The sequence below is a fragment of the Ranitomeya imitator genome, chromosome 6 (assembly GCF_032444005.1).
Source record: "Ranitomeya imitator isolate aRanImi1 chromosome 6, aRanImi1.pri, whole genome shotgun sequence".
NCBI classification, from domain to species: Eukaryota; Metazoa; Chordata; class Amphibia; order Anura; family Dendrobatidae; genus Ranitomeya; species Ranitomeya imitator.
In genome coordinates, this window is record NC_091287.1 from 446,811,849 (window position 1) to 447,230,632 (window position 418,784).

The following is a 418,784-nucleotide window of genomic DNA, read 5'->3' on the forward strand; positions in this document are numbered from 1 at the left end:
CCTCTTACCTAATATAAAACACCACTTTGTGACGAAGGATGTAAAAGGTCCACAGCAGCCTTATGTATTACAATATTAACAATAAATAACATAAAAATCCCAATAATAATAGTATAACCAAGCACCTAAAAGGGAGGCGGGGGGGAATAAAATTCCAACTTTCCCTATTGCAACAGCAGCTTCTCCACACCACCCTCGCTCGAGGGCACCCAGCTGCATGTTGCCCACACCGGATGTGTCGCTGAGACATAAGGCCAGTAAGGACCCACTTATAACTGTAGTAATGACATTGCAGCACATTGGGGTAACCTGTCCCTGTGCTCTGCTCTCCCCCCATCTTTTTGTGCAATCCACCACCTTACATGAACCTCCCTCCTTTTCCGCCACAGCAAGCAGGCTTAACTCCTTATGCATGCGAGTCTCACCACAGACCTCAACACCTTCCATTAGTGGGAAAGGCAAGACCCAGTTGTACCACCGGCCTCACATCGGCCTGAAGGGCACCCCAATAAACATAAGAATATTCTAACACCCAGATCAAAGGGGGGGTCCTGAAAATACAGAAACCAAAAACAGCAAGGGAGGGTGTGTAACTACATGAATCAAGCTCAAAGGACAGACATCATTCATGAATATCACAACTCACAACAAGCGAGACCTAACATAGGACTGATATCTAGTAGACTTCCAGCAACCAATCTTCAGCATGCACACCAAACCCTGTGCCGCCTATGAAGCAGCCCCAATCCAAAAAGAATGGGATCTAAAATGTTCACCATTTAAACCGCACCAATTCAGGCAATGCTGAAATATACTCACAAACTAATAAACCAACAGTGCAGATCCATCCTGATGCATTAACAAAAAAAAGGACCAGAACATCTTACTTCCAAAAATAATGAGACCCATCTAATCGGACACTCTTCCTTGCACTCCCCAGAGCTTAACAAAGTAACCCTTGCCAAAAAGATACATCTTTGAATGTAAGGCACCTTTCACACATCAGTTGTTTGCCATCAGTCACAATCCGTCAAATTTTGAAAAAAACTGATTAGTCGCAGATTGTGAAAAACTGATGCGACGGATCCATTTTTTTGCCGAATCCGAGTAGCTGATCCGGCTAATTGGATCCCAAAAAATCAGAGCATGCTCAGTTAAAAAAAAAAATGGAGTGTATTTTAATATATGAAGTACTATATAGAGTGTATTATACTATATGGAGGACTATAAGGAGTGTATTATACAATATGGAGGACTATGGGACACATTATTATTTGGAGGACTATAGGGAGTGTATTATACTATATGGAGGACTATGGGGAGTGTATTATTCTATATGGAGGACTATGGGGAGTGTATTATACTATATGGAGGACTATGGGGCACATTATAATATATGGAGGACTATGGGGTGCATTATACTAAACAAGCAAAATGATTCATATTCATCGAGTGATTGAATTGTTTATGGCGGAACAGAAATCATTGTTCTCAGCAGCACATCTCCCACTGTAAACTGCAGATATGCTGCTGATTAGAGTTAAGCGACTTTTAAATTTTTAGGATCGAGTCGGGTTTCGCGAAACCCGACTTTGTCAAAAGTCGGGTCGGGTGAAATCGGCCGATTATTGCGAAAAGTCGGGGGCCGACTGAAACACGAAACCCAATGCAAGTCAATGGGGAATCAAAGTCAGCAGTGAGTGGAGGACAGGAAAACACCTACAGTGCCCATTTTAGGGAGGTGTAAAAATGGCCTATGGTGGACATTCAGCAGCTGCAAATGGAGGAATTGGAGAAGTCAGTAAGAGGAGGCCAAAAGCAAGACATTTTTCCGGCAAGCTACGTGTCAGCAGGGAAAGGTGGGGCAAAATATTTTGACCTCCAGCCTTAGGTGCTAATGTGCTTTTGCCACTACCACCAGATGCACCACCACCACCATCAGTACCAGCTGGCAACCACCGCCCACGGGCTCTTCCACCAGACTTCCTAATTTTTTGGAAAATCTAACCAAAATAACAACTGTTATATGGTACTGTAAACCAAGGTAGAAGGTGTATATAAACTTGTTGAGAATTTAAATCTCCCGTTTTTTGGGGGGAGACTGAACCAAAACTCAGGCCCAGTGTATAAAACAACACAATGTAAGTGGCAGAAAGTGGCTGGCTGACATACGACAAACTAACAGGACTGCAGTATATCCACTTTGTGAGAATTTGAATCTCACTTTTTTTGGGGGGAGACTGAACCAAACCTCAGGCCGTGTGCATAAAACAACACAATGTAGGTGGCAGAAAGTGGCTGGAAGATATATGAAAAAATACAAGGGCTGTAGTACAATTTCAATCTCCCTACAATGATCTCAGGAAAAGTATGGCAGCAATAAAAAGGACTGCTGCACACAAAAGTGTGGACAAATAAACAAGATAACTGTGCAGAAAGGAGCAACAGGATTTTTGCTTTTAAAAAAGCAGTTGGTTTGCACAGCGGCGTACAAACAGCAATGCAGCTATCATGGAGCCTTATAAGGCAGCCTAATAAGCTACAGAGATGATGCACAAAAATATAGCCTCCACTGTCCCTGCAATAAAAATGGTGGTGTTGGACAGTGGAAATCGCTACAGCACAAGCAGTTTGGGGGTTAATCTTCTCTCCCTAACTATATCCCTTCTTCTGATGAAGCTGCAGCAACCTCTCCCTATGCTACGATCGGCAGAAGTAAGATGGCGGTCGGCGTGCACGCCCCTTTATAGCCCATGTGACGCTGCAGAAAGCATGCCAATCACTATCATGCCCTTCTCTAAGATGGTGGTGACCGAGACCTATGTCATCACGCTTCCCACACTCTGCGTCCTCCTTCATTGGCTGAAAAAACCAAACGTGACTTTTGCGCACAGATCGCCGACCTCATGGCTGATCCCACACTAGGATCGGGTCAGGTTTCATGAAACCCAACTTTGCCGAAATTCGGCGATCTTTGAATTTGTCCGATCTGTTTCGCTCAACCCTACTGCTGATAACATGATACTGTATGGGGACAGATTGATCTAATAGTGATTGTTCTGTTCCCATCATTCTTGCTCAGTTGGTGTAAAGAGGCCGGGAAACAAGTGTCGAATGACTTCAATATTGTCGATCACACTCGTTTAGCGGCCTGAACTCAGCGCATGTAAATGCAACAGAAATGCTTCTGTGTGATGTGCAATATGTTAGCATTTGGGGCCCCATTTTAAACTTTTGCCTAGGGCCTCACTTTGCCTAAAACCGGCCCTGTCTGTACACTAATATCAGCCAGAGTGTTTATTCAGGTTGCTGCAGCGAGAGGAGAAGAGACAGCATGAGGGTGCATCAGAGTACTGGAGATGGGTTCTACAGGTACCCATTCTTATTCAGAGGATATCTTTGGTTTTATTAGTCCAACCCAGCTCCCAGCACTGATAAGCAGCTTTCTGTCAATATATCCAGTATATATATCTACATTGTACTGAGCACCTGGGGCAAGAATTCAGTTTCGCACCCGCCCCCCCACAAGCACATATGAAATTTGCAAACTTAGCCACATGCTAAAGAGCTGCTCTCCATAATCCTCTCAATGTTCAGTTGCAACATGACCGTAAGTGTGAAAATTAAAACAAAAAAATCACATATGAGTGAAATGACCATGTGATGGCTGCTGAATCCTGACAGTGAGTACATTACGTGCTGTTAGGACTGGCATGCTACAGGGCTTCATTTTATAATTAAATGGCTTGTCCAGGTTTGAGATGAAAGTGTGCAGTCACAATAGGTGGCTGCAAGCTTCTGAATTCTCACAGCGCATGCACTGCACACTTTTAGGATTCTCCCTTGCCGTTGGCAAGAGTGGACATTCATATCAGCACAAGTATGCAATTTGCAAACTTCTGGCCACATTCCGACTAGACGTGTGTGGCCTCGCTCAATTCATTTTCAGTAAGTGAGCCCACGCATGTCTAGCCGACACATGACCGCGTCTATGCAAATCCCAGCACCAGAGAATTCTGACATCATACAGTGTGCACTGTGAAAATTCAGAAGTCTGCAATCATTCTATGTGACTCATCACAAACTTGGACAACCCATTTAATGCTCCTAACATAAAAATAATATAAGAATTAGTATCCCAAAAAACAACTCCAGGTGCCTGACAGATGATGTCTCTGATTGGAGTCGTTCTTGTTCTTATCTTTGTCTTGTCCAGACTCTATGATGACTTTTCTCATCCACAACTCGTCTCTCCAGACTTTCATCTTCTCCTGTCCTCTGCAGCACAGCCTCACGTGATGCCCTTAAAGATAGCAGTGCCACTATAATGCTCCACAGTAAAAATCTGCCCTACACTGAGCTTCTGAATAAATAATTTTCCCTCGCTATATTCCCTGCCCAAAATATGACCCCCACACTGACCCTCTTATGGTACATGCCCTTCTCACTGCCTCCTCTTTTCCATACTGGTCCCCCTTTTTACACTGTCCTCTCACATTGTGTCCCCCTATTGGGCCCAGTCTCTTTACTGTGCCTCCTCATCACACTCCCCCTCTTTGGGATACTGTCCCCTACTGGCTATGCCCTTACATAGTCCCGCCATGCTACACCCCCCACACTACTCAATCTCTATTCTGTGCCCACGCACACTTCTCCCCCAAAACATCTACTCACACTATTCACCTCACACGTTTCTCCTCCCTGCTCATGCTGTCTCCTCACATATTTACCCCATCACTCTTCATACTGTCTCCTCATATATTTACCCCTCACACATCCCCCCAGCTACCCACACTGTGTTTGCACACATCCCATCACCCTTGTTCCCCATACAGTGTCCACATACATTCCCCCTTTGATCTCCATCCTTCATTCACATCCATCCTGCTCATTCTTTGTCCCCCACTCACCGTACTGTGCTTGCACCCATCTATCCTCATACTTTCCACCTCACTTCTCATTCTGTGTCCACACCATCCCTTCACTCACTATAGTGTATTTTCACCCATCCCTCAGTCACCATACTGTGTCCGTACCCGTCCCCCTCTCACCATACTGTGTTTACACCCATCCCCCCACTCACTATACTGTATCTTCACCCATCCCCCCACTCACCATACTGTGTTCACACCCATACCCCACTCACCATAGTGAGTCCGCACCCATCTCCCACTCACCTGACATATTCTATTTAAAGATCATTAAGAATTAACATAGTATTCCTTTTATGGAAATTGTAACCCTAAAGTGTTTTTGTGCCACTGTAAAAATAAGTAACATCTTCTGTGTTAAAAATCGTCCTGTGCCTCCTTCTTCCACATTGTTTCTTTGAAGGGATCCTATCACCCCCTCAGGGCGTTTTTAAGTAAAAGAGCCACCTTCAGCAGCACTAAGGCTGCATTCTGTGAAGGTGGCTCTTATGTTTAGCATCCCTAGGAATGCTGAAATAATCAGTTTATAAATTTGGTGCCATACCTCTTTTGAGTCAGGGAGGTATAATTTCTACCTGAATCAAGTGCCTCACAGCCGTCCATCATCCTACCGGGCCCCGCCTCCTCTCTGTCGTGACGACACGGCGCCTCCGGGAGGCCCCAGATCCCGCCCTGCAGTGTGTTATATTGTATTCACACTGCGGGGCTGGGAATCTGGCGCCTGCGCAGTGGAGCGGGTCACCGTGCTCCATTGAAGATAGTGCCGAAGTTTCGCAAGACTTCACAAACCTTAAAACTCATCTTGGTTAGCTTATCACTGAAGAAAAAAATGAGATTTATCAGGCAGGATTTTGTTTTTTTTTGTGCTTTAGGTTTAGTGCAGGGCAGTCATAGGCTGCCAACTCCTAGGACACACAACCTGCTAACTGTTCTGGAAGGTCACATTATACAGCTACCATTCATTACCCTTTTGTTACAGCAAAGCTTTCATTGCTCCAATACCAAGAAAAAACTTCTGTACTCTGAATCAACATAGTTCTTTCATTGTTCTGATGCGTCCCAAAGAGTAACATGAAAATTACATACTGTAGATTGGATTATGGTCTTTTTACGCAGGCAGATAAACCATATATAATATACAGTAGCTAGTCAAATGGTGATTGTTACTAAACATTTTACATGCTGCAATTATTGGGAGGGTTTGGAACAAATGATCGTTCACGTCACCGTTGGCGTTGTGCCTCCCAGTTGTTCTGAAGCAGGACTTGGCAGGATGTTTCAAAAGGATTAATCCTGCTGTTTAGACCTTTTAATACGTGCATCTATCTCTGGTTTATCAATATACAGTGCTGTGAAAAAGTATGTGCCGCTATCCTATTGTCTTCAATTTTGGCATACAGTATTTGTGTTATTGCCAGACCTGTGAAATCTCAATGTCACTTATCTAGAACCTGTCTGACGTGAATCAGCTAGTAGGTCTGAAAAAGCTGCACGTGATTCCAGTCTGAAAAGTTTGTAATTCGATTTCCAAGTCTCTGGGACTTCAGGCAATCACAGTAAGAGCAATTATCCACAAAAAGAGAAAAACTGGAGCAGTGCTAAACCTTCCCATGAGTGTCTGGACTACCAAATTTTAATAAGAGCACATCACAAAAGAACTTCGGAGAATAACTTGCAGACCTTACTTGCCTTAGTTATAGTTAATGTGCACGATTACAAAATATTTACCCAGCATCTGTCAGCAGGATTTCACCACCCAAACTATTTACAGTGGCTCACAAAGCCACCTCCCCTCCTTGGCATTTTTCATGCTTTGCCACCTCTTTACCCAGAAGTTCACACATTTTTTTGAGGGTTTGCATCAGTTCATCTAAAGAACATGTCTACAACTGAATATTTAGCTTTTTGTTTTTTTGTGAAGCAAACAGCAAACAGTACAGAATAACTGAAAACTTCAGTGTGCATTACTATTCATCCCCCTAAAGTCAGTACTTTGTAGAGGCTCCTTTTGTAGCAATTACAGCTGCAGGTCACTTTGGATAAGTCTCTTTGAGCTTTTCACATCTTGTCACTGGTATTTTTGCCCATTCCTCAAGGCAAAAGTACTCCAGCTCTTTCAAGTTAGATGGTTTCCTCTGGTGAACAGTAATCTTCAAGTCTGAGCACAGATTCTCAATTGGATTAAGATCTGGGCTTTGATTAGGCCACTCCAAAACATTTACACGTTTCCCCTTATACCATCGAGTGTTGCTTTAGCAGTATGCTTTGTGGCATTGTCTTGTTGGAAGGGGAACCTCTATCCCACTCTCAGATCACTGACAGACTGGTCTCATCTGACCACAGCACCTTCCTTCATACATTTGGAGAGTCTTCCACATCTCTTTTGGCAAATTCAAAACGAGCCTTAGGGTACACTGAAACGACGCTGCAGCGATACGACAACGATGTCGATCGCTGCAGCGTCGCTGTTTGGTCGCTGGAGAGCTGTCACACAGACAGCTCTCCAGCGACCAACGATCCCGAAGTCCCCTGGTAACCAGGGTACACATCGGGTTACTAAGCGCAGGGCCGCGCTTAGTAAACCAATGTTTACCCTGGTTACCATCGTAAAAGTAAAAAAAACAAACACTACATACTTACCTACCGCTGTCTGTCCCCGGCGCTGTGCTTTCCTGCACTGACTGTGAGCACAGCAGCCGGAAAGCAGAGCGGTGACGTCACCGCTCTGCTTTCCGGCTGGCTGGCGCTGACACAGGATGCAGGAGGAGTGCAGAGAAGCAGAGCGCCGGGGACAGACAGCGGTAGGTAAGTATGTACTGTTTGTTTTTTTTACGTTTACGCTGGTAACCAGGGTAAACATCGGGTTACTAAGCGCGGCCCTGCGCTTAGTAACCCGATGTTTACCCTGGTTACTAGTGAACACATCGCTGAATCGGCGTCACACACGCCGATTCAGCGATGTCAGCGGGAGATCCAGCGACGAAAGAAAGTTTCAAACGATCTGCTACGACGTACGATTCTCAGCGGGGTCCCTGATCGCAGGAGCGTGTCAGACACAGCAAGATCGTAAGGATATCGCTGGAACGTCACGAATCGTACCGTCGTAGCGATCAAAATGCCACTGTGTGATGGTACTCTTACAATTTATGTGTGTACGTAAAGGCTTTTTTTCTGCCCACGCTTCTGCAGCACCCCAGAGTCCTGGTTCGTTGTAGTAATGTTATTCTTCCACCAGGGGGAGTAATGTTACGTCTGAAGGCAATGAAGGAGATCTTCTGTCCAGGTATCACAGCCACACACACACACTTCACCCACCAGTCCACCAGGGGGAGCAAAGGTTCTATCTATTAGGCCACTCCTCACAGTTAGGTAAAACTGGTGGGTTGGGGAGGAAGTTAGAGAGAGTTCCTGGCTGGGGACCGACGAGGAAAGGTCTCCAGGTCGAGCTGGCTGGAGTGATCTCCAGTCAGATCCAGACTGCGGTCTGAGGAGGACGAGGGTACGCGGAGCTGCGCCTGCATCCCATGCGGCAGCATTCTAGGAAAGGACACGAAAGGAAGTGTGTTGCAGTGAGTGAGAAAAGAAGTCATAGCAACAGGAGTGAAACATTAGTGGGAGACCAGCTAGAAGCAGGCTGCCTCCATCTGAAGCACAGATCCGGTAGCCAGAACACCGAGGGAGTAAAGAGCTCTATGCCGTTACTTCAGAGACTGGCAGGACAGTTAATTCCACGTTAGCTGCCCGACCTTAATACCTAAGAAGACACGGTGGCAACTTGTGGGGGCCGGGACGTCTCTAGGCTCCCTATAAAAAGCCTCAGGCCATCAGTCATACGGGTTTGTTCTATCCGACTACGGGGAACAGTGAGAGGAGTGACAAAAGTGAGGACCTTATTGGAGCTTATGCAAGTAGGGACCTACTGTGTTACTGTGCGCTAGGGGAAGGCTATTGACTTCCTCCTGGATAAGGGGACTCTGGATTTGCCTTCAGACCGGCCGGACTCTGCCTACCCTGTGGTCCCTACCCTGGACTGTGGATGCTGAAGCCTTCAGTAAAGGTAAAGAGACTGCACCCTTGTGTCCTCGTTATTCACTGCGCCTTGAACCATCCACCATCCACCATCTACACTCTGGGAAGCCCTGGGGACATACTTCACCTGTGGGAAGGTATACCATCTAGCTGCCATAACATCACCCCAGTGGACCCCTACGCAGCGTCGGTCACCCTGACCGAATACCACAGGTGGGGTCACGAACACTATACTATAAACTGTTGTCCTTTTATTGGACTCCCCTCAAAGGGCCACGGACCGAGTCTAGCCACCGTGACAACAGAAGGACCCGGATCTGAGTACCCCATTGCCCTAATGTGGGGGCGCTCCACTTCCACAAAGGCCACCTCTATGAAGTGTATGGCTTATTGTGGTCATACGGACAGATACTCCAGTCTCTGCTTGGGAACTCTGCAGCTCCTTCAGGGTTACTTTTGCTGTCTGTGCTGCCTTTCTGATTAATGCCCTTATTCCATGGGCAGAAAATTTTGATGGGCGGCCCTCTCTTCACAGGTTTGTTGTGGTACGATGTTCTTTCCATGTGAAGATAATGGAGCGGGGTATCTGTTGCGTCCAAAGCGCTGGCATTCCAGACCGTGGACACATACCTTAAGGGGTACACTGGAGCTACCTGAACCCTGGGTAATTACTCGCATCCTCTGACTTGTATATCCAGTATACTGTATGTAGTCGCGTGGAGCTAGTTAAGGTTACACAGTTTCCTCAATTTCTGTCTTCTTTTCCATGTTGGACATAAAAACTTGAGAGCTGCTGTTGATATAGGCTTGACCTTGGGTGAAAGATATCTTTTGTTTGGTAAATTATGAGAACATTTTAGTAAACATGCACCAAACGTGACCTTGTCAGTAAAAATCTGTCGAAACAACTTTATTATGGTGCCTTTGTTATTTACTGAATTTGCCTCAGAGGAGGAAATTGATAATCTTCTCCTATAATTGCAGATAAGTAAAATGCAGGTTTTCTTCTTACTATTTCCTTTAAAAGAAAATTGTATATACTTTTTACAGAGCACGGAGCCAGGAAATCAATGGCGTATGACCAGAAAATTATATATTTTCTATGTACTCTTCCAATTTACAGGAAATCGGATTCAAAGTACATTAACTTGCCCAGAGAGAAATGAACACAATCAAACTACTGTAAAATGCTTCTTGATGAGGCTGGCTATAGGCATATGTGGACTCGAGGGAACAGATGAGAGCCTCTGATAGAAATTTCAACAGAATATTGATGACCCCATTATAAGTCAACAGGGTCCAAGGGGCACCATTGGATACTATGACAGACTAGGAATAGCATCAGGACAAGCCATGGAGCCAATGTGAACAAGGCTGTTCTCAGGGTTATCACTGATAACCACAGATACCAAAATCCACGTTACACAGTGTTCCACTAAGACAGAGTTTTATTTCTCTTCTACATCCTTAAAGGGGATGTACTACATTACCTGCCTGTTCAGCACAGGGCCAATCTCTGCTGGCTCGGCCAACAATTCTACTGCTTCATTTCACTTCACGTCAACAGAGTAGACCTTACTCTTCCAGTCTGCTCTGCCAGTGGGGCATCACTGCTGACGTCATGCTGATTGACTGCAGGCTTCTCGCAGTTAGGCATCAAGGACCCAGCTGTCAATCAGCTTGACATTGGCAGAGTTGCTCCATCTATAGAGCAGAGCAAAAGAGAAGACAATGCTATATCAATGCTATATCAACATGATGTCAGGGGAAGCTGTAGAATCGCTGGCTAGAGAAGTCCATGACGGCTCCAAGCAGGCAGAGATAGGCAGCTTGGCTGAACAAGCAGGCAGTTAGCAACTATCTGCTTCCTATGTTTTACCCCATATGCAAAAGTAACAAAAGTCCTGGAAAACCCCTTTATATCTAATTCCTTGAAATAAATAAGCAGACTTTCTTTACACTCTGTAACCACTGATCAATTTGACAGTAGGAGGTCATTCAGAGCCTAACTGAACACTTAAATTTAAGGTTTTTTTGCATTTAAACTGGCCGATCATCGTGAATAAGCGTTTCTAAAAATGCTTGTTTTCTGATAACTTTGCCACTGTAAATGGGCATCCTACAAATGAGCAAAATTTGTTGGGTGATATGATTTTTAGTTTGCTTAAAATCAGTATTCTTTTGTAACATATCCTCCTGTATAAACATGGCTGGTGCTGCTGAGAACAAAGGCAGCCTATACGCACAGAATGATTTATTACAGATTTTTTTGGCTCAGTCGGACGGTCTAAATAGGCTATTAAACAGGTACTATTCTCACTCCATAGCTAGGCTGTGACTAGGCATACGCCGAGATTGGCGAAGAAATGATTCAATGACAATGAAGTAGAGGTGCTGGAATGTTCCCACAGTCCCCAGATCATAACCAATCAAACACTTGTGGGTAGAAAAAAATGTATACATATGGAGCGCCCCCAGACACAGGGCCGCGGATTACTTGATCCGGGGTTGTCACGGTGGCTAGACCCGGTCCGTGACCCTGCTAAGGGGCGTCCAATGAAAGGTGATGGTGCGTGGTGCAGGGTGTGAGGAATAACGAGGACACAGGGTTGCAGTCTCTTTACCTTTTTACTGAAGGCTTCGGGATCCACAATCCAGAGCACTGCTAACAGGGCTGGCTGAGTCCGGCCGGTCCGAAGGCACATCCAGAGCTCCCTTTTCAGGTGGGGATCAGTGTCTACCTTCTAGCACCTGTGTGTTGTAGTCCTCCCCTGCTGAGCACCACGGGATAGTCCACACAACTGTTGTATCTGTTCTTTCTCTCTCCGTCCCCCAGATAATATGGATAGGACGCACCCTTGTGACAGGTAGGCACCTGTCTGGGACCCTAGAGACGCCCCTCTCCCACGATTGCCTCCTATGTCCGTGTAGGTGATTTAAGGTAGACAGCCAACCTGTAATTAACTGTCCTGCCACTGTTTGTAGTAATGCTTGAAGTCTGTTACTTCCTCGGTGCTCCGGCCACCGGCTACGCGCCTCAGAAGGATGTTGCCACAGTCTTAGGGACACGACTCCTTCTGGTTCTATCTCCTACGTACTATGATCCCGCTTCTCACTTCTCCACGATATACTTTGCTTCGTGTCCTTCCTTGAGATGCCACCGCAAGATAGTGCAGGCGCAGCTCCGTACTTTCTGTCCTTTCTGCTAAGTACCTGCCGCGTCTCCGTGTCCTTGGTAACGTCGGGTACTCAGCCCCCGTACGTCCGGTCACGTGATGCGGGCGCCTGGACTTCCGGATCCTCCTGACCGCGCATGCGCCATATATGCTCGGGCCGCGGTGATAGGAGGTCAGTCTGTATAAAAAGACCCTTTTTTAAACAATAGTCACCCCTGATGAAGGACAAAGGTCCGAAACGCACGTCGGGGTGCGTTATATAGGACGTGGGTACCCTGGAAGGTAATACTCAGCATATATTTTCCTATTTATATTCCTCTTTTTTGATGGCACTTTGCACTTTATTTCAATCTCAGTAGGTAATTGATTCATTGTGAGGTGGCACTAGGCACTTTGGCCTATATATAAAGCACATATTTTTGTGTATTTGAGTTTTTTTATATATATATTTTATATTATTTTTTTGCACAGTTGCACTTTTTCTATTTGCACTTCTGAGGTATTTATCATGTAAACAGGGTTGCCATTACGTTGTATATCAGAGCATATATATAAGCTGGCTCACAGTCCTATTAAGCGCACGAATGCTTCATTAATGCTGTTGCCATTTGTACATAATAAAGGCATTTTATAATTTATTCCCTGTATGGTGTTCCTTTGTGGATCTATTGTCTGGTTGTTTGGGCTGCTCTCCAGAAGGATCCAGGCAGTGTTTAAATCCAAGGGTGGCTTTACAAAATACTAACAAAATAATAAAAATTAAAATGAGCAAAGTAATAACAATGCAGTGACATGGGAATAATCTGCATAATCAATCATATGCTAAATACTTGCAAGTCAAATTTAAGTATGAGATATTCAAGATGATTGTCTTTAAAATGATGGCAGCCTCAAGCTCAAAACAGAAGTGGACAATGAGATATGGATCCTGAAAGTCAAAAGTTCAAAACACTGTTATCCTTTTGCTCTTCATTGCAAGCCCCCGACCCCCCCCCCCCCCCAGTCACAACTCGGCCTCCAGAACTTATCTTGCATGATGGGGAGTTACCAGTGTGATGTGTAATGGCCGCTCCCTGCTCTCCTAATCTCACTGCAGAGCTGTGTGTGATTATACCTGACACATCTGCAGGTTCCTCTCAGCTTCAGCTTCCATCTCACAAGCAGACAGGGCTGCAATATTGTTGCAATACAGCAAAGCTCAAAGAGCTGCCAAAAATGTGTTTATAAGAAATTTAATTTCTTCTGTGTTAGTTACTAGTGATGAGCGAATATACTCATTACTCGAGATTTCCCGAGCACGCTCGGATGACCTCTGAGTATTTTTTAGTGCTCAGAGATTTAGTTTTCATGTCCGCAGCTGAATGATTTACATCTGTTAGCCAGCATAAGTACATGTGGGGGTTGCCTGGTTGCTAGGGAACCCCCACATGTACTTATGCTGGCTAACAGATGTAAATCATTCAGCTTCGGTGAGGAAAACTATATCTCCGAGCACTAAAAAATACTCGGAGGTCACCTGAGCGTGCTCGGGAAATCTCGAGTAACGAGTATATTCGCTCATCACTATTAGTTACATGTCTGACACTGGTAACTCCCCCTTTTATTTAAAATAAGCTCTAGAGGCAGAGTTATCTTCCAGGCAACATCCTCCCCATAGCCTCGAAGAGGTAATTTACATATAGGAAAAATGTCGATTTCTCAGGAATAAGACATTGGATAGCAGATATAAAGGTATAATGTTATTTGGCTTCCTTTGAGCTGTATGCCCATATAGACTGCTTAGGAGGGTTGATCCTACTGACAGATTCCCTTTAAGTGATGTTATTTTTCTTGGATCCTAATTTAGTTGAGGGGATTGGTTATAGAATAGCCGGGCTGGCGTGTCATCTGCCGAGCGCCACAGAGATGACACCACATCAGGCTACAGAATCAAACGTTGTGCTGGGAACCTACAAGCACGGAAAATTAGCACAGCTTCTGTCCATGGCCAGAAGTCACTGACCTGAACAGTGGACCACTGTTGATCAAAGCGATCCTCTCATCTCTATAATTTAGTGCTGTGTTTCCTTGCACAGCTGTGCCACCCACTTTGCAGGGCACTACATAATAAAGGGTTGGTCACATCTTATGAAGGGATGGTGTACAGTTAGAAATGTGAGAGTTATACAGCTGCATTTCCGTCACTGTTTTATCTCGCACAGATAACCCGGCCCAGCGCTGTGGAAGGACGACCAGAATCACCACTGTGCAGAGGAAACTAAAGCAGGGTTCATAAAGTGATGGCATGTATTAGCACTGCACCATTCCTGTACCATGGGATGCAATTAGCTTTTTCTTTTTCAATGTACCGTACTTCCATGTATATAAAAAAATATTATAGTATATAGAATTCTTTTCCACAGTTACTTTCTTTAGAGGAGCATGAATCTGCCCAGGTCCTATACCTTAGGCTACAATCCAATGATGAGCTTTTGGTGAGTTTTTGCTGTTGCAGATTTTCTGCCATATTTCTGCTCCCATTGGATTTTCTTTGGAAAAATTAGAACTACAATACTACATCATTAAAAAACCCAAAGGTATAAACTGGGATATAAACTAGTGTGCATGCAGTGTGTAAGTGCACGTTCACAATGGCCAATGGCCAGAAGAAAAGAAAGACAGAAACATAATGATTAAATACCCTGCAGTGTATAAATAAACAACATAGTGTATGAAAATAATATACGGTACTTAGGTAACATGTTTTTTTATATATAAAAAAATGCAAAACCCATCCCACCACATGACCGTAATTGGGACAATCCTAACTCTAATATTAAAAACCTAACTGTTTGTCAAGTGACATGCATGTGGATAAGGGCTGAGAAGGACTGGGCCCAGCTAGTGGACACACAGACATGAGAGACCACATTGATATAATGCCCAGCTCAAGGAAAGGCAGGCCACACCTTTATATGCACAAGATGCAAACAGATTGAAAAAGCCCAGAGGCATGAACTGGGATAAAACTGGTGTGCATGCAGCGTGTAAAGGTACCTTCATACATAACGATATCGTTAACGATATCGTTGCAACGTCACGCTTTTTGTGACGTAGCAACGATCCCGCTAACGATCTCGTTTTGTGTGACAGCGACCAACGATCAGGCCCCTGCTGGGAGATCGTTGGTCGTTGGGGAATGATCAGGACCTTTTTTTGGTCGCTGATCACCCGCTGTCATTGTTGGATCGGCGTGTGTGACGGCGATCCAGCGATGTGTTCACTTGTAACCAGGGTAAATATCGGTTTACTAAGCGCAGGGCCGCGCTTAGTAACCCGATATTTACCCTGGTTACACTTGTAAAAGTTAAAAAAAAAAAAAACACTACATACTCACATGCCGATGTCTGTCACGTCCCCCGCCGTCAGCTTCCCTGCACTGACTCAGCGCCGGCCGTAAAGCAGAGCACAGCGGTGACGTCACCGCTGTGCTCTGCTTTACGGCTGGCGCTGACACAGTCAGTGCGGGAAGCTGACGGCGGGGGACGTGACAGACATCGGAATGTTAGTATGTAGTGTTTTTTTTTTTTACTTTTACAATGGTAACCAGGATAAATATCGGGTTACTAAGCGCGGCCCTGCACTTAGTAACCCGATGTTTACCCTGGTTACCCGGGGACTTCGGCATCGTTGAAGACATTTTCAACGATGCGAAGTCTTTCCCCTGATCGTTGGTCGCTGGAGAGAGCTATCTGTGTGACAGCTCCCCAGCGACCACACAACGACTTACCAACGATCATGGCCAGGTCGTATCGCTGGTTGTGATCGTTGGTAAGTCATTTAGTGTAACGGTACCTTAAGCCAAAAAGTCTGTGTGGGTGTACTCATCAAAACAGCCTTTGTGTGGATACTCTGCAAAACCGCCTCTTGTTGTGTTTTCTTTTGTGTTTTTTTAATTTCAATTTGGTGAGATCCCAAAACATTGGGAATGTCAAATAGAAGGAACAAACTGTGGTAAAGTAGTTGTGCTAAATACACATTCTGACAGTACACTTGGCGCAGGACAGGCCAGCAATTCCAAGGCGTAAATGACAAGCTCAAGCCATGTGTCCAATTTGGAGACCCAGAAGTTAAATGGGACAGGCACATCATTCAATACATGGAGATGTTTGGACACCTACTTTTCCACCATGTTATTGAAATGCTGCCTCCTGCTAATATGGACCATATCAGATGGTGGTGCTGGATGTTGAGGCGTGCTGAGGAAGGTTTTTCACTTTTCAGCCAGGCTAAGCCTCCCTTCCAAGGTGGTGCCGGTGCCTCAGCTTCATTGGCAACTTCCTCCTCCTCCTCCTCTGTCTTGTTCTTCCACTGATCCCCTGCTGTCAGATAGGAACACTCTCGCTAGTGCAACTACCAGCATGCGTTTGTATTCCCCTATTTTCTGATCCCGCTTCAGTGATGCAAGGATGGTACATTGTCCTTGTAGCGGGGATACAGAAGGTTGGCCACCCAGTAATCAGCACTCGTAGTGCAGGCACACCAGCATGTATTGGCTCATATGTGCCTGGTTGCCCAGAGGCAAAGACAAGCTATCCTCGGTGGTATTGTTTGTGTCCTTTTTATCATCTGTATCCTCTGAAACCCCCCCCCAGCCACACCCAAGTGATGACCCTGATCTGCTTTGAGTGCCACCCTGCTGTGAACATGGTTCCTCCTCTTCCTCATCCAAAACTGTCCCCTGGCTGGACAGTTTTGTGCCTGGCCACTGTTGGTACAGGAGCCCACCCTCTGAGCCATGTGCGTCCGGTTTGTAAATATAGTGCGAATGGTCCCTGTTCTTCCTCCTCTTCCTCTTGTGCCACCACCTTATCCAACATCGCCTAAAGAGTTTTTTTAAGGAGGCATAGAAGTGAGTAGTAATGCACAGTCTCTCCAGCATAAGCAAGGTGGAGTTCTAGCTTGTTGACACATAGTATTTGAGGCGGTGAGCAGACAGACAGAAGTGATGTGCAGCACAGACAGGCAAGCAGCAGCAGAGTGAAAACACCGAAAATGCGAACAGACAGTCTGCACTTTCTGTAGCAGCTCTGACATCTCGGGTGATTTTTCAGGAAACTCTGTAGTGCCCAAGTTCAGCACATGCACCAGGCAAGGAATGTGCATCAAACTGGCTAGGCCCAGAGCCGCTACGAGATTTTGCACGTTATCACACTCCACCAGGCCGGGCTTGATGTTGACCAGCACCAACCACTCATCTGTCTGCTGTTTGTTCACAGTCCACAGCTCCTGCGCAGTGTAGAATTTGTCCTCCAAATGAGTTTCAGAGCAGCCTGCTGTCATTTCTCCCTGGCTGTCCTGAAGTTGGTGGTGCAGTTGTTATGCTGACCAGATGTGGATGCGATGGATCAACCAGAGTAGGAGGAGGCAACATGGACAGAGAAACATCCACAATCCTTGGTAGTGGCAGGACATGCGCCAAAACGCTTTCTGCCTAAGGCCCAGCTGCCAATACATTTACCCAGTCGTCAGTTAGGGAGATATAATATCCCTGCCCTTGCTTACTGGTCTACGTATCAGTGGTTACAGTATGTGGACCTTTACACTGATGGCATTGCGCAGTGCATACTTAATTTTGCCCGCAACATGTTTGTGCAGGGCAGGGATGGCCCAGCGGGAAAAGTAGTGGAGGCTGGTAACCATGTACTGTGATTCCCGTGATCTCAACTTTTAGTTACCCCTTTGTAAATCCCTTGTGAGGGGATGAAGAGGCCGAGACAGCCGCAGAAGCAGGAAATCTTTCCTAGTTTTTCTGATGTGTACTCCACTGCAGTCCATGCTTTGCATTTAGATGCAGGTGGTGCAAAGGTTAAGAACATTTATGCCTCACTTCTGTCTCTCATGGCACAGTGTGTAAACCACCCATTTCTTGTCAGGGAGCTCCTTTGAGTTTGATTTGGTGTGCTCAGTTTGTTGGAATGGTGGGCATTAGCAGCTGGGGCTGCCTGTTGTGTTTTTGCACCCTGCTCCCTATCATGCTGTGCAGCTGCGGCAGTGTGACCAGCACCTCTTCCTCTGAACTGCCCACCTCACTCGGATGGCCTTGACTCCATGTCTAGGACCTCATCATCTGCCATGGCATCATCACACCTCTCCACTCCAGTCTGCTCTTTACTCTGCTGCCCAACAAATCCTCCTCTCTCCTTGCTACTCCTTCACAAATCCTTACATTGGCTGCCAATTCCATAACGTATCCACTTCCATCTACTAACACTGACTTTCAAAGCCGTCCATAATCTGTCTCCGCCCTTTTAATATATCTCTGAACTAATCTACCGATATCTCCCACCACGTAATCTCTGGTTTTCCCCCCTCCTCAATTGTACGTTTCTCATCCAATCGCCTGCAACACTTCTCCCAATTATCCCTTATCCTCTTGAATTCTGTGCCCCAACATGTCTGATAATTATCAAACACACTAGTTTGACAATAAATGGCTTCACTCAACCACTAACCATAAGTGGAGAAAAAGTTTTGGTGTTATGATTCATATTCTCTGAAAAAAGGCCAAGAAAGTAAAAATTCTGCAGGGGTATGTAAACTTTTGAGCACAACTGTAACTTTATTTGTAATGACTCAATAAAATATACAAGTTTCACTTTTTGTATTGAAGAACTGAAATAATTTAACTTTTTGATGAAATTCTAATTTTGTGAGAAGCACCTGAAGTAGACTGGCACTTATACTGTGTTGCAGAGAAAATGAATTAAAATGGAATAACTGTGGTAAAAATATCCAAGTTTCATATAACACCTCCACTTTGCTTAAATTACTGTAAAACACCTAAAAAGTTACCAATTTTCCTATAACCCTTTTGAATTCTTTGAAGTTTGCCGTTTTTAGAATATGGTTAAATGCAATCTGTCAGCAGAATTTCACACCCCAAACTATATGTACATGTAGCTTGTTTAAAGACAAGTCCTATAAAAAGGCTGGATATCTGAAATCTCTGTTACTCCAGCTCTATTTCAAAACCAGCACCACTTCCTCCAGCATGACTTAGAGCCTCTACGCTGAGAGACTTCAGGGAATAATATTGCACTCCCCACTTTTCAGTTTTTGAATTTCCACAAAAATTTAAAATAACCAATACATTTCGTTCAACTTCACAATTGTGCTCCACTTGTTGTTGATTCTTCACCAAAAATTTACATTTGGTATCTTTATGTTTGAAACATGATATGTGGGAAAAGATTGAAAAGTTCCAGGGGGCTGAATACTTTCGCAAGGCACTGTAACTGGTCTGTAGGAGCCAGAACGCTTAATGGTTGGTAGGGGATCAAATACTTATTTCCCACTGCAAAATGCAAATAAATTTATATAATTTATACAATGTGATTTTCTGGATTTTATTTTTGATTATCTATCTCTCAATGTTAAAATTAACATACCCTTAAAATTATAGACTATTTATGTCTTTGTCAGTGGGCAAGCTTACAAAATCAGCAAGGGATCAAATACTTATTTCCCCTGCTGTAATTTTGTATTCATGGTTTAACAGACCATGATATTTTGCATTTTGTACACTTATCTATGACATTTCAATAAGTAACAATATCTGATAATCTAGCCAAATAAAAGCTTTTTCTGGTACTATTTAGCTATATATGGCAATATATTTCATGTTTGTTCACTAACTCCCCCTCTAAATAATGACGCGCGAATTAGTCATAAACAATCACAGTTGAAAAAAGAATGGCCAGATAGAAAGAACACATGACATTTATGTTACATGTGGAACAGCTATTACTGTTAACATTTAGATGGCTGTTGTGCTTTTTGTTTGATACTCTTTAAAAGGTCTGCAGATGAACAATTTTCAGCATATTGGGATTGTATGATTCAGACCTCCATTTATAAGGAGAAGTATAGTGCAGTATGTGGTAAGAATTGTTTAGCAGATCTCTTTAAATAGGTCAGAGGAGGAACAATGAGCTTACTTGCGTCATATGCTCAAGAAAAGAACGACAAATAACCAGACCGAAAATAAGATAAAATTAATTCTTGTCTATTTTTTTTGTATGTACGCCAATTTGGACAAGACAGAGTATTACCGATAAATGTTTAACTGTATAGAAACCATGGCTGTCAACAAAGTAGTAGAAACATTTTAAATAGTTCATCAGTTCGTGTTGACGTGCCTAAAATGAAGCAAACAGCTGTGCAATCGTCGCAAACATTGGTCACAGAATGTGCCACACTGCAGGGCTTTACGATGCAAACTCAAGAACATGGCTGTCCAAGGCTGAAAGCATTAACTTTAAAACATTTTTGGAATCAATTGGAATGACTTTTGTGAACCAAATCTACTCAAACAACATTAGTTCCTAACCTAACATAAATACTGTGACTAATTTTTATTCATACAGTCCCAATTTATTCCACAGCCCTTTACAATTTAGACAAAAATTTTCAAACAAAATCAGACATTAGAGTAATAAATTATTCAACAATTCAAACAAGATGAGTGAAGGCCTTCCTTCCTCTAGTGTTAGGGTCGTGACCGACCCGTTTTAGGTTTTAAATGCATACAAATTCTACATACATTTGTTTATTGCATCAAGACTTTTTGACTTTTTCAGGAACTTATTGTTAAACAAAATACAATAAAGTAAAACTATTTTACTAAGTTGAAAAATGCTATTATTAAAATTATAACATTTGTGTTGTTGGGGTCAATTTCGACCCAGGTCTAATATAAGAGTAAAAAAACAATAATAAGTCCCAAAACTGAACTCATAAACACAATATAAACCAACAGCCCACAGCCAGCACTACCTCCAACAACTTGAGTTAGGGACATGTCCAGGCATGTATGGCCAAATCAGCTTAGAGTTGGTACTTTGCAGAGTATACATCTCCAGTTTACACATGCAACAATGAGGAGAAGATTTGATGTAAGCCAAATTCTGGATTATATCTTAGATGATAATGAATCAGAGGACACACAGCAGCAAACTGATACAGATGAACAGGTTTCTGAGGAGGAAGATGACGTGGAGTATCAACCGGAAGACACAGACAGTTCTGATCAGTATGATGAGGAGGTCACTGGTGCTGAAGCTGCTCCCGCTGAAAGATTCAAATCCAAAAGTGGCAAGATCAGTTGGAGCTCAGTACCTCCAGATGTACATGGCAGGGCAGATCCTGCAAATGTCATAAAAATGACCCCTGTGATCACAAGGTTTGCTGTGACAAGAGTAAGTGACATCAAGACATGTTTTGATCTGTTTATGCCATTGTCAATAAAAGAAGTCATTATTGCTATGACAAACCTTGAAGGAAAAAAAGTCCACGGTAAGATGTGGAATGACCTTCATGATGATGTCCTGGATGCCTACATTGGTGTTCTTCTCCTTGCTGGAGTGTCCTGCAATGAGGCCACTGATAGTCTCTGGGACGCATCGACAGGCAGGAATATTTTCCGGGCAACAATATCACTTCAAAAGTTTCAAATGATATCAAGAGTCCTCAGATTTGACAACAGAGACACCAGAACAAAATCTGACAAACTTGCTCCCATCAGGGATGTTTGGGAGAAATGGGTGCAGCTCCTTCCACTGATGTTCAACCCAGGGCCAGAGGTGACAGTAGACGAACGTTTTCTCCCTTTCCGCGGAAAATGCCCCTTCCGGCAATACATGCCAAGTAAGCCAGGCAAATACGGCATAAAAATCTGGGCAGTCTGTGATGCAAAAACTATTGTGACGCCCAGGAGACCGGGATACCCAGCACCGGACCAATGGAGTCTGTCTCTTGAGGGAGATGTCACGGGTGGCTTGACCCGGTGCTGTGGCCTCAGGCAATGCACAGTGTAAGGGGTATCATGAGGGGACAGGCACTTACTTGATCAGCAGCAGGTTCTCCCAGCGGTGACGATCCCGATCCTGGATAGATGGCTATTGTCCAAATGAAAGACTGAGGCACTGAAACGTTTAACCAGTTTACTTTAACATAAAAGGATTTACAACCAGTCCTGTCACCGGAGTCTGTATGGGAACTCTGAGTTACTTTGACCCTGCCGGGGTCTTCGCCTCTTATTGTGCGCAATTTCTGTGTGGCCCTGCTGCTGTATGTGAACTGGCTGCCGGCCCAATCTGTCCCCTCCGGGTCCTGGTTCGACGGGCAACCCGAGTCCTTTTATCGGTTTACCCCCTCTGGGAGTACCGCTGAACTCTGTGTCTGTAGCTGCGTCCGGCCCTAGTGAAGCTGATATCACCTCACGTTTTTCCGGTTGCTGTATTATATATAATGAATACAGCCACGGATCCGGTATCCGTCTTTGCGCCTGTTCTGGGTAGTGATTAATGCTACCCGGTTCTCACAATGTCCTTTTTCTCTATCCCTCTTCTCCTCAGGCCGGTGATTTAGGCCTGGTAACAGTCACAGGGCTGTTAGAGATTCAACTGTATGACCTCTCACTATCAGCTCCTTAGCCCAACTGCCATTTCTTCTCTCAGACCAGAATGGATCAAGGGGAGTCTCTGGAGCTCCCCCTTCTGGCCGGAGGTGGTAGTGCAGTCTTGCTATTTTAGTATTTGTACTTACTGTCAGTAACTATTTTTGTGGCAAATACCCCTAGGGGTGCCACATTCCCCCTTAGTTAAGAACAGTACTCCGGGACTGTGGGACAATAACATTTTGAAATAACAATTAATATGTACAGAGTCTTAAAAATGAAAAGTTACAAAAACCACTCAAGGAAACAAAAATAGAGTTCTGTAAAAAGTCACTTCAAATAGCGTCCATTAATACAGTTCTATCCTTGAAGGTATTAGGAAAGGCACTGTACTTAGTGTCCAGGAATTTAGTTCCATTTTTCCAACGGAGTTTTCAATATAAAGTCTAAAGAAAGTTCAAAACGAGCAAAAAGCAAAGTTCAAAAAGCAGTCTTTCCGGAGCTTTGATTTAGTGCCTCCGGGCTGATAAAAAGTTCAAGAATATGCAATAAGTTCATACAGACAAGTCTCTGTAGGCACTGGGCTTAAACGTTGCAGACTGATAACAATGACTATACTACATTTTCTGTTTAACTATATATGGCATAACATATATACAATTCACATTATGAGCTTTATAGTTGGTAATCTGCATACCTGGCCGGTAATTGGCCCTGGGCACTACGCTGTGATCTACGTAATAGCGGTATCTCTTCATGTGGTGTACTACTGTCTACTGCGGATGTAGTATCTGCCCGCTCTGCTAAAGATAATTCCATGACTATGGAGTTGGCAAGTCCACCGTGAATGAGATTACTCTGATCAGGAATCTGTTCTTCCTGGCCTGGAACCTCCTGTAGTACGGGGTCAGCCTCTTCCTGTCTTGGGACTTCTGGTATTGGGTTCGGTGTTGGGTAAAAGGCCACCATGGGAACCACTACTGCACCATGGTATGTTAGTAGGGTTTTGGGAAAGTCTCCTATACAGGTGTGATACATTTCCTCTTCTTTTTCCTTTACTGGTTGAACCTGTATGGGTTGAATAACTTCTGGTTCTGGCTGGACAACTTCTGGCTCTTTCAATGCTTCCGGACACAATTTAAGATTGTCTCTTGACACTAGTACAGATGTTAAGCCTCCGTTTTTGCTAATGAGACACATTTTAGGATTATCCATTCTTGTTGGTAAAACTGTGTAGGGTACGGCTTCCCACTGATTGTCTAGTTTATTGGTTCGACGATTTCTCTTGAGCACTTGGTCACCCGGTCTTAATGGCGTCGCTAGAGCATTCTGGTTGAAAGTTCGCTCTTGTCTTTCTCTAGTTTGCTGAAGGCTTCTTTCCACACTCTCTTGCACTTGGCGATACTGCTTTTGCCGTATGATATCCCAATTGGAGTCTTGAACTTCTGCGTCTGGTTTCAGAATTCCCATTTCTAGATCGATTGGTAATTGGCCGGGTCTTGCACGCATAAGGTAAGCTGGGGTGCAGTTGGTGGAGCTCACCGGGACATGATTATACAGATCCACCAAGTCAGGCAATTTCTCTGGCCATTGATTCCTATCTGTCTCAGGTAAAGTCTTTAGTAGGTCTATTACAATATGGTTCATCTTCTCGCATAAGCCGTTTGTTTGTGGATGATAGGCCGTCGTCCGGATCTTTTTGCAACCATACATATTACAGAATTCTCTGAAGATCTCTGATTCAAAGGCTGTACCTTGGTCGGTGAGAACCTGTTCCGGATATCCATGGGGTCTACAAAAGTACGTTTGGAACGCTTTGGCTGCTGTTTTTGCTGTCAGATCTTTTACGGGTACTACTACCAAGAAACGTGAATAATGGTCCACGATGGTCAAGGCATAGACATAGCCGGACCGGCTTGGTGTCAACTTCACGTGGTCCATGGCTACAAGTTCAAGTGGTTGTTTGGTGATTATGGGCTGCAGTGGTGCTCTTTGGTTCTTTTGATCGTTTCTTCTGAGGTTGCACGGGCCACAATTCCTGCACCACTGTTCGATTGATTTTCTCATCCCGACCCAATAAAATCTTTCTCTTAGAAGTACTTCTAACTTTTTCCAACCGAAGTGACCAGCACCATTATGGTAAGCTTCGAGGACCATCTTCACATCTTGTTTAGGCACAATAATCTGCCAAACCAATTCATGTGTTTTCGGATTGGTGTATCTTCTACAGAGCTTCCCTTGATACAGGAACATTTTGCCTCTCTCTTTCCAGAGTTGATGCGTCTCTTCTGGGGCATCCTCATCGGGATATGCACTTTGCTCAGTCAACAGTTCCTTCACCAACTTCACAGCCGGATTGCTGTCTTGGGTGTCAGCCCATCTATGGTGTGCTAACGGATTAAAATTCACCTCTTGTTGTTTCTGATAGGTACTTGACTGATGATGTTTTGCCTTGGGACGATGGAAGGCTGGTAGTTCAATTTCTTCAAGCTCCCCCGTTTCCTCTTCTACATCTCTCAAGTGTGGCATCCGGGATAGGGCATCGGCATTTCCATTCTTGCAACCTGCTCGATACTTGATTATGAAGTTGTAATTAGATAACCGGGCTATCCATCGCTGTTCTAACGCACCTAATTTGGCTGTGTCCAGGTGGGTCAACGGATTGTTGTCAGTATAGACAATAAATTCTGCAGCGGCCAGATAGTGTTTGAAACGCTCCGTCACAGCCCAAACTACTGCCAGTAGTTCCAATTTGAAGGAGCTGTAATTTTCTGAATTTCTTTCAGTAGGCCGGAGCTTTCTACTTGCAAAGGCGATGACTTTCTCCCGACCTTCTTGCTTTTGTGACAGCACCGCTCCTAGTCCCACATTACTGGCATCGGTGTAGAGGATGAAAGGTTGATGGTAATCTGGGTATGCCAGAACCTCTTCTCCGGTTAGTGCCTTCTTTAGTCGTTCAAAGGAGTCTTCCCTTTCGTCGTTCCACTGAAAAGGAGGGTTTCGGTTTGAAGGTTTCTTTGTCTGCCCTACCAAGGTGTCTTGCAAGGGTGCTGCCAACTTGGTAAATCCTTTTATAAATCTGCGATAGTAACCCACCAATCCCAGGAATTGTCTCACTTCTTTTGCGCTGGTAGGTCTTGGCCAATCCCTTATGGCGCTTATTTTCTCGGGATCTGGTGCTACTCCCTCCGAACTCACGATGTGTCCCAGGTACTGTACCTTTGGCTTGAGAAGGTGACATTTGGATGGCTTGACTTTCATGCCATACCTGGATAAGGCTTCGAACACTTCTGCCAGGTCTATTAAGTGTTGTTCGTAAGTCTTCGAGTAGACGATCACATCATCTAGGTACAGGAGGACGGTCTCGAAGTTCTTGTGTCCGAGGCAGCATTCCATCAGCCGCTGGAAGGTACCGGATGCGTTGCAGAGTCCGAACGGCATGCGATTAAATTCACATAGACCCATTGGTGTGGTGAATGCCGTCTTTTCCTTATCTCTCTCAGCCACAGGGACTTGCCAATACCCGCTTGTTAAGTCTAAGGTGGAAAAATAATTAGCAGATTTCAAAGCAGTTAAGGACTCTTCTATCCTAGGCAAGGGGTAGGCGTCTTTATGGGTGATGTTATTAATCTTCCGGTAGTCTACGCACATTCTCATGGTTCCGTCCTTTTTTTTGACAATCACTAGAGGGGCCACCCAGGGGCTACAGCTGTCTCTTATTACCCCGGCCTGTTTCATTTCCCTCAGCATATCTTTTGCACATTGATAGTGAGCGGGCGGTATGGGTCTATATCTTTCTTTTATTGGGGGATGGTCACCTGTGGGGATTGTGTGTTCTACCCCTTCTATCCGTCCGAAGTCCAATGGGTGTTTACTGAAGACTTGTTCGTATTCCGTCACTAGCCTATACACCCCTTGTTTTTGATGGGTAGGTGTTGAATTTATGCCCACGTGTAGCTGTTGGCACCAATCCTCCATTTCTCCATCTGAGCCATTGCCTTCCACCTGACAGGTTGGTTCTAAGGGCTCAATGGTTGTGATGGCATTGTTGTCAACAGTATATAGCTTTGCCATTGTAGCATACCTTGGCAAAGTGACCTCTTCCTCTCCACAGTTCAAAAGTCGTACCGGCACTCGTCCCCGGTGTACCTCGACTATCCCTCGTGCGGTGAGTATAGTGGGCCTGCTGTCGGTGTACACTGGTTCTATTAAGGCTTGATAATCTCGTCCCTTAGTACCAATGGCTGCTCTACACCATACCAGCATTTCTGTTTTTGGTGGGATTACAATAGACGTTGGATCACTTACCCTCACACTGCCGATTTCTCCACCTGCAACTTCTACCTGTTGCCTTAACATCAATACTTTTATTTCCCTCCGGAGAACTCTCTGCTGGCAGGATTGGGCAGTTTCAGCAATTTGCTGTAAGACAGAAATGACTTCGGAAAAGCAGTTCTCTAACACATTCATTCCTATCAATACAGTTGGTTCACAGTTCCGCCGGTCAACATCAACAACAATTATACCCTGTTTCTTCAGTTCTACTTTACCAATCTTTATGGTCATCTCCCTGAATCCTAGTTTCGGTACCAACTTACCATTACTGGCCCATATATCTAGTTCAACATCAGAGGGCCCTTTATCAATATCTGCATCAGCCCAGTACCTCTTATAAAGGATATACGGTATAGATGAAATCTGGGAACCTGTGTCCAGCAAAGCGTTGAGGGGAATTCCGTCCAGCACGATAGGGATAATGGGTCGTCCTCCGATGTACCTGTCGTGCCAGGGTGTTGGGCCTTGAAAGTTCATTCCTGCGAAGCGGCCCGCATTCCCAGGGGATTCCCGTTTAAATCACAATCTCGTGCAAAGTGGCCCTGCTGCTGGCAACGGCGGCAAATGGGCTGTCCATCCGGTTGGTAGCGGTCGCGGGGTCGTCCTCTCCATGTCGGGTATCTCCGGGGTCTCATCCATGGAACATCCTCTCTACAGTTTGCCAACTCCATCTTGTGTCCTCTCATCTCCTGCATGGTTTTAGCCATTGAAGCAACAACATCAGCTAAAGAGTCAAGCTTTTGTTGAAGAGCCTCATTAGTACTGGGCCCCAGGGGCTTAGCAATGGCCCCAGACATAGCTGATGTCACTGGCACTCCCTGTTGTTGAGGTGCCTCTGCCATGGGTTGCGCAGGATCCTGATCCCGAGGTGCCTCTGCCAGCTGGAGACGTATAGCGCTCTCCTTTAATTGGGCAAATGTCAATTCAGGGTTCTTAAAAACAAGCATGCTCACATGCCCCCGGTGAGAAGGGGTGTAGAGTCCCTCAATAAATTGATCTCTTAGTAGTTTATCCGCTCCGGTGTTAAAAATGGGTTCAGCCAGTGTAAGTGATTTAAGGGCTTCCTGCAGGTTTAAGGCAAAGTCTCTCACGCCCTCATTAGCTTTTTGTTTGCAATTAAAGAATCGTATTTTAGCTTTGCTGCTGGCCGTGGTTTCAAATGTAGCTTTTAATCCAGCAAATATGCGTTCAACAGTGCCTTTTAGATCAGCTGCCCATGCTGTGACTTCTCGCTTAGCATGGCCACTTAACTGCATCATCAGGAGACTAACACGCTGAACTTCACCCACAGGGAACATGTCAAAATGGGCCAGCATCTTTTCTCTGAAATCGTCAAGGGTATTAGGCTCACCTTCATACATTGGAAGAAATGGGCCACCCGGGGTATATGGCATCAGCACCGGCATGATGGGCGCCACTCCTTGCACCGCTGCACTACCGGACTCTCTATTGACACTCTGTCTTTCAGCTGCATTAGCGTTGCCGGGTGCTGCGGCGTCTCCGTGCTGCGACATACTGTGCCCCCTTAGTTAATCCGGACCCTTCCGGTCCTCCGCTTCCGTCGGGATAGTGTAGATTCGTTCCGCTGTGCAGCAGGATCGATTTTCCCCTTGCTCTGATGTCAGAGCGCTCAGCTTGGTGCCGCCCACAATGACACGCCCCCTGCTGCTCCCGCCCGCCGCGCGCTCAGTAATGGCGGATTCTGAAGTTTTTCAGTTAGACTGGGGCTCAGGTAATGGCGTAGCTCAATTAACAGTCTCGTGCCTAACGGTTATGAAGTGATTACCTCAGGGGATGGCGGCCATCTTTACTCCATTATAACCAATGGGGAAAAGTCACTTTCAATAGTTTTCAATGGGGAATGGATTTTTCTTTAATAAAGTCAATTTTCAAGATTTTTCATCCCAGTTTTCACAGTTTTGGGCTCCAATCACGGCACACAATACCCGGTATACGGGCTGGTTAGATCCTGTTCGTGACGCCAATTGTGACGCCCAGGAGACCGGGATACCCAGCACCGGACCAATGGAGTCTGTCTCTTGAGGGAGATGTCACGGGTGGCTTGACCCGGTGCTGTGGCCTCAGGCAATGCACAGTGTAAGGGGTATCATGAGGGGACAGGCACTTACTTGATCAGCAGCAGGTTCTCCCAGCGGTGACGATCCCGATCCTGGATAGATGGCTATTGTCCAAATGAAAGACTGAGGCACTGAAACGTTTAACCAGTTTACTTTAACATAAAAGGATTTACAACCAGTCCTGTCACCGGAGTCTGTATGGGAACTCTGAGTTACTTTGACCCTGCCGGGGTCTTCGCCTCTTATTGTGCGCAATTTCTGTGTGGCCCTGCTGCTGTATGTGAACTGGCTGCCGGCCCAATCTGTCCCCTCCGGGTCCTGGTTCGACGGGCAACCCGAGTCCTTTTATCGGTTTACCCCCTCTGGGAGTACCGCTGAACTCTGTGTCTGTAGCTGCGTCCGGCCCTAGTGAAGCTGATATCACCTCACGTTTTTCCGGTTGCTGTATTATATATAATGAATACAGCCACGGATCCGGTATCCGTCTTTGCGCCTGTTCTGGGTAGTGATTAATGCTACCCGGTTCTCACAATGTCCTTTTTCTCTATCCCTCTTCTCTTCAGGCCGGTGATTTAGGCCTGGTAACAGTCACAGGGCTGTTAGAGATTCAACTGTATGACCTCTCACTATCAGCTCCTTAGCCCAACTGCCATTTCTTCTCTCAGACCAGAATGGATCAAGGGGAGTCTCTGGAGCTCCCCCTTCTGGCCGGAGGTGGTAGTGCAGTCTTGCTATTTTAGTATTTGTACTTACTGTCAGTAACTATTTTTGTGGCAAATACCCCTAGGGGTGCCACACTAGCTATGCATGGAATCTCCAGATTTACACAGGCAAGTCTGCAAGCGACATCCCTGAAAAAAAACAAGGAAAACGTGAAGTCCTCGATATGACTACTGGACTGCAGGGTCACAACATTACTTGTCACAATTTTTTTTACCAGCTATGACCTTGGACAAGAACTTCTCAGTAGGAAAATCACCATGGTGGGCACAGTGAAAAAAAACAAACCTGAGCTGCCCGCTGAATTGTTGCAGATGAAGGACAGGGCTCCACTTTCCTCAAAGTTTGTTTTTACAGACACCACCACTGCTGTTTCATACTGCCCCAAAAAACGACGAAATGTGGTACTGATGTCCACACTTCACAAAGATGCAGCTGTGTCATCAGGAAGTGACAAAAAGCCCAGAATCATCCTGGACTACAACAAAAACAAAGGAGGAGTGGACAACCTGGACAAGCTGACTGCCACCTACACTTGCCAGCGAATGACTAGGAGATGGCAAATGGTTGTATTTTACAACATCCTTGATGTGTCAGCATGCAATTCATTTGTGTTGTGGACCCACATTCACCAAGGATTGAATTCAAAGAAAAAAAACAAGCGGAGGATGTTTCTTGAGGAACTAGGAAGATCCCTTGTCAAGGCGCACATTGACCAAAGGGAACGAGTGCCGCGAGACCCAGCCGCTGCAGCCTTGGTCCGACAACTCAAGAGCTCAACAAGTGCTTCGTCCACACCCACCGCAACACAAAGAGCATCATCACCAGCATCCTCCTCAACCAGGCCTGCCTCAACATCAACCACAACAGCCACAACCCCAGTGAGACCACCTGATTCTAAAAGAAAGAGGTGTCAGGTCTGCCCTAGCAATAAGGACAGAAAGACAAACACATCGTGCTTCACCTGCAAAAAATACCTCTGCAAAGAACACACAAAAAGTGTAACTTTTTGCCACACATGCATCTAAATACTATTGCATCTAAAAACTAGTACTTGATTTCTGTTGATTTGATTTGCTTGATTGTTGTTTGTTTGTTTGACCTAGAAAAGCTACTTTTTATTATTATTGCTATTAATGTTAATATAATTTTCATCTTTTATTTGAATTAAAGTTCTATAAAAAAAAAATCTGTTTTTTGCCTTTTTCATAAAGTAGTTAGATATGGGTCAAAATTGACCCGTAACACCATAGATGTTACTAGAGTTAATAATATAAAATATATATATATGTATATATTTTTTTTACATTTAAGAAATGTGTTCTAAAACCCTTCGGTACTAGTCAGGTAATATAACAAACTTTTTTAAGTTTATATTATTCTCTTGAGGTTCATTTGACAATATTTTTATATTGAAAATGAAGGGTATGCTCTCAAATGAAAGGCCCAGAGGGCCACAACAAAAATATTAATATCAATCCTTCCATGGATGAGAAACCCTAACAAGGTAACTAAGAGGTAAGAAACAAATTGGATCATAAATAACTGTTTTTAGGGTATCCTAGGGGTGATTTAAGACCCGGGTCAAAACCGACCCGTTAACATAAGAAAGAGTAACAGAAAGCTAACACTAGAGGAAGGTTAATAGTTTACAATCTATGAAGAAATAGGTTTGGCGTAAAAAGTATTTCTGTTGTATGGTCCAGTCATGTTGTAAAATATGTACAGTAAGTGTATTCATGTGAAGCTGCATGAACCAATCACCAACCAATATATTTATATGTTCAGATACAAAGTATTACTGAGTGCATGAAGTGTGGAGGAAACTAAGGAAGAAGTGACCAGGTTTTGAGGAGAAATGTAAGAAGGGTAAAGCTGAGAATTTAGATTAGCGAAGTGGTGTGATAGTCTTGTCCAAAGAGATGTGTTTTTGTGACACATTTAAAGTTGAGGACACTGGGAAAAAACTTGATTGCCCAGTACAAGGTTGCACAACATTTTTTGGTCCCAAGGCCACATTTCCATTCTAAGCCAATCTCAAGAGCCACATGTTTTTTAAAGGGGTGGTTATATGAATACATCATCAAAACCGCCATCAGTACATTGATACATCACCAGGCCCAAATTTTGAGTAATCAATAAGGTTTTGGAGAGTCTCTGCTCAGTTTCTGTTAAAAAAAAATCAGTGTGATCATATGCTAACTTAAACTGAGTTTTTTGGAGCAGAAACTTGGTAAATCCTCCTAATAATCTCAATCTCTATGTTTTGACACTTTTAAAGTCTTAACATAGCCATAAAACATGGTATGTTTTGCTACATGTGAACAAGATCAGAACCACTGTCACCACATGAGTGCATCAGCACGACCATCAGTACATGAATGGTACATCAGAACACAATCATTACATGAATGCAGAACAAGAACCGCCATCAGTACATGAGTGCAGGGCCAGAACTGTCATCATTATACGAGTGCAGTGCCAGAACTGCCATCAGTACATGAATTCAGCACCTGAATCGCTGTCAGTACATGAGTGCAATGCCAGAAACGTCATCACTACATGAGTGCAGTGCCAGAACTGCCATCAGTATGTAAGTGAAGCGCCAGACCTGCTGTCAGTACATGAATACAGTGATAAAAACACCATCAGTACATAAATGCAGCTTTAAGCCTTGAACCGTGATCACTGGTTATGCCACACAATGTTGCAATGCCCGAAAGTAACACAATCCTTCTCTCCTCCCATCCACTTCATCTAAAATAACATGATATTTAATCTTCGTCTCCTCCATTGAATGCTTCCCAGTGCCCAACGTCTCCTCTGCCTGTGCAGCCCCGGTATAGTCAGTACTGTGATGATGTAAGCAGAGTGCTGGTCTTATCACGACGCTGCACATCGGTGTGTGATGTGATGAGTGTTCCTCTTCCCCAGGCTCGGTGCCACACTGTCCAAATGTATTCTCGTCTGAAAGACACACTATAGTTCAGCGGGTCATTTGTTGTGCAGGCCTGGCCTAATAGACTCCAGAGAACTGATGCAGCACAAGAAAAGTTTTATAGACAAGAGTGGGAGGTTTGGATATTGGAGGATGTTGGTCTTAGATTATTAATGGAAAAGAGAACAAGGGTAGGGTGATACACAGATGAGGGAGGATATTTAGCATGGTGCAGCATTGTAGAGAACTTTAAAGGTGAGAGTGAACAGTTTATATTATATTCTGAAACAGATGGGCAACCAGTGAAATGCTCGCACAGGGAGGAGGCATTTATGTAGCAGTTGGAAAGAAAAATGAGCGCAGCTGCTCAGGGCTGCCACCAGGAATTTCAGGGCCCCATACTGGCAACATTTTTAGGTCACACAAATGAAACTCCACCCAGGCTCCACCCCAGCTCCGCCTTCACCCTAGCTCTGCCTCCACCCCACGAATCGTCCACAGTCCCTCTTCCCACTCTTGAAAAACTCCACTTCTACACCATGTCCTCACCAATCACACAATAATCATTCCCATCGAACACCATATCACATAGTCAGCAGCTTTTCTTTTGGCAAAAGACATTTTAAGCTGCCACTACGACAAGGTAGACACTTTTGGCCGGGTGCCATTCTACTCCAACCTATTAAAAATTTATTAAAATATCCTATACTCTTTTTAGGTATATTTTTATCTATTTTTATTTAAGGGAATATGTCACACACATTTTTTTAAAATGACCAATAACGCCACATACAAGCAACAAATACCGTAACCATGGCTGGACCACATATTACCACCACATAGTGACTGAATAATACCACATACAAGGAACAAATACCACCACACGATGACCAGAACACATATTACCACAACATAGTGAATGAATACTACAATACTGATCATTAATAAAAAAAAACACAATACTAAGTGTCATTATTCACAGGGGCTCTGTATGTAGGGTCAATGTACAGGTTATACAGCGATCACTAGTGAAATTATACACAGGAGCTCTGTATATAGTGTAGAGGTAATATAGTGATCATCACTGACATTCTACACAGGAGTTCTGTATATAGTGTCGGTGTACAGGAAATACAGTGATCACCAGTGACATTATACACAGGAGCTCTGTATATAGTGTATAGTGTACAGGTAACACAGTGACTCACCAGTGACATTATATACAGTAGCTCTATACATAGTATACCATGTACAGTATCACTATACAAGTAACACATTGACTCACCAGTGAATTCTCTAGTTGATGTCCTTGATGCTTGCTTTTCTTTGTCATTCAGCACAGACCACATCACTTCTTTCAGCCAAGATTCGTCTCTGCATAAAATAACACAGTTATCTAGAGCACTGCTTCCAGAGCACATTCTCCACTTTTTCCCCAACTTCTACACTATACAACTGAATGCAAGCGTGCACCCACCATTAATATATAATTAGTTGTTATGCAACCCACCATTACAAATATAAATTGTAATCCACCACTGTGCCCCCACTAACTATAAATAGCCACTTTCCCCACCTAATAAATATATCAGTTAATTAGCACCTGTACAATTTTTTCCCCAATTCAATACCAGTCACTGCATCCTCAACACATCCCACTCTGTATCTCATGCTTCCCTGATTCATTATATTTACATACCCATATCCATTATGTCCTGTCTTCTCTCTCTCATTATTTACTCCCCCCACCCTCAAAAATCATCATTACTTGCTCTCCCAAAGTCCCCCAAGTCATCATTTGCTCTCCTTATCCCCATCTTCAATTCATCATTTGCTCTCCCCACCCCACACCTTCAATTCAATTGCTATTCATCTTCTCCTACTCTCACTTCATTATTTCCAGTCCTACTCCCCCACTTCATCATTTACAGTCCTCCCAACTTCAAAATTTGCACTCCCCCTTCCCTCCCTCACTTCATTATTTGCAGTCCCCAACCCACCTCACTTCATAGTTTGTAGTCTCCCGATCTCCATTTAATTTGCAGTCTCCCTTTACTTCATCATTTGCAGTTCACTATTCCCCCACTTCATCATTTACAGTCCCCATCCCATTAACTTCATCATTTCCAGTTCCCCTCCCCTTCACTTCATGATTTGCAGCCCCCCTCCCCCCACTTCATCATCTGCAGTCCCCCTCTCCCTCACTTCATCATTTGTGGTCTCTCGCCCCTCTCTCTTCATCAATTGCAGTCTCCCTCCTCCCACATCATCATTTGTAGTCTCCCTCCCCCACTTCATCATCTGCAGTCCCCAGCCCCACTTCATCATTTGCAATCCCCCCTCACCCATTTAATTAATTTTAATAAAAAATCATACTTACCTCACTGACAATCCTCATCAGGCGCAGCTCTGCTTCTGGTGTCCTGTCAACGGTGAGTGGTGTTTGTACATGTCGACGCGTCATCGCATACGCTCTGTCACCTGACCAGATGTCCAGAAAAGGCGGAGGGAGCTGTAACTGCAGAGCCATTCAGGTTTGACAGCCGTGGAGCTCTGGGAAAGCTCCCAGGGTCGACATGTGCACCGGTGGCACAGCACTTTATTACACTCTGGGACCCAGTGAGCAGAAGCATAAGAAAGGGGGGACCCAGACCCAGTCTGGGCCCCCCCATCTGTACTTCTGCTTACCGGGCTCCATACAGCAGTATAGGCAGTAATACGCTGATGGCTGCCCTGCAGATACCACATTCAGAATAGACTGGAAAGAGGACTATTTAGAGAAGAGGAAGACCGATTTTAGAGAATTGCATTATTCAAGGCAAGAATGAATCAGATCGAAAATAAAATTATTTTCAGTTTTAAACAAAAGAGAAGGGCCAATTCTCGAGATATTTTATGAGGTGCAAGTGACATGAGCAAGTGAGTATAAAAATAAGGATGAATGACCTCGGGGAGATCAAAACATCCAACACCGCGGAGACACCATCTTGTGTTTCTCAACGCAGTGATCCAGAACACTGCCCCCATCCCTTATAGGAAATATGCAAATGCATGTAGAAAAGCCGTGGAGACACCATCACGTGTTTCTCAACGCAAGCAATAAATTTCCAGGTCTTTCACCGGGAAGGAACAACCACGGGAAGGGCAGCATCCAAAAAGGAAAACCACCTATGCCAAAACATGGTATCCATCCACAGACAGCTGTTTCGGGGTATTTGCCCCTCATCATTGTGGAGTAGGAAACTGGCTATTAGGAGCAGTGCCTAGTAAAAGGACTATAAACATACGGATGAATGACCGCGGGGAGATCAAAACACCCAACACCGCAGAGACACCATCACGTGTTTCTCAACGCAGTGATCCAGAACACTGCCCCATCCCTTATGGGAAATATGCAAATGCATGTAGAAAACCCGCGGAGACACCATCACGTGTTTCTCAACGCAAGCAATAAATAGCCAGGTCTTTCATGAGGGGCAAATACCCCGAAACAGCTGTCTGTGGATGGATACCATGTTTTGGCATAGGTGATTTTTTTTTTTGGATGCTGCCCTTCCCGTGGTTGTTCCTTCCTGGTGAAAGACCTGGCTATTTATTGCTTGCGTGAGCGAGTGAGTGACTGGCTAAAAAGAATAAAGGAATGGTCTGAGTCAAATGTAAAAATGTAAACAAAAGACTGAGGGGATGGGGCCTGTGAATTATGTTAGTTCCACACACAGATATTGATATCAAATTTAGGAATGTTAATACAGGAATGAAACAAGAAGTTGAGTTTTGGAAACATTCTGTATCAGATAGAGAAAGGACAAGATTTTAGAAACAGCAGACAATTACTGACTTTTAGTAGTAGGGAGGAGGTGGTGTCAGAAAAAGATTACACAATTTTGTGCCATTAGCATAGAGATGGTACTGAAACCCAAATCTGCTGATAGAGCCACACATATCGTCAGAACGGGGATTTTGTATCCCCATACCAAAAGGAGGCAGCAGATTGAATGCCTGACAGGCAAGCCACTCACTCTCTGTGGGGTTGCTGGCAAAAGTAGAGTGCAGCGCATTGCTGCTCCATGGGGAATGGTTGAGTGTTGGTCGAAAACGAGTGCTACTCTTCCATTCTAGTGGGGATAGAAATGTCCCATTCTGCCGATTGATGCAGGTCCCAGCAGTTGGACCTCCAACTTTTCACTTATCCTGTGAATAGATGGTAACTTGTTTACACCAGACAACCCCTTTGGACAGAGTGGAGTATAGTGAGTTTGAGTTGATGATCAACGGTCTCAAACGCTGAAGAGAAATCCAAAACGATAAAAAGAGATGCCACTAGATTTAGCTGTTAGTAGATTGTTAGAGACTAAAGTACACCCGGCTTCAGAAAGGAACACTGCGCATGATTTGGAAGTCTCTGCACTTCCAATAATGCTCAGTGCTCCTCTCTCAAGCCTGGACACATGCTCCCGGCCTCAGGTGATCAATGATGAGCGGGGAAGAAGCTGTACGCCTGCGCGAGGTAAGTACAGATGTTGCGATGTTGCCAGCGCTTGTAAGTTATGGTATCATGCCCAAAGGGGCGTGTTAACTTGCTAAGTGGGTCGAGTAGCCTGGAGGCACCAACGCCCCCTTGACTAGTCAAAACCCTCATTTACATATCATAAACGGACTTTAGAAAAACTTTTTCTAAAGATCTGTTTATGTGCCAGATCTTTAGAAAAAGATCAGGTGCCTTCTGGGAAGAGCGAAGAGTCTCCCTAAGCTAAAAGATCGTTGGGTACAGCCGGGACCAGCTGCTTGGAAAGCATCACCAAACCAGGGATTCAAGCTTGAAGAGGCTAATTTGCATATTCCAGGTGCCTTCTGGGAAGAGCGAAGAGTCTCCCTAAGCTAGAAGATCGTTGGGTACAGCCGGGACCAGCTGCTTGGAAAGCATCACCAAATTTTTGCCTGTAGGACATTATTGCAAGAGAGCTTGGCTGAGTAGATTACACAAGAAGGATAACACACAGCAAGTCAGCAGGATCTAGGAGCAACATGGCAGATGTGACAACCTACATGGTGAGCTGCAGCATGTGCTACATGTTCACAGATCGACCAGAAGAAGAATGAAATTTCACCTGTCAGAAGTGTAGACTAGTGGCCCTTTTAGAAGAAAAGGTGCGGGGTCTGGAAGAAAGAATAGCAACTTTGAAACTCATCAAAGAGAATGAAGACTTTCTAGACAGAACAGAAGCATCTCTACTGGTCACAGAAGGTGAAAAAAGTGTCAGAGAACCTCCAAAAGCAGATGAGTGGAAGCATGTGACCAAAAGAAGCAAGAAGACCATGGAGAAATCACCAACCACACAACTGAAGAACCGATATCAAATCTTTGTAGAGGATGAAGATGGCACACCTAAGGATGAAGCAATACCAGCAAGCAAAAAAGAAAAGGGCACACAGCAACAAGTGACAGCAAAAAGTACAGCCAAGAAGCAACGAAGAGTGGTGGTGGTGGGAGACTCACTACTGAGAGGCACAGAAGCAGCCATCTGCAGACCGGACATAACTGCAAGAGAAGTATGCTGCCTTCCAGGTGCGATGATCAAGGATGTGACCGATAGGATACCAAAGCTCTTCAGCTCCAAGGACGTCCACCCATTTCTTCTGATACATGTTGGCACCAATGACACGGCAAGGAAGGACCTACCGACAATCTGCAAAGACTTTGATGAGTTGGGGAAGAAAGTAAAGGAAATGGATGCACAGGTAGTTTTTTCTTCTATCCTTCCAGTAGACGGGCATGGCACCAGGAGATGGAACAGGATCCTTGATGCAAACAACTGGCTAAGACGATGGTGCAGACAACAAGGATTCGGATTACTGGACCACGGTGTGAATTACTTGTACGATGGACTCCTCGCCAGAGACGGACTACACCTCAACAAACCTGGGAAACACACATTCGCCAGAAGACTCGCTACACTCATCAGGAGGGCGTTAAACTAGAAGAAGAGGGGACGGGAAGAAAAACATTAGACTTGAACAAAGAAGATCCAGGAAAACATACTCAGAAGGGAGGTAAGAACATTTCTAAAACAATCCACAGCGAGGAGATTGGAACAAAACAAAATCCTCTAAACTGCATGCTCGCAAATGCCAGAAGCCTGACAAACAAGATGGAAGAACTAGAAGCAGAAATATCTACAGGTAACTTTGACATAGTGGGAATAACCGAGACATGGTTAGATGAAAGCTATGACTGGGCAGTTAACTTACAGGGTTACAGTCTGTTTAGAAAGGATCGTAAAAATCGGAGAGGAGGAGGGGTTTGTCTCTATGTAAAGTCTTGTCTAAAGTCCACTTTAAGGGAGGATATTAGCGAAGGAAATGAGGATGTCGAGTCCATATGGGTCGAAATTCATGGAGGGAAAAATGGTAACAAAATTCTCATTGGGGTCTGTTACAAACCCCCAAATATAACAGAAACCATGGAAAGTCTACTTCTAAAGCAGATAGATGAAGCTGCAACCCATAATGAGGTCCTGGTTATGGGGGACTTTAACTACCCGGATATTAACTGGGAAACAGAAACCTGTGAAACCCATAAAGGCAACAGGTTTCTGCTAATAACCAAGAAAAATTATCTTTCACAATTGGTGCAGAATCCAACCAGAGGAGCAGCACTTTTAGACCTAATACTATCTAATAGACCTGACAGAATAACAAATCTGCAGGTGGTCGGGCATCTAGGAAATAGCGACCACAATATTGTACGGTTTCACCTGTCTTTCACTAGGGGGACTTGTCAGGGAGTCACAAAAACACTGAACTTTAGGAAGGCAAAGTTTGACCAGCTTAGAGATGCCCTTAATCTGGTAGACTGGGACAATATCCTCAGAAATAAGAATACAGATAATAATTGGGAAATGTTTAAGAACATCCTAAATAGGCAGTGTAAGCGGTTTATACCTTGTGGGAATAAAATGACTAGAAATAGGAAAAACCCAATGTGGCTAAACAAAGAAGTAAGACAGGCAATTAACAGTAAAAAGAAAGCATTTGCACTACTAAAGCAGGATGGCACCATTGAAGCTCTAAAAAACTATAGGGAGAAAAACACTTTATCTAAAAAACTAATTAAAGCTGCCAAAAAGGAAACAGAGAAGCACATTGCTAAGGAGAGTAAAACTAATCCCAAACTGTTCTTCAACTATATCAATAGTAAAAGAATAAAAACTGAAAATGTAGGCGCCTTAAAAAATAGTGAGGAAAGAATGGTTGTAGATGACGAGGAAAAAGCTAACATATTAAACACCTTCTTCTCCACGGTATTCACGGTGGAAAATGAAATGCTAGGTGAAATCCCAAGAAACAATGAAAACCCTATATTAAGGGTCACCAATCTAACCCAAGAAGAGGTGCGAAACCGGCTAAATAAGATTAAAATAGATAAATCTCCGGGTCCGGATGGCATACACACACGAGTACTAAGAGAACTAAGTAATGTAATAGATAAACCATTATTTCTTATTTTTAGGGACTCTATAGCGACAGGGTCTGTTCCGCAGGATTGGCGCATAGCAAATGTGGTGCCAATATTCAAAAAGGGCTCTAAAAGTGACCCTGGAAATTATAGGCCAGTAAGTCTAACCTCTATTGTTGGTAAAATATTTGAAGGGTTTCTGAGGGATGTTATTCTGGATTATCTCAATGAGAATAACTGTTTAACTCCATATCAGCATGGGTTTATGAGAAATCGCTCCTGTCAAACCAATCTAATCAGTTTTTATGAAGAGGTAAGCTATAGGCTGGACCACGGTGAGTCATTGGACGTGGTATATCTCGATTTTTCCAAAGCGTTTGATACCGTGCCGCACAAGAGGTTGGTACACAAAATGAGAATGCTTGGTCTGGGGGAAAATGTGTGTAAATGGGTTAGAAAAATATTTAGAATTGAGAGTCCTCAGTGGTTGATACCTTTTAATGGCTAACTGAAAAGATGGTAACAAATTGCAAGCTTTCGAGACTACACAGGTCTCTTCATCAGGCAAAGACTAAAACAAATTCTGAAGAATCACATATTTATGCACAACATAGTATAGGGAAAAAAAAAAAAAAAAGAGGGGAAAAAAAACAATGGGTTAGTAACTGGCTTAGTGATAGAAAGCAGAGGGTGGTTATAAATGGTATAGTCTCTAACTGGGTCGCTGTGACCAGTGGGGTACCGCAGGGGTCAGTATTGGGACCTGTTCTCTTCAACATATTCATTAATGATCTGGTAGAAGGTTTACACAGTAAAATATCGATATTTGCAGATGATACAAAACTATGTAAAGCAGTTAATACAAGAGAAGATAGTATTCTGCTACAGATGGATCTGGATAAGTTGGAAACTTGGGCTGAAAGGTGGCAGATGAGGTTTAACAATGATAAATGTAAGGTTATACACATGGGAAGAAAGAATCAATATCACCATTACACACTGAAAGGGAAACCACTGGGTAAATCTGACAGGGAGAAGGACTTGGGGATCCTAGTTAATGATAAACTTACCTGGAGCAGCCAGTGCCAGGCAGCAGCTGCCAAGGCAAACAGGATCATGGGGTGCATTAAAAGAGGTCTGGATACACATGATGAGAGCATTATACTGCCTCTGTACAAATCCCTAGTTAGACCGCACATGGAGTACTGTGTCCAGTTTTGGGCACCGGTGCTCAGGAAGGATATAATGGAACTAGAGAGAGTACAAAGGAGGGCAACAAAATTAATAAAGGGGATGGGAGAACTACAATACCCAGATAGATTAGCGAAATTAGGATTATTTAGTCTAGAAAAAAGACGACTGAGGGGCGATCTAATAACCATGTATAAGTATATAAGGGGACAATACAAATATCTCGCTGAGGATCTGTTTATACCAAGGAAGGTGACGGGCACAAGGGGGCATTCTTTGCGTCTGGAGGAGAGAAGGTTTTTCCACCAACATAGAAGAGGATTCTTTACTGTTAGGGCAGTGAGAATCTGGAATTGCTTGCCTGAGGAGGTGGTGATGGCGAACTCAGTCGAGGGGTTCAAGAGAGGCCTGGATGTCTTCCTGGAGCAGAACAATATTGTATCATACAATTATTAGGTTCTGTAGAAGGACGTAGATCTGGGGATTTATTATGATGGAATATAGGCTGAACTGGATGGACAAATGTCTTTTTTCGGCCGTACTAACTATGTTACTATGTTATGTAATATAACACAGGGGCTGTTAAGAAGTGTGTCTACATATGCAACTGCTGGTGGTTCTGGGAGCATGGGGGACCTGACAGGTTCACTTTAAGTATTTTAGTAAAGTAAGTGGTGACAGCAGGGAAAGGGACTGGAGGAGATGGGAGGGAATTCAGTTAGTAGAGCAGGTAGTAGGGTGAGAAAAAGAGAGTCGTTGGAAATGTACTCTTTTGTAAATGGGTTAAAGGTGTAAAGTGAACTTGATAAAGCTCTTGAGGGAAGAAGATTGATGCAATTATGGGTTTGAGAAATAATTTGTCCAATTTTATAAATATTTTCCTTGAAATAAGTGGCCAGATATTCAGTGATGAGATCAATTATTGGGCCCTGCATTTTGGGACTGAGGAGGGAGTGAAAAGTGTCCAAGAGTCATTTTAGATTATTGGATAATGTGGAGATAAGGTTGGTTTAGTAAAGGTACCTTCACACATAACGATATTGTTAACGATATCGTTGCATTTTGTGACGTAGCAACGATATCGTTAATAAAATCGTTATGTGTGACAGCGACCAACGATCAGGCCCCTGCTGGGAGATCGTTGGTCGCTGAACAAAGTCCAGAACTTTATTTCGTCGCTGGACTCCTGCTGACATCGCTGGATCGGCGTGTGTGACACCGATCCAGCGATGTCTTCACTGGTAACCAGGGTAAACATCGGGTAACTAAGCGCAGGGCAGCGCTTAGTAACCCGATGTTTACCCTGGTTACCATCCTAAAAGTAAAAAAACAAACACTACATACTTACCTACCGCTGTCTGTCCCCGGCGCTGTGCTCTGCACTCCTCCTGCACTGGCTGTGAGCGTCGGTCAGCCGGAAAGCAGAGCGGTGACGTCACCGCTCTGCTTTCCGGCCGCTGTGCTCACACAGACAGTACAGGAGGAGTGCAGAGCACAGCGCTGGAGGACAGACAGCGGTAGGTAAGTATGTAGTGTTTGTTTTTTTACTTTTAGGATGGTAACCAGGGTAAACATCGGGTTACTAAGTGCGGCCCTGCGCTTAGTAACCCGATGTTTACCCTGGTTACCGGCATCGTTGGTCGCTGGAGAGCGGTCTGTGTGAAAGCTCTCCAGCAACCAAATAGCGACGCTGCAGCGATCCGGATCGTTGTCGGTATCGCTGCAGCGTCGCTTAATGTGAAGGGGCCTTAAGTATGTTTGCAAAATGAAGGACAGTGTTGTAGGTTTTAAACATAAACTTGTGTGGACAAGTTAACACCTTCATCACCCAGAGCCTGTATTCACCTTCCTGATCAGGCCAAATTTTGCCATTCTGACCAGTGTCATTTTATCATTTTATGTGTTAATAACTCTCTTCAACATATCCCAGTGATTCTGAGATTGTTTTATCGTGACACATTTCACTTTATGTTGGTGGTAAATTAATATCTATATTTTTTGTGTCTATTTGTGAAAAGACCAAAGTTTTGGGAAAAATTTGGAAAATTTCACAAATTTTCACAAAATAGTCAATAAATAACATTTTCACCATATCTACTTTACATCAGCATAATTTGTGAAACATAATATTTTTTATAAAGAAGATAGAAGGCTTAAAAGTTTATAAGCAATTTCTATTTTTTCCAACAAAATTTACAAAATCTATTTTTTTAGGGACCAAATCACATTTCAAGTGACTTTGAAGGGCCGATATGACAAAAAATATCCAAAAGAGACACCATTTTACAAACTCCACGCCTCAAAGTTCTCAAAACCACATACAAGAAGTCTACTAACCCTTCAGGTGCTTCACAGGAATTAAAGCAATGTGGTAAAAAAATAAAATGTTACTTTTTCCCACAAAAATGTTGCTTCAGCCCCAAATTTTGCATTTTAACAAGGATAACAGGAGAAAATGGACAGTACAATTTGTTGTGTATTGTATCTTGAGTATGCCAATACCTATATGTGGTGGAAAACTATTGTTTGAGCGCACGGCAAGGCTCGGAAGGGAAGGAGCACGATTTGACTCTTGGAACACAAAATTGGTTGGAATAGACAGCGGACGCCATGTCGTGTTTGCAGAGCCCAAGATGTGCCTAAACAACGGAAACCCACCACAAGTGACCCCATTTTAGAAACTATAACCCTCAAGGAATTTATTTAGAGGTGTTGTGAACACCCTTAACACACAGCTGATTCATAGAAAGTTATAACGTTGAGCTGTGAAAATGAAAAAAATACATTTTTCCTGTAAAAATGTTGCCTCAGACAAAATTTTTTATTTTCACTAGAGTAACATAAGAAATTGGACTATATTGTCAGGAGTGGTGCAGGCCCCTCATGCTCCAGGGTGGGCTCTGGCTTTCCGGTGTCTCACCCGTCGCCGTTTACTGGCCATGAGCGGTGGGGTGACAGCTCTGGAGGTGAAGCTTGCAGAGGTGCTTGTTCAGTCAAGATACAGCATTATAAGAGATGCACTCGTAGGATTGCTGAGAGATGGGACGCCACTGCTCCCATCGATTACACTGTGCGGGGACCCTGGGTCCCCTGGTGTTAGCTGCTACCAGCGAGTGTGACGCCATACCTGCTGGGGCAGTCAGATGGAGGGAGGTTACCTGCAGTCTTCTCTCCACTCCTTTGGTGTTTCTGTGGTCTGGGGGTGGAGATTGGGCATTGCCCCAGCATTTTCAGGTGACTGCTGTGAGGCAGATTTAAACCAGCCATTTCCTAGGTTTATGCTATGGTGCCTGTACCAGGTTTATCATTGTTCACCGTAGTTCATGCACTTGCACTGCCGTTCCTTGATTCTGGTGTAATTGCTCTCTCTGCTGTTTGTGTGTCCAGTCACCAGCCACCATGCTGCTCGCCACCTGCGAAGGACTATACTAAAGATCCCCTTTGCCAGAACTGGGAGGCAGGTGAAGAGTATACCCGACCCTCAAGTGTGTGCGGCTGCGCGACGGCTAGCGCCAAGTGTGACCAACACACTCCTCTTGCTGGCTAGCAGTAGGTCACCATCACTTAGGAAACACATATAATTTGTTATGCAAATTCTCCTGAGTATGACACTACCTCATATATGGTGGAAAACTACTGTGTGGGTACACGGCAGGGACCATTTGACTTTTGAAGTGCAAAATTGGCTGGAATAGATAGTGGACTGAACACCACGTCTGTAGAGCCCAAGATGTAACTAAACACTGGAAATCCTCTAAATTCCCCATTTTGGAAACTACACTCATCAAGAAGCTAATCTAGTGGTGTGGTGAGCACCTTGAACCCACAAGGGCTTCACAGAATTTTATAACGTTGAGCCGTAAAAATTGAAAAAAATACATTTTTTCCCTCTAAAATGTTGCTGCGGCTCTAAATTTTTTTACCATAAAATTTTTTTTTCTGACCACACAATTTGTTGTGCAATTTCTTCTGAGTACACCGATACTCTGTATGTGGTGGAAAACTACTGTTTGGGCACACGGCAGGACTCGGAAGGGTCGAAGCGACAATTGAATTCTGGAGTGCAATCTTAGCTGGAATACAGTAGATTGTAGATGCTATGACATATTTGAAGAGACCCTTACATGCCAAAACAGTATAAACTGTTTTTTAATAAAATGGTAGTAAGTCTTATAGTCCGAATTTACAGTAGGGGGGGCAGCGGAGTTGTAGCAGGGACACAGGAGGCAGGGTCGCTGCTGCAGGAAGCAGTGATATGGAGGAAATTGCACAGTATTGTCCATCACTAGGATAAACTAGCTTCAATCTGCCCAATCTGTTTTTCCACCTCTCACTCCACTCTGATTCTCTGTCCTGTCTGTCTCACCTCGGTAAAAATAAAAGGGTTTTGCACTACTATTTTCCCCCTTTTTTATGTCCTAACTCTTCCTAATAATTGTTTTTCTAATATACTGTTACAAGAAGTTCAAAGGGATCACTGGGTGTGGTGGATCCTCTAACCAAAGGACCAGGTGGGAACATCGACCACGGCCGTCAGTGCAGCAGGTTGGTGAGTAGAGGGACTGGAAACCATAGGTAGACAGGTGGAGTGCAGGAAACTACAAGAAGGTGGAGGACATCAGGAAACCACAGGCAGGCAGGTGTAGTGCAGTAAAACCACAGGCAAGTAGCAGATAACTCTCTGAAGTAACAGGAAAGTAAACAATGAAGGAAGATTTGCACAGCCAGGAAGAAATTCTGAAAACTACAGGTGGATACAGAGAAGTGGTCCAGGAGATCTGGGGACAGGTAGCCGACAGAACTCTGGAGTCACTAGAAGCCACAGACAAGCCGCTGGTCTACAGGAGACTACCTGCAGCCCGCTTTCCAGAATGTTATGCACACACAAATTGCACGTTTAGTCGCAGATTCAATACCAAGGTCCAGGTGTGTGTCTTAGACTACCTTAAATAGGACCAGGAAGTTTATCACATTAAAGCACTCCAGGCCAACTGCAAAGCCAGACGTGGAGCACAAGAAAGTTTAACGAATTGGGGCAGATGGAGTAGAGCCCAGACCAGGGACAGGTGTGTAACAGTACCCCCTTAAAGGACCCCTCACAGAAAAGTCTGTAACTCTCTGCAATGATATTGTTACTGCTTTACCTTTGGGTTCCATGGCCTTGGTATTCTGTTGCGGGATATTCAAGGGGCTCACTGGGTGAGGCAGTTTGTCTAAGCTTAAGGTTCAGGTGGGCACATGGGCCAGGGGTATCAGTGCAGCAGGGTGGTGAAAAGAAGAACTGGAAACCATAGGTAGACAGGTGGAGTTAAAACCGCAGGCAGGTGGAGGTCATCAGGGAACCACAGGCAGGCAGGTGGAGTGCAGGAAACTGCAGGCAGGTAGCAGATAACACTCAAGAGTAATGGGAAAGTCAGCAACCAAGGGAACCGCGCACGACCAGGAATATGTCCTGAAAACCACAGGCGGACACAGAAAAGAGGTCCAGGAGACTTGGGGACAGGTGGCCAACAGAATTCTGGAGTCAATAGAAGCCACAGACAAGTAGGTAGTTCTGAACAACACGAGTCCTTTTCTGTCCATTTCAGTTTTGATGATGTTGTGTTTGCCTTGATTCGTACATTCCAAGTTCTAAACTTTATGATATCGCTTGTAAACACCAGTTCCAATACAAAAATAATCATATGTAATAAGAAGGAGACCCATCAAAATTAAAATATAATAAATCTGATTCTTTATTAAACAATTTCATAAAAATATATTTAAAAATCACAGAGTGCCAAGTCAAGGGGACCCTACTAAATCGAGGTGCAAATAAATGTAACATGCTAGAATAATTTGTAAAGCCTGCTACAAGTAACATATATAGTCAAAAGAGGGTAGAGCACTAATAAATTATTAGATGAACGTTAAAAATTATGGTGACCTATAGTCTGACCTAAAATAACCCTTCCTTCATATGTATAGTCTGCCTGGATTTTACCATAGTGTTAGTATTCTAAGAATAATGTGCAGTGCTAACAACAAAAACCAATGTAAACACCATGAAAGGCAGGAACAGAGAGCCTAGATAGAGCGAAGTCCCCCTCACCCCGTCACGCATTTCGCCTCTTGCTTTTTCCGGGGGCGTGTCAGAGTGAGGGGTGCCTGCTCTTTTAAGTGATGCTACCACCAATGAACATAGACGACCGAGAGGTATATGGTGACGTATATGGTATATGACGTATAAGGTATATGACGTATATCAGGGGTGTCAAACTGCATTCCTCGAGGGCTGCAACCAGGTCATGTTTTCAGGATTTCCTTGTACTGCACAGGTGATAATTTAATCACCTACACACAATGATTGCAGCACCTTGTGCAATGCTAAGGAAATCTTGAAAACACGCATGGTTTGCGGCCCTCGAGGAATGCAGTTTGACACCTCTGACGTATATGGTATATGACGTATATGACGTATAAGGTATATGACGTATATGGTGCATGCTGCGTCCGCCACTCCCCTTTATGTAAATGTGATTTTCTCTGTAGCGCATATTGACATGCATGTATGTGGAAAGCATGCGGTCAATGTCGCGCAGTTCCGGGACTTAACCAGGTTGTGGAGGCTGTGCATGCGCACCGTCTAAGGCATTGTAAATGAAGTAACAATCATGAAACTGTGCAGAATAAAGCGGAGAAATACCTGATCAGAAGAGAAATAGAAAAATTGATTCAAATCAATTTTTCTATTTTTATTCTGATCTGGTATTTCTCCATTTTATTTTGCACTGTATTTTAATTTATGGGCCTCTTCCTTATTCCATATGATTATTTTCATATTGAAACTGGTGTATACAATATTAGCTTGAAGTGCCATTAACTATTTGACTATGAATCAGTTTATGATATCTCTTCACTTTCGACCAAGCGATAGCACCAAGACATCTTTGCTTTGATCCTGGAGCGTCATGCGCATTGATCATACTCAGGCCGACCATTGGCTCTTCCCCAGTAGCTTGTTGAGTGCCTTATGACCTCAGGGCACATTTCAACAATTATTTTAGTTGTACTCTCCATCATTTTTTTTGGCATTTGACAGTAGATTCCTCCCAGGTCTTTCTTCCACTCAAGTAATGTGGCACTTACAAACTGGAGGCAGAGCAAGGGTTAACAAATTTAATTAACAATAAAGGTACTCATCGCAGGGAGATAAACTGGGAAAAATAAAGGTGAATAGCAAAAATAGCAACTGTTCATTCAGTAAACTTATCGTGTCTATGGTTTCTCAGCTGAAAATGTTCTGATGAGGGTGGTAGTCCTTGTAGCTGTCGATGAAATGTCCTCAAGGGGGTCCAAGGTTAGCGATCCGTTTTCTGGCGGCATCGGTCGGTCTCTGGTACCTTCCGCTGAGTCCCTAGTCCATAAGCTGGTGCAGCCAATGCAACAATAGCTGCAGCAATCCGGGGGTTAAGTGAGGGTTGTGGTACGCTGTCCAGCAGTACGTTCCGCAGGGTACTCTCCTGTAACCAGCCCTGGGCTCTCTGCACGTGCACCGACTTTACTGTCACTGGGTACCTGGTGGTTCCTACACTAGCTGTCTCTCTGGTGGCACTGGGAGCTGTCTGCTGCAGTCCATCACAGCGACAGCGGTTCGGGTGCTGAGCGTGCTGCCCACCTTGATGCTCACCCGCTGACAGCGGCAAAACCACTGCACCTTTGAGTGCTTTTCTCCCAGCTTCCGGCCTGGTTCCCTGTCTAAACACGTCCCCACTGCCTGGGTCATGGGGCCTGTCCGCACCCCTATTCCTTCCCCCGGGAAACATGGGACGCAGCCTCAACAGTTCTGGATCCGGCTCAGCACAGGTACCTGAAGCCCTGTCTTCCTCCTTACACTCCCCCTCTCCTTTAGCTCGCCATTCCACAGGCGATAGTTCTTGCAGTAGACATTGACACTCTTCCACTTTTCAAACAATCCGTTGCCAAATAAACTGACCCTGTTCATAACGAGTAGGAGTATCCCAGCGATTGTCCATTCAGTGCGGCGTAATTTAGGTTGAGTGGTAGAGTCAGGTTGGATGGGAGAAGGTGGAGACACGTCTGGTTCCAATGGAGCAGCCATCCCTGAATTTTGGGCCGACATACTTCCCCTGGACTGGTGGCCGGTGAACTCTCCAAGTCTAAGGATGATGCAAGTGGTTCTACTTCATCGTAATGAGGAGTCATGGGAATAGGTGCCTCTGTTGGGCTTGGCTCTCTCCTCTCCTCTTCAGGGTCCCATGACAGGCAAGGACGCAGCATGTTGCAGTGGACTATTCGAGTAGGCACCTCTTCCTCCCCTTCGGGTTGAACTTCATACACTAGACCAGCATTGTCAACTTGGCGTTTCACCCGATACGGAGTTTTCTCCCATCGATATTCCAACTTGCCTCATGGCCTCTTGTCTCGGACCAGAACTCGATCTCCTACTTTAAGAGCTGTCCCTCGGAGGGGCGGTGCTTCATGGTGCTCAAACTCTCAGAACTTAGTCTGTACCAGCCAGTGAAGAGTCTGCAATCGGTATCTATGTTCTCGGACCCAGGAAGACACCCCCGTCCGTGGGTAATCTTCTTCTGGGTCCAGCTCCAGCTCTGTGATTTCTCATCCGCTCCACCCAAATAGTAGAGTATACAGGGTGTATCCGGTTGTACGGTGCACCCGGTTGTTGTACACACATACCAATTCAGCCACATACTCAGGCCAACGGGCTTTCCGAGCTTCCTCCAAGGTTCTCAAAATATGGATCAGCATCAGGTTGAAGCATTCACAAGCTCCATTCTCTTGTGGATGATAGGGCGTCGTTGTTGACTTTTCAGTTCGATACAGAAGATGTAACTCCTCCATCACCCAGCCTTGGAAGAAAGTGCCTTGATCCGAATGAATTCACTTCAGGCATTTGTACACCCGGATGAAGTCCTGACAGATAGCCAACTCAGCTGACTCGGCCGTTTGAACCTGGGTCTGAGTGACCACAGCAAACTTGGTAAAGTGGTCGGTCATCACTAGACCATGTTCATATCCAAGAAGAGCTGGACCCACAGTCAAGTAATCAATCATCAACAACACTAAGGGGGCAGAGGTCACGATGGTCTGTGTGGGGGCCCTCTGCTACAGAGGTTTAGCCAATTAACAGCTTCAGCATCGCTGACAGGCTTCCTCTACTGCAGTCTTCAAGCAAGGGTGATAGACCAGCTTCTGTAGCCACTGGAAAATCTTTTCCAGACCAAAGTGAGCCCCTCTCTCATGGGCCTCCATAGCCACTATGCCTATCAGTTTCTCTGGGAGCACCACTTGCCAGGTGATTCCCAGTTCTCGCACCAACTGCACTTTTCAATACAGCAAGCCGTCTGTTAATTGAAGCCTCTCCCATTGTCGAAGAATCTGCAGAGCCCCAGTGGACAGAGCACTTCCTTCGGTCCGGCTGGGGAGCTGCTTCAATGCCACCCACTGTCTCAATTGGGCCAGTTCCTCATCTTCCTGCTGCAGCTGCACCCAGTCATCTCGAGGTCGTCCCAGCACCTGTTCTTCAGACGCCTCACCGATCTGTCCCTGCGTTGCCGCCAATGACCTGGCGAAGTCCCGGAAGCCAGGAATCTCTTCTGCCTCTAACTCTTCATCCTAGTCGCATCCTGGTCGCTCATGAGTTACTCGGGACAGAGCATCGGCGTGTGTATTTTCAGCTTCCTTCTGATAAGCAATCTTGTCCCGATACTTCCCCATATGGGCCACCCATCTTTGCTCCAGGGCTCCCATTTTGGCATTTACCAGGTGAGCCAAGGGGTTGTTATCAGTTCGCACCAAGACTTCGGACCTTGACAGGTATTCAGCAAACTTTTCAGTCATCACCTATACCAGCGCCAGTAACTCCAGCTAGAAGGAACTGTAGTTATCGGGGTTACGTTCGGTGTCATGGAAAGATCGGCTTGCATAGGCAATCACTTGTTCTTTCCCCTCTTGCATTTGAGATAGCATGGCGTCCAGCCCATGTAGGCTCCCATCGGTGTGCAGAATGAAGGGCTGGGAGAGGTCTGCGTAGTTCAGTATCAAAGCTTCTGTCAGGGCCATCTTCAAAGCCAGAAAGGCCTCCTCCTGGCTACTTCCCCACTGGATGGTCTGATTCTTCGCACCAGATGGCACTCCTTTGAGTAACTCTAACAATGGATAGGTGATGTGGGTGAAATTCTTCATGACCCTTTGGTAGTATCTAGTGAGCCCCAGAAAGGCCCAAACATCTTTCACAGTCTTCGGGGTGGGCCAGTCCTGAACTGCAGCTATTTTCTCCTTCAGCAGATACAACATGCCCCAGATATTCGACCTGCTTGTGGAAAAGGTGCCATTTTTGAGGCTTCACCTTCAGGCATTGCTTCTGCAGCCGACTCAACACCTGCTCCAGCCGTCAGAGATGCCCCTCAAAAGTAGCTGCATAAACAATGATGTCATCCAGATAAATGAGGGTAGCTCAAAGTTCAGGTCTCCTATAAACCGTTCCATCAGTTGCTGAAAGGTTCCAGGCGCGTTGGTAAGACCGAAGGGCATTCGGTTGAATTTGAACAACCCTATTGGCAGTATGAATGCTGTCTTCGACTGGTCCTGCTCAGCCATGGGCACTTTCCAATATCCACTGGCCAGATTTAATGATGAGAAATACTTAGCTTTTCCCAGGGCAGACAACAATTCTTGGTAGGGGGTACGAGTCCCGCACTGTACGGGCATTCAGTCGCCGGTAGTCAACACAAAAACTCACTAGCATGATGGGAGCTGCCCATGGGCTTTGACTCTCCCAAATGACTCGACTCTGCAGCATGTGTGACAACATATCTTTCACCTCTTGATACATCTGAGGCGGATTCTGGTGGTATCTCTCCCGGATCGGTTGCGGCACTTTCTCTTGGTATTTCGTGAGTTATGGCTGTTGTGTATCCGAAGTCATCCTCATTATGGGCGAAAACATCCTGGTAATTCTCTAGCACAGCTTCTACTTATTGTGCCTGTTGTGGGGAGAGTTCCGACAGTTCAGCCAGCATTTGTTCCAGGATTCGATGGCCCTCTTTCATGCATTCCAGGTAAGTGCTCTGGGGCCATGGTAATGGCAACAGTCCACGGATCTCCTTGTTTAACTGCTAACTGGATGGCCTCTGGTTGCATCAGTTCCTCGGGCATGCCCAGCACCTGTGTCACTTCACTCTTGGGCGAGAGGGTAAGACTGTCTTCCCCTAGGTTAACACACCGCACCACTACTTTGCCGTCATGAAAGATGGCTAAGGTTCGAGCAATAAGAGTCCTGGGGATATTTGGTCCATTACAGTTGGCTCGATCTGGACTTCCACTCTTTCAAGCGGCGTGCAAGCTCGTACAGGCAGCGTGAGTAAGGTCTGACCAGGCGATTAAATGAGTTTAGCAGTGGCGGGGACTATCACCTTCCCCAAGACCTTGCCTTCACTTGACGCTTCTTGAGCCTGGGCCATTCGTATCAGATGTTGAAACACTTTCCTCTGGGGAGATCGGGGGCTCCATTGGTCTAGAAAAGCATCTGGTGACTGGCTGATCAGGAGAGTTCCGAGTTCTTTTAGTGCATTCATCCCCAAAGTCACGGTGGGGCCATTGCCTGAGTCTCCAGCAGTTAATATAATTCTTTTTCGGCCTACATCCTTGCCACACATGGTAATCTGCATCCAGACCAGCCCTGCGACTGGGATGGGCAACTGGTTGGCCCCTGTTAACCTAATCACTGGGCCCCATTCGGGCTGCGTCGCCTCAGAAAAATTATGTCTGAAGTAAGTTTCTTGCATGGTGGTCACCTGTGAACTGGTATGAACAAGACAGCGGATGGCTCGGCCATCCATTTCGGCCCATATGAGAGGGCATAAAGAAACCAAACTTGTGGGACTGCCTTCTCTCCTCCTTGCCTGCTCAGGCTCCGAGTGTCATCCCCCGCCATGGAGCCCACTAGTTTAACTGCTGCCGGGTGAGCGGTCTTCCCTGCTTTGCGCACCATCGGGCATAATGTCCAATGTCTCCACATCTGAAACAGATTAGACGTCTCTCTGTCAGGGGTTGTCTCGTTTCCTGGTGAGGTATCGGGGGCAAGTGAGACTCTGTTCTGTTTCTGTCTTTGGATGGATTTCGAACCAGATGGGGGGCTTTTCTGAGGTCAGACTACTCTTCTCCCATTTCCTATATCTCCTTCCGGATCTCTCTGACCCATCCTGGTTCAGCTACGGGTGAAGCAGGTACCTCCCGCTCTGGACCTTCCCTGCCGAGGCAGCTGTCCCCTGCTCCTGCTTGTGCATGTGCGCTTCTGCCCCAATTTCTAAGAAAGACATACATGGATTAACAAGCGTTCCTGCAGGGCTTTCTTAATCAGCAGACTTCTGAGACCAGCTTCAAGTTGGTCTCTTAAAATCACATCAGGGGGCCCCACACCCACATCATCCCGCTTGGTGATTGCTGCGTGAATCTCTTGTAAGGCATTCATGTACTGGGTCACAGACTTCCCTCACTCTGTACGCTGCTAAACAGGCACATGCGCAATTCCCCGACATCCGTGGGGTCCGTGGGGTCCCCATGCATCTCCTCCAAAATTTGCTACACCTTGGTGAAGGTGCTCCGCTCATGCAGGGGCCGAAACATAACAGAACATCTGGCTTCTCTGTCTAGGGCCATCACAGCAATCTCTGCCTGCATAGCGGGAGTCATAGGGTGCATTCTCAGGATTCCGTTGACTCGCTTGGTCCAATCTCACAGCAGTGAATTACTTTCCGTAAATTTTGAGAGACTGCTGAGCATGGCCCCCAGGGGCAAGCTAGCCCTCGGGGCACTCATGGCCACTTAGTCTGCTGTCTCTACGCTTGTAGACTGCATCCTGCCAACTACGCCAAGTGTAAGCAGGTTGCAGGATGCAGTGGCAAACGGGAGGCAGAGCAAGGGTTAACAAATTTAAATAACAATAAAGGTACTCTTCGCATGAAGATAAACAGTTAAACTGGGAAAGAATAAAGGTGAATAGCAAAAATAGTAACAGTTCATTCAGTAAACTTATCGTGTCTATGGTTTCCTCAGACGCAAATGTTTCGATGAGGGTAGTAGTCCTTGTAGCTGTTGAAGAAATGTCCTCAAGGGGGTCCAAGGCTAGCGATCCATCTTCTGGTGTCAGCGGTCGGTCTCCGGTACCTTCCGCTGAGCCCCTAGTCCATAAGCTGGTGCAGCCAACGCAACAATAGCTGCAGCAATCCGGGGGATAAACTATGGGGGTTAAACGGTTCACAAGGTACTGTCCTGTAACCGGCCCTGGGTTCTCTGCACGTGCACTGACTTTACTGTCACTGGGTGCGCAGTGCCTCCTACACTAGCTGTCTCACTGGTGGCATCAGGAGCTATCTGCTGCAGTCTGTCACAGCGCCGGCGCTTCTGGTGCCGAGCGCACTGCCCACCTTGCTGCTCACTCGCTGATGGCGGCAAAACCACTGCACCTTCGCGTGCTTTTCTCCCAGCTTCCGGCCGGGTTCCCTGTCTAAACATGTCTTCATGGGCCTGTCCGGTTCCCTATTCCTTCCCCAAGGAAGCATGGGACGCAGCCTTGACAGTTCCGGACCCGGCTCAGTACAGGTACCCACAGCCTGGTCTTCTTTTTACATAATGTCCGGAGCCTAGGGCTCAGTACCGGTACTAGGGAGAGTGTCTGGTTTTCTGACATCTAGAGGACGGTAGACGTGTAATCATTTGAAGGGCAGGAGGTTGGTCCAGGGTGCACTGCTGAAGCAGACAGGAAATCCCTGAGGTTGACTGGTTTATCTAAAGATACGTTGTACTAAGGAAAAATAAACCGAAAGAGAGGAAGCTCCATGTCAAGAATGTTACAGCACATATGCGGCAGGGGAAGAAGTATTCAACTCACCTTTGGTCTGTGCATGCCAGGCACAATGCGGATGCTAAACGGTGAATGACAGCAGTCCTGGAGCTCTGCAGCACCTTCTGACATGGGCGGTTCCTTACTCAGAGTGTGGTGCCCTATGGATCTCCACTGCTCACCTTTCATCATTTTTCACTGTTGTACTAAGGAAGTAAGGAACATGAGATGCTGTACATTATCCCATTTGTTACACCCTCATGAACTTGATCTCAACAGTAAACGTTTGCTTGTTGCAATGAACGTTGTGTCCCCTGAATTTTGTGCTGCACCTCCAGAGGATGCAGGCCTAGAAACAGCGGAGGCTTGCAGCCTAAAAGTGAGTGTGATGCACCCCACATGTGACAGCTCTGTGGGACTGGCTAAAGGTCATATCAGACCATCCTCATCTCCATTACAGCGGGGTTCTTTTTTTTTAAAAGATGGGGGTTACGCCCATGCTTGAATTTCCACGAACTTAATCGTAGGGGCAAAGTGGTTCTCAAAGATGGACTTCAGGGGGCATGTAATCTCATTCGCATTAAAGAGGGGGATGAGTGGAAGACAGCGTTCAATACACCTGAAGGACACTGAGAACCTGGTCATGCCTTTTGGGTTAACGAACACACCCAAAGTCTTTCCGACGTCTTTAGTCACCTGGTAGGCAGGTTTGTGGTTATGGATGACATATTAATTTATTTACCTGACCTTGAGTCACATCAGGTACATGTCAGGCAGGTCTTACATATACTCAGATACTTTAACTTATATGTCAAACCTGAGAAGTGTATGTTTTTGGTTGAGGAGATCCCTTTCCTAGAATATGTGTTATCATCTACTGGTTTTCGCATGAATCCACCGAAAGTCCAAGCGGTATTGGGATCGTTCAGAGCATTTCAAGGTGTTACAAAGGTTTTTAGGCTTCGCCAACTACTACCGTAAGTTAATTAAAAACATTTCAGTAGTAGCCAAACCTCTTTCTTATATGACCATGAAGGGGACGGATTTCTCTAAGTGGTCCAGTCCTGTCAAGGAGGCATTTGATATGTTGAACAGGTGTTTTTCATCTGCGTCGATCCTTATTCACTCTAACGTCTCTCAGCCTTTTATCGTTGAGGTCGATGCGTCTGAGTTGGGAGTAGGGGCTGTATTGTCGCAGTGTGCGTCTCCTGGTAAATGGCAACCATGTGCTTATTTTTCGAAGAAACTATCACCTGCTGAGAAAAATTATGACATTTGTAACAGGGAAATCAAATGGGCTTTTGAAGAATGGCATCATTTTTTGGAGGGAGCGGTTCATCCGGTGATGGTTGTCACAGATTATAAGAATCTGGTATATTTGGAATTGGCGAAATGTCTAACGCCTCGACAGGCAAGGTGGGCAATGTTCTTTACCAGGTTTAACTTTTTTGTCACCCATTGGCCGGTGAAAAAAAACTTTAAAGGTACCGTCACACTCAGCGACGCTGCAGCGATGTAGACAACGAGCCGACCTAAACTAGATCGCTGGAGCGTCGCTGTTTAGGTCGCTGTAGAGACGTCAAACACAGCAACTCCAGAACGATGCAGGAGCGATCCAGTGACGTAACGGCGACTCACTTATTGTTCTCGCTGGTTGTTAGCTCCATGTAAAATGTTGCTGGCGTCGTTGCTTTTGATGTCAAACATGACGATACACGCCGACCTAGTGACGAAATAAAGTTCTGGACTTCTAGCTCAGACCAGCGATGGCACAGCGGGATCCAGATCGCTGCTGCGTGTCAAACACAACAAGATTGCTATCCAGGACGCTGGAACGTCAAGGATTGTTGTCGTTCTCGTTGCAAAGTTGCTGAGTGTGACGGTACCTTAAGGCCGATGTGTTATCTCATTGTTTTCCTGGGGGAGGGAATAAGTGTGAACCGGTACCTATTCTTCAAAAAGGGGTGGTTATGTCGTTATATGCTCGGATCTGGAAAGAGAGGTTGTTGACGCTCAGAGGGATGCCTCTTCTGCCTGTCCATTTGGTAAACTGTTTGTTCCTGTTAATCTTCGTTTTAGAGACCTTAGTGAACATCACGATTCGATGTTGGCTGGACATCCTAGTAATAAAGCCACAGCTGATCCTCGTACTCGGCGTTTTTGGTGGTCAGGTGCTCATCAGGATGTCCGAAAGTACTGTATGTAGCCGCCTGCAGTGTCTGTGTGCGTTCTAATACCTTTCAAACTCATCAGTCGGGGGCTCTCCACCATTGGAGATTCCCAGTAGACCTTGAACTCACTTGTGGGTCAATTTTAAGACGTATCTAACCATGGCGGCAAGGAAATACTGTAATTCTGGTGGTGGTAGATAGATTTAGTAAAATGTCTCATTATCGCTTTACCAGCTCTACCGAACCCCAAATCCTTCGTGGAAATTTTCGGCAGGGAAATAATTAAATTACATGAGATCACGACCGATATTGTTTCTGACTGGGGGGTGCAGTTTGTCTCCAAGTTTATGAGGGCATTTTGCACTTGTCTGGGGATTCCTTTGTCTTTTTTTTTGCATTTCACCTGCAGTCTAATGGGCAGACTGAACTGGTTAACCAGAATCTACAGACGTATCTCAGGTGTTTTGTATCTGAAAATCAGGAGGACTGGGATACCTATATCCCGTTAGCCAAATTCGCGGTAATTAATCGACTTGTAAGTCCCCGTTTTTCGTGGCACATGGGTTCCATCCTCAGTTTAGTTCATTTAATAGAAATCACCCTTCTAGATTACCAGAAGGGGAACGGTTTTCTTCTTCTATTACTACCATATGGCAGGAGGTTAGGAATAATTTGAGGAAGATCGGATGGGATGTTGCTGATAGGAGATGTTTGGTGGGTCCGGACCTGTGTGTTGGTGACTTGGTGTGGCTGTCCTCTAGGAACATTAAGCTGAAGGTTCCGTCTTGGAAACTTGGTCCCAGGTTTATTGCCCCTTACAAGATCATAGCCATTGTCAATCCTGTGGCATTTCACCTTGCTTTACCGCCTATCTTTAGGAGATTAATAATGTATTTCATCAATCCCTCCTCAAACAATATGTTGCATCTTCAGTACCATTACCACTACCACCATCTCTTGTCATTGTTGATGGAAAGTTGGAGTTTCAGATAGTGAGGATCTTGGAATTTCATATTGTTCATCCGTCGCTTCAGTATCTGGTACATTGGAGGGGGTACGGTCCTGAGGAGGGGATGTGGGTACCAGCATCTGATGTTCATGTGGCCAGACTGGTCTGTTCTTTTCATGTGGCACACCCCGATAAGCCTGGTCCTGAGGTTCCAGAGGTCCCTCATAGAAGAGGGGGTACTGTCACGAGACAGTGTGGAGCCAGAGGACTGCAGCGTCTGATTGCTTCTACTCTGGCTCTGAGAAGAAGCACTCCTACTTCATTTTAATGGTGTTTATTCCTTCTGACAGAACAGGGGTTAATTGGCCATGTTGGAAATCTCTGAGCTCACAGCGGAGCTCAGTCAGCCACTCCTTTCCTCTTTATAATCAGGGCTCTGATGCTAAACCTTGTCAGTGATAGAATTTACTGCATGGCTTGAGGAGGGAGAGGTGTTCATATGAGAAGGATTGTTGGAGGAGTTATCTGTGACTGTTGCATGGCTTGTAAGTGTGGTGAGATAGGGTGCCCCCTACCGTAGGGAAAGGGAAGGAGTCCCTGATCCCAGGTCACCTGACAGCTTTGTCGTGACAATAAATTTTTCTTGGTGTATCCGAGGACATTGTACTTCGGATCATGATGTTTCTTAAATTAAATTTTATATTGTTTTTAGCCGGTCATTCTTGTGTAGGATATGGTGAAGTTTTTTATCATTTTTTCTCAGTACCTCAAGTTGTGCTTTGTAAGTCATCATCAGAGGTACATGATTATTTTCTTCTTTTTCTCCATGTTGAAGTAATTGACTTCTAGGGCTCCTTGTGGCTTTAATGATTTGATCATCAATGGAGGTGAGGTGGTAGCTGTCATGCCCTCAGCTGCAGGTCTGGTCTCTGCTGCGAAAGGAGACCAGCACCTTTCACGCAGCTCCACTGGTACTACTCACCCTGTCCGTGGCTCCAGACGATCAGCGGCTCCTTTCTCTGCTAAGAACCTGCATCCTCTTGGCAGGTCTCCTGGAAATGCTCTTAGGAGGCGCGCCCAGCTTCCTGCACATACTTAAAACAGCAGAGCATCTGTTCTCTATTAAGGCTCTCTGTGCTATGATGCTCTGTGCATAAAAGGCATCCTCCCATTATGGGAGGTGCCTGGGCAATGTGTTCATTCTATTGTTTGTGGCCTTCTGCTCAAGCCACACTCTGCTGTGCTCTGCTCTGCAAAGTGTAGTTTATCACTTTTGGTTTGCTAATCCCTCTGTCTCCTCAGTATCCTCCGCTTGCAGTTCCCTATTCTGGATCCTTCAGGACTCTCTGGTTTCCACTCCAGGCTGACTACGCTGCTCCTCACAGAACCTTCCAGATATTGCTGCCGGCTGGATCAGCCTTTCCAAAACTACACAGAGCTTCCAGGATTCTCTTCACTGATAGAGCCTGAATACCACTGTCTTGTTATTACGGTCTGTATGGGTCGTCCCTCTGGTCACGGGTACTGCAGCATTTAGGCCATCTGGTGTTGTGACAGGGGAATCTCTGTATAGGGGTACACCTTGCCCAGTGCTCCACTACGTGGTTCAGTGTTGTGGCCCAGAGGGTTCTTCTCTCAGGCACCTCTTTCTGTTTGTTTAAGCTTCATTTAAATAAATACCATTGCTTTTTGGAAGCCATTCTCCTGTCTCTTGTGTACCGGGTATACAGCTACCACTGCTCCATCAGTGGTCTAGTGAGTCCACTATATTTCCCCACGCCCTGTGGGCGTAACAGTAGCCTTGATTTAAAAACAATTTTTTGGGATAGGTTAAGTATTCATACCTGTCCGTTGGGCTGGAACAAATCCGATTATATATAAGGCCTGGCTGTAGATGATAGACTTTTTAATATGTTTCTGGTGGAAACTGTCCCATCTGAGGTATGCGGGACGGTCAATTGGTTTCCGATACACCAATGTCTTTGATTGTTTTGAACTTTAATGATGGTAACCATGAAGTTAATTCCCATTTTTGAGTGGTCCATTGTCAAGTTTTTGGTGAAATGAAATGTATTGAAATTGTCTTGGAAGTTTAGAAGTACTTGTTCTAACTCAGTCCATATTATTAAGATGTCATCGATGTAACGGAAATATGAAAGAAAAAATACCAGAGCATATGGAATGCGCACATCTAATAAATAAAAAAACATTGCCGTATTTTCCGGCGTATAAGACGACCTTTAAACCCTGAAAATCTTCTTAAAAGTCAGGGGTCGTCTTATACGCCGGGTCTCGTCTTATAGGGTGGGTGCATATGGTGGGTGGGGGGAGTGGTCCCGATGACGAAGAAAGGGTGCATCTCACTGGGAAGGTGTAAATGGAGTATCCCCCATTACCTGATGGCAGCAAAGCAGCGATGCTCTCTGCGCTGGGGGGGGGGGGCAGCGTCGGCGTATCTCTGTGCAGCATCGGGGTTCCGCCGGCATTTCATCAAAGCCCCGAGGCACCGGCAGCTCCATTGCTGCGATGCGGTGGCCTCTGGGAAAATGGCCGCTGGGGTGGCGCATGCTCAGATTCAGATCTCATCCTGAGATCTCGGGAGGCGAGATCTGAATCTGAGCATGCGCCGCCCCTGGCGGCCATTTTCCCGGAGGCCACCACATCACAGCAATGGAGCTGCCGGTGCCTCCAGGCTTTGAGGAAATGCCGGAGGAGCCCTGATACTGCACAGAGATACGCCGCTGCCCCCCAGCATAGAGCCTCCACACTGCAAGAAAAGGAGCTGCCGCCGCCCCTAGCACAGAGACCCCACGCTGCACGTAGAGGAGCCGCTGACGCCGCCCCCCCTGCACAGAGAGCATTGCTGCTACAATGAGGTAATGGGGGATACTCCACTTACACCTTCCCTGTGAGACGCCCCCTCTCTTCATCATCAGGACCACTCCACCCCACCATATGCACATTGGTCACCCGCCCTATAAGCCGACACATGGCGTATAAGAAGACCCCCGACTTTTAAGAAGATTTTATATTTTAACTAGAAAAGTTGGGGGGTGTCTTATAAGCCCAGTCGTCTTATACGCCGGAAAATACGGTACTTATATATGACTTATATATTACTGAGCTTCTGTTAGGCTGGTTTCACACTTGCGTTTTTGAACGCATGCGTTTTAAAAAAAAAACGCATGGTACAAAAACGCATGTAAACGCGTGTAAACGCTGCGTTTTTTTGACGCACGCGTTTAACGCGTGCGTCAAAAAAACGCAGCGTTTACACGCGTTTACATGCGTTTTTGCATGCGTTTGCGTTTTTTTGGGGATTTTTAAAAAAATAAAAAAATAAAAAAAAAGGTTACCAGACACAACCAATGGGAACAGAGAGGGCGTACATGATTGGCAATCAATATATAGACCCTAGGGGAACAGAAATTTTCAGAGCTTGCTACTGTTTACGGTGTCATGATGGATCTTTCAATGGCGAACTTTTATTTCAAACTGGAGTTCAGTTTCAAGATTTTCCTTGCCTGTGTTTTTGCTTGGGAGCAAGACCGAAACCGCCAAAGATGGAGAAGGAGACAGCGTCGGCGTTTTTGGAGGCACCCCATCATTGAAGTGCGTGAGACCCGTGGAGCATATCACACGCTCTATGCGGAGCTGAATGCCAACCCGGAGAAATTCCAGGATTACACCAGAATGTCTCAGGATTCTTTCCGGGATTTACTGTCTCGTGTAGAAGGTTCCATACGGCGACAGGACACACGGCTCCGTAGAGCAATTCCACCCGAGGAACGTCTGTTAGTGACATTACGGTACGTTCCAAAACTAAACCAATGACACTCCAAATTTTTGGTTATGACATGTATTTTGGGTTTTTTTTTTTTTTACCTTTTTCTTATTTAAAAACACCATTAAGAGCAGATTTTAATTTTTGTTTTTGTTTCCTTTTCTTCTAGATTTCTGGCCACAGGAGAGAGTTTATCTTCCCTGCACTTCCAATACCGCCTTGGAATCTCAACCCTGTCCGGAATTGTTGTGGACACCTGTCGTGCGTTATGGAATGTACTCCGTGAGGAGTTTATACCCGTACCCACCCTGGACATGTGGCGGAAAATATCAAAAACATTTTTGAACGTGTGTGATTTTCCAAACTGTTTAGGGGCGGTGGACGGGAAGCACATCCGCATTGTTAAACCTGCCAGAACCGGATCTGAGTTTTTTAATTATAAAAAATATTTTTCGGTAGTGCTCATGGCAATAGCGGATGCGGAGTGTCGCTTCATCGCCGTGGACATTGGAGCTTTTGGCCGTGGCAATGATTCCCAGACATTCAAGAGCTCGGATATGGGCCGTCGGGTATATGGCAACAATTTTAATTTTCCCCCTCCACAGCCTCTCCCCAACACTCAAGGCCCACCGCTGCCATTTGTTATGGTTGGGGATGAGGCCTTCCAGATGTGTGAAAATCTCCTGAAGCCCTATTCTACTAGGGACTTGGACCACACACGCAGAATATACAACTACAGACTGACCAGGGCCAGAAGAACCGTAGAATGCAGCTTTGGCATTCTGGTTGCTAAATGGCGCATTCTTGCAACAGCCATCAATCTAAAAGTGGAAACTGTGGACGAGGTGGTCAAAGCCTGTGTGGTTCTACATAATTATATAATGGCTAAGGAGCGACCCCACATTGAACTTGATGAACCAGTTTCACACCCATTGCCAGATTTTCAGCATCACCCGATGCGGTCAACTGCAGCCGTTGGTCTTATGCGGGACCAATTTGCGGCCTATTTTGTGTCCGATATTGGACGGGTTTCATGGCAGGACAATGTTGTTTAAATGTCCTGTTGTATGTTAATGTTTACCAATTATTAAATACTGATACAAATTTTTCTAATTAATAAACTTTGTTGTGTTCACCAGGTCTCCTGTCTTTTTCCTCTCTAAAAAAAGGTTGAACAAAGATGGGCAGTAGATATGTATATCATAATTTGTAATCCAAAACCAGGAGTGGGTGATAGTTGATGAGGTAATAATTAGATTTTTTTTTAATCATAATTGACCTCTGTTGCACTCCCTATTTTGGTTTACAAAGAATGATATAAACGCGCATACTTATAATAATGTAACCAGATTTAAATTTATTTATTGGTAATCTTCTTGACGTCATTGCGTCAAGACTGGCACGCTCTCTATACCCGTCAAGTCAAGTGTAAGAAATAATGAATTCATGATGAACATATACATGATCATGAATTCAAAATTTCTTACACCTGCCCAGGTGAGGATAGATAGTTAGCGTGTGCCAACCATTGTCCTATCAGTTTGACAAAAATTGTCACATAATGTGCTATATAGAATAGGGTGAATATACAAGTCAGTAATCAACTAAACAGGTCAGGTGTCTATTTTGACATCTGACCGGTTCAGTTGAGTTCTGAACTTGATTGCCACCATTTTCTCTTTGGACAGTGACACTACACTAGTTAAAAATTAAAAATAAGAGTATGGAAATAACTGCTATTTTTTTGGCCAACTCATATCTGTATACTAAAGAAACACATATAGATGTTGTCTGGTATTTTATACTACTGGAGATATGTGTAGGCCAAAAGAATAAGTGTGTGACAAACTTTATTGGTGTGTATTGAGAGCGGTGAAAGACACAATAAACCAAACATAATTGTTGCAAATAATCTTTTTTTTTTATTGAGGAAAAACAACAATTTATTTCTTGGTACCGCGCCGTGTTGAACCACGCCGGCTTGGGGTTGAGTGACGTAACTGGGGGGTATTCAGAACTGAAGCCTGGCTCACTGTGGAGGAGGCAGAAGTGGCAGGAGAATGGGCAAGAAAACTTGAAGGGTCTGGAAGTTCGGGGATGGGGCTTAAAACATGAGGGGCTTGAGACACACTGGAAGGTTGAGACACATCGGTAGGTGATGGGGGAGGAATAATCAAAGTTTTTTGTTTTTTATGAGTTTTGCCAGTTTTACATTGGGTTTTCCGGGTTGGGGGAAGTCTTCTGGGGCTAGGTTGTAAAGTGTAGGCGGGAGACACGTCAGGACCCGGCTCCACAATTAAACAGTCAGTCTCCATTGTGGAGCGCTCGGCAATGTCTGAGTCCAATGGGGGAAAAGATAAAGTCCCGCCTGGGTCCTGGTGCCTCGTTGGGGGGGGGGAAACAAAAACCCTCCCAGGATCCTGGTGCCTCGTTGGGGGGGGAAACAAAAACCCTCCCAGGATCCTGGTGCCTCGTTGGGGGGGGGGAACATAACACCCTCCCATGTTCCTGGTGCATCGTTGGGGGGGGGAATGTAAAGCCATGGATGGGTCCTGCTGCATCGGGGTGGGCTGCATCGGGGTGGGTCCTGTCCGGAAAGGTATGGCTTGGTCGTGCTGCATCATGGGGGGCCCGGTGCGATACGCTATGGATGGGTCCTGCTGCATCGGGGGGTGTCCTGCCCGGAAAGCAACGCCTCGGTCCTGCTGCATCGGGGTGGGTCCGGTCCCATATGCCAGGCCTCGGTCCTGCTGCATCGGGGGTGGGCCGGTCTGATATTGCATGGATGGGTCCTGCTGCATCGGGAGGGTGCCGGGCCGATAAGCCACGCCAGGGTCCTGCGTCATCGTGGTGTGAGCGGAGGAGGTCCAAGCCGGAGCAGCGGTCGTCACGGTGGTGGCGGTGGGATATCCAACAGCACTCGTCATCGTGTTGGCGCTGTAGTGGAGTACACCTGTAGAGGGAATAGAGGTGGCCGTGCAGTGGTATGCAGCAGAGGTAGGAATAGTGTTTACTTGTGACAGTGACGGCACAGTTGGATATGCCGCCACATTACGACTCTGACTCTGCTGCATAGCCTGCACAAAAGCAACATTGCAGGCCTGCATCACACTCAGCTGGAGATCAGGGCTAAGGTGTTCCGACATGCCCTGTTCGATTTGATTAAAAAAATGATGAGCTGGCTTCTGGAGGTCGGCTTTCACTTGATCAACGCTTTTGGCGACATCCTGGATGCGGCACTCTAACAGGTTATGGGACACATCCATTCTGTCACCTAAAGCCTTGATAGCTTCGTGTAAAACCGAGCTCAAGTGCAAAAACTCGGGCATGAGGGACCTATCCGAAGCCCTCTGTCGCTGCCGGGATGAGCCCGCAAAAATGGGTGCAGCGAAAGAGGACTGCGAAAGGGGAAGACCTGATGGGCCAGCCCCCTGGTCTCCAGTGAGTGTGGAAGACCCACCTGGTGCTGCGCTGCTGGATGGCTGGGACGGGTCCGTGGCTGCCGGCTGAAGGACCGCTCCAGAACCTGTGGCGACAGTCGTGCAGTGTGTGCTGTGAAAAAAGAAAACAGAAAATTAATACCAAACTATAACAAGACGGTACATCCTGTGGAATTAAAAATGACAGATTATGTCTATGCAATACAACCGGAGGCATGTGAGAAATACTTACGTTCTCATGAGAAGGACCGGTCTCAGGAAGGCCAACACACGGTGGTATTTGTAGAGCCGGTGCCTTGCTCCGGAACCACTAGCTGCACTCTTCTCTGCACGCAGGTCCTTGTTGAAGCGGTCCTTCATGGAACGCCAACGTGTCCTTACTTTGTCCACTGTGAAATAACAATAAAATATAATGGTCAGAATAAGGACTTTTGGCCGTGCTCTCGTGACTGTGTGTGATGACAGAAACTACGAAAAGTTTCTTTCATCACACACAGTCAAGAGAGCATGGCCAAGGTCTGTTGCTTCACACTACCGTGCAATACTTACCAAATGCATTACGGACCCGTGGCGGGGAATTCTCCCAGCCATCCCACAACGCTTGGGCCACCTCACTCCACAAACGACGGAGAACACTATTGACGGAGTGCTGTTGATCCCGGCTGTCCCACAACGGGACTCGCTCCTGGACCAGACTGATCAGCAGGTCATTATCAATCCGGTCGTCCCCCCGTTGTGAAACCTAAAATTAAAAGAAAATCATTTAAGTTTGCTCAACCACATTTGGAAAAAATAAGACACGAAGATGAGAAAGGGCAGGAATATGAAAGACAACTTTCAGAAAAGGATGATACAAGAAAAATGTAAAGAAAAACAAGGGTACAGAAAAGTAAAGAATATTACAATAAGGACAGTCCGCCTGGTATACATACCCGCTGCCGTCTTCCACCTGGACCTTGACTCCGCTGCTCAGTCCCTCTCTGTCCTTCAGTTGAAGTGCTCTATAAAATAAAAAAAAAAAAATTGCCTCATGTGTCGATGTGACAGTCAATACTTACCAAGCTGACGGACAAAAAAATTACCTCGCTCACGTGATCCACTTCTGATTGCCGTGGCTGGAACTCCTCATCAGACGAAGAAACCGGAGAAGACATTCTGATGCGTGTTGAAAGAAAAAAATTGAAGAAATTAGGACATGTAGATCGAAAAAATTGAAAATGAATGCATTGGCTAGGATATACTCACATTGCTCTGTGTCTTGTCCAACAATGTGTCCGGGCAGGGTGCTGTCTTCTTTGGAGTCTGATGAGAAGTGACCAGAAACTTCCCCCAACCTTCCTTTTATAACCCTGCTGCTATGGGGGAGGCTTATCAGTGTCTAGACATCCTTATCTACAGTTAATTCAATGGTGCCAAAAAAAACCGCATGCGTCAAAAAAACGCATGCAAACGCATGTCCAAAAAAACTCATGCGTCCCCATTGACTCCAATGCATTTTTTGTCCAAAAAAAAAACGCATGTAAACGCATGCGTTTTTTTGGGGAAAAAAAACGCCCCTCAAAATACTACAAGTTGCATTTTAGAAAATGAACGCATGCAGTAAAAAAACGCATGCGTTCACAAACGCGTGCAAACGCGTACACCAAAAAACGCATGCGTTTTCAATGTTAAATATAGGGAAAAAAAACGCATGCGTTTTTTGGGTAAAAAACGCTGCAGACAAAAACGCAAGTGTGAAACCACCCTTATTTGTTTTACATATTTAGTGTATGTACATGACACCATTTCTTACCTTGCTCTTATTTTTCATGTTTACCTTGCCTATTATGGATTCAGGGGTGTTATTGTGGTTGTATGTTCTATTGGTGTGAAATAAAATTGTTTTCTATTATATATTAGGTGTACGAATTCCATTTGCATTGGTCTATATTGTCTCCTTTGATGCGGGTATTTACATGCATTATGTAGCACCCTCATCTCCTTCTTACATGTTTAATAGGCTTACACAGCAGTGCACCCTATTCCTTCTATCACGATGTAATGGAAATAGGCCAAGGGTTTGATGGAGCAGGATGCTAAAAAGTCATTTTACAGTTTAGCCATGAAAAGGTTGGTATACTGGGGTGCCATTTTGCTGCCCTTAGCAGTTCCGTTGCATTGTATATATATAGCTCCTTGCCGAAAGAGAAAAAAAATTATGTGTGAGAGGATAAATCTGGTGAGTCTCAACACAGGCTCAGAAGGAATCCCAATAGCTTTGAGAAACATTTTGCAGGCAGATATTCCATGTTCATGTGGGTTGTTAGAACATAATGATTCCACATCCATGGTGGCTAAGATGTACTCTTGGGGAGAGGACCTATTGTAGATAGCTTTTTTTAAAAGATCTGTGATGTCCTGTAAATAGCTGACTGTCTTCCTTACAAGCAGTTTAAGGACATTTTCTACCCACCCTAAGATTTTTTCAGTGAGTGCTCCCACCCCTGAAATTATAGGTCTTCCCTGGGTTACCTGGCTTATGAATCTTAGGAAGCATGTGGAAAATTCCTATCATTGCATTCTCAGATATAAAGTCCAGAAGGTTTGTGGAATCTGTACATAGACCTCTGATGACTTTTTTCAATTCCTTCATATATTTTGGAGTTAGGTCATCATCCAGTTTGGAGTGGTATTGCATGTCCATCAGCTGTCTGTGTGCTTCTTTAATGTAGTGAGTTGCATATTATATCTTTTTGTGTATATATTTGTGTTTCCTCAGATACTTTGTTATACCATGCCTGATGAAGAGACATAAGAAGTCTCAAAAGCTTGCTTTGTAACAGCGTTTAATTTATTTTTGTTAGCCATTAAAAAGTATCATATTCATAACTAAAAGATTTTTTTTCCACTGTAAACTTATCAAAGTGCTTACAATATAATATAAAGTCTGTGGGACATTTAACTGCTGCCTTCACTGATAAAGAAAAATAAAATAAAAAAGTGAGCTTTGTGGTTGAGAAACCTTCTGTCAGCTAGGCCTCCTAATAACATTATACTCCCTTATGGTTTGTTTCATCACATAATTAGATATTTAAACAGTATTTGACAGTTTAAGAAGCTTTGTGGTTCAACTGACAGGAAACGTTTTGTTTTTTTTAACCCAAGTGACGTCAATGTCTTCACTTTTAGTGTGCTTCCCTTTTAAAGAAAAGATTACTAGATACATGGAAGTAATGAAAACAATCATCACAGCTAACATAATTAATTATCCAGTTTCACTCAAAAATTATATTGTAAGCTAGGATCTACAGCTTTACATGTCCATGTACCTCCTTCCTTTGTTGACTGCACAAAGCTTGCTCTTTTGATATTGTTGGAATCCTTTATACTCATTGTTTCAATAAGGCTACGTTCACATTAGCGTTGCGCCGCCCTGCGTCGGCGACGCAACGCGCGACGCATGTTAAAACGCGCGCAAACGCGCGCAAAAACGCGCGCGTTTTGCGACGCGTGCGTCGTTTTTGACAAAAATCGGACGCACAGAAAATGCAACTTGTTGCATTTTCTTGCGTCCGACGCTAGCGTCGGAAACGACGCACGTGGCGAAAAACGCCACCCAAAAAACGCACGCGTCCCCTATGTTAAACATAGGGGCGCGTCGCCGCTGCGTCGCCGCTGCGTCGCCGACGCAACAGCGGCGCAACGCTAATGTGAACGTAGCCTAAAATGTAAAAAAAAAAACCCACATGTACTGTATAATATATGAAAAATATGAATAAGTTTCAACTATACTGAAAACTGACAAATGAAATGCAAAATTATTTTCTATAATTTTGGATTTAGATAATCTTGCCAATATGCTTGAAATAATAACAGGTTACACCAAACAATCACAACAATAAAACCACTGACAGGTGAAGTGTATAACAAAGACAATCTTTTGACAGTCAGCAAACTGAGATCTCAGTCTGTACATGCGCCACCTCCGGCGGCCATTTTTCTGAAGCTCCCCGCCGGGAAATCAATGGGAGGTACGGGGATTCCACTCACAGCTAACATTTTCTGAAAGCCCAGGGCCTGCAGCCTCGCACTGTCGGGACACCTCCTTCTCCCAGTCCAGGGCCCACAGCATTGCCCCACTCCTGCCCCACTGCTGTATCTGTCTGAGTGCTACTAAAGGTAAAAAGAGCAAGAATCCATCTTGCTATGTGTTTATTATATGGCAGACATCATGGATGCCAGTCTCTCCCCACCAGATTAAAGTCAGTTATAAATTAGAGATAGGGTCTGCATAGGGGAAAACTGGTAGGTTGCAAGTTATATAATGACAGTTTAATGTGGAAAGCCACTTGAAAATTCAGTTCCACTCTCACTGCAACTATATAGATTACCATAAGTGCAACTCATTGTTAGCAAATCAAATTGATGTCATGCACAGAACTATGAACAATAGACAAAACCAAAGATAAAAAAATGAGCAAATACCCTGCAGTATATAAATTGCAATAGTGCATGAAAATAACATATGGTACTTCGTCAACATTGTTTTGAAAAAAAAAAATACAAAAAAAGTAAAATCTTTAGAGCGTTAACTAAGTACCTTATGTTATTTTCCTGCACTAAATTTAGTTACTTGCTTCAGGACAATTCGCTCATTTCGTTTCAATCTTAGTTTTTGTCTGTTTAGAGGCTAGTGTGAACATGCACTTACACATTATATGTATAAATTATATTCCAGTTCATTTCTTTCGTTTTTTTGTTTTACTGCACAATTAAAACAGCAGCTCTTGATTTTAAGATATTTACCAAAGTGAACAAACAGCCAAATACAATAAGAAAATATATAAGCGGTCACAATCACAAAGCAAATATAATTGTCCAAAAAAGCAAATCTAAGGTTATGAATCCGGGAAAGAAGACATGCCTTTATAAAACAGAACAAAAGCCCAATTCTTATGCGCATAGCTGAATCAAGAACTTTCATGTACTCATTAGTTTCATTTCTTTCCAACTCAATCCTGTTTACTTGATACAATTAGAATTTTTCATTTTAGCTGGACCAAGAACACTTGAAGTTTTTAGACACTGCATCTTACCTTAGGCACTGAAATAATTTAATATACTTCTGATATATCCATAGAGAAGGCTATTTTTTTTAAGTAGTTTTTTTTAACAGTATTTTGAAACAGTAGTAATCAGCCCCCTGCTGTGGCCTATTAGATAGCACCACACCCTACTTAAACTCCCAGGAGGAGTTCCTAGTTACAATTTATTCTTATGATAGTTCACTCCAGTTTTCCAGTTCTTGTTCAGCCTGTTTAATTCCCATTCCTGACCTCAACCCATGTTTAGACTATCCTTTTGCCTGAAAATTCTGTTCCTGTCTCTTACCTTGACCACACTCTGCTAAAGGTACGTCAGGTCAAAAAAGCAAGGCATGTAATTACCATATATAGATGTGCATAAGTCAGATATGTTTGATTTCTAGAAATATGCCCATACGTAAATGTGGGCATCCCCACAAAAAGAAAACGACCATGAAATCTCTAATACAACCATAGAGGATGGAGATAATGGTAGCTTGGGGTTAAATCAAAACACCATAAAAGTTAATTGTGCGCAGCATGAAAGGAGTATAAGAATATAATTATAAACCTGTCGTAATCTAAGTAAGACTAATTCAGATAGTTGGAGTAGTCCATGCAAAAGGTATAGATGGCTACAACATGATTACTGCAAAGTCCTAGGTGAGAAACAAGGAAACGGTTACCGCACAGTGAGCCATCAAATAAGGCTCAGAATTCAAGCTGCCAGGAAAGTGCCTAGTGCGTTAAAAACAAACAGGGGGATAGGAGAGCCCCACACATAAGTCCAGATCCCTGTGCAGGGTTTAAAGGGTGAAAGCCAGGGCACCCCCTGGGATCTGCAAGACTGATGGCTAGAGCAACACCCATCCATGGAGGCCTCTTAAGAACTGCCAGCCTTCCACTGACAGTGCACCCCGACAAATGCAAGACCTAACATAGTTGGTCTAGAATCTTGCAGAGCTGATTCAGTATCATGACAAAGCTTAGGCCCAAATCCCTTCATTAACCATTCCTGAACTGAATTTCGGATCACTGCAATTTTTGTTACTTTAGAGAATGTTGTTTTCTGTTCTTCAGTCTCAACCCATATTTGTCTGGTTCTTGTCACGATTCCTTTGCTCAGAGTGTGTTTGATTCAGTGATGGACTGCTCTGTCATCCTATCCTGTGCTGGGGAGTGCTGAGCTGTCAGTGTTTTGATTGACAGCTTAGTTGACCTATCTGACTGGGAGGTGCAGAGATTTTGATAAGTGCTCCCTGCTCTTGGTAATTGCTCTTACTACCCATTTGTTGTTGCCCCTTTGCATCTGATATTCTGCTTCTGACCTTTGGCCTGTGTTCTGTGCTATTGCCCCTTTGCTTATCTGCTATTTCTCTGGTATTCTGACCCTGGCATGTGACCTGACTTATGACGTTGTATTTTCCCTTGGTTTACTACGTGCTCTTTTGGTATTGACCCCGGAATATCTGACTTTGCTGACTCACGGCCTGTCCATGGGTTGTGACTAGCGTCACAGTTGTGAGAGCGAGTGTGTGGGACTTATCATTTTTCTACTGCAGGGTCAACTCCAAAGCTTAGGCCTTCTCCCTACCTACTTGATGCTCCAGAACTCTCCACTGCTGACTCTTTCTTTGTGCTTCTTGGGCTCCTGAATGACGTCCAAGGGTGATGTATTGCTAAAGAATACGGCCTGGGTTTTGATGCTGAGCCATAGACTCACAGTAGAATGTCCATGCCCTTGGCCATTGCACTTCACTCTCATCATCAACAAGTGGTCTTAAGTGGACATAAGTTGGATTTTTGTATCTACTGTGGAGAGTCTGGACATCAGATGTGTGCCATCCCAAGACAGCTGCTTCAATAAAAGCATGAGTTAGTAGGTGGGTCTGAGAATACCCACTGGTATTTCCTTATGATTGTGCAAAATTATTGCTCCCAGTTTGTAAAAAAAACTTTTCAGAATATTTTCCCAGGCTCGAGTTCATATGAGGACATCCAGCAGAGGGCGCATCACCGCAACTCGAGGTAACTACAGGTCATTCACCTACATTCCATTCATTCGCCGGGTTTTTACAGACAGGGGCGGCTGCATTAGCAGGCTTCTGCTTGTAATATTAGTTAACCCTTTCAGATGGATTTACAGCGTGGGATGAGACTGATCATCAGAAGGTATGGAATATCGTTGTTTGGTTTTTTTTACATTTGTTACAGGTGACAAGGATCTTCAGGTGCATTACCAGTATAATAAAATTTTACAACAACCTGTGTGTTTATTTCATTAAAATACTTTGTAATAATGTGTGTGTGTTTTTTTTAACCATTTCATACTATTGGATTAATAATGGATAGGTGTCATAATTGACGCCTCTCTATTATTAATCTGGCTTAATGTCACCTTACAATAGCAAGGTGGCATTAACCCTTCATTACCTCAGAGTGGCCAAGTGCCAGAATAAGCGCATCTTCCAGATGTGGCTTTTCTGGGGTGGCTGGGGGCAGATGTTTTTAGCCAGAGGGGGGCCAATAACCATGAACCCTCTCCAGGCTATTAATATCTGCCCTCAATCACTGGCTTTACCATTCTGGCAGAGAAAATTGCCCACGCCAATTTTTTCCACGATTTAACCCTTTAATTTAATAGCTAGAGCGCCCAAATTTTGCACATACACACTACTAACATTAGTAGTGTGGAATATGCAAAAAAAAAGGGATGTGAGATGGTTTACTGTATGTAAACCATGTCTCATATCAATTGAATTACCAGCTTTTAAGCTATCTAGCGCTGTATGATATATTAATATATATATGTGTCTCGCTGACATATATATATATATATATTTATATATAGAGAGAGACAGTATACTGTATATGTTTTTACGATTATTTAAGCCCATGGATCCATTGTATGTCTGTATGTCGGTTTTGCAAACCTGCGAGAAAATCTCGCAGTACGGATGCCATATGGATTACATACGGAGGATGCCATGCGCAAAATACGCTGACACACCCTGCCTACGGATGACATACGGATCACTATTTTGGGGACTTTTCTGCGTATTACGGCCGTAAATAACGGACCAAATTTTTATACCCTGAGTGTGAGGCCGGCCTTAGACTCCATTTGCTTCTCTTTGACAGGCAGTGATATAAGAGTCAGAGGCCTTCTTAACAGGTGCATCCAGCATATGTTGCAGATATGGCTGTGAAATATGGATGCAGTCAATAATTTATATTCTGAATGGACTGTATTTCCAAAGCACCAAGCCACCCCAAATGCCTGCTAAAGAATTGGCTGGGAGCGTAAATGACATCCTTTTCCCTGGCCCAGTCCATCCCTGTCGCTAAAGCAGCTACATCAGTATCTGTGACATCATGGCCATGGTGTTGTTATACACTTTGGAGTCTTTAAGAAAAAGTGTTAAAGGGAGCATATCAACATGTTTTTTTCATATAGAAGTTTTGACATGGTTGCAAAGATGATTGTCCACCCCTTTAATAAAAATGACACCTTTTTGTTGAGATCTGATGAGTGAGCCATGAGAAATCAAGACTAGAAGCCATATGCAATCAGGTTGGAAGAGCACTGGGGGCTTGTAAATGTGGAGCGCCCCCATGGGGCTGTGGGGTACACGGTACCGGGCCCTGCGGTTCACAGGGGGATGTCATGGTGGCTGACCTGGTCCGTGGCCCTGGGATATCCGTGTAAAAGGGAAAGGTCTTTAAAGGAATAAAGTTTGTGTTCGTGACGCCACCTGTGGTATTCGGTCAGGGTGACCGACGCTGCTTTAAGGGGTCCGCTGGGGTGATGTTATGGCAGCTAGATGGTATACCTTCCCACAGGTGAAATATGTCCCCAGGGCTTCCCAGTGTGTAGATGGTGGATGGTGAGAGGCGCAGAGAAGAACGAGGACACAAGGTTGCAGTCTCTTTACCTTTACTGAAGACTTCAGCATCCACAGTCCAGGGCACCAGATCACAGGGCAGGCAGAGTCTGGCCAGTTTGGAGGCAAGTCCAGAGTCCCCTTGTCCAGATGGAAATCAGTAGCCTTCCTCTAGCGCTGCAGTGTTGTCGTCCCTTACTGCTAAGCATCTCATAAGGTCTTCACAATTGTTGTAGATGTTATCGATGTTATGTCTCTCTCTGTCCCACGGATAGGATAGTACAATCCCGTATGACCGGTGGCTTGAGGCGGTTTATAGGGACTCTATCATGCCCCAGCCTCTTAGCTGTCCGGCCGGTCTTTGGAGCAAGGCATAAAGGGTCGTTGCTCCCTCGGTGTTCTGGTTACCGGGATCCTGCGCCTCAGAAGGAGGCAGCCTGTGTAGGGCTGGTCCCCTTCCGATATCCACTCCTTTGCTATGACTTCATTTCGTGCTCGCTGCAATACAGTTCTGCCTTCATTGTCTCTTTCTAAGAGCTGCAGCTCTGGGGGCATGCACAGCTCTGTATCCTTCTCCCTCGATCTCTGACAGGATCCCACCCCTGCCAGGGACCAACTACCTGAGCGAAGCTCAGCCAGCAACTCACTTACTTTCCCTACAGATCACCAGTTTTACCTAAGTGTGGGGAGTGACCTAATAAATAGGAGCAAGCGCTCCCCCTGGTGGCTGTTGTGAATTCTGTGGCCAAGCTCCCTCCTGTGGTCGTGAGTGGTACTGCGGCTGGTTCTGTCTATAAGCTTCCTTTGGTGGATGAGAGTGGTACTGCGGCTTCTGAGTTTCCTTCCTCAGGTGATGAGGTTAAGTCGTTAGGTGCTGCTCTATTTAACTCCACCTGGTGCTTTGATCCTGGCCTCCAGTCAATGTTCTAGTATTGGTCTTGCTTCCTCCTGGATCGTTCCTGTGGCCTCTCTAGCCTGCATAAGCTAAGTTCTGCTTGTGTTATTTTTGTTTGCTATATTTTCTGTCCAGCTTGCTATATTGGTTTTTCTTGCTTGCTGGAAGCTCTGAGACGCAGAGGGAGCACCTCCGTACCGTTAGTCGGTGCGGAGGGTCTTTTTGCCCCTCTGCGTGGTTGTTTGTAGGTTTTTGTGTTGACCGCAAAGCTATCTTTCCTATCCTCGGTCTATTCAGTAAGTCGGGCCTCACTTTGCTAAATCTATTTAATCTCTGTGTTTGTATTTCATCTTTACTCACAGGCGTTATATGTGGGGGGCTGCCTTTTCCTTTGGGGAATTTCTCTGAGGCAAGGTATGCTTATTTTTCTATCTTCAGGGCTAGTTAGTTTCTCAGGCTGTGCCGAGTTGCATAGGGAGCGTTAGGCGCAATCCACGGCTACCTCTAGTGTGGTGTGTTAGGATTAGGGATTGCGGTCAGCAGAGTTTCCACGTCTCAGAGCTTGTCCTATGTTTTTGGTAAATGTCAGGTCACCTTGTGTGCTCTGAACTTCAAGGTCCATTGTGGTTCTGAATTACCTGTTCATAACAGTACTGGAGGCCCAAAGTACTAATGCTTCTCAATAGAGGGAAAAGAGAAGTTCTGAGACCATTTTTTTTTCTTTGCACTGTGTTCTGTCTTTCTTTTCCCCTTTACATCAGGGTGGTTCAGAACACAGGTGTGGACATGGACATTCAGGGTCTGTCCTCTTTGATGGATAATCTCACTATAAGAGTACAGAACATTCAAGATTTAGTGGTTCAGAATCCTATGTGAGAACCTAAAATTCCTATTCCTGAGTTATTTTCTGGAGATAGAGCTAAGTTTTTGAATTTTAAAAATAATTGTAAACTGTTTCTGGCTTTGAAGCCCCGCTCCTCTGGTGACCCAGTTCAACAAGTTAAAATCATTATTTCTTTATTACGTGGCGACCCTCAAGACTGGGCATTTTCCCTTGCGCCAGGAGATCCTGCATTATGTAATATTGATGCGTTTTTTCTGGCGCTCGGATTGCTGTACGACGAACCTAATTCAGTGGATCAGGCAGAGAAAAATTTGCTGGCTCTGTGTCAGGGTCAGGATGAGATAGAGATTTATTGTCAGAAGTTTAGAAAGTGGTCCGTGCTCACTCAATGGAATGAATGTGCGCTGGCAGCTATTTTCAGAAAGGGTCTCTCTGAAGCCCTTAAGGATGTCATGGTGGGATTTCATATGCCTGCTGGTCTGAATGAGTCCATGTCTTTGGCCATTCAGATCGGTCGACGCTTGCGCGAGCGTAAATCTGTGCACCATTTGGCGGTATTATCTGAGCATAAACCTGAGCCTATGCAGTGCGATAGGACTTTGACCAGAGCTGAAAGGCAAGAACACAGACGTCAGAATGGGCTGTGTTTCTACTGTGGTGATTCCACTCATGCTATCTCCGATTTTCCTAAGCGCACTAAGCGGTTCGCTAGGTCTGCCACCATTGGTACGGTACAGTCGAAATTTCTTTTGTCCGTTACTTTGATCTGCTCTTTGTTTTCCTATTCTGTCAAGGCATTTGTGGATTCAGGCGCTGCCCTGAATTTGATGGACTTGGAGTATGCTAGGCGCTGTGGGTTTGTCTTGGAGCCCTTGCAGTGTCCTATTCCATTGAGAGGAATTGATGCTACGCCTTTGGCCAAGAATAAGCCTCAGTATTGGACCCAGCTGACCATGTGCATGGCTCCTGCGCACCAGGAGGATATTCGCTTTCTGTTGTTGCATAACCTGCATGATGTGGTCGTGTTGGGGTTGCCATGGCTACAAGTCCATAACCCAGTATTAGATTGGAAATCAATGTCTGTGTCCAGCTGGGGTTGTCAGGGGGTACATGGTGATGTTCCATTTCTGTCTATCTCATCATCCACCCCTTCTGAGGTCCCAGAGTTCTTGTTTGATTACCGGGATGTATTCGATGAGCCCAAGTCCAATGCCCTACCTCCGCATAGGGATTGTGATTGTGCTATCGATTTGATTCCTGGTAGTAAGTTTCCTAAGGGTCGACTGTTTAATTTATCTGTACCTGAGCACGCCGCTATGCGGAGTTACGTGAAGGAGTCTTTGGAGAAGGGTCATATTCGCCCGTCATCGTCGCCATTGGGAGCGGGTTTCTTTTTTGTGGCCAAGAAGGATGGTTCGCTGAGACCTTGTATTGATTACCGCCTTCTAAATAAAATTACGGTCAAATTTCAGCACCCCTTGCCGCTGCTGTCTGATTTGTTTGCTCGGATTAAGGGGGCTAGTTGGTTCACCAAGATAGATCTTCGTGGTGCGTATAATCTTGTGCGTATCAAACGGGGCGATGAATGGAAAACAGCATTTAATACGCCCGAAGGCCATTTTGAGTACCAGGTTATGCCATTCGTACTTTCTAATGCTCCATCAGTGTTTCAGTCCTTTATGCATGACATCTTCCGAGAGTACCTGGATAAATTCCTGATTGTATACTTGGATGATATTTTGGTCTTCTCGGATGATTGGGAATCTCATGTGAAGCAGGTCAGAATGGTGTTCCAGGTCCTGCGTGCTAATTCTTTGTTTGTGAAGGGGTCAAAGTGTCTCTTTCGTGTTCAGAAGATTTCATTTTTGGGGTTCATTTTTTCTCCTTCTACTATCGAGATGGACCCTGTTAAAGTTCAGGCCATTTATGATTGGACTCAGCCAACATCTCTGAAGAGTCTGCAGAAGTTCCTGGGCTTTGCTAATTTTTATCGTCGCTTCATCGCTAATTTTTCTAGCATTGCTAAACCGTTGACTGATTTAACTAAGAAGGGTGCTGATGTGGTCAATTGGTCTTCTGCTGCTGTGGAAGCTTTTCAGGAGTTGAAGCGTCGTTTTTCTTCTGCCCCTGTGTTGTGCCAACCAGATGTTTCGCTTCCGTTCCAGGTCGAGGTTGATGCTTCCGAAATTGGAGCAGGGGCTGTTTTGTCGCAGAGAAGTTCTGATTGCTCGGTGATGAAACCATGCGCCTTCATTTCCAGGAAATTTTCGCCTGCTGAGCGAAATTATGATGTTGGCAATCGAGAGTTGCTAGCCATGAAGTGGGCATTCGAGGAGTGGCGTCATTGGCTTGAAGGAGCTAAGCATCGCGTGGTGGTCTTGACTGATCACAAAAACTTGACTTATCTCGAGTCTGCCAAACGGTTGAATCCTAGACAGGCTCGTTGGTCGCTGTTTTTCTCCCATTTTGACTTTGTGGTTTCGTACCTTCCTGGCTCTAAGAATGTGAAGGCGGATGCCCTGTCTAGGAGTTTTGTGCCCGATTCTCCGGGTTTGTCTGAGCCGGTGGGTATTCTCAAAGAGGGGGTAATTTTGTCTGCCATCTCCCCTGATTTGCGGCGGGTACTGCAAAAATTTCAGGCTAATAGACCTGACCGTTGCCCAGCGGAGAAACTGTTTGTCCCTGATAGGTGGACGAATAAAGTTATCTCTGAGGTTCATTGTTCGGTGTTGGCTGGTCATCCTGGAATCTTTGGTACCAGAGATTTGGTGGCTAGATCCTTTTGGTGGCCGTCTCTGTCGCGGGATGTGCATTCTTTTGTGCAGTCCTGTGGGATTTGTGCTCGGGCTAAGCCCTGCTGTTCTCGTGCCAGTGGGTTGCTTTTGCCCTTGCCGGTCCCGAAGAGGCCTTGGACACATATCTCTATGGATTTTATTTCGGATCTCCCCGTCTCTCAAAGAATGTCGGTCATTTGGGTGGTTTGTGATCGCTTCTCTAAGATGGTCCATTTGGTGCCCTTGTCTAAATTGCCTTCCTCCTCTGATTTGGTGCCATTGTTTTTTCAGCATGTGGTTCGTTTGCATGGCATTCCAGAGAACATCGTTTCTGACAGAGGTTCCCAGTTTGTTTCGAGGTTTTGGCGAGCCTTTTGTGCTAGGATGGGCATTGATTTGTCTTTTTCCTCGGCTTTCCATCCTCAGACAAATGGCCAGACTGAACAAACCAATCAGTCCTTGGAAACATATCTGAGATGTTTTGTTTCTGCTGATCAGGATGATTGGGTGTCCTTTTTGCCTTTGGCTGCGTTCGCCCTTAATAATCGGGCCAGCTCGGCTACTTTGGTTTCGCCGTTTTTCTGCAATTCTGGGTTCCACCCTCGTTTCTCTTCATGGCAGGTTGAGTCTTCGGACTGTCCTGGTGTGGATACTGTGGTGGATAGGTTGCAGCAGATTTGGACTCATGTAGTGGACAATTTGACTTTGTCCCAGGAGAAGGCTCAACGTTTCGCTAACCGCAGGCGCTGTGTGGGTCCCCGACTTCGTGTTGGGGATTTGGTTTGGTTGTCATCTCGTTATATTCCTATGAAGGTTTCCTCTCCTAAATTTAAGCCTCGTTTCATTGGTCCATATAGGATTTCTGAGGTTCTTAATCCTGTGTCTTTTCGTTTGACTCTTCCGGCTTCTTTTTCCATCCATAACGTGTTCCATAGGTCATTGTTGCGGAGATAGGTGGCACCCGTGGTTCCATCTATTGATCCTCCTGCTCCGGTTTTGGTTGAAGGGGAATTGGAGTATATTGTGGAGAAGATTTTGGATTCTCGTGTTTCGAGACGGAAACTCCAGTATCTGGTTAAGTGGAAAGGTTATGGTCAGGAAGATAATTCCTGGGTCTTTGCCTCTGATGTCCATGCTGCCGATCTGGTTCGTGCCTTTCATGTGGCTCATCCTGGTCGGCCTGGGGGCTCTGGTGAGGGTTCGGTGACCCCTCCTCAAGGGGGGGGTACTGTTGTGAATTCTGTGGCCAAGCTCCCTCCTGTGATCTTGAGTGGTACTGCGGCTGGTTCTGTCTATAAGCTTCCTTTGGTGGATGAGAGTGGTACTGCGGCTTCTGAGTTTCCTTCCTCAGGTGATGAGGTTAAGTCGTTAGGTGCTGCTCTATTTAACTCCACCTGGTGCTTTGATCCTGGCCTCCAGTCAATGTTCTAGTATTGGTCTTGCTTCCTCCTGGATCGTTCCTGTGGCCTCTCTAGCCTGCATAAGCTAAGTTCTGCTTGTGTTATTTTTGTTTGCTATATTTTCTGTCCAGCTTGCTATATTGGTTTTTCTTGCTTGCTGGAAGCTCTGAGACGCAGAGGGAGCACCTCCGTACCGTTAGTCGGTGCGGAGGGTCTTTTTGCCCCTCTGCGTGGTTGTTTGTAGGTTTTTGTGTTGACCGCAAAGCTATCTTTCCTATCCTCGGTCTATTCTGTAAGTCGGGCCTCACTTTGCTAAATCTATTTAATCTCTGTGTTTGTATTTAATCTTTACTCACAGTCATTATATGTGGGGGGCTGCCTTTTCCTTTGGGGAATTTCTCTGAGGCAAGGTAGGCTTATTTTTCTATCTTCAGGGCTAGTTAGTTTCTCAGGCTGTGCCGAGTTGCATAGGGAGCGTTAGGCACAATCCACGGCTACCTCTAGTGTGGTGTGTTAGGATTAGGGATTGCGGTCAGCAGAGTTTCCACGTCTCAGAGCTTGTCCTATGTTTTTGGCAAATGTCAGGTCACCTTGTGTGCTCTGAACTTCAAGGTCCATTGTGGTTCTGAATTACCTGTTCATAACAGGTGGCCTGGAGTGTGAAATGTGTTGCATGTTTGTGATACCTGGATGCAGTTGTCCTTCTTTGCCTCCAAATGTAACACCACTCTCCCCTAGAGGAGAACGACATCACTGCAATGACCAGAACCCTGGGGCACTGCACTCCCCCCCGTTAAATCCAGTACTCCCGGACTGGGAAAAGAAAACAACAATACATTAGCAAAAGACATACAAATTTTTAAATGCAATGAAACAAGTTAATATAACTGGTGCTTCCCTTTATGGGAGGTGAGGACACTAGAACGTTGCATAACAAAAACATGTATACATTGTGGATCCACTTCTAGGCAATACGGAATCATTAAGGAAACAACATAACTTAGGACTAACTATGAAATACAATTACCTTTACAGGTATACTATCTATTAAGTGCAAATCAAGCATTTTTCTTTTTTCAAGTGCAAATCACCATCTGATTATTTCTACTCTTCCCCAAGTGCAGGACAGTCTATCAACCCCCATGGGCTCACTGCATTTTCTCTTCAATTTATTCTCTCTTTATTTTATTCAAAAGTGCATCAAGATATCAGTACTCACTGTCGGCTATACTGAAACATTATTTTAACTAGATTCAAATGTTAACTTTCACTACTATATTAACTCTTTTAATATACCCTGTCAAGTGCAACAATTAAACATTCCCTTTAAGGGTTCCAATAATATTCAAGTCTCTTTTACTGAGGTAGTGCAAAGTATCAATTCACAAATCAATAATACTATAACAACAGGAACGATGCGAGGGACCCATTATTAACCCCCAACCCTGGCTTGGGCAGGCTACAAGGCATGTATCCCGACCTGGAATTCTGCCACACCAACGAGTTTTTCTTCAGGTCTCTGAAAAACAAAGCAGTTCTCACAAGATTAGCAGCAGTCTCTTTCAGAAGCAGCCTCTGTAAAAGCTTCCTTTGTAAAACCAGTAGGAAGCACCTTTAAGAAGGTGCAAACTTTTTACATGTAAGTTCCGTTCATGTACAGTTCATGATTCTGCAGTTCTTTCAAATAACTTGTGCAAACTGGTGCAAACATAGGATCCTCCTTTAACTGAGGACCCCTTTTAAGGAATAACCCTGGCCGGGTTCAATTAAACTTTAACAGCAGACAATTAACTATTTACAGTCTTGTCAGATTTCATTTATTGCAACTTTGGAGGTAGCACTGGTGGTGGTAGCCCTTTAGGGTACTGACGGCTACCAGGTGCTACAAATGGGGCTCCCTCACGCCAGATGGGGGTCTGAGTGCCAACTGAATTCTGTTCCACAATAACAGCTTTAGTGCAGGTAATTGTTGGTCCTGTAGCCACTGCAGTCTCTGTTGTGGTGATTGTGCACACTGTGGTCTTCATAAGAGTGCAGGCAGGAGTAACTGTAGAGGTGGTAGTATTGTCACTTTAGCAAAAAGTGGCGCTGTTGCTACATGAGAAGGCACGGCCGGTGTCCTGGAATTGGAGGCTGGTTCATAGAGTCTCCCTGGTTGTGAACTTTCAGAACAAACCAACCCTTTTCGCCAAAGTGTCTGGTGTAACTGACACGGTCTCCTGGATACAGGTCCCTGTCCAGGTGTCCTTCCCACAAGTGAGACTCCACGTCCCTCCTGTTCATGAAAATCTCCGCGTACAGTCCCTGTTCCTTTATAACAGTCCCTGTTCCATCCTCCTTGTAACTTAAAGGTGACCACTATGCCCTGCTTACGCGGGGCCTGGTTAACGGTGCGATACTTGCGGGCCTGGGCTTTGGCCTGCAAATCCCTCTTATCGAAGGCTCTGCGCTGGGCCTGGCGTTTCTCCTTTTTCCTCCCACTTATGGGTGAGCTGGCACTGGTAGTCCTACCAACTCAAGACCTCCACAATCTCTCCTGTCTGCTTCTCCGTCCCGCGGAACCCCATAAAGTCTGGCCCGGGATTCACCCAGCGGTACAAGACTCTCTCCGCATGGATTTCACTAGGCAGGCTAGCGGGTTGGATCGGGGCCTTTAAAAACTGCTCAATCCCCGTGGCCTGGTCCCAGGGCTCAAGATGTTGGAGCCGGCTGGACCCGCGGGGAGGTGGTGCTGCTACGGGACCTATTAGCAGTTTGTCAGTCCCTGGGGCAGGGTCAGCGTCCTTACCTGCTGCAGCGGTGTCTCCGGTGCCGGTCAGTCCCGTCGGTGGCGGAGTCTGCAGCGGTGCTGGCAGCGGCTCTGGAAGCGGCACCGCAGGCGATGCTGGAAGCGCTGCTGGGAGTGGTGCTGATTGGTTTTCCGCGGGCGCCGGCTGACACGTGGCCTTGGCGCCCAGCTGCACCCGCAGGAGCTGGTCCATGAGCTCCTCCACTCCGGCCTGCAGGAAGTCAAGGCCCATGGGTGATGCCTGGCCGCGGTGTCTTTCCAGGTGGCTGGGGGAGTCCTCTGCCTTCACCCCAGGCTCTGGTTCCGGGCGGCTGGACATGGCATCGTCCTCATGGGTTGCTCCTTCCTGGTCTCTTTCCCGCTCTCTCCTCCGGGGGCGGTATCTTTTTCTTTGTCTCCTCCCGCCATTTAGGATCAGGAGGCGGATATCGGCTGCTGACGGACACGTCCTCAAGGTACAGTAATATTTGGACTGGGCGGCCATTATCTTTTGCGCTCTCAGTTAGTTCACGCCCACGATGGCACTCCCTTCTTCTTCTCCGGCGCTCCTCGTGGCGCTGTAATGGCGGCGGTTTTGGCGGGAATTTTTGGCGGCAATGCGCAATACACTGTCTTTTAGCACAAATCACGGTTATGAACACATCTAACTAAAAACATATGTCAAGCATATAAAATATGGGAGCAGAAAAAGTGCAGAAACAACCGGTAGGTATGGCTGAAAAAGTGGCAAAAGATATATATAGGAGATGACCTTCCAAAAAACCACATAACATGGATGTACACACCTGCAGGAAAATCATGCAAGTATAGCCGACAGTACACTCACTACAGCGGCTGTCAATAATGGCGCACCATAAATATAAAAAGGTAAAAATTGTATATCCTGGACAAAGCTTTCCATAGCAAAACGCGTGTCGGGTGTCGTGGGTCCCTGGCTGGTGGTTTACACTTGGTAATTATGGTCCTTCCTTTGTATGTATTGTGAATGTTCTATGATTGTGGGGCGGTATTTCGCAATGCTGCGGCTGTCGGTGACTTTGCACCCTATGTTGTAATGCATTTATATCTTGTGATTTTGCACATTTATGGTCTGTATTAAAGTATGTTAGGATATACATTTTTTACATTTTTATATTTATGGCTTGACATATGTTTTTAGATGTGTTCATAATAAAGTTGGTATATTTTCAAATCTTTTGGCCTAGTGTTTATCTTTGGTGTTGGTTTTAGTCATCGCTTGGCATTACTTAGATTGGTTGTGATATTATAGGTGAAAACAAATCACGGTTAGGCACAGTTCTGGCACAGTCTTTTAGGCATATATGACCTGATTTTCAGGTTTTAGTAGATCCTGTTCGTGACGCCAAAGTTTGGAGCACCCCCATGGGGCCGTGGGGCACTCGGTACCGGGTCCTGCGGTTCACAGGGGGATGTCACGGTGGCTGACCCGGTCCGTGGGCCTGGGACGTCCGTGTAAAAGGGAAAGGTCTTTAAAGGGATAAAGTTTGTGTTCGTGATGCCACCTGTGGTATTCGGTCAGGGTGACTGACGCTGCTTTAACCCCTTCCCGACCTGTGACACAGCGTATGCGTCATGAAAGTCGGTGCCAATCCGACCTGTGACGCATATGCTGTGTCACAGAAAGATCGCGTCCCTGCAGATCGGGTGAAAGGGTTAACTCCCATTTCACCCGATCTGCAGGGACAGGGGGAGTGGTAGTTTAGCCCAGGGGGGGTGGCTTCACCCCCCCCCCCCCCGTGGCTACGATCGCTCTGATTGGCTGTTGAAAGTGAAACTGCCAATCAGAGCGATTTGTAATATTTCACCTAAAAAACTGGTGAGATATTACAATCCAGCCATGGCCGATGCTGCAATATCATCGGCCATGGCTGGAAACACTTATGTGCCCCCACCCCACCCCACCGATCTCCCCCCCAGCCCTCCGATCGGTGGTCCGCTCCCCTCCGTCCTGTGCTCTCCCCCGTCCTCCTGTCCGCTCCCCCCGTGCTCCAATCCCACCCCCGTGCTCCAATCCCACCCCACGCACTCCGATCCCCCCCGCACAGCGATCCTCCTGTGCTCCGATCCACCCCCCCGCACAGCGATCCCCCACCCCGTGTTCCGATCCACCCCCCGTGCTCCGATGCCCCCCCGTGCCCTGATCCCCCCCCCCCTTATACTATATACACTTGTGGGGGGTTTCTACTGTTTAGGCACACCAGGGGCTCTGCAAACGCAACGTGACGTCAGCAGACCATTCCATCAAAGTCTGCATTTCAAAAGTCACTACTTCCCTTCTGAGCCCCGACGTGTGCCCAAACAGTGGTTTACCCCCACACATGGGGTATCAGCGTACTCAGGAGAAACTGGACAACAACTTTTGGGGTCCAATTTCTCCTGTAACCCTTGGGAAAATAAAAAATTCTGGGCTAAAAAATTATTTTTGAGGAAAGAAAACGTATTTATTATTTTCACGGCTCTGCGTTATAAACTTCTGTAAAGCACTTGGGGGTTGAAAGTGCTCACCACATATCTAGATAAGTTCCTTTGGGGGTCTAGTTTCCAAAATGGGGTCACTTGTGGGGGGTTTCTACTGTTTAGGCACACCAGGGGCTCTGCAAACGCAACGTGACGCCCGCAGATCATTCCATCAAAGTCTGCATTTCAAAAGTCACTACTTCCCTTCTGAGCCCCGACGTGTGCCCAAACAGTGGTTTACCCCCACACATGGGGTATCAGCTTACTCAGAAGAAACTGGACAACAACTTTTGTGGTCCAATTTCTCCTGTAACCCTTGGGAAAATAAAAAATTCTGGGCTAAAAAATTATTTTTGAGGAAAGAAAACGTATTTATTATTTTCACGGCTCTGCGTTATAAACTTCTGTGAAGCACTTGGGGGTTGAAAGTGCTCACCACATATCTAGATAAGTTCATTTCGGGGTCTAGTTTCCAAAATGGGGTCACTTGTGGGGGGTTTCTAATGTTTAGCCACATCAGTGGCTCTGCAAACGCAACGTGATGCCCGTAGAGCATTCCATCAAAGTCTGCATTTCAAAACGTCACTACTTCACTTCCGAGCCCCGGCATGTGCCCAAACAGTAGTTTACCCCCACATATGGGGTATCACCGTACTCAGGAGAAACTGGACAACAAATATTGGGGTCAAATTTCTCCTGTTACCCTTGGGAAAATAAAAAATTGCGGGCTAAAAAATCATTTTTGAGAGAAGAATTTTTTATTTTATTTTCATGGCTCTGCGTTATAAACTTCTGTGAAGCACTTGAGGGTTCAAAGTGCTCACCACACATCTAGATTAGTTCCTTTGGGGGTCTAGTTTCCAAAATGGGGTCATTTGTGGGGGATCTCCAATGTTTAGGCACACAGGGGCTCTCCAAACGCGACATGGTGTCCGCTAATGATTGGAGCTAATTTTCCATTTAAAAAGCCAAATGGCGTGCCTTCCCTTCTGAGCCCTGCCGTGCGCCCAAACAGTGGTTTACCCCCACATATGGGGTATCTGTGTACTCAGGAAAAACTGGACAACAACATTTGTGGTCCAATTTCTCCTATTACCATTGGCAAAATAGGAAATTTCAGGCTAAAAAATCATTTTTGAGGAAAGAAAATTTTTTATTTTCATGGCTCTGCGTTATAAACTTCTGTGAAGCACCTGGGGGTTTAAAGTGCTCAGTATGCATCTAGATAAGTTCCTTGGGGGGTCTAGTTTCCAAAATGGGGTCACTTGTGGGGGAGCTAACTAACATGAAGCCCAATATGTCACTAAAAAACAATCTCAGAACCGCTAGGATCCATTGAAGCGTTCCTGAGTTATTACCTCATAAAGGGACACTGGTCAGAATTGCAAAAAACGGCAAGGTTTTTAAGGTCAAAATAGGCTGGGTCATGAAGGGGTTAAGGGGTCCGCTGGGGTGATGTTATGGCAGCTAGATGGTAGATGGTATACCTTCCCACAGGTGAAGTATGTCACCGGTGCTTCCCAGTGTTTAGATGGTGGATGGTGAGAGGCGCAGAGAAGAATGAGGACACAAGGTTGCAGTCTCTTTACCTTTACTGAAGACTTCAGCATCCACAGTCCAGGGCACCAGATCACAGGGCAGGCAGAGTCCGGCCGGTTTGGAGGCAAGTCCAGAGTCCCCTTGTCCAGGTGGAAATCAGTAGCCTTCCTCTAGCGCTGCAGTGTTGTAGTCCCTTACTGCTAAGCTTCTCATAAGGTCCTCACAACTGTTGTAGATGTTATCGATGTTATGTCTCTCTCTCTGTTCCCTGGATAGGATAGGACAAACCCGTATGATCGGTGGCTTGAGGCGGTTTATAGGGACCCTATCATGCACCAGCCTCTAAGGGGTGCCACCTTGCCTCCTGGGTGTAGGGTGGACAGGTAACGTGAAATTAGCTGTCCGGCCGGTCTCTGGAGCAATGGTTTGTAGAGAATTGGTCTGCACTCAGCTGAAAAATTGTTTGGGGTGCTGGTGTAATGGACCAGAGTCCTAACTATAATAATTTAGAAAATACACCGCACTCACGGGTGGAATATGATGCAAAAAAATCTTTACAATTTATTGCGTACACAAGCATATGGCAAACATGTAAAGTGAAAAGCGTTTCATAAATACATGACGTTTCGAACCCACCGGATTCTTAATCATATATCGCTGTGAAAAGAAAAAGCAGGTACACCAAACATAAATCACAGAACATAAATCACAGATACCATTATATTATTAACAAATTGTACACAATAGGCGTAAAGCCAAAGCTCAAAACCTGTTAAAGAAATGGAAACTGCACCAATGTAAACTCGTGTCCATAAACCAAATAATCACACATGAGAGAGGAAAGAGTAATACAAGTTTTACCTTTCACAAAATATAGCCAATCACGATATAATCCCAAACGGGAAACACACACTATGTTCAGATAGTATGCTGTAGGGAATAGTGTGATAATTAGAAAAATGTATCATGTCAGAGTCAGAGAATGATAGAAGAACCATCAAATTACCTAAGGTAACGGTATGTGGCGTCAGGGTAAATGCTGTATGTCACTGTATGGCTGAACCTGCAAAGATGTGCATAAGGTAAGGATATGGGATATGCGTAAGGTTTAGGGAAAAGCTCCTAGTGTAAGCCCATATGTATTACTTTAGTAGGTTGTCAGGAAGAGCGGCGCTCCCGCGCCCTGCTTATGCTGTGTGCGTCAGTGTCAGTGACCGCGGCGTTTAAGAGCCATCATGCCGGCACTTGGACCAGAAGTGGCTCCCACCGGAAGTGATGCGGCGCGATGTACTGCGCAAGCGCGGTGGTTGCTAGGGACACTCGTATAGCGTCATGATATGGGAGGTAACACGGCGCAATGTAATACACCTACCGCGCATGCGCGGTAGTTGCTAGTGTGGCGTTCGATTATCCAAGTCTATCAGCGCAGGTAATAGATGGTTTTAAACTATAGGGGCAGAGTGTTGGAAAGAATAATATTGTACACGGTAAAAGTGTACCTAATACTGGTCAGGGAAAAAGATATAACTGTACACACTTGTGGGATAAGTGCCAAAGGCAAATGGAACAATATTACATGAATGCTACAGAGTAGTTGTAATGTAGACAATATTAGAATAGACACACTGGTAACGGGCAGAATGGAAAAATAGGCCAAAAACATGACTAAAGGAAATAAAAATAGATATTGATAAATGAAAAAAATAATAATGAAGAAGAAAAATATAAAATAAAAATCAAAATAATAAAATGTCTCGGATCATATAGGAAAAATAATACAACATCTGAATAATAATAGTGTAAAACGGAAGATGAAAGCAAAAAATGTAAAAAAATAAAAATAAAAAAATAAAGCATAAAAATAGAGTCTGGGAAACTAAATATTGAAAAAATAGAAAAAAAGAAAACAGAAAAATAAAAATAATAAATGATAAAAAATAATAAAAATAAAATAAAAAATGAAAAAATAATAAACAATAAAAAATAAAAAAGAACAATAAAAGTAAAAACGAAAATAAAAGATGAGCCCAAGAATAATATAGGCTATAACCGATGCTATGCGTAACACGGACTCTCCCAGGGAGCGTCCAAGTCAGCGTGTCTGAAAAGGTGAAAAAGAAGGAGAAAAATTATTAGACAATCATATGGATTCATAGGTGCCAATCCATCTCCCTGTTGAGGCCCCTGGGTTGCAGGGTATCGAATGTATAGATCCAGTAAGCCTCCCCTTGTTTTAGAAGCCTAATGTGGTCCCCTGTTATGAACTGGTGGTTTAAGAGCAACATGGGACGAGCTCTGAAGGAGGTGGTACCTGTACTGACCGCAGTTCCTAAGCTTAACACAACACTAGCAGTAGCCGTGGGATGTTCCTGTCACTCCCTAGACATCTCGTCACAGCCGGAGAACTAACTACCCCTAAAGATAGAAACAGGAAAGCTATCTTGCCTCAGAGAAAATCCCCAAAGGATAGACAGCCCCCCACAAATAATGACTGTGAGTGGAGAGGGAAATGACATACGTAGATTGAAACCAGGATGTAGCAAAGGAGGCCAGTCTAGCTAGATAGATAGAACCGGACAGAATACTGTGTGGTCAGTATTAAAAAACTAGAAAAATCCACACAGAGTTTACAAAAATCTCCACACCTGACTAAAGGTGTGGAGGGTAAATCTGCTTCCCAGAGCTTCCAGCTTAACTGAATAAATCCATACTGACAAGCTGGATAAAAAACATAGAATGTACAGAACAATTACGTCCACTACATGTGGACAGAAAAGAGCAAAGCAAGGACTTATCTTTGCTGAACTGATCAGGATATCAGGGAAATCCAAGCAGAGATGTGAATCCAACCAGGAACCATTGACAAGTGACACTGGCTGAAGGAAAGAGCCAGGCATAAATAGCCGAGCAAAAAGACAATCAGTGGAAGCAGCTGCAGACTGCAAAATCCAAGGAGCAGCCATTCCACTTAAAACCACCGGAGGGAGCCCAAGAGCAGAACTCACAAAAGTGCCACTTACAACCACCGGATGGAGCCCAAGAGCGGAATTCACAACAGTCCCCACCCCTCCTGGGGCGGACCACCTGTTCTATAACCTGAAAGCGTAACTGTGCCACCGAATGGCTGAGTCTGGTGAAATGGTCAGGTAGTGGGAGCCAATTTTTGCCGCATCTGATCGTGAACTTATGGCTCACTATACGGTCTCGAACATGTTGTGTGGTCTCCCCAACATATAGGAGACCACACGGACATTTAACCACGTAAACTACAAAATTTGAATCACACGTAAAGTAGCCACGGATTGGGTAATTTTTACCACTTCTAGGGTGAGTGATGCTGTCTGCCTTTGTGACGTTAGAGCAAGCAGCACAACCTAGACAGGGAAATGTGCCAACATGTCTATTACCCAGGAATCTCTGGGTAGTGGTTGTTCGTGTGCTACCTACGTCTGCCCGTACCACTGAATCCCTTACGTTGGTGGACCTCCTGGTGCAAATTAGTGTAGGTACACTAAAGGATTCAATTGTGGGATATGCTTTGGAGAGGAGTGACCAATGTCTTTTGATAATTGAATATACCTTGGGCATACAGGAATGATATGTCTGAACAAATGGTATCTTATCAATCTGTCGGGATGACGGGGCAGGAGAAGGTGGGGTTATGGCTCGCATTTTTTCTCTTTCCAATAGTCTAGTGGGATATTGTCTTTCTCTAAACTTATTGAGCATCCCATCCAATCTGGTCTTACGTGTGTCAGGATTTGTGACTATCTGTGATACCCTGGTGAGTTGTGACCGTGGTAGACTGTCCCTAGTGGCTTTAGGATGGCAGCTAGAATAATGCAACAGACTGTTACAGTCTGTCGGTTTATTGTATAGGTCAAGTGTGAGTTGTCCCATATCATCCTTGAGTACCAATGTGTCTAAAAAGGGTATCTCCTTCATACTATGCTGAATGGTGTATTGAATTTCAGGTATGGTCGAGTTGAGATATTCATGGAAAGTCCTGAGTGATTCCAGAGTCCCTGTCCAGATACAGATTATTTCATCAATGTAACATTGATATAGTAAGGCATGTTGTTGAAACAAGGCATTATTAAAGACATGTTGTATATCAAATTCGTTAATGAACGCGTTTGCGTACGCTGGCGCCACGTGCGATCCCATGGCGGTCCCGCGTTTCTGGATATAGAAAGTGTCCTCATGGAGAAAGAAGTTCTCATATAGAACGAGTCGAAGCAATTCCATACAAAACTGGATTGAACCATCAGGTAGATTAGATGTGGATAAAAGGGACTTGGTGGCCTCCATACCCCTGTCGTGTGAGATGGATGTTTAAAGACTTCAAATGGACCAGCCAGCTAGTAGTGGGTATGTGTCCCAGATCTTTAATGATCCGTATGAAATGCTCTGTGTCCAGTAGGAAGGATCTCGTCGTTTTAATGAGTGGTGTTATTAATTTCTCAAGAAAGATGGAGAGCGGTGATAAGATAGAGTCGGTCGATGCTACGATCGGCCTGCCAGGTGGATTTATAAGCGATTTATGTATTTTGGGCAATACATAAAATACAGGCGTTATGGGATGGGGATTGGAGAGAAATGTGGCTGTCTTTTTATCAATAACACATCTGTCCAGGTAATGTGTGATCACTTTCTCTATTTTGGATCTGATCTCTGAAGTAGGATCTCTCTGGATGACCATATATGTGTCCTGATTAGAGAGTTGCGATGGATCTCTTGGGAATACGTTGTCCGGTCCATCACCACCACCGCACCCCCCTTATCGGCCGGTTTGATAATAATTTGTCTATTATCACGCAGGGATTTTAACCCCTTTCTGCCATTAGACGTACTATTGCGTCCATGTGGGGTGGGCTTTACTTCCCAAGGACGCAATAGTACGTCATATGCGATCGGCAGCGCTCACGGGGGGAGCGCCGCCGATCGCGGCCGGGTGTCAGCTCCCTATCGCAGCTGACATCCGGCACTATGTGCCAGGAGCGGTCAAAGACCGCCCCCGGCACATTAACCCCCGGCACACCGCGATCAAAGATGATCGCGATGTGCCGGCGGTGCAGGGAAGCACCGCGCAGGGAGAAGGCTCCTTGCGGGCTTCCCTGAGCCCCCCGCAGCAACGCGATGTGATCGCGTTGCTGCGAGGGTCTTACCTCCCTCCCTCCCTGCTCCAGGCCCGGATCCAAGATGGCCGCGGATCCGGGTCCTGCAGGGAGGGAGGTGGCTTCACAGAGCCTGCTCAGAGCAGGCACTGTGAAGCAGCCTGCACTCCTATCAGATCGGTGATCTGACAGAGTGCTGTGCAAACTGTCAGATCACCGATCTGTGATGTCCCCCCCTGGGACAAAGTAAAAAAGTAAAAAAAAAATTTTTCAAATGTGTAAAAAAAAATTAAAAAAAATATTCCAAAATAATGAAAAAAAATAAATAATATTATTCCCATAAATACATTTCTTTATCTAAATAAAAAAAACAAAACAATAAAAGTACACATATTTAGTATCGCTGCGTCCGTAACGGCCCAACCTATAAAACTGGCCCACTAGTTAACCCCTTCAGTAAACACCGTAAGAAAAAAAAAAAAAAAACGAGGCAAAAAACAACGCTTTATTATCATACCGCCGAACAAAAAGTGGAATAACACGCGATCAAAAAGATGGATATAAATAACCATGGTACCGCTGAAAGCGTCATCTTGTCCCGCAAAAAACGAGCCGCCATACAGCATCATCAGCAAAAACATAAAAAAGTTATAGTCCTGAGAATAAAGCGATGCAAAAATAATTATTTTTTCCGTAAAATAGTTTTTATCGTATAAAAGCGCCAAAACATAAAAAAATGATATAAATGAGGTGTCGCTGTAATCATACTGACCCGAAGAATAAAACTGCTTTATCAATTTTACCAAACGCGGAACGGTATAAACGCCTCCCCCAAAAGAAATTCATGAATAGCTGTTTTTTGGTCATTCTTCCTCACAAAAATCGGAATAAAAAGTGATCAAAAAATGTCACGTGCCTGAAAATGTTACCAATAAAATCGTCAACTCGTCCCGCAAAAAACAAGACCTCACATAACTCTGTGGACCAAAATATGGAAAAATTATAGCTCTCAAAATGTGGTAACGCAAAAAATATTTTTTGCAATAAAAAGCGTCTTTCAGTGTGTGACGGCTGCCAATCATAAAAATCCGCTAAAAAACCCGCTATAAAAGTAAATCAAACCCCCCTTCATCACCCCCTTAGTTAGGGAAAAATAAAAAAAATGTATTTATATCCATTTTCCCGTTAGGGCTAGGGTTAGGGCTAGGGTTAGGGCTAGGGCTAGGGTTAGGGTTGGGGCTAGGGTTAGGGCTAGGGTTAGGGTTAGGGCTAGGGTTAGGGTTAGGGCTAGGGTTAGGGTTAGGGTTAGGGTTGGGGCTACAGTTAGGGTTGGGGCTACAGTTAGGGTTGGGGCTAAAGTTAGGGTTAGGGTTTAGATTACATTTACAGTTGGGAATAGGGTTGGGATTAGGGGTGTGTCAGGGTTAGGGGTGTGGTTAGGGTTACCGTTGGAATTAGGGTTAGGGGTGTGTTTGGATTAGGGCTTCAGTTATAATTGGAGGGTTTCCACTGTTTAGGCACATCAGGGGCTCTCCAAACACGACATGGCGTCCGATCTCAATTCCAGCCAGTTCTGCGTTGAAAAAGTAAAACAGTGCTCCTTCCCTTCCGAGCTCTCCCGTGTGCCCAAACAGGGGTTTGCTCCAACATATGGGGTATCAGCGTACTCAGGACAAATAGGACAACAACTTTTGGGGTCCAATTTCTCCTGTTACCCTTGGGAAAAAACAAACTAGGGGCTAAAAAATAATTTTTGTGGGAAAAAAAAAAGATTTTTTATTTTCACGGCTCTGCGTTATAAACTGTAGTGAAACACTTGGGGGTTCAAAGGTCTCCCAACACATCTAGATGAGTTCCCTGGGGGGTCTAGTTTCCAATATGGGGTCACTTGTGGGGGGTTTCTACTGTTTAGGTACATTAGGGGCTCTGCAAACGCAATGTGACGCCTGCAGACTATTCCATCTAAGTCTGCATTCCAAATGGCACTCCTTCCCTTCCGAGCCCTCCCATGCGCCCAAACGGTGGTTCCCTCCACATATGGGGTATCAGCGTACTCAGGACAAATTGGACAACAACTTTTGGGGTCGAATTTCTCCTCTTACCTTCGGGAAAATACAAAACTGGGGGCTAAAATATAATTTTTGTGGGAAAAAATTTTTGTTTTATTTTTACGGCTCTGCATTATAAACTTCTGTGAAGCCCTTGGTGGGTCAAAGCGCTCTCCACACATCTAGATAAGTTCCTTAGGGGGTCTACTTTCCAAAATGGTGTCACTTGTGGGGGGTTTCTACTGTTTAGGTACATTAGGGGCTCTGCAAACGCAATGTGACACCTGCAGACCATTCCATCTAAGTCTGCATTCCAAATGGAGCTCCTTCCCTTCCGAGCCCTCCCATGCGCCCAAACAGTGGTTCCCCCCCACTTATGGGGTATCAGCGCACTCACGACAAATTGGACAACAAATTTTGGGGTCCAATTTCTCCTGTTGCCCTCGGGAAAATACAAAACTGGGGGCTAAAAAATAATTTTTGTGGGAAAAAATGTTTGTTTTATTTTTACGGCTCTGCATTATAAACTTCTGTGAAGCCCTTGGTGGGTCAAAGCGCTCACCACACATCTAGATAAGTTCCTTAGGGGGTCTACTTTCCAAAATGGTGTCACTTGTGGGGGGTTTCAATGTTTAGGCACATCAGTGGCTCTCCAAACGCAACATGGCGTCCCATCTCAATTCCTGTCAATTTTGCATTGAAAAGTCAAACGGCGCTCCTTCCCTTCCGAGCTCTCCCATGCGCCCAAACAGTGGTTTACCCCCACATATGGGGTATCAGCGTACTCAGGACAAATTGTACAACAACTATTAGGGTCCAATTTCTTCTCTTACCCTTGGGAAAATAAAAAATTGGGGGCGAAAAGATAATTTTTGTGAAAAAATATGATTTTTTATTTTTACGGTTCTCCATTATAAACTTCTGTGAAGCACTTGGTGGGTCAAAGTGCTCACCACATCTCTAGATAAGTTCCTTAGGGGGTCTACTTTCCAAAATGGTGTCACTTGTGGGGGGTTTCAATGTTTAGGCACATCAGTGGCTCTCCAAACGCAACATGGCGTCCCATCTCAATTCCTGTCAATTTTGCATTGAAAAGTCAAACGGCGCTCCTTCCCTTCCGAGCTCTCCCATGCGCCCAAACAGTGGTTTACCCCCACATATGGGGTATCAGCGTACTCAGGACAAATTGTACAACAACTTTTGGGGTCCAATTTCTTCTCTTACCCTTGGGAAAATAAAAAATTGGGGGCGAAAAGATAATTTTTGTGAAAAAATATGATTTTTTATTTTTACGGTTCTGCATTATAAAGTTCTGTGAAGCACTTGGTGGGTCAAAGTGCTCACCACACCTCTAGATAAGTTCCTTAGGGGGTCTACTTTCCAAAATGTTGTCACTTGTGGGGGGTTTCAATGTTTAGGCACATCAGGGGCTCTCCAAACGCAACATGGTGTCCCATCTCGATTCCAGTCAATTTTGCATTGAAAAGTCAAATGGCGCTCCTTCGCTTCCGAGCTCTGTCATGCGCCCAAACAGTGGTTTACCCCCACATATGGGGGATCGGTGTACTCAGGACAAATTGTACAACAACTTTTGCGGTCCATTTTCTCCTGTTACCCTTGGTAAAATAAAACAAATTGGAGCTGAATTAAATTTTTTGTGAAAAAAAGTTAAATGTTCATTTTTATTTAAACATTCCAAAAATTCCTGTGAAGCACCAGAAGGGTTAATAAACTTCTTGAATATGGTTTTGAGCACCATGAGGGGTGCAGTTTTTAAAATGGTGTCACACTTGGGTATTTTCTATCATATAGACCCCTCAAAATGACTTCAAATGAGATGTGGTCCCTAAAAAAAAATGGTGTTGTAAAAATGAGAAATTGCTGGTCAACTTTTAACCCTTATAACTCCCTAACAAAAAAAAATTTTGGTTCCAAAATTGTGCTGATGTAAAGTAAACATGTGGGAAATGTTACTTATTAAGTATTTTGTGGGACATATATCTGTGATTTAATTGCATAAAAATTCAAAGTTGGAAAATTGCGAAATTTTCATAATTTTCGCCAAATTTCCGTTTTTTTCACAAATAAACGCAAGTACTATCAAATAATTTTTACCATTGTCATGAAGTACAATGTGTCATGAGAAAACAATGTCAGAATCACTGGAATCCATTGAAGCGTTCCAGAGTTATAACCTCATAAAGGGACAGTGGTCAGAATTGTAAAAATTGGCCCGGTCATTAACGTGCAAACCACCCTTGGGGGTAAAGGGGTTAATGCTATCTTTTCACTTAGTGAAAGGTTGGAATGGGTGGGAAAGAAACCCAATTTTTGTTCATGTGAAAGCTGTTTGACCTCACAGTCCACCAGTTCGATGAACGTTTCTATAGCATGATGTGTGCGTGGTGGTTGGAAACGGCTTGGAGTACGTAGGCCGAGTGATGCAATAGAGAGTTCAGATTGGACAACCTCACCTGTTCGGGATGTTCCGTGCTCTATGGTACTGGGTAAGAGACCAAAGTGGGCTTTCAATCTAACTGAACGATAAAACATATGAAGGTCCCTCTCAAGCTGGAAAGCATTCCAGCTTGGAGTGGGGCAGAATGATGTCTTTTTCAAGCAAGGAAAGTTCCACAGGAGAGAGTAGATGGCTGGAAATATTGATCACCAGGTTGGACGGCCTACCTGGGAGAGTGTTGTCATTCTTTCTCCATGATCGTCTCGCGGGCCTCCCTGGTGTGAGCCTCCCCTGCGGCTTTTCGGTAAAAAACGTGGCCGGCTTGATCCTGCAGAAGAGTCCGCACTTGAACTGAAGGAACCGAATCTTCTCTGGGTGGAGGGTTGACGCCAAGTGGAGGATTCGTTCCATGTAAACTCTATTATTTGCGTAATCCTCGTTGTCTCTATGAAATTTCTGTCTCTTCCGATCTTGTAGAATTTTCTCGTGCTCAGCCAAGATTTTATCAGTCTTTATTTTAAGAGTAGTCCATTCAGTAGATGAAAGAGTAGCGCTAAGTTGTGTTTCAATGGCTTCAACTTTCAATTTAGTCTCAGCTATGCTTTTCTGCAAATATTCCACCGTGAATACAATGATATCAAGGGAGCATTTATTCAGAATTTTTTTATTCTTATCACAAAATTCCTCGTTATCAGCAAACAAAGTAGGGCGCAAAATACTTCTGAGACCCCTCGGGATTTTATTCTGGCGGTGATATTCCACCAGTATAGTGCAATGAAGGTCATGTGAAATTAGACGTCTTTTCTCTTTTTCATAATCTCTTGTCCTCAACTCCTGTGCTGGAGTTTTAAGGAAATCACTGGACCCAGTAACCTGTGAGAGTATACTGGAACTAGTAGCCGTATCGTAGGCAAAAGTGTCAGATGACATAGGGGAAAGCAGACGCAAAGACCAAGATAATAGCAATGATTTGTAGAGAATTGGTCTGCACTCAGTTGAAAAATTGTTTGGGGTGCTGGTTTAATGGACCAGAGTCCTAACTATAATAATTTAGAAAACACACCGCACTCACGGGTGGAATATGATGCAAAAATGTTTTAACAATTTATTGTGTACACAAGCATATGAATCAGTGTCAAACATGTAAAGTGAAAAGCGTTTCATAAATACATGACGTTTCGAACCCACCGGATTCTTAATTATATATCGCTGTGGAAAGAAAAAGCAGGTACACCAAACATAAATCACAGAACATAAATCACAGATACCATTGTATTATTAAAAAATTGTACACAATAGGTGTAAAGCCAAAGAAAATAGCACCAAAGCACAAAACCTGTTAAAGAAATGTAAACTGCACCAATGTAAACTCGTGTCCATAAACCAAATAATCACATATGAGAGAGGAAAGAGTAATACAAGTTTTACCTTTCACAAAATATAGCCAATCACGATATAATCCCAAACGGGAAACACACACACTATATTCAGATAATATGCTGTAGGGAATAGTGTGATAATTAGAAAAATGTATCATGTCAGAGTCAGAGAATGATAGAAGAACCATCAAATTACCTAAGGTAACGGTATGTGGCGTCAGGGTAAATGCTGTATGTCACTGTATGGCTGAACCTGCAAAGATGTGCATAAGGTAAGGATATGGGATATGCGTAAGGTTTAGGGAAAAGCTCCTAGTGTAAGCCCATATGTATTGCCTTAGTAGGTTGTCAGGAAGAGCGGCGCTCCCGCGCCCTGCTTGTGCTGTGTGCGTCAGTGTCAGTGACCGCGGCGTTTAAGAGCCATCATGCCAGCGTTTAGACCGGAAGTGGCGCGGCGCGATGTACTACGGATGCGCGGTGGTTGCTAGGGACGCTCGTATAGCGTCAGGATATGGGAGGTAACACGGCGCAATGTAATACACCTACCGCGCATGCGCGGTAGTTGTTAGTGTGGCGTCCGGTTATCCAAGTCTATCAGCGCAGGTAATAGATGGTTTTTAACTATAGGAGCAGAGTGTAGGAAAGAATAATATTGAACACGGTAAAAGTGTACCTAATACTGGTCAGGGAAAAAGATATAACTGTACACACTTGTGGGATAAGTGCCAAAGGCAAATGGAACAATATTATATGAATGCTACAGAATAGTTGTAATGTAGACAATATTAGAATAGACACACTGGTGACGGGCAGAATGGAAAAATAGGCCAAAAACATGATGTCTAAAGGAAATAAAAATAGATATTGATAAATGAAAAAATGAAAAAAATAATAATGAAGAAGAAAAATATGAAATAAAAATCAAAATAATAAAATGTCTCGGATTATATAGGAAAAATAATACAAAATATGAATTTTAGGGGTCGAGTTCCCACCTCTGCACAGGGGGAACCTCGGGCTATCTCCGCTGCGGTCTCCCATTCTTCTCCTGCCCCAGTGGAGTCTGCTCAGCGGAGACGTCGGTCCCAGCGTCTTGCTCAGTCCCACTCTGTACAAAGAGTTACTGCTGCTTTTCCTGCTTCTGCCATTGAAGTCAGTGCTGGGCAGCGGCGAGCAGATGCATCTGGGACTAAGTCCTGCTTTTCTCGTTCTGAACATGCCCTGAGTAAGATCTCTCAGTGGAGATCGAGGGTCACATGGTCAAAAACTGCAGCTAAGTCCATTGGTCCTTTCAGGAAGGTCCTTTAGGTGCTAGGACTAAGTCCTGCTTTGCACACACTGAGCATGCCCAGGGCAAGATCTCTCAGTGGAGATTTAGGGTCACATGCTCAGGTATGGCAGTCTCTCATTGGTCCTTCTAGGAAGGTCTTTTACTTGCTGCAGCTATATAAGGCTCGCATGGCCGCACGGCCATGCGCTAGTATCAAATGTGTTTTGGCTTATGCCAGTGGATACTATACCACTCCGTTCTTATGTGGTGTGAAGCTGTAGCATTGGGACTGTACACTCAGGCAGGCAGCTAGCGTCAGTGGGGGCAATTAGCCGTTGGCTTAGCATCTGGTTCCTTCATGTGTGCAGTTAGCACAGAAGAGTTCCAGAGCAAGCACAACCCTAGTTAGGGTATTAGTTTTGTGTTTTGTTGTTGTGAGGCAACAGAGTTCGCTACCAGTTCACACGGGGTGAAGCTTAACCCACGTGTGAGTTCAGAGTCCATCCACCATTACTTAGCAGCAGATATCTCTGCACGGTGGACCCCGGGCTGCGAACGCACCTTGTAGCTACCTACCTATTACTCGGTGCGTTCCGCTAGCCCTAACATAATACTAGCGCCAGGGTCTGGCTAGTAAATGGCGGACGATCAGCGTCTACAGGGGTACATTCAGCAGCTGGAGGGTAGGTTGGCGGCTCTAGAGCGTGCCACCTCAGCTGTGGACGTCACTGCTGTCGCTGTTCAGGCTGCAAGTGTAGCTGCAGCCAGTTTGTCCGCTGCCACCCTTGCTCCGACTTTATCCCGTCTCCCGCTTCCAGACAAGTTTGCTGGTGACAGTAAGCTATGTCGGGGATTCGTGAGCCAGTGCTCCATACATCTTGAGCTGCTGGCTGCACGTTTTCCTACGGAATGGGCGAAAGTGGGATTCATTTTATCTCTTTTGTTGGGCAGGGCGTTGGAGTGGGCAACGCCGCTTTGGGAGCGTGATGATCGTGTGGTACAGAGTGCTCCTCTCTTCTTGGATGCTCTGAGGCAGGTCTTTTTGGGACCACGTGTCACCCACGATACCGCGCTCCAATTGTTGGCAATTACTCAGGGTTCGTCCATGGTCAGCCAGTTCGCCATCCAATTCCGGACTCTAGCCTCTGAGCTAGAATGGCCGGATAAAGTCCTTATTCCGGTGCTCTGGAAAGGACTGGCTGATCATGTAAAGGACGCCTTGGCCACCAGGGAGATTCCCGCCACACTGGAGGAACTTATTACTATATCTACCCGCATCGATCTCCGTTTTAGCGAGCGGAGGTTGGAGCGGACCCAGTGTAGGCAGAGGTTTCAGTTGGCTCCCACCTTTGCCAATCCTCTATAATCTCCTGTTCTGGCGTCCGACTCCCATAAGGCTATGGAGGTCTCTCGAGTGGGTTCTTGGTCTCAGACCGCTCGAGTACCTGTGGTGTGTAAAAATTTCCAACAACTGGGACACTATGCCACGGCGGTTGGGAAATGATCGCGTCTAGTGACCATTGGAGGAGGTTCACTGGACACAGCGGCATTTTCCTCCAAGTTGTCCTTTAAGGGGACAATCCTGTTAGGCTCATCCACTCTTACAGTAGAGCTTTGTGTGGATTCAGGAGCAGAGGGAAATTTCATATCTTCTGCTTTTGCTCTGCACCACGCAATACCTCTGGTAATGCTTGCCAAACCAGTAACTGTTAGAGTGGTGAATGGGTCGACACTTCCATTACAAATCACACATCAGACTGTCCCTTTCACGTTAGCCATGTCACAATCCCACCAGGAGATAATTTCCCTTCTTGTCCTTCCCGAGGGAATGGATGAGATTCTGCTGGGAATACCCTGGCTCCGTTTCCACTCCCCACATATTGAGTGGACCTCTGGGAGGATATTGGGTTGGAGTGAATTCTGTAAGGGCAGATGTGTGAAAGAGTGCGTTCAGGTTTCCACCACCGAGATACCCGCAGATCTCTCTTCTCTACCCAAATACTATTGGTCCTATGCAGACGTCTTCTCCAAGAGGGCTGCGGAGACCCTTCCACCTCACCGTCCCTATGACTGTCCTATAGATCTCTTGCCTGGAGCAGAACGTCCTCGGGGACGTGTCTATCCTCTCTCTCCCGGAAACGGAGGCCATGTCCCGATACATCCAGTAGAATTTGGCAAGAGGGTTCATTAGGAAGTCAGTGTCACCAGCAGGGGCAGGGTTCTTCTTCGTGCAGAAGAAGAATGGAGAATTACGTCCTTGCATAGATTACAGGGGTCTTAACGCCATCACCGTTAAGAATAAGTACCCGCTGCCCCTGATTTCTGAGCTTTTTGATAGGCTACGGGGAGCAAAGGTATTTACCAAATTAGATCTGCGGGGTGCTTATAACCTGATTCGCATCCGTGAGGGGGACGAATGGAAGACGGCGTTTAACACCAGAGATGTGCACTATGAGTATCTGGTGATGCCCTTCGGGCTCTGTAATGCCCCAGCCGTTTTCCAAGACTTTGTCAACGACATCTTCCGGGATATGCTTTCCACCTCGGTCATAGGCTATCTGGATGATATTCTCATCTTTTCTCCAGATATTGACTCCCACTGGAGAGATGTTGGCAGAGTCTTCGACCTCCTACGGGCAAACTCTCTTTATGCAAAGTTGGAGAAGTGTATGTTTGAGCAGGAGTCTTTACCTTTCCAGGGCTATATCATCTCCGCCCAGGGATTGGCTATGGATCCTGCCAAACTACAGGCTGTGATGGACTGGCAAGAGCCCCATTCTCTCAAGGCGGTGCAGCACTTTATGGGGTTCATTAATTATTACCGCCAACTCATTCCCCACTTCTCAACTTTGATAACTCCCTTGGTAGCCCTCACCAAGAAGGGAGCAAATCCCAAATTGTGGTCTGAAGAGGTCTCCAGGGCCTTTTCTTCTATTAAGTCTCATTTTGCTCGCGGTCCCATTCTACATCGTCCCGATGTGGATAAGCCGTTTATAATGGAGGTGGATGCCTCTTCCGTTGGTGCAGGAGCAGTCCTCTTCCAAAAGGATGCTCAAGGTCGGAAGCACCCGTGCTTCTTCTTCTCCAAGACCTTCACACCAGCGGAGAGGAATTATTCCATCGGGGACAGGGCTAGCGATGAAGTTGGCCTTTTCGGAGTGGAGACATCTCTTGGAGGGGGCTCGTTTTCCCTTTCAAGTCTTCACTGATCACAAAAATTTGCTATACTTGCAAACAGCCCAGTGGCTAAATTCTCGCCAGGCCAGATGGTCCTTGTTCTTCTCTTGGTTTCATTTCACCCTCCATTATCTTGCTGGGGAGAAGAACATTCATGCTGATGCCCTTTCTCGCTCTGTTGTATCATCTGAGGAGGAGGAAGGAGAGCCTCTGCTTATTGTCCCTTCTGAGAGCCTGAGAACCGTAGCTCCGGTGTCGCTAGAGTCTGTGCCTCCAGGCAAGACTTTTGTGCCCATAAATTTGCGACCGGAGGTTCTCTCTTGGGCTCATTCGTCCAGGATGGGTGGACACTTTGGGACGAAGAGGACATCTGAGCTGCTGGCGAGGACGTACTGGTGGCCGCATATGCTCAGAGATGTCAGAGATTATGTTCTGGCCTGTGTCTCCTGCGCCAAAAATAAGTCTCCTCGACAACGGCCAGCTGGCTTGCTCCATCCCTTGCCGGTGGTGGACAGGCCCTGGGAGATGGTCGGGATGGACTTTGCAGTAGGTTTCCCCAAGTCTCGTGGCTGTACCATCATTTGGGTTATTACCGATCATTTCTCGAAAATGGTTCATTTGGTGCCGCTTCCACAGCTACCTTCTGCATGGGCCTTGGCAGCGTTGTTCATAAAACACATCTTCCGCCTACACAGCATGCCGGACAAAATTGTCAGTGACCGGGGTCCCCAGTTTGCGTCTCGGTTCTGGAGAGAGCTGTGTCGTCTTCTCAGCATTGAGTTAAATCTCTCTTCCGCATATCATCCCGAGACGAATGGGTTGGTAGAGAGGGCCAATCAGACTCTGGTCACATACTTACGACATTTTGTTTCTGCCAGGTAGGATGACTGGGCATCCTTATTACTGTGGGCAGAGTTTGCCCTTAACAACGCTGTAGCCGACTCCACCGGTCAGACTCCTTTCCTCCTTAATTACGGCCAGCATCCGCGGGTTCCTGTGCCTATGCCCGTGTAAGGATTTGGACTGTACATCTGTTCCTGTCTGCTGTTGCCCTCAGTTCGGTTACTTTTGCCCTTACCTAAGATGGAGTCACTGGCCTCACGGGGGCCATCTTGCTTCCTGTCAGACTTTCCTTGTTCCTGTCTGTGGTGTATATAAGGGAGCTCTGTATATTACTCATTGCTTGAGTATCTTGTTCCTGGACTTGTGATCAAGCTGGAAGAACTGCTATCTTGCTGGTTTCTTCATTACCTTGGGATACCCCATCTGTCTCCGGATCTACATCTCTTCATCATAAGACTTGTTTCCCTGGATCTGCTCTGCACTCATCTCTGCTGCTGGACTGTTCCCTGCTAGGAGGCTGGCCTGGTCTCCAGGTCTCTGGATCTCACATACTTGGACTTCCACGGTCTGTACACGTGCTTACTGCTTATCCAGCTCTGTCTGCTACTAACTTGCTGTGTCATAGCTGTTTACCTGCATACCATCATAAATATTATTGAACTCTTAACCTGTTGTCTCTCGGCCTCTTTTCTGACCCATGATACTGATCTCCACTGCACTTAGCACTAAGTTTATAACAGCCCGTGTCCTCTGCTGACTCCAGGGTGGCAGAATCGGCAGTGGAGGCATGGGACATTTGGGACCGCACTCAGGATGCCATCCAGGCCTCCAAGGAGAGAATGAGGTCCTCCGCCGATGCACATCGGCACCCTGCCCCGACCTTTGCTCCTGGCGATTTGGTGTGGCTCTCCGCCCGTAACATCAGGCTGCGTGTAGAGTCCACTAAGTTTGCACCTCGCTACTTGGGTCCTTTCAAGGTCCTCGAACAGGTTAATCCTGTGGTCTACCGTCTAGCCCTTCCTCCACGCCTAGGTATCACCGACACCTTTCATGTGTCCCTCCTTAAGCCCGTATACATGTCCCAGTTTTCCGAGTCATCTGCCAGGACATCGGGTTCGTCTACGGACGATTTTGAGGTGAACGCTATTTTGGGGTGCAAGGTGGTACGTGGCAAAATTTTTTATTTGGTGGACTGGAAGAGTTACGGTCCTGGGAGCCTGTGGAGCACATTCGGGCTCCACAGCTCATTGCCACCTTCGAGCGTAGCAAGGCCCAAGGAGGGGGGGGGTCCTAGGAGGGGGGTAATGTTAGGGGTTGAGCTCCTGCCTCTGCAGAGAGGGAATCTTGGGCCATCTCCGCTGCGGTCTCCCATTCTTCTCCTGCCGCAGTGGAGTCTGCTCAGCGGAGACGTCTGTCCCAGCATCTTGCTCAGTCCCACTCTGTACAAAGAGTTACTGCTGCTTTTCCTGCTTCTGCCATTGAAGTCAGTGCTGGGCAGCGGCGAGCAGATGCTTCTGGGACTAAGTCCTGCTTTTCTCATTCTGAGCATGCCCTGAGTAAGATCTCTCAGTGAAGATCGAGGGTCACATGGTCAGATACTGCAGCTAAGTCCATTGGTCCTTTCAGGAAGGTCCTTTAGGTGCTAGGACTAAGTCCTGCTTTGCACACACTGAGCATGCCCAGGGCAAGATCTCTCAGTGGAGATTTAGGGTCACATGCTCAGGTATGGCAGTCTCTCATTGGTCCTTCTAGGAAGGTCTTTTACTTGCTGCAGCTATATAAGGCACGGCCATGCGCCAGTATGAAATGTGTTTTGGCTTATGCCAGTGGATACTATACTGTTGTGAATTCTGTGGCTGAATTCACTTCTGTGGTCACAAGTGGTATTGCAGTCTCTGGGCTTCCTCCCTCAGGTGTTTTGGTGAGCTCGTTGGCTGCCTTGCTATTTAGCTCCACCTGAGTCTGTCTTCCTTGCTCCTTGTCAATGTTCCAGTGTTGGATCTGAGCTACTGCATCTTTCCTTGGGCCTGCTGCTCTGCTAGATAAGTGCTTCTAGTTTGTTTTCTGTTTTTTCTGTCCAGCTTGCTATTAACTTTTGCTGGAAGCTCTGAGAAGCAAAGGGGTGCACCGCCGTGCTGTTAGTTCGGCACGGTGGGTCTTTTTGCCCCTTTGCGTGGTTTTCGTTTTAGGGTTTTTTGTAGACTGCATAGTTCTCTTTGCTATCCTCGCTCTGTCTAGAATATCGGGCCTCACTTTGCTGAATCTATTTCATTCCTACGTTTGTCTTTTCATCTTGCTAACAGTCATTATATGTGGGGGGCTGCCTATTCCTTTGGGGTATTTCTCTGAGGTAAGTCAGGCTTGTATTTCTATCTGCAGGCTAGTCAGCTCCTCAGGCAGTGTCGAGTTGCATAGGTAGTTATAGGCGCAATCCACTGCTGCTTATAGTTGTGTAAGGATAGATCAGGTACTGCAGTCTACAGAGATTCCACGTCTCAGAGCTCGTCCTATTGTTTTTGGTTATTGCCAGATCTCTGTATGTGCGCTGATTACTGCACGCTGTGTTGCCTGATTGCCAGCCATAACAGTACAAGGAGCCTCTCCAATGATTTCCAATAGAGGGAAAAAAAAATTCCTGACATCATTTTTTTTTTCTTAGCTCTGTCTTCAGTCTTTTTTTTCCCCTAGACATTAGAGTGCTTCAGGACACAGCTGTGGACATGGATATTCAGGCTCTGTGCTCCTCAATGGATAATCTCGTTGTAAATGTACAAAAGATTCAAGATACTATTGATCAGAAATCGATGCTAGAACCAAGAATTCCGATTCCTGATTTGTTTTTGGGTGACAGAACTAAGTTCCTGAGCTTCAGAAATAATTGTAAGCTATTTTTGGCCTTGAAACCTCATTCTTCTGGTAATCCTATTCAACAGGTTTTGATTATTATTTCTTTTTTGCGCGGCGACCCACAGGACTGGGCGTTTTCTCTTGCACCAGGAGATTCTGCATTGAGTAATGTTGATGCATTTTTCCAGGCGCTGGGATTGCTTTACGATGAGCCTAATTCAGTGGATCAAGCTGAGAAAAATCTGCTGGCTTTATGCCAGGGTCAGGATGATGTAGAAGTATATTGTCAGAAATTTAGGAAATGGTCAGTACTCACTCTGTGGAATGAATCTGCACTAGCGGCTTTGTTCAGAAAGGGTCTCTCTGAAGCTCTTAAGGATGTAATGGTGGGATTTCCTATGCCTGCTGGTTTGAATGAGTCTATGTCCTTGGCCATTCGGATCGGTCGTCGCTTGCGCGAGCGTAAATCTGTGCACCATCTGGCGGTATTGTCTGAGAGTAAGCCTGAGCCTATGCAGTGCGACAGGACTATGACTAAAGTAGAACGGCACGAACACAGACGTCTGAACAGACTGTGTTTCTATTGTGGTGATTCTACTCATGCTATTTCTAATTGTCCTAAACGCACTAGGCGGTTCGATAGCTCTGCCGTTATTGGTACTGTACAGTCCAAATTCCTTTTGTCCATTACCTTAATGTGCTCTTTGTCATCATATTCTGTCATGGCGTTTGTGGATTCAGGCGCTGCCCTGAATCTGATGGATTTGGATTATGCTAAACGTTGTGGATTTTTCTTGGAGCCTTTGCGGTGTCCTATTCCGTTGAGAGGAATTGATGCTACACCTTTGGCCAAGAATAAGCCTCAGTACTGGGCCCAGCTGACCATGTGCATGGCTCCTGCACATCAGGAAGTTATTCGCTTTCTGGTACTGCATAATTTGCATGATGTGGTCGTGTTGGGGTTGCCATAGCTACAAACCCATAATCCAGTATTGGATTGGAACTCTATGTCGGTAACCAGCTGGGGTTGTCAGGGAGTACATGGTGATGTTCCATTTTTGTCTATTTCGTCATCCATTCCTTCTGACATCCCAGAGTTCTTGTCGGACTTTCAGGATGTATTTGAAGAGTCCAAGTCTGATGCCCTACCTCCGCATAGGAATTGTGATTGTGCTATCGATTTGATTCCTGGTAGTAAATTCCCTAAGGGTCGTTTATTTAATTTGTCCGTACCTGAACACACCGCTATGCGCAGTTATGTGAAGGAGTCCCTGGAGAAGGGACATATTCGCCCATCGTCGTCACCATTGGGAGCAGGGTTCTTTTTTGTAGCCAAGAAGGATGGTTCGCTAAGACCGTGTATTGATTACCGCCTTCTTAATAAGATCACTGTTAAGTTTCAGTATCCCTTGCCATTGATTTCTGACTTGTTTGCTCGGATTAAGGGGGCTAGTTGGTTTACTAAGATTGATCTTCGTGGTGCGTATAATCTGGTGAGAATCAGGCAGGGAGATGAATGGAAAACGGCATTTAATACGCCCGAGGGTCATTTTGAGTATCTGGTGATGCCGTTCGGACTTGCCAATGCTCCATCTGTTTTTCAGTCTTTTATGCATGACATTTTCCGTGAGTATCTGGATAAATTCTTGATTGTTTACTTGGATGACATTTTGATCTTCTCAGATGATTGGGAGTCTCATGTGAAGCAGGTCAGAATGGTTTTCCAGGTACTGCGTGCTAATTCCTTGTTCGTGAAGGGATCAAAGTGTCTCTTCGGTGTGCAGAAAGTTTCATTTTTGGGGTTCATCTTTTCCCCTTCTACTATCGAGATGGATCCGGTTAAGGTTCAGGCCATCCAGGATTGGACTCAGCCGACATCTCTGAAAAGTCTGCAGAAATTCCTGGGCTTTGCTAATTTTTATCGTCGCTTCATCTGTAATTTTTCTAGCATTGCCAGACCATTGACCGATTTGACCAAGAAGGGTGCTGATTTGGTTAATTGGTCTTCTGCTGCCGTGGAAGCTTTTCAGGAGTTGAAGCGTCGTCTTTGCTGTGCCCCTGTGTTGTGTCAACCTGATGTTTCTCTTCCGTTCCAGGTCGAGGTTGATGCTTCTGAGATTGGAGCAGGGGCTGTTTTGTCACAGAGAGGTTCTGGTTGCTCAGTGATGAAACCATGCGCTTTCTTTTCCAGGAAGTTTTCGCCTGCTGAGCGAAATTATGATGTGGGCAACCGAGAGTTGCTGGCCATGAAGTGGGCATTCGAGGAGTGGAGTCATTGGCTTGAAGGAGCTAAGCATCGCGTGGTGGTATTGACTGATCATAAGAACTTGACTTATCTTGAGTCTGCCAAGCGCTTGAATCCTAGACAGGCCCGTTGGTAGTTATTTTTTGCTCGTTTTGATTTTGTGATTTCATACCTTCCGGGCTCTAAAAATGTGAAGGCGGATGCTCTGTCTAGGAGTTTTGTGCCCGATTCTCCGGGGTTATCTGAGCCGGCGAGTATCCTCAAGGAAGGAGTCATTGTGTCTGCCATCTCCCCTGATTTGCGGAGAGTGTTGCAGAAATTTCAGGCTAATAAACCTGATCGTTGTCCGGCCGAGAAACTGTTCGTCCCTGATAGGTGGACTAGTAAAGTTATCTCTGAACTTCATTGTTCGGTGCTGGCCGGTCATCCAGGAATCTTTGGTACCAGGGAGTTGGTTGCTAGATCCTTCTGGTGGCCATCTCTGTCACGGGATGTGCGTGCTTTTGTGCAGTCCTGTGGAATTTGTGCTAGGGCTAAGCCCTGCTGTTCACGTGCCAGTGGGTTGCTTTTGCCCTTGCCGGTCCCGAAGAGGCCTTGGACACATATTTCGATGGATTTCATTTCTGACCTTCCCGTTTCTCAAAAAATGTCGGTCATTTGGGTGGTCTGTGATCGCTTTTCTAAAATGGTCCATCTGGTGCCCTTGGTTAAATTGCCTTCCTCCTCTGATTTGGTGCCTTTGTTCTTTCAGCATGTGGTTCGTTTACATGGCATTCCTGAGAATATTGTTTCTGACAGAGGTTCCCAGTTTGTCTCGAGGTTCTGGCGAGCCTTTTGTGGTAGGATGGGCATTGACCTATCTTTTTCCTCAGCCTTCCATCCTCAGACTAATGGCCAGACCGAACGAACCAATCAGACCTTGGAAACATATCTGAGATGTTTTGTTTCCGCTGACCAGGATGATTGGGTGTCATTTTTGCCGTTGGCTGAGTTCGCCCTTAATAATCGGGCCAGCTCGGCTACCTTGGTCTCTCCAGTTTTCTGCAATTCTGGGTTCCATCCTCGTTTCTCTTCAGGACAGGTTGAGTCTTCGGACTGTCCTGGTGTGGATTCTGTGGTGGACAGGTTGCAGCAGATCTGGACTCAGGTAGTGGACAATTTGACCTTGTCCCAGGAGAAGGCTCAGCTTTTCGCTAATCGCAGACGCCGTGTGGGACCCCGACTTCGTGTTGGGGATCTGGTTTGGTTATCTTCTCGTCATATTCCTATGAAGGTTTCCTCTCCTAAATTTAAACCTCGTTTTATTGGTCCGTATAGGATTTCTGAGATTCTCAATCCGGTGTCTTTTCGTCTGACCCTCCCAGACTCCTTTTCCATACATAATGTATTCCATAGGTCGTTGTTGAGGAGATACGTGGCACCTATGGTTCCATCTGTGGAGCCTCCTGCCCCTGTTTTGGTGGAGGGGGAATTGGAGTATATTGTGGAGAAGATTTTGGATTCTCGTGTCTCTAGACGGAAACTCCAGTATCTGGTTAAATGGAAGGGTTATGCTCAGGAAGATAATTCCTGGGTTTTTGCCTCTGATGTCCATGCCCCAGATCTTGTTCGTGCCTTTCATGTGGCTCATCCTGGTCGGCCTGGGGGTTCTGGTGAGGGTTCGGTGACCCCTCCTCAAGGGGGGGGTACTGTTGTGAATTCTGTGGCTGAATTCACTTCTGTGGTCACAAGTGGTATTGCAGTCTCTGGGCTTCCTCCCTCAGGTGTTTTGGTGAGCTCGTTGGCTGCCTTGCTATTTAGCTCCACCTGAGTCTGTCTTCCTTGCTCCTTGTCAATGTTCCAGTGTTGGATCTGAGGTACTGCATCTTACCTTGGGCCTGCTGCTCTGCTAGATAAGTGCTTCTAGTTTGTTTTCTGTTTTTTCTGTCCAGCTTGCTATTAACTTTTGCTGGAAGCTCTGAGAAGCAAAGGGGTGCACCGCCGTGCTGTTAGTTCGGCACGGTGGGTCTTTTTGCCCCTTTGCGTGGTTTTCGTTTTAGGGTTTTTTGTAGACTGCATAGTTCTCTTTGCTATCCTCGCTCTGTCTAGAATATCGGGCCTCACTTTGCTGAATCTATTTCATTCCTACGTTTGTCTTTTCATCTTGCTAACAGTCATTATATGTGGGGGGCTGCCTATTCCTTTGGGGTATTTCTCTGAGGTAAGTCAGGCTTGTATTTCTATCTGCAGGCTAGTCAGCTCCTCAGGCAGTGTCGAGTTGCATAGGTAGTTATAGGCGCAATCCACTGCTGCTTATAGTTGTGTGAGGATAGATCAGGTACTGCAGTCTACAGAGATTCCACGTCTCAGAGCTCGTCCTATTGTTTTTGGTTATTGCCAGATCTCTGTATGTGCGCTGATTACTGCACGCTGTGTTGCCTGATTGCCAGCCATAACACTATACCACTCCGTTCTTATGTGGTGTGAAGCTGTAGCATTGGGACTGTACACTCAGACAGGCAGCTAGCGTCAGTGGGGGCAATTAGCCGTTGGCTTAGGATCTGGTTCCTTCATGTGTGCGGTTAGCACAGAAGAGTTCCAGAGCAAGCACAACCCTAGTTAGGGTATTAGTTTTGTGTACAGCGCGACTCTGTGAGGCAACAGAGTTCGCTACCAGTTCACACGGGGTGAAGCTTAACCCACGTGCGAGTTCAGAGTCCATCCGCCATTACTTAGCAGCAGATATCTCTGCACGGTGGACCTCGGGCTGCGAACTCACCTTGTAGCTACCTACCTATTACTCGGTGCGTTCCGCTAGCCCTAACAATGAATAATAATAGTGTAAAACGGAAGATGACAAGCAAAAAATGAAAAATAATAAATAAAAAAATAAAGCATAAAAATAGAATCTGGGAAATTAAATATTGAAAAAATAGAAAAAAAGAAAACAGAAAAATAAAAATAATAAATGATACAAAATAATAAAAATAAAATAAAAAATGAAAACATAATAAACAATAAAAAATAAAAAAGAATAATAAAAGTAAAAACGAAAAGAAAAGATGAGCCCAAGAATAATATAGGCTATAACCGATGCTATGCGTTACACGGACTCACACAGGGAGCGTCCAAGTCAGCGTGTCTGAAAAGGTGAAAAAGAAGGAGAAAAATTATTAGACAATCATATGGATTCATAGGTGCCAATCCATCTCCCTGTTGAGGCCCCTGGGTTCCAGGGTATCGAATGTATAGATCCAGTAAGCCTCCCTTTGTTTTAGAAGCCTAATGTGGTCCCCACCCCTCCTGGGGCGGACCACCTGTTCTATAACCTGAAAGCGTAACTGTGCCACCGAATGTCTGAGTCTGGTGAAATGGTCAGGTAGTGGGAGCCAATTTTTGCCGCATCTGATCGTGGTCTTATGGCTCACTATACGGTCTCGAACATGTTGTGTGGTCTCCCCAACATATAGGAGACCACACGGACATTTAACCACGTAAACTATAAAATCTGAATCACACGTAAAGTAGCCACGGATTGGGTAATTTTTACCAGTTCTAAGGTGAGTGAGTGAGTGAGCCTTTGTGACGTTAGCGCAGGCAGCACAACCTAGACAGGGAAATGTGCCAACACGTTTATTACCCAGGAATCTCTGGGTAGTGGTTTACGTCTGCCCGTACCACTGAATCCCTTACGTTGGTGGACCTCCTGGTGCAAATTAGTGTAGGTACACTAAAGGACTCAATTGTGGGATATGCTTTGGAGAGGAGTGACCAATGTCTTTTGATAATTGAATATACCTTGGGCATACAGGGATGATATGTATGAACAAATGGTATCTTATCAATCTGTCGGGATGACGGGGCAGGAGAAGGTGGGGTTATGGCTCGCATTTTTTCTCTTTCCAATAGTCTAGTGGGATATTGCCTTTCTCTAAACTTTTTGAGCATCCCATCCAATCTGGTATTACGTGTGTCAGGATTCGTGACTATCCGTGATACCCTGGTGAGTTGTGACCGTGGTAGACTGTCCCTAGTGGCTTTAGGATGGCAGCTAGAATAATGCAACAGACTGTTACAGTCTGTCAGTTTATTGTATAGGTCAAGTGTGAGTTGTCCCATATCATCCTTGAGTACCAATGTGTCTAAAAAGGGTATCTCCTTCATACTATGCTGAATGGTGAATTGAAGTTCAGGTATGGTCGAGTTGAGATATTCATGGAAAGTCCTGAGTGAATCCAGAGTCCCTGTCCAGATACAGAATATGTCATCAATGTAACGTTGATATAGTAAGGCATGTTGTTGAAACAAGGCATTATTAAAGACATGTTGTATCTCAAATTCGTTCATGAACGCGTTTGCGTACGCTGGCGCCACGTGCGATCCCATGGCGGTCCCGCATTTCTGGATATAGAAAGTGTCCTCATCGAGAAATATGTTCTCATATAGAACGAGTCGAAGCAATTCCATATAAAACTGGATTGATCCATCAGGTAGATTAGATGTGGATAAAAGGGACTTGGTGGCCTCCATACCCCTGTCGTGTGAGATGGATGTATAAAGACTGTTGACGTCAAATGTGACCAGCCAGCTAGTAGTGGGTATGTGTCCCAGATCTTTAATGATCTGTATGAAATGCCCTGTGTCCAGTAGGAAGGATCTCGTCATTTTAATGAGTGGTGTTATTAATTTCTCAAGAAAGATGGAGAGCGTGATAAGATAGAGTCGGTCGTTGCTACGATCGGCCTGCAGGTGGATTTATAAGTGATTCATGTATTCTCTGGGTAGAGGGTTGACACCAAGTGGAGGATTCGTTCCATCTGTAAACTCTATTATTTGCGTAATCCTCGTTGTCTCTATGAAATTTCTGTCTCTTCCGATCTTGTAGAATTTTCTCGTGCTCGGCAAAGATTTTATCAGTCTTTATTTTAAGAGTAGTCCATTCAGTAGATGAAAGAGTAGTGCTAAGTTGTGTTTCAATGGCTTCAACTTTCAATTTAGTCTCAGCTATGCTTTTCTGCAAATATTCCACCGTGAGTACAATGATATCAAGGGAGCATTTATTCCGAATTTTTTTTATACTTATCACAAAATTCCTCGTTATCAGCAAGCAAAGTAGGGCACAAATTACTTCTGAGACCCCACGGGATTTTATTCTGGCGGTGATATTTCGCCAGTGTAGTGCAATGAAAGTCATGTGAAATTAGACGTCTTTTCTCTTTTTCATAATCTCTTGTCCTCAACTCCTGTGCTGGAGTTTTAAGGAAATCACTGGACCCAGTAACCTGTGAGAGTATACTGGAACTAGTAGCCGTATAGTAGGCAAAAGTGTCGGATGACATAGGGGAAAGCAGGTGCAAAGACCAAGATAATAGCAATGATTTGTAGAGAATTGGTCTGCACTCAGCTGTAAAATTGTATGGGGTGCTGGTGTAATGGACCAGATTCCTAACTATAATAATTTAGAAAATACACCGCTCTCACGGGTGGGATATTATGCAAGGCCTAAACGGTCGTTGCTCCCTTGGTGTTCTGGCTACCAGGATTCTGCGCCTCAGAAGGAGGCAGCCTGTGTAGGGCTGGTCCCCTTCCGATATCCACTCCTTTGCTACGACTTCTTTTCGCACTCGCTGCAATACAGATCTGCCTTCAATGTCTCTTTCTAAGAGCTGCAGCTCTGGGGGCATGCACAGCTCTGTATCCTTCTCCCTCGATCTCTGGCAGGATCACACCCCTCCCAGGGACCAATTATCTGAGCGAAGCTCAGCCAGCAACTCACTTACTTTCCCTACAGGTCAACAGTTTTACCTAAGTGTGGGGAGGTACCTAATAAATAGGAGCAAGAGCTCCCCCTGGTGGCCTGGAGTGTGAAATGTGTTGCATGTTTGTGATACCTGTATGCAGTTGTCCTTCTTTCCCTCCAAACGTAAGACCACTCTCCTCTAGAGGAAAACGACATCACTGCAACGACCAGGACCCTGGGGCGCTGCAAATGCATTTCAACCTCATCTCCAGCTTGATTTGCATTTGGCTTCTACACTAGATTTCACATGACTGGGACATCAGATCTCTACAAATAGGCTATCATTTTTGTCAAAGGACAAATACCTGTACAGCAACACAACTATCCATATGTAAAAATAAACATTTTTTTTTTTTTAGGCAGGCCACTCTTTGACCCAAGTACAGCCATCTGACACCACCAGTGATTTCACCTTCCCAGCAAATGTACTCATTTGTGTTGTCACCACTAGCTTTGAGCCCTAGACGTAATATGGCAGACATTTTCACTAAAATTGCTAATTATGACATCATAACCCATATCATTTCATCACTACTGTGATTTCGCTAGATCTGTGACATCATCTTCACATACATTTGTTCACTACAGCAGCACACCCTCTTAGACGTTTTCCTCTTCCCCTCTACAGCAGCACATACTTACCACCACCATCTACTATAGCAGTAAATGGGCTTTTCTGTTTCCTTTCTGTAGCTCTAATGTTCGGTCCTGTTACAAATTATATATATTCATTTTAGTTTTCTTTACCACACATAAATACGCTTCTTAGCCTGCAGAGCAGGGTTTCCAGTGATAGGGACCTAATATATTGGCAGGATCTCCAGCACCAATAATTATATCATCTGATAATGTGTACGTGTGTAATGGTGAAGCTACATTATATGTCAATCTTATGGCACATAAAATATTTAATATTTTGTATTTAAAGTAAGACAAACCCTATATCTTCAGTGCTTTCCACTTTTTCAGATACAGCAGTGCCCTCTTGTGGTAATACGTAAAAAACGGGATATTTGTTATTGTAAAATCCTTTTTTTTATGATTTTAGTGGGATATACAGAAGGTCAAGACATAGGCTGCTGCCATGAGGGGGTGGATACTTAGTCAAAAGTGTTAGCTCCTCATGCACAGGCTGTAATGCTGTACATATTGAGCTACTCAGTCTGTACACAAACAGTAGTACAAAACCTAGGACAACATTGCTGTTGGACTTAAACCAAGAGGAGAATATCTAAGAATCAGTAAAAAAAAATCAATCTGAATGTTAGCTGTTCTCACCCAAGGAGCACAAAGAAAAAATGATTTTGCAGCCGAGTAGCAAAAAATCCTCTTTTCATGCTCATGTCATTGGGGGATGAAGAAGACTGTAGGGTCACCTAAAGCAGCCATCTATGAGAAAAAAAATACACATCAGAAATGCTCATCCACTGATGCCTACAGAACTTTGCAAGGATGCTAAATTGTGCACACTTCATTACATAGTAACGTGTGGAGAAAAGAATAGACACAGCCAAGCAGATCCATAAAACAGGGTCCCATAGCCAAGCAAAAAGCCCCCCACAAGAGAGAAGAAAGATAATTACCTTTTTACATTATATATTTGAAATAACCATTCTGACTCCTTAAACCATAGTTGCCTTTGATGCCATGCAGAAAGATGTTAAGAATGTCAGATCATAGGAATGAGGCTGTTTGAGATAGATGTGATGCACTTTAATCTCATGTCAATGCTTGAAGGCATTGCCAAGGTTAAGAAGGTCCACCTTGCAGAAAGGAGTAAATCTAAGGATTGTCCTGTCTCGATAAAGCACCAGAAAGGGAGAAAGAAAGGAAGAGGAAAAAAAAGATCCGGGAGAGAGATGGCTGCAAGAACCAGTGATTCAGGCCATGATGCCCAAAGGAGAGCTGTATGGAAATTCCTTGGAAAAAAAGTCTGAACATGAGACAGAAGGGCCAAACACAAACAACTTTTCAAGGAAACTAAGGCAAAACATGAGATTGAATTCCTGCTGGATAAAGGAGAAAGCATTAAGACATTTTAAAAAACAAAGAGAAGAAAGGCATTGTGGAGCGCCCATGGGATACTCGGTACCGGGTCGGCACAGTTCTTAAAGGGGAAGTTATGGTGGCAGTGACCCGGTCTGTGGCCCTGGGCATCCAATTAAAGGGGATAAAGTGTAGGGGCAAATAAAGTCTAACGTAGTAATGTTCGTGACGCCACCTGTGGCACTCGACCAGGGATGGCCGACGCTGCTTAAAGGTATCCGCTGGGGCCAATTGTTATGCAGTTTAGATGGTTTCACTCCCCACAGGTGGAGCGGAGGCCCCAGGGCTACCAGGACAGTCTATGAGGGGTTGTGGATGTTGGGGTGCAGGAAATAATTGGAGAACACAGGATTTGCAGTCTCTTTACCTTTTACTGGTGAAATTGCAGTCTAGGGCACAGGTTACAGGTGATCTTTGAAATCCGGGCAGCCTGGAAGCGGTTCGTAATCCCCCTAGCCAGGTGGGGTTGGAAGCCGTCCTTTCTCAGCTGAATTCTACATTCTTGATGCCTTAGCTTTTCTCAAGTTCCTCTCTCAATCTGTCCCTCAGGTGGAACGCTACCCGCATGGCAGGCAGCTCGCGCCTTTTTACAGGTGTCCCTCTCTCGTGTTGACTCCGAGCTCTAATCTGCTGCTGTGCCTTCGGGTGTCAGTTGTGGCCAGGAGACCTGCAATCTCCTGCCCTCCTGTTTCTGCTGTGGGGCATACAGTTCCCACACAACCTCGGACCCCGGTGTCCGGTTTCTTGCGCTTAATCCTGGGAGTGAGCTCAATTGCAGCTCCACTCCTAGTTTCTCTCTCCTTACGTGCCTCCTCTCCCTTCACTGTCTCACACAGACTAACTCCACCTCCAGACCAGAACTTTTAGGGAAGCTACCCTGAAACTGGGTCTAGAGCTCTCCCTTCTGTCATGGAGTCAGGAAAGAGTTGTATGCTAGTGTTACCTACTAAGGGAACTCCTTCTCGCTTCCAGGCATGGCATCACCCTCCCTGGAAGGCAGACATTACCACTGTGATAACCAGATTCCTGGGGTGACACAGCTGCTACATACACCAGTGGACATAAGACTGATAGGTCTGTGGTAAAGATTTGCTGGTCTTCAACATGATTGTGATGACTCAGAATTTTGGTTTTGTAAGAGTGCGGTGGAAGGACCAATACCCCCTGAAGATGTTACAAGTACTGTGATATACTAAATTAATTGTGTTCTTTATATGTTGATGTTTAATGAAACTGTTTTAAATTTAATTAAGGGGGTTGCTACCTTTCAATGTTCTGCCCCTGGTGCAGTTTGGTAAAACAATACAAACAACGATATACTCATCTTCCCAAGGTCCATTGGCGAGTCTCCGCTACTGCTTCTGGCGTCTGACATTGGCTGCGGTGCTGTCATCATGTTAACATTGCGGCATTCAATCAGTGAACTCAGCAGCTCTTTCATTGTAGACGGGAAGGCCCCTTCAGAGATGTTAAGCTCACTGATTGGCTGCTGCTCTGTCAATGAACTGTCATGCCACAACCAATGTTAGACACTTGGAGCAACTGCAGAGGTTCACCGGATCCTGGCAAGATGAGTACAGCATGATTGATTGTGCTTTAAAAACAGAGCCATGACATTAGCTCTAACCTAAACTTTTTTTTTAAATATCCATTATGGATCCTATTACTGCTCTGACAAGGCAACTGCAGCAGAACAAACTGGAGTTGGCAGATCTATGCACAGTCATTTTGCAGCACCCTAAAACATCAGGTTTGTAGACCATGGTTCACAGGCTGCCGTTAATGGAGCCCAAGATCACTTTGCTTGACTGGTTCTCTGGGGAGTGTGACAAGTTTGTTGTTTTCAGGGAGGCCTGTAAACTATACTTCAGGTTACGTCCTTGTTTCCCTGGAACTGAGGAGCAACGGGTTGGGATAATAATCTTGCTCCCCAAGCATGGACACTGTCTCTCCCGTCTGACTCCCAGTTGCACCAGACAGTGGAGGAATATTTGCTGGTGCTGGGTCAATATACCTGACCGCGTCTCTGGCTGAGTGCACGCTACATCAACTTCAGAAGGGAAACTTAGTCTGAGTCATCTGAGGAACTCATGCAGTTGGGTGGGGTAAACTCGTTCTGGAATGCAGTCTTTTGTTCAAAGCAAAGGGGAATATGTTTTTACTGTGGTAGAAAGGGCCATTTTGTGAGCACGTGTCCTTCCATATCTCACTGTACACAGTCGCCGGAAAACTAAGGAGCCTGGGTTGTGGGGAGGTTAGCAACCCGGGTGTACATATCTCCTTCATGGGTAGGACCCAATTTTTTCTACCTGCTGAAATCCATCTGGGTAAAAATAAGGTGGTTATTTCTGCCTTTCTGGACAGTGGGGTGGTTTTTAACTTGATCAACTCTTGGTTCGTCCAGGTCCAGGGTCTCAAACCACATACACTGTCCTGACCTATAGCCATAATCACCATTGACTCTGCACCCTTGAGACAGGGGTATTTTACTCAAGCCATCCAGGGGTTACATCTACAGGTAGGGGCCAAGCACTCAGAAGTTATTGACTGCTATGTGCTTGAGGGTCTTCCCTCTTCTGTGGTTCTTGGCCTTTCTTGGCTCACTCTGCACAACCCTGTAGTAGATTGGCAGACAGGAGGTGGTAAAGTGGAGAGAATATTGTCAAGGACACTGCTCGGGCACTCAGCTTGCAAGAGTGGATACCCAGTCTGTGCCTAAACACCTGTCTGACTTTGGGGATATGTTCTCTGAGCAGGGATGCCAAGAATTTCCTCTCTATCGTCATTAAGACTGCACCGTTAATCATGTCCCTGAGGCCAAGCTGCCAAAGAGCAGACTATATAATATCTCTGGTCTAGAGAGGCAGGCCTTGAAGGACTATATCACGGAACGTTTGGCAAAGGGTCATATCAGTCCATCCTCATACCCCATTGCTGCAGTATTTTCCTCTGTAAGGAAGAAACACGGGGGTTATGCCCCTGCCTAGATTTCTGTGAACTCAATCAGATCATAGTAACATAGTAACATAGTAACATAGTTATTAAGGTTGAAGGAAGACTTTAAGTCCATCTAGTTCAACCCATAGCCTAACCTAACATGCCCTAACATGTTGATCCATGGTCCGGGATCTGTATTCGCTTCCTCTGATCCCGGAGCTCTTTAATCAGATTGTTGGGGCAAAATGATTTTCTAAACTGGATCTCAGGGGACAACCTGAAGTCACTCAGCATTTTATTGTAGAAGTTGATGAGTCTGAAGAGGGGGTGGGGGCTGTATTGTTGCAGTGTGCATCTACTGGTAAATGACATCCATGTGCAAACTTTTTTTTAAAAACTGTCATCTGCGGAGAGAAATTATGATATTGGTAACAGGGAACTCTTGAAAATCAATTGGGCTTTTGAAGAGTGGTGTCATTTTCAGGAGGGGGCATGTTATGATCTGGTGGTTTAGGAGCAACATGGGACGAGCTCTGAAGGAAGTGGTAACTGTACTGACCGCAGTCACTAAGCTCAACACAACACTAGAAGTAGCCGTGGGATGCTCCTGACACTCCCTAGGCACCTCGTCACAGCCTAAGATCTAACTACCCCTAAAGATAGAAACAGGAAAACTATCTTGCCTCAGAGAAAATCCCCAAAGGATAGATAGCCCCCCACAAGTAATGACTGTGAGTGGAGAGGGAAAAGACATACACAGAATGAAACCAGGATGAGCACAGGAGGCCAGTCTAGCTAGATAGATAGGACAGGATGGAATACTGTGTGGTCAGTATAAAACACTACAAAATATCCACACAGAGTTTACAAAAATCTCCACACCTGACTAAAGGTGTGGAGGGTAAATCTGCTTCCCAGAGCTTCCAGCTTAACTGAATTAATTCATACTGACAAGCTGGACAAACATAGAAAGCACAGAACGGATAAGTCCACAACCTGTGGACAGAAAAGAGCAAGCAAGGACTTAGCTTTGCTGAACTGGTCAGGATAACAGGGAAATCCAAAGAGATGTGAATCCAACCAGGAACCATTGACAAGTGGCACAAGCTGAAGGAAAGAGCCAGGCTAAATAGCCGAGCAGAATAGACAATCAATGGAAGCAGCTGCTGACTGCTAAATCCAAGGAGCAGCCATACCACTTAAAACCACCGGAGGGAGCCCAAGAACAGAACTCACAAAAGTGCCACTTACAACCACCGGAGGGAGCCCAAGAGCGGAATTCACAACAGTACTCCCCCCTTGAGGAGGGGTCACCGAACCCTCACCAGAGCCCCCAGGCCGATCAGGATGAGCCAAGTGAAAAGCACAAACCAAATCGGTGGCATGGACATCGGAGGCAAACACCCAAGAATTATCCTCCTGGCCATAACCCTTCCACTTGACAAGATACTGAAGCCTCCGCCTCGAAAAACGAGAATCCAAAATTTTTGAAGGCTCTTCACAGATGTGGGTTGAATCCAGTCATGAATAGCTTGGACCTTAACAGGATCCATTTCCATAGACGAGGGAGAAAAAATATAACCCAAAAAAGAGACCTTCTGAACTCCGAATAGGCACTTAGACCCCTTCACAAATAAAGCATTATTATCACGAAGGATCTGGAACACCATCCTGACCTGCTTCACATGAGATTCCCAATCATCGGAAAAAATCAAAATATCATCCAAATATTCAACCATGAATTTATCAAGATAATTGTGGAAAATATCATGCATGAAGGATTGGAACACAGATGGAGCATTAGAGAGCCCGAATGGCATCACAAGGTATTCAAAATGGCCTTCGGGCGTATTAAATGCAGTTTTCCATTCGTCACCCTGTTTAATACGAACAAGATTATATGCCCCTCGGAGGTCAATCTTAGTAAACCAACTAGCCCCTTTTATCTGAGCAAACAAATCAGAAAGCAAAGGCAAGGGGTATTGGAATTTGACCGTGATCTTATTAAGAAGACGATAATCTATACAGGGTCTCAAGGAGCCATCCTTCTTAGCAACAAAAAAGAAACCTGCTCCCAATGGTGACGAAGACGGCCGAATATGCCCCTTCTCCAAAGATTCCTTAACATAGCTCCGCATGGCGGCATGCTCTGGCACAGACAGATTGAAAAGTCGGCCCTTAGGGAACTTACAACCAGGAATCAAGTTAATAGCACAATCACAGTCCCTATGTGGAGGAAGGGAACTGGACTTGGGCTCATCAAATACATCCTGGAAATCCGACAAAAACTCAGGGACCTCCGAAGAGGGGGAAGAGGAAATTGACATCAAAGGAACGTCACTATGTACCCCTTGACAACCCCAACTAGTCACAGACATAGTTTTCCAATCCAGCACCGGATTATGTTCCTGTAACCATGGAACACCCAGTACAACAACATCATGCAGGTTATGCAACACCAGAAAACGGCAATCTTCCTGATGTGCAGGAGCCATGTACATGGTCATCTGCGTCCAGTACTGAGGTTTATCCTTGGCCAATGGTGTAGCATCAATGCCCCTCAAAGGAATAGGGCTCTGCAAAGGCTGCAAAGAAAAACCACAGCGACTGGCGAATTCTAAGTCCATTAAGTTCAGGGCAGCGCCTGAATCCACAAATGCCATGACAGAAAAGGACGACAATGAGCAAATCAGGGTCACAGATAAAAGAAATTTAGGCTGTACAGTACTAATGGTAACAGACCTAGCGACCCTCCTAGTACGTTTAGGGCAATCAGAAATAACATGAGTAGAATCACCACAGTAAAAACACAGCCTATTCTGACGTCTGAATTCCTGCCGTTCTGTTCTAGTCAAAATCCTATCACATTGCATAGGTACAGGACTCTGCTCAGAGGACACTGCCATATGGTGCATAGCTTTGCGCTCGCGCAGACGCCGATCAATCTGAATGGCTACAGACATAGATTTGCTCAAACCAGTAGGCGTAGGGAAGCCCACCATAACATCTTTAAGGGCTTCAGAAAGACCTTTTCTGAAAATAGCAGCCAGAGCATTCTCATTCCATTTAGTGAGCACAGAACATTTCCTAAATTTCTGGCAGTATAATTCTGCCGCTTCCTGACCTTGACACAGGGCCAACAGGGTTCTTTCTGCATGATCCACAGAATTAGGTTCGTCATACAAAAATCCGAGCGCTTGAAAAAATGCGTCTACATTCAGCAACGCCGGATCCCCTGATTCAAGGGAGAATGCCCAGTCCTGAGGGTCAACACGCAGCAAGGATATGATGATTTTAACTTGCTGAATGGGATCACCAGAAGAACGGGGTTTCAAAGCAAAAAACAATTTGAAGTTATTTTTAAAGTTCAAAAACTTGGATCTGTCCCCAAAAAACAAATCAGGAGTAGGAATTCTAGGCTCCAAAGCCGGAGTCTGGACAACATAATCTTGGATACTCTGTACTCTTGCAGCAAGTTGATCCACACGAGAAAACAAACCCTGAACATCCATGCCAGAGCATAAATCCTGAACCACCCAGAGGCAAAGAGGAAAAAAAAGACAAAACAAAGCACAGAAAAAAAATGGCTCAGAATTTTTTCCTTCTTTTGAGATGCATTTAATTCATTTTTGGCCACTTGTACTGTTATGATCTGGTGGTTTAGGAGCAACATGGGACGAGCTCTGAAGGAAGTGGTAACTGTACTGACCACAGTCCCTAAGCTCAACACAACACTAGAAGTAGCCGTGGGATGCTCCTGACACTCCCTAGGCACCTCATCACAGCCTAAGATCTAACTACCCCTAAAGATAGAAACAGGAAAACTATCTTGCCTCAGAGAAAATCCCCAAAGGATAGATAGCCCCCCACAAGTAATGACTGTGAGTGGAGAGGGAAAAGACATACACAGAATGAAACCAGGATGAGCACAGGAGGCCAGTCTAGCTAGATAGATAGGACAGGATGGAATACTGTGCGGTCAGTATAAAACACTACAAAATATCCACACAGAGTTTACAAAAATCTCCACACCTGACTAAAGGTGTGGAGGGTAAATCTGCTTCCCAGAGCTTCCAGCTTAACTGAATTAATTCATACTGACAAGCTGGACAAACATAGAAAGCACAGAACGGATAAGTCCACAACCTGTGGACAGAAAAGAGCAAGCAAGGACTTAGCTTTGCTGAACTGGTCAGGATAACAGGGAAATCCAAAGAGATGTGAATCCAACCAGGAACCATTGACAAGTGGCACAAGCTGAAGGAAAGAGCCAGGCTAAATAGCCGAGCAGAATAGACAATCAGTGGAAGCAGCTGCTGACTGCTAAATCCAAGGAGCAGCCATACCACTTAAAACCACCGGAGGGAGCCCAAGAGCAGAACTCACAAAAGTGCCACTTACAACCACCGGAGGGAGCCCAAGAGTGGAATTCACAACAGGGGCAGTTCAATCAGTTATGATAATCACGGTTCATAAGAATCTTGTATATCTACAGTCTGTGAAATGTCTAATGCGTCGACAGGCAAGATGGGTATTGTTCTTCACCAGGTATAACTTTTTTGTTACATATAGGCCCAGGAACAAGAACATTTAGGCAGATTCCTTATCTTGTTGTTTTCCTGGTGGTAAAGATAATTGTGAACCGGTTCCTATACTACAAAAGAGGTGTTTATTGAGTCTATATGCTCCGATCTTGAAAAAGAGGTTGTTAACGCTCAGGAGGACACCCCTGCTGTCTGTCTGTTAGGTAAACTGTTTTTGCCTGTGAATCTTCATCTGAGAATTCTTAATGAACATCATGATTCTGTCTTGGCTAGACATCCCGGGGATAAAGCCACCACAGATCTTCTTACTTGGCATAAATAGTGGTCAAGGGTACATAAGAATGTCTGGGAGTATATAATAGACTAGACCTATAGAGACTATATAATATCTCTGGTCTAGAGAGGCAGGCCTTGAAGGACTGTGAAGGAACAAATTATGAAAGATTCTCCATTTTGTGCTTTGACTCCATTTTGTTTTTGGTTAAAGATAAATTCTGTTATTTACTTAGGTAGAAGGTTACAGCTGCTATGAAATAACTGTCCTGTTTCTCACAAAGATAATATTTTGTTATTCAGCTAGTCTATGGTTCATAATTGGTATAAAGACCTTGAGTATTCTAACTCAAGTAAGCCAGATAAGAGACTCGTGGGGGTATCGCTATACAAGACTGAGGCATCTGTTAATATGTTTTTCTATGCCAAAAAGACATGACCATATCTGTAGTTCCCATTTTTCCTGTATCCTCATGGGTTAAGTTTTTCCTGTATTCTTATAGGTTAAGAACTGTGAACGTGTTCTTATGCTGATTGGTTGAAGTATAATTTCTATGACTATGAAAAGTCAGACAATAAAACGGGGGCCCAGAGATCTGCTCGATCCCCCACACAGAGGCACGAGTCTCCGTCTGGTCATTTTCAGTTGCCGGCAACGCCCTGTAAATTAATCTGGAAATCACTGAGTCAACCGTGAAGGATCACTTTAGATCCTCCCTCAACAGCTTGGCGCCCAACGTGGGGCCCCAGCCAGGAACGCCTCTGCCCCCCGGAGGACAACAAGACAAAGGACCCTCAGAGCGGACACAGGCACTGGAAAATTGGGACTGATCATCCCCCACAACAACCATGGTAAGTTGGCAGTTATACTGTCCAGACTGACCGTTTGGTGTGGTTTTCCTGTGTTTGTTGCTGCAAAGAGGATCTGAGGTTTGTCCCCGATGGTGGGTGATTTTTGGGTGGAATCATATAGAGGTGTATTTCCGTTGGGAGCCCAGTGCTCGAACCGTACCTCATAAGGGACGGACACCCCGGATTGACCAGTGATGTAATTCTCTTTATAGTCAAAATATCCTGAATTCCTGATCATTGTTAGAATCAGGCGCGGTGAGGTGATCGAAGATTGGGTAGGATACGTAACTCAGGAATATATAGAAGTATACAGTATATATATCCAGAGGTATTCGGAGGGATGTCTAAGACACCCTCCTCCTTTCACTGAGTACCGCGTTTTTGGGTTGTCCCAGTGGGGGACAGGTAAACCTAGTGGAATAGACTATATACGGCCGCTCTGGTACTATGCACAACAAAGTAAGGATATTTAGCTCTAAAGGAGAATCATGTTTCCATGGAAGTAAGCGAAGACCTTGAATTTGTGTGTTGAATCTGATATTGTTAGCCCAAAGATGGGGAAAATATTCTCAATCATTGGTTTTTCTAAGGTCGTCTGGTTTTTCATATGAATTGTGTAATGAAGGTTTTGTAGAAATTAATTAAGTCTGAGAACTGCTGTATTCTGTTTCTGTGTGAAATTTGGGATGGGAGGGGTTAAACATCTGCGCTATTGCTTTCTTTTGTGTTGAGGAATGCTGTGATGTTCTTATCTGTGTTTCTGGTATGGAGGGGGCGAGTCGCTGCGTCCTCTCGGAATTTTCTATCCTTGTGTTGTGTAGTATGTGCAATAGTACAATGTTGTATTGAATTAGAAAAAAATATCGTAAGTTCAAGTTGGAATTTGAAAGTGAAAGAATTGTGCCCATTTTAGAAGAAAACATGTAAGAGATTGTTTGGTTATCAGTGTAAGTGATTGAAAGATTGGTAAAAGATTCACCTGCTTCAAGTTGAGTGGTTGATATATAGCAAATTAAGGATTAACAGAGAAAGTGAATTCGGATCTGTTTTTGTTACGTTGAAAAAAAAAAAAAAAAAAGGAAAGTTGTCTATTACTATGACAAAAAAAAACAAAAAACTGGATGTTTGTGGTGCAGGAAGGAACTGAGAAAGTGACTGAGATTAATGTGTTGGGAAAGCAAACAATAAGAAATTTGGTACAGGGGGGCTCCCTGTTAGGTAATATGGTCCCTCCCCAGGAAATTAAGTCTCTTCTCCCGACTGTAAGCTCTGTGCCCCTTAACCCCAAGGCACCAATATATCCTAGACTGCCGAGAAGTTCTATGGGCGTCTTATGGTAGTGTATAAAGATCTGGGGTTTTCACTGTATAATAAAGCCCATTCACACGTTTTTGTGGAAGCTTTGATGTCCGAGTTTTAAATCTGAATTGAAAGAGGCAATAATGTCAGTCAGACCTGACATCGAGAATTCCACTCCGGACGATGCATTAAAAGTAGTACAAAGTTTCCAGAAGAACTTAACCCATTCTGTATCAGCAGCTGCAGCGATCTTTACTCGCTCTCTAGTCCCCCTCCCCCCGCCACAGCTGCAAGGACACAGCTCGCAGCTCGGTTCCTTATCAGTGGCCCAGGCAGAAGATTTCAGCTCCAGCCCCCCCCTCCCTTACACAAATCCAGTCTTACGCTCCAATATCTATTTTAACCCTGTGTCTGGAAATCTCCCTCGCCATGTTAATTCTCAGACAAAGACAATATGATGGATGTATAAGTGCACCTGAGCAGACCTAGAGAGTTGGTGAGCCAAGATGATGGTCAAATGGTATTTATGTTATATAACCCCTATGCAGATGAGTATAATGAGATGTGTATCTTACATGCCCTTCCCACGGTTATGATGGCCCTGATAGGCCCAGATTCACCCCAATAATACCTGTAAAACCAGTAAAAGTGTTTCTCAAACCTGGTGCCCCCTTTTCCCAAAGTCCATCAGTACCCTTTGAAACATGATCAGGAGCGGGGCCTCAAGGGCCAAATACAAACGTTATTCGATAATGGTGCCCTGGTACCTTGTGTTTCTCCATGTAACACGCCCTTGTTTCCCGTTAAGAAAAATACCCCACCCGGCCAACCCCCTGTGTACCGGCTGGTACAAGACCTACGGGCAGTTAATGCAGCTACTGTTCTAGAAACTCCAGTAGTGCCTAATCCATATACTCTTGTCCCAGATATCTCAGGATGCTGCTTGGTTCAGAGTTATCGACCTCGCCAATGCCTTCTTCAGCATTCCATTACACCCAGATTGCCAGTTTGTTTGCATTCACTTATCAGGGACGACAATTAATGTGGACAGTTATGCCACAAGGGGCCCAAAACAGTCCCAATCAGTTTGCAAAAAATATGGGCGAGTGTCTTTAACCCTGTCAGTTAGAATATCCCTATGTCACGCTGCTTCAGTATGTGGGTAATTTTTTTTGTTGTGTGCACAGACAGAGCAGGAAGCCATTGTTGCCACTGTTAGTTTTCACAAGTATCTGGCAGATCTGAACTGTTGGGTTTCGGCCTAGAAACTTCGGTTCTGCCTTGGTCAAGTGATATTTTTGGGTCACTGTCTCCTTCAGGGTGCCAGACACCTCACAGAAGAAAGAAAAATAGCCGTCAGCTACAAAGGATGAGACTGAGCTCCAGCGTTTCCTTGGACTATGTACTTATTGTTGTCAGTGGATACCGGACGCATCCCGCATAATGCTACCTCTCTACAAGGCCCTGAAAGACTGTTCAAGATATGCTGATGATTTTGGCAGATTCCACACCGGATAAGCTGTTACCACGGAAGATACTGTATTGCTCGGAGCTGCACTCCCTCCCTCCCTGTCAGGACAAGAAGCAGAACTTCAGGATCTGTCTACTGCATGTACTTTGGCCAAAGACAGGCGGGCTAATATATACACGGACTCACAGTATGCATTTGGTATTGCTCATGATTTCGGAGCTCTATGGACCAATCGATGATTTGTTACTACCGCTGGGACTTAGTGAAGAATGTTGAAGCTGTTAAAACCCTCATGGACTCAATCAAATTACCTACCCAGGTGGCCATTATCAAAGTTAAGGAGCACGGTACTATGGAACAGTCCACAGACTGTTGGTAACGCCTGTGCGGATATGCAAGCAAAAGCTGCTGCTCTCCTACCCGTTGAACTGACCATACCAGCTATGGTGACCACACGCTCTCAGCGTAAACAGTTACAAGAAACACTGACTCTACAGGAACCTGATAATCTATGCCAGACTGAGGTTTTCTGCCGGACCCCGCGAGACCGCTTAATGACGATGCAGAGAATGTCTCCAAAGGAAGAAGTGAAGCAGTGGAAAGCTGATGGAGCACGTATGGACAATGGTCGCTGGAAAAGGACCAACTTGTGTGTCTCCCTAAGCGGATGTACCCTGCTATTGCCACGTGGGCGCATGGGCCCACACATCGAGGTATCTGTCAGACCTGCAATCCCGGTCAACTTCAACGTGTAACCCCGAAGCACCTTGCTAAGCCCGACTATCCTTTCCAAAGGCTCCAGGTGGACCTCATCACGTTGCCTAAGTCTGAAGGTATGAATATTGTCTGGTGGTTGTCGATATGTTCTCCAATTGGCCAGAAGCATTCCCCGTTACCAACGTGACTGCAAAGACCACAGCAAAGAAACTGATGATAGAAGTTATATGCAGATATGGTGTTCCAGAAGTTGTTGAAAGTGACCAAGACCCGGACTTTCCTTCTCATATGTATCAGGAGGTTCTGACAATGCTTGGATCCACTGTAGCCCTCCATACTCCGTACCATCCACAATCTAGTGGGAAAGTTAAGAGGCTGAATGGCACACTGAAGGGACAATTGACCAAAATGATGCAGGAGACTACGGCTCCATGGCCAGGGCTCTTATATATTCGTACTACCCCTATTGCAAAACATGGCCTGTCCTCATGTGAGATATTGTTTGGTGCTAGGCCCCCAGTTGCAAATTTCAGTCTCAGTAGTTATCAGAAACTGACCGTGCTGTTCAATATGTTATTCAGCTTAGTAAAAATGTTGCTAACACCCATGTTTTAGTTTTTTCTTCCTTTCCAGATTCAGCAGAAACCGACACTAGAGTTGAGCGACCTTGACCTTTTTAGAGTCGAGCCGGGTTTTGCGAAACCCGACTATGTCCAAAGTCGGGTCGAGTGAAATCGGCCGATTATGACGTAAAGTCGGGATCGACCGAAACACGAAACCCAATGCAAGTCAATGGGGCAGCATAGTCGGCAGTGAGTGGGGGCCAGGAAAACACCTAGAGTGGCCATTTTAATGTCAAAACCATCCATTCTTCTTAATGAAGCTTGTCAAGCGTAATTTACCTTATAATAATTGGAAGGCATTTGAAATTGGGGGTCATTTGGCTAAAGTTGTGGGGGGTAGGGCTGGTTCAAGTAATTAGTGGGCCCAGGAAATCTGGACCACGTCACGGCAGTGGAGCAGGGAGAGGTAAGTATTTCAACTTTGCAAGTGCTGTGAACCTGAGCAAGCAGGGGGGGCCCACTCGTTGGCATTGGCACTGGCACAGGGCCCCTCAAAGTACAGCGGTGTGTTTGCACGGCGGGGGCGCCTCCCACCGGCAGCAACACTTTTGCGTACTATGAGAGGCCCTGTGCCAGTGACGTCGCCAACTAGTATTCCTCCCCCCACCTGATGAAGGAACCTGCACTTTCATCTGCACCTTCCTCTTTGTCCCCGTGTAAGGTGGTATGGTATGCGGGAAGAGCAACCTGACTTTCAGCAGGGTCACAATGTTGTTGTGTAGCGTGCACGGGGAATGTTGCGTTATGGGTCAATGTACCAGCAGACTCATCTATCACTGGCTGGGCAATGGGCACGATGAAGTGGAAACACAGATATAGGCCCAAAGAAGAAAGTGGGCTAAATGCAGTTCAAAATTGGTAACACAGGAATAACCAGGGGGCATTGCAGTGGAGGACAACTGGAATGAGAGGCTGACACAGAGAGTAGGGCCAAATCAGTAAGTAGTCGAAATGCAGTTCAAAATTGGCAACCGTAGTAAACAGGCGGCACAGCTTTGTTCAGTGGAGGAGAACAGCAAGGAGTGGCAGACACCGATAGTAGGCCCCAAACCAACTAGTACGCCAAATGCAGTTGTTCCATTTAACCACAATTTAATGAGAGCCTGAAGATAGAAGCTCAGGAAAGGCAACCTGGGGAACACCTTGGAGTGTAACACACCATCTCTCTCCACCCCATACCCATTTTGTATGGCCTAATGCAGTGTACTTTTCTACAACTACTAAACGAGAGTCGGAAGACCGAAGCAATGGCAAGGAAACCTGGGGAACACCTTAGAGTGTAACACACCCTCTCTCTACACCCCATACCCAATTTGAAGGCCTAATGCAGTGTAGTTTCCAAGAACTACTAAACGAGAGCCGGAAGATCGAAGCTCAGGAAAGGCAACCTGGGGAACACCTTGGAGTGTAACACACCCTCTCGCTACACCCCATACCCAATTTGAAGGCCTAATGCAGCGTAGTTTCCAACAACTACTAAACGAGAGCCGGAAGATCGAAGCTCAGGAAAGGCAACCTGGGGAACACCTTGGAGTGTAACACACCCTCTCTCTACACCCCATACCCAATTTGAAGGCCTAATGCAGTGTAGTTTCCAAGAACTACTAAACGAGAGCCGGAAGATCGAAGCTCAGGAAAGGCAACCTGGGGAACACCTTGGAGTGTAACACACCCTCTCGCTACACCCCATACCCAATTTGAAGGCCTAATGCAGCGTAGTTTCCAACAACTACTAAACGAGAGCCGGAAGATCGAAGCTCAGGAAAGGCAACCTGGGGAACACCTTGGAGTGGAACACACCATCTCTCTACACCCCATACCCAATTTGAAGGCCTAATGCAGAGTAGTTTCCAAGAACTACTAAACGAGAGCCGGAAGATCGAAGCTCAGGAAAGGCAACCTGGGGAACACCTTGGAGTGTAACACAACGTCTCTCTACACGACGGAAGGGCTGATTCTTAGGAAGGAAGGCTGTTGGAAATAAGCATTGCGCGTCCGAGGGTGATTATATTCTTATTAGGTATATACTCACCCTCGGACGCGCCCTGCTTCTTTATTTGGAATGAATGTTTATTTGCAATGTGGTGTTGACTTTCTCTATTATTTTGGTAATTAATGATTTTATTATTTTCATTATTTTGCATCTTCTCGGCAATAATATAAAGAAGACGCGACAGGACAACACTCGGTGGATGCCATATGTGTGTTTTCAATTTAAAAAAACTTTCAGTTAACTACTTGCAGGAGAAAGTAATTGTAGCTGGTGGCCATTTTTAGTACTGTACCAGATTAGAGTTGTGTGTTTGTTTTTAATGTTAAAATGTCTGCATTTGATATCTCACCAGTATTTTCTTTTTTATAAGCAAAATACTTATTTTTATATTTTCTGATGTTGGTTCCAGGGGTACACGGCCAGCAGTGCCCTGGTCAGTGTAGTAGTAGTTGAAAGAATGGACCGCAGACAGGCATCGAAGGCCTAAAATAATAACACATGGCTGTAGGCAATTTTAAATTGGTTCCAGGGGTACACGGACAGCAGTGGTGTGGTCAGTGGAGGCCTAGTGGAAGGAGTGACCGCAGACAGGCATCGAAGGCCTAAAATAATAACACATGGCTGTAGGCAATTTTAAATTGGTTCCAGGGGTACACGGACAGCAGTGGTGTGGTCAGTGGAGGCCTAGTGGAAGGAGTGACCGCAGACAGGCATCGAAGGCCTAAAATAATAACACATGGCTGTAGGCAATTTTAAATTGGTTCCAGGGGTACACGGGCAGCAGTGACCTGGTCAGTGTAGTAGTAGTTGAAAGAATGGACCGCAGACAGGCATCGAAGGCCTAAAATAAAAAAATTGGGCTGGCTGTAGGCAATTTTAAATTGGTTCCAGGGGTACACGGGCAGCAGTGACCTGGTCAGTGTAGTAGTAGTTGAAAGAATGGACCGCAGACAGGCATCGAAGGCCTAAAATAAAAAAATTGGGCTGGCTGTAGGCAATTTTAAATTGGTTCCAGGGGTACACGGGCAGCAGTGGTGTGGTCAGTGGAGGCCTAGTGGAAGGAGTGACCGCAGACAGGCATCGAAGGCCTAACATAACAAACTTGGGCTGGCTGTAGGCACTTTTAAATTGGTTCCAGGGGTACACGGGCAGCAGTGGTCTGGTCAGTGGAAGTCTAGTGGAAGGAGTGACCGCAGACAGGCATCGAAGGCCTAAAATAATAACACATGGCTGTAGGCAATTTTAAATTGGTTCCAGGGGTACACGGACAGCAGTGGTGTGGTCAGTGGAGGCCTAGTGGAAGGAGTGACCGCAGACAGGCATCGAAGGCCTAAAATAATAACACATGGCTGTAGGCAATTTTAAATTGGTTCCAGGGGTACACGGGCAGCAGTGGTGTGGTCAGTGGAGGCCTAGTGGAAGGAGTGACCGCAGACAGGCATCGAAGGCCTAAAATAAAAAAATTGGGCTGGCTGTAGGCAATTTTAAATTGGTTCCAGGGGTACACGGGCAGCAGTGGTGTGGTCAGTGGAGGCCTAGTGGAAGGAGTGACCGCAGACAGGCATCGAAGGCCTAAAATAATAACACATGGCTGTAGGCAATTTTAAATTGGTTCCAGGGGTACACGGGCAGCAGTGACCTGGTCAGTGTAGTAGTAGTTGAAAGAATGGACCGCAGACAGGCATCGAAGGCCTAAAATAAAAAAATTGGGCTGGCTGTAGGCAATTTTAAATTGGTTCCAGGGGTACACGGGCAGCAGTGGTGTGGTCAGTGGAGGCCTAGTGGAAGGAGTGACCGCAGACAGGCATCGAAGGCCTAAAATAAAAAAATTGGGCTGGCTGTAGGCAATTTTAAATTGGTTCCAGGGGTACACGGGCAGCAGTGGTCTGGTCAGTGGAAGTCTAGTGGAAGGAGTGACCGCAGACAGGCATCGAAGGCCTAAAATAATAACACATGGCTGTAGGCACTTTTAAATTGGTTCCAGGGGTACACGGGCAGCAGTGGTCTGGTCAGTGGAAGTCTAGTGGAAGGAGTGACCGCAGACAGGCTTCGAAGGCCTAACATAACAAAATTGGGCTGGCTGTAGGCACTTTAAATTGGTTCCAGGGGTACATGGGCAGCAGTGTATGGTCAGTGGAAGTCTAGTGGAAGGAGTGACGGCAGACAGTCTTCGAAGGCCTAACATAACAAAATTGGGCTGACTGTAGGCACTTTTAAATTGGTTCCAGGGTAACACGGCCAGCAGTGGCCTGGTCAGTGTAGTAGTTGTAGAAAGAAGGGACCGCAGACAGGCTTCGAAGGCCTAACATAACAAAAATGTCAAAACAATGGTATTGTCAGTGCCAGGCATTGAAGGATGTCAGCGGCTAGACTACACATTGGTGAAGCTGTGAGAGATAATTTTGCTAGTGGTAGAGCACTGTTTGAGCTGGGGGGGGGAACTGTCTTGTGGCCGGCGGTACAGGCACAGGGCCCCTCATATTACAACGGTGTGTCTGACGTTGGGTGCGCACCACCACCGCCAGAGACACTTTATTGTACTATGAGGGACCCAGTGGCAGTGCCGTCGACCAAAAGCGGCCACACCCACCTCTTCAGACAAACAGCACTCTCAAGGGTCCAAGCGCAAAGTGGCGATAGCACGGCCCCGTGTGGGGAGTTTGGCCATTTCGTGAGGTGGAAACATGTCGTATGCTGGACAATCAGGTGAAGAAAATTACGAGATTGGAAAAGTCATTCAGAATAGTCCACAGGCAAGACCTTTTCATAGGAAAGCTAGGTGTCAGCCGGGCAGGGTGGGGCAAAAGATTTTGAAATCCAGTTGTGGTTCATTTTAATGAAGGTTAGATCATCTACATTTTGGGTAGCCAGACGAGTCCTTTTTTCTGTTAGTATTGAACCTGCAGCACTGAATACTCTTTCTGATAGGACACTAGCTGCCGGGCAAGCAAGCTCCTGCAATGCATATTCTGCCAATTCTGGCCAGGTGTCTAATTTGGATGCCCAGTAATCAAATGGGAATGACGGTTGAGGGAGAACGTCGATAAGGGATGAAAAATAGTTTGTAACCATACTGGACAAATGTTGTCTCCTGTCACTTTGAATTGATGCTGCAGTACCTGTCCTGTCTGCGGTCATAGAAAAATCACTCCACAACCTGGTCAGAAAACCCCTCTGTCCAACGCCACTTCTGATTTCTGCCCCTCTAACACCTCTGGTCTGCTGGCCCCTGGAGCTCGTGTGAGAACGATCACGGGCGCTGTGTGCAGGGAATGCCAGAAGCAAACGGTCAACAAGAGTTGATTGTTTTGTTGCTAATATTAGTTCCAAGTTCTCATGTGGCATAATATTTTGCAATTTGCCTTTATAGCGAGGATCAAGGAGGCAGGCCAACCAGTAATCGTCATCGTTCATCATTTTTGTAATGCGTGTGTCCCTTTTGAGGATACGCAAGGCATAATCCGCCATGTGGGCCAAAGTTCCCGTTGTCAAATCTGCGGTTGTGCTTGGTTGAGGGGCAGTTGCAGGCAAATCTACGTCACTTGTGTCCCTCAAAAAACCAGAACCCGGCCTTGCCACGCCACCAATTTCCCGTGCCCCCGGGAAAGCTTCCTCATTAAAAATATACTCATCCCCATCATCCTCCTCATCCTCCACCTCCTCTTCGCCCGGTACCTCGTCATGTACACTGCCCTGACCAGACAATCGCTGACTGTCATCAAGGCTTTCCTCTTCCTCTGGTGCAGACGCCTGATCCTTTATGTGCGTCAAACTTTGCATCAGCAGACGCATTAGGGGGATGCTCATGCTTATTATGGCGTTGTCTGCACTAACCAGCCGTGTGCATTCCTCAAAACACTGAAGGACTTGACACATGTCTTGAATCTTCGACCACTGCACACCTGACAACTCCATGTCTGCCATCCTACTGCCTGCCCGTGTATGTGTATCCTCCCACAAAAACATAACAGCCCGCCTCTGTTCGCACAGTCTCTGAAGCATGTGCAGTGTTGAGTTCCACCTTGTTGCAACGTCTATGATTAGGCGATGCTGGGGAAGGTTCAAAGAACGCTGATAGGTCTGCATACGGCTGGAGTGTACAGGCGAACGGCGGATATGTGCGCAAAGTCCACGCACTTTGAGGAGCAGGTCGGATAACCCCGGATAACTTTTCAGGAAGCACTGCACCACCAGGTTTAAGGTGTGAGCCAGGCAAGGAATGTGTTTCAGTTGGGAAAGGGAGATGGCAGCCATGAAATTCCTTCCGTTATCACTCACTACCTTGCCTGCCTCAAGATCTACAGTGCCCAGCCACGACTGCGTTTCTTGCTGCAAGAACTCGGACAGAACTTCCGCGGTGTGTCTATTGTCGCCCAAACACTTCATAGCCAATACAGCCTGCTGACGTATGCCAGTAGCTGCCCCATAATGGGAGACCTGGTGTGCAACAGTGGCAGGTGCGGATGGAGTGTTTGTGCGACTGCGGTCTGTGGACGAGCTCTTGCTTCTGCAGGAGGACGAGGAGGAGGAGGAGGAGGGGGTGCGAACGGCTACAGACAACTGTTTACTAGACCGTGGGCTAGGCAGAACTGTCCCAAACTTGCTGTCCCCTGTGGACCCTGAATCCACCACATTTACCCAGTGTGCCGTGATGGACACGTAACGTCCCTGGCCATGCCTACTGGTCCATGCATCTGTTGTCAGGTGCACCTTTGTGCTCACAGATTGCCTGAGTGCATGGACGATGCGCTCTTTAACATGCTGGTGGAGGGCTGGGATGGCTTTTCTGGAAAAAAAGTGTCGACTGGGTAGCTCGTAGCGTGGTACAGCGTAGTCCATCAGGTCTTTGAAAGCTTCGCTTTCAACTAACCGGTAGGGCATCATCTCTAACGAGATTAGTCTAGCTATGTGGGCGTTCAAACCCTGTGTACGCGGATGCGAGGCTAAGTATTTCCTTTTTCTAACCATAGTCTCATGTAGGGTGAGCTGGACTGGAGAGCTGGAGATCGTGGAACTAGCGGGGGTGCCGGTGGACATGGCAGACTGAGAGACGGTGGGAGATGGTATTGTTGCCGCCGGTGCCCTAGATGCAGTGTTTCCTACTACGAAACTGGTGATTCCCTGACCCTGACTGCTTTGGCCTGGCAAAGATACCTGCACAGATACAGCAGGTGGTGCGCTAAATGGTGGTCCTACACTGCCGGAAGGGATGTTGCGTTGATGACTAGCTTCATTGGCCGAGGGTGCAACAACCTTAAGGGACGTTTGGTAGTTAGTCCAAGCTTTCAAATGCATGGTGGTTAAATGTCTATGCATGCAACTAGTATTGAGACTTTTCAGATTCTGACCTCTGCTTAAGGAAGTAGAACATTTTTGACAGATGACTTTGCGCTGATCAATTGGATGTTGTTTAAAAAAATGCCAGACTGCACTCTTTCTAGCATCGGATACCTTTTCAGGCATTGCAGACTGAGCTTTAACCGGATGGCCACGCTGTCCTCCACCAGGTTTTGGCTTTGCCACGCGTTTTGGGCAAGATACGGGCCCGGCAGATGGAACCTGTGGCGATGTTGATGCCTGCTGCGGCCCCTCCTCCTCCTCTGCTTCAGAACTGCTGCCGCCTGCACCCTGTTCCCCCAATGGCTGCCAATCGGGGTCAAGAACTGGGTCATCTAATAACTCTTCTTGTACCTCCTGCGCAACTTCGTCTGTGTCACCGTGTCGTTCGGTGGTATAGCGTTCGTGATGGGGCAACATAGTCTCATCAGGGTCTGATTCTTGATCAGCACCCTGCGAGGGCAATGTTGTGGTCTGAGTCAAAGGACCAGCATAGTAGTCTGGCTGTGGCTGTGCGTCAGTGCACTCCATGTCAGATTCAATTTGTAATGGGCATGGACTGTTAACTGCTTCACTTTCTAAGCCAGGGACGGTATGTGTAAAGAGCTCCATGGAGTAACCCGTTGTGTCGCCTGCTGCATTCTTCTCTGTTGTTGTTTTTGCTGAAGAGGACAAGGAAGTGACTTGTCCCTGACCGTGAACATCCACTAACGACGCGCTGCTTTTACTTTTACCAGTTTCACGAGATGAGGCAAAAGAGCTAGAGGCTGAGTCAGCAAGATAAGCCAAAACTTGCTCTTGCTGCTCCGGCTTTAAAAGCGGTTTTCCTAATCCCAGAAAAGGGAGCGTTCGAGGCCTTGTGTAGCCGGACGACGAACCTGGCTCCACAGCTCCAGACTTAGGTGCAATATTTTTTCCCCCACGACCACCTGATGCTCCACCACTACCACTACCCTCATTACCAGCTGACAATGAACGCCCCCGGCCACGACCTCTTCCACTAGACTTCCTCATTGTTTTAAAAACGTAACCAAACTAACGTTATTTGTTGCAGTCACACAACTTACACGGTGAGCTATAACTTCTGTATGATTTAGCTACCCCTTTACAGGTTGGTGAGACCACAGCGAAAATCAGGCCCAATGTTACACACTCTTTTTTTGGTGGCTGCAAATTAGAGAGATGCCCCACACGCAGGACTGTCACTGAAGCACAAATGTTAATATTAATGTCACACTATTATTTTTTTTTTATTTTTATTTTTTTCAGGAACACTTTAGAAACCCCCCAAAAAAAAAAAAATAGATTTTTGCAGGGAGAATTTAGAAAACAAATGTAACAAACTATATGCTTTCTATGGGCCACTGAGTGAGAGATGACGCACACAGGAATCAGGAGTGGCACACAAGCCCAGAGGCCAATATTTTTCTACCAATGATTGATGGAGTTATTTTCTCTGGTAGATTTTGGAACCCAAATCAAGGAAAAAAAATGTAGGCTTTCTATGGACCACAATTGGAGAGAGAGAGAGAGAGAGATGGCACACCCAGGAGTCAAGACTGGCACACAAGCAGAAAGGCCAATATTAATCTCCCACTGTTTTTTTTGGTTGTTTTTTTTTTTTTTTTTTTCAGGGAGACTTTAGAAAAAAAAATAATAAAAAAAATATGATTTTATCAGGAAGAATTTAGAAACCAAATAAAATAAAATGATTTTTTCAGGGAGAATTTATAAAACAAATAAAACCAAAAATAGGCGTTCTATGGCCCACTGACTGAGAGATGACGCACCCAGGAGTCAAGACTGGCACACAAGCAGAAAGGCCAATATTAATCTCCCACTGTTTTTTTTGGTTGTTTTTTTTTTTTTTTTTTTCAGGGAGACTTTAGAAAAAAAAATAATAAAAAAAATATGATTTTATCAGGAAGAATTTAGAAACCAAATAAAATAAAATAATTTTTTCAGGGAGAATTTAGAAAACAAATAAAACCAAAAATAGGCGTTCTATGGCCCACTGACTGAGAGATGACGCACACAGGAGTCAGGAGTGGCACACAAACCCAGAGGCCAATATTTTTCTACCAATGATTGATGTAGTTATTTTCTCTGGTAGATTTTAGAACCCAAATCAAGGAAAAAAAATATAGGCTTTCTATGGACCACAATTGGAGAGAGAGAGAGAGAGAGAGAGAGAGAGAGAGAGAGAGAGAGAGATGGCACACCCAGGAGTCAAGACTGGCACACAAGCAGAAAGGCCAATATTAATCTCCCACTGTTTTTTTGGTTGTTTTTTTTTTTTTTTTTTTTCAGGGAGACTTTAGAAATAAAAATAATAAAAAAAATATGATTTTATCAGGAAGAATTTAGAAACCAAATAAAATAAAATGATTTTTTCAGGGAGAATTTAGAAAACAAATAAAACCAAAAATATGCGTTCTATGGCCCACTGACTGAGAGAGAGAGAGAGATGGAACGCTTAGTACTGGCACACAAGCCCAAAGGGCAATATTAATCTCCCTTTTTTTTTCCAGGGAGAATTTCTGAAACCCAAAAAAAAAATAAAATAGGCTTTCTATGGCCCACTATTTGTGAGAGAGATGGGACGCTCAGGACTGGCACAGATGGCACGCTCAGGACTGGCACAGAAGCCCAGAGGCCAATATTAATCTCCCTTTTTTTCTGGGAGAATTTATAAAACCAAAAAAATATTTAAATAGGCTTTCTATGGCCCACTATTTGTGAGAGAGATGGCACGCTCAGGACTGGCACAGATGGCACGCTCACAACTGGCACAGAAGCCCAGAGGCCAATATTAATCTCCCTTTTTTTCTGGGAGAATTTATAAAACCAAAAAAATATTTAAATAGGCTTTCTATGGCCCACTATTTGTGAGAGAGATGGCACGCTCAGGACTGGCACAGATGGCACGCTCACAACTGGCACACAAGCCCAGAGGCCAATATTAATCTCCCTTTTTTCAGGGAAAATTTATAAAACCAAAAAAAAAATTAAATAGGCTTTCTATGGCCCACTATTTGTGAGAGAGATGGCACGCTCAGGACTGGCACAGATGGCACGCTCACAACTGGCACACAAGCCCAGAGGCCAATATTAATCTCCCTTTTTTCAGGGAAAATTTATAAAACCAAAAAAAAAATTAAATAGGCTTTCTATGGCCCACTATTTGTGAGAGAGATGGGACGCTCAGGACTGGCACAGATGGCACGCTCAGGACTGGCACAGAAGCCCAGAGGCCAATATTAATCTCCCTTTTTTTCAGGGAGAATTTATAAAACCCAAAAAAAAATAAAATAGGCTTTCTATGGCCCACTATTTGTGAGAGAGATGGCACACTCAGGACTGGCACACAAGCCCAAAGGCCAATATTAATCTCCCACTGTATTTTTATCAGGGAGAATTTATACACCCCACAAAAAAAAATACAGAAAAATGAAAAGGCTTTCTATGGCCCACTATGTGAGAGAGATGGCACACACAGGGATGGCACTCTAGCAGAAATGCCAAATTGCCAATCTTAATCTCCCACCAAAAAAAAAAAAAAAAAAAAAACAGGGAATGTCCTACAATTACTATCTCCCTGCCTGCAGTAATCTCAGCCAGGTATGGCAGGCAGCTACTATCTCCCTGCCTGCAGTAATCTCAGCCAGGTATGGCAGGCAGCAATAAGGAGTGGACTGATGCACAAATGAAATAAAAAGTGTGGACAAACAAAAAAGATAGCTGTGCAGAAAGGAAGGAACAAGAGGATTTGTGCTTTGAAAAAAGCAGTTGGTTTGCACAGCGGCGTACACACAGCAATGCAGCTATCAGGGAGCCTTCTAGGGCAGCCCAATGAGCTACAGCGCTGAGGGGAAAAAAAAAAAAAAAAAAAATTCCACTGTCCCTGCACACCGAGGGTGGTGTTGGACAGTGCAAATCGCTGCAGCACAAGCGGTTTTGTGGTTAATGGACCCTGCCTAACGCTATCCCTGCTTCTGACAAAGCGGCAGCAACCTCTCCCTAAGCTCAGATCAGCAGCAGTAAGATGGCGGTCGGCGGGAACGCCTCTTTATAGCCCCTGTGACGTCGCAGACAGCAAGCCAATCACTGCAATGCCCTTCTCTAAGATGGTGGGGACCAGGACCTATGTCATCACGCTGCCCACACTCTGCGTTTACCTTCATTGGCTGAGAAATGGCGCTTTTCGCGTCATTGAAACGCGACTTTGGCGCGAAAGTCGCGTACCGCATGGCCGACCCCGCACAGGGGTCGGATCGGGTTTCATGAAACCCCGACTTAGCCAAAAGTCGGCGACTTTTGAAAATGTTCGACCCGTTTCGCTCAACCCTAACCGACACTTGTCACAATTTGAAGCCTGGTGGTTTTATGGTCGTGAAAAGCTATGTCAGAAAACACGGACTAGAACCCTTGTATGACGGTCCCTACCAAGTCCTCATTACTCCTATGTCAGTAAAGCTGGAAGGAAGGCCGACATGGATCCACGTATCGCACTGCAAGCTGGACAAACAGACTAGTGGCAAATAAGGGGACATGATGTTTTAGTTTTTCGTATTTCCATATAATAATAATATTGGTAACCGCATGGGACAGCCTAAATTCTCCAACATCCTTGAATAATAAGTTTGTACAATATCATGAAAAATTAATAGTACAGATGGGTATAGCCAATAAAATTGTCAGTTCTATTTTCATTTACCCTATGATTACACAAATGTGGGATAAATTGGTTAGGGCCACAGATTATCCAGATGATCAAATTTGGGGATATATTGGATATACTTAATACCACTGCCTGTGTTATGAATCTGTTGAAGGGTTTAAAGCCCACTGATTGCTCAGATTATGTCCCACTAATTCATGAAGCACCTAAACTAAAGGTCCCAGGGGGGATAACCGTATTAGCTGACAATTATACTTGCTATAATTCCCACGACACTACAGGTACACCAGTAGGGGTCTTCGAGACAGGTTTCTGTAAAGAGAACAGTTCCCTGGATACTGACTTGCTAGCTAATCATACACAGTATATGTACAACATTTATTGGTTATGTGGAGATGGTAAGCTCCGTCCTAGGTTGCCTAATTCCTGGATAGGTCAATGCACCCTTGTTAAACTAGCTATGCAGTTCAAGATTTTACCTTGGGATCCGGAGACACCTGATGAATATACCAGAAAGAGGAGAAGTCTCGATCAGCTCCACATGAGTTATGAAGAAGATCCATTAGTGTATGTCGATGGCATTGGAGTGCCAAGGGGGGTGCCTGACCAATTTAAAGCCCAGAACCAGATCTATGCTGGTTTTGCTTCTGTAATCCCACAGGTGCAGATTAATAAAAATGTTGTTTGGATCAATTATATATATATTACAGTGAACAAAGGTTTGTCAATTTTACCTGTGATGCTTTCCAAGGTATAGTTGAGGAGTTGAGCCCTAACACTAGAATGACCCTCCAAAACCGACTAGCCCTTGATATGATCTTAGCTGAGAAAGGAGGAGTCTGTGGGATGGTGGGAGAGGAATGTTGTACCTATATCCCTCAGAACTCTGGGGTAAATGGAAAGACAATGATAGCTCTTAAGAAGATAAATGGGTTAGCAGCAGAATTAAAAACTAATGCAGGAGTAGACATATCTTTCTTTTCCGGCTGGTTGGGTGGGCTTAAAGGATTCCTTCAACAAGCTTGTCTGGTACTGATTGCTCTCCTTGTAGTTGGATCGATAATCCTCTGTTGTGTTATTCCCCTGTATAAAAAGGTTATTACTGAGGCAACTCCGACTGGCACCTTCCTCAACCAAGAAGTAGACACACCAGAGTACGATGGCACTGATCCAGGGGACATCCCCAAGTATGTCCCCCTCAAGAAGATAGACAAAACCCCCAATTCTCAGATGATGCTAAGAGATTTAGTTTAGGGACAGCGGGAGAACTCCATGTGAAGCTAGTGAAGGGTTCAGCTGCCTGGAGGCCTCTCACAAGGGGAGAGCTTCTGAGGTGTCTGGATGAAGAAATCCACCTCCCTTTTCCCCATCACATGGACAGTCTCGAAGGATCTTTCTTTTTAGGGAAAAACTTAGTGTTTAGGGGGGGGTTGTCAAGTTGAAAATATATATCTTTATACTCTTTTGTACTTTTATATATTCTTATGCTGTGAAACAATAAGTTTTCCCCCTTATGTTTGCTAATGCAAATTTAACTGTATTTAAGATGGCTGCCAGTATTCACATAAGTTAGAAGATATTCAAAGACTCAGAGATTAATATGATAAAGACAATGACCGTAATAAGGACAGTTGGTGGGCAGACACCTTCTCCTTTCTTAATCCAGCCAATTGGTTTGAGGGACTTGCGGCTGGATAGCTGGATTCTTGCAAAGTTTGTTACACATCGCTGCCTTTATCCTTGTCATATATGTAATACTAAAACTTGTTCTTTGGTGTATTTCTGTATGTATTAGGAAATTCTGCACTAAGACAACTAATGATGAAACCAAAAGCATTGCCACGCCTGCTTTTCTCTACACCAATTTCACAAAGTTACCTGATGAAGATGTTGAAGCCAAGCGCATGGCTATCTTCAAAAGATCCCAACTACTGTTATCAATAATTGTTATTCATAAATTCTAGTATACAGGGGGGACGGGTACGCCGCAACAGCCATGGCTGGTAACATGGCACCAGTCATGTGAAGACCAGTACCCCTCGAGCTTATAGCTTGGGATAGTACCTCTGATGCTGGACATTAATTAACAAAATTTATCTAGGGGGGAATGTGAAGGAACAAATTATGAAAGATTCTCCATTTTGTGCTTTGACTCCATTTTGTTTTTGGTTAAAGATAAATTCTGTTATTTACTTAGGTAGAAGGTTACAGCTGCTATGAAATAACTGTCCTGTTTCTCACAAAGATAATATTTTGTTATTCAGCTAGTCTATGGTTCATAATTGGTATAAAGACCTTGAGTATTCTAACTCAAGTGAGCCAGATAAGAGACTCGTGGGGGTATCGCTATACAAGACTGAGGCATCTGTTAATATGTTTTTCTATGCCAAAAAGACATGACCATATCTGTAGTTCCCATTTTTCCTGTATCCTCATGGGTTAAGTTTTTCCTGTATTCTTATAGGTTAAGAACTGTGAACGTGTTCTTATGCTGATTGGTTGAAGTATAATTTCTATGACTATGAAAAGTCAGACAATAAAACGGGGGCCCAGAGATCTGCTCGATCCCCCACACAGAGGCACGAGTCTCCGTCTGGTCATTTTCAGTTGCCGGCAACGCCCTGTAAATTAATCTGGAAATCACTGAGTCAACCGTGAAGGATCACTTTAGATCCTCCCTCAACAGGACTATATCACGGAACGTTTGGCAAAGGGTCATATCAGTCCATCCTCATACCCCATTGCTGAAGTATTTTCTTCTGTAAGGAAGAAACACGGGGGTTATGCCCCTGCCTAGATTTCTGTGAACTCAATCAGATCATAGTAACATAGTAACATAGTAACATAGTTATTAAGGTTGAAGGAAGACTTTAAGTCCATCTAGTTCAACCCATAGCCTAACCTAACATGCCCTAACATGTTGATCCATGGTCCGGGATCTGTATTCGCTTCCTCTGATCCCGGTGCTCTTTAATCAGATTGTTGGGGCAAAATGATTTTCTAAACTGGATTTCAGGGGACATGTAATCTTATTTAAATTAAAGGGGGGATGAGTGGAAAACAGCGTTCAATATGCCTGAGGGACACTATGAGAACCTTGTGATGCCATTTGGGCTGACGAATGCTCCTGCCAACTTTCAGCACTTTGTAAATGACAGATTTGTGGTTATTTATCTTGATGACATATTAATGTATTCACCTAACCTTGAGTCATATCAGGTACATGTCAGGGAGGTCTTAAAGATGCGCAGAGACAATAAAATATTTGTCAAACCAGAGAAATGTATGTTCTTGGTCGAGGAGATCCCTTTTCTAGGATATTTGTTATCGTCCACCGGTTTTCACATGGATCCGGATAAAGTCTAGGCGGTACTGGATTGGGATCTTCCTGGGGATTTTAAGGCGTTTTTGGATTTCGCCAACTACTATCGTAAGTTCTTCAAAACTTTTCAGTAGTGGCCAAACCTCCGACGGATATGACCAGGAAAGGGACAGACTTTTTCAAGTGCTCCAGTTCAGCCAGGGAGGCATTCGATACCTTGAAGGAGTGTTTTGCATCTGCGCAAATTTTCATACAACCTGAAGTCACTCAGCGTTTTATTGTAGAAGTTGATGAGTCGGAAGAGGGGGTGGGGGCTGTATTTTTGCAGTGTGCATCTACTGGTAAATGACAACCATGTGCATACTTTTTTTAAAAACTGTCATCTGCGGAGAGAAATAATTACATTGGTAACAGGGAACTCTTGAAAATCAATTGGGCTTTTGAAGAGTGGTGTCATTTTCAGGAGGGGGCAGTTCAATCAGTTATGATAATCACGGTTCATAAGAATGTTGTATATCTTCAGTCTGTGAAATGTCTAATGCCTCGACAGGCAAGATGGGTATTGTTCTTCACCAGGTTTAACTTTTTTGTTACATATAGGCCCAGGAACAAGAACATTTAGGCGGATTCCTTATCTTGTTGTTTTTCTGGTGGTAAAGATAATTGTGAACCAGTTCCTATACTACAAAAGAGGTGTTTATTGCGTCTATATGCTCCGATCTTGAAAAAGAGATTGTTGACGCTCAGGAGGACACCCCTGCTGTCTGTCTGTGTTTTGCCTGTGAATCTTCATCTGAGAGTTCTTAATGAACATCATGATTCCGTTTTGGCTAGACATCCCGGGGATAAAGCTACCACAGATCTTCTTACTTGGCATAAATAGTGGTCAAGGGTACATAAGAATGTCTGGGAGTATGTAGCCACCTGAAGTGTCTGTGTGCATTCTAAAGGTACCGTCACAATGAACGATATCGCTAGCGATCCGTGACGTTGCAGCGTCTTGGCTAGCGATATCGTTCAGTTTGACACGCAGCAGCGATCAGGATCCTGCTGTGATGTCGTTGGTCGCTGCAGAAAGTCCAGCACTTTATTTCGTCGCTGGACCTCCTGCAGACATCGCTGAATCGGCGTGTGTGATGCCGATTCAGCGATGTCTTCACTGGTAACCAGGGTAAACATCGGGTTACTAAGCGCAGGGTCGCGCTTAGTAACCCGATGTTTACCCTGGTTACCAGCGTAAAAGTAAAAAAAACAAACACTACATACTTACCTTCCGCTGTCTGTCCCCCGCTGTGCTTCTCTGCACTGCACTGTGAGCGCCGGCCAGCCGGAAAGCACAGCGGTGACATCACCGCTCTGCTTTCCAGCCGCTGTGCTCAGAGTCAGTGCAGGAAAGCACAGCGCCGAGGACAGACAGCGGAAAGTAAGTATGTAGTGTTTGTTTTTTTACTTTTACGATGGTAACCAGGGTAAACATCGGGTTACTAAGCGCGGCCCTGCGATTAGTAACCCGATGTTTACCCTGGAGCTGTCTGTGTGACAGCTCTCCAGCGACCAAACAGCGACGTTGCAGCGATCGACATCGTTGTCGGTATCGCTGCAGCGTCGCTTAGTGTGACGGTACCTTAAAACCTCTCATACTTGTCCGTTTGGGTCTCTCGAACCATTACAGATTCCCAGTAGGCTTAAGACTCATTTATCGGTCGATTTTATCGCTGATATACCCGTGTTGTCATGTAATACTGCAATTTGGGTGGTGGTGGACAGATTCAGTAAAATGTCATGTTTTATTGCACTACATGCTTTACCTAACGCCAATACCTTTGCGCAAATTTTAATCAGTGAGAGTGTAAAATTACATGGGATCCCTACCAATGTTGTGTCTGATCGAGGTTGTAGTTTGTTTCAAAATTTTCACGGCATTTTGCACTCGTTTGGTGTTTCACCTGTCATTCTCTTCAGCATTTCACCCCCAGTCTAATGGGCAAACTGAACAGGTTAACCAGAATCTTGAGAATTATCTTAGGTGTTTTGTGCCTGAGAATCAGGAGGATTGGGTTGCCTACTTACCGCTAGCTGAATTTGGGGTAAATAATCATTGTCATGACGAGTCTACTGGTAAGTCTTCATTTTTGGGGGCATACGGGTTTCATCCTCAGTTCAGCTAATTTAATAGGAATCATTCTTCTGGAATACCTGAAGAAGAATAATTTTCATTATCAATTACGTCTGTGTGGCAAGTGGTTATTGATAATTTGAGGAAGATGGGGTCCAAATATAAGATTGTAGCTGATCGGAGATGTTTGGTGGGTCTGGACCTGTGTGTTGGTGACTTGGTGTGGTTGTTGTCAAGGAACATTAAGTTGAAGGTTCCCTCTTGGAAACTGGGTGCCAGATTCATCGGTCTTTATAAGACTGTCGCCGTCGTCAATCCTGTAGCATTCCGCCTTGCTTTGCCGCTCACTTTTAGGATCCATAATGTGTTTCTTCGATCTCTACTCCAAAAATACATTGCTTTCTCTGTAGCATCATGAATACTATCATCTCCAATCATTGTGGATGGATATTTGGAATTTCAAATAGCAAAGATCGTTGATTCTTGATTAGTTCATCGGTTGCCTTAGTATCTAGTACACTGGAAGGGATTCGGTCCTGAAGAGAGAATGTGGGTTCCACCATCTGATGTCCATGCGACCAGGCTGATCCGTTCTTTTCAACATGGCACACCCTGATATACCCAGTTCTTAGGTTTCAGAGGTCCCTCGTAGAAGGGGGGTACTGTCACGGGTTTACTGTGACAAAGAGGAGCCAGAAGACCGCAGCGTCTGCTTTCTCCTACTCCTGCACTGATTAGAAGCACTTCACCTTCATATTAAACGGTGTAAATTTCTTTTAGCGGTGCAGGGGTTAATCTGCTCGGTTGACAACTCCTGGAGCATTAAGGCTATGTGCACACGTTCAGGATTTCTCGCAGAAAATTCCTGAGAAAAACCGCGTTTTTGCTGCGTTTTTGCCGCGTTTTTTTCCGGACACTTCCCAATGCATTTTGTAGTGGGAAATCCGCAAAAAAACGCAAAATTAATGAATATGCTGCGTTTTTTACCGCGATGCGTTTTTCGTGGAAAAAAACGCATCATGTGCACAAAACATGCAGAATTCATTCTAAATGATGGGATGCTTATTGTATGCGGTTTTGTTTGCGGTTTTATAGCGTTTTTATCGGGAAAAACCGCGAAAAAAACGCAACGTGTGCGCTGTTAAGATGTTTGGTAGATTTATCTGTGACTGTTGCTAGGTTTTGAGTGTGTGATAATTACCTTTCTTCTCCTACTTTAACCCCATCCTCCACTCCCAAGTGCATTTCTCTGTTGTCTGTGTGAGTATATTTGTATGTTTGTTACCCCTTTTTGTATTACCTTGTTAGTCTGGTTGGTGTACTGTAGTACACTGTACTGCTGTACACTACTACTTCCCTCTTCCCTGGGTGGGAGAAGGGTACAGACTGAGGGCAGATTCAGCAGCTAAGGCAAGGTACGTGTCCCCAGCATCTTCACTATCAGAAGTAATCCTGGAAGCAGGGTGAGCTATGGGGCCCCTAGCATTAGTAACAGAGAAGGAGCCCCTGGTCCCAGGACACCCAACAATAGAGCCGTGACAAAGGGCCTGGCTGCATCCTGCAAAAAAAAAAGAAAAAATGTGCAATAAAATGTGCTAAAAAGATGAAAGATGATGTATGAAATACATGAGGCATTGGTTGATATTTTGGCCAAAATAAGCTACCTCGCAACGCATATCAAGAGTCCTCATACTTGCAAGTCCCTTGTAGTGCAGCGGTGTCCACACTATGCAGTGATGAGGCAGTGACCCAGGAAAGTTCAAAGTAAACGTAGGTTTAATGACCAAAAACTTACAAACAAAAGAAACGGTATCCTCTTGATGACAGCCGGGAAACGAAAGTCCATAAATGCGTCCGGTTGGCGAGGGTTACCGCACCATCGTATTACGCTGCATGGTGCTAGGAGTTCGATCCACTGGACTCTGTGTTCCCTCACACAGGCAGAGCTTTTGCAGAGCTATCTGCTCTACACCATGCAAACTCCCCACTGACACACCCAACCCTCTGTTGCAAGGGTTTTTCTCTCAAACTGGAATCTGTGGCCGTAGGCCACTTGCAAGACCTGGCCTGGAGGAAACAGACCAGACCCACGTCCTTCCTGTAGGCTGTTTAAAAAATAAAAGCCCATACCGGCTTTTCCTGAAAAATACCCAGGCCAAATAGCTTGACCAGGTAAACGCTTACTTTTATTTTACCCTGTGACTCACAGGCGTCCTGCTGTGACCACAATGACTCTGACAGCATCCTGAGTGATACATATGGACCCTTACATATGACACTGGTCACTGGCTCACACCCTATACTAAATTCAAAAACGGCTCACGTACTGCATGAACTGAAGAAAAACAACAGAAAAAAATGCATGATAAAGGCAAGGGCAGCACAGGAGCAAAATACTGATGGACCAACCACACAAAAACATGTGTGACTGGTGCCCTATGCAAGCCTAATCTGTGCACATTTTTAATTCTAGGCAACGATCCACTCCATGTACTGTAAGTCCATGTGACTGTTATACCGTTTATATTTTCATGTTTGTCTTGTATCTTAACCTACATTACAAGGAAAAATGGCAGCTGGATTGCATATGTTTTATATTCTCAGGGCAGATCTTCAGGGTCCCTTTGGTTTGGAATATATGATCTTTTTACATGGGTTTCTTTAATATTTCTGGATGGATTTCTTTTTACCTTTTTAGTAAAATTCTGGATACAAGTTGATGAGAAGTATTCATAAATGGTCTTTCTCCAGAGAACACTTATAATTCAAATCTTGTGTTCATTATTATACCAGGACACCATTTTAGAATAAATCAGAAATTCCCATTGGATTTACTCATCTCATATAAGTTTAATATGATGCATTTATTAATATATTTAAATAAAAATTTGATTTTGCAATTAGCACAGGTATAACGTCAAAACATCAAATATCTAGAGCATAAGAGGCATGAATGTCAGCGATTGATTTCTGCACAAAAAAAGAAGGAAATGAGACCTCGTAGTGACCTGGAATATTAATTTTAAATCTACGCATATACAGTAATGCTCTATTGCATGGTCGACTCTTAGGAATAATATGCTGTTATTACATAAGAATTATTTTAAAAGTGAATAGGATTAGATCAGTCAGAGGAATTATACAATAGTATGTATAGAGAGTTTAAAGGGTTTTTCTAATCTTATTAAATAGTTAAAATCAAGCAGCGTTGCAGTTTACCTGTTTTAAATCTGTAGTACACAGCTTATTGCCAAAGTTACCAGTCACCTAAGAGGTGGACAGTAGTGATGAGCAAACGTGTTCCTATAACGTGTTAGTCGAGCATGCTCGGATGTTATCTGAGTATCTTGGGCGTGCTTGGATAATATATTTGAGTCTCTGCAGCTGCATGTTTTGCGGCGGTAGCTGCAACACATACGGGGATTGCCTGTTTGTTTGCCGAAGGACAGCTGCCAAAATACTCACTGCTCTGCATGCTGGGACTATGTGTGTGGAAGGCAGTGAGTGTTTATTGCTCGCTCTTCAGTAGTGTGCGCAGTGTCAGCCGCCGGCATTCCTGCAGCTGCCGAGCGGTCAGGTGTGCCCGCTTCTTAAGAGAAATTAATGGGCGTGGAATTCGGTGAATATTTATTCTCTTTAGTAGACTTCCTCATATACCTAAGCTGCGGCTTTACTTTTTGCTCAATCTTTACCTAACCCCAAATCAATACAGTAACACAAGAAGCAATCCCATTTTTGCTCCCAAAACTCCAACTGCATGGCTAACTAGCTATAACTCCTTCCATGCATTCAACTTCAGTACAACATATTTCTACTATAAAATTGCAGTGAATGCAAAGATATAGAAAACGGCAATACAGTGTATGACATATTTTAGCATTAGATCAATGACAGCCCTCTTCTACTCCTCTGCAAATACACTTGGCATGACTCTGGGGTGACCCTCAAACTAGGCTCAGGATCTCCACTTTGCAGGCTGATCGCCTCCATGCCACGCCGCATTGATGCAGTAATTGATGCAAAAGGAGCCCAGACCAAGTATTGAGTGCATTTACTGAACATATAATTAAGTAGGCCAACATTTCGGATTTTAAAATCATTTTTCAAGCTGGTGTGGTTTCACATTTGCGTTTTTTTTTGCGTTTGTGCGGTAAAAAACGCAATAAACGCATGCGATTTTCCCCCTATATTTAACATTAAAAACGCATGCGTTTTTTTGTATGCGTTTTGACACGTTTTTGCAACGCATGCGTTTTTTTCTGCATGCGTTGTGTTGCAGAAATGCAACATGTATTTTTAGCAGCTTTTTTTTGCCGCAAAAAAAGCATGCTTATTTTTTGCGGCAAAAAAAATGCATTGCTGTCTATGTAAACGCATGTGTTTTTAACCACATGCGTTTGCATGTGTTAAAAACGCATGCGTTTTAAAAAAAACAAACAAAAAAACACACTGATAAACCACCCCACACCATAAAATTGATAAAGGGATCCTAACCCTACCCCTAACCCTACCCCTAACCCTAACCCTAGCCCTAACCCTACCCCTAACCCTACCCCTAACCCTAATCCCTTTAACCGCTTCATGACCCAGCCTATTTTGACCTTAAAGACCTTGCCGTTTTTTGCAATTCTGACCAGTGTCCCTTTATGAGGTAATAACTCAGGAACACTTCAATGGATCCTAGCGGTTCTGAGATTGTTTTTTCGTGACATATTGGGCTTCATGTTAGTGGTAAATTTAGGTCAATAAATTCTGTGTTTATTTGTGATAAAAATGGAAATTTGGCGAAAATTTTGAAAATTTCGCAATTTTCACATTTTGAATTTTTATTCTGTTAAACCAGAGAGTTATGTGACACAAAATAGTTAATAAATAACATTTCCCACACGTCTACTTTACATCAGCACAATTTTGGAAACAACATTTTTTTTACTAGGAAGTTATAAGGGTTAAAATTTGACCAGCGATTTCTCATTTTTACAATGAAATTTACAAAACCATTTTTTTTAGGGACCACCTCACATTTGAAGTCAGTTTGAGGGGTCTATATGGCTGAAAATACCCAAAAGTGACACCATTCTAAAAACTGCACCCCTCAAGGTGCACAAAACCACATTCAAGAAGTTTATTAACCCTTCAGGTGCTTCACAGCAGCAGAAGCAACATGGAAGGAAAAAATGAACATTTAACTTTTTAGTCACAAAAATGATTTTTCAGCAACAATTTTTTTATTTTCCCAATGGTAAAAGGAGAAACTGAACCACGAAAGTTGTTGTCCAATTTGTCCTGAGTACGGTGATAACTCATATGTGGGGGTAAACCACTGTTTGGGCGCACGGCAGGGCTTGGAAGGGAAGGAGCGCCATTTGACTTTTTGAATGAAAAATTGGCTGCACTCTTTAGCGGACACCATGTCACGTTTGGAGAGCCCCCGTGTGCCTAAAAATTGGAGCTCCCCCACAAGTGACCCCATTTTGGAAACTAGACGCCCTAAGGAACTTATCTACATGCATAGTGAGCCCTTTAAACCCCCAGGTGCTTCACAAATTGATCCGTAAAAATGAAAAAGTACTTTTTTTTCACAAAAAAATTATTTTAGCCTCAATTTTTTCATTTTCACATGGACAACAGGATAAAATGGATCCTAAAATTTGTTGGGCAATTTCTCCTGAGTACACTGATACCTCACATGTGGAGGTAAACCACTGTTTGGGCACATGGCAAGGCTCGGGAGGGAAGGAGCGCCATTTGACTTTTTGAATGAAAAATTATCTCCATCGTTAGCGGACACCATGTCGCATTTGGAGAGACCCTGTGTGCCTAAACATTGGAGCTCCCCCACAAGTGACCCCATTTTGGAAACTGGACCCCCCAAGGAACTTATCTAGATGCCTAGTGAGCACTTTAAACCCTCAGGTGCTTCACAAATTGATCCGTAAAAATGGAAAAGTACTTTTTTTTCACAAAAAATTTCTTTTCGCCTCAATTTTTTCATTTTCACATGGGCAATAGGATAAAATGGATCCTAAAATTTGTTGAGTAATTTCTCTCGAGTACGCCGATACCTGTTATGATAGGCAATTCAGTAACACAATGTACATAGCGATCAGAGCACATACAGTGATCTGACAATAACCCAAAATAATAGAACGAGCTCTGAGACGTGGAAACTCTGTAGACCGCAATTCCTGATCCTCTACAAACACAACTAGAGGCAGTTGTGGATTGCGCCTAACGCTCCCTATGCAACTCGGCACAGCCTGAGAAACTAACTAGCCTGAAGATAGAAAAATAAGCCTACCTTGCCTCAGAGAAATACCCCAAAGGAAAAGGCAGCCCCCCACATATAATGACTGTGAGTAAGATGAAAAGACAAACGTAGGGATGAAATAGATTCAGCAAAGTGAGGCCCGATATTCTAGACAGAACGAGGATAGGAAAGATAACTTTGCGGTCTACACAAAACCCTAAAGAAAACCACGCAAAGGGGGCAAAAAGACCCTCCGTACCGAACTAACGGCACGGAGGTACACCCTTTGCGTCCCAGAGCTTCCAGCAAAACAAATAGACAAGCTGGACAGAAAAAATAGCAACAAATAGCAAAGAAGCACTTAGCTATGCAGAGCAGCAGGCCACAGGAATGATCCAGAGAAACACAAGTCCAACACTGGAACATTGACAGGAAGCATGGATCAAAGCATCAGGTGGAGTTAAGTAGAGAAGCAGCTAACGACCTCACCAGATCACCTGAGGGAGGAAACTCAGAAGCTGCAGTACCACTTTCCTCCACAAACGGAAGCTCCCAGAGAGAATCAGCCGAAGTACCACTTGTGACCACAGGAGTGAACTCTGCCACAGAATTCACAACAGATACCTCATATGTGGGGGTAAACCACTGTTTGGGCACACGGCAGGGCTCGGAAGGGAAGGCGCGCCTTTTGACTTTTTGAATGGAAAATTAGCTCCAATTGTTAGCGGACACCATGTCGCGTTTGGAGAGCCCCTGTGTGCCTATGCATTGGAGCTCCCCCACAAGTGACCCCATTTTGGAAACTAGACCCCCCAAGGAACTTATCTAGATGCATACTGAGCACTTTAAACCCCCAGGTGCTTCACAGAAGTTTATAATGCAGAGCCATGAAAATAAAAAATAATTTTTCTTTTCTCAAAAATGATTTTTTAGCCTGGAATTTCCTATTTTGCCAATGGTAATAGGAGAAATTGGACCACAAATGTTGTTGTCCAGTTTGTCCTGAGTACGCTGATACCCCATATGTGGGGGTAAACCACTGTTTGGGCGCACGGCAGGGCTCAGAAGGGAAGGCACGCCATTTGGCTTTTTAAATGGAAAATTAGCTCCAATCATTAGCGGACACCATGTCGCGTTTGGAGAGCCCCTGTGTGCCTAAACATTGGAGATCCCCCAGAAATGACCCCATTTTGGAAACTAGACCCCCAAAGGAACTAATCTAGATGTGTGGTGAGCACTTTGAACCCTCAAGTGCTTCACAGAAGTTTATAACGCAGAGCCATGAAAATTAAAAAATAAATTTCTTTTCTCAAAAATCATTTTTTTAGCCCGCAATTTTTTATTTTCCCAAGGGTATCAGGAGAAATTTGACCCCAAAAGTTGTTGTCCAGTTTCTCCTGAGTACGCTGATACCCCATATGTGGGGGTAAACCACTGTTTAGGCACATGCTGGGGCTCGGAAGTGAAGTAGTGACGTTTTGAAATGCAGACTTTGATGGAATGCTCTGCGGGCGTCACGTTGCGTTTGCAGAGCCCCTGATGTGGCTAAACAGTAGAAACCCCCCACAAGTGACCCCATTTTGAAAACTAGACCCCGAAAGGAACTTATCTAGATGTGAGGTGAGCACTTTGAACCCCCAAGTGCTTCACAGAAGTTCATAACACAGAGCAGTGAAAATAATAAATACGTTTTCTTTCCTCAAAAATAATTATTTAGCCCAGAATTTTTTATTTTCCCAAGGGTTACAGGAGAATTTGGACCCCAAAAGTTGTTGTCCAGTTTCTCCTGAGTACGCTGATACCCCATGTGTGGGGGTAAACCACTGTTTGGGCACACGTCGGGGCTCAGAAGGGAAGTAGTGACTTTTGAAATGCAGACTTTGATGGAATGGTCTGCGGACGTCACGTTGCGTTTGCAGAGCCCATGGTGTGCCTAAACAGTAGAAACCCCCCACAAGTGACCCCATTTTAGAAACTAGACCCCCCAAGGAACTTATCTAGATATGTGGTGAGCACTTTGAACCCCCAAGTGCTTCACAGACGTTTACAACGCAGAGCCGTGAAAATAAAAAATAATTTTTCTTTCCTCAAAAATGATGTTTTAGCAAGCATTTTTTTATTTTCACAAGGGTAACAGGAGAAATTGGACCCCAGTAATTGTTGCGCAGTTTGTTCTGAGTATGCTGGTACCCCATATGTGGGGGTAAACCACTGTTTGGGCACACGTCGGGGCTCGGAAGTGAGGGAGCACCATTTGACTTTATGAATACAAGATTGGCTGGAATCAATGGTGGCGCCATGTTGCGTTTGGAGACCCCTGATGTGCCTAAACAGTGGAAACCCCTCAATTCTAACCCCAACACACCCCTAACCCTAATCCCAACTGTAGCCATAACCCTAATCACAACCCTAACCGCAACACACCCCTAACCACAACCCTAACCTCAACACACCCCTAACCCTAACCACAACCCTAATTCCAACCCTAACCCTAAGGCTATGTGCCCACGTTGCGGATTCGTGTGAGATTTTTCAGCATCATTTTTGAAAAATCCGCGGGTAAAGGGCACTGCTTTTTACCTGCGGGTTGACCGTGGATTTCCAGTAGTTTTTGTGCGGATTTCACCTGTGGATTCCTATTGAGGAACAGGTGTAAAACGCTGCGGAATCCGCACAAAGAATTGACATGCTGCGGAAAATACAACGCAGCATTTCCGCGTGGTATTTTCCGCACCATGGGCACAGCGGATTTGGTTTTCCATATGTTTACATGGAACTGTAAACCTGATGGAACACTGCTGCGAATCCGCAGCCAAATCCGCACCGTGTGCACATAGCCTAATTCTAAAGGTATGTGCACACGCTGCGGAAAACGCTGCGGATCCGCAGCAGTTTCCCATGAGTTTACAGTTCAATGTAAACCTATGGGAAACAAAAATCGCTGTACAGATGCTGCAGAAAAACTGCACAGAAACGCAGCGGTTTACATTCCGCAGCATGTCACTTCTTTCTGCGGATTCCGCAGCGGTTTTACAACTGCTCCAATAGAAAATCGCAGTTGTAAAACCGCAGTGAAATGCGCAGAAAAACTGCGGTAAATCCGCGAGAAATCCACAGCGGTTTAGCACTGCGGATTTATCAAATCTGCAGCGGAAAAATCCGCAGAGGAACAGAATACGTGTGCACATACGGAAACCCTAACCCTACCCCTAACCCTACCCCTAATCCTAACCCTACCCCTAACCCTACCCCTACCCCTAACCCTACCCCTAACCCTACCCCTAACCCTACCCCTAACCCTAACCCTAGTTCTTACCCCAACCTTAGTGGAAAAAAAAATTATTATTTTTTTTTATTGTCCCTACCTATGGGGGTGACAAAGGGGGGGGGGGCATTTACAATTTTTTTTATTTTGATCACTGAGATAGGTTATATCTCTGTGATCAAAACTCACTTTGGAACGAACTGCCGGTTCGGTGGGCGCACTGCACATGCGCCCGCCATTTTGGAAGATGGCGGCGCCCAGGAAAGAAGACGGACGGATCCCGGGAGGCTCGGTAAGTATAAGGGGGGGGGGGAAGATCAGGGCACGGGGGGGCGTCGGAGCACGGGGGGTGGATCGGAGCATGGGGGGGTGAATCGGAACACAGGGGGGTGGATTGGAGCACGGGGTGGGGGATCGCTGTGCAGGGGGGTGGGTCAGAGCACGGGGGGGATCGCTGTGCGGGAGGGGGTGATCGGAGTGCGGGGGGTTTGATTGGAGCACGGGGGGTGTGATTGGAGCACAGGGGGAGCGGACAGGAGGACGGGGGAGCGGAGCACAGGACGGAGCGGAGCAGACCGCAGATCGGAGGGCTGGGGGGGCGATCGGTGGGGTGGGGTGGGTGCACATAAGTGTTTCCAGCCATGGCCGATGATATTGCAGCATCGGCCATGGCTGGATTGTAATATTTCACCAGTTTCTTAGGTGAAATATTACAAATCGCTCTGATTGGCAGTTTCACTTTCAACAGCCAATCAGAGCGATCGTAGCCACGGGGCTGCGCACCCCCCATGGGCTAAACTACCACTCCCCCTGTCCCTGCAGGCCGGGTGAAATGGGAGTTAACCCTTTCACCCGGCCTGCAGGGACGCGATCTTTCTGTGACACAGCATATGCGTCACAGGTCGGATTGGCACCGACTTTCATGACGCATACGCTGTGTCACAGGTCGGGAAGGGGTTAAGGGTTAGGGGTAGGGTTAGGGTTAGGGGTAGGGGTAGGGTTAGGGTTAGGATCCCTTTAGGGTTAGGGTTAGGGGTAGGGTTAGGGTTAGGGGTAGGGTTAGGATCCCTACCCCTAACCCTACCCCTAACCCTAACCCTAGCTCTTTCTGTTTATAGTGGGTTTTTTACTTTATTTTGATGATTGGCAGCTGTCACACATTTACCTGCATGCGTTTAAAAAACGCAAATGCATGAAAAAACGCATGTAAACGCGTCAAAACGCTGCGTTTTTTTCACCACATGCAAAAACGCATGCGTCAAAAAAACGCAGCGTTTGCACGCGTTTACATGCGTTTTTTCACCATGCTTTTTTTTAAAAAAACGCATTCGTTTTGAAACGCAAGTGTGAAACCAGCCTTACTGAGATAATGACTTTTGGGTTTTCATTGGCTGTAAGCCACAATCATCATTAACAGAAATAAACACTTGAAATAGATCACTCTGTTTGTAATGACTATAATATATGAGGTTCACTTTTTGTTTGGAAGAACTGAAATAAATAAACTTTTTGATGATTTTCTAATGTTGTGAGAAGCACCTGTGTCTTATTTTCAATATGGGGAAGCTTCAAGGGGATTTCCTTATTTTCAGAAATCTCATTTGTAATGGACAATAGATTATATTGTAGAGAGTTTGCTTTTCCATATCTGGTTAAAACGGATTTTTGTTTTTCACTTTTAGGTTTACTTTTGCCAAATCTAAGCATTCAGCTGATCCATTTCACATAAGACATTTAATTAAATATTCTGAAAGCTCTGGACTTGCGTTCTGCGGAGCATAGAATTTAAGCTTTATTACCACTAGGGGGGGCTATGCGCATGTAAAATATGTTGAGCACAACTCCATAAATACATGAAAGAATCTAATTCTTTCCATGTGATTGACTATGTAATGCAGTGCTGGAATACACCATAGTTGTATATGTGGTACATATAATATTTTTGTTAGGGGTTTCTAAATAGCGATGCCTGCTTCAATTTGTCTTATTATATAGTGTTGCAGAAACAACACAGGATCAGCCATTAGTTTGTTGACGTTTTTGTAGCCTCACTAGCCCTGTGTATAACTTTCTGTGTCTCATTATCCTTTATTATTGCTCCTCCATCACATCTTCACATACAGTTGCTCTAAATCTGCGTCATCCACCTATATATTGCTGTGGGGTCAAACCTGCCTCCAACATCCACTTGTGTCTCTGATATCACAGCAGCTACCTGAGTTCATTCATATTTGATCACTTCTTAGGTTTTCAGGAGAGCTGTCGGATACAATTTCAAAGTGACAATGAGTAATTTGACCCCATCGCTCCACCGAGACCCATCCTCTTACCTGGAGAGGAATAAAGGCAGGAGCATTGCAGCAGGTAAGAGAGTTTTACACTTATTTTCTTTCTTCTCGATATGACATTAAATAGGCCATATCTAAAAAAAATAAAGCGTTAGGTTATAAAACCTTGGGCGGTCTTGCTTACATTGTCATAGCCAGGTCAGGGTTTCCATCATTCATTACTGACTTCCACATCATTTACCGACACCTCGACTCATCTTAATATTACGACTCCTACTGTTCTACTATATTTTGCTCAGATACCTAGCACAGTCATGCATCTTCGCCAATGGCTTAGACATGTCTGTCTAGATGACAAGAATAATGTTTTATGTAGAAAGTCGGCTATTGGGGTATCTTGAAGCTCAATTACTTCTATCTCTTATTTAAAGAGAATCTTTCACCAGGTATTTGTTACCTCATCTGAGAAACCTGATGTAGGGGCAGAGACCCGGATTCCAACAATGTATCACCTACTAGGTCTTCTGCTGTAGCTGTAATAAAATCCACATTTTATATGCTGAAGATCTACCAGGTCTCTAAATGCTGTGCTCTTTATAACCTGCCCACACCACTGATTGGCAGCTTTTTGTGTACACTGTGTATAGGCAGAAAGCTGCCAATCAGTGGTGGGGGCGGGGTTATACAGAGCTCATGAATACGGAGGACTACTACTACTAGTCCTCTAGCAACAATCTCCTACAGATAAAACCCTGAATTTATCAAAACTACAGCAAGCAGCCCAGTAAGTGACACATTACTGGAATTAGTGTGTCTGTACATTATGCTGCTCTTAGATTAGTTGACCTTGTGATGGATTTCCTTTATGTACCTATTTCTCCACATACAGTACTTTACATCATTATTATATTACTACTGCCTATGTGGCTGGTTGGTTGTGTTGGGGTTGCAATCCCAAAGCCAGGTTGCCTTGCTGGTCCCTCAAACATTACAGTGATTACCGAATTCCATTTAATAGTAGTAAATGGACAGTGTCTCGCCTTAAAGACTTCCATGTATCATCTCCGGTCTGTGTGCTGATATAATATCTTATTTTTTGTTGTTTTTTTCATATATTTCTGCTGTATTAAAACCATTATCGCTATTTCAATCATAATGGAGTTCAGTTATGAAAAACCTTTTTGCAGATTATTTTTTTCTTTCTTTGCAAGTTTTCTTAGATCTAGGTTGGTGGAAGTGCTGGCCAAAAATGTTGGCAACAGTGAACAACTGATTGGATGATGATCCAGATAGAACTTACAGATGGTTGTCACCATTCCCATTGCATGCTCAGTTAACAGAATTTCCTTGTTAGCCACGAAGGAAGGAGAATAGGACTCCAACCTCTAGTGATCAATATTACAAATAACTGCGTGTATATGTCTTCTGGCTAGAGATGTGTGGATCTGACAAAATTAGAATTCCACAAAACGTGTGGGTTTTCCCTGGTAATTCCATTTGCAGTGAAGTTATTCCCTGTGAATTGAATGTTCCTTGTTATGCTCTGGGGTCCTTACAGACCCCAGCTCATAATAAGTATAAGATATATAAAAAATACAAAAAAACAAAACCTAAGCTCACTCACCACAAGTACGATGCATATTGACCTCCGCGGACTGGTCGTGGCCAAAGTTCTGACCACAAGTGAACAGGCTGGAGCTATGATGGCAGAAAGAGAAGTCTTGCTGACTGATTTCCAGTCCATTTGTTTCAGCCTGTTCCCTCCAGGCCACAACTTCCAACATTGGCCAGGCCTCAGAAGTTGCTGCGTGTCGCCAGTGACCTCTGGAGCCTGGTTGTGACCAGAAGTCCTGGCCTAGGGTGAGCAGTACAGTGTAAAGAGAACCCGGACAGCCAGCAGTAGAAGGGGCTGGACAGGTGAGTGGTAAGGTAAGTAGTAGAGCTTTTTTTTTTGCATTTTAAACTTTTTCCGCCATTTTACTGAATCTGTGCAAAGCGAATTTACCAATATCTGGATTCTCAATGCAGGTTTTTGTGTATTTGAGAAGAATCAAATTCCATTCAGATAAATTCACTCATTTGTGCTTCTGACAAATATTAAGGTTACAGGTTACAACATTTAAAAATCTCGTGTTGCTGCTGAGAATGCATACCTCCCAACTTTCGAGGAAGGGAAAGAGGGACAATGTCAGCTGCGCGCTACGCGCGCTGCGGCAAATTTTAGGCCACACCTCTGACCACACCCATTTCACAACTAGCCACGCCCCAACCATACCCATTTAGCACTTCTGATCACAATGTTTCGTAAACAATAATTATAAACAAAAAAATATGGCCACACACGACGCTCCATACTATACAATGGCCCCACACGACGCTCCATACTGTACAATGGCCACACACGATGCTCCATACTGTACAATGGCCCCACACGACGCTCCATACTGTACAATGGCCACACACGATGCTCCATACTGGACAATGGCCACACATGATGCTCCATACTGTACAATGGCCACACACGACGCTCCATACTGGACAATGGCCACACATGATGCTCCATACTGTACAATGGCCACACACACGACGCTCCATACTGTACAATGGCCACACACGACGCTCCATACTGTACAATGACCACACAACGCTCCATACTGTATAACGGCCACACACAACGCTCCATACTGTACAATGGCCACACACGACGCTCCATACTGGACAATGGCCACACACGATGCTCCATACTGGACAATGGCCACACATGACGCTCCATACTGGACAATGGCCACACACGATGCTCCATACTGGACAATGGCCACACACGACGCTCCATACTGGACAATGGCCCCACACGACGCTCCATACTGGACAATGGCCACACATGATGCTCCATACTGTACAATGGCCACACACGACGCTCCATACTGTACAATGGCCCCACACGACGCTCCATACTGTACAATGGCCACACACACGACGCTCCATACTGTACAATGGCCACACACGACGCTCCATACTGTACAATGATCACACAACGCTCCATACTGTATAACGGCCACACACAACGCTCTATACTGTACAATGGCCACACACGATGCTCCATACTGGACAATGGCCACACACGACGCTCCATACTGGACAATGGCCACACACGACGCTCCATACTGTACAATGGCCACACACGACGCTCCATAGTGTACAATGGCCCCACACGACGCTCCATACTGTATATTGGCCACACATGACGCTCCATACTGTGTAATGGCCACACATGACGCTCCATACTGTACAATGGCCATTGGCCACATTATGCTCCATACTGTATAACGGCCCCTGAAGAAAAGAAAAAATCGTTCCAGCTCCAAATAGTAAAATCCAAATTCCAACTTTATTAAGCCAATATAAAAACAACGGTGGACATATGCTCTACATGTGCATATCAGGACACGAGCGACGCGATTCGATCCTACACGGATCTTTATCAAAGCTACATATGAAATGGTCATCAACCAATATATAGACCCTATACACCAATGGCATTCAAATGAACGGTCACATGATCGTATGGGCGGTCCTTCGTGAATACACATAGTAATGAAAAAACAGAAGGAAAAAAAAGGAGAAAAAAAAAAAGAAAAAATTAAAATAAAAAAAAAAAATAAAAAAAAGGAAAAAAAAAAAATTTAAATTAAAAAAACAAAACACACTATGATAAAAACAAATCTGTGTTTATATATGTTGTTGCTATGTGGTTTATCACAGATTTGTTTTTATCATAGTGTGTTTTTTTTTTATTTTAATTTTTTTTTTCTCCTTTTTTTTCCTTCTGTTTTTTCATTACTATGTGTATTCATGAAGGACCGCCCATACGATCATGTGACCGTTCATTTGAATGCCATTGGTGTATAGGGTCTATATATTGGTTGATGACCATTTCATATGTAGCTTTGATAAAGATCCGTGTAGGATCGAAACGCGTCGCTCGTGTCCTGATATGCACATGTAGAGCATGGAAATTGGAATTTGGATTTTACTATTTGGAGCTGGAACGATTTTTTCTTTTCTTCATGAGATGACCGCGTGGATCAGCGTTGGGTTCCGTGCTCCTGCGGTGGCTACTTGGTGAGCTGGCTTTTTTTCTTCTTTGTATAACGGCCCCACATGATGCTGCGTACAGCATACTTGCCCCACGTGATATTCCATACAGTATTATGGCGCCACATTATGCTTTGTACAGTATAATGGCCCCTCACGATGCTGGGTATAGAATAATGGCCACACATAATGCTGGGTACAGTATACTGGCCACACATGGTTACCCCACCCCCATCATTGCCTTCTCCATCACTACATACAGACACCTTTCACCACGTTCCCTCGCAGCAGCCGGCAGCTTCCACACCCACGGCGCTGAATGGTGTCATCCAGCAGCGCCGCTGACTGCTCACGTCGCTGCAGCTGTGATATGCCACTGACAAAGACCTCCGTGTCTCCTGTGCCAGTCCGTGTCAGAGCGAGGAGCAATATCTGCTCCGATCTGACACAGCCAGCGTCCGCTCCGTACACATGCGACTCCGCTCCATACGCCTCGTACACACACGACTCCGCTCCATACACCTTGCACATGCGGCTCCACTCCGTACACACACGGCTCCGCTCCGTACACCTCATACATACGGCTCCTCCCCATACACCTTGTACACACACGGCTCCACTCCATACACTTCGTACACATACGGCTCCGCTCCATACACCTTATACACACACAGCTCCGCTCCGTACACCTCATACACACTGCTCCTCTCCATACATCTCGTACACACATGGCTCCGCTCAATACACCTTGCACATGCGGCTCTGCTCCGTACACCTCGTACACACATGACTGCGCTCCATTCACCTTGCACATGCGGCTCCGCTCCATACACCTCGTACACACACGGCTCCGCTCCATACACCTCATACACACACGGATCCACTCCATACACCTCGTACACACACGGCTCCGCTCCGTCCACATTGCACACGCTGCTCCGCTCAGTATACCTTGCACACACATGGCTCCACTCCGTTCACCTCATACACATACGGCTCCTCTCCATACATCTCGTACACACACGGCACCACTCCGTACACCTCATACACATGCGGCTCTGCTCCGTACACCTCGTACACACACGACTCCATTCCATACACCTTGCACATGTGGCTCCGCTCTGTACACCTCATACACACACGGCTCCACTCCGTAAACCTCGCACACACATGGCTCCACTCCGTACACCTCGCACACACACAGCTCCACTCCGTACACATTGCACACACACGGCTCAGCTCCATACACCTTATACACACACGGCTCCGCTCCATACACATTGCACACGCTGCTCCACTCCGTATACCTTGTACACACATGGCTCTGCTCCGCACACCTCATACACACGCTGCTCCGCACACCTCGCATACACACGGCTCCACTCCGTACACCTTGTACACTCGGCTCCGCTCCATACACATTGCACACACACGGCTCAGCTCCATACACCTTATATACACATGGCTCCGCTCCATACACATTGCACACGCTGCTCCACTCCGTATACCTTGTACACACATGGCTCTGCTCCGCACACCTCATACACACGCTGCTCCGCACACCTCGCATACACACGGCTCCACTCCGTACACCTTGTACACTCGGCTCCGCTCCGTACACATTGCACACACACGGCTCAGCTCCATACACCTTATATACACACGGCTCCGCTCCATACACATTGCACACGCTGCTCCACTCCGTATACCTTGTACACACATGGTTCTGCTCCGCACACCTCGTACACACGCTGCTCCGCTCCGTACACCTTGTACACATGGCTCCGTACACGTCTTACACACACGACTCCGCTCCATACACATTGCACACGCTGCTCCACTCCGTATACCTTGTACACATGGCTCCGTACACCTCATACACACACGGCTCCACTCCATACACATTGCACACGCTGCTCCGCTCCGTACACCTTGTACACATGGCTCCGTACACCTCATACACACACGGCTCCGCTCCATACACATTGCACACGCTGCTCCACTCCGTATACCTTGTACACACATGGCTCCGCTCCGTACACCTCGTACACATGGCTCCGTACACGTCTTACACACACGACTCTGCTCCATACACCTTTCACACGCTGCTCCGATCCATACACCTTGTACACACACGGCTCTGCTACATTACAGTGTCAGACTGTCACAGGGGCTTTGGTTTAGCCCTTTTTATGCGGGGGGGGAGGGGGGAATAGCAGCCACAATAGCGTTGTGCTGTCACCCTCTCCCAGGGAGCTGCAGCTGCTCCTCCTCAAATGCACTGACTGGAGACAGACATGTCAGTGAGTCACTGATCTCACTCACACTGATCTGCAGATAAGGCTACTTTCACACTAGCGTTAACTGCAATCCGTCACAATGCGTCGTTTTGCAGAAAAAAACGCATCCTGCAAAAGTGCTTAAAGGATGCGTTTTTTCCCCATAGACTTGTATTGACGACGCATTTGCGACGGATTGCCACACGTCGCATCCGTCGAGCGATGGATGCGTCGTGCTTTTGCGGACCGTTGGGAGCAAAAAACGCTACATGTAACGTTTTTTACTCCTGACGGACCGCTTTTTCTGACCGCGCATGCGCGGCCGGAACTCCGCCCCCACCTCCCCGCACCTTACAATGGGCAGCGGATGCACCGGAGAAATGCATCTGCTGCCTCCATTGTGCAATGCATTAAACGCTAGCGTCGGAATCTCTCCCCGACGCATTGCGACGGGGAGATTCCGACGCTAGTGTGAAAGTAGCCTTACACAGCAGTGAGCACTGAGCAGCCGAGGCAAACAGAGGGAGGCTGTGAGTGTGTCCGTTCCTCCCTGCTGAGCCCCACTCATTCCAAGCACGATTACACTAGCCAGGCATTATAATTAGCAGCTCCAGTCCACTCACACTGGTCTGCTTACATTGCTGCCGGCACCCAGGCTGTGTTCAGCTGTTACCTCAAACTAGATGTGTCCCCTCTCTCTCCCTCTCTGAACAGTGACGCTGGGAGACTCAGGAACATGGGGAAGGGGCGTGGCCTAACAAAAGGGGGTGTGACGGAGTTCTCCTGCTGTCTCCCGGGATGAGAGCGTCCTGCGCTGGACAGCGGGGCAAAGAATCAAATCCGGGAAAGTCCCGCACAATGAGGGACGGTTGGGAGGTATGCAGAATGGATGGATTGAAGAAACAAAATAGTGGAGAACCCTGAGGAGAGGCTTCTGAAATTTGCCTCCTTTAGTATTTTAGCGTTTTTTCTTTAAATCAACTAGCTTGCGTCAGTAATTTGTGAAATGTTTCAGTTGAAAAGGAGGCTTATATACGTAGTTCAACTACAAAAAGGACTTCCTATTATTGATAAATATATTGTATGAAGTTCAGGCTCTTAGGCTAGTTTCACATTTGCGTTTAAATCCGCAGCGTTTAAAACGCATCTGCAAGTGGTGGAAAAAACGCATATAAACGCGTACAAATGCAGCGTTTTTTAGACGCATGTGGTGTCGCATGCGGTTAAAAAAAGCCATGTTTGTACGCGTTTATATGCGTTTTTTCCTGCGTTTGCGTTTTTGGTATGCATGATGATAAATTTCACAAGAGAAAAATCAAGATAACCAGACACCGCCAATGGAACTACAGAGGGCGTGTATTATGACAAAACGCGGAACGGTATAAATGACCCCCCAAAAGAAATTCATGAATAGCTGTTTTTTGTTCATTCTGCTTCACAAAAATCGGAATAAAAAGCGATCAAAAATGTCACGTGTCCGAAAATGTTACCAATAAAAATGTCACCTCGTCCCGCAAAAAACAAGACCTCACATGACTCTGTGGACCAAAATATGGAAAAATTGTAGCTCTCAAAATGTGGTAACGCAAAAAATATTTTTTGCAATAAAAAGCGTCTTTTAGTGTGTGACAGCTGCCAATCATAAAAATCCACTAGAAAACCCCCTATAAATAGAAATCAAACCCCCTTCATCAACTCCTTAGTTAGGGGAAAAAAATGTATTTATTTCCATTTTCCCATTAGGGTTAGGGCTAGGGCTAGGGTTAGGGTTAGGGCTAGGGTTAGGGCTAGGGTTAGGGTTAGGGCTAGGGTTAGGGTTAGGGTTAGGGCTAGGGTGAGGGCTAGGGTGAGGGCTAGGGTTAGGGTTAGGGCTAGGGTTAGGGTTTGGATCCCTTTATCACCTTGATGGTTGGGGTGGCTTATCAGTGTCTAGACTTGTTTTTCTCTATTGAAACGCATGCGTTCAAAAATGCAACCAAACGCATGTGCTTAAAAACGCATGCGTTTACATACACAGCAATGCGTTTTTTTTACGCAAACCTTGCGCAATCAAACGCATGCGTTTCCTGGCGGCAAATAGACGCCTCTAGAAATTACTACATGTTGCATTTCTGCGCCAAGCCGCAAGCGACTAAACGACGCATGCGTCGTCAAACGCGGCAAAACGCGAACAAAAAAAAATGCATGCGTTTTTAATGTTAAATATAGGAAAACACGACGCATGCGTTTATATGCGGTACAAACGCTGCGGCAAAAAACGCAAATGTGAAACCAGCCTTAACCATTGCTCATGTTTAGGCTGTGTTCAGGCTTTGTGTCTTAGAACTGGTCAAAGTCACACAGACTGAGGCCCCTCTTGATAAAGGGTTATCTGGAGTAAGATGCGCCAAATGAGCAAGCCTCTTGGTGAATTTAAAGTGTTTTCAGCTGCTTTACACCAGCATTAGAACATTAATCCAGCTGGGGCGTAAATTATGATGAATTTGTGCTATGTCACGCCCAGTATTGCAATGCTCCACTCTTTTAAAAAGATAGTGGAGCTGGCATAAAAATGCCATAAATGACAGCATTTTTGTACAACTACAACTTACACAATTGTTTTTGTGACATTTTAAACACTACAGTGATTAATTAGGGTCTAAAACTATAAACATTAAATCTTAAACCACAGTACCTATAGAAAAATATGAAACGTTTATTTTTGTTTTTACATAACATTATTTTGAGCTAAAACGTATCTAGTCATCCAGTCTGTTTGCAGCAACTAGAAGTGAGTGGAATTGCAGAAACATATTGATTCCATAACTCTCATAAAAATGAATAGCAGCTACAGAAACTGCATGGTACAAAGACACAGGCTACATTCCCACGATGAATATTTGATGCACTTTTGATGTTTCAGATTTCTGCACCTATTAGGTAAATTAGGCAATTTGTTTTTTATGCTGTGGTTTTTGCTTCTGTTTGGTATGTCATGTCTTGTTTCACACTTAGAAGCTGTAGTGGTGGAAGCAGAATGCCAGCGCTGCACTCACCTTTCCCACAGCTTCTATCAGTGCTGTGGAACCAGGATATCTTCAGAGGGCAGCATATAAACTGTAGTAAATAACTGCAGTGCCCCCATGATGTCCTGTTCTACTAGGGGTCATAGACACTGTGGGAAAGTGACTGCAGCCTCAGCCTCATGTGATGTCCCATTTTAGACTCCTCGCCAACGAAATGTCACAGAGTATTTATAAAAAAAAGATATTTCAAAAGGACCTTTAAGAAACAGATGGAAATATCCCTTTTTAACCAAGGTACTGCAGGCACTGAGAGATTCAAATTATTGCTCATGTTAGCCGAAAGACATTGATTTTTTTTATATATATACAGTACAGACCAAAAGTTTGGACACACCTTCTCATTTAAAGATTTTTCTGTATTTTCATGACTATGAAAATTGTACATTCACACTGAAGGCATCAAAACTATGAATTAACATAGTTAATTATATACTTAACAAATAAGTGTGAAACAACTGAAATTATGTCTTATATTCTAGGTTCTTCAAAGTAGCCACCGTTTTGCTTTGATGACTGCTTTGCACACTCTTGGCATTCTCTTGATGAGCTTCAAGAGGTAGTCACCGGGAATGGTTTTCACTTCACAGGTGTGCCCTGTCAGGTTTAATAAGTGAGATTTCTTGCCTTATAAATGGGGTTGGGACCATCAGTTGTGGTGAGCAGAAGTCTGGTGGATACACAGTTGATAGTCCTACTAAATAGACTGTTAGAATTTGTATTATGGCAAGAAAAAAGCAGCTAAGTAAAGAAAAATGAGTGGCCAACATTACTTTAAGAAATGAAGGTCAGTCAGTCCGAAATATTGGGAAAACTTTGAAAGTGTCCCCAAGTGCAGTGACAAAAAACATCAAGCGCTACAAAGAAACTGGCTCACATGAGGACCGCCCCAGGAAAGGAAGACCAAGAGTCACCTCTGCTTCTGAGGATAAGTTTATCCGAGTGGCCAGCCTCAGAAATCGCAGGTTAACAGCAGCTCAGATTAGAGACCAGGTCACACAGAGTTCTAGCAGCAGACACATCTCTACAACAACTGTTAGGGCTCATCTCCACTTGTGGGAAAAACGGACGAGTGCAATCCGATAAAAAATCGGATTGCACTCGGACCAATGTTAATCAATAGGTGACATTCCATTAGCGATTTTTTCCTCAGCCGAAAACGGACTGAGAAAAATCTGTGTCGGCTGAGAAAAAAATCGCAGCATGCTGCGTATTGCTGAGATTCTCGGACGAGACTCGCCAATGCAAGTCAATGGGTGCGAGAAAAAAAACGCACAGCACTCGCACCATGCGAGTGCTGTCCGATTTTTACGCACCCGTGTCCTTAGAAAAGCCGGCAATTCAGCGCAGAGTACAGTAAAATCACACTGACAGGTTAGATGAGAGTAGATATATACACATAGAATAGCTATATATACATATATATATATGTCAGGGAGACACCTATCTAATATATAATTGCCTAGAATACTACTTCCTGCAATTTGTGCCAACTTCCGTGGCTTTGTCCGGAGCTAATGTCCGGAGCTAATGTCCGGAGCTAATGTGCGGAGATAATGTCCGGAGCTAATGTCCAGAGCTAATGTCCGGAGCTAATGTCCGGAGCTAATGTCCGGAGCTAATGTCCGGAGATAAGTGACGTCAACAGTGTCCAGTGTCTGATTGGTTGCCGCCTGCTGCGAGCGACCAATCAGAAACGTGCCGTACTGTGACACACTCCGCCCGCCATTTTGTTGTGATTTTTGAATTTTTACCTCACAGCAAGTTTCTACTGCGTTGAGGCGGGCCCAGTGACGTTGCTCTTCAAGCTCCTGCCGAATTTCAAGTATATATGGATTCTAGACTCCCGATTCTTTAGAATCGGGCTGCCATCTAGTATATATATATTTATATTTAATGCAGCGCTAGATAGCTTTAAAGCTGGTAATTCAATTACCGGCTTTTGCTATCTCCTTCCTAAACCCGACATGATATGAGACCTGGTTTACATACAGTAAACCATCTCATATCACCATTTTTTTGCATATTCCACACTACTAATGTTAGTACTGTGTATATGCAAAATTTGGGCGTTCTAGCTATTATATTTAAGGGTTAAATGGCGGAAAAAATTGGCGTGGGCTCCCGCGCAATTTTCTCCGCCAGAGTAGTAAAGCCAGTGACTGAGGGTAGATATTAATAGCCTGGAGAGGGTCCATGGTTATTGGCCCCCCCCTGGCTAAAAACATCTGCCCCCAGCCACCCCAGAAAAGGCACATCTGGAAGATGCGCCTATTCTGGCACTTGGCCACTCTCTTCCCATTCCCGTGTAGCAGTGGGATATGGGGTAATGAAGGGTTAATGCCACCTTGCTATTGTAAGGTGACATTAAGCCTAATTAATAATGGAGAGGCGTCAATTCTGACACCTATTAATAATTATTTTAATGAAATAAAAACAAAGGTTGTTGTAATATTTTATTTAACGCCCAATCCAATCACTGAAGACCCTCGTTCTGTAAAAGAAAAAACATAATAAACCAACAATATACTTACCTTCCGCAGATCTGTAAAGTCCAACGATGTAAATCCTTCTGAAGGGGTTAAAATATTTTGCAGCCAGGAGCTTTGCTAATGCAATGCTACTCCTCGCTGCAAAACCCCGGAGAATGAAGCTAAATATAGATCAATGACCTATATTTACCTGCATTTGCGGTGATGCGCCCTCTGCTGGCTGTTCATAGATCGTGGGAACTGTCATTGAAAGCTCCCAGGCTTTCTAGGAAAGTTCCCACGATCTATGAACAGCCAGCAGAGGGCGCCTCACGGCAAATGAAGCTAAATATAGCTCATTGATCTATATTTAGCTTCATTCTCCGGGGTTTTGCAGCGAGGAGTAGCATTGCATTAGCAAAGCTCCTGGCTGCAAAATACTTTAACCCCTTCAGAAGGTTTTACATCGTTGGACTTTACAGATCCTCGGAAGGTAAGTATATTGTTGGTTTATTATGTTTTTTCTTTTACAGAACGAGGGTCTTCAGTGATTGGATTGGGCGTTAAATAAAATATTACAACAACCTTTGTTTTTATTTCATTAAAATAATTTTTAATAATGTGTGTGTGTTTTTTTTAACCCTTTCATTCAATTGGATTAATAATGGAGAGGTGTCATAATTGACGCCTCTCCATTATTAATTAGGCTTAATGTCACCTTACAATAGCAAGGTGGCATTAACCCTTCATTACCCCATATCCCACTGCTACACGGGAATGGGAAGAGAGTGGCCAAGTGCCAGAATAGGCGCATCTTCCAGATGTGCCTTTTCTGGGGTGGCTGGGGGCAGGTATTTTTAGCCAGGGAAGGGGGCCAATAACCATGGACCCTCTCCAGGCTATTAATATTTGCCCCCAGTCACTGGCTTTACTACTCTGGCGGAGAAAATTGCGCGGGAGCCCATGCCAATTAATTTTTTCCGCCATTTAACCCTTAAATATAATAGCTAGAACGCCCAAATTTTGCATATACACAGTACTAACATTAGTAGTGTGGAATATGCAAAAAAATGGTGATATGAAATGGTTTACTGTATGTAAACCAGGTCTCATATCATGTCGGGTTTAGGAAGGAGAAAGCAAAAGCCGGTAATTGAATTACCAGCTTTAAAGCTATCTAGCGCTGCATTAAATATAAATATATATATAGGTGTCTCTCTGACATATATATATATGTATATATACCTATTCTATGTGTATATATCTACTCTAATCTAACCTGTCAGTGTGATTTTACTGTACTCTGCGCTGAATTACCGGCTTTTCAAAGGAGACCCGTGCGTAAAAATCGGACAGCAATACGGATGTCATACGGATGTTGCGATAAAAAAATCGCATGACACTCGCATGACACTCGCATGGCACTCGCATGGCACTCGCAGACGTTACATCAGTTTTTTCGGTCCGTAGATCGGACCGTTTTTTTCTCACACAAGTGGAGATGAGCCCTTAAGAGGAGACTTTGTGCAGCAGGCCTTCATGGCAAAATAGCTGCTAGGAAACCACTGCTAAGGACAGGCAACAAGCAGAAGAGACTTGTTTGGGCTAAAGAACACAAGGAATGGATATTAGACCAGTGGAAATTAGTGCTTTGGTCTGAGGAGTCCAAATATGAGATCTTTGGTTCCAACCACCGTGTCTTTGTGCAATGCAGAAAAGGCGAACGGATGGACTCTACATGCCTGGTTCCCAACGTGAAACATGGAGGAGGAGGTGTGATGGTGTGGGGGTGCTTTGCTGGTGACACTGTTGGGGATTTATTCAAAATTGAAGGCATACTGAACCAGCATGGCTACCACAGAATCTTGCAGCGGCATGCTATTCCATTCGGTTTGCGTTTAGTTGGACGTTCATTTATTTTTCAACAGGACAATGACCCCAAACACACCTCCAGGCTGTGTAAGGGCTATTTGATCAAGAAAGAGAGTGATGGGGTGCTACGCCAGATGACCTGGCCTCCACAGTCACCAGACCTGAACTCAATCGAGATGGTTTGGGGTGAGCTTGACTGCAGAGTGAAGGCAAAAGGGCGAACAAGTGCTAAGCATCTCTGGGAACTCCTTCAAGATTGTTGGAAGCTCATCAAGAGAATGCCAAGAGTGTGCAAAGCAGTCATCAAAGCAAAGGGTGGCTACTTTAAAGAACCTAGAATATAAGACATAATTTCAGTTGTTTCACAGTTTTTTGTTAAGTATATAATTCCACATGTGTTAATTCATAGTTTTGATGCCTTCAGTGTGAATTTACAATTTTCATAGTCATGAAAATACGGAAAAATCTTTAAATGAGAAGGTGTGTCCAAACTTTTGGCCTGTACTGTATGTGTCTCAATGATATATATATATATATATATATATATATATATATAAACGAAACCCCACTTTGGAGCGAAGATCGCAGACCTCCGACCCGATCCCACAGTGGGATCGGGTCGGGTTTCACGAAACCCGACTTTGCCAAAAGTCGGCGACTTTTGAAATTGGCCGATCCGTTTCGCTCAACCCTATTCGTGATGCCACCTGTGGCACTCGACCAGGGGTGGCCGACGCTGCTTAAAGGTATCCACTGGGGCCAATTGTCATGAAAATACAGAAAAATCTTTAAATGAGAAGTTGTGTCCAAACTTTTGGTCTGTACTGTATATAAAATTGAAAAACTAACATACTGAAAGCTAACATCTTCAAACCAAGAATGCAAATTTTCATTATTCATAGCCTTATAGGGCCAGTCAGAGAGAGCCAATGCTGAGCGGGGGCGTCAATTGTGTACTATGTAGGGTGCCAACTTGTGCAGCAAGGTAGGGACACTATAGTTGTTTAATAGGGTTATGTTTAAGTGATGTTTTATCAAGACTATCTGGACATGTTAAGTCGGTGAATCTGTTGTGGAGTCGCCTATGAACCAATCAATTTTCTTCTTTCACTTTTAATAATGCCTGTGAAAACTGAGATCTGAAATCTTTTGGTATACTGTTTATTTTACTCTATTTTTAATATATTTTCATACATGCAACGTAATAGTTTGAGATATGATCACACATACTCTCTTGAAAAACAGTCAAAATGCTTGGTCAAAGCTATTGCTGACCAAGTCTTCAGACTCTATCCCACTTAGTTCCTCGAGGACACCCAAGTTCCACACTTAAGTGTACTTAATTCTAAGGGTACCGTCACACAGTGCCATTTCGATCGCTACAATGGTACGATTCGTGACGTTCCAGCGATATCGTTACGATATCGCTGTGTCTGACACGCAGCAGCGATCAGGGATCCTACTGAGAATCGTACGTCGTAGCAGATCGTTTGGAACTTTCTTTCGTCGCTGGATCTCCCGCTGTCATCGCTAGATCGGTGTGTGTGACACCGATCTAGCGACGCGATCTAGCGATGCGTTCGCTTGTAACCAGGGTAAACATTGGGTTACTAAGCGCAGGGCCGCGCTTAGTAACCCGATGTTTACCCTGGTTACCAGCGTAAATGTAAAAAAAAAAAAAACAGTCCATACTTACATTCCGGTGTCCGTCAGGTCCCTTGCCGTCTGCTTCCCGCACTCACTGACTGCCGGCCGTAAAGTGAAAGCAGAGCACAGCGGTGACGTCACCGCTGTGCTGTTCTTTCACTTTACGGCCGGCAATCAGTGAGTGCGGGAAGCAGACGGCAAGGGACAGACACCGGAATGTAAGTATGTAGTGTTTTTTTTTACGCTGGTAACCAGGGTAAACATCGGGTTACTAAGCACGGCCCTGCGCTTAGTAACCCGATGTTTACCCTGGTTACCCGGGGACCTCGGCATCGTTGGTCGCTGGAGAGCTGTCTGTGTGACAGCTCCCCAGCGACCACACTACGATTTACCTACGATCACGGCCAGGTCGTATCGCTGGTCGTGATCGTAGGTAAATCGTATAGTGTGACGGTACCCTTAGTTTAAATGGACAACCGATGGTTCTTAAGGATTTTACATAATTGATTTTCTCTTTAACATCTCTAGATTTGTGTTATACTATCAGAACATTAACCTGCAGTCTATACTTACTGCCTCTACTGAAATATAACACTGAGTGATACAAACATTTTACTGTCAGGAAACTGATTATTACCTGCCTCGATGAATTATAAATGAACAGTGGATTTCGTTTCTTACAGCTGGAAACTTATTCTGACCGTTTCCAGAATTGAATACCAATTACTAGAAGTTCCAAAGCAAAAGGCATAGTTCACACAACGCAGTCTAATCGTAACGGGCCGGCGGCTTTGCAGGTGCAACAGTGGTTCCCCTGTCAGATATAGCAATTGTGCAGAGAAACAGTGGAAACACCGCAACGGCACATGACTGCTGGCGTTTTCAGCTTTGGTTAGCGATTTATATACTGCAACCTACAATTATTTTATTTTGAGATTTAATATTTCAATATGTTTTACATTATAAAAAAACTTTCAAGAGCAAAAAATAAATAAAAATCCAAGAACACTAGAATAACTTGAACAAGACATTTACTGGCCTCCTAAAAGAGAAAGTAGAAACAATAAGAATAAATTGAATTGATGCTAAATCGCTTAAGTGGTAAGCCAGTCAATAAAACATGAAACAGAAAGGAAATGAATAATGAACTTTATCACCTATAATTGCCATTAGATTTCCCCGAGGCTTCTAAGGTTTGGCTAGTGGAGTTAATTTACAGAACAGCAACATAATTCCTTAAGGTATCATACAAAACAAAATTGAAACCACTGTGCTCACAATTGAAAATCGAAGTTATTATACTTGTGTTATTTCAATACAGGCTACAGATTACAAAATGTTTTACTACTTTGGATGTTTCATTTTCTTACATGTAAACATTTTGTTTAGAGTTAAAGGGATTAAATGAGAATAAAAACCCTGGCTGGTCTCTTAGGATTAGTGCAGACGGCGTCTTAAAACTGTTTATGAAGCAGATAATGCTAGAGGAAAATGCTATTTTTTTTCCCGATGTGTCTTTTGAATCTTTTTTTATAAGCATTTTTCTGATGTTTTTTGCCAACTGCGATTTTTGGAGAGTTTTCCCTTGTTTTTTGTGATTTTTTTTCACTATAATTTTCAGTCTTTTTTCCCCACTCCCTTGAATAATGAAGAAACCGCTAACATTTTTTAACCCCTTCATGACATATGACGTATTTAGGTCATATGTCGTGTCGCTGCCTTTGATGCTGGCTCATGCGCAGAGCCCGCATCTTTCCCCGCATTTAATCAGTCATCATGTGCCTTTAATAGCCACAGGTGTAGCGGGATTTAAAACTCACTGGCTGGGAAGCGTGTCATTCATTCAGCCCATCGGTGGCCCTGTCATGTGATCGAAGGGCGTTGATGGATTGTCATGACAACCGTGGGTCTGCTGATGACTCCTGTGCCTGTCATTATGAGCCTCCTGTGAATGCCGGTCCACAGTTTTAAGTGTCCTTAGAGACTTATCAAAATAAAGTAAGAAATAAAAAAAGAAAATGTTTTCAAAAATTCATATCTCCTCCCTGTTGCCCCATTGAAAATAAAAAAAATAAAATAAAAAATACACATATTTGGTATCGCTGTGTTCAGAAATGTCTAATCTATCAAAATATAAATTAATCCCATCCCTAAACAGCATAATGAGAAAAAAATCAAAACGCCAGAATTACACTTTTTCGCCACAGCAACATTGCAATAAAATGCAATAAAAGGCGATCAAAACATTATATCTATCCCAAAATAGTATCAGTAAAAATATCAGCTCAGGGCACAAAAAAGAGCATTAACCCTGCCCTAGATCCTGAAAAATGAAAACTTGGGAGACAAAGGCAAAATTTTTTTTCATACAAATTTCCATTTTTTTTTCACCACTTAAAAAAAAACTATTCATGTTTGGCATCTGTGTAATCGTACTGACCTGGAGAATCATATTGCCAGGCCAGGTTTACCATATGGTCAATATTTATTAATTTTATTATTTAAAAAAAAATTGTGGAATTGCACTTGTTTTTGCAATTTCATCACACTTGTAATTTTTTTTCCCATTTTCCAGTACACTGTATGATAATATTAATGGTGTTGCGCAAAAGTACAACTCATCCTGCAAAAAACAAGCCCTCATATAGCTATGACTACGGTAAAATAAAAAAGTTAAACTCTTGGAAGAAGGGGAGGAAAAAATGAAAATGAAAAAAATGAAACATGGCCCGGGGGTGAAACGTTTAAGCAAAAATAATAATAAAATGCTCCAAGAGACATCTTGGTGTCTTCCAGGCATCTTTACAGCATTCCCATTAACTTGTATTGTTAAATATAGAGCATCTTCCGAGCTGAAAACGTCAGATGAATGGACAGGACATGTCACTTCTTTTAACTGCGTGCCGTTTTCAGATTTTTAAAAGCCTGAACATATGCACAGTACATCATTTGTACATAGAAATGCATATGTTCATTCTATTCAGTAAAAGACGTCATGTGGTTTTATAGAAAGCAGCACCACATTAGCTCATTTTTCTTTACATGTTTCTTGACATGTTTAAAAGAAGCAAAATTAGCCCTAGGTCAGGTGCACACAGACATCGATTGTCTAATCTGAGAGAATCGGATTGATCATGCAAATGACACTTTGATCAAACTCTGATCAAACTCAGAGTGTCATCATAGTGTGATACAATTCTCTTCGATGAGGAGAAGATGGAGGACAAAATTTCTCCACAAATGGCTGTAGTGCCAAGCCTCCAATTTCTCTGAAAAGAGGAGTGAATAATACTCTAAGATCTCTTTGGATCAAGGTGACTTCGCCAAAGAAATGGATGGTATTTAACAAAATTGAACCCACATATCAAAAATGATTTAATACAAAATGCTAACTACGTACCCATCCAAAAAGCAAACACTTGTAAAGGGAGCTTTATTGGTGTGGTGAGTATGAAAATAATTTTTTCTTGTAGAGCAGATGAACAAAAATGAAAATTATTTGTGACATGCACACTTTGTGAGGTGGACAGTTACACTAAAATATCTGACTTTTGGGGATTTTGTTTTGTATTTTAAAAAGACAATTACCATATTTTTTCGGATTATAAGACGCACTGGATTAAAAGACGCACCGCAAATTTTGAGGAGAAAAAGAGGAACAAAAACTTTTTTTTAAAAATTAAATAGTGGTGTTTCTTATAATCCATGAGTCTTACTGCTTACCGAGGGTGCTGGCTGCGGTGAAGTGGGGGTCCCAGGGTCGCTGCTGGAGGAGGCAAGAGTGGAACATTGTTGCAAGCCGCAGGCTTGGATCATGGGGTGTTCCGATGTGCACCGCTGTGGGTGTTCGGTGGTGTGAGGGCTCTGCTGACATTTTGTGAAAGTCCAGAGCCCCCGCAATTACATGATTCACTATACTGTGGACTCTGGGAAAATGGCTGCCGAGGGCGGTGCATGTGAAGATGGAGATCTCGGCACCGATATCTCGGGAGATGAGATCTCAGCACTGAGGTTTTTGTCCTGATGAAGAGGTCCTGTGTTGACCTCGAAACACATTGACTTTGTAAACCAGTTCAAATAAAGTTGTCAATGATATCATCTGTTCATCAAATTTATCAGCAAGCGCATCCAGTGACACTTCATCTTGATAATAATAATAATCTTTATTCATCTAGCGCCAACATATTCCACAGCGCTTAACAGTTTAACAGTTTCAAACACAACAGTCATAGGTAACAACGTTAACAATACAATAATTAAAGCAAAATAAGATAAGACGACCCTGCTCATGAGAGCTTACAATCTACAATGAGGTGAGGGAGATACAAGGTAGAGGTATGTATTTACAATGATGGTCCAGCCATCTTCAGGGAGTGGGGGATAGATGGAAGTAGTGAATGGGCTACTCACACACACTTACACATACAATGACTGATTAGGGAACGTGATAGGCATAGGCCGCTCTGAACAAATGTGTTTTGAGGGAGCGCCTAAAACTATGCAAATTGTGGATGGTCCTAATATCTTGGGGTAGAGCATTCCAGAGGATTGGCACAGCACGGGAGAAGTCTTGGAGTCGGGAGTGGGAGGTATAGATTAGTGCAGAGGTTAGTCGAAAGTCGTTTGCAGAGCGCAGTGGTTGGTTAGGCCGATAGACAGAAATGAGGGAGGAGATGTATGGGGGTGCCGCACTGTGGAGAGCTTTGTGGGTGAGAACAAGTACTTTGAATTGGATTATATAATTAAAGGGCAGCCAGTGTAACGACTGGTGAAGAGCGGACATGTCTGAATACCGATCAGCTAGATGGACATCCCTGGCTGCTGCATTAAGGACTGGAGAGGAGAAAGTCGAGTAATGGGGAGGCCAATTAATAGAGCATTGCAGTAGTCCAGGTGGGAGTGGATCAAGACAACAGTGAGGTTTTTTGTTGTTTCCATGGTGAGAAAAGGCTGGATTCTAGAGAGGTGTAAGCGGCAAGAGCGGGCAAGAGATTGTATATGGGATGTGAAGGAGAGATCGGAGTCAAACATAACACCCATACAGCGCGCCTGCTGCCGGGGTGTTATTGTGGTGTTACCCACAGAGAGGGAAATGTCAGATTTAGGGAGGTTAGTAGGTGGCGGGAGCAGAAGAAGTTCAGTTTTGGGGAAGTTAAGTTTCAGATAGAGAGTGGACATGATGATGGAGACTGCGGACAGTCACTGGTGTTCTGTAGTACTGCCGGGGTAATGTCAGGGGATGACACGTATAGTTGTTTGTCATCAGCGTAAAGATGGTACTGAAAGCCAAATCTGCTGATGGTCTGTCCAATTGGGACCATGTAGAGAGAAGAGAAGGGGGCCAAGGACTGAGCCCTGAGGTACCCCAACTGCGAGAGGAAGAGGAGATGAAGAGAAGCCAGCGAACAAAACACTGAAGGAGCGGTCAGAAAGATAGGAAGAGAACCAGGAGAGACAGTGTCATTAATGCCTAATGACTGAAGCCTAGAGAGTAGCAGACGGTGGTCAACAGTGTCGAAAGCTGCAGAAAGGTCGAGAAGAATGAGCAGAGAGTGGTCACATTTGGCTGTCAGAATGTCATTGGTCACTTTGATGAGTGCAGTTTCTGTCAAATATAGGGGGCGGAAGCCAGACTGTGAAGGGTCTAGGAGTGAGTGAGTGAAGAGGTAACAGGTAAGGTAGGAGTAGACCAGGCCCTCCAAGAGTTTAGAGATGAAGGGGAGATTGGAGATTGTGCTGTAGTTATTTGAGCAGGATGGGTCAAGCGTGGGTTTCTTTAATAATGGAGTAATGATAGAGTGTTTGAAAGAGGATGGGAAAATGCCTGAGGAGAGAGAGAGATTAAAGATTGTAGTTAGGTGAGTAGTGACGACTGGAGAGAGAGATTGGAGGAGATGAGATGGGAATGGGGTCAGTAGTGCATGTAGTCGGACGAGAAAAAGAGGAGCCTGGAGACTTCTTCTTCTGTGATGGGATCAAATGTGGAGAGTGAGCCAGGGAAAATGCAGGGAGGTAGACAATGTAAGGCACACCAGCGCTCCCAAAAAAAAGCAAAAAAAAAAAAAAAAGTAGAGTATAGGTAACAGCTGCAGGTGCCTAGACAGCTGCTGTGCTCAGTCTGTTAGTACCAAGGAAAGGCAAACAAAAATTACAACAAAAAGGACACCGCGCTACCCTATACAGAATGGGATAAGTGAGAGATTAAAAGAGACCGTTCCTATATTAACCAGGAAAAGGTGGCACAAAATGTCCCAATCTCAAAAAGTTGTTAGTGTGTAAAGAAGAGGACACTTACTGATGTGATGTGGTGGCAGTGCCGGTACTGCGTCTTGTTTGCAGCGAAGGAGATACTCAGCTGATTCCTAGTGCATGGCAGCGATAGTGGCTAGAGTCCAGCAGGTGTGTGCACTGCTGTGTGAAGAACACTGATACGCAGTGCCTCCGTAGATGTGGTCCAGAGTAGGGGGTTCAAGCGGCGAAGCAGGGTTGGTGTAAGTCCGGGGAGCGTCCTCCCTGGCTGGACAGGTACCACTGCGTACGCTAGAAAGGGGCTAGACGGCGTGCTTCAGCTGAGGCGCCGCTAGACTGTAGCGGTGTGTGGAAGGGGCATGGTCTTGGTGACGTCACCTAGAACTGGAAAATGGACTGGGGTCCTTTTTGTTTTAATTTTTGAAATGCAGGGAGGGATGGGAGTCACTGAACTTGGTGGTTGCGACCGGATTTCCTGGCCGATGTTATCTATTTTAAAGTGGGAGGCCAAGCCATCAGCACAAATGTCTGTGATGAGGGCTTATGCTTTTGGCCTGAGGAGGGAGGGAAAGGTGTCAAAAGTCAAAAAGTTTCTTGGGGTTATTGGATAGTGAAGAGATCAGGGTGATGTAGTAGGTCTGTTTGGCGAAGTGAAGGGCAGAGTTATAGGTTCTTAACATAAATTTGAAGTGGATGAAGTCTTCTAGTGTGCAAGTTTTCCTCCATAAGCGTTCAGCCATCCCAGAGCATCACTGAAGAAATCGAGTTTGCGATGTGAGCCAGGGCTGTTTTACTCTGTGTTTGGAGGTTCTGAGGGTGAGGGGCGCTACTTGGTCCAGGGTGCTTCTGAGCGCTTCATTGTAGTGGCTTGTAGATTTCTGAATGTATGGTAGGTAGGAGTGTGCTGGGGTGGGCAAGGCATTGTGAGCATGAAGGACAGAATGTTGTGGTCAGAGAGGGGAAGCGGTGAGTTATTTAGGTAGGAGATTGAACAGAGCCGGACAAAGACCAAGTCAAGAATGTTACCGTCCTTGTGTGTCTCAGAGGTTGAAAGCTGTGAGAGGCCGAGAGAAGTGGTTAGCGATAGAAGCTGGGATGCAGATGTGGAAGTGGGGCTGTTAATGGGGATGTTGAAGTCTCCCAGGATAAGGATTGGGAGTTCTGGGGACATAAAGTGCGGCAACCAGGTTGAGAAATGGCGCCGATATATGACCGCTACTTTGAGGGAGAGGGGACGAAAGAGCCTGATGGTGTGGACCTCAAAAGAAAAGAATGAGAGTGATGGAACTGGGGGGATGACCTGGAAAGTGCATTATGGGGACAAGAGTATGCCAACTCCACCACCATGTCTGCTTGTGGGTCTTGGGGAATGGGAGAATTGTAAGCCACCATGGGAAATGACAGCAGGGGAGACAGTGTCAGAATCCAGGATCCAGGTTTCAGTGAGGGCCAACAGATTCAGAGAGTTGTTCAGAAAGTAGTTGTGCAGGAAAGAAAGCTTGTTTTTTGTGAACTTCAAAGTGACAGTGGTCAGAATTGTAAAAATGAAGGTCAAAATTGGCTCGGTCTCGAAGGGGTTAGAGACTCAATATTTACAGTTGACCCTTATTTTTTAAGACTTCTTCAATTTTCTGGCAGCCGAATATCACCTTGTAGGTAAAATAGTTACTAATGACAGACCATTCTTGCCTAATCAATGCTTTGATTTGATCTCAATTTCTGTGTTTTAATTTGCACTCCTGCTTTGTGATAACTTATTTCATGAAGCCCCTTTCACACTGTTTGGGACACCTGGAAGAATAATTGTATTTAGAAAACACAATGAGCACTATCATGAGTCTTGTGTCATGCCAAGAGTAAAACATCCTGAGACCATTCATCTGTGCGGTTACTTTTTATCCAAGGGCCCAGAATTTTGCCTAAGAACACTGCCATGAGTAAGGAATTCTATCTAAACAACTCAATAAGCAATGTCTTACAAATGATCAAGGAGCAATTTGGTGATGAACAATGCTTTTTCCAGCATGATGGAGCACCATGTTCCAAAGCAGAAGTAATAATGAGTGGCTCTGTGAAGAAAACATTGAAATTTAGTTCCATATCGAAGAAACTCTCCATTGAAATCCTGTGGGCAAGTTTAAAAAAGTGGGAGGACAAACAAAATCACAGAAATTGTGATAAACTCCAAGCACTGATTAGGGAAGAATAAGTTGCCATTAGTGATGAGCGAATATACTCGTTGCTCGGGTTTTCCCGAGCATGCTCGGGTGAACTCCGAGTATTTATGACTGCTCGGAGATTTAGTTTTCATCGCGGCAGCTGAATGATTAATAGATACTAGCCTACTTGATTACATGTGGGGATTCCCTAGCAACCAGGCAACCCCCACATGTACTCAGGCTGGGTAGTAGCTGTAAATCATTCAGCTGCCGAGATGAAAACTAAATCTACGAACACTAACAAATACTCGGAGGTCACCCGAGCGTGCTCGGGAAAACCCGAGCAACGAGTACACTTGCTCATCACTAGTTGCCATCACTAGGATTTGTGCCAGAAGCTGATTTCCAAGTGCCAGGGTGAATTGCCAAAGTGTTAAAAAATGTATCAATGTAAATATTGTATGTTTGCATAAACTTCATGTATTTTTAATAAAAGTTTAAAAACTTCTGAAATGCTTATAATTGTAGTTTAGTAACAATAGAAACATCTGACTAAATAAAAAATCTAAAAAACCTGAAGCAACAAACTTTGTGAAAATCAAAATTTGTGTGTAAATGGGTTATCGCAACAGAGAAGGCCTAGAAGACCGAGGTGTCTGATTTCATGAACTTCTGCACTGGTTAGAAGTACTTTACCATTATATTAAACAGTGCAGTTTTTTTCCTTGCTAGCAGTGGAAGAGTTAATCTGTTCAGTTGAAGCTCCTAGAGCTTTCCTACTTGGATTGTCTCAGCTGTTTAGTGTTGGCCACTCCCCTCTACTATATAGGCTCGCCTCTGGCACTTAGAGATTGTCAGTGTTAGCTCTTACTACCTGGTTCTGGAGTTGGAGGTATAGTTTGTGTTTGGAGTTGGTGCTTGGAGATTGTCCAGGAAATTGTTGCTTGGAGTTTTTTCTGTGTGCACACCTTCATCCTTTCCTATTTGCTTTCTCATTCCTTTAACTCCCCTGTGTCCCACACTGCTGTTTGGTGTGTGTATTTGGTATGGTTGTCATTTTCATTTATCCCTGTTTGTCTTCCCTGGTTTGTTTTTAGTTAGTGTGTTCCTACAAACTTCAGTTTCCCACTGGCCTGGGTGGAGGAGGGGACAGATCAGGGTAGGTATAGGATCGTAGCGAGGCATGAGAACCTGGCATCTCAACCTTCAGGAGTAATCCGGGTGACTGGGATAGACTACCGTGCCCCTAGTTCTGGTTAACTGGGAACTGGTTAGTGCCCAAAGTCCCAACACTCTCATGATATTGTGTCCCTCTCAAATCATTAAGACATGACTCTACATTTAGTCAAAACATTTTCTTATAAAGAATATTAATGCTAATTATACCTCAATTATTCTAGGTGAAAATGTCTGAACAAAGGCAGCGTTCTTTGTCCACATCAGGAGAGGCCTTGTATCAAATTCTTGGATTGGAGAAAGGTGCAACGCATGATGAAATTAAGAAATCTTACAGGTAACTTCTCACTAGTATTTTCTTTAAATATGAAGATGGATAATTGTTTAGGAAAGTTAGGTTCTATGCATATGGGACTACAGAACAGGAGAAAGACTTGGGCATTCTGGTTACAAGTAATCTGGGCAGCAGCACTCAATGTCAAGCAGCAGCGGCAAAAGAAAACTAGATTTTAGGGTGAATAAAAAGAGAGATAAAATCCGGCAATCACAACGTATTTTTACCCCTTTATAAATCACTGGTGAAGTCACATCTAGAATATGAGATCCAGTTTTGGGCTCCACATTTAAAAAAGGATATTCAGAAATTGGAGTCAGTTCAAATGTGGGCAACTAGATTATTACAAGGGATCAAAGGCCTCTCGTATGATGAGAGGTTGGAAAAGTTGGTCTTGTTTAGCTTAGAAAAAAGATGCCTCAGATAGGAACTCATTTACATGTCTACTATATAATTGTCTAAGGGTCACTTCCATCTTTCTGTCTGTCCTTCTGTCTGTCTGTCACAGATATTCATTGGTCGCGGCCTCTGTCTGTCATGGAAATCCAAGTCGCTGATTGGTCGCGGCAAAACAGCCACGACCAATCAGCGACGGGCACAGTCCGGCAGGAAAATGGCCACTCCCCGCAGTCAGTGCCCGGCGCCCGCATACTCCCTTCCAGTCACCGCTCACACAGGGTTTATGCCGGCGCTAATGGACCGCATTATGCCATGGGTAACGCACTCTGTAATCACTGCTATTAACCTTGTGTGTCCCAACTTTTTACTATTGATGCCACTTTTGTGCTGATACATTCTTTTGATCGCCCGTTATTGTATTTTAATGCAGTGTCGCGGCGACCAAAAAAACATAATTTTGGCTATTTAATTTTTTTCTTGCTACGTCGTTTAGCGATCATGTAAATATTTTTTTATTGAAAACAGACGACATGTTGCGGCTTTGATGTGGGCTCACCGTCGAAGCCCACCTCAAAGCAGGGGATATTGCCAGCTGACGTTCTATTCCGTCAGCTGGCAGAAAGGGGTTAATGAACAATATGTTTCAGTTAAAAAAAATTTTTTTAAATGGCGTGGGCTCCCTCGCAATTTTCTGTGCCAGAGGGGGAAAGCCGATGGCTTGGGGCAAATATTTGTAGCCTGGGAAGGGGGTAATACCCATGGCCCCTCCCAGGCTATGAATATCAGCCCGCAGCTGTCTTGCTAATAAAATAGCTGTCTGGCTATTAAAATAAGGGGGCCCAAAAAAATACTGACGTGGGGGTCCCCCTATATTTTATAGCCAGAAAGGCTATGCAGACAGCTGCGGGCTGATATTCATAGCCTAGAGAGGGGCCATGGATATTGGCCCCCGGGCTACAAATACCAGTCTGCAGCCGCTCAGGAAATGGCGCATCTGTAAGATGCACCCATTCCGGCACTTAGTCCCTCTCTTCCCACTCCTGAGTAGCGGTGGGATATGAGGTAATAAGGGGTTAATGTCACCTTGCTATTGTAAGGTGACATTAAGCCGGGTTAATAATGGAGAGGCGTCAATAAGACACCTATCCATTATTAATCCTAGAGTAGTGAAAGAGGTAAAAAAAAAATAAAGACACAGCCAGAAAAAAGTATTTTAATATTCTTAATTTAACCATACTTACCATACTCGATCACCTGCAAAAAATTAAAAATAATAAACCGTATACTCACTTTCCGCCGTAGTGCAATTAATAACGAGTGTCCCACGACGATCTCCCCTATAGATGTCGGGTGATGTCACTGCTCTATATGACCTCCAGTGACACACTGACAGGAGACAATGGCTTCTGCAGTGCATCACTGAGAGGTTACTATAGTGCACTGGTCTCACTTTATGACAATTGCTGCATGGGAACTTTCTCACACAGCAATGCCAAAAGTGAGACTAGGGACTATTTTCTCACAGGGGCATAGGAATACATTGTGGGGAATACATTGTGGTAGGATACCTTCCATCGTTGTATTCCTGGAGCCCCTGGAGAGCGGTCGCATCAGCTGATGCTGCTGCTCTCCACGGGAGATCGTCGTGGGACACTCATTTTAATTGGATATCTGCGGATCAGGGAGTATATTGTTTGTTTATTATTTTAATATTTTTACAAGTGACACTGGCTTTGGGGATCAAAGTGACAAGTGATGGTGAGTATGTAATCTATGCTTAATGTACTGTATGCCTATATATATGCACTGTATGTATGTACTGTATGTTGCATGTTGCATGCTGCATGTAGCATGTTGGCCACATGTCGCATGTCGCATGCTGCATGTCACATGCTGTCGCATGCTGTTGCATGTTGTCACATGTTGCATGTCGCATGCTGCATATCACATGTCGCATGTTGCACGTCGCATGTTGTCGCATGTCGCATGCTGCATGTTGTCACATGTTCCATGGTTGCATGTCGCATGTCAGATATCGCATGTTGTCGCATGGTGTATGTTGCATGTCGCATAGTGTATGTTGTATGTCTGTATGTATGTATATTGTAAGTACTGTATATGTGTGTATGTGTTTTTTTTACATTCAACACATTAGCAGGATGATGGGACTACTACTGTCCCATCATTGGCTAATGTGTCACTCACTGCCACTGTAGCAGGCATAGCCCGATGGGACTTGTAGTCACATCGGACGATGCCTGCACACAGAGACACACACACCAATGACACCCCCCGCCCGAAGCAGACCCCAGCACGGCCAGCAGACCCACTGCACACACCCGCAGACCACAGCACCGCCCGGTGCCCGCACAGCCCCTAGCAACGACCACAGCCCAGTCACACTTGATGAGTGACCGCTGACTGTGGAGGCTGGGTCATGCCTGCTGCTGATGTCACGTCAATTTGCAGAGTCTGGAAATTGATGTGACGTCAGCAGAAATTAGCGGCGGCTGCAGCCTGGGGGTCACGTGACCCGGACTCAGCCGCCGGCATAGCGCCGCTCACAGGCGAAAACGGCAATGGAAGGTATTTACACAATTCATTAGGGGCCCCGGGGGGATACATTGGGGGGTTAATTGAAAGCAGTGGACAACCCCTTTAATAGTTCATGCAGTTTATATATCTATTATTGCACTATTGCACTAAGCACCTTCTTTCTTTTGGTTAATAATATAATTGTATGCAGTTACTTTTCTTGCCATATCACCCAATATCCTTTTATAAAGATGCATTTATTTCTAACATACTGTATATTAGGTTATTAATTTTTACATTAATTACAGCATTATGCACTTTATATTATGAATTAATGTATCTTTAATATTGATTAATGCTTGTACAGTAGCCCCCAAAATTTTGTCTATTATTATGGATGTATTATTGTTTTGATTTATTTTTTTGCCAATCTGGGTGACATATTCTGCTCTCTCATATATCATTGTTTTATGTTTCATTTTTTAACCTCGTAATTTATCGTGCAATTATTGTTATTTTCCTTATTGTTGTGTAATCATGTTTTAATATTTATCGATAAAAGTTTACATTTTATGCAATTTTTCTGTGAATACTTCTTTTTGATTTATGCTTTGCATTTTGGAACTCATGGTACAAATTAATTGATTCTTATTTATGGGATTTCTTTTCTATATAGGTTTTTGTTCCTAGTATATTTGGATATTTTGGTCTGACAGGATTGGTGTCAACACAAGGCCCTGGTCTTCTGGGCGACAGCCCTAAGATGGCAGATATGTGAGAGGGGACCTGAGTATTTAGGAGCCCCAGGAGACTGACCTGTATCGCTGGAACCTAAAGTTTGTTACCCACTTTCTTATGAGAGCAGCGATACCACACATGTAGTCAAAAAGATCTGTTTAGACAAACAGCAGGGCTCCGAAGGGAAGGGGCAATATTTGAATTTTGTAACACAAATTTGGCTCTATTTGAAATAGATTGTCCCATTTGCAGAGCCTATGTTTTCTGTAACTTATACCCTCTAATGTATTTATCTAAAATGTAGCCTACTGTGTGTTAAATCGGAGTTTGTTCCAAAGATGAAAGCACACCTGCAGGACTAGAATGAGAGGTTTATCTTTCAAAGAGTCCATCAATCCCTACATGAGGGATGAATGTGCCAACGTAGTATACCATAACAGGCTCTTGCCCATCAAGATAGGAACCGCTATGTGCACAAAACAACCAATCCCCTACAGAATTCTGAAAGTATTGCCTGGTATAGGAAGTTTGGCAAGAACCATGCAGTAAAGCCCATAGTGCATAAATACGGAACAACGTTATTATTAGAGATTCTCCAATAAAATGATCATGCATGTATCACCAATATAAATAGTACTAGTATACAGTGGTTTTAGTGCCAATGATGTCTGAACAGTTTTATATTAAATTTATGGTGCTGATTAAGAGTATTACTGATTTTGCCAGATTGGCTCTAGTTTCTGAAATATTTAATAGCTAATTAATTAATTACAGTAGAATTCTGGCTTCAAAAAGTAATTTTTATAGCATTGTAAGCCTATAAATTGAAATACAAAATAGTTATATGGGATATTTCATTACCTAAGACACTGTAAAGCGTCACGGATTTATCGCGACAGAGAGGAGCCAGAAGACCGCAGCATCTGATTTCTCTTACTCCTTACTCTTACTTACTGGTGTAAATTTCTTTTAGCAGTGCAGGGCTTAACCTGCTCAGTTAAGCGCTCCTGGAAGTTTTCCTGCATTAAGGCTCTCAGCTGTGCACTGTTAGCCACTTCCATCTCCTATATAATCTGGGCCCTGGCTAGCACTCATTGTCAGAGGTGGCTTATGCAGCATGTCTGGAGATTGTTGTTGATTGTTATTGGAGAAGGAATTTTGTGGATTTATCTGTGACTGTTGCTAGGTTTTGAGTGTGTGATAATTCCCTTTCTTCTCCAACTTTGTTTATCCCCATTCTCCACTCCCCGATGCATTCATCTGTTATATGTGTGTGTATATTTGTATGTTTGGTGTTTATTGTTACCCCTATTCGTATTACTTTGTTAGTCTGGTTGGTGTTTTACAGTACACTACTAGTAACATAGTTATTAATTAAGGTTGAAGGAAGACTTTAAGTCCATCTAGTTCAACCCATAGCCTAACCTAACATGCCCTAACATGTTGATCCCCCTCTTCCCTGGGTGGGGGAAGGGTACTGACTTTGGGCGGATTCAGGACCTAAGGCAAGGTATGTAGCCCCGGCGTCTTCAACATGAGAAGTAAACCAGGGAACAGGGCAAGCTAGGGCTCCCCTAGCGTTTAGGACAGGAAAGGAGCCCTTTGTCCTGGTGACTACCGACAGCAGAGTCTTGACAAAAATATATTGCATTTGTTATTACACACAATTCTCATTGGGGGAATGCATCATTTCTTGAATGAATTATCTAAAAAACTAGAGCCCATTCAGCAAAAATAATGGGCATTTTGTATTCAGCACCTTCAAAATAACCAAATCCATTCAAAAAACTTTGGCGCCTGAAATATTGTTTTCTGTTGACATATGTAATATATTTATCTGAATAAAAGTTTGGTATGTGAATGATCAAGTCCTGGAATTAATAGTCAATTACCTGAATTTTTTCAGAATATTTGTGGGGTTCACTTTCTGAAGTATACAGACATGGGCATGTGGATAAGAATTGTCTGGATAATAGCTTGGTATATAATGATTGTGGCCTGGAATTAATTGTGAAATGGTTTAAAATGTATTTTACAGATTAAAATAGTATGTTTTAAGGGACAATTAATAAATAGAATCTTTACTGTAGACCACTACTCAGAACATATAAATATAAATTATTTGAAGAAAAAATACCAGACAATTTGATGTAATTCATGGCAATTTGATTAAAGATGGGAAGTTGTGTGGCATTTCTCAAAACGAGGTGAAACAAAGGCCTGGTTGTGATGTGCACATGGGTTAATAATAGCTCGAATTGCTCCTTCATGTTTACTACAAATCCAACATCTTTTTGGAGATGGTTTTGGGTGGGAGTGGCAGAAACGAGGGGAAGGGACAAGGGGAATAAACTGTCGCTCTGAAAGTCTCCGGATAGCCTCAGACTCGAAGAGTGCCTCCTGTGCCCTTGAGTTAAATAGGAAACATTTGACATTTTTCTCATGGAACTGGAGGAAAATGAGCACTCCTTGAGACTTCTTATGGAGGACAAAGCTATTATAGGTAGCAATCTCGATGACATAGATTGATACCTTTTTATACCAGGCCCTGGTAACATAGTAACATAGTAACATAGTTAGTAAGGCCGAAAAAAGACATTTGTCCATCCAGTTCAGCCTATATTCCATCATAATAAATACCCAGATCTACGTCCTTCTACAGAACCTAATAATTGTATGATACAATATTGTTCTGCTCCAGGAAGACATCCAGGCCTCTCTTGAACCCCTCGACTGAGTTCGCCATCACCACCTCCTCAGGCAAGCGATTCCAGATTCTCACTGCCCTAACAGTAAAGAATCCTCTTCTATGTTGGTGGAAAAACCTTCTCTCCTCCAGACGCAAAGAATGCCCCCTTGTGCCCGTCACCTTCCTTGGTATAAACAGATCCTCAGCGAGATATTTGTATTGTCCCCTTATATACTTATACATGGTTATTAGATCGCCCCTCAGTCGTCTTTTTTCTAGACTAAATAATCCTAATTTCGCTAATCTATCTGGGTATTGTAGTTCTCCCATCCCCTTTATTAATTTTGTTGCCCTCCTTTGTACTCTCTCTAGTTCCATTATATCCTTCCTGAGCACCGGTGCCCAAAACTGGACACAGTACTCCATGTGCGGTCTAACTAGGGATTTGTACAGAGGCAGTATAATGCTCTCATCATGTGTATCCAGACCTCTTTTAATGCACCCCATGATCCTGTTTGCCTTGGCAGCTGCTGCCTGGCACTGGCTGCTCCAGGTAAGTTTATCATTAACTAGGATCCCCAAGTCCTTCTCCCTGTCAGATTTACCCAGTGGTTTCCCGTTCAGTGTGTAATGGTGATATTGATTCCTTCTTCCCATGTGTATAACCTTACATTTATCATTGTTAAACCTCATCTGCCACCTTTCAGCCCAAGTTTCCAACTTATCCAGATCCATCTGTAGCAGAATACTATCTTCTCTTGTATTAACTGCTTTACATAGTTTTGTATCATCTGCAAATATCGATATTTTACTGTGTAAACCTTCTACCAGATCATTAATGAATATGTTGAAGAGAACAGGTCCCAATACTGACCCCTGCGGTACCCCACTGGTCACAGCGACCCAGTTAGAGACTATACCATTTATAACCACCCTCTGCTTTCTATCACTAAGCCAGTTACTAACCCATTTACACACATTTTCCCCCAGACCAAGCATTCTCATTTTGTGTACCAACCTCTTGTGCGGCACGGTATCAAACGCTTTGGAAAAATCGAGATATACCACGTCCAATGACTCACCGTGGTCCAGCCTATAGCTTACCTCTTCATAAAAACTGATTAGATTGGTTTGACAGGAGCGATTTCTCATAAACCCATGCTGACATGGAGTTAAACAGTTATTCTCATTGAGATAATCCAGAATAACATCCCTCAGAAACCCTTCAAATATTTTACCAACAATAGAGGTTAGACTTACTGGCCTATAATTTCCAGGTTCACTTTTAGAGCCCTTTTTGAATATTGGCACCACATTTGCTATGCGCCAGTCCTGCGGAACAGACCCTGTCGCTATAGAGTCACTAAAAATAAGAAATAATGGTTTATCTATTACATTACTTAGTTCTCTTAGTACTCGTGGGTGTATGCCATCCGGACCCGGAGATTTATCTATTTTAATCTTATTTAGCCGGTTTCGCACCTCTTCTTGGGTTAGATTGGTGACCCTTAATATAGGGTTTTCATTGTTTCTTGGGATTTCACCTAGCATTTCATTTTCCACCGTGAATACCGTGGAGAAGAAGGTGTTTAATATGTTAGCTTTTTCCTCGTCATCTACAACCATTCTTTCCTCACTATTTTTTAAGGGGCCTACATTTTCAGTTTTTATTCTTTTACTATTGATATAGTTGAAGAACAGTTTGGGATTAGTTTTACTCTCCTTAGCAATGTGCTTCTCTGTTTCCTTTTTGGCAGCTTTAATTAGTTTTTTAGATAAAGTATTTTTCTCCCTATAGTTTTTTAGAGCTTCAATGGTGCCATCCTGCTTTAGTAGTGCAAATGCTTTCTTTTTACTGTTAATTGCCTGTCTTACTTCTTTGTTTAGCCACATTGGGTTTTTCCTATTTCTAGTCCTTTTATTCCCACAAGGTATAAACCGCTTACACTGCCTATTTAGGATGTTCTTAAACATTTCCCATTTATTATCTGTATTCTCATTTCTGAGGATATTGTCCCAGTCTACCAGATTAAGGGCATCTCTAAGCTGTTCAAACTTTGCCTTCCTAAAGTTCAATGTTTTTGTGACTCCCTGACAAGTCCCCCTAGTGAAAGACAGGTGAAACTGCACAATATTGTGGTCGCTATTTCCTAAATGCCCAACCACCTGCAGATTTGTTATTCTGTCAGGTCTATTAGATAGTATTAGGTCTAAAAGTGCTGCTCCTCTGGTTGGATTCTGCACCAATTGTGAAAGATAATTTTTCTTGGTTATTAGCAGAAACCTGTTGCCTTTATGGGTTTCACAGGTTTCTGTTTCCCAGTTAATATCCGGGTAGTTAAAGTCCCCCATAACCAGGACCTCATTATGGGTTGCAGCTTCATCTATCTGCTTTAGAAGTAGACTTTCCATGCTTTCTGTTATATTTGGGGGTTTGTAACAGACCCCAATGAGAATTTTGTTACCATTTTTCCCTCCATGAATTTCAACCCATATGGACTCGACATCCTCATTCCCTTCGCTAATATCCTCCCTTAAAGTGGACTTTAGACAAGACTTTACATAGAGACAAACCCCTCCTCCTCTCCGATTTTTACGATCCTTTCTAAACAGACTGTAACCCTGTAAGTTAACTGCCCAGTCATAGCTTTCATCTAACCATGTCTCGGTTATTCCCACTATGTCAAAGTTACCTGTAGATATTTCTGCTTCTAGTTCTTCCATCTTGTTTGTCAGGCTTCTGGCGTTTGCGAGCATGCAGTTTAGAGGATTTTGTTTTGTTCCAATCTCCTCACTGTGGATTGTTTTAGAAATGTTCTTACCTCCCTTCTGAGTAAGGTTTTCCTGGGTCGTCTTTGTTCGAGTCTAATGTTTTTCTTCCCGTCCCCTCTTCTTCTAGTTTAACGCCCTCCTGATGAGTGTAGCGAGTCTTCTGGCGAATGTGTGTTTCCCAGGTTTGTTGAGGTGTAGTCCGTCTCTGGCGAGGAGTCCATCATACCAGTAATTCACACCGTGGTCCAGGAATCCAAATCCTTGTTGTCTGCACCATCGTCTTAGCCAGTTGTTTGCATCAAGGATCCTGTTCCATCTCCTGGTGCCATGCCCGTCTACTGGAAGGATAGAAGAAAAAACTACCTGTGCATCCAGTTCCTTTACTTTCTTCCCCAACTCTTCAAAGTCCTTGCAGATTGTCGGTAGGTCCTTCCTTGCCGTGTCATTGGTGCCAACATGTATCAGAAGAAATGGGTGGACGTCCTTGGAGCTGAAGAGCTTTGGTATCCTATCGGTCACATCCTTGATCATCGCACCTGGAAGGCAGCATACTTCTCTTGCAGTTATGTCCGGTCTGCAGATGGCTGCTTCGGTGCCTCTCAGTAGTGAGTCTCCCACCACCACCACTCTTCGTTGCTTCTTGGCTGTACTTTTTGCTGTCACTTGTTGCTGTGTGCCCTTTTCTTTTTTGCTTGCTGGTATTGCTTCATTACATATGGTTGAAGCACCTGGTCTGACAGGTCAATGCCTCCCATAAATGTATTATAGTCTGCTACACAGACCGGTTTCTGTCCCTGGTGGCGCCCTTGTCTCTGACAATCACAGTGTTGTCCAAATGCAGTCTGGCCAGCATGTACATGTCTTTCCTGTCACTCCACTTCACTGCAAGAAGGTGTTCACTTGCGAATGAGAATGATGCCCCCTTCTCTAAAAGTCTCCAAAAACCTATTTGTTTTTTTCTGACTGTCCTACAGGTGCCTGTATTTGCAGCGTGGAGGGATTTATATCGTTGGTTACTGGTGTAATAATTATCATTGTACATGTGGTAACCTTGAAGTAGAAATGGTTTCCTTAGTCCCCAGACAATTTTATCCAAGGTGCCAATTGTCTGGGGGCAGTTTGGTGGGCTTATTTGGTGATCCCTACCTTCATAAATTAGAAATGTGCACGTGTACACAGTTGCGCTCTATCACATTTTGTATAATTTGACACCGTATTTGGCTCGCTTGGAGGGTATGAATTGGCAGATCAACAGATGGCCCTTGAAACTCAAAAGGGACTCATTAACTGCAAAATTTTGCTCAGGGCTCTAGGAATTTAAAAATAAATGCTTTAGGAGGGAAATTAGTTGTCTCAATTTATTAAGGTGATCATAGTTGGGGTCATTTCTTGGGGGGCCTTGGAATTATCACTAAAATGAAGGAATCTCACAAGGATTTCATAACAGGTTCTCAACAAGACTGCTGCAAAAACAGGGGTACTGTGGACAGATTTTGTTGCCCAGTAGAAGCAGAGAGTTTTTTTTTTTTTACTGAACCCATTTTGAAAGTAATGTCCCAAATGTTTTATTTTAAGGACACTTATGGGGATCCATGAAGGGGAATGGCTGGCATATAAATTTGTTTTGGTGGGCAATTAATTGGATTACAAAAACTTTGGAAAAAATCAAAAGGGGTAAAATTAGTGACATCTACTTTTATTCCAGTAGTTAGTATAAAGGGGTGAATTTGATGGGAAAAGGAATGGGTGAGATACTACAATGGAGGGGGGACTGTGGAACTTGGCCCTGCCTCTGACGTTTCAGCAGTGGCGACTCACTCCGCTAACATTTGACTGTTGGATCCCATGGAGGAAGAGGAGTCATCCCTGTTTGAAAACTGTTCTGCTTTAGAAGCATATTCTGTGTCACTCAATGGGGAGAATATTGGGGCTGATTAGGAGATTGGCAAAAGGATTTATTGAAATTAGTCTAGAAAATTGTTTTTTTTTATCTGACAAGAGAGCTTTTTGGATGTAGTGTATCTCTCTTCTCTCGCAGAACAACTACAAGGGAAGAAGAGAGAAGCACAGCCCAAGCGCTGTCCTGTTTCCAAATCATCATTTGGCCCCTGACATTGCTTTTCCCGCAAGAAGAAGAGGTGGGGGGTTGGGAGATGGCGACACTGATGCAAAGGAACCGAGGGGGACTTAAGGACACTATTTATCTCTCCTCAGACATATTAGATCATGATAGAGGAGAAGGAAATGATTTTTAATGCAGATCTTACTTTTGTAAAAAAAAAAAAAAAAAGAAAAATGTCCTGGTAGCTGAAACCCTGGATATTGTCTGACTCTGAGGGGTGCTATTACCATATTTCTCGCCACCATTTTTAAACAGCAATTAGAAATAAGGCCTTTTACTGGCTGCCGTTTTAATGCGTATTGGTGGATGTTAAGGGGTTAAGGGCTCGTTCGGACAAGCATATTGTAAGGACATATGCTGTCCAATTTAAAATTTTATAGTACACTGACAGCACACTGGCAAATGTTATTGAATAAGATGACTGTTTTTTCACACAGATTGAATGTCCATGAAAAATTGCAGCATGCACTATTCTCCTCCGTATTTTGGATGAAACTCACCCATTTTAATCTCTGGTTTTACCTTAAAATCATATCTCACACGGATCACCTTTTTATGGATAAATTGCATATATTAAACTGTATGTATAGATACAGATGTCACACAAATGTCACATGGATGAACATACTTTGAAAAGCCTGCTAGGGACTATACATCTTAGATCACTAGTCTGAAACATATTCCCAGTGGCTTCTGTGTGTCCCGCTCCCTCAGGCCATGTGCCCACGTTGAGTATTTGGTGAGTTTTTTACCTCAGTATTTTTAAGCCAAAACCAGCAGTGGAACAGTCAGAGGAAAGTATAATAGAAACATGTGCACCTCTTCCCCATTTGTTACTCACTCCTGTACCTCACCAAATACTCAACATGTGCAAGTTACCTTAGATTGTCAGGTTTCTCCATATGCCATTGTAAACAGTGAACTTTGCCAACAGTGACTATATGAATAAGACCCTATGAGGGTCGAAACGTTATGTTCTTGTCTTCTCATCATTTTCTTTATCCCTGCACCAATTCCTTATTCATGAATTGTGTTATTGCTGCATCTATATCTGTACAATAAAGTTCTCACATACATCTATCAAGAACATTACTCTATTATGGGGATTGCCATCCCACTTCACCAGCATCTCGGATCTCAGCAAGAGTGCTCACCACACTACCCGTCTAGTGTAAACAGAGAGGCAGAGCCAAGAAGCCACTAGGGACCTTCCTTCAACTAGTTATCCGAGACGTTTTGTCTCAGCTTTTTAAAAATGTAGACTCTGAAAGGCTGCAGCATTACAGTAAAACATACACGGCTGAAATAACACAGCCATTATCTGATTTATGCTGCCGGTAGTTCAGGGACCATGAGTCACCTGACAGGTTCCTTTTAAAAATATGTGCACATGCCATTTTTAACCCCGAAATCTGCATGAAAAATTGCCCCCCAAAATGAACATATTGCATGGCAATGTCAAAACGACATTGCTGCGCAAATATTATATCTTATGTCGTAATCTTTTAACCTCTTCACGGTTGTGAAGAATTAATAAATGTTAATTAATATGTACTCCAAAATGTTGCCTCTGATTAATACATCTCATACCAGAAAAAAACAAGCCCTCATACAGCTACATTAATGGAAAAAGTATTATGGTCCCTGGAAACACTGTTCTTAAGGCCCAAAATGGGCACATCCTTAAGGGAAATTCACAGCAAGAAAACACCATATATGAATAGAATAATATACCCAATAAAACTTAACATTTAATAATATACTTAATAATAAAAACACATACCACATACAACCTAAAACCAGTATCAGCCGTTTGACACAAAGATATAAGACCAAGATACAGGGTGCTCTCGAACCCTAGGGTCCTAACTATCTATCCCCTACCTTGCTGCGGAGGTTGGCACCCTATATATCCTGCGCAATGGCGCCCCCGCTCAACGTAGGCTATCCCTAAATCGCCCTAATAAGCCCTTACGTGCAAGAAAAATAAAAAAAGTCAAACAGCAGAACATACACTCAAGAACTAATAATTAATAAACTTATTGCACTTGCCCAGATACAAAAGTGCATAACATAACACACGTTTGATTGTTGCAATAGGAATGAGCAACAAACTAGGGAAACCTGCACCAGATCCCTACTATGACCCTACCTGCCAGTGGGGGTTGGCACCCTAGAATCCTGCGCCACGTAGTCTGCCCCTAGTAACACCCTAGGCTACTTGCAAGGGGATAACAAAAATACCATACAACATATATAGGTAGGGGCAAAAAAATAACACTTCTATCAAAAATAGAGATAATACACAATAAAGCCCAAAACAACACACCAAACAGTGTAAATAAATAGAAAAAATCTAAATGTTTAACTATCTCTTAAAGTATGAAAATCTCGACGCGTTTCCCTGAGATCAGTTCATCAGGAGACATACTTATGAAAATTAAGAGAACTTATCTGAGTGACGATTCAGGAGGATAAACATCACACTCTAAGTCATTACTGTGCGGTGGGGAACAATGTCCATCCGGTACCACATGTCTAAATCAGCCCTATGTTGCAGGCTTTGTGACCAGCTTATATAGAGCAAATACCTTCTTGTTAGTTCTAATTTCCCCGCTCGTTCCGGCATCAAAAGTCCTTCCGGGATCATAGGTCAACCTTACCATATCATGTGACTCATTCCCATACTAGTCACTAAAACGCCTACAAATATCCCAGCGCTTAATTATCCCAGATACACAAAGCGCTAATACGCTACAGTCATGACCATATTTTATTTAATTTGGGGAATATTAGACGACCGTCAGAGCGAGTGGGGGATTGGGATCGACTAATCTTCCAGAAAGAGACGAAATGGATTTATCGTATGAAGAGTACTAAACCAATAGGATTGAATGATCAATTGCAATTTGGATGTTTTGTATACAATTTGTCGGTACCCTGTTCCCTATTGAATCCCGGCCAGATGTAATTCCCATGATCCATTGCCCCTAATGGGGTTTGGTCGCTATTTATATATGATTAAGATTGTATCTGTAAATAAATATATTTTCTGATATAACCTTGGCTGGAAAGTCAGGAGGATTTCTTGATTTATACCTTTTTGTTCTATAACTCCTCAAATTACCTCTCTATATATATACAATAAAAAAAGTCCCCCTGTGAGTGCGCTTGCGCACTGGGTAGCGCTCTTTTTATTGTGCGATTCTGCACTTTGATTTGCATAGGTGTACCGCCTTTTATAGTATGTAATGCACTACTCTGTAAGTACTGTTTTTGTTGGTGCAACCAGTTTTCAATCTGAGTAGTTTTGCATTTTTAACGCATGCGTACTGGTTTTGACTGGTAGCGCTTCTTTCCTAATGGTGGGTGCGCTGTGTATTAAGATGCGCTTTACATCTTGTGCGCTTGCGCACTATGAGACGCAGTGGTGGACCGCACAGTGAGGAGTTTGTAATACCGGAAGTACTAACACCGGTTTACTGCCCGTTTAATATGTTCCAAATCAAATGAAGTATGGTCATGACTTTAATGTACTAGCGCTTTATACATTTGGCAGCGCGTTCTTGTTTCTTTTTTAATGGTGGGTACATTGTTTATTAAGATGCGCTTTACATCTTGTGCGATTGCGCACTATGAGACGCAGTGGCGGAACGCACAGTGAGTGGTTCATAATTCCGGAAGCACTAACACCGGTTCACTGCTCCGTGTTCGTCTAATATTCCCCAAATTAAATAAAATATGGTCATGACTGTAGCGTATTAGCGCTTTGCGTATCTGGGATAATTAAGCGCTGGGATATTTGTAGGCGTTTTAGTGACTAGTATGGGAATGAGTCACATGATATGGTAAGGTTGACCTATGATCCCGGAAGAACTTTTGATGCCGGAACGAGCGGGGAAATTAGAACTAACAAGAAGGTATTTGCTCTATATAAGCTGGTCACAAAGCCTGCAACATAGGGCTGATTTAGACATGTGGTACCGGATGGACATTGTTCCCCACCGCACAGTAATGACTTAGAGTGTGATGTTTATCCTCCTGAATCGTCACTCAGATAAGTTCTCTTAATTTTCATAAGTATGTCTCCTGATGAACTGATCTCAGGGAAACGCGTCGAGATTTTCATACTTTAAGAGATAGTTAAACATTTAGATTTTTTCTATTTATTTACACTGTTTGGTGTGTTGTTTTGGGCTTTATTGTGTATTATCTCTATTTTTGATAGAAGTGTTATTTTTTTGCCCCTACCTATATATGTTGTATGGTATTTTTGTTATCCCCTTGCAAGTAGCCTAGGGTGTTACTAGGGGGCAGACTACGTGGAGTGGGGGCGCCATCTGCGCAGGATTCTAGGGTGCCAACCCCCACTGGCAGGTAGGGTCATAGTAGGGATCTGGTGCAGGTTTCCCTAGTTTGTTGCTCATTCCTATTGCAACAATCAAACGTGTGTTATGTTATGCACTTTTGTATCTGGGCAAGTGCAATAAGTTTATTAATTATTAGTTCTTGAGTGCATGTTCTGCTGTTTGACTTTTTTTTATTTTTCTTGCACGTAAAGGCTTATTGGGGCGATTTAGGGATAGCCTACGTTGAGCGGGGGCGCCATTGCGCAGGATATATAGGGTGCCAACCTCCGCAGCAAGGTAGGGGATAGATAGTTAGGACCCTAGGGTTCGAGAGCACCCTGTATCTTGGTCTTATATCTTTGTGTCAAACGGCTGATACTGGTTTTAGGTTGTATGTGGTATGTGTTTTTATTATTAAGTATATTATTAAATGTTAAGTTTTATTGGGTATATTATTCTATTCATATATGGTGTTTTCTTGCTGTGAATTTCTGTTTTTTTGTACTAGCCACCTTAGGGAGAGACCCAAGTTGGGCTAATTGTAGCGGGACGAAAGAGACCGAAAAGCCCTCTACTTAAAGGAAGTACATAGTGGATGCTTTCCTGAAACGGAAAGTACTTGCAAGCAGCATAATACAAAGAATAGCAGGTTTACCCAGAATCCTTTGCAGTAGGCGGAGCTATGCAAATCATCTCTTTCCACCCCTGTCTAATCCACAGCGCTTGGAACCGCCAAGCGTGCAATGCTGCGGATTAGTTTCTAAATTTACACAGCCAACCAATTCCTACCTGTGGACACGTGTTTCGGGCTTTAGGCCCTCATCAGCACAGGGCTGGAATTGGTTGGCTGTATGGAGTGGGGCTCGGTGAGCAAGCGATACATACATGCTAGCCACCTTAGGGAGAGACCCAAGTTGGGCTAATTGTAGCGGGACGCTACAATTAGCCCAACTTGGGTCTCTCCCTAAGGTGGCTAGCATGTATGTATCGCTTGCTCACCGAGCCCCACTCCATACAGCCAACCAATTCCAGCCCTGTGCTGATGAGGGCCTAAAGCCCGAAACACGTGTCCACAGGTAGGAATTGGTTGGCTGTGTAAATTTAGAAACTAATCCGCAGCATTGCACGCTTGGCGGTTCCAAGCGCTGTGGATTAGACAGGGGTGGAAAGAGATGATTTGCATAGCTCCGCCTACTGCAAAGGATTCTGGGTAAACCTGCTATTCTTTGTATTATGCTGCTTGCAAGTACTTTCCGTTTCAGGAAAGCATCCACTATGTTTTTTTGTAGGCACCTTCATTATATGTTCTGTGATATAACACATCCTTAAGGGGTAAATATTCTACAGAAAGTAAGGAGGTGTATTTGACAAGTAATGAAGGAGACATTGTGCTCACTAGCAAGAAAAGTGAAGTCTGACACTCTTTTGTGGATTAAAAGTATAGGAACTTTATTTTTCATGGGATAAAATTCATAATAAGGAATTCTTCTAACGCGTTTCGAGCACAATGCGTGCCATTAATCACAGCCACCCTTCTATGTGATTGTGTTCACTAGACTACGGCCTCTGAAAACAGTTGATGTTGGGATGGAAAGTCAGCCCCCCACTGATCAAATATTTTTTGGCTTAACGTAATCGTAGGCCATCAAGTTTTAAAAACGACAGATAACCCATTTAAGGGTGTGTGCACATGTTGCGTTTTTTTTGTGTTTTCCGCTATAAAAATGCATACATTATGCATCCCGTCATTTAGAATGCATTCTGCAATTTTTGTGCACATGATGCATTTTTTTCCGCGAAAAAAACGCATCACGGTAAAAAATGCAGCATGTTCATTAATTTGGCAGATTTTTCGCGTTTTTCCCGCTATTTAATGCATTGGGAAGCTCCGGAAAAAAACGCGTCAAAAACGCGCAAAAAACGCAACGAAAACGTGAAAAAAACGCATGCGGATTTCTTGCAGAAAATGTCCGGTTTTGCTCAGGAAATTTATGCAAGAAATCCTGAACGTGTGCACATAGCCTAAAGGAAAATGAAATAATGAATGTTTGCTAAATGTTCTTTATTGGAGTATTTTCCACATTTGTATGAAGCATATAGACGAATCCTCATTACCATTAATAACGTTAGCAGTATATAAATATACACATATTACCACTGCTGATTAGTGTCTACATATGCTGAAACAGGTTTTCACATAAGTCTAATTGACAAATTCATATTCTTTAGCTGTTTAAACACAAAAAAACTTGTTCTGAAACCCAATGAGAGTAGAAATAACACAGGCAGACAGACCCTGCTTAGATTAAATATTGCCACATAACAACTCCTCGGAGTATATACACCACTCTCCCATAATTTGCTTTATTTTCCTTCTGTTATTTTACTGAGAACATAATTTAACTAATATTGGTCTTATTTTTACAATTATTCCTCCAGTCAGCAGATGGTAAAGAACTATCAATCTTGAGTTGAATTTGTGCTGTCAAGTACTGTTTGTGATAAAATTAGCACTAAATCAAAATTTCCTGATCAAGTAACCTGAAACGATGGTGCAACAAAGCGAACCTTATTATAGCAATATTTCACTTTTATGAAAGTTCAAAACGTCTTCACAGTATATTTCCTAATGCACCAATAAAATAAAAAAATGTACCGTACCTTGATGAGAGATTGGGAGATTGTAAGGTAAGGAATGTTATGAGATGATGGGTCCTAAAAGGGGTTTTTCATTTTCAGGAAAGTTGTTTCTGGTGCAGTTTGTTCGTAAAGAAAAAGAACTGTGGTCTACTAATAAGTTATAACCATCACTGGGTCCAGCACTACAAACACCGGAAGCAGTATCAGAAACTCAGTATTGGACCTAAGGAGGGTGTGTGAAGTTCTGTTTGTTTTTTTCACAACAATCTGTAGCCGGGGGACACAACTTTCCTGATAATTGAAAACCCCTGCAAAGGTTATCTCCAGTGGAGAAGCTGCTGTACATTTTCAGTACGGTACCTTTTTTCAGATAAATAAATGTGAATTCACACATTATGTGGGAGATACATAAAAAATCATGCGGATTTTGCTGCCATAATACAATGTATGAAAAAATAAATTAAAAAAGAATATACTAATCTCTGCAGTTGATTCATATTCATATCTTAGCATGACTGGTGCATTGCAATGCATTATACCAGAGATCAGACTAATAAAAGTTAAAGTGCCATAAAGAGAATGCGTAAAAAAAGTAAAAAAAAATTGTAAAAATATAACAAAATTATAAAAAATATATTTATGCATAAAAAGAACAAACCTCCCATATATTAGATATTGTCACGTCTGCAACGACGCGACCTATAAAAGTGTGACACTATTTAAGCCTTTCAATGAACTCTAACAAAAAAAACAACACAAAAAAGGTAATAAAACGCAATCAAAATGGCAAATATAAAGAAAAATTGTATTACTGAAAACGTCATCTTGTCCCGCAAAACACAAGCTGCCATACAGCACCGTCAGCAGAAAAAAAAGCGTAGAGCTCTCAGAATAAAGCAATGTGAAAGCAGCAAAACATAAAAAAATTATATATATGCTGTATTGCTGTAATCGTACTGACCTGAAAAATAAAGCAGTCTTATCATTTTTGCGATATGGTGAACAGCATAAAAAAAAAAAAATATCCCTAAATTGCTCATTTTGTTAATTTTGCTTTCCAAAATTCAGAATAGAAAGTGACCAAAAAAGTTATGTGCTCAAAATTGGTAACAATAAAACCATCAAATCGTCCTGCAGCAAACAAGCCTTCACATAACTCTGTCCCCAATAATATAGAAAAACAGTAGCTCTCAAAATATGGAATTGCAAAAATGTATTTAAAAAAATAAACATCTTTGAGTGTATGATAGTTGCCAAGCATAAAAAATATATAAATCTGATATCACTGTAAAGAATACATTTTTCTAATCACTTATACCGTATAAAAAATAAATAAAACAAATTCTTGACCTGCTGTTGATTTGTTCATTCTGTCTCTCAAAGATAGCAATAAGACTCGGTGCTCATTTATCCTGAGCTTTACACTGAGCGCTTATGTAGGAGAAAAGAGCACTGGAGATAAAACAATGCAATGCAGATTCCAGGCTAGAACAAAACCCTGAGGAACTGATCCGAAGGCGAAAAGTTTTCAGGAGAGACAGAAATAGGCAGTGCTTCCATTCAGGCGATGGTGATGAAGTCATCCTTCAATATTAAAGGCCATTGCTGCAAACGAGGAGGAGATTTGAAGCCTAGGAAGTAGCAGGTGCTCCTGCTGCAGCTCCAGTGGTCAAGACAAGTACAAGCAAAGCCCAGACTCAGATGATGACAGTCAAGCACCGAAGACCAGAGCTACACCAGTTAAGGTCCAGACTTCACCCATTGACGGTCAAGCAGCGAAGATCTATACAACGACGGTCAAGCTTCCTGACCCCGACAACACCGGTCAACAGCCAAGGACCAGTCCCCATCGATACAGACTAAGGAGACACCTGTCGGCATTCAAGTACCGAAGAGGTTGTGAGGATAGCTGGCCAGAGACTCCATCCTGGGTGAGACGGGCCATCACTTTCAGCATGGACTTAAACAGGGAGTCTCACATTCAGTCCCAGGTGACAGATTCAGCCTGGGGAAAATACCTCCACCAATGCACACAGTTAGCTTTGGTGGGGGGGACATGTGAACACTTCGCCCATTCAAAGGACTGATCCCAGGGAGGGAGAACAATAAGCCACATGTCATGGGTTTACCTTGACAGAGAGAAGCCAGAGGACTGCAGAAAATTATTTATCCTACTCCTGCACTGGTTAGAAGTAGGGTTAAGCGAAACGGGTCGAACATTTTCAAAAGTCGCCGACTTTTGGCGAAGTCGAGTTTCATGAAACCCGATCCGACCCCTGTGCGTGGTCGGCCATGCGGTACGCGACTTTCGCGCCAAAGTCGCGTTTCAATGACGCGAAAAGCGCCATTTCTCAGCCAATGAAGGTAAACGCAGAGTGTGGGCAGCGTGATGACATAGGTCCTGGTCCCCACCATCTTAGAGAAGGGCATTGCAGTGATTGGCTTGCTGTCTGCGGCGTCACAGGGGCTATAAAGGGGAGTTCCCGCCGACCGCCATGTTACTGCTGCTGATCTGAGCTTAGGGAGAGGTTGCTGCCGCTTCGTCAGAAGCAGGGATAGCGTTAGGCAGGGTCCATTAACCACAAAACCGCTTGTGCTGTAGCGATTTCCACTGCCCAACACCACCTTCGGTGTGCAGGGACAGTGGAAGCTCCTTTTTTTTTTTTTTTTCCTCAGCGCTGTAGCTCATTGGGCTGCCCTAGAAGGCTCCCTGATAGCTGCATTGCTGTGTGTACGCCGCTGTGCAAACCAACTGCTTTTTTCAAAGCACAAATCCTCTTGTTCCTTCCTTTCTGCACAGCTATCTTGTTTGTTTGTCCACACTCTTTATTTAATTTGTGCATCAGTCCACTCCTTATTGCTGCCTGCCATACCTGGCTGAGATTACTGCAGGGAGATAGTAATTGAAGGACAGTTCCTTTTTTTTTTTTTTTTTTTTTTGGTGGGAGATTAAGATTGACATTTCTGCTAGAGTGCCATCTCTGTCTGTGTCATCTCTCACTCAGTGGGCCATAGAAAGCCTATTTATTTTTTTGCTTGATTTGGGTTCCAAAATCTACCAGAAAAAATCACAACATCAATCAGTGGGAGAAAAATATTGGCCTCAGGGCTTGTGTGCACTCCTTACTCCTGTGTGTGCCATCTCTCACTCAGTGGGCCATAGAAAGCCTATTAATTTTTTTGCTTGATTTGGGTTCTAAATTCTACCTGAAAAAATCAATAAATCAATCAGTGGGAGATTAATATTGGCCTTTGGGCTTGTGTGCCAGTCCTAAGCGTGCCATCTCTCTCTCTCTCAGATAGTGGGCCATAGAAAGCCTATTTTTTTATTATTTTATTGGGTTTATAAATTTTCCCTGGAAAAAAAAAAAAGTGGGAGATTAATATTGGCCTCTGGGCTTGTGTGCCAGTCCTGAGCGTGCCATCTCTCTCACAAATAGTGGGCCATAGAAAGCCTATTTATTTTTTTGGTTGATTTGGGTTCATAATTCTACCTTAAAAAATCAATCAATCAATCAGTGGGAGATTAGTATTGGCCTTTGGGCTTGTGTGCCAGTCCTAAGCGTGCCATCTCTCTCTCTCAGATAGTGGGCCATAGAAAGCCTATTTGTTATTATTTTTTTTATTGGGTTTATAAATTTTCCCTGGAAAAAAAAAAAATGGGAGATTAATATTGGCCTCTGGGCTTGTGTGCCAGTCCTGAGCGTGCCATCTCTCTCACAAATAGTGGGCCATAGAAAGCCTATTAATTTTTTTGCTTGATTTGGGTTCCAAAATCTACCTGAAAAAAATCACTAAATCAATCAGTGGGAGATTAATATTGGCCTCTGGGGTTGTGTGCCACTCCTGACTCCTGTGTGCGTCATCTGTCACTCAGTGGGCCTTAGAAAGCCTATTTTTTGTTTTATTTGTTTTCTAAATTCTCCCTGAAACAATCATTTTATTTTCTTTGGTTTCTAAATTATTCCTGAAAAAAATCATTTTTTTTGTATTTTTTTTTCTCTCAAGTCTCCCTGAAAAAAAAAAAAAATCTGTGGGAGATTCATATTGCCCCTTCTGCTTGTGTGCCAGTCTTGACTCCTGGGTGTGCCATCTCTCTCTCTCTCTCCCCAATTGTGGGCCATAGAAAGCCTATTAATTTTTTTGCTTGATTTGTGTTCCAAAATCTACCGAAAAAAATCACTAAATCAATCAGTGGGAGATTAATATTGGCCTCTGGGCTTGTGTGCCACTCCTGACTCCTGTGTGCGTCATCTGTCACTCAGTGGGCCCTAGAAAGCCTATTTTTTGTTTTATTTGTTTTCTAAATTCTCCCTGAAACAATCATTTTATTTTCTTTGGTTTCTAAATTATTCCTGAAAAAAATCATTTTTTTTGTATTTTTTTTTCTCTCAAGTCTCCCTGAAAAAAAAAAAAAATCTGTGGGAGATTCATATTGCCCCTTCTGCTTGTGTGCCAGTCTTGACTCCTGAGTGTGCCATCTCTCTCTCTCTCCCCAATTGTGGGCCATAGAAAGCCTATTAATTTTTTTGCTTGATTTGTGTTCCAAAATCTACCGAAAAAAATCACTAAATCAATCAGTGGGAGATTAATATTGGCCTCTGGGCTTGTGTGCCACTCCTGACTCCTGTGTGCGTCATCTGTCACTCAGTGGGCCCTAGAAAGCCTATTTTTTGTCTTATTTGTTTTCTAAATTCTCCCTGAAACAATCATTTTATTTTCTTTGGTTTCTAAATTATTCCTGAAAAAAATCATTTTTTTTGTATTTTTTTCTCTCTCAAGTCTCCCTGAAAAAAAAAAAAAAAAAAAAAATCTGTGGGAGATTCATATTGCCCCTTCTGCTTGTGTGCCAGTCTTGACTCCTGGGTGTGCCATCTCTCTCTCTCTCCCCAATTGTGGGCCATAGAAAGCCTATTAATTTTTTTGCTTGATTTGGGTTCCAAAATCTACCAAAAAAAATCACTAAATCAATCAGTGGGAGATTAATATTGGCCTCTGGGCTTGTGTGCCACTCCTGACTCCTGTGTGCGTCATCTGTCACTCAGTGGGCCCTAGAAAGCCTATTTTTTGTTTTATTTGTTTTCTAAATTCTCCCTGAAACAATCATTTTATTTTCTTTGGTTTCTAAATTATTCCTGAAAAAAATCATTTTTTTTGTATTTTTTTTTCTCTCAAGTCTCCCTGAAAAAAAAAAAAAAAAAATCTGTGGGAGATTCATATTGCCCCTTCTGCTTGTGTGCCAGTCTTGACTCCTGGGTGTGCCATCTCTCTCTCTCTCCCCAATTGTGGGCCATAGAAAGCCTATTAATTTTTTTGCTTGATTTGGGTTCCAAAATCTACCTGAAAAAAATCACTAAATCAATCAGTGGGAGATTAATATTGGCCTCTGGGCTTGTGTGCCACTCCTGACTCCTGTGTGCGTCATCTGTCACTCAGTGGGCCCTAGAAAGCCTATTTTTTGTTTTATTTGTTTTCTAAATTCTCCCTGAAACAATCATTTTATTTTCTTTGGTTTCTAAATTATTCCTGAAAAAAATCATTTTTTTTGTATTTTTTTTTCTCTCAAGTCTCCCTGAAAAAAAAAAAAAAATCTGTGGGAGATTCATATTGCCCCTTCTGCTTGTGTGCCAGTCTTGACTCCTGGGTGTGCCATCTCTCTCTCTCCCCAATTGTGGGCCATAGAAAGCCTATTAATTTTTTTGCTTGATTTGGGTTCCAAAATCTACCTGAAAAAAATCACTAAATCAATCAGTGGGAGATTAATATTGGCCTCTGGGCTTGTGTGCCACTCCTGACTCCTGTGTGCGTCATCTGTCACTCAGTGGGCCCTAGAAAGCCTATTTTTTGTTTTATTTGTTTTCTAAATTCTCCCTGAAACAATCATTTTATTTTCTTTGGTTTCTAAATTATTCCTGAAAAAAAATCATTTTTTTTGTATTTTTTTTTCTCTCAAGTCTCCCTGAAAAAAAATAAAAAAAAAATCTGTGGGAGATTCATATTGCCCCTTCTGCTTGTGTGCCAGTCTTGACTCCTGGGTGTGCCATCTCTCTCTCTCTCCCCAATTGTGGGCCATAGAAAGCCTATTAATTTTTTTGCTTGATTTGGGTTCCAAAATCTACCAAAAAAAATCACTAAATCAATCAGTGGGAGATTAATATTGGCCTCTGGGCTTGTGTGCCACTCCTGACTCCTGTGTGCGTCATCTGTCACTCAGTGGGCCCTAGAAAGCCTATTTTTTGTTTTATTTGTTTTCTAAATTCTCCCTGAAACAATCATTTTATTTTCTTTGGTTTCTAAATTATTCCTGAAAAAAATCATTTTTTTTGTATTTTTTTTTCTCTCAAGTCTCCCTGAAAAAAAAAAAAAAAAAATCTGTGGGAGATTCATATTGCCCCTTCTGCTTGTGTGCCAGTCTTGACTCCTGGGTGTGCCATCTCTCTCTCTCTCCCCAATTGTGGGCCATAGAAAGCCTATTAATTTTTTTGCTTGATTTGGGTTCCAAAATCTACCTGAAAAAAATCACTAAATCAATCAGTGGGAGATTAATATTGGCCTCTGGGCTTGTGTGCCACTCCTGACTCCTGTGTGCGTCATCTGTCACTCAGTGGGCCCTAGAAAGCCTATTTTTTGTTTTATTTGTTTTCTAAATTCTCCCTGAAACAATCATTTTATTTTCTTTGGTTTCTAAATTATTCCTGAAAAAAATCATTTTTTTTGTATTTTTTTTTCTCTCAAGTCTCCCTGAAAAAAAAAAAAAAAAAAAAAATCTGTGGGAGATTCATATTGCCCCTTCTGCTTGTGTGCCAGTCTTGACTCCTGGGTGTGCCATCTCTCTCTCTCTCCCCAATTGTGGGCCATAGAAAGCCTATTAATTTTTTTGCTTGATTTGGGTTCCAAAATCTACCAAAAAAAATCACTAAATCAATCAGTGGGAGATTAATATTGGCCTCTGGGCTTGTGTGCCACTCCTGACTCCTGTGTGCGTCATCTGTCACTCAGTGGGCCCTAGAAAGCCTATTTTTTGTTTTATTTGTTTTCTAAATTCTCCCTGAAACAATCATTTTATTTTCTTTGGTTTCTAAATTATTCCTGAAAAAAATCATTTTTTTTGTATTTTTTTTTCTCTCAAGTCTCCCTGAAAAAAAAAAAAAAAAATCTGTGGGAGATTCATATTGCCCCTTCTGCTTGTGTGCCAGTCTTGACTCCTGGGTGTGCCATCTCTCTCTCTCTCCCCAATTGTGGGCCATAGAAAGCCTATTATTTTTTTTAGCTTGATTTGGGTTCCAAAATCTACCTGAAAAAATCAGTACATCAATCAGTGGGAGATAAATATTGGCCTCTGGGCTTGTGTGCCACTCCTGACTCCTGTGTGCGTCCTCTCTCACTCAGTGGGCCCTACAAAGCCTTTTTTTTTTTTTTTTTTCCTAAATTCTCCCTGAAACAATCATTTCATTTTATTTGTTTTATAAATTCTTCTGTAAAAAATAATTTTTTTTTTTTTTTTTTTCTGAAGTCTCCCTTTTAAAAAAAACAAACACAAATCAGTGGGAGATAAATATTTACATTTGCGCTTCAGTGACAGTCCTGCGTGTGTGCCATCTCATTTGTTGCCAACAACAACAGAGTGTGTAACATTGTGGCTGATTTTCGTTGTGGTCTCACCCACCTGTAAAGGGGTAGCTAAATCATACTGAAGTTATAGCTCACCGTGTAAGTTGTGTGACAGCAACAAATACCGTTCGTTTGTTAACGTTTTTAAAACAATGAGGAAGTCTGGTGGAAGAGGTCGTGGCCGGGGGCGTTCATTGTCAGCTGGTAATGAGGGTAGTGGTAATGGTGGAGCATCAGCTGGTCGTGGGGAAAAAAAATATTGCACCTAAGTCTGGAGCTGTGGAGCCAGGTTCGTCGTCTGGCTACACAAGGCCTCGAACGCTCCCTTTTCTGGGAGTAGGAAAACCGCTTTTAAAGCCGGAGCAGCAAGAGCAAGTTTTGGCTTATCTTGCTGACTCAGCCTCTAGCTCTTTTGCCTCCTCTCGTGAAACTGGTAAATGTCAAAGCAGCGCGTCGTTAGTGGATGTTCACGGTCAGGGACAAGTCGCTTCCTTGTCCTCTTCAGCAAAAACAACAACAGAGAAGAATGCAGCAGGCGACACAACGGGTTACTCCATGGAGCTCTTTACACATACCGTCCCTGGCTTAGAAAGTGAAGCAGTTAACAGTCCATGCCCATTACAAGTTGAATCTGACATGGAGTGCACTGATGCACAGCCACAGCCAGACTACTATCCTGGTCCTTTGACTCAGACCACAACATTGCCATCGCAGGGTGCTGATCAAGAATCAGACCCTGATGAGACTATGTTGCCCCATCACGAACGCTATACCACCGACCGCCACGGTGACACAGACGAAGTTGCACACGAGCTACAAGAAGAGGTAATAGATGACCCAGTTCTTGACCCCGATTGGCAGCCATTGAGGGAACAGGGTGCAGGCGGCAGCAGTTCTGAAGCGGAGGAGGAGGGGCCGCAGCAGGCATCAACATCGCAACAGGTTCCATCTGCCGGGCCCGTATCTTGCCCAAAACGCGTGGCAAAGCTAAAACCTGTTGGAGGACAGCGTGGCCATCCGGTTAAAGCTCAGTCTGCAATGCCTGAAAAGGTATCCGATGCTAGAAAGAGTGCAGTCTGGCATTTTTTTAAACAACATCCAATTGATCAGCGCAAAGTCATCTGTCAAAAATGTTCAACTACCTTAAGCAGAGGACAGAATCTGAAAAGTCTCAATACAAGTTGCATGCATAGACATTTAACCACCATGCATTTGCAAGCCTGGACTAACTACCAAACGTCCCTTAAGGTTGTAGCACCCTCGGCCAATGAAGCTAGTCAGCAACGCAACATCCCTTCCGGCAGTGTAGGGCCACCATTTTCCGCACCACCTGCAGTATCTGTGCAGGTTTCTTTGCCAGGCCAAAGCCTTCAGGGTCAGGGAATCACCAGTTTCGTAGTAGGAAACACTGCATCTAGGGCACCGGTGGCAACAATACCATCTCCCACCGTCTCTCAGTCTGCCATGTCCACCGGCACCCCCGCTAGTTCCACGATCTGCAGCTCTCCAGTCCAGCTCACCCTACATGAGACTATGGTTAGAAAAAGGAAGTACTTAGCCTCGCATCCGCGTACACAGGGTTTGAACGCACACATAGCTAGACTAATCTCGTTAGAGATGATGCCCTACCGGTTAGTTGAAAGCGAAGCTTTCAAAGCCCTGATGGACTACGCTGTACCACGCTACGAGCTACCCAGTCGACACTATTTTTCCAGAAAAGCCATCCCAGCCCTCCACCAGCATGTTAAAGAGCGCATCGTCCATGCACTCAGGCAATCTGTGAGCACAAAGGTGCACCTGACAACAGATGCATGGACCAGTAGGCATGGCCAGGGACGTTACGTGTCCATCACGGCACACTGGTTAAATGTGGTGGATGCAGGGTCCACAGGGGACAGCAAGTTTGGGACAGTTCTGCCTAGCCCACGGTCTAGGAAACAATTGGCTGTAGCCGTTCGCACCCCCTCCTCCTCCTCTTCGTCCTCCTGCAGAAGCGAGAGCTCGTCCACAGACCGCAGTCGCACAACCACTCCATCCGCAGCTGCCACTGTTGCACACCAGGTCTCCCATTATGGGGCAGCTACTGGCAAACGTCAGCAGGCTGTATTGGCTATGAAGTGTTTGGGCGACAACAGACACACCGCGGAAGTTCTGTCCGAGTTCTTGCAGAAAGAAACGCAGTCGTGGCTGGGCACTGTAGATCTTGAGGCAGGCAAGGTAGTGAGTGATAACGGAAGGAATTTCATGGCTGCCATCTCCCTTTCCCAACTGAAACACATTCCTTGCCTGGCTCACACCTTAAACCTGGTGGTGCAGTGCTTCCTGAAAAGTTATCCGGGGTTATCCGACCTGCTCCTCAAAGTGCGTGGACTTTGCTCACATATCCGCCGTTCGCCCGTACACTCCAGCCGTATGCAGACCTATCAGCGTTCTTTGAACCTTCCCCAGCATCGCCTAATCATAGACGTTGCAACAAGGTGGAACTCAACACTGCACATGCTTCAGAGACTGTGTGAACAGAGGCGGGCTGTTATGTTTTTGTGGGAGGATACACATACACGGGCAGGCAGTAGGATGGCAGACATGGAGTTGTCAGGTGTGCAGTGGTCGAAGATTCAAGACATGTGTCAAGTCCTTCAGTGTTTTGAGGAATGCACACGGCTGGTTAGTGCAGACAACGCCATAATAAGCATGAGCATCCCCCTAATGCGTCTGCTGATGCAAAGTTTGACGCACATAAAGGATCAGGCGTCTGCAGCTGAGGAAGAGGAAAGCCTTGATGACAGTCAGCCATTGTCTGGCCAGGGCAGTGTACAGGACGAGGTAGCGGGCGAAGAGGAGGAGGAGGACGAGGAGGATGATGGGGATGATTATATTTTTAATGAGGAAGCTTTTCCGGGGCCACTGGAAATTGGTGGTGCGGCAAGGCCGGGTTCTGCTTTTTTGAGGGACACAAGTGACGTGGATTTGCCTGAAACTGCCCCTCAACCAAGCACAACCGCAGATTTGAGAACTGGAACTTTGGCCCACATGGCGGATTATGCCTTACGTATCCTCAAAAGGGACACACGCATAACTAAAATGATGAATGATGACGATTACTGGTTGGCCTGCCTCCTTGATCCTCGCTATAAAGGCAAATTGCAAAATATAATGCCACATGAGAACTTGGAACTAATATTAGCAACCAAACAATCAACTCTTGTTGACCGTTTGCTTCTGGCATTCCCTGCACACAGCGCCCGTGATCGTTCTCACACGAGCTGCAGGGGCCAGCAGACCAGAGGAGTTAGAGGGGCAGAAATCAGAAGTGGCGTTGGCCAGAGGGGTTTTCTGACCAGGTTGTGGAGTGATTTTGCTATGACCGCAGACAGGACAGGTACTGCAGCATCAATTCAAAGTGACAGGAGACAACATTTGTCCAGTATGGTTACAAACTATTTTTCATCCCTTATCGATGTTCTCCCTCAACCGTCATTCCCATTTGATTACTGGGCATCAAAATTAGACACCTGGCCAGAATTGGCAGAATATGCATTGCAGGAGCTTGCTTGCCCGGCAGCTAGTGTCCTATCAGAAAGAGTATTCAGTGCTGCAGGTTCAATACTAACAGAAAAAAGGACTCGTCTGGCTACCCAAAATGTAGATGATCTAACCTTCATTAAAATGAACCACAACTGGATTTCGAAATCTTTTGCCCCACCTTGCCCGGCTGACACCTAGCTTTCCTATGAAAAGGTCTTGCCTGTGGACTATTCTGAATGCCTTTTCCAATCTCGTAATTTTCATCACCTGATTGTCCAGCATACGACATGTTTACACCTCACTAAATGGCCAAACTCCCCACACGGGGCCGTGGTATCGACACTTGGCGACAGCACCCGTGAGAGTGCAGTTTGTCTGAAGAGGTGGGTGAGACCGCTTTTGGTCGACGGCACTGCCACTGGGTCCCTCCTAGTACAATAAAGTGTCTCTGGCGGTGGTGGTGCGCACCCAACGTCAGACACACCGTTGTAATATGAGGGGCCCTGGGCCTGTACCGCCGGCCACAAGACAGTTTCCCCCCACCCCAGCTCAAACAGTGCTCTACCACTTGCAAAATTATCTCACAGCTCCACCAATGTTTAGTCTATGCGCTGACATCCTTCAATGCATGCCACTGACAATACCATTGTATTGACATTTTTGTTATGTTAGGCCTTCGATGCCTGTCTGTGGTCACTCCTTCCACTAGGCCTCCACTGACCACACCACTGCTGCCCGTGTACCCCTGGAACCAATTTAAAATTGCCTACAGCCATGTGTTATTATTTTAGGCCTTCGATGCCTGTCTGCGGTGACTCCTTCCACTAGGCCTCCACTGACCACACCACTGCTGCCCGTGTACCCCTGGAACCAATTTAAAATTGCCTACAGCCAGCCCAATTTTTTTATTTTAGGCCTTCGATGCCTGTCTGCGGTCCATTCTTTCAACTACTACTACACTGACCAGGGCACTGCTGCCCGTGTACCCTGGAACCAACATCAGAAAATATAAAAATAAGTATTTTGCTTACAAAAAAGAAAATACTGGAGAGATATCAAATGCAGACATTTTAACATTAAAAACAAACACACAACTAAAATCTGGTACAGTACTAAAAATGGCCACCAGCTACAATTACTTTCTCCTACAAGTAGTTAACTGAAAGGTTTTTTCAATTGAAAACACACATATGGCATCCACCGAGTGTTGTCCTGTCGCGTCTTCTTTATATTATTGCCGAGAAGATGCAAAACAATGAAAATAATAAAATCATTAATTACCAAAATAATAGAGAAAGTCAACACCACATTGCAAATAAACATTCATTCCAAATAAAGAAGCAGGGCGCGTCCGAGGGTGAGTATATACCTAATAAGAATATAATCACCCTCTGACGCGCAATGCTTATTTCCAACAGCCTTCCTTCCTAAGAATCAGCCCTTCCGTGGTGTAGAGAGACGTTGTGTTACACTCCAAGGTGTTCCCCAGGTTGCCTTTCCTGAGCTTCGATCTTCCGGCTCTCGTTTAGTAGTTCTTGGAAACTACACTGCATTAGGCCTTCAAATTGGGTATGGGGTGTAGAGAGAGGGTGTGTTCCACTCCAAGGTGTTCCCCAGGTTGCCTTTCCTGAGCTTCGATCTTCCGGCTCTCGTTTAGTAGTTGTTGGAAACTACGCTGCATTAGGCCTTCAAATTGGGTATGGGGTGTAGAGAGAGGGTGTGTTACACTCCAAGGTGTTCCCCAGGTTGCCTTTCCTGAGCTTCGATCTTCCGGCTCTCGTTTAGTAGTTCTTGGAAACTACACTGCATTAGGCCTACAAATTGGGTATGGGGTGGAGAGAGATGGTGTGTTACACTCCAAGGTGTTCCCCAGGTTTCCTTGCCATTGCTTCGGTCTTCCGACTCTCGTTTAGTAGTTGTAGAAAAGTACACTGCATTAGGCCTACAAAATGGGTATGGGGTGGAGAGAGATGGTGTGTTACACTCCAAGGTGTTCCCCAGGTTGCCTTTCCTGAGCTTCTATCTTCAGGCTCTCATTAAATTGTGGTTAAATGGAACAACTGCATTTGGCGTACTAGTTGGTTTGGGGCCTACTATCGGTGTCTGCCACTCCTTGCTGTTCTCCTGGTTTCCTGTCCTGAAATTCCATTTTCAGGCTCTCGTTAAGTAGTTGTTAATGTTAGACTGCATTTGGCCTACTAGTTGGGTTGGGGCCTACTATCGGTGTCTGCCACTCCTTGCTGTTCTCCTCCACTGAACAAAGCTGTGCCGCCTGTTTACTACGGTTGCCAATTTTGAACTGCATTTCGACTACTTACTGATTTGGCCCTACTCTCTGTGTCAGCCTCTCATTCCAGTTGTCCTCCACTGCAATGCCCCCTGGTTATTCCTGTGTTACCAATTTTGAACTGCATTTAGCCCACTTTATTCTTTGGGCCTATATCTGTGTTTCCACTTCATCGTGCCCATTGCCCAGCCAGTGATAGATGAGTCTGCTGGTACATTGACCCATAACGCAACATTCCCCGTGCATGCTACACAACAACATTGTGACCCTGCTGAAAGTCAGGTTGCTCTTCCCGCATACCATACCACCTTACACGGGGACAAAGAGGAAGGTGCAGATGAAAGTGCAGGTTCCTTCATCAGGTGGGGGGAGGAATACTAGTTGGCGACGTCACTGGCACAGGGCCTCTCATAGTACGCAAAAGTGTTGCTGCCGGTGGGAGGCGCCCCCGCCGTGCAAACACACCGCTGTACTTTGAGGGGCCCTGTGCCAGTGCCAATGCCAACAAGTGGGCCCCCCCTGCTTGCTCAGGATCACAGCACTTGCAAAGTTGAAATACTTACCTCTCCCTGCTCCACTGCCGTGACGTGGTCCAGATTTCCTGGGCCCACTAATTACTTGAACCAGCCCTACCCCACACAACTTTAGCCAAATGACCCCCAATTTCAAATGCCTTCCAATTATTATAAGGTAAATTACGCTTGACAAGCTTCATTAAGAAGAATGGATGGTTTTTACATTAAAATGGGCACTCTAGGTGTTTTCCTGGCCCCCACTCACTGCCGACTATGCTGCCCCATTGACTTGCATTGGGTTTCGTGTTTCGGTCGATCCCGACTTTACGTCATAATCGGCCGATTTCACTCGACCCGACTTTTGAGATAGTCGGGTTTCGCGAAACCCGGCTCGACTCTAAAAAGGTCAAGGTCGCTCAACTCTAGTTAGAAGCACTTCACCTTCATATTAAATGGTGTAAATGTCTCTTAGCAGTGCAGGGGTTAATCTGCTCAGTTGAGAGCTCCTGGAAGCTTATGCTGCATGGCTTTAGGTTGTTGGTGATTGTTATCGGAGAAGGAGTTTGGTGGATTTATCTGTGACTGTTCTAGGTTTTTAGTATGTAATAATTCCCTTTCTTCTCCTACTTTGGTTTAACCCCATCCTCCACTCCGCTGTGTTTACCTCTGTTGTTAATGTGTGTATATTTGTATGATTGGTATTTTCCTTTATCCCTGTCCATATTACCTTGTTAGTCTGGTTCGTGTATTACGGTACCCTACTACTCTTCTCTTCTCTGGGTGGGGAACAGTACAGACTGATGGCAGATTCAGGAGCTAAGGCAAGGTACATGTTCCCAGTGTCTTCACCATCAGAAGTAATCCGGGGAACAGGGCGAGCTAGGGTACCTCTAGCATTAGGGACAGGGAAGGAGTCATGACACCACATGTTTAGTGAGTGAATTTATGCAACGGCTATAAGGGGAGAGGATCTGTTGGTGAAGTCCTGCTGCCCCCGTATGGATGGCCTATGAAGATTGGAGATTGGTTGCTGACTGCAGCTGGATATACATGCTACAGTCGCGATATCTATCATCTGGACATGAGGAACTATGTTAAGGACTGTTGTTGCCAGTTGCAGTGAGGGACATGTGCTTCGGTCGTGGTACGGAGCATGAACTGTGACAACTGCATACTATACTGGCGGGAGATACAAACGTTATGGGCAAACCAAACATTGGCAGACAGTGGGAATTGCCTGGTATGGGGGCAGTTAAGGGGAACTTGTCACCCCCCAGGCGTTTGAAACTAAAAGAGCCACCTTGTGCAGCAGTAATGATGCATTCTGACAAGGTGGCTCTTTTAGTTATTGGTGCTGTAAATGCAGAAATAGGTCTTCAGTCCTGGAGGCAGGTCTTTCCCCCCTGCTGCAGACGCCACACAACCGTCACTCAAGTCTTCTTGTGTTGTGAATTCTGTTGTCGGGCTCCCTCCTGTGGTCATGAATGGTACTTCGGCTGGTTCTGTCCATGGACTTCCTCTGGTGGGTGTTTCTGAGTTTCCTTTCACAGGTGATGAGGTTAATTCGTTAGCTGCTGCTCTATTTAACTCCACTTAGATCTTTGCTCCAGGCCACCTGTCAATGTTCCAGTATTGGTCTAGTTCACTCCTGAATCGTTCTTGTGACCTGTCTTCCCTGCAGAAGCTAAGTTCCAACTTGTATTTCTTTGGTTTGCTATTTTTCTGTACAGCTTGCTATTTTTTGTTGTCTTGCTTGCTGGAAGCTCTGGGACGCAGAGGGAGCGCCTCTGCACCGTGAGTCGGTGCGGAGGGTCTTTTTGCGCCCTCTGCGTGGTCTTTTTGTAGGTTTTTGTGCTGTCCGCAAAGTAACCTTTCCTATCCTTGGTCTGTTCAGTTAGTCGGGCCTCACTTTGCTAAATCTATTTCATCTCTGTGTTTGTATTTTCATCTTACTTACAGTCATTATATGTGGGGGGCTGCCTTTTTCCTTTGGGGAATTTCTCTGAGGCAAGGTAGGCTTTATTTTTCTTTCTTCAGGGCTAGCTAGTTCCTTAGGCTGTGCCGAGTTGCATAGGGAGCGTTCTGCGCAATCCACGGCTATTTCTAGTGTGTTTGATAGGATTAGGGATTGCGGTTAGCAGAGTTCCCACGTCCCAAAGCTCGTCCTTAATTATCAGTAACTATCAGGTCATTCCGTGTGCTCTTAACCACCAGGTCCATGATTGTCCTGACCACCAGGTCATAACAGTACAAGGGGCCCAAAGTACTAATGCATCTCAATAGAGGGATAAGAGAAGTTCTGAGACCATTTTTTTTTCTTTGCAGTGTGTTTTGTCTCAATTTTCCCCTTTACCTCTGGGTGGTTCAGGACACTGGTGTAAACATGGACATTCAAGGTCTGTCCTCTTGGATGGATAATCTCACTACAAGGATACAAAACATTCAAGATTTTGTGGTTCAGAATCCGATGTCAGCGCCTAGGATTCCTATTCCTGATTTGTTTTTTGGTGATAGATCTAAGTTCTTGAATTTCAAAAATAATTGTAAATTGTTTCTTGCCTTGAAACCTCGCTTCTCAGGTGACCCTGTTCAACAAGTAAAGATCATTATTTCTTTGTTACGTGGTGACCCTCAAGACTGGGCATTTTCCCTTGCGCCAGGAGATCTGGCATTGCGTGATGTTGATGCGTTTTTCCTGGCGCTTGGATTGCTTTATGACGAACCTAATTCAGTGGATCAGGCAGAGAAAATCTTGCTGGCTCTGTGTCAGGGTCAGGATGAAGCGGAGATATATTGTCAGAAGTTTAGAAAGTGGTCTGTGCTCACTCAGTGGAATGAATGTGCCCTGGCAGCAATCTTCAGAAAGGGTCTCTCTGAAGCCCTTAAGGATGTCATGGTGGGGTTTCCCATGCCTGCTGGTCTGAATGAGTCTATGTCCTTGGCCATTCAGATCGATCGACGCTTGCGTGAGCGTAAAGCTGTGCACCATTTGGCGGTACTATCTGAGCATTGGCCTGAGCCTATGCAATGTGATAGGACTTTGACCAGAGCTGAACGGCAAGAACACAGACGTCGGAATGGGCTGTGTTTTTACTGTGGTGAATCCACTCATGCTATCTCCGATTGTCATAAGCGCACTAAGCGGTTCGCTAGGTCTGCCACCATTGGTACGGTACAGTCTAAATTTCTATTGTCTGCTACTCTGATTTGCTCTTTGTCATCCTATTCTGTTATGGCATTTGTGGATTCAGGCGCTGCCCTGAATTTGATGGACTTGGAGTATGCTAGGCGCTGTGGTTTTTTCTTGGAGCCCTTGCAGCATCCTATTCCATTGAGAGGAATTGATGCTACGCCTTTGGCCAAGAATAAGCCTCAGTATTGGACCCAATTGACCATGTGCATGGCTCCTGCACATCAGGAGGATATCCGCTTTCTGGTGTTGCATAATCTGCATGATGTGGTTGTTTTGGGGTTGCCATGGCTACAGGTTCATAATCCAGTATTGGACTGGAAATCTATGTCTGTGTCCAGCTGGGGTTGCCAGGGGGTACATGGTGATGTTCCATTTTTGTCTATTTCGTCTTTCACTCCTACTGAAGTTCCAGAGTTTTTGTCGGATTATCGGGATGTATTTGATGAGCCCAAAGCCAGTGCCCTACCTCCTCATAGGGATTGCGATTGTGAAATTAATTTGATTCCTGGTAGTAAGTTTCCTAAGGGCCGATTGTTCAATTTATCTGTGCCAGAACACGCCGCTATGCGGAGTTATATAAAGGAATCCTTGGAGAAAGGCCATATTCGCCCGTCGTCATCACCGTTAGGAGCAGCGTTCTTTTTTGTGGCCAAGAAGGATGGTTCTTTGAGACCTTGTATTGATTACCGCTTTCTTAATAAAATTACAGTCAAATTTCAGTATCCTTTGCCGTTGCTGTCTGATTTGTTTGCGCGTATTAAAGGGGCTAGTTGGTTCACCAAGATAGATCTTCGAGGGGCGTATAATCTTGTGCATATTAAACAAGGCGATGAATGGAAAACAGCATTTAATACGCCCGAGGGCCATTTTGAGTACCTGGTTATGCCATTCGGGCTTTCCAATGCTCCATCAGTATTTCAGTCCTTTATGCATGACATCTTCCGAGAGTACCTGGATAAATTCCTGATTGTGTATTTGGATGATATTTTGGTCTTTTCGGATGATTGGGAGTCTCATGTGAAGCAGGTCAGAATGGTGTTCCAGGTCCTTCGTGCGAATTCCTTGTTTGTAAAGGGGTCAAAGTGTCTCTTTGGAGTTCAGAAGGTTTCATTTTTGGGGTTCATTTTTTCCCCTTCTACTATCGAGATGGACCCTGTTAAAGTCCAGGCCATTTACGATTGGACTCAGCCGACATCTGTGAAGAGCCTGCAAAAGTTCCTGGGCTTTGCTAATTTTTATCGGCGCTTCATCGCTAATTTTTCTACTGTTGCTAAACCGTTGACTGATTTGACCAAGAAGGGTGCTGATGTGGTCAATTGGTCTTCTGTGGCTGTAGAGGCTTTTCAGGAGTTGAGGCGTCGTTTTTCTTCTGCCCCTGTGTTGTGCCAGCCAGATGTTTCGCTTCCATTTCAGGTTGAGGTTGATGCTTCTGAGATTGGAGCAGGGGCTGTTTTGTCGCAAAGAAGTTCTGATGGCTCGGTGATGAAGCCATGTGCTTTCTTTTCTAGAAAGTTTTCGCCTGCTGAGCGTAACTATGATGTTGGTAATCGTGAATTGTTGGCCATGAAGTGGGCATTCGAGGAGTGGCGTCATTGGCTGGAAGGAGCCAAGCATCGCGTGGTGGTCTTGACAGATCACAAGAATTTGACTTATCTTGAGTCTGCCAAACGGTTGAATCCTAGACAGGCTCGATGGTCGTTATTTTTCTCCCGTTTTGATTTTGTGGTTTCGTACCTTCCGGGCTCTAAGAATGTGAAGGCTGATGCCCTGTCAAGGAGTTTTGTGCCTGACTCTCCGGGTGTTCCTGAGCCGGCGGGTATTCTCAAAGAGGGGGTAATTTTGTCTGCCATCTCCCCTGATTTGCGGCGGGTGCTGCAAATATTTCAGGCTGATAGACCTGACCTTTGCCCAGCGGAGAAACTGTTTGTCCCTGATAGATGGACTAGTAGAGTTATCTCTGAGATTCATTGTTCAGTGTTGGCTGGGCATCCTGGAATCTTCGGTACCAGAGATTTGGTGGCTAGATCCTTCTGGTGGCCGTCTTTGTCGCGGGATGTGCGTTCTTTTGTGCAGTCCTGTGGGACTTGTGCTCGGGCTAAGCCCTGCTGTTCTCGTGCCAGTGGGTTGCTTTTGCCCTTGCCGGTCCCGAAGAGGCCCTGGACGCATATTTCTATGCATTTTATTTCGGATTTCCCCGTCTCTCAAAAGATGTCGGTCATTTGGGTGGTTTGTGATCGCTTTTCTAAGATGGTCCATTTGGTACCTTTGTCTAAATTGCCTTCCTCCTCTGATTTGGTGCCATTATTTTTCCAGCATGTGGTTCGTTAACATGGTATCCCGGAGAACATCGTTTCTGACAGAGGTTCCCAGTTTGTTTCAAGGTTTTGGCGATCCTTTTGTGCTAGGATGGGCATTGATTTGTCTTTTTCCTTGGCTTTCCATCCTCAGACAAATGGCCAAACCGAACAAACTAATCAAACTTTGGAAACATATCTGAGATGCTTTGTTTCTGCTGATCAGGATGATTGGGTGTCCTTTTTGCCGTTGGCTGAGTTCGCCCTTAATAATCGGGCCAGCTCGGCTACTTTGGTTTCACCGTTTTTCTGCAATTCTGGTTTCCATCCTCGTTTCTCTTCAGGGCAGGTTGAGTCTTCAGACTGTCCTGGTGTAGATACTGTGGTGGATAGGTTGCAGCAGATTTGGACTCATGTGGTGGACAATTTGACATTGTCCCAGGAGAAGGCTCAACGTTTCGCTAACCGCCGGCGCTGTGTGGGTCCCCGACTTTGTGTTGGGGATTTAGTTTGGTTGTCGTCTCGTTATGTTCCTATGAAGGTTTCCTCTCCTAAGTTTAAGCCTCGTTTCATTGGTCCGTGTAAAATTTCTGAGGTTATCAATCCTGTGTCATTTCGTTTGGCCCTTCCTGCTTCTTTTGCCATCCATAATGTGTTCCATAGGTCGTTATTGCGGAGATACGTGGCGCCTGTGGTTCCATCCGTTGATCCTCCTGCCCCGGTGTTAGTTGAGGGGGAGTTGGAGTATGTGGTGGAGAAGATTTTGGATTCTCGTGTTTCGAGACGGAAACTCCAGTACCTGGTCAAGTGGAAGGGTTATGGTCAGGAAGATAATTCCTGGGTTTTTGCCTCTGATGTTCATGCTGCCAATCTGGTTTGTGCCTTTCATTTGGCTCATCCTGGTCGGCCTGGGGGCTCTGGTGAGGGTTCGGTGACCCCTCCTCAAGGGGGGGGGGTACTGTTGTGAATTCTGTTGTCGGGCTCCCTCCTGTGGTCATGAATGGTACTTCGGCTGGTTCTGTCCATGGACTTCCTCTGGTGGGTGTTTCTGAGTTTCCTTTCACAGGTGATGAGGTTAATTCGTTAGCTGCTGCTCTATTTAACTCCACTTAGATCTTTGCTCCAGGCCACCTGTCAATGTTCCAGTATTGGTCTAGTTCACTCCTGGATCGTTCTTGTGACCTGTCTTCCCTGCAGAAGCTAAGTTCCAACTTGTATTTCTTTGGTTTGCTATTTTTCTGTACAGCTTGCTATTTTTTGTTGTCTTGCTTGCTGGAAGCTCTGGGACGCAGAGGGAGCGCCTCCGCACCGTGAGTCGGTGCGGAGGGTCTTTTTGCGCCCTCTGTGTGGTCTTTTTGTAGGTTTTTGTGCTGACCGCAAAGTAACCTTTCCTATCCTCGGTCTGTTCAGTTAGTCGGGCCTCACTTTGCTAAATCTATTTCATCTCTGTGTTTGTATTTTCATCTTACTCACAGTCATTATATGTGGGGGGCTGCCTTTTCCTTTGGGGAATTTCTCTGAGGCAAGGTAGGCTTTATTTTCCTTTCTTCAGGGCTAGCTAGTTCCTTAGGCTGTGCCGAGTTGCATAGGGAGCGTTAGGCGCAATCCACGGCTATTTCTAGTGTGTTTGATAGGATTAGAGATTGCGGTTAGCAGAGTTCCCACGTCCCAGAGCTCGTCCTTAATTATCAGTAACTATCAGGTCATTCCGTGTGCTCTTAACCACCAGGTCCATTATTGTCCTGACCACCAGGTCATAACATTCTTGGCGCTGGGCGCCACCTCCTCAGCGCTGTTTGTTTTGAAATCTGCTGGCGCCTGCGCTCTTTTGTCTTGCCTGGGGCAGGCGCAGTGAGCGCTGCCAGTCTGTCCTCATATGCAGTCTCGCTGACTGCGCCTGTGCGGCCGCCCTGCTTGTGAATCCCAGTTCCTCAGTGTCTTATGATTTATTCACACTGCGGGAATGGGATTCCTGGGTATGCGCACTGTGACCTGGGTGAGTGGCTACACTCGTTTAGTGGCCTGAGATCAGAGAATGTAAATACAACAGAAATGCTTCGCAGGGAGACCAGGCAAAGATGATGGCAGTTGTAGTTAGCACCCGACGCCTGGGAATAGCGCTAACTCTACTGCTTTTCCCAGCCGCCAAAGCATTTAATTCTGGTATGTGTAATGATTTTTCGGGTTGATGTCAGCTGCATAATGTCAGCTGCTATCAATCCCTGGTGCAAGTAATGGAGAGGTGTCTATCAGACATCCCCACTACTAGCCCAGACCTGGTGAGATCCAGCGATTCTGAAGAGCGGTGATGGTAGTAACAGTACCGCTCTTCACAGTCGCCAAGCTCAGCACAAGACCCGGAATATCTGAAGAGAGGTGACGTTACTGATGCCACCGCTCTTCAGAGTCACCGGGTCTCGTGCTGCGCAGCGGAACCAAAAGTGGCTGTAGGCAAAGTTTATGGAGCATCAGAATGGGGTTCCATAGCCTTTGGTCGTCTCATACCTTCATTATCTACGAGATCCAGCTATGTAGGTAAAGTAGTGGCTTTTCTTGGTACTGCAAATAAAAGCAACAAATAGGACTGAGCTGTAATGCTGGATACAGCTCTGATTATATGTTATATAGTCGTGTTACACTCCCCTCATTTCTTGTAACCTACAAGTGTACAAAGATATTATACAGTCACCATGTGACAAGTGGGCCTGTGTAACCTCAAATGCCAGGGCTGAATTTTAGTCCCAGTCTGGCCCTGCCTGTCAATGTTATTACTGATCATAAAATTCTGTTGTACCTTGAATCCAGTAAACATCTAAGGCTGCCGTCACACTAGCAGTATTTGGTCAGTATTTTACATTAGTATTTGTAAGCCAAAACCAGGAGTGGAACAATTAGAGGAAAAGTATAATAGAAACATGTGCACCACTTCTGCATTTGTCACCCACTGCTCGTTTTGGCTTACAAATACTGAGGTAAAATACTGACCAAATACTGCCAGTGTGACGGCAGCCTTAATCCTACACAAGCTAGGTAGTCATTGTTTTTCACAGGTTTAATTTTATTGTCACTTCCCATCCTGGGGTTAAGAGCGTCAAAGCTGATGCTTTGTCTCAAAGTTTTCCTGGAGTGATTGTTTGGATGACTATGTCCCTATTTTACAGAAAGGGATGGTCGTCTCTGCCATGTTCTGAGCTGGAGGGAGAAATATTGAAGGCTCAAGGACGTCCCTGCTTGTCCTTCAGTGAAATTATTTGTACCATTGCACATTATTTGTACCATCAGCTCTCGTTGGTCCAGGTAGTAAAGCAACCTTGGACCTTGTTTCTTGTCATTTTTAATGGCCACGGTTGAATTGGGATGTTGTCAACTTTGTGTCTCCTTGTAATGACTATGCACATTCTAAAACCCTGCAGACTCCTCTGTCTGGGGCTACCAATAACCATACCCTGCTCTCCCTAACGCTAAGTCTCAGGCTCAGGTGTCAGAGATAATGAAGCTTCACGGGGTTCCCTCCGATTTCGTGTCAGATCAGAGGACCCAATTTGTTTCTAAATTTTGAAGGGCATGTTGTTCTCGCCTAGGGATGCATCTATCCTTTTTTTCGATGTTTCATCCTCAAACTAATGGTCAGCCTGAACGCATAACCAAAGTCTGGAGACATACCTCAGGTGTTTTGTGTCAGATAACCAGGGGGATTGGTCATCTTTTCTACCATCAGCTGAGTTTGCCTTAAAAAAATCATTGCAGTGCGTCCACTGGTAAGTAACCATTTCTTGGTGCATATTGCTTCCAAGCTCAGTCCTGTACCTACAGAACGCAGGGATCTTCAGGGGTTCTTGGAAAGGAACGATTCTCTTCATCACTCTCATCTGCATTGTAAGGGCTTCCAAACAACTTAAATATCATGGGGGACATATACAAATGTAAGGCTGATAAGAAATGGTTGTCAGGTCCTGATCTGGGTGTGAATGATTTAGTATGGCTGTCTACCAGAAATATTAAACTGAAAATTCCTTCCTGGAAATTAGGCCCTAGGTTACTTGGTCCTTACAAGGTGATTGCTGTACTTAACCCTGTGGCCCTTCGTCTTGAGCTTCCTCTAACTTTTAAAATCCGCAACGTTTTCTATAGGCCATTGATCAAGAAATATGTAGCGCCTATGGAGCCATCACCCTTCCGCCACCACCGATTATTATTGATGGTAATTTGGAGTTTCAAGTGGCAAGTATTGTGGATTCTCATATGGTTTGGTGCTCTTTAACAATGCTTGATACATTGAAAGGGATATGGTCCTAAGGAGGAGATGTGGGTTCCATCATCTGAGGCTAATGCCAGTAAACGAATTTGGTCCTTCCATGTGGCCCATCCGGATAAACCTAGTCCCGAGAGTCTAGTGGCCCCATATAAAAGGGGGGATATTGTCATGAGGGTGTTGCATCCTCCTGGAAGTCCTGGAGTTAGACAGTCATGTCAGGTAATGAACCACAGGGCTTCTTAAGCTATAGGGTGATTTATGTCCCATGTTAAATGGATTTAGTTTCTTCTTCTGGTGCTGAAGTGGTTAACGACCCTTTCTATGATGGTCAGAAACATGCCTCTCCATTTCAGCTGCTTCTGATCTGGTAATTTCCTCTTCCTATGTAAACTGGTCAGAGCTTCTTATCCCTGCCAGTGAAAGATTTGTCTTCCTGTGCTGTGGGCTAAAATTAATTGGTTGGTATGGAGTTGTAGAAGTGTGACAGAGGATTAGTGTGTGAAGAAAAATAGTGAAGCCATATGTGTTTTTCAGGTCAACTAGAGGGTTTAAGGTACTTTTAATCCACAGCGGAACTAAACATCAGGCCACATGTTACTATTGATACTGTAAACAGCCTAAATGTGCTACCATTGCCTGCAAGATTTGTGGCCTTGTCTCCCATTGGGCACATCTAGGATATCATTGGTCAACAATTGCAAAAAGAGCTGTCTTCAGTGGATCTTGATGATTGCATTCACAAAGGCATTCAGCATAGCAGAACAGTCATGAGACAACTATTAATCACCTTATAGGTAACATTCTGAGGTCTGTTGGATAGCTAGAGAATGCCACATCCAGGGATTTTGGTGTGGGGTGGAAAATGTAACAGTAGTTCAACCCCACTAGCCTTCATTCTAGATACACTAACAGCTCAGCTTTACATGTATTCGTTTGTGTGACCAGTGGTAAGACCATTTCTTCAAAGTGTTTCAGGAGCCATGTTTCAATACATCATCAGGTGACATGTTGCTCATACTACTGTGAATAGTCTGTAATACCTGTAGGTGTCTCATTGGCTCCAAACTTGTTTTTTAGCAGGAAAAAGACCCCAAACATGGTGCCAATGCCAAGAATCGCAGTGTGTCAGAGTAAAGAAAAACAAGGAGTCCTGGAATAGAAGATATGGCACCTACAGAGCCCTGATCTCAACACCATCAAAGTTTTAGGCAGGTGTGGAAAAATACTGCAAATAAAGAATGATTTCAAAATAGGAATGTAAATGGTTTATTTTTAACAATTAGCAAAATATCAAGTGAATGAGCCAAATATGAAATCTAAAGCAAATGAATATTTGGTGTGTCCACACTCTGTCTTCAAAACAACATAATTTCTTCTAGGTACTGAGCTTTTGAGGGAACTCGCAGGGAAGTTGTTCCAAACATGTTGGAGAACTAATGATGGATACTCATGTGCGGGATTACATGAAAAGACAGAAGGTTTTGTGCAAGGCTACATCCATAGAAGATCCATCATAAGTTCTCCAACATGTTTATAACAACCTCCCTGCTGAGTTCCTTCAAAAACTCAGTACCTAGAAGAAATGATGTTGTTTTGAAGACAGAGTGTGGTCACACCAAATATTCATTTGCTTTAGATTTCATATTTGGTTCATTCACTTGACATTTTGCTAATTGTTAAAAATAAACTATTTACATTCCTGTTTTGAAATCATTCTTTATTTGCAGCATTTTTCCACACCTGCCTAAAACTTTTGCTCAGTGCTGTGTAAGTGTATGTGTTTATATATATTTTTTAAAAAAATCTGCCACAGCTTAACCTCTTAACGACGATACGCCTTTTAACGGCGGCCGCTAAGGGTACTTAAACCACAGTGCTATTAATTAACGGCACTGTGGAAAAGTAAATAGCGCCCTCCAGAGTCCGATTTTCTCCAGGGTCTCGGCTGCCGGGGGTAGCCGAGACCCCAGAGAACATGATTCGGGGGTTTTTTTACCGACCCCGCTTTTGCGATCGCTGGTAATTAACCGTTTACTGGCGTTCGCAAAAAACAAAACAAAATGCGATTTCTTTTTAATGTCTCTGTCCTCCGATATGATCGCACATCAGAGGGCAAAGAAAAGGGGTCCCAGATAGACCCCCGATACTCACCTGTCTCCCTCGGTGCTCCTCGCGGCTCCCGATGGGCGCCGCCATCTTTTTCTGGCAAAAAAATGGCGCCCGCCGGCCGGCACTGGGAGAGTCTTTGGGGTCTCAGCTGCCGGGGGTAGCCGAGACCCCAAAGAACATGATCGGGGTTGGTTTTACCGACCCCTGTTTTGCGATCGCCGGTAATTAACTGTTTACCGGCGACCGCAAAAAAAAAGTAATGTGATGTCATTGCACATCAGAGGACAGAGAAATAGGGGGATTCGGGGACCCTATTATACTTACCGGTGTCCCTGGGTCCTCCTGCGTCCTTCTCCTGCCCGCCGGCGTCTTCATGGGGAAAGAAAATGGCGGTCGCCATCTGCCGGCTGGCAGGAGAAGAGCAGTTGGGGCTAAAATTAGGGTTGGGGTAAGGGTTAGGGCTAGGGTTAGGGTTAAGGCTAGGGTTAGGGTTAGGGCTAGGGTTAGGGTTAGGGCTAGGGTTAAGGTTAGGGTTAGGGCTAGGGTTAGGGCTAGGGTTAGGGTTGGGGCTAAATTTAGGGTTACGGTTGGGGCTAAATTTAGGGTTAGGGTTGGGGCTAAATTTAGGGTTGGGGCTAAATTTAGGGTTAGGCTACTTTCACACTTACGTCGGTACGGGGCCGTCTCAATGCGTCGGCCCGACATACCGACGCATGTTGTGAAAATTGTGCACAACGTGGGCAGCGGATGTAGTTTTTCAACGCATCCGCTGCCCAATCTATGTCCTGGGGAGGAGGGGGCAGAGTTACGGCCACGCATGCGTGGTCAGAAATGGCGGACGCGACGTACAAAAAAAATGTTACATTGAACATTTTTTTGTGCCGACGGTCCACCAAAACACAACTGATCCAGTGCACGACGGACGCGACGTGTGGCCATCCGTCACGATCCGTCGGCAATACAAGTCTATGGGCAAAAAACACATCCTGCGGGCACATTTGCAGGATCCATTTTTGTCCAAAACGACGGATTGCGATGGATGCCAAACAACGCAAGTGTGAAAGTAGAAAGTAGAAAGTAGAATTTCAATATTTGCAGATGACACTAAACTCTGCAGGGTAATCAATACAAGGGAGGTCAATTTTATATTACAGGATGATTTATGTAAACTAGAAGCTTGGGCTGAAAATTAGCAAATGAGCTTTAATGGGGATAAATGTAAGGTCATGCACTTGGGTAGAAGTAATAAGATGTATAACTATGTGCTTAATTCTAAAACTCTGGGCAAAACCGTCAATGAAAAAGACCTGGGTGTATGGGTGGATGACAAACTCATATTCAGGGGCCAGTGTCAGGCAGCTGCTACTAAGGCAAATAAAATAATGGGATGCATTAAAAGAGGCATAGATGCTCATGAGGAGAACATAATTTTACCTCTATACAAGTCACTTGTTCGACCACACTTAGAATACTGTGCACAGTTCTGGTCTCCGGTGTATGAGAAAGACATAGCTGAACTGGAGCGGGTGCAGAGAAGAGTGACCAAGGTTATTAGAGGACTGGGGAATCTGCAATACCAAGATAGGTTATTACACTTGGGACTATTTACTTTGGAAAAACGAAGACTAAGGGGTGATCTTATTTTAATGTATGAGGGGACAGTACAAAGACCTTTCTGATGATCTTTTTAATCATAGACCTGAGACAGGGACAAGGGGGCTGTTATGATCTGGTGGCCTAGGAGCAGCATGTGACGTACTCTGGAGAAGGTGGTACCTGTACTGACCGCAGACCCTGAACTTAGCACCGCAACTAGACGTAGCCGTGGGATGTACCTAACACTCCCTAGACGCCTCGACACAGCCTAAGGACTAACTTCCCCTAAAGATAGAAACGGGAAAACTATCTTGCCTCAGAGAAAATCCCCAAAGGATAGACAGCCCCCCACAAATATTGACTGTGAGAGGAGAGGGAAATGACATACGCAGACTGAAATCAAGATTAGGTAAAGGAGGCCTTGCTAGCTAAAAAGAAAGAATAGGACAGAGAACTATGCGGTTAGTATTAAAACACTAGAAAATATCCACCACAGAAAATACAAAACTCCACCTCTGACTAAAGACATGGAGGGTATATCTGCATCTCCAGAGATACAGCTTGGCTGCAAAAATCCTAACACAGACAAAGCTGGACAAGACAAAACATGAAAATGCACAGAACTATAAGGCCCACAGCATGTGGACAGCAAAAACAAAGCCAGAACTTATCTTTGTTGAAAAGAACAGCAAACAGGAGAGACCAGTCTGGGATGTAAATCCTCCAAAAACAATGGACAACTGGCACTGACTAAAGGATCAAGCAAGACTAAATAGCCCAGTCCAAACTGCAATTTGTCCAAGTGGACACACCTGATAAATGCTGCGATCCAAAGACAGCAGCACTACCACTCATAACCACCGGAGGGAGCCCAAGAGCAGAATTCACAACAGGGGGCATCCTCTACGTCTGGAGGAAAGAAGGTTTAAGAATAATAACAGACGCGGGTTCTTTACTGTAAGAGCAGTGAGACTACAGAACTCTCTGCCGTATGATGTTGTAATGAGTGATTCGTTACTTAAATTTAAGAGGGGACTGTATACCTTTCTGGAAAAGTATAATGTTACAGGATATATACACTAGATTCCTTGATAGGGCGTTGATCCAGAGAATTAGTCTGATTGCCGTATGTGGAGTTGGGAAGGAATTTTTTTCCCCAATATGGAGCTTACTCTTTGCCACATGGGTTTTTTTTGCCTGCCTCTGGATCAACATGTTAGGTTAGGCTATGGGTTGAACTAGATAGACTTAAAGTCTTCCTTCAACCTTAATAACTATGTAACTATGTAACTATGTAAAGTAGCCTTAGGGCTAGGGTTAGGATTGGGGCTAAAGTTAGGGCTAGGGTTGGGGCTAAAGTTAGGGTTAGAGTTGAGATTTGGATTTGGATTAGGGTTGGTATTAGGGTTAGGGTTGGCATTAGGGTTACGCTTGGGATTAGGGTTAGGTTTGGGATTAGGGTTAAGGTTAGGGTTGTGATTAGGGGTATATTGGGATTAGGGTTAGGTTTGAGGTTAGGGTTGATATTAGGATTAGGGGTGTGTTGGATTTAGGGTTTTGATTAGGGTTATGGTTAGGGTTGACATTAGGGTTGTTTTGGGGTAAGGGTTGTGATTATCGTTAGGGTTAGTGATTAGGATTATGGATCGGGTTGGGATCAGGGTTAGGGGTGTGTTGGGGTTAGGGTTGGAGCTAGAATTGGGGGGTTTCCACTGTGTAGATACATCAGGGGGTCTCCAAACACGACAGCCAATTTTGCGCTCAAAAAGTCAAATGGTGCTCCCTCCCTTCTGAGCTCTGCCGTGCGCCCAAACAGTGGGTTACACACACATATCTTTTGTGGAAAAAAAAATATTTTTTATTTTCACGACTCTGCATTCTAAACTTCTGTGAAGCACTTGGACATTCAAAGTTCTCACCACACATCTAGATAAGTTGCATGGGGAGTCTAGTTTCCAAAATGGGGTCACTTGTGGTGGGTTTCTACTGTTTAGGCACATCAGGGGCTCTCCAAACGCGACATGGCGTCCGATCTCAATTCCAGCCAATTCTACATTGAAAAAGTAAAACGGTACTCCTTCTCTTTGAAGCTCTGCGGTGCGCCCAAACAGTGGTTTACCCCCACATATGGGGTATTGACGTACTCAGGAGAAATTGCACAACAACTTTTGTGGTCTAATTTCTCCTGTTACCCTTGTGAAAATAAAAATTTGGGGGCAAAAAGATAATTTTTGTAGAAAAAATGCAATTTTTTTATTTTCACGGCTCTGCGTTATAAACTTCTGTGAAGCACCTGGGGGTTTAAAGTGCTCACCACACATCTAAATAAGTTCCTTAAGGGGTCTAGTTTCTAAAATGGGGTCACTTGTGGGAGGTTTCTACTGTTCAGGCACATCAGGGGCTCTCCAAACGCGACATGGCGTCCGATCTCAATTCCAGCCAATTCTACATTGAAAAAGTAAAACGGCACTCCTTCTCTCCTCAGTTCCTGTGAAGCACTTAAAGGGTTAATAAACTTCTTGAATGTGGTTTTGAGAACCTTGAGGGGTGTAGTTTTTAGAATGGTGTCACACTTCGTTATTTTCTATCATATAGACCCCTCAAAATGACTTCAAATGTGATGTGGTCCCTAAAAGAAAATGGTGTTGTAAAAATGAGAAATTGCTGGTCAACTTTTAACCCTTATAACTCCCTAACAAAAAAAAATTTTGTTTCCAAAATTGTGCTGATGTAAAGTAGACATGTGGGAAATGTTATTTATTAACTATTTTTCATGACATATCTCTCTGATTTAAGAGCATAAAAATACAAAGTTTGAAAATTGCAAAATTTTAAAAATTTTCGCCATATTTCCATTTTTTTCATAAATAATCGCAAGTAATATCGAAGAAATGTTACCACTATCATTAAGTACAATATGTCACGAAAAAACATTCTCAGAATCAGTGGGATCCGTTGAAGCGTTCCAGAGTTAGAACCTCATAAATTGACAGTGGTCAGAATTGTAAAATTTGGCTCGGTCATTAAGTACCAAATTGGCTCTGTCACTAAGGGGTTAAAACTATTGCCAGGTGAGATGAATAACTTTGATTATGATTATAAGAAATATTCTTCTGCTGTGTACAGTTGTTGGGAGAGACAGTCGTGGAAGAAATCACGTCAGAGCTGAAAGAAACAGACGCACATACTTGTGATTGAAAATCAAATTGAATCCCCTTAGAAGGGATTTCTTATATAAATGCAAATTTCAATTACTATTATGGAATAATAAGTGGAAACTATTACAACACAGCAGTAATAAACAGAGTGCTGAAGTTTATTCATGTATAGTAAATAATTCAAGGTATTTTACAAAGACTTATTATCACTAAGCAGATATTTGAAGAGAGAAACTTTCTTCTAACTTAATCTATTTGGTGATGGGCTTGCAGATATTTTAACAAGTGTATAAGCTCCTTACAATAAGTTACACTCCTCCCTACATTTTGTAATAAAATATAATGGGTGGGAGATTTATTTAGTTAAATGCACAAAAATTCTGTAGCAATTTGCAGAAAAAAAACTTTTTTTCATGGCTTGTGCCATCTTTATTATTTTTTGGATACTATCTGCAACTTCATTCATCAATGTGTTCTCAACAGCATCCTGTCGTAAATCTACTTGAAATATCGCAATTTTTTTTGTGTAACTGGAAGTTACGGAAAAAATTTGTGACTTTTGGTATTTTATGTTAGTTTCAGTTAACTCAGCCAAAGTGTTAGAATCTGTTTAGTTTGTTACTATCCACCATTTTCTTGTGGAGTTCTGGCTGCTTGTCTTTTTCCTCTGGTGCTGGGTTTGTCTTAGGTCAGGTGATTGTATCACTCTTTATTAGCCAGCACCTGCCTCCCAGTCCTTGCTGGACAACAGTGTTAATCTGCTTGAGCTCTAGCTTGGTGCTTTCATTGTGTTCTGTGTGTGTTATTTGTGCAGTGCTGGTATCTCTGGTTCTGCTAGTCTTAGTTTCTGTTTTCTATTGGTTTCTGCAGCCTTCTCTGTGTTTTCTACTAGGAGGTGACCCATTTTTGTGCCCAGTCCTTAGTTCTTTTAGGGTACCCCTTCCCCTTATCTATAGGTCTTCATTTGAGATTAACCTAGGATCGTCGGTGGGTCTATTTGCAAGGAATGGGTCGCCCACTCCATCGTAGGGTTTCAACCTAGTCATAGTGCAGGGTCAGTTTTCCCCCTTCTACCTTAGTCCTGTGTTGCAGATCCATAACACAAAGTGGGTGGAGCTGCAGTAAATATTGTGTGGTGAAATCCCCTCATCAACTTCATCATAACTGGCGCCAAAAAAGTGGTATAGATTACACTAGAAATGTACGTCAGCAAAAGGCTGGAGAAGCATATCTGGTGTACAGTTGTAGGAGGTGCACGCACACCTCCAGTAATCCTTTATTAAGACTGGCATGGTCCTCGAAATCCCTAAATTTTGGAGGAGATTACTGATGAGACTAGGACAGCTTTCATCCTCAAGTAAGATTTCGATCTCTCATCCTACATAAGGCAAAGGCTTCCCTCTTCAAATGTCGTCGTTTTTAGTATTAACATCTTAATAAAAATTCACATACCATAGAAGAGAAGCAGGACAAAGGCACAGCTGTATGACCTCGGGTTCATGAAGCTGCACACACACCAGGGATTATGGGTGCCACTTCCAAAGAAAAAGAATCTGTATGTCCATAGAAAAGAAAGCGGATAGGCACATACTGTCCCGTGCAACAAAATCCTTTATTGTGGCCTCATCATACCAACAGCAGGCAGATGAAACAGTGGAGCAAATGCAGAGGACGATCGTTTCATGCTTACAATGCGCTTCAACAGGTTGAGGAAAAAGGGTTGGAGAAAGCCCTCCTGTTTCATATGAAAAGAAATGCTGGGTACAACAGAATGAAAAAGAAAAAAGATGAATTTTTAATTTTAGATTTGGTCCTATGGACAGTCAGATTAGATCTGCGATCAACAGGAAATGGCATTTGCTAGAGGGAGAAAAAGAAATTGCGGATATAGTGTCCAGGGGTCCACTTGTTACATGCCGGAGGACAAAAAATATAAAAGATATTCTAGTTCAGAATCGTGTTAAAATCGAATCCAATAATTGGCTGCAAAAAAATATGCCTGTTGGCAATCATAAAAGCGGAAATTCTTCTTTCTGTTCCTTCCATCTTACCACCAAATATTTAGAGATGGGAGGAATTTCACATAAAGTCCAAGATTTTATAACATGGCGCACAAATTACGGCGTATACGTTGTTTTCTGCCCATGCGGTTTTCATTATATTGGAAAGACTATTCATCCGTTATTCGTACGTTTCCATGAGCACTTTAATTCTATCACCTCAGGTAAAGGGTCACTAGACTAATTGAACATATAAGAAAAAAGCATGCACGCAATCCTGAAGTCTTGCGGTTTGCAGGGATTGAAACCGTTAAAATGCCTGTGCAACGAGGTGACCTCAATAAATTATTATTAAGAAAGGAGGCTATATGGATTATTTGGACTCGTGCTCAAGGTCCATTAGGCTTTAATGACAAACTCGACATGGCTGTGTTTTTGTGATTTGTTTTTATTTATCTGTTTTTAACAATATTTTTTGTACTGCATTTATCTGGTTTTCACTTGTTCACAATTAATGATATGCTTTCACCTGATGGTGGGTGGGACAAGGGCAATGGCTGATGATAAATATTCTGTGAACTATGACCTGTTGAAGCGCAATGTAAGCGTGAAACGATCGTCATCTGTATTGGTATTGGTATTGCTGTTGTTATGATGATGCCACAATAAAGGATTTTGTTGCACGGGACGGTATGTGCCAATCTGCTTTCTTTTCTATGGACATCTTAATAAGAATGGTAGGTCCATGGCTATAGGAGCTTGTAGCTCTGAAAACTCAAAGAGCTGACAGTAATGTCCCATCCATTTTTGACCTGTCACAAATGCATAGACACCTCCTCATGTCCACATCAGAGATAGCGTATGCATTATTCATTCTATTCCTCTCTATATTCAGTTGACTCAGTCAATCCTATGCTTCTATCTAGTGTTGCAAAGAGGGCGGTCGATAAAGTGAAATGGACTTTTTTTACTTGACTTTTTTGTGTGGTATTGGCCCAAAGGTGAATTTATTACATTGGATATCTGCCCTATTAGACCAGCTGCTTATGGTAAGGTGAATGGAGTTCTCTGTGCAGTTTTGGTATAAGTGTCATCTGTTCCTAATCTCCATTAATCTATATACTTCTGATGGAACCTTTTCCTTAAGATGGTCCACTCAAACCTTTACACTACAGGCCTTTACATCCATGGCATTCCTTATAAAGCCAACTATTTCCCTTGCTAATTTGATGTTCATATTCTGCTCACACAATAGCCTCCCTAATTTCCAAATTAATTAATTAATTGCTTAGAGATATGAGTCTGACTTGCTCACTTAACTTCCCTAAACAAATTAAGTCCATCCAAGATGATTGCTCCAGATGGCGAGGCTTCACCGGTTTGGACAATGTATTATTTTCAGAATGAATATCCTTCCAAAAAAATGTATGTCCTCCAAGCCCTCCCAGTTGGGTCCTATCATCCTTCTTTAAAAATCTGGCCTGTTTACACCAAGTTCATATGGTCTGGCATTGAGGTAAAGCAAAGCATCATAAAAATACCCCTTTCTGCAACTCCTTGGTTGGAACCTGAATCTCTAGAAGTATTCAGAAATCAGTTGGGTCTCATCTTGACAATTGTGCAGACCTAATGGTCTAATCAAACATTATACTATTGCTTTCACCTCTTTATCCGATCTTTGGGAATCAATAACTCCTTCTGGACAGGATGACCCAGTGTTCTACTAGCAGTTAACATCTGGCAGCCAGCCTAAAACTATCCCTTTTTGGAAAAGGGCCTGATTAACCCTCAGAGGCCTATTTCTGACCCACCTTCTTTGAAGAGTTGAAGAGTGCATCAACTCACTAATTTCTTTCAATCCCTGCCTGCTAAATCTTCATATATTAGAGATAACACACAACAGGAGATGTTGTGTTTTATTATATATTTACATCTTTTTTTATTCTTATTTTAGTCGCATTAGAGCAGGGGTCCCCAACTCCAGTCCTCAAGGCCCACCAACATGTCATGTTTTCAGGATTTCCTTAGTCTTGCCCAGGTAATAATTGCATCACCTGTGCAATGCAAAGGAAATCCTGAAAACATGACCTGTTGGTGGGCCTTGAGGACTGGAGTTGGGGACCCATGCATTAGAGGACTTGAACCTATGTTCACATTTGATCACTCATACTACATACTGCAGTGCTGTTGTATTGCAGTTTATAGTGTAACTGATGGTCTCCAATTACGCCAAACCCTGGACATAGATTAATACGAGGAATAAGATGGCAGCCAGTGGGGCCTTCAGCTCATTGTCTTCCCTGCGATTGCATTGTGTGGGGTTGATGTGAGCCATTGGATGAGCGCACTAGCAATCATTTAAATGCCGCTGTGAGTGATTGATTGTCATATTTACATGGTTAAGCAGCGATCTGGTTGCTGATGTTATAGGCAGAGGCTGGCTGTGTTACATGGCTAGCGTCTGCTTGGTATAAAGCTCAGCTCTTGAGCCCACTCTATTCTACTGCAAGCAAGTTGTGACGAGAATGTATGTCATAGTTCATAAAATTGTTAGATGCTTCCCCCAAAATTAAAAGTTGATTTACCTGTATATGCATGCATGGGACTTGGAGCTCCATATTAGAAAAAATGTCTGAATTTAAACCGCTATATGAATATTAAAAAATTAATCAGCACACAATTTTGAAGCAATTTTAGATTAAAAACAATGAATAAAAGGATAGTCATGGGTTTTAACTTACTTTGAAGCTACATGATCAGAGCGTTGTGATGTAATAATAAGTATTTGTTTTAATTACAGATAAGAAAGGTATGATACATATTAGTTTTTCCTATAGTCAAATGTTTGCTGTACCCTCAAAAAGAATATTTACAAGTTGGTAAAGCTTTTATTGGAAAAAATTTGTCTAAACAGATATTACAGTGAAATGCTGCAACAATGGGTAATGTGATGACAAAAGTATGTAAATGTAACAGCAGCTAACAGCGATACTACTAACAGTCTGGAGAATGAAAGTCATCACTGAGAATTTATACTTAGGTAGCGTTTTCATGTTACCTCATCACATCAGATGCATAAAAGAAGAGTGTAAGAGGGTGAAAAAGTGAGTTCTCTTTGTGTTTCATACCACATACTACATATTACATCAATTCAACTCTATGGGGCACTACAGGGTGTCAAGGGATTTGAAATGTACTGTTTCTGTTACCCTCCTACATAAAAGTTGTGTTCCCTTTAAGTTGTGTGTTTTCGGTCACCCAACTGGACTTCTGATTTCTGCACTTTTTATGTTTTCATGTTGATCTGACCACTTTGTGAGATGTTATTATTCAATTGTTGCATTTGGTGGCCACTGCATGTAAGCAGGTGTGGGGGTCTGGGAACGTAGCTCTTAGGTGTAATTCTCAAACTGTCCCAGGGTTTGTAGGGGCTACGCATGTCCTGATGACTGGGAGAAGAGTGTGTGTGTATGAGACTAGTATGAGGACACACCTTGAATGTGGCTCGGGTTATATTTACTGGCTGGTTTCCCATCCATCAGGTCAGTTATAGAGGGCATGTGGAGCAGGTGAGAGCCATTCTATTTGATGTAGAGTCTGGCTTATAAATGGGAAGAGGATACATTTTAATGTAGAATGCTGCCTCAGCTTATGGAATAGTGTTTGTGTATGAGGTCAGTGTGAGGATATGCCTTAATAATAATAATAATAATAATAATAATTTTATTTATATAGTGCCAACATATTCCGCAGCGCTTTACAATATAGAGGGGACTTGTAAAGACATAAGACATTAACCATAATCACAGATCAAAACAGAAACCAAGAGGAGTAAAGGCCCTGCGCGCAAGGTTACAAACTATGAGGAAAAAGGGGAGGCACGGAAGGTAGATGGTAACAATTGCTTTCGTTATTCGGACCAGCCATAGTGTAAGGATTGGGTGTTAATTTAAAGCTGTATGAACCAGTTAACAGCCTAAATATGTAACAGTACAGACACAGAGGGATAATTAACTGCATAAAGTGCATGAGAACATGATGCGAGGAACCTGATTATGGCTTATGTTTTTTGAATGGGGCACACAGGGATAGTTAGGATAATGCGTTGAGGCGGTAGGCCAGTCTGAACAAATGCCTTGAATAAGGCCCAGGTTATTTATGGGCTGGTTACAGAGGTCATGTGGAGCAGGTGGGAGCTATTCTATTTGATGTAGCCTCCCAATTCTAAATGGGTAGAGTACACATTTTAATATGGTGTGGCACCCCAGGTAATGGAGGAGAGATTGCCACCATCTGTGACTGTCCTAGGTGGGACATAGCACCCCCCAGTGAAAAAAATTGCCTGGTAAAGTGTATAGGCCTGCTGTGACCTATCTTAGCAGAGCGATAGAATCTTGAGCGAAAGCAAAGAGAATTTGATCCCTGAAGTCATCTTGAGGTGGGCAGGAAAGAAAGAAACGCAAAATGCAAGGGAAACTCTGAAGACCTGAAAAGCGTGTTCTTACATAGGGGGCAACGAGCAGAAGATGTGGTTTATCAATGCTCTATAGCACTCACGACCAAATATCGTTATCTGCTGAGCGAACCAAGTAGCAAGTAGGATAGAACTAAAAGATGGCGGAAGCAATTCTGGAGGGATGAAGTTGAAGGGGACGCTGGGTCAGGTAGTAGCTGTGGTGCAGTTATCAAATATAAAAGGCCAGAGTGGTAAGATGGGAAGTCAGTTGGCACCAGCAAGACAGAGGGGATGTGTGAGCGGTGGAACGCAGAGGCAGAGTGACCAAAGAGTGGCTGGAGACCGAGGCGAGAGGGATATCATTGGTCATGCAACGAAGCCCAGACTTTGCTGGTCAAGACCTGAGAAAAAATACATACCATAAGATACGGCCTTCCCAAAACCCTGTCTGATGACAAATGCACACTTTGCAGGATGCAGCAGGCCTCCACTGATACAGGCTAGGAGCGGCACAGGTGCAAACTACTTGATAAAAACAACCACCCCAACCAAACATTGCAGGGGTTGGCTGCCTAGCAGAAAAAATGCACATTGATATAACTCACATAGGACGCCAGTCACACTGATAGGTGCAGTGCACAGTGTCTGTATGCAACCTATTGATGACGCCCCTTGTATTAACAGGCGGGTTGCCCAGCACTATAAAATGCAGCGCACAGTGAAAGACGCCCCAGAAAAACCTAGCCAACATAAAGAGGCCTGGCCACATCCTGCAGAAAAGTATATGATATAGTGCAAAAAAATGCATGCATATGATAAATACATACACTATATGAGTTATTGGTTTAATATTTTGGCCAAAATAAAGTAAGCCCGCAACCCAACGTCAAGGGTCCCCTGAGGCCCAGACTCTGTTGGTCAAGACCTGAAGCCCAGTCTTCAACAGTCAAGACTCGATATCCTGACACTGCAGGTCAAGCACTGAAGGTAGGATGCTGATCATTGTACGAGGCCGAACGTCTGCTGTGGTGATGGAGCGCTCGCTAGGGTCATGGGGTACTATGGCTAGGTCAGTCGGTTCTTAAGTGGGATGTCTGGCAGCAGTGACCTGGTCCGTGGCCCTGGGCATCCAATATGTCAAGTAAAGGGGAAATAAAGTTTATAGGGGATAGTTCGTGATGCCTCTCATGGTGTTCGGCAATGAATGGCCGACGCTGCGGTTCCAGTCCACTGGGGCAGTTGGTGATGCAGCACAGTTGGTACAACTCTTCACGGGTAGAGCTAGGCCCCAGGGCAGTGATGGAGTTAAAGTTAATGATGGATGTTGTGGTGCAGGGCAGGTGGCGCAGCAATAATTCAGTGGTCACTTCAGGGTGCAGTTTCCACACTTTACTCACAGTTCTTATAGACAGTTCCAGTTGGGTGCTGTGTCCTCCGGGTTTGTGGTCCAGTCAGCTCTCAGGTAATTCGGGGTACACTTTGTCAGAATCCCCTTCTTATGTTCCTTTCCTGGCCATTTCACTGTGCTGGCTCCTACCTCTCCTGCCCTGCGCCTTCACACACAGTGTCCCAAGCCAGTCTCCTCGGGTCTTGTCGGGTGACATCCTACTGGTCCCCTGGATCCTATGCGGCTGACTTTTTGGCAAATGTGTGTGGTTGTGGCTATGGCACATACAATTACCACAGCCTCCGGTTGGCTAGCTGAGCCTTGTAGTTCTCCACTAGTCAGGGGGCCGGTTCCCCCACTGCAACCTGGTCCCTCCACCCAACTATGGTCAGCGTGGATTCGGGCCCTACGGGTAGATTCCTCACTACCCATGCCCCTAGGACCCCTTCTCTCTCTTCTTTCTGTCAGGAGCTTCTCTCTATCCTCCTGATTCTCTCTGGTGCTGGGACAAGCTCCTCACTGCTCAAGTCCCCAGCTCTAACTCTCTTTCATGCCTGCTCTAATCTCCTCCTCCCCACAGACTGACTAACTTTCTAGACCTTTCCTCACTCCTCCTACTGTTTCCATGACAACCCCTCTAACTGTCAATCTCTCCACTTTCACCACCCACACCCTGTACCTAGCTCCTCCCAGGCCCTGAGAGGTCTGGTGTTGGATGTACACGTACGTGTGTGGGTTCTGGATTATGCCCGCTCCTTACCCGAGAGCGGAGCACCACACCTCCGACTGAGGTGAAGTACCTCTGTGGCGACTGGACCTAAGGGGCGCCACAGTGACAAGGAGACCCTAGTGAACTGGGCTGCAACTTGTCTAGTGGGAAATATCGGTGACCCCCCGTTATTACCTGTATAACAATCAGAAGTGCCTGAAGACCATATTGCAATAACGGGCCTATTATTGGGAGTGACGCCCGCTGAACTAAGACAGAAAGACATTAATAGTTGTTTAACTGAGAGACAACTCATCAGAACATTGAACAAGATATTGCAAATGTTATACTGTTGTTATTATCATTATTGCTAAGGTTATGTTACTTGTTTCTGTCATGATTCCACCATTCACAGTGTCTGATGGACGCTATGAATGACAGCACTGCCACCCTGTGGAGGGCTGGCTGAGCTGTCAGGATTGTGAGTGATGGTACTACTGCCCAATCTGAGGCAGAAGTGTTTGGGTATTGATTGACAGTTTTGCTATTGATGAGAGAACGTGCTTGGATAACGTCTTATCCAAGCATGATCTGGTGTTGTTTAAGCACCTCGGCATGCTCGTATATTATGTTCGAGTCCCTGTGGCTGCATCGTTTGTGGCTGTTAGACAGTCTCAACACATGTGGGTATTGCCTGTTTGCTAGGGAATCCCCACATGTGTTCAGGCTGTCTAACAGCCGAAAATCATGCAGCCACAGGGACTCGAACATAATATACGAGCGTGCCCAAGATACTTGGATAACACCCGAGCATGCTCAGATAAGACGTTATCCGACTACATTCGTTTATCACTACTGCTATCCTATCTGTCTGGGTCATGGCCTCCTCCAAGGAAAAAGGTGGTGTATGGAAAGCCAGAGCATCCTTGAGTATCTGACGCGTGACAGTTTCCATATACTTGAATAACCATCTGTTCCTATAGTTTAAAGGTACCTTCACACATAACGATTTCGTTAACGATAACGTTGCTTTTTGTGACGTAGCAACGATATCGTTAACAAAATCGTTATGCGTGACAGCGACCAACGATCAGGCCCCTGCTGGGAAATTGTTGGTTGCTGGGAATGATCAGGACCTTTTTTTGGTCGCTGATCACCCGCTGTCATCGCTAGATCGGCGTGTGTGACGCCGATCCAGCGATGTGTTCACTGGTAACCAGGGTAAATATCGGGTTACTAAGCGCAGGGCTGCGCTTAGTAACCCGATGTTTACCCTGGTTACCATTGTAAAAGTAAAAAAAAACAAATAGTACATACTCACATTCCGGTGTCTGTCACATCCCCCGGCGTCAGCTTCCCGCACTGACTGTGTCAGCGCTGGCCGGCCGTAAAGCAGAGCACAGCGGTGACATCACCGCTGTGCTCTGCTTTACGGCCGGCCGGCGCTGACACAGTGCAGGGAAGCTGACGCCGGGGGACGTGACAGACACCGGAATGTGAGTATGTACTATTTGTTTTTTTTAACTTTTACAATGGTAACCAGGGTAAACATCGGGTTACTAAGCGCTGCCCTGCGCTTAGTAACCCGATGTTTACCCTGGTTACCCGGGGACTTCGGCATCGTTGGTCGCTGGAGAGCTGTCTGTGTGACAGCTCTCCAGCGACCACACAATGGCCTAAACAGCGACGCTGCAGCGATCGGCATCGTTGTCTATATCGCTGCAGCGTCGCTAAATGTGACGGTACCTTAAGTTTCATTCTGGGGTTGGAAAATATATACAGTACTTAACTACTTCGACTTTATCATTATCTGCGAAGTTGCATTCCAGTAACATGTTCAAATTTACATTGTCATTGTCTTTACATTTACATTGTCTTTACATTTACATCGTCTCTACAAAGAACTGTAAATACATTAAGTAATCATTAAAGACTGTGTCTCACATTGAGTGAAGTTACCACTGTACTAAAGGTACCATCACATTTAGCGACGCTGCAGCGATCTAGACAACGATGCCGATCGCTGCAGCGTTGCTGTGTGGTCGCTGGAGAGCTGTCACACAGGCAGCTCTCCAGCGACCAACTATGCCGAAGTTCCCGGGTAACCAGGGTGAACATCGGGTTGCTAAGCGCAGGGCCGCACTTAGTAACCCGATATTTACCCTGGTTACCAGTGTAAATGTAAAAAAACAAACAAACACTACATACTTAGATTCTGGTGTCTGTCACGTCCCCCGGCATCAGCTTCCCTGCACTGTATAAGCACCGGCCGTAAAGCAGAGCGGTGCCGTCACCGTTGTGCTATGCTTTACGGCCAGCCGGTGCTGACACAGTGCAGGGAAGCAGAACGCCGGGGGACGTGACAGACACCGGAATGTAAGTATGTAGTGTTTTTTTTTTTTTACATATACACTGGTAACCAGGGTAAACATCGGGTTACCAAGTGCGGCCCTGCGCTTAGTAACCCGATGTTTACCCTGGTTACCAGTGAAGACATCGCTGAATCGGCATCACACATGCCGATTCAGCGATGTCTGCGGGAGATCCAGCGACGAAATAAAGTTCTGGCCTTTCTGCTCCGACCAACGATGTCACAGCAGGATCCTGATCGCTGCTGCGTGTCAAACACAACGATATCGCTATCCAGGACGCTGCAACGTCACGGATCGCTAGCGATATCGTTGTAAAGTTGTTCAGTGTGAAGGTACCTTAAGTCTGTCCTGAGCGTGTTCCTTTGCTGCTCTTAGAGGGAACTTAGGGAAACTTTTCGGCATTTCTGATAGCAAGTGTTATTTAGAAAAATCACCATTGTTTTCTTAAATAAAGAGGGCAGCTACAGACTTATGATAGATACTCTTTCAAGGGAAAGTGTCAACAGATTGCTGTTACTACATCTAAAAGAAGCATAATGTAGGAGCAAATACCCTGATTCAAGTGATGTGTCACTTAATGGGCTGCTTGCTGTCATTTTTATATAATTACTATTTTATCTGATGTAGATCTAGCAGTTGTCTGAATATTGCCAAGCAGTGTTGGAGGCGGGGATATACAAATCTCATGAATATGCATGACTCCCTAGCAACAGGCTTGCTAGTCCTGTAATGATAACCTCCTGCTGATAAAACTGTGATTTTATAAAAACTACACTAAGCAGCCCTGTAAGTAACACATTGCTTTAATCAGAGTTTCTGTCTCTACATTATTGTGTCTCAGATTAGGTGTCAAAAGCCTGGTGACAAATTCTTTTTAAGTGCCAAACCAGGGTCACTTTTTTCTGAATCCTCTGAATCTTGTATTTCTCACATGTATCTCATAAATATCTCATATGTTGTAGTTTATTAACTATGCAAAGATGCTCTAATCATTCATAGTGATTACAGGCATCCATCTTGTTCTCCTTATGTGAAGCCTTATCTGAAATCAACAGTAACATTTACATATATTGAGATGTGTGATAGATTACAGATCTAAAAGTGGAAGAATGTTACATTTCCATCTACTCAATAAGACTCTTACATGGAACCTTGAAGCTTTGACTTAAAACAAGCAAACGTATCGCAGTCGTCTTATGTACGTTAATTATTCTGTATATATATATATATATATTGTGGTGCATTAAAGGGAAGGTGCCATCAAAAATTTTTTTTTTTTCAGAAATTGTAAAAATGTAAAGAATTAATGATTACATTTTCGTAAAAAATATTATCATTTGTTTATAATTTAGTAAAATATGAAAAATAATTTGAAAAGTTTTGGAATTTCCACTTTTCAACACGAGGGGGAGCAGCTGCTGAAATTTCAGAAAAACCTAGTGTACAACTAGCTCACATTACTGCACTGCAGTAATTATGGGCGGAGTCTGCTGACGTGTGTGATGTCTCCTCTCCTCCCCTCCTGGGTGTTTGCTAAGGGATTAGAGAGGATGATATTCAGGAACCCAGTGAGCAGCCATTTTGTTGGTGACTGCAGAGTATGGCTGCCGTCACACTATCAGTATTTGGTCAGTATTTTACCTCAGTATTTGTAAGCCAAAACCAGGAGAGGAACAATTAGAGGAAAAGTATAATAGAAACACTTCACCACTTCTGCATTTATCACCCACTCCTGGTTTTGGCTTACAAATACTGAGGTAAAATACTGACCAAATACTGATAGTGGATGGCAGCCTTAGGCTACTTTCACACTAGCGTTGTTGGCTGTACGTTGCAATGCGTCGTTCAGGAGAAAAAATGCATCCTGCAAAGTTGTCTGCAGGATGCGTTTTTTCCCCACAGACTAACATTACCGACGCATTGCGACGTATTGCCACACGTCGTAACTGTCGTGCGACGATTGCGTCTTGTTTTGGTGGACCGCCGCCACAAAAAAAGTTACATGTAACGTTTGTGCGTCGAGTCCGCCATTTTCAACCGCACATGCACGGCAGAAACTCCGCCCCATCCTCCCCAGACCTAACAATGGGGCAGCGGAAGCGTCGTAAGACTGCTTCTGCTGCCCACGTCGGGCATTTCTTTCACAGCATGCGTCGGTACGACGCACTGCGACGGGCCCGTACCGACGCTAGTGTGAAAGCAGCCTTATACTGACAAGTCTACGGTCACCGAGGATGGCAGGCAGCAAGGATTCTGGGAGATATGTGGTGGAGGGAGCAGGGTGACAGCAGCACAGAGTATTTCAGGAGAGCAGTGTGCTGGTCTATGGGGGCCCCCTGTTCGGTGTGCGGAGCAGCCAGGGATTGTACATAGAGCGCTGTCTTTTATACACATGGATGGACCATCTGCTTGTTTGCTCCACAGAAATCCAGGAAGCATTTCTGCGGATTGATGGCCTGGTCTGATCCAGACTTTGCATGCAGACCCCATTCCCCTCCTCAGATCCTGTCTACTCCATCCTGTCCTGGCAATATGTGAAAGCGAGGCGACAGGCGCAGTCTGGGGTGACGCTGGGAAGGAAATGTAGCCATATAGTAACGATAAAAATAAGACACTTCTCTTCAGCTGCCTCTCCAGCCTTCCCCTTACTGCACCTAACTGGAGGTCATGCTGCCCCCTCTATTACCCCAGACCCGCGTGCAGGTGCTCAGCCAGAACCACCATAGAATGGGTCCGCTTTCTGAAGATAATACTGCCATAGTGTTCTCACATAATACCGCCATATAGATCACACACAATACTATCAAATAGATCACACAATACTGTCATACAGTTCTCACATAAAACCACCATATAGATCACACATAATACCGCCAGTGTTCTCACATACCGCCATATAGATCACACATAATACCGCCAGTGTTCTCACATACCGCCATATAGATCACACATAATACCGCCAGTGTTCTCACATACCGCCATATAGATCACACATAATACCGCCAGTGTTCTCACATACCGCCATATAGATCACACATAATACTGCCATAGTGTTCACATAATACCGCCATATAGATCACACAATACTGCCATAGTGTTCTCACATACCGCCATATAGATCACACATAATACTGCCATAGTGTTCTCACATAATACCGCCATATAGATCACACACAATGCTGCCAGTGTTCTCACATAATACCGCCATATAGATCACACACAATACCACCATATACAGGTCCTTCTCAAAAAATTAGCATATAGTGTTAAATTTCATTATTTACCATAATGTAATGATTACAATTAAACTTTCATATATTATAGATTCATTATCCACCAACTGAAATTTGTCAGGTCTTTTATTGTTTTAATACTGATGATTTTGGCATACAACGCCTGATAACCCAAAAAACCTGTCTCAATAAATTAGCATATCAAGAAAAGGTTCTCTAAACGACCTATTACCCTAATCTTCTGAATCAACTAATTAACTCTAAACGCATGCAAAAGATACCTGAGGCTTTTATAAACTCCCTGCCTGGTTCATTACTCAAAACCCACATCATGGGTAAGACTAGCGACCTGACAGATGTCAAGAAGGCCATCATTGACACCCTCAAGCAAGAGGGTAAGACCCAGAAAGAAATTTCTCAACAAATAGGCTGTTCCCAGAGTGCTGTATCAAGGCACCTCAATGGTAAGTCTGTTGGAAGGAAACAATGTGGCAGAAAACGCTGTACAACGAGAAGAGGAGACCGGACCCTGAGGAAGATTGTGGAGAAGGACCGATTCCAGACCTTGGGGAACCTGAGGAAGCAGTGGACTGAGTCTGGTGTGGAAACATCCAGAGCCACCGTGCACAGGCGTGTGCAGGAAATGGGCTACAGGTGCCGCATTCCCCAGGTAAAGCCACTTTTGAACCATAAACAGTGGCAGAGGCGCCTGACCTGGGCTACAGAGAAGCAGCACTGGACTGTTGCTAAGTGGTCCCAAGTACTTTTTTCTGATGAAAGCAAATTTTGCATGTCATTCGGAAATCAAGGTGCCAGAGTCTGGAGGAAGACTGGGGAGAAGGAAATGCCAAAATGCCTGAAGTCCAGTGTCAAGTACCCACAGTCAGTGATGGTGTGGGGTGCCATGTCAGCTGCTGGTGTTGGTCCACTGTGTTTCATCAAGGGCAGGGTCAATGCAGCTAGCTATCAGGAGATTTTGGAGCACTTCATGCTTCCATCGGCTGAAATGCTTTATGGAGATGAAGATTTCATTTTTCAGCACGACCTGGCACCTGCTCACAGTGCCAAAACCACTGGTAAATGGTTTACTGACCATGGTATTACTGTGCTCAATTGGCCTGCCAACTCTCCTGACCTGAACCCCATAGAGAATCTGTGGGATATTGTGAAGAGAAAGTTGAGAGACGCAAGACCCAACACTCTGGATGAGCTTAAGGCCGCTATTGAAGCATCCTGGGCCTCCATAACATCTCAGCAGTGTCACAGGCTGATTGCCTCCATGCCACGCCGCATTGAAGCAGTCATTTCTGCCAAAGGATTCCCGACCAAGTATTGAGTGCATAACTGAACATTATTATTTGATGGTTTTTTTGTTTGTTATTAAAAAACACTTTTATTTGATTGGATGGGTGAAATATGCTAATTTATTGAGACAGGTTTTTTGGGTTATCAGGAGTTGTATGCCAAAATCATCAGTATTAAAACAATAAAAGACCTGACAAATTTCAGTTGGTGGATAATGAATCTATAATATATGAAAGTTTAATTGTAATCATTACATTATGGTAAATAATGAAATTTAACACTATATGCTAATATTTTGAGAAGGACCTGTAATTCTCACAATACTGATCAAGCATAATACCACCATACAGATCACATAATACCGTCATATAGATCTCACATAATGCCATAATACAGCATGACGCCCGCAGCTCCTGTTATCGCACGCATTGAGTTGTGTGTGCAATGGGGAAAGATATGCAGGGGGGAGAGGAGTGCATAGAAGTGGATTAGATACACGGTTCACCAGACAGTATCACACAGGAGAGGATTAGATACACGGCTCAGCATAATATCACACAGGAGAGGATTAGATGCACGGCTCAGCAGACAGTATCACACAGGAGAGGATTAGATACACGGCTCACCAGACAGTATCACACAGGAGAGGATTAGATACACGGCTCAGTAGTCAGTATTCCACAGGATTAGATACACAGGTCAGCACAGGATAGGATTAGATACACTGCTCAGCAGACAGTATCACACAGGAGAGGATTAGATACACGGCTCAGCACAGTATAGTGATAGATGCAGGGTCTGATGTCCTGTGAGGAGCTGCAGTGAGGTAGGAGCAGCACAGAGCCTCCCCCATCCCCCTCTGTTACCTCTCTGCAGCTCCTGATAAGAGAACATCAGACCACAGCACTTCAGACTCTCTAGCGATTCTAGAGATTCAGCCACACACCAGGCAGCAGAGGACAGGGAACGGCCGCTGACAGTGTGAGGGGAGACAGATGGAGCTGCCCCTCCAACAGCGCAGCTCACAGTCAGGTACACTCCACTGTAGACTGAAGCAAGATGGTGCCGATCTCCTGCCTCTGCTGTGATGTGGAGACAGCCCAGGGGGCGTGGCCACATCAGATCAGAGAGAAGCTTATAATGCATTACTAGCTATGGGGTCGGCTCCCGACTACAGCTGTCTATGTCCAGGGCAGCCGTATGTGCAGACTGTAAGTGTCGTGCAGCTACACTTACAGTCCTGCAAATGAAAATGGCGGCGCCCAGTGGCAGAAAAAAAAATGAATAAAAAAAAAAACAATAAATACTATGCACTTGAAAATAACTTATAAAAATAAGCAATTAAAGAGGTTTTTTTTTTTTACAATATTAAAACGCGGCACCTTCCCTTTAAAAGGTGTAGTGCTGGACGGAAGATATGTTTCTCCCAGCAGGATAAGTTTTGGCCTGTTATTTCCCTAAGGTTGAGGACCTGCAGTGATGTCACGATCATGTGATCAGCCCATGTGATGGATACCTCACCTGTGGGTGTGGCTATAGACTATGTAATGGAGTTTCTTTTGTTTGGCACATGTTATTCTGGGGATGGAACTAGGCTGGAAGAAGCCTGAACTGTTTTCTCTCCCACACATGTCAGAAAGGTTGGTGACACGACTGTTAGCAGCCCTGGGAATGGCACCTGGCGGAAGCCGCTGACCTGGCAGCCGCTTAGTTAAGCCCGTCCCGTGTAAGGGTGAGTCTGAGACCAGTGGTTCTCCAAGCTGGAGTATGTTTGATTATGGAGAAAGTGGGACCAGTAGACTATAAGGTACACCAACCAGGCCGGAGGAAACCAGAGCAGGTTTATCATGTTAATTTGCTTAAACTGTGGAAAGACAGAGACCACCTTGGCGGGAATAGTCCACTGCCTACATTTTCTGTAGAGAAGGCTCCATTACCTCTGAGTGAGTCAGGAGAAGCTTTGTCTGTAGTCAAAATACCAGATACATTGTCTCCTAAACAGGTTCAGGAGGTCCGGGAGTTTGTTAGCCGAAATACGGACGTTTTTTCTGAACTCCCTGGACGTACCTCCATAATCCAACATGACATTGTTACGGAGCCACAGGCCAAAGTCCGATTAAAGCCATATCGGGTGCCTGAGGCTCGGCGACAAGCCATATCCCAGGAGGTGGAAAATATGTTACAATTAGGGGTCATAGAAGAGTCGCAAAGTGACTGGGCCAGTCCAATAGTCCTAATACCTAAGACTGATGGGACCCTAAGATTCTGTAATGACTTCAAAAAACTTAATGAAGTTTCAAAATTTGATGCTTACCCCATACCCCGGGTGGATGAATTGATAGAACGGTTTGGGCAGGCACGGTATTTTACAACCCTTGACCTTACAAAAGGGTATTGGCAGGTGCCCCTAACAAAGGCAGCTAAGGAAAAAACGGCTTTTGTAACGCCCGAAGGGTTGTTTCAGTATAAGGTGTTACCTTTTGGTTTGCATGGTGCGCCGGTGACGTTCCAACGGCTAATGGATATTGTCCTCCGTCCCCATCGCCGTTATGCCTCAGTCTATCTGGATGATATTATTGTGTACAGTGCAGACTGGGAAAGTCACTTACCCAAGGTACAGGCGGTGGTTGACTCCCTCCGATAAGCAGGGCTAACAGCCAATCCAAAGAAGTGTTCCATAGGGATGGAGGAAGCTCGGTACTTGGGTTATGTCATTGGGAGAGGGGTCCTTAAGCCCCAAATAAACAAAGTGGAGGCAATTCAGAACTGGCCCCGTCCCCTCACAACAAAGCAGGTAAAAGCCTTTTTAGGCCTAGTGGGATATTACAGGCGATTTGTTCCCAACTTTGCAATGTTGTCCGCGCCTTTAACAGACTGTTTGAAAGGGAGGAAGTCTGTGATGGTCCAATGGAATGATCAGTTAGAAGGGGGCTTTGTAAAGTTAAAATCAGTACTGTGTGGTACACCCGTTCTGATTACACCTGATTTCAAAAGAGAGTTCATCGTGCAAACCGATGCCTCTGAGATAGGTCTGGGTGCCGTGTTGTCTCAAGAAATTAATGGAGAAGAGCATCCCGCTAGTTTCTTAAGCCGGAAGCTTACCCCAGCCGAAAGCAGGTACAGTATTGTGGAGAGAGAGTGCCTGGCCATTAAATAGGCACTTGAGTCTCTTCGTTATTATTTGCTGGGGAGGAAATTTCGCTTGGTGACAGATCACTCCCCTCTTACATGGATGAGTCAAGCTAAGGAGAGAAATGCACGAGTCACCAGGTGGTTTCTGTCCCTGCAAAATTTTAAATTTTCAGTAGAACATCGGGCCGGCAGACTACAGGGGAATGCAGATGCCCTGTCCAGAGTCCACTGTATGTCATGTGTCCACCCCAATAGGGTTGAACAAAGGGGGGAGGCATGTGGTGCACTAAAAGGTGTAGTGCTGGACGGAAGATATGTTTCTCCCAGCAGGATAAGTTTTGGCCTGTTATTTCCCTAAGGTTGAGGACATGTAGTGATGTCACGATCATGTGATCAGCCCATGTGATGGATACCTCACCTGTGGGCTATAGACTATGTAATGGAGTTTCTTTTGTTTGGCACATGTTATTCTGGGGATGGAACTAGGCTGGAAGAAGCCTGAACTGTTTTCTCTCCCACACATGTCACAAAGGTTGGTGACACGACTGTTAGCAGACCTGGGAATGGCACCTGGCGGAAGCCGCTGACCTGGCAGCCGCTTAGTTAAGCCCATCCCGTGTAAGGGTGAGTCTGAGACCAGTGGTTCTCCAAGCTGGAGTATGTTTGGTTTTTTTCTCTTTCTTTCTGTCTCGGACTGTTTAAAGTGACAATAAACCACTGAAGTTTTGACTGGAAGCCTGTGTGTTGCCTCATTACTGCGGCCCTGCCATTGCTTACCTGAGTTAATCCCTACAATATATATATGTATATATATATAGTGGGTACAGAAAGTATTCTGACCCATTTAATTTTGCACTCTTTGTTTCATTGCAACCATTTGGTAAATTAAAAAAAGTTCATTTTTTTCTCATTAATGTATACTCTGCATCCATCTTGACTGAAGAAAACAGAAATGTAGAAATTTTTGCATATTTATAAAAAAAAAAAGAAATATCACATGGTCATAAGTATTCAGACCCTTTGCTCAGTATTGAGTAGAAGCACCTTTTGAGCTAGTACAGCCATGACTCTTCTTGGGAATGATGCAACAAGTTTTTCACACCTGGATTTGGGGATCCTCTGCCATTCTTCCTTGCAGATCCTCTCCAGTTCCATCAGGTTAGATGGTGAACATTGATGGACAGCCATTTTCAGGTCTCTCCAGAGATGCTCAATTGGGTTTAGGTCAGGGCTCTGGCTGTGACAGTCAAAAATGGTCAGAGTTGTTCTGAAGCCGCTCCTTTGTTATTTTAGCTGTGTGCTTAGGGTCATTGACTTTTTGGAAGGTGAACATTCGGCCAAGTCTGAGGTCTACAGCACTCTGGAAGAGGTTTTCATCCAGAATATCTCTGTACTTGGACGCATTCATGTTTCCTTTAATGGCAACCAGTTGTCCTGTACCTGCAGCTGAAAAACACCCCTATAGCATGATGCTGCCACCACCATGTTTCACAGTTGGGATTGTATTGGGCAGGTGATGAGCAGTGCCTGGTTTTCTCCACACATACCACTTAGAATTATCACCAAAAAGGTCTAACTTTGTCTCATCAGACCAGAGAATCTTATTTCACATAGTCTGGGAGTCCTTTGTGTGTTTCTTAGCAAACACTATGCGGGCTTTCAAATGTCTTGCACTGAGGAGAGGCTTCCGTCAGGCCACTTTGCCATAAAGGCCCAACTGGTGAAGGGCTGCAGTGATAGTTGACTTTGTGGAACTTTCTCCCATCTCCCTACTGCATCTCTGGAGCTTAGCCGCAGTAATCTTGGGGCTCTTCTATACCTCTCTCACAAAGCTCTACTCTCACGATTGCTCAGTTTGGCTGAACAGCCTGGTCTAAGAAGACTTCTGGTGGTCCCAAACTTCTTCCATTTAAGGATTATAGAGGCCACTGTGCTCTGAGGAACCTTGAGTACTGCAGAAATTCTTTTGTAACCTTGGCCAGATCTGTGCCTTGCCACAATTCTGTCTCTGAGTTCCTTGGCCAGTTCCTTTGACCTCATGATTCTCATTTGGTCTGACATGCACTGTGAGCTGTGAGGTCTTATATAGACAGGTGTGTACCTTTCCAAATCAGGTCCAATAAGTTTAATTGAATACAGCTGGAATCCAATGAAGGAGTAGAACATCTCAAGGAGGATCACAAAGAATTGGACAGCATGTGACTTAAATATGAGTGTCTGAGCAAAGGGTCTGAATACTTGGGATCAGGTAATATTTCAGTTTTTCTTTTTTAATAAGTATGCGAACATTTCTACATTTCTGTTTTTTTTCAGTCAAAATGGGGTGCAGAGTGTACATTAATGCGAAAAAGTTGAACTTTTTTGAATTTTCCAATTGGCTGCAATGGAACAAAGAGTGAAAAACTTAAAGGGGTCTGAATACTTTCTGTACCCATTGTGTGTGTGTGTGTATATGTGTATATATATATATATATATTTATATATTGAGTACAACAAGATTACACTGGCGCTGTCCTAATTTGCTGTACTGTGTAAGCTGCTGGCACCCTGGCAGGTGGGATGTGCGAATCTGCCCAAGAAAATGTCCAAAAAGAAAGTCAAACAGAGGTCTGCCGCGCTAATACACATATAACGATGCCCACCTTACTGTGCCTGCGATCACATGTGCCTGCACGATCCCGGAAATGTTGGAGCGGCACTTACTTGTATGTGCCTGAAATCTCTGGTGCTGCAGCTAACTGAGCTGGGTCCACAGATAGGGAGCGTCCTCCCTTTGCACGATAGGTGGCTCCTGGATTCCTCTCCGTAACAACCGGTGGTTTGCCTCGGCCGAAGGCGCCGCTGTGTAGTAGCGTGGTGTGCGAGGGGCGTGGTTTAGCGGTGACGTCACCTGTCCGTAGAAGACGGACATGTACAGGAGCCAATGACCGACGCCTTTTGAGGGGACCGTCCCTCTTTCTCAAGGACCGACGCATTTCGAGGGAACCGTCCCTCTTAAGGTTGAGAAAGAGGGACGGTTCCCTCGAAACGCGTCGGTCACAACTTATGGTCCCAACCCCATTTATAAGGCAAATCTCACTTATTAAATCTGACAGGGCACACCTGTGAAGTGAAAACCATTGCCGGTGACTACCTCTTGAAGCTCATCAAGAGAATGCCAAGAGTGTGCAAAGCAGTCATCAAAGCAAAAGGTGGCTTCCACATGTGTTAATTCATAGTTTTGATGCCTTCAGTGTGAATGTACAACTTTCATAGTCATGAAAATACAGAAAAATAAATGAGAAGGTGTGTCCAAACTTTTGGTCTGTATATATATATATATATATATACATACATACATACACACACACACACACACACACACACACACACACACACACACACACACACATACATACCGTATATACTCGAGTATAAGCCGAGATTTTCAGCCCATTTTTTTGGGCTGAAAGTCCCCCTCTCGGCTTATACTCGAGTCATATACCCGGGTGTCAGCAGGGGAGGGGGAGCGGGGGCTGTGTAATCATACTTACCTGCTCCTGGCGCGGTCCCTGCAGTCCCTGGCTTCTCCGGCGCTGCAGATTCTTCCTGCACTGAGCGGTCACATGGCACCGCTCATTACAGAAATGAATAGGCAGCTCCACCCCCATAGGGGAGGAGCCGCAAATTCATTGCTGTAAATGATCGGTGCCATGTGACCGCTCAATTACAGGAAGAAGCTGCAGCGCCGGAGAAGCCAGGGACTGCAGGGACCGCGCCGCAGCAGGTAAGGGGAGCGCAGCGCTATAATTACCTGCTCCTCGCTCCGGCTCCGTCTGCAGCGTCCTCTAGCAGTGACGCTCAGGTTAGAGGGCGCTGTGACGTAGTCAGTGCGCGCCCTCTGCTGAGCGTCAGTGCTGGAGACAGAGGAGCAGGTAAATATTGAAAGCGCCGCCGTCCTGAGAAGAGAGGTGAGTATGTGATTTTTTTTTTTTTATGGCAGCACCAGCAGCATTCTAAGGAGCACCTATGGGGCCATAAAGGTGCAGAGCATATAAGGGGCACAGCATTATAAGGAGCATCTATGGGGCCATAAAGGTGCAGAGCATATAAGGGGCACAGCATTATAAGGAGCACCTATGGGGCCATAAAGGTGCAGAGCATATATGGGGCACAGCATTATAAGGAGCACCTATGGGGCCATAAAGGTGCAGAGCATATAAGGGGCACAGCATTATAAGGAGCACCTATGGGGCCATAAAGGTGCAGAGCATATATGGGGCACAGCATTCTAAGGAGCACCTATGGGGCCATAAAGGTGCAGAGCATATAAGGGGCACAGCATTATAAGGAGCACCTATGGGGCCATAAAGGTGCAGAGCATATAAGGGGCACAGCATTATAAGGAGCACCTATGGGGCCATAAAGGTGCAGAGCATATATGGGGCACAGCATTATAAGGAGCACCTATGGGGCCATAAAGGTGCAGAGCATATAAGGGGCACAGCATTATAAGGAGCACCTATGGGGCCATAAAGGTGCAGAGCATATATGGGGCACAGCATTATAAGGAGCATCTATGGGGCCATAATCAAAGGTGCAGAGCATATATGGCACAGCATTATAAGGAGCACCTATGGGGCCATAAAGGTGCAGAGCATAAATGGGGCACAGCATTATAAGGAGCACCTATGGGGCCATAAAGGTGCAGAGCATATATGGGGCACAGCATTATAAGGAGCACCTATGGGGCCATAATCAACGGTGCAGAGCATTGTATATAGCACAGTTGTATATGGAGCATCTATGGGGCAATAATGAACGGTATGGAGCATCTATTTTTATTTTTGAAATTCACCGGTAAATGCTGCATTTTCTACCCTAGGCTTATACTCGATTCAATAAGTTTTCCCAGTTTTTTGTGGCAAAATTAGGGGGGTCGGCTTATACTCGGGTCGGCTTATACTCGAGTATATACGGTACATACATACATACATACATACATACATACACACACAGTGGGGAAAATACCTGTAGATATTTGATACACTGCTAGTTTTCCTACAAATAAAGGAGAGGTCTGTAATTTTTATAGTAGGAACACTTCAACTGTGACAGACAGAATCTTGAAAAAAATCTAGAAAATCACATTGTATGATTTTTACATAATAATGAATTAACATTTTAGTGCATGAAATAAGTATTTGATGCAATAAAAAACAGAACTTAATATTTGGTACAGAAACCTTTGTTTGCAATGACAGAGATTAGACGTTTCCTGTAGTTCTTGAACAAGTTTGCACACACAGCAGCAGGGATTTTGGCCCACTTCTCCATACATATCTTCTGCAGATTTTCCAGGTTTGGGGCTGTCACTGCTCAAAATGGAGTTTTAGCTACCTCTAAATATTTTCTATTGGGTTCAGGTCTGGAGACTGGCTAGGCCACTAAGGGACCACGCCCCCTGAGGAAGCACTGACAGCGAAATGCGCGTCGGGGCTCTTTTTCCATGTCTTGGCAGTAAATTGGTACTACTATACTTATTCTTTCTCTTCTTTCCCTCTGCTCCGGCATTTTTATACATATACCTCTATTTTAGAAGAGAGTCTATTGGTTATGGTGTTGTTTATGTAAGATACTGTTGAGTATATCATGGCTCGTCAAGCATGTCACATTCAGTCTATGCACTGGCAGTTGCTTATGGGCCTTATACCTGTGTCTGCTTACATTTTACAAGTGCTGTTATAGGAACAAAGAGAAATATTTATTGTTAGAATTTTCCCCTTATTCTGCCTGGCATGGTTTCTAGGTGTCACTAGCCCTGTCATTATCTGTCATACATTTTTGTCCTACATTTTTGTCTCATGTAGTATTTATTAAAATTAATATATTTAATTAGAATTTTGCTCTGTGACTCACTTTTTCTCATTTTTGGGGTAACAGTAAGGGATCTTGAAATGTTTCTAACAAAACCACTCCTTGGTTGCCCTGGCTGTGTGTTTTGGGTCATTGTCATCCTAGAAATCCCAGCCACCGATCTTCAACGCTTTTACTGAGGGAAGGAGATTGTTGGCCAAAATCCAAAATGACCCTATTCATCCTCCCTTCAATATGGTGCAGTCGTCATGTCCCCTTTGCAGTAAAGCTGCCCAAAGTATGATGCTTCCCCCACAATGATTCACAGTTGGGACAGTGTTGTTGGGGTTGTACTCATTCTTCTTCCTCCAAACATGACGAGTGGAGTTGATACCAAAAAGTTCTATTTGGTCTCATCTGACCACATAACCTTCTACCATGCCTCCTCTGTATCATCCGGGCAGTTATTGAATAACTTCAAATGGGCCTCGACATGTTCTGCCTAGAGCAGAGGGACCTTGCATGCCATGTAGGATTTTAATTCATGATGGTGTAGAAGGTTCCTAATAGTAATATTTGAGACTGTGATCCCAGTTCTCTTTAGGTCATTGACCAGGTTTTCCTGTGTAGTTCTGGGCTGAAAAGTGACCTTTCTCAGAATCATCCTTACCCCATGAGGCGACAACTTGCATGGAGCCCTAGACAAGGAAGATTGACAGTCATCTTGTGTTTCTTCCATTTTCTAATAATGGGCCAACAGTTGTTGCCTTCTCACCAAGCTGCTTGCCTATTGTCCTGTAGCCCATCCCAGCCTTGTGGAGGTCTACAATTTTGTACCTGTTGTTCTTAGACAGCTCTTTGGTCATGGCCATGGTGGAGAAGTTGGAGTGTGATTCATTGAGTGTGTGGACAGGTGTAATTTAAACAGGTAATGAGTTCAGGGTAGGAGGGTTTCTTAACGAAAAACTAACAGGCCTTTGAGAGCCTGAATTCTTGCTGGTTGGTAGGTGATCAAATATATATTTCATGCAATAAAATGCAATTTTATTATTTAAAAATCATACAATATGATTTTTTAAAATTATTTTTAGATTCTGTCTCTCACAGTTGAAGTGTACCTACGATAAAAATTACAGACCTCTTCGTTCTTTGTAGGTGGGAAAGCTTTCAAAATTGGCAGTGTATGAAATACTTATTTTTCCTACTGTATGTACAGTATATATATATATATATATATATATATATACATACAGTATATATATAATATTACTATGTTTTGTTAATAACTCTTGATCAATAAATCATAAATAATAATGTAAAGTGTTCAGTTTGACCAAATGGTGTGGATTAATGGCTTAATTTCTAGCAGAAACTATCCCTACAGCCATGTCTGCATTAGTAGATCATACATACTAAAACACAAACATAATTTGTCTTCCACCCACTCACTATCTTTTGCCATCAAGTAAAAGGGTATGGAACCATTTTCTCAGATTTGTAGAAAGCTATGCCTAATTATGTAGACTGGTTTTTGATTTAATCTATTTCCACTTTAAAGACGCTACTCAAAGGGCATATCCAACAAATAAATATTACTTTACACTGTTAAATCGCACAAACATGCCATTACATACTGTTATGGTTCCCACTAGTGCTATCTTGATAGCCTCATGGAGTGGCGCTGAGAATAGCGGAAAATGGCGGTCAGTGATCTACTAACTCATGATCCCTGCACCTAATATTATAGTCATCTGCTGTCTTCAATTCCTCTCAGCACCATTCTTCTCCTTCTCTGCCATCTTTTGACTGAAATTTTTGACTGACCGGAAGTCAGAGGTAATGGTCACAAGCTCCCAATATCAGTCTGAGAGCAGAGTTCTGGCCTCGTTCTGGCTCTTATAGACTTACATTGTGTAGTGACTTCCGGATCGCTCCAGTAAAGACTGTAGCCATCTGGCAGGTCATTATCTACTGTAGATCGACCAGAGCGGGCCAAGAACAAAAGAAAACGGCAGCTGGTAAGTATGAGGCTAGGGGCAGAGAACTCTGATTTGTGGCTATGCTCCAGCCTTGCAATAGAAAAACGTTGAAGTGGTGCTTTAACCTACTGAGCATATACCACATAACTTCTGTCATAGAGGAGAAAAAGCAAAAGCCCAAAGGACAATTCAGTGGAAAACGCCCAGATGGTTGAGGGGAAAATGTGCATTCAGTACTGTGTTGTGAATTCTGTGGCTGAATTCACTTCTGTGGTCACAAGTGGTATTGCAGTCTCTGGGCTTCCTCCCTCAGGTGTTTTGGTGAGCTCGTTGGCTGCCTTGCTATTTAGCTCCACCTGAGTCTGTCTTCCTTGCTCCTTGTCAATGTTCCAGTGTTGGATCTGAGCTACTGCATCTTTCCTTGGGCCTGCTGCTCTGCTAGATAAGTGCTTCTAGTTTGTTTTCTGTTTTTTCTGTCCAGCTTGCTATTAACTTTTGCTGGAAGCTCTGAGAAGCAAAGGGGTGCACCGCCGTGCTGTTAGTTCGGCACGGTGGGTCTTTTTGCCCCTTTGCGTGGTTTTCGTTTTAGGGTTTTTTGTAGACTGCATAGTTCTCTTTGCTATCCTCGCTCTGTCTAGAATATCAGGCCTCACTTTGCTGAATCTATTTCATTCCTACGTTTGTCTTTTCATCTTGCTAACAGTCATTATATGTGGGGGGCTGCCTATTCCTTTGGGGTATTTCTCTGAGGTAAGTCAGGCTTGTATTTCTATCTTCAGGCTAGTCAGCTCCTCAGGCAGTGCCGAGTTGCATAGGTAGTGATAGGCGCAATCCACTGCTGCTTATAGTTGTGTGAGGATAGATCAGGTACTGCAGTCTACAGAGATTCCACGTCTCAGAGCTCGTCCTATTGTTTTTGGTTATTGCCAGATCTCTGTATGTGCGCTGACTATTGCACGCTGTGTTGCCTGATTGCCAGCCATAACAGTACAAGGAGCCACCCAATGATTCCCAATAGAGGGAAAAAAGAAATCCTGACATCATTTTTTTTTCTTAGCTCTGTCTTCAGTCTTTTTTTTCCCCTAGACATTAGAGTGCTTCAGGACACAGCTGTGGACATGGATATTCAGGCTCTGTGCTCCTCAATGGATAATCTCGTTGTAAATGTACAAAAGATTCAAGATACTATTGATCAGAAATCGATGCTAGAACCAAGAATTCCGATTCCTGATTTGTTTTTTGGTGACAGAACTAAGTTCCTGAGCTTCAGAAATAATTGTAAGCTATTTTTGGCCTTGAAACCTCATTCTTCTGGTAATCCTATTCAACAGGTTTTGATTATTATTTCTTTTTTGCGCGGCGACCCACAGGACTGGGCGTTTTCTCTTGCACCAGGAGATTCTGCATTGAGTAATGTTGATGCATTTTTCCAGGCGCTGGGATTGCTTTACGATGAGCCTAATTCAGTGGATCAGGCTGAGAAAAATCTGCTGGCTTTATGCCAGGGTCAGGATGATGTAGAAGTATATTGTCAGAAATTTAGGAAGTGGTCAGTACTCACTCTGTGGAATGAATCTGCACTAGCGGCTTTGTTCAGAAAGGGTCTCTCTGAAGCTCTTAAGGATGTAATGGTGGGATTTCCTATGCCTGCTGGTTTGAATGAGTCTATGTCCTTGGCCATTCAGATCGGTCGTCGCTTGCGCGAGCGTAAATCTGTGCACCATCTGGCGGTATTGTCTGAGAGTAAACCTGAGCCTATGCAGTGCGACAGGACTATGACTAAAGTAGAACGGCAAGAACACAGACGTCTGAACAGACTGTGTTTCTATTGTGGTGATTCTACTCATGCTATTTCTAATTGTCCTAAACGCACTAGGCGGTTCGATAGCTCTGCCGTTATTGGTACTGTACAGTCCAAATTCCTTTTGTCCATTACCTTAATGTGCTCTTTGTCATCGTATTCTGTCATGGCGTTTGTGGATTCAGGCGCTGCCCTGAATCTGATGGATTTGGATTATGCTAAACGTTGTGGATTTTTCTTGGAGCCTTTGCGGTGTCCTATCCCGTTGAGAGGAATTGATGCTACACCTTTGGCCAAGAATAAGCCTCAGTACTGGGCCCAGCTGACCATGTGCATGGCTCCTGCACATCAGGAAGTTATTCGCTTTCTGGTACTGCATAATTTGCATGATGTGGTCGTGTTGGGGTTGCCATGGCTACAAACCCATAATCCAGTATTGGATTGGAACTCTATGTCGGTAACCAGCTGGGGTTGTCAGGGAGTACATGGTGATGTTCCATTTTTGTCTATTTCGTCATCCATTCCTTCTGACATCCCAGAGTTCTTGTCGGACTTTCAGGATGTATTTGAAGAGTCCAAGTCTGATGCCCTACCTCCGCATAGGAATTGTGATTGTGCTATCGATTTGATTCCTGGTAGTAAATTCCCTAAGGGTCGTTTATTTAATTTGTCCGTACCTGAACACACCGCTATGCGCAGTTATGTGAAGGAGTCCCTGGAGAAGGGACATATTCGCCCATCGTCGTCACCATTGGGAGCAGGGTTCTTTTTTGTAGCCAAGAAGGATGGTTCGCTAAGACCGTGTATTGATTACCGCCTTCTTAATAAGATCACTGTTAAGTTTCAGTATCCCTTGCCATTGATTTCTGACTTGTTTGCTCGGATTAAGGGGGCCAGTTGGTTTACTAAGATTGATCTTCGTGGTGCGTATAATCTGGTGAGAATCAGGCAGGGAGATGAATGGAAAACGGCATTTAATACGCCCGAGGGTCATTTTGAGTATCTGGTGATGCCGTTCGGACTTGCCAATGCTCCATCTGTTTTTCAGTCTTTTATGCATGACATTTTCCGTGAGTATCTGGATAAATTCTTGATTGTTTACTTGGATGACATTTTGATCTTCTCAGATGATTGGGAGTCTCATGTGAAGCAAGTCAGAATGGTTTTCCAGGTACTGCGTGCTAATTCCTTGTTCGTGAAGGGATCAAAGTGTCTCTTCGGTGTGCAGAAAGTTTCATTTTTGGGGTTCATCTTTTCCCCTTCTACTATCGAGATGGATCCGGTTAAGGTTCAGGCCATCCAGGATTGGACCCAGCCGACATCTCTAAAAAGTCTGCAGAAATTCCTGGGCTTTGCTAATTTTTATCGTCGCTTCATCTGTAATTTTTCTAGCATTGCCAGACCATTGACCGATTTGACCAAGAAGGGTGCTGATTTGGTTAATTGGTCTTCTGCTGCCGTGGAAGCTTTTCAGGAGTTGAAGCGTCGTTTTTGCTGTGCCCCTGTGTTGTGTCAACCTGATGTTTCTCTTCCGTTCCAGGTCGAGGTTGATGCTTCTGAGATTGGTGCAGGGGCGGTTTTGTCACAGAGAGGTTCTGGTTGCTCAGTGTTCAAACCATGTGCTTTCTTTTCCAGGAAATTTTCTGCTGCTGAGCGTAATTATGATGTGGGCAACCGAGAGTTGCTGGCCATGAAGTGGGCATTCGAGGAGTGGCGTCATTGGCTTGAGGGTGCTAAGCATCGCGTGGTGGTTTTGACTGATCATAAGAACCTTACTTATCTTGAGTCTGCCAAGCGCTTGAATCCTAGACAGGCCCGTTGGTCGTTATTTTTTGCTCGTTTTGATTTTCGGGCTCTAAAAATGTGAAGGCGGATGCTCTGTCTAGGAGTTTTGTGCCCGACTCTCCGGGGTTATCTGAGCCGGCGAGTATCCTCAAGGAAGGAGTCATTGTGTCTGCCATCTCTCCTGATTTGCGGAGAGTGTTGCAGAAATTTCAGGCTAATAAACCTGATCATTGTCCGGCCGAGAAACTGTTCGTCCCTGATAGGTGGACTAGTAAAGTTATCTCTGAACTTCATTGTTCGGTGCTGGCCGGTCATCCAGGAATCTTTGGTACCAGGGAGTTGGTTGCTAGATCCTTCTGGTGGCCGTCTCTGTCGCGGGATGTGCGTGCTTTTGTGCAGTCCTGTGGAATTTGTGCTAGGGCTAAGCCCTGCTGTTCACGTGCCAGTGGGTTGCTTTTGCCCTTGCCGGTCCCGAAGAGGCCTTGGACACATATTTCGATGGATTTCATTTCTGACCTTCCCGTTTCTCAAAAGATGTCGGTCATTTGGGTGGTCTGTGATCGCTTTTCTAAAATGGTCCATCTGGTGCCCTTGGTTAAATTGCCTTCCTCCTCTGATTTGGTGCCTTTGTTCTTCCAGCATGTGGTTCGTTTACATGGCATTCCTGAGAATATTGTTTCTGACAGAGGTTCCCAGTTTGTCTCGAGGTTCTGGCGAGCCTTTTGTGGTAGGATGGGCATTGACCTATCTTTCTCCTCGGCCTTCCATCCTCAGACTAATGGCCAGACCGAACGAACCAATCAGACCTTGGAAACATATCTGAGATGTTTTGTTTCCGCTGATCAGGATGATTGGGTGTCATTTTTGCCGTTGGCTGAGTTCGCCCTTAATAATCGGGCCAGCTCGGCTACCTTGGTCTCTCCATTTTTCTGCAATTCTGGGTTCCATCCTCGTTTCTCTTCAGGACAGGTTGAGTCTTCGGACTGTCCTGGTGTGGATTCTGTGGTGGACAGGTTGCAGCAGATCTGGACTCAGGTAGTGGACAATTTGACCTTGTCCCAGGAGAAGGCTCAGCTTTTCGCTAATCGCAGACGCCGTGTGGGACCCCGACTTCGTGTTGGGGATCTGGTTTGGTTATCTTCTCGTCATATTCCTATGAAGGTTTCCTCTCCTAAATTTAAACCTCGTTTTATTGGTCCGTATAGGATTTCTGAGATTCTCAATCCGGTGTCTTTTCGTCTGACCCTCCCAGACTCCTTTTCCATACATAATGTATTCCATAGGTCGTTGTTGAGGAGATACGTGGCACCTATGGTTCCATCTGTGGAGCCTCCTGCCCCTGTTTTGGTGGAGGGGGAATTGGAGTATATTGTGGAGAAGATTTTGGATTCTCGTGTCTCTAGACGGAAACTCCAGTATCTGGTCAAATGGAAGGGTTATGCTCAGGAAGATAATTCCTGGGTTTTTGCCTCTGATGTCCATGCCCCAGATCTTGTTCGTGCCTTTCATGTGGCTCATCCTGGTCGGCCTGGGGGTTCTGGTGAGGGTTCGGTGACCCCTCCTCAAGGGGGGGGTACTGTTGTGAATTCTGTGGCTGAATTCACTTCTGTGGTCACAAGTGGTATTGCAGTCTCTGGGCTTCCTCCCTCAGGTGTTTTGGTGAGCTCGTTGGCTGCCTTGCTATTTAGCTCCACCTGAGTCTGTCTTCCTTGCTCCTTGTCAATGTTCCAGTGTTGGATCTGAGCTACTGCATCTTTCCTTGGGCCTGCTGCTCTGCTAGATAAGTGCTTCTAGTTTGTTTTCTGTTTTTTCTGTCCAGCTTGCTATTAACTTTTGCTGGAAGCTCTGAGAAGCAAAGGGGTGCACCGCCGTGCTGTTAGTTCGGCACGGTGGGTCTTTTTGCCCCTTTGCGTGGTTTTCGTTTTAGGGTTTTTTGTAGACTGCATAGTTCTCTTTGCTATCCTCGCTCTGTCTAGAATATCGGGCCTCACTTTGCTGAATCTATTTCATTCCTACGTTTGTCTTTTCATCTTGCTAACAGTCATTATATGTGGGGGGCTGCCTATTCCTTTGGGGTATTTCTCTGAGGTAAGTCAGGCTTGTATTTCTATCTTCAGGCTAGTCAGCTCCTCAGGCAGTGCCGAGTTGCATAGGTAGTGATAGGCGCAATCCACTGCTGCTTATAGTTGTGTGAGGATAGATCAGGTACTGCAGTCTACAGAGATTCCACGTCTCAGAGCTCGTCCTATTGTTTTTGGTTATTGCCAGATCTCTGTATGTGCGCTGACTATTGCACGCTGTGTTGCCTGATTGCCAGCCATAACAGTACTGGGGACTATAACTTTGGAATGGAAGAGAGAAGAAGACAAAGGAAAACTATTCCAGAATCAGTGGAACAGAAGTAATTGGAGGAGCTTCTCGGTTTAAGATAGAAAATCCAGTGAAAGGTCCTCATTTAATGCTAGTGTGAAAAAATTGCTTATGGTTCACCAGTTGTTACTAGCTGTGCGACACAACAACAGAAATCACTGCATGAGTTGTCTACTTGACAATTCAGGTTGTCAGAGTTACTGAGCATAGGTGTCCAATTGGAAGAGAACTCATTAGCTGGATATTCAGAGAGGGAATAAAAGGAATTACAGAAGGCAGCATAACAAATTTTTTTTTTTTTTGAACAATAAATTTTATCGAAAGTTTACATTTTACAAATAAGATGATAGCAAATCTCATTACAGAGCTGTATTTGCAATATGCATAAGAGAGCATGTAAACGGTTGACAAACAAACAGACCAACTAACAACAGGGTAAAAGGCAAGGGAGGGGAGGAGGGAAGCCCGAGGAGGGGGATATGTTGTGTCCAATTATCGTTAATGATTCAATCAGAATCAGGAGGATCTGGGTTGGTTAGATGAAATACAGGTGTGGCAAAGGGGGTGTGGTTGGTGTACTCCGCCCAGGGAAGCCATATTTTCTCAAATTTACCGACTTTATCTGTAAGTATGGCAGATCATTTTTTTGTTGATCATATACCAAGAAAGGCATGTTTTAACCGCAGCTAAATCTACATTAGTTTTTTTCCATGCCAAAGCTATGGTTTGTTTGGCTGGCAGGAATATGAATGCAATGAGGGTTTGAGTGTGTTTAGGGATGTTGGGGATGCGTTTGTTTAGTAAGGCCTCCCAAGGTTTTTTTAAGGTTTATATTTGTTATAGAGTAAACCAAATGGTAGATTCTGATCCAAAATCTATGTACAATCGGGCATAGCCACCATGTATGGAACATATCTCCTGCAGAATTGCACCCTCTAAAGCAATTTGGAGAGTAGTTGGCGACTGCCTTAGCCACTCTGGCTGGGGTCAGGTACCATTGGGTTAACACCTTATAGTTAGTTTCCAGCATAAGGGTATTTAATATTCCTCCAGTAGAGGAGGACCAAATTTGGGACCACTCCGAATCTGTGAAGGTGGAACCAATATTGGACTCCCAGCGAGAAGTGTATTTAAAGCAGCTCCTATGCTATGAGGAGGAGTTGATATGCGAGTAGAGGAGAGATATAGTACCTGGAGCATGTTGATTTTGATGGCATTTTTGTTCGAAAGGAGTAGGGAGGGGTAGAATTTTTTAGTAATGAGTTTTTCACTCAGGACCGAGAATGGAATAATCCCGTCGACGTTAAAAAGATGGTGGACTCTGGTTATCCCTGCAGCGACCCATAAACGAAAGTTCTTAAGGGATTCCATGCCTGGGGGAAACTGGAGATTGCCCCAAAGGGGGGCGAGGGGTAAAAATGGTGAGATTAGCTGCGAGGAATATTTCAACGAGTCCCAAATCCTAAGAGAGTGCGTTATAGTAGGATTCGAGATGTGTTTACGCTGGGCTGGGAGAATCCATAGTAGTGTGTCGAGGGTACCTGAGTAAAATTCAGGGGCCTCTAGAGATACCCACAGTGGGGGTTCGGAGTAGGCATGATATAGGGTCAGTTGTGCCAATTGGGCTGCATGGTAATATTTGGAAAGATTGGGAACTCCCAAGCCTCCTTTCAAACGGTGGGTTGGATGTAATGCCCGAAGGTGTACGTAAACATATGGGGGGACGGGGTAGGGGCAGGCATTTTAAGAGACAAGCTAAATTAGAATTATTCTTATTAAAGGCGTAGAAACGTTGTTGGCGACCAGCATATGGCCCGGTCCGCATTCTCAGAAAGACAGAGGTCAAGGTGTGTTCAGCATAACAATTATTTAAAAACAAATGTCTACACACGAGCATTTTTAAAATTATTTTACCGTATATACTCGAGTATAAGCCGAGATTTTCAGCCCAAATTTTTGGGCTGAAAGTGCTCCTCTCGGCTTATACTCGAGTCACGGTGGGCGGCAGGGTCGGCGGGAGAGGGCGCTGAGGCATACTCACCTAGTCCCGGCGCTCCTGACGCTGCCCCTGCCTGTCACACTGTCTCCGGGTGCCGCAGCTCTTCCCCTGTTCAGCGGTCACGTGGGACCACTCATTAGAAAAATGAATATGGACTCCACTCCCATAGAGGTGGAGCCACATATTCATTCCTCTGAGCGGTGCCAGTGACCGCTGACAGGAAGAGCTGCGGCACCCGGAGACAGTGTGACAGGCAGGTGGAGCGTCAGGAGCACCGGGACTAGGTGAGTATTTTATATTCACCTGTCCGCGTTCCACACGCCGGGCGCCGCTCTGTCTTCGCATCCTCTTGCACTGATTGTTCAGGTCAGAGGGCGCGATGACGCATATAGTGTGTGCGCCGCCCTCTGCCTGATCAGTCAGTGCAGAGAGACGCTGGGACGAGACGCCGGGAGCTGCAAGCAAGACAGGTGAGTATGGCATTTTTTTTTATTATTGCAGCAGCAGCAATGGCACAGCTTTATACGGAGCATCTATGGGGCAAAAATGAACGGTGCAGAGCACTATATGGCACATCTATGGGGCAAAAATAAACGGTGCAGAGCACTATATGGCACAGCTATGGGGCAAGAATGAACGGTGCAGAGCACTATATGGCACAGCTATGGGGCAAGAATGAACGGTGCAGACCACTATATGGCACAGCTATGGGGCAAGAATGAACGGTGCAGAGCACTATATAGCGCAGTTATGGGGAAGAATGAACGGTGCAGAGCACTATATGGCACAGCTATGGGGCGATAATGAACGGTGCAGAGCACTATATGGCACAGCTATGGGGCAATTATGAACGGTGCAGAGCACTATATGGCACAGCTTTCTATGGTACATCTATGGGGCAATAATGAACGGTGCAGAGCACTATATGGCATAGCTATGGGGCCATAATGAACGGTATGGAGCATCTATTTTTATTTTTGAAATTCACCGGTAGCTGCTGCATTTTCCACCCTAGGCTTATACTCGAGTCAAGAAGTTTTCCCAGTTTTTTTGTGGCAAAATTAGGGGGGTCGGCTTATACTCGGGTCGGCTTATACTCGAGTATATACGGTAATCGAAAACATATAATTCTTTGTAGTAAATTAAGCCGTTTTACCAATGTTATCTTTCCTACAATTTATTCATTTTTAAACATGCACGGAATGGATTTACTGTATATTACATTCAATTGTCTTAAAGCCTATATAGTGTCTCTTATCTCCATCAAATGTATCTTGAGGTCAGCAGAATAGGATATAGAATAGCAATGTTTAAAATAAGCTGCTGTTATAACATAATATGGACTCAGTTACATTATTAGAAATACAGATGGCTTGATATATCTGACCACCAGTGAATAAAGTGTGTTGCGTATGGTGCCAAGGGTTATAAGATTTTTTTTTGTTAGATAATATGGTCTGTTAGAAAAATAAAGTTCAGAGTCCAGGCTAAAAAAAAAAATTACCCATATATTATAAAAAGAGAGTAAAACTTTGATTCTCCCAAGATTTTGTTTTGGAAAAGCAATCATCTCCTCTTTAGGCTACTAAACTGTAAATGAAAGGGTTCCACAGATGTAATTACTTTCCTTTGCCAAAAGTAGAGTTAAGTATCTGGATCATGATCACAATGTGGGAATATAGATTTTACCATAGAAATCCAGAAAATTTACCCCTAAGAACTATTGATAACAGCAATGATGCATTTTTTTTTTTATTTCGGGCCATCATTGTGTAGCAGGACTGCACTTTCCAAAGCTAGCCATAAGAAATCCAATTGATGATTGCCACTCCACCGTAGATGGTGGTGCACGTGGAAATAGATAATGTAAAATCGAATAACTCTTGGCATTCACATATATTTTCAATCTTTATTCTTTTATTCACAACTTCAACGCATTTCAGTTGCTGTTGTAAGCTCTGGATAAGCTGAAATGTGCCCAGTTCTGAATAAAAGAACCACAATTATAAATATATGTGAGTGGCGGGAGTGATTCAATACTACAAAGCTAGCTACAAACATGAGAAACAGTAGCATATAAAAATGTGTGCACCCTTGGTCAAAATTACTGTTATTATCAACAGTTGAGCAAGTTGAAGATTAAATTATCTCTAAAAGGCATAAAGATGACAAATTACTAAAAAAAAGTATATATTTTCATCTTTTACATTTTAAAAATTATAAAAAGAAAAATGAGCCCATGCAAAACTTTGGGCACCCTGCTTGGTTATTACCTAATAGTATCCCCATTTGAAAGCATCATAGCTTGTAAATGCTTTTTCTAGCCAACCATGAGTTTTTCAATTATTGTTTTGAGGGATTTTCATCTATTCTTCCTAGGAAAATTCTTCCAGTTTTTTGAGATTCCTGGGTCATCTTGCATGCACTGCTATTTTGAAGTCTAGCCACAGATTTTCAATGATCAGATCAGGGGACTGTGAGGGCCATTCTGAATCCTTCAGTTTGTGCCTTTTGAGGTAGTCTATTATGAATTTTGATGTGTGTTTAGGATGATTATCCATTTGTAGAAGCCATCCTGTTTTCAACTTCAGCTTTTTTACAGATGGTGTTATGTTTGCATCAAGAATTTGTTGAAATTTCATTAAATCCACTCTTCCCTCTATCCATGAATTTTTCCCTGTGTCACTGGCTGCAGCAAAACCTCAAAGCAGGATTCATGCACCCCCATACTTAATGATTATCGAGTTGTTCTTTACTGAAATTCTGTGCTATTCTTTCTGGCCATAGAGTTCTGTTTTAACCCCATCAGTCCACAGGACTTGTTTTCAAGATGCATTAGGCTTGTTTACATGTTTTTTTCATACTTCTGATGCTTAATTGGTGAGAACTCAGGAGAGGTTTTCTTCTGATGACTCTTTCAAGAAGGCTATATTTGTGCATGTGTTCTGAACAGTAGAAAAATGTACCACAACTCAAAAATCTGCTAAATCTTTCTGAAGGTCTTTTGCAGTCAAGCCGGGGTTCTAATTTGCCTCTCTAGAAATCCTATGAGCAGCTTTCACTGAAATGTTGCTGGCTTTTCCTAACAATGACAGTGGACAAGCTATAATCCTGACACGCTAATTAAGGTCTGAAACCTTGGTTAAAGTTATCTGATCACACAAATCTCCAAATGGTACCCAAACTTTAGCATCGGCCCATTTTCTGTTTTTGTAATTTTTAGAATTTAGAACATAGCATATTTTTTTACCTGAAGTACCAAGTAAAGTATCATCTTAAATTTAGCCTTTTTAGAGATCATTTCATCTTCAACTTGCTTAAATTTTCACAATTGCAGTAATTTTGATCAGGGGTGCCCAAACTTTTACATGCCGCGATATACATATATACAGTCATAGCAGAAAGCGTTGGCACCACTGAAATTGTTCCAGAAAATGAAGTATTTCTCCCAGAAAATTATTGCAATTACACATGTTTTGTTAAACACCTTTTTATTTCTTTTGTGTGTATTGAAGCAGCACAAAAAAACAGAAAAAAGCAAATTTGACATAATTTCACTAAAAAAACCGCAGAATGGTCCAGATACAATTTTTAGCACCCTCAACTAAATATTTGATTGCACATCCTTTGGAATAAACAACTGCAATCACTTCTTATAACCATCAACAAGCTTCTTATACCTCTTAGCTGGAATTTTGGACCACTCTTCCTTTGCAAACTGCTCCAGGTCTCTCATATTTGAAGGGTGCTTTCTCCCAACAACAATTTTAAGATCTCTCCACAGGTGTTCAATGAGCTTTGGATATGGACTCATTGCTGGCCACTTCAGAACTCTCCAGCTCTTTGGTTCCATCCATTTCTGAGTGCTTCTTGAAGTATGTTTGTCTTGCTGAAAGACCCATGACCCAAACCCAGCTGATACTGAAAACTACATTGCGCCCGAAAATCCTTTGGTATTTTTCAGAGGCAGCAAAACAATCCCAAAACATCTTTGAATCTGCACCATATTTGACTGTAGGTACTGTTTTTTTCTTTGAAGGCCTCATTCCATTTTCAGTAAACAGTACAACGATGTATTTTACCAAAAAGCTCTATCTTGTTCTCATTTGTACACAAGACCTTTTCCCAGAAGTTTTTTTGGCTTATCTACATTTTGGCAAACTGCAGTCTAGCTTTCTTATCTCTGTGTCAGCAGTGGGGTCCTCCTGGGTCTCATGTTATAGAGATTAATTTCATTCAAATGTTGCATCAGAAGTATGCAAAAACCCGTGAAAACAATCTTGAGGAATCTTGGAAACAAGCCCTGTGGACTGATGAGGTTAAAATAGAACTCTTTGGCCATACTGACCAGAAAGAAGAGCACAGAATTTCAGGAAAAGAACTTCTCCACAAACATTAAGCATGGGGGGGGGGGGGGGGGGTGTCAATCCTGCATTGAGGTTGTGTTGCAGCCAATGGCACAGCGAAAATTTCACAGATAGAGAGAAGAATGGATTCAATGAAATTTCAACAAATTCTTGATGCAAACAAAACACCGTCTGTAAAAAAGCTGAAGTTAAATAGAGGATAGCTCTACAAATGGATAATGATCCTAAAAACACATCAAAATCCACAATAGACTACCTCAAAAGGCGCAAGCTGAAGATTTCACCATGACCCTCACAGTCCCTTGATCTGATCATTGAAAATCTGTGGCTAAAACTCAAAACAGCAGTGCTTACAAGATGACCCAGGAATCTCACAGAACTGGAAGAATTTTCCACTGAAGAATGGATTAAAATACCTCAAAACAAGAATTTAAAAACTCTTGGCTGGTTACTAAAAGCTTTTACAAGCTGTGATACTTTCCAAAGGGAAAGTACTAAACATGCAGGATGCCCGAACCTTTGCATGGGCACATTTTTCTTTCTATAATTTTTAAAATGTAACAGATGAAAATATGTTTTTTTCTAGAAAATACAAAAGAAATGTATCATCTTTAACTTTAGACCAGAGGTGCCCAAACTCTTACATGCTACCGTATCTCATATTTGTAGCTAGCTTTGTATTATCGAATAACTCCCGGCACTCACATACATTTTTAATCATGATTCTTTTACTCAGAATTTGGACGTGTTTCATCTTGATGAGGTGAATCGTAGGCAGTATCTTAGTCACTGTGAGGATATGGCACTTACTAAAGACTACACTGGTCAACGCAATTTTTCTGGCAAAAGGTTTTAAAACATATTTTAAGTCAATTTTGGCTGCTGATTGCGAATATGAACTCCGTTTTTGGCTATCACATCAGGATTTCCAGATATTTTCAATTTTCGATGAAAATTACTCTTATTGTTTTATGATAAAAACACATGATTTTCGGTACTACATTTTGTATATTTTTAATCAAGGAATAACAAAGATTACAAAGTCTATGTACAGCAAATCAAATATACTTACAGAATTAAACTACAAAATATAAAAACACATATATATGGCACACAGATGAATGACAAATGGCAGTTATTTGAACTTTCTTTTCTTGGCTGATCTGTGATCTTCAGCTTCTGGGTTGTCTCTCATCAAGCTCCAGCAATAGTCAGCCATCATATGTGAGTCCCACCGACCTTGATACCTTTCTTCCATTGTTTTAATGTCCTGATGAAAACGCTCCGCTTGTTCCTTGCTCACATCCCCAAGGCTCTCTGGAAAAAAGTCCAAATAGCTGTGTAAATAGTGAATCTTGATACTCTTCATAGTTGTCTGCTTTCTTATTCCCTAGAAAATTCTGCACCACATTACAAAATGCATTCCAAGCTCTTTTTTCTGTCTCATTCATTGATGTGATAAAATTTGGTCTCTCATAAGTGTTCTTATTTGAGGTCCATCAAATATTCTGTTAGGGTTGGCGGAACGCACCAAATATATGTTTATTAGAAGTAGTAGGTGCATTCACAACCCGGGATCCACCGTGCAGGAAAGAACCTGCTGCTAGATATGGCGGTAAAATATAGTAGTATAAACAAACTCTGTTACTTCAGAGTCTGTTAGCAAAGAGAATGCTGTGCCCTGTTTAGCTCACAGAGGAACACAGCTACTTAGTAGATCAGATAGTGGTCATGCAGTCAAATGCAAACACGCAGCTCCTCTCCGGTGGAGCCGGAATTCTAGTGGCTATACGCCAGCCCTGAATCCACTCACATGAAACTCCTCGCCGGAGGTGCCAGCATTCTAGGGGCTTATTCAGCAAGGTCCCTGAATACACGCACACGAAACTCCTCGCTGGAGGTGCCAGCATTCTAGGGGCTTATTTCAGCCGGGTCCCTGACTGCATATAAACACGACCACATTGGCGCTGAGCTCATACATAAACTGACACTAGCGCATGGCTGTGCGGACCTGCGGATGTTTTATAGTTGCAGCTCTACAGGACCTTCCTGGAGGACCAATGGGAGCTGCTACAGGGCCTGAGCGTGTTACCCCCGACCTCCAATGAGAGGTCCTCCCGTGGGCATGCTCAGTGTGTGCAAAGCAGTCCCAGAAAAGCCTGCTTGCCGCAAACCAGTAAAGGGTACAATAGCAGAGCTTGGAAAGGCACCAGTAACCCTTTGTACAATATCATACTGAGCGAGTCGCTGGGACCGACGTCTCTGCTGAGCAGGCTCCACCGTGGCTGATGCAGAATGGGAGACCGCAGCAGACATGGTTCGAGATTCCCCCTGTGCAGCGGCGGGAACTCGACTCCTAAGATTTTCCAGCCTTTTTCTTCTCTTCACTAAGACCAGGAAAAGTTGAACATATATAGTTAAAGCATTCTCCACTGTGATTGAGAGCTTTGACGAACTGCTTCATCAATCCAAGTTTTATGTGTAAGGGAGGAAAGACCATGTCCTTCCTATCCACTAGAGGATCATGGATGACATTCTTATCGCCAGATGCCAAACTCTGTCGCTGAGGCCATTCAGTTTTCACCCAATGCTCTGCTGTAGCTCTACTGTCCCAGTAGCACAGAAAACAAGGGTGTTATCATAGCAAATGGGAATTATGCATGTTCAAAGAAAACAAAGATATTCTCACATTTATTGGGAGACTAAATGAAAACGAAATTTACTTTAGTGAACCGTATAAACCGGCACTTTTCATTCACTACTTATATTTATATATACATCATGGAATTCATGAAAATGGGCTATATACCAGTAGAGCAAAAATGTGATGTGATAGAGAAATTATAAGATCAGATTTGAATTCAGCACTCTCAAATTAGTCTAAAACTGTTCTTAAAGTCCATGCCAGAATTTTTTTTGTAGACCAGTGCTATAGGACAAATGGACATAGAGCAGAGTCCACAGCCCTAAGGCCTGTTTCACACGTCAGTGTCTCCGGTATGTGAGGTGACAGTTTCCTCACGTACTGGAGAATCTGACACACATAGACACATAAAAATCACTGCATCTGTTCAGATGTCAGTGATTTTTTGCGGACCGTGTCTCCGTGCCAAACACGGAGACATGTCAGTGTTCGTGGGAGCGCACGTATTACATGGACCCATTAAAGTCAATGGGTCCGTGTAAAACACGTACCGCACACGGACGTTGTCCGTGTGCAGTCCGTGTGCCGTGCAGGGGACAGCGCTACATTAAGCACTGTCCCCCCCACTGGTGCTGAATCCGCGATTCATATATTCCCTGCAGCAGCGTTTGCTGCAGAGAAAATATGAATAATAGTGTTTAAAATAAAGATCTAAGTGTCCCCCGCCCCCCAACCCCCTGTGCTCATTTACAGTAATGAATATGCGGCTCCACCTCCTATAGGGAGCACAGGGAGTGGGGGGGTGGTGGACACATAGATTTTTATTTTAAACACTATTATTCATATTTTCTCTGCAGCAAATGCTGCTGCAGGGAAGATATGAATCGCGGATTCAGCACGATGCAGGGGACAGCGCTAAACTTTAGCGCTGTCTCCTGCATGGTGCGTGTGGTACCCAGTGGGCACATGGGCGGCACACGTGTGCCACACTGATGTGCCACGTGAGCACACGGACATGGATAACTCCAGTACCGATTTTATACGGTACTGGAATTATCTGGACGTGTGAAACCGGACTAAGAGATAGAGACTTTTTCCAGCACAGAGCACCGGTTGCATCGATATTGCCGTAATTTATTCAATATTTTCTTGCTGTGTTTTATTAGTGATTTGCTTGCTCATCAGTTCATCCTCAGGAATCAATGTTTACTTTCAGTGACAGTAAGCAGAGGAGGACCAGCAGGCTAGATCTTATGTAAACCTAAGGCCAGACAGTAGATTACTAAAGGTAAATGTAAAGCAATCATCATATCAATCCATTGTTCTTCTAGCTAGGTCCATTGTGTGGATTGCAGATCCATTGGAACCGTCACCACAGGGGGTCTCGCATGCAGTCCCAGCCAGGTGATGGAATATGCTTCATTCTGTGAGCTAAAGCAAAATGTTTAAGGAGGAGAGAGAAAAAGACACATGGGTTGAATCAGGCAGTTGTTGAAGTGACTTTGAATAGAGAGGATCCAAGCTGGGAAGGATGATCTATAGACTTTTGGAGATTCATTGTTGACTGGAGGGGTATCCATGAGCTACAGCCATGATATCCATCGTCTGGAAGAACATAGGCTGTGACTGTACACTATACCAGCTGGAGATACCAAAAGCTGTGGGCAAACCGTAAGTTGAGATACAGTGGGTATTGCCTGGTATGGGGCCAGTGTAACTACTGATCTCAGATTGGGAATTTGTGGACTGAGGACACTGTATGTTGGCCATCTACCTAGATTTTTTGTACAACTATGGATGTATAGACTAAAAATAGTTGCATTGTTAACCTGCCTAGGTCATTTTTTATAACCTACAACCTCAGATCTTCAGTCACTATAATGCCAGAGGAGAAGGATTAGATACCGCAGGCTGATTCCATTAATAGGCCGGTTATCGAGAAACTAACAGTGAGTGTATGGTATATACACCTCCGATTCCAACCCATGGATTGTTTATATATACCTTTGATGCAGTCACTGTGAACTCCACAATAACCCAAGACTTACTCGCTGCTACTGGCAATATTTTTTTATACAGGCTGACTGGAGGTCTGGTTCTGGTAGCGTATGGCTTCGGGGTGCGGGTTACAGAACAAAACTATTAAATTTTACATTTAATCCAAAAATGATAGGCAGTATTTATTAAAAAAATACACAAAAGATTTTACAAAGGGTACAAAACAACACAACATATACAGTTACATAAAATTAAATTTAACAAAAGTACTACATGGATCACAGAGACGTTTAGCAAAGGAGAGCACTTCAATTAGAGGTGTTCAGTGAACGGGATTTATGCATACACCAATGTGTATCTCTCTACAAGAACACAAATCAGAAATTATAATTTGTCTGGACTTTTTATCAGCACCTGAGTTACACTCACACCCCACACCCCCTTGATGACCTAAAGTGGGCCTAGTGGTGTGATGTTTTAATCCCTTCAAGATTTTATGAAATTTCAAAACTTATGCGATATGCTCACTCCTGATTATCGCAAAACATCGAGATCGCCGCCATATTTTTTATCGGGATTTTACCATTACCCAGAGACCAAACACGACATGGCTGTTGTCAGCAATCTTTTTACTATTGATTTGTGGCTTATAGGCAGGGGTTACACTTATGAGAAATGATGCATCTTCTTCCCGGATTCGTCCTGAAGCTGAAAATGTATGTCCCATCATTATTGGATTTATACATGCCCCAATATTCATAATTTTCTTTTAGAGACCTCAAGTCTGTGGGGAAACAATAGCTTCTTACACTTCTCTGCCTATGTGTAAACACATGTACCCTTGTTATCCAACCCTCTGAAAAGACCTTTCCTACCTTAATTGCCTCTCCAATCTATATACCTTTGTCTACGCAAAATAGACAATCATAGTTGGCACTGCTGGGGTCTTGTACTTCAGAAAGAAGCTCCCTGCATGTTAATTAAGATTGTCACTATCCAGCTATACCTAATTTCCTGCTTATTTATGCCCATTTTACCAGTGTAATTCTAGGAGACTCAGACTGTCTGCTATTTTTGCTACTGCTATTCCATGTGCGAGGAAGAGGAGAGATGGGGGGCAAATGCTAGTGGCTTCAGAGATTTTAATATTTTCTGTTACACCTGGTATTTGATTAAAATATATTTCATTAATATAGTAATTGTTACTGTATGACTATAGTATATATTCTGTGCAGAGGTACAGTATATACATTATAAATGCTTTGAAAAGCAAAGAATATTCATAAATTGGTATTACCATACTGCTTTATTATAGAATATTTTGATTCAAGTAATGATTTGTTTCAAGTAATTGATGTTCTGCTGTAATACCAGATACAGACTGTAGACAAGAGCGGTGCTGTTTATAGAAAAGTAAGCTGGGCTTTTTTTTCTAATCCTTGGGCTATGTGTACACGTTGCGGATTAGGCTTAGGAATTTCTGGTGCGGATTCTGCCTCTCCTGGCAGAAAACGCACATGCGGATTCGTTGCGTTTTTTGTGCGGTTCCGCAGCGGTTGTTGTGCGTTTTTGCTGCGGTTTTCTTGCGGATTTGCTGCGTTATTTACCCCTGCGGTTTTCTATAATGGAATGGGTACAAAAATGCTGCAGATTCACAAAAAAGAAGTGACATGCTACTTCTTTTAAACCGCAGTGGATTTTCCGCACAGTGTGCACAGCATTTTTTTCTCATTGATTTACATTGTACTGTAAATCAATTGCGGATCTGCAGCGTTTCTGCACCTCAAAAAACGCTGCGGATCCGCAGAGAATCCGCAACGTGTGCACATAGCCTTGATAAAGTTTTTAAATTGGATGGGTCAAGTGTGATCTATAGATAAAATAATTTTAACATTTATATTTGTAAGCGTTCATATAGCTTTATGTAGATAGAATATTTTGTCATATTTATTGACCACATAATTTGCCTTGACAAGTTATCTCAGAAATGCTTTTTTTGTTTTATTAACAGCTCATTTTTTATTTGGTAAAAGGTGAAATCTGTTATGGAAAAATTCACATTGAAGAAAATTGAATTTAACATAACAGACAGCGGTGGAATATTTACATAGCAATCATTGTTAAAACTGACAATATTGGTTGACTCTGCATAATGAGTAATTACGAGGATATTAAATAGCACTTATGAATTAAGTACATATCTCTACGGCATTACTTGGGAGCGGAATTGTTGGGTTGAGACAACTTGCGAGTTAACTGATTCATTCTGAAAAGTTTAATTACTATGATAATGCATGCTAATATAATGTCGCGCATTTTCTATTAGAATAGTTTTCTGGTAGTTTTGTACCAATTCACCTCTTAATTTATTTCGAATCCTATCATTGTAAATTGATTTGGTATTTTTTACAGCATGATGTCTAATTTAGCAATTAATTGTGATGACATGGATGCATCTGTGTTAGGAATCTTTAATTAATTAAGCTATTATTTCTTCCTAGCTAATCACTTTTATGTCTGATCAAATTTTTCAGACCTCGACACCACGAGATATATTACGCATGGTGCTAAAATTATTACTTTTTATTTTTAACTTTGACTTATTTGCTAAATTGCTTTGTTCCAATAAAAAGCACAGGTTACATACTTTGGATAGATCAGGATACACTACGTATAATGGACAAGTGACATTTAAAATAATATTACTTTACATAAATTATGTATTAATAGCTAGGGAGAAAAACATTAAAGAGAACCTTTCAACTGATTCATGCTACCCGAATCACAAGTATTATGGATCAGAATAAAACTGTGTATCTTTTACATCTTGGGCCAAAGTACGGTTGCACAAATGATATGTGCGCCCCAGTGTAGAGAGAGACCGGTTATTTAACCCCTTCCCGACCCATGACGCCACGTAGGCATCATGAAAGTCGGTGCCAATCCGACCAATGATGCCTATGTGGCGTCAAGGAAAGATCGCGTCCCTGCAGATCGGGTGAAAGGGTTAACTCCAATTTCACCCGATCTGCAGGGACAGGGGGAGTGGTACTTTAGCCCAGGGGGGCGTTTCTTCACCCCCCCGTGGCTACGATCGCTCTGATTGGCTGTTGAAAGTGAAACTGCCAATCAGAGCGATTTGTAATATTTCACCTAAAAAACTGGTGAAATATTACAATCCAGCCAGGGCCGATGCTGCAATATCATCGGCCATGGCTGGAAACACTGATTTCCCCCCCCCCCACCCCACCGATCGCCCCCCCCAGTCCACCGATCTGTGATCCACTCCCCTCCGTCCTGTGCTCCGCTCCCCCGTCCTCCTGTCCGCTCCCCCGTGCTCCGATGCCACCCCCCGTGCTCCGACGCCCCCCATGTCCCGATCTCCCCCCCTTATACTTACCGAGGCTCCCGGTGTCCGTCCGTCTTCTCCATGGGTGCCGCCATCTTCCAAAATGGCGGGCGCATACGCAGTGCGCCCGCCGAATCAGCCGGCCGGCAGATTCGTTCCATGTACATTTTAATCACTGTGATAAAACCTATCACAGTGATCAAAATAAAAAAAAAGTAAATGACCCCCCCCTTTATCACCCCAATAGGTAGGGACAATAATAAGATAATTTTTTTTTTCTACTAGTTAGAACTAGGGTTAGGGTTAGGGAATGTGCACACGTATTCTGGTCCTCTGCGGATTTTTCCCCAGCGGTTTTTATAAATTTGCAGTGCAAAACCGCTGCGGATTTATCACGGATTTGCCGCGGTTTTTCTGCGGATTTCACTGCAGTTTTCTATTGGAGCAGTTGTAAAACCGCTGCAGAATCCGCAGAAAGAAGTGAAATGTGCAGAATGTAAACCGCTGCGTTTCCGCGCATTTTTTTCCGCAGCATGTGCACACCGTTTTTTCTAAACTCATGGGATACTGCTGCGGACCCGCAGCAGCAGAAACGCTGTGGAACCGCAGCGTTTTCCGCATCGTGTGCACATACCCTTAGAATTAGGCTATGTGCACACATTTGGCTGCGGATCCACAGCGGATTCGTAGCAGTTTTCCATCAGCTTTACAGTTCCATGTAAACCTATGGAAAACCAAATCCGCTGTGCCCATGGTGCGGAAATTACCGCGCGGGAACGCTGTGTTGTATTTTCCGCAGCATGTCAATTCTTTGTTCGGATTCCGCAGGGTTTTACACCTGTTCCTCAATAGGAATCCGCAGGTGAAATCTGCACAAAAAACACTGGAAATCCGCGGTAAATCCGCAGGTAAAATGCAGTGCCTTTTACCCGCGGATTTTTCAAAAATGGTGCGGAAAAATCTCACACGAATCCGCAACGTGGGCACATAGCCTTAGGGTTGGAATTAGGGCTAGGGATGGAAATAGGGTTAAGATTAGGCTTGTGGTTAGGGTTATAGTTAGGGGTGTGTTGGGGTTAGGGTTGTGATTAGGGTTATGGCTAGAGTTGAGATTAGGGTTAGGGGTGTGTTGGAGTTAGAATTGAGGGGTTTCCACTGTTTAGGCACATCAGGGGTCTCCAAACGCAACATGGCGCCACCATTGATTCCAGCCAATCTTGCGTTCAAAAAGTCAAATGGTGCTCCCTCTCTTCCGAGCCCCGACATGCGCGAAAACAGTGGTTTACCCCCACATATGGGGTACCAGCATACTCGGGACAAACTGGGCAACAACTATTGGGGTCCAATTTCTCCTGCTACCCTTGTGAAAATAAAAAACTGCTTGCTAAAACATCATTTTTGAGGAAAGAAAAATTATTTTTTTATTTTCACGGCTCTGCGTTATAAACTTCTGTGAAGCACTTGGGGGTTAAAAGTGCTCACCACATATCTAGATAAGTTCCTTTGGGGGTCTAGTTTCCAAAATAGGGTTACTTGTGGGGGGGTTTTACTGCTTAGGCACATCAGGGGCTCTGCAAATGCAACATGACGCCCGCAGACCATTCCATCAAAGTCTGCATTCCAAAACGTCACTACTTCCCTTCTGAGCCCCGACGTGTGCCCAAACAGTGGTTCCCCCCCACATATGGGGTATCGGCGTACTTAGGACAAACTGGACAACAACTTTTGGGGTCCAATTTCTCCTGTTACTCTTGTGAAAATAAAAAATTGCGGGCTAAAAAATAATTTTTGAGGAAAAGAAAATGATTTTTTACTTTTACGATTCTGCATTATAAACTTCTGTGAAGCACTTGGGGGTTTACAGTGGTCACCGCACATCTAGGTTAGTTCCATGGGAGGTCTAGTTTCCAAAATCGGGTCACATGTGGGGGAGCTCAAATGTTTAGGCACACAGGGGCTCTCCAAACGCGACATGGTGTCAACTAACGATTGGAGCTAATTTTTCATTCAAAAAGTCAAATGGCGCTCCTTCCCTTCCGAGCCCTGCCGTGTGCCCAAACAGTGGTTTACCCCCACATGTGAGGTATCAGTGTACTCGGGAGAAATTGCCCAATAAATTTTAGGATCCATTTTATCCTGTTGCCCATGTGGAAATGAACAAATTGAGGCTAAAAGAATTTTTTTTGTGAAAAAAAAGTACTTTTTCATTTTTACGGATCAATTTGTGAAGCACCTGGGGGTTCAAAGTGCTCACTATGCATCTAGATAAGTTCCTTGGGGGGTCTAGTTTCCAAAATGGGGTCACTTGTGGGGGAGCTCCAATGTTTAGGCACACAGGGGCTCTCCAAACGCGACATGGTGTCCACTAAAGATTGGAGCCAATTTTTAATTCCGCAGCGTTTTACACCTGTTCCTCAATAGGAATCCGCAGGTGAAATTTGCACAAAAAACACTGGAAATCCACGGTAAATCTGCAGGTAAAACGCAGTGCCTTTTACCCGCGGATTTTTCAAAAATGGTGCGGAAAAATCTCACACGAATCTGCAACGTGGGCACATAGCCTTAGGGTTAGGGTTGGAATTAGAGTTAGGGTTGGAATTAGGGCTAGGGTTGGAAATAGGGTTAAGATTAGGCTTGTGGTTAGGGTTATGGTTAGGGGTGTATTGGGGTTAGGGTTGTGATTAGGGTTGTGATTAGGGTTATGGCTACAGTTGGGATTAGGGTTAGGGGTGTGTTTGGGTTAGTGTTGGAGTTAGAATTGAGGGGTTTCCACTGTTTAGGCACATCAGGGGTCTCCAAACGCAACATGGCGCCACCATTGATTCCAGCCAATCTTGTGTTCAAAAAGTCAAATGGCGATCCTTCCCTTCCGAGCCCCGACGTGCGCCCAAACAGTATTTCCCCCCCACATATGGGGTATCGGCGTACTCAGGACAAATTGTACAATAACTTTCGTGGTTCAGTTTCTCCTTTTACCATTGGGAAAATAAAAAAATTGTTGCTAAAAGATAATTTTTGTGACTAAAAAGTTAAATGTTCATTGTTTCCTTCCATGTTGCTTCTGCTGCTGTGAAGCACCTGAAGGGTTAATAAACTTCTTGAATGTGGTTTTGAGTACCTTGAGGGGTGAAATTTTTAGAATGGTGTCACTTTTGGGTATTTTCAGCCATATAGACCCCTCAAACTGACTTCAAATGTGAGGTGGTCCCTAAAAAAATGGTTTTGTAAATTTCGTTGTAAAAATGAGAAATCGCTGGTCAAATTTTAACCCTTATAACTTCCTAGCAAAAAAAATGTTGTTTCCAAAATTGTGCTGATGTGCAGGCGTGTACTACGGAGGACAGAGAATGAACTTCAATCCAATATTGCAGCCAGCATGCAGCCAGCGGGTAAGGAAAGGGTGAATCAAACACCCGAAAACCCCGCCTCTATGGCTGAAAATTGTTCCCTCCAAATCCAGGTGACAGAGTCCCTTTAAGAGGTGTCTGATTGATCAACACCGCTTCATGAATCAGGTGCATCTTATCAGTGGTATGCTCCTTCATGCAACTTGGCAGAAATGTTACTCCAGTTAGGGACTGGAGTAAGATTTCTGATGTTAGATACTCTACACATGGCCATGAATTAGATGGGTGGGGACATTGCCACGCATACATCATGCTCATGCTACACCCTTCTTTGTAGAGCTGGCCATGTAGAGCTGTCATGAATGCATCAAAGTTACAACATTTATGTGAAAAAATGTGTGACTTTGCAAAGTTTTTTACTCTAGTTTTCCGTTTCAGCCAAATTTTCATATTACGTTTTCTCTAAAATGATGCGTTTCGGAGCAAAGCATACAGAGCTGTAATAAGAGTGAGTCATGCTGCCTGCAGTTTGGGCGGCAGGAATCAGATGACAGGTTCCCTTTAATACTCCAGTTGGTGGAATGCCTTTCATTTTTGTGATTCTAACCCATTGAGCTCAACTAGCGCTAGAGGAAATATTCTAGTTTGCCTTGAAATAATGTTTCCCTATTGATGATAATAATCATTGATAATTATAATTAATTTGTTTATATCTCTAGCTAATATATTGCTCTTTTTTTCAATTAGAAAAGCAACACAAAGACAAAAATAATAAAAGCAAGAGAGTGTCAAACAATAGCACATAATTCTATTGTCATACTTCACCCATTGGCCACGATGTTGACGTGTTTTGTTGGCCCACTGCATTGAACAGTGCAGACTGCTGTGCTTTTACTAAAAAGTTAAAGGGAATCTGTCACCATGATTCTGCTACACAATTTGGGAGCAGCATAATGTGGGGGCAGGGGCAGAGACCTGGATTCCAGTGATGTGTCATTTACTGGGCTACTTGCAATAGTTTTCATAATATCTCTTTTTTATCACCAAAAGAGTATCACTAGAGGGCTTCAAGGCCTGGTGCCAGGTAGTACAACCACTGATTGGTAGCTTTATGCCTATGCACAGTGTACACATAAATCTGCCAATCAGTGTTGTGGGTGGGTTATACAGAACTCAGCATTCAGAGAACTTTAGATAGGCAGCAAAGAAAACAGATTTTAATTTAAACTGTTGCATCGAGTAAAGTTAGTGACACATCACTGGAATTAGGGTCTCTCCCTTACAACATGATGCTCTCAGATTGGGTGAGAGATTTCCTTTAAAAAGTTCTGGGAAAGCTGCATTTATAACTTTGCATAAAATGTCGAAAATTACAGTGGATAGAAATGTTGTATCATGGTGTACATTAATAAAAATAGAAATAAAATAATAATACTTCTATATCATAATATTCTGCATATGTTGCAAACATTCTAACACATCTTTCATTTGTCTTCTCATGGTGAAAGAAAATTGGCTCTCAGGCATCATCCAGACAAAAATCCTGACAATCCCCAAGCAGCTGAAACATTCAAGGAGATCAACAATGCTCACTCAATACTGTCCGACATATCGAAGAGGAATATTTATGACAAGTATGGCTCCCTGGGATTGTACGTTGCAGAGCAGTTTGGAGAAGAAAATGTTAACACATATTTCATGCTGTCTAGTTGGTGGGCAAAGGTAAACAAGCACAAAATGATCGCTATTTTTGGTAAAAAGTCAAAAAGGAAGAGAGTCCACACAGTATGAGAGTTCTAGGTTTTACACCCACACCTTTAATTTATCATTCAAACAGCTGTACACATGTTCTTGTATTTAACCCAGAATAAAACCACTACGTAGAAATACTACAATAAATAAAAAGTAACACATGAGGCAGCATGGGGGCTCAGTGGTTAGCATTACAGCCTTGCAGCGTTGGGGTCCTGGGTTCTAATCTCACCAAGGACAACATCTGCAAGGAATTTGTATGTTCTCCCCGTGTTTGTGTGAGTTTCCTCCCACACTCCAAAAACATACTGAATTAATGGCGCTATATAAGCGTGTAAAATATAAAACATAGGATACTTATTAGTTATTTTTTTTATCAAAAGAGAGTAAAAACCATCCCACCTTGGGTAACATGACTGTTATGGCTGGCAATCAGGCAACACAGCGTGCAGTAATCAGCGCACATACAGAGATCTGGCAATAACCAAAAACAATAGGACGAGCTCTGAGACGTGGAATCTCTGTAGACTGCAGTACCTGATCTATCCTCACACAACTATAAGCAGCAGTGGATTGCGCCTATCAACTACCTATGCAACTCGGCACTGCCTGAGGAGCTGACTAGCCTGAAGATAGAAATACAAGCCTGACTTACCTCAGAGAAATACCCCAAAGGAATAGGCAGCCCCCCACATATAATGACTGTTAGCAAGATGAAAAGACAAACGTAGGAATGAAATAGATTCAGCAAAGTGAGGCCCGATATTCTAGACAGAGCGAGGATAGCAAAGAGAACTATGCAGTCTACAAAAAACCCTAAAACGAAAGCCACGCAAAGGGGCAAAAAGACCCACCGTGCCGAACTAACAGCACGGCGGTGCACCCCTTTGCTTCTCAGAGCTTCCAGCAAAAGTTAATAGCAAGCTGGACAGAAAAAACAGAAAACAAACTAGAAGCACTTATCTAGCAGAGCAGCAGGCCCAAGGAAGGATGCAGTAGCTCAGATCCAACACTGGAACATTGACAAGGAGCAAGGAAGACAGACTCAGGTGGAGCTAAATAGCAAGGCAGCCAACGAGCTCACCAAAACACCTGAGGGAGGAAGCCCAGAGACTGCAATACCACTTGTGACCACAGAAGTGAACTCAGCCACAGAATTCACAACAGTACCCCCCCCTTGAGGAGGGGTCACCGAACCCTCACCAGAACCCCCAGGCCGACCAGGATGAGCCACATGAAAGGCACGAACAAGATCTGGGGCATGGACATCAGAGGCAAAAACCCAGGAATTATCTTCCTGAGCATAACCCTTCCATTTGACCAGATACTGGAGTTTCCGTCTAGAGACACGAGAATCCAAAATCTTCTCCACAATATACTCCAATTCCCCCTCCACCAAAATAGGGGCAGGAGGCTCCACAGATGGAACCATAGGTGCCACGTATCTCCTCAACAACGACCTATGGAATACATTATGTATGGAAAAGGAGTCTGGGAGGGTCAGACGAAAAGACACCGGATTGAGAATCTCAGAAATCCTATACGGACCAATAAAACGAGGTTTAAATTTAGGAGAGGAAACCTTCATAGGAATATGACGAGAAGATAACCAAACCAGATCCCCAACACGAAGTCGGGGTCCCACACGGCGTCTGCGATTAGCGAAAAGCTGAGCCTTCTCCTGGGACAAGGTCAAATTGTCCACTACCTGAGTCCAGATCTGCTGCAACCTGTCCACCACATAATCCACACCAGGACAGTCCGAAGACTCAACCTGTCCTGAAGAGAAACGAGGATGGAACCCAGAATTGCAGAAAAATGGAGAGACCAAGGTAGCCGAGCTGGCCCGATTATTAAGGGCGAACTCAGCCAACGGCAAAAATGACACCCAATCATCCTGGTCAGCGGAAACAAAACATCTCAGATATGTTTCCAAGGTCTGATTGGTTCGTTCGGTCTGGCCATTAGTCTGAGGATGGAAGGCCGAGGAAAAAGATAGGTCAATGCCCATCCTACCACAAAAGGCTCGCCAGAACCTCGAGACAAACTGGGAACCTCTGTCAGAAACGATATTCTCAGGAATGCCATGTAAACGAACCACATGCTGGAAGAACAAAGGCACCAAATCAGAGGAGGAAGGCAATTTAACCAAGGGCACCAGATGGACCATTTTAGAAAAGCGATCACAGACCACCCAAATGACCGACATTTTTTGAGAAACGGGAAGGTCAGAAATGAAATCCATCGAAATATGTGTCCAAGGCCTCTTCGGGACCGGCAAGGGCAAAAGCAACCCACTGGCACGTGAACAGCAGGGCTTAGCCCTAGCACAAATTCCACAGGACTGCACAAAAGCACGCACATCCCGTGACAGAGATGGCCACCAGAAGGATCTAGCAACCAACTCCCTGGTACCAAAGATTCCTGGATGACCGGCCAGCACCGAACAATGAAGTTCAGAGATAACTTTACTAGTCCACCTATCAGGGACGAACAGTTTCTCGGCCGGACAACGATCAGGTTTATTAGCCTGAAATTTCTGCAACACTCTCCGCAAATCAGGGGAGATGGCAGACACAATGACTCCTTCCTTGAGGATACTCGCCGGCTCAGATAACCCCGGAGAGTCGGGCACAAAACTCCTAGACAGAGCATCCGCCTTCACATTTTTAGAGCCCGGAAGGTATGAAATCACAAAATCAAAACGAGCAAAAAATAACGACCAACGGGCCTGTCTAGGATTCAAGCGCTTGGCAGACTCAAGATAAGTAAGGTTCTTATGATCAGTCAAAACCACCACGCGATGCTTAGCACCCTCAAGCCAATGACGCCACTCCTCGAATGCCCACTTCATGGCCAGCAACTCTCGGTTGCCCACATCATAATTACGCTCAGCAGCAGAAAATTTCCTGGAAAAGAAAGCACATGGTTTGAACACTGAGCAACCAGAACCTCTCTGTGACAAAACCGCCCCTGCACCAATCTCAGAAGCATCAACCTCGACCTGGAACGGAAGAGAAACATCAGGTTGACACAACACAGGGGCACAGCAAAAACGACGCTTCAACTCCTGAAAAGCTTCCACGGCAGCAGAAGACCAATTAACCAAATCAGCACCCTTCTTGGTCAAATCGGTCAATGGTCTGGCAATGCTAGAAAAATTACAGATGAAGCGACGATAAAAATTAGCAAAGCCCAGGAATTTCTGCAGACTTTTTAGAGATGTCGGCTGAGTCCAATCCTGGATGGCCTGAACCTTAACCGGATCCATCTCGATAGTAGAAGGGGAAAAGATGAACCCCAAAAATGAAACTTTCTGCACACCGAAGAGACACTTTGATCCCTTCACGAACAAGGAATTAGCACGCAGTACCTGGAAAACCATTCTGACTTGCTTCACATGAGACTCCCAATCATCTGAGAAGATCAAAATGTCATCCAAGTAAACAATCAAGAATTTATCCAGATACTCACGGAAAATGTCATGCATAAAAGACTGAAAAACAGATGGAGCATTGGCAAGTCCGAACGGCATCACCAGATACTCAAAATGACCCTCGGGCGTATTAAATGCCGTTTTCCATTCATCTCCCTGCCTGATTCTCACCAGATTATACGCACCACGAAGATCAATCTTAGTAAACCAACTAGCCCCCTTAATCCGAGCAAACAAGTCAGAAATCAATGGCAAGGGATACTGAAACTTAACAGTGATCTTATTAAGAAGGCGGTAATCAATACACGGTCTTAGCGAACCATCCTTCTTGGCTACAAAAAAGAACCCTGCTCCCAATGGTGACGACGATGGGCGAATATGTCCCTTCTCCAGGGACTCCTTCACATAACTGCGCATAGCGGTGTGTTCAGGTACGGACAAATTAAATAAACGACCCTTAGGGAATTTACTACCAGGAATCAAATCGATAGCACAATCACAATTCCTATGCGGAGGTAGGGCATCAGACTTGGACTCTTCAAATACATCCTGAAAGTCCGACAAGAACTCTGGGATGTCAGAAGGAATGGATGACGAAATAGACAAAAATGGAACATCACCATGTACTCCCTGACAACCCCAGCTGGTTACCGACATAGAGTTCCAATCCAATACTGGATTATGGGTTTGTAGCCATGGCAACCCCAACACGACCACATCATGCAAATTATGCAGTACCAAAAAGCGAATAACTTCCTGATGTGCAGGAGCCATGCACATGGTCAGCTGGGCCCAGTACTGAGGCTTATTCTTGGCCAAAGGTGTAGCATCAATTCCTCTCAACGGAATAGGACACCGCAAAGGCTCCAAGAAAAATCCACAACGTTTAGCATAATCCAAATCCATCAGATTCAGGGCAGCGCCTGAATCCACAAACGCCATGACAGAATATGATGACAAAGAGCACATTAAGGTAATGGACAAAAGGAATTTGGACTGTACAGTACCAATAACGGCAAAGCTATCGAACCGCCTAGTGCGTTTAGGACAATTAGAAATAGCATGAGTAGAATCACCACAATAGAAACACAGTCTGTTCAGACGTCTGTGTTCGTGCCGTTCTACTTTAGTCATAGTCCTGTCGCACTGCATAGGCTCAGGCTTACTCTCAGACAATACCGCCAGATGGTGCACAGATTTACGCTCGCGCAAGCGACGACCGATCTGAATGGCCAAGGACATAGACTCATTCAAACCAGCAGGCATAGGAAATCCCACCATTACATCCTTAAGAGCTTCAGAGAGACCCTTTCTGAACAAAGCCGCTAGTGCAGATTCATTCCACAGAGTGAGTACTGACCATTTCCTAAATTTCTGGCAATATACTTCTACATCATCCTGACCCTGGCATAAAGCCAGCAGATTTTTCTCAGCTTGATCCACTGAATTAGGCTCATCGTAAAGCAATCCCAGCGCCTGGAAAAATGCATCAACATTACTCAATGCAGAATCTCCTGGTGCAAGAGAAAACGCCCAGTCCTGTGGGTCGCCGCGCAAAAAAGAAATAATAATCAAAACCTGTTGAATAGGATTACCAGAAGAATGAGGTTTCAAGGCCAAAAATAGCTTACAATTATTTCTGAAGCTCAGGAACTTAGTTCTGTCACCAAAAAACAAATCAGGAATCGGAATTCTTGGTTCTAGCATCGATTTCTGATCAATAGTATCTTGAATCTTTTGTACATTTACAACGAGATTATCCATTGAGGAGCACAGAGCCTGAATATCCATGTCCACAGCTGTGTCCTGAAGCACTCTAATGTCTAGGGGAAAAAAAAGACTGAAGACAGAGCTAAGAAAAAAAAATGATGTCAGGATTTCTTTTTTCCCTCTATTGGGAATCATTGGTGAGGCTCCTTGTACTGTTATGGCTGGCAATCAGGCAACACAGCGTGCAGTAATCAGCGCACATACAGAGATCTGGCAATAACCAAAAACAATAGGACGAGCTCTGAGACGTGGAATCTCTGTAGACTGCAGTACCTGATCTATCCTCACACAACTATAAGCAGCAGTGGATTGCGCCTATCAACTACCTATGCAACTCGGCACTGCCTGAGGAGCTGACTAGCCTGAAGATAGAAATACAAGCCTGACTTACCTCAGAGAAATACCCCAAAGGAATAGGCAGCCCCCCACATATAATGACTGTTAGCAAGATGAAAAGACAAACGTAGGAATGAAATAGATTCAGCAAAGTGAGGCCCGATATTCTAGACAGAGCGAGGATAGCAAAGAGAACTATGCAGTCTACAAAAAACCCTAAAATGAAAGCCACGCAAAGGGGCAAAAAGACCCACCGTGCCGAACTAACAGCACGGCGGTGCACCCCTTTGCTTCTCAGAGCTTCCAGCAAAAGTTAATAGCAAGCTAGACAGAAAAAACAGAAAACAAACTAGAAGCACTTATCTAGCAGAGCAGCAGGCCCAAGGAAGGATGCAGTAGCTCAGATCCAACACTGGAACATTGACAAGGAGCAAGGAAGACAGACTCAGGTGGAGCTAAATAGCAAGGCAGCCAACGAGCTCACCAAAACACCTGAGGGAGGAAGCCCAGAGACTGCAATACCACTTGTGACCACAGAAGTGAACTCAGCCACAGAATTCACAACACATGACCCAATCAGGATGGTCCCTAACTGTAATATCGCACGTCGTAATTTGCCAGATGGCCTTCAAATAGACGGGGAAGAGCAGAAAATGTGCCTGTTTGTGTTTAACACATGCATGTAATAAGTAGTGTTGAGCAATACCTTCCGATATCCAGAAGTATCGGTATCGGATTGGATCGGCCGATATCCAAAAAATATCGGATATCACGATACTGATACCCGATACCAATGCAAGTCAATGGGACACAAATATTGGAACGTAAATAAGCTCTTTCTGTTCTTCTACATCCTGTTCCGGAGGGAGGAAGAGTGTGGGCGGTGCGTGGGTGGACACTGTGCATGTCTGTGTGTGCGGGCTGCTGGGGATCTGTACGTGCCTGCCGGGGCTCTATGCGGCCAGCTGGGGCTCTGTGCGTGTGTGCAGGCATCATCCGATGGGACTACATGTCCCATCGGACGATTCCTGCTACACTGACAGTGATTGACACATTAGCCAATGATGGGACAGTAGTAGTCCCATCATCCGGCTAATGTGTTGAATGAAAAAAAAAAAAAACACATACATACTCCATACATACTCCATACAATACATTCATACATTACATACAATACATACAGTGGGGCAAAAAAGTATTTAGTCAGCCAGCAATAGTGCAAGTTCCACCACTTAAAAAGATGAGAGGCGTCTGTAATTTACATCATAGGTAGACCTCAACTATGGGAGACAAACTGAGAAAAAAAAATCCAGAAAATCACATTGTCTGTTTTTTTAACATTTTATTTGCATTTTATGGTGGAAAATAAGTATTTGGTCAGAAACAAAATTTCATCTCAATACTTTGTAATATATCCTTTGTTGGCAATGACAGAGGTCAAACGTTTTCTGTAAGTCTTCACAAGGTTGCCACACACTGTTGTTGGTATGTTGGCCCATTCCTCCATGCAGATCTCCTCTAGAGCAGTGATGTTTTTGGCTTTTCGCTTGGCAACACGGACTTTCAACTCCCTCCATAGGTTTTCTACAGGGTTGAGATCTGGAGACTGGCTGGGCCACTCCAGGACCTTGAAATGCTTCTTACGAAGCCACTCCTTCGTCGCCCTGGCAGTGTGCTTTGGATCATTGTCATGCTGAAAGACCCAGCCACGTTTCATCTTCAATGCCCTTGCTGATGGAAGGAGGTTTGCACTCAAAATCTCACGATACATGGCCCCATTCATTCTTTCATGTACCCGGATCAGTCATCCTGGCCCCTTTGCAGAGAAACAGCCCCAAAGCATGATGTTTCCACCACCATGCTTTACAGTAGGTATGGTGTTTGATGGATGCAACTCAGTATTCTTTTTCCTCCAAACACGACAAGTTGTGTTTCTACCAAACGTTTCCAGTTTGGTTTCATCAGACCATAGGACATTCTCCCAAAACTCCTCTGGATCATCCAAATGCTCTCTAGCAAACTTCAGACGGGCCCGGACATGTACTGGCTTAAGCAGTGGGACACGTCTGGCACTGCAGGATCTGAGTCCATGGTGGCGTAGTGTGTTATTTATGGTAGGCCTTGTTACATTGGTCCCAGCTCTCTGCAGTTCATTCACTAGGTCCCCCCGCGTGGTTCTGGGATTTTTGCTCACTGTTCTTGTGATCATTCTGACCCCACGGGGTGGGATTTTGCGTGGAGCCCCAGATCGAGGGAGATTATCAGTGGTCTTGTATGTCTTCCATTTTCTAATTATTGCTCCCACTGTTTATTTCTTCACTCCAAGCTGGTTGGCTATTGCAGATTCAGTCTTCCCAGCCTGGTGCAGGGCTACAATTTTGTTTCTGGTGTCCTTTGACAGCTCTTTGGTCTTCACCATAGTGGAGTTTGGAGTCAGACTGTTTGAGGGTGTGCACAGGTGTCTTTTTATACTGATAACAAGTTTAAACAGGTGCCATTACTACAGGTAATGAGTGGAGGAAAGAGGAGACTCTTAAAGAAGAAGTTACAGGTCTGTGAGAGCCAGCAATCTTGATTGCTTGTTTCTGACCAAACACTTATTTTCCACCATAAAATGCAAAAAAAAATGATAAAAAAACAGACAATGTGATTTTCTGGATTTTTTTTTCTCAGTTTGTCTCCCATAGTTGAGGTCTACCTATGATGTAAATTACAGACGCCTCTCATCTTTTTAAGTGGTGGAACTTGCACTATTGCTGACTGACTAAATACTTTTTTGCCCCACTGTACATACACACATACACTACATTAAACATAGAGTACATACTCACCATTAATTGTCATTTTGATCCCCGAAGCCAGTGTCATCTGTAAAAAAGATTAAAATAACAAACAACCAATATACTCCCTGTCCGCAGAAATCCACGAGTGTCCCACGACGATCTCCCGTGGAGAACAGCAGCATCAATTGATGTGACCGCTCTCTAGGCACTCCAGAAACACATAGACGGGAGGAAGGGATCCTTCTGCACTGTATTCCTCCGCCGCCGGAAAAAAAATAGTTCCCAGTCTCACTTTTGGCATTGCTGGGTGAGAAATTTCCCCACGCAGCAATTACCATAAAGTGAGACTTTGAACTATAGTAACCTCAGTGATGCACTGCAGGAGCCATTGTCTCCTGTCAGTGTGTCACTGAGGGTCCTATAGAGCAATGACATCACCCAATGTCACTGTTCTATAGGGGAGATCGTCGTGGGACACTCGTTATTAATTGGACTACGGTGGACAGGTAGTATACGATTTATTATTTTACATTTTTGCAGGTGCTGAAGTATGGTAAGTATGGTTAAATGAAGAATATTAAAATACTTTTTCCTATTGTGTGCGTGTTTTATTAACCCTTTATTACTATTGGATTAATAATGGATAGGCAGGGAAAAAGGAGCAGCATCCATACCAGGTGAATTGTGTCCAAAACGGTCTTTATTCAGCCATATAAAAGATACAACGTTTCGGCCAAATTGGCCTTTGTCAAGCCAATTTGGCCGAAACGTTGTATCTTTTATATGGCTGAATAAAGACCGTTTTGGACACGATTCACCTGGTATGGATGCTGCTCCTTTTTCCCTGCTTGTGATTTTGGGTCTGACTGGATCCTTGGACTCCTGAGCGTGCATCCCCCATCCGAGTGCTGGTGGTTGACTTTTTCTATGTGGTAATAATGGATAGGCGTCTTATTGACGTCTCTCCATTATTAACCCGGCTTAATGTCACCTTACAATAGCAAGGTGACATTAACCCCTTATTACCCCATATCCCACCGCTACATGGGAGTGGGAAGAGAGGGGCTAAGTGCCGGAATTGGCGCATCTTACAGATGCGCCATTTCTGGGGCGGCTGCGGACTGGTATTTGTAGCCGAGGGGGGCCAATATCCATGGCCCCACTCTAGGCTATATCAGTGTTGTGAATTCTGTTGTTAAGCTCCCTCCTGTGGTCATGAATCGTACTTCGGCTGGTTCTGTCCATGGGCTTCCTCTGGTGGTTGTGAGTGGGGCTGCGGCTTCTGAGGTTCCTTCCACAGGTGACGAGGTTAATTCGTTAGCTGGCTGCTCTATTTAACTCCACCTAGATCATTGCTCTATGCCACCTGTCAATGTTCCAGTATTGGTCTAGTTCGCTCCTGGATCGTTCTTGTGACCTGTCTTCCCAGCAGAAGCTAAGTTCCTGCTTGTTTTTCTCTGTTTGCTATTATTTCTGTCCAGCTTGCTATTTTGATTTTTGTCTTGCTTGCTGGAAGCTTTGGGACACAGAGGGAGCGCCTCCGCACCGTGAGTCGGTGCGGAGGGTCTTTTTGCGCCCTCTGCGTTGTCTTTTTGTAGTTTTTTGTGCTGACCGCAAAGTTACCTTTCCTATCCTCTGTCTGTTCAGTAAGTCGGGCCTCACTTTGCTAAATCTATTTAATCTCTGTGTTTGTAATTTTCATCTTAACTCAGAGTCATTATATGTGGGGGGCTGCCTGTTCCTTTGGGGAATTTCTCTGAGGCAAGGTAGGCTTTATTTTTCTATCTTTAGGGCTAGCTAGTTCCTTAGGCTGTGACGAGGCGCCTAGGGAGCGTCAGGAGCGCTCCACGGCTATTTCTAGTGTGTTTGATAGGATTAGGTATTGCGGTCAGCAGAGTGTTGTGAGTTCTGTTTTTGGGCTCCCTCTGGTGGTTACTGATGGTACTGGGTGACTTGTCTTTCCTGGGTTTCTGGGTTCCACCTGTTCCATCAGCATATGGGAGTTTCCTATTTAACCTGGCTTTGCTGGCATTTCCTCGCCGGTTATCAATGTATCCAGTGTGTCTTGTTACCTCTGCTCCCTGCTCCTAGAACCTTCTGGACAAGCTAAGTTTGGATTTTCCTGTTTTGTGTTTTGCTTAATTTGGTTTTTAGTCCAGCCTGCAGATATGTGATTCTCTGCTGCTGGTTGCTCTAGTGGGCTGAAATTGCTTTTCATGTACCATGAGTTGGCACATGAGTTCAAGTAATTTCAGGATGGTTTTTTGAAGGGTTTTTCGCTGACCGCGCAGTTCACTTTTGTATCCTCTGCTATCTAGCTTTAGCGGGCCTCATTTTGCTGAAACTGTTTTCATACTACGTATGTGCTTTCCTCTCATTTCACCGTCATTATATGTGGGGGGCTGCTATTTGCTGTGGGGTATTTCTCTGGAGGCAAGAGAGGTCTGTGTTTCTTCTGATAGGGGAAGTTAGATCTTCGGCTGGAGCGAGACGTCTAGGATCATCGTAGGCACGTTCCCCGGCTACTTTTATTTGTGTGTTAGGTTCAGGGTCGCGGTCAGCTCAGGTTCCATTGCCCTAGAGCTTGTTTGTATCTGTGCTTGTCCTTTTTGTGATCCCCTGCCATTGGGATCATGACAGTATAACCGGCCCACAAAGTGTTAATTGTATTGGCTGAAGTAGGAGGATAAGTAGTTTTTTTTTTTTTTTCCCCTCAGAGTTTGCTGCCTAGCCTTATTGCAGCCTGGCTACTTCCTCCTCCTCTTAATCTTTGAATGGCTCTGATCTCAGCTGTTTATCATGGACGTCCAGAGTTTGGCTTCCAGCCTGAATAATCTTGCCACTAAGGTTCAAAATATACAGGATTTTGTTGTAGATGCTCCTATGTCTGAACCTAGAATTCCTGTCCCAGAGTTTTTTTCTGGAGATAGATCTCGTTTTCTGAATTTTAGGAACAATTGCAAGTTGTTTCTTTCTTTCTTTGAAATCTCGCTCCTCTGGAGACCCTGCTCAGCAAGTCAAGATAATTATATCTTTCCTGCGGGGTGACCCTCAGGATTGGGCATTTGCATTGGCACCAGGGGACCCTGCGTTGCTTAATGCAGATGCGTTTTTTCTGGCATTGGGTTTGCTCTATGAGGAACCTAACCAAGAGATTCAGGCTGAAAAAGCTTTGTTGGCCCTCTCTCAGGGGCAAGATGAAGCAGAAATTTATTGTCAAAAATTTCGGAAGTGGTCGGTACTTACTCAGTGGAATGAGTGCGCTCTGGCTGCAAAGTTTAGAGATGGCCTTTCTGAGGCCATTAAAGATGTTATGGTGGGGTTCCCTGCGCCTGCTGGTCTGAATGAGTCTATGACTATGGCTGTTCAGATTGATCGGCGTTTACGGGAGCACAAACCTGTGCATCATTTGGCGGTGTCGTCTGAACCGTCACCTGAGATAATGCAATGTGATAGAATTCAGTCCAGAAGTGAACGGCAAAAGTATAGGCGGAAAAAAGGGTTGTGCTTTTATTGTGGTGATTCAGCTCATGTTATATCAGCATGCTCTAAACGCACAAAAAAGGTTGATAAGTCTGTTGCCATTAGTACTTTACAGTCTAAGTTCATTCTGTCTGTGACTCTGATTTGTTCATTATCATCCATTTCCGTCGATGCCTATGTGGATTCAGGCGCTGCCCTGAGTCTTATGGATTGGTCATTTGCCAATCGCTGTGGGTTTAGTCTGGAGCCTCTGGAAGTCCCTATTCCTTTGAAGGGAATTGACTCTACACCTTTGGCTATGAATAAACCTCAGTACTGGACAAAAGTGACCATGCGTATGACTCCCGTTCATCAGGAGGTGATTCGCTTCCTGGTACTGTATAATTTGCATGATGTTCTAGTACTTGGTCTGCCATGGTTACAAACTCATAATCCAGTCCTTGACTGGAAATCAGTGTCTGTGTTAAGCTGGGGTTGTCAGGGGGTTCATGATGATGCACCTCCGATTTCTATCGCTTCATCTACTCCTTCTGAGATTCCTGTGTTTTTGTCTGACTATCGGGATGTTTTTGAGGAGCCTAAGCTCAGTTCGCTTCCTCCTCACAGGGATTGCGATTGTGCTATAAATTTAATTCCGGGCAGTAAATTTCCTAAAGGTCGTTTGTTCAATCTGTCAGTGCCAGAGCATACTGCTATGCGGGATTATGTTAAGGAGTCCTTGGAAAAGGGACATATCCGTCCATCTTTGTCCCCTTTGGGAGCAGGTTTTTTTTTCGTGGCCAAGAAAGATGGTTCCTTGAGGCCTTGTATAGATTATCGTCTTTTGAATAAGATTACCGTAAAATATCAGTATACTTTGCCATTGTTGACTGATTTGTTTGCTCGCATTAAGGGGGCTAAATGGTTCACTAAGATTGATCTTCGGGGTGCGTATAATCTTATACGAATAAAGCAAGGTGATGAGTGGAAAACCGCATTTAATACGCCTGAGGGCCATTTTGAGTATTTGGTAATGCCTTTTGGACTTTCTAATGCTCCTTCAGTCTTCCAGTCCTTTATGCACGATATTTTCCGTGAATATCTGGATAAATTTATGATTGTGTATTTGGATGATATTTTGGTTTTTTCTGATGACTGGGAGTCTCATGTTCAGCAGGTCAGGAAGGTGTTTCAGGTCCTGCGGGCCAATTCCTTGTTTGTAAAAGGCTCAAAGTGTCTCTTTGGAGTCCAGAAGATTTCTTTCTTGGGGTATATTTTTTCCCCTTCTACTATTGAGATGGATCCCGTCAAGGTTCAGGCTATTTGTGACTGGACGCAGCCTACATCTCTTAAGAGTCTACAGAAGTTCTTGGGCTTTGCTAATTTCTATCGTCGTTTTATAACTAATTTTTCTAGTGTTGTTAAGCCTTTGACGGATTTGACTAAGAAGGGTGCTGATGTTGCTGATTGGTCTCCTGCGGCTGTGGAGGCCTTTCAGGAACTTAAGCGCCGGTTTTCTTCTGCTCCTGTGTTGCGTCAGCCAGATGTTTCGCTCCCTTTTCAGGTTGAGGTTGATGCTTCCGAGATTGGAGCGGGGGCGGTTTTGTCACAGAGAAGCTCCGATGGCTCAGTGATGAAGCCATGCGCGTTTTTTTCTAGAAAGTTTTCGCCGGCTGAGCGGAATTATGATGTTGGTAATCGGGAACTTTTGGCCATGAAGTGGGCATTTGAGGAGTGGCGTCATTGGCTAGAGGGTGCTAGACATCGTGTGGTGGTCTTGACTGATCACAAAAATTTGATTTACCTTGAGTCTGCCAGGAGTCTGAATCCTAGACAGGCTCGTTGGTCACTGTTTTTCTCTCGTTTCAATTTTGTGGTTTCATACCTGCCAGGTTCAAAGAATGTGAAGGCGGATGCTCTTTCTAGGAGTTTTGTGCCTGACTCCCTTGGAAATTCTGAGCCCTCTGGTATCCTTAGGGATGGGGTGATTTTGTCTGCTGTCTCCCCAGACTTGCGACGTGCTTTGCTGGAGTTTCAGGTGGCTAAACCTGATCGTTGTCCGCCTGAGAGACTGTTTGTTCCGGATAATTGGACCAGTAGAGTCATCTCCGAGGTCCATTCTTCTGCGTTGGCAGGTCATCCTGGAATATTTGGTACTAGAGACTTGGTGGCCAGGTCTTTTTGGTGGCCTTCCTTGTCGAGGGATGTGCGTTCTTTTGTGCAGTCTTGTGAGGTTTGTGCTCGGGCTAAGCCTTGCTGTTCTCGGGCAAGTGGATTGTTGTCACCTTTGCCTATCCCGAAGAGGCCTTGGACGCACATTTCCATGGACTTTATTTCGGATCTCCCTGTCTCTCAAAAAATGTCCGTCATCTGGGTTGTGTGTGATCGCTTTTCTAAAATGGTTCATCTGGTACCCTTGCCTAAGTTGCCTTCCTCCTCTGAGTTGGTCCCTCTGTTTTTTCAGAATGTGGTTCGTTTGCATGGGATTCCTGAGAACATCGTTTCTGACAGGGGATCCCAGTTTGTGTCTAGATTTTGGCGGACTTTCTGTGCTAAGATGGGCATTGATTTGTCCTTTTCGTCTGCATTCCATCCTCAGACGAATGGCCAGACTGAACGAACTAATCAGACCTTGGAAACTTATTTAAGGTGTTTTGTTTCTGCTGATCAGGATGACTGGGTTACCTTTTTGCCGCTGGCCGAGTTTGCGCTTAATAATCGGGCTAGTTCTGCTACCTTGGTTTCTCCTTTCTTTTGTAATTCGGGGTTTCATCCTCGTTTTTCCTCTGGTCAGGTGGAACCTTCTGATTGTCCTGGAGTGGACATGGTGGTGGATAGGTTGCATCGGATTTGGAGTCATGTGGTGGACAATTTGAAGTTGTCCCAGGAGAAGGCTCAGCAGTTTGCTAATCGCCGTCGCCGCGTGGGTCCTCGACTTCTTGTTGGTGACTTGGTGTGGTTGTCTTCTCGTTTTGTTCCTATGAAGGTCTCTTCTCCTAAGTTCAAGCCTCGGTTCATCGGTCCCTATAGGATCTTGGAAATTCTTAACCCTGTGTCGTTTCGTTTGGATCTCCCGGCATCGTTTGCTATTCATAATGTGTTTCATCGGTCGTTGTTGCGGAAGTATGAGGTACCTGTTGTTCCTTCTCTTGAGCCTCCTGCTCCAGTGCTGGTGGAGGGAGAATTGGAGTATGTTGTGGAGAAGATCTTGGATTCTCGTGTTTCCAGACGGAAACTCCAGTATTTGGTCAAGTGGAAGGGTTATGGTCAGGAGGATAATTCTTGGGTGGTTGTCTCGGATGTTCATGCTGATGATTTGGTTCGCGCTTTTCATAGGGCTCATCCTGGTCGCCCTCGTGGTTCTCGTGAGGGTTCGGTGACCCCTCCTCAAGGGGGGGGTACTGTTGTGAGTTCTGTTTTTGGGCTCCCTCTGGTGGTTACTGATGGTACTGGGTGACTTGTCTTTCCTGGGTTTCTGGGTTCCACCTGTTCCATCAGCATATGGGAATTTCCTATTTAACCTGGCTTTGCTGGCATTTCCTCGCCGGTTATCAATGTATCCAGTGTGTCTTGTTACCTCTGCTCCCTGCTCCTAGAACCTTCTGGACAAGCTAAGTTTGGATTTTCCTGTTTTGTGTTTTGCTTAATTTGGTTTTTAGTCCAGCCTGCAGATACAGTGGGGCAAAAAAGTATTTAGTCAGTCAGCAATAGTGCAAGTTCCACCACTTAAAAAGATGAGAGGCGTCTGTAATTTACATCATAGGTAGACCTCAACTATGGGAGACAAACTGAGAAAAAAAAATCCAGAAAATCACATTGTCTGTTTTTTTAACATTTTATTTGCATATTATGGTGGAAAATAAGTATTTGGTCAGAAACAAACAATCAAGATTTCTGGCTCTCACAGACCTGTAACTTCTTCTTTAAGAGTCTCCTCTTTCCTCCACTCATTACCTGTAGTAATGGCACCTGTTTAAACTTGTTATCAGTATAAAAAGACACCTGTGCACACCCTCAAACAGTCTGACTCCAAACTCCACTATGGTGAAGACCAAAGAGCTGTCAAAGGACACCAGAAACAAAATTGTAGCCCTGCACCAGGCTGGGAAGACTGAATCTGCAATAGCCAACCAGCTTGGAGTGAAGAAATCAACAGAGGGAGCAATAATTAGAAAATGGAAGACATGCAAGACCACTGATAATCTCCCTCGATCTGGGGCGCCACGCAAAATCCCACCCCGTGGGGTCAGAATGATCACAAGAACGGTGAGCAAAAATCCCAGAACCACGCGGGGGGACCTAGTGAATGAACTGCAGAGAGCTGGGACCAATGTAACAAGGCCTACCATAAGTAACACACTACGCCACCATGGACTCAGATCCTGCAGTGCCAGACGTGTCCCACTGCTTAAGCCAGTACATGTCTGGGCCCGTCTGAAGTTTGCTAGAGAGCATTTGGATGATCCAGAGGAGTTTTGGGAGAATGTCCTATGGTCTGATGAAACCAAACTGGAACTGTTTGGTAGAAACACAACTTGTCGTGTTTGGAGGAAAAAGAATACTGAGTTGCATCCATCAAACACCATACCTACTGTAAAGCATGGTGGTGGAAACATCATGCTTTGGGGCTGTTTCTCTGCAAAGGAGCCAGGACGACTGATCCGGGTACATGAAAGAATGAATGGGGCCATGTATCGTGAGATTTTGAGTGCAAACCTCCTTCCATCAGCAAGGGCATTGAAGATGAAACGTGGCTGGGTCTTTCAACATGACAATGATCCAAAGCACACCGCCAGGGCAACGAAGGAGTGGCTTCTTAAGAAGCATTTCAAGGTCCTGGAGTGGCCTAGCCAGTCTCCAGATCTCAACCCTATAGAAAACCTTTGGAGGGAGTTGAAAGTCCGTGTTGCCAAGCGAAAAGCCAAAAACATCACTGCTCTAGAGGAGATCTGCATGGAGGAATGGGCCAACATACCAACAACAGTGTGTGGCAACCTTGTGAAGACTTACAGAAAACGTTTGACCTCTGTCATTGCCAACAAAGGATATATTACAAAGTATTGAGATGAAATTTTGTTTCTGACCAAATACTTATTTTCCACCATAATATGCAAATAAAATGTTAAAAAAACAGACAATGTGATTTTCTGGATTTTTTTTTCTCAGTTTGTCTCCCATAGTTGAGGTCTACCTATGATGTAAATTACAGACGCCGCTCATCTTTTTAAGTGGTGGAACTTGCACTATTGCTGACTGACTAAATACTTTTTTGCCCCACTGTATGTGATTCTCTGCTGCTGGTTGCTCTAGTGGGCTGAAATTGCTTTTCATGTACCATGAGTTGGCACATGAGTTCAAGTAATTTCAGGATGGTTTTTTGAAGGGTTTTTCGCTGACCGCGCAGTTCACTTTTGTATCCTCTGCTATCTAGCTTTAGCGGGCCTCATTTTGCTGAAACTGTTTTCATACTACGTATGTGCTTTCCTCTCATTTCACCGTCATTACATGTGGGGGGCTGCTATTTGCTGTGGGGTATTTCTCTGGAGGCAAGAGAGGTCTGTGTTTCTTCTGATAGGGGAAGTTAGATCTTCGGCTGGAGCGAGACGTCTAGGATCATCGTAGGCACGTTCCCCGGCTACTTTTATTTGTGTGTTAGGTTCAGGGTCGCCGTCAGCTCAGGTTCCATCGCCCTAGAGCTTGTTTGTATCTGTGCTTGTCCTTTTTGTGATCCCCTGCCATTGGGATCATGACAGCAGAGTTCCCACGTCTCAGAGCTTGTCCTGTATGATTAGTAACTTGTTATGAACTGGTGATTTAGAACCACAATGGACCTGGTGGTTAAGAGCACTGAAAATGACCTGATAGTTACTAATAACATAGGACGAGCTCTGAGACGTGGGAACTCTGCTGACCGCAATCCCTAATCCTATCACACCACACTAGAGGTAGCCGTGGAGCGCTCCTGACCAGACCTAGGCGCCTCGGGCACAGCCTGAGAAACTAGCTAGCCCTGAAGATAGAAAAATAAGCCTACCTTGCCTCAGAGAAATTCCCCAAAGGAAAAGGCAGCCCCCCACATATAATGACTGTGAGTAAAGATGAAAATACAAACACAGAGATGAAAAAGATTTTAGCAAAGTGAGGCCCGACTTACTGAATAGACCGAGGATAGGAAAGATAGCTTTGCGGTCAGCACAAAAACCTACAAACAACCAGGCAGAGGGCGCAAAAAGACCCTCCGCACTGACTAACGGTACGGAGGTGCTCCCTCTGCGTCCCAGAGCTTCCAGCAACCAAAACAAACCAATATAGCAAGCTGGACAGAAAAAATAGCAAACAAAAGTAACACAAGCAGAACTTAGCTTATGCAGGGCAGACAGGCCACAAGAACGATCCAGGAGAGAGCAAGATCAATACTGGAACATTGACTGGAGGCCAGGAACAAAGAACTAGGTGGAGTTAAATAGAACAGCACCTAACGACTTAACCTCGTCACCTGAGGAAGGAAACTCAGAAGCCGCAGCCCCACTCACATCCACCAAAGGAAGCTCATGGACAGAACCAGCCGAAGTACCACTCATGACCACAGGAGGGAGCCTGACCACAGAATTCACAACAGTAACTATCAGGTCATTCCGTGTGCTCTTTAGCACCAGGTCCATTATTGTCCTCACCACCAGGTCATAACATATCAGTCCGCAGCTATCTGCGTAGCCTTTCTGGCTATAAAATATAGGGGGACCCCACATCATTTTTTTTGGGGGGTCCCCCTATTTTAATAGCCAGTAAAGGCTACGCAGATGGCTGCGGGCTGATATTCATAGCAGGCTACAAATATTGGCCCCCGGCAGTCGGCTTTCCACCTCTGGCGCAGAAAATTGCACGGCAGCCCATGCCGTTTTTTTCCATTTTTTTTAATTAAACGCTCATTAAGGCCTCTTTCACATTTGCGTTGGTACGGGTCCGTCGCTATGCGTCGGGCCGACGAACCGACACACGTTGTGAAATTTGTGCACGACGTGGGCAGCAGATGCAATTTTTCAATGCATCCGCTGCCCATTCTGAAGTCCGGGGAGGAGGGGACGGAGTTTTCAATTGAACGATCCATCGCTAATACAAGTCTATGGGTAAAAAACGCAACCTGCAAGCACATTTCCAGGATCTGTTTTTTTCCGCCGGATCCGTTTTTCTCATAGAGTTGTATTAGCGCCGGATTGCGTCTGATGACCACATTTCATCCGTTTTTTGCAGGATCCATCAAAAAAGCTGTTTTCGCCGGACGGAAAACACATACAGAGGAACGGTTTTTCTGTTCGGCAAAAAAACGCACAGCAATGGATCCGGCAAAAACCGATGAAACTGAGATGTCAAATGATGAATCCGGCCTCCGAATCCGTTTTTTCATGCATGTTTCCATTCAAATCATGCACATTTTCCGTTTATTTGTTTATTTCCAAAAACTGCATCAAAACTGCGCCAAAACCGCACCAAAAACTGCACCAAAACTGCATCAAAACTGCATCATAACTGCACCAAAAACTGCATCAAAACTGCACCAAAAACTGCATCAAAAACCGCATCAAAAACCGCACCAAAAACCTGCATAAAAAACCGCACCAAAAACCTGCATCAAAAACTGCATCAGAACTGCGCGAAAAACTGCATCAAAAACCGCACCAAAAACCTGCATCAAAAACTGCACCAAGAACTGCATCAAAACTGCACCAAAAACGGCATCAAAACTGCACCAAAAACTGCATCAAAAACCGCACCAAAAACCTGCATCAAAAACAGCATCAAAAACTGCAACAAAAAAATGCATCAAAACCTGCTTAACCCCTTCATGACCTTGGGATTTTTCGTTTTTCCGTGTTCGTTTTTCACTCCCCTCCTTCCTAGAGCCATAACTTTTTTATTTTTCCGTCAATTTGGCCATGTGAGGGCTTATTTTTTGCGGGACGAGTTGTACTTTTGAACGACCTCATTGGTTTTAGCATGTCGTGTACTAGAAAATGGGAAAAAAATTCCAAGTGCGGTGAAATTGCAAAAAAAGTGCAATCCCACACTTGTTTTTTGTTTGGCTTTTTTGCTAGGTTCACTAAATGCTAAAACTGACCTGACATTATGATTCTCCAGGTCATTAGGAGTCCACAAAGGCACGGATGATTGACCTCGTGGAGACCAAAACATCCAACACCGCGGAGACACCATCACGAGTTTCTCAACGCAGTGATCCAGAACACTGCCCCCAAATATGCAAATGCAAGTAGAGGAGCTGCGGAGACACCATCACGTGTTTCTCAACGCAGGCAGTGAATAGCCAGGCCTTTCACCAGGAAGGAACAACCAAGGGAAGGGCAGCATCCAATAAAGGAAAACATCCAATAAAGGAAAACCACCTATGCCAAGCATGGTATCCATCCACAGACAGCTGTTTCGGGGTTTTTGCCCCTCATCAGTGTGGAGTAGGAAACTGGCTATCAGGATCAGTGCCTATTAGAAAGTCTATAAAGGCATGGATGATTGACCTCGTGGAGACCAAAACATCCAACACCGCGGAGACACCATCACGTGTTTCTCAACGCAGTGATCCAGAACACTGCCCCCAAATATGCAAATGCAAGTAGAGGAGCTGCGGAGACACCATCACGTGTTTCTTAACGCAGGCAGTGAATAGCCAGGCCTTTCACCAGGAAGGAACAACCAAGGGAAGGGCAGCATCCAATAAAGGAAAACATCCAATAAAGGAAAACCACCTATGCCAAGCATGGTATCCATCCACAGACAGCTGTTTCGGGGTTTTTGCCCCTCACGAGTCCACAGACACCTAACATGACTAGGTTATTTTTTATCTAAGTGGTGAAAAAAAATTCCAAACTTTGCTAAAAAAAAAAAAATTGCGCCATTTTCCAATACTCAAAGCGTCTCCATTTTTCGTGATCTGGGGTCGGTTGAGGGATTATTTTTTGCATGCCGAGATGACGTTTTTAATGATACCATTTCGGTGCAGATACATTCTTTTGATCGCCCGTTATTGCATTTTAATGCAATGTCACGGCGACCTAAAAAACGTAATTCTGGCGTTTCGAATTTTTTTCTTGCTACGCCGTTTAGCGATCAGGTTAATGCTTTTTTTTAATTGATAGATCCGGCAATTCTGAGCGTGGCGGTACCAAATATGTGTAGATTTTATTTTTTTTTATTGATTTATTTTGATTGGGGCGAAAGGGGGGTGATTTAAACTTTTATATTTTTTTTATTTTTTTCACATTTTTTTTTACTTTTGCCATGTTTCAATAGCCTCCATGGGAGGCTAGAAGCAGGCACAGCACGATCGCCTCTGCTACATAGCAGCGATCTGCTGATCGCTGCTATGTAGCAGAAATGGAGGTGTGCTGTGAGCGCCGACCACAGGGTGGCGCTCACAGCCACCGGTGATCAGTAACCATAGAGGTCTCTAGGACCTCTATGGTTACCATCCTGACGCATCGCTGACCCCCGATCATGTGACAGGGGTCGGCGATGACGTCATTTCCGGCTGCCCGGCCGGAAGCGGTAGTTAAATGCCGCTGTCTGCGTTTGACAGCGGCATTTAACTAGTTGATAGGTGCGGACAGATCGCGATTCTGCCCGCGCCTATTACGGGCACTTGTCAGCTGTTCAAAACAGCTGACATGTCCCGGCTTTGATGCGGGCTCACCGCGGAGCCCTGCATCAAAGCGGGGCTTCTGACCTCGGACGTCCGAGGTCAGAAAGTGGTTAAAAAACTGGTGCAGTTTTGATGTAGTTTTTGATACAGGTTTTGGTGCTGTTTTTGATGCTGTTTTGATGCAGTTTTTGGTGCTGTTTTTTATGCTGCTTTTGATGCAGTTTTTGGTGCAGGTTTTTTATGCTGTTTTTGATGCGGTTTTTGATGCTGTATTTGGTGCAGTTTTTGGTGCAGCTTTTGGTGCTCTTTTTGATGCTGTTTTTGGTGTAGTTTTTGATGCAGTTTCTGCCGGACGGAAAACATAGTAACTATTTTGCTATGTTACTATGTTTTCCGTCCGGCAGAAACTGCTTTTTTGACGGATCCTGTAAAAAACAGATGAAACGTGTGGCCATGAGGTGCAATCCGGTGCTAACACAACTCTATGAGAAAAAAAACGGATCCGGCGGAAAAAAAACGGATCCTGGAAATGTGCTTGCAGGATGCTTTATTTTCCCATAGACTTGCATAAGCGACGGATCGTGAAGGATGGCCACACATCGCATCCATCATGCAACGGATCCATTGTGTTTTGGCGGACCGTCGGCACAAAAAAACTTTCAAGTGAACATTTTTTTTGGCCGTCGCGTCCGCCATTTTCTACCGGGCATGCGCGGCAGAAACTCTGCCCCCTCCTCCCTGGACTTCAGAATGGGCAGCGGATGCATTGAAAAACTGCATCCGCTGCCCACGTCGTGCACAAATTTCACAACGTGCGTCGGTACATCGGCCCAACGCATAACGACGGACCCGTACCAACGCAAGTGTCAAAGAGGCCTTAATGAGCGTTTAATTAAAAAAAAACGGAAAAAAACGGCGTGGGCTCCCGTGCAATTTTCTGTGCCAGAGGTGGTAAGCCGACGACCGAGGGCCAATATTTGTAGCCTGCTATGAATATCAGCCCGCAGCTGTCTGCGTAGCCTTTACTGGCTATTAAAATAGGGGGACCCCCCAAAAAATGACGTGGGGTCCCCCTATATTTTATAGCCAGAAAGTCTACGCAGACAGCTGCGGGCTGATATTCATAGCCTAGAGAGGGGCCATGGATATTGGCCCCCCCCCCCCCCCCGCTACAAATACCAGTCCGCAGCCGCCCTAGAAATGGCGCATCTGTAAGATGCACCAATTCCGGCACTTAGCCCCTCTCTTCCCACTCCCATGTAGTGGTGGGATATGGGGTAATAAGGGGTTAATGTCACCTTGCTATAGTAAGGTGACATTAAGCCGGGTTAATAACGGAGAGGCGTCAATAAGACACCTATCCATTATTAATCCAATAGTAATAAAGGGTTAATAAAACACACACAGATTAGGAAAAAAGTATTTTAATATTCTTTATTTAACCATACTTACAGTACCATACTTCATCGCCTGCAAAAACGTAAAATAATAAACCGTATACCACCTGTCCACCATAGTTAAATTAATAATGAGTGTCCCACAACGATCTTCCCTATAGAACAGTGACATCGGGTGAGGTCACTGCTCTTTAGGACCCTCAGTGACACACTGACAGGAGACAATGGCTCCTGCAGTGCATCACTGAGGTTACTAAAGTTCAAAGTCTTACTTTATGGCAATTGCTGCATGGGAAAATTTCTCACCCAGCAATGCCATAAGTCAGACTAGGGACTATTTTTTTTCCGGCGGCAGAGGAATACCTTCCTCCTGTCATTGTGTTTCTGGGGCCCCTGGAGAGCGGTCGCATCTTCTGATGCTGCTGCTCTCCACGGGAGATCGTCGTGGGATACTCGTGGATTTCTGCAGACAGGGAGTATATTGGTTGTTTGTTCACATTTTTTACAGGTTGACACTGGCTTCGGGGATCAAAATGACAAGTAATGGTGAGTATGAACTTTATGTTTAATGTACTGTATGTCTATATGTATGTCGTGTATGTAATGTATGAATGTACTGTATGTAGTATGTATATAGTATGTATGTATTTAGTATGTATGTATGTATGTATGTATGTACTATGTACAGTACAGACCGAAAGTTTGGACACACCTTCTCATTTAAAGATTTTTCTGTATTTTCATGACTATGAAAATTATAAATTAACACTGAAGGCATCAAAACTATGAATTAACACATGTGGAATTATATACTTAACAAAAAAATGTGAAAAAAACTGAAATTATGTCTTATATTCTAGGTTCTTCAAAGTAGCCACCTTTTGCTTTGATGACTGCTTTGCACACTATTGGCATTCTCTTGATGAGCTTCAAGGGGTAGTCACCGGAAATGGTCTTCCAACAATTTTGAAGGAGTTCCCAGAGATGCTTAGCAGTTGTTGGCCCATTTGCCTTCACTCTGCAGTCCAGCTCACCCCGAACCCTCTAGATTGGGTTCAGGTCTGGTGACTCTGGCGTGGCACCCCATCACTCTCCTTCTTGGTCAAATAGTCCTTACACAGCCTGGAGGTGTGTTTGGGGTCATTGTCCTGTTGAAAAATAAATGATGGTCCAACTAAACGCAAACCGGATGGAATAGCATGCCGCTGCAAGATGCTGTGGTAGCCATGCTGGTTCAGTATGCCTTCAATTTTGAATAAATCCCCAACAGTGTCACCAGCAAAGCATCCCCACACTATCACACCTCCTCCTCCATGCTTCACTGTGGGAACCAGGCATGTAGAGTCCTTCCGTTCACCTTTTCTGCATCGAACAAAGACACAGTGGTTGGATCCAAAGATCTCAAATTTGGACTCATCAGACCAAAGCACAGATTCGCACTGGTCTAATGTCCATTCCTTGTGTTCTTTAGCCCAAACAAGTCTCTTCTGCTTGTTTCCTGTCCTTAGCAGTGGTTTCCTAGCAGCTATTTTACCATGAAGGCCTGCTGCACAAAGTCTCCTGTTAACAGTTGTTGTAGAGATGTGTCTGCTGCTAGAACTCTGTGTGGCATTGACCTGGTCTCTAATCTGAGCTGCTGTTAACCTGCGATTTCTGAGGCTGGTGACACGGATAAACTTATCCTCAGAAGCAGAGGTGACTCTTGGTTTTCCTTTTCTGGGGCAGTCCTCATGTGAGCCAGTTTCTTTGTAGCGCTTGAAGGTTTTTGCTACTGCACATGGGGACACTTTCAAAGTTTTCCCAATTTTTCGGACTGACTGACCTTCATTTCTTAAAGTAATGATGGCCACTTGTTTTTCTTTACTTAGCTGCTTTTTTCTTGCCATAATACAAATTCTAACAGTCTATTCAGTAGAACTATTAGCTGTGTATTCACCAGACTTCTGCTCAACACAACTGATGGTCCCAACCCAACTTATAGAGCAAGAAATCCCACTTATTAAACCTGACAGGGCACACCTGTGAAGTGAAAACCATTTCTGGTGACTACCTCTTGAAGCTCATCAAGAGAATGCCAAGAGTGTGCAAAGCAGTCATCAAAGCAAAAGGTGGCTACTTTGAAGATCCTAGAATGTAAGACATATTTTGAGTTGTTTCACACTTTTTTGTTAAGTATATAGTTCCACATGTGTTAATTCATAGTTTTGATGTCTTCAGTGTGAATTTACAATTTTCATAGTCATGAAAATACAGAAAAATCTTTAAATGAGAAGGTGTGTCCAAACTTTTGGTATTTACTGTATGTATGTATGTATGTAGTATGTATGTAGTATGTATGTATGTATGTAGTATGTATGTATGTAATATGTATGCATGTAGTATGTATGTATGTATGTATGTATGTTTGTAGTATGTATGTAGTATGTTGTATGTTTGTATGTATGTAGTATGTTGTATGTTTGTATGTATGTAGTATGTATGTATGTAGTATGTATGTAGTATGTATGTAGTATGTATGTAGTATGTATGTATGTAGTGTGTATGTATGTAGTATGTATGTATGTATGTAGTATGTATGTATGTAATATGTATGTATGTATGTAGTATGTATGTAGTATGTTGTATTTATGTATGCATGTATGTAGTATGTATGTAATATTTATATAGTAGCTATGTATGTAGTATGTATGTAGTATGTATGTATGTAGTGTGTATGTATGTAATATGTATGTATGTAGTATGTTGTATGTATGTAGTATGTATGTAGTATGTATATAGTAAGTATGTATGTAGTATGTATGTAGTATGTTGCATGTATGTATGTATGTATGTAGTATGTATGTATGTAGTATGTATATAGTAAGTATGTATGTAGTATGTATGTAGTATGTATATATTATGTATGTAGTATGTATGTAGTATGTAGTATGTATGTAGTATGTATATATTATGTATGTAGTATGTATGTATGGAGTATTTTTTTTTTTTCATTCAACACATTAGCCGGATGATGGGACTACTACTGTCCCATCATTGGCTAATGTGTCAATCACTGTCAGTGTAGCAGGCATCATCCGATGAGACTTGTAGTCCCATCGGACGATGCCTGCACACATGCAGAGAGTCCCGGCACATACGCACAGAGCCACGGCAGCCCACACAGAGCCACGGCAGACCGCACAGAGCCACGGCAGCCGCACAGAGCCACGGCAGCCCGCACAGAGCCCCGCGGCCCGCACACAGCCCCGGTACACACGCACAGAGCCCCGGCACACACGCACACACGCACAGAGCCCCGGCACATAAGCACAAAGCCCCGGCACACACGCACAGAGCCCCGCTGTCATACACAGACACCGCCCGCAAACACACACACGCAGTCTCTGCCCACGCACCACCCACACTCCATTATAGTGCATAATTGCACTATAGGAACTTCCGATTCCGATATTGCAAAAATATCGGAACTCGGTATCAGAATTCTGATACAGCGAATATCGGCCGATACCCGATATTTGCAGTATCGGAATGCTCAACACTAGTAATGGTGAGTATGAAGTCTATGTTTAATGTACTGTATGTCTGTATGTATGTATAGTATGTAATGTATGAATGTACTGTATTTAGTATGTATGGAGTATGTATGGAGTATGTATGTGTTTTTTTTTCATTCAACACATTAGCCGGATGATGGGACTACTACTGTCCCATCATTGGCTAATGTGTCAATCACTGTTAGTGTAGCAGGCATCGTCCGATGGGACTTGTAGTCCCATCGGACGATGCCTGCACACACGCACAGAGCCCCGGCTGGTCGCATAGAGCCCCGGCATCCCGCATAGAGCCCCGGCAGGCCCGCATAGAGCCCCGGCATGCCCGCATACAGCCCCGGAAGGCCCGCATAGAGCCCGGGCAGGCCCGCATAGAGCCCCGGCAGGCCCGCATACAGCCCCGGCTGGCCCGCATACAGCCCCAGCAGGCACGAACAGACTCCCCATGGTCACGCACAAACCCCACACACACACACACGCAGTCTCCGCCCATGCACCACCCACACTCCATTATAGTGCATCATTGCACTATAGGAACTTCCGATTCCGGTATCCGATATCGCAAAAGTATCAGAACTCGGTATCGGAATTGCGATACAGCGAATATCGGCCGATACCTGATATTTGCAGTATCGGAATGCTCAACACTAGTGATAAGCTGAATAGAAAAGGTGCCCAAGGAGGCGGGCACTCCGTCAAATGTATTGAGTACAAGAACTAAAGCGAAAACAAAACACTAGGGACAGCACACCTGGCAGAAGTATAATGTGCAGGTGCACATATAGGCTATGTGCACACGGGTAAAAAGAGGTGCAGAATTTTCTGCACAAAATCCGAATCTCCTGGCAAAATCCGCAGCTGCGGATTTGCCACGGTTTTTATGCGGTTTTAGTGCTGTTTTTGTGCGGAATTGATGCAGATTTTCTATGGATTTTCTGCAGTTTTTACCACTGCGGATTTCTATTAATGGAGGGGTGCAGAAACGCTGTAGAACTGCACAAAAGAAGTGACGCGCACTTCCTTGAAATCTGCAGCGTTTCTGCGTGGATTTTTCTGCACCATGTGCACAGGCTTTTTTTTTTTCCACATTGATTTACATTGTACTGTAAATCACAGTGCAGATCTGCAGCGCTTCTGCGCAGAAAAAAATGCTGCACTAAATCTGCACTAAATTTGCATCGTGTGCACATAGCCATACACTGTGGCTATTAACAGACAGAAATAACCTACGTGTCCAAACTGCAATATGGAAATAAATAGTAACACATGTATATTTACGTATTATGGCTTGTTTTTTGCAGGACAAGATGCCGTTTTCAGCTATACCATTTTTATTTACACTCGTCTTTTTTATTATGCTTTATTCCACTTTTTGTACAGTGGTATGATTGATAAAACATTGTTTTTTGCTGTGTTCACAGATGGGATTAGCTAGTGTGATATTTTTATAGGGCGAGTCGTTCTGAATGCAGTGATACCAAATATGTGGGTGTTTTTTCATAAAAATATTTATTTATAGGTGCAATGTATGTGTATATATATTTAATATTATTATTATTATTATTATTATTATTATTATTATTTTGTGACAAACAAAATATTTTTGCAACTTTTTTATTTTGTCCCACTATGGGTCTTTGACTTTAAGCACTCCGATCGTAGTTATAAAGCACTAGATGGTGGCCCTATTGTAATGCATCGGGTATTCTAGAATATGTATGTAGTTTATTCATGAAGTTTTCAGAATAATGCAATTTATACACAGGATTCGGCTGGCCATGCGGGAGCGACCAATTAGCGAAGCGTGGTTCAAATTCCGCACCAATCCGCGGGCGAACTGCGACTGTCGCTGATTGTTCGCGGCTGGGCATGACCAATCAGTGAAGCCAGGGCCGGCTCCAGGTTTTTGAGGGTTCCGGGCGAAAGAGTCTCAGTGGACCCCCCTCTTTAACACATACCACGATTCATGATGCACAGATACAGCAGAGAAATATAGCACAGCCAAGTAGCATATAACACAGCCCACATAGTATATAAAACAGCCCACGTAGCATATAGCACAGCCACGTAGTATATAGCACAGCCACGTAGTATATTGCCCAGCCACGTAGTATTTACCACAGCCCATGTAGTATATAACACAGCCCACGTAGTATATAGCACAGCCCACGTATTATATTGCACAGTCGCGTAGTATATAACACAGCCAATGAAGTATATAACACAGCCCACGTAGTATATAACACTGCCACGTAGTATATTGCCCAGCCACATAGTAAATAGCACAGCCCACATAGTAAATAGCACAGGCACGTAGTATATTGCCCAGCCACGTAGTATATTGCTGACCGCGACCAATCAGCGAAGCGTAATTTAAATCCCATAGCAATGTCGCTGATTGGTCACGCCGGCTGGCCGCGACCAATCAGCGAAGCGGTGGGACCGAAGCATCGTGCAGCTGCGGGAAAAGCTGCTGTGGAGGAGACGGAAGGTGAGACTATTACTATTTTTTATTTTTCAAAAATTATTTTTAACATTATATCTTTTTACTATTGATGTTGCTTAGGCAGCATCAATAGTAAAAAAGTTTGTCACATAGGGTTAATAGCAGCGTTAACACACTGCGTTACACCGCGATATGCCGTGGTGTAACGCTGTCGCTTTAACCGACTGCTACAACGCTATGTGGGTGGCAGGCGCTGATTGGGGGGGAGTATAGAGGGGGTATTGAGTGCAGGGAAGTAGGGAGCGGCCATTTCGCAGCCAAACTGTGCCCGTCACTCTCAAGAGTGCATTGCAAGACCGCTACGTCATCATCTCGCGAGACCGCAATGCATGGACCCGAGCGTCGTGAGGAGCGGGAAAGGCCTAGGCTGGATCCGGAAGGTGAGTATATAATGATTTTTTATTTTTTTAATTATTTTTAACATTAGATCTTTTTACTATTGATGCTGCATAGGCAGCATCATTCGTAAAAAGTTGGTCACACAGGGCTAATAGCAGCGTTAACAGAGTGCGTTACACCACGGCATAACGCGGCCCATTAACGCTGCATTAACCCTGTGTGAGCGCTGACTGGAGGGGAGTATGGAGCGGGCACTGACTGCGGGGAGTAAGGAGCGGCCATTTTGCCGCCGGACTGTGCCCGTCGCTGATTGGTCGTGGCTGTTTTGCCGCGACCAATCAGCGACTTGGGATTTCTGTGACAGACAGAAAGAAAGACAGAAGGACAGACAGAAATACGGAAGTGACCCTTAGACAATTATATAGTAGATAGTAATGCAGGAGCATTGCTATGCGTTTCAGCTGTCAGTGCTGTTAGTTAGGTCATGCATCTCGCCTGGTGTCACGGATGTCGACGTTATGACATTGGGTCACTTTTGTAACTATCGGGGTCCCCGCGATGACACCGTGGTGGCGCCGATAGGAGGGCTGAGAGAGCTCCCTCTCTCTGCCTGACTTCTAAATGTTGCGATCAATATCTTTTGCAGAATTTAGGTGGTTAATCTGCTGGGAGCAGAGCAGGCACCTCTCATGGGAGTGAGTGTCTGGTGTCAGCTGTCAGAATCGCTGAACACCTGGCGGTGATCATGCGCCGATTGCTCCTGTGCAAGCTAAATCGTCTGGATGTATCCATAAGTACTTACCAACCTGGACAAATGGATACGTCCAAGGTTCCAAAGGCATTAAAGAAAGTGAGTGAGCAGCAGCCCAATAGCATAATAGCAGCTACTGATAGGCTTCAGGATCATGTGACATAATATCATGCGAGCCTAGGTAGACCAGGTGTCGTCATCACTGGAACAGCCCCAGTGCGGAACATGACCATATATGATTTGTATTTTACAATGTAAACTACCTCATTTAAATAATGGTTGTCCAGATAGTGGACAACCCCCTGTAAGAGAATTTTATTAACTTAACACTGCGCAAACCCCAGACTATTGTCAAGTTAGATGTTAAATTAGGCAAGAGAGATTCACCGCAAACTCTTTATTTCAGTGTTGCAAAGTTTTTATTCACACATGGAAGCAGATAAGGACAGAATATTGCCATGAACTGAGCAACAAAGTTAGATGTTTTGACCCCGCCAGGGTCTTTTTCACTAAGTCGTTTGGTTGTTGAAACAAGAGGGAAAATGTTTCTCCAAGGTGGAGGGCTCCAGAAGTACATATGCAATATGGTGTTGTGCTGCTGTGGCTTAGTTTGGCGCACAAGCGCCTGTATAGCTGTCAGTAGGGTTGAGCGAAATGGATCGGTCATTTTCATAAGTCGCCGACTTTTGGCAAAGTCGGGTTTCATGAAACCCGGCCCGATCCCTGTGTGGGGTCGGCTATGCGGTACGCGACCTTCGCGCCAAAGTCGAATTTCGTATGATGCGTTCAGCGCCATTTCTCAGCCAATGTCATATTCTCATTTGTGACAGGCATTCCCGTAGTTGTTATCTATAAAAGTTGGAAGATTACACCTTCCGTTCTGCCAGTCACAAAAGTTACATTTGTCCGCGTTCAGTTTGGCCTGCAGCATCAGGCTTTATCCAGGGGCACCACGAGGAGGAACGGACTCACCCCCATACACTGCTTAGTCTTCTTCTGCATATAATTTAGATAATATCTTTTGCTCTGATATTAAGTCTTATGCTTAATGTTCTTCTGCTCTTTGTTCTGCAGCCTCTTGTTCTTCTGCTTCTCGGTCTTCCATGTTGTCGTCTCCAGGGTCGTCGTCTCCAGTGTCGTCATCTCCGCCGTCGTCGTCTCAGCCGTCGTCGTCTCCGCCGTCGTCGTCTCCGCCGTCGTCGTCGTCGTCATCGGGGTGGTCTTCCGGGTCGTCGTCATCGGGGTGGTCTTCCGGGTCGTCGACGTTAGGGTCTTCAACTTGGAAATGTAGCAGAAGGTACAAGAAGGCTGAGAAAATGCCAAGAACCAGCTGATGGAACTGGAACTCGGATGGCTACCCGAAGGTTCAAGAGCCTATGGAACTACCGAGGACCAGCTGACGTTACTGGAACCCGGTTACTAAGCAGGAGGTACCCGTGCTAAAAAGCACTACCAAGGACCGCCTGACGTTGGCGGAACTCGGATACCCAGAAGGAGGCACCTAAGCCAAAGGCTCTGCCCGGAACCAGCTGACGTTACTGGAACCAGGATGGGGAGCAGAAGGTACAAGAGCAAAAGACACTGCCGAGAACCAGCTGACGGTACTGGAACCCGGATGGGTAGCCGAAGGTCCAAGAGCCAATGGAACTACCAAGGACCAGCTGACGTTACTGGAACCCGGTTACTAAGCAGGAGGTACCCGTGCCTGAAAGCACTACCAAGGACCACCTGACGTTGGTGGAACTTGGATACCCAGAAGGAGGCACCTAAGCCAAAGGCTCTGCCCGGAACCAGCTGACGGTACTGGAACCAGGATAGGGAGCAGAAGGTACAAGAGCAAAAGACACTGCCGAGAACCAGCTGACGGTGCTGGAACCAGGTGGTGGACCCGAAGGCCCACAGGAGAGGAGAGAACAGCTAGGCCGCGAGGCAGCCGCAGTTGCCAAACCCCAACAGTCCTACAGGGGGAGCTGGGCCTACTGGCACTACAGAACCAGCCTTGACTACCAGTTCACGCAGCCCACATAGGAAGCTCCTAAACTGGAGGCACCCTGGAGTTGGCTAACTCGACCGCACCACGACGGGGCAAGCATAGGCGTCTCAGTGAAGTTGACACAACCCGGAAACAGCTGACGGTGCTGAAACCAGGCTTGGCACGAGGGAGTACCTGTGACAAGAACACTGCCGAGAACCAGCTGGCGGTGCTGGAACCCGGATGCGTTGCCCCAGTGTGCAAGAGCCAATGGCACGACCGAGGACCAGCTGACGGTGCTGGAACCCGGTTACTAAGCTGTAGGTGCCCGCGCTTAAAAGCACTACCAAGGACCGCCTGGCGTTGGCGGAACTCGGATACCCAGGAGGAGGCACCTAAGCCAAAGGCTCGGCCCGGAACCAGCTGACGGTGCTGGAACCAGGTGGTGGACCCCAAGGCCCACAGGAGAGGAGAGAACAGCTAGGCCGCGAGGCAGCCGCAGTTACCAAACCCCAACAGTCCTACAGGGGGAGCTGGGCCTACTGGCACTACAGAACCAGCCTTGACTACCAGTTCACGCAGCCCACATAGGAAGCTCCTAAACTGGAGGCACCCTGGAGTTGGCTAACCCGACCGCACCACTACGAGGCAAGCATAGGTGTCTCAGTGAGCTTGACACAACCCGGAAACAGCTGAAGGTGCTGAAACCAGGCTTGGCACGAGGGAGTACCTGTGACAAGAACACTGCCGAGAACCAGCTGGCGGTGCTGGAACCCGGATGCGTTGCCCCAGTGTGCAAGAGCCAATGGCACGACCGAGGACCAGCTGACGGTGCTGGAACCCGGTTACTAAGCTGTAGGTGCCCGCGCTTAAAAGCACTACCAAGGACCGCCTGGCGTTGGCGGAACTCGGATACCCAGGAGGAGGCACCTAAGCCAAAGGCTCGGCCCGGAACCAGCTGACGGTGCTGGAACCAGGTGGTGGACCCCAAGGCCCACAGGAGAGGAGAGAACAGCTAGGCCGCGAGGCAGCCGCAGTTACCGAACCCCAACAGTCCTACAGGGGGAGCTGGGCCTACTGGCACTACAGAACCAGCCTTGACTACCAGTTCACGCAGCCCACATAGGAAGCTCCTAAACTGGAGGCACCCTGGAGTTGGCTAACCCGACCGCACCACGACGAGGCAAGCATAGGTGTCTCAGTGAGCTTGACACAACCCGGAAACAGCTGACGGTGCTGAAACCAGGCTTGGCACGAGGGAGTACCTGTGACAAGAACACTGCCGAGAACCAGCTGGCGGTGCTGGAACCCAGATGCGTTGCCTTGCCTATTAAAGATTGTCTTCCTAGAGCCCCAACTAGCGGTGTTGGAGCAAAGGGTAAGCAGGGGGAGATGAGTGTAGGCCGAAGCCTGCACTGGAGGCAGCTTTGTGTCTGTGTTGCGTTTGCAGGACACTTTGCCGGCTACACACTGGGGGAACAGCTGGCGTTGCTGAACCCCACTAACACAATGGCGTGTGTTTTTCTCTGTGCAGCTAGCACTTGCGGGCAAAAACTAGCGATGTTAGAGCCCGTGTTGAAGCAGGAGGAGGAGGAGAGGAGCAGAGTGTAGGCCGAAGCCTAGTTGAACCAATTTCAAAGGAAACCTTTAACCCCCCCCTCAGGTGTTACAAAGTACAAGAGACACACCTTGTGCAGTATTAATGCTGCACAAGTGAAAGGTTGCTCTATTAATTTGTCTACTTGCACACGCTGAATGAAAGACATACACAATTTACCCCATTCTACAGTCAAACTGTAGTGGATGCGTGACTTGGTTTTTTGATGAGACGCAGCACAGGTGTCCAAAATAACGCCTTGGTGCTTGGCGCAGCTTCCTGAGCGTTGTTATTTGCTGTACAGGAGTCTGCGCTCTTGTGTTATCCCTTGGCAATGCCCTGTTAGCGCTGCCCATCTTATGACATAATTTCATGTTGGCCGGTGCGGTTAACGATGGCCATAAATCCCAGACCCACAGTGTCTTTTCATAAAGCCACACTGCGGTGCTGGGATTCGTGGCCTTGAGCAGTAAATATTTTGGCCGCTCACACACGTCCTTACACCTGCTTCAGACTGGGCGGCCTCTGCTGATCCCTTCTCGCATGCCGCGGCCATGAGGCTGCACAGTCTGAAGAAGGCGGAAGGAGATGAGTTAAGACAGGCGAAGATATGCACTGCTCGTGCCCATCAATCACACCCTCGCAGTCAAAATAATTAAGACAACGAGGAGCATTTTATTCAGGCAGGGCGGACGAACAGGCGCAAGTAGCCAACCAATGATGTCAGAAGACGGGAAGCGCTACCAAGGGGGGTGCTGCGTATCATTAGAAAGGAAAGTCACACCTCAGGGACAGTGGAATGGTCTCAAAGAGACACATTTTGTACGTGTTGAGTTCCACGTGGGCAAGGAGAAAACATCAGCCACCTTGTACAAATGCAGCAGTACTGCTGTACAAGGTGGCTGTTATACATAGAAACACCTGGGGGTGGTGGCCAGGCTCCCTTCAATTTCAGTTCATGTGCCTGCGTGGCGTTTGCAGGTCACGTTGCAAGCTGCACAGCAGGGGAACAGCTGGCGGTGCTGAACCCCACTAACACATTGGCTGGTGTTTTTCTCTGTGCAGCTAGCATTTCCGGGCAAAAACTAGCGGTGTTTGAGCCCAGGGTCAGCAGGAGGAGGAGGAGAGGAGCAAAGTGTAGGCCGAAGCCTGCACTGGTGGCAGCTTTTGGTCGGTTGTGCCAGCGTGGCTTGTGCTGGACACGATGCCGGCTACACAGCGGGGGAACAGCTGGCGGTGCTGAACCCCACTAACACATTGGCTGGTGTTTTTCTCTGTGCAGCTAGCATTTCCGGGCAGAAACTGGCGTTGTTTGAGCCCAGGGTCAGCAGGAGGAGGAGAGGAGCAAAGTGTAGGCCGAAGCCTGCACTGGTGGCAGCTTTTGTTCTGTTGTGCCAGCGTGGCTTGTGCTGGACACGTTGCCGACTACACAGCAGGGGAACAGCTGGCGTTGCTGAACCCCACTAACACATTGGCTGGTGTTTTTCTCTGTGCAGCTAGCATTTCCGGGCAAAAACTAGCGGTGTTTGAGCCCAGGGTCAGCAGGAGGAGTAGAGGAGCAGAGTGTTGGCCGAAGCCTAGTTGAACCAATTTCAAAGGTTACCTTTAACCCCCCCCTCAGGTGTTGCAAGGTACAAGAGCCACACCTTGAACAGCATTAATGATGCACAAGTCAAAGGTTGCTCTATTTAATTTTGCTCCTTGCACACGCTGAATTAAACACGTACACTATTTAGCCCATTATACTGTCAAACAGTAGTGGAGGCGTGACTACTAGTCTTTTTAAGGAGACGCAGCACAGGTGTACAAATTTACACCTAGGTGCTGTGCGCAGATTCCTTACCGTTGTTATTTGCAGTACAGGAAACTGCGCTCTTGTGTTATCCCTTGGCAATACCCTGTTAGTGCAGGCCGTCTCATGACCTCATTTCATGTTGGCCGGTGCGGTTAACGATGGCCATAAATCCAAGACCCACAGTGGCTTTTCCTAAAGTCACACTGCGGTGCTGGGATTCGTGGCCTTGTGCAGTAAATATGTTCGCCGCTCACACATGTCCTTACACCTGCTTCAGACTGGGCGGCCTCAGCTGATCCCTTATCGCATGCCGCGGCCATGAGGCCGCACAGTCAGAAGAAGGCGGAAGGAGGGGAGTGAAAACAGGGGAACATATGCACTGCTCGTGCCCATCAATCACACCCTCGCAGTCAAAATATATGAGACAACGGGGGGCGTTGTGTCGGGCAGGGGGGACGCACAGGCACAGCCAGCCAACCAATGATGTCAGGAGACGGGCAGCGCTAACAATGGGGGTGCTGCGTGTCATTAAAAAGGAAAGTCACACCTCAGGGACATTGTAATGGTCTGTAATGAGACACATTTTGTACTTGTTGAGTTCCACGTGTGCAAGGAGAAAAAGTCAGCCACCTTGTACAAATGCAGCAGTACTGCTGTACAAGGTGGCTGTTATACATAGAAACACCTGGGGGTGGGGGCCAGGCTCCCTTCAATTTCAGTTCATGTGCCTGCGTGGCGTTTGCAGGTCACGTTGCAAGCTGCACAGCAGGGGAACAGCTGGCGGTGCTGAACCCCACTAACACATTGGCTGGTGTTTTTCTCTGTGCAGCTAGCATTTCCGGGCAAAAACTAGCGGTGTTTGAGCCCAGGGTCAGCAGGAGGAGGAGGAGAGGAGCAAAGTGTAGGCCGAAGCCTGCACTGGTGGCAGCTTTTGGTCGGTTGTGCCAGCGTGGCTTGTGCTGGACACGATGCCGGCTACACAGCGGGGGAACAGCTGGCGGTGCTGAACCCCACTAACACATTGGCTGGTGTTTTTCTCTGTTCAGCTAGCATTTCCTGGCAAAAACTAGCGTTGTTAGAGCCCAGGGTCAGCAGGAGGAGGAGAGGAGCAAAGTGTAGGCCGAAGCCTGCACTGGTGGCAGCTTTTGTTCTGTTGTGCCAGCGTGGCTTGTGCTGGACACGTTGCCGACTACACAGCAGGGGAACAGCTGGCGTTGCTGAACCCCACTAACACATTGGCTGGTGTTTTTCTCTGTGCAGCTAGCATTTCCGGGCAAAAACTAGCGGTGTTTGAGCCCAGGGTCAGCAGGAGGAGTAGAGGAGCAGAGTGTTGGCCGAAGCCTAGTTGAACCAATTTCAAAGGTTACCTTTAACCCCCCCCTCAGGTGTTGCAAGGTACAAGAGCCACACCTTGACCAGCATTAATGATGCACAAGTCAAAGGTTGCTCTATTTAATTTTGCTCCTTGCACACGCTGAATTAAACACGTACACTATTTAGCCCATTATACTGTCAAACAGTAGTGGAGGCGTGACTACTAGTCTTTTTAAGGAGACGCAGCACAGGTGTACAAATTTACACCTAGGTGCTGTGCGCAGATTCCTTACCGTTGTTATTTGCAGTACAGGAAACTGCGCTCTTGTGTTATCCCTTGGCAATACCCTGTTAGTGCAGGCCGTCTCATGACCTCATTTCATGTTGGCTGGTGCGGTTAATGATGGCCATAAATCCAAGACCCACAGTGGCTTTTCCTAAAGTCACACTGCGGTGCTGGGATTCGTGGCCTTGTGCAGTAAATATGTTCGCCGCTCACACATGTCCTTACACCTGCTTCAGACTGGGCGGCCTCAGCTGATCCCTTATCGCATGCCGCGGCCATGAGGCCGCACAGTCAGAAGAAGGCGGAAGGAGGGGAGTGAAAACAGGGGAACATATGCACTGCTCGTGCCCATCAATCACACCCTCGCAGTCAAAATATATGAGACAACGGGGGGCGTTGTGTCGGGCAGGGGGGACGCACAGGCACAGCCAGCCAACCAATGATGTCAGGAGACGGGCAGCGCTAACAATGGGGGTGCTGCGTGTCATTAAAAAGGAAAGTCACACCTCAGGGACATTGTAATGGTCTGTAATGAGACACATTTTGTACTTGTTGAGTTCCACGTGTGCAAGGAGAAAAAGTCAGCCACCTTGTACAAATGCAGCAGTACTGCTGTACAAGGTGGCTGTTATACATAGAAACACCTGGGGGTGGGGGCCAGGCTCCCTTCAATTTCAGTTCATGTGCCTGCGTGGCGTTTGCAGGTCACGTTGCAAGCTGCACAGCAGGGGAACAGCTGGCGGTGCTGAACCCCACTAACACATTGGCTGGTGTTTTTCTCTGTGCAGCTAGCATTTCCGGGCAAAAACTAGCGGTGTTTGAGCCCAGGGTCAGCAGGAGGAGGAGGAGAGGAGCAAAGTGTAGGCCGAAGCCTGCACTGGTGGCAGCTTTTGGTCGGTTGTGCCAGCGTGGCTTGTGCTGGACACGATGCCGGCTACACAGCGGGGGAACAGCTGGCGGTGCTGAACCCCACTAACACATTGGCTGGTGATTTTCTCTGTGCAGCTAGCATTTCCGGGCAAAAACTAGCGTTGTTAGAGCCCAGGGTCAGCAGGAGGAGGAGAGGAGCAGAGTGTAGGCCGAAGCCTAGTTGAACCAATTTCAAAGGTTACCTTTAACCCCCCCTCAGGTGTTACAAAGTACAAGAGCCACTCCTTCTGCAGCATTAATGCTGCACAAGTAAAAGGTTGCTCTATTAATTTTTCTACTTGCACAAGCTGAATGCAACACGTAGACTATTTAGCCCATTATACTGTTAATCAGTAGTGGAGGCGTGACTTGTCTTTTTAAAGAAAAGCAGCACAGGTGTGGAAAACAACACCTTTTTGCATGGGCCCAGCTTCCTGAGCGTTGTTAGTTGCTGTACAGGAGTCTGCGCTCTTGTGATCCTTTGGCCATGCGCTGTGAGCGCTTCCTGTCTTATGACCTCATTTCATGTTGGCCGTTGCGGTTAGCGATGGACATGAATCCCAGACCCACAGTGTGTTTTTAAAAAATCACACTGCGGTGCTGGGATTCGTGCCCTGGTGCACTAAATATGTTTGCCGCTCACACATGTCCTTACACCTGCTTCAGACTGGGCGGCCTCATCTAATCCCTTATCGCCTGCCGCGGCCATGAGGACACCCAGTCTGAAGAAGGCGGAAGGAGATGAGTGAACACAGGAAAACATATGCACTGCACATGCCCATCAATCACACCCTCGCTGTCCAAAAAAATAAGACACCGAGGGGCGTTGTTTCGAGCAGGGGAGATGCACAGGCGCAGCCAGCTAACCAATGATGTCAAAAGACGGGCAGCGCTAACAAGGGTGGTGCTGCATGTCATTACAAAGGAAAGTCACACCTCAGGGACATTGTAATGGTCTCTAATGAGACACATTTTGTACGTGTTGAGTTCCACGTGGGCAAGGAGAAAAAGTCAGCCACCTTGTACAAATGCAGCAGTACTGCTGTACAAGGTGGCTGATATACATAGAAACACCTGTGGGTGGGGGGCAGGCTCCCTTCAATTTCAGTTCATGTGCCTGCCTGGCGTTTGCAGGTCACGTTGCAAGCTACACAGCAGGGGAACAGCTGGCGTTGCTGAACCCCACTGACACATTGACTGGTGTTTTTCTCTGTGCAGATTGCATGTCCGGGCAAAAACTAGCGGTGTTAGAGCCCAGGGTCAGCAGGAGGAGGAGGAGAGGAGCAAAGTGTAGGCCGAAGCCTGCACTGGTGGCAGCTTTTGGTCGGTTGTGCCAGCGTGGCTTGTGCTGGACACGATGCCGGCTACACAGCGGGGGAACAGCTGGCGGTGCTGAACCCCACTAACACATTGGCTGGTGTTTTTCTCTGTGCAGCTAGCATGTCCGGGCAGAAACTGGCGTTGTTTGAGCCCAGGGTCAGCAGGAGGAGGAGAGGAGCAAAGTGTAGGCCGAAGCCTGCACTGGTGGCAGCTTTTGTTCTGTTGTGCCAGCGTGGCTTGTGCTGGACACGTTGCCGACTACACAGCAGGGGAACAGCTGGCGGTGCTGAACCCCACTAACACATTGGCTGGTGTTTTTCTCTGTGCAACTAGCATTTCCGGGCAAAAACTAGCGGTGTTTGAGCCCAGGGTCAGCAGGAGGAGTAGAGGAGCAGAGTGTAGGCCGAAGCCTAGTTGAACCAATTTCAAAGGTTACCTTTAACCCCCCTCAGGTGTTGCAAGGTACAAGAGCCACACCTTGACCAGCATTAATGATGCACAAGTCAAAGGTTGCTCTATTTAATTTTGCTCCTTGCACACGCTGAATTAAACACGTACACTATTTAGCCCATTATACTGTCAAACAGTAGTGGAGGCGTGACTACTAGTCTTTTTAAGGAGACGCAGCACAGGTGTACAAATTTACACCTAGGTGCTGTGCGCAGATTCCTTACCGTTGTTATTTGCAGTACAGGAAACTGCGCTCTTGTGTTATCCCTTGGCAATACCCTGTTAGTGCAGGCCGTCTCATGACCTCATTTCATGTTGGCTGGTGCGGTTAACGATGGCCATAAATCCAAGACCCACAGTGGCTTTTCCTAAAGTCACACTGCGGTGCTGGGATTCGTGGCCTTGTGCAGTAAATATGTTCGCCGCTCACACATGTCCTTACACCTGCTTCAGACTGGGCGGCCTCAGCTGATCCCTTATCGCATGCCGCGGCCATGAGGCCGCACAGTCAGAAGAAGGCGGAAGGAGGGGAGTGAAAACAGGGGAACATATGCACTGCTCGTGCCCATCAATCACACCCTCGCAGTCAAAATATATGAGACAACGGGGGGCGTTGTGTCGGGCAGGGGGGACGCACAGGCACAGCCAGCCAACCAATGATGTCAGGAGACGGGCAGCGCTAACAATGGGGGTGCTGCGTGTCATTAAAAAGGAAAGTCACACCTCAGGGACATTGTAATGGTCTGTAATGAGACACATTTTGTACTTGTTGAGTTCCACGTGTGCAAGGAGAAAAAGTCAGCCACCTTGTACAAATGCAGCAGTACTGCTGTACAAGGTGGCTGTTATACATAGAAACACCTGGGGGTGGGGGCCAGGCTCCCTTCAATTTCAGTTCATGTGCCTGCGTGGCGTTTGCAGGTCACGTTGCAAGCTGCACAGCAGGGGAACAGCTGGCGGTGCTGAACCCCACTAACACATTGGCTGGTGTTTTTCTCTGTGCAGCTAGCATTTCCGGGCAAAAACTAGCGGTGTTTGAGCCCAGGGTCAGCAGGAGGAGGAGGAGAGGAGCAAAGTGTAGGCCGAAGCCTGCACTGGTGGCAGCTTTTGGTCGGTTGTGCCAGCGTGGCTTGTGCTGGACACGATGCCGGCTACACAGCGGGGGAACAGCTGGCGGTGCTGAACCCCACTAACACATTGGCTGGTGATTTTCTCTGTGCAGCTAGCATTTCCGGGCAAAAACTAGCGTTGTTAGAGCCCAGGGTCAGCAGGAGGAGGAGAGGAGCAGAGTGTAGGCCGAAGCCTAGTTGAACCAATTTCAAAGGTTACCTTTAACCCCCCCTCAGGTGTTACAAAGTACAAGAGCCACTCCTTCTGCAGCATTAATGCTGCACAAGTAAAAGGTTGCTCTATTAATTTTTCTACTTGCACAAGCTGAATGCAACACGTAGACTATTTAGCCCATTATACTGTTAATCAGTAGTGGAGGCGTGACTTGTCTTTTTAAAGAAAAGCAGCACAGGTGTGGAAAACAACACCTTTTTGCATGGGCGCAGCTTCCTGAGCGTTGTTAGTTGCTGTACAGGAGTCTGCGCTCTTGTGATCCTTTGGCCATGCGCTGTGAGCGCTTCCTGTCTTATGACCTCATTTCATGTTGGCCGTTGCGGTTAGCGATGGACATGAATCCCAGACCCACAGTGTGTTTTTAAAAAATCACACTGCGGTGCTGGGATTCGTGCCCTGGTGCACTAAATATGTTTGCCGCTCACACATGTCCTTACACCTGCTTCAGACTGGGCGGCCTCATCTAATCCCTTATCGCCTGCCGCGGCCATGAGGACACCCAGTCTGAAGAAGGCGGAAGGAGATGAGTGAACACAGGCAAACATATGCACTGCACATGCCCATCAATCACACCCTCGCTGTCCAAAAAAATAAGACACCGAGGGGCGTTGTTTCGAGCAGGGGAGATGCACAGGCGCAGCCAGCTAACCAATGATGTCAAAAGACGGGCAGCGCTAACAAGGGTGGTGCTGCATGTCATTACAAAGGAAAGTCACACCTCAGGGACATTGTAATGGTCTCTAATGAGACACATTTTGTACGTGTTGAGTTCCACGTGGGCAAGGAGAAAAAGTCAGCCACCTTGTACAAATGCAGCAGTACTGCTGTACAAGGTGGCTGATATACATAGAAACACCTGTGGGTGGGGGGCAGGCTCCCTTCAATTTCAGTTCATGTGCCTGCGTGGCGTTTGCAGGTCACGTTGCAAGCTACACAGCAGGGGAACAGCTGGCGTTGCTGAACCCCACTGACACATTGACTGGTGTTTTTCTCTGTGCAGATTGCATGTCCGGGCAAAAACTAGCGGTGTTAGAGCCCAGGGTCAGCAGGAGGAGGAGGAGAGGAGCAAAGTGTAGGCCGAAGCCTGCACTGGTGGCAGCTTTTGTTCTGTTGTGCCAGCGTGGCTTGTGCTGGACACGATGCCGGCTACACAGCGGGGGAACAGCTGGCGGTGCTGAACCCCACTAACACATTGGCTGGTGTTTTTCTCTGTGCAACTAGCATTTCCGGGCAAAAACTAGCGGTGTTTGAGCCCAGGGTCAGCAGGAGGAGTAGAGGAGCAGAGTGTAGGCCGAAGCCTAGTTGAACCAATTTCAAAGGTTACCTTTAACCCCCCTCAGGTGTTGCAAGGTACAAGAGCCACACCTTGTGCAGCATTAATGCTGCACAAGTAAAAGGTTGCTCTATTAGTTTTGCTCCTTGCACACGCTGACTAAAACACGTACACTATTTAGCCCATTATACTGTCAAACAGTTGTGGAGGCGTGACTTGTCTTTTTAACGAGACGCAGCACAGGTGTCAAAATTTGCACCTAGGTACTGGGCGCAGATTCCTGAGCGTTGTTATTTGCTGTACAGGAGTCTGCGCTATTGTGATCCCTTGGCCATGCGCTGTGAGCGCTTCCTGTCTTCTGACCTCATTTCATGTCGGCCGTTGCGGTTAGCGATGGACATGAATCCCAGACCCACAGTGTGTTTTCAAAAAATCACACTGCGTGGCTGGGATTCGTGGCCTTGTGCAGTAAATAGGTTTGCCGGTTACACATGTCCTTACACCTGCTCCAGACTGGGCGGCCTCAGCTGATCCCTTATCGCCTACCACGGCCAGGGGGCCGCACAGTCTGAAGAAGGCGGAAGGAGATGAGTTAAGACAGGCGAACATATGCACTGCTCGTGCCCATAAACCACACCCTCGCTGACAAAATAAATATGACAACGAGGGGCGTTGTTTCTAGCAGGGCGGATGCACAGGCGCAGCCAGCTAACCATGATGACAAAAGACGGGAAACGCTACCAAGGGGGGTGCTGCGTATCATTACAAAGGAAAGTCACACCTCAGGGACAGTGGAATGGTCTCAATGAGACACATTTTGTACGTGTTGAGTTCCACGTGGGCAAGGAGAAAAAGTCAGCCACCTTGTACAAATGCAGCAGTACTGCTGTACTAGGTGGCTGTTATACATAGAAACACCTGGGGGGGTGGGGCCAGGTTCCCTTTTAATTTCAGTTCCTGTGCCTGCATGGCGTTTGCAGGTCACGTTGCCGGCTACACAGCAGGGGAACAGCTGGCGTTGCTGAACCCCACTAACACATTGGCTGGTGTTTTTCTCTGTGCAGCTAGCACTTCCGGGCAAAAACTAGCGGTGTTTGAGCCCAGGGTCAGCAGGAGGAGGAGAGGAGCAGAGTGTAGGCCGAAGCCTGCACTGGTGGCAGCTTTTGTTCTGTTGTGCCAGCGTGGCTTGTGCTGGACACGTTGCCGACTACACAGCAGGGGAACAGCTGGCGGTGCTGAACCCCACTGACACATCACCTAGTGTTTTTTCTGTGTAGACAACACTTCCAGGTGGCAACTGACAGTGTTGAAACCCAGGGAATCAAAGAGGAGCAGAGTGTAGGCCGAAGCCTGCAGTGGAGCAAGTTGAAAGGGAACCTTTAACCCCCCTCCCAAGGCATTTGTTGCTGAAAGAGCCATCTTGTACAGCAGTAATACTGCACATGGAAAATGGTGGCTCCGAAAATTATGCTCCTTGCAAACGCTGAAGTACACACTCATATAATGTGTCCCCTCACACCGTCAAACCATCCCGGAAGTGGGACTTTCCTTTGTAATGTGACACAGCACAGCCGTCATTCCAACCCCCTTGGTGCCGGGCGCCACCTCCTCAACGTTGTTTGGTTCTGTCACGGAGCCCGCGCTGTAATGTTATCCCTTGGCCATGCACAGTTAGCGGTGCCCGTCTTCTGACATCATGTAGGTGTCAGGCTGGCAGTGCCTGTGCGTCCAAGCTGCCCGAGATCCAACCTTGCAGTGTCATCTAATGTAGTCCCACTGCGGGCCAGGGATCCATGGGCATGCGCAGTGCATATCATCGCCTCTCACTCACCTCCTTCCTGCTTCTTCAGACTGTGCGGCGTCACGGCCGTGGCATGCTATTAGGGATCAGCTGACGCCGCCTAGTCTGAAGAAGCGTGAAGAAGGGGAGTGAGAGGCTAGTATATGCACTGCGCATGGCCATGGATACCAGGCCCACTGTGGGATCACATTAGACGACACTGCGAGGTGTGATTTCGGGCAGCGTGGACGCACAGGCGCAGCCAGGACGACAACAAATGATGTCAGAGGACGGGCAGCGCAAACTGTGCATGGCCAAGGGATAACATAACAGCGCAGGGTCCATGACGGAATCAAACAACGCTAAGGAGGCAGCGCACGGTGCCAAGGGGGTAGCAATGACGGCTGTGCTGCGTCACATTACAAAGGAAAGTCCCACCTCCGGGACGGTTGGACGGTGTGAGGGGACACATTACATGAGTGTGTAGTTCAGCGTTTGCAAGGAGCATAATTTCAAGAGCGACCTTTCCCTTGTGCAGTATTAGTGCTGCACATGGTGGCTCTTTCAGTAACAAACGCCATGGGGGGGGGACAGGTCCCCTTACATTTTAGTTGTGCCAGCGTGGCGGTCGCATGACACGTTGCCGGATACACAGCTGGGGATCAGCTGATGTTACTGAACCCCAATAACAGAGGAGCGACTGTTGACTGTGCACACAGCACTTCCAGGCACCAACTGGCGGTGTTAGAGCCCAGGGACAGCAGGAGGAGCAGATTGGAGGTATTGCCGCACACACAGCTGGGGATCAGCTGACGTTACTGAACCCCAATAACAGAGGAGCGACTGTTGACTGTGCACACAGCACTTCCAGGCACCAACTGGCGGTGTTAGAGCCCAGGGACAGCAGGAGGAGCAGATTGGAGGTATTGCCGCACACACAGCTGGGGATCAGCTGACGTTACTGAACCCCAATAACAGAGGAGCGACTGTTGACTGTGCACACAGCACTTCCAGGCACCAACTGGCGGTGTTAGAGCCCAGGGACAGCAGGAGGAGCAGAGGAACAGAGTGTAGGCCGAAGCCTGATTGGAGCAAGTTGAAAGGAAACCTTTAACCCCCCCCCCCCCCCAAGACGTTTGTAGCTGAAAGAGCCATGTTGTGCAGCACTAAGGATGCAAAAGGAAAAGGTTGCTCTTTTAATTATGCTCCTTGCAAACACCGAAGTAAACACTAAAAATGTGTCCCTTTATACCGTTAAACCGTTCCGGAGGTGCGAATTTCCTTCGTAATGGGACACAGCACAGCTGTCATTCCTATCCCCTTGATGCCGTGCGCTGCCTCCTCAGCGTTGTTTTAAGCTGTCACGGAGCCTGCGCTGTTCTGTTAGCCCTTGGCCATGCCCAATTAGCGCTGCCTGTCTTCTGACATAATTTGGTGTCAGGCTGTCAGTGCCTGTGCGTCCACGCTGCTCCAGATCCCACCTCGCAGTCTCATCTAACGTAATCCCACTGCGGGCCTTGGAACCATGGGCATGCACAGTGCATAACCTCGACTCTCACTCCCCTCCTTCCCTCTTCTTCAGACTGTGCGGTGTCACGGCCGTGGCATGCTAGGGATCAGCTGACGGCGCACAGTCTAAAGAAGGCGGAGGGAAATGAGCGAGAGCCCGAGGGGAAGATATGCACTGCGCATGCCCATGGATCCCAGGCCCGCAGTGTGACTCAATCAGAAGACACTGCGAGGCGGGATCTCGGGCACCGTGGCCGCACAGGCGCAGCCAGCCTGACACCAAATTATGTCAGAAGACAGGCAGCGCAAATAGGGCATGCCCAAGGGATAACAGAACAGCGCAGGCTCCGTGACAGCTTAAAACAACGCTGAGGAGGCAGCGCATGGCACCAAGGGGGTAGGAATGACGGCTGTGCTGCGTCACATTACGAAGAAAAGTCCCAGCTCCGGGACGGTATAACGGTATCAGTGAACACATTTTATAAGTGTTATGTTCTGCGTGTGCAAAGAGCTAAAAAAAAAGAGCTACCTTTTCCTTGTGCAGCATTACTGCTGCACAAGATGGCTCTTTCAGTAACAAACGACGGGGGGGGGGACAGGTTCCCTTACATTTAGGTTGTTGTGCCTGCGTGGCGGTCGCAGGACACATTGCCGGCTACACAGCTGGGGATCAGCTGACGTTACTGAAACCCAATAACACTGGGTCGTATGTTTTTACTGTGCAGCCTGCACTTCTGAGCCGCAACTGGCGGTGTTGGAGCCCAGGAATAGCAGTTCAGGTGGTAGAAAGATGAACACAGCAGGAGACCTGGATGACACCCAATTACTTAATCAGGCAGAGGAGTGGCAAATTCCTGCGAGATCCAGGCCTGGTTCATTTTCAGGAAAGTAAGCCGGTCAACGTTATGGGAGGATAGTCGCATGCGACGGTCTGTTAGTACACCACCTGCGGCACTAAAGACACGTTCCGATAAGACACTAGCCGCAGGGCAAGCCAGCACCTACAATGCATACTGGCTTAGCTCTGGCCATGTATCCAGCTTAGAGACCCAAAACTTGAACGGGGAAGAGCCGTCTGGGAGTACAGTAAGAGGGCAAGCCATGTAGTCTGTCACCATCTGACGGAACCGTTGCCTCCTGCTGACTGGAGCCGCCGGTGATGGTGTAGACATTTGGGGCGGGCACACAAAAGTGTGCCAGAGTTGTGCCATACTGGGCTTGCCTTGGGCAGAGGCACTGCTTCTGCTCCCTCTTTGGGCAGAGCCTCCCCCACTGCCTCGACGCACTGAGCTGCTTTGTAAAGCACTAGCAGCACTCCTCTCAGTTGGACAGGAGAAGATGATGGAATTCACCAGTGTGTCGTGGTACTCCCGCAATTTACGCTCCCGGGTCAACGCAGGGATGAGGTTTTGGACGTTGTCCCGGTAGCGAGGATCGAGGAGGGTGAACACCCAATAATCAGGCATGTTGAGAATGTGGTCGATGCGGCGGTCGTTTCTCAGGCACTGCAGCATGAAATCCACCATGTGCTGCAGAGTGCCAACTGGCCCAGAAACCCTGTCCCCTGCTTGAGACATGATCTCTGCCCGCTCGTCATCACCCCACCCTCGCTGTACACACTGACCACTGGACAATTGTGTCGCTCCCTCCTCTGGACGGAGCTCTTCCTCCTCCATTGACTCCTCCTCATCCTCCTCACAAATTGGCCCCTGCGTACCCCTTTGTGAGGAACCACGTGGCGCTGACTCTCCAGAAGCTGATGGAAAAGGTGACTCCTCATCCTCCACCTCTTCCACCACATCATCCCTTAACCCTTGCAAAGTTTGCTGAAGCAGGCAGATAAGGGGGACAGTCATGCTGACTAGTGCATCATCTGCACTTGCCATCCGCGTGGAATAATCAAAAGGATGCAAAACCTGGCAGACGTCCTTCATAGTGGCCCACTCTGTGGTTGTGAAGTCTGATCGGCGCTGACTGCGACTTCTTTGCGCCTGATGCAGCTGGTACTCCATAACTGCTTGCTGCTGCTCACACAACCGCTCCAACATATGTAACGTGGAATTCCACCGGGTAGGTAGGTCACATATGATGCGGTGTTGCGGAAGGCGGAATCGGCGCTGCAGAGCAGCAATGCGGGATCTGGCCAAGCTGGAACGCCGCAAGTGAGCACACTCTAGGCGGACCTTGTGCAGCAGGGCATCAAGATCCGGATAGTCCCTCAGAAAACTCTGCACAACCAAATTGAGCACATGTGCCAGACATGGGATGTGAGTGAGGTTGCCAAGGGCCAAAGCTGCCACCAGATTTCGGCCATTGTCACACACTACCATGCCTGGCTGGAGATTCGCTGGCAGTAACCACACATCGCTCTCCTGCTTTATGGCATTCCAGAGCTCCTGCGCTGTGTGGCTTCGATGCCCCAATGAAACTAGTTTCAAGACGGCCTGCTGACGTTTGGCCACGGCTGTGCTCATGTCGGTCATAGGTAAACGTTCACGGGTCCATGTGGGGGTGGACTGTGACGGATCCTGCAGAGAGGAATCAGAGGAACTGGTGTAAGAGGAGGAGTCGATGCGTACAGACTGGATTCCTGCAATCCTTGGAGTGGGCAGGACACGTCCTGCGCCACTCGCACGATCTGTACCTGGCTCAACAACATTAACCCAATGGGCAGTGAGGGAAACATATCGCCCCTGTCCATGCTGACTGGTCCACGCATCGGTGGTGAGGTGGACCTTGCTACTGACGGCGTTCAGTAGCGCATGTTTTATGTTTGCCTCAACATGCCTGTGCAGGGCAGGGACAGCCTGCCTGCTGAAGTAAAAGCGGCTGGGCACCTTGTACTGTGGGACTGCCAATGCCATCAAGTCACGGAAGCTGTCAGTCTCCACCAGCCTGAACGAGAGCATTTCCAGGGACAACAGTTTGGCAATGCCTGCATTCAGAGCCTGTGCTCGGGGGTGGTTGGCCGAGAATGCCCACCTTTTCTCCCATGCCTGTACTACCGATGGCTGTAGAGTAGACTGGGAGTGTGAGGATGACTGGGAAGGTGGTGCTGTGGGTGGAATTACACAAGGTCTCTGGGAGGAAGCCAAACCAGCTGTGCGTGAGCTGGAGGAAGAGGCAACACGAGCTGAAGAGGTGGTAGCTGCCGCTGTTGGTTGGCCTACATCTTCAGTGTGTTTCTGTAACTCCACCGCGTGCCTGGTCCGCACATGTTTCCACATATTTGTGGTATTGAGGTTGCTGACATTTTTCCCTCTTTTTACTTTATGATGACACAGCTTGCATTTGACAAAACAAATGTCATCTGCAACTGTGTCAAAAAAGGACCAGGCACTGCAAGTCTTGGGAGCGCCCTTTTTGGCTTTGGAAAGAGACAGGCTCCTAACAGGTGCCAAAGTGGAGGCTACAGGCTCCGCAGTCTTCCCCCTCCCTCTCCCTCTTTGGCCCGTAAGAGGAAGCTCTTCCTCTGAGCTGCTCCCACCACCTTCCTGTTCCTCACGCCACGATGGGTCAAGGACCTCATCATCTCCACTACCCTCTGCCACCAACTGCTCCTCCTGGGTAGTCTCAGCAGCACAGTACGCACGAGAAAGCGGCACCTGAGTTTCATCATCAGATGCGTACTGCGCTGTGCTCACCGGAGGCACTGGCCCACCTGCCTCTTCAGAGTCAGAGAGAAAAAGGTGATGGGCATCACTGCACACTGCCTCTTCTTCCATTTCTCCAATGCTGCTTGGCTGGCCCCCTGTTTCCAAGCCAAGAGATTCAGAGAACAGAAGTAGAGACGGCTCCTGTCCTGGGCTCTCTGACTGCCTGGCCAATTTGGCAGGTGGTGAAGAGACAGATGGCTGCTCTCCAGTGCTCTGTGCCTGAGAGGATGTGGCACTAACTGAAGTCGATGCCGAGGCGTTAGCTGCCATCCACCCGACAACGGCTTCAATTTGGTCTTCACGCAGCAGCGGTGCACGGCGCTCTCCGACAAAGCTGCGCATGAAGGACTGTTCCCTGCTGAAACTGAGTGACGACGAGTCACCGGCGCCCGCAGCAGGCACAGAATCACCACGTCCTCTCCCTGCTCCTCTCCCTGCTCCGCGCCCACGCCCACGTGCCTTACTCCCTGCCCTCTTCATCTTGGTTGACAGATAAAGATAAGCAGAAAAGTACTAAGGCCTTAGTGTGCTTATTCCTGTAATGCTCCTCCTAACAGGTGTAAGAAACACTAATGTTGTAAATTGTGGACTAAACTTTATTATTTTTCAAATGTGGCCTACACAAGTGTTAAGTTGTGTTTGGTGAACTTAACCTTTTTTTTGGTGCAGATCGGGCTACAGAGCTAGTTTAAATCACACGGAGACTGTGCAGACAGCCGTAAACGGCGCTGCAAGGCCAAAAAACCCTCCTCTAGGTTATCCTATATAGTGTTTTTCCACTATTTAGCTGGATACAAGTGGAAAGACACTAATAGGAATTTTTTTTTTCAAATTTTAAACTGGCTGCACTATTTGAAAAAAAGGAAATTGTTTTTCAAGGTATGAGGCAGTAACGCACCCTGAGCTGAATCCAACCGGCTATGGCTGCACACAGACTACAGGGCGAGCTGCGCTCACACAGAGACCGTGCAGACAGCCGTAAACGGCGCTGCAAGGCCCCAAAAAAACCCTCTAGGTTATCCTATGTAGTGTTTTTCCACAATTGAGCTGGAGACTGGTGGAAAGACACTAATAGGAATTTTTTTTTTTCAAATTTTAAACAGGCTGCACTATTTCAAAAAAAGGAAAATTTTTCTCAAGGTATGAGCCAGTAACGAACCCTGAGCTGAATCCAACCGGCTATGGCTGCACACAGACTACAGGGCGAGCTGGGCTCACACGGAGACCGTGCAGACAGCCGTAAACGGCGCTGCAAGGCCAAAAAACCCTCCTCTAGGTTATCCTATATAGTGTTTTTCCACTATTTAGCTGGATACGAGTGGAAAGACACTTATAGGATTTTTTTTTTTCAAATTTTAAACAGGCTGCACTATTTGAAAAAAAAGGAAAATTTTTCGCAAGGTATGAGCCAGTAACGAACCCTGAGCTGAATCCAACCGGCTATGGCTGCACACAGACTACAGGGCGAGCTGGGCTCACACGGAGACCGTGCAGACAGCCGTAAACGGCGCTGCAAGGCCAAAAAACCCTCCTCTAGGTTATCCTATATAGTGTTTTTCCACTATTTAGCTGGATACGAGTGGAAAGACACTAATAGGAATTTTTTTTTTCAAATTTTAAACAGGCTGCACTATTTGAAAAATAGGAAAATTTTTCTCAAGGTATGAGCCAGTAACGAACCCTGAGCTGAATCCAACCGGCTATGGCTGCACACAGACTACAGGGCGAGCTGGGCTCACACGGAGACCGTGCAGACAGCCGTAAACGGCGCTGCAAGGCCCAAAAACCCCCCTCTAGGTTATCCTATGTAGTGTTTTTCCACAATAGAGCTGGAGACTGGTGGAAAAACACTAATAGGAAATTTGAGAAAAAATGTGCAGCAGGCTGCACTAAGAGCAAAAAAGAACAACTGTGTGAGGCAGTGTGAACCCCCCCTGAGCTGAATACAACCGGGTATATGGCTGCACACAGACTACAGAGTGAACTGCACACACACACACACACAGAGACCTTGCAGAACGTTGTTAAAACAGCGCTGCAAGGCAAGAGCAAGGTGAACAGTGAAGAACACACAGCGTTTTGCTAAATTAGCCTTTGGAAAGGAAAATAAAGCAATTAGCAAGCTCAACTGGCCCTCAGTTAGAACACAGCGTCCTGTCCCTAACTGAAATCACAGCAGAGTGAGCGCAAAATGGCGGCAGCGCTTTTTTATAGTGCAGAGTGACATCATTTCAGCAGCCAATCCAAGCCTTGCCAGTACTTACATGCCCACCATGCTAAACAGGATGTGCCCACACTTTCATTCATTCCTCATTGGCTGCTGCGTTCAATTTGAATTCTGGGAACTTCCGATTCCGGTATCCGATACGCGGGAAGTATCGGAATTCAGTATCGGAATTCCGATACCGCAAATATCGGCCGATACCCGATACTTGCGGTATCGGAATGCTCAACACTAGTCATCGCGCCCTCTGACCTGAACAGTCAGAGCAAGAGGACGCGAAGACAGAGCGGCGCCCGGCGTGTGGAACGCGGACAGGTGAATATTACATACTTACCTGCTCCCGGCGTCCCGCTCCCTCTGCCTGTCACACGGTCTTCGGTGCCTCAGCCTCTTCCTCTATCAGCGGTCACCGGCACCGCTGATTAGAGAAATGAATATGCGGCTCCACCCCTATGGGAGGTGGAGCCGCATATTCATTTCTCTAATCAGCGGTCCCACGTGACCGCTGAACAGGGGAAGAGCTGCAGCACCGAAGACCGTGGGACGGGCAGAGGGAGCATCAGGATCGCCGGGACTAGGTGAGTATGCCTCAGCGCCCTCTCCCCCTCACCCGCCGACCCTGCTGCCCACCGTGACTCGAGTATAAGCCGAGAGGGGCACTTTCAGCCCCAAATTTTGGACTGAAAATCTCAGCTTATACTCGAGTATATACGGTATATCTTCAAGCCACTTTCTGCCCCTGAAACTGTGTAGTCTCCCATCCCCCCCCCAAAAAAAGAAGGGGAGATTATTATTGGCAAATCTGTGCATCTGCGTCAGTCCTGTTAGTGGCATATCCTGTCAGCCACTGTCTGCCACTGAAACACTACTGTAAAACTGTGGGCCAGATTGATTCACTAGTCTCCCCCCCCCAAAAAAAAAGAAGGGGAGATTAATATTGGCAAATCTGTGCATCTGCGTCAGTCCTGTTAGTGGCATATCTGTCAGACACTGTCTGCCACTGAAACACTACTTTAAAACTGTGGGCCAGATTGATTCACTAGACTCCCGTCCCCCAAAAAAAGAAGGGGAGATTAATATTGGAAAATCTGTGCATCTGCGTCAGTCCTGTTAGTGGCATATCTGTCAGCCACTGTCTGCCACTAAAACACTACTGTAAAACTGTGGGCCAGATTGATTCACTAGTCTCCCATCCCCCCAAAAAAAGAAGGGGAGATTAATATAGGCAAATCTGTGCCTCTGCGTCAGTCCTGTTAGTGGCATATCTGTCAGCCACTGTCTGCCACTGAAACTGTGTACTGTAATACAGTGGGCCTGATTTTCCCTGCACTCTCACACACCTATAAAGGGAGATTTAAATTGACAACAATTTTGTGTTTACCTTGTAACAGGTTTTACAATACCAAATAACGTTTGTAAGTTTGGTTACATATTTCCAAGAATGAGGAAGTCTGATGGAAGAGGTCATGGCCGTGGGCGGTCATTGCCAGCTGGTAATGATGGTAGTGGTGTTGGAGCATCAGGTGGTCGTGGGAAAAAGCAATATAGCACCTAAGACTCGAGTTGTTCAGCCACCGTCATCGTCTGGCAACACAAGGCCTCGAACGCTCCCTTTTCTGGGAGTAGGAAAACCACTTTTAAAGCCGGAGCAGCAGGAAAAAGTTTTGGCTTTCCTTGCTGCCTCTGCCTATAGCTCTTTTGCCTCCTCTTTGGAAACTGCGAAATGTAAAAGCAGCGTGTCGTCAGTGGATGTTCCCGGTCAGGGACAAGTCGCTTCCTTGCGTTCTTCACCCAGAACAACAGAGAAAGATGCGTCAGGCGACACAACGGGTTACTCCATGGAGAATTTACACATACCATTCCTGGGTTAGAAAGAGAAATTGTTAACAGGTCATGCCCATTACAAGATGAATCGGACATGGAGTGCACAGATGCACAGCCACAGCCAGATTCTTATGCTGTTCCTTTGACTCAGATCACAACATTGCCCTCGCAGTGTACTGATCCAGAATCTGACCCAGATGAGACTATGGAGCCCCGTCACAAACACTATAGCACCGGCTTACACGGTGACACAGAGAAAGGTGCACAGGACATAGAAGAGGAGGTCATAGATGACCCAGTTGTTGACCCCGATTGGCAGTCATTGGGGGAACAGGGTGCAGCCAGCAGTAGCTCCGAAGCGGAGGAGGAGGAGCCACAGCAGGCATCAACATCGCAACAGGTTCCATCTGGCAGGCCCGTATCTGGCCAAAAATGTGTGGCTAAACCAAAACCAGTTGTAGGACAGCATGGCCATCCGGTTAAAGTAGCTCAGTGTGCAATGCCTGAAAAGGTATCCAATAGTAGGAAGAGTGCAGTCTGGCATTTTTTTAACCAAGATCCAAATGATCAGTGCAAAGTCATCTGTAAGAAATGCTCAAGGACCTTCAGCAGAGGTCAGAATGTTAAAAGTCTAAATACAAGTTGCATGCGTAGACATTTAAACACCATGCACTTGCAAGCCTGGACTAACTACCAAACGTCCCTTAACGTTGTAGCACCCTCTCACAATGAAGCTAGTCAGCAACGCTACATCCCTTCCCTCACTGTAAGCCCAACGTTTACCACACCACCTGCAGCAAATGTGGAGGTTTTTTTTGCAAGGCCAAAGCAGTCAGGGAATCATCAGGTTCTTGGTAGGAAACACTGTATGTAGGCCAACAGCAAGAATACCATCACCAACCCTCTCTCAGTGTGCCATGTCCACCGGCACCCCCACTAGTACCACCATATGCAGGTCTCCAGTCCAGCTCACCCTACAAGAGACTCTCGTTAGGAAAAGGAAGTACTCATCCTCTCGTACACAGGGTTTGAACGCCCACATTGCTAGACTAATCTCGTTAGAGATGATGCCCTACCGGTTAGTTGAAAGCGAAGCTTTCAGAGCCCTGATGGACTATGCTGTACCACGCTACGAGCTACCCAGTCGACACTTCTTTTCGAGAAAAGCCATCCCAGCCCTCCACCAGCATGTAAAAGACCGCATTGTCCATTCACTCAGGCAATCTGTGAGTAGAAAAAAAGGTGCACCTGACAACAGATGCATGGACCAGTAGGCATGGCCAGGGGCGTTACGTGTCCATCACTGCACACTGGGTTAATGTGGTGGATGCAGGGTCCACAGGGGACAGCAATATTGGGACAGTTCTGCCTAGCCCACGGTCTAGAAAACAGTTGGCTGTAGGCGTTGGCCCCCCTCCTCCTCGTCCTCCAGCAGAAGCGACAGCTCATCCACAGACCGCAGTCGCACGACCACTCCATCCGCAGCTGCCACTGTTGCACACGAGGTGTCCCATTATGGAACAGCTAGTGGCAAGCGTCAGCAGGCTGTATTGGCAATGAAGTGTTTGGGTAACAACAGACACACCGCGGAAGTTCTGTCCGAGTTCTTGCAGCAAGAAACTCAGTCATGGCTGGGCATTGTACATCTTGAGGCAGGCAAGGTAGTGAGTGATAACGGAAAGAATTTTATGGCTGCCATAGCCCTTTCACAACTGAAACACACTCCTTGCCTGGCTCACACCTTAAACCTGGTGGTGCAGTGCTTCCTGAAAAGTTATCCGGGGTTACCCGACCTGCTCCTGAAGGTGCGCAGACTTTGCTCGCACATCCGCCGTTCGCCCGTACACTCCATCCGTATGCAGAACCATCAGCGATCTTTGAACCTTCCCCAGCATCGCTTAATCATCGACGTTGCAACAAGGTGGAACTCCACACTGCACATGCTTCAGAGACTGTGCGAACAGAGGCGTGCTGTTATGTATTTGTGGAAGGATACACATACAGAGGCAGGCAGTTGGACGGCAGTCATAGAGTTGTCAGGTGTGCAGTGGTCGAAGCTACAAGACCTCTGTCAAGTCCTTCAGTGTTTTGAGGAATGCACACGGCTGGTTAGTGCAGACAGCGCCATAATAAGCATGATCATCCCCCTAATGCGTCTGCTGATGCAAAGTTTGACGCACATAAAGGAGCAGGCGTCTGCAGACGAGGACGAGGGAAGCCATGATGACAGTCAGCCATTGTCTGGTCAGGGAAGTCTACTGGACGAGGTGGTGGGCGAAGAGGAGGAGGATGATGGAGATGAGTTTTTTTTGGATGAGGAAGCTTCACAGGGGGCAATAGAAACTGGTGGTGTTGCAAGGCCTGGTTCAGGGTTTTTGAGGGAGGCAAGTGACATTGATTTGCCCGAAAGTGCTCCGCAACCCAGCACAAGCAGTGAATTGACAACATTGGCCCACATGGCGGATTATGCCTTGTGTATCCTAAAAAGGGACCCCCGCATTATAAAAATGATGACCGATGATGATTACTGGTTGGCCTGCCTCCTAGATCCACGCTATAAGGGGAAACTGCAAAACATCATGCCACATGAGAACCTTGAATAAATATTGGCAATCATACAAACAAATCTTGTTGACCGTTTGATTCAGGCATTCCCAGCACACAGCTCCGGTGATGGTTCTCACACGAGCTGCAGGGGGCAACAGGGCAGAGGTGTTAGAGGTGCACAAATCAGAAGTGGCGTTAGACAGAGGGGTTTTCTGACCAGGTTGTGGAGTGATTTCGCAATGACCGCAGACAGGACAGGTACTGCAGCATCAATTCAAAGTGACAGGAGACAACATTTGTCCAGTATGGTTACTAACTATTTTTCCTCCCCTATCGATGTTCTCCCTCACCTGTCATTCCCATTTGATTACTGGGCATCCAAAATAGACACCTGGCCTGAATTGTCCGAATATGCATTGCAGGAGCTCGCTTGCCCAGCAGCTAGTGTGCTATCAGAAAAAGTATTCAGTGCTGCTGGTTCAATACTGACCGAAAAAAGGACTCATCTGGCTACCCAAAATGTTGATGATCTAACCTTCATTAAAATGAACCACTCATGGATTTCTAATTATTTTGCCCCACCTTTCCCGGCTTACACCTAGCTTTCCTTTAAAATGTTCTTGCTTTTGGACTGGTCTTACTGAGTGTTCCAATTTCGCCATTTGCAGCTGCTGTATGTCCAGCATACGACACGTTTACACCTCCCTAAATGGGCTGACTCCCCCCACGGGGCCGTGATCTCGCCACTTGGCGAAAGCACCCGTGAGAGTGCCTTTTTGTCTGAAAGGTGGGTGTGCCCACTTTAGGTCGACGGCACTGGCACCAGGTCCCTCATAGTACAATGAAGTGTCTCTGGCGGTGGTGGCGCGCACCCAACATCAGACACACCGTTGTAACATGAGGGGCCTTTGGCCAGTACCGCCGGGCACGAGAGAGTGCCCCCCACCCCCCTGCTCAAACTGTGCTCTACCACTTGCAAAATTATCTGTCACTGCTCCACCGCTGTTTAGTCTATGCGGTGAAATCCTTCAATGCTTGGCACTGACAATACCAATTTGTTGACATGTATGATGCTACTTAAAATATTCAGTGGCCCTGTCCTACATTTACACCAGTAAATACTTTGCGCCAAATAACTATGTCAAAGTCAAAGACAAAGTCAGCAGAGGAGCCCACCCCTATACCTAAGTATGCCACCCTTTTTGGGGGGGTTTGGTTTTTTTGCGAGACATTAACATCTATGTATTCTTTTGGAGTACTAACTGTGTCAGACACTCCTTCCAATAGTCCTCCGCTGACCACACCAATGCTGCCTGTGTACACCTGCAAGATAATTGAAACTGCATTGAGCCACCTTTTTTTATTTTAGGCCTACTAAGTCTGTCTGCGGTCCCTCCTTCCAATAGTCCTCCGCTGACCACACCAATGCTGCCTGTGTACCCCTGGAACCTAGTTAAAAGTGCATAGAGCCTACTTTTTTTATTTTAGGCCTACAAAGTCTGTCTGCGGTCCCTCCTTCCAATAGTCCTCCACTGACCACACCAATTGTAACAACCCTGCCGGCATCACTGCATCGCCTTCCATTCCCCACCTGCCTGTTACATTAACTCACTCACCCAGTGCCATGCTGTGAGATCTGTCTGCTGCCGGCTCCATGCCATGTGCTTCATGGTGGCTTGCTCTTTGTACACTTCCTGGCTGTGTGCATAGGGGGCGGCACCAGCCACTCCAGATTCTTATTGAGACTGTGTGCACCTCCCTAAGGTGCTTCTGGCCAATAGCCTTGAGGTCTCTGATATTTAAGGCATCCTCACCCATTGGAGGATGCCTGAGCAAACTATTCCCCCTCAGTTAGCACTTGCTACTGAGCTGCCAGGTCATGTCTGTTTCCTGTCTCAGAGGGCAGCAATACTGCAGGCCTTCATCTGTGTTCTGTTTGTGTATCCGTGTCCGTTCCTGTCTGAATTCTGGTCTAAGTCTGTTCCTGTTTCTCATTTGTCATTTCCCACTCTGCTGTGTGTACCTCCGTCTTATCTTAATGCTCTGTCTGTGGTTCTGCTCAGTTCTACCACAACCTGTGGTTCTGTGTCTCTCAGCTTTTCTCTCAGCTCTGCTCTCTGTAACTTTGCTCTGCACTCTGACCTTGCTTTACACTCTGCGACTTTGCTCTCAGCTTTGCACTCTGACCTTGCTCTGCACTCTGTGGCTTTGCTCTGCGGCTCTGCTCTTGCTCTGCGGCTCCGCTCCTTGCGGTTCTACCTGGCTCCGCTCCTTGCGGTTCTGTCTTTTGCTCTTGGCATTATCTCCTGCGGTTCTGGCTCTTGGTTCCTCCTCTAGCGACTCCGCTCTTGGCTCCGCCTCCAGCATCTCCGCTCTTGGCTCCGCGTCCAGCGTCTCCGCTATTGGCTCCACCTCCAGAGTCTCTGCTCTTGGCTCCGCCTCCAGCGTCTCCGCTCTTGGCTCCGCCTCCAGCGTCTCCGCCTTCAGCATCTCCGCTCTTGGCTCCGCCTCCAGCATCTCCGCCTTCAGCATCTCCGCTCTTAGCTCTGCCTCCAGCATCTCCGCCTCCAGCGTATCCGCTCTTGGCTCCACCTCCAGCGTCTCCGCTCTTGGCTCCGTCCTTGGCTCTGCCTTCTCCTTCTCTGCTCATAGCTCTGCCTTCTCCTTCTCTTCTCTTAGCTCCACCTCCTACTCTTACTCCGCCTCCTGTAATTCAACTTTGCTTCCACTCTTGCTCTATCTTCACTCTACAACTTCCATACTGGTCTCTACCTATTTCTTTATATTCTCCAGTCTGAACTGGTTCTTACCTGTTTCCATACATCCATCTGAATACCAGTTCCTACCAGAGTATCAGTCCTGTCTGCCAGTGCCAGCTGTGCCAGCCGCGCCCGTCTGCCTGCCTGTATCTCCGTCAAGCCAGTCCGCCCGTCAGGGTCTCTGCCATACCCGTCTGTCAGCCAGTGTCACAGCCGTGCCTGCCTGCCCGTGTCTTGTCCCCGGTGGGATCAGCATCCACAGTCCGACTCCACCCTGGAGTGGTACCTGGTAGCTTCCTATTCACAAGTCTGACCTCACCATGAGAGGCTCCAGCAAACACCTAGGAAGCTACTTAATTACGCCTCTTCCAGGGAAGATCGGTCTGTGGTCCAGTGGGGCCACACCCCCAGGCGCCCGCGCCAACCAGTCTCGGCACGAGCGTTACACCAATGCTGCCTGTGTACCCCTGGATCCTATATAAAAGTGCATAGAGCCACCTTTTTTATTTTAGGTCTACTAAGTCTGTCTGCGGTCCCTCCTTCCAATAGTCCTCCACTGACTACACCAATGCTGCCTGTGTACCCCTGGATGCTATTTAAAAGTGCATAGAGCCACCTTTTTTTATTTTAGGCCAAATAAGTCTGTCTGCGGTCCCTCCTTCCAATAGTCCTCCACTGACCACAGCAACGCTGCCTGTGTACCCCTGGATCCTATTTAAAAGTGCATAGAGCCACCTTTTTTTATTTTAGGCCTACAAAGTCTGTCTGCGGTCCCTCCTTCCAATAGTCCTCCACTGACCACACCAATGCTGCCTGTGTACCCCTGGATGTTATTTAAAAGTGCATAGAGCCACCTTTTTTATTTTAGGCCTACTAAGTCTGTCTGTGGTCCCTCCTTCCAATACTCCTCCACTGACCACACCAATGCTGCCTGTGTACCCCTGCAAGATAATTGAAACTGCATTGAGCCTCCTTTTGTTATTTTAGGCCTGCTAAGTCTGTCTGCGGTCCCTCCTTCCAATTGTCCTCCACTGACCACACCAATGCTGACCGTGTACCCATGTAACCTTTTTTAAACCTGCATCGAGCCAACTTTGTGGTGTAAGGCCTACTAGCAGTGTCTGGCTGCGCCACTCAATACAGCTGTCCTCTTAAAAAAAAGGACCTGCAATTATCAGGTTTTCAGCCTATCGGAATTTTAAAACTGCAGTGGGGCTACTAGCTTGGTTGGAGCCTACTAACAGTGTCTGCCGCTCCAAGGTGTTCTCCTGGTTGCCTTTCTTGAGCTTCTATCTTCAGGCTCTTGTTAAATAGTTGTAAAATGGAACAACTGCAGTGGGGCTACTAGTTTGGTTGGGGCCTACTAACGGTGTCTGCCGCTCCTTGCTGTTCTCCTGTTTTCCTGTCCTGAATTTCCATTTTCAGGCTCTCGTTAAGTAGTTGTTAATATTACACTGCATTTGGCCTACTAGTTGGGTTGGGGCCTACTAACGGTGTCTGCCGCTCCTTGCTGTTCTCCTCCACTGAACAAAGCAGTGCCGCCTGTTTACTACTGTTACCAATTTTGAACTGCATTTAGACTACTTACTGATTTGGGCCTACTCACTGTGTCAGCCTCTCATTACAGTTGCCCTCCACTGAACAAAGCAATGCCGCCTGGTTAGTCCTGTTACCAATTTTGAAATGCATTTAGCCCACTTTATTATTTGGGCCTATATCTGTGTTTCCTCCTCATCCTGCCCATTGCCTAGCCAGTGCTAGATGAGTCTGCTGGTACATTGACCCAGACCGCTACATTCCCCTTGCACGCTACACAGCCAGATTCTGACCCTGCTGAAAATGAGGTTCCCCTTCCCGCATACTATACCACCTTACACGGGGACAAAGAGGAAGGTGCAGATGAAAGTGCAGGTTCCTTCATCAGGTGGGGGGGATACTCGTTGGCAATGTCACTGGCACAGGGCCCCTCATAGTACGCAAAAGTGTCGCTGCCGGTGGGAGGAGCCCCCGCCGTGCAAACACACCGCCGCACTTTGTGGGGCCCTGTGCCAGTGCCAATGCGAATGAGTGGGCCCCCCCTGCTTGCTCAGGATCACAGCACTTGCAAAGTTGAAATACTTACCTCTCCCTGCTCCACTGCCGTGACGTGGTCCACGTTTCCTGGGCCCACTAAATACTTGAACCACCATACCCCCCACAACTTTAGCTAAATGACCCCCAATTTCCAATGCCTAACTATTATTATAAGGTAAATTAAGATTGACAAGCTTCAGTACCAAGAATGGATGTTTTTGCCATTAAAATGGGCACTGTAGGTGTTTTCCTGGCCTCCACTCACTGCCGACTATGCTCCCCCATTGACTTGCATTGGGTTTCGTGTTTTGGTCGATCCCGACCCCCGACTTTACGCGATAATTGGCCGATTTCACTCGACTCGACTTTTGAGATAGTCGGGTCTCGCAAAACCCGACTCGACCCTAAAAAAGTAAAAGTCGCTCAACCCTAGCTGTCAGGTGTTGAATTAGACTTTATTTTGATCCTTGACAGCCCAATTCTGTTATGTTACTCAAGGTAATCTTTGCTAGAGCTGTATATCTAATCTTACCCAAATTATGTGCCACTACTTCGCCTCCCCCCTTCCTCCTAAACTCACCTGCAAGGCAGACAGCCAACACAGTGAGGTGTCAGATTACACCTCCTATTATACTCTATGGAAAGAGATGGTTGAAGAGAAGTCAGGAGAATGTAACACAGTGAAAGATAGACACAAGCATATTGAGCTACATCTTTCCTCATATGTGTTTTAATCCAGTACTGGATTCACTGCCACACAGCTCAGTACTTCTTTATGTCTTCCATGCTGCTGCTTCTGTGTGCTACACAGGGCTGTGGAGTCAGTCAGAGTCGTGGACTCAGAGCCCATTTTGATTGAGTCGGAATTGGAGTCGGAGTGACTCCTAAAATATATAATAAATTGGGTACAGTAGTTCAATGCAGTTTGTGGGGAATATTTTTTTCATAAGAATTTGGGAAAGTTATGAAATGTCTTATAAATGTCTGTCCTATTCCTGATCTAAGGTCTAGACTTTTAGCTGAGATGAATCTGTGCTGCAGTTTATGTTCATGATAAGTAGTGAAGCTCCTCCTCTACAGATAAGGGGAAAAAATAAACACACAGGGAATGAAAGCCTACATTCATCTCAAAATTTCTGGAGTGAACAGGAAAGCAGGATTAAAGCGGGTAAGTACTTCCTAAAGCATATCTAAACTTTCAATAAACTGTGCATAAATCAATTATCAAGCTTATGTTGTCTCTATATGCTTGATGTTTTAGTTTGTTTTTCCTCATGTTTAGCTCATGTTTAGAGAAATTAGCTACTCTGATGACTTACCGTATTTTTCGGACTATAAGACGCACCGGACTATAAGGCGCACCCAGGTTTTAGCGGTGGAAAATAGGGAAAAAAATATTTGAAGCAAAAAAAGTGGTAAAATATTTAATAACATACTATTATATGTGGTGTTATTATATATAATAGTATGTTATTATATTGAAAGCTGCGGGACCAGTGTGGTGTCTGTGAAGTACTATATGAAGATGCTGGGGTGCGAGTATAAGAATGGGGGCACAGGGCTTATATTTAAAGCACCACTCCAGCACTGCAAAATAACACTGGAGTGCTGCTTTAAAATCCCATGGGAGAACTATAACTCCCAGCATGTCCTGCAGATCCTATGACATGCTGGGAGTTATAGTTCACTAAAGAAGTGGCAGAGTGCTTTATTGTGTTTTGGAAAGACTAACCTCTTGTGGCAGCCAGACACACTGTGGTGAGGTAAAAGCATCCCATGACTGCACACAGAGCCCTGCCTCTTGTTGCCTTTCCACAGCACAGGTAATGGAAGCTGCAGATTCTAGTGTTGGAGTCTGAAGGACCTGTGATGATGTCAAGAAGAGGGAGGGCTCTGTGCTGCCATGTGATGCTCCAGCCCACCCGCTTCTGACATCATCACAGGTCCTCCTTGTGCGCACTGCACAGCACTCAGCTCCAGCCCAGGAAGGTACAGCGATCTCCTTCCCCGGACCCTGCTGCTGCTGCTGCCTCCTCCCCTGGACACACAGATTTCCCCAGCTGCTGCAGGAATCAGCGCTGGGGAAGCCATGTGTGTCCCTGCTTCAGTGCACTATTCATTTGCTGCTCCCTGCTCACTGCTCAGCTGATAGGTGGGCGGGGAGTAGCTAATGAATATTCACTGCACTTAATCATCGGGACCATGTGGTTTCCCCAGCACTGATTCCAGGCAGCGGGGACATCCTGAAGTGGGATAACAGTGTGATCCCACTCACTGCTGCCCCCCTCCCCACAAGCTACATCCGTACCATAAGACGCACCCACACTTTCCTCCCAAATTTGGAGGAAAAAAAGTACGTCTTATGGTCAGAAAAATACGGTATATACATTATACAGAGTATAAGGAGAAAAATGTTTTCTAACATCTCAAATTCAGAAATACACTAACAGGATCGATAAGGACATATATATTTGTGTGTGTGTGTGTTCTGGAATGTGATTCAGCACAAACATGCTCCCTCCCTCCTCCCCTATTCATAGACTGTGAAGAAATATGATGTGAAGCATTTAGTGAGCTGCACTCTGCTGTGACAAGCCTTGACATTGAAAGTCCAGAGTAAAGCTATTTAACAACACATTTTACAAACTTTATACTTATCATCTGTGCTATTAATTTATGCAAAGGTTGTTTCATTTCTATCCCAAATTATACAGTGCATGATTTCCTATTTTTGCAAGAATTACAATATACTTTATTTTTTTCACAGGACAAAATTATTTTGAGAGCAAATTTACATAATTACAAAATGTCTAAGAAGCATCTTATGAAGTCAGCTGTATTTGAGCATTTCACAGTGACTCAAGAGAATAAACATTTTGTGTGTCAATGTATAAGTGACCCAGATGAAAACAAATGCTTTGATGCCAAAATCAGTGCATACTCAGGCAGTGGTAAAAATGCTCCTTCAAGAGCTTCCAATCTAAAAAGACATTTACAACACTGTTACCCAGAAGTTTACAAAGCTGTGACTGAAAAAGATCACAGCAATAGCAAGAAACCAGAGACCAGCACTTCCCGCCAGGCAAAGGGGAAGGAAAGAATGTCTCAAACATCAGTTACAAGATATTTTGTAAGTGACAAAGTTACTGTAACAATGACAGCAGATGTGTTTAAAAGACAGCTCATCAAACTTGTTGTGAAGGACTGTGTGCCATTATCATTATTTGCATGACCAGCTTTTACAGCTCTTAATGGAGAAATGTCTCGCAAACTTGGTGTTTCTCTGGAAAGAGTATTAGAAAATTAGTGATTGAAGAATCACCAAAAGGAAGATCTTACAAAGACTTTGAAGAGACACTTTGTATTTCTTAAAATGGGTGCCTGCACATGTTACAGAGTGAACTATTTTGATATCAACGTTCTATATGTTTGTGACAACAAAAAAATTGTTACTAAGACACTGGCAGTAAAAGATACTAAAGCTAATCACAGCAGCCAGTTTCTCCAGACCTTAGTGGAAAAAGTTCTGCAAGATTATGAACTCAAAAAATAACAGGTTCTTGCTATTGTAACTGATAATGATTCAAACATGAGAAGTACAATTAAACTGATGAATCAGAATAATGAATGTGAACAGCAGCCAGAAGAACATTTCACATTCAGTATGTTGGAAATGGAAGGCCACAGTCCTGTTCCCATAATGGAGGCACAAACAAATATTACTACAGAAGAACAGCAAAATGATTCTTTAAAGTTAGATGATCTTGTTGAAGCTGCTTCACACATATTTCCTATTCATCACATGTGCTGTGTTGTGCACATGCTGCACCTGGCAATAAGAGATCGTCTGCAAGAGGGACATGCTGGAACTCTGATTAGCAAAGTGAGGAAATTGGCTATTGCTACAGAACACCTAAAATTGATTCCATCTTGAAAAGATGTGCTGGAAAAGTGGCAATTGTGGATCAAGCCACTCGGTGGGGCAGCACCTACTTAATGATTAAGCGATTGCTTGAGCTGAAACCCTTCCTTGTAGATATGGCCAACCCTCAGGTAACACTACATGAAAGTCAATGGACACAGGTGGCTGAATTGAAGGAATTGCTTTAATCATTGCATTTTTATAAAGGAGTGGAAGAACTTGTTGTTTTACCTGTACCAAAGAGGAGGTTTAATCGCAGATGGCATTGCTGCTTCAATGAAACGGAGGGAGACACTGCTATTAGAAAATAAAATTCTTCTGGCAGCTGTTTATGTGGACTCGAGTCATCATATATTGCTGGATGATCAACAGCTTACTAAGGAAAAGAAGCTTTGATTGAGGTAGCAGTCAGGATGAGTGGGCTGCAGGATGGACAAGAGCAAGACGACTTGGGTCCTGCCAGTGCTGCTGCCGTTCCTTCATCCTCATCAGATGAGGAGTTTGATTTCAACAAGTATTTGGACGACACGGAGCAGTCAAAGTGTTGCTACGGGAAAAAGATTCCACTCCCATAGAAAACAGATTGACCATATTTCAGAAAAAAATTTCACTTGCTCTCAAAGAAGTATAAGAGTTCAATCGTTCATTAAAACTGACTGTGCACAAGGCAATTCCTTTATACCCTGAAATTGTTAGAGATGTTGCCCATGTGGTTACTGGTTTGCCACCAGCCCAAATTAGTGTAGAGAAGTTGTTCTCTAGCCTTAAATTAATTAGGCCAGATTTGAGGTCATCTATAAAGGAGGATTTGATGGAGGCGATACTATTTCTCAGAACAAATTCATAGACTGCACAAATGCTATTCAGTATGTTTTTGTTGAAAACTGTTCTTTTCCACTTACTGCAGAGTGAATAATAAATTGTAAATATGCAAAAAAAAAAATTGTTCTAAAGTTGTATTTCAATAAATGTATTTTATGTTCTATCTAAATGGCTTGATTATTGTATCATAATAAAGATTAAAAGCCTGATGTTACCATTTTACTACAGTAAATTTATCACTTAAACTTAAACATGAGCTATGTATGAGGGAGTCAGAATCGTGGAATCGGAGTTGTCATGGGAATTGAGGAGTTGCAGTTGGAGTTGAAGTCAGAAGTTTGGTTTACTGACTCCACAGCCCTGGTGCTACATATAAAAAAGAGCAAGAATCCATCTTCCTATGTACTGTGTATGAAAAACATCAAAGCAGCTCATCTTCACCTTCCAGCACAGAGAGCACAGTAGAGACTGCAGAGGGGGAAACTGATGAAAAACACAAGATAATGAGCAAAAATTGTGTTTATCTTCATGAACACACATGAGTGCTTCTTCTAAAAAGTTACCTGTCATGGTGGGATGGATTTTACACTCTTTTGATTAAAATAGTGTTAACTAAGTAGCCTATGTTATTTACTTGTATCATTGCTATTTATTAACTTACTTCAAAGTATTTGCTCATTTTGTTTTTATTTGTTTATTTTTACACTTTAAAGATGAAACCTAATTTTTAGTTTAACAATTTCTCTATTCTTCTGTATTTAAAAGGTATATCAAGGACTTTATGAAAAACCAAAAATGTGACTAACAGGCAGGTAGTAGCTACCTACCTGCCTGTTGTGCATAGCGCCGTTCTTCCCCGGCACAGAGCAGTCAAAAACTGCTCTTGCTGGGAATCAGCTGCCTCTGCTGACATCACGTCTACAGAGCGGAGGTTTCTTTTCTGCTCCGTTGACAGGGTGGGACTTCGACTTTATTCTGATTGACAGCCAGATTCCTACTGACTAACTTGGGGAGTTGGCTGTGAATCAGAATGATATCTGAAGTCACACCACATAGCGTCAGCTGAATCGCTGACAAGAGCGGTCTGTGACCACTGTGTTGGGGAAGAAAGCCTCCATGCATAACAGGCAGGTAGGTAGCAGCTAACTGCCTGTTAGTGCCTAGGCAAATTTTTGTTTTCATAAAGTCCTAGATATACCCTTTAAGTCTTCAAGTACATGGTCATATTATACCTTCATACTGTAAAACCTTCTAATTTTACTGTGACAAGATGGCTATAACTCCAACAAGCAGCTGCAGGCAGGCAATGTCTTGCAGCCTTCGGCATGTGTCTCTAATGCACAGTCCAATTACCTCTGATCGGATATTGTATCTGTCTTTGTTTCTAGAGTTTGTTTGCCTTTTGTGGACTTCTGACCGGATGCTACTTTTGCTGCTGTCTTTGCTGTTGCTGCAACTGTTGCTTTGGAAAATGCAAACCAAAATCAGCAACAGGAGAAGATTATGAGTACTATGTGTCTCCTGAGGATCTGGAAGAGCAGATTAAAACAGACATGGAATCAGGTGATGCAATGAATATGAAATACATGTGCAGCATATGACATTACAGTATGAAGATTTATATGCTGATGTGTTTTGGACTTAAAATACATTTACAATTCCCCCTTTAATCATTAGGGAAGCTGCAGTGAGGGGTTTCTGCAATCACTTATGGTTTTCCCAATTAAATTCAGCTAATCATCGGGGTTTCATTATCATGGGACCCCCCAAATTAGTTAATTATTAAACACTCTTTAAAAAGTAAGATAGAAGTCCTATCAGCTAGAGTCTGTATGTGGTATAGATGACCTTTTAACAGGCTCTTTCAATGAAATCTTCCAAGCTAGCAATTGGTAGCAAGAATAGTGACAAAAGGAAGCTTAGTATTAGAATGACAAGAGTTTGTAATATTCCTTAGGGTATGTGCCCACGATCCAGCACTACCAGCATTTTGGACGCAGCGTAAGTTTGCAGTGTCTAATGCGCTACCTTATATTGAATACAGGTAAATCCACATGTGATCACTGAACCATGTGGATTTATTAGATTTAACACATTCTATTGGTGAAATTTCAGTTGCGGAAACTAGCGTCTCCACAAGAGAAATTGACATGATGCAGTGTGGAAAGACGCACCGAATATCAGTTTCCGCGGGTGATCCTCAGGCGACTATGCACATGGAGCGCCCCCAGACACAGGGCCATGACGTTTCGGTACCGGGCCTCTCTGGTTCGGTTCTGAGGCTGTCACGGTGGCTAGACACGGTCCGCGACCCTGCTAAGGGGCGTCCAATGAAGATGGAAGTATGTCCCCAGGGCTTCCCAGTAGGGTGGATGGTGATGGTGTGAGGTGCATGCAATAACGAGGACACAGGGTTGCAGTCTCTTTACCTTTTACTGAAGGCTTCAGTACACTCAGTCCATAGCACGTTCAACCGGGCTATCAGAGACCGGCCGTCCGATGGGCACATCCAGAGTTTCCCTCACAGATGGAAATCGTTGCCTACCAATAGCGCCTGTGTGTTGTAGTCCTACCCTTCTGAGCATTCGGAATAGTTCTCACAACTGTGGTTCTCTTTCGTTCGTTCTCTACAGCTTTCTCTCTCTCTCTCTCTTTGGTTCCAGATGTTGCTAGTTTCTAACGTCCCCCAGATATGTTACGGCTAGGACGCCACCCGTTTGATGGGAAGGCTTGGAGGTCTTCCGGGACCCTAGAGACGCCCCTCTCCCAATGTTGCCCCCTATGTCTTTGTAGGTGTAGAAGGTAGACAGCCAACCTATAATTGACTGTCCAGCCGAATTTGAAGTAATGCGTGAAGTCAGTTACTCCTACGGTGATCCGGCCACCGACTACGCGCCTCAGTAAGATGTTGCCTTCCTCTCTCGGCACGACTCTTACTGGCTCTCCTTTGTGCTGATCTCGTTTACACTGTTCCACAATATTCTTCCCCTCTTGTCTCTTCCTTAGGATACCGCCGCAAGGTGTGCAGGCGCGGTTCCGTAACGCTCTGTTCTGTCGCTAGGCACCTGCCAGGTTCCCACGCCTGACAGGGACCCCCTGTGTCTTTTCCCCGCATCACCCCCTGCCACGGGATGTAGCCTGGTTCCAACCCAGTCAGCTTCTGACTAACTTCCTCCCCAGCCCCTAGTTTTACCAGTGTGAGGAGTGGCCCAATAAATGAAGCCTTTTTCTCCCCCTAGTGGCCGGAGTGTGAAGTGTAATGTGTTCTGGTGATACCTGGTCAGGAAAACTCTTTAGTGCCATCGGACGTACCGCTACTCGCCTTGGGGCCATACTGCAACGACCAGGTCTCTGGGGCGCTGCACTCCCCCCCCCCGGTTAAATCCAGTACTCCTGGACTGGTGAGAAGAACAACAATATAATGCAGTGAAAGACATACAAAATTTTTAAATGCTAAGAACAATAAATAGAAAAGGTGCTTCCCTTTATGGGAGGTGAGGACACTTGAATGTTACAAACAAAGATAACAGTTTTAAATATTTTTAAATAACCTTTAGACTATAAATAGTAGAATACCCGGCTGGGTACAGAAAGTTAAGTGCAAAATTTTTGAACATCAAGCTAACTCTTCCTTTAAGGACGTATAAGCTGAACCCACTAAAGGCCTACTAACAAGTAACATACATAGTAACATAGTAACATAGTTAGTAAGGCCGAAAAAAGACATTTGTCCATCCAGTTCAGCCTATATTCCATCATAATAAATACCCAGATCTACGTCCTTCTACAGAACCTAATAATTGTATGATACAATATTGTTCTGCTCCAGGAAGACATCCAGGCCTCTCTTGAACCCCTCTACTGAGTTCGCCATCACCACCTCCTCAGGCAAGCAATTCCAGATTCTCACTGCCCTAACAGTAAAGAATCCTCTTCTATGTTGGTGGAAAAACCTTCTCTCCTCCAGACGCAAAGAATGCCCCCTTGTGCCCGTCACCTTCCTTGGTATAAACAGATCCTCAGCGAGATATTTGTATTGTCCCCTTATATACTTATACATGGTTATTAGATCGCCCCTCAGTCGTCTTTTTTCTAGACTAAATAATCCTAATTTCGCTAATCTATCTGGGTATTGTAGTTCTCCCATCCCCTTTATTAATTTTGTTGCCCTCCTTTGTACTCTCTCTAGTTCCATTATATCCTTCCTGAGCACCGGTGCCCAAAACTGGACACAAGTAGTATAACAACTCAACCTTCTTTTCCGTTCTCACTTCGCCAATGCAGGACCGCCTAGCTCCTTTGGCTGAGCCTACTGCTATTGCGCTGACCATCTTTCTACATTTCTCAGGAGGACTCTCTCTCTAACCCCTACGGGCTCACTTCAGACTTTCCTGTCCTCAATCTTCATTAACAATATCAAAACTTTCTAAATCCTTCAACATTATTAACGTTTCGGTAAAACAATCATCAACATTCCCTTTAAGAGGGACCCAAGTCTCTGGCGCAGATTCTCTTTACAGCAAGCAAGTCCTTCTGCAGCAAGTCTTCGCAAAGTCTTCACAAAGTCTTCTTTGACTTATAAAACCAGTAGGGGGCACCCTTAAAAAGGTGCAACTATTTACAAGGCCAGTTTGTGAATCATTCACCGTCCATGATTCGGGAGTCTTTAACAATGATGAACTTGTGCAACATAGAAAAACAGTAGAAAAAAGACAAACAATAGAAAACAATAGGGATCCCGGGTCAACAAAGGGATCCCTAGGAGTTAACCCTGGACGGGTTGAAGGTAACAGCAGGAAACAGTTAACTATTTACAAATCGGGTCTTCGAGGTTTATTTCTATAATAGGTTGCAAGGCATCCATCGGTAGGGGACTCTTCCCGGCCGCGGGAGTCATTGTCGTGGTTTTCTCGCTCGGGTGCGGCCAGGTCACCCGGTGTATGAATCCGAATGTTGGCTTGGGTTGCGAGTTCAGTGGCGGCAATAATGCACACTGTGGTGACAGGGGTGGAATTCGTCAAATCCGAGTTAGTCGTAGTCAGAACTGTAGGTGGCACCACTACCGGTTCGCATCGGTGCACGTTCCGGGCGCACCACCCTTGCGTCACCTGATCCCCGTGGTACAGTAGCTGGTCTGTTGTGAGTTCTGTTTTTGGGCTCCCTCTGGTGGTTACTGATGGTACTGGGTGATTTGTGTTCTGCTGTCTCTGGTGTCCACCTGTTCTATTAGGATTTGGGAGTTTCCTATTTAACCGGGCTTTCTTGTCATTTCCCCGCCGGCTATCAAGGTTATCAGAGTGTTTTGTTACCTCAGCTTCTGGCTACAGTAATCTTCAGGACAAGCTAAGTTTTTGATTTTCTTGTTCCACGTTTTGCTTTATTTTTGTCTTGTCCAGCTTGCATATAATTGTTTCTTTGCTGCTGGTTGCTCTAGTGGGCTGTAATTGCTCCTCATGTTCCATGAGTTGGAACATGAGTTCAAGTAATTACAGGATGGTTTTTTTTGAAGGGTTTTTTGCTGACCGCGCAGTTTACTTTTGTATCCTCTGCTATCTAGTTTTAGCGGGCCTCATTTTGCTGAATCTGTTTTCATACTGTGTATGTGCCTTCCTCTCATTTCACCGTCATTATATGTGGGGGGCTGCTATTTCTGTGGGGTATTTCTCTGGAGGCAAGAGAGGTCTGTGTTTCTTCTAATAGGGGAAGTTAGATCTTCGGCTGGTGCGAGACGTCTAGGATCAACGTAGGCACGTTCCCCGGCTATTGTTATTTGTGTGTTCAGGTTTAGGGTCGCAGTCAGCTCAGGTTCCATCACCCTAGAGCTCGTTGGTGCTTGTCCTTTTGTGATTCCCTGCCATTGGAATCATGACAGTATAGCCGGCCCAAAATGTTTGGGCTGAAGTAGGAGGAAAAGTAGTCTGAGGAAGTTTTTTTTTTTTTTTTTTTCCTCCTCTTAATCCTTGAATGGCTCTGACCTTAGCTGTTTATCATGGATGTCCAGAGTTTAGCTTCCAGCTTGAATAATCTTGCTGCTAAGGTTCAAAATATACAAGATTTTGTTGTACATGCTCCTATGTCTGAACCTAGAATTCCTATTCCAGAGTTCTTTGCTGGAGATAGATCTAGTTTTCTGAATTTTAGGAACAATTGCAAGCTGTTCCTTTCTTTGAAATTTCGCTCTTCTGGAGACCCTGCTCAGCAGGTTAAGATTATTATATCTTTCCTGCGGGGTGACCCTCAAAATTGGGCATTTGCATTGGCACCAGGGGATCCTGCGTTGCTTAATGTGGATGCGTTTTTTCTGGCATTGGGTTTGCTCTATGAGGAACCTAACCAGGAGATTCAGGCTGAAAAAGCTTTATTAGCTCTCTCTCAGGGGCAAGATGAAGCAGAAATATATTGTCAAAAATTTCGGAAATGGTCAGTGCTTACTCAGTGGAATGAGTGCGCCCTGGCTGCAAAGTTCAGAGATGGCCTTTCTGAGGCCATTAAAGATGTTATGGTGGGGTTCCCTGCGCCTACGGGTCTGAATGAGGCTATGACTATGGCTATTCAGATTGATCGGCGTTTACGGGAGCACAAACCTGTGCACCATTTGGCGGTGTCTTCTGAACAGGCACTTGAGACAATGCAATGTGATAGAGTTCAGTCTAGAAGTGAACGGCAAAACTATAGGCGGAAAAATGGGTTGTGCTTTTATTGTGGTGATTCAGCTCCTGTTATATCAGCATGCTCTAAACGCACAAAAAAGGTTGATAAGTCTGTTGCCATTAGTACGTTACAGTCTAAGTTCATTCTGTCTGTGACTCTGATTTGCTCATTATCATCCATTTCCGTCGATGCCTATGTAGATTCAGGCGCTGCCCTGAGTCTTATGGATTGGTCATTTGCCAAGCGATGTGGGTTTAGTCTTGAGCCTCTGGAAGTCCCTATTCCTTTGAAGGGAATTGACTCTACACCTTTAGCTATGAATAAACCTCTGTACTGGACACAAGTGACCATGCGTATGACTCCCGTTCATCAGGAGGTGATTCGCTTCCTGGTATTGTATAATTTACATGATGTTCTAGTACTTGGTCTGCCATGGTTACAAACTCATAATCCAGTCCTTGACTGGAAAACAATGTCTGTGTTAAGCTGGGGATGTCAGGGGGTTCATGATGATGCACCTCCAATTTCTATCGCTTCATCTACTCCTTCTGAGGTTCCTGTATTTTTGTCTGATTATCGGGATGTTTTTGAGGAGCCTAAGCTCAGTTCGCTTCCTCCTCACAGGGATTGTGATTGTGCTATAGATTTAATTCCTGGTAGTAAATTTCCTAAAGGTCGTTTGTTCAATCTGTCAGTGCCAGATCATACTGCTATGCGGGATTATGTTAAGGAGTCCTTGGAAAAGGGACATATCCGTCCATCTTCGTCCCCTTTGGGAGCAGGTTTTTTTTTTGTGGCCAAAAAAGATGGGTCCTTGAGGCCTTGTATAGATTATCGTCTTTTGAATAAGATTACCGTAAAATATCAGTATCCTTTGCCTTTGTTGACTGATTTGTTTGCTCGCATTAAGGGGGCTAGATGGTTCACTAAGATTGATCTTCGGGGTGCGTATAATCTTATACGAATAAAGCAAGGTGATGAGTGGAAAACCGCATTTAATACGCCTGAGGGTCATTTTGAGTATTTGGTAATGCCTTTCGGACTTTCTAATGCTCCTTCAGTCTTCCAGTCCTTTATGCACGATATTTTCCGTGAATATCTGGATAAATTTATGATTGTGTATTTGGATGATATTTTGTTTTTTTCTGATGACTGGGAGTCTCATGTTCAGCAGGTCAGGAAGGTGTTTCAGGTCCTGCGGGCTAATTCCTTGTTTGTAAAGGGCTCAAAGTGTCTCTTTGGAGTCCAGAAGATTTCTTTCTTGGGGTATATTTTTTCCCCTTCTACTATTGAGATGGATCCCGTCAAGGTTCGGGCTATTTGTGACTGGACGCAGCCTGCATCTCTTAAGAGTCTGCAGAAGTTCTTGGGCTTTGCTAATTTCTATCGTCGTTTTATAACTAATTTTTCTAGTGTTGTTAAGCCTTTGACGGATTTGACTAAGAAGGGTGCTGATGTTGCTGATTGGTCTCCTGCGGCTGTGGAGGCCTTTCAGGAACTTAAACGCCGGTTTTCTTCTGCTCCTGTGTTGCGTCAGCCTGATGTTTCGCTTCCTTTCCAAGTTGAGGTTGATGCTTCCGAGATTGGAGTGGGGGCGGTTTTGTCACAGAGAAGCTCCGATTGCTCGGTGATGAAGCCATGTGCGTTCTTTTCTAGAAAATTTTCGCCCACTGAGCGGAATTATGATGTGGGTAATCAGGAACTTTTGGCCATGAAGTGGGCATTTGAGGAGTGGCGTCATTGGCTGGAGGGTGCTAGACATCGTGTGGTGGTCTTGACTGATCACAAAAATCTGATTTACCTTGAGTCTGCCAGGCGTCTGAATCCTAGACAGGCTCGTTGGTCACTGTTTTTCTCTCGTTTCAATTTTGTGGTTTCGTACCTGCCAGGTTCAAAGAATGTGAAGGCGGATGCTCTTTCTAGGAGTTTTGTGCCTGACTCCCCTGGAAATTCTGAGCCCACTGGTATCCTTAGGGATGGGGTGATTTTGTCGGTCGTCTTCCCAGACTTGCGACGTGCTTTGCAGGAGTTTCAGGCGGGTAAACCTGATCGTTGTCCGCCTGAGAGACTGTTTGTTCCGGATAGTTGGACCAGTAGAGTCATCTCCGAGGTCCATTCTTCTGCGTTGGCAGGTCATCCTGGAATATTTGGTACTAGAGACTTGGTGGCCAGGTCTTTTTGGTGGCCTTCCTTGTCGAGGGATGTGCGTTCTTTTGTGCAGTCTTGTGAGGTTTGTGCTCGGGCTAAGCCTTGCTGTTCTCGAGCCAGTGGATTGTTGTCACCTTTGCCTATCCCGAAGAGGCCTTGGACGCACATTTCCATGGACTTTATTTCGGATCTCCCTGTCTCTCAAAAAATGTCTGTCATCTGGGTTGTGTGTGACCGCTTTTCAAAAAATGGTTCATCTTTTACCCTTGCCTAAGTTGCCTTCCTCCTCTGAGTTGGTCCCTCTGTTTTTCCAGAACGTGGTTCGTTTGCATGGGATTCCGGAGAACATCGTTTCTGACAGGGGATCCCAGTTTGTGTCTAGATTTTGGCGGACGTTCTGTGCTAAGATGGGCATTGATTTGTCCTTTTCGTCTGCATTCCATCCTCAGACGAATGGCCAGACGGAGCGAACTAATCAGACCTTGGAAACTTATTTGAGGTGTTTTGTTTCTGCTGATCAGGATGACTGGGTTACCTTTTTGCCGCTGGCCGAGTTTGCCCTTAATAATCGGGCTAGTTCTGCTACCTTGGTTTCTCCTTTCTTTTGTAATTCGGGGTTTCATCCTCGTTTTTCCTCTGGTCAGGTGGAGCCTTCTGATTGTCCTGGAGTGGACATGGTGGTGGATGGGTTGCATCGGATTTGGAGTCATGTGGTGGACAATTTGAAGTTGTCCCAGGAGAAGGCTCAGCAGTTTGCTAATCGCCGTCGCCGCGTGGGTCCTCGACTTCGTGTTGGGGACTTGGTGTGGTTGTCTTCTCGTTTTGTTCCTATGAAGGTCTCTTCTCCTAAGTTCAAGCCTCGGTTCATCGGTCCTTATAGGATCTTGGAAATTCTTAACCCTGTGTCGTTTCGTTTGGATCTCCCGGCATCGTTTGCTATTCATAATGTGTTCCATCGGTCGTTGTTGCGGAGGTATGAGGTACCTGTTGTTCCTTCGCTTGAGCCTCCTGCTCTGGTGCTGGTGGAGGGAGAATTGGAGTATGTTGTGGAGAAGATCTTGGATTCTCGTGTTTCCAGACGGAAACTCCAATATTTGGTCAAGTGGAAGGGTTATGGTCAGGAGGATAATTCTTGGGTGGTTGCCTCTGATGTTCATGCTGATGATTTGGTCCGCGCTTTTCATAGGGCTCATCCTGGTCGCCCTGGTGGTTCTCATGAGGGTTCGGTGACCCCTCCTCAAGGGGGGGGTACTGTTGTGAGTTCTGTTTTTGGGCTCCCTCTGGTGGTTACTGATGGTACTGGGTGATTTGTGTTCTGCTGTCTCTGGTGTCCACCTGTTCTATTAGGATTTGGGAGTTTCCTATTTAACCGGGCTTTCTTGTCATTTCCCCGCCGGCTATCAAGGTTATCAGAGTGTTTTGTTACCTCAGCTTCTGGCTACAGTAATCTTCAGGACAAGCTAAGTTTTTGATTTTCTTGTTCCACGTTTTGCTTTATTTTTGTCTTGTCCAGCTTGCATATAATTGTTTCTTTGCTGCTGGTTGCTCTAGTGGGCTGTAATTGCTCCTCATGTTCCATGAGTTGGAACATGAGTTCAAGTAATTACAGGATGGTTTTTTTTGAAGGGTTTTTTGCTGACCGCGCAGTTTACTTTTGTATCCTCTGCTATCTAGTTTTAGCGGGCCTCATTTTGCTGAATCTGTTTTCATACTGTGTATGTGCCTTCCTCTCATTTCACCGTCATTATATGTGGGGGGCTGCTATTTCTGTGGGGTATTTCTCTGGAGGCAAGAGAGGTCTGTGTTTCTTCTAATAGGGGAAGTTAGATCTTCGGCTGGTGCGAGACGTCTAGGATCAACGTAGGCACGTTCCCCGGCTATTGTTATTTGTGTGTTCAGGTTTAGGGTCGCGGTCAGCTCAGGTTCCATCACCCTAGAGCTCGTTGGTGCTTGTCCTTTTGTGATTCCCTGCCATTGGAATCATGACAGTGGTCATCCCATCTATCGCGGCATGAGGCCTTCACGTTGTAGCTAGTAAAGAAGACTTCCGTCGGTAGCCCCGGTTCCTGTATATAGCCCCAACCCCGCTTCGGGTAAAAGGCTACCACAGTTCCCCGCTTTACCGGACTTCCTTTATTGCGTCTGGTCTTTGGTTCTGGTACTTTCGGTGGGTCACTTTGTTCTGTCTCTTGTCGGTCTTTCCAGTGTAAAATCAGGCATTGTTTATACTGTTCCCAGGTGAGCACAGCGATGTTAGTACCCTCCTGTCTGGTCCCGTCAGGCTCCATCCTCGGGTTATCCCATTGGAAAATCACCCCTTCAGGGCTTACGCACAGTGGTATCCCCATAGTGGTTGGTAGCGGAGGCACCAACTTCTCCATGGTACCGGGGGTTATAGCCACCAGTTCAGGGGCAGGGAGTCGATCATGGTCAGGATGGGGAGCTGTCGCGGGAACCAGACCGGTCATGAGGGCAGGGGCGCTTTCCGTACCTCTGTCTGGTATGGTTCCACCGATGCCGATCGGTTCCGTTGATGAGGACACTGGAGTCGGCTGCGGCTCGAACTGCAGTTCTCCCAACACGGCTCTCGGTGGTGGTCCCAATCTCCATAGCTTCGCATCGGCTGGCTCCACGCTCGGGATAGGCTGACTCGGCTCCTCCGCCTGCGACCCCAAGAAGTCCGAGTCCTCCAGCCGCGGCAGATTCGAGTCCGGGTCCCCCTCCGGCTGACGGGAGCAATCCAGGATCACTCCTTCATCGTTCAGGCACCCGTTGGTCGTCATCCCTTCTCCGGGATCCGCAATGGCACTCACACGCTGCTCCTCCATTTCCTGGGGGTGGAGCTCCTTCTTGTCTTGGTTCCCGCCGTTGCAAATCAGGAGGCGGTTCCCCTCTCCTTCGGGGCAGATCGTCCTCTCGCAACAGCAATCGGAGGGGGCGGTCAGCACTTCTGGCGCCACTTTGATAGTCTCCTCCCATGGCACGCCCTCCTTCTTCTCCGTCGCTCCTCGTGGCGCGGCAATGGCGGCGGTTTTGGCGGGAATCTTGCGGCAGATAGCAATACACAGTCTTTGCAATAAATCACAGTCCAACACATTTCAATCACAGTTCCAAGGCACACATGACCCAATTCTTCAGGGTTAAGTACGATCCTGTTCGTGACGCCAAGTTGGAGCGCCCCCAGACACAGGGCCACGACGTTTCGGTACCGGGCCTCTCTGGTTCGGTTCTGAGGCTGTCACGGTGGCTAGACCCGGTCCGCGACCCTGCTAAGGGGCGTCCAATGAAGGTGGTAGTATAGTCTGTCAGGAGCTCGTGACGCCACCTGTGGTGTTTGGTCAGGGTGACCGACGCTGCTGTAGGGTCCGCTGGGGTGATGGAATGGCAGCTGGATGGTATACCTTCCCACAGGTGAAGTATGTCCCCAGGGCTTCCCAGTAGGGTGGATGGTGATGGTGTGAGGTGCAGGCAATAACGATTGCCTTGCGCAGGCGTGTACTATGGAGGACAGAGAATGAACTTCAATCCAATATTGCAGCCAGCATGCAGCCAGCGAGTAAGGAAAGGGTGAATCAAACACCCAAAAACCCCGCCTCCATGGCTGAAGATTGTTCCCTCCAAATTCAGGTGACAGTGTCCCTTTAAACTGGAGTGTGAAGTAAGAAGTATCCATCAATGGAAGTAAGTATGACTGCAGGATTTACATGTTTTATTTGTTGCAGACAAAAAAAACTAAAAGGGGGCCCTCAAACCTATACATTAATTAAACATTAATTAATATGCAGATACACAAATACGCTGTGGACTATATACAAATATATAGTGTAGGGATTCATGCTTTCAGGTAGGCATTAGGTAGCTTCCACACAGGCAATGCCGTTTGGTCCAAATTTGTGCACTTGTATTGCTCTCATTAAATTCCAAGAGATTCATAACCATGACAGCATCCTCTGGGCATAAAGGTATAACAGCAAATAAACAGTCCATTCAGAAGGCACATGCGAGTGTAAGGTCACTGCACGCATCATTACGCTTGCGCATAAGCCTCCTGGGCTTCATCGGAGCTGTAAGTCCCAGCCTAGCTTGAGGAGATTTCAGCTTGAGCGGTGGAGGATCAGAAGATGCAGCAAAGACTGGACAGGTGGTGGTGAGTAGCAGATAATTCGGAGAGGAGAGTGGTGGTTTTTCACCTCTTAAATTTATTATGCTCTGAGGTATGGAAAGTCTCCACACCATAATACGGGACATTGAATTTGAGAATAACTTCTCTGAGAGTCGAATTTCCTGGAAAAATAATTTAGATGCATTAGCGCAATCTTTTTTTTTTTTTTTATACCTTAATTTTTTTTAGGAACTGACACAGACGAAAGAGGTCCCCTAGGCAAGAACAAGTTACCTCCATGAATGATGCTAGTATTATCATACATTTGTATATCTGGAAATACTAGATAAATATGGCTTCTAATGGTTTTAGGACCTAATAAATGCAAACAATGTAGAGTTATCTAAATTTGAAACACTTATACTGACATTTTTTCTACCTCTTCATATTTAAAACAATAAATAATAAAAATACTAAATCAAGGAAACACTGCATAATAAACATATCTGCATAAGAAGCATAGGTTATACTAAAGGACCAAATTAATATATATTTACTCCTCAACACTGAAATTGCAACACCAAGAAGAAAAATTCATGGAATTATGGAAATTATCAGATGGATAGGCATGTTAATGATATGGAAAAGATATTAACCCCTTCATGACCTTGGGATTTTTCGTTTTTCCGTGTTCGTTTTTCACTCCCCTCCTTCCTAGAGCCATAACTTTTTTATTTTTCCGTCAATTTGGCCATGTGAGGGCTTATTTTTTGTGGGACGAGTTGTACTTTTGAACGACATCATTGGTTTTAGCATGTCGTGTACTAGAAAACGGGAAAAAAATTCCAAGTGCGGTGAAATTGCAAAAAAAGTGCAATCCCACACTTGTTTTTTGCTTGGCTTTTTTGCTAGGTTCACTAAATGGTAAAACTGACCTGCCATTATGATTCTCCAGGTCAGTATGAGTTCATAGACACCTAACATGACTAGGTTATTTTTTATCTAAGTGGTGAAGAAAAATTCCAAACTTTGCTAAAAAAAAAAATTGCGCCATTTTCCGATAATCGTAGCGTCTCCATTTTTCGTGATCTGGGGTCGGTTGAGGGCTTATTTTTTGCGTGCCGAGCTGTCGTTTTTAATGATAGCATTTTGGTGCAGATACGTTCTTTTGATCGCCCGTTATTGCTTTTTAATGCAATGTCGCGGAGACCTAAAAAACGTAATTCTGGCATTTCGAATTTTTTTCTCACTACGCCGTTTAGCGATCAGGTTAATGCTTTTTTTAATTGATAGATCGGGCGATTCTGAGTGCGGTGATACCAAATATGTGTAGATTTGATTTTTTTTTATTGATTTATTTTGATTGGGGCGAAAGGGGAGTGATTTAAACTTTTACATTTTTTTTATTATTTTTCACATTTTTTTTAACTTTTTTTTTTTACTTTTGCCATGCTTCAATAGCCTCCATGGGAGGCTAGAAGCAGGCACAACTCGATTGCCTCTGCTACATAGCAGCGATCTGCTGATCGCTGCTATGTAGCAGTAATGGAGGTGTACTGTGAGCGCCGACCACAGGGTGGCGCTCACAGCCACCGGTGATCAGTAACCATAGAGGTCTCTAGGACCTCTATGGTTACCATCCTGACGCATCGCCGACCCCCATCATGTGACGGGGGTCGGCGATGACGTCATTTCCGGCCGCCCGGCCGGAAGCGGTAGTTAAATGCCGCTGTCTGCGTTTGACAGCGGCATTTAACTAGTTAATAGGTGCGGGCAGATCGCGATTCTGCACGCGCCTATTACGGGCACATGTCAGCTGTTCAAAACAGCTGACATGTCCCGGCTTTGATGCGGGCTCACCGCGGAGCCCTGCATCAAAGCAGGGGATCTGACCTCGGACGTACTATCCCGTCCGAGGTCAGATAGGGGTTAAAATTGAAACAAAAGTTTCAAAACATCTTGTTTTATTCAGTATCAAGTATGAACTCCTTGTTGCATAAATTCCTGCATTTACATGCCTAGGCTGCTATCAATTAGGTTATTAACCCCTTTACCCCCAAGGGTGGTTTGCACGTTAATGACCAGGCCAATTTTTACAATTCTGACCACTGTCCCTTTATGAGGATATAACTCTGGAACGCTTCAACGGATTCCAGTGATTCTGACACTGTTTTCTTGTGACATAGTGTACTTCATGATAGTGGCAAAATTTATTTGATATTACCTGCATTTATTTGTGAAAAAAACGGAAACTTGGCAAAAATTTTGAAAATTTCGCAATTTTCCAACTTTGAATTTTTATGCAATTAAATCACAGAGATATGTCACACAAAATACTTAATAAATAACATTTCCCACATGTCTACTTTACATCAGCACAATTTTGGAACCAAAATTTTTTTTTTTTTGTTAGGGAATTATAAGGGTTAACAGTTGACCAGCAATTTCTCATTTTTACAACACCATTTTATTTTAGGGACCACATCTCATTTGAAGTCATTTTGAGGGGTTTAGTTATGTATGCAATCCAGTGACACAGTGTGCCAGCAATCAGAGCACATACAGTGATCTGACAATAACCCAAAAACAATAGAACGAGCTCTGAGACGTGGAATCTCTGTAGACCGCAATACCTGAACCTATCCTAAACACAACTAAAGGCAGCTGTGGATTGCGCCTGTCACTACCTATGCAACTCGGCACAGCCTGAGGAGCTGACTAGCCTGAAGATAGAAAAACAAGCCTGACTTGCCTCAGAGAAATACCCCAAAGGAAAAGGCAGCCCCCCACATATAATGACTGTTAGCAAGATGAAAAGACAAACGTAGGGATGAAATGGATTCAGCAAAGTGAGGCCCTATATTCTAGATAGAGCGAGGATAGCAAAGAGAACTTTGCAGTCTACAAAAAACCCTAAAGCAAAAAACCACGCAAAGGGGGCAAAAAGACCCACCGTGCCGAACTAACGGCACGGCGGTGCACCCTTTGCGTCTCAGAGCTTCCAGCAAAAACGAATAGACAAGCTGGACAGAAAAAGTAGCAACAAAAGCAAAAAGCACTTATCTAAGCAGAGCAGCAGGCCACAGAAAAGATCCAGAAGCTCAGATCCAACACTGGAACATTGACAAGGAGCAAGGAAGACAGAATCAGGTGGAGTTAAATAACAAAGCAGCCAACGAGCTCACCAGAACACCTGAGGGAGGAAGCTCAGAAGCTGCAGTACCACTTGTGACCACAGGAGTGAATTCAGCCACAGAATTCACAACAGGGTCTATATGATAGACAATACCCAAGTGTGACACCATTCTAAAAACTGCACCCCTCCAGGTGCTCAAAACCACATTCAAGAAGTTTATTAACCCTTCAGGTGTTTCACAGGAATTTTTGGAATGTTTAAATAAAAATGAACATTTAACTTTTTTTCACAAAAAATTAACTTCAGGTCCAATTTGTTTTATTTTACCAAGGGTAACAGGTGAAAATGGACCCCGAAAGTTGTTGTACAATTTGTCCTGAGTACGCCGATACCCCATATGTGGAGGTAAACCACTGTTTGGGCGCATGACAGAACTTGGAAGCGAAGGAGCGCCATTTGACTTTTCAATGGAAAATTGACAGGAGAGATGGGACGCCATGTTGCGTTTGGAAAGCCACTGATGTGCCTAAACATTGAAACCCCCACAAGTGACACCATTTTGGAAAGTAGACCCCTTAAGGAACTTATCTAGAGGTGTGGTGAGCACTTTGACCCACCAAGTGCTTCACAGAAGTTTATAATGCAGAACCGTAAAAATAAAAAATCATATTTTTTCACAAAAATTATCTTTTCACCCCCAATTTTTTATTTTCCCAATGGTAAGAGAAGAAATTGGACCCAAAAAGTTGTTGTACAATTTGTCCTGAGTACCCTGATACCCCATATGTGGGGGTAAACCACTGTTTGGGCGCATGGGAGAGCTCGGAAGGGAAGGAGCGCCGTTTGACTTTTCAATGCAAAATTGACAGGATGTGCCTAAACATTGAAACCCCCCACAAGTGACACCATTTTGGAAAGTAGACCCCCTAAGGAACTTATCTAGAGGTGTGGTGAGCGCTTTGACCCACCAAGGGTTTCACAGAAGTTTATAATGCAGAGCCGTAAAAATAAAACAAAAAGTTTTTCCCACAAAAATTATTTTTTAGCCCCCAGTTTTGTATTTTCCCGAGGGTAACAGGAGAAATTGGACCCCAAAAGTTGTTGTCCAATTTGTCCTGAGTACACTGATATCCCATATGTGGGGGGACCACCGTGTGGGCGCATGGGAGGGCTCGGAAGGGAAGGAGCGCCATTTGGAATGCAGACTTAGATGGAATGGTCTGCAGGCGTCACCTTGCGTTTGCAGAGCCCCTAATGTACCTAAACAGTAGAAACCCCCCACAAGTGACACCATTTTGGAAAGTAGACCCCATAAGGAACTCAGCTAGATGTGTTGTGAGAGCTTTGAACCCCCAAGTGATTCACTACAGTTTATAACGCTAAGCCATGCAAATAAAAAATATTTTTTTTTCCACAAAAATTATTTTTTAGCCCCCAGTTTTGTATTTTTCCAAGGGTAACAGGAGAAATTGGACCCTAAATGTTGTTTACCAAATTGTCCTGAGTATGCTGATACCCGATATGTGGGGGGGAACCGCCGTTTGAGCGCATGGCAGAGCTCGGAAGGGAAGGAGCATCATTTGGAAAGCAGACTTAGATGGATTGGTCTGCAGGTGTCACATTGCGTTTGCAGAGCCCCTAATGTACCTAAACAGTAGAAACAGAGGCGTAGCTAGAGCTTTTGCCGCCCGGGGCTGTTCCCGAGTTTGGCGCCCCCCCCCCCTCCCCCGGCTCAATACACACATGGTTTTCCTGTTTTGTAGAACTTAAACTGGGCCTAACGGTGTCACCCCCACATGCCAAACCTGTGACTTAATACCACCACATCATGACCAGGCCACATAGTGACCGAATAATACTACATACAAGGGACAAATACCACAACACCATTTCCAGACCACATATTACCACCACATAGTGACTGAATACTACAATACTGATCAGTAATAAAAAAAAAACACAATACTATCACCATAAGTGCCAGTATTCACAGGAGATCTGTACTTAGTATGCAGTGTCTGTGTAGAGGTAATACAGAGATCACTGGTGACATTATACACAGGACCTCTATATAGTATACAGTGTATAGTGTCAGTGTATAGGTAACACTGACTCACCAGTGACGTCTCTAGGTGAAGTCCTTCATCTTTCATCCAGCACAGACCGCCATCATTCCTTCCAGCCAGGACTCGTTTCTGCAGGAAATAACACAGTTATCTCGAGCTCCGCTTGCAGAACACATTACTTAATTTTTCACAACTTCTACATTACATCACATGAAGGAAAAAAGGTGATATAGTGTCACTCTGCACAGTAACAGGCCTGCCCCCCATTTAAAACAGTATACTCAAAAAATAAAATAAATATATCACTGCAGTAATAATATCCCTTAATTAGCCCCTATGGTAACACTATTCCCCACCCTGGCCCCGTTTATCTCATTCCTGGCTCCAGCCACATGTTCTCGCATCCTGCCCTCATGAGTATCCATTCTACCCCACATGATCTCCCCATCCTGCCCCACCAGCCTCCATCGTATCCGTCCTGCCCCATGATCCAATCCTGCCCCGTGTCTCCAATCATGCCCCGTATCTACATTCTGCCCATGCCTCAAGTCCTGCCCCCAGTGTGTCCAGCAATCTGCCCCAGTGTGTCCAGCATATTACCCCCATGTTGTCCAGCAATCTGCCCCAGTGTGTCCAGCATATTACCCCCAGTGTGTCCAGCAATCTGCCCCAGTATGTCCAGCACTGCCCCCAGTGTGTCCAGCATTGCCCCAGTGTGTCCAGCAGTCTGCCCCAGTGTGTCCAGCAGTCTGCCCCAGTGTGTCCAGCATATTACCCCCAGTGTGTCCAGCATATTACCCCCAGTGTCCAGCATTGCCCCAGTGTGTCCAGCATATTACCCCCAGTGTGTCCAGCAATCTGCCCCAGTGTCCAGCATTGCCCCAGTGTGTCCAGAAGTCTGCCCCAGGGTCTCCAGCATTGCCTCAATGTGTCCAGAAATCTGCCCCAGGGTCTCCAGTATTGCCCCAGTGTGTCCAGCAATCTGCCCCATGGTCTCCTGTATTGCCCCAGTGTGTCCAGCATTCTGCCCCATGGTCTCCAGTATTGCCCCAGTGTGTCCAGCATTCTGCCCCATGGTCTCCAGTGTTGCCCCAGTGTGTCCAGCATTCTGCCCCATGGTCTCCAGTATTGCCCCAGTGTCCAGCAATCTGCCCTATGGTCTCCAGTATTGCTCCAGTGTGTCCAGCAATCTGCCCCATGGTCTCCAGTATTGCCCCGGTGTGTCCAGAAGTCTGCCCCAGGGTCTCCAGCATTGCCTCAATGTGTCCTGAAATCTGCCCTATGGTCTCCAGTATTCAGTGTGTCCAGCAATCTGCCCCATAGTCTCCTGTATTGCCCCAGTGTGTCCAGCATTCTGCCCCATGGTCTCCAGTATTGCCCCAGTGTGTCCAGCAATCTGCCCCATAGTCTCCTGTATTGCCCCAGTGTGTCCAGCATTCTGCCCCATGGTCTCCAGTATTGCCCCAGTGTGTCCAGCAATCTGCCCCATGGTCTCCAGTATTGCCCCGGTGTGTCCAGCAATCTGCCCCATGGTCTCCAGCATTGCCCCCAGACAGAGTCAGACATAAAGAAAAAAAAAAAAAGTAAAATCCTCACCTCTCCCATTCCTAGCGCAGGTCCGGTGCAGTCAGCGTCTCTCCGGCTCTGCGACGCTCAGGACAGAGAGGCTGAGCGCCGCGCACAGTAGTGACGTCATCGCGCCCTCTGCTCTGAGACGTCGCAGAGTCAGAGGACGCTGCAGCTGCCGCAGGAACCAGGAGAGGTGAGTATTAGAGCGGGGGGCAGGGGCCCGGGGGTGGGGGGAGCCTGGTCGTGGCGGCGGACGGCGCCGCCCGAAGATTTAAAGGGGCGTCTTTTTTTTTTTTTTCTCTTTCTCCTCCTGCAGCGCCGGACGCCCCCCGCATTGTGCTGCCCGGGGCGGACCGCCCCCCGCACCCCCCTTCCTACGCCACTGAGTAGAAACCCCCACAAGTGACCCCATATTGGAAACTAGACCCCCCCAAGGAACTTATCTAGATGTGTTGTGAGAACTTTGAACCCCCAAGTGTTTCACTACAGTTTATAACGCAGAGCCGTGAAAATAAAAAAAATGTTTTCCACAAAAAATTATTTTTCAGCCCGCAGTTTTGTATTTTCCCAAGGGTAACAGGAGAAATTGGACCCCAAAAGTTGTTATCCAATTTGTCCTGAGTACGCTGATACCCCATATGTTGGGGTAAACCCCTGTTTGGGCACACGGGAGAGCTCGAAAGGGAAGGAGCACTGTATTATTTTTTCAACGCAGAATTGGCTGGAATTGAGATCGGACGCCATGTCGCGTTTGGAGAGCCCCTGATGTGCCTAAACAGTGGAAACCCCCAATTATAACTGAAACCCTAATCCAAACACACCCCTAACCCTAATCCCAACGGTAACCCTAACCACACCTCTAACTTTGACACACCCCTAGCCCTAATCCCAACCCTGTTCCCAACCATAAATGTAATCCAAACCCTAACCGTAACTTTAGCCCCAACCCTAACTGTAGCCCCAACCCTAACCCTAGCCCTAGCCCTAACCCTAACCCTAGTCCTAACCCTAACCCTAGCCCTAAGCCTAACCCTAGCCCTAACCCTAACCCTAGCCCTAATCCTAACCCTAACCCTAATGGAAAATGAAAATAAATACATATTTTAAATTTTTTTATTTTTTCCTAACTAAGGTGGTGATGAAGGGGGGTTTGATTTACTTTTATAGCGGGTTATTTAGCGGATTTTTATGATTGGCAGCCGTCACACACTGAAAGACGCTTTTTATTGCAAAAAATATTTTTTGCATTACCACATTTTGAGAGCTATAACTTTTCCATATTTGAGTCCACAGAGTCATGTGGGGGTCTTGTTTTTTGCGGGACGAGTTGACTTTTTTATTGGTAACATTTTCGGGCAAGTGACATTTTTTGATTGCTTTTTATTCCGATTTTTGTGAGGCAGAATGATCAAAAACTAGCTATTCATGAATTTCTTTTGGGAGAGGCGTTTATACCGTTCCACGTTTGGCAAAATTGATAAAGCAGTTTGATTCTTTGGGTCATTACGATTACAGCGATATCTCATTTATATCTTTTTTATGTTGTGGCACTTTTATATGATAAAAGCTATTTTATAGAAAAAATAATTATTTTGGCATCGCTTTATTCTCAGGACTTTAACTTTTTTATTTTTTTGCGGATGATGCTGTATGGTGGCTCGTTTTTTACGGGACAAGATGACGTTTTCAGCAGTACCATGGTTATTTATATCTGTCTTTTTGATCGCGTGTTATTCCACTTTTTGTTTGGTGGTATGATAATAAAGCGTTGTTTTTTGCCTCGTTTTTTTTTTTTTTCCTTACGGTGTTTACTGAAGGGGTTAACTAGTGGGACCGTTTTATAGGTTGGGTCGTTACGGACGCGGCGATACTAAATATGTGTACTTTTATTGTTTTTTTTTTTTTAAATTTAGATAAAGAAATGTATTTATCCACCTCTCGTGTCTCCCCTTTTCCTCATAGTTTGTAAGCTTGCGAGCAGGGCCCCCATTCCTCTTGGTATCTATTTTGAACTGTGATTTCTGTTATGCTGTAATGTCTATTGTCTGTACAAGTCCCCTCTATAATTTGTAAAGCGCTGCAAAATATGTTGACGCTATATAAAATTATTATTATTATTATTTATGGGAATAATATTTTTTTTTCTTTATTTAGGAATTATTGTTATTATATTTTTTACACATGTTGACATTTTTTTTTAACTTTTTTACTTTGTCCCAGGGGAGGACATCACAGATCGCTGATCTGACAGTTTGCACAGCACTCTGTCGGATTAGCAATCTGACTTACAGCACTGCAGGCTTACCAAGTGCCTGCTCTGAGCAGGCACTTGTAAGCCACCTCCCTCCTTGCAGGGACCATTTTAGATCCGGGCCTGCTGCAGGGAGGAGAGGTAAGAGACCCTCGCAGCAACGCGATCACATCATGTTGCTGCGGTGGTCTCAGGGAAGCCCGCAGGGAGCCCCCTCCCTGCGCGATGCTTCCCTATACCGCTGGCACACCGCGGCCGTTCCTGGCACATAGTGCTGGATGTCAGCTGCGATGGGCAGCTGACACCCGGCCGCGCTCGGCCGCGCCCCCCTATGAGCACGGCCGATCGCGTATGACGTACTATCCCATTGGTGGTCATATGGGCCCACCCCACCTCGATGGGATAGTACGTCATATGTCAGAAAGGGGTTAATGGTGGTCTGATCATTGAGATCCACTGCTGACAGCTTCCTACTGCTGACCAATGACATCCCAAAATGTGACCAATGGGAAACAGCTTTGGAAAGGCTGCAGGCCTTGGCTGAACAGGCTGCTCAAAGCAAGACGAGCAGCATGCTGTTTGGTTTTGATATGTTGAAAAATGACTTCTTTTTATAATGGCTTTCTTTGGAGAAGTGGTTATCTCGCCGCCACCAAGCCAATCTAATGCTGAGCTGTTAGTTGACCTGGAATGAAAACTAGAGAAGTGCAGTTACCTTACATTCTGCCATCCTGCACCAAAATCGCAACAGTAGGACCAGTGTGACTTTTTTTGTGAAGGATTCAGGCCCAATGCTGTGAAAACACTGCTGGTTTGTGTAGACACTGTTTGATGTATCAGGCTTGGTATGTGATGTCCAGTTTTACTTGCAGTACAGAATGGATGAATCCTAGGACCGGTAGCATAACTATTTCTGGATATTGAATAAATCAAGATGTTCTCCATAATTCCACTTTTCCTTCTTGGTGTTGCAATTTCAGTGTTGAGGGATACATACAGTTGTGCTCAAAAGTTTACATACCCCGGCAGAATTTTTGCTTTCTTGGCCTTTTTTCAGAGAATATGAATGCTAACACCAAAACTTTTTCTCCAGTAATGGTTAGTGGTTGGGTGAAGCCATTTATTGTCAAACTACAGTGTTTTCTCTTTTTAAATCATAATAGCAACCCAAAATATCCAAATGACCCTGACCAAAAGTTTACATACCCATTTCTTAATACTGTGTATTGCCCCTTCTAACATTCAATGACAGCTTGAAGTCTTCTGTGGTAGTTGTGGACGAGGATTTATAATTTCTCAGATGGTAAATCTGCCCACTCTTCTTGGCAAAAAGCCTCCAGTTCCTGTAAATTCCTGGGCTGTCTAGCATGAATTGCGCTCTTGAGATCTCCCCAGAGTTGCTCAATGATATTGAGGTCAGGAGACTGAGATGGCAACTCCAGAACCTTCATTTTTTTTCTGCTGTAGCGAATGACAGGTCGACTTGGCCTTGTGCTTTGCATTGTCATGTTGGAATGTCCAAGTACGTCCCATGCACAGCTTCTGGGCTGATTAATGCAAATTTGCCTCCAGTATTTGCTGATAATATGCTGCATTCATCTTTGCTTCAACTTTGACCACGTTTTCTGTGCCTTTGTAGCTCATACTTTCCCAAAACATTAGTGATCCACCTCTGTGCTTTACAATAGTTCCTTTCATCACAGGCCTTGTTGACCTCTCTTCAAATGTAATGTTTATGGCTATGGCCAAAAAATTTAATTTTGGTCTCATCACTCCAAATTACCTTGTTCCAAAAGTTTAGAGGCTTGTCTCTATGCTGTTTTGCATATTGTAGGCGAGATACTTTGTGACATTTGTGGCTTTCTTCTGCCTCCTTATTGTGCATCTTGAAACAGCCACACCGTTAGTTTTCAGAGTCCTGTATTTCAGCTGATGTTATTTGTGGGGGTTTTTTGCATCCAGAAAAATTTTCCTGGCAGTTGTGGATGACATTTTTGTTGGTCTACCTGACGATGGCTTTGTTTTTACAGAGCCCCTGTTTTAAGTTTAAGTATGTAAACTTTTGAGCACAACTGTATATATCCCTCAACACTAAAATTGCTCTTGACATGGTCTATATAAATAAATATATATATACTAGATGGTGGCCCGAATCTAGCGCATTCTAGAATATGTATGTAGTTTATTTATGAAGTTTTCAGAATAATGCAATTTATACACAAGATTCGGCCGGCCGGGCGTGACCAATTAGCGAAGCGTGGTTCAAATTCTGCGCCAATTCGCGGCTGGACTGTGCCTGTCGCTGATTGGTCATGCTTGGCCGTGAACAATCAGTGACGCCAGGGCCTGCTCCAGGTTTTTGAGGGCCCCGGGCAAAAGAGTCTCACTGGGCCCCCCTCTTTAACACATACCACAATTCATGATGCACAGGTACAGCAGAGAAATATAGCACAGCCAAGTAGCATACAGCCCACGTAGTATATAACACAGCCCATGTAGTATATAGCACTGCCCACGTAGTATATTGCCCAGCCACGTAGTATATAGCAAAGCCACGTAATATATTGCACAGCCACGTAATATATTGCACAGCCATATAGTATATAGCACAGACATGTAGTATATTGCCCAGCCACATAATATATTGCACAGCCATGTAATATATTGCACAGCCACGTAATATATAGCACAGCCACGTAGTATATAGCACAGCCACATAGTATATAGCACAGAGACATAGTATATAACACAGCCCATGCAGTATATAACACATGCCATGTAGTATAGAGCACAGTGATGTAGTATATTGCCCAGCCACGTAATATATACCACAGCCACGTAGTCTATAGCACAGAGACGTACTATATAACACAGCCATGAAGTATATAACACAGCCCACGTAGTATATTGCCCAGCCACGTAGTATATAGCACAGCCCACGCAGTGTATAACAGCCCACGTAGCATATAGCACAGCTCACATAGTATATTGCCCAGCCACATAGTATATAGCACAGCCCCCGTAGTATATAGCACAGACACGTAGTATATTGCCCAGCCACGTAATATATTGCACAGCCACATAATTTATTGCACAGCCACGTCATATATTGCACAGCTATGTAATATATTGCATAGCCATGTAGTATATAGCACAGCCACATAGTATATAGCAGAGAGATGCAGTATATAGCACAGTCCATGCAGTATATAACACAGACCACGTAGTATAGAGCACAGCGATGAAGTATATTGCCTAGATACATAATATATACCACAGCCACGTAGTTTATAGCACAGAGACATAGTATATAACACAGCCCATGCAGTATATAACACAGCCCATGCAGTATATAACACAGCCCATGTAGTATATTGCACAGCCACGTAATATATTGCACAGCCACATAATATATTGCACAGCCACGTAGTATATAGCACAGCCACACAGTATATAACACAGCCCATGCAGTATATAACACAGGCCATGTAGTATAGAGCATAGCGATGTAGTATATTGCCCAGCCACGTAATATACACCACAGCCACGTAGTATATAGCACAGAGACATAATATATAACACAGATCATGCAGTATCTAACACAGCCCACATAGTATATAGCAATGTGGGCACCATATCCCTGTTTTAAAAAAAAAAAGAATTAAAATAAAAAATAGTTATATACTCACCTTCCGTTGGCTCACGGGTCCAGCCCAGGCGTTTACTAATGCTCCTCGTGACGCTCCGGCCCCAAGAATGCATTGCGGTCTCACGAGATGATGACGTAGCGGTCTCATGAGACCGCTATGTCATTATCTAGCGAGACCGCAATGCATGGACCGGAGAGTCGCGAGGAGCAGCGGGAAAGGCGACTGAAGGTGAGAATATAATGATTTTTTATTTTGTTTATTACTTTTAACATTAGATCATTTTACTTTTGATGCTGCATAGGCAGCATCAATAGTAAAAAGTTGTTCACACAGGGTTAATAGCAACGTTAAAGGGAACCTGTCACCTGAATTTGGCGGGACTGGTTTTGGGTCATATGGGCGGAGTTTTCGGGTGTTTGATTCACCCTTTCCTTACCTGCTGGCTGCATGCTGGCCGAAATATTGGATTGAAGTTCATTCTCTGTCCTCCGTAGTACATGCCTGCGCAAAGTAATCTTACCTTGCGCAGGCGTGTACTATGGAAGACAGAGAATGAACTTCAATCCAATATTTCGGCCAGCATGCAGCCAGCAGGTAAGGAAAGGGTGAATCAAACACCCGAAAACTCCGCCCATATGACCCAAAACCAGTCCCGCCAAATTCAGGTGACAGGTTCCCTTTAACAGACTGCGGTGTAACGCAGCATTAACGGACTGCGGTGTAACGCAGCCATTAACCCTGTGTGAGCACTGACTGGAGGGGGCACTGACAGAGAGTAGGAAGGGGTGAATTCGCAGCTGGACTGTGCCCATCGCTGCTGCGACCAATCAGCCACGCGGGATTTCCGTGACAGACAGACAGACAAACAGACACATGGAAGTGCCCCTTAGACGATTATATATATAGGTATATATTTGTGTCTGTAGATGATGAAACAAGTAAAAGAAGCAGGTGCGGGCTACATCGTATTGTTTAATCCTGTTTTCTACATGTTTTTTTGTACTTTTACTTCTATAAAGGAACATCGTGAGTCTTTATCTTTTTTGGATCTAAAGTATCTTATAGAAGTAGCCAAATTTCTTGAAGGTTTGCATGAAATTTTGTTAATATAATGAAGTCATCTATTCATCTATGTGTGTCACGGATACTTATGCCTGCTAGTGTGTTGGCAGAATTGTTTCTTCATAGGTCAAAGTAATATCTCCAAGAGATAAATTAAATCTTAATGATTGCAGTCATCCAAAGCTAAGCCAGGATACAAGAACAAAAAATAGTGTTCAGTTTACTACTCACAAATTATACAAAGTTTATGAGACAACTAAACTTAGTTGCTCATTTCCTTTAACCTCTTCTTGATTTTTTTTGTCTTTTTGCACTTTTGTTGTTTCCTCCCCTTCTTTTAAAAGCCATATTTTTTTTTATTTTTCCATCAACATAGCCATATGAGCACTTAGTTTTTGTGAGATGAGTTGTAGTTTTGAATGACACTGTTCATTTTACCATACAATATATTGGAAAATGCTAAAAAAAATTCAAAGCATGTTGAAATTTTGAAAAATAAATGCAATACTTCTATTGTTTCTTTTGTTTTGTTGTTTTTCTGGTGTTCTTTGTGTGAAAAAAGTGTTTAATTTTTTTCTCATTATGGTGTCTACAGTTCTGGTTTATGTTATATTTTTATAGATCAGACTTTTAAGGATGTAGTGATACCAAATATGCATATTTTCTATTTTTTACATTTCTTTTCTAATTGCAGAAATGAGTGGTTCATTTTAATTTTTAGGGTTTTTTTTTTAAAACTTTTTTTATACTTTGAAAGATTTTTTTTTATCATTTTTAGTCCTTAAGGCAGTACATTCCAGTATTGCAGTATGTGGAGAAAATTATGTTAACTCTTGCAACACATTTGTACTACTACCAATTGATTATCATGGCAAGTAAGTGGCCTTTTGAAAGTCCCAATGTCTGTCATGTGAGATATCCTATATTAGAGTATTGCAGTACATTGCATAGTCAATCCTATTAGGACTATTTAAACATGTAAAAACATTCAAAACTAATTTTACAAAAATAAAAAAAAGTTTAAACCTCCCCTCTTTTCCCAAATATAAATATTGAAATCTAAGAAATAAAAAATGTACATATTGGTCATGGCTGCATGCATAATTGCTTTATATTCACAATCCCAAATATATCAGTTGAGGAAAAAGGAGGTTCAATTGCATAAGTATTTAAAAAAATAATTTTTAATGAGTCAAATATTTTTAAAAAAGTTTTTAAAAATTCAAGCAAAAAGAACAAACGTAGTGCGCTGACAATGTGACCAAGTAAGTACCGTAAATATTGTATAGGTACTAGCAGCAATCACATAAATGAAATCAGTGTCATGTATTATATGAAAAGAGCCCAGTACACTGTAGTAAACCTATGTTATCCAAAGCATGTTCAGTGTGTTGAGATTTAAAAAATGAAGTGCAGAAATTCAAATGCAAATATAGGACTTATCATAATTAATTTATAAAGTGCAAGTGCATAAATTGCAAAGTAGAAACCCAACTCACAATAGAAGTATTTTTGGTCTGGATAAGCATCTAAAGGAATCCTATGATAGTTCTTGATGTATAACATCACCATTCAGTAAGTGAGAAGGGGGCATGAAGAGTCAAAAAGCTTTGTCAGTATTATTTTCATGTGTCTCCTATGCTCTATGAGCTTTTTGACTCTTCATGTCCCCTTCTCACTTACAGAATGGTGATGTTATAGATCATGAACTATCATAGGATTAATTTAGACTAACGTATTTATCGGACTATAAGACACACCGGACTATAAGACGCACCTAGGTTTTAGAGGTGGAAAATAGGGAAAAAATATTTGAAGCAAAAAAGGTGGTAAAATATTTAATAACATAAACATACTATTATATGTGTTGTTATTATATATAATAGTATGTTATTATGTTGGAAGCTGCGGGTAGAAGATGGTTCTGCGGGACCAGTGTGGTGTCTGTAAAGTACTGTATGAAGACGCTGGAGGGTGAGTATAAGAATAGGGGCACAAGGCTTATATTTAAAGCTCCACTCCAGCACTGAAAAATAACACTGGAGTGCTGCTTTGAGATCCCATTGGGAGAACTATAACTCCCAGCATGTCTTGCAGATCCTTTGGCATGCTGGGAGTTATAGTTCACCACAGAAGTGGCAGAGTGCTTTATTGTGTGATGTAGTGACTAACCTTTTAATTGTGGCAGCCAGCCACACTGTGGTGAGGTAAAATGCTGGAGCATCGCATCCCATGACACCACAGAGCGCTCCCTCTTGTTGCCTCTCCACAGCACAGGAGTAAGCTTGCAGATTGTAGTGTGGTGTCTGCAGGACCTGTGATGACATCAGAAGAGGTAGGGCTCTGTGCTGCCATGTGATGCTCCAGCCCGCCCACTCCTGACATCACACAGGTCCTTGTGTAAGAGCACTCAGCACCCAGCAGGCAGGTATGCAGAGACCTTGTCTCCTCTGGCCCCTGCTGCTACCTCCTCCACCAGACACACATGTCTCCCCAGCTGCTGCAGGAATCCAACGCTGGGGAAACCATGTGTGTCCATGTGAAGGAGTATTCATGTGCTGCTCCCAGCTCACCTCTCAGCTGAAAGGTGGGCGGGGAAGCAGCTAATGAATATTCACTGCACTTTAATGATCGGGACCATGTGGTTTCCCCAGCTCTGATTCCTAAAGCCCAGCAGGGACATTTTTCTGCCTCCTGCCTCCCAGTGCAATCCCACTCGCTGCTGCCCCTCCCCACGTTACATCCCTACCATAAGACACACCCACACTTTCCTCCCAAATTTGGAGGAAAAAAAGTGCGTCTTATGGTCAGAAAAAATACGGTATCTTATCCAGACCAAAAATACTTCTATTGTGAGTTGGGTTTCCACTTTACAATTTGTGCACTTGCACTTTATAAATTGACAATGAGGAGTCATATTTGCATTTGAATTTCTGCACTTTATTTTTAAAAACTGAATACACAACATGCTTTGGATAACATAGGCTTACTACAGTGTACTGAGCTCGTTTCATATAATACATGACACTAATTTCATTTATGTGATTGCTGCTAGTACCTATACAATATTTACTTACTTGGTCACATTGTCAGCGCACTACATCTGTCCTTTTTGCTTGAATTTTAAAAAACGTTTTTAAATTTTTAACTCATTAAAAATTAAATTTTTAAATACTTAAGCAATTGAACCTCCTTTTTTCCCAACTGATATATTTTGGCTTGTGATTATATCTATTAGTGTTGTGGTGTATTGCCCCTATTTCTTATAGACCGTGTTAAAAGATGCATAATTGCTCAAGAATCGGCATTTTTCAGTCACTGCAATTCCCTAAAAAGCTATGAAAATTTAATGTTACTCAAAAAGATAAATAATAATGGACCTTACACAGGTCCATCAATGGAAGAGCAAGAAAGTTATGGATCTTAGAAAATGGAGACACAACCATAGTTTTATTGTTTACAAATTTCTGACACTTAAATATAAAAAACACATTATAAATTTGATATGACCATAATTGTAGTGATATTAAGAATCATGATGCTGGGTTATTTTTACCGCACATTGAGTGCCTTAAAAACAAAACCCCAAAAACAAAGGCGGCATTGCTTTTTTTCACCAATTCACCCCTCTTAGAATTTTGTCTGTGTTTTTCAGTAAATTATATGGGAAAATGAATGATAAAATTGAAAACTACAACTCTTCCTGCAAAAAACAAGCCCTCACACATTAGGGGAAAATAGTAAAAAAAAAAAGTTATGGTTCTTGGATGAAAGGGGAAAAAAAATAAAAAATCATAAAAATTACCCAATCCTCAAAGGGAATCTGTCAATAGGGTCAAACCTCCTAAGCCATCTATATGGACATGTAGGTCATAGGAATGTGAATAACATGATACCTTGAAATTGCAATTTGATGTCTTATTCCCAAGAAATCCACTTTTTTCTTAATATGTAAATGAGCTTTTAAGATCTATGGGTCAGACAAGATCTCCCTGAAAATCTGCCTCCAAAACTTATTTTAAATGAAAGGAGTTACCAGTGTGAGACATGATGATAAGGAGAACAGACTGTTTGTCATTATATGTAGATTTATCTGCAATAAGACACTGGATCACAGGTATCAAAGTATCTTTAATTGAACTTCCTATGACCTACATGATTATATAGACGGCTTAGGAGGGATGTTCCTGCCTGCAGATTCCCATTAAGCGTTTCATCTGGGGAGGCATGTGGACAGGTCTGGTCACATGGTCCTGAATCATCTCTCATTTGGAGGATATTAGAGTATTTAGAATAAAAGGTTTGAGAGATTGAATTCTAATCCTGGTAGATAAGAATTGGGAGGCTCCCATAGACATAAGATGGCCTGCCAATTCCGCTGAAATTGACATATTTGGCTGACTTTTAATTAATGTTTAAATGGGGGTATTAGCGCTCTCATACATATTGAATTAAATCAGCTGAAACTGTCCGACTGTTTAATATGTATGTGGCCTCCTAACTACGTGAAAGCATCATTAGATCCATCAATAGTACATGAATACAGATGTGAAGATGTCACCACAACTACCATCATTACAGGAATACGAAACCAGAACCACCATCAGTACATAACAATGTCCCCAGAATCACTATCCATATAGGAATATGGCACTGGAACCACCATCAGTGTTGTTGCAAATTACATTTGTTGCTTGACAGATATGAAAACCATCATACGTATCCCTTCCCTTTATAATGGGATCTATTTAGCTTCCATTAGAATATCCGCCAAATGCCGCACAGCTTAAATTAATAAAATAGCCCCCATTATAGTTAAGCAATATTAGTTTCCATGACTGTCCTTGGGTTTGGCATTTAAAATATAGGATGTCAGGGATGAATATTTTTCCTTGGGATCGTGTAAATGGTCTGCAAAGCAATGAGTGATGCCATATTTAACTTTGTAAACACACTCCCTGTAGAGGCTCACCTCTAAAGTAGACCACTTTTTTTTAAAATCTTTTGGTGAAACAGGTAACAATTCTAGTGGAAGTCATTGTCAAAGCTTGTTACCTGACCCATGGGAGGGGGAAGGGTGCGTTAGAAATCCTGTTTAGAGATGGGCAGACCCTTGGATGTTTGGGTCTGGTGGGTTCGGCCAAACAGGTAAAGAAAGTTTGGGTTCGGGTACCAGAAAAGTAACCGGACTCCATTCACTTGAATGGGGGCCCGAACATCCAGTGTTTGCCACGCTGTCATTACTGCAGGTAAGACAGCCGCAGTTCCAACCGTCCAGGTTGAAAACTGTTTACCCCCAGACATGGATTACGGTGTGGGACAGAACGAAAGACAGGTGGGGTATATGGTTGTTTCTTATTTTTGTTTTATTACAGGATACAATGGCTTTAAAGGAATGGGCAATGACATGAGTATAATTTAATTTAGAATCATTAAAGGAGTCTGTGTCATTCTTTCAATTTAAGGACTTTATTCTTGTTGTGTGTTTATTTACAATATATTAATCGGTTTAATAATGGATAGGTGTCTTGTAGACACCTCTCTATTACTAAGCCGTGGGCTTTTTGTCACCGGACAACACAAAGGTGACAACAACTCCACAAATATGAACCCCACTTTCCACCGCTACAGGGCAAAGCGCCAGAAATAGCGTATCTCAGATAGATGAGCCTTTTCTGGGCTGCCGGTTGCTATTTTTAGGCTGGGTGGGCAATATCAAGTAGTGTTTGCCACGCTGTCAAGCACATGACAGCGTGACAAATACCCGGTTTGAAGTCTGTGTTAAGTGTCTGTGCCCGAACAGTAGGTGTTCGATACGGACGCCAAACTTTACTGTTGGGGGTCGCCCATCTCTAGTCCTGTTACCTTAGCCTTTGACCCATTACTTTAAATAGGGGCTAAGGGGTCATGTGTGAGATGGGCATCATCAGCTTCATCTGCCAAAGGCACCAAAATACCTTGTCCCTGCCCTGCCTGGCCTTTTCACAAAATGCAAATGGGAGCTTTTCAAGTGTGACTGATTATATGCAAAGTACTTTTGTTCAATAGATTTGAATAGAGTAAGGTACATTTTATTTCCAGAATGTATTGGACTGATAAAGCACATTATAAACTGCTAGGTGTTTGAATCACAGGATATTCTATTTCAAAAGCAATATATCTCTGATGTCATCAATTGAATCCATATTTCATATTATTAATAAACGCCACTATTATTTTAAAAACGTCACTTGCAAGTCTGTAAATCCTTGAGAAATATGGCTTATCTCGTGTGTAGCTATTTGATGCTGGAGGAGATAGAAAAAGATCTGATGCTATGTAAAGAAAGCAATATACTAAATTATTCCACAAATATGTTATAAAAATACTTCAGAAGTGTATATTTCAGGGCTTAGACTTCAGTGTAGATTGTCCCAAGCAATATATACGTGCAAAGCTGAGATTTCATTCCACAAAGCAATAATGGTGAACGAAAAGTAATTACATACACTAACACATCTCAGCAAGAGATTTGCTGCAATGATATCTTATTTAGGAGTAGAAAGAAAAGAAAGATGTTGTATAGCTTCATGACTGTCACTTACTTTCTATGGACTGTATACGTACAGTTTCATGCGGTGTATGCAGAAGTGCCAATAGAAGGGTCCCATACTTAAAATGTACATATAGTGCACATTCATCATCAGCATCAATTCTTTTGGGTACTTTTCTGCTAAAGCAGAGATTTTGTAGGATTATAGTCAAATCTATGAGTCATCATTTATGCCAAATGTCTACAAATTATATAATAATACCACCCCGCTATGGAAAAACACGTGACATGGATAAAATACTGCTCAAGTGGCCACTTATGTAAACAAGCAACCAATATGAAGTTTTATAAAAAGTTTATAAAAAGTTATTAATCATAGCTAAGGTTGTGATCGTTCACCTGGTTGACCACCAATAGTGGTATATTAATTGGTTTACATACACAGCATATATAGTCTGTGCAAAGACCCCTCACATGAGTAATTCTGCGTGTGAACAGAGCAGCCTATAAGTGGTTCACACCACTTATAACCTTAGCTATTTTTGTACATTTTTTTTAATAAAACTTCATATTGGTTGCTCATTCACACAAACAGTATTTTAGCCCTGTCGAGTGTTTTTCCATAGCATGATGGTAATATTTAGTGTTGAGCCACCTCCCTAGTGTTCGGGTTCGGTTCGGTTCGTCGAACAGGGACGTGTTCGACGAACACCGTCGAACCCCATTGAAACCAATGGCAGGCAAACACAAACACATACAAACACATGGAAAACACATAGAAAGCACCTTTAAAAGGTGTCCAAAAGCTGACAAACTGCTCAGAAGACACAACAAACACATGGAAAAGTCACAACTACATATAGTCATGCGAAAAGAAAAGAGGTGGAGGAGTAAAAGGAGGAGGAGACACAGATATAGGCATGTCATGCCCTTCTAAAATCAAGAAAGGCTGGAGTAAAAATGTAAACTCACTCTACCAACACTCAGACGTCTTGACAAAAAAAATAAAAAAATAAATATCTTTAGGTAGAATGGCGGCGGGTCCATTCAGAACACTTTCCTTAGAAGACGTAGTGGTACCCCCATTGGGAGTTGTGCCAAAAGATAATCCACCATTTGTCATATCCAAGGGGCAGGTCAGTAAACGACAACATCAACGCGGAACCAAGTACAGTACTATCTACTGTACCTCCTTTGAGGCAATCAGGCGGGTCAAGAAGTTGGTAAGGGGCACCCTAATGGCCAAAACAGACATTGAGGGGGCGTTCCGGTTACTACCTGTGCCTCCAAATAGTGTCCTCCCATTGGGCTGCTTCTGTGAAAGAGCATACTACATAGATCGCTGTTTGCCTCAAATAGTGAGCAGGATATGGAGCAACCCATGGGATTTAGTTGCTTCATCGAATGTGTCATCATGGAAGTTTGCAAGGCGGCACATATTATCATTATCCATTACCTTGACGACTTCTTATGCCTGGGCCCAAAAGATTCGCCACAGTGTTAAAACACGTGATAGTCCACCTGTGAGAAGGAGAGAGCTGGAGGGAGAGTGGACACCCCAGAACCGAGGGGTTAGATTGAGAAAGAAAGAAGGCGGTGTAGCTTGCTTCATGGGTGGGGTACTCTGCTGAGTAGTAGAATTTGCTACTAGGCCCAATAGATTTCCTGGGCCAAATGCCGTAAAAAAATAGTACTTAGGTAAACAGGCGGTGTAGCTTGCTTCATGGGTGGGGTACGCTGCTGAGTAGCACCAAATTCTACTAGGCCCAAAAGGATTTCCTGGGCTAGATACCGTTAAAAAATAGTAGTTAGGTAAACAGGCGGTGTAGCTTGCTTCATGGGTGGGGTACGTTGCTGAGTTGCACCAAGTTCTACTAGGCCCAAAAGGATTTCCTGGGCTAGATGCCATTACAAAATAGTAGTTAGGTAAACAGGCGGTGTAGCTTGCTTCATGGGTGGGGTACGCTGCTGAGTAGCACGAAATTCTACTAGGCCCAAAAGTATTTCCTGGGCCAGATGCCATTAAAAATAGTACTTAGGTAAACAGGTGGTGTGTGGCTGGGCTACTCTGCTGACTAGCAGACACTGAAGCTTTGGAGCAGACCTCTGAATCCCAGCCCATAGTATGAGGAAACAATTCTGCAGACGACCCCACCCACCTGGAATTGATGATGGCAATGTCATGTAAAACTCAGCAAGGGGACTAAATAAAAGAGTCTCCATTTTTTCCAAAAATTCAGTCACAGACACCATTTAAGTGGCATCAATTTCGCCAGAGTTTTTTAAAACGATTGGTGAGGTGATTTTAAAAATCATCAAGCTTTTAGTCTCCCCAAGATGACACAGGGGTAGAAAAGTCCTTGCGGATCCAGGATTTGCTCATCTTGATGAACGTTAGTCTGTCTACATTGTCACTGGAGAGCCGCGTGCGCTTATCTGTCAGCACACCACCAGCAGTGCTGAACACACGTTCAGAGAGAACACTGGCTGCGGGGCACAACAAGATCTCCAAGGTGGCAGTGGCGAGCTCAGGCCATTTTTCAAGATTGGAAGCCTAAAATGAGCAAGGGTCCAGTTCCACAGTCATGGCTTCGATGTTAACTTGGAGATACAAAAGAATTTCTGCAGTACTCAAGGTTCCTCACAGCGCATAGGCCTCTATAATCCTTAAAGGGAACCTGTCACCCCTTTTTTTCGATTTGAGACAAAAAATATGGTTCAATTGTGCCTGAGCTCTGCTTTACAGCAGTACCTTTCATTTCCCCCGATTCCCAACCTTTGCTTCTAAAATACCTTTGTAATCTCTCTGTTTTCATATGTAAATGAGCCCGGTCCGATGGGTGGGGCCTATTCGCCGTCTCTCCTCCGCTTCTCGGCGTGCTTGATGTAACGAGATCTGTGAGTAGCACAGATCCTGTACAGTTTCTGTGCGTGCGCATTGAATTGACCTCCAGCGCCTGCGCAGTATGCTTTGCCCAACTGTGGTCAAAGCATAATATCACTATTGCGCATGCGCCCACATTTTTCACTACGTTCTATGCCCCCTTGCATAGCAAGACTTCCGAGGCATGGAACGTCATGGAAAATGCCGGCGCATGCTATAAAGCAGAGCTCAGGCACAATTGAACCATATTTTTTATCTCAAATCAAAAAAAGGGATGACAGGTTCCCTTTAAATGGAAGAAGATTGGGACCACCAGAAATTTTCCTAGACCTAGACATCCGGCCAAACTGAGCAATCGTGGGAGAGAGCCTTGATGAGAGAGGTAAAGAAGAACCCCAATATCACTGTGGCTGAGCTCCAGAGATGCAGTAGGGAGATGGGAGAAAGTTCCACAAAGTCAACTATCACTACAGCCCTCCAACAGTTGGGCCTTATGGCAGAGTGGCCCAACGGAAGCCTCTTCTCAGTGCAAGACATATGAAAGCCCACATAGAGTTTGCTAAAAACACATGAAGGACTCCCAGACTATGAGAAATAAGATTCTCTGGTCTGAGACAAAGATAGAACTTTTTGATGATAACTCTAAGCGATATGTGCGGAGAAAACCAGACACTGCTCATCATCTGCCCAATGCAATCCCAACAGTGAAACATGGTGATAGCAGCATGGTGTTTTTCAGCTTCAGGGACAGGATGACTAGTTGCCATTGAAAGAAACATGAATGCAGCCAAGTACAGAGATATACTGGATGAAAACCTCTTCTAGAGTGCTCCGGACCTCAGATTTGGCCGAAGGGTCACCTTCTAACAAGATAATGACCCTAAGTACACAGCCAAAATAACAAAGGATTGGCTTCAGAACAACTCTGTGACCTTTCTTGACTGGCTTAGCCAGAGCCCTGACCTAAACCCAATTGGGCATCTCTGGAGATACCTGAAAATGGCTGTCCGCCAACGTTCACCATCCAACCTGACAGAACTGGAGAGGATCTGCAAGGAAGAATGGCAGAGGATCCCCAAATCCAGGTGTGAAAAACTTGCATCATTACCAAGAAGATTCATGGCTGTACCAGATCAAAAGGGTGCTTCTACTCAATACTGAGCAATGGGTCTGAATACTTATGACCATTTGATATTTCAGTTTTTCTTTTTTAATAAATATGCAAAAATATCTACATCTCTGTTTTTTTTCAGTCAAGATGGGGTGTAGAGTGTACATTAATGAGAAAAAAATGACATTTTTTGAATTTACCAAATGGCTGCAATGAAACAGAGTGAAATAATTAAAGGGGTCTGAATACTTGCCGTACCCACTGTAATATATATATATATATAATATATATATATATATATATATATATATATATAATATATAATTGCCTAGAATACTACTTCCTGCAATTTGTGCCAACTTCCGTGGCTTTGTCCGGAGCTAATGTCCGGAGCTAATGTCCGGAGCTAATGTCCGGAGATTAATTGCCTAGAATACTACTTCCTGCAATTTGTGCCAACTTCCGTGGCTTTGTCCGGAGCTAATGTCCGGAGCTAATGTCCGGAGCTAATGTGCGGAGATAATGTCCGGAGATAATGTCCGGAGCTAATGTCCGGAGCTAATGTCCGGAGCTAATGTCCGGAGATAAGTGACGTCAACAGTGTCCAGTGTCTGATTGGTTGCCGCCTGCTGCGAGCGACCAATCAGAAACGTGCCATACTGTGACACACTCCGCCCGCCATTTTGGTGTGATTTTTGAATTTTTACCTCACAGCAAGTTTCTACTGCGTGGAGGCGGGCCCAGTGACGTTGCTCTTCAAGCTCCTGCCGAATTTCGTCAAAAAAATGATAATACCATTTACCAAAACTATATATATTTAGTTGTGAAGTGGTTCAGTGACATTTTCACACCAATTTTGAACTTTTGTTTGGTGTTTTCTCCATATACTGCCTATTATTTTTGTTCTTTCTTACTATTATTTATTAATTGTATTATTCTTACATTTGAATAAATAAAGTATATATGGATTCTAGACTCCCGATTCTTTAGAATCGGGCTGCCATCTAGTATATATATATATATATATATATATATATATATATATATATGTATGTAGATGAGGTAGTTAACATTAGAATCCAGTACCTTTCTCTATTGAGGAGATCTCCTCCAGTCACCCCTCCAGGGGGATGAGTAGTGGCCAGGGCTTGATACTGTGAAGAACTGTGCGGTGGCCACTACAAGTAGACGGTGCTGATTGGTGGGAGTGCCAGGTGTCAGACCCCGGCCGATCATACATTGATGATGACCCCTCCTAAGATTTGGTCATCAATGTAAAAGTAGTGGACAACCTCTTTAAAGGTTTCTGGTGGATTCTGACAAATTTACGATTTGGTGATATCTAATACTGTGATAAAATGTATGGCTTATATATAATTACTCCACTTCTTATTCACTGTAATATCTTTAATAAATACTGTATACGCTCATCATTCTAGTTTCTTTAAAAAAAAAACCCCATAAAGTATTTAATATTAATTTTAGTTTTCTGTTATTTTTGTCTTAGATGGTCAAACTCCTATTTTAATGCAACCAACAAATTCAAATGAGAAAACGCAGCTGATCGGAGACAATCGTCGTACTTACCAAACGGATTCCTAAACAGTAAAAGCAGGACCGCAATTATGTTACTACAACAAGTTATAAAAATCACTCTAAACAGACATTATATAGTTTTAGATGCACATATGTAATATGGATGAATTTTTACTATAAGGGTCTCTTGAATAATAAATGCATTACATGTACAATTAAACTGAATTGTCTGCAGGGTCTTTTTGAAATACACTCTTGTCATGGTCAGGGCCCTCACCCAGCGTCCGTGAAATGGGCAGTTGACTATAAGGAGTCCATGTCACTCTACAACACAGCTGCTTTCGAAATTGTTAGGGGCAGGCTCTGGCTGTAATACACAGTCATCACCTACCGGATATGGGGCAGGCTCTCTGCGGGAATCCGCCCCTTACAGCTACTTCCGACAAGTGCCGTACATATACAGTGAATGTAATGAAGGGGGTTAAGCGGGTCTTTTATGTTGATGGCCTATCATAAGGATAGGTGGGATGATACCTGATTGATGGGTGTACAAGCCCTCCGGCACTCCCAGCAGTCAGCTGTTCCCAGTGTCAGCAGTGGCCAGATATGCTGAATTGCAGAGCGGCTCAGCACAGCTTTGTCAGCTGCATAGTGGTAGCGGCCAAGTACTGCATATCCTCATTAACATGTGGCCACTATTACGTTGATGGAACTGTGCACAGTTCCACAAATCAGCACATCTGGCAACCGCTGGCACCGGGAGCAGCTGATTGGTAGGGGTGCCCCATGGCACAACCCCATCGATGAGATATTGCTAACTTATTCTAAAGATAGGCCATCAAGGTAAAAATCCTGGACAACTCTTTTAACTATCACTTAGTTTTTATGAAGACGCTTAAATTCTTTAGCACAACAAGATAAAACCATTAAAGTTTAAGGCATTAAAAACAAAAGTTGAAAAAACAGCTATAAAAAACAAAAGGTAAAACAAGCATGCTTTCCTGTACTTAACAGTCGACCGCAAGAATGTGAACACAAATCCATATTTTCTTCCTTCCTGGGTCCATCCATGGGGGGTACTTTATTGCACTTGCATACCGCTCCCTGGCCCCTTCAAACCAGCTAATATCAGATATTATGCTGATGATATCAACCTTGCCTGAATGATGTTACAGTCCCAGGATGTTGCTCATTTGGAGTAACATTCATATGCTTCCACTTGATTACACTCTGAATTACAGAAGTACAACTGGTGACTGTATAACTAACTGCAAAACTGTTCAGCCTGTAAATAATGGCATGCACAGAGTACATACTACATCTGATCTCCAGGATTGCGCTTTTCCTTCCTGTTGGATCACAGCCTGTGTTGTCTCTGTCCAACTGCTGATAATGCTCTTGCTTTTGTGTTTTTCCTTCCTCATTTTGGATTGTCCTATCATATCTGGGGAAAGGGCTGATTATACTCTCCTGGCAGTTGCAGTCCTTGCTGGCTATCTTCCAAGATTGATAATGTTTGGAGACCCAGCTTTGCAGCTAGTGATTATCTTACCTTTCTAATCTATGCTGCTTTTAATACATTACTTGTGTGTCTTCCTCCCCAGTATCCTTTCCTTTCTTTTGCTTTTAGGGTTTGAGAGGTTTTCTACTTATTCCGTTTGTTGTTTGCTTATTTTTATTTTCTTCCGTCTTTCCTGTGTCACTATCTGAACACATCCTTAGCCTTTTTCCACATCCTCTGCTTGTGTGTACTACTTTCTGTTGTTATTTTAGAGTACACACTGTCTGTAGTTTAGGGTGTAGGTACAGACACTCAGGGTCAGATGATATTGAGTGGGGGCACCATTACACAATCTTAGGCTGCCGTCACACTAGCAGTATTTGGTCAGTATTTTACATCAGTATTTGTAAGCCAAAACCAGGAGTGGGACAATTAGAGGAAAAGTGTAATAGAAACATATGCACCACTTCTGCATTTATCACCCACTCCTGGTGTTGTCTTACAAATACTGATGTAAAATACTGACCAAATACTGCTAGTGTGACGGCAGCCTTAGGGTGCCAAACACCTTGAGACAGACAAATCAGGGCTAGGATAGGGATGTCCTAGTCTGAATAGGTACCTGTGGTGTGCAGGTTTATTACCTCCCCCTGGCTTTTATATAATCTGTGAGAATATGCTTATAGAGTCATATCAAGAGGCAGCTCATGCAGCTGCTATGGAGCCCCTGGAGAGTAAAGTTCCCCAGCTTAGGTTTCTTCTTCCTTGTGGGTGGTGTGAAAATGGCAACATTACAAATAAAAGAGGAGAAAATCAGTCCTACAGTATATCACTCTTTTTTTTTTATAAAAGAGCATTGGGGTAAACAAGAGCTGCCTCACTGGAGGGAAATTCTAGTCTTGAACTAGCAAAGAAACATAATACATTTAGACTTCTGCTATAGCTTTTACTTCATGAAGTTTGCTCATTTCTCATTAGCTGAACATAGCTGTGTTGTGCGGAGATTTTCTCTGTCCAATGTTATGTGTCTAATGTAATTTTGCTGTATCATTATGCAGAAGAGGATACTAGCAGGACTGGAAACTGCAATTGGAAAGTATTTTAATTCACGCATTATACACAAATCACTGATTGCAAATTTGGAGGGGGGGCAATAATAGAAATAAAACTCAGGAATGGTACTTTAAAGAGAGGCTGTCACTGATATTTTATACCTCAAACTTAGGGCATGTATATAAAGTCGCTTTAATGCTAATTATATCCTTACCTTTCTTGTAGAAATCAATTTTGCTGTTTAAGAGAAATCCATTGTTGAAATTGTATGGTAATGAATTGCAAGTGCAGTGGGATGGGCTCTACGTTTACAGCTCTCCTGCCTCTCTGCCTTTTCCAAACCAATTGCCTACTTGCTGTCTCTGACTGACAGTTCAATGAAACATGAATGACCTAGAGACAGGAGGTAGGCATCCAGCGGGGAATAGGGAGAGTGTCATGCCGTTAACAGCAATAAAGGGGCAGGACGGCGTACTGGGACCCGCACCTGTCCCTGCCACTATAATGGGGCCCTGGCTTTCCCTTATCTCAGGGGTACCTATAATGGTTAGGAGGCCTGAGCCGCCAGCGTATCCCTGCCTCCTGTACAGGCCCTATCAGTGGCCCCCTCTCCCCCCAAGGGAGGTGAACTGCACCAGTGTGTAAATACGACAATTAAACAGGGTATACAGACAAGGTAATTAAAAGTCTCAAACTCACCAAATGCTCACACAACCACAGAGGAAACACAGAGAAGGGAAGAGAAGGAAAAAACTAGGAAGGAAAACAGGTTTAACATGCAACCAAAACAGCAGACACCAATCTCTGTAAATAAACCTCCAAGCTCCTAATACCACGCTCCTTCTCACTCCAAGCCAGGCAGCAGAACTGATTACTGACAACAGTTGTAGACAAAGCTGAGTCTATATAGGAGCGGAGATTACCAAAACCAAATCAGCTGGGAGACATACCTCTCAGTAACTTCAGTAACAAGGTTTAACTCCTGCCCTGCTGGCACAAGACAGCCAGGTCAGAATTCAGGAGAAGAGCTTCTGTTCATCATGTGTGAACGAGGCCCAGAGTGCTGCGGTTCTCTGGAACCTCTCTGTCGCGGTAGCCCCGTGACAGAGAGACATCGGTTGATTTGGTAAGTGCAGTGCCCGCCCACTGCACTTGTAGCTCTTTAACATACAATTTCAACTATGGATTTTTCCAAATAAGCAAAATGCATTACTAGAAGAAAAGTATTTTGTCAGCATTAACCTCTTTATTACCTTGGACGTATACTGTATGTAAATCAAAAGTTGTCTCCTTCTCTTTGATGCGGGCTCTGTCACTGAGCCTGCATCTTTCCCATCACAAGACAGCTAAATTTATCAGCTGTCATCTGCGTCTAACAGCCGTGAGTGGAATTGTGATCCACCTGCAGTTGTTAACATGTTAAATGCCGCGGCATTTAATTCGATCACACTGGAAAGACATCATAAGATCTGCCCATCGGCGCCCCTGTAACGTGATTGCGGGGTGCAGATAGGTTGTCATGACAGCCAGGGATCTGTAGAAGACTCCCGTGCTTGTGATTGTACATCTCCTATGAACATCAGCGCATGACCGGCGATCATAAGTTGTGACTTCTGCTACCCTTAGCAGGTCTGGAGCTTTGCTATGTGTAGCACAAGCAATTGGAAGATCACAGCTTTAAGTCTCCTAAGGGGACTATTGAAGCAAGTAAAAAAAATGTTTTTTTTTTTTTAATGTAAAAGTTAAAATTACCCCCTTCAAAATAAACAAATAAAAAAAAGTCAAAAATACACATATTTGGTATCGCTGTGTTCAGAAACACTTGATCTATCAAGTTGTTATAAAGTAAATCCGATCGGTAAACAGTGTAATGAAAAAAAAATCAAAACTACTTTTTTTTGGTCACAATGTTGCAATAAAATGCAATAACAGCTTGCTGAAACATCATCTCTACCCCAAAATTGTATCAATTAAGACATCAGCTCAAAAAAATAATTAGCCCTCAACCAGCCCCAGATCACAAAAAAGACACTACAAATTTTGGAATTTTAAATAAAAAAAGAACCTATACATGTTTGGTATCTATAAACTCATAATGACCTAGAGAACCATAATGGCAGGTCAATTTAAGCATTTAGTAAACATAATAAGTAAATAATAAAAAAAATTGTGGAAATGCGCTTTTTTGCAATTCCACCTCATTTGGAATTTTTTTCCGTTTTCCAGTACACTATATGGTAAAACTAATGGTGTCATTCAAAAGTAAAACTTATCTCACAAAAAAAAACAAGCCCTCCTATGGCTATAGTGACGGAAAAATACAAAAGGTATTGAAGGGGTTAAAATGCCTTTAGATACATGCCATCTGTTTGGGGTATGAAATGCAGATGACAGGTTCTCCTTAGGGTACCGTCACACTGAAACGACGCTGCAGCAATACGACAACGATGTCGATCGCTGCAGCGTTGCTGTTTGGTCGCCGGAGAGCTGTCACACAGACAGCTCTCCAGCGACCAACGATCCCGAAGTCCCCTGGTAACCATGGTAAACATCGGGTTACTAAGCGCAGGGCCGCGCTTAGTAACACGATGTTTACCCTGGTTACCATCGTAAAAGTAAAAAAAACAAACACTACATACTTACCTACCGCTGTCTGTCCCCGGCGCTCTGCTTTCCTGCACTGACTGTGAGCACAGCGGCCGGAAAGCACAGCGGTGACGTCACCGCTCTGCTTTCCGGCTGGCCAGCGCTGACACAGGATGCAGGAGGAGTGCAGAGAAGCACAGCGCCGGGGACAGACAGCAGAATGTAAGTATGTAGTGTTTGTTTTTTTTACTTTTACGATGGTAACCAGGGTAAACATCGGGTTACTAAGCGCGGCCCTGCGCTTAGTAACCCGATGTTTACCCTGGTTACCAGTGAAGACATCGCTGAATCGGTGTCACACACGCCGATTCAGCGATGTCAGCGGGAGATCCAGCGACGAAAGAAAGTTTCAAACGATCTGCTACGACATACGATTCTCAGCGGGGTCCCTGATCGCAGGAGCGTGTCAGACACAGCGAGATCGTAAGGATATTGCTGGAACGTCACGAATCGTGCCGTCGTAGCGATCAAAATGCCACTGTGTGACGGTACCCTTATGTCCAAGTGCATGTGTGACTATGAAAACACCAACAAAGTAAAAAATGTTGGACATCCTAATACCTAAAATATTTCCTTTTTATTAGTTCATAACATTACATAAATCCAGTTAAAAATCCAAGACATAGAGAGGAAAAAGCTAAGATGAGCACATAATGCAGCAAGTACACCTAGACAGGTACAGATAACAATCAGCCCCATATCCATATACATGTAAAATCTTGTAAAAGGAAGATGCAATAAAGGTAAAGCAATGAGTAACAGAGCACATGCATAGAAGGAAATGGGACCCAGAAATAAATTATGCGCATAAAATAACATGTGCTAATGGCATCACACCCCAAACAACATGTCTATTATGATCATCCATTGCTCACTCCTACAGCTGCAGTGATGCTCTCTGGGAAAGTACCTCTGATGCACGAAAGGAACCCAGTAACAAGTCGCCAACTGTTACCAACATTTGACAGAAAACCTTTATCTGAGAGTGATGGGCCACTGGTAAGGGGAGTTATTTAAACTTTTCATTGTGAGCCAATAGTATAAACCTGCAATTACCTTGAGCATAATTGATAAGACATTCAGCGTCTCCCACTCACACACCACCTCCTCACCTCGCCCCCTATCTGTCGGAGTCCTGCAAGGCTCAGTTCTAGGACCCCTGCTCTTCTCCATCTACACCTTTGGCCTGGGACAGCTCATAGAATCTCACGGCTTTCAGTATCATCTCTATGCTGACGACACACAGATCTACATCTCTGGACCAGATATCACCTCCCTACTAACCAGAATCCCTCAATGTCTGTCTGCTATTTCATCCTTCTTCTCCACTAGATTTCTAAAACTTAACATGGACAAAACAGAATTCATCATCTTTCCCCCATCTCACGCGATCTCCCCAACGAACCTATCCATTACAGTAAACGGCTGCCCACTCTCCCCAGTCCCACAAGCCCGCTGTCTTGGGGTAATCCTTGACACTGATCTCTCCTTTAAACCACATATCCAAACCCTTTCCACTTCCTGCCGCCTCCAACTCAAAAATATTTCACGGATCCGCACATTCCTAAACCAAGAATCTGCAAAAACCCTAGTCCATGCCCTCATCATCTCCCGCCTTGACTACTGTAACCTCCTGCTCTGTGGCCTCCCCTCTAACACTCTTGCACCCCTCCAATCTATTCTAAACTCTGCTGCCCGACTAATCCACCTGTCCCCCCGCTATTCCCCGGCCTCTCCCCTCTGTCAATCCCTGCACTGGCTCCCCATCACCCAGAGACTCCAGTACAAAAGCCTAACCATGACATATAAAGCCATCCACAACCTGTCTCCTCCATACATCTGTGACCTCGTCTCCCGGTACTTTCCTGCACGCAACCTCCGATCCTCACAAGATCTCCTTCTCTACTCCCCTATTATCTCCTCTTCCCACAATCGCATACAAGATTTCTCTCGTGCATCCCCCCTACTCTGGAATGCTCTACCACAACATATCAGACTCTCGCCTACCATCGAAACCTTCAAAAAGAACCTGAAGACCCACCTCTTCCGACAAGCCTACAACCTGCAGTAACCACCGATTGACCAAACCGCTGCACGGCCAGCTCTACCCTCACCTACTGTATCCTCACCCATCCCTTGTAGATTGTGAGCCCTCGCGGGCAGGGTCCTCTCTCCTCCTGTACCAGTTGTGACTTGTATTTTTCAAGATTATTGTACTTGTTTTATTATGTATACCCCTCCTCACATGTAAAGCGCCATGGAATAAATGGCGCTATAATAATAAATAATAATAATAATAATAATAATAATAAGACCATCAAATGGCTGGGTACCCCAATATGACGTCATCTAGCTTTGATCACGTAATATTTGCTACACAAGATCAAGACTGGAATGATGAAAAGTGCTGATGACGTGAACAAACAACATGTATCAGGTGATAGGGTGGAACAGAAACTGGAGAGTGCGTATGTAAAAGGAAATGCAGACTCATTATGAAAACAATTCATTCAGGCAACACAGAATGATGAATCAGTAAAAAAGTAATCAAACGGATAGGTGGCACACCCAGTTAGGTAGAGTTAGGCCGGGGTCACACACAATGTATAAAAAAATCTGTCCGATTTTGTCTGCTGAGAATGGCACAAATGTTCTCCGTATGGTGATCCGTATCTCATCCGTGTGCAATGCCAGGATGCGTTTTAATTCTCACTTGTCATCCGTATGGTGAGATTTTCTCACACACTTGCTAAATGCGCAAATAATGGTTGAGCCAAATGTCAGCTCAATGCGCAAAAAATAAGCCCTCACACAGCCCCAGATGCTGAAAAATGGAGACACTATAGGTCTTGGAAAATGGAGACAAATGCAAAAACTTTTTTTCATAGAAATTGTGGAATTTTTTTTCACCACTTAAATTAAAAATAAACTAAACATGTTTGGTATTTGCATACTCGTACTGACCTGGGGAACCATATTGCTAGGTCAGTTTGGCCATATAAGGAAAGTGGGAAATAAAAAAAACAAACACGAAGTTTTTTTTCCCCATTTTACAGTACACTATATGGTAAAATCAATGGTAACATTCAAAAGTACAACTTGTCCCACAAAAAAACAAACACATGGCCATGGTGTGAAGGGCTCAAATACAATGGATTTCTTATTTTGACACCAATGTATTCATGAATAAGGCAATTTGTGTTTTACATCTGTAAATAGATTGTTCAACTGTATTAACTTAAAATAACATGGAAAATATAGAAGCTATATCAAGAAAAAGCCCCCTCATGATAAAGCTGATGAGTGGTGATGAAACATAGTGAACTGGCTGAGATGGACCACACTTCTGTAGTTATCTTCTTCTTGTTGAATTTTGTATCTATCATTATTGGATTAAACATATATGATGTAATTTGTGCCCTTTATTTTGACTTCCTGTCTGATATAACTCGATTATAGGCATCTGCACTGGTGGAGACCCAATAAAAGAATCTTTTGTTACTGATTTGTTGAGCACATTCAGCCTTCAACTATGAAATAGACAGTGTTTTCAGGCTAGCCAAAAGTGGGTAAAACAGCTATTTTTCAGAATTCTCCATACATATGTGTTTTTGGGTCAGCTGAGCATGTGTATGTTTTCGATGAGGAGAGGGGATTAAGCCGATACCACACACATCTGGCAGTGGATTGTGTCCAGAACAATGCTGAAATTCAACATTTATGATAATTTTTTCTACTAAAATAATTTTTCAACAGTGGTGCAATTTACCCAGTCTCTTGTGCCCTCTAACCTGTGGACATTAGCATTCCCTAATTGCTTTCTATCAGTCCAGTATTGATCTCCTTATCCCTGAAGCACGGTTTATATTTTGAAAAAAAATACTGCTAAAATTATAATAATAATAATAATAATTTTTATTTATATAGCGCCAACATATTCCGCAGCGCTTTACAAATTATAGAGGGGACTTGTACAGACAATAGACATTACAGCATAACAGAAATACAGTTCAAAACAGATACCAGGAGGAATGAGGGCCCTGCTCGCAAGCTTACAAACTATGGGGAAAAGGGGAGACACGAGAGGTGGATGGTAACAATTGCTTTAGTTATTCGGACCAGCTATAGTGTAAGGCTCAGGTGTTCATGTAAAGCTGCATGAACCAGTTAACTGCCTAAGTATGTAGCAGTACAGACACAGAGGGCTAATACTGCATAAAGTGTATGAGAACATGATGCGAGGAACCTTTTTTTTTTTTTTTTTTTTATTATTATAAATAGGCCACACAGGGATCGTTAGGTTAATGCATTGAGGCGGTAGGCCAGTCTGAACAAATGAGTTTTTAGGGCACGCTTAAAACTGTGGGGATTGGGGATTAATCGTATTAACCTAGGTAGTGCATTCCAAAGAATCGGCGCAGCACGTGTAAAGTCTTGGAGACGGGAGTGGGAGGTTCTGATTATTGAGGATGCTAACCTGAGGTCATTAGCGGAGCGGAGGGCACGGGTAGGGTGGTAGATAGGGTTGAGCGACCGTCACTTTTATAGGATCGGGTCAGGTTTCACGAAACCCGACTTTTGGAAAAGTCGGGTCGAGTGAAATCGGCCGATCCTATTAAAAAGTCGGGGTCGGGGTCGGCCGAAACTCGAAACCCAATGCAGTGCATTGGGTTTCCATGGTTCCCAGGGTCTGAAGGAGCGGAAACTCTCCTTCAGGCCCTGGGATCCATATTTAAGTGTAAAATATAGAATTAAAATAAAAAATATCCTTATACTTACCCTCTGACGCACCCTGGTACTAACCGGGAACCTTCCTTCCTTAGAATCAGCCTTCCAGGACCTTCGGTGACGTCGCGGGTGACGTCGCGGCTTGTGATTGGCCGCGCGGCCGCCCATGTGACCGCTCGCGCGGCCAATCACAAGCCGCGACGTCACCCGCGACGTCACCGAAGGTCCTGGAAGGGCTGATTCTTAGGAAGGAAGGCTGTCGGAAGGAAGCAGGGCGCTTCCGAGGGTGAGTATATTCCTATTAGGTATATACTCACCCTCGGAAGCGCCCTGCTTCCTTCCGACAGCCTTCCTTCCTAATAATCAGCCCTTCCAGGACCTTCGGTGACGTCGCGGGTGACGTCGCGGCTTGTGATTGGCCGCGCGAGCGGTCACATGGGCGGCCGCGCGGCCAATCACAAGCCGCGACGTCACCGCGACGTCACGGCAAGGTCCTAGAAGCGCGGATTCGAAGGAGGAAGGCTGCCGGTTAGTACCAGGGCGCGTCAGAGGGTAAGTATTGCAATATTTTTTATTTTAATTCTATATTTTACACTTTAATCTGAATTCCGATACCAATTCCCGATATCTTAAACATATCGGGAATCGGGATCGGAATTCCGATTCCAGATTCAAAAGATCGCCGACTTCATGGCCGACCCCCCACTGGGGTCGGGTCGGGTTTCATGAAACCCGACCTTGCCAAAAGTCGGCGACTTTTGAACAATTTCGACCCGTTTCGCTCAACCCTAGTGGTAGACTGATACCAGTCAGAAATTCCAGAAATGCCAGAAATTATAGATTGAGTTATTGCCCTGTAATTCATTGTTTGGTTTTTGCTGATATCCAACGTAAAATTTCAAATTTGGACAACCATAGATTTGGGGTAACCGTTCCTGTGCCCCCCACTATACAGTAGTGCCCTTCAAGAAAGAGAAACTTCAATGTACAATAGGTGGTTTGCTGATCTCGCTGAAAATGAAGGGTTTGGCTGACATTAGTATATTGAACAGTATCTCCTTTTGTTTTTGATTTTTGACAGAGTAGAAGGTAAAAACTGAATGAACCATTGAGTTCTTTTCTGTCCTTTGGCCTCCTTCTCTCCTTCACACTCAATACTTTGGGTGTGGTCTTCAATTGTTGAAGTGTAATAACCTTCAAACTTCCTAGAAGACAAGTGGCTCTCTAGAACCACCTATTGAGGTAGTCACAGTCAATGTTGACCCAAACCAGAGTCTTCTCCAAAAGGAAAAAACTTCATCTCAAGAAAGATGTTTCAGGGTCTTCCATAGTATGATAGTGGTTAATTGGTTGGATTGTTGAAAAGCAAGAATGTAAAAACAGCTATATGTAGATGTGGAATTATTTTCCTTTTGGAGACAACACTGGTTTGGCTGAATGTCCTAAGTCAAGGCAAGGTTTTGATATAAACCCAATTTTGACTTATAGAGAGATTACATCTCATTGTTGGTACTAGAGTGCCAGCGTTCTTCCTCTTGGAAGAAGCTAGTAGCTGATCTTTCTTCCACATAGCATTATCTGGCCTACATGCCTCCATAGTTCAGCTTTGTGATCTCCTCAAGGACAAACATCCCTTGGGCAAAATCACTGATAAAGAAAAACACCATAGATTTCAAGCTTTTGCTCAGCCATATTTACAAGCATTTTTAGTACTTTTTTAAAATTGCAAGATTTCTCATGTTTTTCTTATGAAAAGAATTCCGAAAAAAAAGCCATCACTGAGTTAAAAGTTAAAATATTCATAATGGTTATGATAAAAACTGGAAAGATAACAAGCGCAATAGGGTCTTATCCAGGTTAAAATAAAACATAAAGCAAAGAATATGCTCACCTTCAAGGTGAAAGGCACAACCCCTGTAATTGCTGAAGAAATTGGCTGCTGCAGATCCGCAGGAGATAACGTGCAACTGGAGAAAGGCGGGGATAAATCTGCACTGTCAATAGCAGAAAAATGCAGTGGAAAAAAAAGATGAAGGTGTGGTTTTTATTTGTTAATGCTTTTCGAAGAACACGTGCTCCTTCATCAGGACGGCAGAAGTGATTGCATTAACACGTTCATACACATTGTTTTCAATACGATGACATGGAAACTGGGTCATATGATTTCAGATGGCCGCTGTTGCGCCTTTTTCAAATAACTTCTCCATTTATACTTACATTTTGTGAGCTGTACTTTGACTTCTATGGTTTGTCCCGATGACGAATAGTATATATAATAAAAAGTAAGGATGTGGCAATTTTCAAATTTTGCTAGAGTCCCACAATTTGGTGGTGCTGTGGGTGCATTATCCTTGTAATACAATATTGTTTTTTTGCAGTAATCCTGTGCTGCAACATTACTACAGTTGTGGCCAAAAATGACACCCCTGCAATTCTGTCAGATAATACTCAGTTTCTTCCTGAAAATAATTGCAAACACAAATTCTTTGGTATTATTATCTTCATTTAATTTGCCTTAAATGAAAAAACACAAAAATAATTGTCCTAAAGCCAAATTGGATATATTTCCACACCAAACATAAAAAAGGGGGTGGACAAAAGTATTGGCACTGTTCAAAAATCATGTTATGCTTCTCTAATTTGTGTAATTAACAGCACCTGTAACAGGTGTTGGCAATAACTAAATCACACTTGCAGCCAGTTGACATGGATTATGTCACGCTCGCGCCCTGACTGGTGGGCATGAGCTCGGGGGGTTTGTGGCCCCACTGTGCCACAAAACAAACTACCCTGGAAGGGGCGTGACCATGACAGCTGCCTGGGTTTTCACTGGAGCCTCTGATGGTGAGGTCAGGCTTGTGCAGCAGGCAGCTGCCAGGTGCTACTCCAGGGTGGTGTTTGGCTGTGGCTGCTGATCCCACTTGGAGAACAGAAACACTAGGACAGGTGCGGGCACCAGGCAGGACTGGCAGAAGAGCACGGCTGAAACTCAGACGAGTAAGCTGGCACGGTTTAGACACAGGGCTGGCAGAGACATGGCAGAGAACACAGGGCTGGCAGAGAACACAGGGCTGGCAGAGACACAGCAGGGAAGGAATCCACAGACATGAAGACTGAGATAGGACTAAGTTAAGACAAGGTAATGGAACAAGACAAGGGACAAGAACAAAGACACAGGGACCAGGACATTCTGCCTCCTGGAAGGCGGACAACAAGATCAAGGCAAGAACACAGCGAAAGACCACTAGAGAGGGAGTAAAACAGAGCAAGGCCTGAAGCAAAACACAAACTGAGCTAACACATTGCACAGGCCCAGTCCACTGGGTGGAGCTGCACTAAATACTGGAGGCTGTTATGACCTGGTGGTTAAGAGGCCACACTGATATGACCTGGTGGCTAAAACGCAACATGGAACAAGCTCTGAGAAGGTGGTATCTCTATTGACTGCAGTCCCTAATCCTAACAACACAACTAGAAATAGCCGTGGGATGTTCCTGACACTCCCTAGACACCTCGTCACAGCCTCAGATATAGCTACCCCTAAAGAAGGAAATAGAAAGCTATCTTGCCTCAGAGAAACCCCCAAAAGGAAAGATAACCCCCCCCAAATATTGACTGTGAAAGGAGAGGGAAATGACGAACTCAGAAATGAAATTAGAATTCAGCAAAGGGAGGCCAAAACTAAACTAGATAGACAGAGAGCAAAGGATACTGTGTGGTCAGTATTAAAAACTACAAAATCCACGCAGAGTTTACAAAAATGAACTCCACACCGACTCACGGTGTGGAGGGGTAAATCTTCCCAGAGCTTCCAGCTAGCCTGAATAAGACATAGTGACAAGCTGGACAAAAGAGACAAAATGCAAAGCAATAGAGTCCAAACAAATGGACAAACAAAACTAGCAAAACTTATCTTTTGCAGACAAGGACTGGCCATATGAGAAATCCAAGGGAAGAATCAAATCCAACCAAGAACATTGACAGCAGGCATGGACTAAAGCCCAGAGCAGGTTTAAATAACAAACCCAGGCAAGGCGATTAGTGAAGGCAGCTGCTACAGCCACCTAACGGAGCAGCAGTTCCACTCGAAACCACCAGAGGGAGCCCAAGGGCAGAACTCGCAAAAATACCATTAGCAACCACAGGAGGGAGCTCCAGAACGGAACTCACAACAGGAGGCCTCTTGGTAATTGGTCAGGAACTGATTAGACAGGTGCACCTGATATCTATAAGAACCAGAGAGTTTAGGAGCCGCCCCCCTATACACACAGCCAGGAAGCATGCAGAGGGCAGAGGCACAGATTATGGAGCTGGCAAGAAATAGAAACCGCATCATGACCTGGAGCAGTGGGTAAGATAGTGTGAGAGATGAGAGGCCATGCCGTGATGCCAGCAGAGTTGTTACAGATTAAATTGTCCACTGAGAAGAAAAAGGTATACCCGCACTGCTGCCTATGCGATCACCTATCTGCGTGCTGTAAAATGCTGTACCAGTGCCTTTACCTCCTACTCAATTGCATGGGCACTAGGGGTGCATAACCAAAAGAGTGCATGACATCCAAAAAAGAAGAAAAAAGTAGTTAGCACTCACCAAGCCCGTTGCTGTAAAAGTCTTTATTAGGACATGGACAGGGAGAACATGATGGTCCAGGGATTACAGATTAAAGTTGACTCAACCTCTGTCCTGGGTCCTTTTGTGTACCACATTGAGCATGGAGAAAAGAAAGAAGACCAAAGAACTGTCTGAGGACTTGAGAAACCAAATTGCGAGGAAGCATGAGCAATCTCAAGGCTACAAGTCCATCTCCAAAGACCTGAATGCTCCTGTGTCTACCGTGCGCAGTGTCATCAAGAAGTTTAAAGCCCATGGCACTGTGGCTAACCTCCCTAGATGTGGACGGAAAAGAAAAATTGACAAGAGATTTCAACGCAAGATTGTGCGGATGTTGGATAAAGAACCTCGACTAACATCCAAACAAGTTCAAGCTGCCCTGCAGTCCGAGGGTACAACAGTGTCAACCCGTACTATCCGTCAGCATCTGAATGAAAAGGGACTGTATGGTAGGAGACCCAGGAAGACTCCACTTCTTACCCCGAGACATAAAAAAGCCTGGCTGGAGATTGCCAAAACTTATCTGAAAAAGCCTAAAACCTTTTGGAAGAATGTTCTCTGGTCAGATGAGACAAAAGTAGAGCTTTTTGGGCAAAGGCATCAACATAGAGTTTACAGGAGAAAAAAAGAGGCATTCAAAGAAAAGAACACGGTCCCTACAGTCAAACATGGCGGAGGTTCCCTGATGTTTTGGGGTTGCTTTGCTGCCTCTGGCATTTGACTGCTTGACCGTGTGCATGGCATTATGAAGTCTGAAGTCTGAAGACTACCAACAAATTTTGCAGCATAATGTAGGGCCCAGTGTGTGAAAGCTGGGTCTCCCTCAGAGGTCATGGGTCTTCCAGCAGGACAATGACACAAAACACACTTCAAAAAGCACTAGAAAATGGTTTGAGAGAAAGCACTGGATACTTCTAAGGTGGCCAGCAATGAGTCCAGACCTGAATCCCATAGAACACCTGTGGAGAGATCTAAAAATGGCAGTTTGGAGAAGGCACCCTTCAAATATCAGGGACCTGGAGCAGTTTGCCAAAGAAGAATGGTCTAAAATTCCAGCAGAGCATTGTATGAAACTCATTGATGGTTACCGGAAGTGGTTGGTCGCAGTTATTTTGGCTAACGGTTGTGCAACCAAGTATTAGGCTGAGGGTGCCAATACTTTTGTCTGGCCCATTTTTTGAGTTTTGTGTGAAATGATCAATGTTTTGCTTTTTGCTTCATTATCTTTTGTGTTTTTTCATTTAAGACAAATTAAATGGAGATAATAATACCAAAGAATTTGTGATTGCAATCATTTTCAGGAAGAAACTGAGTATTATCTGACAGAATTGCAGGGGTGTCAATACTTTTGGCCACAACTGTATCTGCATTATATTTATACAGTGACATCAATACATGAATTATAAAATTATTGTTTTTTCTGTGCTTTGATGATGTCACCATTCAAATGGTGAGATCTTTGTTTTATTCCTTTGCTAATGTGGCACCCCAGGAGTTCGGGTACCATAGTGATGCTGCCTTCCTCTCGGGTAGGGTAGTGCCATGCCTGGAGACAGGTGGGATCCCTTTGGCAGGTAAATCCTACACACAACATATTCTAACTCCAGGCCAGAATGAGGAGCTCAAACCCTGTTTTAGGGGAACTTCCCTGATATCCATCCTGATCTGGAGGAGGAGTTAGTTCAGTCTGGAGCAGATAATGAAGGGAGAGGAATGATTAGGAGCTCAGGAAGGCTGCAATTGGGCCTCCTGTGAGCCAGAGAGCAGAAACCGGGCATCGGGAGCCCGAGGTTGTGGATAACTACTAGGTCTACAGCAGAACCGGAGGGCATAGTACTGTATGTTAATTGCCCATACGATACCTGAGGCACAGCAGCAGATAGAGCCTGGAGTTACCGTGTCAGAGACCTCCAAGAGTACAGCTCAAGCTGCCTGCCATGCAGGTACTGACTTAGGACAGGAGAGAGAAAAGGGCACTTGCCAGCGAACTACAGATAGCAAGGGACGAGAAAACCAGTGCATAGAGGAAGGCTCCCAACCTGACCTGCCAAGGGAGATTACCACTTGTTTTCAGACTGCCTGGACTCCTTCTGCACCTGTTGCCGATACCCTGGACTGAGGCCTGCTACCATCAGTAAACCAGGTAAAGACTGCAACTCCGTGTCATCCGTTATTTACTGGCAACCTGTTGTGAATTCTGTGGCTGAGTTCACTTCTGTGGTCACAAGTGGTATTGCAGTCTCTGGGCTTCCTCCCTCAGGTGTTTTGGTGAGCTCGTTGGCTGCCTTGCTATTTAGCTCCACCTGAGTCTGTCTTCCTTGCTCCTTGTCAATGTTCCAGTGTTGGATCTGAGCTACTGCATCTTTCCTTGGGCCTGCTGCTCTGCTAGATAAGTGCTTCTAGTTTGTTTTCTGTTTTTTCTGTCCAGCTTGCTATTAACTTTTGCTGGAAGCTCTGAGAAGCAAAGGGGTGCACCGCCGTGCTGTTAGTTCGGCACGGTGGGTCTTTTTGCCCCTTTGCGTGGTTTTCGTTTTAGGGTTTTTTGTAGACTGCATAGTTCTCTTTGCTATCCTCGCTCTGTCTAGAATATCGGGCCTCACTTTGCTGAATCTATTTCATTCCTACGTTTGTCTTTTCATCTTGCTAACAGTCATTATATGTGGGGGGCTGCCTATTCCTTTGGGGTATTTCTCTGAGGTAAGTCAGGCTTGTATTTCTATCTTCAGGCTAGTCAGCTCCTCAGGCAGTGCCGAGTTGCATAGGTAGTGATAGGCGCAATCCACTGCTGCTTATAGTTGTGTGAGGATAGATCAGGTACTGCAGTCTACAGAGATTCCACGTCTCAGAGCTCGTCCTATTGTTTTTGGTTATTGCCAGATCTCTGTATGTGCGCTGATTACTGCACGCTGTGTTGCCTGATTGCCAGCCATAACAGTACAAGGAGCCACACCAATGATTCCCAATAGAGGGAAAAAAGAAATCCTGACATCATTTTTTTTTCTTAGCTCTGTCTTCAGTCTTTTTTTTCCCCTAGACATTAGAGTGCTTCAGGACACAGCTGTGGACATGGATATTCAGGCTCTGTGCTCCTCAATGGATAATCTCGTAAATGTACAAAAGATTCAAGATACTATTGATCAGAAATCGATGCTAGAACCAAGAATTCCGATTCCTGATTTGTTTTTTGGTGACAGAACTAAGTTCCTGAGCTTCAGAAATAATTGTAAGCTATTTTTGGCCTTGAAACCTCATTCTTCTGGTAATCCTATTCAACAGGTTTTGATTATTATTTCTTTTTTGCGCGGCGACCCACAGGACTGGGCGTTTTCTCTTGCACCAGGAGATTCTTCATTGAGTAATGTTGATGCATTTTTCCAGGCGCTGGGATTGCTTTACGATGAGCCTAATTCAGTGGATCAGGCTGAGAAAAATCTGCTGGCTTTATGCCAGGGTCAGGATGATGTAGAAGTATATTGTCAGAAATTTAGGAAGTGGTCAGTACTCACTCTGTGGAATGAATCTGCACTAGCGGCTTTGTTCAGAAAGGGTCTCTCTGAAGCTCTTAAGGATGTAATGGTGGGATTTCCTATGCCTGCTGGTTTGAATGAGTCTATGTCCTTGGCCATTCAGATCGGTCGTCGCTTGCGCGAGCGTAAATCTGTGCACCATCTGGCGGTATTGTCTGAGAGTAAACCTGAGCCTATGCAGTGCAACAGGACTATGACTAAAGTAGAACGGCAAGAACACAGACGTCTGAACAGACTGTGTTTCTATTGTGGTGATTCTACTCATGCTATTTCTAATTGTCCTAAACGCACTAGGCGGTTCGATAGCTCTGCCGTTATTGGTACTGTACAGTCCAAATTCCTTTTGTCCATTACCTTAATGTGCTCTTTGTCATCGTATTCTGTCATGGCGTTTGTGGATTCAGGCGCTGCCCTGAATCTGATGGATTTGGATTATGCTAAACGTTGTGGATTTTTCTTGGAGCCTTTGCGGTGTCCTATTCCGTTGAGAGGAATTGATGCTACACCTTTGGCCAAGAATAAGCCTCAGTACTGGGCCCAGCTGACCATGTGCATGGCTCCTGCACATCAGGAAGTTATTCGCTTTCTGGTACTGCATAATTTGCATGATGTGGTCGTGTTGGGGTTGCCATGGCTACAAACCCATAATCCAGTATTGGATTGGAACTCTATGTCGGTAACCAGCTGGGGTTGTCAGGGAGTACATGGTGATGTTCCATTTTTGTCTATTTCGTCATCCATTCCTTCTGACATCCCAGAGTTCTTGTCGGACTTTCAGGATGTATTTGAAGAGTCCAAGTCTGATGCCCTACCTCCGCATAGGAATTGTGATTGTGCTATCGATTTGATTCCTGGTAGTAAATTCCCTAAGGGTCGTTTATTTAATTTGTCTGTACCTGAACACACCGCTATGCGCAGTTATGTGAAGGAGTCCCTGGAGAAGGGACATATTCGCCCATCGTCGTCACCATTGGGAGCAGGGTTCTTTTTTGTAGCCAAGAAGGATGGTTCGCTAAGACCGTGTATTGATTACCGCCTTCTTAATAAGATCACTGTTAAGTTTCAGTATCCCTTGCCATTGATTTCTGACTTGTTTGCTCGGATTAAGGGGGCTAGTTGGTTTACTAAGATTGATCTTCGTGGTGCGTATAATCTGGTGAGAATCAGGCAGGGAGATGAATGGAAAACGGCATTTAATACGCCCGAGGGTCATTTTGAGTATCTGGTGATGCCGTTCGGACTTGCCAATGCTCCATCTGTTTTTCAGTCTTTTATGCATGACATTTTCCGTGAGTATCTGGATAAATTCTTGATTGTTTACTTGGATGACATTTTGATCTTCTCAGATGATTGGGAGTCTCATGTGAAGCAAGTCAGAATGGTTTTCCAGGTACTGCGTGCTAATTCCTTGTTCGTGAAGGGATCAAAGTGTCTCTTCGGTGTGCAGAAAGTTTCATTTTTGGGGTTCATCTTTTCCCCTTCTACTATCGAGATGGATCCGGTTAAGGTTCAGGCCATCCAGGATTGGACTCAGCCGACATCTCTAAAAAGTCTGCAGAAATTCCTGGGCTTTGCTAATTTTTATCGTCGCTTCATCTGTAATTTTTCTAGCATTGCCAGACCATTGACCGATTTGACCAAGAAGGGTGCTGATTTGGTTAATTGGTCTTCTGCTGCCGTGGAAGCTTTTCAGGAGTTGAAGCGTTGTTTTTGCTGTGCCCCTGTGTTGTGTCAACCTGATGTTTCTCTTCCGTTCCAGGTCGAGGTTGATGCTTCTGAGATTGGTGCAGGGGCGGTTTTGTCACAGAGAGGTTCTGGTTGCTCAGTGTTCAAACCATGTGCTTTCTTTTCCAGGAAATTTTCTGCTGCTGAGCGTAATTATGATGTGGGCAACCGAGAGTTGCTGGCCATGAAGTGGGCATTCGAGGAGTGGCGTCATTGGCTTGAGGGTGCTAAGCATCGCGTGGTGGTTTTGACTGATCATAAGAACCTTACTTATCTTGAGTCTGCCAAGCGCTTGAATCCTAGACAGGCCCGTTGGTCGTTATTTTTTGCTCGTTTTGATTTTGTGATTTCATACCTTCCGGGCTCTAAAAATGTGAAGGCGGATGCTCTGTCTAGGAGTTTTGTGCCCGACTCTCCGGGGTTATCTGAGCCGGCGAGTATCCTCAAGGAAGGAGTCATTGTGTCTGCCATCTCCCCTGATTTGCGGAGAGTGTTGCAGAAATTTCAGGCTAATAAACCTGATCGTTGTCCGGCCGAGAAACTGTTCGTCCCTGATAGGTGGACTAGTAAAGTTATCTCTGAACTTCATTGTTCGGTGCTGGCCGGTCATCCAGGAATCTTTGGTACCAGGGAGTTGGTTGCTAGATCCTTCTGGTGGCCATCTCTGTCACGGGATGTGCGTGCTTTTGTGCAGTCCTGTGGAATTTGTGCTAGGGCTAAGCCCTGCTGTTCACGTGCCAGTGGGTTGCTTTTGCCCTTGCCGGTCCCGAAGAGGCCTTGGACACATATTTCGATGGATTTCATTTCTGACCTTCCCGTTTCTCAAAAAATGTCGGTCATTTGGGTGGTCTGTGATCGCTTTTCTAAAATGGTCCATCTGGTGCCCTTGGTTAAATTGCCTTCCTCCTCTGATTTGGTGCCTTTGTTCTTCCAGCATGTGGTTCGTTTACATGGCATTCCTGAGAATATTGTTTCTGACAGAGGTTCCCAGTTTGTCTCGAGGTTCTGGCGAGCCTTTTGTGGTAGGATGGGCATTGACCTATCTTTCTCCTCGGCCTTCCATCCTCAGACTAATGGCCAGACCGAACGAACCAATCAGACCTTGGAAACATATCTGAGATGTTTTGTTTCCGCTGACCAGGATGATTGGGTGTCATTTTTGCCGTTGGCTGAGTTCGCCCTTAATAATCGGGCCAGCTCGGCTACCTTGGTCTCTCCATTTTTCTGCAATTCTGGGTTCCATCCTCGTTTCTCTTCAGGACAGGTTGAGTCTTCGGACTGTCCTGGTGTGGATTCTGTGGTGGACAGGTTGCAGCAGATCTGGACTCAGGTAGTGGACAATTTGACCTTGTCCCAGGAGAAGGCTCAGCTTTTCGCTAATCGCAGACGCCGTGTGGGACCCCGACTTCGTGTTGGGGATCTGGTTTGGTTATCTTCTCGTCATATTCCTATGAAGGTTTCCTCTCCTAAATTTAAACCTCGTTTTATTGGTCCGTATAGGATTTCTGAGATTCTCAATCCGGTGTCTTTTCGTCTGACCCTCCCAGACTCCTTTTCCATACATAATGTATTCCATAGGTCGTTGTTGAGGAGATACGTGGCACCTATGGTTCCATCTGTGGAGCCTCCTGCCCCTGTTTTGGTGGAGGGGGAGTTGGAGTATATTGTGGAGAAGATTTTGGATTCTCGTGTCTCTAGACGGAAACTCCAGTATCTGGTCAAATGGAAGGGTTATGCTCAGGAAGATAATTCCTGGGTTTTTGCCTCTGATGTCCATGCCCCAGATCTTGTTCGTGCCTTTCATGTGGCTCATCCTGGTCGGCCTGGGGGTTCTGGTGAGGGTTCGGTGACCCCTCCTCAAGGGGGGGGTACTGTTGTGAATTCTGTGGCTGAGTTCACTTCTTTGGTCACAAGTGGTATTGCAGTCTCTGGGCTTCCTCCCTCAGGTGTTTTGGTGAGCTCGTTGGCTGCCTTGCTATTTAGCTCCACCTGAGTCTGTCTTCCTTGCTCCTTGTCAATGTTCCAGTGTTGGATCTGAGCTACTGCATCTTTCCTTGGGCCTGCTGCTCTGCTAGATAAGTGCTTCTAGTTTGTTTTCTGTTTTTTCTGTCCAGCTTGCTATTAACTTTTGCTGGAAGCTCTGAGAAGCAAAGGGGTGCACCGCCGTGCTGTTAGTTCGGCACGGTGGGTCTTTTTGCCCCTTTGCGTGGTTTTCGTTTTAGGGTTTTTTGTAGACTGCATAGTTCTCTTTGCTATCCTCGCTCTGTCTAGAATATCGGGCCTCACTTTGCTGAATCTATTTCATTCCTACGTTTGTCTTTTCATCTTGCTAACAGTCATTATATGTGGGGGGCTGCCTATTCCTTTGGAGTATTTCTCTGAGGTAAGTCAGGCTTGTATTTCTATCTTCAGGCTAGTCAGCTCCTCAGGCAGTGCCGAGTTGCATAGGTAGTGATAGGCGCAATCCACTGCTGCTTATAGTTGTGTGAGGATAGATCAGGTACTGCAGTCTACAGAGATTCCACGTCTCAGAGCTCGTCCTATTGTTTTTGGTTATTGCCAGATCTCTGTATGTGCGCTGATTACTGCACGCTGTGTTGCCTGATTGCCAGCCATAACAGCAACCCACCATCCTTGCCATACACTTTGGGAGCCCTGGGGACCCGGCTTCTCCTGTGGGAAGCGACACCATCTTGCTGCAACAACATCACCCCAGAGGACCCCTTTAAGCAGCGTCAGTCCTTCTGACCGAGAACCACAGGTGGCGTCATGAATAAACTTTATTACCAATTTCCCTTTAAATACTTCTCCCCTTTTATTTGAGTGCCCAGGGCCATGGACCAGGTCGCAGCCACCGTGACATCATCTTTAAGTGCGACTGGACCTGGTACCGAGTATCTCCATTGCCCTGGTGGGCGGCTCACTATACTATCTTCATCCATTTGCATTTAGTACTGTGACATCAATATTTGCATTCATCTTGTACTGTGCCATCACTTTTGTATAACTCCTGCGCAAATATTCAGTTTTCTGCTCACTCCAGTATCTAAATACCCTAGCCATGGGAAAATGTCTTGCAGGCACTCCTCCTGGAACCTAGCACTAACTACACTGCAATAATTACGCCTATGCTGTTACTTTACTGTTCACATTACACCACTTCTGTGACATCACTGTTGACAAGAGTCATGTCCTGTAATTTCATTATATTACATTACTTTGTGTTCTATGTCTGTTCTGTCATCACTGTGTGCATTATCACTCTTCTGCATACTCAGTTTGTATATTTTAAATGCTTTCAGTTTACAACTATCTTTGGACCTCTAAAATGAAATCTGTCAACAGGCTTTTGCTATGTAATATGAGGACAGCAAGGGTTAAAACACAGATTTCAGCGATGTGTCACATGTCAGCCTGGCTGCTGTTGTTTACTTATAATAAAGGTTTTATCATTTCCCAAACTACAGTAGCTACAGCATGCTAGTCTGACTCCACCCACTCCTGTGATAAGCAGCTAACTGTCTATAGCTATGTAGACAGAGAGCCTGGAGTGGGCCGGAATAGCTGTGGTGTGGGCGGGGTTAGTTTCACCTATTAAACTAAATGATAGATTGGATTCAGGGTCTCTTTGCCTACATAATGCTGCTCTCAGATGAAGTAACAAAAAACTGCGGACAGATTCCCTTTAAACGTAGATTGAAAAAGTAGTTGTGAATGGATAACAATTGATGACATCCAGCCCAATCAGCTGCTTTACTAACTGTGATATATAAAATATATAGAATTTTGATGTCAAAATCTACATTTCAAAAATATAATATGATAAATTAGATTTATGCATCTCTATTATTGCTGCCCTTTCTTTCTTTTTCTAATAAAATTTGGTTAAAAATATGTAAAGGATGATGCTAATATGTATAATCCCTTATCCAGGAAAGGTTTTAGTCCTACTACGTGCCACTAAGACACCCACAGTTCTAGCAGGTTGTATAAATTATGAAATAAAGGCAGGGATCAGAATCCGTATTCCGGCATTTCCTATCTATTTCCCAGATAGTCATTAGTACTTTTGTTACAGTCCCCGCAGAGCTATAAAGTGACTGTGGATGTTGGCTGTTTGACACTTAAGCTCTAGATAATGTAATTTTTAGATACCATCTGGCTAAATTGCTCTCCATTATCCTATAGAAAATCTACAGTAACAAGTCACATCGAAATGTTTCCTTATGTTGGAACATGCATTGTAATTTGACTGTAAAACCGATCAGCCTGTAAACATCACACTTGCCTGTAATGAAGATTTATATAATTTTATTGAGATTGTTTTTCATTCTGTCCCCTAAAACAATGTGCACAGATAATACTTTACTCAGGAAATGTAAAGTATTAGGACTTCATGGTAACAATGGTGATATGAATTTTACCCAGTACACTTGATTATGTGTTATGGTTATATTTTTGAGATGAGTGAATCTTTTTCTATTCAAATTCGCCAACATTTCAGAATTTTTTTTTCCAAAAATAAGATTTGGAGCGAATTAAATTTAAATGATGAATGCTAATGATGGTAATCAACAGACTGTTTAATAACACATGGCACTGGCAGACATGTTATGCATTTTAAAATGTAAAAATGGTTACAGACATTATTCCTTTCCAAATGTCTCCTGTGCTGGTGTTTATATACAAGCGATGGTCCAAAAATTATCCCTGATTGGAGAGTAGCAACAAGTCTGTTGTTAGTTAAATGAAGACAATATAGGCCCTGATTCAGCAAGACTGGTGTGTTTCTTGAGCACACCTCCTCATGAATCTAGGTAGTAGCCACCTCGTTGAACCTTGCCAGAGTCCCTAACTGGAGTAAGATGTCTTGTGTATGATATGCCACAGTTCATCATAAATGAGAAGAACTGTGACATCATGCCCCCACCATGCCCCAACACCACCCCAGTCTCACCAAATTTGGCAGACCTGTGAGAAACTGGGAACAGTTGCGCTAAAACTTTGGGACTTTGCATAGAAATTGACACCAGAATTCTAGTAAAATTGCTTTAATGAATCTGTCCGCAGCTTTTTAACAAGTCTTCCAAAAATAATGTATTTTTTAGGCTAAGTAACAGGTTTGTTGTTTGTAAAGTGAAGAAGAAATGGCTTCTTACTAAGGCTAGTTTCACACTAGCGTTTTTATGATCTGCGGAGGGCTGCAGACTTCCTCCGTGAAGCCCCACCCTCAGTCGCACCTCCGCCGCTATCTCCGCCTACTTCTGTATGCGGCCCGCATGCGGCCTGCATACCTATCTTTAACATTAGGTACGCAGGTTGTGCGGCTGTATGCGGATGCTTCCGCATGCATCATTTTGACAATGCGGAGAAAAAAAAATTGCTACAAGCTGTGTCCTACGCTGGTCGCCGCATCGTAAAAACCACGCATGCGGAATCATCCGCATACAGCCGCACGACCTGCGTACCTAATGTTAAAGATAGGTATGCAGACCGCATGCGGGCCGCATGCGGGCCGCATGCAGAAGTAGGCGGAGATAGTGGTGGAGGTGCGGCTGAGGGCGGGGCTTCACAGAGGAAATCCAGAGCCCTCTGCGGATCATAAAAACGCTAGTGTGAAACCGGCCTAAGCCAAAAATTATCCTGTTTTGGATGCAGTTTTAGATTAATTTATCCTGTACAATGTCAGTGTCCAAGTAGCAGAGTTTAGCTATAAAACATAATGGTCAAGCAGAAGATGAGTGGTTGTCTATTTGCAATGGTAGCAGCAAACATAAGATATAGAATATGATTGGGCAGGCAAGGAGATGTCTGACTGTGTATGACCAGCACCCCCACAGCAGCAGTGAAGCTATAAAATACAATCCACAGGCGTGAGATATATGGCTATCTGTTGGCAGTGGCAGACAACTTCACTTATCTTCTTCAATACTGCAGTTGTACAATGCACAATATTTTTAAAATATTTTATAGTTTTCTCTCCCTCTATTGCTGAGTTGTGATCACTGATGTTGTCTCACTATCCCTAATCAACCAGCAATGACTGCTTCATTCCCTGACTCAGTTTTTATACAGGCTATGATAGGCCCTCCTGATTGATGGTGCTCTACCATGTGCAATATTCTACTTTGTGTAAAATTTTGACAGGCATTTTTTTTTTACAATTTGTGCAAATGGATTTGTTCAAATCTGCAAATTTCCTAAAATTCTTCATGCATTTCTACATTTTTTTTTCATAAAAATTAACATAAAAGCCCACAAACAGGTATTGATATTAAATGCAATGAATGATAAATAAAATAGGTATACTATAGGACCGATGAAAGGACAGATTGGATATTAACATGTCTAATAAATGTATCCTTAGGAGAGAAATGCCTTTGTTACAAATTTTTCCTTGGCATGCAGAAGTTTTCCTTCTATAAAATGTATAACTTCATTGGCTTGTTGTATTTCAAAATATTAAAATCAGTTGTACCCACCCTCCCCTGCTGCAGTGTCAGGTCTCTGCTGATGCCCTAGTGTTTTCCTACAGGCAGCAGCAGTGCTATCACAATTACAACTCGTGACCACTGCTGACAATCACCAGACTCATTGGTGATGCCAATATTGACGACACGAGTTGCTGAGCCCAGTGTTAGGCTGCAGCAGTCATGTGTAGTCGTGGTATCACTGCTGCAGCCAGTGAACAATCACCAGAGCAGCAGCAGAGAGCTGGTACTGGAGCAGGGGAAGTGCAAGTAGTTGATATTATTATGTATAAAGGGGTTGTCCAATACCTATAATACTCTTTATACATATCTATCTTTAAGTCCTAACCACTGCTGTCTATGCCTCCCACATCTTCAATGGTCACCAACACTGTCTTTGATTCTGTATCCATCACCTCTTTCCCTGAAATGAGACATCATCAAGATGTGGTGATAGATGCAGGGTGAGTAACACCAGCACTGCCCCACAGCTTCTATCACTGCCCTCAAATGGATCATCATCCCGGGACAGTGATGGAAGCAGGGTGAGTGACAGCAGCACTGCCACAAAGCTTCTATCACCAGTCCTAAAAGAATTGTCATCAGGTGGAGGCACTGTGGTTGCTAACCTTGCTTTAATCACTGCACCTTGATGACATTTCATTTTAGGGAAAAAATGGCAGTGTTAGAAGCATTGACTATGGTGGTGGCCACTAAAGATGCAGGCAGTGGGGACAGAAGTGTGGTGGCACTGAAGTTTGAAGCGGCAGGCACGGATGAAGTTTGGCGGTGGACACTGAAACTGCAGTCACAACTTGATCATCTCCGGTGAAACAGAACATCATAAGCAGATAGCAGTGACAAGTCTGTGGTGACAGTAGTGCCATTCCCTGATGATGTCCTTTTTCAGGGGGAGGGAGAGTGATTGATTTAAGACTTCCTTAAAACGGAACAGGAAGTACGGAAGAAAATACCAGATTTAGGGAATAACTGTATAGGGGAAATGGTATTGAATTTTATAATAAAGCAAACTATTAAAATATTTATGGGTTAAAGATAGATATTTATGATATTTAAACATACAGGGTATTAGCATCAGACAACCGCTTTAGAGGGTTAAAGAGTGTATAAATGGAGAACAACATTATGTTATTCCTCTGATTCAGGGCATAAAACCCTGCCTCTCTTTTTAAGGACTATTTCTGTTATTCCTTAGTAAAGTAGTTTACATAGCTAGCCTCATGGTGTGAAAAAAATGTAATCAGCCCAGGCCATTAACTACCATTATTTAATAGTTTAGGTCAGATGTTCATGTACCCTTTGTACGTGTTTTCATTAGTGGACAGGGATTAGCATGGTCACTCTGACTGGTGATCCACTATGTTTTGCACTATGCATTCTGATCAATTACCAGATTGCTAAAATTACTTTTCTTCAGTAATATGTTTAACAGTAGCTATTTTGGGCAACAAGGCCAGAAAGACTAGACTTTACTTCCCATATGGATCATTAATTAATCGTTAGGTTTCCATGACACTTTCGTAAGTTAACCAGATGTCCTTCCTTGGACCTCTTTTGATAGGTACTAACAATAGATGAGTAGATTGATCTACAGAGGGTCAAGTTCGAGTGGAATTTCCTGGAATTGGAATTTAAACACCTTGAGATTCGATTTGTAATTTGCCTAAAAAAATAACATAAAAACTTGCCTGGCATACTTTTCTACACTGCTGAAGCATCAAAGAATGGGTTACCATTGTTTTATGTTGCCACACTGGCCTCCTCATAATGCCTTGCAGCTATGACATTGGTGGTCAGCACCTCGGCCTTCACAGATCAGTGGTTCTGAACAAAGCATAGTTTGTATGGCTTAGTCATTTTCCATCTCCAAAGTCACTGGATAAGTCTCTCTCTTCCATAGTGTGTAAGTGTAAGAGGTGTATCAGGACTGTCTTGTACCCCTTCCCTTTTTCTTGTTAATTCAATTTATATATTGTCATGTCCCGGTATGCTGCTATTTGTATGTTTTCTATTGTACAGGTAGGGAAAGTGCAGTACCTAGATAATACACTAGATGGGGACACATTAGCATACAGGGTAGAGTATATAGTTAATCTAGGAGGGGCCTGCTGTGGGTAAGAAAGGACATTTCCTATCTCAGTAGTCAGTGAAGCCTAGGAGCTGAGACAAGTCAGGAGGGCCATAGAGCCCAGGCAGTCCCATAGGGCCTCTGAGCCCGGGGCAACATAGTGGGCCCCATAATGTTCCAAGAGGTAAGCCCAGCTGTCCGGGGTCAGCAGGTCAGAAGTGCAGCAGTGACAGCAGCAGTGCAAGAAACAGTGACAGCAGCAGTGCGAAAAGCAGTGACAGTGGTAGTGAGAGCAGGAGCTACAGCAAGAGTCACAGCAGGACATTACTGCAGGTCGCTCCAAAAATGTGTCAGCTTGCTACTTGGGCTGATGCCTTTATGTGTGGTGCAAAATGGACAAGGGAACATCTAAAGTTCGTCAAGCTGGACAGGGAGGACGCTGTGATACCGAGCGGGACGGGACGTCTCGGGAACACATTGAAAAGCACAGTGAAAGTGAAGGAAATGTGCTGTGTGCTGTGTGGAACCTAATGTTGATGCCGTAACTGATAAGCCAAAGGAAACATGCCATGTGGAACCTCATGTTGATGCTGAAAAAGACATGGATGTGCTGAGAGAAGAAACTAGTAAAGTTATCTGCTTTAAGTTGAATGTGGACTCTGTCTCTATTTGTGCAACAACATCAGCAGCAGAACTTCAGCCACTCAGATAGGACCCTGACGGTGCAGATGATGTAGCTAAAGGTACACTAAAAAGGGGACATTGTTTCCATGTGGCAGGAGGCCAGGGAGCGGATGAGCAGATACTCTCAGCCACAACGATGGCCCTGGCCCTCCCTCACATAAGCTCTTATGGTCAATGTGGTATTCTCTCTCCTGTAAAATGTAAGCTATCATGATCAGCGGGGTATTATCTCTGCTGTAGAATGTAAGCTCTTATGATCAGCGGGGTACTCTCTCTCTGTTCTATAGACTTTTAAGCTCTTATGGTCAGGGAGGTTCTTTCTCTTTCTCTCCTCTTCCAAGTATATATTTTCCGAGTAATTACAAGCTTTTCAGTATTGATATTCACACAAATTTATTGGCTACAAATCAAATTTTGGGGGAAAATTTTTACAAAGCTGGCATATTTCTCTTCCAAATGATTGTGTAATCTCAAGTACTATCTACTGCAAACAAGTAACATATCACAAAACCTACAATTTTGGAGGAATTCTGACCCAGTTTTTTAATCTCCACGATTTACCCTTGTAAAAGACACTCAGATCTTTCTAACTGCCCATTTTACTGACTTTCAACACATCAGCTTGAAGAACTGACTGTTCACTTGCTGCAAAATATATCATGGTCCCTGACAAGCTCAATTATAATGAGGTTATTAAAGCGGATATCTAGTCTAAGGCCAGGATCACACATGCGAGAAACACGTCTGTGTCTCGCATGTGAAATCCAAGCTCTGGCGCCGGCACTATGGAGCGGAGCGTGCGGCCGCATAGCAACACATGGAGCCGCACGCTCCGCTCTGGAGTGCCGGCACCAGAGCTTGCTGTTCACATGCGAGACACGGACGTGTTTCTCGCATGTGTGATCCCGGCCTAAGAAGCAAAGTTTGCAGTCACTTTATGTAACTGAAGACTGCTGAAACATGACAGTGTGTGATGAGCACACAGCCACGAATCACCTGTGTTCCAATAAGGCTACAATTTGCATACCTGCAAACCATACCTATTAGACTCCTGGGCTTCTATTAATTTCCTTCTATTCTAAAGAATCACATATATGGGGTCACATGACTGCCGACTCACACGGAAATACAGGGAATCATGACACTGTGCGCATCACATACTGTAACAAATCTGCAGTCACATAGAGTGCCTGCAGACTTTGCTTTATAGAACGGACAATCTCCTGAATATTATTTGCTTCACTTAGCAGTAGCTTAAATATCATGGCTGTGTCTTGTACAATATATGAAAAAGTTGGAAAAGTTCCCCACTAGGAATGAAACATCGCCCAGGCATGATGGGTCAATAAACCATTGAATATTGGACTATGGAGTGTTGCCTCTTTTCGCTTTTAATTTTTTT

At 44.7% G+C, this 418,784-nt stretch overlaps 1 protein-coding gene across 2 annotated transcripts; it reads left to right on the forward strand.

Moving 5' to 3' along the window:
• The first annotated feature begins 103,644 nt into the window (after window positions 1–103,644).
• On the forward strand, window positions 103,645–388,531 carry DNAJC5B (DnaJ heat shock protein family (Hsp40) member C5 beta). Of its 2 annotated transcripts, XM_069731420.1 has the most exons (6): window positions 103,645–104,022; window positions 158,301–158,418; window positions 183,577–183,689; window positions 284,050–284,263; window positions 351,038–351,212; window positions 388,319–388,531. In XM_069731420.1, exons 3-6 carry the CDS (start codon window positions 183,583–183,585, stop codon window positions 388,411–388,413), a joined length of 591 nt encoding a protein of 196 aa, XP_069587521.1. In that variant the 5' UTR covers window positions 103,645–104,022; window positions 158,301–158,418; window positions 183,577–183,582; the 3' UTR covers window positions 388,414–388,531. The 2 variants fall into 2 exon arrangements, with proteins under 2 accessions (XP_069587521.1, XP_069587523.1); XM_069731422.1 differs by lacking the exon at window positions 158,301–158,418.
• The last annotated feature ends 30,253 nt before the right edge of the window (window positions 388,532–418,784 follow it).

Excerpts from the sequence above, each read along its gene's own strand:
- DNAJC5B (XM_069731420.1), top strand. The coding sequence starts at position 183,583 with ATGTCTGAACAAAGGCAGCGTTCTTTGTCCACATCAGGAGAGGCCTTG. Across the intron at positions 183,690-284,049 it reads GAAATTAAGAAATCTTACAG|AAAATTGGCTCTCAGGCATC; the intron begins GTAACTTCTCAC and ends TCATGGTGAAAG. Across the intron at positions 284,264-351,037 it reads TGTCTAGTTGGTGGGCAAAG|AGTTTGTTTGCCTTTTGTGG; the intron begins GTAAACAAGCAC and ends CTTTGTTTCTAG.